The 478,312-nt window shown below is 36.5% G+C and overlaps 2 protein-coding genes across 14 annotated transcripts; one reads left to right on the forward strand and one right to left on the reverse strand.

The window, feature by feature from the left end:
- The first annotated feature begins 35,323 nt into the window (after positions 1-35,323).
- Positions 35,324-450,215, forward strand: Fak (protein tyrosine kinase 2 Fak). 13 transcript variants are annotated; one of them, XM_081738434.1, is made up of 24 exons: positions 35,324-35,439; positions 47,230-47,271; positions 73,086-73,127; positions 139,213-139,282; positions 256,310-256,475; positions 289,259-289,390; positions 336,168-336,299; positions 337,362-337,700; positions 353,716-353,793; positions 392,242-392,479; positions 396,778-396,819; positions 400,639-400,788; positions 402,653-402,835; positions 409,147-409,363; positions 410,822-411,012; positions 412,903-413,107; positions 414,417-414,496; positions 418,493-418,935; positions 422,277-422,435; positions 425,719-425,910; positions 430,294-430,393; positions 437,864-437,988; positions 445,193-445,299; positions 447,329-450,215. In XM_081738434.1, exons 4-24 carry the CDS (start codon positions 139,236-139,238, stop codon positions 447,600-447,602), a joined length of 3,600 nt encoding a protein of 1,199 aa, XP_081594560.1. In that variant the 5' UTR covers positions 35,324-35,439; positions 47,230-47,271; positions 73,086-73,127; positions 139,213-139,235; the 3' UTR covers positions 447,603-450,215. The 13 variants fall into 13 exon arrangements, with proteins under 13 accessions (XP_081594560.1, XP_081594575.1, XP_081594578.1 ...); XM_081738449.1 differs by lacking the exon at positions 139,213-139,282; XM_081738437.1 differs by lacking the exon at positions 47,230-47,271 and having other exon boundaries at positions 35,373-35,439.
- A 14,364-nt stretch (positions 450,216-464,579) lies between these two features.
- LOC145670090 (cytochrome c oxidase subunit 5B, mitochondrial-like) lies at positions 464,580-477,304 on the reverse strand. Its single transcript, XM_081738460.1, has 3 exons — positions 477,160-477,304; positions 471,017-471,090; positions 464,580-465,046 (listed from the first exon to the last, which is right to left on the reverse strand). Exons 1-3 carry the CDS (start codon positions 477,302-477,304, stop codon positions 464,837-464,839), a joined length of 429 nt encoding a protein of 142 aa, XP_081594586.1. The 3' UTR covers positions 464,580-464,836.
- Positions 477,305-478,312: the final 1,008 nt, after the last annotated feature.

A 478,312-nucleotide genomic window follows, 5' to 3' on the forward strand; every position in this document is an offset into this window, starting at 1 on the left:
TGACACAAAGGGTCTACTCAACAAGTCGCATCATATCATGTTATATTCTCTTGCGTTCGTCAATTGGGTTGCTTAGAAACACGTATAGAACAAAGGAACCCCGAGGTGGAGATGTAAAATGAATGAGTTTTCAGGAACAGTGGAAACATAATGGACATTTTTCGACCAAAAGTTTTAATTTAATCGCAATTTTTAATTTTAATTTAGTCCATCGTGTAGAACTAATCCTCAATATAGTGCATACCAAAAATCTCAAAAAAAAAAAAAAAAAAAAAAAAAAAAAAAAAAAAAAAAAACTTCTTATTTACGGAGATAGAAACCTTCGAACAATGAAGAAATTCGCTGCTTACGTCGCGGCAGCAGAAACAGGCTGTTTTGGCGTGACGTCACGTATCACGTCTCCTCTCAGAGCCGTATTCATAGCTTCTTGGAATGCTTTTCTATTGCAGCTTTTTTTACTGTAAACTACAAAGAAATTTAGGGGAATAGTGAAAGGAAAATTACAAAATAACTAAAATACTTACTATATATAAAATAACTTATTAATAAGATTTATTCTCCTTGTTAATAAGACTTATTCTTCTAGTTTAACATACACTAAAAATTATGTGTAATGTTCTATTTTATTATTGTATTAGACCAGAAACATTAGGAGTCTAACTACTACATCAATTCAAATTAAAGATAAATTACGCGCAGATGGAGAATATCCAGGCCACAATATTGTAGTTACAAACATAAATTCTCTCTAATTTCAAAATTTGGCTTCCAGTGCTTTGAAAGCTCAAGTTCTATTGCCACCTATACGTTTCTCCCACTCTACACATATTATAAATGTAGTGAAACTTCATTTATTATACTACGGGTACAAATATAGCACTTCCTGCACTAAAAGCTTTCAACACCTTTACAAAACTTTGTATCTTTTACATTGTTTCTACTATTTACTGTACATATTGTGGACATAGGAAGTAAGAAATGGAAATAAATATTCTAATTAAATCGAAATCTTTATGTTTATTTTACACACGTGGATTTCTTAGTTTTGTTCTTACTACCCGCTTTTAAATTGTCCAAACAAACCAGAAAAGAATACCATTTATATCTACATATATGAATTATGTTTGTTTGTTTCCATTATATAACTTCTGTGTCATGTAAAACTACATATGCAACAGATTGTAACGAACTGAGAAATTCCTAGTTATTGATAACGATGAACATATTTCTCTCAAACTGACATTTTTGTGCACCAGGGGGGACGATCCCCCCCAAAAGAGGAAACTTTCTTATTTTATATATATATATATATATATATATATAACCCATCCTAAAGTTTGGAGCCCTTCAAATTAGCAGTATGACAACTCCCCCCCCCCCCCAGAAGTCGGTCCTGGATCCGCCCCCTGTTGTGCACACGTCGAGAGTTTGGATTTTAGATACCACTACCTTTCCACGTTTCAATACTACTACTTCCGTGGTATATAAACTGAGGCCTTCCTAGTTTCATTTAATTCGGTCTCTAGTAGAGTAAAACCCGTTGTAGACCGGCACCTTAACCTTTCAGAGATAAATAGCCAAACACGCAACGCGAACTCTGAACTCAACCTATTCTCGTATGAGAAGCAATAATCTTAATTACTGCCTACCCTCATTCTCTGTTGCACTGGATAAGTAGTGAATCTAGTGAACTTCGTGTCTAGTCTCATTTATCGATTTACAAGGACGAACCGTTTCCAGATTCATAAGATGGAAGCCAACTGCATCATTAACAGCAGGTTAGTGAGAGAGAAATACGTTCCTTGAATACATAAATTCATTATACTACATTAAACACTCTACATTTCCTAAATGTTCAATGAAAGACTATTAAACTCAAATATAAAACATACTTCTGTGTTAAGCAACACTTCATATCTGTGACAAGACTAAGATTACAAATACGAGATTAGTAAAGTACGTGTGTCTTTATGGATTGAATATTGTAGTATTTAAGCTCTATCTTTATCCGTATAACTACCATTAAGGCATATTGTCAATATTAGCAATTGGTCACCACACCATTGCTACATCTATTCCTATCTTAATGCTGTAAGATTAAGACATTTTCTTCCTAAAATAGACAAATTATATATTAAAGTCTTTCATGGAAGCTGGTGTCCTAAAATTCTTAAAACTACTGGATTAAAAAATAAATTTCTTAACACCGACATTTAGTATTATTTTTAGTTACGTGGTTGAAGGTATCAGTTCCAAGAAAATCGTGTATCTTAATCAAAATACTTATAATGTTAGAATTCTGAATGACGAGATTAAATGAAATTGCTAAAAGTTATGAAAATACTATTGTTATTCGAATTATCTTTCTATGGCTCAGGATCCCAACAGTTACCAACCATTTCATTCCTTTCTGTTCTGAAAATACCTGTAGGGATAATGATGGATTTTTTAAAAAAGAGTATGAGTTCTTATTTTTCGTGTGTAATATTATACTGTATAGGTCAGAAACATGGACATTACGCAAAAAAGAAGAGAAACGACTGAAAGCTTTTTAAATGTGGGTGTGGAGAATAATGGAAAGAATTAGCTGGATCGAGCGGAAAATGAAAGATAGTGTTAAAAATAGGGGGGAGAAAAGAACAATTTGAGATATGATTAAGAAGAGAAAGAGAAACTGATTGGGGCATTGGCTAAAAAGGAACTGTATCATGAGGGTCGTGCTAGCGCAGTGGTGTCCAATTATAATGAGCCTGGGGGCCTTAACTGTCTTTACTAGTCAGGTGGAGGGCCGCAGCTAATAATAATAATAATAATAATAATAATAATAATAATAATAATAATAATAATAATAATAATTATTATTATTATTATTATTATTATTATTATTATTATTATTATTATTATTATTATTATTACACTACAAAAGAAAAATATAAAAAAGTATATTTGAAATATTACATACGTATTCAATATGACTAATGAGGGTGACTAGCAGCGTTTACAAGAGCTGGGGTATCTACATCCATTCCTCTTGAAAAAGATGTAACCCGCAGATGATGTAAAAGAGAAGAATCTCCAGGGAAGCTTCTGGAGCGATTCTTTAGAATTTTCATGGTGGAAAATGCATTTTCACACAGAGAAGTACTACCAAACATTGACACTATATTCCGACACAACTCACAAAAGTTAGGGAAACGTTTGTTAGAAAGTAGCCTGAAAAATCTACTCCTTTCTTTGTTCTTATCTGAAAGAATGGGTCAGCCTGAAGGTCACAAAATTCGAGCTGTAAGTTTGGAGGTTGTTCTTCGATGTCTATTGTCAATGGATTAGTAAATAATGCAATGTCGTTTTTTTAGTTTGTCAAAATCTGAGAATCGCATTAAATCCATTCGTGATACTCGCGATGTCTCTACAGAACTCAGAATAATTAAATGCTTCCTTTTCAAAATCTAATGTCAGACGATTGCAACTTGGAAAGTATGCTAAATTGTGTTTATCACAAGAAGTGGTGTATTTCTTGCGCGCTATGGCTTCTAGGCAAAGTTCGAGGAAGAAAGGGTCTGATTTAAGAAGCTAGATCATATATATATTCGTTCATTGAAGTAATCGTCCCTTTCAGCAACGATTACATTACCGACTCCAGTGTTGCCGTGGATGCCCGCGCCTTTTTGTTGTATAGAAGCGCTAAATGGATCCTTATTCCGAAAGAAGAGTGGAAACATTAAAAGAATGAATGAATATAAATTAAAATATTATCAGTTATAACAATCGTAAATCGTGAAAGCTTTGTGGGCCGCAGAAAATGGTTTGGCGGGCCGCCATTTGGACAGCCCTGTGCTAGAGGGTATGGTCGCAAGAGAGGGAGGAAGGAGACTACAATTAATGGACGATATCAAAACAGAAAAATCGTACGTGAAGACGAAGAGATTAGCGGAAGACCGTGGAGTATGGAAGCTTCTTAGTTACAGCAAGTGACCTGCCAATAATGGCAGAATACCTATGATGATGATGAGTTCTTATTTTGCTAAGTTGGAAACACAGTTACATGAGGAACAAACACAAAGTACCAATGAATAAAAATAGCTTTGATATCCCATAACGTTGAACTCATGTGTGGTTGGTTCTCCCGTGTCTGTACCTTACGATGTTAGTACCTGAGAAAGAAAAGTTAAAACTTCGTAATGTGCAGGATACGTGGTAACAGCAGTTTTTTTTTTTTTTCCTTTTTCCACATTGTCTCTACGAACAATGCATGTAGCTTACTAAATGTTCACGGATGTCAATGGAAGCTAGAAAAATGAAATAAAAGTAATTTCGTAATAATTTTCGTTCCGTTCCAGATTTTTTTTCTTGTTGTTTAAAACATCTTTTTGGACTTGTGCTTTTAAACCTTCCTTCTTTTGATTACTCAACTGTCTATCCTTCGTTTGGTTACAGAACTTCCAACTCCTGGTTACAGAAGTTCCAACAACGTATTAGGTGATCCCTCTGTATTAATCCATTTTTTAAGAAACCCTTTACTGATAGCCACTTCTGCTGGTGACTGATCTACAATAATTGCTATAATGGTAGAATCGTAAGACTAATATATAAAGTACCTAACGTGTAGGTTCAAAAAGTTTAAGAATCTGCTTGTTAGCTGGTAAAAAACTAAATTATCTAACGTTTCAATGCAATTCTTTGCCAAAATGATTAAATCCTTTTACATGTCGATACTAATGCACATTGCTTCATGTAGATTTAGCCTAAGAAAGTTGGTGTTATTATTATTATTATTATTTTCAGGGATTGTTTCAGAAATATCAGTATTTTCATTCAGACTTTTATCATTTTCTTCCTTTTATGTTGACCTAGTGTAACTTCAGTTATATTAAGAATACTTAAAACTTTCTCTGTTATGTAGGGTAGAGCAAAATACAGTACACGGGAGATTGGACTTTTCCATCACCTTTTATTATAAAAGATCCTCTTAAGTACAAAAAGGATATTACAATAAATAGTTTCCTCTAATATATAGGTAAATAAGGAATCCAATGACTAGGCGTGTAGGGCTTTGTAGATGAGGTTACTCTCCTTGACCAGGCGTCGTGAGAGGGAAAAGGAACCCAACGACCACGCGTCATAGGGCTTGTAGGAAAGGTGTCTCTCAATTAACCAGGCGTCGTGAGAGGGTAAGGTGTTCCCCATGGCCAAGCGCTTAGGTCTATTGGTCGAAAGAGCGGACCAAAATGAAGTCCTCGCTGCTACGCGGTGGTAACTTCAACACCCCGACTCTAAACATGTTTCGACTCAACGAAACCCTGCCACTAGTGGCAATTAGCAGCAATTCTTCGACGCGTCGCTATATCGACGATCGACATTTACCGGCAAGTGGGCCACGAGATGTTGGCAACGTTTACGGCATGGGGATGGGACCCCACCTTCTTCATCGCACTTCTCATTACGAAGCAGTTTACGATCACCACGTCGACCAAGTAAAAGAATTTGGGTGTCCATTTAATTGTTGTTCTCTTCATACCAAATGGTCATGTGATCATCTTTATCAACATATACCATATACCTATTATGGAACAAAACTATTTGGGGTTTGGGACAGTTGCCATGCTGATCATGAAAGTTCCCAGAGGCTGGTGGAACATATGTGTTGGACAACATGTACATTTCTTTTATCCTTCCAGCACATGGCAGTCAGTTCACTTCTCTGGAACAATAGAATGTCACCTCTCTTTAGTCGCAACGGATTCACCGTGCACATACTCGCATTCCAAATGACGCAAGGTGATCATAGAGAGCAGGGGAACTGAAAAAGTTGTCCAAATCATGTGTAGCATAATGCTGTTTCCGAGTCATGTCTCCTAATTTTCCAAGGTAGACATCCATTTTGAGATCCATTTTGAGTATAGCCAACAGTATCAGTACTTGGAATATCTTTATTCCAAATCGCTTATGCTGTTTGAATGCAAGGCTTCCTTTGTACAAGACAATAACCTCATCAACAGATATGTCGGGTGGTACGCTTTCGAGAATGGGTTGTCTTGTCAAAGAAACGCCTGAATTTCCACAACCGGTCATACGTTGGGGAATTACGATCCGGGCTCTTGGTATGCATCTCAGAATAGAAAGGAATCTATTCACTGTCATGGTACTGTGGTATCACGGAGTGAAATGAAATCCCTTCGTATTCCAATAGTCTTTCAATTTCTTGCGCCTATACTAACTCATTGTCAGACATACACCGAGGAAGACACAAAGTTCCTCTAAAGAGAAAGGTATCTCATGCCGCAATCTTGTACGACGCTGCTCTAAATACAAGTTTGTCTGTTCCACCATCAGTTTAAGAAGTTCCGTGGTACAAAGAAGGAAGAGCAGAACAATCTGTCCATATTTGCCTGATTGAGAGATCGGTTCTTCATCCCGGGTGTTCCTGTAAAGGTTGGAATCTGAGGATTCACCACATTCTGGCGACTCCGCTGATCGACCTTCATCCAAAGTGCAGACTGGGTGAGCCGTGTACTTGTTGAAAGTTGAGCAGCGGAACCGTCAGAAGATTCATCACCGTCCTTTTCTTCAGACAAATGCACATCCGCATTTCCATCATCTCCTTCCTCTTCCTCTCCCTCACTCCCTTCCAAACCTTGTGCCCCTTGCAAACTTCCCCTCTCAAGTAATTGTTACAATTGCAAATTTCTTCAATATCTGTAGTTTCCCTGTGAACATTAACGAAAATGGCGAAATTATAACTAATTGACTGTGGATGAATACTAAACGAAGTCCAATTTTAATAATAAATAGTATTTTTTTATGAAATAAGCACAAGAAACAACTGAGATATATATATACGTACCTAAGATATATCTTGACAAATACAATTGAGACATAAAAGTCGAAACAGAATAAAACTCGTGAGCTTCAAGTCTAACATTAACACAGGTTTGATTTTGACAAAGAGGTATGCTCTTATGTGTCATTAAAAGCATATTTACATACTGTAGTATTTTCTAGTGATAGGTTATGGTAATTAGCTTTTTTATTATTATTATTACTGGATAGTTAATGTTATAAAGGCACTTTTGTTGCTTTCAATTTAGCAAAATCTCTTATTATTGCATCCGTATCCATTTCATTGAGTATGTCATTTTCAATGGCCATCAAAGCTAGTTCATTTAATCGATCGCTCTTGAGCTCTTGAGATATAGTTGATCTCAAATAATTCTTTACTAATTTTACCTGAACTTCTTTAATACACAACAAATGACAAAAGTGTGTGCCTTATTCGATATTTAATTTGTTTTCGATCCAGTAGCGGAACTTCAAAATCAGGTCCCCCCCTGCAAAATTCTTTTCAGCGTCTCTTAGATCTATAAAACAATTCAGTCCTTTCATGTCTCTTTCCAACATAGCCGTTCGAAATCAAGCAATGAGTAACACAATGTAAACACAAGTAATGGCGCACCCAAGATTTCTCTTCTGGGTTCCAAGATTTTTCGGAATAACCTACAAAATGCAAATAATATTGTGTATTTTTTTTCCCCTGAAATTGTGTTCAGTTTCTTAAAAATTAAAAGTTCTGGAGGATTCAGACTACCGGACCATCTCCGTCGGTGCATCCCTGAACACAAAAAAACTACTTTGCATTAGGACTATTACCTAACGTTTTAAAAATATCGCTCCATCTAAATTTAATATGAGAAAATGAATTGATAATGATTGTTACATTGTTATAATATAACGGGCATATGTATACTCTGCTGTGATTGACAGTGAGAGTTCTGAAAAAAAGAAAATGTGTAACCGGCACTTATAATCCTAATGACCTCTCGATTACAGTTTCGATTTCGATTACAGTTACCCTCTCGAGTTATATACGCATATAATGCATGAAAACCAATTACATTCAAACAAATTTTGAAATACATTAAACTTAACTTAGAGCCGTAACCGAAGAGGCCGTATCCATTCAATTTTAATTTAACATTTAAATTACAGCAATCAAGTAAAATAAACTTACAGTTTCAAAAGTTTGTCGACTTGGAAATGTTTCGTTAACAGTGACTGGTATTGAGAACTCCACCACCTCAACATTTATGATTATCACTTTCGAAATTTTGTCCAGAAGCCGAAAAGAAACTTTTTAAAAGCCATTCGCTTGCCTCTCATTTCCTTTCAAAGTTTCATAGCTTTCTTTTCCGTTAAAATGCTCACTTGGTTCTTTATTGTTGGTCGTTATTATTACATGAAAAACAAAGCACTATTGAAAAGTGAAAACACACATCATTATAAATTAAAAAAAAAAAAAAAAAAAAAGGATAGGAACCTATTTATAACATCCTTGATAGAAACAAAAATGTAGACGAATGACAAATGGACTAATAAACATTAGCAAAGTGAGCATTAAGCAGTAGGCAGCAATTGTGAGCCACTGATATTACAAACTTAAGTTAAAATTTTCCTCAGAAATGATCAAAAATTTCATTTGTACCACCCGTCTTTTCTTAGTATTTGCCTCCCTCCCTGAACAAATAAACAACAAAAGCCTAGTCGCTTGAACTTCGATAATGTGCATTTCATCTACGCTGACCTTTCTCAACTCTTAACTGTGGTTATTGAACCGAAGCACTATGCGGGGACACTGTGTATGACAATGCGGAGCATCCTTGAAGACTTCTTTCTACTGTGATAATGCCCTCCAATCCATAAGCAACACATGCAGTTGACTTTCTTTTGTTTGTTGATCCATTCCCATTTCAAAGACATATTTAGCAATGATATTCTCTTGTAAGATCGCAGAGGGTTGTTAGGAGAGGAAGGAAAAGTCTGTTATACTTGTATTTTGTGGATATGGTGGGATTGTGGAAAGAATGCTGCCGTCTTAAGTCGTACTGCTGTAGTGATTAATATAACATATACTGAAAAGCTAAATTTCCCTATATTTATGCCATATTCGTAAAATCTCCCTTTTTCCCTCTAAAAAAATTCTAAATCTACCTGCCGCGGGAAATTTTCCTTAAACTAGCATCAATTGCGAGTATGGCATTGGCGCCAATTGATGTACAAGTCCATTCCAATTGTAAAGAGGTGTTTTGCATCCTACAACGCAAAGATTGGACTTCAATATCCTTATTGTGTATTTTATCTGCATCTCAGTCTGTACAATACTTATTTGAATCTATTTGGAAAATTTTTCATCGTAACATTTTCTGTAATAAATATTCGCACTTAAAATTCATTTTCCAGTTTGGCGCCCTTTTCCCCTGGCGCTTCTTGTGAACACGTAGTTCGCAGGATTCAAGATTCGGCCCTACATAATGGGAAGGAGCCCTGTCTTCTTGGAACATATTTATATATCCCTGTAGTGTGCAAGGGACAGCATAATTTTCCAACATTGGCAGGAAATTTTCCAACATTCCTGTAATTGTAGCCTTTTCAAAGAGTGGACCTATAATAGAATTTCAGTCAACGCACCACAAGTTTAATTTTGGGCTTTGCCAGTGGCGGCTAATGTTAGTGTTGCAGCGTTGCGCAACGACCAAAGTATTTCAAGAAAAAAATATTATTATCAATAGTAGTAAAGAACAGAAAAAATACTTTTTAATACTCGCATATATACGAGTACACTTTAAATAACATATTTTTTTACTTCTGTAACTGTCCGTTCCGTTAATCCGTTTTAAAAAGCCAAAAATAATCCGTCACAGAGTGTCTAATTTATATTGTGTTGCAGCGAACATACAACGACCAGATTCCTTCAGCGCGGCAATTGGAGCAAATGTTAAGTCTCCTTTCCCCTATCACAGAAGTTAAAAGGACTGGTCGTTGCAGTGCTTCTGCAACACAGCACGGTTTCCAGTGAACGAGAAGGTTTTTCACGCTAAATAAGATTTCTGAATTTTCTTTCACTAGCAATTAACAAATGGAATTTGTTTTTATGCATTCATATTTTTAAATTACGGGACCATACTGAAGCAAATCAATATAATGACAAAAAAAGTGCAGAATTGCAGAATTACAAAATAAGAAAGAAAATATCTAGTAGAGGAGAATACAAATGAAAGTAAACCCGCATTTACAAGTTAATTCTTCGCTTATATTGATAATAAACGCTTCTTCTACAGTAATTTGTGAATCAAATATTAATAAGTCAGTATGTAGAATCGCTCACCCCCTCCCCCTCTGTGGATAGTATTTTAGTATAAACATATTTCTTTTATAAAATAAGTATATTTTATACTCTTGATAATTTCCACATAAAACTGTATGATGGGGAACGCCACATTGAATTTGGGACTAGTTAGCAATGCTCAGGGGCGTAGCTACGAGGGGGGTCCACCGGGTCCGGACCTCCCAAAAATTTCGAAACTTGACTAACATATGTAGACTTTCTTAACGAACTATACTTGTTTAACAGAGAGACGATTGATGTAGGCTAAATATTTTATTTTACGCCTCATCATGTACTCTTTCTTTTCGTATAAAAATAATCGTTCTATCATTTTTTTCTAAAAATATAGGTGACAGTAAGTAAGAATTACTTATCGTCTTTTCGTGTGCAGTATAAGACAGGTTTCATATTATGTAGACGTATTGGACCTCCCTCAAATACTTTGGACCCCTCCCAGTTAACATTTCTGGGTGTAGAACTGGCAGGGCTGTTTGTTTTGATGTTCTTTGATTTTTGGCTTCTGTTACATGCTGATCCTTCATCTGGCGTGTTTCGAGGTTTAATTTCCAGAACATATCACATTGGTAAGCGTTGTTTCGCCTCATGTGGAAGTATATTGTGTTCATCGTGCATTGCGTAACAACCAAGACGGATGATTTGGAATGTAGTTTTTTTTTTTCTTTTACGCACATGTGTGTGTGTCGATGTATGAATATGTGACATTCGGAATTCATATACCAGTACCTCTTTTGTATCAGCTGTTTTTTTATTATTATTAGGTTTAATTTTATTGTGTGTGCTTTAATTCTGTAAATAACGTACAAATTCTGAATGAATTGTATACCATGACTTCTGTAAATAACTTGCAAAAAACATTGACCAGCTTTCAACTGAGGAAAACTTTGCAATTAAGTTTTAGACAAAACAAGCGAAGGACAATTCAGGAGAGTGTTCGAAAAAAAAAAGTTTAAATTTACATGATATCTTATGGCAGTAGTGTTGTTTGCACCAGATACATTTCCTCAATTTATTTAAAATTTTCCTAGATAAACTGTGAATAAAGCATGTTCAATGTACATTTTTATAACACTAATCTCTGCTACGAACTCTCTTCAGTCGACGCTGAAGAGGACTTCGGATCACTGTCAGGGACTGAGTTTGCTAGAATGAATCGTTCGCAATAATCTAGAAAAAATATTTAGTGAATCTGCAAAGCTTCTGAAATTAATATTAACTGTACCTGTAGTGTCAGCAAAAGACGAAAAGTTTTTTTTTTTTCCACATGAAAAAGAATTGACACTTTCAAAGAATTGAATATCCCAAGAAAGTTTATCACCATTGGTTATGCTTTTCATCGAAAAAAGACCTAACAATAAGAATACCAGAGTTCAACCAGCATGTATTAGGCAGATTTGCTCCAATCAAAGAGAGGATAATGAACTTACTAATTAATTAAGGTGATTAATCGGACAAAATGTTCTTCATTTTTTTTATTTTTTGAAGACAGAATTTTATTTAATTTTTACTAATTAATTAAGGTGATTAATCGGACAAAATGTTCTGCATTTTTTTTATTTTTTGAAGACAGAATTTTATTTAATTTAACATGTCACATACCATTTGCATCTAAAGTTATGCTGATTAGTCAATGAGTCAACTTTATATCTTCTGTCTCTTATCGTTCGTACTGCAACACCTGAAACTACAATCCACCGGCCGCCACTGGGCTTTGCGTTCATGTTTCAGAAACCGATACGATTTTTCTCACTCTATATCTTACAGTTATGCCTATGCAACCTGACGTATGGAAGGTGGCTTCGTCAGAAAAAGCTACCTTTTTAAGGAAATCATTGTCCCCATCAATATGAGATAGCATTTCAACAGCGAATTTCAATAAACAATATTCAATAGTAGTGGTAATTTTTAACTATTACTTGCACCGCAAATCATGTGGGAGGGAACATTACAATTATTCGACGGAACTGAGCTGCGAAATTAAATTACCCCCCTACTTTTGAGACTTTTCGTATTGATAGTATCTGTTTTGCTAATCGCTGATTTTGTCGACACTAGTTGTTGTACTCGATCGTTGTTTTACCAGTCGATGTTTTATCCGTTAATTATGAGTATGGTAAGCATATAGAGAGACTTCCCGAGAGGAATAGAACGACAATTGGACAACAGAATATAGAGACATCTTCTTATCTTCACTTTTAATTGCTGACTTAAATTGCAGAATTACAAATTTCAATTCCTCAATTGTAATTAACAATTAAATGCTTCAATTGCATCTTTGCGATTGACAATTAAGAATTACAAGTTTTAATTTCCTGGTGACAAATTAACAATTAACAATTTATTTAAAGTTAATTGCAAATTTTATGATTGATTCAATGGCAATTGATATTAATTTCAAAGAACAAATTGAAATCAACTCCAATTAATTTCCAGAGGAATTAACTTTGAATTGATTGATCAATTGTAATTGATTTTAATTGATTTTGCCCAACACTGGCTCTTAGTTACGGAGTAGCCTTATGCTATCAATTTTTTGTATGTACTTGAGCAGTGTTTTGAAGGAAAGACAAAATCTTATTTATACAATAAATTCAGTCATAAAAAAATATGAATTCAAGGGGTAATTCATATCCTTAATTCCGGTTCCTGTGGAACGTCAAAAGACAATGTACAAGTTAAAATTGGAGTAAATTGACTAAATAAAAAATGGTTATTTTGGAAAAATAGAGTGTTCTTCCTCACTGACATAAATAACGACATAACAGTGCCTATATGTAGCTGGGTGTCAAATTATAACGTTTTACCAAGTACTTTTCTTTCCTTCCTTTTTCTCTTTTCTTTTTCTTCTTTTTTTTAATTTTCTAAGTCTGTTCATCCTAAAATAAATGGAATAACAACCCTCCAATATGACACAAGTCATTTCATGTGAAAATCAACAAGGAATAGTTTAGCTTTGGGGTGCACTTTTTCGAAGTTTTCCAAAAATGTCTATTGGTTTATATTTCACATATAAATCTTTTATAGTAATAATTGTTGTAGCATGACTTAATGTAATAAATGGAAGCTAGAAAGTTTAGTGCGGTGGACCGATCCTTTATTTTATTTTTTAAAATAAATAAGTACATCATTATTTAAATAGTAAAGAGTATTATGCTTACTTAATTCATGTAAGAATTCTCCATTTTTTACAATCACTAAATTAATAAGAGTATGCAACGATAACGTTTATGTATATTTAGTTATAAGGCAACAAAGACAATAGTCCGGTACCTTATGGTAACAAATCATGTGGCCAGACTTGTTTAAGCTTGTTTAGTTTATGTTGCTAGAGATATAATAAGTGAGGAAGCCATAGTTGATTGAAATGTATTTTTAATTTCTGCAAAACGAATAAGTATTACGGAAATACAAAGTTTAAAAGTAACAAAAAAGTTTAATTTCTTGAAATAATTATCGTGATAAGTTTTTGTGATTATTAAAGTAATTTTTATCGAACTCATACCGTAATATTTAATTATATATATTTGTTACAAGTAATATTAAGAGACACCACACTTACTTTGACCAGATTAAAGAGAAAACATTTATTGATATTTGGTGGGAAAGAAATTGTAGCACTTGAGAAGCTTAAAAGATTGATAAAGAAAATTAATACTTTCATATATGCTAATAACGTTGAACCACTTACGGTACAACATACTTCATAAATAGAATTTTATTAGGAAGACCCTCAGATATCCAAAAGAAGTGTTTTGAAATATAATGTTTCAACATAACTTTGTATTTCCTCAATACTTATCATTCATTCCGCAGAACTTAAAAATACATTTCAATCAACTATGGCTTCCTTACTTAATATATATAGGGGAGGGGCGGGCAAAGTGGCACTCAAGTTATAAATGTAATATTGTCGGAACAAACCAAAATATCAGAATGTTTTATACACGTATGTAAAGCTTGGACCTTTTGCCATATTATACAAAAAAATGGAAATAAAACAATTAAACATGTTGATGATAGACGAGATTTAATGTTGATATGCGAAAGTCCACTTTGCCCACCTATAAGCTGGCAAACTGGAACGTATATGTATGTAGGATAAAAATTGTAGTTTGTTGAGATAATGTTATGGATTTAGTGAAAACATTAGTTGCGCAACTATTACCTTCGGAGAACAAATTATGAAGTTAGAGATTTGTAATACTCTGTGTTTACAATGCATTTGTAAGAAATGAAATAGAAAGTAAAATATGCAAGCAGCTTTTGTATATATGTCTATTCAAACGATATGAAAATCTACTCAGAATACAGCTCATTATATTCACGTAGTTATAAGAGTGGCAGCTTAGTACTCAAGAACCTTGGCTGTCCGAACAATTATCATGAGCCCACTCAAAACAAATCATACATTGAAGCCACGCTTGAAGTAAATATTGCATGGTAAATTGGCGGAATGAAATCAAATAGTTATACTCTAAATTGTTTGTTTGTGTATTGGAAGCGGGCACAGTGAAACAGTTTCACTTTGCCCACCGTCTGTTATTCCTCTTTGCCCACGTCAGCACGATTCACATTTTATACCTCTCCAAGTCAAGGTTTTCATCAATTCGCGAAACCATTTCATCTATTTCTACTAGGAATGATGCTGTACTCACCTGATAGCAAAATACGCATTTCCCTTGAATATTCAGGAACCACATTTTTTTTCTTCCTGGCCTTCTAAAAAATCGTCTTTTCATGTCACACATTTTCCATCTATTACTCATGCTCAACGCAGCACATGGAATTTTTTATTATGTCATAGCGTCATGACACTTGCTTCTCTTCTTCATGTACTGTTTCAGCAACCTAATGGTCCACCACATACTGCCCGTGCAACAAAATGAGCACTGAAAGGTGTGTAACGTTTCCCTGGCCAGCATGATCCTATTGAACATGTATGGGACATCATGGGTCGACAACTGACAACTGCTCCACATTCACCTACAACTGTTGCTGCTTTGCTCAACCAGGTCGAGCAGGCATGGTAGACTGTACCGCAAGACAATATTCGTCATCCGTAAGATCGAATGCATGCAAGAATCCGTGCCTGCATACTTGCCCATGGAGGCTATACACGGTACTGATGTCAGGGTAGCAGTGCAATGATATACGTATCATTCCCAAACCAATGTACATATGGAGCATGGTGTAATCATTTCATACCCTCACAATGTACTATGTATGAAATAAATGTTGTTCAGATTGGAAAACAATTTCATGGTATTGTAATTTTATTTTCGGCCAGTAAGTGCGTCGGGGCCCTAATACAGCAAATTATAGATGCGTTAAAATATTAAATAATACTTTTGATAAAGTGGATAGTTTCAAATATCTAGAATCAATATTAACAGAAGAAAATCATATTCACGAAGAAATTAAATGTCGACTAAAAGCAGGGAATTCGTGTTACTATTCGGTCCAAAATCTCTTGTCGTCGCGAATTCTCTCGAGGAATTTGAAGCTTAAAATATATAAAACGATAATCATGCCTGTTGTTCTGTATGGTTGCGATACAAGATCGCTTACACCGAGGGAATAACATAGATTGAAAGTATTTGAGAACAAGATCCTGAGACGAATATTCGGACCCAAGAGGAACGGGAATGGGGAATGGCGGAAACTTCATAACGAGGAACTACATAATTTATATGGTTTACCCAACATTGTTCGGGTCGTCAAGTCTAGTAGGCTTAGGTGGGCAAGTCATGTAGCTAGAATGGAAGAAAGTAGAAACGCTTTCGAAGTCTTGACTGGAAGACCCATCGGAAAATGACCATTACGAAGACCTAGGCGCAGATGGGAGGACAATATTAAGATGAATCTCGCAGAGATTGGAATACAAAGTAGAAACTGGATCCAGTTAGCTAAGGATAGAAGTCAGTGGAGAGCTTTTGTGAACGCGGCATTGAACCTCCGGGTTCCATAGGCCATAGAGTTAGTTAGTATTTTATGGCGGAGATTACGCGGAACAAATCTATCTATAGACATAGCATTTATTGACGTTGTCAAAATTCGAAGGGCAGACGGTTGAAAATCTAATATTCAAGTCTGTTATTTCAAATACATTTAAGCAAAAAAGAAGTAAGTTTTCGAATAATAGTTTTACTACCTTTAAACTAACATCATGCCCAAAACTGAAGTAACAATTATAATTTTATAAAATAAACTTTTAACTTATTATTAGGTTGTAATAGAATATCCGAAGCTTATAACAATACGGAGAACGAAATGCGAGCAAAATTTAATACCAAAACTAAATTAGTTTTGTATCTGCTTCTTGATTTTGATACTTTTTTTTTTCCTGGCAGTTTGACTTTCGGCAACTCATAAAACACATATGACAAGATGTATAATGTTCAAGCACTTGATAAGGCGGTTAGGCAACCAGACAACCACAATGACATTTAGTGATATATTGAGTTGAATAACTTACCTTGCTGACAACCAATGAAATGCTAATTGGAAATCAATTAAGATAGCCAGCCTCGGGCTGAAAATAGGATTCATAAGTAGTGAATGTTGTGAAGTCACTTTTTAAAATGTAGAATCAACTACAGGAAAACAAAGGTGGGATTTGAATAAGACAGTCACAAAAAGCTAAAATTTACGTTAATTTAAAAGAAAGTTTTTATGAAAAAACTCTATCCCAAAAAAAAGTCGTCCTTTTTGGAACTATAGTCTAGGTATATGCTACAATTATCTATGCAGTGTTGTAAAGGTTTTTTTTTTTTTTTTTTATACCACCTAAGAAGAAGCCTGGAGGGTATATGACGATGAACAGGCGACGGGTGCTTTCTACATCTTGTTGAGAGTTGAAGATTTTTGCTTGCAAGAAGTGGTTCAATGCCCAGAAGAGGTGATACGGTAGTTCGTTGGTTCAATATGTAGAGAATACAGAAATGAGAATTTTCAAGTCCAGCTCCAGTAGTTTGAGCAGCTTTTGATGCATAGACAAGTATTGTACTATAGGAAAATAGGCACTTAAAAATCTGTTTCTTCATTCCATTTTATCCAATTCACTGCAATAGACATCTTCGGTAATAGATTGAGCAGATTTTATAAAGCTATAGGGTATGTGGTGGTATGCCATACCGCCTCTGGTTGTTCAGTGATGAAGGCATACCGCCTCTGGTTTTTCAGTGATTAAGACATACCGTCACTGGAGAGTAGATGCTAATATACCTTTAATAAATTCCTTTTTGTACACAGTAACTGACGAATAGCTTTGCACGTCGAAGATTGTATTTCTTATGTAAAAATAATTTCTAAGCTGACAACACCGACATTTTTGTTGTCTTTTTCCTACCTTTTGTTTTTAGAATGAGATGCCTTCAAAGAAATTAATCTAGTTTATATTTTGATGTGCCCTATAGAATTTTCTTTCTTATGTACAGTACTGGCACAATTATTATGGATTTTTGATAAAAACAAAACTTTTGTGCAAAAATGTCTTGCAAACAATTTTATTAACTAATACTTTATTTACTTTACCACACCAGTACCAAACAAATATTTATTAGTTATTTTAGGTGAATCTTAAGTCTTATGTGGGAGTGTCTGGCAATACAGAGAGAAAACGTCTGACAACCCTGACACAATCACTGCATTGTCTGGACAGAGCTCAGTAATAGTCTGGCATTTGCGTGGAGAAATGTGTGTTTATTGCATTCTCTGCCTGTCATTTGCATGTGATCACTTTAGTTCTGTGTATTTGTGCATTTAAGTTTAATGCCAACTATTTTTTTCAAGTTTTCTAATGTGTTTATGCAATTGAGCAGACATGGGCAAAATTCGTGATTTGAATCCTCACAAGGTTGGACAGATTAGTGTTTTATTGAAAGGAACTATCTTATAATAGAAAGAAATAGCGAAGAAACTTACAATTTCAACTCAAACCGTCAGTAATATCAAGAAGAAATTGGAATATGGCCACAGTTTGGCATCAAGTAAGGTTGGAAAATGTGGTAGACCTAAGAAAACAACACCGAGAATGGACAGAAAAATAATTCAAATGGCAACTAAAAACAGAAGAGCATCTTGCAGAATGATTTCCAACCAACTTGCAGCAGAGGGCATTACCATTGCTCGCCAGTGTTGCCAATTTGGGGGAAAAGTCGCTAAATCTAGGGGATTCGCCATCCAGAATAGCGACAAAAATTAATTTTTCCGATTAGCGACTTTTTTGGTGATTTTGGAATGACGATTTGGCGACTTACTCACAAATCTAGCGACTTTTGTGCTGCAAGCAATTTGTCCTAAAATAAGTACTATTAGCTCGAATCAGTTCAGATATATTTGTCTTTTTCCTTTTGCTTATTTGAATCAGTGCAGGTGTTGATGAGTTGGGAAAGTACACATTTATCTGGGAAAATACAAAACATTTATCTCTATATTCCCAATTTGAATGCTGTTATCTCTTACCTTCTACCGGGAACCAACTCTAGCTTTTAATGACCTTTAGTTTACAGAGCTTCCGTTTAGAGGCACAACCCCATCAGGATGCCGCGGTCGGCAAGAGGGATTGCCGCCGTCGACGGTGGCAGGCCGCCGATAGGCAGCCGGCACCCATCCGAGGCGGCACGACGATCTACTTGTTCAAAATTGCCGACCTTTTGCCGAGGCGGCAAGCGGTCGAAAATCGTAAAAAATAATGCCCTTTGCCGACTCTTTGCCGACTGTTGCCGACCGCCAGAGTCGGCAAAACAGTCGGAAAGACCTCTTTCCGACCCTCTGCCGACTCCTTATGCCGGCCTCTTTTCGACGGCGGCGCCGGCGCATTTACTGCACCTTTACGGCTGTTTGCCGACTGCTCGGCAAGGCAACTTCTCGACGGCGGCGCCGGCGCATTTAATGCTAATTACCGGCTGTTTGCCGACTGCTCGGCAAGGCAACTTTCCGACGGCGGCGCCGGCGCATTTAATGCTCATTTACGGCTGTTTGCCGACTGCTCGGCAAGTCAACTGTTCGACGGCGGCGCCGGCGCATTTTATGCGCCTTTCCGGCTGTTTGCCGACTGCTCGAAAGGACCTCTTTTCGATGTCGGCTTCCCGATTCTCCCACTGGCGGCATCCGACTTCTTGCCGCCGTCGAAAAGTGGCCCTTTGCCGACTGGAAATCTACGCTTCAGGAAGGCAAAATTTTCATCAGCTTTTACATTAGTCTTGCCTAAGTCTTCCTCCATGCTATGATTTCTCGACAAGGAGCACCCTTGGAAGTTCTTGAAGTATAATACTTGCATTTTTTTGTGTGTCCCAGTACAAAATTTGTTCTTTTTGCTTTTTTGCAGCACTTTCAGTCAAAAAACAAGAAATTGAATGGGACATGGAAGTATTATATACTTTCAGAACTAGCAATTGTGCCCTTCATGAGAAATCATAGCACGGAGGCAAACTTAGGCAAAGCTACTCTAAAAAGTGGTGAAAATTTTGCCTTCCTGAAGGGTTGATATCGAGTCGGCAAAGGGCTACTTTTCGACTGCGGCAAGAGGTCGAATGCCGCCTGTGGGAGAATTGAGAAGCTGACATCGAAAAGAGGTCCTTTCGAGCAGTCGGCAAACAACCGGAAAGGCGCATAAAATGCGCCAGCGCCGCCGGTGGAAAGTTGCCTTTCCGACCAGTCGACAGACAGCAGAAAAGATGCGTAGCACTGCAATGAAAATCATGGCGGATTCCCACCAGTAATAAAAATGAAATGAAATCTTTAATTTTACGTCCCACGGTTATGCCGGTTAGGCTAAAGGAGACGGTGATGATGAATAATGAATGAAATGGTGGAATGAAGAAAGTGGGAGGAAACGGGAGAACCCCGAGAAAACCCACGCATACGGTGTTTGTCCACCACAAGGTTCACTTGGCGGGAGTAGGGTTTGAACCCGAGACCCCTAACACCAGAGGTGAACGCTCTACCACTGAGCCACCGCGCCCCCCCCCCACCAGTAATATTGCACTCGGTACATACGCAGTACATTTCTACAATTCTCAGTACGATTTAAGTGCTATATAGAGGAAAAGTATCTGGGAATGACTTACAAATGCTTAAAAGCGAACTAAAAATAACAACTGAGCAGCTAATAATGAACGTTAAGAATAATTCAATTAACATGTCTGTGCGCCTAATGTGAAAAACTTATAACAGTCAGTACATTTTCCCCCCTGAAAGCACATCTTTCACTATCACGACCACTAGGAACAACACTGTTCTATGCAATCAAAATTTGCTAGTTGCAAACGCTTTCTTCGGAAAAAAAAAAGCCGCAGCAATCCGTCGGAAATACGGTCTTTTTAGGTTGTCGTTTTCCCATCAACTATTGGAAAAGGATTTTAAACGTCAATGATTTTCTAAATTTTTTAAAGTACAGGGGTCACACTCCCAATGGAAAATGAGATTTAAATAAAAATTAATGAAGTAAAAATTATAAATAAAAATACTGTAATAAAAGGTATGTGGTGGCGGAGAGATTCAAACCGAGCCTACACGCAAAAAAAAAAAAAAAAAAGGTTAAAGTAAACAAGAAAAAGGTGGACAGTAACCATGTTAGTTTGTCAATATATGGAAAACAGAAACGTGTATCCAAGCAGCCAAGCCAAAATGTCTCTGCATTTGTTGTAACTTTGGTATTTAAAAAAAAAAAAAAAAAAAAAAAAGTGGCCGGAGCGATCACTTGTCTGCTTACACCCATGACTATATTCGTAGAAACCAAACACTGAAATGCATTAAACACAAGTTCTAACGACTAAGCTGTCAGTTCTAACTCTATGCCTTAAATATTTATTTAAATACACTTTAAAAGTGGAAATCATATTAAGATAAAATAACAATTAAGTAGGTAACTAATTGTTCATTTAATGCGTTCCTATATGATTTATACATTAATTGTATACAATGAAACAGAAAAATGTGAGAAAATAATTTATATCGTAAATGAAACAGCCACATGTACAGTATACTCATAGTGCATACCCATTATATAGAGAAAAAAGGTTAATGAAGTCATTTACATAAAAAATGAAGTGTTTTAACATAATACTTTGCAAAGATCCTTTGTTTTAAAGGAATTCTTTAAGAGAATAAATGAAGGGAAGATCACAATTTTTTCTGGTCTATATTAGCACTAAAAACACACCAAATTGTATTAACAAAATACAATGCACATCGTATTAACTTATATACATTAGCCTATGTAATGAACCTTATCATCATTTAGAAGTTATATGTAATATACCTTCGGATGTACTACTACTTTTTTTTTAAAAAAAACAGAAATTTGTAGCATTCCATAACATTGAGTTTTAACACAGATAGCCTTCATACAGTATGTAAAATCAGAAAAGCAAATATATATGAAGTGATTACAATGTTCAGAAAAGCACTATATTATTCTAAAGAATTCCTGCTATCCATATTTTGTCTTGAATAACTCAGCCATTTTTCTTTTTTAGCCCATTGATATATACGAGGAAATCTTCCTCTGTTTCTTTGAGATTTTAAGGGTTTTACTTTTTATTATTTTTCTTCAGGTCTATTTAAATGTCTCTTACTTTGTGGAAATAAAATTCTGTGTTGTATGTTTTTAATATTCATAAATGACATCTAATTTAAATAATAATATACTTATATATACTAAAAGATCATTTTGACAAAGCAAGGGACATTTAAATAGATATTCAGAAGAAATCAGTAAAATCAGAACATCAAAAATTTTATTCATTTCAAAGAAAAGGAAGAATACTTCCCCTACAAATCAATGGGATAGAGAAGAAAGGAGGCGATGGTACTGAACCTCACCGTTAAGGAGCTTGTACTCTGAGAAATATAATTACACTTTCTCTCTTAACTGATTCCACGCAAAAAAAAAAGTTAAGAACAATATCAAACAACAGTTGTCTTTATAATTGAAGAAAACTTCAAACCTATGAAATAGTAATGTAGAATTTAAATAGCTCAGAATCAGGATTGTGAGAATATAGAGAGATACAGAAAATTTTACAACACTGCATAGAAAAGATGAAGTAATAATAAAAAAAGAATTTAACGACAAAAACTGGGATAGGGAGACTAAGGTAATATTGGCAAAACAAAAATCAATTTCAAAGCCGTAATTCTCAATATTCGCTTCAAAGGTAAGTGATGACCATAATTCCCGTGTGATTTGAAATAAACCGCATTAAAATGGGAAATGTTTTACAAATGTTATGATTGAATGAAATTCACCCGTTCTAAAAGGGGGAAAAAAAAAACTGTAGTCCCACATATATCCTACCACTCTTCAAAAATATCTTTAAGGATGTTAGTACATATGATTTTTGTCAATACTCTCCGTTAGTGACGTAGGGAAGGGGGGGACCCAGAGAGGCCGGGCCCCCAAAGAGGTCCGACAATGTAGTTTGATGTTTGTAATTTTTTATATATTTTTATGTTTATATATTTTTTGTTTGGAATTGTTCCATATGTACCTATAACAGCACTTGCCCCACCAAACACACATCCTGGCTACGCTACTGCTCTCTGTGGGTCTTCTTCCATTGCAACACTTCTGTATTTCTTGAGCAACATTTCCCCTTGCTTCCAGAAATAAATGAACTATCTAAAATAGAACAAATATAATGCTTTGTAAAATATACTCTTCAATGTGTACGGCGTTGGCACATCACGTATATTTATTACAATCGAAAATATACTTCATCACACCAAAACCAAACCAAACTACACAGTGTAATAGACCTTGTTGCAATGAACCGGCTTCAACGCTATATGTTACAAGAAAACCTGTAAGAGTAATGAAAACTATAGTCACTGATGAAGAATTCAATTACGTCGAAACAGTTAACTTTTACTTAACCTTTTGTCACTCGCGCTGTTGGAAAAAAGCAAACAGATGAGTAAAAACTAATGATTTTTACGAATGGGGTCGCATTAGCGGAGTCACCCTCACTGCTATTCCTCAAGTGGCTCCTTCCCCTCTTTCACCCTAAAGCTCGCTGACGTGCTGCAATTGTAGTAGCTTCCAGTACAGGTTGAGGAAATAGTTTCGTCTGCGTTTGCTTTTTTCAAACGCGCGAGTAGTTCCGTGATAACACTAGCAAACATATATTTTTATGGAGTTTGAAATTTTCCAACGCGCGATCGTTAATGTGATAATTATTGTTTATGAGTGAAGTTTTGTTTTTCTAAGCAACGTCTCGCTTCTTGAATAGAAGTGAGATAGAGAAGTGGCTTGACAATATTAATGATGAGTCTGATGTTAACTATCGAAAATTAGTGGCTGCTGAAAGTGATGCGAATTGAAGTAATGAAAAAGCGAATGAAGATGATATTGATCATGATAGTGAAGCAGATAAGAACAGTGTAGATGCAGATTCAGATGCAAACGATATGGATGTGAATTACAATTACAGTGAAAATATTGTTTCATTGGGAAAGACAGGAAAACAAAATGTAAATAGTAACTGGCAGCATCAGCAAAGACAAAGTGTAAAAACATTGTGAAAAAGATGCTAGAACCGAAGTTTACTGCTAAGGGTATCACTGAGTAAACAGTTTTTTTTTTTTTTCGAAATTTATCGATATAGCCGTGATTGATGAAATTGTAAAATGTACTAACAATTATTTGGATAAATTACGAACAAGTTTCGGCGAAGAACGCACTGCAACTGTACAGCAACTTCAAGAGCAAAATTAATGACTTTATTTCGACGTCTTTATTTGATTGCCAAAAGAAAGGAGCACGTGATGATGTACGATCACTGTGGACATGTGACGGAACAGGAATTCTGATCGTAAGAGCAGCAATGAGTTACACGAGCTTTTTACTGCTACTCAGGGCATTAGATTCGATGATTTCGAAAGCCGATCTCAGAGAAGAGATATTGACAAGCTATAGATATACCACATTGACTTGACACCTAGTTTTCTGTTCCAAGCGTTGCTATCGGCTGAAGGAATTCATTCCCTTTCGCCAAGGCTCTCTCGTTTAGCAACAGCTGAACCCTTATTGGCTCAACGCGTGGATGTGTCGATGGTTTGAACTTTAGTTCGCATTTTTGCCACGGATCAAGACATTTTGACAGCACTATAGCAACAATTCCAAATATCCTAAGTATTTACTCAACAATTGCATGCATTACTTCAAATAAGTTTACTAAATATATTGTTTGTATCTCAAAATGTCAATGTTGGAAAAAAGCAAACGCGCGAGTAGTAAATTTGGCGCGAGTGACAAAAGGTTAATCTTTATTACAACAGTACGGTCGCCACCCCAAACGAGAATCAGAAAAGAAAAGAAATCCTGCCGTATATCCAATGGTAGGAATTTGAGTTTCTTGAGAAATCTTTGAAACATTACCTTGAAGCTGCAAGTTAAACAATAAATCCCTAAGTCCCTCACCAGACAAAAAGATGTTTTAAAATAGAATATTTTATTTAGCGAAGATCGCATTATATTTCTTTGAAATAGAACTTCGATACGCGTCAGGGTTTTGCGACACTATTGTATTGGCAAATGAGAATTTTGTATTCGGCTGAATACAAAATATTACATCTTAAAATAAAACCTTGTTAATCGAACAAATAAAATGCACATATACTTAAATAAACTACAGGTAAAATCGATCAGGTGGGCAAAAATGGTAGACCTATAAGTTTCAAAACAAATACATTTTATGTTCTCCTAGGAGTCAATTTGAGGAACATATCTAAAACACAAACCATCTGTAATAAGAATTCAATCGAATGAACATAACTTTGAGAAACGCTATAAAAAAAAAAAAATCACAAAACTATAACTTTAGATTTGTTCGTTTGTCTGCCGAGCTCCTTTATGGCTGAGCGGTTAGTGTACTCGTCTTAGGCGTGGGTGACCCGGGTTTGCTTCCCGGAGAGAGCTCACGTGGTTCGGATTCCACCTTAATCAGTAGGTCCCGTCTTATATAGCCTCGCTGCTGAAAGGGACGTTAAACACAAAATCAACTCAACTTTCGGCCTTTTAAGTTAAAATTTTCAGAGTACAAGCACAAGACACTCTAAATTCCCTGTTTAGATTTTGTCGGCATACCAACGTAATATATGAAAATGGCGGCCATTTTGTCAAATGAACGAGTATGTACGCTACGAAGCGCAATTTTCAGTCTTTTAAGTTGAAATTTTGACGGTAGAAGCGCAAGATATGCTAAATTTGCTGTGTAGATTTTCTCGGCGGTCCAATGTAAAAAAAAAAATAAAATAATCAAAATGGCGGCCATTTTTTCAAAATGGCAGTGAGTAGAAAATTGTTGCAAGTTGTGACAATGACAATTTTGAAATATAAATCACATTTTAACACTTTTACCCCAAAGACATTGAAATATTTCGAAAAAAAACGATTAAACCCGAAAAAACCCAATTAAACTCGAAAAACACCCGAAAAAATGGGCCCAGGTGGGTTTGGCTTTTTCAAAAAAGCCCGGGTTTTTTCAAACCCTCGTTCATGATGAGCTTTTCTCCTCAAAAAAGTTTTAATAGTAGTCGCTAATGGTTTTCTACAGATGTTAATGTTAAATTGTTAATTTTTTTCAAACTTCCGATGTCCAAGTTTTTGTACCTACACATCGTGAAACAGTGTCAGGAGAAAGGGTTAACACTCGGAAAATTAAAATGAAATATTTGAGTTTTACGTCCCACGGTTATGCCGGTTAGGCTAAAGGAGACGGTGATGATGAGAGATGAATGAAAATGGTGGAATGAAGAAAGTGGGAGGAAACGGAAGAATCCCGAGAAAACCCACGCACACGGTGTTTGTCCACCACAAAGTTCACCTGACAGGAGCAGGGTTTGAACCAGGAATCCCATGCACCAAAGATGAACGCTCTACCACTGAGCCACCGCGGCCAGCAAAAAATCAAAATAAGACAGTCTGGTGCAGGTGTGGTTTTGGTGCACTACATTTTGGAAGATTTACAGGTAAAATTCAATACTTTCCATGAAAAGACATGTTTATAAGGAACGAATTTCTACAGGTAACTTAATTACATACAATGTAATACAACTGTATCTTATGTTTACTAATGTTAAACCATTACAAGTGCTTTACGACGAATAAAACAAATGAGTGCATATGAAAAATGGCTCTATTAGATGTTATTTTCCACGGGCGGCTTATTTTTGCACCGTGTACACCGGCATCATATTTCTGCACAGCGTGCAGAACCTGTATTTTGTTTACAAGTGGAGAGTTACTAGTATGAAACAACAACAAGTGTTGTTGAAACTTGTATTATTCTCAAAACGCACTTCCTTCCACTACCCTCACTTCTCCGCATACACACTATCGTAGACGTGCCTGCTCCCTTCGGACGTATTCCAGCGCGGGCCCACCAGCTTCGCCCTATCTGACTCGGTTCGATAGCATTCGTGCTATTTAGTGGCCACCCAGCACAGATTGTTTTGTGCTTTTTTGCGCTGTTTTTATGCTAGACATCTGGAAGCCTTATTTATACGCAAATCGTAAAAGAATTATAATTTTTCAACAATTACTTCTAGAGGTCCCCTTGAATTTTATTTATGCCAAGTAAAATATATTCCGCCCATTTGAAACCGACTAGGGGACAATAAAAAAGAAACTGGTGAAAGAATTATAATTTTTCATTTTTTTTTAGTATTGCGCCACAAGTAAACCTGTACACAAGAGCGTTTAACCACTACCTCATTTCCCCTGTTTTTTTTTTTTTTTTTTTAAATTGGAAGTTTTCGCTCACATGTGAAACAAGTCCTGCAGTATATAATCTAGTGGATCTTATTAGGTTACTAAAGATACACTAAATACTAGAGAATACTAAAGGAACACAAACCTTGTCATGGCACAAGCATTATGAGAAATTGTCCACGTTTCTCTAAGATAATTTAGCACCAGGTGCTAGTTGGCCACTAAAGAGCACGAATTCTATATAACTGAGTCAGAGCAGGGCAACGCTGATGGGCCCGCGCGGTAGCGCGGGGGTGTGTCCGAAGGGAACAAGTGCGTCAGCGACGGTGGGTATACGCGTAAGCGAGGGTAGTGAAAACATATGGGCTTTGGTAATCATACATTTTTCAATATCACTTTTTATGGTTTCATACTAGTAACGCTTCAGTTGTAAACATAAAATACAGCTTTCGTACACTGTGCAGAAATACATTGGCGTTGAGTTAGAAGACACTTATCTTAAAAACTAAGACATGTAAACTTTTGCAATTTCAAGAAGAAAATAATGTAGGCCTACTACAGTTTCTTAACTGTCCCTCGTTTTGTAAATAAAAATTAAGTGAAACCTTTAAGTTTTTTGTCCAACGGTTATGCCGGTTAGGCTAAAGAAGACGGTGATGATGAGTAATGAATGAAATGGTGGAATGGAGAAAGTGTAAATAAACGGGAGAACCCCGAGGAAACCCACGCAGACAGTGTTTGTCCATCACAAAGTTCACATGGCGATGGCTGGGATCGAACCCGGGACCCCAAGTACCAGAGGTGAACGTTCTACCACTGAGCCAGCGCGGACCCTACAATTGTAAGCGAGTTCTTGATATACCGGTAACTCTTTACTTTGGGCAAGGCAATGATATCCTGTCAGTACATAGTATTGCCGAACGAGCGTTAGCGAGTGAAAGCGGGTTAGAGCCCCGCAGGGCACTTTGTTTTCTGTCTTTCCTTCTTGGGAACTGTAACTATAATTGCGGGAACCAGTTCAGATGACTTGGTTATTGTCACTGCCTTGCCTAAAGTAATGACTTGCCGATATACCTTAGGGGGTTCGTGAAGGTAAGCAGCAAGGCAACAAATAGAATCGAAGGTAATACACAGGTTGGGCTAGGTAGTACCATTTAAATTACTTTCTTTGATACCCGCCTCCAAAAAATTTTATATGCCAGAAACGCCAGTGCGCGGGAACATACTATAACCGAATCTTTTTCATGCGCAGCAACAATTAACATATGTAACACAACATATAAAATTCATGACAATTTGAAATGTATATGCATAATATTAAATTAACTCACCCCATGTATATGCATAATAAGTACAATAATATATGCAAATGTATATGAATAATATTAAATTAACTCACCACTCTCTCACTTCATGTTTTCGTGGTATTTGCTTAACCAGCAACTGCGTACAGTTCCAATGAATGAATATTTTTATGATAAACATTATTTTCCCTATTTGTAAACTTATCTCAACGAATTTTTTTTGAAGGACTTTACCCACACTGCATCACAATGTGACAAATGAAGAACGCGAACCGAACATACAGGCAGCGCAACCAGACTACGATTTCTGCAATCAGGCTCTTCAGCGGCAAAGGCGGCTCGGCGCCTGTCCGAGCATCTTTTCAAGGTCGGTCCATCCGCTGTTTGCCGACCTTCTTTCGGCTCCTTTACTTGTCGGCACGCCGCCAACGTTTCGGCGTCTTTCCGACAATATTTGCCGCGGTCGCCGTCCGCTGTTTGCCGTCTCCTTGCAAAATGTTTGTCAAGGATCCTCTCATACTTGTAATTTATTTTAAGTATTTACTTCTCATATACCCTTTACGTGCAGTCCCTTTACTACATCTCTTTTCATGCATTTACCTTTTTCGTGGTCGGCACGCCGTCAACGTTTCGACGTCTTTACAACCATCCTTTGACGCCGTCGTTCCGTCCGCTGTATGCCGACTTTCTGCCGACTCCGTTTTCACAAGACATATTTTATGGAATTAGTGCCCACCCACAAGAAAAACCTTCGGACAGTTTCAATTTTTACTTCATCATTAAAGAAGATACAGGCTCTATTCATTTTCCAAAATTCGATTCTTTGCCGCTGGTACGCGTTATTGTAACTTTCGCCGACGTCGTGCCGACGTCGCTTTTCAAGAAATTGCCGGCAGTCTCTTTTTGCAGTCGTCGTCCGACTGTCTGCCGACTGTTTCGAGAAAGCTTTATACGAGGGAAATATAAGCCCTAATTCGTATTTTAAAGCAACAAATTACCTTCTAACTCTCTTTGTTTTCTGTTGGTGAACGAATCTCTTTTTGCTCGTCGCGGTCGAAAATCGAGCGGAAAGACGCCGGTGTCCGGCGCCGGCAATCCGACCGCGGCATCTGGTCGGCATGCACAAATTGTCCGACTATAGGCGGCAGGATCCTGATGGGGAAATAATACATTACCGATAGCAAACTGATTATCTGTAGAAGCGTGAATAGAAGTGAAGTAAGATTTTTTTCTAGACCTTTAATTTTTTTCGTTTTCCTAAACTCATTTTTGCTTTCGTAGAAGCAAAATTGATCATAAAGTTAAAAATATTTAAAAGTGAAATTATTGTTAGTTATATATGAGTCTTTCATACGTTCTTACAAATAGTACTATAGCTTGAATTGATCACGTATCTTTTATATATATATATATATATATATATATATATATATATATATATATATATATATATATATATATATATATATATATATATATATATATATATATATATATAGAGAGAGAGAGAGAGAGAGAGAGAGAGAGAGAGAGATGAAAGGCAAAATTCCACGAAAAATATTTTAGCGACTTTTCACCCAAAATTGGAGTAATTTCATCTCCTATTTAGCGACTTTTTGTAACAACTTGTTGGCAACCCTGTTGCTCGCAGAACAGTAAATAAGAGAATATTGGAAGGTGCACTAAAAGCATATCGTTCCAGAAAAAAGCCTCGCCTTACTGACAAGATGGAACAGGCTCGTAAGGCCTGGGCAGAGGCTCACGTTGACTGGACATCTGAACAATGGGAGAAGGTAAGAGTTTAAAATATTCATATAAAAACGTTAATAACACAAATGATTAAAATTAAGCAAAATATGAAACTTTACTTCCAATTTTAAGCCTTGCAGACTATCACGTCATTAAGTCTACTCGTTACTCAATTGTTTCCATCACTTTCTTCAGCTGTTCAACGCCTTATTTTTGTTCTGTATTGTTGCAAGTTGTGTTCTCTGACGAGTCTACCATTGCAGTGCTTGACGACCGTGTGCAGACTGTAAGAAGGCGATCGGGTGAGCAATTTACACCGGAATGTTTAACCTTTTAATTACGGAGCCTTTTATAAAAATAAAGCCTGGGATACGGCGTCAATTTTGAACAAAATGTAGGGTTATTTTCAAATGGCTGTGGATCAGGCCCTAATAGTCGTAACCTCACGAAAGTTGAAGCATTTTACAGAAAATACATGAAAGTTTCATAATTAATATGGTTTACCCCCCGACCACTCTAATCTAGGATTACGGGGTGGGGAAAAACGTCATTTTCACAACTTTTCTAACAAAAATTTTGAGTTCCGTCCCCCCTCTGCCGCTCTAGAAATTGACGATGCGTATAAAATGCACATCAAAATGTTCTTTGATATATTCTCAATAACATATAACAGTAGTGTTAACATAAGATACATACAGCATAATTAGGAAATTCCTCAAAATTATAATGTAACTACGCCACTGATTAGGACAAAAAAGACAAAATGCAGGATTATTTTCAAATGATCGTAGCTCAGGCTCTAATAGCAGTAGACCCACAAAAGTTGAAGCATTTACGGAGAATACATGAAAGTTTTATAATTAATATAGTTTTCGCCCAACCACTGTAACCAAGGATTAGGGGGTGGGGGGAAACAATTTTTTTTACAATTTTTCTTATAAAAAATTTGGGATCCGCCCCCCTCCGCCGCCCTAGAAGTTGACGAAGATAAAATTTACATCAAAATGTTCTTTGATATATTCTCAATAACATATAACAGCATTGTTAACGTAAGATACATACAGCATAATTAGGAAATTCCTCAAAATTATAATGTAACTACGCCACTGATTAGGACAGAAATGACAAAATGCATGGTTATTTTCAAATGATCATAGCTCAGGCTCTAACAACAGTAGACTCACGAAAGTCGAAGCATTTTACGGAGAATACATGGAAGTTTCATAATTAGTATGGTTTGCGCCCGATCACTGTAATCAAGGATTAGGGTGGGTGGGAGAGTCATCATCAAAGTCATCAAAATTAAATTCGTCTGTGTCTGAGGAAGGAAATTCAATTTGTTCTTCATCCCATTCCGAATCTGTATCCATTGCTTCCAACTCGTCTCGAATGTCTTCTGAACCGAGATGCCATTTCTACTAATACACGCAACACCAAAGTCTCACAAGTAAAACCAACGGTAACAAATTTTAAAATTTTAGGGTCCGTAAAGCTAGATTCTACTGTATGTTAAATTAAAATTCGTATGCAGGAAAGAAGGCGCTCACAACACTCAGTTCAGACTAACAACACATATGAAAAGAGGACCAGCGATCTCTACGTCTTACAAAGGCTATAAGAGCCCAGAAACCCAAACAAACTCTCTTATCACTCTATGTTGTTACCACGTGCAGAAATAAATCTTTCTTTCTCAGCCAGGTCAAGACCTCTCCCCCCACACCCACTATTCCTAATTACGTCCCTGGCACCAAGATTGAAAGGGAAACGTCTCCTGACTGATTATTTATATTTTCTTTCACAACAATTAACTTATTGTTGTGCTAAACCTCTGAGAACTATACAAATAGTCACGTTCGTTCACTTAAAAAAAAAATAAATAAATAAATAAATAAATAACAACATAATTTCTGCATTCAGCAGTTGCCTAGTATGTCTCCTGAATAAAACACATGCAAGTGCATATATTTGATACCCAGAAAGTTAAAAAACAATTAGGTTTAGAGGGCAAACTGCAAGGTATCTATAAATAGTTACTTCGTATCCCAAGCCTTACTTTTAGGTAACTAAATATAGTTACTTCGTGTCCTAAAGGTTAAAGAAGACTGTAAAATTCCCTCAGAAGGTCGTAGTTTGGGGAGTCATTTCTGTGCATGGAATAAGTCGTTTGGACATTGTTGATGGCACCATGGACAAGTATAAGTTAAAAAAAAAGTACTACAAAGACGTTTGCTACCTCAAACAAGAGACAGGTTTGCGGATAGACCTTGGATTTTCCAACAGGACTATGCCCCGTGTCACACGGCAAGGTCAGTGAAGATCTGGTTTGAAGAAAATGGTGTATAAGTGCTCTCATCATGGCCTGGAAATTCCCCGGATATGAATCCGATTGAGAGTTTATGGTCTGTATTGAAAGATGAAATACATGAAGTTCCCATAACGACCAAAACAGAACTCACAACGTCTTATCAAAGTATGGGTTCATTCAGGTAGAATCAGACAATTGTGCAGAAAGTTGATCACTGGAATTTCCAGACGTGTTAAAGCACTTGTTAATGCAAAGGGTGGACAAACTAAATATTAAAATAGTTGTTTACTATTGACGTACTCACTATTTGTGAATAAAATTGATTTGCATTATTATTTGTTTGCTTAAATGTCATTTTTGTAGAAAAATTGTTTTTTTTTTTTTTCTTTCTTTTTCAAAAATCCATAATAATTCTGCCAATACTGTATGTGTGTTGTCTTTCCTTAAATGTCCTGTTTTGAGCGTGGGCGGATTTAGGGATCGTCTGCCTTGGGGGCTCGGATCTTCCGGGGGTTTGAATTCCCCTCAGTCGAGTGAGGGGTCCGGGAGTTTTCCCGTAGGAATTCATATAAAAACTCGGATTTTGAGCATTTTCGTGTATAATTTTCTATAATACAACATAAGAGAATATTTTTTAATGTTTTTTTCTTTTCAGAACGTTATTGGCAGGAGATCAAAGTCTCTCCATGTCCTCCCTCCCCATAACTACAGAGAAGCTCTACAGTGGTTTTCAGTCATTATGTAAATAGAAATGCAATCTTTCAGGCAACATACCCTCACTGTTTTTCAACATTTAGATAGCCGGTCGGTTAAGCCAAACTCGTAATAAAACATACCGCCTCTGCTTTCTTTCCAATTCGGACACTGACTATAGCGCAGGATTACAAGGAGCCACAGAAGTTTTGAGGGACATAAATTTGTTAGGGAGGGCACAAACCCTGTTCTATATCAATAATTACTCAGATCTTGTATGCATGGTAATCATAATTTTCATTACCGTAAGACTACCATGTATACAAGATCTGAGTAATTGTTGATGTGGAACAAGACTTGTGTGGGTTACTTTGCACATCAGGGGCAACTTCGCACAAAATAAGAAAAGAATTGCACAGTCCTCTGTCAGTAAAACCATGAACTGTAAAAAGAAAGTTTCAACTGGCACCGCAAGATAGAACATCTAACTGTATTTTGGCTATAATGTTGGGGGTTACCCATCAGTTCTTATTACCGCAAGTTTGTAGAGGTTTGGAAAGCAGTCACTGTAAAGGCCGACAAAGTTTGAAAGATATCATCTACAAGAATTTCCGTCAAAGTTAAGCCAGTTTCGAGAATACTACTATGTATATAATGGGAATTCAAAGCAATAGTTGAAATTGAACTGTGAAACGTTTTAGTCACACACACACACACACACACACACACACACACACACACACACACACATATATATATATATATATATATATATATATATATATATATATATATATATATATATATATATATATATATATATATATATATAAACTGGGAGAAGGCGGTTTCAGCCTCTAATCTAGATGGCGATTGCATCTTTCAACACGATCGAGCACCTGTTCATACTGCACGGCCTATGGCGGAGTGGTTACATAACCATAACATCCCTGTAATGGACTGGCCTGCACAGAGTCCTGATTTGAATTCTATAGAACGCCTTTGGGATGTTTTGGAACGCCGACTTCGTGCCAGGCCTCACCGACCAACATCTCCTTAGTTCAGCCTCCGTGAAGAATGGAATGCCATTTCCCAAGCAACCTTCCAGCACCTGATTGAAAGTATGCCTGCGAGAGTGGAAGCTGTCATCAAGGCTAAGGGTGGGCCAACACCATATTGAATTCCAGCAGTACCGATGGAGGGCGCCACGAACTTGTAAGCCATTTTCAGCCAGGTGTCCCGTTACTTTTGATCACATAGTATATATATATATATATATATATAGAGAGAGAGAGAGAGAGAGTAGATTAGATGGTAGATATAACACTTCATATACAAGATAGACAAAAGTAAAATTTTTACTGGATACCACAAGTGACAAGCAGAGACTTACATAGCATCCTAATATAAGGTGGTGTGACGAAATTGGGTAGCATTGAGAATAGCTTGGAAACAAATTGTCCAACATAGATGGTTTCAAAAAATATTCGAAAGATCTTGATTCAGCAATGGATCGATATTAATTATTACTGATAACGGTTACTATCGGTAATTATTACTGATAAGACAAATTGCATTCAAATTATGCCAAATATTGTATAAATGTGGGGGCCCACATAAGATTTGGGGGAGGGCTTGTCCCCCAGGATCGGCGCCCTTGGGGACGCCCATCAATAGCAGCGCCAGCAATAACACACTTCAAATAGAAAAGCTCTATCATAGGATTGAGCGCACAGGGTGTAGCTAGTCGACCTTTGTTTTGGTCATTGTGCCGCTACTATCCTGTAGTAAAGAAAAGGATAAATTAGCTATTGTCACATAAGTCTGAATGGATTTTTGACAAACCCCCTGTTTCATTCAAAGAAAACGATGATAATGAGATGGATTGTAATGGTGGAATGCAGAAGTGGAAGAACCCGAAAAACTCAAGCAGAAGTTGCTAGTTTACCCACTTGACGCGGACTGGGATCGAACCAATACCCAATGCACCAGGTGAAGGCTCTTTTCTACCACTGAGCACCGTGACCCCAATAATAGTTATGAAAATTAAAGGTGCCTCTTAGTTACGTTAAAATGGAAAGAACCTGCCTTAGGTTACAAGATTTGGACTTAATACGAGTAGAAGTAATATGCTGCATTACAATCATATTCCAAGATACTCAGAAAGACCAGTTGAAAAAGTAATATATAATTCCCTTAAGAAAAAAAAAATTTTAAGTGTAATGTCTCTAATGTAGCCAAGTTGAACAAATTACATAATTAGATTGGTTTTACTGTATTTTGCACTATATATTTCCCCTGTTGTTATTTTATCCCCAAATTCTTGGATGACAACACTGATTGTTACAATTACTCATTCAAACAATTACATCTTCTATTCACAGATGGCACTGCCGCTGATATCTGGATAAATATCCGACGACATATTTGTGTTGTTGTTGGTTGTTAAATTTCGGCAGTACTACGGAATTCAGTGATCTCTTATTTTCTAAGTGTAAGTGTTTTATTGGATTTAACCCTTTTATTAGTTTTACTTAGAAGACGAGATTAACAAAGAAATTAATAATTAAAACGTAATTAGAAAATGCATACATAAGAATTACGAATATAGAGTATCTCTTAATTGAAAGTAAATGCTCTGTAGTAGTTATCAGTATTCGGTACAATTATGAATGAAATTGTCCATCTTACGTAATTAAAATAAATAAATTAATAATAATGACACAGATTATAGCACCATATCAAATATATAGCAAAAAGTATGATTGATATTCGAAAATACCACTTGACAATGTTGTCTAAAATCAGAGCATATTAAGAATTCCATTCAGTTTGAAATACTATAATTTTGTTGAAATACAATAGTGTTAAGTTTTCTTTTTGCACTTGTAATTATTGTCAAGCGTGTAACAATATTCTTCCATACATGTTCTACATTGTTAAATTAAAAAAAAAATGCTGTAGATGAATCCCGAAGACATTCTGCACACACATTTCCTTGGCGTTTGCCTAAATAGTTGCATACAGATTGATAATATGTTTCCATACTAATGCGACACTTTACAAGTATAATTGTGCGGCCAGACTAATGCTATAAATACTGTTAATTGAACGTATGGAGCACTTTACATAAAAACCAGGAAAATATTCGGCATTACTCGAGCAGACGGTTCTACCAAACTTTGATAAATTTCTTATATTTTCAACTTAGATTAGAGCTTTGAATTTCTACTAGGATAGCATGCACTAAATGAGGAGCTGCATTACTACTTGCAGATTGCCTTAAGGGGGCTCAGTATAAATAGTGTGGACGTATGGCACAAAAACGAGTGCATAAAACACGAACCAACTTGCGCTAGGTGGCCACTAATGCTATCTAACCGAGTCAGTTGTGGAGCGCAACAGGGGACCCGAGTGGTAGCGAGGGAGTGTATTCGTAGGGAGCAGGCGCGTCTGCGACGGGGGTATATACGTAAATGAGAATAGTGGAATGGCATATTTACACGTACAATAGTTTCACTATCACTCAAAATTCATTTCAATATGCTGTTCACTGACAGTAATTAGTTTCATTCACACTTTCATTTCTTCACGAAAAATTATTTACATCGTGTTTTACCTATAAATTTTTATTTGGTTGAACCATCTGCTCGAGTGAACCCAATGGTCCTTTTGGCTAATGTACAGATAGCGATCTCAGGTTAGACACACATGAACCTACTCTTCTTTTATTTCTAATCACAAATGTTTTATTTTCATGCTTTCTTTGCTCTTCAATAGATATTCATCTGTATTACATTAGTGCACAAAATTGGTACGTCCACCTGTTAAAGTGTTGTAAACTACGGGACAATTAAGAAATAATGAAGACAGTTAATCCCTAACTTCTAATATTTCCAACCAACACTATAGTAACACTACTAGAATGTTATGTAAATAAACTTTTAAATTGGATTGGGGCGGAGCCTCTAATCAAATACACGTCTACAATGCCAAAAAAATTCAAAACACATATGAAAATACTTCTGTCCTGTACTAGATTGCCACTCAAAGGGATGCATATTTTCATGAAATATGAATTTCTCTTAGCAAATGCACTGTTACTGCCGTAGAAGGTTTTTCTTAAGGGAGGAATTGCATTAATTGGTGCAGGTTGACTTTAGAAAAGCTGAGTAAAACTACAGCGTGTGTCCATATAGCTTAAGAACCAGATTCGAATTGTTAGAAACACAAACCAACTTGTGCTAGATGGTTACGAAAAGCACGTATGCTATGCAACCGAGTCAGGGCCGGAGCTCGCCAGGGGGGACACAAGTGCTAGCGAGGCGATGTGTCCGTAAGGAATAGGCGCGTTAGTGACGGTATGTGTAATGTTTATGTTATGATAAATAGCGATGTGTAAAATATGCAGCATTAATTGCAGCGGATGTTCGAAAGAGAAACTTCTTTGAATCTCTATGGAGAATTCTTACCCTAATGCCGTGTAAAGTTGAGAGGTTCGTCACATGACACCGTACAAGTACTTTACGTACATGTAAGGCGCAACAACTAAGTTTTCGAGTAGTGTCTACTCCAGTGGCTTCGTTGTTTGAAACCTCTATACCTACTACTCACCTTCCACATCTTTAAGCAATTACACTTGAGATACAGATTATATCGTGCGAAAATATCTAATGAAAAAAGGAAAGTCAAAGTCAAAATCTCGATGTCTTTAGGCATCAAGTGATGATTGTTTCAAAAAGGTACTATTATTATACCGCATTGACTTGATCCCTAGTCTTTCGTTGCAAGCGCTGCTATCGTCTGAATGAATTCCACTCGCTTTCTCTCGCTTAGCAACAGCTGAACCCTTATTGGCTCAACACAAGGGTGTGTGAGGGTGTGAACTTTAGTTCGCATTTTTGCCACGGCTCAAGACATTTTGGCAGCGCAATAACAGCCATGCTTGTCCTGGCTGCCGTCAGCTACAGCTACGAATATCTAGTAAAAATGAAAAGTCGCCAATAGGATATGATTTTGTAAGGTGCTAATTAAAAAATAAATTTCAAAGAAATCAAGTACAAGTGGTTTAAGTAAAATAAATAGATTTAAATAAAAAAAAATCAACAAATATTATTTTTAAATGGATTGCTATTTTTTTCAGGCTTAGTCCCTTAAGTATATAATTCAGAGATTTATGTAAAGTTATTGTTTTTTTTTTTTTTATTATTATTTTTATATTCTACGTATGTTATTGGTATGTTCCCAACTGGGAACATTGGTAGTTTTCAATATTTCTTATTACACTGCCTCATGGGAGCTGCGATAATAACAGCATGGAACTAATAACAACTAAAAGTCCTGGCCTTAAATATGTTTCTGAATTCTGGTGAAAAAAAAAAAAAAAAAGAACCTATAATAGGTCCTGCTTCAAAATCCAAGTTTTTTTTTTTTTTTTCATTCTTGTTCTTCCTATGAAGTTCTTAGTGTCTTTTCCAAGCTGCAATAGCAGCAAGATTCATCCAACACCATTTCTTTTCACGCAGCTGAGGCCCAAATCATATCCATGCCACCTGTTCCATTGTTATGTTTGAGGGTCATAGATCTTCTTCGACTTTCGAGAGTATAATATGTTTCTTGACATTGGTAATTGGGTCTGGTAGTTTGATGTCAAAGTAGCTGTGGAGCTCTCACTCAATCTGCACGTGTAAATTGCCATACTCATTTAATTTGCGGGAATGAAGGACATCTAGTTTTTCGTTTCAGTTCTGTACCGGTTTTTTTGAACGATACAGCAATGCGTACGAGGTGAAGAAATTGTCAAATAATTCCTCATCTTGCAAAGTACAACAAAATACTTTGGCTTAAGTAATATTTACCTGTACCTAGGGCAGAAAGTACTCATACATATGCACTATACTTAGTAGAATGTTAATTTCCTATTAACAAAAGAAGAATGTTTTTAATATATGTAAGTGATTATTATGGGATAGTTGTTGATATGGACATGTTTTATGGTTACCTAGTCAGTGAGTTTGTGTACTTAACAGTTTAAAGAAAAGGATATTTAAGTTATATCAAATAATAAACCAGTTTAACACCATTTATAGACGTTGTCATATTTATTAAAAAGGTGAGATTAATGGTATTTACATATCGAAGCTAATTTTTACATGAGGAAGAAATACTACCACTTCGAATTTTTATTTGAGCAAACGAACCAGGTTTACGACTATCTTTTTGATAAGTCGTTGTAAAAATTTGGTTTACCTCACCCGGGACTTTGTAAATTCAGTTCCCGAAGAAGAAGAGTAAGGTTGAATTTACTTTTATACTATAGTTAATGAATAAGAACTTAACCATATTGCGAAGTGGTAAGGTAATCATAAGAAAAATGGACAACGAAGCAATGCAGCAGGAATCAAATACTAGTGACCAAGGTGAAACTAGTGTAACACCAGGTTTGTCATCAGAGGATCGACTCTTGTTAGCTTTACAGCGACAATTCAGGCAGATGTCTACCGAGATAAACAAGCAAAATGAAGAATTAAGTAGACGAATGGAACAGAAGTTTGACGAAGCTAACAAGACCATGGAACAGAAGATAGAACTGAAGTTTGACGAAGCTAACAAGCAAAATGAAGAATTAAGCAGACGAATGGAACAGAAGTTTGACGAAATGGAACAGAAGTTTGACCAAGCTAACAAGCAAAATGAAGAATTAAGTAGACGAATGGACCAAAAGTTCGACGAATCTAATAAGCAATATGAAGAATTAAGTAGACGGATAGAACAGAAATCAGATGAAAGGAAACAGACAATTGTCCAGGTGGTGAACGACATATCCTCACATTTCGAGGAAAAGTTAAAAAGGATATCCGATGATTGTCAAGAAAAGCACAATCACCAAAATCAAGAAATCTGTGCTGTAAAAAAAAGATTTAGAAGTAATAGAATCTTCCATTAAACAGCAAAAGATCCAGGTCAGCAACAACTCTAATAACATACGTGTAAATACACAGTTGTTAGCTGCTATTCAGGAAGAGATTAGAACGTTACAGGCTAAAGACAACATTTACCGTAATAACCTGGGTAGTGATCGCTTTGAGTTTCCCCACTCACCAGAGACGAACTCGCCTTCGCCGGGGTCTGATGAAGATATTATACTAGAAGAAAGTTGTCCGAAGAGTACTGACGAGCGAAACATAGATGGTGTGACGACACAGCATGTCACGGATAGGAACTATCACTCAACAAGAACAAGGAATGAGAAAAAGAAGGTAAAATTAAGCGTTAAGATGAGTGAAATTCGAGCTATGAGCAAATTCAGTGGTAAGTGTAATGAGAATGCTACTTCTTTCTTAGAGAAATTCCAAGACGAATGCAATATAATGTGTATCGATCGATCACAATATATGAAATTAATACCCCATGTATTACTCCCACCTTGTTCCTTATGGTTTAAAGCAATACGTGATCACATTAGTTCATATGAGGAATTCAAAGCGGCATTGATCGCAAATTATGAAAATGACTTTTTGCTGGCAAATAGAGATGCCACCCTTAGAAATCAACACTTCAATCCTCGATTGCACAAATCTATTGTAGAGTTTGTTGTAAATGTCTACAACGAATTAAAGGTCGTTAATCCTTTGCAATCGGAATCGAGAATAATAGCATCGATTCGAAATTTGCTTCCATTTAAACTGCAACAGATCTTATTTTCCACACAGTGTATGAGTTTCAGCCATTTATTGACGCTTGTCCAATGCTACGAAACTCAATACCATGCCATGAATCCACAATCAGGAATAGGTAAAAATAAGAATAATTCAGATCATTTGGTGCCTGTTCGGAATTTAAATATTCGGAGTGTGAATAATACAGAACCTAACCTAAGCCGAGTATACTCTAGCAATCAAAATGAGCAAAATAGACAAGGTTATGTAGAGAATCCGCCTAACCTAATTAGTCGTAGCAATTCATATGTTAGACCATATAGTCAAAATAGATTTAAAAATCGACGTAATGTATGGCGAAATTCCAGAAATATAGCGAACTACGCGGATAGACGTAATTGGAGATCAGGAGATGGGACTTCATACCAAAATCAGAATCACGATGAAAGACATGTACAATATCATATAGAACCTAATCATGATAGCGCAGTACAGTGTACTTTATTAGAACCGTATGCAAGTTCGAATGTAACCTGATTACCGTTACTGAAATTAGGTTAAATTCATGTTAGTTATAGATTCTTGTAAATTTTCATTTTAAAGTTTATGTGTTAATATCAATAATGAAAACGATTCTTAAAAATACTTGAAGTGCTTAAATAGAGTTTTAGGTAGACTGGAAAATTAATTTTCAAATGATTTTTATTCTTTCTTGTTAATATGAGGAATTATAATTCGATTTATAATTAATTAAAAGCAAAGATTATTTATATTAGATTGATTTGTGTTGAAAATTTAATTGTCAAAGATTATGTTACGAAGAAAATCTATTCTATAAAATTAATTATTCAACGACTAACTTGAACAAGATTCTTCTTTATTATAACATCTTAGTGCTACTATGTATACCTTTAAATGCAACATCTGACTTATTTGTTATTTAATGCGCCCGCAAAGATTAATCTTATTTGTAACCCACGTTTGTCCTTTACATTTTTTGAAATCGCACTCTCCGACGATTAATTAAATAAGCGACGATATTTTAATAAGAAAATATATTAATAATATAATGGATAATAATGAAATAAATATAATTAATCTAATTGAAGATAAATATTGATGAAATGAAAGAATTGTTATGAATGTATTTATATATATGTATATGTGAAATATAATGAATAGATATACAAGGTGCGATTAAAATATGATGGACAGGAGTAATGTAAACAACACTAATGTAAACGGACCAGTGGTTCTTGAAGATAAAAGCCAAGCCTACTCATGACTTTTATATTCAGTCCCTTTGTCGAGCGACATTTTATACAACAAAATACTTTGGCTTAAGTAATATTTACCTGTACCTAGGGCAGAAAGTACTCATACATATGCACTATACTTAGTAGAATGTTAATTTCCTATTAACAAAAGAAGAATGTTTTTAATATATGTAAGTGATTATTATGGGATAGTTGTTGATATGGACATGTTTTATGGTTACCTAGTCAGTGAGTTTGTGTACTTAACAGTTTAAAGAAAAGGATATTTAAGTTATATCAAATAATAAACCAGTTTAACACCATTTATAGACGTTGTCATATTTATTAAAAAGGTGATATTAATGGTATTTACATATCGAAGCTAATTTTTACATGAGGAAGAAATACTACCACTTCGAATTTTTATTTGAGCAAACGAACCAGGTTTACGACTATCTTTTTGATAAGTCGTTGTAAAAGGATTAGTCATGATATTCAATACGGTAATTAGCCGCTTTAGTCCAAGTGGAGAACTAGATTCATCAGTATCCTTCCCTTCATAGATTTTCATGGCACTTAAAATTCCTTCACATGAACACGATGTCCAGATTTTGAATCCAATACGAGAGGTGTTTTCCGTTATAAAGACCTTACACGAATCACCGTGTGTTGGCCATAGTAGGGAACCATTGATTAGTCGATGAAAAGTCCATACTACAGTAGATTATTACTTAGCTCATCGTACAGTTGCGAAGTTTTCCCAAGCTTTTTTTTTTTTTTTTTTTATCCCAAGCTTATCTCTTTGTTTCAACGTGGCATTATTTATAAAGTAAAAATATCAGCGGGGTTTTTATACCCCGAAATATCAGCGTGCGTACCGGCATTGGAGTTGAGGCAGTTGATATATCTAGTGATTCTGCAGTCGACTAGCACGTATCTTCCCTTGAGATGCTGTGGAAGCCATTCACTGCAGATTATCTTTGTTTTCCTTCTGTATCAATTACATTACAGAGTTTGTTTCGATTGTTCTACGAAACGCAGATGTTCCCATTTGGGAACATCACATTTTCCATTGCTTTTCTAGATTGAAAAAACATAATACAACAGGTCTGAAAGCAGTTATATCCTTATAACCTATATCTAAAGCGTATATTAGTTATAGCCTTATAAAATAGTTTAGTTAAGTTACAGCTTCTCATCTTATTTAGAAAATATAATGTAATATTATTTAGAGGTTATATTTAGGTACCAAATTACTTGTATATAAATTAACTCACAAGGCTCAGTAGCCACAATGTTTTTAAAATTGACTTTGGATTTTCATGAAGCGTAAATGAAAGGACGACTGTATTGTGATTCATCGCATAAGCTTCCACAATATATGGGAACATTGGTAGGTAAACGGTAATGATGAGAAATTACATTAGACAGTATCTCATTCTCGAGTGTGTGTGTCAATATAGTAATAAAATTATTCTTATATTAGTTTTGTAAATAGAAGAATAAGTCTTAATCGTTATAGTAATTGTAAAATTACCAATATCAAGAAAATTACATTTCAAAATTAAGAAATAGCTTTTACTTTTTTCAATACACAAAATATTGGTAGAGTTTGCGGTAGATCCTACTGTCCCCCACTCTTGTTATGTTAGGATAGCGATAACGTGTAAGATTTGTGTATCACTCAGTAGTATTAGGTGCGTGGTTATTTGACAATCTGAAGGAAAACTAAAATCAGAATTAATCGATGGATTATATTGTAATTCAACGTTTCCCAACCTTTTTCAACTTGCGGCACACTACATGTGTAACTTGAATTCTCGCAGCACATTCATATATATAGATTATTATTATTTAAATATATGAAATACCGTGATATTTTTTTTCTGTGATTAGGCCTACTAATCTTCTCACAGAGAAGAAAGCTCGATGACTGGTTTTCCTTTGTGGTAAATCATTATGCTTATTTTTCGTTCTAATTTAAAAATAGTAAACAATTGCACTGAAAAATAGGACTCGGGTTTTAAAAAATCCGCTTTCTCTTTCGAAAACTGTATCCAACCTTTCACTAAAAAGGAAGATCACTAAATAACGAACGAATAAACAAATCTCTTGCACTTTTAAAACACAAATGTAGGTCATTTTTACGCATGTTTGCTTTGTCAAAAGGACTGAATAGTATTTTAAAATTTCAAGTTACGAAATAAACTGCAACAATAATGAAGCAATAATGTTCATGACAATGATAACAAATACTTTTCTCAACATTAAAAATGTACAGAAAAGTAACACAGTATGAAACTTTTAGAGGTTCATAGTAATGTGACATAAAAATATACATTTTTCCCTATGTCTTGCAATTTGATTCCTATAGGATTAACAATTTTGTTTAGATTTCCTCGCGGCACACCGGTTGGAAACGCTGTTGTAATTAATCCTTGTTCATGCAGCGGACCACGGGAGGGTGCAGCTTAATTCAACGTTCATTTGACCACCCTTCATTTGCATGTTCTCTACCTGCTCTCTTAAGCTGCAAATACCACTGCCAAACTCGTGGGTAGGTGAATTGAAAGATTTGATAGAGGATGAGATGACCAGTGGAAGTTTTCGTCCGGCAGATTGTGAGTGTTGTGCTTAGGTAATATTGGTTTTTACCCTTTTTTCGTGTCGGCTTTTATTAGCTTTATTCGGGGGTTGTGTTTTTTTTTCGGTGAGGATGGTGGTTTCGTGTTCTTTCATTCTCTTTGACCACATTGATTTCGCGGTGATTCTTGGATGAGGTGTCTACGGGACTTTAGGCGAGTAGCGTTAAGTTCTCCTCATGAACACCTCGATGTGGTTTTGCGGCAACCACACGCTTATAAATGTTAAAAATAAGACGCTCTTATGGGTAAAAATTCATTCATTTTGGGTCCGGGTTCCCTGTAAAGCCCAAATCTTTATAGGTGAGCGAGACCGAAACTCAACCCAGTGTAGAGATAATGGAAAAGACAAACATCGCGATTTCTGTAGTCCGATATCTTGTAGTTAAAGAGAAGAATACTGATAATGCGACTGCTGAATCTAACCATCTGAGTAGTATTAAGAACCTATCCCCTTTTGTTATAAACAGAATTATTACGTATACAGCCAAACAGGTTAAAGACATTCGAAAACTGAGAAGCTATTTAAATTGGTTATCATTGGACCGGTTCCGATATCAGTAGAACCTCACCATCTACTACCTGAATGTCAGTCAGAGAGTGATTTCGTGTTGGGATTGCATAACGCCACTGGAGAAGAGATTATATTCCTGTTAGCTGATCAACATGTCTCAGACGTAGCTGATATTAAAAGTAAGAAAGTGAATTGGTTGCTACTTTCAATTTGCCTATTCTGCTGGTGCTTTTCAGACTAGTCCTCTTCATAGTTTTTATGGTAAAGCAAATGAGCCATCGTTAGCGTATCTTCGAGAAACTTGTCTCCTGAACTATACAGCCCATATATGTTGTATTCCTGACCATCCTTACAGCTTTCCGTTGCATGGTGTATAGATTTACGAACAGTAAGTAGTACGTCCTCTGGCCACTCGCCCATGATACGTGTGTGCTAATGAGAGTCTCACCGCGGACGAATTTGTGTGGCCATCTCTTTGCTGTATGTTTGTGCTCTTTCACCGTAGTTGTTGACTCCGTCAAGGCTCGACCTTCGGTTGTCGTCTCACACCAAAAAGTATTCAAATAGCCAGGAGTTTCCGTAACAGTTCAGAGCGTTACCAGAACAGTGCTCCAACTTTAAAGTGATGTATAGGGACGGTTCCAAAGGAGATAACTCTGTTGGCTGTGCCTTCGTCACGGACAAGAGCAGCTCAGAACTTAGTCTGCATCGCCTCTATTCGGTATTTACCACTGAGCCAACAGCATTTAAGCTTGTCACCGTCCATGCGCTTCAGCTTTCGCTGCGTCGTGTACTTATTGGCACTGACTCGCAAAGCGCTATTAAGAACCCGTAGAATATCTTTAGAAAAGACACCTTTGTGAATGATATTGTGATGAGATCCCATGAGCTACAGCACCGGGGTTGTGTCGTCGTGTTTGGGGAAAAGGGCGTGCCGATATAGTGTCAAGAACACCTCATTGGAAGGTATTGCTCTAGAGACTTTCCCGTGCACGAATCTCCGAAACTGTTTCGCCCAACAGATGCATTCTAACTGGCAAGCAGTTTGGAACCAGGCAAGTGACAAGCTTTACCCAGTAAAATCTCTTTTGGGCAATTGGCAAAGGTCATCGTGTACCGTCCGAGAAGATGAAGCGATCCTTACTTGGTTGTGTATCGGATACTGTCATCTAACACATTCTTTTGTAGTCCGTGGGGCGAACCATCCGTATTGTGAAAAGTATCATTCCACTGTGTATTCGGCATATTCTTGTAGTAATGTCCAGGGTACTCATACCTCAGAGAGCATTTAAGACTGCCGAAAGATCTTAGGTTTTGTGGATAATGCAGCCTTTAGTGACTATATTCTCACCTTTATTTGTAGGATTCAAATGGTTAACATGAAAATTAAATAAATACATATAAAAGAGCAAATATTGTTACTATGTGACGTGAAGAGTTATTATTTTCTTACTATATATTTCGCAAACCTAGCTGTTTGCTTAATCATATAGTCTTCCGGATTGTTCTTTGAACTGCCGCTTAATTCATTTTTTTTTTCTATTTAGCTTTGGCCAAATGGGCTTTGTGGTGGACAAACACCGTATGCATGGGTTTTCTCGATATTCTTCCGTTCCCTCCCATTATCATTCATTCTATCGTTACCTTCTCCCTTAGCCTTACTGCATTATTGTGGGACATTAAATTCAAATAATAATAATAATAATAATAATAATAGAGAATTCTTCGTGGAAGAATGGTAGAAGATAGAAGAAAGATAAATGCAAGAAGTAATCCGGAGGATTACATGATTAAGCAAACAGTGAGGTTTGCAAAATAGTAGGAATACAATAACCCTTGATACACCACAGAGATATTAATATTCGCTTTTTTAATACAAATCAGTGCTTTGAAATGCTTACCTTGGTGCATAAATAAATACAATTATTTGTAAAGTATCTTGTTTCTCGTGATTTTTCTGTGTATATCAATTTATTTTTATCCTCTATTATTGAACTTCAGTATAAATTACCACACATTTAAGCTACAGCATTGACATGTTTATTTAGTAAGAGTTAATTGAATTCTGTTTGGAAGTCTCTCATGCATGACGGTGTTACCTTTCAAAGAATTTCAAATATAATAACATTGTCTTAATAGTGTAACATTTAGGGGAAATCAGTAACACATTTCATAACCAGTAAGTATCTTATTTTTATTTACTTGTTTGTGTAGGTCCAGTTGCAGAGACAGGATGCCATTTTAGTTATAAAGATGGTGAGTACTTATGTTTACGAAGTTGTCTTTACTATATATAAGAAATTGTCTTTCGAAATTGTATAAATAGAATGACATTCATATAGCGTATTCAATGTGCAACGGTATGTGCTTGTATTCATAACGACCTCTCGGTTTTAAGCACCTTGCAATGAAAAGTGCGGTATGCATTTTGTGTGTAAATGTAAAGTTCAAAGAAACGTATCTTGTGTATTCCGTAATATTATAATCACTACTATGTCTTTCCTTTTGCTTTGAAGTTTGCAAACAGTTCCAAACCAGTAATTTTTATTTTCCATGCAGAAGCTTAGTTTGCACAAGGTAATTTTGTAAGTTGTATAGAATTCGTGCTCAGTGCGAAAATGAAAATGTTGAGTAAAAAGCCCAGATTTTACTTCAGTACTGGTGGCACATAGGTCCACGCGCATTTTGCTGCCGATTATATGAACTACTTCCACAGTGAATACTAGATAGCCTGATTTTAAGTTAGCAGTGTTAGGCACATAGCCCACATTTTAAAATTAAACAGAGCTTATCCATTTTTGGCATTTGACACAGATTTAATTTTCAGGCTGCAGTTGTTAAAGAAATCCTTTGGATTACATATTTTTATTATTAGTTTGTTTTAAAAGTGTACAAATTGTATGCTTTCTGTATTTTAATTTGTTTGTCTGAGAGGTAATGCCATGCATAAAGTTCCTATATTGCATAGTCAGGGTGTCTATCGGTCACGAAAGTCACAAAAGTCCCGAAGTCAGAAAATGGTCATGAAAGTCAAGAAAAAGTCACGAAATTTAGCTTTTGAGTCACGATTTTTTTTATCTGTACAAATATAAGTACAAACTGGAAAATTTTGTTCTTTAAAACGTCAAAATTCACCACCAAAAATGTCTATGGTCAGCTTTAGACGCTACGAAATCGCAAGCAAAGCACGCTTCTAACACATGCATAAAAATTCCGCTCTTGAGAATGTTACGAAATTTTAAGGTTTGATAAAGAAAAGGTCACGAAATTTCATTTTGGAATTTTAGTAGACACCCTGATAGTAAATGTGAAGCTTATTAAACTCACTAAATGTCGAGTACAATCCACGTTGTGATAACTTCCCGTTACGCTGGAGGAAGAGTTCACCTCAGTCCCAAATGGGAGAGTTGCATGTGATATCTCTGTTGGAAAGTGAGGTAGGTAAGATCCGTCGGAGCTCAAACCACTTCTTGGTTTCAGGAAACTTATAGAATGACTTAACTCTTCCAGGTTGTTCTCAAAGTATGGGATACGGTTAATTAAAATAAGCACAAACCTTGTACTCCGAAAGAACGTTGTTTGCTTTATTTATATGATTTTCCCCCCTGTTGGATCTTGCTGAGTATCTGTTTTTTTAATGCTCATCGACGAGGGGACATTTTTGAAGCATATCGAGTAGGGATCTGGTGAAACACAAACTTTTCGTTTGTTATGTATAGAATCTTATACATCTTCACTTTTGGCCTTCTGCTCTGGAATATTTAATTAAAACTATATCATGAATTACGTATAAGCATGTAAATTATAGTATCTTATCATTGTGGGTGAACATTAAAATAATGCAGCAAGAGCAGTTATTTAGAAACAAGAGAGTAGAAGTAGAAGTTATATAAACTAAACAAGAAATATTCTTTGTGGATGCAAGGTTAGTGTTTATTTTAATTATTATGTATCCTGTAGCGTTCATTAGAAAATACATGGGATTGGGTCCCTGGTGATGTTGGAACACCTGATGATACTGCTGGGAGGAAGTGAGTTTGCCTTAAACGTTCCGATACCGACACTGCATATGCTGGGATACTGTACCCAGTAGAGGAATTATCGCCACAAGTAAGTATAATTGACAGATGCGACGCAGCACATTACTCTTCGTCAGAAAGGTGTTAGCAATCGTTATAGAAATGGCGAGATTCGTTGTGGGCAATTATAGTGAGTCCAGGGCGTGGCGGTTCGGTCACAAGGCGTAAGGAATGCGGTCAAGTGCGAGAGGTGACCTGGGCCTGCTCATCGTTTTAAGGTCGCCTCCGGTTAAGTGTAACCTCTTGACTAAACACAGCGTGAGTTAAATATATGTAAATTGACATCCCGTCAAATGTGTTATCGCTGTTCATTCATTTACGTGGAGGCATCTCATACGTCATGTTACATCTATTAGGGCGCGTTTCTCCCAATCAACCTGGGTCCCTAAACGCAGTTATTGCCTGTGCCATTGTTTGTCGTGTTCACCCACGCACATGCCACTAACGTTTCACGTGATCTTAAATGCAGGTATCCTAGATAGAACCATCAAAGCAGCGTTACCAATTTTACAACTAAAACTATACTAACATTGTTCTCTGGGATACTCAAATCTGGGGTACGGAGACTTCTCGGACATCCTGTATTTGTGTTCTCACCATACTTAAATACAGGTTATTAGAGCCATCAAATGATCAGGAAAAACAGCTCAGCAGATTTTTCTTATAGACGTCTTACAGATTTTTTTTTTTCTCGATACAATATCAACATTCTATAGAGCGGCAACTAATTATGAAATTGTTTTGCGTGATAATTATGTATCAGATACACATTAATTGCGAGTATGGTTTAAATATAGGTAAAATATAGAAAATACTGCTTGTAATGTACAGTGATATGAACGTTAGAAATTCTGCAGAACTTCTTGCATTTTTATTTTTATTTTTTTTTTAATTTTTTTTTGTCTGATATAGAGAAACAAAATTTTAGTTTTTTATATCTGGAAACTCGAATGTACAGTAAATCGTGTATATATTAGTTATGTGTTAATTTTACTGTTTTTGCAACTGCCATTTTAAGAACATTTTTTTTAATGGCTGAAGGATTAAAGATTGTGTCCGAAATTAATATAAAAAAACTTAAATATAATTTCAATAATGTTCAATGTCTAAACATTGATGGGGTTTTAAGTTAGTATAACTCTTATGTAACGATTTTTTTCCCCGTAAATCATTCACTAACATGTACAGTGAAACCTCTCAATAGCGGACACCAATGGGACATGAAGTTTTGTCCGTTATAGAGAGGTTACAGAAATTTAATTTCTCATAAGGGTAATTGTATGCAGTAATATACAGTAAATACATTATGTATGGGCGTAAATACGTAAAATTCAATATGAAAATAGTCTTATTTAGTACAATTTGAATTACTGGGAGGGATGAAGGAGAAATTCATTTCTATTAAATCATTGCCTATTATTGCTGGGCAATGTTTAACGAAAAAGGATGCTTTTTTCCTCTACAACGGTAATAAAACTCATTAGCAAGTGTCCTCTAAAAATCCTCAGTACGATTGCTGAAGAAACATGTGCGTGTGTGTTTGTGTACTGGCGCGGCATCTTCGTTGACAGAATGGATGATAAGGCAAGCTATTGGTGGTGCATATTTATTGACCCAGGCCCAATCACAAAGAATATCCTTTTAGAGAAAATGAAAAAGGAAGGTGGGAAAACTCCAACCCAGACTTGTTCCAGTATCATGAGTAAAAGAAAAATGTTTCTTTTCAAAAAAAAAAAAAAAAAAAGTAAGAGAGGTAGCATTGCTCGTTGAAAATGTTATTGTAAAACAAACAATGTTTGTTTTGTTATCTATGAAATTGTCGGTAAAGATGCAAAGTCCAGACGAAAAGGATTAAATTTGGTAGGGAAGGGAAGATGTTTCGCATAGAATTCCTGGCCTTACAACTATCCCTGCATGAGTGTTATTGCTTATTGAAAATTTTCTAGGACTTCCGCCAGAAAGCAGTTTATTGCGGAAAAAATACAAGTTCAGCTATTCTGTTTGATGGTTCACCAGGTTTGGACTCGAGAGATACACTTATGGGGAAAAGACTTTTCTGTATACTGTAATATTTCGCAGAACCGTGAACAATTCCTGTCCGTTATGAAGAGGTTATTCAAACGTTTGGGGAGAAAAGGACTGTCCGCGTCCGTATCTGAGTGTCCGTAAAATGGAGGGTTTTGTTCCGTAAGAGAATATTTATATTTTTGCCGGGACAAAAAAATCTGTCCGTATTATAGAGGTGTCCGTTATTGAAAGGTGTCCGTTAAGGGAGGTTTCACTGTATAATATAAGATTTTGATATTTCAACACAATTCGTGTTTTAAAACATTAGATCGGAATTATTTGATTTGGACTTTTAACGATTCATTCTTAAAAAAAATATAGAAAATTAACATACAGCATTTAAAATATACAAATCATTTTGCTTGAACCAGGTTGTTAAAACATTCCACTGAATCGTAACTATTGTTTTTAAAAAGTACGTACACTATCAGTGTTTTCAGCTCCCCAAGAAAAAAAAAATACGTACTGAAATTCGGAGTACAAATGTTCAAAAATGTAAAACTGAAAGCTAAGAAACTTTCTGAAGTAACAAAATTGCTAATATACAAGGTCTTTCCTGAAAGTAATGTCAGTGAATTTATTGTGACGCGACTGTATGTCGGGGCGCAGTCTAACCAGTTGAAACTAGTAGTGGAGGAACACCCAGCTAAACAGTGCTCCGAGCATCCCGAGAGTGTCCGTGAGGGTTATATATATATATATATATATATATATATATATATATATATATATATATATATATATATATATATATATATATATATATATATATATATATATATATAATATATAGATAGATATAGATATAGATATAGATAGATAGATATAAATCTTGCGCAAGTGAAAATGCATTAGAACGAAGATTTGCGATCAAGTTTTGCGTGAAACTTGGCAAGACCACTACGGAAACTGTTTCTATGTTCAAGACTGCTTACAAAAAAATTACCCTGTCAGATCGGCAAGTGTTTCGATTTCACAAGGTCTTTTTGGAAGGCCGGGAAGACGTCAACGGCGAGGACCGCGCCGGACGGCCGTCCACGACCACCACGGCTGACAATGTGACTCGAGTGAGGAAATTGTTAAACTCAGACCTACGATTAAGTGTTCGTTTAATGGCCGATATTTTAAACATTCCGAAAGCTCAGGTTCATGAAATCGTTACAAACCATATCGGCATGCGGAAGGTGTGCGCAAAAATGGTTCCAAAAGTGCTCACTGACGACCAAAAGTCACGCTGCGTTGGAACGTGCCAAGAAAATCTCGACATGTGCAAACATGATCGAAAATTTTTGGATAACGTAATTACAGGTGACAAGATTTGGGTATTTGAATATGACCCGGAGACCAAAAAACAACCTGGTTCATCACGAGTTTGTAGAATCTGGCAACACTGTGAACTCCAAATTTTATGTGGAAGTCCTCAAAAGACCGAAACGCAGCGTTTAACGCATCCGGCCGGACATCGCAGACAACTGGAAGTTGCACGACAATAATGCGCCGACCGACAGTGCCTTCATCGTCACTGACTACCTGGTCAAAGCAGGGGTGCCAACGATCCCCCGCCCCTGTACAGCCCGGAACTTGGCTCCTCCCGACCTTTTTCTGTTTCCACGCCTGAAGACACCCCTGAAAGGCAAGCATTTTGGGACAGTGGACGGGATCGAAGCGGCTTCTACCGCAGCATTAAAGGACATTCCGAAGGAGGACTATCGCAACGCATTCCGCTGGAGCCGATGTATTGACGCAAAAGGAGACCATTTTGAAGATTTTTAAACACTTGTAACGATAAATTTAATAAACGATTTTTAATATATTTACTGACATTACCTTCAGGACGGACCTTGTATTTTTGTATTTAGTCGGTACTTGTCGAAATGTCGACTAGTTTTTGCCGGTAGTTATCGAAATAACAATGTGCAAGTGCACTTAACGATTTTAGTAAATATGGCTTCCCGTGAGCGATGAATATCAATACTTTCTATTTACTAATGATGTTTCTTCTGCATTCTTCTCGTTAAATGCAGAAAATTTGCTAATTTGATTTTCCTGAAATGCGGATTTAAATGCATTATGTATATAGCGTTATTTTTCGGAACAAAATTAATCTTTCGTGGAATGTTGGGTTATACTGTATTACAGTGCCAAATTGTTTTCTTGTATACAACCGCCCCCATCACAACTGATCGGAGTGTGAGGTATTCCGTGCATGCTGCATTTAAATGTATTTATATGAGAAGACCTTTTTTTTTCTTTTTTTTTGGCCATAATTTTACTTTGGAGGACAACCTTTTGGACATTATTTTTGAAATACTTGTGACGTCCATAAATAAACGATTAAAAAGCTTTAGTATAAATATCTAGAAAGCACCTTCAAGCGTCTTCACGTATAATCTTCCTATTTTTATATCGTTCATTAATTATAGCCTCCTTCGCCCCCTCCCTCTCTTTCCTGCTACCATACTCTAGCACGTCCCTCATGGTACATTTTTTTCTTAGGCATTGTCCCAGCCAGTTTCTCATCTTCTTCTCAATAATATCTAAAGATGTTATTTTCTACCCAACCATTTCTAACACCCTCCCATTCTTTTTCCACTCGACCCAACGAATTATTTCCATTCTTATCCATACCCACATTTCGAAGGCTTCCAGTCTCTTTTAATCACTTATACGTAGTATCCATGTTTCTGCCCCATACAGTACAATACTCCACACTCTTCACAAAGTAGTATTTCCTAAATACTAAATCCAGTAGTTGTATAAAGAAACGTTAGAATTTTTCATTAATTCCCACAATATTTTGAAACATGAAAAAATGTGGTTGTTTTGATAAGCACATTGATATGGCGTAATCAGTTGATGACATGATTTAAAACAATCGTGCCATATACGCAAAATATTTGACTGCTTTATTCCATTTCTCGAAATTTTCATACTACGGCACCTGGAAGCTGTTACATGACGCGGGTTTCATGGTTCTGGTTCAACTATGCAGGTGACATCAGCGATTCTAAATCGGTCGGATATAAACCTAACACACACAGTTACACAGGAGCACCGATGATGGATTATATTAAGATTAATCTTATCTAAAGATGAGGAGATTCGCATAGCTCATAATGCGTTGAAATAGGGTTGTCTGCGAGACGAGACGAGACGTATCTTTTCGACTCAAGATGTGACTCCGCGTAGCGTAGTCGCTAACTCCTTCGCCTTTGATGCGAGCGGCCCCGAGCTCGATTCCAACTGGGGACACTTGGTCGAAAGGGTGTAACAGCTTCTTCGAACCAACCTCCTGAGTAGTTTTCCTGAAGTTTCCTCATTCAGACCAGATAGTGGTTAGTATGCCGGGGTAGTGCTTGACATGTTGGTCCCAAGCCGTTTCCTTCCTTTCCCCCTTCCTCGGATTGTGGTCACTGATGGACGTCATCCGATGCCAGTAATGCCCAGAAGTATGAATGAATAAACAAATCGACACAAAATAGCTTAACTATTTGTTTCGTAGACAACCCTATTTGGAGATCTCTTATTTGGCATATAGGCCTACTATAATGATGTTGGAGCTCCCCCGTGGCTAAGCGGTTAGCGTACGCGCCTTTGGCGTGGGAGACCCGGGTTCGATTCCCGGCTGGAGCTCATGTGGTTCGGACTCCACGTTAATCAGTAGGTCCACGTCTCATATGGCCTCGCTGCTGAAAGGGACGCTAAACTAAAAATCAACTCAACTATAATGATGTTGAGAGCTCCCTCGTGACCATATAGTGAGCATAGTCCTTCGAGTTGCGAGGGTCGGGTTCGATTCTCGGTAGAAGCTCATATAGTTTGAATACAATTGATCCACATCTCATTGCTTGGTACTGAAAGGCGACGTTAATTCCAAATCAACCAATAAATCAATATGTTGTTGATGATCTTCCATTAAAATTAGATTCTCAGTTAATGTGCAAACTAATCGTGTGAGAAAGTTACCTTTTCGTTGTGGGGTTACAGTTCTTTTTTCTCCATCACACAACTACTGATAAAAACTTTAACTTAGCTAGGCCATCGTTTGCTTTCAAAGCACATTCTGAAAGGTGATATAAAGAAAATGGAGATTCCCATTGGGATGCTGGGTCCTCCGTTTGAATTCGTTCGAGATACTATTAGTTACATTGAGATAAGGGACAGCACACACTTCAAGAGAAATGGCAGGCAGTACAGAAAACGTTATTCGTGAACTACATTTATGGTGTGGTATTGATCACATAAGGGTTTTGAAAGGAAATTAACTGCAAACTAGTCTCCCAAATATTATTATAAAGTGCAATTGTTTGCAAATGTTGTTAAGAGCTTCGTGTAAATAGTGCAGAATCGAAATTGGTTTACAGTAAATCTGTCGGAAATAATGGAGTTTAGTTGTCAATAAGAAGTTTGTGAAATACTTCATGCTAATTAGAACTGAAGTCAGAAATGTTTCAGATTGAAAGTGTACAAGACTTGCCAAACTGATCTTGTATCATAAACTTGAATTTGAAATAACAAACAAGGAATTGTCAATACAGGTTAAAGAAACAAAAAAATATTAAAAATGGAACAGATATGGGAAAAAATAATTTTAATAATTGCGTAACAAATTCTAAATCTTTCTAGTAGACCTTGCATTTAAATTAGTATTTCACTGTTTCTTTTTTTAAATTTAAATAATTGTTTTGGCGTTAAGTTTAAGATATCGGTTGGGAACAAAAAAAGAATCGTATTTTCGAAATAAGGTTACAGAGGTTGATGCATTTATATTGAGCCGAATTTGAATGTTCCACTTCCCTAGGAAATGATGTGTTTCCTCCACCGGTTGTGTTCGATCTGCAGGCTCTACTGACTATTGCAGCAGACTGCGTTGCAGTTGGACAATGAGTATTGCATCCCACTCTTCTTTAAGAGCTTTCCACAGGCGAAGACGGTGCGGACTTTACGATAAGACAGGCGCTGTTTAAGGAGTCCGAAAGCACAGTAGTCCATTGGGCTGGCATCTGGACTCTTTGACAGAGATGTCAGAGAAGAGAACTGCCGAAATTCCAGTTTGGGTTCCATACGACGATTGAATTCCGGCGATGTTTTCATGTCATGTGATTGGATGCGTGATCTGAGTGCAGTTCAACCTGATTCACGTTGTCCGTACAATGCTTGGATTACATGCTGGTACATTTCAGTTAGGACATGAGTCTGGTAGTACACAGCATTAATTTTGACGTTTCGCTCCACCTTTCGGAGACGCAGTTTGCCTCTGCACAAGAAACCGATTACAGTTACGAACCCTTTTGGGAAACACACTGCGCACTGATGGAAGAACGTGTTTCGGCCCGTGGCATCAACAGGTCTGTATGTGATGGCACGAACTTTACCACAGTCTGTGAGATAAATCCACGCCTCATCAAGGATATCGCGAAACTTCATCGATCACCCGCGAGATGACGTTTATACAGCCTCATACAGTTCCTTTTTCATTCAGCCACATGACACGGTTTCAGGGCGTGCACACTGTTCTTGCGAACGATGAAGCGTAAATCTCTATGAATAACGCGATTGACTATCGCCTGTGATATGCGGATTTGCTAGCCATCGCACGCTGTGTGTGTGGATATTCGGAGGTCGCCATACGCCATCCCAAAGGCAATAGCGGCGGCATCTTCGGTGTGGTGGTCCCAGGACTGTGCCGCATACTTCCGTATAATACTGTTCACGGTGGCGCGAAAATTACACACTTGACACATTTATGCGTAGGGAAGGGCCACAATAAACACCTCCCATAATCTGTTCAAGTTCGGCGACACTTGAACTACGCTTCACCACAGTGCTTACTCCGGGTCTAACGAGATATTGTTTTTGCCCCGTGGCATTTCACGGCGATGAGTTGTGTATGCACATTGTCTTCGGTTCAATATCAGTGAGTTAACTTCTGTAGAAGGAAAGTATGTTGTCTGGTACTGTTAAAACTTCCTTACTAAGATTGTTAGCTTCCGTCAAATAAGCTTTTTTTTTTTTTTTTTTTTTTTTTGTACTTTGCTTCTAACAAGAATAAACTGTAGTTACATGATAAAAAGTTTCTTACCTTGGAGCATTCAAAGTACGATCCTCCTGCATCCATACATTACTGCAGCCTGCCCGTTGGTGCATAGAAGGATTGCTCAAAGTCCTTTTGTGGAATGCTGTTGAAAACCTTTGACTTAGTTATCTTGATGGCCGTTACGTCATAATTTGAGTGCAGACTTTAATTTAGGAAATAGAAAATCTCACGGGGCCTGATCTGGTAAATAGGAATGATGGGACAGTACACAGATCCCCTTTTGGTTCAAAAAGTCTTGCGCAATCACTGCCTTGTAACTGGGCATTGTCATGGAGCAATGTCACTGAGCATCACTTTGATACTCGGGCCTCACACGTGTGATACGTTGCAGTAACCAAGTACCGGTAACCACTTCAGTAACCCAAAGTACGCAGTGGCTCAGTGGTAGAGCGTACACCTCCGGTGCTTGGGTCCCTGGTTCGATCCCAGCTTGCACGTGAGGACTTTGTGGTAGACAAACACCGTGCTCGTAGGTTTTGTCGGGATTCTCCCGTTTCCTCCGACTTTCTCCATTCCACCATTTCATTAATTTCTCATTACTGTCTCCTTTAGCCTAACCGCCATATGCGTGGGACGTAAAACTCAATGATTTCATTTCATTTTTTCAATACCCCAAGGTAAAGTGAGACATTCACTATCGATCCTTTATGCACAATTCTCTTACTATCGTAATAATAATAATAACAATCAGTGGTATATTTAGGGGGCTTCTGGACTTAAGCCCCCCGAAATCTTACTATAGTAAAGTATATGAAATATCTTGCAGAATTTTCATCAGGCAAAGCCCCCCGAAAGTTAGCAAAGTCCCCCCGAAAGAAAATCGTAAATACGCCATTGATAATAATAATAATAATAACTAAAGGTTAGATTTTGAATTTTGACTGCCGCAGTTTTTTGGCCTGTGGAGACTTAAAAGACTTCCACGCAACAATACGACGTTTTACCGACAAAACTCAGTCAAGATAAAGCAGTTAGTATCAGTTATTCAGGAAACGTTTGTTTTTTGTTTGCACCACAGCTGCGCCACATTTGAGAGAAAATATCAGTTTCAATTTTAAATTGCCACACTATATATATATATATATATATATATATATATACAGTGCGTTCCACGAATAACACTAAGGTCCACCTCCTGAAGAAACGAAGGCAGATAGAAACTTGAAACCTTTTGGAACCTTCAAGGAACTTAAAAGGCAACATTATGCTGAGAACGAGAATCCCCCACAAGGGGGGCTAAAGGGGGTTACTGGGGGTAACTCAAAAATTTTAAATAGCAACCCCCATCGTGTGGTACCTCGTTTGAAAGGTAATCACGAGTAAAGACCACTTGTGAAAATTGTAAGTCGCTAGCATGTCCGTAGCCAACATGGCGGCCATCCGTAAAGAACGGTCGAAGTGCGTTCAACGAATAACACTAAAGCTCGTCTCCAGAAGAAACGAAGGCAGATAGAAACATGAAACCATTTGGAACCTTCAAGGAACGTAAAAGGCAAAATTACGCTCGAAGAAATATTGCAAACCTGTAAGCAGAGAGTAACATAGTATGATTTGGAACATAACTCATTAATGCAGGAGATGCTCTAATTGTGCACCGCCCACTTCTGGCAGTAATGTAAACGTTGGAAGAACTCCTCTCGAACACGGGTAAAAGTCATTACCGGTATAGAATGACAGGCATCAACTATGCGTTGGCGCAACTCCGCAATGCTGTTCGGCTGCGTGCGGAACACTATAGTCTTCAAATAGCCCCAAAGAAAAAAGTCGGGTAGAGCAAGGTCTGGCGAACGGGCTGGCCATTCAGTGGTGCCGCGATGACCAATCCATATTCGCGGAAACTCACTATCTAAATAGTCACGTACAAGGCGGTTAAAATGGGCAGGACAGCCGTCATGCTGAAAAACGGGCGGAATCTCTCCAAATTCTTGCGGATTCTCTTCCATTGCTTCGACAATAAACGGTGCAATAAAGTCTTGCAGCAGCGCCAGGTACTTCTCACCCGTTAATATTCCATCGATGAAGAGGGGCCCGATTATGTGATTACCTAAGATACCCGCCCAGACATTCAGCGACTCTGGGTGTTGAGTGTTGCCTTCACGAAATACATGAGGGTTTGTGTCACACCAATATCGGCAGTTATGCCTGTTGACCTTGCCATTCAAGTAGAACGTACTCTCATCGCTGAAACACACGTTTGTCAGCACAATGATCCCACGTGCCAACGCCTCACACATCTGCTCACAAAACTCGATACGCATATCGGGATCATGTTCACTTAACTCCTGGACCATATGTAGTTTGTATGGATGGAAGGTATGTTTTTTTAAGATTCTGTATGTCGTTGTGCGTGACACACCACACGTTTGAGCCACAGTTGTTATGGACTGTTGAGGATGCACATTCAGCTCCGCCAATACTTGTATCTGTGTTTCTTCCGTAGCAACACTAGGGTTTCGAGCCTTTGGGGCATTGGTCACACTGCCTGTCGTAAAGAATTTGATTAATAAATGGCGGATAGAAGAAACACTAATTGGGTTGCGCACATTTTGTTCATTGGACAACCGTGCTATTGCACTATACGAACGATTCGTAGCACCAAAGAGTAACACAATTTCAATTCTCTGCTCAAGAGACCACATTATGTATGCAATGTAGGATGGTCAAACGCACCAGCACAAACACACGTCTACGTCCTTCAGACCTACTGTTCCGGGTTGTAATGTAGCGCACTGATGATCGGAAAAGCACATCTGATAGTGGTGCACGAGTAAACAGAGTAGCTTTGCTAAAGTACGTGTGTCCAACACCAAAGCGCCACCACGGGCAACTCGTCGTCATGAACTACATCTCCTCGTCCGTAAGAGTAGCAGTTCGACAGTAGTGCAATGGTAACGTGTTGGTTCAGTACACGTGCGGTCCGGGGTTCGAGCCTCGGAGGGTTCAGATTTTTCAATAATAGTATGGTACTCTCTTTTCAATCGGTTTCAGTTCAGTTTGCATGTTTTATATTTGCAATACTGTTATAGTGTTAGTTGTGTGGTATATGTATTGTGCATTCGTTCCGAACTAGACCTACGTTAGACTTTAGAGTTTGTTGCGGACACGGTCTGGTCTCTATACGCGATTACTTTCCCAGCGAGGTACCACACGATGGGGGTTGCTATTCAAAATTTTTAAGTTACCCCAGTAACCTCTTTAGCCCCCCTTGCGGGGGATTCTCCTCAGCATAATGTTGACTTTTAAGTTCCTTGAAGGTTCCAAAAGGTTTCATGTTTCTATCTGCCTTCGTTTCTTCTGGAGACGAGCTTTAGTGTTATTCGTTGAACGCACTTCGACCGTCCTTTATGGATAGCTGCCATGTTGGCTACGGACATGCTAGCGACTTACAATTTTCACAAGTGGTCTTTACTCGTGATTACCTTTCAAACGATGTACCACACGATGGGGGTTGCTATTTAAAATTTTTGAGTTACCCCCAGTAACCCCCTTTATCCCCCCTTGTGGGGAATTCTCCTTCTCACATAATGTTGCCTTTTAAGTTCCTTGAAGGTTCCAAAAGGTTTCATGTTTCTATCTGTCTTGGTTTCTTCAGGAGGTGGACCTTAGTGTTATTCGTGGAACGCACTGTATATATATATATATATATATATATATATATATATATATATATATATATATATATATATATATATATATATATATATATATATATATATATATATAATGGATCAATTATCTTCATACACTCTTATAACTTTGTTTTGTATAGTAGCATGTTGTACCATGCAAATTTCGGCAGGAGGAAATTATTCGGTATACACTGTAATATCACAAGCTATAGTGTTGCCAACTCAAAGTTGATTTTTCAAATGGCACTACAACAGATTATTATATATTTGAAATTTACGTGTAAAACGAAAACAATACCACACTTGTCATAGAGTGTTGCAAACTAAGGATGCTACAATATCACAAACATCTAAAGTTTGGTGGCCTCTACAGCAGTAATAATGCAAGTGAGACAGATGAGGCAGTGCACATCCAAAGTACTTTAGGGTCTAATACTATGATATGATATGACGGATTTCCAATGAATACGAATAAAGTTACGAGGGATTGAAAATGTGACTTTTTTCAAAAGCATTTATGTCAAAAGCTATTCAGATAAGTATCTCATCAATTGCATAGATGGTTTTCAATAGAGGTGAAGATCACAATGCCGTTAATAGCAATTTGATATGTCAAATCGTCCTGGAGATATGGTAACAATTGGTAAAGTTTGCAGCACTGCTTAAAATTATGCAATTCCAAGAACTTACTATAATTATATCTACCGAAAAGCATTTTTGTAATGTTGAAGAAACAAAGTGAATTTTAAAAAAGTTATAGAAAATTTCTACAATGCGCCATTTAAAAGAAATACATCAAATTTTATCGTTTTTTCATATTAACGGAATGATTTCAGATATCAAGTTGCTGTAAACGGTATTATTATCTTTATACCTATTTAGTCATCAACGTAATTCAATGTGATAATTACCTAAATAGCTTTTCTAAATACAGGGCCTGTCCCCAAAAATAAGTAGAATAAATCTGGGTACACAAATGTATTGCAAATCAAAGTGTAAATTACTAAAAAAAATCTTCAAAATAGCTCCCTTGTGTATCGACACACCGCTGCCACCGTTTTTGCCAGTCGTGGAAGGCGTTGACGGGAATATCGTTCAAGCATCTCGTCACGACCTCTTTGACGATATTCGGTGTTCCAGTATGGCTCCCTTTCAATCTCCTTATTATTCTTGGAAACAAATAGAAATCCGGCGGTGCCAAATCGGGACTGTAGGGTGGCTAGGGCAGCGTTGCCACTTTATGCTTGGTCAGGTACTCGGTCAAAAGGAAGGCGGTGTGGGACGGCGCGTTATCGTGGTTCAGCCTCCATTTGATTCCTTCCTGACGCGTTTCATTCTTTTCCGCAGCAGCGTTTCAAATGCTTCCACGTAACACTTACTGTTTACTGTCCGTCCCTGCGGCACAAACTCTTTGTGAATAACGTCTTTAAAGTTGATAAAGGCTATGAGCTTCGTGGTCCACTCTGTCATTTGAGATCGTACTCAAAGATTCCTGTGTCGTCACTACGTTATCGAAAAAAGTGTAGGTCACTTTTACAGCGGTTCAACATTTCACGCGAGATTGTCCAACGAGCAGCCTTCTGATGTTCCGTCAGACCATCTTGGCACATATCATTTTCCTGGCTAAATCTTCTGTAAGAAGGCGATGCGCTGTGGTTTTAGGAATATTGCACTCCTCTGTTGACAGTCTGACACTCAGACATCGATAGGAATTGATTTTGGCTCTCACTTTTTGCATATTTTCGCCACACTATTGTTGACGGACGTCCAGGGCGTTCCACGTCACCAACCTCCTCCTTTGCCCTCTCTGTACATTTTGTGCAGGCAGATAACCATTCCTTCGGACATTACCCAACCGCCGTAAGTATCCTTGCAGTCGTATACGATAATCATCATAACTGTCACGTTGCTGGGGTTCTGATGAGCTTTGAATTTTCGTGGTGACCCATAAGGATGCTATTCATTTGATTGGCGTTTCAATTCTGGCTCGTACGATTTGATCTATGTTTCATCCAGCGTAATGATATGGCGTACGAAAGCCTTTCCTTCCCACTCGTTGCGTTCCAACTGGGTTCGAATAGTTTCGTAATAGCCATTTTTGCATTTGTCATGCGGAACCTATCGTGATGCATTTTTTCTCATGGCCTGGCGTTTCTTCAAAATGTGCAGAACAGTCGTATGCGCTTATTCTGTCTCTTGGGCCAGCTCGCGAATAGTATGGCGTCGATCAGTGTCCAGTAATGTGATAACAGCATTTGTGTCTTCTTCACTTTCACAGGGACTACTAGGCCGTTTAATGTCTTCCATATTTTCGCGTCCCTCTGTGATGGCTCGTACTCCCCTTCACTGTTCTTGTAAAACAATTCTGATTCCCTGCAAACCTCACCTTGATAAGTCTCGTGCTGTATGGCCTCGCACATTCAATTTATGATTAACTCTGTTATTATTTTTTCGAAAACATCGTGACAACAATTTGCCTTACACCGGTCGCGTACGTAGATGTTGGTGGTAACATGGACGCCCGCTACATGAGACTCTGCTCTTCTCGTCTATTGCCCTAACACGTGACATCGGAAGGTAGAGTCCATTTGCGCTGAGGTATGGTAGCTATGTAACTAACATGTGATACGAGGGACATTATTTGATTCCGGCGCGTAGCGTCTCTAAAGCAGTGTTGCTACTATTAAAGTTACAACCCTCGTATATATAACTTTAGTTTACACACTGGCATTAGATCAAGCGATGATTCGCACAGAACAACTCAGCAATCCTGGCGTCATTACATACATTCATTTGCACACGTCAACCAATATTAGTCCGACATGAAAATATAGTGCCAGAAAGCCAAATTCAACAACTCAGAATCCATTTCTGTTTCTGTCATAATCGTAGTACCCAATTACCCACGTAGCTGATATAAAAATCATATCGTTAAAATGGGCGGGTAAATGAAGGGTGATTATGAATAGAAAGAGCGTTTGGCGCGATATGCAACTGCGCTAAATAATACCAATGCTTAAGTGACTTGGTCTCCTTGTGTAACAGTGTAACACTGTAACAGTTAGCATGCGCGTTTTGATACACGGTGTCACGAGTTCGATTCCCAGTGGGAGAATGTTCAACGCATTACGATGGGTCATATTCGACCTTAAACAAGATCCACGTCCTATATAACCTTGGTGCCGAAAAGAGACTATAAACTTCAATAAACAGTCAAATGGCTTTACGCTTGTATCGCCAGTTATCAGTCACAAGTTCCCTCCATTTCTAATTGTATGAAGAAAAGTGATTAATTATAAAGTAAAAATAAAGGGCACCCCCTCTATTTTAGGTAGGACATGGAAAGCCAGGGGCTTGGTGTAGGAGCGAAGGCTCATACTTTCATAATTTTGGAGGTGATGTAATCAATATGATCCTTCCGCCGCCTTTATCCCCCTCCTAAGGTTTCCAAGCTGTTCAATTAGTGAAGGCTGGGTGAACTTCTGGCATTGAAACGAGGATAGAACAAGAAAAATACCCTCCTTCACCGGGAATCGAAGTCCAGTTGGTAAATAGAACCTTACCGATTGCGCCACTGACCACCTCATTGCAAGAAGAGAACAGAAATTCCTTGATTTGAAACTTAACGTGGAATCAGAATCACGAGATTTGTCCTGCACCGAATGTGATAATGCTAACTATTTAGTCACAAGAAAATCCACTGAAGGGTTCTTGATAGCAGGCAAATGGACACCAAAATTATCAGTCTTTAGTGTAACATATTTTTCCATACTTTTTATGTGTCTTATTATAGAGCCCCGTGTCTTCACTGTTCGCCTTTTCCCGTTTTGCCTTATGATTCTTATCACAGGAAACGTCAATCAAAAATTGGTATTTAATAATTTGTTATCGTAAAACAAAACGGGAATTCCCGTTTCGCCTTACAATAATATTCATATGTTGGCAGCCCTGCTCGAACAAATATACAGCTTGCTTCGAATTTGCTGCCAGTCTCTCAAATTAACTTTGTCATTTTTCATTTCTCTTTATCATATCTATTTTTTCGTTCGTTGTTTATAGAAACAGTAGAATCACTTTTAACAGTATCCACTTTACATGTACTTTATTTCTTTTAACCTCAATGACAATCAAAGGCGCCGATTTCTCTGTAAATTTGGGGGGGGTCCATTCAGATGGTGAAGGTATATATATATATGTATATATATATATATATATATATGAAGATTTTAAGACAAATTGCACTCAAATTATGCCAAATATTGTATATTTATAAATACAATAGGGGGGCCCCCCAGGATCGGCGCCCTTGATGACAATCGTTTATTCTGTCTACAGCAGCGTTTCCCAACCGGTGTGCCGCGGCACACTGGTGTGCCGCGAATGAGCCGTTGGTGTGCCGCGAGGAAATCGAAACAAAATTATTAATTCTATAGCAACCAAATTGCAAGACATAGGAAAAAGGGTATATTAATATTTCACATTGCTATTAACTTCCACAACGTAAAAAAATTACTGCAACTGTAACATTATTGTACATACATTGCTGTATACCAGATAGTATTTCGGAAACAGAATTTTAATTGTCGGAGCGTCATACACACCAATGTTGATGCTTCAGTTGACTTCATTTGACTGGGTGAGGGAACCTTTTGCGCCTTCTGTCCTACATTCATCAGAATTAAATGTCCAGGAAGAACGTGAATTGGTCGATGTAAGGAATGACGAGGTTTGAAGCTTAAGTACTCACAGCAAGATATGGGATTATTCTATATTTCTCTCCGGAGATAATATCCAGCTATTTCTACAAAGGCTGTGAAAGTTCCTATTCCCTTTTCTACATCCTACTTAAATAAAACAGGATTTTCTGCAACGAACACAATTAAGTGTAAGAACAGGTCACAATTATTAACTCCGGAACACGATATAAGGTTGTGTTTATCAATCATCATTCCAGAATTGAACTAGATTATGAAAGAACATCAAGCTCATGTTGCATATTAATTTTGCTTCGTGCACCAACTTGTTTTACTTATTTTTGAAAAATTGTAACATTCATACAATATTTTTTTTAAAAAGTAACATATATTAACCGTGTTAATACATTTTGAGTTTCATACTATGTTACTTTTCTGCACATATTTAATGTTGAAAAAAGTATTTATCGTTATGACCATTATTGCCTCTTTATTGTTGCAAACTATATCGAAACTTGAAATGTTAAAATATCATTCAATCCTTTCGACGAAGCAAACATGCATACAAATTACTTACATTTGCGTTTTAAAAGTATGAGAGATTTGTTTGTTCGTTCGTTATTTAATGATCTCCCTTCTTAGTGAAAGGTTGAATACAGTTTTCGAAAATGAAAGTGTATTTTTAAAAGCTGAGTCCTATAATTCATTGCAGTTGTTTTCTGTTTTTAAATTAGAACGATAAATAAGCATAATCATTTGCCACGGGGAAAAACCAGTGATCAGCTTTCTTCTCTGAGAGATGATCAGTAATCTGACACACAAAATATATAACGAATTAAAGGTCGTTAATCCTTTGCAATCGGAATCGAGAATAATAGCATCGATTCGAAATTTGCTTCCATTTAAACTGCAACAGATCTTATTTTCCACACAGTGTATGAGTTTCAGCCATTTATTGACGCTTGTCCAATGCTACGAAACTCAATACCATGCCATGAATCCACAATCAGGAATAGGTAAAAATAAGAATAATTCAGATCATTTGGTGCCTGTTCGGAATTTAAATATTCGGAGTGTGAATAATACAGAACCTAACCTAAGCCGAGTATACTCTAGCAATCAAAATGAGCAAAATAGACAAGGTTATGTAGAGAATCCGCCTAACCTAATTAGTCGTAGCAATTCATATGTTAGACCATATAGTCAAAATAGATTTAAAAATCGACGTAATGTATGGCGAAATTCCAGAAATATAGCGAACTACGCGGATAGACGTAATTGGAGATCAGGAGATGGGACTTCATACCAAAATCAGAATCACGATGAAAGACATGTACAATATCATATAGAACCTAATCATGATAGCGCAGTACAGTGTACTTTATTAGAACCGTATGCAAGTTCGAATGTAACCTGATTACCGTTACTGAAATTAGGTTAAATTCATGTTAGTTATAGATTCTTGTAAATTTTCATTTTAAAGTTTATGTGTTAATATCAATAATGAAAACGATTCTTAAAAATACTTGAAGTGCTTAAATAGAGTTTTAGGTAGACTGGAAAATTAATTTTCAAATGATTTTTATTCTTTCTTGTTAATATGAGGAATTATAATTCGATTTATAATTAATTAAAAGCAAAGATTATTTATATTAGATTGATTTGTGTTGAAAATTTAATTGTCAAAGATTATGTTACGAAGAAAATCTATTCTATAAAATTAATTATTCAACGACTAACTTGAACAAGATTCTTCTTTATTATAACATCTTAGTGCTACTATGTATACCTTTAAATGCAACATCTGACTTATTTGTTATTTAATGCGCCCGCAAAGATTAATCTTATTTGTAACCCACGTTTGTCCTTTACATTTTTTGAAATCGCACTCTCCGACGATTAATTAAATAAGCGACGATATTTTAATAAGAAAATATATTAATAATATAATGGATAATAATGAAATAAATATAATTAATCTAATTGAAGATAAATATTGATGAAATGAAAGAATTGTTATGAATGTATTTATATATATGTATATGTGAAATATAATGAATAGATATACAAGGTGCGATTAAAATATGATGGACAGGAGTAATGTAAACAACACTAATGTAAACGGACCAGTGGTTCTTGAAGATAAAAGCCAAGCCTACTCATGACTTTTATATTCAGTCCCTTTGTCGAGCGACATTTTATACAACAAAATACTTTGGCTTAAGTAATATTTACCTGTACCTAGGGCAGAAAGTACTCATACATATGCACTATACTTAGTAGAATGTTAATTTCCTATTAACAAAAGAAGAATGTTTTTAATATATGTAAGTGATTATTATGGGATAGTTGTTGATATGGACATGTTTTATGGTTACCTAGTCAGTGAGTTTGTGTACTTAACAGTTTAAAGAAAAGGATATTTAAGTTATATCAAATAATAAACCAGTTTAACACCATTTATAGACGTTGTCATATTTATTAAAAAGGTGAGATTAATGGTATTTACATATCGAAGCTAATTTTTACATGAGGAAGAAATACTACCACTTCGAATTTTTATTTGAGCAAACGAACCAGGTTTACGACTATCTTTTTGATAAGTCGTTGTAAAAGGATTAGTCATGATATTCAATACGGTAATTAGCCGCTTTAGTCCAAGTGGAGAACTAGATTCATCAGTATCCTTCCCTTCATAGATTTTCATGGCACTTAAAATTCCTTCACATGAACACGATGTCCAGATTTTGAATCCAATACGAGAGGTGTTTTCCGTTATAAAGACCTTACACGAATCACCGTGTGTTGGCCATAGTAGGGAACCATTGATTAGTCGATGAAAAGTCCATACTACAGTAGATTATTACTTAGCTCATCGTACAGTTGCGAAGTTTTCCCAAGCTTTTTTTTTTTTTTTTTATCCCAAGCTTATCTCTTTGTTTCAACGTGGCATTATTTATAAAGTAAAAATATCAGCGGGGTTTTTATACCCCGAAATATCAGCGTGCGTACCGGCATTGGAGTTGAGGCAGTTGATATATCTAGTGATTCTGCAGTCGACTAGCACGTATCTTCCCTTGAGATGCTGTGGAAGCCATTCACTGCAGATTATCTTTGTTTTCCTTCTGTATCAATTACATTACAGAGTTTGTTTCGATTGTTCTACGAAACGCAGATGTTCCCATTTGGGAACATCACATTTTCCATTGCTTTTCTAGATTGAAAAAACATAATACAACAGGTCTGAAAGCAGTTATATCCTTATAACCTATATCTAAAGCGTATATTAGTTATAGCCTTATAAAATAGTTTAGTTAAGTTACAGCTTCTCATCTTATTTAGAAAATATAATGTAATATTATTTAGAGGTTATATTTAGGTACCAAATTACTTGTATATAAATTAACTCACAAGGCTCAGTAGCCACAATGTTTTTAAAATTGACTTTGGATTTTCATGAAGCGTAAATGAAAGGACGACTGTATTGTGATTCATCGCATAAGCTTCCACAATATATGGGAACATTGGTAGGTAAACGGTAATGATGAGAAATTACATTAGACAGTATCTCATTCTCGAGTGTGTGTGTCAATATAGTAATAAAATTATTCTTATATTAGTTTTGTAAATAGAAGAATAAGTCTTAATCGTTATAGTAATTGTAAAATTACCAATATCAAGAAAATTACATTTCAAAATTAAGAAATAGCTTTTACTTTTTTCAATACACAAAATATTGGTAGAGTTTGCGGTAGATCCTACTGTCCCCCACTCTTGTTATGTTAGGATAGCGATAACGTGTAAGATTTGTGTATCACTCAGTAGTATTAGGTGCGTGGTTATTTGACAATCTGAAGGAAAACTAAAATCAGAATTAATCGATGGATTATATTGTAATTCAACGTTTCCCAACCTTTTTCAACTTGCGGCACACTACATGTGTAACTTGAATTCTCGCAGCACATTCATATATATAGATTATTATTATTTAAATATATGAAATACCGTGATATTTTTTTTCTGTGATTAGGCCTACTAATCTTCTCACAGAGAAGAAAGCTCGATGACTGGTTTTCCTTTGTGGTAAATCATTATGCTTATTTTTCGTTCTAATTTAAAAATAGTAAACAATTGCACTGAAAAATAGGACTCGGGTTTTAAAAAATCCGCTTTCTCTTTCGAAAACTGTATCCAACCTTTCACTAAAAAGGAAGATCACTAAATAACGAACGAATAAACAAATCTCTTGCACTTTTAAAACACAAATGTAGGTCATTTTTACGCATGTTTGCTTTGTCAAAAGGACTGAATAGTATTTTAAAATTTCAAGTTACGAAATAAACTGCAACAATAATGAAGCAATAATGTTCATGACAATGATAACAAATACTTTTCTCAACATTAAAAATGTACAGAAAAGTAACACAGTATGAAACTTTTAGAGGTTCATAGTAATGTGACATAAAAATATACATTTTTCCCTATGTCTTGCAATTTGATTCCTATAGGATTAACAATTTTGTTTAGATTTCCTCGCGGCACACCGGTTGGAAACGCTGTTGTAATTAATCCTTGTTCATGCAGCGGACCACGGGAGGGTGCAGCTTAATTCAACGTTCATTTGACCACCCTTCATTTGCATGTTCTCTACCTGCTCTCTTAAGCTGCAAATACCACTGCCAAACTCGTGGGTAGGTGAATTGAAAGATTTGATAGAGGATGAGATGACCAGTGGAAGTTTTCGTCCGGCAGATTGTGAGTGTTGTGCTTAGGTAATATTGGTTTTTACCCTTTTTTCGTGTCGGCTTTTATTAGCTTTATTCGGGGGTTGTGTTTTTTTTTCGGTGAGGATGGTGGTTTCGTGTTCTTTCATTCTCTTTGACCACATTGATTTCGCGGTGATTCTTGGATGAGGTGTCTACGGGACTTTAGGCGAGTAGCGTTAAGTTCTCCTCATGAACACCTCGATGTGGTTTTGCGGCAACCACACGCTTATAAATGTTAAAAATAAGACGCTCTTATGGGTAAAAATTCATTCATTTTGGGTCCGGGTTCCCTGTAAAGCCCAAATCTTTATAGGTGAGCGAGACCGAAACTCAACCCAGTGTAGAGATAATGGAAAAGACAAACATCGCGATTTCTGTAGTCCGATATCTTGTAGTTAAAGAGAAGAATACTGATAATGCGACTGCTGAATCTAACCATCTGATTAGTATTAAGAACCTATCCCCTTTTGTTATAAACAGAATTATTACGTATACAGCCAAACAGGTTAAAGACATTCGAAAACTGAGAAGCTATTTAAATTGGTTATCATTGGACCGGTTCCGATATCAGTAGAACCTCACCATCTACTACCTGAATGTCAGTCAGAGAGTGATTTCGTGTTGGGATTGCATAACGCCACTGGAGAAGAGATTATATTCCTGTTAGCTGATCAACATGTCTCAGACGTAGCTGATATTAAAAGTAAGAAAGTGAATTGGTTGCTACTTTCAATTTGCCTATTCTGCTGGTGCTTTTCAGACTAGTCCTCTTCATAGTTTTTATGGTAAAGCAAATGAGCCATCGTTAGCGTATCTTCGAGAAACTTGTCTCCTGAACTATACAGCCCATATATGTTGTATTCCTGACCATCCTTACAGCTTTCCGTTGCATGGTGTATAGATTTACGAACAGTAAGTAGTACGTCCTCTGGCCACTCGCCCATGATACGTGTGTGCTAATGAGAGTCTCACCGCGGACGAATTTGTGTGGCCATCTCTTTGCTGTATGTTTGTGCTCTTTCACCGTAGTTGTTGACTCCGTCAAGGCTCGACCTTCGGTTGTCGTCTCACACCAAAAAGTATTCAAATAGCCAGGAGTTTCCGTAACAGTTCAGAGCGTTACCAGAACAGTGCTCCAACTTTAAAGTGATGTATAGGGACGGTTCCAAAGGAGATAACTCTGTTGGCTGTGCCTTCGTCACGGACAAGAGCAGCTCAGAACTTAGTCTGCATCGCCTCTATTCGGTATTTACCACTGAGCCAACAGCATTTAAGCTTGTCACCGTCCATGCGCTTCAGCTTTCGCTGCGTCGTGTACTTATTGGCACTGACTCGCAAAGCGCTATTAAGAACCCGTAGAATATCTTTAGAAAAGACACCTTTGTGAATGATATTGTGATGAGATCCCATGAGCTACAGCACCGGGGTTGTGTCGTCGTGTTTGGGGAAAAGGGCGTGCCGATATAGTGTCAAGAACACCTCATTGGAAGGTATTGCTCTAGAGACTTTCCCGTGCACGAATCTCCGAAACTGTTTCGCCCAACAGATGCATTCTAACTGGCAAGCAGTTTGGAACCAGGCAAGTGACAAGCTTTACCCAGTAAAATCTCTTTTGGGCAATTGGCAAAGGTCATCGTGTACCGTCCGAGAAGATGAAGCGATCCTTACTTGGTTGTGTATCGGATACTGTCATCTAACACATTCTTTTGTAGTCCGTGGGGCGAACCATCCGTATTGTGAAAAGTATCATTCCACTGTGTATTCGGCATATTCTTGTAGTAATGTCCAGGGTACTCATACCTCAGAGAGCATTTAAGACTGCCGAAAGATCTTAGGTTTTGTGGATAATGCAGCCTTTAGTGACTATATTCTCACCTTTATTTGTAGGATTCAAATGGTTAACATGAAAATTAAATAAATACATATAAAAGAGCAAATATTGTTACTATGTGACGTGAAGAGTTATTATTTTCTTACTATATATTTCGCAAACCTAGCTGTTTGCTTAATCATATAGTCTTCCGGATTGTTCTTTGAACTGCCGCTTAATTCATTTTTTTTTTCTATTTAGCTTTGGCCAAATGGGCTTTGTGGTGGACAAACACCGTATGCATGGGTTTTCTCGATATTCTTCCGTTCCCTCCCATTATCATTCATTCTATCGTTACCTTCTCCCTTAGCCTTACTGCATTATTGTGGGACATTAAATTCAAATAATAATAATAATAATAATAATAATAGAGAATTCTTCGTGGAAGAATGGTAGAAGATAGAAGAAAGATAAATGCAAGAAGTAATCCGGAGGATTACATGATTAAGCAAACAGTGAGGTTTGCAAAATAGTAGGAATACAATAACCCTTGATACACCACAGAGATATTAATATTCGCTTTTTTAATACAAATCAGTGCTTTGAAATGCTTACCTTGGTGCATAAATAAATACAATTATTTGTAAAGTATCTTGTTTCTCGTGATTTTTCTGTGTATATCAATTTATTTTTATCCTCTATTATTGAACTTCAGTATAAATTACCACACATTTAAGCTACAGCATTGACATGTTTATTTAGTAAGAGTTAATTGAATTCTGTTTGGAAGTCTCTCATGCATGACGGTGTTACCTTTCAAAGAATTTCAAATATAATAACATTGTCTTAATAGTGTAACATTTAGGGGAAATCAGTAACACATTTCATAACCAGTAAGTATCTTATTTTTATTTACTTGTTTGTGTAGGTCCAGTTGCAGAGACAGGATGCCATTTTAGTTATAAAGATGGTGAGTACTTATGTTTACGAAGTTGTCTTTACTATATATAAGAAATTGTCTTTCGAAATTGTATAAATAGAATGACATTCATATAGCGTATTCAATGTGCAACGGTATGTGCTTGTATTCATAACGACCTCTCGGTTTTAAGCACCTTGCAATGAAAAGTGCGGTATGCATTTTGTGTGTAAATGTAAAGTTCAAAGAAACGTATCTTGTGTATTCCGTAATATTATAATCACTACTATGTCTTTCCTTTTGCTTTGAAGTTTGCAAACAGTTCCAAACCAGTAATTTTTATTTTCCATGCAGAAGCTTAGTTTGCACAAGGTAATTTTGTAAGTTGTATAGAATTCGTGCTCAGTGCGAAAATGAAAATGTTGAGTAAAAAGCCCAGATTTTACTTCAGTACTGGTGGCACATAGGTCCACGCGCATTTTGCTGCCGATTATATGAACTACTTCCACAGTGAATACTAGATAGCCTGATTTTAAGTTAGCAGTGTTAGGCACATAGCCCACATTTTAAAATTAAACAGAGCTTATCCATTTTTGGCATTTGACACAGATTTAATTTTCAGGCTGCAGTTGTTAAAGAAATCCTTTGGATTACATATTTTTATTATTAGTTTGTTTTAAAAGTGTACAAATTGTATGCTTTCTGTATTTTAATTTGTTTGTCTGAGAGGTAATGCCATGCATAAAGTTCCTATATTGCATAGTCAGGGTGTCTATCGGTCACGAAAGTCACAAAAGTCCCGAAGTCAGAAAATGGTCATGAAAGTCAAGAAAAAGTCACGAAATTTAGCTTTTGAGTCACGATTTTTTTTATCTGTACAAATATAAGTACAAACTGGAAAATTTTGTTCTTTAAAACGTCAAAATTCACCACCAAAAATGTCTATGGTCAGCTTTAGACGCTACGAAATCGCAAGCAAAGCACGCTTCTAACACATGCATAAAAATTCCGCTCTTGAGAATGTTACGAAATTTTAAGGTTTGATAAAGAAAAGGTCACGAAATTTCATTTTGGAATTTTAGTAGACACCCTGATAGTAAATGTGAAGCTTATTAAACTCACTAAATGTCGAGTACAATCCACGTTGTGATAACTTCCCGTTACGCTGGAGGAAGAGTTCACCTCAGTCCCAAATGGGAGAGTTGCATGTGATATCTCTGTTGGAAAGTGAGGTAGGTAAGATCCGTCGGAGCTCAAACCACTTCTTGGTTTCAGGAAACTTATAGAATGACTTAACTCTTCCAGGTTGTTCTCAAAGTATGGGATACGGTTAATTAAAATAAGCACAAACCTTGTACTCCGAAAGAACGTTGTTTGCTTTATTTATATGATTTTCCCCCCTGTTGGATCTTGCTGAGTATCTGTTTTTTTAATGCTCATCGACGAGGGGACATTTTTGAAGCATATCGAGTAGGGATCTGGTGAAACACAAACTTTTCGTTTGTTATGTATAGAATCTTATACATCTTCACTTTTGGCCTTCTGCTCTGGAATATTTAATTAAAACTATATCATGAATTACGTATAAGCATGTAAATTATAGTATCTTATCATTGTGGGTGAACATTAAAATAATGCAGCAAGAGCAGTTATTTAGAAACAAGAGAGTAGAAGTAGAAGTTATATAAACTAAACAAGAAATATTCTTTGTGGATGCAAGGTTAGTGTTTATTTTAATTATTATGTATCCTGTAGCGTTCATTAGAAAATACATGGGATTGGGTCCCTGGTGATGTTGGAACACCTGATGATACTGCTGGGAGGAAGTGAGTTTGCCTTAAACGTTCCGATACCGACACTGCATATGCTGGGATACTGTACCCAGTAGAGGAATTATCGCCACAAGTAAGTATAATTGACAGATGCGACGCAGCACATTACTCTTCGTCAGAAAGGTGTTAGCAATCGTTATAGAAATGGCGAGATTCGTTGTGGGCAATTATAGTGAGTCCAGGGCGTGGCGGTTCGGTCACAAGGCGTAAGGAATGCGGTCAAGTGCGAGAGGTGACCTGGGCCTGCTCATCGTTTTAAGGTCGCCTCCGGTTAAGTGTAACCTCTTGACTAAACACAGCGTGAGTTAAATATATGTAAATTGACATCCCGTCAAATGTGTTATCGCTGTTCATTCATTTACGTGGAGGCATCTCATACGTCATGTTACATCTATTAGGGCGCGTTTCTCCCAATCAACCTGGGTCCCTAAACGCAGTTATTGCCTGTGCCATTGTTTGTCGTGTTCACCCACGCACATGCCACTAACGTTTCACGTGATCTTAAATGCAGGTATCCTAGATAGAACCATCAAAGCAGCGTTACCAATTTTACAACTAAAACTATACTAACATTGTTCTCTGGGATACTCAAATCTGGGGTACGGAGACTTCTCGGACATCCTGTATTTGTGTTCTCACCATACTTAAATACAGGTTATTAGAGCCATCAAATGATCAGGAAAAACAGCTCAGCAGATTTTTCTTATAGACGTCTTACAGATTTTTTTTTTTCTCGATACAATATCAACATTCTATAGAGCGGCAACTAATTATGAAATTGTTTTGCGTGATAATTATGTATCAGATACACATTAATTGCGAGTATGGTTTAAATATAGGTAAAATATAGAAAATACTGCTTGTAATGTACAGTGATATGAACGTTAGAAATTCTGCAGAACTTCTTGCATTTTTATTTTTATTTTTTTTTTAATTTTTTTTTGTCTGATATAGAGAAACAAAATTTTAGTTTTTTATATCTGGAAACTCGAATGTACAGTAAATCGTGTATATATTAGTTATGTGTTAATTTTACTGTTTTTGCAACTGCCATTTTAAGAACATTTTTTTTAATGGCTGAAGGATTAAAGATTGTGTCCGAAATTAATATAAAAAAACTTAAATATAATTTCAATAATGTTCAATGTCTAAACATTGATGGGGTTTTAAGTTAGTATAACTCTTATGTAACGATTTTTTTCCCCGTAAATCATTCACTAACATGTACAGTGAAACCTCTCAATAGCGGACACCAATGGGACATGAAGTTTTGTCCGTTATAGAGAGGTTACAGAAATTTAATTTCTCATAAGGGTAATTGTATGCAGTAATATACAGTAAATACATTATGTATGGGCGTAAATACGTAAAATTCAATATGAAAATAGTCTTATTTAGTACAATTTGAATTACTGGGAGGGATGAAGGAGAAATTCATTTCTATTAAATCATTGCCTATTATTGCTGGGCAATGTTTAACGAAAAAGGATGCTTTTTTCCTCTACAACGGTAATAAAACTCATTAGCAAGTGTCCTCTAAAAATCCTCAGTACGATTGCTGAAGAAACATGTGCGTGTGTGTTTGTGTACTGGCGCGGCATCTTCGTTGACAGAATGGATGATAAGGCAAGCTATTGGTGGTGCATATTTATTGACCCAGGCCCAATCACAAAGAATATCCTTTTAGAGAAAATGAAAAAGGAAGGTGGGAAAACTCCAACCCAGACTTGTTCCAGTATCATGAGTAAAAGAAAAATGTTTCTTTTCAAAAAAAAAAAAAAAAAAAGTAAGAGAGGTAGCATTGCTCGTTGAAAATGTTATTGTAAAACAAACAATGTTTGTTTTGTTATCTATGAAATTGTCGGTAAAGATGCAAAGTCCAGACGAAAAGGATTAAATTTGGTAGGGAAGGGAAGATGTTTCGCATAGAATTCCTGGCCTTACAACTATCCCTGCATGAGTGTTATTGCTTATTGAAAATTTTCTAGGACTTCCGCCAGAAAGCAGTTTATTGCGGAAAAAATACAAGTTCAGCTATTCTGTTTGATGGTTCACCAGGTTTGGACTCGAGAGATACACTTATGGGGAAAAGACTTTTCTGTATACTGTAATATTTCGCAGAACCGTGAACAATTCCTGTCCGTTATGAAGAGGTTATTCAAACGTTTGGGGAGAAAAGGACTGTCCGCGTCCGTATCTGAGTGTCCGTAAAATGGAGGGTTTTGTTCCGTAAGAGAATATTTATATTTTTGCCGGGACAAAAAAATCTGTCCGTATTATAGAGGTGTCCGTTATTGAAAGGTGTCCGTTAAGGGAGGTTTCACTGTATAATATAAGATTTTGATATTTCAACACAATTCGTGTTTTAAAACATTAGATCGGAATTATTTGATTTGGACTTTTAACGATTCATTCTTAAAAAAAATATAGAAAATTAACATACAGCATTTAAAATATACAAATCATTTTGCTTGAACCAGGTTGTTAAAACATTCCACTGAATCGTAACTATTGTTTTTAAAAAGTACGTACACTATCAGTGTTTTCAGCTCCCCAAGAAAAAAAAAAATACGTACTGAAATTCGGAGTACAAATGTTCAAAAATGTAAAACTGAAAGCTAAGAAACTTTCTGAAGTAACAAAATTGCTAATATACAAGGTCTTTCCTGAAAGTAATGTCAGTGAATTTATTGTGACGCGACTGTATGTCGGGGCGCAGTCTAACCAGTTGAAACTAGTAGTGGAGGAACACCCAGCTAAACAGTGCTCCGAGCATCCCGAGAGTGTCCGTGAGGGTTATATATATATATATATATATATATATATATATATATATATATATATATATATATATATATATATATATATATATATATATATATAGATAGATATAGATATAGATATAGATAGATAGATATAAATCTTGCGCAAGTGAAAATGCATTAGAACGAAGATTTGCGATCAAGTTTTGCGTGAAACTTGGCAAGACCACTACGGAAACTGTTTCTATGTTCAAGACTGCTTACAAAAAAATTACCCTGTCAGATCGGCAAGTGTTTCGATTTCACAAGGTCTTTTTGGAAGGCCGGGAAGACGTCAACGGCGAGGACCGCGCCGGACGGCCGTCCACGACCACCACGGCTGACAATGTGACTCGAGTGAGGAAATTGTTAAACTCAGACCTACGATTAAGTGTTCGTTTAATGGCCGATATTTTAAACATTCCGAAAGCTCAGGTTCATGAAATCGTTACAAACCATATCGGCATGCGGAAGGTGTGCGCAAAAATGGTTCCAAAAGTGCTCACTGACGACCAAAAGTCACGCTGCGTTGGAACGTGCCAAGAAAATCTCGACATGTGCAAACATGATCGAAAATTTTTGGATAACGTAATTACAGGTGACAAGATTTGGGTATTTGAATATGACCCGGAGACCAAAAAACAACCTGGTTCATCACGAGTTTGTAGAATCTGGCAACACTGTGAACTCCAAATTTTATGTGGAAGTCCTCAAAAGACCGAAACGCAGCGTTTAACGCATCCGGCCGGACATCGCAGACAACTGGAAGTTGCACGACAATAATGCGCCGACCGACAGTGCCTTCATCGTCACTGACTACCTGGTCAAAGCAGGGGTGCCAACGATCCCCCGCCCCTGTACAGCCCGGAACTTGGCTCCTCCCGACCTTTTTCTGTTTCCACGCCTGAAGACACCCCTGAAAGGCAAGCATTTTGGGACAGTGGACGGGATCGAAGCGGCTTCTACCGCAGCATTAAAGGACATTCCGAAGGAGGACTATCGCAACGCATTCCGCTGGAGCCGATGTATTGACGCAAAAGGAGACCATTTTGAAGATTTTTAAACACTTGTAACGATAAATTTAATAAACGATTTTTAATATATTTACTGACATTACCTTCAGGACGGACCTTGTATTTTTGTATTTAGTCGGTACTTGTCGAAATGTCGACTAGTTTTTGCCGGTAGTTATCGAAATAACAATGTGCAAGTGCACTTAACGATTTTAGTAAATATGGCTTCCCGTGAGCGATGAATATCAATACTTTCTATTTACTAATGATGTTTCTTCTGCATTCTTCTCGTTAAATGCAGAAAATTTGCTAATTTGATTTTCCTGAAATGCGGATTTAAATGCATTATGTATATAGCGTTATTTTTCGGAACAAAATTAATCTTTCGTGGAATGTTGGGTTATACTGTATTACAGTGCCAAATTGTTTTCTTGTATACAACCGCCCCCATCACAACTGATCGGAGTGTGAGGTATTCCGTGCATGCTGCATTTAAATGTATTTATATGAGAAGACCTTTTTTTTTCTTTTTTTTTGGCCATAATTTTACTTTGGAGGACAACCTTTTGGACATTATTTTTGAAATACTTGTGACGTCCATAAATAAACGATTAAAAAGCTTTAGTATAAATATCTAGAAAGCACCTTCAAGCGTCTTCACGTATAATCTTCCTATTTTTATATCGTTCATTAATTATAGCCTCCTTCGCCCCCTCCCTCTCTTTCCTGCTACCATACTCTAGCACGTCCCTCATGGTACATTTTTTTCTTAGGCATTGTCCCAGCCAGTTTCTCATCTTCTTCTCAATAATATCTAAAGATGTTATTTTCTACCCAACCATTTCTAACACCCTCCCATTCTTTTTCCACTCGACCCAACGAATTATTTCCATTCTTATCCATACCCACATTTCGAAGGCTTCCAGTCTCTTTTAATCACTTATACGTAGTATCCATGTTTCTGCCCCATACAGTACAATACTCCACACTCTTCACAAAGTAGTATTTCCTAAATACTAAATCCAGTAGTTGTATAAAGAAATGTTAGAATTTTTCATTAATTCCCACAATATTTTGAAACATGAAAAAATGTGGTTGTTTTGATAAGCACATTGATATGGCGTAATCAGTTGATGACATGATTTAAAACAATCGTGCCATATACGCAAAATATTTGACTGCTTTATTCCATTTCTCGAAATTTTCATACTACGGCACCTGGAAGCTGTTACATGACGCGGGTTTCATGGTTCTGGTTCAACTATGCAGGTGACATCAGCGATTCTAAATCGGTCGGATATAAACCTAACACACACAGTTACACAGGAGCACCGATGATGGATTATATTAAGATTAATCTTATCTAAAGATGAGGAGATTCGCATAGCTCATAATGCGTTGAAATAGGGTTGTCTGCGAGACGAGACGAGACGTATCTTTTCGACTCAAGATGTGACTCCGCGTAGCGTAGTCGCTAACTCCTTCGCCTTTGATGCGAGCGGCCCCGAGCTCGATTCCAACTGGGGACACTTGGTCGAAAGGGTGTAACAGCTTCTTCGAACCAACCTCCTGAGTAGTTTTCCTGAAGTTTCCTCATTCAGACCAGATAGTGGTTAGTATGCCGGGGTAGTGCTTGACATGTTGGTCCCAAGCCGTTTCCTTCCTTTCCCCCTTCCTCGGATTGTGGTCACTGATGGACGTCATCCGATGCCAGTAATGCCCAGAAGTATGAATGAATAAACAAATCGACACAAAATAGCTTAACTATTTGTTTCGTAGACAACCCTATTTGGAGATCTCTTATTTGGCATATAGGCCTACTATAATGATGTTGGAGCTCCCCCGTGGCTAAGCGGTTAGCGTACGCGCCTTTGGCGTGGGAGACCCGGGTTCGATTCCCGGCTGGAGCTCATGTGGTTCGGACTCCACGTTAATCAGTAGGTCCACGTCTCATATGGCCTCGCTGCTGAAAGGGACGCTAAACTAAAAATCAACTCAACTATAATGATGTTGAGAGCTCCCTCGTGACCATATAGTGAGCATAGTCCTTCGAGTTGCGAGGGTCGGGTTCGATTCTCGGTAGAAGCTCATATAGTTTGAATACAATTGATCCACATCTCATTGCTTGGTACTGAAAGGCGACGTTAATTCCAAATCAACCAATAAATCAATATGTTGTTGATGATCTTCCATTAAAATTAGATTCTCAGTTAATGTGCAAACTAATCGTGTGAGAAAGTTACCTTTTCGTTGTGGGGTTACAGTTCTTTTTTCTCCATCACACAACTACTGATAAAAACTTTAACTTAGCTAGGCCATCGTTTGCTTTCAAAGCACATTCTGAAAGGTGATATAAAGAAAATGGAGATTCCCATTGGGATGCTGGGTCCTCCGTTTGAATTCGTTCGAGATACTATTAGTTACATTGAGATAAGGGACAGCACACACTTCAAGAGAAATGGCAGGCAGTACAGAAAACGTTATTCGTGAACTACATTTATGGTGTGGTATTGATCACATAAGGGTTTTGAAAGGAAATTAACTGCAAACTAGTCTCCCAAATATTATTATAAAGTGCAATTGTTTGCAAATGTTGTTAAGAGCTTCGTGTAAATAGTGCAGAATCGAAATTGGTTTACAGTAAATCTGTCGGAAATAATGGAGTTTAGTTGTCAATAAGAAGTTTGTGAAATACTTCATGCTAATTAGAACTGAAGTCAGAAATGTTTCAGATTGAAAGTGTACAAGACTTGCCAAACTGATCTTGTATCATAAACTTGAATTTGAAATAACAAACAAGGAATTGTCAATACAGGTTAAAGAAACAAAAAAATATTAAAAATGGAACAGATATGGGAAAAAATAATTTTAATAATTGCGTAACAAATTCTAAATCTTTCTAGTAGACCTTGCATTTAAATTAGTATTTCACTGTTTCTTTTTTTAAATTTAAATAATTGTTTTGGCGTTAAGTTTAAGATATCGGTTGGGAACAAAAAAAGAATCGTATTTTCGAAATAAGGTTACAGAGGTTGATGCATTTATATTGAGCCGAATTTGAATGTTCCACTTCCCTAGGAAATGATGTGTTTCCTCCACCGGTTGTGTTCGATCTGCAGGCTCTACTGACTATTGCAGCAGACTGCGTTGCAGTTGGACAATGAGTATTGCATCCCACTCTTCTTTAAGAGCTTTCCACAGGCGAAGACGGTGCGGACTTTACGATAAGACAGGCGCTGTTTAAGGAGTCCGAAAGCACAGTAGTCCATTGGGCTGGCATCTGGACTCTTTGACAGAGATGTCAGAGAAGAGAACTGCCGAAATTCCAGTTTGGGTTCCATACGACGATTGAATTCCGGCGATGTTTTCATGTCATGTGATTGGATGCGTGATCTGAGTGCAGTTCAACCTGATTCACGTTGTCCGTACAATGCTTGGATTACATGCTGGTACATTTCAGTTAGGACATGAGTCTGGTAGTACACAGCATTAATTTTGACGTTTCGCTCCACCTTTCGGAGACGCAGTTTGCCTCTGCACAAGAAACCGATTACAGTTACGAACCCTTTTGGGAAACACACTGCGCACTGATGGAAGAACGTGTTTCGGCCCGTGGCATCAACAGGTCTGTATGTGATGGCACGAACTTTACCACAGTCTGTGAGATAAATCCACGCCTCATCAAGGATATCGCGAAACTTCATCGATCACCCGCGAGATGACGTTTATACAGCCTCATACAGTTCCTTTTTCATTCAGCCACATGACACGGTTTCAGGGCGTGCACACTGTTCTTGCGAACGATGAAGCGTAAATCTCTATGAATAACGCGATTGACTATCGCCTGTGATATGCGGATTTGCTAGCCATCGCACGCTGTGTGTGTGGATATTCGGAGGTCGCCATACGCCATCCCAAAGGCAATAGCGGCGGCATCTTCGGTGTGGTGGTCCCAGGACTGTGCCGCATACTTCCGTATAATACTGTTCACGGTGGCGCGAAAATTACACACTTGACACATTTATGCGTAGGGAAGGGCCACAATAAACACCTCCCATAATCTGTTCAAGTTCGGCGACACTTGAACTACGCTTCACCACAGTGCTTACTCCGGGTCTAACGAGATATTGTTTTTGCCCCGTGGCATTTCACGGCGATGAGTTGTGTATGCACATTGTCTTCGGTTCAATATCAGTGAGTTAACTTCTGTAGAAGGAAAGTATGTTGTCTGGTACTGTTAAAACTTCCTTACTAAGATTGTTAGCTTCCGTCAAATAAGCTTTTTTTTTTTTTTTTTTTTTTTTTGTACTTTGCTTCTAACAAGAATAAACTGTAGTTACATGATAAAAAGTTTCTTACCTTGGAGCATTCAAAGTACGATCCTCCTGCATCCATACATTACTGCAGCCTGCCCGTTGGTGCATAGAAGGATTGCTCAAAGTCCTTTTGTGGAATGCTGTTGAAAACCTTTGACTTAGTTATCTTGATGGCCGTTACGTCATAATTTGAGTGCAGACTTTAATTTAGGAAATAGAAAATCTCACGGGGCCTGATCTGGTAAATAGGAATGATGGGACAGTACACAGATCCCCTTTTGGTTCAAAAAGTCTTGCGCAATCACTGCCTTGTAACTGGGCATTGTCATGGAGCAATGTCACTGAGCATCACTTTGATACTCGGGCCTCACACGTGTGATACGTTGCAGTAACCAAGTACCGGTAACCACTTCAGTAACCCAAAGTACGCAGTGGCTCAGTGGTAGAGCGTACACCTCCGGTGCTTGGGTCCCTGGTTCGATCCCAGCTTGCACGTGAGGACTTTGTGGTAGACAAACACCGTGCTCGTAGGTTTTGTCGGGATTCTCCCGTTTCCTCCGACTTTCTCCATTCCACCATTTCATTAATTTCTCATTACTGTCTCCTTTAGCCTAACCGCCATATGCGTGGGACGTAAAACTCAATGATTTCATTTCATTTTTTCAATACCCCAAGGTAAAGTGAGACATTCACTATCGATCCTTTATGCACAATTCTCTTACTATCGTAATAATAATAATAACAATCAGTGGTATATTTAGGGGGCTTCTGGACTTAAGCCCCCCGAAATCTTACTATAGTAAAGTATATGAAATATCTTGCAGAATTTTCATCAGGCAAAGCCCCCCGAAAGTTAGCAAAGTCCCCCCGAAAGAAAATCGTAAATACGCCATTGATAATAATAATAATAATAACTAAAGGTTTGATTTTGAATTTTGACTGCCGCAGTTTTTTGGCCTGTGGAGACTTAAAAGACTTCCACGCAACAATACGACGTTTTACCGACAAAACTCAGTCAAGATAAAGCAGTTAGTATCAGTTATTCAGGAAACGTTTGTTTTTTGTTTGCACCACAGCTGCGCCACATTTGAGAGAAAATATCAGTTTCAATTTTAAATTGCCACACTATATATATATATATATATATATATATATATATATATATATATATATATATATATATATATACAGTGCGTTCCACGAATAACACTAAGGTCCACCTCCTGAAGAAACGAAGGCAGATAGAAACTTGAAACCTTTTGGAACCTTCAAGGAACTTAAAAGGCAACATTATGCTGAGAACGAGAATCCCCCACAAGGGGGGCTAAAGGGGGTTACTGGGGGTAACTCAAAAATTTTAAATAGCAACCCCCATCGTGTGGTACCTCGTTTGAAAGGTAATCACGAGTAAAGACCACTTGTGAAAATTGTAAGTCGCTAGCATGTCCGTAGCCAACATGGCGGCCATCCGTAAAGAACGGTCGAAGTGCGTTCAACGAATAACACTAAAGCTCGTCTCCAGAAGAAACGAAGGCAGATAGAAACATGAAACCATTTGGAACCTTCAAGGAACGTAAAAGGCAAAATTACGCTCGAAGAAATATTGCAAACCTGTAAGCAGAGAGTAACATAGTATGATTTGGAACATAACTCATTAATGCAGGAGATGCTCTAATTGTGCACCGCCCACTTCTGGCAGTAATGTAAACGTTGGAAGAACTCCTCTCGAACACGGGTAAAAGTCATTACCGGTATAGAATGACAGGCATCAACTATGCGTTGGCGCAACTCCGCAATGCTGTTCGGCTGCGTGCGGAACACTATAGTCTTCAAATAGCCCCAAAGAAAAAAGTCGGGTAGAGCAAGGTCTGGCGAACGGGCTGGCCATTCAGTGGTGCCGCGATGACCAATCCATATTCGCGGAAACTCACTATCTAAATAGTCACGTACAAGGCGGTTAAAATGGGCAGGACAGCCGTCATGCTGAAAAACGGGCGGAATCTCTCCAAATTCTTGCGGATTCTCTTCCATTGCTTCGACAATAAACGGTGCAATAAAGTCTTGCAGCAGCGCCAGGTACTTCTCACCCGTTAATATTCCATCGATGAAGAGGGGCCCGATTATGTGATTACCTAAGATACCCGCCCAGACATTCAGCGACTCTGGGTGTTGAGTGTTGCCTTCACGAAATACATGAGGGTTTGTGTCACACCAATATCGGCAGTTATGCCTGTTGACCTTGCCATTCAAGTAGAACGTACTCTCATCGCTGAAACACACGTTTGTCAGCACAATGATCCCACGTGCCAACGCCTCACACATCTGCTCACAAAACTCGATACGCATATCGGGATCATGTTCACTTAACTCCTGGACCATATGTAGTTTGTATGGATGGAAGGTATGTTTTTTTAAGATTCTGTATGTCGTTGTGCGTGACACACCACACGTTTGAGCCACAGTTGTTATGGACTGTTGAGGATGCACATTCAGCTCCGCCAATACTTGTATCTGTGTTTCTTCCGTAGCAACACTAGGGTTTCGAGCCTTTGGGGCATTGGTCACACTGCCTGTCGTAAAGAATTTGATTAATAAATGGCGGATAGAAGAAACACTAATTGGGTTGCGCACATTTTGTTCATTGGACAACCGTGCTATTGCACTATACGAACGATTCGTAGCACCAAAGAGTAACACAATTTCAATTCTCTGCTCAAGAGACCACATTATGTATGCAATGTAGGATGGTCAAACGCACCAGCACAAACACACGTCTACGTCCTTCAGACCTACTGTTCCGGGTTGTAATGTAGCGCACTGATGATCGGAAAAGCACATCTGATAGTGGTGCACGAGTAAACAGAGTAGCTTTGCTAAAGTACGTGTGTCCAACACCAAAGCGCCACCACGGGCAACTCGTCGTCATGAACTACATCTCCTCGTCCGTAAGAGTAGCAGTTCGACAGTAGTGCAATGGTAACGTGTTGGTTCAGTACACGTGCGGTCCGGGGTTCGAGCCTCGGAGGGTTCAGATTTTTCAATAATAGTATGGTACTCTCTTTTCAATCGGTTTCAGTTCAGTTTGCATGTTTTATATTTGCAATACTGTTATAGTGTTAGTTGTGTGGTATATGTATTGTGCATTCGTTCCGAACTAGACCTACGTTAGACTTTAGAGTTTGTTGCGGACACGGTCTGGTCTCTATACGCGATTACTTTCCCAGCGAGGTACCACACGATGGGGGTTGCTATTCAAAATTTTTAAGTTACCCCAGTAACCTCTTTAGCCCCCCTTGCGGGGGATTCTCCTCAGCATAATGTTGACTTTTAAGTTCCTTGAAGGTTCCAAAAGGTTTCATGTTTCTATCTGCCTTCGTTTCTTCTGGAGACGAGCTTTAGTGTTATTCGTTGAACGCACTTCGACCGTCCTTTATGGATAGCTGCCATGTTGGCTACGGACATGCTAGCGACTTACAATTTTCACAAGTGGTCTTTACTCGTGATTACCTTTCAAACGATGTACCACACGATGGGGGTTGCTATTTAAAATTTTTGAGTTACCCCCAGTAACCCCCTTTATCCCCCCTTGTGGGGAATTCTCCTTCTCACATAATGTTGCCTTTTAAGTTCCTTGAAGGTTCCAAAAGGTTTCATGTTTCTATCTGTCTTGGTTTCTTCAGGAGGTGGACCTTAGTGTTATTCGTGGAACGCACTGTATATATATATATATATATATATAAATGGATCAATTATCTTCATACACTCTTATAACTTTGTTTTGTATAGTAGCATGTTGTACCATGCAAATTTCGGCAGGAGGAAATTATTCGGTATACACTGTAATATCACAAGCTATAGTGTTGCCAACTCAAAGTTGATTTTTCAAATGGCACTACAACAGATTATTATATATTTGAAATTTACGTGTAAAACGAAAACAATACCACACTTGTCATAGAGTGTTGCAAACTAAGGATGCTACAATATCACAAACATCTAAAGTTTGGTGGCCTCTACAGCAGTAATAATGCAAGTGAGACAGATGAGGCAGTGCACATCCAAAGTACTTTAGGGTCTAATACTATGATATGATATGACGGATTTCCAATGAATACGAATAAAGTTACGAGGGATTGAAAATGTGACTTTTTTCAAAAGCATTTATGTCAAAAGCTATTCAGATAAGTATCTCATCAATTGCATAGATGGTTTTCAATAGAGGTGAAGATCACAATGCCGTTAATAGCAATTTGATATGTCAAATCGTCCTGGAGATATGGTAACAATTGGTAAAGTTTGCAGCACTGCTTAAAATTATGCAATTCCAAGAACTTACTATAATTATATCTACCGAAAAGCATTTTTGTAATGTTGAAGAAACAAAGTGAATTTTAAAAAAGTTATAGAAAATTTCTACAATGCGCCATTTAAAAGAAATACATCAAATTTTATCGTTTTTTCATATTAACGGAATGATTTCAGATATCAAGTTGCTGTAAACGGTATTATTATCTTTATACCTATTTAGTCATCAACGTAATTCAATGTGATAATTACCTAAATAGCTTTTCTAAATACAGGGCCTGTCCCCAAAAATAAGTAGAATAAATCTGGGTACACAAATGTATTGCAAATCAAAGTGTAAATTACTAAAAAAAATCTTCAAAATAGCTCCCTTGTGTATCGACACACCGCTGCCACCGTTTTTGCCAGTCGTGGAAGGCGTTGACGGGAATATCGTTCAAGCATCTCGTCACGACCTCTTTGACGATATTCGGTGTTCCAGTATGGCTCCCTTTCAATCTCCTTATTATTCTTGGAAACAAATAGAAATCCGGCGGTGCCAAATCGGGACTGTAGGGTGGCTAGGGCAGCGTTGCCACTTTATGCTTGGTCAGGTACTCGGTCAAAAGGAAGGCGGTGTGGGACGGCGCGTTATCGTGGTTCAGCCTCCATTTGATTCCTTCCTGACGCGTTTCATTCTTTTCCGCAGCAGCGTTTCAAATGCTTCCACGTAACACTTACTGTTTACTGTCCGTCCCTGCGGCACAAACTCTTTGTGAATAACGTCTTTAAAGTTGATAAAGGCTATGAGCTTCGTGGTCCACTCTGTCATTTGAGATCGTACTCAAAGATTCCTGTGTCGTCACTACGTTATCGAAAAAAGTGTAGGTCACTTTTACAGCGGTTCAACATTTCACGCGAGATTGTCCAACGAGCAGCCTTCTGATGTTCCGTCAGACCATCTTGGCACATATCATTTTCCTGGCTAAATCTTCTGTAAGAAGGCGATGCGCTGTGGTTTTAGGAATATTGCACTCCTCTGTTGACAGTCTGACACTCAGACATCGATAGGAATTGATTTTGGCTCTCACTTTTTGCATATTTTCGCCACACTATTGTTGACGGACGTCCAGGGCGTTCCACGTCACCAACCTCCTCCTTTGCCCTCTCTGTACATTTTGTGCAGGCAGATAACCATTCCTTCGGACATTACCCAACCGCCGTAAGTATCCTTGCAGTCGTATACGATAATCATCATAACTGTCACGTTGCTGGGGTTCTGATGAGCTTTGAATTTTCGTGGTGACCCATAAGGATGCTATTCATTTGATTGGCGTTTCAATTCTGGCTCGTACGATTTGATCTATGTTTCATCCAGCGTAATGATATGGCGTACGAAAGCCTTTCCTTCCCACTCGTTGCGTTCCAACTGGGTTCGAATAGTTTCGTAATAGCCATTTTTGCATTTGTCATGCGGAACCTATCGTGATGCATTTTTTCTCATGGCCTGGCGTTTCTTCAAAATGTGCAGAACAGTCGTATGCGCTTATTCTGTCTCTTGGGCCAGCTCGCGAATAGTATGGCGTCGATCAGTGTCCAGTAATGTGATAACAGCATTTGTGTCTTCTTCACTTTCACAGGGACTACTAGGCCGTTTAATGTCTTCCATATTTTCGCGTCCCTCTGTGATGGCTCGTACTCACCTTCACTGTTCTTGTAAAACAATTCTGATTCCCTGCAAACCTCACCTTGATAAGTCTCGTGCTGTATGGCCTCGCACATTCAATTTATGATTAACTCTGTTATTATTTTTTCGAAAACATCGTGACAACAATTTGCCTTACACCGGTCGCGTACGTAGATGTTGGTGGTAACATGGACGCCCGCTACATGAGACTCTGCTCTTCTCGTCTATTGCCCTAACACGTGACATCGGAAGGTAGAGTCCATTTGCGCTGAGGTATGGTAGCTATGTAACTAACATGTGATACGAGGGACATTATTTGATTCCGGCGCGTAGCGTCTCTAAAGCAGTGTTGCTACTATTAAAGTTACAACCCTCGTATATATAACTTTAGTTTACACACTGGCATTAGATCAAGCGATGATTCGCACAGAACAACTCAGCAATCCTGGCGTCATTACATACATTCATTTGCACACGTCAACCAATATTAGTCCGACATGAAAATATAGTGCCAGAAAGCCAAATTCAACAACTCAGAATCCATTTCTGTTTCTGTCATAATCGTAGTACCCAATTACCCACGTAGCTGATATAAAAATCATATCGTTAAAATGGGCGGGTAAATGAAGGGTGATTATGAATAGAAAGAGCGTTTGGCGCGATATGCAACTGCGCTAAATAATACCAATGCTTAAGTGACTTGGTCTCCTTGTGTAACAGTGTAACACTGTAACAGTTAGCATGCGCGTTTTGATACACGGTGTCACGAGTTCGATTCCCAGTGGGAGAATGTTCAACGCATTACGATGGGTCATATTCGACCTTAAACAAGATCCACGTCCTATATAACCTTGGTGCCGAAAAGAGACTATAAACTTCAATAAACAGTCAAATGGCTTTACGCTTGTATCGCCAGTTATCAGTCACAAGTTCCCTCCATTTCTAATTGTATGAAGAAAAGTGATTAATTATAAAGTAAAAATAAAGGGCACCCCCTCTATTTTAGGTAGGACATGGAAAGCCAGGGGCTTGGTGTAGGAGCGAAGGCTCATACTTTCATAATTTTGGAGGTGATGTAATCAATATGATCCTTCCGCCGCCTTTATCCCCCTCCTAAGGTTTCCAAGCTGTTCAATTAGTGAAGGCTGGGTGAACTTCTGGCATTGAAACGAGGATAGAACAAGAAAAATACCCTCCTTCACCGGGAATCGAAGTCCAGTTGGTAAATAGAACCTTACCGATTGCGCCACTGACCACCTCATTGCAAGAAGAGAACAGAAATTCCTTGATTTGAAACTTAACGTGGAATCAGAATCACGAGATTTGTCCTGCACCGAATGTGATAATGCTAACTATTTAGTCACAAGAAAATCCACTGAAGGGTTCTTGATAGCAGGCAAATGGACACCAAAATTATCAGTCTTTAGTGTAACATATTTTTCCATACTTTTTATGTGTCTTATTATAGAGCCCCGTGTCTTCACTGTTCGCCTTTTCCCGTTTTGCCTTATGATTCTTATCACAGGAAACGTCAATCAAAAATTGGTATTTAATAATTTGTTATCGTAAAACAAAACGGGAATTCCCGTTTCGCCTTACAATAATATTCATATGTTGGCAGCCCTGCTCGAACAAATATACAGCTTGCTTCGAATTTGCTGCCAGTCTCTCAAATTAACTTTGTCATTTTTCATTTCTCTTTATCATATCTATTTTTTCGTTCGTTGTTTATAGAAACAGTAGAATCACTTTTAACAGTATCCACTTTACATGTACTTTATTTCTTTTAACCTCAATGACAATCAAAGGCGCCGATTTCTCTGTAAATTTGGGGGGGGTCCATTCAGATGGTGAAGGTATATATATATATGTATATATATATATATATATATATATATATATATGAAGATTTTAAGACAAATTGCACTCAAATTATGCCAAATATTGTATATTTATAAATACAATAGGGGGGCCCCCCAGGATCGGCGCCCTTGATGACAATCGTTTATTCTGTCTACAGCAGCGTTTCCCAACCGGTGTGCCGCGGCACACTGGTGTGCCGCGAATGAGCCGTTGGTGTGCCGCGAGGAAATCGAAACAAAATTATTAATTCTATAGCAACCAAATTGCAAGACATAGGAAAAAGGGTATATTAATATTTCACATTGCTATTAACTTCCACAACGTAAAAAAATTACTGCAACTGTAACATTATTGTACATACATTGCTGTATACCAGATAGTATTTCGGAAACAGAATTTTAATTGTCGGAGCGTCATACACACCAATGTTGATGCTTCAGTTGACTTCATTTGACTGGGTGAGGGAACCTTTTGCGCCTTCTGTCCTACATTCATCAGAATTAAATGTCCAGGAAGAACGTGAATTGGTCGATGTAAGGAATGACGAGGTTTGAAGCTTAAGTACTCACAGCAAGATATGGGATTATTCTATATTTCTCTCCGGAGATAATATCCAGCTATTTCTACAAAGGCTGTGAAAGTTCCTATTCCCTTTTCTACATCCTACTTAAATAAAACAGGATTTTCTGCAACGAACACAATTAAGTGTAAGAACAGGTCACAATTATTAACTCCGGAACACGATATAAGGTTGTGTTTATCAATCATCATTCCAGAATTGAACTAGATTATGAAAGAACATCAAGCTCATGTTGCATATTAATTTTGCTTCGTGCACCAACTTGTTTTACTTATTTTTGAAAAATTGTAACATTCATACAATATTTTTTTTAAAAAGTAACATATATTAACCGTGTTAATACATTTTGAGTTTCATACTATGTTACTTTTCTGCACATATTTAATGTTGAAAAAAGTATTTATCGTTATGACCATTATTGCCTCTTTATTGTTGCAAACTATATCGAAACTTGAAATGTTAAAATATCATTCAATCCTTTCGACGAAGCAAACATGCATACAAATTACTTACATTTGCGTTTTAAAAGTATGAGAGATTTGTTTGTTCGTTCGTTATTTAATGATCTCCCTTCTTAGTGAAAGGTTGAATACAGTTTTCGAAAATGAAAGTGTATTTTTAAAAGCTGAGTCCTATAATTCATTGCAGTTGTTTTCTGTTTTTAAATTAGAACGATAAATAAGCATAATCATTTGCCACGGGGAAAAACCAGTGATCAGCTTTCTTCTCTGAGAGATGATCAGTAATCTGACACACAAAATATATAACGGTTTTTTATATTTACAAATATTATTACTATTATTATTATTATTATTATTATTATTATTATTATTATTATGAGTGTGCCGCGAGAATTCAAGTTACACCCGTAGTGTGCCGCAAGTTGAAAATGGTTGGGAAACGCTGGTCTACAGAATAGAATTTAACTTCTCGGAAGCTACTGAACTCAGATCAGGAGTGCAGAAAAGTTTTGAAAGTGAAAAAAAAAAAGTCCTCGGTAATGCTTACTACTTATGTGTAAAGAAAAAGACAAATTAAAATGATAGTTCTCATAATCATGTTTCATTTGTTGCGTAAAGAAAACATTTTTGCAGAAACTCCGACTCACAAATCTTCCCAACCATCAAACAGTCTGAGTCCAGTATTCATTAGTGCAAAAATTTCAAGCAAACAATGTACGACTATACTTAGGTAGAAAAAAAGAATAAATTTTTCCACAACGCAAAAGGAGAATGGTTTTATTTGATAAAGGGGGGGGGGAACAACAAGGAACTTACAATAGCGATATATAAAGGAGTAGCCGGGGAGAGAAATGGGGAGCTGACCTTCCAAACCATATCCTACCAAATGAGATTCGCTTGTTATGTGTTTGTTAAACTTGTTTAATACTTAGCAGGGACGTGGGGGAAGAAGTGTCCAAGTTCAGTATGATGACAAATTGTATTAAAATTTGTAATACCGCCCCTAAAATTAGACAAAATTTACAGCAAAGTCGGAAATGAGGATTCGACCCTCAGGACCCATTCTTCCTACATTAAATGAAGAATGTTTGTAATATAAAATGAAGTATTTTTTAAAATGAAAATTGAACAACAATAAATCGTTAAAATAATGTTTAAAAATGAAATGAATCATCCACTATGATTCTCTGATTTGCTTAACTGGATGCACAATTGCCAATTTATTGCTATACTACATAATGTACTATAATGGTGTCTGGGTTTAATCTTCGAGTTAGTTTAATTTTCTTCGAGCTTTTTTCCCCCTTTCATTTATACCTATAAGAACGCAAAGTCAAACAAATTGACTTTTACTTCCTTATTAATAGTTTATAGGTACATTTTGTACAACCTATTATTCTAAATTCACGACTGCGAAAACCAAAGCCTCAATAAGGTAGCATACCCAACATAGTAATAATAATAATAATAATAATAATAATAATAATAATAATAATAATAATAATAATAATAATAATAATATACTATAATACTATAATAATAAATGTACAGATTAATACATATTTCCAATTATTGAAAAAAAACTTATTATTCTTATACATTTTAACCATATTTTATACATTATAATCAAAGCAATCATTCTTTGATTTTTAGAAATACTGTGCACGAAAAAAAAAAAAAAAAAAACTAAACGATCTAGCACTAGAAGATGTTGAAAGCATCTGTCTGCCATTAGCGACTAGGTTAAATTTTGAAACAAAACATTTTTTTTTCTAGAAATATATACTTTCTTCTTTATTATGTTCATGTTTGCCGGTAGCCAGATAGGGCAAGTCCTCTCTTGTCAGTGGGATAAATTATGGAAAAGGCATAAAAATTAATGTTTATATTCATGCAACTAGATTATTTGTATGCATTTGCAAGGATAGAAAGGGATTTTGGAATTTTTGTGTAAGTTTGTTTTCTATAAAATGGTTAAATGTTAGGAGCCAATCAGGGAACACGTTTCCGATTGGATGCCTCATTTACAGATCCATATGTTGCTCAAGCAACTGCATGCTGAGTCTGAAGAGTAAAAATTCCCGATCGGTACTGAGTTCGTCAGTTGAAAGTGTGGAAGTGCAACTGCGTTAATGTATAAAGTAACTGTATCTTTTAGCAGGACATGCTGAAAGACACCAGAAATATAAGTGGAGACAGTTAAACATTCGCCTGGGTACTTTGAAATGTAGACTAAGTAGTAAGCAGATTTCTCTAATGCAATACTTAAATGCTGTTGCTTATTGTATACATATGGAAGATAAATAGCATCTTGTATGGATGTTTTGTACTTCTTGTAGTAACTGTGCTTATGTTTTATACAAATAAATAGATCAAATTGTATCTATCAATATATTTGCAAGTCTACCAACACGAAGTTCGTAAGGCGAAACGGGAAAATGCACATCGAGATTTCCCGTTCCGTCTTACGTTAAGATGGAAAGTAATAACAGGTTTTACATGCAGATTGCATTGTTAGAGGTCATAAGGCGAAACGGGAAAAGGCGAACAGTGCAGGAATCATAGAGACCACGACGAACATGTAAGGCATAATATTTCATGTGTTAAATTGTATGGATCCCATAACAGGACGCTTACTGGCACGCACGAGCACAGAGTAAAAATATTCGAGAAAAAAAATTAATGATTAAAGTTTTCGGGTGAAAAATAATAATTGGAGAATGGAGAAGATTGTGAGACTTGAAAGTTCGTATGTATCACCAAATATATTGCGGAGTACTTCAATCGAGACGTCTAAGAGGTACATTCTCGCTTAACAACGCTCAACTTCTATCTGTAGGAACTTCAAAGGATATGGTATAGTACCGCAGAAAACAGGCTATACTGGTTGCATCATAGAAAGCAATAAGACATTATCTTGCATCAAATAAGACTTCAAGATAATGTTCAGCATACCACCTAGTAATAAAGCATTTACACAAATGTTCAGGAGTAAGTACATTTGGCCCCTTCGTTGTTATACAACCTTTGTAACAGCAATGTGAATTGGGTTGCCTAACATTAGTGAACTATGACTATGGAGAAAATATACCCTGAAATGTATGCAATGTGCGATGTAATAACAAGTGTACTGTCTAATATGAATGTTTTTTCGTCTCAATATACCCAATAATAAACAACAACATTTTTATTGTTATTTGATCTTCAATTACTTCTCCGTAAGTGATAAAGATTTTCAAAAACTTCACGGAAATTCGGATCGAGCCAGACACCCCTCACACCAGAAGTGAACAGTTTACCACTGAGTCAGTATACCCTTTCCCAAAGGTGATTTATCATTATTGTTGTTATATAAAGAGTTCGTGAATGTCATTTGAAAATAAAATTGGCATATTTCCACATTTTTTTCTGGATAAACTAAAGAAAAGTGTATGCGGCCTTTCGAAAGGTTTTATTTTGCCCTTTGTTTTTTTTTTTTTTTTTTTTTTTTTTTTTTTTTTGTAGAAGAGATGTCAATCAAAATCACTAACCGAAGCGGGGTGGACAAATTTGTTTTTTCATGTAGTTTGGTTAGATGATTGAAGGAGAGGGGAAGAAGGGAAATTCGCTGGGTTTTGGTGCAGTGGATGAGATTCGAACGCGTAACCCTTCTGAGCATGCTTTGATATAACAGACTTGTGAGGCCATTCCCCTTTTGCATGCTCGTGAATCGAACCGAGGAGCTATCACATCCGGATATCCCCGTGTCCACAATCCAGGCTCTTTGTGTTCGCATAGATACAACTATATAATATGTTAATGTGTATTTAATGCATATGTATATATAGTTGGAGGACGGCCGGAAGTGTTGTTTCCTCTTTCCCATACTTCCGGTTGAAGTAGGATCGCTCGTGTCGACTCGGCTGGAAGTGTGGAGAAGCAGCCCAGCGCTTGGAGTTAGAAGCCGGTGCAGTCAGCCCCGCCCAGCTACGCCGCACAGTGTTAGTGCATGTTTGTGCACGGAATATGTGAGAGTGTGCCGTCGTGTGTGTTTTCTCATGTGTGTGGTTGGAAAAACTTGTGTCACGAAGTTAGGCAAAGCCAAAGCTATGCTGCGGGTTCAGTGTAGTTAATAAGTGCTTTTGTAGAAGTGTGTGACAGACGAATTGTGCCTAATAGAATGTGAGCGTTTTCGCTCACTGGAATACATACATTCTACGGCATGGAGAGAGTTGACGGATCGCTCTTCATGTACCGGCGACCAGTCTACAGAGTTTTCCAGTATCTGGAAACGTAAGTAACGTATTCTTTATGCTGCTCGCACATTTGTTTTGCTTTTTTTTTTTTTTTCATGCTTCCAGTGATGTGTGCTGCTTATTGCTTGTCGTTGCTCTTTTATTTTGTTTTCAATACTTGACCAATGCTAATGGGATGTAAATGCCTAATTGGTTTTAATTACAGAGTTTCTGAACTGAAAACTTTCTTTGACTCACGTGAACTCTTCATATAAACAGTCTTCGTGACAACAGTGCGTGTTATGGCATCATATTGTGTTGACGTTTCCCCATAAGCATCAAGATTTATATGAAAAAAGTACGCAATACATATAATGCTCCTGAAATTTAAAAAAAAAAAAAAAAAAAAAGAGAGAGAGAAGAGATTTTATTGATCTTTACTCGCAGCAAACAGTGAATTGAAGGCACAGATCGCAACTGTGTCTGGTGAAGTTCGTTAATTTCATAGAAGTTTAAAGTTTTCTAAAATGTTGTCATGAATTTCAAAAAGTTTCGACGCAAATGCTGTGGTAGTGTATTTTTTCAATGTGTAATTACATGACAGCTGCATTGAAAGTCCTGCTAAATATGTTTAGATTGCATTAGGGATTAGAAGTCGTTAATAACGCAATATTGAGTGTGATGTTGCGACTTTAAGTTTCCTGTATTCCTATTTTAACTTCGTTCCTGGGTTGAAGAGACGTTTTATGAGTTTTGTGTGTGTGTGTAACAAAGAGTTGTTCGTGTTCACGATATTAATTGTTGTAACACGTAAATAGACATATCAACATTGTATCATAATCATTATACCGATACTTTTAGAATTGAACGTGCGATAAATTGAGTCGATTTTGAGTTTAACGTCCGGTTCAGCACGTTATGAGACGTGAACCTACCGATTAATGTGGAATCTGAATCAAATGAGCTCCCGCCGGAAATCGAACCCGGGTCTGCCACGCCGAAGCCGCGTACGCTAACCGCTTAGCCATGAAGGAGCTACTAAATGTACGATAAAATCTACGTATTATTGAAATTGCGATTTTCGTATAAACGGAGTTTAGTGTCCCTTTTCAACATCTAGACAATATGAAACGTGGACCTACAATCCGGGGTTCGAGTTAATGAAGAATAGGGGGATTTTCTTATCTCGCCAAGTAATTTCTCCAGCTCATCAATCAAGAATTTCATGTTTGCTAGGGAAATATTTTCCCTTATTTCATATACATGACTGAAAATAAATTAATAAATTAAATAAATATGTGTGTCTCCCTCGTAAAAAAAAAAAAAAAAAAGCTTGATTCGAACCCTGCTACAGTTTATGGTGAAATCCGAGCCACTGTAATGCATTCAATTTCAAGACTTTAACTGGGAATCGAATTCGAGATTCAGTACACCAAAGGCATGCCCGCTAGCCATTAGTCACGGTGGAAGGGCTGTTGCAAGTATTGGATACAACACAGTATTTCAGTTTTATAATAGAACTTAACAATGTCTGGTTTAGAAACATCCAGGAATAGCATATTTATTAACATAGATAGCCAAGTTAGTATGGTAATAAGGCAAATGTATCTCCTTAACATAAATTGAACATAGATTCCACAATAGTAGGAGAGTGAAGATCATTCATAAGGAATTAGACAGAATTGCTATTATTGTGGGTGAAAGAGAAATTCCTGAAGTTAGGTATTAAAACTCAACATAAATTTTCAACGTTTGCGTGTTTACTTTTCTAGGCGATTGTAAATGAAATATTTGAGTTTTACGTCCCATGGTTATGCCGGTTAGGCTCAAGGAGACGGTGATGATGAGAAATGAATGAAACGGTGGAATGAAGAAAGTGGGAGGAAACGGAAGAACCCCGAGAAAACCCATAAGCACGATGTTTGTCCACCACAAAGTTCACACGACGAGATCTGAGATCAAACCAGGGACCCCAAGCACCGGAGGTGAACGCTCTACCACTGAGCCACCGCTCCCCTCTTCTAGGCGATTGTCTCACGGTACCAGGTCAAAACCTAAAACGGTAGGCTATACGCGTCAATACTGTAATTGCGTATAATTGATGATAAAAAGTGTGGTTCTGTTACCATAAACACCTTAAATTTACACCAATAGTGCTTTTCTGTTTTTTTTTCTAAATAATTGATCATCATAGTTCTCCTTTAAAAGAAAGAAAAAAACCTGTTTTTAGAGAAAAAAAATCATCAATATGTATCATTTTGCAAAAAAGTATTGGGAAGAAGGCCCCTTGATTGTCGATGCTATTGTGTTTGTTTTCAAATATCTGGCCATTTGTTTCTGCTAGCGTGGTGGGTCAATATGCAACGTGCCAAGCGAGGCAAACCCCGTGCTTTGCGCTTTGCTTGTCTTGCGACGACGGGTAACCGCCCACTTTCTCAGGCGACTCGTCTGCGCATTTTGCTTTTGTTATGTGATCATTCCGTATGGACGGACGGACAGGTACTATACAGAGGAAAACATTTTTATGCAATAGACATCATCAACGTTCAGATTCACCATATTCTGCTGAGTGGAAGGTTCCCATGCTTCGTAGCTTCAGACACACAAGAAGGCCTTGAATGAAAGTCAGCACATTATTTCTGGCCTTGCTTACCTTGTTTTTATTTTGTGAGAGGGGGGGGGGTCCATTTGGTTAGTCTTGCGCGGTCTCTTTCTCTGAATTAATATTACTGAACTTGTTTCGAAGAGCTGTCAGACAAGTTAAAACTTTTTTCTGTAATAGTTGAAGTTCAGTTAATAATTTTTACCTTAGTTTTGTAGTTAATGTGGTAGAAACCGATTCATCCAAGACTTCATCGTCTGTTTATTAAATTGATTGGGAAAGAATCTTGCTTCTTGGTACTATACTCTTAAGTGTTAGAGTGTTATATTTCAGAGGGATGGTAATTAGCATGTGCAGGTAATTAATTAGCTGTGTAATAAAGCCATTATTTTACAGTTCTAATTCAGATTCTGAACCTATCACTATTCCGGTGCATAATTTGTAGTTTACACTATATCTTTTTGAATCCGAAGGGAAAGAAACTGGTCATACGGCCCCTGTTCTACTGGCTTATTAACCCCAACTAGCGGATAAGTGGACTAGAACCTGCCCTCAGGTAAAACACTCAAATATAGTATGTATGTATATGACTATGTATATGTATGTATATGACACACGGTTTTCATTATATTGATGCTGTTAGTACCGTGATGCAATTAGATGAAATTAATCGAATTAAAAGCTCCTTCGTGGTTAAACGGTTAGCATACGTGCCTTTGGCATGGGAGACCCGGCTTCGATTCCCGATGGGAGCTCATGTAGTTCGAATTCCACGTTAATCAGTAGATCCCATCTCGTAGCCTCGCTGCTGAAAGGGATGTTAAACTCAAATCAACTCAACTCAACTACTCGAGTTAAGAGGGGATGAAATCCGGTTTGGAAAGGTTGAAATATGGCGTTGAAAGTCAATGGAATGAACACCAGGCATTATCCGCTGGAATTATTCCTTCGTGGTTTGTAGTACCAGGGGTCCGAGCTCAGTTCTTTCTTGTATTTGGGAGTCCGTTGGCTGAAACTTATAATTGTAATAATTCGATGGATATACTTTGATTTGTAGTATCAATGAATGCTAGATCCGTTTGCTTTAAAAAAAATGTAGAAGGGGGGGGATATATGTGAAAGACGAGTATGTGTATTTTAATGTGTAAGACACAAGGATACATGATTTGATTGCTTGGAGTTTAACGTCCTTCTAGAGCCCTGAAACTATGAGACGCGAATGTACAATCTAAGATAAAAACCTAACCATCGCAGTGCATTCAAGTTTCGAGGCTCTCGTACCATAAATTGAACCCGGGATCCCATGCACTAAAGGTATGGGTGCTAGCAACTAGACCAGCGGACAGGGCTATAAGGTGTATGAGATGTGGACCTAAAGCTAAGATGGGATCTGAACCTGATATATGTGTACCGACCGGATATCGAATACATACCTCCCTTACTGAAGGCAGAAGCACTAATCATTATTCATGAGACCTAGTCAGAGTTGCCAACCTCAGAGAACACAATTATCAATTTTCGTCTTTAAAGTTATCGAAATATATATATATATATATATATATATATATATATATATATATATATATATATATATATTGCATATTGTATATGCGTTATGCACGTGATAATTCTAGAATCAAGTATAATACTACTAATAATAGCAATAATATATAATAAAACTTTAGTAATCTTCAGGTGCGAATTCCAAATCGGCGCCACTGTCCTCAGAATTTTCTTTATTCTTATTAATGCTACTCTGAACAAGAACAATATTTTCACTCACTCGTAAACGTAATTGAATTTGAAGAATGGGTTCATGGTTGCCATTTGCCAATTCTCAAATCGTTATTGATTTAGTTTAGCGGGAATTACTGTTAGAAACCTCAGTTTGTGTTTTCAGGCCTGTATCCGAGGGGGTGGCCCCCTTAAATTTTTATGGTACCCTGAAATTTTCACGGTAGGCTTGCAAATGAACTATAATATAATTGGGTCGCCCCCCACCCCCTACATCTGTGGGTTAGCTACCGGCCTGTGTGTTTTATAATTGAATGCACGTTTACAGTTTGTTTGCACATTCAAAAACTGCAAAAGGTGTGCCTTCTAAAATTATCGTATATTCACGTATTATTGCAAGAGCATTACCATATATCGCATTAAGGCTTAAATTATCATATATCACGATGAATTATCGTATGGTTGGCAAGCCTGAAGCTAGTGTATAGCTATTTGCATATCCCTATTTCTGTAAACTGTCTGGAAAAGGAAGTAATGGTTTGCTTATTTATATGTCATTGGTACCTTTTCAATAAAGCATGCATTTCTGCATCGATTTATTTAACCCGAGAGATTAAACTTAAATTCAAATCTTTCGTCAAATTAGAAGTATTTGAAAAAAAAAATCCGTAATTTGTTGCTACCGTGAATCACAAATAAACATGCAGCATCCAGTTAGTGAAGCGTAGAAGAGTCGATTGTCGTGTTGAGAGAGAATTTAGCTTTTTAACGGCCAATTCGCGTGCGCACGAATATGTCTCAAGGGAACTGTCAACAGTTAGGGTACTTAGGTAATTAACCGATGAGAGGACCGACTCCCAACTTTTACGTCTAATTTGCGGAAGTTATTCTTTCGTTTTATCTAATTTTGTTTTGCCAAGTGTCCTTCCTCTGCTGGTCTACTTCCGTCTTTACCTCCCTTCTTTTCCGGAATTTGGCTTCCCATCTTCTATATACTAACTCGGCGAAGAAGTAAGAATGTCGCGTCGACTACAGTGGAAGAAAAAGTACTTTATTGCTGATCCGCATGGTGTCGCATAATGTCGGCAGTAAACGTAAATGGTCCAGAGTTCCTGTTTAATTCTAATAGAGGTCGTGGTGTTTTCCAGAAGACGAGATTTGGAGCTGTCTCATCTCGAAAAGTATATATGGTTTTATTGAAAGAGTTCCTTCTCGGCTCGTATTTTGTGACAACAATTCTATCTCGTCTTACATGAACAGTCATGTACGTTCTCGTCTCATATGAATAGTCATGAACGTAACACAATAATTTAAACACATTTCATTCAAAAGTTTCGTATAATTAGGTCAGGATTGAGTACATATTTGACCTGTGGGAGTTTTGGCTTTGTGTTCGTTGAAGAATTAGATTTTTTAAAATTGAAAATTGGGACAATTAGAATTGAGGGCATTTGAAGGATTAGAATCTTTAGAGAATTAAAGGCTATTAGAAGTGAGGGCATTTGAAGGATTCGAATCTTTAGAGAATTAAAGGCTATTAGAATTGAGGGCATTTGAAGGATTCGAATCTTTAGAGAATTAAAGGCTATTAGAATTGAGGGCATTTGAAGGATTCGAATCTTTAGAGAATTAAAGGCTATTAGAATTGAGGGCATTTAAAGGATTGGAATCTTTAGAGAATTAAAGGCTATTAGAATTGAGGGCATTTAAAGGATTGGAATCTTTAGAGAATTAAAGGCTATTAGAATTGAGGGCATTTAAAGGATTGGAATCTTTAGAGAATTAAAGGCTATTAGAATTGAGGGCATTAAAAGGATTGGAATCTTTAGAGAATTAAAGGCTATTAGAATTGAGGGCATTTGAAGGATTAGAATCTTTAGAGAATTAAAGGCTATTAGAATTGAGGGCATGTAAAGGATTGGAATATTTAGAGAATTAAAGGCTATTAGAATTGAGGGCATTTGAAGGATTGGAATCTTTAGAGAATTAAAGGCTATTAGAATTGAGGGCATGTAAAGGATTGGAATATTTAGAGAATTAGAGGCTATTAGAATTGAGGGCATTTGAAGGATTAGAATCTTTAGAGAATTAAAGGCTATTAGAATTGAGAGCATTTGAAGGATTGGAATCTTTAGAGAATTAAAGGCTATTAGAATTGAGGGCATTTGAAGGATTGGAATCTTTAGAGAATTAAAGGCTATTAGAATTGAGGGCATTTGAAGGATTGGAATCTTTAGAGAATTAAAGGCTATTAGAATTGAGGGCATGTAAAGGATTGGAATCTTTAGAGAATTAAAGGCTATTAGAATTGAGGGCATTTGAAGGATTGGAATCTTTAGAGAATTAAAGGCTATTAGAATTGAGGGCATTTGAAGGATTAGAATCTTTAGAGAATTAAAGGCTATTAGAATTGAGGGCATTTGAAGGATTGGAATCTTTAGAGAATTAAAGGCTATTAGAATTGAGGGCATGTAAAGGATTGGAATATTTAGAGAATTAAAGGCTATTAGAATTGAGGGCATTTGAAGGATTAGAATCTTTAGAGAATTAAAGGCTATTAGAATTGAGAGCATTTGAAGGATTGGAATCTTTAGAGAATTAAAGGCTATTAGAATTGAGGGCATGTAAAGGATCCGAAACTTGTAGAGAATCGTGGGTTATTAGAATTAAGACCTTTTGAAGTATTGGAATCTTTAGAGAATCAAGGGTGTTAATATGAGGTACCGTTCATTGTAGAACTGATATAAAATATGTATTTAATGTTGAATACTTGCGCCATCATTGATTTCTATGGAAAATGATTTTTCCTGTCTTCTGTGAAGTTAATGGTTCGATTTTTATTGATTTTTTCCTTTCACGTGATTGCTTTCATCTTTTGAGCATTTGGCATAATCTTCTTACACTCTTTGTCTCTCGTGATGAATGAATATCTCTAGACTTAAAATCATGCTTTGTGTGTAGGGTACAACGCGGAATCTTGGCTTTCGTAGCTTGCATGAAGTTAAACCCTTCTGTCAAAATCAATAGACAAAGAGCGAGAAACGCATTAATGTGAGCGTGGGTGTCGCGAAAGCAATCTTTTTATTGTGGCTGTATTTCTCTCAATGGGACTGTAGAAATGTTCAGACTGTTTGTGACATTTTTTTTTAAAGGACATGCAAATGAAGTATGTTTGGTGGTGAGTGCGATGTCTTGAATACGTGCTTGGAAAATATTGTAGAAACCTTGTTGCAGACCAAGGTACAAGACCTCCCCCTCCACTCTCTCTCTCGCTTTTAAATTCCAACAGCAACAGAACCAAAGTCTTCGTTGATAGGTTTCGATGGAATGTTCTCCATTAGTTGTATGATTATCTCACACTTCGATCTTTTCGGAATGTTTTGTATAAATACGTGACATGCGTGTCAACAATTCCTAATATGGGTGGTTAAGATGGTAATAGCGATCGTTTAAAACAAAATTATCCTATTATTATACATCAAGATCTTCTGAAGCTGTTAATTGGGATGGAAATTTGCTGTTTTTACTGATGGTTCTCAGTTGACTACGGTATTAGCACAAGGGAGTGTTTTTGTCAGCATCCCGATTTTCAAGAGTCCATCATACCATGAAGAAGAGTGTCGGAGAATAGTTATTTGAAGGAATTTGGTTTACTAACCAGAACTCCTCTATATTGCAATGGTCTGTAGGTAGAGTCTAAATAATGTATAAGGTATTTCAATTCTTAACATTTTTTATTATAAAAAGAATGTCTTATGAACATTTTTACAATGTTTTGTAAGTCTTTTCTCTAAGTCTTTAAATGTTTCCAGTGTAGAATAAGTGCACGATGTGCCCTCGAAATAAAGGATATTTGTCGTAGCTTACAGTGGCCTCAGACGGGATAGGTTATACTCCGTAGCCCATACTGGCCTCGGGAGGAGGTTTTGGTAGGTGAGCGATCAGCACTGGTACTGATAACTTTTTAGTTCCATTGTCCTCTTTTATGGACATCCATTTGGAGGAAGGACTTGCGGAAGGGCTGTCGACTTTCTTCGTAGTTCTCCGAATCTTCTTCGTTTCTTTCTGAAGTGTAATCACTGGCGTCTCTGGCATGTAAAATTTGGGGGGGGGTCAAAGAAATTGATTTAAATGGTATTTCCTAGTCCAACCTGTTTATTATCTTCGATTCCATTTTTACCCTTCTGCTTACCTTCACGGATCCCCTGAAATATGTCAAGAACTCTGTTACAATCGTTTCACAGCCTGAATATTATATTCCAAATAAAAAAAATACTATTATTTATATGTTATTTTATCGTTAGTAAATAATTAAATTAGAATAAAATATTGAATATTTTGTATTTCAAAATATTGGGGGGGACGTGTCACCCTCGTGCCCCCGCCAGAGACGCCCGTGGGTGTAATCTCTCGTTTGCTACTGTTTATTTATAATTGTATAAACACATGTTTGAAGTGAAAACATATGGCTTGCAGTACGTGTGAGTATATGGATCCTTACCATATACTTAACCCTGTCTGTTCGGGAGACAAAAAACACCATCAGATAGGAATAGAGTTCTTTGATGGAGGTGATCCATCTACCGGAAGTGGAAGAAATCAAGAACTTCCGGTTTTCACGTTGATCACTGTAGACAAAAATGTTAATAGATAGCGAGAAGCAGGTTTTTTGCAGTCTATTTATAGTCCCAGGAATACATTTCCTCTCCGTCCTTAACACTGTTAAAACCGAAAAGGTATAGCAAGAGGTTCTGTTTTTTTTTTTTTTGAATCGATTTAGCATTTTAAGAATCTTCCCTCATAACCTGCTATTCAAACCGGAAATGGCAGAAATCAACCACTTCCGTTTTAAACGTTGATTGTTGTAGAGTAAAAACTGTAATAACGATAAGCAGTTCTGAGCAACCAATTTAGCGTTGCAAGACTATATTCTGTCTGCAATCTAGACTAGTAAAACAGGAAGTAGAACAAATCTGCCGCTTCCGGTTTCACTATTGAAAAGTATAACTCCATACAAACCCAAACTCCTTCACATAGTACACACGTGACTTTACGACTTGTTTAAACAGTTTATACTTATTATTTCTTCATACTTGCTCAAATAGCACAGAAACGTCTCTTCAAACATCAAGGGACGTCATTCATTCCTAGCATATAGGGACATCCAGACGAGGTTCCATTTTTACCGGTTTACGTCCAGATGTTCGCTTATGTTCTGGATTCCTGTGCGACGTTTCTGGAATCTATACGGGATAATGAAAGGTCTCTGGACATCGATTTCGTTCTTTGACAAGCACACTCATTAAAATCCAAGTGAAATTTCGTGGATATTTCCATTATCCTTAAAAATTCTACTCTGAGCTCCCGCTTACTGAAATGGCAAGCTGTTGTTTCGGGTTCGACTTTAGTGACAGTTTCTGATGACAGCTCTATGATGTTGAGGCAATATAGGCAAAGTTGTAAGTTCAAACAAAATAAATTGCTTCGTTGCCTAGTTTTATTTACACACACACTTATTTTCTGCCCTCCGGCTGGCATAGTGATGAGAGTTTGTGCGTTTGGTGTATGGTCCCGGCTTGATCCCTCTGGGAGAGCACAAAAATTTAATTTCACAAGCGTCCACTTTCACTAGTCACCCATAGTCTCTTTAGCATAAAGGGCATAAACGTAGGACATTAAGCTAACAAAAAATCGTTTCACTTTTTCATATGTCTATGCTCCTACTCCACAAAATACAATAATACTTCACAAAACATTCAATAAGTTTCTTTCCGTAACGACCCGCAAATTAGTATTTTTTTCTTTTTCGTAAATCTTTCATCTTTCTTATACTTTCTTTCTATCCCTTTCTTATTTAGGATCATTTCTAATAATAAAACTAAACTCAACTTTTGGCTTAGGGTGCCAGATCTGCCAGCTAGCCGCCTTGTATCATTCATACCTCCCCTCACCGGATGATGTTTGGTTAGCACATCGGTTCCCCTCACCGTTAATGTTGTCTGCCAGCTTTTTCTTTCAAATAGCTCCCCAGTTGCCCTCATGATGCTTGGTGGACTTCGCAGTGCCAAAACAAGCTGGTGAGTTCTGTCACACATCTGACCAGACCTGATTGATTGCGTGATTTCGCTGATCTCATGAGAAGTGGTATTCCAGTGCAATTACGCCGTTGGTATCTCACTATGTACGTAGTAAAGGTACCGAAAATTATTCACATGGCGTTTCTTGTTTCTAGCTTCTGTAGTTAACTTAGAATGTGTTATTAAATTGTAAAATAACAAATATTATATTGTAACAAAGCTTGTTTCTCTCAAATTTCCTAGTTTACACCAAGCCATGTTAGTTGTTACCAAATGTTTCGCACCAAACGCTGAAACAAAAATTTATTTATATTTTCACCCAACGCTTTGAAGTAAACAAAATAGTGCTAATTAAATGTCTCTAATTAAATGTTCTAATTAAATGTAAGAATAAAAATGTATCTAATTAAATGTCTTGACTATTTAAAAGATAATTCATGGTATCAATATTTTACGTATATTATTATATGCATTTTGGAACAAGTATGTGTAGGTTGCCATATTATAAATATAGCAGTTTTACATTGGATAACTGTTGTAGATAAAGGAAACAAAGTTGCTCACTTAAATTAAACTAAAGATCACCTGTGTCAGACTAACGATTCTTATATATTGTTCCTAAAGGTAATGAGTCTTTGTTATAATGCCACGTTGTGCCTTTTAGATTTTATACGTGTTATTGTCACATTAAAATTCCGTTTCCAGTATATGAACCAGAATTAACTTAGTGGAACAACTATTAATAATTAAGGAAAAACTTAGTTTTTTGTTGCAGATACGTATTATTTAAATTCAGCTTCGGAAGGAGTATTGGCTAAAAAGTTTTCGAGTTCGATAACTGTGTTTTTGTTTATTCTAAATTTATTAATCAATCCAATTAGTCACAACCTTTTTTCGCGAACTGGCAGGTGGAGGAAATATATTAAAAAGGAGTCTGGTAAATGATTGACAGTTTCCGGTTTTCTACTCTGTCGCAACTAGACACACAAGAAAGAGCAAATGCAACTAAAATACACCTGGTACAGTTAGAAATTTATTTTTTAAGCTTTGTTTTGTAATTATATAGTAACATGTGAGGAAATAGGATCCGGTTATTGACTTATTATAAAATAACAGAGTAAGAGAAAAGTTAACATTTGAGCACAGTGTACTGTATAAAGCATTTTCCGTATGACAAATCTATTCCAATACTAGCTTGTTTAATATTTTATTAAAGTTGTTAAAAGGGGTTTATGTTACAATCAGTAATGGAATAGGTCACGACTTTTGTCCGTCTCGCTTCTCAGATCCAAAGACCCAGAAGCAACCGAAATAATCAGTAATGGAAAGGTCACGACTTTTGTCCGTCTCGCTTCTCAGATCCAAAGACCCAGAAGCAACCGAAATAATCAGTAATGGAAAGGTCACGACTTTTGTCCGTCTCGCTTCTCAGATCCAAAGACCCAGAAGCAACCGAAATAATCAGTAATGGAAAGGTCACGACTTTTGTCCGTCTCGCTTCTCAAATCCAAAGACCCAGAAGCAACCGAAATAATCAGTAATGGAAAGGTCACGACTTTTGTCCGTCTCGCTTCTCAGATCCAAAGACTCAGAAGCAACCGAAATAATCAGTAATGGAAAGGTCACGACTTTTGTCCGTCTCGCTTCTCAGATCCAAAGACTCAGAAGCAACCGAAATAATCAGTAATGGAAAGGTCACGACTTTTGTCCGTCTCGCTTCTCAGATCCAAAGACCCAGAAGCAACCGAAATAATCAGTAATGGAAAGGTCACGACTTTTGTCCGTCTCGCTTCTCAGATCCAAAGACCCAGAAGCAATCGAAATAATCAGTAATGGAAAGGTCACGACTTTTGTCCGTCTCGCTTCTCAGATCCAAAGACTCAGAAACAACCGAAATAATCAGTAATGGAAAGGTCACGACTTTTGTCCGTCTCGCTTCTCAGATCCAAAGACCCAGAAGCAGCCGAAATAATCAGTAATGGAAAGGTCACGACTTTTGTCCGTCTCGCTTCTCAGATCCAAAGACGCAGAAGCAACCGAAATATTCAGTAATGGAAAGGTCATGACTTTTGTCCGTCTCGCTTCTCAGATCCAAAGACCCAGAAGCAACCGAAGCAATCAGTAATGGAATGGTCACGACTTTTGTCCGTCTCGCTTCTCAGATCCAAAGACTCAGAAACAACCGAAATAATCAGTAATGGAAAGGTCACGACTTTTGTCCGTCTCGCTTCTCAGATCCAAAGACCCAGAAGCAGCCGAAATAATCAGTAATGGAAAGGTCACGACTTTTGTCCGTCTCGCTTCTCAGATCCAAAGACGCAGAAGCAACCGAAATATTCAGTAATGGAAAGGTCATGACTTTTGTCCGTCTCGCTTCTCAGATCCAAAGACCCAGAAGCAACCGAAGCAATCAGTAATGGAATAGTCACGACTTTTGTCCGTCTCGCTTCTCAGATCCAAAGACCCAGAAGCAATCGAAATAATCAGTAATGGAAAGGTCACGACTTTTGTCCGTCTCGCTTCTCAGATCCAAAGACCCAGAAGCAACCGAAGCAATCAGTAATGGAAAGGTCACGACTTTTGTCCGTCTCGCTTCTCAGATCCAAAGACCCAGAAGCAATCGAAATAATCAGTAATGGAAAGGTCACGACTTTTGTCCGTCTCGCTTCTCAGATCCAAAGACCCAGAAATCTGTCATCTCTGCACCGTAACTGCAGAAGTTTATAGTTGGTTATAGAGGAGTCAGCAAGAAAAAGTCTCTGACAGCTCGCAATGGCGTTGCCATACTCACGCGTCAAGCGCATCTATGCCAAAAATTTAATTAATGTTGTAAGACAGAGTGACCGTGATTGGTAACATTAGTACCAAAGTAGGGGATGCATTTTCCCTCCGCATGTGGTAAGAAACTTCAGGGACTATTTCTTGTTGACCCTGCTATAGTGATGCTCAGTGCTTGACAAATCATTTGATTCTCGACGTGACATTCCTTAATCAAGATACCATGTTTTGAGTATTTCAGTTATAATTTCATGCTTATTCGTCTTCTCGTATGTAGTTTTGAACATTACTAGGGTGACCATAAAATTTCCAGCTGAAAACGGGGCAGGTTCCGACTTTTTAATAATCATGAGAAATGAGAAACAGGTCAGTGCGTAAATTAGTTCCTGCTTATCTTAGCAATACCTAATACATTTATATTGTAATATAACTTAATATATATATAAGTTATAAAGTATAAACAGCATTTAACTTACAATATAGTAGGACATGATGCTGCCTGCATTTGCGCTTTGCCCTAGCTCGAATCCTTGATATTACATTGGGTATGAAATGGACTCTTGAACTGAAGAATGCCAGAAGTATATATCAGAAGAACCTATATGAAGTTTATGCGTACCAGTAACATAGATTTCATTGCTTAACAAACCTGATATACCAAACAAGCGAGAAATGCTACAGCCACGTGATTTAAGATCATCCCACGGAAACAGGATCCAACCACCATGCAACAGTTGACGCAGCCAGTAGACTTGTTTATATGGATATTTTCCATGTTGCCGCAGATGATCTATCCGAAATATTGCACATTACTATTACGTGAAAGCAAGGTATATAAAATAACAGGTAGCCCCAGTTCTCGTTTAGCCTTCTGATTAGCTTCCTGTGCGTGACGACTTGCGGAGGAACTTTTGCCTATCTTGAAACAGCGTAATTGCGTATGCAGTATTTCATTTGTTGCCTTGAATGATACCAAGCGATACCCAAGGATGTAGTAAAATAGATGATCTCCCCACATACGAGATGATCTCGTACGTCTTCATCTTATTAGGTAATTGAATTCACGCCATATATGTTGGCTCAAAACATTAGGATCTTCATATGTAGACATGTAGTGTGTCTATCGTTTATTTTTATTTAAGTCGTTGCTTCAGATTTATATAGAGGGTTTTCATAAAGTCTGGACGATTTAATTCGCTTATAATTTACATAAAAATGCTCATATTGAAATCAAATAAAGTGCAAACGGTAGCGGAAGGATTAAATTTTTACCTGTAATCTGCACCAGCTCAGTTCATTCACCGGCACACCTCCAACTGGGCGCCATTTACGTCCACTAGGAATCGAATTCTATGGGCTGTTGATGATGCTTTCCCTTACCCTGCTCACTGTTGCAGGCGATGTTGGCGGCCTCCCACTTCGAGGACGGTCCAGGACGCTTCCTGTCTCCAAGAACTTAGCATGCCACTTTCGGATTGCACTCTCAGTCGGTGCCGGCTTTTTGAACTCTTTGGTGAACTTTCGACTCACCAGAATTGGTGATTTTAGCTCTGCGTACCACAGAACACATTGCGCTTTCTCTTTCACCGACGCCATCTTTGATACGGTAAAAAAAATAGTCTTCTCAGAGGGGTTTTTCATTTATTTATTTCTTTAAAAGACCCACACACCAATACAGCTTACAACTTACTTTTAACCGTCAACATTGAAACAACAATGAAAACAACAATGGATGAAATTTGGTAAGAAACTGACCTTTGCCCTCCCTCTCCCTCTCTCAACGTGTTCAGAGTTGCCGCTTATCTAACAGTGTTGCCAAGTAAAAATTTAATCCTTCCGCTACCGTTTGCACTTTATTTGATTTCATGATAAGCATTTTTATGAAAATTATAAGCAAATTAAATCCGTCCAGACTTTATGAAAATCCTGTAATGCAATGGTTACATGCTGCACATAGGAGTAAGAAGAGATTACCCGAAATAACTTTACACAGTTACGAAAATCACCAGTTATAGGATACGTATGGCTTCGCGATTTTGTGGTATGAGCAGATCCTCTATTTTATAGCATCCTTGGCGATACCTCGACGTGACGTCACTGACCGCAAACTATCGTGGGAGAAATAAGAGCAGAAAGGCTGAATCGAGAGTCTCCTGACGTGAAACGTATGGGAATGTATGAGATATAGGTAACTACCGTTAAAAGTCAACGTTACCTATAGAGATGTTAACGAATTAACTCTATTAACGAACTTAGTCGAGAGAATCGCTCTTAGCTGTCTATTGCAAAAACAAATTTAAAGAATTACTTTCGTTTAACAGTTATAGTGTGAAGTAACGTACGTACATAAGCAGGGTTGGCTGGTTTAAACCAAGGTGGTTTAAACTAAAGAACAAAAAAATTTCGTAAAAATGTAAGTGTTCGTAAAATTTTGATGAACACATTTGTGGGTTATCACGTTTCACTCCCATATGTTATTCGTATTATACTCAGACCTAAATTACCCATTCAGTACTCAAAGAACTGAAAGAGATTATGCTACAAAAGCAACTTTTGTTCTTTTTATAACTTTATGAATGTTTCTTTTTTGATTTTTTAATAGTTTGTTATTATTATGCAATTGCGATCAAAGAAAAATTCTAAATATTGTTTCGTTTTACTAATGTTTACTGTTGGTAAAATACATCGAAGTGCCGTACTTTTTTGGGGGGAAGATGGTCATACAAAACCCCACCAGAGGCATTATTGAAATCAGAAGTGTCTTTGGTATCTATTTATGTATAAATGGGTCAGAATCAAACTGGATTCAAATAATTCGTATCTTTATTCACTTTTCTTACTGATATGCAAATTAAGTCGTTGTATTTCTTAAACTTGGACTTAAAAAAGTTGTAGTAAAGTAACTTGGACTAAATTAGTTCTTCTGTATTCTGCAGTATTTTGAAATTGTCCATACGTAATTCTGTATAATGGTTTCTCTTGTGCAACTGTATTTTTTTGTCCTTGTGAAATGGCTCTTGACAATTATATTAACAAGTATGTAAAGATCAGTACAATGTATTTTTATCAGGAGTCCTTCGTGAGAGTCGGGAGACGTCCCCGCCCCCCCCCCTAAATTTTTGCTGTGCTCCTAAAAGTTTTACAGTAGGCTTGCAAAAGAACTATAATATGGTGATGAACTATCATATGGTTGGATCGGGCCCCCCTAACTTCAGCCCCTCCCCCCTAAGTTTTAGGGCTGGCTACGGGCCAGGAGACGTATCGCCAGTCGATCCTAGTTTCGAGTTCAAATAGAGGAAAATTTCTCTCAGAAATGTAAGCCGAGAAGCGGTTTGGATTTCGCTTTAAGCTTATGTAACCCCTTCCAGCGTAACCCGATTGTTGTATAATAACACCAAGGCGAAACAAACTTATCTCTGTCAATATGTGATATAAACACATAGAGCAAATTATTTAAACCAAAAAACCTGGTTTAAACCAAAAAAAAAACGGGTTTTCTGGTTTTTTAAATAAAAACCATGGTTTTTGCCAACCCTGTACATAAGGTAGCATTACAGTCGTACGAAGCCTAATAGTGCTATCCTCAGAAAAGAATTGATGGGCACGGTGGCTCAGTGATAAAGTTCTTACCTCTGGGGCGTGGGATTCCTAGCCAAGTAAGTTTGTGATGGACAGCATCGTGTCCCGAAGGTTTTCTTGCGGTGCTCCCGTTTCCTTCCACTTTTTTCATTCCACCAATTGTTCCATCATCATTCACTTGTTTTAATTATCGTTTCTCTCAGCCTAAGTGCATAATCTCGGGGTGTTCAATTGAAATATTTCACTTCGTTTCTCTTAATAAAGTAATTAATATGATGTTAGTAAGGCATATTTGTGTTCCGTGAAGAGAACTTTATGGTTGTGTATTCCTGCAGTTACAATTTCGTAGTAATTTCTGAACTGGTAAGCATTTTTTACTTCATAATGACAATAGTCAGTATTCTGTCGAACAAAGAATGTCGTAATCACTTGCCTTGAATTGTTATGTCTTGTTTCGTTTGCACTTGTACTGTAGCTGACTCATCCGAAAAATTCTATTATAATCGCATTGTGGTGGCAGTATTGTAAAATGTATATTGTGTTGTTTCCGGGATAAACTGGGTCATTTGCGAGATCTTTTCGAACCATGTTTCTGCTTTCGATACTTATGTAAAAGAGAAGATATACATTTCATTCAATATTTAAATTTGGTATTTGGAGATTCATGGATGGCTGAATACGAAACTGCACCTGAGATGGAAAATAATTTGAAAACTCTTCAGCATTACAGAAGTTGTATAATGCATATGTTCACTCAAAAATAGAGTATGCTTCTACTATTTGGAATCTGTCTCAATTAAAAAATCGTAAGCAATTAGAAAGAGTACAGGGAAAATTTCTGAAATTTTTAACCTACAAAGAAACTTACATTTATCCTACTTACGACAGCTATAAGACCATTTTTGAGAACTTTCATCTTCCAACACTATAACAAAGACGTCATATGATTGATTTATTATTTATTCAGAAAGTAACTCAAACTATTTTGGACTGAATTTTCATGTTCCTTTATTAAAAATACATTAAAATAATGGCCTCTGTTATTGTAAAAATCAGAATCTAATATATTGATGAAATCACCAATCTAGAGAACAACAGCTTTGTATATTATGATGTATGTAAATAACAATGAATTAGATATATGATATGCCGCCTAAGAAATTTAGAAATGTCATTATAAATATGTAATTATAAAATTATGTAATCCTCGAGATTGTAATTGAGCTATAGCCAGTTGGATTGACAATAAATAAATAAGTACACTCTTTCAGCGGTGCTTTGACTTTTGTGAGAGTTGAATTTGAATTTATTTATTATACCTAGTAAACAGAAAATACAGAATACAGCCTAATACTGAATAAGAAGTGTGTTACAACAAAAGTAATGAGACTGGCAAAACTGTAGCATGAACCGACAACGCTTCTGCATCCATCTTCACAGTGCAGTTAATCCTTACCGTTAACTCAGTACAACTTTGAACTTACTCCAGTTGCTATACGATTGTTAAAGCGTGTGAAGTGAAGTTGTGTTTGTGAAATACGTACGAAAATGGACTGGCAAACTTGAGCAACATTCTACCATCAAATTTTCGGTAAAGTTGGATGAATCCGGAAAACATTTCCACACAAATTCCATTTTTTTAAAAATATGTACGGTAAATCAAATCTTGGTCTACGTATAGGTTGGGCGTAGATGAACAGTGAATGGTTTTTGCGTCGGAGTCCTATGGTCAGTTATGTTTATTTGGGTTTCCAATAAGGTAAATGCTCATATTTTTTTTTTTTTTTTTTTTTTTAAAGTCCTATTCAAATCCATTCCAAAACAATGTTTGTAATTTATGTATTCACTATAAAAGGCCTTCGAGCGTATCGGGATGTTGTTCACACCAATGAAAAAGATAATATTATAAATTAGTAGCATAAACTTCAATTCTGTCTAAAGTGTGCTGCTGCTTTCCCGTACATAATGATCAACTGTTGGACATAAAAACTAACAATAATATTCAAGGGTACAGAAAATATGTGAAGATAGCTTTTAGAAGCTCTATTCTGAAAGATACGAAAGCCACGTTCACCTGTTCTATAGCTCCATTGCTCGTAAGATTTAACCTTTCGGGCTTAGTCAGTCTAGAGTAAGTACAGTATATTTATTGTGTTGTGCACCTGCATATCCTTGTGGACGACCGGATCCCACGAGACTGGACACAAGAAGAGACCCGTGATGTAAAATATAGTTAATGTAGTCTTAAATAAGCAGTGAAAGGACAACAAAATAGAAGGCAATGCCGTGTCACGTCCGGAAAAAAAAAAAAGAAAGAAAAAAGCATTTTTGCCATTTTTCAGTTCCCAAGCAGTAAATTTTCCTTTGTTTAGTATGGGAAATACTGCAAGGTCAACGTGAGGAATCATTCGTCTGTTTTACATAGTAATAAAATGCAATAAAACAGGTTCTGTGAATAATTATACATACGAAGGATGAAAATTTTTCAATTCATATTTTAAAACTAAAACGCCATGTGAGCAAAATTAGTTGAATTCCCACTTAAGTGTACTGATCGTATAAAATGTTATCTTTAATATGTGTAAATTTAAATTTTATATGGAATATTTTGTGTTCAAATTTCCTTTCTTTTTCATTTGTAATTCTTTATATTCAAAAAATCTGTAATCTCATCTCGACATGTAATTCAAATGTTCTTGAAGTGGATTATGCATTTCTTGGTTGCTATTATTGTTATATAGTATTTCTGTTGTGCATAATGCATGTAACTTCTCTCTGCATTATCTGATATCGTTGTGACTACTGTCGAAGAAGTAAGAAAACACTTTAATTGTATTGTTTGAATATTAAAGTTGATCGCTCTGTTTCAGTAAAGAAATGAATCTGATAGTTTTCGGAGACAAATACAATATTTGGTACAAATATTACGGGGAAAAATGTACCTTCATTGATTCTAGCACATTTTTGTTACAACTGAACAGCATCCTTAATTTTCGGCTTTTGATATGTTTTCAGCATGATTAAGGTCAAAATTACGAGGAGGATGTTTGTAATTGTTAGGAGTATATCTGTTAGAAGAATCAGATAGTTAACAGCGTATTTTTAACGAACTTAAAAAGTTAATTACTTATTTCTCTCTCTCTCTGTGGGTGTGTGTGTTAATTGCTAATTTTTCAATTTTGAGTCCTCCATTCGGTAGAGCATAGCGTATCAAAAACTATATGAAGGAAATGATGGAATTTTTCGCGTCACTCTTACGGTTCCCGAGATATTGGCCAAAAGAGTTTCGATTTCGGGAAATTTAAAGAGCCATATCTCGGAAACCCTAAGTCATAGAGAGATCATATTGGTGTTGATCAATACCTAAGCGGATGGTGAACATTTTGGTATTAAATAGTAACCGGTGGCCACCGTTCCCTACTTATTGACCAAAAAAGTTCCGACTTAAAGGGATTTAAGGAGCCATATCTCGGAAAGTCTACCTGATGGATAACAATAAGAATTATATAAAATGCGATGAGCTGATCAGTACTGAGCTGTACACCTACTTTTGTGCCACCCTGTATTACAAGAATTGTTTAATGAGTATAATAATAAAGTACATATAATAATTGGTATAAAGCCTATAGAAGTTAATAAGAAAAATTAATTCGTTTTAAGTTCGTTCGGGCAATGCACTTGGAGCATTCTCAACTGGTTTGTACTGTGAATAAATATGTAAGCAATTGTTTAATATTTAATAACTGTATGTTAAAACTATTTTATTTATTACACACTAAATACAACTATTATTTAAAAAGTAGTTCACAGAATTCCAAGACAACATGATACTTGTAATCAAATGCAGTTGAATTCGTTCCTCTAATCGGAGCCTTAACGTAGATTTTGGGGGAAATGTTATTCTGGCAACACTGTAATTTCTTTGGATGGGAATACTGAAAATTCTTCAGGTTCATATTTTCTGTTGTAGAATAACATTATATATGATTGTCAGTCGCGTAGTTAGGGGGGCTTCCGGGCTTAAACCCCCTCCGAAATCTTTCTTACTATAGTAAAGTATATGAAATATCTTGCAGAATTTTCACATTTTCAGGCAAAGCCCCCGCCCCCGAAAGTTAGCAAAGACCCCCAAAGCAAAATCATAAATACGCCACTGATGATTGGGGTAAGTTGCATTTCATTTACTTTCACAACGAAAAAACAAAGAAAAATGGTAAATTTTGTATTATTTTTAGTATGTTAGCCTCTTAATTAGCTCAGAACCACCTTTGGTCACTCCACCCTAAAAGAAAATTCCTAATGACGCCACTGGTAGGGAGGACCATTTTTTTTTTTTTCACAGTTAGAGATTGAGAGAATTTATTATTGTAAAAATATGGCAATTCTGAATAAATATCGATGGCGTAACTAATAAACCCATCGATATTTATTCTTCTTTCACGAAGTTGACAAGGGAAGAAAACATGGGGAAAACGTACTACAAGACATTAATTCGTCTTCCGTCAATATTTTCTTAACGGTTGACGTAAAACTTGCTTTATCTTACTGTCAATCTAGCACAAAGTCAATGCTGAGTATTAGTTTCTGATTGATAATCGAATCTCCATGACATAGTGGGTCAACCATCATTCACACGCTGTATTATGTTTCACAGAAAATGTTGGAATTTGTTACGATGAATCACCCAACGAGAATCACTTCGGGAGCATTCAGGATTGTGAGTTCGATATCAGGCGACACATCCGTTTTAGTAACAATATGTTCTTTAAAGCAAGGAGGAATGTGGATATTCAGAGAGCTGTATTTCTCATAATCTTCAGAGTTTACAGAGGGTGTAAAATTCACCAGAAAAGTTTAACTTGTGTTCAGTAGTTATGATAGGACTTCCAGGTTTTCATGTTGAAATGTTTAACCATATGAATTCTGGCTTGATATCTGAACAAAAACTTGTACGGCTGGTTTGTTCTTCTCTTTATCCCGTAGCAGTTATAAAGAAGTTCGAAACATTTTCGACATTGAGAGCCCATAAATACAAATAAAAGGGTAGTTTAGCTTATGCAGTGTTATTATGTTTGACGCTACAAAGAGTCAGTGTGCCTTCTATCGGATTAACATCAGTATGTAAGTAACAATTTGCGTAGCGAATTCATAATTACTCAGCTTCTGTACTTTGTACATGGTGTACTAATGTACCAAAAAAAAAAAAAAAAAAAAAACTGCAAAATCCGGAATACCCACCTATTCCATCTTTCCTACCCTAGGTTGGCAATTATACAGAGGTCTCGTTTTCACAGAATATCGAACTATTATAATCATCCAACAACTGATGTGGATATTTTTTCCAGTTACCCCGTGTTTGACAGATCAATTAAACACATACTGAACAAATAATATTACTTTTGCACTCTTTTGTTGACATTATTTTTATTTTTTTCTCTTTTTTCTCTTTTTTTCCCGCTTGTTGACATTTCCCTGTGTAAAATGGCAACGTTTTGCTGTATCTGGGACTTTGTTCAATAAATAAATAAATAAATAAAAATTAAAGTGACGCAGTCATCTACGAGCAATCCATACTTCGATAGTTGAAACGTGTGATTTGGACAGAAAACTGTCACGACAGCAAGAGACAAGGAAGTATTTTTTGCTATGCTGAAAGAGAATAAAGTGGACTCAAGCATTTTTGAAAAGAATAGAGTACAGGGAGATCAGACTTGGCGCATAAATTTCTTATCCAAAGTAAGTGAACACATGTTTCCCCTCTTAAAGGGCTCACTTTCTGTAATATTAACATTTCCGATTCTTTATTCAGAGAATGATCAATGTGAAGATTCACTTACGTGGAGCAACGCATGTTGCAACGTGTTTGAAAATTCTGCTTCTAAAAGGACAATTTCTACAATATTCAAATTTCCGGTTTTATATTCATTAAATCTTATTCTTCCCTTGCAAAGATATGGCACCTCTAATTTTTAATGTATCCCTTCATCTTAGCACCCCCACCTTCTAGTTTTCTGTAATTTTTGAACCACAGACGAAAGAAGCTGACATCGCCTATAGCTGCATCAGGTAAATGGGTCAGAGCCTGCCTTCGGACGAGACATTCATATCCAAGTGATTTTATTGAAAACAATTCAAGTACATTTTATTGTTTGAATGGAACTCTCAGAATAAAACATAGGCAAAATATTTTACAAATTGAAGTTTTGATAAGGATACTTGACTTAAAGAGAAGACAATGGAGAACTATACAACACGACCTTAACAATATATGAAGCGTGCTAGGTAGAGTTACACACACGAGACGAGATACGAGAAGAGAGAGCTCTTACAATAAAAAGATACATTTTCCAAAACGATACACCACTTCACGATAACTTTTCGAGACGAGACAGCCTGAGATCACTCTGGTCTCACAGGCCACCCTGATTCCGGGTAGTAAGACAGAACTATCTGGAACGTCTCATGTATATTCACCGAATATCGTACGAATAAGATCCTGGCGTCCAAGATAAATATGATATACCATCTATAAGTGGTATAAAAGAGGACCTACTGGATTTTTTAAAAAATATTATTGAGTTTTTTTAACATTCCTTACGACCAAATCGGAAAAGTTTAATAAAAATTTGATTGCTGCAGTGGCGTCCAATCCGTCACATACTTTTCCAGAATTCTTTATATACCGTTTTTAATCATTCAGTTGGATAATGTGTAGGAATGGTTCTGTATTTTCAACATTAAAAAGCAGATGCTTACCAGAGAAAGAACGATCATTCGTAACAGTTAATTGATCTTCTGATGTCTCGTTGAGCCTCCGCTAATGACACAATGATAAACGAAGTATTGGTGTCGTAAATTAGGAAAGAAGAGAAGGAGAGAGAAATTTAATTTCAGCTTCTGCCCAGATGGCTTGTGCGTTACCCATCCCCTTGCTCTGATGGACAAATATGAAAGGGTACGCGGCTATCGCTGTGGGTGTGAGCGGAAATCAGTGCTGGCTGCATAGTTGTCCGGGGCTCATTTTCCTCTTGACTCAAAAGTGATTATCATTACCTGACCGTTGGGTTGTAGTTGGAGCAGATGTGTTATATGACAAAGCACCTGGTCTATTCTCACCTCGTGTTATGTTTGTGTGGCTGGGAAACTGTCATAACACAGCTGTTACACAAGACAAAGGTAGGGAGGAATATATCGAACACTTCCGTTACATTGTAGAACCTATGTTTTACATTTGATTATTATTAAATGCCTATCACGAATACACGCCTAATTGCTAGAAAGCTATTGAATACTGAGTCGCGACTTCAGTGTCGAGAGACCAGAGGCGTAGGGCTCATTTTTAGTAACACGTAATATTCGTTTATGGACGTAAGACACAGCAACGAGGTACTATCCAAAAATTGCGGATGGTTTCCTCTTAAAAATAATTATTACGAGGGCTGATCAATAAAAATGACCATAGATGAATAAAACGTAATTACCTGTACTAATCCTCCAAATGTTGATGGTCTTTTTCAAAATAGTCCCCATTACATGCAGTACATTTGTCCCATCGTTTTTGCCAGTCATCAAAGACATACTGGAAGCCATTTTTGGACAGATCCTTCTAAACCGCCTCCACAGCCTTCATCACTGCCTCTGAAGATGTGAAACCCCGTTCCCGGAGGAGTTTTTTCAAATTTAAAAAATCACAAGGGGCTACATCAAGGCTATATGTAGGATGGGGTACACACGGAACGTTGAACTTTGCAAGATAATCAACAGGATTTCTATACTGTTCTTCGCGTGTCATTTCCGTGTTGCCTTATGCGAAACTGGAACTACGGCTGCCAAGGTCACATTCCTGACGTCATGACCTTCAAACTTGCTCGATCTATTCGTCACTTCTCTCACTACACAGGTGTGTTTCGTTTTCTGTGCCTTGTTGTTGTATTCACCTCATAAACAGTGATGATCAGTCTTTATTGATCAACCAACGTATTAATAATAATAAATCCTAATTTTCATCGTCGCCTTTAAAGAATCACTTTTTTTTTAGTAAGCCCGATTGGAAGCACTACTGGAAGAGTAGCATCAATTTAGGTTTTGCTTGGGGACAACTCTGGTAAAGTACGGGACAAGAATAAACGACCATAAACGCCATTAGTTTTAATGGCATTTTTGGTCGTTTATTCTTGTCCCGCATTTTATAAGCTCATTTTCTCCTTTTTCATTAGTATATTATTATGTCATTGATTAAACCTCCCTGAAGGCCCAAATAATGTCCTTGTACTGGAAGTCCACCAGCTATAGCGTGTTTTAAGAACTGTGATTCCGCTTGGATCTCTTCGTTGGAACTAATACGACGCTCATTGAACTGGAATTTCAGTTTAGGAAAGAAGTAGAAATCACAAGGGGCGAGCAAGGTGGGTGAGGAACAATGTTCATATTGTTTTTTTGATCTGAACCCTCTGGTTCATTGATCGTCGCTCAAAAAAATAGAAATAAATTTCGTTACAGTTTGTGTTGTCGTGTTCAGTTTATCCGCTAGAATGCGTTTGCTTGTCTCGAATGACATTCAGGTGTATTACAGATATCATGGAGGGAGATACCTTTTGCCCTCAATTTTTACTTAATACATTTTCGCGAGCGTGTTCAGAGTTTTATATGATGGTTGACCTGAATGTTCGTAGGGATGCGTACGAGACAAGACTTGTGGCTGTCTCGTCTCGAAAATGTGCTGTAAAAGTGATGTCTCGACTCGAAAAATGTATATTTCTCTATTAGAAGAGCCTGTCTCGACTCGAATTTTGTCAGGAAAATCCTGTCTCGACTCGTCTCGTGCGCATCCCTAAATGTTTGTTATCCTTCATAGACTCTAGGCCATCTTTGAAGTGCTTAAGGCACACAAATATTCTTGTTTGGGCTAAGGCTTAATCATTAAATGCCTTCTTCATCATTCGTTGGGTTTCAGCTGCAGTTTTGTTCGGATTAAATAAGATTTAATGCAGATTTTTTTTTTGCTTCTTTGCTCGGCCATTTTTGAAATTCGCAAACACAGCAGAATACTGTGTAACGAAACCAGCAAATACTAAGAAACACGTACGGTACCTAAATAAATTCTTGACATTTCAACAAAAATAAAATAATAAATTATGTTGAATATTTGGGTGTTTAGTGTAATTTTGCGCAAAACGTTCACAATGTTAGTATTAGTTAGATTCTGTACTAAAAAACTGGTTCTCTTTTGTTTTGAATTGGCTGTGGGTCTTAGTATGAAGGAACGAAGTCGTTCCGCTTCGTTTGAATCAATTTTTGTAACATTTTCAATATAGTACATATTAGTTTCTTAACTTACTAAATGCATCGTGCTGTACCTGTAAAAGTGAGCGGGATAAATTCCCTCCCCATTATTTTAATTAACATAATTTACGATAATTCGATGAGATTCCAGTCATGTGTGTTTAAACTTTACTCAAACTGAATCAGAGGATAATATCTTACACTTATTATTGAATGCATCATAATGTTTAATACATGGAAGTCGTTCCTACAGCATCTTTGAGGTGAGATGAATCCACATTGAAGAAATATTCTGTTGGTGTTATTTAGGTGAGAAGAGACGTGGTTAACGCTCTTATACCCCATTTATTACGAAGCCATTCTATCTCCGAATCTTGAGAGCGAAGCAATCAGACTGTTACGGAAATTGATCCGCGCTACTTGAAGTATGGAAACATCTGCTCTTCAGTCCTAATATATTCATAGCGCAGTCGTTGTGTTCAGTGTGTATGTTTACGTTGGACAGTGTTAGGACCATACTTTTTTCATATTCAGTTTGAGGACCACATGAGAAGAACTGCGTGAGGATAAAATAACGCTCTTATACCCCATTTATTACGAAGCCATTCTATCTCCGAATCTTGAGAGCGAAGCAATCAGACTGTTACGGAAATTGATCCGCGCTACTTGAAGTATGGAAACATCTGCTCTTCAGTCCTAATATATTCATAGCGCAGTCGTTGTGTTCAGTGTGTATGTTTACGTTGGACAGTGTTAGGACCATACTTTTTTCATATTCAGTTTGAGGACCACATGAGAAGAACTGCGTGAGGATAAAATAGTCGTCCTCTACATAATAATGCCTTGCCCATAAAAGGTAATATATACACCATACTTGCTAATTGAGCAATTTCTTGTATAGAGGGGTGCCGAATCAGCAGAAATGCCTTATTACTGAGAACACTTAATTTTATCTTATGTATGTTTACATTACATCCTATGTTGCATCAGATCTCCAGTTTCTTCGACACAGTTGTGTACGCAAGGGGATCCGGATTTACCCATTTCAACAATATATTATTTTAAAATAAACATCATATTAAAATCTGTATCGAAAACTCCTGAAAGATATGAAATTGGGAGCTTGATCCCGACTTTGATGAATTCTGCGTACGCTACTGCTCGGACATACATACATGTTTTCTTTTGGATACCATAGCTTAATTAGCACTTTCCGATTCTTCCAAGTATCAAATGCAAATTTTAAATTTCCCACTTTGCTGGAGTAGAGTCAAGACTGTCTTAGTAACGACAATTATGTAGTTCAACATATTTACGTTTATGAGACGGATGGTTAATGAAAGTGAATGATTGTGAAATTAATTTTTTGTGCTGTCCCGGGACTCGAACCCAGTGTACCAAACACATTTGCTAGCCATTAAAGCAGCGAGCACGTTATTATTATTATTATTTTGATGACCGGATTAGCGAAAGTATATGGCATTAAAAAAAATGCACTGTAAGTGATCCAAGGATTCTTTAGTGTAGGGCAGGGTTTCTCAACCTGGGGGTCGCGAAGATAAGCGAAAGGGATAAATATAATTAGAATCTAATACAGGGAAATATTTTTAAATATTATTTTGAATTTTGCTCTGATAGGCGTATTTTTATTTTTAAACATACTCTTAAGAACAAGAAAAAACGATCTACTAAACATTTTCAACAGATGCAGAGTTGTTTAATAATCAATTTAAATGAAAGAGGTACGATATGAAACTAATGAGAATTGCATATTGAAATACCAGTAAAATACACCTGCATGGTATGATTTCACTAGTGCGGCAATGTCCTATTCAATCTTCTTGACGCATATTATCAAGTCATTTAAAATACTCAATAACTTTTTAACAACTGTCCCAAGTTTTTTAAAAAACCAGAATTAAAAATAACTTTTTTTATCATATGACCCAAAATTAAGGGAGTTATGAAGTTTTAAAATTTTCAAACGACCTCCATTTTGAGACAGTATGACGGATTGGATTCGATATTTGTAATGTAAATGAACTGACCAAATCATTTGAAATCAATAAATTTGGTTTCAATCCATTTGCTTTTAGGGATATCCACTATATACAAGAAATGGATTCTACTATTATAGAAATAGATGGATATCGTGAAATCTTCGCAATATGTATATTAAAAATTCCACACAAGCTTATTACAAACCAGAAATTATAAGGGGGTGGCTAGCAAGAGGATGTGATAAAATGGGGGTCGTGATAGGAATTACGTTGATAATCACTGGTGTAGGGAAATGTTAAAATAATACAGTCTTATATACTGAACCGGAAACGTGGTATCTGCAACGCAGTTTTCTTCGGTTTTTATTTATTTATTTATTTATTTGTTTTTTGTAATTGATATAGTTGGGCGAACGGTGGCTGCAGCTTTATAATTACCCACACCTTAAGTAGCATCACACGTCGGAATCGTAATAACAGGAATTGTCTTATAAAATTTTTCCGCTGCCTTTAGTTCCTATATGGGATATCTTTGTTTTATCACGTAATTGTAGTGCAATTATGCTAGAAAGAACTTACGGGTAGCGGAGGGAGATGAGGTGAAAAGAAAAATGACGGTCAGCCAGCCGTTAGTGCAGTCTCACTGCGTCTGGAATCGAGGGCGGACTCACACGATGGGTCGATACAAACTGCCTTAGCGTCCTTTAAATTGTTTTGACAGAGTTGCCAGATTGAGCAATTCCTCAGTAATGCATTTAGAAGGGAGAAATTAATGCCGTGTAATAAAATGCAAACTCAACTCTATTGACGGAAAATATGTGGAACTCCCAAGGGAAAACAAAACAGGAAAATAAACTGAAGCAAATTTAATGCTTCGTAAATTGTCACTTGTGGCAACGAGGAAGGGGGAGATATCTGCGGGTTCATCTGTGCTTTGAGGAGGATTGCGTGGCGTCTGAAAATACAAGAATTAGTAACGACAGTACTTCTTCAGATTCTGCGCCGCTTTTGTCAAAAGACTGTTTTTTTTTTCTTTCTTGTAAGAGCAAGGAAGGGGAAGAGTACGTCAGGGAGGGAAGAATCAGCTGGAGACACAAGGCACGTGGATGCACTTGGAAACGACTGCCATGTGACTGCTGAGGAGTTTTTACTTAGCTGTTGTGACAGATAAACAAACCATTGTTGGCAGTCTGCAAAGAAAAAGTACGTAAGCCAGTCCTTACGTTGTAGTGTCGTGTTTCAGTGTTGGATACATTGTACACAATACATTAAGTGAAAAAGCGTGTTAACAAAACATATACCGAAAGCATGACTGCAGGCAGGTTAGTATTTACTGTATGCTAAAGCTTAGGGCCGTACGCAAAGCGGGTGGAATCTAGTGTCTCATCTACCTCGTAAACTCATACTGTTCAAACGATGTGAAATGAAATGATTTAATTTGTATTCAAGGGCGCCCATGTCGTGGTTTCCAAAGGGGGGGGGGCAAGTATAAGTGGCGTTTCAAATATAGTTTCAAATTTTGCTGTAAGTAATGTAAAAATTCTATTGGGTTTTCGATATTGTGAAGTACAATTTCCTCTATGTGGGGGCGAGCGCCCCACCTTGCCCTCGTGATGGGCGCCCTTGTTTATATTCTAACAAAAAAGACTCCTATTAAGTTCCTTGAAACCTCTTCCTTACAGTGTGCATGGTACTGTAGGCGCGTACCTAGAGTTTTTTGTTGGGTGAGTGATAAATCAAAATCGAAAGTCAATAATATAGGTCTTCTCGCCCCTATCCTACCCGTGCCCCTGGTGTAGGCAAAACGCAAATATATTATTTAGTAGGAGTTACGAAGCTCGGACCCGGTAGACCCCCTCCCCCCGTTATATGGGTGCGTGTCTGTGGTACTAGAAGACGTGTACGGATATGACAGTTCCTCACTGACAGGTAATACAGTAAAATATTAAAGTTAGCGGAGTAGAACGGGACTCGCAAAACTTTCCGTTAAAGATAGGTCTCTGGTTAACAACAGTAGAGCTATGCAGTAAAAAACGCATGAATGTAATGGACATATCAAGATAAAATAATATGCTGTACGTACCTTGGTCAATTTACAGTATTTCTACTACGAGTGTTTTGGTTTGCACATCACTATCAGTTTCGCTGACAAGTAGCTTATTGTATATATTTATCTTACCACTCAGTGGATGTCAAAGTTAATAAATGCTGCAATTCGGAACACGATTTTTTTTTTTCCGTTAAAAGGTTTACTTTGATTTCCGTTGTCCACGTAACAGTTTCCGCGTAATAAAAAGAATTTAACACGTCTTTTGCCCCCATATTCAAGAGACCGTGAAATATTTCCGTTTAATAAAGGGTTCGCTGAAGGCAGGTTTACTGTATTTCTATTTTTTGCATGTTTCAAATTCTTGCCGAGATTTTCAACTTTTAAAAATATATTTTGCAAGTCAGTGTAGGTTAAGTTCCACCGAGACCATGCTTCTTGAAAGAAGTGTATACTACTGTGAAGTTGATGTAAAGCTCACAGTTCTGGTATTAAAGGTTTCTGATTCTATCTCAGCCAATATAAGTTTGTGGTAGACAACGTTGCACCCGTAGGTTTTCCCGGGTTCTTCCACATCGTTTAATTATCTTCATTCCGTACATTAAACAACATGATTGGGTGTTGTGAAGACGATGGAAAGAAGGGAACTGTAAAAAGGGGAAGATTGGAAGGATAAGTAGGAAGATAATTTTAGGCACTTGGGTAGCATTATTAGTGAAGATGTGAAGTGTGAAGGAGAGATTATGGCAGAAATAAGAGTGAAATGAACTTTGGTAGATTCTAAAAATGATCATGCACTAGAGTTCTAGAAGTTCCAATTTCGTCCGGTAGATGGCAGTCTATGGAGAATGTTGTTGCTATCTAACGGTGAGATGTGTTTCAATAGAAAATGTGATATGGATTCCATCGTTTGCCGTAAAGATGTTAACGAATTGGCTCTATTAACAAACTCTGCCGATATAATGGCAGTAATAAAAGCTTCATATCCTTGTATTATAGGCAACCAACATTTATTTGCTACTGTGAAGGTTGCATAGAATCTAGGGAGTATTATAGAATTAAACGGGATATCGATAGCCACCGTTAACCGTGAAAATGTTAAAGGATTGACTCTATTAACAAACTCGACCGAGATAATTACAGTGAGAAAAGCTTCATATCCTTTTATTATAGGCAACTAACATTTCTTTGCTACTGTGTAGGTTGCATATAAGCTAGTGAGTGTTATAGATTTTAAACGGAATATGGAAAGCCACCGTTAGCCGTGAAGATGTTAACGGTTTGACTCTATTAACAAACTCTGCCGATATAATTGCAGTAATAAAAGCTTCATATCCTTTTATTATAGGCAACCAACATTTATTTGCTACTGTGAAGGTTGCATAGAATCTAGGGAGTATTATAGAATTAAACGGGATATCGATAGCCACCGTTAACCGTGAAAATGTTAAAGGATTGACTCTATTAACAAACTCGACCGAGATAATTACAGTGAGAAAAGCTTCATATCCTTTTATTATAGGCAACTAACATTTCTTTGCTACTGTGTAGGTTGCATATAAGCTAGTGAGTGTTATAGATTTTAAACGGAATATGGAAAGCCACCGTTAGCCGTGAAGATGTTAACGGTTTGACTCTATTAACAAACTCTGCCGATATAATTGCAGTAATAAAAGCTTCATATCCTTTTATTATAGGCAACCAACATTTATTTGCTACTGTGAAGGTTGCATAGAATCTAGGGAGTATTATAGAATTAAACGGGATATCGATAGCCACCGTTAACCGTGAAAATGTTAAAGGATTGACTCTATTAACAAACTCGACCGAGATAATTACAGTGAGAAAAGCTTCATATCCTTTTATTATAGGCAACTAACATTTCTTTGCTACTGTGTAGGTTGCATATAAGCTAGTGAGTGTTATAGATTTTAAACGGAATATGGAAAGCCACCGTTAGCCGTGAAGATGTTAACGGTTTGACTCTATTAACAAACTCTGCCGATATAATTGCAGTAATAAAAGCTTCATATCCTTTTATTATAGGCAACCAACATTTATTGCTACTGTGAAGGTTGCATAGAACCTAGAGAGTATTATAGATTTTTAACGGGATATCGATAGCCACCGTTACCCGTGAAGATGTTAACGGATTGACTCTATTAACAAACTCGACAGATAATTACAGTAACAAAAGCGCCATATCCGTTTTATTATAGGCAACCAACATTTCTTTGCTACTGTATAGGTTGCATATAAGCTAGTGAGTGTTATAGATTTTAAACGGAATATGGAAAGCCACCGTTAGCCGTGAAGATGTTAACGGTTTGACTCTATTAACAAACTCGACCGATACAACCGCTCTATATATTTCAAAAAGAAACAATTCAGAATTTTGCTTTCGTTCAAGAATTACCGTATGGAGGTACGAACGTACGTGCTAAGATCCTATTATTTCAAGTCCCAATTGTATGATCTTAATAGGTGAAAGCTTGTATACTTTTTTCGACCGAATGTCCCCACCGGGAATCGAACCTAGGACCTCTCGCGCCAAAGACGAGAACGTGTATGGAATATTATGTGTGGGAGCAGAAACATGGATATTATAGAAGTGCGATGAACAATTACTGGAAGCTTTCGAAATGCGGGACTGAAGAAGAATGTAAAGGATTATCTGATGGAACGAAAATCAGAGTGAGGAAGTGTTAACGAAAGTTGGGCAAAGAAGAGTAACAATTTGTAAACTCTGCTAAGACAGTAAAGAGGAGCACGTCTAGAAGTTTCAGTTTCGTCAGCGACTAGAGGGTGTTTGCTTGCACTGGCAACTGCGCGAATGTGTAACTTGTAGCATTCTACAATTATTCACCTTTGTCTAAATAGTAGAAAACGTGGTGTGGATAGCCTCTGTTAAAATTACCGTTAGCCATGAAGATAATAACGAACTGACTCCTTTAACGAACTTGCGATGATAATGATCTTTAACTCAAAGATGTCGAACTAAAACCATTTTTTTTACTTCCAATGGTTTAACCTTAATGTTCAGCTCATTTCACGAAGTCATACAATGATGACAATTTGCATAGAGACATAAGTCAAATGGCAACACAATATTATTCAACTGTTATTTTTATATATTTCTATATATTTTCTTGATTAAATTACTAATATTTCTCTTTATTAACTATATATATTCTGTTCTGTAATGCAATCCAAAATGCTGTGGAGTTGTTATGTACAGTGTTACATCCAGGTGCTAGTTTTCAAGTAGTAAAAGTGCAATATGCTTCAAGAACCAATGGAAACAAAAAAGAAAAAAATGTGAAAATGTAGTTAATGCTTTTACAAAATGCCCAGGAAAGGTTATTCTTTTGTGGGTAAAATGAAAAAATGGGTCAAAGATTATAAAAGAATTGAGCAAGATTGATCATAATGGATTATAGTGCGCCTAAGGCGTGTTTTCCAGTCAGTCTCATTTTATTTGGAGGGCATGACGGCTCAGTAGTAAAGCATTTATCTCTGGCGCATGGAGTTCCTGGTTCAATCCCCGCACAAGTAAGTTTGTGGTGGACCCTGAACAACCTCGTATCCGTGGGTTTTCTCGTTGTACTCCAGGAATGCATTCTCATTCCACCAATTCTTCCATCATCATTCACTTGCCTTAATCATCGTCTCCGTTAGCTTAAAGGACATAAACGTAGGACGTTATACTGAAAGGTTTCATTTCCCCATTTCGGTAATGTTTAAATCTCTTCCTCAAGTAGACTACAGTGTTCTCGGCAAGCATGTAGGAGAGGAAACAAACAAAACACTACAACGATAGAAAATACATTTAATGATGTCTAAAAAGCAGAAACTAAAATAAAATAAAAATAATTATTTTTTTTCTTTTAAAAATAACGAAAGAAATAAAACAAATTGTGCTATAAAGTACAAAATAATTCTGTTTTGAAGAAAACCATTTTTTTTTTTAAGTTCTGTTTTAACGTGCGTAGGAAGCACTCTCATATACGATCAATTCGAGTTCTGCTCCAGGAAAAATCCAACTCTTATGTTCTCTATTTCCACATAATGACGTGATAACAGCTAAGAAAAAAAGAAAAAGAAATCTTCTGGGCTAAGTTCTCTTACTCGGTGGAGAAAAGAATAAGACATGTTAGTCATCACTCGCATCGAGATAATTGTAATGTGTTGTTTGTAAGCCGAAAGACACAGAATGGCAGAGTTCGTTGACTGCGTATTCTCTGGAAGAGCCGGAAGAGAATTATCTATATGGAAACCCATCACGGTAGGCGTGACTTTAATATGGACATAATGCGATAGAACGTTGATTGTTTTTATCTTACGGTACTGCATTTCCAATGTACTATCGCAAACACATTCTATTTGTAATGTCTCATATACCTTATAGTGTATTACTGCTAATGTAGAAGTAACATTTTGTGTGTGTGTACTATTTCTGTTCAGAATAGCGTCTACCTGTATTCCTTTGAATTAATTTTAAAACTTCGAGTTAGAGTTTTTTTCGGGGAGAGAGAGGTAATAAGCGTAAGGGTAGTTTATCTCTAACATAAAATTGAAAGTGATTATGTGTTACTTCGTATCTCTTGAACCAGCCGACCGATCTCGATCAAATTTTCGACATAGATGAGGTTCGGGCCTAGGATGGTTTTTATTATATCACTTTGACGGTGCAGCGTATGGCAGGGGAGGGGAGGTATATAAAAATAATCGAAAATGACCGTTATTAGTTTCGAATCCATAGTTTTGGGGTCTTTGAGACGAACAGTGACACTTTTGATGCCGTTTAAATCCAAATTCAGCCTCATGTCCAAAATGGGCCGCGGTGGCTCAGTGGTAGAGCGTTCACCTCTGGTGCTTGGGGTCCTGGGTTCGATCCCAGCCCCCGCCAAGTGAACTTTGTGGTGGACAAACACCGTGTGGGGGGTTTTCTCGGGGTTCTCCCGTTTCCTCCCACTTTCTTTATTCCACCAATTCATTCATTTCTCATAATCACCGTCTCCTTTAGCCTAACCGGCATAACCGTAAGACAGCGTTTCCCAACCGGTGTGCCGCGGCACACTGGTGTGCCGTGAATGGGCCGCTGGTGTGCCGCGAGGAAATCGAAACAAATTATTAATTCTATAGCAATCAAATTGCAAGACAAAGGAAAAATGTATATTTGTATTTCACATTATTATGAACCTCTACTATGAACCAACAACTTTACCGTGTTACTTTTCTGTTCATTTTTAATGTTAAAAAAAGTATTTGTTATCATTGTTACGACTATTATTGCTTCTTTATTGCTGCAGACTATTTCGTAAATTGAAATTTTAAAATATCATTCAATCCTTTCGACAAAGCGAACATGCATACAAATTACCTACATTTGTGTTTTAAAACTAAAAGAGATTTGTTTGTTCGTTCGTTATTTAGTGATCTTTCTTCTTAGTGAAAGGTTGGATACAGTTTTCGAAAAAGAAAGCTTAGTTTTAGAAACCTGAGTCCAATATTTCATTGCAATTGTTTTCTATTTTTAAATTAGAATTAAAAATAAGCATAATGATTTACCACGGGGAAGAACCAGTGATTGAGCTTTCTTCTCTGTGAGAAGGAGATCAGTAATCACAGAAAAAAATACCACGGTATTATATGTATTTACAAATAATAATAACTATGAGTGTGCCGCGAGAATTCAAGTTACACCCATAGTGTGCCGCAAGTTGAAAAAGGTTGGGAAACGCTGCCGTAAGACGTAAAACTCAAAGGTTTCATTTCATTTTCATGTCCAAAATGAAAGGCATTATTCCCGTGCAAAGAACGAGTATTCTGTTAGTTAAATTAAAATGTTTTGTCTCAATAAGACCAGAGTATGTGAACAAATTTTAAGAATGGGTGCAAAAGATATAAAAGGTTGGGAACCGCTGCACACTGGACGAAATGCACAATTTAGCTGTGTAAAAGTCAAAAATGAAATTACTTGGAATCGTACCCATTGTACCTGTAATGAGTCACAAAGAAACCGCAGATAACAGGAACAACATTAGAAAAAATATTACATTCCGCAGGGAAATTTGTTTTCACTATAAAATACGGATTTTAATACAGCAGCAGGCATTACTAATAGTGATCAGATTTAGAGGGTCAAAGTTGCTCGACGTTTGCTTGACTGTTAGGAATCGAGGACGGCTGCAGGGATGTACTGAATTAAAATACAAATTGACTGAAAAATTAAATGAATTTACCACAAGTAGCACATGCATAATACCGGAAGTTGCTGCTCGTATAAAAAAGTATGTGATATTGAATTTTAATGCAAAATAATAAAGATATCCACCTATATCCACCTCGAAATATGTTTATGTGCAATACACGAATGTTCTTGTATACAATAATAGTGATATTAGCTGTAGCAAACTGCAATCTGATGATGTGTTTAATCATTTCAGACACGATGTCTATCCTGGAGAGAGCTGTTTGAAATTTGGCGTAAAGAAAGAACCAGGGTTGGCTGGCAGCTATTTTTTTTCAAAAAAAACAGCTGGTTTAAACCAAAAAACGAAAAATGTTCGTAAAAGTGTAACTATTCGTAAAATCTTGATGAACACACATTTGTGGGTTATTACATTTCACTCCCATATATTACTCGTACTATATTCAGACCTAAATTCCACATTCATTACTCAAAGATATTATATTACAAAAGCAACCTTTTTTTATGTAACTTTATGGATGTTTCTTTTGTATTTTTTTAGAGTTTGTTATTATTGTTATGCAACCAAAGGACAATTCTAAACATTGTTTCGTTTTAATTTTGTTTACTATTGATAAAATACATCGAAATGCCGTACTTTTTTGGGGAGGGGGCCATACAAACCCCACGAGAGGCAATTATTGAAATAACAAGAATCTTTGGAAACTATTTATGTATAAATGGTTCATAGCCAAAGTGGACTTAAATAATTCGTATCTTTATTCACTTTTCTTACTGATATGCAAAGTAAGTCGTTATATTTCTTTAACTTGGACTAATAAAAGTCGTAGTGAACTGACTTGGACTAAATTAGTTCTTCTGTACTCCAGTATTTTGAAATTGTCCATATGTAATTCTGTATAATGGATCCACTTGTGCAATTGTTTATCTTTTTATCCTTCTGTACTAATGACTCTTGACGACTATATTACAAATATGTAAAGATCAGTCAATGTATTTTTTATCAGGAGTCCTTCGTGAGTGAGTCGGCAGACGTATCGCATTTGTGGCCAATTAGTCCCGGTTTCGAGTTCAAATGGAGGATAATTTCTCTTGGATGTAAACCGAGAAGCGGTTTGGATTCCGCTTTAAGCATATGTGACCCCTTCCAGCATAACCTGGTTGTTGCATACTAACACTAAGGCGAGACAAGTTTATTTCTGTTCATATGTGATATAACTACATAGAGCAAATTATTTAAACCAAAAAAAAACCGGGTTTAAACCAAAAAAACGCTGGTTTTTTGGTTTTTTCAATAAAAACCATGGTTTTTGCCAACCCTGGAAAGAACCGTAACTACAAAAAATGCTGCAGTTGCAGCATATGTCTGGAGCAGACTGGTACTGGAGAAGACAAACACAGATGAAAACGAGTACATTCAGCAGCAAGTAAACAATTTTAATAGCAAGTTGTATCAAAAATGGCAGAAATTGAATCGTGTACTGAAGGCATTTTTATCACGAGAAGGTAACTTGCTGGATAACTGTGAGCTTTGTGCCTCAACAGCAACAAGATGATCCAGAATCTGGGTCATCATCCTGCAGCACACTCGGGAGACCACTGAGGGAATTTGAACAACTGTCTGTATCAGCGAAGAAGAGAAATTTTCCTCCTTAGTGAAAACACATTCAACAGAAGGATTAGCATATGCCGCACAAAGTAGTTTATGTTTGTCTGGGAGAAGAGATGCAGCAAACTTGTGGGGTATTGTTTCAGAGACCTCATCTTGTTACTGTTGAGGCACAAAGCTGACAGTTATCCAACAAGTTACCTTCTCGTGATAAACATGCCTTCAGAACACGATTCAATTTCTGTCATTTTTGATACAACTTGCTATGTTTAGTTGCTGCTGAATGTACTCGTTTTCATCTGTGTTTGTCTTCTCCAGTCCCAGTCTGCTTCAGACATATGTTGCAACTGCAGCATTTTTTGTAGTTACGATTCTTTCTCTATGCCAAATTTCAAACAGCTCTCTCCAGGATATAGATATCTTATCTGAAATGATTAAACACATCATCAGATTGCAGTTTGCTACAGCTAATATCACTATTATTGTATACAAGAACATTCGTGTATTGCACATAAACATATTTCGAGGTGGATATAGGTGGATATCTTTATTATTTTGCATTAAAATTCAATATCACATACTTTTTTATACGAACAGCAACTTCCGATATTATACATGTGCTACTTGTGGTAAATTCATTTAATTTTTCAGTCAATTTGTATTTCAATTCAGTACATCCCTGCAGCCGTCCTCGATTCCTAACAGTCAAGCAAACGTCGAGCAACTTTGACCCTCTAAATCTGATCACTATTAGTAATGCCTGCTGCTGAATCATAATCCGTATTTTATAGTGCAAACAAATATTTTTTCTATTGTTGTTCCTGTTATCTGTGGTTTCTTTGTGTCTCATTACAGGTACAATGGGTGCAATTCCAAGCTACTTCATTTTTCACTTTTGCACAGCTAAATTGTGCATTTCGTTCACTGTGCGCTGGCTAGATTGAAGTACTCAGGTATCAAAAGTTTAGTTCTAAGATTTCAAAGATGAATAAATTGAAGGGCTATTTCACTGTGCATAAGTTTCCTGTTTTCATTACCGTTATGAAGATTGTATATCAGCTGCTTCATAATTGTACTAAAGAGATGTCCCATGTATTTATTACTATTTGCATTACAACTTTTGTATAGTTATTATTATAATGAAGTTAACTGAAACTTTTGATCATGGCCACCCTCAGGATGGGATGAGTTGCCGTCTCATTTCTAATGGAATTCAATTACTCGAAATACATGTAGAAAACGTATTCGATTGCTTACACAATAGGCTATAGTATCTAATATATTAAATACTATAATATATTTACTGTAGTCAAAAAAATGCAACATGCATAAATAATGGTTGTTTTACATGAAATATGATTTTATGCGCACCGTATGCGTACATCAAGATGTGTGTATATTCGCGACGGTGGGTCGGTCTTTTCTTGCGGGTGTTCGTACTTTCGATGCTCGTTAATGAATAAATAAAAATCAGCTGTACACTCTGAAAGTTATTTTTGTAACGATCTTTTCCACATAAGTTGTTTTTACGAGGGAGGATCATTAACTAAGGTTACAAGGCCGATATTTCTGGAATTTCGTGTGTAATAGAGGAATGAGTGTGTGGTAATTTTAATACATGGAGTTGGCAACTGTGCAGGAGTTTCCGCCACATTCCACCTACGGCGCTAGTTGTAGGTGAACACAAATGTCGATTCGTTTGGAAAACTGTCTTGCGAAGAAGTTCGCTCAGTTATTCGATTTCTGTGGGCCAAAAATGTAAGAGCGTCTGAAATTCGCTGGCAGCTGGTAGAGGTTTACAGAAAGACTGTAATGCCAGGCCTTCTAACCGAGGGCGTCATCTTCCTTCACGACAATGCGCGTCCGCATACAGCCCACAAGACTACCACGCTGTTGAAGCAGTTTTACTAGGACATCATCGACTACCAACCCTACACCCCGGATCTCGCTCCAAGGAACTTTCACCTGTCCCCGCACTTGAAGGAGCACCTAGGAGGCCGTCGCTTCGCTTCAGACGAGAAGGTGAAACATTTCGTAATGACGTGGCTAAACACGCAAGGATAGGATTTTTAGCAGGAGGGGATCTTCAAACTCATCCCACAATGCGACAAGTATCTCAACCCATATAGAGAATGTTGGAAAAGTAACCTAATGTCTGTGCTATCTGTTGGCTATAGTGCTTGTATGAACTAATATGTAGACATTTCAGTACAGGCTTTGTAAGCTTACTTTCTGATCACCTTCTCGTATTTATTTTTATTTAAGGAGAAAGTATAGGTAAGAGGAAAACCCATTTTCTTTGGTTTGAGTATTAAGTATAAGGGAGGATTTTAATTTTCTGGATTCTCGGTTAATCACGCGTTCTTCAGAATTTTCTATCCCTGTTGTGTTTAATGTATCACTGAGTATATATAGCAAATTTTTATTCCTAGGGAATAATTGGAATCAACTCCTAGCTTAAACGGCAGACTTTCTCGTTTGTGGCATGCCAGTCTACTGAGTAGTGATGTTGCTCACCTCCCGAACATACTTCTTTCCTATCTTTTCTTGAGCTGTTCAAAGGTGTCTTTCCTAACGACTAGAACTCTCTCTATATACAGATGGAGATCATAAAAATGGAAACACCTGAACGAAATTGCAACTTAACAGATTAATATGATGTCTGGCCACCTTTCGCCTTCAAAACAGCCTTGATGCGATGTGGGATGGAGGCATAGAGGTCGTGAATGGTAGCAAGTGGAATTTTACACCATTCCTCGTGCAGGGCATCGGCCAGTTCTGTGAGAGAGGATGAAGGTGAAAATCGTCGCCGGAGTCGTGTTTCCAAGACGGACCACAGATGTTCAATTATGTTGTATGGAGACCGACCTAACACATCACCACCAGCGGTCCGGCGCCACGACACCACTGCCAACCCATACATCTGACGTGTTGCCAATTACAGATGTTTCCATTTTTCTAATCACCATCTGTATATTTACAACGTAAATCACAAAAAGATTGTTAAGCACATGATCCTAATATTAAAAAAAAAAGGCTCAGTTTAGTTGTGTTGTTTACTAAGAAGTGATTAAGTTCTGTGTATTCCTTGAAGGAATTGTCATCCATCATCAGTTGTGTTCCACGTGGCACGTCCTAAAAGAGATTTTATTTACGTGCCATTTAATGAGCCTGTGTAATTATATATGTAAGCACAGAACCAGAATTTGATCAGGGTAGGCTAGGTGCGCCTATGTAGCATTTTCGCTGTTGTAAAGTACGAAAATATGCAACTTTAGTCACTATAATTTTAAGAGCTAGGGGGCTATTATAGCCCCAATTAGCCCTCTTGGATCCGTACCTATATATAAATGTTCACACACAAGATTCGGAAGTTTTCCAGAATATATGATTTCATTATGTTTAATTACAATCTTATTCTACCTCAGTGGAGCAATACAGTTCGAAATTTTCAAGAAGTGAGTTCACCTGTGTTCGGTTGGTGCGATTCACGTGTGGTACTTTCATAACAAAGAAAGAAAAAAAAAACCAATATACTAAGGGAGAGCGTTTTTAACGTTTGAAGGCGGCTCTCCAAGTTCCCTTTAAACACTGTTACCAAGTGAGAGAGCTACGTGTTGTCACCTCTTTGTATATATTCACGTCAGTCTTCCATCTTCCTACCTACTCGCGCTGTAGTACGTTTGCTTAGGCACAACCCTTTTACTACATGGCAACGTCGCGTCACAGGCTTCGTTTCAGTCGTCTAACTCACATGTCATTGATTGTCTCCCATGATGTAATTAGTGGAAGTAGTCTCTGGTTGTAGCGATACATTTTTGCTATCCGTCAGTCAACCATTCGATTCCATGACAAAAGAAGTTGTCACAGACATGTACCAAGAAGTGGTCGAGATGCTGCAGGATGTGGTATGGAATTCAGTTATTCGAAATCCACGATGAGATAGTCATCACGAGAATACGGTGGATCAGGACGGGTTTCGTGCTGTAATTCATGGACAGTCTACACCGTCCCTTGGGCGACAAATGGACGGTGGATCAGGACGGGTTTTGTACTGTAATTCATGGATCAGGACGGGTTTCATACTGTAATTCATCGTCAGTCTACACCGTTCCTTGGGCGACAAATGGACGGGGATCAGGACGGGTTTCGTACTGTAATTCATGGACAGTCTACACCGTCCCTTGGGCGACAAATGGGCGTACATTGCTGTGTAACTTCCAACATTTTTGGATGGTTACACAGCAAAGACAATTATTGTAACAATTCACAGTGATACATTCGCTTGTGCCCCGGTCGCCGAATTGGAGGGCGCAAAACTGGGCAAATATTTATGTTCACTATAAGGCAAGGTAAAGTTTTAGCAAGCGAAAGATCATTTAAAAAAATACCCCAGAAACTTAACAGGGCAATAACGTCTCACCAACTTTAGGGTCATATCCATAGAACATAAGTTAGCTTGAAAGCTACTTTTTGAGGATACTGTAAAAACCTTTGCAGCCAAAAGTACCTACAAAGTTAAATTTTAGTTACAGCTTTTTGTATTTTCATTTAACTTATATCTATTTAAGAGATTTGTAAAACGTCCGAGTATAATACTCGGAACAACAGTTTCATTGTTTTTTCATAATTATATATTCTATTCCGAGCGGCGCTGGCGCTGTCCAGACCGTTTATAATTGTCATGGCAGTTTCATTTTTCATAAGGATTAACAATTCGATGCAAGAAATCCTTCCTGTTTTATTATGTACATTCAGAGAACTGCAGTCCTTGTTCAGTATCACCCATGATGATTTTTAATGTAATTACTCTGCTTATTCTTCTTTCAAAATAATTGTAATGAATTCATGAATTATTATGTATTGTCGAGCAATATTGAAGTCTCTCTTAAAACCTTTTCAAGTGTTCGGATGTGGACGTATCTTCTGTATTCCCTATACCACCGAATCAGGGAAATATATACTGTATATGTAATAGTATCCCAGTGGACCAAGTAAATAATGTACAAAGAATTGAATACTTGGTCTTGACATGTAATGGCTTTTTTTCCCTTTCGTAGTGAATATTATTATTATTTTGGAACTGTTCTTTATTTTGTTATTTCGCTTTCTGCCTGTAAACCTTCTCTTACGAGTGAATGTATGTTTTCTTCTCTGTGCTAGGTAAACTATGTGGATATCTCAAAATGACTGCAACGCATTATCCTGTGCTTCGTTTACGTGATGGGTTCAAGTAGGTATTTCTTTTATAGATCTCTTTTTTAAATTTCTTTTCTTACAAGTCCTATGTCTACCTATTCAGTTGAATCCATCCTCGACCTTTCTGTTTCTTGTCAACCATCGTTATTCGTAGAAATTTAGAGATCTGTTAGAGATCACAATGCATGGCTGCACGTATTCTAGAAGTCCGTCTAATTATGTATAATCTTAGTGTTCTTTCAATTGTTACAAGTTCTAATTATCTTCTATTTTTATATTGTTACTCTGTGGTTGTTTGGATACCCCGACGACTTTGTCCTGTTATTTGCTCGTTTCATTCCTTGGACTTTGAAAGTCCTTTGTCAATTCCAAGGATTGAATCGAACACTACTTGTATAGAAAGGACAGGTACGTGACGGTTCCACTCTTGGGTTCCACTTCTGTTTCGAGATTCGGTTCAGAAGAGGAAAATCCCGAATAAATCTTTGTATACCTAGGTATTAGAGGAAGGAATGCATCAGACAGGTTTGACTGTAGAATTATTAAGCTGAACCGTTATTCTCATGCGGTTTAGTTCGATTCCTGCTGCGAGTACACAATTTTTAACGTTAATTTACTCTAGTGAAGTTATGGGTAGAGAAAGAAAGAAATGTGGTGAAGACCATGTCCAAAACAAGAGATAAAATGATTGGATAACATGAGCACGGAGGAATGATGTTATTGGCTATTGAAGATACAGAAAGAAAAATACACCAAGACGAAAACAAACGGGCCAAATTCAACAATAGTCTCGATGTAATCACAGTTTTTTTTTTCAACCGTTTATCACAACGACAGAAAAAGTTTTCTATACAATTTGCCACCATGAGGCAGCGATTTTGACAATCACACGCCAGATAATGTAGCCAGCCATTTTTTGCTTTAGAACAGGGAAACGGTGAAAGTCGCTGGGGCTAAGTCAAGGCTGCAGAAGACCATGTAGTCATTCCAAGTGTAGCGTCAGTGCTTGAAGTACTGGGTGTAACGCTGTGTCCAACAATATTGGTCCGTCTTTCTTTAAAGGCACGACACCACTTCTTTACATGTTGCTTTGAAATGTAGTCCTTCCATACACCTCTACAGCCTATGAATACCAGCAGATGTAGTGTTTTTGGCCCACAAGAACCGCACCACTTTTTAATACCCGCTTCTCAGGTATACACAATCAGAATCCGAAGTCTCCAAACCTACACCAAGACAGACATGTTACGTGATCTACAAATAAATTTTCGTTAAGAGTCTTCATCCCGACGAAATTAAAATATCGCTAATTTTACAGTAATTATGTGATATCTTCAAATAGATAAAAGATAATTGAAATACAGAACAAGAGCGCTCTAGACAATATTATTTTGCGTGAGGTACCGTTATCACAAGTCACCTAGTGGCTTTCCGTTTTCAGCTGTTTAGAAACGCGAAAATAAATGCCGATTTTCAAAATGGCTCGAAATCGAAAGCAGATAAATGAGTCGTGATAATGGTATCTCATGTAAAATAATATTGTCTAGGGCGCTCTTGTTCCACATTTCGATTATCTTTTATCTATTTGAAGATATCACATAATTACTGTAAAATTAGCGGTATTTTAATTTCGCCGATGAAGACTCTTAAGTTACAGTGAGTAACAAAAGTTTTATGCTTTGTAATTTTCTTTTATCATCTCTCGTATTTAGTTAAACGTTCACTCATATAGTTGAGCATACAATCCTTTCTCAGTTGCAGCGCCAGGAAATTATAACAATTAATAACTAATTTCAATGTAATTGTTACAAATGGAACGCTTGATAGTAAGGAGTTGAGCTAAATCTTAAAGATTTAACAATACTTACTTAGTACTGTTATATTAATACAGTATTATCATTGATATGCATATTCTTGTAGTTTTATGAAAATAATTGATTTAAAAATTTTGTTTCTTAAATACAATGAGAAGCTTCTTCAGTATCAAATTTTCTTCCATTTTTCGATTAAAGTAAAAAAAAAAAAAAAAAAAACGTGAAGGGTATAGAAGCAAAACCTGCTAAATCCATTTTTCAATTTTCTCAGGAAATGAACAAAACGGGACGCCCTTATGTTTCAGAATTGTTGAATTTTTTTTTTTTTTTTTTTTTTTTTTGGTAGTGGTCAGTACTTAATGCAGATGAGTGAAACTACTGGATAAGCTTGCATATGTGCATTATTTTTATTCATATTAGTTTCATTTTTTGTATATAGTTTAGTGGTTTAGTGAATTCTTTGTGATTCTTTTAGTGATTTTTCTGGTGAGTTTTTAGCGAGTTGTGTTTGCATTGGCTGGCAACAGTGCCTTCAGTGTGCTATTCAAGTGGGTCTGTGCATTCGACAATGTGCTTCGAAGTTCAACTAGACAAGCATATTCATTAATAGTTTCAGAAAAGCATATTTATTCATAGGTTTTAGAGAAATACTCATGTTCATTAATAGACAAGATTTACAAGTTCTTAACGGTGTTGTAGAGTGCTACTCAGTTTATGTGTGATCGAAGACAAAGTATGATGGTTAGCAAGCAACATGTGGTTTAGCTAGCAGCAAGCAACAATTACTGCAGAAAGAAGTTAAGTAATTCATTGTACTAATATTTAAGTATTATATCAGTATATTAACATATGAACAAAGCATGTTATATTTATCGTATTAACACATGTACCTTTAAATAAGAATTGAAGCAAGTAACATCTCAAATATTCGTCAAGTCTTATTTCTCGATCTTCATGATATCTGGGTGAATCAGTAAAATGGGTTTAATCATACAGTTCATTAGCTTTGGATGTGATATGTTTGATTTGTAAATAAAATACATAAACATATCACCCTTCATACATCATCATTTTTTTGGTCCTCCGTCCACCGGATGTCAGAACGAGAAACGTGACTTTGCATTGTTTCTTCTCGTTGTGTTTGTGTGCGTGCTGCTGTCATATGCAGGACAGAACTGTTCATATCATTAGGTGTGTGTGCATTCAACCCAGCTGAATTCAAGGTTACACGTTTGTAGGTCACTCAGAAGTAAAAAAAAATATATATATATATATATATATATATATATATATATATATATATATTGTCAGCGGTTTGAGTAGTTAAAAAAAAAAGACTGAAACAATGGCAGAAGTGCAGTTGGGTCAATTAATTAAGAAACGTGCTTCGGTCAAAGGTCAGGCAACAAGAATACTGACATTTCTTCAAAAACTACAGAATGAAAATAAACCTAGCATACAAGAAGCAAGAACGAGGCTAGTTGCACTTGAAGGGGTTTTTATTAAGTTTGATGAGATACAGTCAGAAATAGAGCTCTTGGATGAGACGGGTGAACAAGAAACGCACAGAATTACATTCGAGGAACTGTATTATGATTCAAAGGTTAAGTTACAAGAATTTATTGATAGTTTTGAACAAAAAACGGATTCAGGGACAGCAAATAACAAAGCTGGAAATTCTAGTAGTAGTTCAGTACAATTGCCTAAAATTTCCTTGCCCACATTTTGCGGTAAATACGAGGAATGGTCGCCCTTTAAGGACATTTTCATTTCCCTTATTCACAATAACGAATCATTAAGTACAGTTTGTAAGTTTCAATATTTGCGCACATCGCTTAAAGGAGAAGCGTTTACATTAATAGCAAATCTGCCAACGGTAGAAGTAAATTACGAAATTGCATGGAAGCTTCTTGTTGAACGCTACGAAAACAAACGGTTGATAGCTTCGACATATGTACGAGGGTTGCTCAATATCAAGCCAGTAACGAAAGAAAACGCTAAAGACATTAGACAATTTGTAAATACTGCTCGCAGTAATTTTCAAGCCCTTGAAGCATTGAATTTGGACAAACCTTTGCATGACGTACTACTAACACAACATTTAGTAGAAAAACTTGATTCGGCAAGCAAAAGGGAATGGGAAGCTGAGCAAAGTAGTGACTCCTTTCCATCGTTATCGGAATTATTTTCATTTTTAGAAGGTCGTTGTCAAATGTTAGAAAACATTCGTCCTACTCAATCTGAAAGTACTTATGACAACAAAAGTGTAGATTCCAAAGCAAAAAGAAAGAATAACAGTCAAGTGAATGCGTTTGTTTCTGTGCTTCCATATGCATGTAATATTTGCCGTAGCAAAGAAACGCATGCTGTTTTTCGCTGCCCAGAATTTCTGAGTGCTAACATTAATCAAAGAAAGGAGCTCGTGAAGCAAAATAAACTATGTTTTAATTGCTTAGGTAATAAACATCAAGTAAAGGCATGCAAATCAAGTACTTGTAAGAAATGTAATTTTAAGCATAATACACTGTTGCATGAAGACACTACTCAGGAGGCTACTAACAAAGACAGTTCAAGCAAAACAAATAACAATACTACTAACGTACCTAAAGTTAAGGAACAGAATCAGATTAAAGTTCAACCACAGGACTCTTATTGCTCATTTAAGATTAATTATGGTCAGCAAGTCTTATTAGCAACAGCGTTAGTTAACGTAACAGACACTAAAGGTCGTTTTCAACAATGCAGAGTGTTATTAGATGCAGCGTCTCAATCGAATTTTGTAAGCGAAGCTTTAGTTCATAGATTAGGCCTCAAGAAAACGAAAAATCGTGTTCCCATTAGAGGTATCAATTCTGTAACCTCCGAAGCTCAGTACAGTGTTAAAGTTCATATTTATTCAAGAACATGTGATTTTAGTGCAGTGGTCGATTGTTTAGTATTGCCAAACATTACAGGTTGCATACCTTCTAAGGATATTGATTACAGTAATTGGAACTTGCCAAAGGATATTTGCTTAGCCGATCCAAATTTTAATCGCTCGTCGTCAGTGGACATGCTTATAGGTGCGGGGTTATTATACAGTCTCCTCGAGCCAGGCCAGAAGACTAGAAAAGGAAATTATCCAGTTTTGCAGGAAACGAAGCTAGGATACGTTGTCGTCGGAAATATGCCTTCAATACCCGAAGAAGCCAACCAGTCGGTAATTTCATGTTTTGCTCAGATGGAGACAGACTTGGATACACAATTGAGAAAATTCTGGGAACTCGAAGATCTTCAGACTAAGATTTACACGCCGGAAGAAGAAAATTGTGAGAAGCATTTTTTACAAAATACAACCAGAAATGGAGACGGAAGATTTATTGTCAAATTACCAAAGAAGGAAGAGAATGCAGCTTTAGGAGAGTCTTACAACATGGCACTACAAAGATTTAAGCAGCTTGAAAGAAGATTGCTACAAAATCCTGAGTTTCATAAACAATATGCCGCCTTTATGGATGAGTATTTAAGTCTGGGTCACATGCGAAAAGTTACAGAAGAAGACGTGAACAGCAGCAGCAGTTGTTATCTTCCACATCATCCTGTATTCAAGATGGACAGTACAACAACTAAATTAAGAGTGGTTTTTGATGCAAGTGCAAAAACGTCTAATGGCAAATCATTGAATGACATTCTTCAAGTTGGGCCAATTGTTCAAGATGACTTGTACTCCATTATTTTAAGGTTTCGGTTGTATCCAGTTGCATTTACAGCAGACTTAGAGAAAATGTATCGCCAAATATTAATTCATGATGAGGACAAGTGTTTACAACGCATCCTTTGGAGAAACTCAGTAGAAGAACCGATCCAGTCGTATGAGTTACAAACAGTCACGTACGGGACATCGTCAGCATCCTTCTTGGCAACAAGATGTCTGAAGCAAATAGCGGAGGAAAATTCCAAGGAATTTCCAGAAGCGGCAGAAGTTATAAAACACAATTTCTACATTGATGATGTGTTAAAATCAGTACCAAACGTGTCAAAGGCCTTAGAACTACAGAAGGATCTTATTAATATTTTAAGCAGAGCAGGTTTCAAGCTTTGTAAATGGAGCTCTAACAAAGAAGAAGTACTTCAAGGAGTTCCTGAAGACGTCAGGGAAAAACAACAGCCAATCATACTTGGTCAGCAAGACGGTGTTAAGACTTTAGGAATAGCATGGATTCCATTAACAGACAAACTTATAATTTCGAACAAAATTTGTAAACACGGAACTGCACCAGAAAGTAATGTTGCAATGACAAAAAGACAAGTCGTCAGTATAGTGTCATCTATCTTCGATCCATTAGGTCTAATCGCTCCAATTGTCATCAAATACAAGAATTTCTTACAGAAGTTGTGGAAGACAGGGATGGATTGGAATGCCCCATTAGACACAGTCCTACAAGTTGAGTGGAATCAATTAATGTCTTGGTTACCTGCGATGGCGAAGATACAAATTACAAGAAAGGTAATGTCTGCGGAGAACGTTAAGGAAATACAATTACATGGTTTTTGCGATGCAAGTGAAGAAAATTTTGGAGCAGTAGTGTACATCAGGGCTACAGACGAACAAGGAAACATTGAAGTCAATTTACTTTGTTCAAAGTCGAAGGTTGCACCGCTGAAGAAGCAAACTTTGCCTAGATTGGAATTATGTGGAGCACTGTTACTTTCGAAGCTAATAGACAAAACGCTATCCATATTGAATATAGAGGTCAGTGGTATACACCTGTGGACAGACTCGACGATAGTTTTGTCATGGATCAAATCACCTCCCAATCGTTGGAAGACATTTGTATCCAACAGAGTGGCTCAAATTCAGAGAATCACATCAATCAATCAATGGCACCACGTGCCTAGTAAAGAAAATGCGGCAGACATAGTTAGTCGAGGAGCGGATCCCAACACTCTTATCCAGTCTCGAGAATGGTGGCATGGTCCAGAGTTTCTTCACACAGCAGAATGGCCATGTCAAGAACAAAATGAGCCAGCTAATATTCCAGAAGAGAAGGAAGTCATGATAAGTTTGGTGGCAGTTCATGAAACAAGCTTTATGAAAAGGTATTCATCGTTAAACAAAATGTTGAGAGTAGTAGCATATTGTTTGCGATTCAAACATAATTGTCTTTCCAAGAAATTAGAAAGGAAAACCGATAGTCTTGACGCTTCGGAACTTCGTTTAGCGTTACACAGATGTATCAAGATAGTACAACATACTACCTATCATCAAGAAATATTGAACTTGCAGCAACAAATGGAAGTTTCAACAAAGAGCCCAATCAAGGATCTTTTTCCATTTCTGGACACGGAAGGAATGCTAAGAGTAGGAGGAAGATTGGAACATTCAAACTTGGACTACGACAACAAGCATCAATTCATCTTACCTGCAGGACATCATTTCACCCACCTGATAGTCAAAGAAGAACATAAAAGGTTGCTTCATGCAGGACCACAGCTTCTTATTGCATCTTTGCGTACCAGATATTGGATTCCAAGAGCTAAGAAGATGGTCAAGGCAATAGTACACAATTGTTTGGTTTGTTTCAAGTGGAGATCAACAAGGTCATCACAGTTAATGGGACACTTACCCAAGGAAAGAGTAAGTGAAGCAAGACCATTTGTACACGTGGGAGTGGACTACGCAGGATTCTTTTATGTCAAGCCCACAATTCGCAGCAAAATTCAAATGAAGGTATATGCAGCGTTGTTCATCTGTTTAGCCACTAGAGCAGTGCACATAGAAATAGTTTCAGACTTAACTTCTCAAGCTTTCATCGCAGCATTGAAGAGATTTGTTGCTAGGCGAGGTAAATGCTTATCTATCTGTAGCGACAATGGTTCAAACTTTGTTGGCGCCAATCGAGAATTGCAACAATTTTTTGAATCCAAGACTAACAGAAAGGACATCCTGGAACACTCAGCTCAAGAAGGTTTAGAATGGAAATTCATTCCTGCCAGATCTCCTCACATGGGGTCATGGGAAAGTTCAATAAAATCCATAAAGTACCACCTACGGCGTGTAGCAGGAACTGCAAGTCTGACATACGAAGAGTTGAACACGTTACTTATTCAAATTGAAGCCATTCTAAATTCAAGACCATTGACAGCCATTTCCAACGATCCTACAGATCCAATGTATCTCAGTCCAGGACATTTTTTGATGGGAGCTACACTTCTCAGCCTTCCGGAACCAGATCTACTGGACGTACCTATCAACAGATTAGGAAGATGGCAACGGATTCAACAAATGAAGCAGCATATTTGGAAACGTTGGTCAAGGGATTACCTCAACCAGTTACAACAAAGAAGAAAATGGAAGTCAGCTCAGCCTAATCTACAACCGGGCATGGTCGTATTGTTAAAAGAAGACAATGTTCCTCCTCAAGTGTGGAAGTTAGGTGTGATTGAAGAAGTTCATCCGGGCAGTGATAATTTAGTGCGAGTGGCAACTGTGAAGTGTAAAAGTGGCATTTTTCGGCGTAGTGTTGCTAAGCTAATTCCTTTACCCCTAGAATATTAATTGATTGTGTCCAATCAAGGAGGGGGAGGATGGATAAGCTTGCATATGTGCATTATTTTTATTCATATTAGTTTCATTTTTTGTATATAGTTTAGTGGTTTAGTGAATTCTTTGTGATTCTTTTAGTGATTTTTCTGGTGAGTTTTTAGCGAGTTGTGTTTGCATTGGCTGGCAACAGTGCCTTCAGTGTGCTATTCAAGTGGGTCTGTGCATTCGACAATGTGCTTCGAAGTTCAACTAGACAAGCATATTCATTAATAGTTTCAGAAAAGCATATTTATTCATAGGTTTTAGAGAAATACTCATGTTCATTAATAGACAAGATTTACAAGTTCTTAACGGTGTTGTAGAGTGCTACTCAGTTTATGTGTGATCGAAGACAAAGTATGATGGTTAGCAAGCAACATGTGGTTTAGCTAGCAGCAAGCAACAATTACTGCAGAAAGAAGTTAAGTAATTCATTGTACTAATATTTAAGTATTATATCAGTATATTAACATATGAACAAAGCATGTTATATTTATCGTATTAACACATGTACCTTTAAATAAGAATTGAAGCAAGTAACATCTCAAATATTCGTCAAGTCTTATTTCTCGATCTTCATGATATCTGGGTGAATCAGTAAAATGGGTTTAATCATACAGTTCATTAGCTTTGGATGTGATATGTTTGATTTGTAAATAAAATACATAAACATATCACCCTTCATACATCATCAACTACCACTAAACAAAAAAATGTTCAACAATTTTGAAACATAAGGGCGTGACACGTTTTTTTTAAAAATGGACTTAGTAGGTTTTGCTTCTATACCCCTGATACGACTATATTAGAGATAGCGCGTTTGCGTTCAGTGCACACAGTCCTAGGCTCGTGTCCTGCTGGGATAACTTTTTTTTTTTTTTTTAATGAACACATTGTGGTGGTTCATTTATGCTGCTTTGGAGCTGGAAAGAGGCTCAGCAAACAAACAACAAAACATTGAAACTAGTATGCTTGAGTTCTTGTAAAATAGTGTTAAAAAAAGTGAATTAATTCATCTGTACAAGGATAAAAGAGAAAATTGAATGAAGAAATATCTAGCATTCGTATGATTTCTTGGCACACTTATTTGTTCCTTATCGGTGCCATTTCGAAATGTCGTGCAATGGTTGGCCGAAGATAAATCTCGCGACCCAAAGTAAATAAAACACGTCCTTTGGCTTCTGTGTCACTGTTTTGATGGCCAGTTTCAATGGTGTTTATTTTTTTTTTTTCCGACACCACTCCGTCATTCAAATATATTCGCATTACGATGTGTACTTTTTATTTATTTGTTTCATATCTTATCATAGTGAATGCAGATTTATAGCACTCCATTAATTTGATTTAATGGACTTCACATCTTCTTGTAGTCAAAGACAGTGCAGTTAATCTGTACAAGCAACATCCAAAGAATGAAAGCGAACAGCATGAATCAGTTCCCCTTATTTTTCTAGTTGTAAACACCTGTGCATGTGGTATGTGAGGTCTAGGGTTCGATTCTGGTAGAAGAGCATCAAACACATTACACATCCCTGTAAACTGTGGGTCTTGTCCTAGTATATAGCCGTATTACTGACAAAAGCCCTCCACGTTGGTGTACTGATCAACGCGTGCGTTTTTGATGCACGTGGTCCCTGATTCGATTCTCTATGGAAGAGCCTTGAAATTTATTATCCCATTATTGTGGTTCAAATTCCGCTTTACACTGTAGATCCACTTCTCATACAGCCTCGCTGCTGAAAGCGGACGCAGAACTTCAACAAAGAAACAAACAACTCATTAATGGATGTAAATACAAACAAACAAATAAATAAATAAGATCAAATAAAATAGACGAACAACAACAATAAAACTGAGTAATACAATGAAACCTGTTCGCTTAAAAATGCTTGAAGAGTTTTTATTTTTTTTTATGGTTCCATGTTTTTTTTTTTAACGTAAGTGTGTATATGCAAAATATAATCGCTTTGTTCGTAAAATTTTCATTAAAAAAAAAAAAAAAAAACTACCATTTCGCATCATCAGCAGTCTACAACTGAAAACTGACATATTTGAGGCTGTACAACGTGCTATTCTTACAGATTGTTGTATTTGGCACACACACACAAACACACACACTACTCTAACGACATATATGTAATGGAGTGCTTCATAACGTCACAGTTTGTTGCTCTCCTTTGTAAACCACACTGAGAGGGGAAGAGGACCAGCGGAAACCTGCAGTTACGAAAAAGCAGTGATGACGTGTAAATAAGAAATCAGTAGATTTGCGTTATCAGTGGTTTAGCGGGCACATTACTCGTATAGTGCCAGCACTTGCTTATCCCATTCTATCCCCTGCTTTGCTGTAGTGTTTCTGTCTGTTGTTTATTTCATTCTGAATAGTATTGCCCAGGGCCGGATTGTGAAGTCCTAAACACTTAAAACATTTTGGTCCTCCCATTTTATATATATATATATATATATATATATATATATATATATATATATATATATATATATATATATATATATAATATACATTTTTGACATAGATACGGATCTGGCCTGGGTGTGTTTTTAGCTAATCAATTTAACGGTAGAACTGAAGGTTGGCGGAGGAGACGGAATTATAAAAAAAATAAATAAAATTTGAACTCTTGAACCAAACGACCAATCTCGATCAAATTTTCAACATGGATGAAGTTTGCGCGTGTTTTTTTCTTTTTCATAATTTCACTTTGGCGAAGCAACGTAGGGGAGGGGAAGGAGGGAGAGATATACTAAAATCTCTCTCTCTCTCTCTCTCTCTCTCTATATATATATATATATATATATATATATATATATATATATAAAGTGACTTATGTTCGTGAGTTAATAACTGTTGAACCATCCGATCGATCTCAATCAAATTTTCAACATAGATGACGTTTGAACCTGGGAAGGTTTTTTTTTTATCATTTCACTTTGACGGTAGATCTTTGGGGACGGGGGAGAGGAAATATATGAAAATGAATAAAAGTAAATAAATCTTGAACTACCCAACCGATCTCGATCAAACTTTCAACATAGATAAGGTTCGGATCTGGGATGTTTTCATCATTTCACTTTTACGGTGCAACGTAGGGGAGGAGGAAGGGGATATATGTGTAAAAAAAAAATGAATAAATAAAAATGACTGTATTTGTGACTTCATCACGCTTAAACCACCCGACCGATCTTAACCAAATTTTTAACATAGATGAGGTTCAGAACTGCGATGGTTTTTATTATATCACTTTTACGGTAGAAGTTAGGGGAGAGGGAGGGAAGGGGAGAGATGTATAAAAATAAATAAAACAATAACTTTTGAACCAGCGGACCGATCTCGATCGAATTTACAACCTAGATGAAGTTTAAACCTGAGTTTTAGTTATATCACTTTGACGGTGTATCTTATAGGTGGGGGAGGAAAGAGACATTTAAAAACGATCGAAAATGACCGATATTAGTGCTGAATCCATATTTTCCGCGATTGCTGAGATGAACAATGACACTTCCGATGCCGTGCCCCGTAACATGGGGACGGAAGGAGGATATATAAAAATAATCGAAAATGACTAAAAAGTGACTAACGGGGAACTGTTTTTTCTTAATTTAACCCAGCGAAGCGGGTAATTGATAATACATATACAGGGTGTCTCAAAAGTCCCCTGACATAGGGTAACTTTGTTATTTTCAAAGTTACAGTAAGAGGAAAAACTGTCTCCAAATCCAAAGTGAAGGAACTTTTTAAGTCGCACGAACCGCCTGGGCTGTACACTCTTTATGTACCCAATGTTACATGAAAATGCAACGTTGCCATTTATCTGGACCCACAAGATAAATGAATCGAGCGACTGTCTTTAACGCTAACGTGTCGATGTCCGGCCCCCATTCGCTCTATGTGAGAAGACTTTTGAGACACCCTGTATATATAATTCAAAAATGTAAACAATAATAAACCGTATATATATTTTATTTATCGAATTCAGACAAAACACAGTAAGATAGATTAAGTTATTATTATTATTATTATTATTATTATTATTATTATTATTATTATACAGTTTTAATTTTTAATTTCATTCCATTGAAATTTTCATTAATGTTTCCAAGTATGAAACTGTTAATGGAAATCCGTTTTGTCATGATTCGATTTGATTGATACTTAAATTTTGCTATACATGTTAATTAATATATTTTCATTTCGTTTCCATGTAGGGGTATTCAAATGAATCTTGAGTACCGTACATGTACCACCAGAGTACTGAATACGAAGTGGAACCACTTGAGGAAAAAGTTGCAATAAAGACTGGGATTTAAATCTTAAAAAGACTTTTCAAGTTGATAAGCATTCCAATTATACATGCTTATTTTCGAAGTATGTGTGTAATATTTTACGATGGGTATTTTTATTTTCCTTTTACTAAAATCATCTCAAGAAACTTCGAGTCGTAGTATATTATAGGCCAATATGTTATTAAATATTGAACGAGAATGAGTAGACTGCAGTAATTTCATCTCCAGTCTCCAGAAAAGAAAAAGAAGGTATCGAGATCGATTCTCTGTAGACAGTTGAGACAGCATTTCTTTTTGTTTAATTCAGGAACGTGAGAGTATACGGTAGTACCTTTGCAAATAATGGATAGTGCCAATTCTTTCTTCCCAACTGACAAACAAGAGAATTGGAAAATGGCTGCTAAAACACCTTAAAGCAATGGCCACATTCAATCTACAGAAGGATGTCCCATTCGAGAGGAATGGTATAAATTTTTACGGAATATTTTTTTACTCTTTATTATTCATTACTTTTGTCTTCTCTCATGTTCCTGGTTACAAATGATTTGCGGACATCCCCCATCCAGTAGTTGAGAAGCTCCAGATGCTCTTAGCCTGCAATATATCGATTTTCCACCACGTGTCCATATTTCGCTTTTATATTATTATTTTTAACGTTATGATGTATGTAGTTTCCCCGTGTATTGTTTTTGTGAGAGTTGTTTTTAGATTTTGTGGTTTTTCCATGTGGCAAATAGCTACATTGCAGCACGCTCTCCCGCTTCACTCGTGGCTGGAGGCACGTTTTATGCGTGTGGAAAGAAAAGAATTCAACTTGCTTTATTTTTGCGAATATGAGAATACGCAGTAAGGCGGTGGGGGGGGGGGTGAAGGATTATGTAATAGAAGAAAACAGTATGGCGGCTATTGTTCTATTCTCTAGTAACTGAGAACACTTTTTTTTTTGTTAGGTCGGGAATAAGGCATTTCAACGCTTAATTCCTGAACATAGTAGTTAGAAACAATGTATATATATATATATATATATATATCATATGTAGAGGGAAGGAAATTCAGAATTGCTGTAGCGTCGTTTGGTAGATGATTCTATTCAATAAAACAAGCGAAGAAGTCTATTATGAAGGAAAGTCAAAAATTGGATCGTTTTCTTTGTTAAGGGCTGTACAATTCGTACGTAAGACGACGTGGTTTGATAATCTAGGTTTTACAGGAGTCGTGTGTACAATTTTACAGGAAGCCACCTTTGAACTAATCAGCAGTATCTACATGCTGCAGAAGGAATTGTTGATACTGATGTAGGCTATATTCAAGCCATTCGAAATCTTGTAGTGGGGCCGCGGTGGCTCAGTGGTAGAGCGTTCATCTCTGGTGCTTGAGGTACCGGGTTCGATCCCAGCCTCCGCCAAGTGAACTTTGTGGTAAACAAACACCGTGTGCGTGGGTTTTCTCGGGGTTCTCCCGTTTCCTCCCAATTTCTTCATTCCACCATTTCACTCATTTCTCACTATCACCGTCTCCTTTAGCCTAACCGGCATAACCGTGGGACGTTAAACTTAAAGATTTCATTTCATTTTTCGAGATCTTGTATGTCCTATGTAAAATTCTGCAACGTTCTCGAGGTCCCATAGGGGCAAATTGGACTGTACTCTTTTGTTGAAATAGTATGACGTCGTCTAAAATTTTCTACTTCACTTTCTGTAAACTCAGTAATTTTATGTTATGTGATCAGGGTTGTAAAGAGAAATTCAACAAAAGTTACGTGTAATCTGAAAGCAAAAGCTGGAGAAGTTTAAGTAAATAATACCAAGTTCCTCTAAGATAGCCGGTTCTCGTGCCTCTATGTATAGTCTGTGGAAGTCGATCCTCTATCCCTTAAATGTTACTTTGACCGTTGTGCATTTTCAGGGAACAATTGAGTTAACCCGTCTTATTCAGAACACCTGATGTATTCATTTTCTAAGATCTTGCGAAGCCTGTAACTCAGAAGTAATGGTGCTTTTGACTTTCCTCAGTATAGACTTCTGCCTTGTTTTCGTGACTAGAAGCACGTTGGGAAACACCCTATATATGTATATATAAATTCCTATTAGCATTAATCCACAAAAAATTATACGTTAAGAAGTTATACAATTTAAGATAAAAGCTCAGTTGGCTGTATCTCTCTCAGACTACTTGCCAGGCTTTTTGTACTTCGACTGTTGTATAATATAATATTCATGGTTTTATACGCAGCATTATAGTAGGGCACCATGTTTATTGCGTTGAAATAAATAAATATCAAACTCGTATTAGATGTGACTTATGACTGTAGTATTCCGATATGAAAACTTTTTTCATTTATCCATTGTACAAAGATGTCATAAATCTAGCAATATTCCCACAACCTAAACAGCTGGCGTATGTGTACGCCGTGATCAACTGTAAGTTCAAAGTCAAAAATAAGGAGAGCGTGGCAAGCGGACTATTTAACACGAACGTCCGACTCCGTCAGTACCTTCAGTCAGTTTTTAGTAGCAATGGCGACGAGTGCTCAACAACGTCTTGATAGATGAACTGTTAGTGTATGAATTCTAACTCGGGCATAACGCTGCGGCAGGAACCCACGAAATTGTCATGCGAAAAGGCAAGATGATGCAGTGAATAACAGCACAGCAACTCATTGGTTCCAGAAAGTTGGTGCACCTTGTAAAATATCGAAGTTGAGCAAAGATCCGTCCGTTCTAAGGCAAAGGATTCTGAGATCATACCACACGTCATTGAGCAAAATCCACCCAAACAACTCGGCACGCCCCAATCAAGTGTAGTGCATCGCCTTACAAACTTGGTAAAATTATCAGCAGTTGACGCATTGTACCACATGAGTTGAACCCAGCTCAGGCGCAGAGGAGAATGGGTGTATGCTGACAGTTGAAGCAAAATCCTCGTGATATGCATTTCCTCAGACGGATTTTCATATGCGACGAAAACTGGATGTTCTTCTGAAATCCGAATGCAAAAACAGTGGTTGAACAAGGACCAACTTCCAGAATCAGTCGTCAAACAGAGTTGTGTGTGTGTGTGTGATGGAACTACGAGGGACAAAATCACTTAAAGAGTTCGTTTCTAATGGTTGTACTATCAATACCGACTTTCATTCCGAACAGTTGGAGCGGGTGTATGCTGTACTAAGCTTTTTTTTAAAAATCCTGCATTTGTGAAGCGGAAGCTCGCCCTGCTGCAACAGGATAACGCAAAACTATACTCGGCTCGAAAAACACAACGAGAAATACAGGAACTTGATGGCAAGGAACTGATACCATACCCAGTATATAGTCCTGAACTTGCCCCTTCGGATTATTACCTGTTTCGGTTCATGGCTCATTTTGTTAAATCACGATGCTTCACCAAACAGCAGGAGATAGAAACAACATTGATAGACTTCTTGGCTGCTAAGGACAAGACGTGGAATCGAAAACTTGGTAAGAAAGTGGCTGTACATATTCCATCTCGAGAGGTTATACTTTGGATGTTGGGGAACATGCAAATATGTTGTGTACCAGAATATTGCAAGACTTATGACTCAACATTGTAGAAGGGGACGCCTCGATCTTTTCGTTTTCATAAAAATGAAGATCGCTTCCCTCGTGGGTAAACAGCTCTTAATTCCTGTAGTGTGAAGGATCTGGGCCTGGTTCTTTTGTAGTTGGGATCCTACGTTAGCAGTATCGTCCTATTATTTCACCTTTGAAAAATATTGTGGAAACAACAGAAAATACTTTTTTCCGTAATTATTTAGTATTTACTAATATCTACTTAGTGAAATAGTTTATATTATCGCCTCATTTTCGAAGAATACGTCTACAGATCGATTTATAACGTCATAGACAATGTTATCGACGAGACGAGACGAGATATTTGTCATTTAAATTTTGTATATCCTATTTATTGTTTTTTAATATCATGTAGAAGTTATCAAAATCCTTCCGCATCAAGAGCTGTCCATGAAGGATCTGATTTATAACAATTTTTAAATCCTGGTTATTGGAATACATTGTGTAATCGCTTGCATATTTTTTAAACGTTATTTTTCGTTTGTGAATGAAATGTCATTCTGGTCCAGTTTCTAGTACATTATGCATATCCTGATCGAAAGACTTTTGAATTTATTGTGAGCAACTCGATTCTCTGTGCTTACTATATTGAATTTAATCAGATATCTCCTGTATTATAATCAGATTAACTAACCGGAAATCATATTTCATTCGAAAAATTTACAAATAATTTTCGTATCCCTCATAGATTGTAAAGGGAAGAATAATATTAATTGATGGTATTCGTGTGGGTTATTAATGACGATCTTTACGTGACCTTTTGAATATAATCTCAAGTGAATGTTCGTATGTGTTTGTGCAGAGAACGGAGAAGACTAGTCAATGCATGATAAATTGTAGCTTGTCAAAATAGCTCATTAATGGCAAGTAACTGGGTAGCCCTGCTGAACATAGCAACCAATTAACATTGTTGTTAAGGCAGTATTCAAAACTTACAGGAAACACCTGCGACACAATGAAAAATGTGCAGACTGTGGAATTCGCATGTTGTAAATGTTTCGCTTCCAATCTGCATCCTTGGATGGAAGGAAGTATCGTGAATATGATTTATTTCCTACATAAGGACTCGAAACTTTAATCAGTCAATCGAATTATAGCTTCCCTTTCAGCACCGAGGCTATAGAAAACTTGACTGGACATGAATCCTCTACCGGGAACCAAATGCAGAACCTTGTACACCGAAAGTATGCACGGTAACCTAGATTATCGGTGAAGGCTAATCAAATCGTAAGAGATGATTCCATGGTCGTCTTTAGGGATTTCTGAGTTTGATATATAGTACGTCGCTTTGGATAATCGTATTTAAATGAGATTGGTCACATTTGAAATAAAAAATCAAATATTTTTTTACTATACCCCATAGACGTTGAATGTGGGCCCCTCGAGTAGCGATGCAGACATCAAGACGATATTCCTATTCACTCCACACACGCTCCAATATATATCTGATGAAATGGACTGGGTGGCAGCACTGATACGAACTTGCACTTTTTGCAGGTTTTGAGACAGTGAGGGTACATAGACACAATCTTTAGGTAACATCATAAAAAGAAGTCAAAGACTGGTTGTAAAAGCAAAAAGTTTTATTACAAATGTTTATACTCCACTTAACTGGCTTACATTTTCTCTGTACCCGACAGACCACAGAACTTGAGGACTCCTCCTATAATTATTGCATATCTTTCTTTGCCTCTAGTCATTCTTAAACAACACAAATCATATTCGTAATTCCACAGCTAAATCTCAAGTTTATCATACTGCAATTCTTAGTATCATTCTTATCCAAAACTTAACATGAAACTCATGATATAATCATCTATATTATTTACACATAAAACTTCCCTAACAACGTACCGGCCACTCACGTATTAGCTAACACTTTTCACGCAACACTGGTAAGTCAGGCGACCTCGGCGGCCACTTGTAGAAGACATTATCATCATTTCTTGCACGTCCAATCCATCTTCCTGGAAGCTGCTCATTCAGATGTTTCCGCACATATAAATGCCAATGAGGAGGTGCTCCATCTTGTTGGAAAATTACGTCATTGCCTTCTTTTTCTTCCAATTGTGGAAATAATCAATTAGTGAGCATATCAAGATAAGTTGGATCTATTTTCTGTCTTTGGTTCCGTTCATTATTGACATTCTTGTCCATTGTTGACATGCACAAAGATATTTGATTTTTCTTTCAAATGTGATCAATTTCATTTAAATACGATTATCCAAAGCGACGTAATACCACTTTAAAATATGATAGTATTTTTATGGACACACTGTATTTCAATCAATGGTAACGTTATAGTAATATACTAGAGAAAAATGTGAAGCTCTGCTTAAGTGAGTGGAGAATCTTTCTTCTCCCACCTCCGAAGCAAAACCTGAAATTATGCTCCTAGCTAATTTGCAGTGGAATCAACGTTAATAAGGAATGTGTAAATTCCAAGCATCATGTATTATCATTACATTATCCTAATGCTTGTTGGTACAACACACAATACTTTTAAATGCAAGGGAAGCTATACTGCAAGTATTGCATCCTACGTGAAAGATAATCAACCTGACACGATTACATTGCGATTTGTATATTCATCAGAGGTACAGTATGTTAGTAAGTTTTAAAAGTTGCCGTCATTAAAAAAACGAAACACGCATGTAATCTGTGTTTCCGTGTGTCTGTATCCTTAGAATCTAGATAAATTTGCATCACAAAATCAGATAGGCTAATTCAAGGCGTAGATGGGTGAAACTATATACAATGACATTCTCTGGGATTTTACAAATTTCCCAAAATTTAGTATTTTATTGGAAGAAATGTCTGGAAAACTAAGCTTTCACTTCATAATGTAGTAATCTGTTAAAAAAAAATGAAAATTTTGCGTGTTAGCTGAGATAAATAATAATTCTAATTGTAGAAGATTGCAACATAATGTAGATGAAAAAGTTGTGTGAAAATATTAGAGCAGTGGCACCATCTAGGAATATTTTATGACGTCAAGGCCGATATTGTCGGGTTGACCATAGCTTGGTCCAGGCCAGTAGCCAGCCCAAAAAGGTAGGGGGCCGGTAGAAGTTACGGGGCCAGTAAATAATTAAGGGATGCCCGGCCCCCTAGACCCCCTCTGGATATGGGTCTGGCTTGTTGAGGTATTTAATTTTTAATATCCCGATTTATTTCTAGTAAGAGATCATAGTAACTCAGTGGTAAAGTTCTGATCTGTGATGCGAGAAGTCCAGGTTTTCTCGACGCTCTCTTATTTCATCCGACTTTCTAATTTCACCCCCACCCCCCACGATGATTCACTTGCTTTTACCGGCGTCTTCTTCACTTTAAAGGAGATAATTGTAGAATAGTAAAGACTTAATTTGATTGATTTATTTGTGTTTAATTTATTGATTTTCTGTACTAAAATCAGTAGATTACAAGCATGTTTTTTAAAAAGAAGATTTTGGTAATTAGTTTTTTTTCGTCGATTACTGGAAATTTAACTATAGCTGGTTTAAAACACGAATTCAATCTTTTTTTTTTTGTGCCATTAATAACATCAGAACAGTTAGCAAGGGCGAAATACATACCAAGAGGGGGAAAATAGAGAAAAGTGGGACAGATTTTATTGTATTCTTTAAAATGTCCGTAACATCATTAACTTTGCTTCCGTTAACACGACGCTTAAGCTACCAACTACAAGTATAAATGTGGGATACGATTAGTTGTATTTTATATTTATGTGTTAATAATATGCTTTTTTATGCGATCATACATACATTTGACTTCTTATAACGTACATTACAATGCAAACAACTGAAAAGTTAATTCATTTAACATTATTTTTTTACGCTGACTCCTGATTTCTTATAACCCCGATGGCAGAACTTTGTCTTTCTGCGATGAGCTTTTGTGAGTCAAAAATTTTCTGCAGAAGAAACACTTGTGATTACTAAAAATACCCTTTACGCGATGTAAAAAAGTTCAAACTATAGTTATGCAAGTCGTCCGTGCATTTAAGACATCTATGAAAGAGCATAGCAAGCATGTTTTTATACTTTTCTGTTGTCTATTTTTTCTGCACAGGCGCGGCAAATTTTCTGCGATCAGATCGCAGATCGCGGCATGTTCTGCTATGGGGCTTATAACATTTTCAAAGCCCTCATCTCTAGCGGAGCATGGTACCTCAGTGGTAGAGGCTTACCTCTGGTGCATGAGGTCCCAAGTTCGATCCCCGCCCAAATAAGTGTGTGGTACACATAAGCGTGTTCGTGATTTTTCTTGGGGTATTCCTGTTTCCTCCCACTTTTCCATTCCACCAATTCTTCCATTATCATTCACTTGCCTTGATCATCCGTCGTTCTTAGCTTGAAGACCTGAAGAGCATAATCACGGGACGTCAAACAGATATATGTAATTTCATATTTCATTTTTGAAGTCTCCCGTTTCCCAGCGGGAGCCCCTGTGGTTTGAATCCCACATTAAGCTGTAGGTCCACATCTCATATAGCCTTGTTGCTGAAAGGAAAGCTAAACTGAAATCACATCAAAGCTTTCCCTCCCCCTAGAGAAGTACATTAATAGCATTACAACGAATTTTTGTATGTACTAGTCTTAAAAAGCTACTTCAACGTTGGGCTCGGATTTATCGTAAGTAAGATGTGCAGATGGATATTGTGTCTGTCACTGGGAATTTGAGGTGGCAGCAAGTTAGGAAAACATATAACAAATTTTAATGAAATGTAAACAATTTCCAAAAGCAAGAAAGCGATTTAGCTATTATTATCTTTGAGAAAATCCAGATATTCCTGACTTGGGGGCGAGCGGGGAATATTCTTCAATATGTGTATATTTTATCTTACAAACTGGTGTAACAAACCTTTTTTTTTGGTTACGAGAATGCAACTTACCAAGGTCTAAAATAATAATAATATAACAAATTTGCTCAGCTCAGTTGGAATCTCAAATGCGTTATCTGCTACTTTCTTATAGTGCCAGTATTTATCGAATTACCGCGTGTATATTAACGTACTGCGATGCAACTAACAAAATAACCAGATAAAATGTTCATTGAACAGATTCAGATGAAATCAATGGCATATCTCAAACGTTCGTCACACGGATAAAAAGAACATGAAACTTCGTCTGCGAAAGATTGAGGTATTTCGCGTGCCGTTATAATAGTTCGTAGTGCGTCCGCTAGATGGCTGGAAAGTTCACGTGCAAACTAGACTGTTGATCAACCGTCAGAAAATTGCTCCGGCAACATCGGTGGTCGCGGAATATTATTTCATTCAGAGTGACAGTGTCTACCAAGAACGTCATGTAGCTCTTTAGTACAACCTCTATGTCATGGTATATTACGAACACTCATTTAAAACATTTTATTTATGATTGATTTGTTTCATTTGTTCTTTTACTTTTTTCCTGATAAAAAAATGAATGTAACGATAAATAACATTGAACTCCTCCTGTACCGATTTTGAAGTTGTTTGATACGTGAGTGAAGCCTGGCTTAACTTCGCTTTCTGGTCATTTTTGGCATTTCGGCAAGTTAGGGGGGGGGGAAGCAATGGTAAGGAGGCAAACAGAGAATAAATAGATGGTTTTGTAGACACAACACTCCAGGCCCGTAGCAAGCCTCATTTATTAGGAGGGGGAGGGTGCAGAAATGAAGACTAAGGGGGCAGTGACAGAAATTATCAAAGAACACCATAAAATTTTACATTTATTTATTATTTACAGAATCTGTATTTTTTTTTTTTTTTTTTGAATTATCGAAACAAAATTTTGTTTCATTTTTGTCCTTAATAACAGCTGCGCAAATCTGTCCTCAACATTGGGAGGCGGACGGATAAGACCGTTCCCATTCTTTTTAAAGCGATGTTCAAATTATTTATAAAGTTGAAAAACAATGCTGTGGTGGATCAGGGAAGCATAGTGGTCTTCAGCATTGGGAGGCGGGCAGATTTGAGGCATATTCTGGGGTGACATCAATTTAATCTCACTTTCTTTTGTGGCGATCGGACACAAATCATCACATTTGTCCCCAAAAAGCACATTTCAAGTCGGATTATTGGGGGAACAGTCCCCCCCAGTTCCAAGATTGGAGGGGACATGTCCCCCTCATCCTCCCGGGATTTGCGCCAGTGCTCTCTATGCGAGATACTTTGTTTCATATTAATAATTAAAATTGAAGTATTTATTTTTGAACATTAGAACAAAACTATATTACTGCAAGTTTAGATTATATCAATACAAAATAGAAGTATATGTTTTATTCAACGTTTGCACTCAATTTTCTATCTTTCAAAATAAGCGAGACACTACAGTTTATTGATATTCACAACTAACGTTGTGGGCTATGATACTATTGTTTGGAAGTGCACCTGGTATCCTTGGATCTTGTCATAGTTGCAATAATAGGGTACGGTTTAAAATTCTTGAAATGGGTAAAGATAATGTAAGATGTTTGGTGTATCTAGCAAGGAACGTAATTTTACTCAAATTTGTTGAATTCGTAAAGTTGAATTTAATTTGATAAATATAATTGCAAGAATTTGACTGGTTTTGAGTCATTTTGAAAATTCTCTTCAGCGTTATTTTTAAGAGGGGGCAAAAAATAATTTAGGCGGCAGTGCCCCCTGTACGGGCCTGCACCAGTCCATGGATCTATAACTACTCGAAAGGAAAGCTACGTCACGGGGTTGTTATAAGGTTACTGAGAGAAGGGCCAGTCATAAACGGCGTGGTAGTAATTGCAAGTGGAGGGTTTCTATAGAAAGGTGCAACAACATTGCAATTTGACGCCTCAGTAGAATACTCAGACGTAGTCCTGCAAATGTCAGTTCGTTTCTGATTTTGATCCGAGTATAGCTATAGCTGACTGAAATCACAATCAAGTAATTCTTTAAGACAAACATACTGTATATTTATTCATTCATACAAACTCTCAACCCGTGAAAGTTTTACGTGTATATGTGGATATAGATGAACAATTTCTATATCGAAAACTCTCCGAAGATGTTTTCAGGTTTTAGTAAATTAGACTTGGAACGTGGTGATTGAGAAACTCTGATTCAGAGCATTACCGAAGTAACCTGTTCAGTGTTATAGTTTAATTTGTTTCATGTTGATCTGTGCTTTGACAGATTGTAATATTAGGTTTTCTTTCACCTTCTTTTTGACACTTCTGAAGTCTTGGTTGTTCCGTTGATGTGTCCACACGTGCTTTGCTTAGCTTCCTCTTCATGCATACCTTCGTATGCAGAGATGGAGAAGGAGAGGAAAGTAGTTAGTTTGTGTTGAAATGTTGCGAGGGCCGAAGATTTATTGCAGTTCATGCTTCTTGCGATGACAGGGTGTTTGTGTGAAGAACAACTTTAGTTTCTATGACTCCTCTGTGCTTGTGTTTGTGGACATAACTAACCAAAAGGGTTTCACAGAATGTTTCATGCAGCTACGATGCAACAGAAAAGCATGTAAAACTTGTCTTGTGCTTCAATTTAATATAAACATATTGATAAAAAAAAAAAATAATAATCATCTTTATTAGTGGTTAGCTGTGGTTTATTCATTTAATACTACTACTCATATTGTGTTGAGCATAAACTGCAATGTGTTTCAGTAGACTGGCCGTTTCCGTGCCCTACAATTTGTGAAATATTGAAAAAGCAAAGAACATTAGCGTCGTACGTTGATAGCCAGTGGTGCTATTCAGCCGGTTCGCTAGAACCGGTTGTTCAAATATTTTGAGTTTGCAGAACCGTTTGTTAAACCCAAACGTAACAGTAAATTTTATCCAGTTATACTCATGAATAGTAAATTTTAGTTTAACTATCTTTATTGCTAGAATTTCTTACAGCTACAGGGTTAAACATATAATCTCTCAGAACAAGGTATAAGTGTTTATTTCTTAATCCAAATGTTCAAATATCAAGAATGAGAACTGGGATCACATGAGTGTAGTGGTAAGGGTTATTTATATTTGAAACGCGTACATATCATTATCAACAATTGTCGATCCGTTGCTGGATTAAGCTCTTTGCAATACTTTTTGACAAACATGTATCTTGGAGAAATCATTTCCTAGATATTCGCAGTGCTACCTAATTTCGTTACACCACCTTGTATTAGGACGCTGTGTAGGTCTCTACTTGTCACTTGTGGTACCCACTGAAAACTTCGCTTTTGTCTACTTTGCTATCTTGTATAGTTTGTTACTTAAGAGAGTTATATGTGTGTAGCTACTTATTCATCTACTCTTTCTCTCTCTCTCTCATATAATATATATATATATATATATATATATATATATATATATATATATATATATATATATATATATATATATATATATAAACCGCATATCAACTATTTTATACCGCCGTTGTCTCCAAAGGAGGCTGCATTTTTAATTTTTACAGAATTGTACTCGTTAATAACAGCAAATAGCAAAATCTTTTTCGGGTTGTAGGTCGACTACACTCATCATTACCTCTAAATCCTTCAATCTGATTGGTTCTTCCTGTTAACGTACTTCAGTTTCAGAAGCAGTTCGGTTGAAGATAAAAATCATTTTCGTTCACCTTCAGCGTATTATGAATTGAAGAACTTCAAATGATACATCCACATAATCCTTTTTAAAAAGAGAAAAGCGACACACAATTGATCCACCTTTTTTCTTTTCTCATGATCAAATGGATGGTATATGTAGCGATTCTAATCTCGGCTCTCTACCGATGTGCGTGTTTGTATGGGACAGCTGGAGAGTAGCAAAGTCTGCACACAGCTGCGCGACTGCTTGCTATAAGGCTTTTTAAGCTCCTTTTCACAAGCAGCAAGTTGCAATGAGAAATTTGCATAAGAACACGAATTATGCGTATAAAAATATTATCCAACACTATATGGCAATAACTGTTGTATTCTAATTCGTCATGGACATAAATTCTACAAGTTTTTGCCATTCTTGATTTATAAATATATATTTTTTTAAACTCCCACTGCAAACTGCATAACTACCACCGTCTGTTTCATATTCACCCATATGGAACGGCGTCATCTACGCTTTTCCATATCTTTTGTTAGATTATCTTTTTTGCTAGCTACTAGTTTGACCTACAGAAAGCTAAGCATGAAAATACAAAATATCAATACTGGAAAGCAAAATTCCATACTCTAAAAATAATTATTATTGCATTATTTTGATTAGTAAAATGCTTAACTAGCGTTATTCCGGGTTTAATTCGGAATTTCCGTATTGACCTACACAGTGTGAAGAAACTTGGAAACTAAGATGCAGTGACCCATGGTCTAAAATGTCAGAAATAACAGCTTTGAATGTCAATGCGCTGATCATGTGCAACTAAGTGAAATGTGCACCTTCGTGAGGTGGAGCGATAGGTAACTTTAGAAAAAAAAAATCAATAAAATTTCATACTACTACTTTAATAGAATAGAATTTTGATTTTGTACTGTATGTAAGATTGGATGGTCCAAATTGTTCGATATTTTGTAGCTGAATACACACAAAAGTGTATTAAATGAAGATCAGAACCATCTATATGCGGCATCTGTGTACAAGGAAATCAACCAATTATTATTTTCCCATTTTTTTTCTCTCTCCAGAAACCTGGAAGCGAAGATTATGCTACTATAAGAATAGGGAGGAAAATTTCTCTTAATGTAAGAGCATTTTGGAAATATTTAGGGTTTCTATTTCATGTTATTTTGAAGTATAAAGTGGTCTGATGTTGAAGTATAAAAAGCACGGAGAAGAGAATTAAATTTATTTTATATAGTCTGCGAGGCAATTAACGCTAAAATCAGTTTTGCCCAAATTTGCTCTTCTTTCTTCCCAAAAGAAGTAGTATAGTAGATCAGAGCTGGTTGTGAGAAATCCAAGATAATTCGATTTGTAGACTTTGGACTAGGTACCGTTCTTGAGACATCATTATGGTAAAATTAATTTGATTGGGCCATTTTCAGTGAAACATTATGTCTCCTCCAAAAATCTCATGAGTGCAACCTGCGCCCCTGCACCGTTTGAGTAGCTCTGACTAGAATCACTACAATAAGAAAAGTAAAAGCCAACCACACTCTGTATGTAAAGGAATCATTCCGACATTCACGAGGTAGAACTAAGTATATAAAAACACACACACACACCTCAGGATGGTCGACATGCATGTTCTGTTCAAAGGCATGCTGTAGGTTTTACATAACGTAGCTAAACGGGGCTCTAAGCGTAAGACTAAGAGTAGGAGTAGAGAGTCCAGTTTCTTTCTCCGGGTGTGAATGAGATTAGGTAAACTAAACACTGAGGAGTTAGGGTGACGGTACAGTTTTGAATTTCGATTATTTGAGATACCATATAGATATGCACAAGAACTGAGCACTGCGCACGTATTTGTCATGTGATCGACACTTTTCTCTCATCTGTCTCAGTAAGCATGGCAAACACATTGTATTGTGCGTTGTTGCTATAGTTTATTTTCTTATTGTAGTAAGCTTGTGTCGTTTAGCTCAAGATAAATATGTATTTGTCTGTCTTTTGTGGGATAACAAAAAATTTCATGACGTTTGACGTGTTGCTTCGAAGCTTAGGAAATAATCATATTACTTGAGTAATATTTGAAAATAATAAGAAGGGGTGGGGAGTAATACACCAAGTTAAAAGTTGCACATATACATGATGTAGTACCTAAAATAATTTTTCACGGAACCTTCGTAAGAAAATATTTAATTTTGACGCAATATGTAATATATTTTATTTAATGCGTCTTAGTCAGTCTTGTTGATTCGTTTTAAAATCAGTCAAGGACAAGAAGGTAAGAGTAAATAAATTCAACACGAATTTGGGATTTCTCGCATTTTCAAAGGTGATAAAACGATTTTCCCCATAATAACTTTCGTAAAAATTGTTTGATTTTCTTGTAATATGTTTCTTATTTTCTAGGGATGGCCAACTCTGGAATTTTTACTTTCCAGAATCTGGAAAGTAAAATCGAAAAAAAAAAAATCCTGATTTCGGAAATCGGAAAAGTGAAGTTTCCGATTTCGGAAAGTTTATTCCCAGATTACGAAAAATTTTGGCCATTCCTAATACTTTTCCCTGAGGCTTCCAAATCATCTCCTATTATGAGAGTTGAAATTGTCATGCGAAAGGAAGTGTTTTCCCAACAGTAAAAAGTAAGTAAAAAATCGTTGAAAATCGTCCGATTTTCAAGAAACCTAGCATTTCTTCTTCCTTTATTAAAAAAATTAAAAAAAAAACAATTCCCATAATTCTTGGAGTAAGGATGAAGCCTTCCCATCATCTTAAAAATACGTGTAACGATACCTACCAAAAGTTTCCTGATTTTCACAAAACATGGCGTGCATTTTTTTTTTTTTTTTTTTTTAGGTCTCCAATATGTGAATTTATCCCTAACTCTTAGAAAATACTTCAGCGTAAATATATAAGCGTTCATTTCCAAATTACGAATAACTGGTATTGATAGTGGTTGAAGTCGATCAGGAGAAAGTAATGAAATCCCCTAACTTAAAAAAAAAAAAAAAAAATCCTCGGTTGTACGGTGTACGGCATCACTGATATTATACACTAATATAGTATTTTGTGTGCAAGAGAATTTCGTAGATCCTGAAATCTGAACAAGACAGGGACTGCTGTGTGCATTATGATTAGATCCTTTTAGTTTGTGAACGTGAGAATCGCAATTGGCTTTCTCCGTTAAAGCTTGGTTAACAGTGCAATTGAAAACCTTTTTAAGTTTAATTAAAGTGGCATTGTACTGAGAATGAAAGGTCTGCTGAAGAAGCCATGTTTGTGAAGCTCTTTTGAGTATTTGCTCAGGTACACGAATGAACAGGGCTAATGATTTTCTGTGTTTGCTCTTCGAAGCTATTTCGTGAGAGGGAAACAAAACGCCTTTATTTAGAAACGTTTACCTCAGTCGTTGATAAGGTTCCGCCCTCAGTTTCCTTTAAACGTGGGAACTATCATCATTGTTATTAGTTTGCTTTGTATTGCGAAAGGAAGTCATTTTGTAACGACCATATTACACAGTGAAGAAAGTTTGCACGCGAGGAACTGCGGAAACAGGTACGAAGTCTGTGTGATTGTTGCAGTTTTGGAACATGCACTGGGTGGTGTTACTTTTATCATATACCGTGTTTCCCTAGGATAATTTCTGAGATTGCTTTAATATAAGTCTTGCTCCTAAAATACACCCCGTAGTTGCAGGACTTCAAACGAGTTACTTTACCTATTATAAATGTATTAGAGATATTTGTGCAAATGATAAACCCTGTAATGTCTTTTGATAAAAAAAAATGATAGAGATCTGATCTTATTTCGGTGAAACACTGTAGTCATATCAACCCCTTTAATGGAGCGTATCTCTGCTGCTTTTTTTTTTTTAAAAGGATGAATAAAATTGTAGTATATGGCAACGTTGTGCCAGGTATACAAGTTTAGCAACCAAAACTCCGTTATACGAGGAGTGGTCGGAAAGTAAGGTTACAAAGCTGCTGCGAAACGTATATATATAAAATTTCATACAACAAATACAGCCAACAAATAGTACATACATTAGATTATTTTTCGACAGTCTCCATATCAGTCGAGACACTTGTCGAATCGTGGAATGAGTTTGAAGATTCTCTCCAGGTAAAAATCCTGTCTGTGCATGTTCAGCCACGTTGTTACGAAGTGTTTCACATTCTCGTCTGAAGCAAAGCGACGGCCTTCTAGGTGCTTCCGAACGACATTTCCAATTCTGCCATCAGATGTCGTAACGTGGTTCTCCTGTTGTTTTAAATCAGTTCCTCTACGCGAGCTATGTTCGAATCTGTTGATGCCGTGCTGGATCAGCCATTGTGATCCTCGTCGGTGACGTTTGCTTTACCAGCCGCAAACTTTCGACACCATTATGCGACATGCTGATGAGACATTACAGTCTCTCTGTAAGCCTCTACCAGGTGCCGGTGAATTTCCGCCGTGGTTACATATTTCGCCCTCAGAAATCGAATAAGTGAGCGGACTGCTTGGCGAGATCAGTCTTCCAAACGAGTTCACCAATTTGTGTTTACCTCGCACTAACGCCGTAGGTGGCGAGTGACTGAAACTCTGTACAGTTGCCAACTCCATGTATTACAATTACCGCACACTCTTCATTTCTCTATAACAGACGAAACTCCAGAAATATTGACATGTAACCTTAGTTTCTGAACCTCCCTCGTATACTTACTCTGTCTATGCGAAAATCTCTAGACTACTTAATGGATCGCCACCAATTTTGGCCAGGATTTAGAGGGGGAAAAGTTAGGAATTGAGTTCGTTGATAGAGGTGATCCATACAGTTCAACCGCCCCACATGTATTCTCATAAGGGGTTATTATTAGGGATGGCCACAAAGTTCCGGTTCCGGCGGAACCGGTTCTTGGAGATCCGGTATTCAGACCTGGATCCGAATACCCGGTTCCAGAACCGGATCTTAGGAACCGATTCCAGACTTGGATCCGAAAACCCGGTTCCAAAACCGGATCTTAGGAACCGGTTCCAGATCTGGATCTGAAAACCCGGTTCCAGAACCGGATCTTAGGAACCGATTCCAGACCTGGATCCGAAAGCCACCAAAGACCCGTAAAGGAGGCACAAATTTCACCTTCAAAATACTGCAAAGAGGACCATGCGCTTGTGCCCTCCCCGCCCAGACTGGCTTGTGCCCCCAGAAAAAATTTTGGGCCACCAGTGTTTTTTTTTTGTTTTTTTGTTTTTATTTTGGTCCACCAGTGGGTGTTTAGCCAAATGAGTTGGCCAGTTTGCCTGTTTAACCATTGAGTTTGCCAGTTACCCAATTTATTTAGCCAAATGAGACAAGCGGCCGCCCCTGGGCGCCTGCCTGTCGCTTCCACCATTTCATCTAGCACACTGTTCACAGCCTTCCAGCAGCTCGGGTTTAGCGTAGGGATCGTCACAAAGTTTCGGTTCCAGACCTGGATCCGAAAACCCTGTTCCAGAACCGGATCTTGAGAATTGGTTCCAGACCTTTATCCGAAGAACCGGTTCCAGACCTGGATCCGAAAAACCGCGGTTCCGGAACCGGATCTTCTAGAATCGGATCCGTTCAGATCCGAAAACCGGTTCCAACAGGAACCGGTTCTGGCCATCCCTAGTTGTTATGAACTGTGTTCCTTGGTGGTATGCAACCCAGATGTAAGCAAAGTCAAACTGGTTGCATACTATTCGGTTACTTTCAATATTCTAACCAAACTACGTATAGATTAAGCGCATCTGTAGACGCTATCCCCGATTCAGCGTCATCTTCTATCACATCTAAAGACGCACTCTCCATTAACAGGGTTGAAAAAGGAAAATAGATTGTGGTCGTTTTAATTTTATGGAGATATTGCTTATCACAGGAGAAAGTGTGCTTACCTTTAAAGTGATGAAGAGATACCAAAGAACAAAGGAGCAGACCAGTTCCGTCCTTATCTTTTAATTTTCTAGTTCTGCTTGGAAACCCTTTCGGTAAGAGACCTCTGGGTAGGCATAGAAGATGGAAATATGATACAAAACAAGGCCTTCCGTGGAGTAGAGAGTACCAATGCCGACTGCATTAGTTTCGTACATCATAAGACTCAGTGGTATTCCTTTGTTTCAGCGGCAATGAACCCCTCGGTTCCGTAAGCGTAGAGTTAATAATATACTACAGTTGTTAAGGAAAATTTAAAAATAGTAACAGTGCAAAATGCTCCGATGTGTTCATACTTTCTCACAGCACAAACTTCCGGTTTTTGTGTAATGCCTATGTTCATAGCATACTGTTTTTCGTGTAAACCATAGAAGACACGGAGTTTATAAATGGATTCAGTTTTTGTGTTTATGTTATCCACTGTCATGATAATATATATATATATATATATATATATATATATATATATATATATATATATATATATATATATATATATATATATATATATATATAATTGACATAAAGGGACAAACAGAACAGTTTCTTTTCCGAAAATTGTATGTACAATTAAATCTTTATATTACGAATAAGTTGGTGTATTATTGCTTCGAGTGGTATAGTTTCTTGATGTGAATGTAGCTTTGTTTACAGAAGATAGAACATGTTACGTAATCGTCAACTAGTATATTTACGAAAATATGAAGACTAGTTACGCTAATAATAATGCCTGGTTTCAGCTAGTCGTATGACCAGATCTTTTGTAATAAAATTGTAACATTTAGTGGCATTTCAGGATTTGACATTTCGATTCCCCATCCGTTTCGTCTGCAGTTTCTTATGTTCGTGCGAAATTAGTTGATGACCTATGATGGATGGCGAATTTCCAACTATCCTAAACCAGTGGTAAGCACACTAATATGTCATAAATTCGCTTAAAGTAAGTATAAGTGTAGAATTTCAATAAAGAAACTTAAAACGTTTTGCTTACTTTTGGTACAGCGACTAGCAGAAATGGATGTACACAACCTCATGACTTTTTAATGATAACATCCGGAAAAACTCAAGTACAGTACAAAAAAAAAAAAAAGGAACACAGTGAACTATGTTTTTTCTGCGTTGAAGAATACTAAATTTTAATCTTCGAATCGGTCCAAAGTTATTGAATAAGATATGTAGGGTTTGTACTTATCAAGATGGCGTGGGTCAATGAAAACTTCACCTATCACTAGGGATGCGCACGAGACAAGATTTGTGGCTGTCTGGACTCGAAAAATTTATATTTTCCTATTGGAAGAGCCGTGTTTCGACTCGAATTTTGTCAGGAAAATCCTGTCTCGACTCGTCTCGTGCGCATCCCTACCTATCACCCACCGTGATCCACGCCCTCTTCTCCACTGACTTAAGAGTTTGCACTTGTAATGAAGCAAGGCTGTGAAATTATCATTAATCAAAGTTTGAATTTATGCGGTCAATCGCTCACGCACCGGTCTGTTATAATACCAGAAGATCTGACATTTTACGATATAAAATGGTAAAGTGTTTGTCATGAGCTATATTATGATAAATTTCAATTTAATTATCAAATATAATTATTTCCTTTTTGAATTACAGATAATTTTCAGTGGAAAATAGGATGAAATTTGAAAGCCTCAAATCAAGGTGAAATAGGCCAACGTACAGGAAAAAGAAAAGTGTAAAATTCCACTGTGTCTCGAAAGCCAAGTAGTAAGTCGTATTGCCATTATTACAGTTACAAATATCAATATCCAAAAATGCCTGAAGTTGTTCTTTCATTTACGGTCAGTTAAGTAAAACAGAGAAAAAGGAAGAAAAATGGTCTTGAAAGTAAAACGTAGATAAATTCAACAGTATTCAGAATATGATGTCTGCAATGCACTAACCAGAGTGGGTCACGGTAGATGGTGGGTCGCAGTGGGTCACGTCCTGTTGATCCATGACCCACTCCATCTCTGGCCAGGGCTATATTTAAAGGTATCATTCGCCTGATGAAACTGAAGAAACCATGGAAATACCCGTCAGATGTGCCAACCACTGGATTGGAACCCTGGACCTCGTGATTGCGAAACAGAAATGCTAACCGTTAGCCGGCACTCACTCAGTTTTGTGATGATTATACAATAAGAGCCGAAGTAGAGGGATAGGTTGATAATATTTAAACTTTGCAGTGCCACATGTACGAGAACTGTATAATTATGGCTGCATTGGACAGGTGATCACTTGCGCCTATAAATATTCCCGCCTGAAGTGACGCCCCTGAATTTAATTATTTCTTAATAGAAGACCACATATAGTGAAACTGTCGTAGGAGCTTTACATTGAGCATTATGCCATCACTCAATAGACATCTTGAATAACTGATCCGGTATTTAACGTTTGGAAAAGAGTGACATTAGTTGTCAATGATAATTAGCGAAATTTAATGCAGTTCTTACTGAAACACTATAATTATGAATGACTTTTTTAATAGCTGTTTTTTTTCTTTCTTTCGTTTGTAGTCCGTTGTAAATGTGGTTGTTGCTCAAATGTGTCACTAAGCCTCCTTGTATTCTTATATCGGCCTTGTTTATGGTTCCGTGTTTCTAGAATTCTCGTGAGGTGTTCTGTGAAAACCTCGGTCGTATTGAATTATATGTCTTGTCTTCTTTATGCTCTGTACTAATACCCTGTAGCTTCACTAATATATTAGCAGCCTCATCCATATTCCGAAACCAAACAAGTCAATTCATCCATTCCAGATTACCATATGTAAAAACACACATGCTAAGCAGTGGAAATGGTGTTTATTATATGGTGTTTCTTTATCGCAGTGGAAGTGAGAAAAGAAAATGGTCGGTTCCCAACTAGTACCAAAGAGTGGGATGAACACGTCATGATTCTTCTTTGTGAACAGATAAGTGGGAAGGGATTTACGAGTGTGTTCATGAGGAATGAAGGCAGGTGTGTTGTTCAGTAAGGCTTACGTTGCAATCAATCAGAGGGTCTTTGCTTCTGTTTGGACCTTTTTTGGAAGTCTCTCCCTGAAACAGACTCGATCTTTGTGGAATTCGGTGTTGTTTTTCATTTTTTCTCTTTCATTTGTAAAAAATTCATGCAAATAACCATTGACTTTTGTAGATACCGCTTTGTTATTTAAGCTAAGACTATAAAATATTGAAAATCGTATAGATGGGAGATAACTGCTGTTCACCGCATGTAATCCCAGGTTGAGGCTGCTGTAGGCAATGCCATGAAGAGAAAAGGAAAAATAAAATAGTGTAAAAATGTTGCACACCTGTGAATCTTCTTGGGCAATCCCAAGTGTGAGTGTAATCCCAACCGACGTGTCTGTATCTAACAACAACCAACATTCTGCGCCAATTTTACAGTCTTCACCTCTGCCTTTGGAACCACATTCCTGTTCCGGTGGTACACTCTGTTATTAGTTGCTGAGCGAAATTATAATCTCTGGTGCAAGGGCTCCACTTAACAACAATTTATCACTGGAACAGACAAAGAGAGGCCTTACTCGTCAACGCCTTACCTGGTGATTCTATTTGTTTTTGTTCCAGTAATATATTCAATAACATTCATACGTGGTGTTGAGTTGGAATTCGAGTCAAAGACATATGTATTGAGTTGTTTGCTGTCAGCGAGAGTTCGGATCGATGCAGTAGTTTTCACAGAGTTGAGGCGATTATCAAAATTCTTATCTTGAAAGAAATACTCAATGTCAGATTAGTATGAACATATTTTGAATAAACTTAAATTCTTCGAACCATGCTGAGTGATGGATCATTTAGCTTCTCTTCGTTTGGGAGATAAGGTAATTGTAGTGTATATGTAAGCAACAAGAAGGCAAAAATGGTTAAACTATAATCAGGGCTGTTGACGCGTAAATATATGTTTAAAGATTAGCTAAACCTCAATTTAGAAACGTGGATGTTATAATTGAGTACTTAGCACTTGATTTGCCTTTAGTACATATATGCTCAGTTCTTCGTTTAACCATTGAAAACTTCTTGTACAATGGCCTGCATAAGTGCTTCCTCACTTTCACATGTCCTTTGAATACAGTTTACGTTTATAGGCAGAGAATTGAAGTTCTTTCAAAATTCAGCGGTCTCAAAGCTGTTAGCCAATATATATAATACTTCTTGGCTGTATAGTAGCGGCGCGGGAGACCCAGGTTCAATTCCGCGTGAAAGCTGATATGGTTCGAACTCCACTTTAAGCTGTAGGTTGGCGTCTTACATAGTCTTGGTGCTGAAAGGAACACGAAACTCTAATCCAACCAATAACCACCCAAAACATTTAGAGTAATATTAATCAATTTTTCAAGTAGTTTTGCAAGTAATTCGTAGTATATGTACTTTATAATATAAAGGTACAAAATCATACGCCGTAATGTATTTCGAACTAATTTCGAAATAAAAATATATAGTACAAAGCGCCCTCAGTAAGTTCTGCACAAATGATATAATATTTTTATTAGTTGCAATATAATTATGAAATTTTAGGTGGACATACTTTGATCCTTGTAATAATTATTTCCTATTGCTCACAGGTAAACCATAATGGTCATTGAAGTAATAGACATGAGAGCCCGACGATGGTCGGTACTCGGTAATGGAACTCGTGTTTGTGAGTTTTCTTGGGATTCTTGGTTCCTTCTGTATCTATCAATTTTTCCTCCTTCGTCATTCGTTTTCACTTACACGTCTTCTGAAGCCAACAGGACATAACTGCAACCCTAAATATTTACTTTCTTTAGACACTTTTTGTTTATTTATTCAACCTTTCTTTCCCATTACACACCTCCTTCTAGCGGAGATCGAGGAGCGGCGCACAGCTGCTGATATAGAAATTTTGATTGATAGAATTGGAAATTGTAAACTGGTAAAGACTTGGGTATTCGATACATAATGAAATGAAGAATACCAAAACCAAAGAAATTTAGAACAATTATTCTTCAGTTAATGGTTTATAGTAAATTTAATCCCTTGTCGAGTGAAACTGTAGTGGAACAGGTGGAGACACCTATCGAGTTAATCAAGATGTTTGACTTGATCAAGAGGAGAAGTTGCCAGATATTTTAGTCTTCGTATTTCTCTCTTGTAGTGTGCGGGGAGTGTCCGAAGCAAATAATGAGAGTGAAAGTTTGTAGAATCTGTCGGATGCTAAATATTGAAGCTTTTGAAGTGGACTTCGGGGTGAATCGATTAGTGCTTTGATGCGGTCGCAATATCCTCTTGACGTCATATGTGTAAACAATCTATTTTCAGTATCGAGACTTTTCCCCTTCCCTTCTTTTCTCTCCGTTAGACTTTTGTTCGCGAGGACAGCCGCAAAAATGTTAATCGAAAAATACCAAAATGTTTAGTTCCTAATTATATGATGCTTAAAATTCCAATTTTCCGTGTTTTTTTAGTTGTCTCTAATTGTGTGTGTGGGTTTCTCATTCCCCTTTTATTGACCTCAAATTAATGTGTGAAAATGCATGTTGATCTGGGTGGTATTTTTAAAATATTATTTTTTAAAATAACACTTTTTAATAGTTATTTTAATTAATAGTTGATCTAGCACTGCAATCTTTGCTGACTTTATGGCGTACCTTCCATTTTGTAATGCATGGTCAACGCATTGGTACTCAGTTTCATTATTTGTTAGCTTCTTTGGATAAAACGGAGTTAACTATCTCTTATGTAGGAAGTTCCTTAGTTGCCTTTGTAACAGAATATACGGGGCGGCTTTGGACATCTATTCTTACAATCCCATCATATATTCTGATAACATAACAGTCGTATACTGCAGAAGATTTGTAGAGTTGTCTTTATATGATAGCCCACTTGGTGTATAAACATTGTGACTTTCGTATTGTACACATCAATTCTGAAAATAATAAAGCAGATGAGCTATCGCGAGTAGGAGCTTGTGGATTCCGAGCTATGACCAGTGTTTGAACTCGGTTTATTTAGCGGCGTCCTTTCAAGTCTTGTTTGAGTTTGGAGAATAAGTAAAAGTTACTGAGCGAGGTCTGGGGAATAAGGAGGATAATCTACACATTGAAATCCTAGATCAATATTAGTTGTGTTTGCTGTGCTCGATGGACATAGGCATTGTCCTGAAGGAACATAATTCCTTCTTTGAATTTTATGTAGCGTTGCACTTTGAATTTTTCAATCAGTTTTGTCAGTAATGTAAAGATTGTCCATTCAGTGTCTGACCCTTGTGCAGGTAATCTATGTTCTGGTACTCCATCCTTACCCCAGAAGAATGTTGCAAACACATTCCCATCCGACATCTCGTAAACTTTTTGGAGCAAGGGGAACCTGAGTGCCGCCTCTCCATTGACTGTTCTTTCGGTTCAGGATCGCAGTAGTACAACCATGTTTCGTTCATAGTTAAAAAATTCGTGACAGAAATTGATCGGTCGAAATGGGAGATGACTTCTCTTGGTGCCCTCACTCTTTCACGCTTCTGAATATATCGCTATTGTACTACATTTATCACATTAAACCAGTGTTTTGACCTGAAACGAAATAACTTAAATTGATATATTTATAAAAGGGAATATGCGTGAAAGTAAGTTGAAACTCTTGAGATGGAAAGCTTTGCAGATAAATTTGATCTATGACAAGCATTCAACAGTGAAAATAATCTTTGAATAAGGAAAATGACTACTTGTTTTTTACCTTTAGATGTCTATATTTGAGTTTTCTGCCTGAAACTGCCTAACGTAGCTGCGTGAAACGAATAAAGCGGTAGAACAGGGTAGGGTGGCCAGTTTTCCCATGTAGCTCAAACAAGATTATGGTAAACTGGTATTTGAGAATATAGGTATAGGTTGAGAATTAGGCTTACGTATAAAAGAACAGTATAATTATGGGCTGATTAGAAAGATAGTCGTTTGTACACGTCAATTTATATTCTTGCGATATACAGCATTTTGACTTCTTATAGTATCACGTGAAATGGCTTTTCGCCGAAAACTACTCATATTCTAAACTGGAAGACGGGGTTAGAGGAGCCACATTTAGATTCGTCTTCAGTGTTCGTTTCCAAGGTCGTGGAAAGCACACTGATAATACTGTAGTACTCTCCAAAAGACCAGATCCTTTATATTTGCATTATATTTAAAACAAAAGAAATTCTGGATAAAGAAGTGTTTCCAGGTAATGATAATGAGAGACAAAACGACGGCCAGTGACCGCTTGTGTCTGTGTGATTCATGGGTGACTTTGTGCGTGTGTTTTGGCTGTGTCAGCTGCTTACTGGTTGGACGATTGGGAACAGATGCTTTAATTTCCTTCACGGTTTCTTTGGCTGAGAACCAAGATTCGGTCAATGTTCGCTCTCACGAGGGAACAATAGACGGAAGATTTGCAGACATTAGTAGGTTTAATGATTACAAAGTGGCACTACACAGAGGATATCGGAGGAAAGACGTCAGCAGCTCTTTCTGACAAATAAACAACATATTTGACTGTACTTGGTGTTTGAGTGTTCATTTTGAGTCTATTGTAATTTCTTGAATTTTGCCCGTATTTTCACTTCTTCCTTTTTTCAAGATTTGTTCCTTCAAAAACGAAAATTTGAGTTATTAGTAGAGTTTATCTTTTGCTAAGCAAACCAGTTAGGTTTATTTTTATCTATTTTATCATTGATTCGTTTCTTTATCATGTGCTTGTTCTTAAAATCATTGAGTCAAGCATTTGATAGAATTTCCATTTATAGCACCAAGCAAGAGATATTGTGAAAATCTTTAACATAGAACTGTGTAGTCTGTAGGGTAAAGGGAACCAGGCTGGTAGCCAGTTCAAAAATGTAGGGGGGGGGGCGGCTGAAGTTAGGGGGACCCAATCCAATCATATTATAGTTCATCACCATATCATAGTTCATTTGCAAGCCTTCCGTGAAAATTTTAGGGGTGCCAACAAAAATTTAGGGGGACGGCCCCTAGACCCCCCTGGATAGGGCCTGAAAGGGACTTAGCTACAATTAACCTTTATACACTGGGCAGGGATTTGAACGAAATCGTAGACTCTTCCGTTGGGGGCCCTGGTGACCCCCTAATTATCACAGGATATTGATTCATACACCGCCCGTAAGCTTATGAATCACATATTACAACGAGGTAGTTCTTGTGCAATTCGTGCCATGTTCGTAGAAGAAGAAGAAACAAAAAATCCTTTTAAAATACGAAAAATAATAGAATTTTGTGGACCCTGGCAACCCCTACAGTCATCTTACGCTGACAAAATTAAGCTAATGTGTAGGCAATACACTTGTGACAGTAATATAATAGAAATGGTAACCATTGCTGCAATAGAAAGCAAGATCAAAGTTCAGAACAAAATTCCTGTGAAAACGCCCTGTATTTTGAAGGACTGTTACAGACCTTCACGTTATTGGCCCTGGTCACCTCCCTAATTATCACAGTCATGATCGGAAAGCTAATGGATCACAGATTCCAACGAGGTAACACTTGTGCAATTCCTATTGCATTCGTAGAAGAAAAAGAAAACAAAAACGTAATTTACATTTAAAAAAAAAGTCAAACAATTAGTGTCCACCAATTTTGCCCCTCCCGTACCCTCCCCCTATATAAGCAACAAGTAGTTTTGAAAGGTATTAGCCTGTAATGGACTACTTCATTGTTTCACATACGAATTTTTATTGCTGTACCCCCAGGAGGGGCGAATGTCCCCCAAAAAACTTGATGCAAAGTAACAACTTTTACCCTCCTCCTCTCCACCGTGGTACCCCCACATACGTAAAATGCATATCGGCGGTATGCTTCATAGCTAAGGAGGCTGATACCAATATTATGTTGCTAGCGTAATTAGGGGCTGAGCTATTAAGGTCTAAAACCTTGACGCATCAGTTGCGTCCTTCAGGATTTAAAGGTTAATAAAATTAAATGATTATGAAATAGTTAGGGATGGTATCGAGACGAGACGAGACGAGACTTTGTACAGTCTCGGTCTCGTCTCGGTTGATAAATAACGGTCTCGGTCTCGGTCTCGTCTCGAGTAAAATATCACCGTCTCGGTCTCGGTCTCGTCTCGGTCAACAGATGCTTATCTCGGTCTCGGTCTCGAGTACCAAATCTCGGTCTCGTCTCGAAAGTCTCGAAATAAATAGTGTGAAATTAAAATAGTGAAAGTATTATTCTCGTACAGTCTGTCGTTTCCGGTTATTTTTTCCTTTCATTTTGACTTAGAATTATGGTATGGTGTACCTCTTCATAGCTAATTTGCTAGTGCTAATGCTTTCCATGCGCGTATCCTAGGTTCAATGGGTATATCACCCTAAAACCCTAATAAAACCCATATTTCACTTTCAGCAATAGACTTTGTCTCATATAGCCTCAGAACTGCCTATACAATTAAACTCTATTAAATTAACTCCAGTACTATACAGTAGTTTATTTCCTTCCTTTGAATCAGAATTGTTCAATACCTCCTAACGGATAACGCAACACATAGCAGCACGAATGTATTTAATCGTACCAAAATTGAAACTTTACAATTTCTCATTATTCAATACATTCTGCTTTGACTGTCATTTTAAAAACAGAATATAACGTTCATTATCTTAACAAATAGGGTAAATTATTACTACAATATACGTATTTTGTTTGAAATTGATGAATGCTTTATTAGCGTTTCACATTTCCGTGTTTAATTGACACTTCATAACACGAACGTCCTGAACCTTGTGGTGGGAGCTACTACACTAGGGTGAGCAACCGTCCCGTAAAAACAGGATTGTCCCGTTTTTTCACTATCATTCCCGGTGTCCCGAAAAATTCTCCCGGGACGCCAAAATGTCCCGTATTTACTTACACTGGGTACAAAAAACCTTTCGAATTGCTAACATTTCCTAATTTATATGATTATTTTCTAAGCTATGTGATTATATTGGAATGTGTTTAATTACTGAGCAACGTCATTACGACGTTTGCGATATTAGATGTGGTAGCTGCACTGTTTTCTCTCCTAGTCCTCCCCACTCCGCAGGCGACAATACAAGGGGGTGAAAGTCTTATGAGAACAAATTTAAGCTGTTTTTACTCTCTATTTCGGGTGATGAAAGATTGAGGCGCTATCATCAGTACAGTACAGTGTTTTCGTGATTTGACTAAGATGTAACACACTACGAAAGGGGAACAAAGCTACAGAACTATAAAAGTGAAAGTAAAAAAACAAAACTAGTTGTAAGTGAAATAATGTTTAAAAGTAAGAAAATGCAAATAAAAGGAGTTGGAATCCGATGCTGAGAGTAATTATAAATCATGTGGGTGACAGATTTGAGTGTTCATATATTTTTAGTAATGTTTTCAAATATTTCATTTTTGTTAGCTGCTGATAGTTACTTGTTATCTAATTAATTCCACAACCTTTTCGATAGGTTTTAAAACGAAAAAGTGTAAATTTGCCCTTTTTTGTGAGAAATACAAAAAAAAAAAAAAAAAAAAAAAAAGAGAGAGAGAGAGAGAGAGAGAGAGAGAACGGAGAGATATATTTAGGGGAGCAACCTATCCAGAAATAAAAGGTGTCCCGTTTTTTATAGTTGACGATTTGGTCACCCTATACTACACTCATCTTTGCTATGTGAGGTCTCGAGTTGGATCACAAAACAAGTTAAATTCAAAGTCCGATGTTTCGCATAGTTCGCGTCTCATATTTAGTGCATTTTGTATCTTATACAAGTTCATAAAGTCGTAATGCAATACATAAGCACATATCCAGTGCCGTAATATAGATTAATTTTATTCTTGAGCTCTCAACGGTGCATGCAATCTTTATTCGAGAAAACTAATTTTGCGTTTATTACGTTGAAATTTTATATTGATTGAAAATTAGTTGCGAAACATGGACATACATATTATATAAGTATATAGGTATTTCGAGTTATCTGTATCTATTTTTCTCACTCGCCAAAACAAGTGATTCTTAACTTTCTAGTTTTCTTTTGTATTACTCTTCGTAGCTTTGCTGTAACATGATGGATAGAATAGTCAAAAATACTTTTTTCGCTCTATGATTTTCATTAAATTTTGGATCCATTTTTACCCTACCTTACCTAGTAAAAGTTATATATTTAGTCTTAGTTGAGGAACCGGTTTTTCGCTTCTGTAAAATTACGAAATTATGACTTGATTTAGTTTACCTCTTAGGTCCAGATATAATAAAATCATCACCACTATCATAATCAACCATTATCAATCCATTACTGGATGAAGGTCTTTCCAATTCTTCTCCACAACTATCTAACTTGGGCAATTCTTTTCCAGGTTACTCCTCGGTGGCTCTTGATTTCGTCACACCTTCTTGTATGCGGAGGTTTCCTAGGCTGTTTTTGTCTCATGGTATCAAGTCTAGAATTGTTTTCGTCCGTCGATCATAATTTCTTCTTGCAATGCGTCCAGCACACTTTCCAGCTCATATTAAATTATTTCATTAGCACCATCAGTATTCATTTCTATATATTTGGGCTACAAATAGTTCGAATTCGCTACTTTCGGAGTACAGACACGCTACTTTTTAATCATCGGATCTGACAACACTGACTGAATGATTTAAATCAACACAATGTAAGAACTCCCATTTGGTCTAGCGGCTAGAACTCTTGATTTCGGTTCGCGTTGTCCCGAGTTCGATTTCCGGTAGGGATAAAGTTGAACGACCGAAGTGGTTCGGATTCCACTATAATCATTAGCTGCACGTCTCCTTTAGCCGCCCTAGCATAAGTGTGGGACGTTAAACTAAAACAAAACAAAACAAAAGTTAACACTGTGTATTACTAACTGTAAGTTCTTGAATAATTGCATATAGCTATATGATATGGATCGAGTTTGCGGTGGTCGGTGGTCAAACTAAAGCAAGTGAAATGTAATTAGGGTGCAATTAGAACTTTTAATTAAGCACGGTCTTAATCTAAAGTGTACACCAGGCCTAAGGCTTAGGGAGAACAACTAGTGTTACTGAAAATGTATCAGTTACATTTAATTTCAGTTACAATTTGCATTTACATGTATTGCTGGAACGAAGATTTAAACATTAACATTATAAGTAGCCCAAAGACTATGAAAAACATCGTCTCTTGAAAGCATTCTTGCACCATAAAACAAATTACGAGTAATTTTAAAATATTTTGCAGTTTATCTACGTTATTTACACATATTTAGAATAATATTTAGCTATCTATTTAAGTGGGCAACACTGCTTAAAATAATGTAACTGCGACTTGTTGTAATTAAAACTACCAAAAACTGACAATGCGTCATTTTAAGCAGTACAACAATCACTACCAATGTGTTTGGCATCTCTGATGGCGTTATAAGCATTTAAGTCTTTTGGAAGCATCTGCATGATGAGACGTGATATGTCAGCGCGTTTTCGAAGTAAAGTCTTTAGAAACATTTAAATTTTTCGTTTCTTGTAACTTTGTTCCTTCATTCATTCGAAATATATTATACCATGATCACAGTATTTGACGCTAAGGTACAGTTGATGCGTACTGCACCGTCCATGCCATTTGAGTTATTAAAGATTTCCAAGCTCCATCAATAATGTATGGGCTATTGTGGTTTTGTTAAATAACTAAATTAGAAATATGTAATACTTTACGTAGCGTAATTTGAGAAAATACAACTTTATTTTGCTTTAGCAACATTGCTTGTTTATCTAGTGATATTGCAGAGTATCAAGAAGAATTTCCCAACTTGGTACAAAATTTCAGCATTTTATATATATATATATATATATATATATATCGCAGATCCTAGGGGAGGGCTATAGGGACTATAGCCCCCCTTAACGCTCAGGTATGCACTGGATAAAATGGGCTTCAATCCTATTTTCTTTACACTGGATAAAGCGGCAAACCATGGTTTAGCCCCTCCCCTGATCATATGCTGTGTCCGCGGCTATATATATATATATATATATATATATATATATATATACAGGATGGTCCATTTTAATCTTTCCACGGAGATATCTCGAAAACGGTTGAACATAATGAACCGAACAAAAACACAAATAGGAAATGCCATGCGGCACACCGAATGGTGTTGTCGCGGTGAGTCCCGGGGCCGCCTTTCATGGGGCACCAGGGCCAAACTTTAAAATTTTAAGTGGAAACATGGGGCGAGTAATAGCTCGTTCAAGATCCTAGGGGAGGGTTATAGGGACTATAGCCCCCCTTAACGCTCAGGTATGCACTGGATAAAATGGGCTTCAATCCTACTTTCTTTACACTGGATAAAGCGGCAAACCATGATTTAGCCCCTCCCTTGATCATATGCTGTGTCCGCGGCTATATATATATATATATATATATATATATATATATATATATACAGGATGGTCCATTTTAATCTTTCCACGGAGATATCTCGAAAATGGTTGAACATAATGAACCGAACAAAAACACAATAGGAAATGCCATGCGGCACACCGAATGGTGTTGTCGTGGTGCCTCCCGGGGCCGCCTTTCATGGGGCATCAGGGCCAAACTTTAAAATTTTAAATGGAAACATGGGGCGAGTAATACCTCGTTCCATAGATCTTTAAAAAGTAAAAAGTGTTGTGGCAAAAGATTTTTCCCATCGGTCACCGTTTTCAAAATGGCCGCCAAGACATGGTGCCTGTATCAGATAAAACGTCCAGTACCACTAGCCCTCTAATATGAAAATAGTTGGAGATAAATGAACAGAATAGAACTCGTGTAATAAAGCACAGAGGGTATTTCTCATTCCACGGCTCGAATATAATGCAACGGAAAAAAAAAGATTATTAAAGTATAATTGACATGATGCAAAAGAGGAAATGACAGAAAATGATCTTTCCGATCTCTGTCCGTAAGTAGGTGAAGCGGAAATGAATGGTAAAATCTCAAATGAGAACCTCACTTTTTATTTGCAATAGATATGGTTTGTCTGAAACACTTGTGTGTACAAATGACTGGTACTATAATGAATAAAAATAAAGTGAAATAAGGTGAATAAAAATAAGGTGAAATTCAAGTTTAACAACATTTTACCCGCCTCTTCGCCTTTGATAATTTAACGCATTGCGTGCAAGATTTTTGGAACATATCTGCATCAGTATGTACTGTTTCGTTACTAAAGATCACAACTGAAATTACCGTTGAAAGTTATTCGGAATGTAAATGTGGACATCTCAGTGAAACACATATTCTATCACATGCAAGAAGACATAGAAGGAAAAGAAGCGAACCAATATCATGCAGACGACTGTTGAACAAAACCAACGTTTGTAAACATTGTTCTAAAATTGCATTGTTCGACAAATTTGTTTCGCATTTCAGTTGATTCATTTTTGCATCAAACCATTGCCTGCAATCAAAATGGAAGATACCATTTAACAAGAATTTTACATACTCTAACCCATTACAGAGACATTTATTTCTTATAAAAACACATTTTAAATAACTTTGTTTCGTAGATACAATTTGCAAAAACTAAGGCTCTCATTTGCAATTTCACCGATCCTTCGCGCTTCATTCACTTACGAAGTGAGGTTGGAGCGATAATTTTCTAGGAGTTAGATTTCTTTCTTTCCATTATGGCACTTTCACTCTAATCACCTTTTCGACTGTTGCAACATTCCCGAGTTATAGAATGATAAATACCCTCTGTGGTTTCCTATTCGAATATTTGTTTTGGTGTTTCCATATTAGTGATACTGGACGTTTTACCTGATGCAGGAACCATGTCTTGGTGCTCATTTTGAAAACGGTGACCCATATGAACAATCTTTTGCAACAGCACTCTTTAGTTTTTAAAGATATGTCGAACGAGGTATCATTCACCCCATGTTTCCATTTACAATTTCGAAGTTGCGCCCTGGGCCCCCATGAAGGGTGGCCCTGGGAGTCTCCGCGACAATATCGATCAATGTGCCACATGACATTTTCTATTTGAGTTTTTGTTCGGTTCATTTATGTTCAACCGTTTTCATATTAGTGGTACTGCACGTTTTACTGTATCTGATAGAGACAACATGTCTTGGCGGCCATTTTGAATACAGTGCCCGATATGAAAGATCTTTTGCAAACGCTTTTAGTTTTTCAAGACCTATCGAACGAGGTACCACTCACCCCTTGCTTCCATTTAAAATTAAAGTTGGGCCCGGGAATCCATGCAGGGCGGACCTGGGTGGCACCGCGACCACACATATATATATATATATATATATATATATATATATATATATATATATATATATATATAGAGAGAGAGAGAGAGAGAGAGAGAGAGAGAGAGAATTCTATTTGCACCAGCAGTGGATTTTGTTTCTGGAGAGTCTTGAGGAACGAGTAAGAAACATTTGCATTGTACGTGCAATGCAAAAAAATTATCAGAAATTTATTTCGGGAGGGTTTGAGCCCGATAACCACCCCCTAAATACGCCACTGTACATCAGTCAGCCGTTCTCATATTATCTAACACAGCAACGAAACAAATTTTGAGTGAAGGCAATTTTAGTATTTATCAATATCAATATTCGAGACGAGACCGAGACTTTCGAGACTGACCTAAGTCTCGTCTCGGTCTCGTCTCGATTTATAGAGGTCTGTCTCGGTCTCGGTCTCGTCTCGGTATTTAAAAGTCCGTCTCGGTCTCGGTCTCGTCTCGGTATATAAAAGTTCGTCTCGGTCTCGGTCTCGTCTCGATATTTCTCGACTAGTCTCGGTCTCGGTACCATCCCTAGAAATAGTTAATGAATGAGAAAATTGGATGAAACGGGAGAACCTACGGCCATAGTATCCACAACAAACTCACATGAACTAATGAACTGAGATTGAACCAGGATTTGTTTGCACTAGAGGGAGTGCTCGACCACTTAAAAAAAAAAAATACCACAGGCAGTAGGACTCGAATCTGTACTTGGGGGCGCGGTGGCTCAGTGATAGAGCTTTTCATCTCCGGTGCTTGGGGTCCCTGGTTCGATCCGAGCTCGCACCGTGTGGACTTTGTGGTGGACAAACACCGTGCTCGGGGTTCTCTCGTTTCCTCCCACTTTCTTCATTCTACCATTTCACTCATCCCTCATTATCACCGTCTCCTTTAGCCTAACCGGCATAATCGTGGGACGTAAAACAAAGATTTCATTTCGGACCTGTACTTCCAGAAGAAATCTTATTTCTAGTCAGACCCCACTTCCTTTTTTGGTTTAGCTCGTTCTGATACTTTGAATTCCTAGTAAGAATCGAACCCAGGGTCGTTAGCCTAACACTTCAGACTGCTTAACTTCACGGAACGGGCACCACGAAGCCAAAGCCATCTTTCACGCAATAGTAGAACCAGTGTCAGACGGTTAAAGAGTCACAGTTCCTTGTGGAAAATTTAGCAGAAAACAATGCATTTTTAACGAGAAATTGAACTATTTTTCATTGATAACAACGAAATACTTTCTGTAACCTATTAAACACGTTTATCAAATAACGGTGCAATTAATCTCTGAGATCAGCACTATGGAGTTTATCTTAGCAGTATGTGATTTTTATGAAAATCTGTATGTTTTATTAAAACTGACAGCGCGGAATGAGATAGTTCAATCAGTTTGGGTTATAGTTTTTGTTAACGTTTGTGCTAAGCTGCAACGAAATTTGGTCCAGTTTGATTTCGAAGATTCAGATGTATACATGTGTACACGTCTGCTAATTTAATTTCTTATTCCATGCTAGTTACTGTAAAATAATTGAAAAAATGTTCCCATCAGGTGTCAAGTACTGCTTGCTGTATGTTGTAGTGTACTAACTATTCAGGTATTCATAATACCAATCACGTTACAGAAAATAAGTCATGAAGCAAATAATCATTTAGGATTAGATGAGCAATATTAAATTGATGTATATTGTTAGGGTGCTAAGAGATACGAGTTTTTGTGTTGGACTATGAATTGCAGTGCCAGTAATTTTTTGTGATAGTCAGAACAGTGTTTATTGTTACGCTTTTATCTTCTTACAAATGAAACGAGATAAAGTAAGATGAAATACAGAGTGCTGTGGGCTTAACGGTTTAATTGTGTTTGTCTCCGGATGAATCATATCTTCTAATATTTAAATAGGAAGTTTTAGTAGTGGTATTCCTAAGAAAGGCTTAAAACCATCAATAGCTTTGATGATAGTGCCAGCAGAAAACCTCATTTTTTTTTTTTTGAGAAATTATTAAGTTGCGTTTATTGCCATATGTCCTTTTTTAAAAAATCATTTTAAGTTGTGTTTGTATTATTTTAACTGTAGAAACATTCTTTATACAAAGTTTATGATTGATCCAAAAATGCATCAAAAGATTGCGATCTGGCCAATAATTCGTTTTTTGATCAGGAGCCACAGAATTTTTGAACGACCCCTAAATCGAGTTTTCGTATTTTCTACAGAATAACTACATCATACTGACAAGGGACATCACCCAATTGTCCGGCTCCGATTTCAATGACATTTTTGTTGCTGATAGAGGACATGTATTCATTACTTGTGATGACAGAAATTTTTGCCATGATGCAAGTTTTCTATTTTTTAATAATTTTTAAAAGTTGTGATGTGGTTAATAGAGATTAGTACAGAAGTCCCTTACTACCCTTTGTAAACGGAGTGTTAATGAAAGAACAACCATGTAGATACGTATAGGGCCTAGGGGGAAGTCGTATGGTACGTATGGCCTTGACGGCAGCCATCTTGAAATCCGCCATTTTGAATTAAGGTCAAGTTTTTAAAATAGGAATAGGGCAATATGATGCATAATTTCGGGCTAGAATTTAATCAGGAAGACAATGGTGAAGTTAGTTTTAAGATGCAACCATTTGGTGAAAAGTTACAGGTATATTAATTGTTTATACTTACTATGTGCGTAAGTCCCTTACCTCCGCTTCTAACCCGCGTATTAATGATAATAAGTGGATAATGGTTTCGGTAATACATATTATGCCTAGAGGGAAGTAATACGATAAGGGTATCATTGACGGCAGCCATTTTGAAATCCGCCATTTTGAATTAATGTGAAGTTTTGAAAACTGAAAACTATAGCATGTGGCACCACATTTTAATAGTAAATTTTCCCCAAAAGCCAATGGTATGCTTATTTTTTGTTCTATAGTTAACCAATATGAATTTATGACTCTTCTAATGTGCACGAAACGTCCATTATTCGATCTTTTAAATTGGCAACACTCCTAATTTTCATCGCATGTTTTAAGATTCCAACTGGCACTTTGCAATTGTTTCCATGGCTCATGTTTTCTAAATTTATTTTCTTTTTTTAAGAGTTGCAATTTGTTAGTTCATGAATAATGTTGGGATAAGCATCCAGCAATCTTTCTGAATTTTGAAGACTTGCTATGTAATTATTAATTTCCTAGGGAGTGTAATTATTTATTTTAACCCAGAGTACATGAGGTACCTATGGACCTATGCGATGTAAAGAAATACAAATGAAATTATAAGAAATTGGTGTAACAAGAACTCAAAATTATCATGAAATGTAGCCTATATGTTGCGCAAACGACAAACAGTATATATTTTTTTAATAAATACGACTTTATAACTTTAAAGGAACAGCAGCAATGATAGAAAATATCAAAGAGACATAATATGACTGTTCCCAACACACTGTTTATACCGTGAACAAAATATGAAAACAGGTAACTTGTTTATAAAGAGGTATAACTTAATCGAGTTCCCGATCAATACTGATTATAAATCTTACAAACATGAACCATCGACAACAATCGCTAGAAAGCGAATGACTTTTTTGTCTGACTAGCTAAAATATTGCCATAGAAAATAAATAAATAAATAAATAAATAAACATACAATAAACAAATAAATGTAAAACAAAACAAAAGACCATTGATTTACACAACAATCATATTTCGTTTCCTTTTTTTGAAGTGAATTTTCAACTTATTTCTCATCTCATCTACTATTCATTACAAGCTACGTCTCCGGTATTGTCTGAATGCAAAGTTGGAGTTCTTTCGTTCTGCGATGATTCATGTCAGTAAACGAGTTTTTGAAGGGCAGGTATAGGAAATAAATAATTACATTGCCTATGAAATTAGTAATTACATGGCAAGTCTTCAAACTTGAGAAAGATTGCTGGATACTTATCGCAACACTATTCATGAACTGACACATCTCAACTCTTAAAAAAAGGAAATAAATTTAGAAAACATGAGCCATGGAAACAATTGCAAAGTGCCAGTTGGAATCTTAAAACATGCGATGAAAATTAGGAGTGTTGCCAATTTGAAAGATCGAATAATGGACGTTTCGTGCACATTAGAAGAGTCATAAATTAATATGGTTAACTATAGAACAAAAATAAGCATACCATTGGCTTTTTGGGAAAATTTACTATTAAAATGTGGTGCCACATGCTATAGTTTTCAGTTTTCAAAACTTCACATTAATTCAAAATGGCGGATTTCAAAATGGCTGCCGTCAATGATACCCTTATCGTATTACTTCCCTCTAGGCATAATATGTATTACCGAAACCATTATCCACTTATTATCATTAATACGCGGGTTAGAAGCGGAGGTAAGGGACTTACGCACATAGTAAGTATAAACAATTAATATACCTGTAACTTTTCACCAAATGGTTGCATCTTAAAACTAACTTCACCATTGTCTTCCTGATTAAATTCTAGCCCGAAATTATGTATCATATTGCCCTATTCCTATTTTAAAAACTTGACCTTAATTCAAAATGGCGGATTTCAAGATGGCTGCCGTCAAGGCCATACGTACCATACGACTTCCCCCTAGGCTCTATACGTATCTACATGGTTGTTCTTTCATTAACACTCCGTTTACAAAGGGTAGTAAGGGACTTCTGTACTAATCTCTATTAACCACATCACAACCTTTAAAAATTATTAAAAAATAGAAAACTTGCACCATGGCAAAAATTTCTGTCATCACAAGTAATGAATACATGTCCTCTATCAGCAACAAAAATTTCATTGAAATCGGAGCCGGACAATTGGGTGATGTCCCTTGTGAGTTAAGTGATAGTTTCAGTTTGGCTAACACTATATGTAGTTCTCTAGATATAAGGCCTAGAAGAAAATTTTTGCCTGAAATATTTTGGATTTTTCGATCCAAGATTTCATTGTGAATTGATATTATTGTTCCTCTTTGAAAAAAAGAAAAGAAAAGAAAAACGCTTCTTCCATGGGAGATTTCCACTTTTGGCGCGAAGGTCCGTAGTTCGATTCATCTACTACAGTGGCAGTTTCTGGGGAATGGCATTGTAGGTGTTCCTTTTACTTGTGGGAAACGGGGAACACAGGTCGGTTCCTCGTGCTACCTTTATTTCATTAATTTTTCATTACATGTTATTTAATAACAGCTTGTTTTAACCCGGAGGATAATCGAACTAAAAATTTCGTCCCTATAATTTTTCGGAGTACAATTAGTGAAGCATTATCCCGTGTGCAGTGAAAGTTTTGGTTGTAATGGAGATCTCCAAAGTGGTCCTGACGTGATCGAAGAAGCAGATGTATTTTTAGATGGCTGTATAGATCCGTAACTGGACACCTATTTGCATAGTGAAGTGAAGGGGAACTATCAATTTACTGTGCCTCTCTGGTGGCTTGTTCCTGTGTACACTTGGCCGGAGAAAATTGGAGATGTGTAAATTTGTGCGAGACATACGAACTAATTGAAAAGCAGCTTACTGCCAAGACAAGTCAGTTAAGCCAACTGGTGGGAGTTAGTGGTGTAATGAAGTAGGATTTACCCATTTGGAGACATTTGTTCTTGTGATTGATTGCTAGTTGAAATATAGGAATGTCACAATTTGTGGTTTTCTACCCTGCAGTATCGCCAAAAAATGCCTGTATTTTCTCTTTTTTATCTACGGTAATATATTCGAAGGAAATGTTTGTAGGTTAGGCTAGCACGTAAGAAGTAGTCGAAAAGACTATTCCAGATAGTAGTAGCCGCTCTTGTTTTTTATACCTCTAATTTCTTTTGTTCTTTCGTTTCAATTTTTAAACACACACTAGCTGAACCTGCGCTCTCTACACAGCACATCATTCACATATGAGCATAAATCTCCTTGTCATTCCGCACAGCATCTGTACATGTCCCTTTACAGACACAAGTGAAGGACGTCTTGATAAAAATCGGAAAGGGGTATCATAAAGGGGAGATTTTTCGATTATTTTTTTTAATATCTCGCACCGTTTGCAAGATCGAGCCTACTTCTGGTTGGAATTTCTAATTCATGTATGATCAGTGTTTTATTTCTTTGGGCAAAACACTCCAAATAATAAAAATTCAGGGGGCGCGGTGGCTCAGTGGTAGAACGTTCACCTCCGGTGCTTGGGATCCCTGGTTCGATCCCAGCTCGCGCCGTGTGGACTTCGTGGTGGACGAACACCGTGCTCGTGGATTTTCTCGGGGGTCTCCCGTTTCCTCCCACTTTCTTCATTTCACTCATTTCTCATTATCACCGTCTCCTTTAGTTTAACCGGCATAACCGTGGGACGTTAAACTTAAAGATTTTATTTCATTTCATTTTTACATTGAAAATACAGAATTTGAAGTAGGAAAAGGGTGACACCATTAAAGAAGTTAACAAACTTACTGGGCTAGGGTGAAGTATATTCGGGGCCAAATCCATATTAAAAAGTAAAATATCTTTAACTGGAGAGTTAAACATTTCAATGAATGTACTATACCTGTTTTGGTATATGGATCGGACAAATCGAAACCAACAAAGCAAAGATAGGAAAAGCATCACATGAATCAAGTAGACTGATATTATTGAGAAAATAAAGGCATTGAAGTGGCCATAGGCCGGACATTTTGCCGATTATTCGACAATAGGTGAATATTAAGACACTAGGACCGAGCTGGGAAGAAACGACCTTATACAAGAAAAGTGATGAAATCAAAAGAAAGCCTTTGGTGCAAGCGGTTCCGGGTTCGATTGCCGGTGGGGCACTTGGTCAAAAAAGTGTAAAACGCTTTTTCATGCCAGCCTCCCTGAATGAGGTTTTCCTCATTCACACCAGGCAAATGCCGGGGTGGTACGTAATTTATAGGTCCCAGGCCGCTTCTTTCCTTCCCTTTCCCCGGATAGTATACTCGCCGAGGGATGTCATCCCTCATATACGTGACGGGCTAAATGGCCATAGATGCCGAAAGCCCAGAAATCTAAATCCTAAATCCTAATCGGGGCCGCGGTAGGTCAGTGATAGAGCGGTCATCTTTAATGTATGGGGTCCCAGATTCGATCCCAGCTCGCACCAAGTGAACTTTGATGGACCGTATGCTTGGGTTTCCTCGGCATTTTACCGTTTCCTCCCACTTTTTTCATTCCACAATTTCATTCATCTCTCATCATAACAACCTCCCTTACCCTAGCCGGCATATCCGTTGGACGTAAAACTCAGATTTTTTTTTTTTTTTTTTAAACTAAATCGTAATGAAGAGAAAATGTAAAGTAACACTGAAATGATGGAATATATAATTGTGGAGAAAAGTTCGACCGGCATCCAAAAGGCCTTCACTTAGTAATAGATTAGCTATAAGTGTTGTTGATTATGATATTACGTGCATTTATTATCTGCAACTTCAAAACATAATCTATTGTACGTTTAAAAAGTGTTTCATGTGGAACAACAAGAAGAGAAGTACCACTAGTATTAAAAAATTCAACATTGATGTAAAATATGTCATTGCATTTGTTCATAATTAAATGAAACAGGAAGTTCTGGAAGGTACGAGGATAGCAGTACAATCTTCGAGAGATGGATAACAATAATGTTAACTGAATTCCTTGACCCCTGTAGGTTCCATAGGTTCCAGTGGCGATGTTTTTCCTGAGACCAACATTGCTTTTTTTTTTTTTTTTTTTTTTTTTTTTTTAAAGCCATATGGATAATTTTGTAGTTTACAATATTCAGATCCTTACGTTTAATAGAATATGGAATATTTTAGACTCCCAAACTGTGCTGTGAATAAGTATAGAAATCCTTGCAGATCGATTATATACGTCTGTCTGTCGACAGTTATCAGAGAAAAAACGGTAAGAGCGAGAAACAGGATCCAGCATCCTAAGGGAACGGTTATACTGAAATTTCCCTATTTCATCCTTCTCTTTTCAGCTTTTCTATCACGAATCATCCTTCATAGAACAGCTTATTTATGCCGAGTTCAGCGATCAATTTTGCTCATTTAGAGTCAAATCAGGGTTGGCAGCAAAAACGTTCAGAGTTCTCTGCTCCTCAGCCTGCAACAGCACAGAAAAGAGAGAGAACATCATCTCAGTCTTGTTTGAAGAGCCACTGAACAAGTAGAACTGCTGTGTGAGTGTCAGTAGCTAATAGCGCGTTGTCTACTGTAAGAAACAAACATGTTCCTTTGTTGAGAAAGGAAAGAAGATACGAAATTGATTGAGCATACAGTATCATCAAGTTCCATTAAAGGCTGGACTATCACGAACAGATGACAGCAGGTTTACCCTATTTTTCCGATGGGTTTTGGAAAGAGTAACATTCAAAATAATTCAATCAAATTCAGAAGGTGGGTGTTCACTCTTTGTCCAAAGACAAATTGAGTCAATAACACTCCTTGGACTTTTGGGATATTTTGTTTCTTTCATTACTGAGGGAGTTCAGTTGTTTGGAAGCATGCTTCTTGAAGAGTAAAATTAAGTGCTCTGTACGGCGAATAGAACAAGATAATAAAAAATGCACGCATTATTCTTTAATTATTAACTCAATTTGTTTTTGGACTAAGTTTAAATATTCATCTATGTGAAGTTGATTCAGTTATTATGAATGTTGTATGCAATGCATGGAAAAGATAGGGAAAACGTCCTGCCATCTGTTGCCGATAGTCGAACATTTTTATGTACACTCATGTCCAAAATTATTGTCGCATATCTATAACTATGTTGTTGTAGGAATATAATTTGATAACGAATTCGCTCGGTATTTCTTATAATGTGAGTATGTGTGTAATCGGCAAAGACATGTATGTGTCAAATTTCATGTCAACAGAGCAATAAATAAGAACAATAAAACGAAAAAAACTTTCTTGTCCATTTAGCAAAATTTGGTTTTACTCATTCTAATTTTCGTATTTACAATTCTTTTCCGATGAAATTTACCACAAATATACATTTCCCGATTATATATATATAGTATCGGTATTAAAAGTACCCTGCAAAATCATTATCAAATTATATTCTTACAAGAAGACAGTTATAGATATGCGACAATCATTTTGGACAAGAGTGTACCTTACAACAGTATTTGATTTTGCTTTTTCCGTCCCATTAAAGAAGGAAACGGGAAAGATGAAATGATAAAATGCCGGTGTAACCGTGCATTATCGGTTCATTACCAGTTTTCAATTTTGATCGGTTTTCGAAGACTGGTAATAGATACCAGGAACTTAGTGTTCGAGGAGAGGTTGAATCTCGGCTAATTCCTTTATTGAAATTGGATGTTGTTGAAATTTGTGGGTTTTGGTTTTAATGTTGGATTTTCAGAGAACAGAAATGATAAGAGGGATGGAGAAATTATTTATTTATTTTTTTATATAGATTCATCATCGGAAGTGTAAGGCTCCATTTCTTTCCTTATCCGACTATTGAAACCAGAGCTCATATATCTAATAATTCTTGTTAGAATATTTAAACTCTAACGAAATTTATAACTCTATCCTAGTTTCATAGTGTGAAACGAACTCATTTGTTTGAATCTATAAATAATGTATATGCTTTAAATTTCATTTCGACTAACTAACTCTATGGCTTATGGAACCTGGAAGCTCAATGCCGTGTTCACTAAAGCTCTCCGCTGACTTCGGTTCTTAGTCAACTGGATCCAGTTTCTACTTTGTATTCCTATTTCTGCAAGATCCATCTTAATATTGTCCTCCTATCTGCGCCTAGGTCTTCCTAATGGTCGTTTTCCGTTGGTCTTCCAGTTAAGATTTTGAAAGCATTCCTACTTTCTTCCATCCTGACTACATGACCTACCCTCTGAGCCTCCTAGATTTGATGACCCTAAACAATGTTTGGTAAACGGTATAAATTACATAGTTCCTCGTTATGAAGTTTTCGCCATTCCCCATTCCTGTTCCTCTTGGGTCCCAATATTCATCTGAGGATCTTGTTCTCAAATACTTTCAGTCTATATTCTTCCCTCAAGAGTAAACGACCATGTTTCGCAACCATACAGAACAACAGGCATGATTATCGTTTTATATATTTTAAACCTCAAATTCCTCGACAGAATTCGCGACAAGAGATTTTGAACTAAATAATTACAGGAATTCCCTGCTTTTAGTCAACACTTAATTTCTTCGTGAGTATGATTTTCATTAGAAACGTTAAAAACTAGCCAAAGTATTAGGCACAGAAACATCTCGTGTAGTAGTTTCGATGAAGCATGCACTTACGATAGAACAATTTGCTTGTACAACTGAGTGGGCTCTATTATGCCTTTGCTACTTTGTATGATACCATCTGAAAAATGTAACATGTCTTCTAATTGCACGCTTCCTACCTTTCCTTCTTACGATGGTGTTTCGCGTGATAAGAGGAGCCTGAACCCTATAGGAATAACCTGGCGTTCGTGACTACTTACAGATTATCTTATCTCGTTCATTAATAATTCTGTGTTGCAGAGCAGGCGGGAACCGTAGTGTATATCTATATACGATACGTATAAATAAACCGAAGTGTATTGATTAACAATACTAAATGGTATCTATTTAGAAATGTGAATATGGGCGTTAACCATATGACGTGAGTAGTTGATAAAACTCATTTGAAGAAGAAGATAATGGCAATGAAGTATTGGCCTCTGTCTTCGTGTGACAGTGTGATGCAGTTATCCCTTATGAACAAAAAGCATGGGTACTCCGTTCTGGAAACTCCGTACTACGATGTCACTTGTTCAGAAGATTATTATCAATTGCCACCTGTGCGGTGTGGAGGAATTTTCTATTGTTTTTTCCCAGTGCAAAGATGGACCAAGTATTACCACCTTTACTTTTGTCCGTACAGGTACTGTAATTGCATATTCGTTTGCAAGAGTGTAGTCTGTTTTTGTGCTTTTATTCGTTTTTGTGTTAAGTTTTGAGTTATTGCCGCTCCTTTGGTTTATAGTCAATTCACTTATAAAGGGGGAATATTATTTGAAACGAACAGGAGTGTTCATAGCTTAAAAGTATTTGTTTGTTCAGGGGCGGATCTAGAAGGTAAAAAAGTGGGTGGCAACCAGAACCCACAGTATATCGTGAATTTACTATAAACTTTCAAAAATAGTATATAAACAATAGCTTAAATTATTTCTGCCAATCAAGAAACTGAAGGGCCTAGACTCCCTGGCCCCGGTGTAGATCCGCCACTGGGTTCCTCATGTCTCTTGCCTTCTGAAATTAAATTTTGTAAATAAAATTTAATTTAATTATCATTAAACATAAAAAAATTCCAATACATTTTGACAAATGAAGGAATAGTTTTACTTGGACTTCAAAGAGAAATCAGTTAAACTAAACAATTAAATTCCCTGTTCATTTCACAAAAAAAGAAAAATATTTTCTATATAAATCAATGGGAAAAAAAGAGAAAGAAAATAACAGGTACTCAAGACCTTTAACATTTCTTAGAGGCTCGCTTACGCTGTCGCTCTTGGTGCGAATGGTCCCAGGTTCGATTCCCAGTGGGGACACTTGGTCGGAAAGGTTAAAAAAAAGTCTTTTCAGGACAGCCATCTTGAGGGTTTTTTTTTTTCAGGACAGCAATTTCCGAAGGACACCATCGCTCATATCTGACAGGCTAGGCCATAGATGCCGAAAGCCCAGAAAAATAATTCCTTAGTCATATGGTAAATTTCATAGGAAGAGTATTATAAATACGAAAATTAGAATGAGTAAAACAAAATGTTGCTAAATGGACAAGAAAGTTTTATTTTCATTTTATTGTTCTTATTTACTGCTCTTTTGACATGAAATTTGCCACATTCATGTCTCTGCTGATTATACATATACTAATATTATAAGAAACTAGCAGCGTTCACCCCGCTTCGCTGGGGTCACCCCGGAACGCAATAAACCTTGTTAATAAGATAATTTTTACTTTTTCGCTTTCAAGTGATATGATAAAAACCATAGTAGATTGCAGTAAATGTTAACATTATATCGCCTGTCATTTATGTTAACCCGCCGAGTGACACGGTCATGCGGGTTGCATATAAATACGTTTATTTTTACCTATGATGAACTAACAAAGGATTTGTACGTTATGGACACTTGAATGGTCAATTATCTCAAGACACTGGTAATTAAAAATTAAAGTGATATGATAAAAACCATCTAGGGTCCAAATCCTAATAACCTCCCAAAAATGAAAGAAATTGGTTCAGCCGTATTAGCGTGATGAGGGAACAAAGGATTTGTGCGTTCTCTTTTATATGTAAGAATACCGGGTGAATTCATTTTCAATTTATATTCCTACAACAACATATTTATTAGACATGCGACAATAATTTTGGACATGAGTGTACATTGTCAAATTTGATAAGACGAGAAATATCACAAGTCCTGTAGCCAACATTGTTCACCCAAATCTTAGATCTGAGACAATGTTTTAATGTTATATGGTTCATAGTATAAAAAGTGTAAATTAATAAATGATTGTATCAACACAATGAAGAGAATTTCTGTCAACGTTCAAAGATTCACAAGTCCTTACACAAAATATTCGAATAATAAATATGGTATAAATGTTGTTATATCACACTCTTCGAAGACTTCTCGTCACGGATAGATTCTTTTAACTTCTGCATCATTTTCCTAAAGAATCAGGCCATACATTTGCAAAACAAGATGAAAAAAGCTTTCCGATAGTAGAGACGAGACGAGAAAGTATTCCTGAATCGAGACGAGACGAGACAACCTTTTTCTCGTCTCGTGTGCATCACTATCTTTGCTTACAAATTTCGAGTTTCAAATGAGTTCAAGCAATTAAAAAAACAGAGTATTTCTTTAACCGGTATTTTGAAAATGACAGAAAACCGTTACAAAATTTGTTCCTTTTTCAAGGCTAAGTCAGTTCGACTCCTAACCAGTGTTCCTTTCAGGCATACTTTTGGGGCTTTGGCCCCCGGAGTTTGTCATTTGTTTATGTCACTCGAATGCACGGTACGTCCTTCAGCAAATAGAGTCCCAATACAACTCTCTTAAAATTTGATTTGTTACCCTCCGGACAAAATTTTCTGAAAGAAAGCGTGTATGTACAGTTATTATTTATCGTTGAGTATGTATAGTGACGTGGTAGATAATGGATGTTTGTAATAGATTTTGCATCCTGTTATAATATGTCGGAAGTTTTGACTTCTAATGATAAGCAAATATTAGATCAGAACACTTGATAAGTCTCAAATATAATCTGCTGATAATTACATCGGATTATTGTCGGCAACCTTGAAAGCAACCTTTGCGAAAACTAGTTGACTATTCATCAATTTTTTAAAAAATTTAATGTCATGTGGAAACTTGCATAAATGCGTATTTCTTTTTTTCTTTCTTTCTTTCTTTATTTCTTTGTATAGCATAGACTGATTATATTTCGCATTTTGATGAATAAAGGAAAATAAACTGCTTACTTAGTAAGGATTAAATTTCAGATAAAAATTCGTTTCCATTTTTATACGAGTAAATAAAAAATGAAATAAACTTCAGTTCAACGTCCTGCAGCGAACAGGAAACGGACGATAAACAAAATCCTCAATATATCAATACTTAATTAATTAAAAATAATTATATCAATACTTCTAAAGATTTAAAATGTAATACCACCTAGTATAGTTATTATTGCTAGCAGCTGTTGATAGTGGTTGAAAAGTGCAATGACGGGATGGAATTTTGTAACTTTGAAAAAAGCTTCCGTCCCCAACAGGATCAGCAAGTTGTTTTCCTCTTTTGCAATAGCAAATAGAAGGAGGAGGGGGAATAGAGTTGTTTTGATTGCCTATCGACGTACGTGGAATGAATAATACAATCTTTAAGTCTAATGTAAAGTAAAATTGTACATTTTATTGTTAGCATGTTTCAATCATCTTGTATCTTTTCAAATCCAGAATCAATCAATCATCATACGCAACACTATGCCTACAAAACCACTACTCATGGGATCCGTTTAACTGGGTATATACAACAACGATTTTAGGAAAAGAGTGGAAGTATGGGTGGCGGATTGGACCTTAGTCAGAAACATTGTTCGCTGAAAACTGCGCCTTAAGGCAAATTTTCATAACTAGTCTATTGATGATGATGATAAAAAGTATTTTTACATGGGGAAGCAAAGTGCATTTAGCTTTGAAGCTGATACAAGGTCACTGGATTAAAAAAAAAATAAAAAAATAGGGATATGAAACATACAAAATATGAACATTTTTTTTTACTAAATATGAAATTTTTGGCGAAATATTATGAAGTATAAAAATTAAGAACACGCCATTTCAACTCTTCGTATCATGAAATGAAGATCCTTGTTCCAATCGCCCTGCGAGACAGGCTTTAAAATATGAAATTCCATATTTTGCCTCTTCCTGTAAATTATTATTTAACTATAGAAATAATATTCGTTGCAAGTTATTACATAAATAAATAAATAATGTCAATAGATGTGAATGTTCGTTACGTGCCTTTGAAGACGTGATTTAAGTAGATTCATTGATCATGTGGTGTGGAACGCAGACAGGTGTGCTATATGTTATTTTACCCGAAACTTAATTGGGGAAGAATGTGTTTCTCTCTCTCCCATGTTCAGAGGGAGAGAGATGGAGAAGTGGTGTAGAACGAATAGAAGCGTTCTGTGTTCTGGCAATTTTCTTCCGGTAATGGACTTATCTGCTGTCACCCACCCAGTACAGCACACAAGCGTCTCTGGGAGCTGGATCGAAGTGCCAGATCGAACTAATTTCAGACGCACGGCAGGCAGGCAAGGGAAATGATTTGCATCCACTTCGTGATAAAGTTGAGATGCGACTGAAGTACAGGCATCATCAATCGACAGATTCATCTTCAAAACTGCTGAAGGAAAGAGGACTATACACTGATCAGCCGTGTTTTCATTTTTCTTTGACTGTCATTATTTGCGTGAGACAAATACATCTACTTTTGATAAATTAGGTTTACGAGAAAGAAAAAAACTTCTTGTTTTGTTAAAATTTGTGATCTTTTCTTGTAATTTACGAAAACTAAATAATTTATATGTAATATATATATATATATATATATATATATATATATAATATATGCAGTGGCGTATTTACGATTTTGTTTCGGGGGGCTTTGCCTGAAAATGTGAAAATTCTGCAAGATATTTCATATACTTTACTATAGTAAGATTTCGGGGGGGCTTAAGCCCGGAAGCCCCCCCTAAATACGCCACTGTATATATGTATAATATAACTAACCCCAAAAAGACAACGGATGGAGATAAGCACTTCTTCCAGTACCAGGACTATATAGAAGGTGAAATATACGACGTTCTCATACGTATTATGCGGCTAGATGTAGGTTATGGCATTATTATGCTAAGGATAACCACGCTTGCACCTGCTACACTTAGCCTGATAGTGTTAGAACGTCGTGTTTTTCACCTTGTGTATCGTTACCGTACTTGAAGAAGTTTAACCCCATTCGTATGTTTTTGGAGTTAGTGACTTCTGCCTGAACACCCAAGATATATTATACTCCACCTCTTGAGCTTTATTTCATTTCTTACCTAATGTATTGCATTTTACTTTCGATTCCACACTGATCATCAATCATCATCAGAAATATTCTGGGTAGCACAGTGGCTTAGAGGTAGTCCGTTCACCCCGTGTGCGAGGTGTGCCTGATTCGATCCCAACCTATGTGAATTTGTGGTAAAGGACATTATGTCCATTGGTTTTTCTCGAGATCCTGACATTTCCTCGTACACCCTCACCCTCTATTTTCTCCATAACAACTCACTTTCATAATCATCCATTGTCTTTAGGCTATAGGGCATAATTGTTTGACATATTACTAGACATTTCCTTTCATTTTTTAAACATTCTATCATAATTGGTAAGCTATAAAAGCTTCCACACTATGGGTTTTCGTTAATCTCTTTATTTTGCTCATCTAATATCGCGTTTCACTTCCTCTTTTACCTTCTGTCATAAGAAGACTATTCTTCTTCAAACAACACGATAACTAGATATTTCTCTGTAATTGCCTCCAGTATTTTTTTTTCTGTCTTCAATTTTTATTCATATTTGGCCATTGGTTTTAGTTCTGTTCAACCCATTTTCTCCATTCTTCTTCGTACCTTTATTTCAAACGTTGCCAGTCACGTTTCCTTGATTCTCACGTTTCTAATCTGTAGATCACAATTCTTCCTCCACATGCAACGTTTGAAGAGTCTTTTTTAGTCATTAGACAGTACCCACTTCTTCTATCCCTATCTGCACTTTTGCATCTGTGTTTTTCTGGGGGTTCTCCCGTTTCCTCTCACATTCTCATTCCACCAGTTTTTTCATATTCATTTATTTTTATTAATAATCTTTCACCTTCATCCTAATGGGCATAGTTGTAGGATATAAAACTAGAATTTCCAGTTCACATTTCAAATCTTTGCTTATAAACTACCTAGGTAGCTTAAAATGGTCAGTTGCTGTATTTTTTTCCCCGTAATTCGCGTACAAGGATGGACTGGTCCTCCTGGCAACTGGGCAAATGCCCAGTGCACCATTCCTTTATGACGCCTCTCCAAGATAATAATAATAATAATAATAATAATAATAATAATAATAATAATAATAATAATAATAATAATAACGAAAATGAATCAGCTTCTTTGAAGTATTTATATTATTTTTGTAGGATACAGTAATATACAAAATAGTTCACGTATCTTGTGCATCTTTGTCGGTAATAACTTTTCAAGGCTCGTCTAAGGTTGACTAACGTGAAGTTATAGCTATGTTGTCAAGGGCTTTGTTCTCTAACCAAGTCAGTCTAAAATAGCACTTTTGTTTCAAGAATCTTTATTTCAAAATTATGTCTTATGTTGAAATTAAAATCGTATATGGGTATCGACATATAAATGTCTATACCAACAAACTCTTTTATTGACTTGCCCATTGATATTTCGTCCTCTCAATATCTGTATAACTTTTCATGGAGCCAGTCCACCCTGTTTGCAAAGCGAACACTGTAACTAAGTTATATATATATATATATATATATATATATATATATATATATATATATATATATATATATATATATATATATATATATATATATATATATATATATTCAATTTTAAAATGTATGGGAGTTCTGTTCTTAGAGCATGGTAAATACGGAAGGAATAGAACGTATCACACAGAAGCAAGACGCCCAACAATCATTTCCTTTTCTTCTTCTTTAATAGAGGAAGAAAGACATGGGGGGTTTGGTGCCTTGCGTTTTCTGTTCGCTTGCTTATTTTTCTGGATCAACTTGCCTCGATGGTGTGCTGTCTCAGCTGAACTAAATCAGTCAGATATGAGGAAAAAACAATAGCGATAAATCTCTTCTTTGTTTCGGATTGTATACAATCTCATTTTTCTTTTTCTGTTTCTCGTCTTCATTCCATCCGCATTCGTTCTTGCGGTGTTTGACTTAACGTTTGGTTCCTGATTAGACGAAGGAATCTTCTTCCGATGTCATTTTTACTTTTTTTCTCTATCTCTGTGTGTGGATAAGTTCCGAAACAACAGATATATACGAGAGCTGTGCTGTGTTTTGTTATGACTTGACGAAGTTGGAATGTTGGGATGGGTTGCTCTGAGCGAGATTACGGACCACTTTCAATGTTGTATGATGGGTGCGCCTACACCCTTGACTCTTGAGAAAGAGAGAGAGAAGAACTTGAAAAAGAGTTGGCCTGGTGGAGGCCATCGTGTTCAATCCGCTGTCAGAGCCACTCGAAGGAGAATGTGGATGCTGATTCTCTCGTTTTCCTACTGCCTTAGGAAGTTACTATCACAGAATATGTGCAGGTGCAGAATATTCAAGAATTACCCGTATTGATATAAACCAATTCATGATTCATGGTGAAATAGGTGATTATCAATCATGTGTTTATAGTTTTCAAAGCGAAATTGGCGCGTGTGACAGTTCTCTACCTTACCTCTTGGACGAATTAGCAGCTGTAAAAAAGTCAAGGCGAAAAATTGTAATTTTATTTTCGTTGGCACGTGTGGTGTGCTATTGGTTGGGAAAATGCCCAGTGCTTCATCGAAACGAACCACTTTTTTGAATTCCGTTTGAATATTGCGCATTTTGTGGTTGGAAAGTGGCAGTGCCCAGAAAGAACGAGCAGTGACAAGGAATATATCTATATATATGTTTTGTGCAGCGGCAATTTCACGGACTATAATTTTCCTTTCTTCCTAGGAAGATAAACTTGTGGAGACCTTAACCTCCATGCCATGGAGGAGTGATTATAATATCGAGTTGGTCGGTTGCTTGTTATTTCTTCTTTTTTCGAAACGTGATTTGCATACATTCCGTGTTGTTGTTTCATTTTTTTTAACCCATTCCTCTGTTATCCTCCTTCGTTGTCCGTTGTTCGTTTGGAGAGTGGACAAGATGTGAGTCACATGACTTTCATTGAAGGTAACTGCAAATCTACAGCCTTCATTCTGGAAATAATGCCACAGAACGTTCTTGGCCAGAGTGCTGCTGACTTCCCATTCACACAAACAGTACAGGGCTTACCATTGCATTTTTCGCGAAAGTTTTTACATCGGTGACGATGACGTAAGGAGAGTTGTTGATTTCTTTACGGAGAATTGGTTATTACAAAAAGTGTTTCCATGTGTATTTTGTGATTATCATGTTGGAGCTGGTGAAAAGGGGGTCTCCTCCGGATGACTCATCTAGAGGCCAACATCTAGGAAAGTTTTTGTGTGCTTTCGAGTGTATGGAGGAAGACAAGCATTGGTATTTTGATCAGCCGCCGTTTAGAATCAGCGGACCAGTTTTATACAATAAAGACATCAATGGAGTGTTAAGGTTTGTAAATTATTCTTTGAAATATTAATGCTCTGTTCTGTTTGCAATAAGTTATAACAGTAGTACTGTACATACTGAAAACGTAACTGTACATACACTCCGCATTTTTATTTATTTATTTATTTATTTATTTTTTTGGGAAGGGTTTTCAAATATGTACAGGATTTTTATCTTGTGTCATACAGCCGTATTCAATGTTTAGTATTACCCACTAGACGAGACAGAATTTTCGTGACGAGATCTGAGACCAGACAACACTTTCACAACACTTAATCGAGACGAGACAGCTCCAAATCTCTCGTGGGTAACATTATCAGAGTTATAGCTTGTATACCTATCATAAGGGAAACAGTTGCAAAAACGAAAGAAAAAAAAATAGGTCGTAGGGACTACCTATGTTAATTTTTATCCTGGAAAATGTAGCAGTCTTTACTTTGCAGGGGCTCGCTTCCTCCCCTGTATCCCCTGAATGTGCCAGTAATAATATATATAACAATAAAGTAAAGAAAAAGTTCGTGTGATTCTGTGTTCGAATCCTGGTACAGATACATGGTTCGGAAACAAGTCTCCGAGTAGTGGTGGGACCCCATTTGAAGCAGGGAAGCCATCTCTTATATTCTGTGTGCTCCAAAGATAAGTTAACTTCCTGACTTGAAATCAATAAATCAGTGTATGGTTACGGGTTGGATTTGCAATAAGGCATAGTTTTTCCTTGCTAATTCACCATTGAAATTAAATGAAAATTACAGTTTTATGTCCATTTATTCCAGGCTAAAGGAGGCGGGCAGTTAATGAAAGTGAATGATTATGAAAGCAATTAATGGAATGGAAATACGAGGGAAAACGCCGAAAAACCCCACAGACACGATGTGGGCCACCACTTACTTACATAGCTCGAACCAGGGTCCTGTCGCATCAGAGCACTGAATGCTGTACACTGATCTAAGGCATTTGTTACTTTGCGTTTGTTGAACTATTAGATTCTTTGGAGGATCTAAGACCGTTAGAATTGAGATAAATTTGAACTAAGATATTTGTAGCTTTGCATTGATTGGAGAATTGGGTTCCTTAGAGAGTCGAAAAATTCACTGCTGTTTACTATTACAGATTATTTCATGCTTGGCATAGTTAAATATCCCAAAAATTATGGGGTTTAGCATAAAACATTCCAAATACAAAATTCATCTATTTCAAGTTTCTTACGAAAATAGTCTTCGGTTTTTAAGCTTCCAAACTACGCTATGCATAAGTATCTGAAGTCTTATAGATCGACTTTGTTCACTCTGTCGACAAGTGTCAGAGCAAAAGCAGTAAGAGAGTTCGAGATGTGTTTTTTTTTTTTTTTAAGTCGTTTCAGTATTCCAATGATAGGTTTCATTTCTTCCGCTATCTGTCTGTTGAAACCGGAAGTGGTTCAAATTAGTCATGTTCAGTTTCAACGTTTGTCGCCATAAAACGAAAACGGTAACAGATAGCGAAAAGGTGTTTTTGCAGACGGTTCAATGTTTCAAGACAACGTTCCATGACTATCCCCAACACTACTGAAATCGGAAGTGGTTCAAATTTAATATTACTTCCGCTTTTAGTACTTCGCGCGTTAGTGTGTTTTTGCACGAAATTGTGTATTCCCTTTGTGTATTGTTGTATAAGCATTTTTTAAAGGTTACCTGAACACTTTTAGCCTCCTCTATCTTCTAATCAATTGATTCTATGAAAAAAAAAGTGTATAGGACTATTTTCGTGGGAAATTTAATATAGTTTAATTTTGTACTTGAAATCTTATTTGCTAGGTTTTGATATGTTTAAGAAAAACTCCACCGCTCGCCAATCCCCTACCCTCGGAGACTTTTATGTCGTTTAGGACATTTCCCCCACAACTGTGCCATTTTTTAAACTACAGGACTTAATTTTTTCTAATCAGCGTTGTTCGTCCTTCATTGACTGGGCTATTAGATTAAATAAATTATATTTACAAATTTAGTAATTGTTTAGAAAATCTTTGAGCCAAACTTAACAGTTCTTACTCTGTTCTGCCAGAGAAAAGAAGAGCGATCCTTGGAACTGCGTGTTCTTTTTGAACAGTGGTGCATGCATAGGCCTACATGTATCTGACGAGGGGTTTGAAAATAATTCATTACCAACGAAATATCATTCTCACTAATTATGAGCGTTGTCAGCTTTTTAACTCTCCGTCTTTTTTTATGAAGAGGGGGGAGCAAGAATCGTGAGTTTTTACGCAAAACAAAAATATTTCCCAAAACATTGTTTAATACGTACTACACTATTATTCTACGTAACCGTGGATTGGAGTCGGTAATCATAATTACTTTTTTGCACACGTGAATGTAATTTTCATACCAGAGTCCTTTTTAATTAGTGGCTCTGTTGCCATATTTTTGTGTTGGATAAACCATGTAAATTCCACCACATTATAAAAAATCAGCAGCTATCTGCATAAAAAATGCACATTATTATGTGCCCCACTACATGATTTCTGCTTGCACAATTAGTATAGCGAGGTACGGTTCCTCTAATTTCATTAACGCTCACTTTTAGGTTTTAGAATTTGTTAATAACTCAGGTAATGAAGAACATCAAAAATATATAAAGAGAGCTAGATCATATCTGCAAATGCTATTAAATTACTAACAGTTGTTTTCGAGATCTTTCGTGCAGTCCAAAAGTTTGAGTACCAGACAATTATAGTGTTATAGATTGCGCAACTAGATTTCAGGTCTGTAAAAATATAGGGAAACAGTTATTAAAGCCTGTGACAAACATCTTGGCATTTCAGCTAAACGAATGAAACGCAAGGCTTGACGCGATGTTGCCGAGTGCTAAGGGGTGTGTCTATGGCTAAGGAGACAAACTACAGCGCGATTAGGTGACAGGGGATAGACGTGGGTGTGTATAAAATAAACGTGACAATACCGCTGGACTCTCATTTGCTAGCAGCATTTAAAGGGAACTTGGAGCACCGCCTTCAAATGCCAAGATGTTTGTCACGCCGTGTAGTTCGTTTAATAGTATTTTATAAATACTCTCTGGTTAATAGTATTTTATAGGCACTGTCTGTGTCACTTTCTGATTTTTTAATGTTCTCCATTGCCTTTGTTATTTACTAAAACTGAGAAAGTGGGACGAGGCTCAGTGAATACTTGTGAACACATTTTATGTATAATGTAGTTAAGAGTTGATGTACGAATATGTTACTCTTTCAAATTACAATTGATTGGGATTTCGGTCCAGATAAGATACGTACGTGTTCCATGTACTAAAGAATCAATGCTCCCTCGTGGCTACATGGGGAGCTAATTTTCTTCTACTATAGCTCTCCTCGCTAGTCTAATGGTTAACTTGCACGCCTTTGGCACAGGAGTCCCGAGTTCTTATTCCCGGTAGGAGAACTTTGAAATTGAAATGCATTACGGTGCTTCGATTTCCGCCTTAACACGTTGACTGCCATGTGTAGAATGGAATTTCATACACACGCGTCTCCCGTGCAGCGCCGCGTGTATGATTTTCCATACACAAACTATGCTATTTCACTTTTGTTGTGTAGGTGCGTATGCAATTACAGACATATGGCGTAGAAGTCAAAATTTAATGTCATCGCCGTGCACCTGCAAAACCATACCAACAAAATCATAAGCGTAAAACAAAGGTAAAAACAAAATATTACTGGTGAACTGTTGCCAATGGCGGACAGGTGATAACGGTCAACAGACATGGTAGCAGTCAAGGTGTAAACTGTAGATTATTCTGATGTAGCCTCGGTGCTGAAATGGATGCTAAAGTTCAGTCCAGTCGTGAATATCATATTCTCCAACACGGGAGACCTGGGTTCTATTTCTGAAACGAGATTATGGAGTTAGGCTAACATGTTGTTCCGCTCTCATGTAGTTTCTCCAAACTCATCAGTTGGGTTCCCGGTGGGAGAGCATCGAATGCACTGCAGTTATTATGGGTCCACTTTAAACTGTAGACCTCGTCAGATATAGCGTCGCTGCTGAGAAAGAACGTAATACAAGTCAGTCAATCCAACCCAACAAACGGGAGATTCGTAATCGAACAATATTTGTAAAATGACTTCCCAAAATCCTGTCCCAATTTTTAAAGGTATTATCAAACCAGCGCCAACGACAGCGAGAAAATGTGGGAATGTACTACGGTATTTTGGAAGTTTCCTGTCATCTACATAGTAGGGCCAGAGTACAGAAATACGCAAAATGAAATGTCTTAAATGTATCTCTTGCCTATTATCTAATAGCAGTCTAATAGCGTTAATAGTTTGAAAGAGTCTTACAGTAATTGCAGTGGGAGCTGAAGCTGATGAAACTGTTTGTTTACGAAGGGGACAGCATAACATAAGACAAGTTACAACAGAAACACATACAGAATATTCATCGTGTCTACCAGAAGGTGATCACGTAATTATTACATAACGTTATATCGTTTTCTTCAACATTTGGGAGAAATTGTAAAAAATTCCTCAAAAAAACTTCCAACATTCAAAGTAAACCTTGTGTCTGTATATTAATTATCCCATCATCTAATAATAGTGTTTAATATGTCTCTCTCGTTTTTCACAGTTTGTAATAAATATTGTACACGATTTTGTTATTATTAAAAATAGTTCAGTCGTAAAATCAGATCCTTCTTCTGGAATTTTTTCCAAGGTATTTCTGACTCTTTTTAAGTACTCGGAAGTGTTGCCGTTTTAAATGCAAACTCATTGTTAAGTGTAAAGAAGTATCCTCATTCCTGACGTTAAGTGCACACGATTTTAAAAATAGTAATGTGAGAGTATTAGGTAAGACTAAAGACAACTCTACCGTGGCGTGTACGAAAGAAAACATCATTTATGTAATGTGTGCTTTTGACACCTGCTTAACGCTTTTTCTTCCGTTTTAGAAAAAGAAATCTTGCCATTTAACAATGTTTCAGGTTACGTTCCACAATAGGAAATATCTCGCACATAAACTGTGTAATTCTATAACTATGTCAACGAATCCTCTCTTTTACCAACACAGAGAATCCGAACATCAATCAATAGGTTCAGGACATCGCTTATCCAGATTCGCTTCAGACTGGAATCCCTGACTGTATTTACGGTGAGCTACGGTATTCAATATTACAAGGCGTTTCAAAAAAAAATAAAAATAAATAAAATGAAATAAAATAAATAAATAAAGCAGGTTTAGTCGACGTAAGCATTTTCATAAAATCAACTTGATCAGAAGTGTGTAGCCACGTAATAACATAACTGCATGTACAGGAGCGATCATAAACTAAGGTCAACCGGGTTACTAATCTACTACATTGGATTTAACACCAACCATTATTCAGCTTGGCATACTACGGCTCGATTTTGAAATATTATATATACACATGGAATCCAGTTTTAGCTCCACACGCCGATTCTAATATATATATGGGCCGCGGTGGCTCAGTGGTAGAGCGTTCACCTCTGGTGCTTGGGGTCCCGGGTTCGATCCCAGCCCCCGCCAAGTGAACTTTGTGGTGGACAAACACCGTGTGCGTGGGTTTTCTCGGGGTTCTCCCGTTTCCTCCCACTTTCTTCATTCCACCATTTCATTCATCACTCATCATCACCGTCTCCTTTAGCTTAACCGGCATAACCGTGGGACGTAAAACTCAAAGATTTCATTTTCTAATATATATATATATATATATATCTTCCATATCTTTCAACCATCCAGTACATGTCAGAGACAAGTTACATTACTTCATAAATCTATCCACCAAATAATAACAGCTTCAATGTCAAGACTTAACTTCATTATGGCATTTATTAAATTACTTGAAAGGTTAAACGCCTGTTTTGGAGATTATATTATAAGGTGAAGTGATTAAAAAAGGTTGAGAGGACCCGAAGCTGATTTACTGAAACATATTGGTAAAACTATTCATTTTACAATATAATTGCAACACTTTATAACATTAGCTACTAATAGAAATGAACAGAATGTACAGAATTCTTGTTCATCAAACTATTTCGATTTCAACGACATTTTCTTAATTACAATTTTGTTGTTAACAAACTAGATTCAGTTAATTTTACTTCTTCTAATCAACAACAGTATACTGTATCTCTTTCCTTCGAACAAGGTAGAACATGGTTATAGTCATAACATTATACATAGGTTTACAGTCATTAAAGGAGAACATTACATTATACCATATGACAATATTCAAATACATAGAAATATTCATAAGTAAAAAGGAAAGAGATTTAATAATAATTATAACTTTTAAATGTTAAAATAATCCGAATCTATACATTTATAGCCTTTCTTCATATAAAACATCTTTGACACAAAATAAATAATTCTACAAATTCTTTTTCTCTTTACCGACTTAGCTATTTTAGGAAATGAAAAACAACATTATTTGTTAAAGTACAAAAAACTTCTGTAACTGACAAAGCCAAAAAGTTTGGTCCGTTACAATTCTGGGTCTTTTTTTTTTTTCTTTAAGCATGGTCATAAGAAAGCAAGAAGTATCTGTGTAAAAAGCAAGAAGTATTCGATGAAAACGTTTGCAACCGTAACAGCGTATCAAATGATACGTGACAACGAAAAATGTATCAAAAGACACGCTTTGCTGTATTTTCATCTTCGTAAAATCATGATCATTGTCAGAATATATATATTAAAAACTGTCTTTTCTCAGTGTTTGTGTCTGGTGAAGAGGACGTTAGGTCCTTGAAACTGTAACACATTGAGGGTATAGTTTTTAATATATTTCATTCTGCTCTGGTCAGAACTGTGTTTTATTTGTTACTCTACTTATCCAGAGCCATGGAGTTTGTTCATATATATATATACTACTAAAGCTAAATTGAAAATTGTCATTACAAGAGGTGCTTTATTCATAATTTCGTAGTTTCTGTCAGTAGCTTGTGGCCCCTTTGCACACTTCTCACACACCTCAGGTTGGGAATGTAAAAGAATAATTAGATTCGGTTTTTTGGACTCTGTTGTTATCAAACTAATCTGTATAGAACGAGTTCCACAGTTCAGAATTTTCTTAGTTTGTCTCGCAGTTGGGAAGCTACTTGAATAAAACGATAATAAAATTCTGATCTAGAAAGCAAGAAATAAGAACGATGACCAACGTGATTCAGAGAAGAAGCTTTTCAACAGCCATGGAGTTTGTGTCGCCTTATTAAATCGGATTTAAAAAATATTTTATAAAAGTACACACAATATATAGCTGCAAATACCATAGCTAATTTGTTTTGCTTCGTCCAGCTAGTGAACAGAAAATCGAGTCAGTCTGTTGATGTGACAAATGAACTTTTCTTGAATAACCAACGGGCGACCAATTGTCTAACACTTGTGAGTTGGTTTGTGTTATGGTTACTTGGCCTTGGGGGTACACTATACTCATTCACTACTTTTTTCCCATTCGTATCCAACAGTTGTAATGGCTTGTGCTGCCCGTTCATTCATTCATTCAGAAAGTCGGAATCAGGCGAAATTGTCTTTGAAGCTCAATATGGTGATCAATGCTAGTGTGTTGCACTGACTTACAAAACAACCGCTTCAAGTTACAGCAGAAAGACACTTTGCTGAATTACAGAAGTACTTTTTATTGCTATTATTTATGTTCGAGTAGGTACGGCACGGGGACAGCCACTGATCACTTTATTGTGTGGTAAAAGCAGTTGACACCCATATTAGGAGTTGTTGCGACAGGTAGTCGACCGATACGCCACAATAAAAACGTGAAACGAATTAGCCTACGTAGTCAGTGGTAGGCTTGTTAAAAACCGTTCTAAAATTCTCATTTCCCACCCAACTCAGACCAATCCTCCACTTCTACGTAAGCTTCCAACGAGAATGACGCAATTTGATGAAGCTGCGAAGGTTACGTTTCTGGGTCATTAGTTCTTTTTTTGGAGGCTGGCTGGTTCATTAGCTTTGGTAGCTTTGTCCAAAATAGCTAACAAATAATGGAAATTTGTTGGAAATTCCATTTCAGATACAGAAAGAACTTTCACTTTGGATTTCAAATGTGTATTTTGATGTTCGGAGGTTTTTATAATGTCATAGCCTACGAGTTTCTTAAACTAAATCTCCCTACGTATTGATGTTTTTCTTTTACTGACTTTCCAATTCACGTTAATTATTTTTGCATAATGAACATTTTATGACGGAATAACCTACTGATATTGGTTACATACGGCACTTTTGTTTACTAGCTCAGTGGTTCCCAACCATTTTTGACACACGCTTTACTGAACTCTCACGACACATTTGATAATTTTTTTTACATAATAATACAAATAACAATGTAAGACAATGACTGTATGTAATACTGATTATTGTTGCTGCCGCCGGAGGCTGTGTCTGGTGCAATTTGTCTCAAAATTGATGGATTTATTATCAATATTAGTAAAGAGTTTACCAGTATAACCGCTATCCAAAAGGTATATGAGCAGTACGTTGGTACCAAATTTGAATACGCAGCCACTATATGGAACCCTCACACAAAAACAAACATAAATAATATAGAAAAAGTTCAGAATAAATATTTAAGGTACTTGGCATGTAGGGAGACACAAGTATATCCGAAGACATACAATAGTCAATCTTTACATTCAAACTTAAATACATTAAATCTAGAACAACAACGAATAATGCAAGATATGATGATGTTGTTTCTATTAAAGTTATTTAATAGTAAAATCGACTGCGCCAATTTATTACAAAAATTTAAAATACGCACTCCTACAAATGTAACTCGTCTTGAAGATTTAAATTTCCTTACTGCGGCAGATTACACACGAATGCAAAGAAGAGGTCACCAGTATGGAGATTGAGTACAAGCTACAATAGATTAACAAAATACAGAATAGATTTGGATAGCAACATAAATCAATTCAAGGCGATTCTTTATAATGTAATAAGAAATAATCGTAGATGAAAGAACATTAATAATATTGAAACCGCGTTATAACTATACATGTATTATAATATGAATGTATGAATGTGTTATAAGTACTTAATACATGTAACGGATACTGTAATTGGGTTATGTAGCCTGTTGTGTCTAGAAATAAATAAGTAAATAGACTTTTGCGACATATCCTGTGGGTCCTACGCGCACACTGATTGAGAACTAGTGTTTTAGCTCATTGGTTCATATAGGAAACCATTTTTCTTTACTCTTTGAAACTAACAGAGATTTTAATGTTTTGATTCTATAGATGTTCTGTTCAAGTTTTGTTAAATGTCGCTTTGTTTGTCAAAATGCTTTTCCACATATATACTATAAATTTAATAGTACGTTAATGAAATTCTGTTTATGAATATTAAAACTATATGTCAGAAAATTTAATTTTCACAAAGCAAGAGACATTTAAATATATCTTTAGAAGAAATCAGTAAACTAAAAACATCACTTTTCTATTTAAATTAATGAATGGAAAAACAAAGATTGCACAGCTATTAAATCGTTAAGGGAGAAACTCTTTTTTTTTTGCCTCCAATAACAATTTAATTGGGTTATTATTATTATTATTATTATTATTATTATTATTATTATTATTATTATTATTATTATTATTATTATTATTATTATTATTATTATTATTATTATTAGCTTATGGTATTTTAGAAATTGGAAAAACGTTTAAAAGTGTGAGATTGCTTAAAATGGGTACCTCAAAGATTCTCATCAGCTCTTCCCACTCACAGCCCACTAGTTTCTCACATTTTTTTCAAAATAATGTGAAAATCAAAAAATAATCATGAAATTTGTCTTCTTAATTAGTATTTAAAAAAATACCATACTATGGAATGAAATAGTTTGCATTGCACGTATACCCTTTTGTGAAGTAATGGTCTTAATTCAGTTTTAATGTCGTAGACTTAAGGCAACGAACTGAACAAGAACGAAGACCATCTGAGAAGCTAAGTAGTATTTTATACTTACCTAGAAAATTACGCAGATATATCGTTTTTTAGTGTTATCTTTGATTTCGCTAATATTTGAAAAGAAAATGGCAAACTGGAGCTGAAACGGTGGAGAGCTTACACTCTTAACATGATCTTTGGTATATCGATGTTATGTTACAAGTTTAATCGCTGCTGAGGACGCCCATCGGCGTCCAGTACTGAATTTGGCATATGCGCCGGACGCCTCCCGGCGCTTGTCCCTGCAGCTGATTCACTTTCCCGCCAGCGCTAGCAATACCTGCACTAGTGCTGGCGGGAAAGTGAATCAGCTGCAGGGACAAGCGCCGAGAGGCGTCCGGCGCATATGCCAAATTCAGTACTGGACGCCCATGGGCGTTCTCAGCAGCGAACGTGTTAATATGGAATGAGCGGAGTAAATATATGTAAAAACCAATTTTGTAAGTAGACAATATGACTTTTCAATGACCAGATGTAAAAAGGTGCATAAACGAGTTTTATTTCAGATGGTTGTTTCTTCATGTAGGATGAAGACCAAACGAACACGATGTATCATTCGAGCAGAGTGGGTGTTGTTTATTGCTGATAATAAGCTGATCATTATGAATTAATTAAGCTTTGACTTTAGTCAAAAGTGGACTGATAATTTCCTCTCATGCTTGTCACTTGTGTGTAGTTCAAGTGATAAGAGGTTATGAATCACGAAAAGTGGACTGATAATTTCCTCTCATGCTTGTCACTTGTGTGTAGTTCAAGTGATAAGAGGTTATGAATCACGAAAAGTGGACTGATAATTTCCTCTCATGCTTGTCACTTGTGTGTAGTTCAAGTGATAAGAGGTTATGAATCACGAAAAGTGGACTGATAATTTCCTCTCATGCTTGTCACTTGTGTGTAGTTCAAGTGATAAGAGGTTATGAATCACGAAAAGTGGACTGATAATTTCCTCTCATGCTTGTCACTTGTGTGTAGTTCAAGTGATAAGAGGTTATGAATCACGAAAAGTGGACTGATAATTTCCTCTCATGCTTGTCACTTGTGTGTAGTTCAAGTGATAAGAGGTTATGAATCACGAAAAGTGGACTGATAATTTCCTCTCATGCTTGTCACTTGTGTGTAGTTCAAGTGATAAGAGGTTATGAATCACGAATCGTAAAGAAAGAAAGAAAAAGATATTTTCGTTTACATGTTCTTCGGGCTTGGCCATTAGACTTGGCCATCTTGGTCGTTCTTGATTTTTCTACCAGGTGAATAAGAACGGGGTGCCAGAAGAAGGAGATTGTGACGCGAAATACGTAATTGATATAGGGGCCTATTAGGGAGTCGAGAAAAAAATAATGCAAATAATAAATTTTAGTTTAACGTACCACGGTGGGAATAAAAGGGAATAAAAACACCTTTAGACTGAAGGAGACGGGTGGGAATAAAAGTGAATGATTGTATTTTTTTTCTTTTTTGCTTTTCCCACCGTCAAGAAAAGAATGGTTAAGACATTTAAAACAATTCGCATCTTTAAATTACATAGAAATAGTGCAATTTAAAAAAAAAAAAAATAGTATTATTGTGCTGTGGCAGGATGTAATTGACTTTAGAGCCATTCAGTAGGTTAAAAGTGATACTTCGTACTTTTTGCGGGAGACATTTCAGTATTTCGGGGTATGGGCGTCTCTGGGACCAGGGTGGTACCTCACTACATTACTACGAATCAAAAATGTCACTATATATGTGTGCTGTATACTTAAACAGTGGATTTTTTTTTTTTCATTCGCTAAAGGATTGAATTCAGTAGGCATGATACGCATCTCCGAAGATGACGAGTAAAAAGAACCGATATTAGTGCCGAATCCAGTTTTCGGGATCGCTGAGTGAACAATAGCACTCTCGATTTTGTTTAAGTTCACGTTCAGCCCTCATCAGCATGGAGGGCAAGAAGAAGTGAAAAATAAAATGTACAAAGTGGCCCCTGAATCGGTAGCTGCTTCTAGTAGTACAGAATTTGGAACTTTGTTTGTGAATGCAAGACGTAATATATATATATATATATATATATATATATATATATATATATATATTCAAAGGAACTTTTACAACTTTGTAGATTCATATCAGTTGATTCAGACTACTTACAGAGCTAGTTTTGGTATCATTTTATAGCAAAATAGGTAGTTTTTTTTTTTCACCTTGTGCTTAGTTAGGTTGAATGTGACTCCCATTGGTGGCTTTCTCCACATCCGATCTGAACTCTGAAGTCGATTTTCCAATTCAGCTGTGCCGTATATTCTTGTCTTGCCCTGATGTGAGCTCAGCCATGGCACAACACTTACGCTTCTCGTAAATGGTAGATCTACTGGGAAAATCATAACCATATTCAGTACGAAAATTCCGTTGCACATATTGTCGCAGACTTAATTCCTCAGTCCAAACACACACCAGGCGTTCAGGTCCACTAAAGGGTAAATGTCTTTGTTAAAAGTGTCACTAGCACTTGCGGTGGTACTGTAAGTAATCTGAATAAATTTAAATGAATGTACAAAACTGTAGAGTTCTTTTCGAAGCATCCTGTACTTCTTGTTGCTTGTATCTTCTGTAAAGTGTTCAGTGACTCAGGGGTAATGAAGACAATGTTAATACAACAATAATAGGTCTTTTAATTGTAATCTTTGACACTTTGAACTTGCGAAGTATTAAAATCATTGCAATGTTTTCATTTCAAAGTATGAGTTCGAAGGCCACATATGTTGTGCAGAGAACATTGATACGATTTATGACATTGTGAGAACATAAAACCTCATACGTGTGTGCATGTCAAAGCACTAAGGTCGGTGTACATTACCAATTAAACGGAATAACTTTTTCATGTGTTTCTATATTGACTATAAATATGAATTCGTTCTTTGTTTACGACATAGATAATATTTCCAGCTGATAATTTCTTAATCTCGAAATATGATATCCCTATCTTCATTGTAGTAAGTGAACTTCCTGTTTGCCTCTCCCCTTTCCCCAACACTTGCATTCCTAATCAGAGTTGCGCAAACAGGTATGGTGGTTGTTCCTTTCCTGCTGGCATTCCTCACAAGACTGCTGAGACAAATTCTTTCTTTTCTGAAGTGCTTAAGCTCTATTGACAGCTCAAGGTTGTTGTTTAATTTATTTGTATATTGTCTGGTGTATATATACGTTGTAAGAAAAATGAGCTGGGCTCGTATATTTATTATTAAATGTGTATATAACCATAGATAAAGTATAACTCAGAGTAGAATTGATTTCCTTATTTAGTACTCCGTGGCGTTTCAATATGTGAAGGGCATGGCCAGACACTGGGCAAAATATGTGCCTAGAACATCGTCTTTTATCTCCCTATATTGGCGTTTTAGATTAAGAGTTGTCGACAGAAAGGGTGGATCAACAACAATAATACTGTTGCACCTGGGACCAGGCACACAAAATTCACGTGGGCCAATCATACAGACGAATACTTGTGTCATTAACACTGTAGGCCTGTATTTGTAGTTTTATACATTTACAGTATATGTACATAATTCCATTGATGAGAGTTATCCACGTAAATTCGTGAAATGACATTTCTAGCACTATAGGTTAAAGGGGACGGATAAAGCAAATGGTGATCAACTGATTGGTTGGATGAGCATGTAGTAGCAAATGGGAGAACTCCTAGTAAATCTAGACACACTGTCAGCTATAAACTCAGTGGCCTGTCATCGAACCAAGGACCCCTCACACCAAAGGTGTGCGTTCTACCGCTTAGCCACTGTGCTCCCACGTAGTTTGGTAAGTTGAGCTGTAAAACCATGTTGAAAAATAATGGCGTCAAAGCTAGAATACAGTGTGGCCACTTGCCCCTTCTATATGTTTTAAAGGACACAAATTGTTATTATTGTTATTGGCACCTCCGTTCCTTACTTGGTAGATAAAATCAGACATGTTCGGTAATGAGATATGTATAGTAACTAGGGTTCAGTGTCTTCCCGCAAATAGTGTAGAGCAGGATCCCTTCTCGATGTTTCTATTGAGAAGATAATACGAAGCACTAGCCGATTATTACAGCTTTCAGGGATGCTACAATGACTTGTGAAATCCACCACTATAGATCAGAAATCATCATTGTACAATGCTTTAAAAAGTCTTATCTACATGTTCAGTTCCAAAGCGGCTTTTATCCATTTACAGCAAATCCTAGGAAACTGTAAGATCTGTCTGTTTTGTAGAGTTGGAAATACTAGTGTGTGTTCACGTAAATCATTTGAACACCCTCAAATATTTCAAATAATCCTACAAAACATATTGATCTTACCGTTTTCCAGGATTGCTGTAAATGGACAAGAGTCGGTTTGGAACTTAACAACTCAAACACAGAAAACGTTCATTTTGTTAATACAATAGGAAAAATATTGTCAATTTAAGGAAATACGAATATGTGCTGGATACGAAGGCTTAAGCTGTAACAGTTTATGTATTCATAATTTTAAATAATTTCTGTTTATATAACCTGCTTCCGAATATAAAACTGAACTTCATATAGTTTCATGCTGTATTTGATTGTTAAAAATCAGGTATCATGTACGTCAGTTCGTGTATAAAAGACAAAGAAACATAGAACATACACACGTAGAGTAGAATGTCAGATACACTAGAAGCATCGATTTCTGGAAAAGCAACTCAACCTTTCTTTTGCAGCTGAAAAATGTCCCAATCTTGTATGGTAGGGCTTTCACACGTCCAACATTTTCCGAATCATCTTTGGTTACGGTTAGAAATCTGTTCACCACACTCTCCAGGTCCAGTTTGCGAGGAGCTTCATTTTCAATATTTAGCAGTAGTAGCACAATTAACCTACACTGTCATGGTATTCCTTAAATATATTTTGATTAATTTCAGCTTTGAAAAAGACCTCTGCAGTTGTTGATGCGACCGTAAAGTTAAATGCTGCTGAAGGGAAGTACATAAGTCAGGCAGAATACTCATTAAATACGTTGTTTTCAACTAACAGAAATCGTGCGACATTTCTCACTGATACAAATTCTTTTCTTTTAATTTCTGCACTCAAGTGTTCTAAAGCAGAGTAGCTGCAGGAACAGTTCTTGAATCTAATCTGTGATGTAAGCAATATTAATAATATTTAATATGTTACTTCAGGTAGTCTTGGCATACTCTACTAAATACTGTACTTTATTGAAAACTTATTCAACCTATTTCACTTTTTTTTTTTTTTTTTTTTTTTTTTTTAGATTTGTTGGTCCCCTAATGACTTGGGGCCCTGCATTGCGGGGTCTTCAGGGCCATTACTAACGCCACTGCAATGTACTGACTGTTTTATCTTTTGTAAGCGTTAGAATGAGAGGGTACTTGCTAAGTTCCTGTTTCCAACAGATCTGAGTAAAACTAGAAGATTGGAAGAAATAATTAATTACGCCAGTAAAAGCTAGGTGTATACCCACGGAAAGTTCGAGACAAGTGATAACGAGTAAGGCTTATATATATATATATATATATATATATATATATATATATATATATATATATATATATATATATATATATATATAGGGTGTCTCAAAAGTCCCCTGACATAGGATAACTGTTATCAGAGTTGCAACAAAATGTAAGAAGGAAAACCGTCTCCAAATATGATGTCTTCAATCTAAAGTGAGAGAATTTTTTAAGTCGGACGAGCCGTTTGGGCTATACACTCTTTATGCGCCCAATGTTAAATGAAAATACAACGTTGTCATTTACCGAAAGGTGGATAAATTTTGTAAGAGTATGGTGAATGGGGGCTGGTCATCTACACCTTAGCGTAAAAGACACTAACTTCATTCACTTATGTTATGAGTCCAGGTAAAGAGGAACGTTGCATTTTCATTTAACATTGGGCGCATAAAGAGTGCACAGCCTAAACGACTTGTCCGATTTTAAAAATTCCTTCACTTTAGATCGAAAACGTCATATTTGGAGACTGTTTCCTTTCTCGCATTTTGTTTCAGCTCTGCTAATAACAGTTACCTGATGTCAGGGAACTTTTGAGACACCCTGTATACCAGTAGCGTCATTTCAGATTTTGACAGAAAGGACAAGATGCTCCAATGTATAAGTATAAAATACAATCGGTTAGCATGGAAATGGACGGGATATGGAATCATTATCTCAGTCTTTTAGAATGTGACAATCATTTGTTACTATATTGCCTCATATTATTTTCAATGCTTCTGCTCGAGATAATGACAAACTCTTGTAATTTAGTTCACCCAGTTGGTGAACTAGTGACAGGAAATAGAAAATGTAGGATATCCTAAGAGCTTAAGAAAAACATAGTCTCTTAACTTAATACGCAATCAGTGCAAAGCAGGATGCTCATTAGTCAAAGAGCTTTTGTGATCAAGGAAAGCAAGTACAGATGTTAGTTGAATACTTCCGTCCTGGCTCATTCTCATTGTGTTTCTGATATGGAGTGAATGCTGTTGCCAAGCAAGTTGATACGAGATCTAACACAATTTGTAAGTATAGTTAACTATTTACGTATAAATTAAACTCTATGTATTATGTATGGTCCTTCGTAATTCTTTATGGCTTTGTAAACCGAAATTTGCTGCCTCCTGATTCGGGTAGCACCAGGGTTGTCTCACGACACTGATCAAACCGCAAATTCAGTCTCGCCAGCAAGAGTCAAATCCGGAATAATTCGTAAGTTTCTGCGGTCAGCGACTGTATTCTACACACTAAGGAACAGAACCAAGAATTTGTAAAGATGATGAATTGCGAAATGAGACATGTCTTATGCAGGAATCAGACTCACGAGAAACATGTATTGCTTTTGTTGATTTAGCGTCACGGGCGGATTTATTTGTCTATTTTTGGGCCGTAATAAGTTCCGCAATATTAATCCGTTTTTTTTTTTTTTTTTTTTTTTAATAATGGAGAATCCTGGAATGCACTTTATACGGTACTTAAGGTAACATTTATTTTATTTATAACAAACTTCAATATGTTGTTTGAATGCCAGACTACGTTGGAGTCATTATTTATTTATTTAACAATCACCAGATACAGAGCAGAAACCATTTTATACTGAATACCTAACAATAACATTGGAAAGGATTTGGGAACGTATCGATCAGTGCCTGTTTAGTAGATAACCATTCCCGCATTTGCCTGGTAGGATTGAACCCTGAAAAAACCAAGTCAGGATGGTCGGCAGTGAGAATCGAATCTACGAACTCCCGAATGTGAAGCCAACGCTCTACCACTTGAGCTACATTAATAAATCAACAATAACAACAGTGAGAAAAGGAATTGACCATCACCAGTGGCGTATGCAAGGGAGGTTTCAAGGTTTAAATCTCTCTTGAGCAAGATGGAGAAATGAACATTCACAAAAATGTGATATATTATCGCACTTGCTCTGATAGGAAATGAAATTGAGAACCGTGGCGAAATCCTACGTACGCCACGAACTAAGAGAATATTTAACGGTATCATTGAGATATTGGTCGTATGGAACTCAGGAACATGGGAAATCTCGCTCAGGATAGCTTTCTACGGAGTACTAGCATATGCTCACGTCGTAAATTTTGAGTTTATGGCAATAGGTTTTTATTAGGAATTATCCCCATGGATTAATCGCACTTTCTTTCTTCTTGTACTGTTCTTCAAGTAACGGAAAGACAAAGAATTACGTCGACAGTGTAAAAGCCTTTTCAGGCCAGCTATCCTGAGTAACGTTTTCCTAATTCAGACCAGGCAGATGCTGAGATGGTACCTAACTTATAGGTCCCAGGCCGCTTCCTTCGGATAGTGTGATCGTCGAGGAACGTCATCCCTCATACGTGACGGGCTAACATGGCCATAGATGCCGAAAGCCCAGGAATCCAATTCCTAAATCCTAAATCCCACATTACTTAGTAAACTTGTGCAGTTTATTACTTAGAAAGCGGTAAACTTACCAATTTGTTAGTGTATTTGATATATCGTTTATGACTGCATAATTTAGCTGTGTAATGTGTGACATAATTGTGAATGACAAAGCATTAATAAACAATCTCACCAAGATTCGGGATGATTTTGGTTTATAGTATTTTTTTTAAGAGCTATATACCGCTACGGACCTCCATTTTGATAATAGACTTTGTGTTTAGATTCTTTGGGAAATAATAAAATATAATTCGAAATACAGGAGAGACCTCTTCGTTAGGATCTTTAGTTCAGGAAAGTAATTTTATCCGTACTTACATTCACCTTTAATCTAGTCTGAATACTTCATGAATATTTCATCGAAAGTATGAAATATTCTTTGAATTGCAATCTGTTACGAATTTTTTTTCACAAACTTAAAAGGTGACATGTTTGATTCACAGTCAGATAAAAGCATTGCACCCAAGGGCGCCCATCAGGGGGACAAGGTGGGGCGCTCTCTTCCCTAGAGGAAATTCGAATATCGGAATATCGAAAATCCAATAGAATGTTTACATTAGTTACAACAAAATTGGAAACTATTTTTGAAACGTCGCTTATACTTGCCCCCCCCCCCCCTTGGAAACCACAACATGGGCGCCCTTGATTGCACGTATGATGAATGGTGCATTTTGCTTCCAGATGTGTTTAAGGCCGTTTCTGATAGCAATTTTGTTTTGCAATACGACATACGGTTCATATTTTGTCTGTGTTAAGCACTTTTTTTCATTTTATTCACGGTCAGAAATATTAAAATATTATTTAGCTGCTCTGTCGATTTATTCATCTTGTTTGTTTGTTAAATATACGATACTAATGAAGATATTCATAATAACACCTAGAAAAACATGATGATGAGAAAAGAAATATTGATGATTAAGTGCTCAAAGCGAGACGAGGAGTTTGAGCAATTTCATGTCACCAAAATGAAGGTCCATTTGTTTGAATTTCGCAATATACATATTGCATTTTTTTAAACGTATTGTTATGTGTTATGATGCATAAAAGAAAGAAAGAAAATTTGCAGAAGGATGAGCCGAAATAATTGTCGTTAGCAGCTGAGGAGGGAGATTTGAATTGAACGAACCGACTGGGCACCCACCATCTCTCCTTGTTGACCTTCAACTCTTTTTTTTTTTTTTTTATCTTTCTCTCCTCATTCATCCCAGCAAAAGCAATTTGACGAACGGCATTCATCGTGGGCGAACTTGTTTTCGCGCCCCTGCATTCTTTTCAGGTTTCAGACTCAAAAGTCTTTTCAGCTTCATCCGTTGTAGCCCTAAATTTGTAGCCATATATAAAGTCTACGTATAAAATGAGATGAGAAAAATAAAAACTAAGATGTGAAGGAGAGATAACCAGAGGCAAGTTTTATGATTATTTTATTTTATTTTAGAGCGGAGTTCTATTATATGTAAAGTAGATGTAATAGGAAAATTTGATTCTTATCATTTCCTATCTAACATTAGTTTACAATCTATGCACCAGGCGGCTGTCACTTGTTATCAAACAGATGTATACTTAATATGAAATATTACTAACTGGGAAGAATGCAGGAAGCTCGTTCGTAATTATAAAAGACCAGCTTTAACTTACTTGAGTACGATAGTGAGCCAGCTATGTGTAGGAAGTTAAAGCAGAGGCACTACAATATATATACAAGTCACTAATAACATAGATTTATCTTCCCTACCATAAGTTAGTAACAGAAAGTTTATTTAAAGTAAAGGAAAAAAGCTATTAACTAGAACCAAGGGAACGAAGGAAAAGACGAGATGCTACTAAATCCTATTATTATTATTATTATTATTATTATTATTATTATTATTATTATTATTATTATTATTATTATTTTAACAATTGTGCTTAAGTGTAAAATATGCATGCTTCGTTCAAATCAATAAATTACCCTCTTCAAAATTTATTTTCATCCTCAGTCTTTTGAATTCCTACAGTTATATCAAGGTCCTGTATATTGATACTTTTAGAAGTAATTTATAGAATCCAGATATGTTATCATTCTATTATGTACACACGTCTCAACCTGGGGTTCACGACCGAATTTCATGGTGGTTGCGAAGATACGCGGAAGAGATAAATATTAGAATCTAATTCCGGAAAATATTTTTAAATATATTATTTTGAATTTTGTTCTGAGAGACCTATTTTTTTATTTTTATACATAGTGTTAAAAAAATAGGTCTACTAAACATTTTCAGCAGATGCAGAGTTGTTTAAAAATCCATTTAAATGAAAAAGGTACGATATGAAACTAATTAGAATTGCATATTGAAATACCATGCAACAAAACCTGCATATTGAAGTACAATTAAAATTCAAAGCTAATGAAATACCTGAGCATGGCGTGATTTCACTAGTGCTGCAATGTCCGTTTCAATCTTCGTGATGCACATTATTAAGTCATTTAAAATAAGTTTTTAACAGGTGTCCAGGTTTTTAACCAAAATTAGATATTACTTTGTTTTTTATCTTATGACCCAAAATTAATGGAGTTATAAAGTATTAAAATTTTGAAACAGTATGACGGATCGAATTCGATATTTGTAATACACCTGAACTGACCAAATTTGTTTTTAATCCATTCGCTTTTAGGGAAGTTACTATATCCACTATTTACAAGAAATGGATTCTAGTATTATAGAAATAGATGGATATTGTGAGATCTCCGCAATCCGTATATTAAAAATCCCACACAAGCTTATTACAGACCAGAAATTATAAGGGTGTTGCTGGCAAGAGGATGTGATAAAAAGGGGATCGTGATATGAATTAGTTTGATAACCACTGATCTAAATATAGGTGTATAATTGTTTGGATTTATTTTCACGGTTATAAATGGGAATTACTTCGGCAAGGTAAGGCAGGAATGTACTACATCCGATAGTGTTTGACATACATTGTCTTTGCGATTGATGATCATTTTATTATGTATCCATCTCTTGTTAATTGTATTTTTTTTTTATTAAAATATCAGTTGATTTTAATTTGCACGAAGGTAACTTGTATAAGGAAGAATAAATGGTCAGTGGACAATATACATGGTCGAAAATTTCTGTCGATTTATAGCTCTTTGTTTTGTTTGTTGATATGCTCATGCTTCCGTGATAACGTTGATATGTTTTGTTCGTGATATTCCCTTTAATTTTTCTTTCAGTCGTATATTCGTCCTCACTGAATGACAAATTGATATTGGTTGGGTTCTTTTATAGAAGTCTAACGCCCAATTATTATTATTATTATTATTATTATTATTATTATTATTATTATTATTATTATTATTATGATTATTATTATTATTATTATTATTATTATTATTATTATTATTATTAGCAGCAGCAGCAGCAGCAGCAGAAGCACCGAATCTACATATTGCAATCCCGATTACTACTCAGGTTAGTATTCGAATCAAGTGAATTTCACCGGAGTTCGAATCCGGGATTACGTGCACAAATATTACGCGCTTTATCCACACGACCACCAAGAGAGAGAGACATGTTAATGATGAACCGTTCTCTTTGCTGTAGCCACAGCGCGTTCATTTTCGTTAGCTTCTTGTTCCTGTGCTTCTCTTTTCTAATTTGACCCACCACCCATCGTGACTCACTCTGACCTACGACCCACCATCCTCCGTTACCCACTCTTAAGATACTATTCGCAAAAATTCGAACCCCCACTACTCCCTTAGGATATGCATTATAATGAAAGCGATATGATTACATGCCAGTTGGGATTGGAACGTAACTATATACCAAAAATCATTTCATTTGGCTTTACTATTTGGCCGTGATGTTTACGCACACATAGTTACATTCATTTTTTTTAAAAAAAATATAATAATTCATGTATTACAGGTGATTCAAAACTAGGCTATATATTTGTTTCAATAGTCAGCTCCTCAAACAACACATAGACTGTCTCTCGAAAGCCAAGTAGCAAGTTCTATTGCTATTATTACAATTACAAATAATAATATCCGAAAGTGCCTTAAGTTCTTTTTTCACTTAGGTATACTAATCTAAGGTAAGTAAATAGAAACAAATGAAAAAGGCAGGAAAATGGAGGTCTTGAAAGTAAAACGTAAACAGTTTACCAGTGTTCAGAAGATGCTGTCTACAATGCACTGAATAGAGTGGGTCGGTGGGTCATGGTAGGTCGGTGGTCAAAGTGGGTCAACCTGGGCGGTAGGTCGCAGTGGGTCACGTTCTATTGTCCCACGACCCACTGATCCACTCACAAATCGTGGACCACGATCCACTGACTCACTCCATCTCTGACTATGTGTAGTAAAGTTCTTAAGTACTGCATCTTGAATTCTCTTGCTACGTCTTTTTTTTTGAAGTGTTTATATGTGGCTGGCTACACATAAAAAGTTGTTAATCAATTATCGTAATCCAATTAATATAGACTTCATTAGCATATGTAAATATTACAGTAATGCGAGCGAAAACTCGGGAAAGGTTTTCATCAACATCAGTCCATTTTTTATATCATCCTTTGGTTATACTAACTAGAATCACAATATATGTTCAATATGACTGTTTTTTGGAATACACGCGGGAAGACGCTCTGCTCTTTCACGTGGAGCAACCTGTAGAGTCTCCAGCCTAAGCTGTGAGAATTCCTTTCCTGAGATGTTCTGTTCTCACCATCTTCACTTTGTACAACTCTTCTTTCTTCACTGTGGTCCCCCACAGATAAAAATGAGAGAGGCAGAAAAACTGGCGTTTGGGGATGGAAGTTTTTGCTTTAAATAGAAGCAGACCTTCCTGGAAAAATAGAGATTTTTGCTCTTTTGGCTTTTTTTATGATTATGTTCAAATACTACTGTAGTAGATTTTATAATTAAGAAAGTAGCCTTACAACATACAATACTTATGATCCTATGTTCAATTTTGGGCTGGCTGTTTTGATTTGATCATGAAACTTGCATATTGTGTATCTGAAGGAAGTTATGCAATCCAGCATACCACTGCCGTCGTTTTGGTTGTCTAATCACCTTATTTGTTGCTGAAAATTAATTTATTAAGAGGCCTCATCCCGGTGAAATTAAAATACCGCTAATTTTACAGTAATTATGTGATATCTTCAAATAAATAAAAAATAATTGAAATGTAGAACAAGAGCGTCCTTGACAATATTATTTTGCATGAGGTACCGTTATCACAAGTCACCTAGTGGCTTTCCGTTTTCAGTCGTTTAGAAACGCGAAAATAAATGCCGATTTTCAAAATGGCTCGAAATTGAAAGCAGATAAGTGAGTCGTGATAACGGTATCTCATATAAAATGATATTGTCTAGGGCGGTCTTGTTCCACATCCGATTATCTTTTATCTATTTGAAGATATCACATAATTAGTGTAAAAATTAGCGGTATTTTAATTTTGCCGGGATGAGGCCTCTTAAGCTTTTCTTGAGTTTTGGCAGACATAAACAAAGAAAGTGGGTTATTCGTTGCAATCCATTTTCTTCTGTTATGCGCGTTACAATCCTCAGATATTGAGCACGTCTATGGGTATAGTATTTGCTTACTATATTGTGCAAGTTTCTTTTTCATTACTTCAATTATTTTGAAAATATGTCTGTGTAAATATGTATTTTGCATTGCTCTCTTCACATTGTCAATCCTTCTTTCCTCTCGTATTTTAATTTCGTATATTTCTTCGTGCCAGCACGTAAAACTTGGGATTTCTCACTTTTTCATCTCTCTGGTAGATATTCCTCTGTTAGATCTAAATACGAGGGTTGTCCAGGAAAAAGTCAAACTTTCTAAATATTATCTAAGGTAAATCAATAACTTACCGTTTGTGTAAGTTATTGATTTACCTCCTTCAAAAATGTTCCCTTCATTATTAATACACTCTATCCCAGCGTTTCCCAACCGGTGTGCCCCGGCACACTAGTGTGCCGTGAATGGGCTGCTGGTGTGCCGCGAGGAATCGAAACAAAATTATTAATTCTATAGCAATCAAAATGCAAAACGTAGGGAAAAATGTATATTTGTATTTCACATTACTATGAGCCTCTACTTTTAAGTTTCATACCAGGTTACTGCTCTGTACATTTCTAATGTCGAAAAAAAAATGGTTATCATTGTTATGACCATTATTGCTTCTTTATTATTGCAGACTATTTCTAACTTGAAAATGTAAAATATCATTCAATCCTTTCTACAAATTACCTACACTTGTGTTTTAAATGTAAAAGAGATTCGTTTGTTCGCTCGTTATTTAGTGATCTTCCTTCTTAGTAAAAGGTTGGATATAGTTTTTAAAAAGAAAGCGTATTTTTAAAAACCTGAGTCCAATATTTCATTGCAATTGTTTTCTTTTTTAAATTAGAATGAAAAATAAGCATAATGATTTACCACAGGGGAAAAACAGTGATCGAGCTTTCTTCTCTGCAAGAAGGAGATCAATAATTACAGAAAAATACCACTGTGTTTTATATTTACAAATAATAATATCTATAAGTGTGCCGCGAGAATCCAAGTAACACCCGTAGTGTGCCGCAAGTTGAAAAAGGTTGGGAAACGCTGCTCTATCCTAATGCGTCTTCCACTGCTGGACTGCATCCTGAATCGCACTTTCTGGAATAGCCTGGAGGTCTCATAGCGATATTTAACATCTATTTTATGGATTGGAAACGAGGGTCTTTTATGGTAGGTTTCAATTTGGGGGAATAGAAAGAAGTTTGCAGGTGCCAAATCAGGTGAGTAGGGTGTTCGGTGTACAACAGTCATATTGTTTTTCGCCAAAAACTCCCTAATAAAGAGTAGGAGCTTTGTCATGGTGCAGCATAAATGTTTCATTTTTTCAAACTTACTTACAGCCTCTCTAACGTCTTACAATTTTTAAATAATATTCTTCGTTGTTGGTTTGACCACGTGGACCGTACTTATAATGAACACCACAATTAAAAAAAAAAAAAAGATAAATCATAGCATCATTTTAACATTTGAGCGACTTTGACTTGTGTTTTTGGATCTCGGTGAAGATTTTTCCATGCATTGGAATAAGTTTGTTTGAGCGTCTCACCATAAACCGGAGTCTTGTCGTGTATCGTGTTCTTCAAGAAGCTATCGTCTTCATTTGCATAATTCAAAAGTTCTTCACAGATTTCTTTGTGTTTATTTGTTAGCAACCGTGGAACGAATTTTGCAGCAACAAAATGCAAGTTCAGTTTTTCAAGTAAGATCACATGACTTCCTCAGCTGGTCAAACGATGGCTCTTTTTTTTCATAGAACATCGCTTATTTTCTGAGCGTGAACGTCATCACATAATGTTGATGTTCTTCCTGCTCTGAAACACCGAATCCACTCGAAACACTGGGTTCAATTCATTCATTCTCTCTCGTTTTGTCAGAAACAATATTAAGTATAGGTTGGAGGTATAAGAAATGATAGCTCTAACCTACACTTAAAATTGTTCCTAACTGTACATTTCCTGCACCATTCTCAAAGTTTCTGCAAATGTGTTGCCCAATTTGAGTAAATAAATAAATAAATAAATAAATAAATTGATGTACACACACTGCTCTTCCAAAATCTTTATTTTAAAATCGCCATAAACACGGAACACAACCTCAGCGCTTACTGTCTCAGAATAACACAAGGTAGAATGGTGTAATTTTATCGTTAAAGTGCTTGCGAAGAATTCCACTACGCGGCACTGACAAGCAGAAAGTTAAGAAAACTTTCGTGGATCGCAGTTTTTATTTATTTATTTTTTTAACGAATCTTCTGCGGTTTATCAGACCTTGTCTTAATATTAAATGTTAAAGCGTGTTCATGTTTTGTATAATCATTATTCATTTTCTGATAATTAAAGTTAAAGTTAAAACAATACATTTTGACGTTGCAATTAAATAACCACAATAGTTTTAAATATGAAGATTGACTGCACGCTAGCGACATCTATTGGCGTCAGGCAAGCAGACAGTGCAGTTAGCTACATCTCTTACTGTGACTGTTTGTTAGGAATGAGCGTGACAAACTGACATTACTTTAAAATACATTTCTTCTTCCTCCTCCTCCTCCTCTTCTTCTTCTTCTTCTTCTTCTTCTTCTTCTTATTATTATTATTATTATTATTATTATTATTATTATTATTATTATTATTATTATTATTATTTTGAGGTACTCTATATTTCGTAGTGTGCATATTTGAATAACATTCGATCAACGAAACGAAAAAGGAAAAAGCAGCTTATCTTGATCTTGAAAAGTTTCATGCTTAAGGGTCTTGAGTACAGCGAAATTAAACTACCGCTAATTTTAGTGTGTTTCTGTAATATCTTCAAAACAAATAAAAATACTCGAAAAACAGAAACGTAGTGAACTAGACAATACAATTTAGCATGTGATACCGTTATCACAACTCATGTAGCTGCTTTCGATTTGTAACTGTAGAAAGATTTAGCATTTTCTGTGGTTTCTGTAAATAGCAGGATACCAAAAGCGGATAGGTGAATTGTGGTAAAGGTATCATATGTAAAATCGTATTATCTAGTTCACTACGTTTCTGCTTTTCTAATATTTTTATTTGTTTTGAAGATATTACAGAAAAACTCTAAAATTAGCGGTAGTTTAATTTCGCTGTAGTGAAGACCCTTAACAAAAGGAGCAACCCATCAGATGTCGATGTGGCCAGCGCAAACAAATTAGAAACGTTTTGGAGGTAAGATATAGCTAGTAAGCAAACACAGTAACAGGACAGTGTTATCGTAGAATCTAGGTACAGTGCAGTGAAAATAGCCCGGTTTAGCACTCAGCAATATTCTTTATGTGTGTATTTACTTGTGTATTTGCAGTGTTTCAGTGCCTTACAGCAGAGATACAGCCGTAAGGCGGTTTTACACTCAAGGCTTTTTACAATGAAGAAATGATTTTTTTTTTTTGAAAAGTTGACCATGTTATATAATTAATATTCCTTCTTGACATAGTCTGATAAGACTGCACAGAACAGCTCTTGAGAAATACCTGAGTTAGGGTGGCTGGCAGCAGGATTGGAGTCCGGAACTACTCGATTGTCAGACTAAAACTGTCGCTTATTAATTACGTCATTAGCAGTTTTTTTTTTTTTTTTTTTTTTGTTCCTGCTCAGTCGTAGTGTTGATGAGGCGAAATTTACCATTCTTTTACGAAGTTGGTGCTACTGGACGTATAAAATGACTTTAGGCTAAGGGAAACGAATGGTTTAGGCAAGTAAATGATGCTGGAAGAATTTGGTAGAATGATAATGTGGAAGGAAACTAGAGTAGCTCAAGGAAACCCACGGACACGATGTCCACAAAGTTACTTGACGGGGAATCGAAGCAGGGACTGCACACACCAGAGATAAGCGCTCTATCATTGACCGGTATGGAATGACTAATGGCTAACTTCGCTATATATATATATATATATATATATATATATATATATATATATATATATATATATATAAATATTGTATTATTATTATTATTATTATTATTATTATTATGATTATGATTAACGTAAAATCCACCACAAGCAGCTTCTTGAAGCGGTGAGTGTAGTCATCTTGAATTGAGCAAGACCTGACAACATGTAACAAAACTTTGTAGTGAGATTTTCAGGTTTTCTAAGCCTTTTATTTGTAAAAGGAAAATGGAAGCCTGTTCTAATTATGTAGTGTGCTGAGAACGTTAATAATTAATTTCTTCACCGTTTCATAGTCAAGTTAACTCCGTATACAGATGTTCAGAACAATGGAAGACTCGGCAGTTGTTTGAATGTATTCTTTCAGGTGGTTTAAAAGAACTGACGACAGATCGTGTGGTATCACACAAAATGCGTGTAGAGAGTTTTCCTCCAAAGTTTATTTCATCGGGGTAGTGTTTTGTGAAGCGTGCTGTAAAGCTATGTTGATAAACATGTAGTGGATAGTGGTGGTTTAGTGTTATGGATACTGTATGTATGTATGTATGGCCGGTGCGAAACTTGAAGTCTTTGGTGGTGGTGAGGCTTCCTCGTGGAATTAATTGCAAGGGGCGTGCGCCAAGCAAGCGGAATGTCGAATAACTTCCCCTCGTCATCGATCTGTGAACTGGCGGCTGGGCAACCGGGGGGACGCACGGGCATTCTGTTCGTTGCCAGAAGACCCGTCGGACCGGAAAGTCTGTTTGTCGTGTGGATGGATGGATCGTTGTGTAAGCGCGGTGGATGTAGTGTGATGGCTTGAAAATTAAGGTGTCACTAGATGATGAGTAGATTTCCGTGTGGTGATGGTTGATGCGAGTGAGTGAATGAGTGGAGATGTGTAAACAATTTGTGGCTCAGAAGAAACTACTTTCCAATGCGTACTCTTAGGAGGAAGAAGAAGCTGCAGCAGCAAAACAGGTATTACCAGCATGCAATACAATTATCTACCAACCATTACTATAATTATATTTAATTTGAATTCGTGTCGAGGCGAGACAGGGATCTGGTCGAAAATTGAGGAATCATTACGCGGTTTTAACTAGTTCGTTGGAAGTTCTCTTATTACAAATTGGCATTTATACCTTAGGTTTCTGTCTGAGCGTTTCTATTGTCAAAGCTGCCGACACTCTACGTTGCAAAGCCCGTAATAGAGGGTAAAATGCAAAGGAAAGTTCAAGTGATTTTTTTCATTTTGGAAGAAAAATAACCATGAAGTATGTTGATGACTAAAATTTCCGAAGGAAAATGTTTGAAAAACTATCTCAGAATGGCAAAAACACTTACAGTACTTATTTCCCCCTTTTCAAAAGACATTTTTGAGAAATCCCAGTTATCATTAATGAACATACCTCAGTTTCCGTCAAAGGTCACTCCTATGTTTTAAACCGAACTCATTCGTGGATAAGTGGTTAGCGTTCGCGCCTTTGGCGTGGGAGACCCGAGTTCGATTCCCGGTGGGAGCTCATGTGGTTCGGATTCCATGTTAATCAGTAGATCCCGTCTTATGTAGCCTCGCTGCTGAAAGGGACTTTAAATCAACTCAACTCTATGTTTTAAACCTTTCAATTGCAGGAATCGTTAACGTAAATAAATAATTACGCATAAAATTTTAGTTATATCGGTTCAAGGGTTGCAATTTATGAGTGTAGGATGAAGCGTGTTCGTGAAATGAGAATGGATTTTTTAATTTAATGTTACATGTTTCTTGCCCATTAGGCCCAAGAAATGGATAGTTAAGAAAGTGAATGACCATAAAAAAAAAAAAAAAAAAAAAACCCTGATGGAATGAGAACATGGGATGAAAGAACCCTGATAAAACTCATAAATACGATGTTATCTGTCATAAACTCACATGGCGGGTAGCGGTGGCTCGGTGGTAGGGCGTTCATCTCTGGTGCATGGGGTCGATCCCAGCTCGCGCCAAGTGGACTTTGAGGTGGACGGACACCGTGTGCGTGGGTTTTCTCAGGTTCTTCCGTTTGCTGCCACTTTATTCATTCCACTGTTTGGTTCATGTCTAATCATAACCATCCCCTTTAGCCTGGCCGACATAATCGTGGGACGTAAAACTTAAAAATTTCGTTTCGTTTTAAACACATGGCCTACCATCGCACTAGTCACCGTTCGCACTGGAGATGAGTGCGATACCACTGAGCCACGTTGCTTCGAAGACTGTTCGTGTTTTATCATTCTTTTTAACTTTTGTCGTTACACCAATCATCGCTTTTCTTATTTTAATTTCATCATCTCTCTTTAAGCTGGCAGATTTAATTTGAAATCGGTAATATTTGTGTAAGAAAGAGATTCTGGGTACACACAGAGCTTTGAAGTGGCTGCGGTGTTTGATTGCTGAGACCGGATAATGTATAATGCATATTCTGTGAGAATTGTTTAGTTGAGACTATAATCTGTATAATCAATTATGAATTAATACGATCTGGAAAAACGGAAGGGATAAGCACTCACCGCTGGTTCGAAGCATCTCAGATCACGTGAGTTTGTAGTAGACAACGGTGTGCGGTTTTTTTTTTTTTTTTTTTTGTTTCCTCTCGTACTTCAGCAAACCTTTTATTACTCAAATCATATGCATTTATCAGTGACCCCGCGTAGTGTAGTCGCTAAGGCTCCAGCCTTCGGTGCGAGCGGTCCAGGGTTCGATTCCCAGTCGGTCGAAAAAGTATTAAAAGCTTTTTCAGGTCAGACACCGTAAATGAGGTTTTCCTGGTTTTTCCTCATTACACCAAGCAAATGGCGGGGTGGTACCCAACATATAGGTCCCGGGCTGTTTCCTTCCTTCCCTTTCCCCGGATAGTGTGCTCGCCGAGGAACGTCAGCCGTCAGAACATGACAGGCTAACGTGGCTTTAGATGCCGAAAACCCAGAAATCTAAAAAATCCTAAATCCGTATTTATTATTCATCCCATTTAGCCTGTAAAGATTGATATAAATGATTTTTTTTAAAGTTTTACAATCCACATTTAATGCCCTGTGGGCTTGAGGAGGCGGGTGATTAATTAAAGTGAACGTTTATGAAATAATTGGTGACATGAAAGTGTGGAAGGTAGAGGAAGAACCAAGAGAAAAATCCACTAACATAATGTTGTTTACCACAAACTCACATAACTTTCGGAATATCGTTTCTCCAAAGGCAAGAACTTAATCGCTAAATCACGATGCCCCCTGTAATTATACTATTTATTGACGGCGTGGAATTCTAGATTGATAATTTTCTTGTTGGGTGTTATAATATTTCATATGTTAAACAAAATTCTAAATCCTAAATGCCTAATTCAAGTGTTGACTCAGCCTCGCAAGATAATTAAGTATATTTGAATTTTAGAACGCAGGGAAGTCTTATTTGTAAAGTTAGAAACGAATGCGTTGGAAGCCCAAGTGTTTGAACGTGTATATGTGTACCTAGTCTTTAATGGAATGAAGCATAGTTTTAGTTAGTTTGTTTCGAAGTAAAGGCCCCTTCTTTCGGCTTCGAAAGTATATCAGACGTGGGTGAAACTTTACATGAAGTACTCGCACTAGAAGGTTTCCCATCGTAAGAAGTCTTTCGCTGTCTGCCCTCTTTATTTTTAAAGCTATTGCTTTAAACAAGGGTTTCTCAACCTGTGGTACGCGAGCCACTGTTGGTGGTACACACGACTTATGGCGATAATGCTTTGGGTGGTACACCAGTGTAAAAGGTTGAGAATCCCTGTTTTGAACATTTCCAGAGTCATCTGGTTAAGCTCCGTTGCACAGAAAAGATATAATAGCGAAAAATGGAAGGGAAGTGTTCACTGCCTATATATTTAATGGTGTCGTTGGAGGAATTATTTGATTGAACTGAGGGGAAAATCTCCGGTTAGGATAACGCGTTGATTCGAACCCAGGTACTCCCAGTTACGAATCGTAAGTATTCACTTAGAGTTTGACTCAATTAATCGTCAAATATTTTGTCCGGAAGTTTTTTAAGAAGGAAGTAAAGGGAACCAAGCAACTCAGCCACACGCACGCGTTCACGTAAATGTATATTGTAAATGGCATACAAGATTGTAGAGGACATGGCGAGAGAGAAGGAGAGAGAGCAGCATCCTCAAGGGCAAATGTACGCTGTTTGTACACTTCTAGTTCCGATGCCATTAATCAAATAAAGGTCTTACAATTTGATTCACGCATGCTGCCGGAGGATTTACGACGTTAATCACATGAACATGAGGATGCAATATGCAAACTAATTATGAACTTAGTGAATAAGCTACCAAATAAATCTTCCAAGAAATTAGAGCATGGGGAGTTTATTTGTTACTGCACAAAGCACGATAATGTATGAAAATTAATTAGATTCTGTTTCTATAATTAATCATTTATCAGGAAGTTGTTAATTTTAAAATTCTTATAAGAAAAACATTGTTGACCCAAAGCAATTGTACGTGGGACGTTCAATCTATAAGTTTCCTTAAGCTATGAAAAATTTATTTTTTAAGGTACTTTTGTAAACTATCCATACATGTGTAGGTGGGTCCTTCCTTACTTCTCCACATAATCCCCATTGAGATTCAGGCATATGTCTCACCGTTGCACCAATTTGTCCAAACTCTTTCCAAAAAGTCAGGGCTCTGGTTATTTAGCGCACTCCTCACATTCATCTTCACTTCTTCATCTCTTTCAAAATGTTCAACTTGGAATTGAGACTTTAACACTGAAAAAAAGATGGAAGTAACTCGGCGCTAAATTGAGGCTGTATAGAGAATGGAGCAACCGTTCCTCCTCTAGTTTTCCAATTTTGTGTCTTGTTTGCATGCTGAATGGGGGTGGGTGTTATCGTCAAGAAGAGGAGACCAGGTCGCTTATGTCGAATTGTGTTTCCCTGAAGAAGAGTTTAAATCCGTCATAAGCGTCCTAGATTCTTGTCAACTAGTGATGAAGGAGTGAAATAGAACGCGAAGAGAGTGCTAAATAGCCAGAGTTTTTTTTTTTTTTTTTTTTACAAAAGGTTTGGGCAAATTGGTGCAGCGGTGAGACCTCAGAGGGGAGGAGAGGGGAGGAAGGATCCACCTACACATGTATCTTAAAAAATAAATATTGGATCCTTATATATTGAGCAACCCACGTAGAACAGATAAAAATGAAAACTTTCCTAAAATGAATTAAAATGTCTAGTTTTACGGCCTACTCTTTTTCTACCCTTTAGCGTGAAGGAGACGGGTGATTAATAAAACTGAGTGATTATTAAGTAACGATGGAATGGCAGTGTGGGAGGAAATGGGAGAAGTAAGTCTCAGGATAGATAAGTGTGGAAATTGCGTCAAACCAACCAAAAGATTACTAACCCGAGAGCAGTAATATATATTACTTTATACCTCTTGGAACCTCCCGACCGATCTCGGTCAAATTTTCTAGATGAAAAAATGAAATGAAATCTTTAAGTTTTACGTCCCACGGTTATGCCGGTTAGGCTAAAGGAGACGGTGATAATGAGAGATGAGTGAAATGGTGGAATGAAGAAAGTGGGAAGAAACGGGAGAACCCCGAGAAAACCCACGAGCACGGTGTTTGTCCACCACAAAGTTCACTTGGCGGGGGCTGGGATCGAACCCGGGACCCCAAGCACCAGAGGTGAACGCTCTACCACTGAGCCACCGCGCCCCCTTTCTAGATGAAGTTCAGACCTGGAATGTTCTTTATCATTTCACTTTGACGGTGCAACTTAGGAGAGGGCGAGGGGGGATATAAAAATGATCAAAAATGACCAATATTAGTGTCGAATCCATGTTTTCCAGGGTCGCTGAGATGAACAGTGAGTGACACTTCCGATGCCGTTTAAATCCAAATTCAGCTCTTTATTTCCAAAATAAAACGTATTCTCCCCGATTAAGAATATAGGACATTCAGAGACATAAAAATTTAAAAAATAATAAGTAAATACAGCGTTCGCTTACTTGCTTCAATTTAAACTTTTCATATTTAATCACGTACTCTGTTTTATTTAATATCCATTTGATTAATTAATTGATTGATGTGTTAATGGGGATATCATCTCCAAGGCTTTCCCCGTCGCGGAAAGCCAAATGGCCGACCACATTATTCTTATTCAAAGGAAACTCAATACAGGCGTCAGTGAATTAATGAAATAACAAAATGAATTTTATATACACCGTATATATATAATATGATATAAAGCGCCAGAGGTCATGAAAAAGCTACTAGAATAAATAGAGCAAACAAGTATAAGAAAAAAGTGACCAAAAGAAATAGAATAATACGAGCAAAACATGCAAAATTTAAAATCAAACACAGAGCATTAACTGGTTCAATTTCTGGAATATATACCAGTAGTCACACACACATACACACACAAAAAGATTATTCCTGGCTAATATTATTAGGCAAACTCAAATCTTCTCTTACAAATACCTAAGAATACAATTATTCTAACGTATCGTCGGCTGACTATCATAGTGACGTATCTGTTTTGTTTTTATCTCTCTTCGAAATTGAGTTGAGATACGTCGCTATGTTGCTTTAACCCTTTCATCCCTGATTTTTTGTGTACTCACCGATTTTATTTTTATTTTGTATTATTATTCTTTTTGACTTAACAAATGAAACACAACCGTCATTTTGTATGCAGGTATCATATTTTGAGAATTATACGGACGTAAAATTTGCGTGCAATAGGGTTGAAATGGGTATATAAAATACAAAATGGCATTAATCGAACACATCATTCTGATCTACACAGTTTAGATACTCAAAACCCATCACTAAAGCAGGAAGAGGATTTGTTACAAATAGTTTGTTTCGCCAAGAATAAAACAGCCTACGTGGCTGAGCTTCATCCATTGTGATAGCCCCTGCAACTACTCTACTAGAAATGCGCGTAACTACCTGATAAATGATGAAAGCGCTAGAGAAATAGCGAAAAATGATTTGGAGAAGTTCAAAGAATACTGACATGAAAACTCAGCAATTTTGAATCCTCCAGATTAATTATATCAACCTTAGAATATGATGTACACATGTTACCGCCAGGGCCGAAAGGGTTAAGTAAAAGTATATTTTGAGAAATGCCAAAATCTTTGAAGTTCTACAAGAATGTTAGTGTTGAGTTTTGAGGTGTGACATTTTGTGAAATAAATATGATTATAAACTACTCCAGCTCCAGGGTGGCAATAACCCGGTTTAGAAAATAAATAAATAAATAAAGTGCATCGCTATGCCAGCCAGTCTATGGTATCTTCCTGTAAATGTTTTGACTTCCAAATCGTGCGATGAAAAAATATCGGAAGTGTTAATAGAAAAGCTGTCTGTCGACAGGTATCAGACCAAAAACGGTAACAAATACCAAAAAGAGCTTTTTGGAATCAACTTAGCGTCCTGAGAATCTGTTAAATTTCACACGTTAACCCACTACTCAAACCAGAAGTGAGGGGCCTGGGTGGCTCAGTAGTAGAGCGCCTGCCTCTGGTGCGTGAGGTCCCTGGTTCGATCCCTGACCAAGTAAGTTTGGTGGACAACATCGTATTCGTGGGTTTTCTCGGATACTCCTGTTTCCTCCCACACTATCATTCCACCATTTCTTCCGTTATCATGCACTGACCTTAATCATCGTCGGACGTTAAACTGAAAGATTTCATTTCAGTTTTCAGAATCCCAAGAAAAGTTACCAACTTCATCCATCCACATCTCTCTACTAAAGTGATAGAAATTTATTACTATTGATTTTCATAGAGTAAACACGGTAAGAGGTAGTAACAAGCAGTTGCTTTGGTATCGAATTAGCACGCCAACAGTATGTTCCATGTAATTAGCTCACCCTCTATTCAAACCGGAAGTGATAGAAATTAACCACTTCCGGTTTCAATATTGATATCTATAGAGCAAAAGCGGTAAGAGAGATTGAATTCGAATAGTTTCAAAGTTGCTATAGTTTCACACGGTGAAAGCAATAATAATAATAATAATAATAATAATAATAATAATAATAATAATGAAAAACAAGAAAATAGAAGAAAATATTGGAAATTAAAAGAAGAAGCTGAAGATCGAGAAACATGAAAGAAACATTTCCAGGTAAAAAAAAAAAAATCCTAGGACCTGGCGAAAGGCAGAATACTTAAACAATGAAAAACAACTAGAAGTGTACGAAAGAAAATATAGAGAATAATGGAGGATTTAGTTGGATAAAACGAACAACCATTGATAAAGTATTAGCAAAGTTGGCGGGAGGAGAGCAATAGTATAGCGTGTACCAGAAGTAGTGACTCACTTTTTGAGTGATCAGTATATTTTAATTATAAACAAGAATGGTATGAAACAAAACTGTAGGTACAGAGGAATGATGTAAAAATCAAGTGCTTTATAGTATCTAATCCCTATTCTCCATTTGGGGGTCCACCTGGCGGCCATTCACATCGATGCATCTGGAGTTGAGTTGAGTTGAGTTTAACGTCCCGTTCAGCAGCGAGGCTATATGAGACGTGGACCTACTGATTAACGTGGAATCCGAACCACATGAGCTTCCGCCGGTGCCTGCATCCGGAGACGCACATTTCTGCACACAACTTGGCTCATCTGAACAGGAATGTTCTTGAATTCCTCGGTGAGTCGCACCGTCAATTCCACAACACTGTTTATGGGTCTTGACCTTGTCCTTCAAATGTCCCCATAGGAAGCAATCGGGAGGGGTGAGGTCTGGTGATCGTACAGCTCCTTTATTCATAACTTTACTTCCGTAACGTTGTCTCTCACAAAATAGGCGAACGCATTAGACACGTTTCTCAAGCGTCAGGCGAGCCGCCATCTTGTAGTATTGCCAATTAAAAAAAAAAAAGGAAAACTCAATTACACCACACCATAAATAAACATCTATCATACAGCTTAACCTACTGCACCTAACAACAAGTGAGTTACTACTTTTGGAACACCCGGTAGATAGTTAAAAGAAAGAAAAAAAGAGAAGAAACTTATTTGGACATGAATTGAGAAGAAATTTTCTTTTATTAAGGATGCGACTGAAGGCATAAAATGTATGAAAGAGGGACGAGAAGAGTACGATTGTAGTTTTACGGTTTATATTGAAGAAGGTAGTTCTTATCTCAAAACGGAGAGATTGATGAAAGTCAAAATTTCCGCCAAGTGATCTACTAATGATAACAGAATACTTAGGATTGTAATGATGATTAACTCTGATCTACAAACCCAGTGATAACGGCGACATGCTGAACACACATCATTCAGAAGCAGTTTGACTATCCATAGCCTTTTCGTTGTCTGCAATGCAAGAAAGTTCAGTATTAAGTACAGTGTTTTGTGCACATATTTTTATAGTATATTAGTTTGCTCTCTTGCGGTAATAATCCATGTATCTTTCATAATTTGAGCGCATCACAATTTTTAGATAAAATATTTTAATTTTCCTCGCAAACACCACTGGGGATTTGTTGATTACAAAATGTAGTGTAGTTATTTACAGTTCTGTTGGGACTATCCTTGTAAGCGAATAATGAATTTTTGAGGAAGAGGAAGGGGGGGGGTGTTCTTTTAACCAAAACCATGCATAATAAAACGAACTGTTTAGCGTATAACTTAAAATATATGCAAGTGAGAACTAACCACCACGTAATAACGCAGGATTAAAGTAGATAGAGCTAGATATATAAAGGATTCAACAGTTAGAATCACATATTTTGTGATATATCTTAAAAGGCACGCCTAAATATATTTCAGTAAGAATATTCGTATAGCGAATCAGTGCCACATATACTGCCGTCCAAGCATTGGTAATTTACACACCAATGCAATGTGAGGAGTATGGTACAACATAGGTTTGAACATATAAGGAACATATAAAACATACGTAGGATTCATTGTTTGTCAGAGTGGCCCCGCGTAGCGTAGTCGCTAACGCTCTCGCCTTTGGTGCGAGCGGTCCCAGGTTCGATTCGAAAAAGTGTAAAACGCTTGTTCAGGCCAGCCACCCTGAATGAGGTTTTCCTCATTCACACCAGGCAAATGCCGGGGTGGTACTTAACTTATAGGTCCCAGGTCGCTTCCTTCCTTCCCTTTCCCCAGATAGTGTGCTCACCGAGGGACGTCATCCCTCAAAACGTGAAGGGCTAAATGGTCTTAGATGCCGAAATCCCAGAGATCTAAAACCTAATCATTGTTTGCCAGTTGTCACTAGAGCAAGATCTGCATGCAGGATACGAAGTCCGTCTGAAAAATAACCGGACTCAAGACACTGACAGCTTATTGCTATTATTTTTGGCGCTCTGGGTTGGAGTTCGCTGTCCCTTGATTCAGGTGGCTCGCCAATTGCCGTATGATACCGGATCAATACCAGAAAATTTTAGTGCTCTCAGCGAGAATAGAACCAGGGACCATGAGCACGCTAACAGTGTATCTGAACAGAAATTAATACTAATACAATTTAAATATCCGCTGTCTTTTTAATTATTTCTATTTGCACCTGCTGATAGTAAATTTTGATACATATGGTAACGAAAAGGAGTTGAAAAAGATTAAGAATACAGTTTGCTGAAGTCTTGAGTAAGGTTAAAGATAGAACTTGTGGGAGGTAAGTTTTTGTTTAAACATATCATGTAATGCTTGTTTTTCGAGATAAATTGTATCTATAAAAAAACATCGGAGCTACAAATTGAACATATTACATGAAATCAGAATCCTTTTCGGTATCATTGTACTAAAGGGGGAATGGCTTGAGTCGAGTCAGAGCCCTGCCTACGCCAGTGATACTGGTTAATCATAAACTTTATTACCCTCATTTACCTTATTAGATGCCTATTTTATTAGCCTTTTATATCATTGCATGACAGTGTCTGAGAGTAACCTCATTTACCTTCGATTTTTCTCAGGGGCACGGTGCTCAGTGCTGGAGCGCTTAACCTGTGGTGCGTGGAGTCCCTGATTTGTTCCCAGGGCCAAGTAAGCTTGTGCAGGACACCATCGTGCTTGGGGTACTTCCGTTTCCTTCCAGTGTCTCATCCCACCATTCACTTGCTTTAATCCCACCATTCTCCCTTATCTTAACAGGCATAATCGTAGGACGTTAAACTCAAAGATTTAATTTCATTTTTCGATTTTTCTCCACTTTTACCTTGTTTTATAAATGTAAAGAGAAAGTCAAACAAATGTACTTCCTAAAACAACTTTCGTTTTCTTATTGATAGTTTATTGGCACTAATAATATATGTGGTGTATGCGTGGTGAGTTATTATTAATGCTTTCACATTCTGAAGCAAAACTTATGGTTCGCTTTTAGTGTGTAAAAGTTTGCCCCCTAGAAAAATCATGTCCTCAAGAGAAACATGCTGAATATACCTTTAAATCCAAATATAAATTTCCCATGAAGCACTGGGAGGCTAGAGGACCCACTTTCTACTGACTGGTGAGTAATGTGTGGTCACTGTATAGGTTCCCAACTCAAGTTTAGAGTTCGATATTTCCTAAATCCAGTACGTACCCAATTGTATCTATACAATCAACAGCTAAAATCCTCATCCTTATCGAGAGTCAAATACGAATCCCACTCTTTAACCATTCTGCTACACAGAAACGTAAACTCAACAAGTAAAAGGAACGTTCCACTACACCACGTATAGAACGTCATTGAGTAAAGGTTAGATTATATTGAATGGGATATTTTTACTGCTAGGTATTAATAGTGTCTAAATGAGGAAATGATCATCTCTAAATGGATTTTCTGATAAGTGACGGGACGAGACGGATTTACTCCGTCTCCGTGTGTTTCGTCATTATACCATTAAACTTTCTAGTTTCCATGGCAACCATTAACGTCGATCTTGTAGATTATAAGGCGAGATCGTTAGTCTCTTTGTCCCTGGAGGTTCAGTGTTCGGGTTTTAGTTGATTCCCCTCAAGTAGTTAACTAACATTTATGTATTATCCCTAGGAGAGACTTCGACTTTGACGCGAGTTCATCTTCTATAGTAGCCTCTAAATCTTACTCCGATATCTGTTCCAAGGCCATATAGCTAGCGTAGGTTGAAAAAGTTGCACTTTTTCTTCACAAATAATTAAATTTTTATCCAGTGGGTACGGGTCGTATCTTAGTAATGTCTGCATTTTTAAAACTGTTTTCCTAAGTTGGAGCATATGAACATTTTCCGCTCGTTCTTTTTTGTTCAAACGGGCCACGGTGACTCAGTGATAGAGCGCGTACCTTTGATTCGTGAGGTCCCTGATTCGCAATCCAACCAAGTGTGTTCATTTCAATTTTTTTTCTGTTCTGTTAAAGTCATTTGATTACTAGCAAACTGAACAGAATTGCTTCAGCTGTGTGAAGTAATCCATCTGCAATTTCGAAGCATGGCAGGGGCCGCGGTGACTCAGTGGTAAAACGTTCAACTCTGGTGCATGGGGTCTTTGGTTCGATTCCAGCTCGCGTTAAGTGAGCTTTGTGGTGGACACACACCGTCTGCGTAATTTTCTCGTGGTTCTCCTGTTTCCTCTCACTTTCTTCATTCCACCATTTTACTCATCTCTCATCATCACCGTCTCCTTTAACCTAGGCGGCATAATCGTGGGACGTAAAACTTAAAAGATTTCATTTCTTCGAAGTATCGCAGAAAGAGAGATACTGGTGTGCTTTTTTTTTTATGGTTACGAGTAATATTTTATATGTTTATGAGGAGGGGGGGCGGTGTCTCAGTGGTGGAGCGCTCACCATGGCAGATGGAATCCCTGGTTCAATACCAGCTCGTGCCAAGTGGATTTCGTGGTCAACAAACATCGTGTGTATGAGTTCCCTTGGGGGTTCTCCTATTTCCTCCCACTTTCTTCGTTCCACTCTGTCATTCATTACCATAATCACCAACCCCTTTGTTAACAGTGCATAATCGTGGGATGTTAAATTTTAAAATACCATATGTTTATATGTCATTACGAATTATTATTTATTATCAGTTTAGCGGGAAATTTTTAATTTGAAGAAAAAATTCAGAGAAATTAATTCTTTCACACTTTTCAGCCGTGGTTTCATACATCTCATAAGGAATTTTTCGCATGAGTTGAGTAGTGTAAAGAACATCAGTCGAGAATTATTCTGAAAATTTTAGTAAAAAAAAAAAAAAAAAAAAAAAAAACATTTGTACATACAGTACCTTTTTGTCTTCCTTCAAAAATGATCGTAGTTTCATACACCGATGTGCATAATAAAACATTGTCTGTTGTCATATGATGGATTTGGCACTGATTTTTTAAAATGGTGTCTGTTGCTAGGCAGTATTTACAACAGACTTCTTCCCTGAAAGAAACTCACTGTTTTCGTTGCATATTACGTGTGCTGATACACTATACATTATTGTAATCAAATACGTAATTAGAAATTGTATATTTAAGGTTAGATGAGGTAAGAAGAAATGGGAACGTATATTGCACTAATCATTTTATAAATATTAATTATTTATATTTCAACTATTTGGATCGAATAGCCTTTCATTAGATTATTTATTGTCTTTGTGGGTATTTTTGCTATTAAAGGGTCGCAAGTTCATGAACCGTGAACATAAGATTACTGAGTACAGATGTTATGGGAGAAAAGGGGGCACGGAGCTCAGTGGTAGAGCTCTTACCTCCGATGCCTAGGGTCCCTAGTTCGATTCCCGGGCAATTAAGTTTGTGGCGAATAGCATCATGCTCGTGGGGTTTTCTCGGGGTACTCTCGTTTTCTCCCGCATTCTCATTTCACCAGTTCTTCCATTATCATTCTTGTGCTTTAATCATAGTCTTCCTTGTCCTAGCAGGCATTGTGGGACATTAAACTCAAATATTTCATTTAATTTCACATAGAAAGAAAAAAATGTAACTGCATTCTGACGCTAATTTTTAATATACTTTATTTCCCATGCCTCAAAGTGCTATTTGTTACATATTTAAAAAAAATAAAAATAAAGACACAATTCTTGTTTCAGAAATTAGTCTTTCTGTACTAAGTTAGTACTATGTCAAAATCAATATTTCTCAAACTAATACACAGATTACAGTTTATGAAGTGTTTTAGCAGTTGTATAGTAGATGCAACATTCAAAGGAAGTTGTCAATCATTATGATAGCACTATTTGCGGTACTTAGTGGATAACGCTGAGGTAGACCAGAAAATTCAGCCAATATGGAGAATCAAACACACGACTCCCAGATTACAAAGCAAACTTTTGTAGAGCGGTCAAAATTAAAATTGTCTTTAGCAGTTTTCCATCAGCAACTTCTCCACAATATTTTTATCCCTTACCTTACTGTGGTCACTTTCCTTCGTAGGTACCAGGTAGATAGCTAAAGAAATGATAGGGATCCTTTATCTCGTTCCTGACCCAGGTTGTCCCACTTACTCGTTGGTGCAGATTGCAGTTTTCGTCCCAATGGAAAGAGCTTACACTGAAGCGTGAGCAATTTGCTGGTGCTGTTAAGCACTTTTGTTATCATGTCTTCCGTCTTAGGTATTCGTCACCGTCAGATATATAACGGTTCTCTAGCGAAACAAAACATTCGTTTCCTCGGCTTCCACCGGAGAATTTGTTGTAAACATTTCGTGGTAGATTCGCCGTAGTATTACTGAATATGAGCTTCGTGATAGATGTTAGTGAATATTTTTACGTGTTTAAATAGTTTATGGTGGTGATGCTGCAGATCGGGAATTGCGAAAAGGACGAAAAGCACCTCGTAAGCAATTTTAGTCAAGCGGTCGCGTGCTTGGCATGTGCTTATGTCAATGAATGTATTATATTACCTTGTGTTTCAAGGAATATATGTGTGTTTAGTGTGTGTATGTGTGTAAGTGGTTTGTACAGGAAATGTATAGTTATGTGCAGTGTCCACTTATTGTGTGGGATCAAGTGTTAAAAAATTGGCATTTACAAAAGCTAAGGTAGGTTAATGAAAATGCTACCGTTACTTTTTTTTTTCGACAGTAGATTGCGCAACTGTGGTACTCAGTTTCTATAAGGTTTGGGAAATATGTTTAAAAAAAAAAGTAATTAAACCTGCTATAATAAACGTAATTTTCCCAGGCTAAAGAAGATAAACAATAAAAGCAACTGCGTAATTGGATAAGGTTTTCGGATTTGAAGGGGACGGAAAAGCCCGAGAAAACCCACATCGTTGTCTACTGAAACGAACATGCCTGGCATAAAACCAGAATCCCGCATACTAAATAGCAGCTCTCTATCATTGAACCAATATACCCTTTTGGGCATAGGTAACTAGAAGGTTTTCTTAAGGAAGAGGTAGGGATCATGACCACCTACATCTGAGAATTGAAAGTACGGATAATAATGTTTATTCTTGTGCCTTGTCCCGAGAAGTGTAACTGTTTCTGTTACACTGTTTCTGTAGGTCTCTTTGTTTGCTCTTTTGCACAATGCCTTCCAACTTAGTAGTCGCTAACGTTCTCGCTTTTGGTGCGAGCGGTCCCGAGTTCGATTCTTGGTGGGGACAGTCGGTCGAAAAATTTTAACATGTTTATGAAGCCAGCCATCTTGAATGAGGTTTTCCTGGGTTTCCCTCATTCACACCAGGCAAATGTCGGGATAGTGGGTAACACAGTGGCCCCAGGTCGCTTCTTTCCTTCCCTTTCATCATAATAGTGTGCTCGCTGAGGCCTTCATTAACGTGGCCTTAGATGCCGACCGCACAGAACTCTATTTCCTAATCCTTTGCAAGGAGTTGCTTGGATATTTTAGGTTTCATCTCCGGATTTCAAAAGGTGCACTTGAGAATCCACAGCTACTGCTCCAATATCACAGCTAGTTACGACATTCAAATTTCAAAGCGGTAGAAGAAGAAGGGGACGAAGTGTAGTTAATATGGTAATGTACCACGTAAATATATGTACAGAATGCAAACGCAACACAGAATTACTTTGCATAAACTGCAGTAAACGTACCACATTAGTGTTAGGTAATAATAAGCGGCCTGGCTTTTCTTGGCCCCAGGTAGTTGTGTCTGTGTTATGCATCTGCGTGTCATTTAGAACATATTCCTTTGCGTAGATTAAGAAAATAGGATGACAATACTAAACAGGATCTGGATTGACAGATGGTAGGATCCAGTGGTTGGCTTTTTTCTCTTGTGCTGATTAATTTTTAAGGATTTACCGACTACTATTTGATTCAATTGGCATTTGTATACCTGTTCCACCATAACGCATAAGACTTAGATAATAGAACTTGGTGTGTTCGTCCTTCAACCTTCGGAAATAATCCCATTGTTCGAGTTTGTAATCCATGAACAATAACGGGATAAAAGGACGTAAAAGCCACCCCATGTTGCAGCTTTACACACATTACATACAAAACAATTTTCCGGTATAAACTACGCAAAAATATTCTATTGTGATAAAACGTATGGTGTCAGTTATATTTAGAATATCTCGAACTTCCCCATTGGTTGCGGTTTAAATCAGCAAGGATAAACAGGTTAGAAGGGGCAAATTCCCCCAAATTTCGAAAAAAAATCTTAAATTTACATAGGATAAAATGGCTTAAATCAACTACAAAGTCTGACCAGAACAAGCACGTATGTCTTACAGTTTCGGTACTACATCATTGTTTTCGTGAAACATATTACCGTATGACGTAAAGTAATCAGTAGGATGATTCTGCCGTTCTAACCCAAAGCTCTATATAAAACGTTAATAAACCACGCGTAATGAAGGCATAAACAACAAGGGAGTCTAACAACGTTACTCTACTGCTGCAATCACTTGCGTTCATTCCATATTCATGGGTTAGTCAGAAAGTTAGTTGCACTTCTTCGTAAATATTTTCCTTGTTGTTTATGCCTTCATTACGCGTGGTTTATTAACGTTTTATATAGAGCTTTGGGTTAGAACGGCAGAATCATCCTACTGATTACTTTACGTCATACGGTAATATGTTGCATGAAAACAATGATGTAGTACCGAAACTGTAAGACATACGTGCTTGTTCTGGTCAGACTTTGTAGTTGATTTAAGCCATTTTATCCTATGTAAATTTAAGATTTTTTTTTTTTTGTGTGTGTGTGTGTTGTGTGTGTGAAAGCTTCACGATCACAGCATGCAGTAAAAGAGCATAAAAAGTTTAGGGGAAACATGCATTATTATTATTATTACTAGCTGAACCTGCGCTCTCTACACAGCGCATCATTCGTATATGAGCATAAATCTCCTTATGATTCCTTACAACATCTGTACATGTCCCTTTACAGACACAATTGAAAGACGTATTGATTTTTTTAAAAAGCCAAGGGGTATCATAAAGGAGGAGACTGTTTTCGATTATTTTTTCTCAATATCTCGCACCGTTTGCAAGATTTGAGCCTGCTTCCGGTTGGAGTTTCTAATTCATGTATGACCAGTGTTTTCTTTCTTCTTGCATGCAGTATGTAATAAGCAAATACATTACATACAGAATTAATTATAATGTAGTTATATATGGTGTTCATTCGGCAAAACACTCCCCAAAAAAAGGTTCATCTTAGACTGAAGAAATGGTTATCCTTCCTTTTCCATTATTATTTTGCCATGAAACAATTGCCTGAGACATATACAACAATGTGGTGTTGGAATGTATAATGCTTAAAATGTGATGATTTAGTTATTTTTTTAATTTCAACAGTTCCAATGTACCCGTAAAAATGTAATAAAGAAATAGTGCCCATGTTTTTTTTTTTTTTTTTTTTTAATATTCAATTAGAACTGGACAATCTACATGAAATTTGCAATCGATCAGTGAAAACACGTCACCTTTCTACAGCCTGTAGTTTCCGAGATCTTATTGTCGAAAGGATTGGCCGCAAACATATACGCGTAGTTTAAAAGAGTTCCAAAGATGGCAGCATAATTCATTTGCATTTATTTCGGAGAAGGCTTATTAAAGGCAAAGGTCTTTGAACAATAATTTAAAAGGATAAACTTTGTGAAAAATATTTCTTTAAGTAATTTATTTAAAGTACACTCTTTTAAAAATATTTGTCTTTGTTATAAACGTGAATGTTATAAACGTGAAATCACAAATAACCGTAAATCAAAGGGTTGAAAGCTAAGGTTATAGGTTAGAACTCGGTCGCTCTTAATGGGTACTGTAGCATTTTAATAGATAGATTATTATTATTATTATTATTATTATTTGTCGCGTTCAGATACAATTTATAGAGACAAAATAAAAGTCTTTGTCCTAGACTCCTAGCTGCGGATCTGTTCTAAATCCCCCCCCCCATAATCTGAGAGTGCAACCTTACTGTCAATAAACATACAGTATTGGGATTCAAACTGTTTCGAAGGATTTATTATTTAATGCTCGTATACGGTATAAAAGAGAAATTCGTGCGAAAATGTTTAACTGTCTGTGGACTTCTATTTTGTTGGAGAGTTACTTTTTACAAACTAAAATTTAGAATTAGTGTGTCAAAATTCTGACCTGTAGTCTTTTATCTTAAATTGTAAGTTTTTTTTTTATTTACTTGACAGTAGTTGAGCTTACTTAAAAAGAATGCTTGTCGATGGGGTAAAATAAAACTGTTCCACATTTTTATTAGTTAATATCCAGCATTCGATTTTTTATGTGATCCCACTAAGACAAAACTACTCAATAACAGTGCTTTGCTTGCATATATAATCATTCCTGATGGCTACCTATGTCTGTCACTTTGAAGTACTTTTCTCCCGTCTTCAATTTAGCTTTTCCTTGTTTATGAGTGAAGGCCGTGACACGTGACAGTGAGCAGAGAAACCGTAAAGAAAGTGATCTTTGTAGGTAAACATAATTCCGTTAGACGTAGGTATTTTTGTTTTCGTGTTTGTACTCACGAAATTTGTAATCACGTGGTCCATAGTGTAATCAGTCGTATTTCCTTCCGGGATCTTGCATCGTTTAGCTTAATCTTCGTTTCGTCTAACCAATTATCTAAAATGAAAAATTTATGTCTGCCATTTTAAGCAAAATAAGGATCTTTGATTTGCCTATTCCTCGTTTTGCATAGAATGGCAAATAATAAAAAAAAAAAAAATAGAAATCAAGGGCAGTTACAGAAAAGTCCCTGCTTTGTGAGTCGGGATTTTCTCACCCATTTGTATGGCGTTAGCAGAGCGACCACTTCATGCTTAGTACAGGGTCGGAAACTCAGACCTGGGCTATAACACTTTTAGTAGACTATTCTCACCGTGCATGCTTCTTTTATGTATGTGTAGACAGGGGGAGTACATTCATTTTTTTTTATCAGGTTGTCATTCCATTATTCATAATGTATTCCACTTTCCATCGTAGGACATTCGTCATCCAATCAGTTTGTCAAACGGGTCTCCAGTAGACCTTAGATGCGCAATTGTATGGTTAACAGCAGCTGTTTTTAGAGAAGAAATTTGAGCTCGGTGTTATATCATAATCAACATTAAGAACTTTCAGTCTGTTGCATCACCAACAATAGAATTTGGAGGCTTATCTAGAGGCAGTTCGAGGCTGCGTGCTACAGAAACTCTTGCCACAAATCGAATTCTGGTCTCCTGTTTCAAAGATTGGACGGAGCCGCGGTGGCTCAGTGGTAGAGTATTCACCTCTTGGGCATGGGGTCCTTGGTTCGACCCACCTCACGCCAAGTGAACTTTGTGCTGTACAAACACGGTGTTCGTGGGTTTTCTCGGGGTTCTCCCGTCTTTTCCCACTTTCTTCATTCGACCATTTCTTTCACTTCTCATCATCACCGTCTCCTTTAGCCTAGCCGGCATATTCGTGGAACATAAAACATGAAACTTAGATTTCATTTTTTCCAAAGATCAGATCACAGACTATTTTACTTAAGAGCTTCTTTTCTAATGTATACACAATTATTATTATTATTATTATTATTATTATTATTATTATTATTATTATTATTGTATACTTTGATATCAGTTTCATCCATGCCCGGATTAACGCTTAAGCTGAGTAGGAAGGAGCGATATATTTGGTTTCCTTATTCCCCCCTTATTGCACTGGGGAGGGGGTCGCATGGCTCAGTGGTAGAGCGCTTACCTTTGATGTGTGGTGTCTCCTTCTATCCCAGCTCGTACCAGTGAACTTTGTGGTGGACAAAAACCGTGTGCATGGGTTTTCTTGGATTCTTCTGTTGCTTCCTACTTTTTCATTCCTATAAATTTATTGTAGTAGAAATTACCCATGTGCACATTTGTGTTACAAAATTATAATATAATTTTACCTTTCCGAATCATTCTGTACGTGGACACTGAACAATTATATTTTGTGTAGCCACGACTGAGTGTTGAGTCCATTATCGATGACAATTTAATCGTTGTAGCTCACAACAGTCTAAAAGCTCGATCAAAATATAAAATATGTTTCATAACAGAATGGGAGGCAACAATACCTTCGAATTCGGTGAATAGAAATATACTTGAAATTACGTTCATTTTTTTAAAGGACAAGGTCAGTTCTGGAAGTATGGCCTAGGTCGGAAGAGTGTGATAATGCGACCTTGGGTCTGGGATCTGAGGTGACTCAGTGGTAGAGCGTTGACCTCTGGTGCATGGGGTCCTTGGTTCGATCCCAGATTGTGCCAAGTGAACTTTGTGGAAACACCGTGTGCGTGGATTTTCTCGGGGTTCTCTCGTTTCCTTCCAATTTCTACATTCCACCATTTCATTCATTTCTCATCATCACCTTTAGCCTAGCCGACATACCGTGGGACGTAAAACTTAAAAGATTTCGTTTCATTTTTTCTTGGTTGTGTCCCCAGTTTTTCACAATTTTCAAGACATTGAGGATGTCAAACAATAACATTAACATTTCTGAGCGTAGTTTTCTAGAAACTACAGAATGCTACTAGTAAACTCCAACAAATGTTTTTGATGTACTCTTCGTTCTTTATCTTTTTCTCGTCTAAGACTTGCGTATTCTCCTGACAATATAGAACCTACCAACACCACATACTATTTCACTGATTTTTTAAGTATTAAATATAATGATTTGATACAAGAATTTTTACCAATATTGTTTTCTGCTTTCCCATTATTTTGGAAAATGTGAAAAATGGACGCGGGATTTATGAGGTTCCTTGAGGTCGGAAAACAGACTGGTGATTCCAGTGCTATTTTGTTTGTTTATGATGAATAATAAAATTACTGTACTCTTAAAAACAGCTGAAGTGAAACAAACATAACGACGCGCACACACTTTCGACGTTTGGTTCTTGAACAAGAATCTCCCTCTTAGGAACTACCACTTAGATGAAAACTACAGCCTCCTTTGATCAAGGTAGGCATATTGTGGTCTATGTAGCAGATTGGCTGTATGAGTTTGGGGTAAAGTTTACCTGCGGGGAAGTTGAAGAATCGCAAGCACAACACACGGGTCTGTAAATTGATTTAATTCGCAAGTCGAGTGTAAGTTTGGAATTACTATCTAATCCAATTTTAGCTTTCCTCACTGGAGGCTTGTGAAGAGCCACCAACAACCTTCAAATTACATACGGTCACGAGTTAAACTTTATTACGCGAAAGTCTTTTCATTGTCTCCAGGATTTTAACAATGAAAACAAGGAGAGGAAATTTTTGTTTTTGCTTACAATTTTCCCTCATTTATTTTTAGTATATAACATAGGTATTAAAAATTTTCTAAACTAATTAAACATGTTTTATGGAGCTTACAGGCTTCAAGTTAATCCATAACTGCACTGAATTACAAATTCGCAGTCATGCTCTGTAAACTGGAAGACACGAAGCTAAATGTATAATGAAGTCATTACTGAAATGGGTAAATGGGAGGGGAGAACTCATACTCTTGGTTTTGTCAATAGTAAACCTGCAAGCTGGGTAAGTGTATCTATATATTAAAGTGCTAGAAAGTTTATGTTTCTGGCCAATCCTTTCGATAGTGAATTCTCGGAAACCATAGGCTCTAGAAAGACGCCGTTTTCATTGGTTGATTGTAAATTTTGTGTGGATTATCCTGTTCTAATTGAGTATTTAAAAAATATGACCGTTATTTCTTTATTACATTTTTAAGGGTACACTGGAAGTGTTGAAATTTTAAAAATGTAAAGCATCATATCCTACGAGTTATACTTTCCAACATCACCTATTTGTATACAGGGATTGTATATCTCTCAAGCGTTTGTTTCATGACCAAATTATAATGAAAAGCGAAGGATAACCATTTTCCACTCTAAGATGAATCTTTATTCTTTAAAGTGTTTTGCCCAATGAACACCATATATCACCGACAATATAATTAATTGTGTATACAGTATTTGCTTATTACATACTGCATGCAAGAAGAAAGAGATCACTGATCATACATGAATTAGAAACTCCAACCGGAAGTAGACTCAGATCTTGCAAGCGGTGCGAGATATTCAAAAAATAATCGAAAAAATCTGCTGTTTGTGGTACACCTTGCCGATTTTTGTGAAAACCTCTTTTACTTGCGTCTGTAAAGAGACATGTACAGATGTTATGAGGAATGACAAAGAGATTTATGCTCATATGTGAATGATACGCTGTGTAGAGAGCATAGGATCAGCTAGTTTTCCATTAAATTATGGAGCCTTAGTTGTTCATTTTGATTGAAATGTAATGTCTGTTTTCAGCATCGAGGGTGTATCGAATCGTATCTATCACTAAACGTGAATCCGAACTGGTACTCGCGTTTCTATCCGAGATTGAGGCCCTGAGCACCAAAAACTAAACCTAGGACCGCCTTACCACTTTACTGATACTCTATGAAAAGCATCAAACACTTATCGTTACAGTAGCAAAGAGATTAGTAGTAAGAAAATATTTTTACGTAACTGGAAAATTCATTTTAAGTACACAAGAAAACGATACCTCTCTTCAACATTACTCGTATGAAGCATTCGAGCAGACATTGTCACAATTCGAGACAACAATTTGAAAAAAAATGACAGGTGACAGGTTTTTTGTGGCTTATCTTATGCAAAAAGTTTTGTAATTAAAAAAATACCTTCCGCCTAAAGTGGACCTATAAGGAATAAGTAAATTTTCATAGTTTTGTCGATCCATAAAGCTAACAATATCAATATTTTGTAAATGACTGTTGGCTGTTCATATAACGTAAAGGCACGTAAACTATAATTCTTAATTTGTCACTTTTATTTCAGTGCTATTATTAGACTACTTTTCTGTTATGTTAGAGTCAGATCTTACAGATTCGAAAGCCCGATGACAATCCTATCTTTTCGTATAATTTGCGCTCTAGCTTATGGTTTTACTGAAAAATGTACTTTGAACTTAATAAGCGCCTGTTGCTTATACAACCCAACAGTCACAGAAGTTAAGATGGTTGCAGACCAATAGGCATTATGTTGACCGTATCAACAAGTGTGTGCATTTTTCTTTCCGTAATAAAGAGGAAATAGACTATTTCTTTCTAGAATGCAAAAAAATATTGAGTAAAAACTAAAAGTAATATTATTATTATTAATAATAATGACCATAAAAACTTTTTTAAAAAATGTTTTTATAAAATGCAGTAAGAAGGAGTAGAAAATTACTCAAAAACGGATACGGGGTTGTTTTAATCCCGTTCACAACGTTTCAGAAGCTGTGTGCCATTCACAATGTTTCAGAGACCTGTGATTAGCACGTGCTTGAGTGAATATGCGGTACGAGAATTTGGTGCATTTCTCACAGTAGATCTACTCAATGTCGGCACGGCTGTCCTGTCTGGGTCAATGAGCAGGCGGCCTAAAAGCATTGGATGCTAGCGAACCACTTCAGTAATATATAACTAGGTATGCAATAATTGAAAATTCGGAGCGAAACGATCGACTTTTATTGATTATTTATAGATTTTTTTTAGTGGAGCGATTGTTTGCGTGATCGAACACGACATGCAAGTAGTTCAATTTGACGTATTAGCTAAAAGGAAAATAGCTTTGAAAAACTGTGTTCGCAGGACAAACAGAAAGGACTTCACCCTATTTCTAATGCTGAAAATTGTATTTTCCATTGTTTACAATGAGAATTCGCGCGCCAAATGCTTTTCCAAGGTTAAGTCTATGGGCATTTCATTTTTCGGTGATTATTCCTCAAAGGCATGTCCGATCGGGACATGCGACTCTTACAACACTAAGCGCGCGTTCTCGAATCACCATGTCAAATTTAATTAAGGAACAGTTGAGGCGTCTCGGAGGAATATCCGGACAAACGAACACCTGAGTTGAGTGAAAAGATGGTCTTCGCTCCAATAAAATTTAAACCTTCAAACTTAGAAAGCGCGCTTTTAGCTTTAGTCCTATTTCTTTATTTCACCCTAGAGAAAAGCATTTTTTCCTCTTTAGAGCATTTTATAAAATATATTCTTTTTGAACGTTTTTTTTTAAAAAAATACTATTCTTTGAATATTATATTCTTTGCTGTTTTTGCTATATTTATGATTGTAAAGTTATTTTTTATGTGTTTGAGTTTGTAATACTAAAATTTTCAACTGTATGATCTGAAGAGTGCTTCCTTTAATATAAACATTTTCCCTCTTTTTAATGTGAAAAGGATCTAATGCTAGTAATAACATATCTTTAGCCCTTACAAAATATTTAGTGACATCTTGAATACATTCCGAAGGCGTTTAAAATAAAATATGGAAAGTCCTGAAACGTATATAAAATGTCCGTTTCAACACGTATTAATAACGCTTGTCACTAGAGTCATGCATATCCAGTGACGTAATATTTTGCTTGTGACCAAACTTTTATTTTTGGTTTCAGAAGGAAGTGACATGCGTTCACTGTTTGCTTTGTTCAGGTTGACAAAGGTAGATTTGTTTGTGAGATAACAGGTTATCATTTTGTGTTTCTTTTCTCGTTTCAGTCATGAGGGACCTCAAGGCGGGATGAGTTCTCCGGAGACTCGCTGCGGGACGCCGATCGCGGGTCGCGTAGGCAGTCCCGATAGGCTTGACAAGGCCACCCTCAAGGTCCATCTACCCAATGGGGGCTTCAACGTTGTCAAGTTCGGAGATGCCATCGACGTCAAGGTAGGTCCACTTATTTCTTCTCCCAAATGAATTATTCCGCTTGGTAGCAACTTCTCCAATTTCCTGTTGATGTTGACACCTCTTTTCTTCCTAGACGCTTGGGTCTTTTTATTGGCTAATATCAAGATGTTAGAAAAAAAAGAACTGGAATGGAAGTAAATACTAAAAAAATATTAAAGAAACTCCGGTAATTGGATCGAAGGAAAGCTAAGTGAGAAGGAATCAAATTTCTAGTGGAACGTCATACGATTATGCTCTTTAGCCTAAAGAAGACGGATAATGGATGAAACTTATTGTATATATATATATATATATATATATATATATATATATATATATATATATCGCTAAGGGAGAGTATGATCTGTTTTCTGAAATTCTTGTACTCATTGTGTTTTGTAGGTACAGTCCGCAGCAAAAAAAAAAAAAAAAAAAAAACTTGCAACATGAGCATATAATTTTATTGTGAAAGGAGGGAGTCTCTTGCTCCAAAATAAGTGTGCAGGGGAGGACGCCGAGGTTTCTCTGGCGTGATTCGTGCCACTTACACGTTATGTTGATTCCCTGCGTTGTTAGGTGTAATTTCACAATAAACTGACATGCTCATGTTGCAGGTTTTTTTTTTTTTTTGCTGCGGACTGCACCACCGTTGGACCGACTGACAAGTATACCTACCAAAGAACAATAAGTACAAAAATTTAAGAAAATAGATCAATGCTCTTCGTGAAAAATGGGTGCTAAATATATAACCATAAAATTAAAGGGTTAATTTTAATTTTGGTTGATTTTCCGGTACAGACAGGGCCGGATTCAGGGGAGGTGCATGTAAATATACACTAAAATGAAAACCTAACAGTGAAAATAGCAACACTTTCATAAGGATTCTTTGCAGTACAAGTATTCATCATATTCCAAGTGTTCATGATTTAAGAAAAATGATGATCTAAAGCAACAATGAAAATTATACCGATAAAATGCAGCCGTGTCTCAGTTGGTAAAGTCGTAGGTTCGATTCCCGAGACCGGATACTGAGCATTTACAGGGCAATTCCACATTCACAGCACAGACGCCTAAAGCCATTTTTAAAAAAATAGTTTTAATTCAAATGTACTGGTAGTTATTGGTGCACCCCCTGTCAGAAAATTCTGGATCCGACCTGGATACAAAATTACAGCCAACAAATTTAGGCTATCTACCTCCTAGAAAAAAGTCTTTGTTGTATGGATTTTCACAATTTATTCTCAGTAGACGTTAAATAGAAAATAGTTATATTTAGCATAACAGTGGAATTCAAACTGTTATCCCACCTTCTTTCCTTTCTCTAATTTTTTTCCACTCAAGCATGTATTCGCAGACTTAAGTTATCTTGAATGGAAATTATAGGTAACTAGCGTAGATCAAAAATAAAATTATGAAATTTATCACTTGTTAATTAAACCAGTTTTGCTATGAAAAGGAGAACCATGCCATAAATTGAACAGAGTTACGTTAGTTACCATAAAATAACTTATACGATAGTGTATTGTTTATATAATTTTATGTATGGCTCAAGAAATTATCGTGTATCTCAGATTTTACTACTGTTGTAAAGAATTTGCTCCTTAGAAGATCCTATCCTGACAGTATGAAACGATTGTGTACCCACCAAGATCTTTATTCTGTATATGAAGTTTGTTCTATACAATGTTGAACTTCTATTTTTGGAGTCAATGTGTGTTTGGTAGATTTCCTTGTATTAAATGCTTTGTATGTAATTGAGAAGTGGCGCCTTGAGCTCAATGCCAGTAAGTGAAGTCGTAGTGGAAAAACAAAAGATTAATTATAAGAGAAAACTTGTTGCCAGCAGTGTCGTCTCGTTCATTGAAGACTTATTAACACAGCAGAAGACGGGGGCGGATTACTAAATTGTGTGACGCCTAGCGTGTTAAACCAGGGTCAATTTTAGTTGTATAATAACTAATTTGTAAGGGCAAGAGTGCTTCAAATCCTAAGATGGTTTTTCCCTGTCCGTGTAGTTTTTCGTGCGTGAAAGATTAAAAAACAAAATAATTTTAGTGAATCTAAATCCGGATAATTGGCGCAATTATATTTTAAAAGTCGTGCTTTTTTTTTTAAAAAAAAAAAAAAGTCTCTGAGGTAGCCGTAATGTTCAACCCTACTTATTTTTCACTTACAAGTCCAGATATTTCTAAACTAAACGGTTAGCGTACGCGCCTTTGGCATGGGACACCCCGGGTTCGATTTCCGGTGGGAGCTCCTGTGGTTCGGATTCCACGTTAATCAGTAGGTTCCGTCTCATGTAGCCTCGCTGCCCAAAGGGAAGTTAAACTCAAAATCAAATCAACTCAATTATTATTTCTGAAATACAAGTGATTTCTTTGAATTTTTTTTGGAATATGAAAATAAAGAAACTCTGAAATTGGTGAAATACTGATTTAGTATTATTCCAATTTCGAAAATTCTTTAAACATAATTTTTTAACGTTAATTTAAATAGACATTTCAATAAGAGGTTTTAACGAACGAATATACACAGTATTTTAATAAGTTTTTTTTCTCTAAATGTACTTTTTAAAATTTCCTTACATCGATCAGGATGATTGGAGTTATACTATAATAAATCCAGAGTTGTGTCGAAAACACTCGAAAATTTTGTGGAGAGGAAATAATTCCTGGATATAAATGTGAAGTTCGTGTTAGAATTAATAATTTCACTATTTGTGCCGTTAAAATGCGAACGATTTATTTGAATATTTCTTTGAATAATTTTGACACAACTACTTACTATTAGTTTTTTCTAAAGTGAATACAGTGTATATACATTCAATTTCTAAATTTACAACATAAATGAAAACAAATTGTAAAATAAATCTGAACTTCTAGTACAGATCTATAGTACAGCATACAAGTTGAAAGTTTCGTTGTACTAGCTGCCAAATATGGGCTCTGTGAAATAATTTTCAAAAGAGAATGGAAGTGTATAACACTTGTTTTATTATTGGTTAGACCACTATTGAGCCCTCGTCCACAAACATGTGTATGTTAACATAGTTTTTTAAACTTTTATTAATAAAACTCTACTTAAAATATTAATACTACGAGCATAAAACTAAAATTATCATAAGGATTAGCGTTCTTGCTACGCAGTCGGACGATTTTGGGTTCGAATCCGTGGCTGTCATCATAACAGATTTTCCCTTAGTTCTACCAGGTGAATGCCCGGTTGGTACCTTTAGATATAGGTCCTGGTCCCCACTCTATCCCACTATTGTTTGATTTGTTCTAGTGTAAATTGGCCACGAAGGCTGTATCTGGATGTTTGTCAATAAATGTCCTTAGTGCTCAGACAGTAAGCAAATCGCAGTTTTAAAAGAATCTACATATTTGTAGAGGTTTCCGGTTTATATGTTACATTAATATAAAATCCTGACGTTCTAAGATTTTCTTTCCGTCTTTACACGTTTCTTACGAAGGTTTCGTGATAGATATTTTAAATACTTCCTGCAGCTTTTCATAATCATACAATGACAAACACCTACTGGCATCGACATGTTAGACTTGTTTCAAAAAACGAGTTACGTATTTCAAGCAATCTATCTTTTATGGTTCCACGTGTCGCTTCATTTTTCATTCCGTCTCTTTTTGCGTCGTCGTTTAGTGTGCATTTGGTTTTGTAGAGGTTTTACATTCATCAACTTTTCATCAGATTGAAGGCTAATATTTTCTCTACCAATTACTTGCTTCAGTTAGCTTTGTCAAACGCGGCTAAAATTTCTTCATTCTAGCATAAAACTGTGCTACATTGGGAAAACAAAAGGAAGATCGTTATTACAAGTAGATATTGCATAATTAAATACTCGAATATGCAATATTTACATTATAAGCTATGTTCGTACTTTATATAGGGCTACTATAAATGATTTTGTCGTTTTCAAAACGCTATACAGTAAAGTCCCGATTATCCGCGAGTGGATGATTCGCGGTTCTGATTATCCGCGAGTGCCGCGAATTGTTTTTAACCCTGCTGCAGTTGCGCTAAATTATTTTTCATAAGTAGTCACTGCAGATTGACACTTCGCATGCAAATAAGTGCAGTATGTTCTAAAACATAATAAATTGCATTATAAAAGGCAGTATTTCAATAATAGTGCACGTTTTATTATTTTTTACACAGTAAAACATACCATTTATGCTGAAATATGTTCTTTTTGTGTTTACACCTCATTTTTAGATTTTTTTTTTTTTTTTTGGTTTGATCCGCGATTTTCGCTATCCGCGGTGCCCTTGCCACCCAATTCCGCGGATAATCGTGGCTATACTCTATTTTCACATATATTACACGTACAAACGTAAGGGATATATGAAACTAACCACAAACTTACCAAGTTATCCTTACGTACTCTGTCACATCAATCATTATTATTATTATTATTATTATTATTATTATTATTATTATTATTATTATTATTATTATTATTATTATTATTATTATTATTATTAAAGTCGAGCTCACGGAATGCATTGATACTGCAGTGTAGACCAAAGACAGGACGACTACAAACTGTGTGGAATGAAGTCACCTACAGACTGGACGTGTATTGTGTGACCAAAGAGGCTTGTGTAGAACATTTGTAGAGAACACAGAAAACTTGGTGTGTTCGCGGTTATTTTAATAGATCTCTCATGTTTGTACGTGTAATAACTAGTGTTGAAAATATAGCCTGTTGAAAACGAATGAATCGTTTATATTTGTTTTGTACTTACGTGAAGAGCAAATTTGAACCGTTTGTATTCAGTATCATTTTAGAACATTTGATCAATAGCCTGAGTTTGAAGTTTTTAATTATAGTAAAAAGGCCTCGCTGTATGTAGATATCCCTTAAAAATGTGGGTACATAAGTTTGGAACATTAAATAGGACGTTCGGTAAACAAGGGATTCAAGTACAGTTTTGATCATTTGGACATATTTCATATTTAAGATATCTTCCTGAATCTCCTTTCAATGCTTAGAAGATTCATGTTCAAGTATTGTAAATAATTATTATAATGTAAAAAAGAAAAACAAGTGAGTATCGTTTCACAGTGTAAAAGTAAGACTTCCAAACAATGCATTCCACTGGTTGCAATAGAGTAATAACACAAAAGATAGAACCTGTTGTTCAGGTGCTAAATCCATATTAAAGAGCTGTTACTTGCTACCTCTTACTGTTTTTGTTGAATAGCGTAAAGATTGAAACCAAAAATCGATTATTTCAACCACTTCCGGTGTGAATACAGAACAGACGGAGAAGATAAATATTCTTGGGATGTTGAATCGGTTACAAAAAAACTTCTTTTTGATGTCTTTTACAGTTTTTGCTCTACGGAAATTAGTTAGTATTGAAACCGGAAGTAATAGTGTTGTCTTGAGATCTTGAATCCATTACGAAAAACTGTTTCTCGCTATCTGTTCTATAGCGATAAACGTTGAAATCGGAAATGGCTAACTTGAACCTCTTTCGGTTTGAATAGAGAGTTCATAGAGGAGATTGAACAGTTCCTTGGGACGCTGAATCGATTTAAAAAACGCATCTCTATATCTCGTATCGTTTTCGCTGTGAAACCTGTCAACGGACGGATAAAGCCGTTCTTTAAAACTTTCGACACGTACGCATAGCATAGTTTGAAAATCTAAAATACATAGTTCACTTTTCTATGTATATAAAAGAAGCGTACAAATTTTGTGTCTGTCATTCTCACAACTTAGGTAAATCGATTTGAGCCCGTTGTGCTCTGAACGTCCCAAATAACGTATATGTGTTAGTGTTGCCGAAAAGACGAGAAACACATGAGCTATTTCACGATTCTTACGGGAAGCAATCGTTTACTCAATCTCAAATATATATTTATTGTTACATGATTCATAGGGTCTACTATAAACACTATAAATTGATAAAGTGATTCTACGAACACAATGAAGAATATTTATCAATGTTTATCCAATAATAAATATGTTTGTAAGTTTCTATATCGTACTTTTCGTGGACTTCGCATGACGCATATGGTTTATGATAAAATTTTGTACATAAATTCACAAAATGAGACGATAAAATTTTCCGAACACAAGAAAAGCTATTCGAGAATCGAAAAGAAACAAGAAAGTATTTTTCGAGACGAGACTATTACACTTCAAAAAGCCTTATTTCTCGTCTCGTCTCGTAGGTAGCGTTAATGTTAGATATGTGCAGTGTTTCTCACTAAACTAATTATATAGGCATCTTCGTCACTTTTGTATCGGTAGCTTCATAATTATTTCTACTCAATAACAGTCCAAGTATCGATGGACTTTCTGTATCTTGTTATCGAAGGATCGGGTATATTTTTAACAATGTTGTATGTGGAAGGCTTTTTCTTAGCCCACAGTGTTCAAATTCGCGTCTGTGTCAGCCCGTGTGCGTGAGTTTCCTCGGAGTTCTCCCGTTTCCTCCCAGTTTCTTCATTCCACCATTTCATTCATTTCTCATCATCACCGTCTCCTTTTAGCCTAACCGGCATAACCGTGGGACATAAAACAGAAAAGATTTCATTTCATTTTTCTCGCCTCTGTCTTTTCCCAGGACTATTTTACTCATTACCTCGGTATCTTTTATGTTTCCCTTTTAAATGTTGAATACTTTACGTATCATATTATTTACCTAGCGAAGAATGTTAATTTTTTTTATTTTATGCTTATAACACTAATTAACCCTAGGAAGACCAAGGGGGGGGGGGTCAGTTTTACCAACGAGTTCTTTTTTATTTAATTTATATGGATTAATGTGTGTTCAGGATCTATTTTTTTTATTGTTCCTTTTGTTAAAAGATTCATTTTCGCTTTTTCTCAACTGGAATATATTGCATGTTTTTGTAAAATAATAATAATAATAATTCATGTTATGAAGACCGATTGACCCCCTCCCTTGGTCATAGATGCTTCCCATCTTTGTTTTCCTCAAGATTCCTAATATTTGTTTTTTATATCTAAAACTTGTATTACTTTTTTAAAATGTTATTTTTCTCCTTTATATAAACACTTAGACTTTCATATAACTTGTCGAGCGTTAGTTAAAATACTGCTTTTCGGCATAATATTATAAGAGATTTGGTATAAGAAATTGTAAACATTGTATTTAACCAGTTTTTTTTTTTACAAATAAAAAAAAACACAATTCCTTGAAAAGTTTAGCTTTTTAAATGTAGTTCAACCCGTTAACTAACATTAAACAAATATACTCTGAAAGCTACTTAAAACCAGCGCGAGCAAATTTGACTCCCCCTCTCCCTTGGTCCTTCACATAGCAGATACGAGCACGAACTTTCTAGGGTTAATTTTTTTTTTCAATATCAAGATGTTAATAAGGATATACATATGTATGAATATTTGACACTTGCTTCTATCGGAAAATCCAAATTCGGAAATTTGTATTTTAATTTTACTGTAGATTTCATGAAGATATTCGTTAAAGCGCTTGATTGTAAATTATATGTCCTGTATATCAAATTTATCAATTAGTAGTTATCAAAGAAATGAAAACACCAATTGCAAGAGAGTAATCTTTGTAAGTTGGTGACACTGCAAAATATCTTGTATTAATACTATGTTGGGTGAGCAATAGTGAGTAGTACGCGAGGCGACGTTCCAGTGATGCTTTATGGTTAAAATCGTGATAGCACTTGTCTTTTTCGGGGGCAGGTTGTAGGTTAGTTGGTCCAAGTGTAGCCCCTTGTCTATGTTTTGTATCTAGACCAAGAGTGTTCAATGTGATGACATAAGAAATCGTGGAAAGATAAAACGAAAGAATATGAATAACGGACGAAAACTATAGTAAGTTGGGGTAAGAGGAATGACTGAACACTAAAGAGGATGCTCGAAAAAAAAAAAAAATCATACAGCTAATGCATTACAACTGACACAACCCAACCTGCATCTGAAACTTTTTTTCTGTTGGTAAGTGCGAAACGAACATTTTATTTGTTACAATAGTAGGGTTACGTACGATTCCAGAATTGATAGTGTCTTGTTTGGGAAAGGCGTAGTGAAAATGATCTGTCGTGGAAAGAGTGTCTATTTCTGTAGAAATAGCTCAATCTCATTTCGAAAATTCCCTCTCGTCGTGTTTCTTGGTAAACCCTATACCATAAAGACATTGGCGCCCGAAGAAAATTGTCTAGGAAGCCCATCTCCGTGGTTGCTGTATTACGTTTGCTATGTTTTATTTATATTAAGAAAATCTTAAGAAATTTAATACATTTTGGTGAGCCAGGGGGGCCGGGCAGAAATTTTACAGATAAAAGGCATTGAAATCTCATAAGGTCCGTAGTCACAACAGTGAGATAAGGTAAGGGGGGGGGTAACTTGAGTTCACTTTACATTCATAAATTCTTAGCATACAAATGCTATTATTAATATAACTGTTTTCTTTAATGAGTTACGTACATACAAAAGCATTTAAAATGCATGGAACAATTAGCACAGTAATGTGATTAGCTTCTGAAAATTGAAAATTGATTACAAAATGAGTACGTAATTCTATCAAGTAGATAGAAGGCATCCGTGGCTGCAGGATACGGAAACATCTGGAATTGTCATGAGAAGAAAACGGAAATACTGAAGGAGCAGATTAGCAGAATAAATGACACGATACTTTCCACAAAACGCTTCAATTTTTGTAAACAGTGAATGGCTAAACCCACCCCTCCTTCAGCGATAAAAGAAATCGTTGTCAAGGTAATGAGGACAGAAACGTGGGGATAACAGAACGGTGAAATTAAAGAAGTTTTGAAAAATGTCGTGTTTTGGGAAAACAGTGGGTCTGAAAGACGAACATTTGTGGGCACTCTCTTCCGCTCCACACAACCAAATCGTCTTTTTAAAACGAAGTAAGCTATAAGAAAATCTTGTTTTATTTTTTATTTTTTAACATACACTTGTCTATACAAACAACTGAAAGTGTCAAATGGCCACGGGCCTTAAGAACCTGCCTTAATAACAATAATACAAAATTTAGCATTTTTCTTTTGCTTGTTTCTCATAAGTGGAAAAGAGATAATGATATGCAACTTCCCACAATCATAGATATTGTTATTCTACAACAGAAAACATGAACCTGAAGAATTTTCAGTGTTGCCATCCATAGAAATTACAGTGTTGCCAGAGTAACATTTCCCCCAAAATCTAATTTAAGACAAAGATTAGAGTAAAAAACTCAATTGGATTTGATTACCGATCGTGTTGCTTTGGAATCCTGTGAACTACTTTTAAAATAACATTATTATTTTAATAACTATGTTTAAATTATTTTGTTCATTACAAACGAAATACAACTATTATTTAAAAAAGTAGTTGTTCCAAGAATTCCAAGACATGATAGTAATCAAATGCAATTGACTTCGTACCTCTAGTCGCTGCCTTAACTTAGATTTTGGAGGAAATGCTGTTCTGGCAACACTGTAATTTCTATGGATGGCAACACTGAAAATTCTTCAGGTTCTTGTTTTCTGTTGTAGAATAAGATTATCTATGATTGTGGTAAACTGCATTTCATAATCTCCTTTCACTTATGAAAAACTAGCAAAAAATGGTAAATTTTTTATTATTTTTAGTATGTTAGGCTCTTAACCGACTCACATTAATTATATCTTCCTGTGGTAGCAGTTGAGCTTTTGTGTTCTACGTCCATATATACAACACTGAGATTATGAGGGACGGGAAAGAGACTTCAATCCAGTGCAGTTGGCAGTTTCAGTATCAACCTTCACAGAATACGCCGTTCTCCACCATACCGTATCACCTTCAAGAGTTGCATTACAGGAACACGGTCCTTGCATGTCCGAAATATTGTTGACACATAAGTAGAGATAAAAAAAGAAGTTATTTTGGAATGAGTTCTTTTTCATAAAAAGTCGCGCGCTTTTCAGAATAAAAAAGGAAAATTTTCACGTTTTTGACTTCCTGTAACTTTATCACTTTTGTTTGCTCGTAGTGTTCTACTATTAAAAAAAAAAAAAAAAAAAAAGGTGTGTAAAAATTCACTGCTTATGAATCCTACGTTTCGTCAAGGGTGGCTCTCTCGATTTTTTTCAGTGGCATTTCTTCGAGTGCTAAGAAGTTATGCAACCCAACATATCTATAGTGCCACTTTGGTTGACTAAGCACCTAAGGTAGTACCTGTAATTTATACATCTTAGCATACGCAGTAGTGCTGTCAAAATCGGTTTTTGAAAAAACCGAAAACCGGTTTTTGAAAAAAGTGAAATTTCATAAAACCGAAATGTCGGTTTTGAAAACCGCTTTTGCGGTTTCGGTTTTGAAAATCGTATTTGCGGTTTCGGTTTTGAAAACCGTATTTGCGGTTTCGGTTTTGAAAACCGCTTTTGCGGTTTTCGGTTTTCAGAAAATCGGTTTTCTGAAAAACCAAAAACCGCAAATGTCACAAAAATTCGACAGCACTAATACGCAGTGCCACGCCGTGGAAAATCAGCGCCCGAGGCGAGAGTATACGACGGCGCGCCCGTACATATGAGTGAGGTCGAGAGAGCAGCCGCTAAGCGCTACCATGGTTAGCGCGAAGCGTATGAAAATTTTCAAAAATAGACCCTGCTTTTCCTTACATATGGTGAGGCGCTTTTAGGAAGTGTCGCCCCGCCCCTCCCCCTGCGGCATACCATTGCCTATATGTGTTGTACAGGTTGTCTATATTCATACTGGCAGTCAAGAAAAGGTACCTTAAACCATGAATAACACAATACCATTTCGGTTTTGGTATAACATATCGATTGCATGTCATTCCCCGTTGGGAAACACTATTGAGAACCTGAGATATTCAATTAGAAACTAGAATAATATAAGTTCGGTTTACAAAATTAATGATATTAACAGCAATCGATGAATAATGATGTTAGATTAACGGTGGTAAAACATCATTATGCACAAAACTACTTCTCTCTGTACTGTAATATCGTGTCAGTATATCTCAAATAAGAAACTGACTATTGCTTTTTAAACTCTCTTTCCCTCGAATTTTAACATCTGCAATAGATTCTATGAATATTGTAAGGATCCCCACTTTTCAGTGCGAGCACGTTATCCATATAATAGATGCTATTATTTACAAACATCAGCACAGCAGACGATACACATAAAACGAGGAAGACACGAAGCCAGCACGACGGGAACCAAGGAGGAACGAGCTACCCAGAAATCGCCTATAAAAATGGACCCGAAGAGGACAGAACTATCAGTTGACCACTGATCGCTTAACCTACACCTGCTCCTGAGGTCGCCCTGGACGAAGGAGTACTACCTTCCCTAAATCTCTGTAGGATGCCATGAGCAAAGGGGATTCCTAGCCACAAACTGAATCTCTGGCCGCTGCCATGAGCTAAGAAAGTTACCAAAGTTCCATATCCTGATGTCTCTGCAAGACGCCCTGGAGGCTTCTTTGAACTAAAGGATTCCCGTATAAAACATTTTCTTCCTTCACCTTACATGTTATAAGGAAGATTTTAAGATATTCTCTTCGTAGATACAAAGACTGTTTTGTAATATTTTATAAAATAAATAAGGTGAAGGGCTAAAATCCTGCACTGTTATTGTCTCTACCTAAAGACATTACAATATATGTAGATGGATACCTCATTCCTCGTAATCTCCTGTATGAGATGTCTCTTTAGCTCATAAAACATTATTAACGAAAGTTTTAGGTTATTGTAAACGATAACGTTTTTCCACAGCATCTAACTATTACGTTTTCAGAACAGTTAATGCGAACACTGTTAAATTTCTTACCAACACTTTTTCTTAATTTTTAAAGCTGTATGCTTTTCTCATTCCTGTTGAGGAACCGATTTTTCGGTGACTTGAAATTGTTCGTAGTTTTTCCTTCAGAATACACTAATTTTTAGTTCGTGTTATAAACCGGAACGAAAGATGAAACGTACTGTTATTTCATTAAAATAGAAATGATTAAAAACATACACACGCGCACACAATTTTCCAGGCAAAAGAGCTGTGTAGAAATCTTCGTTTCCTTCGAGCCCCTCCATTTCTTTCGTAAATGATACACAGATAAGTGGATTACGAGAATTAATCAATTGCCACATTTTTTTTTCTTTTGAAACGTAGGTTATCTTTGGAAACCTTTAAAATTCACACCCGTAAATTGATCCTGTCTCCCTGTATAGACAGCTAGCTGAATTACTACCAGGATAGGCTTTACGTACTTCTAAGAATTCCTTTGAATTCAATGGTATGTTAGAGATCCCGCGTGTTGCTGTATGATTAGCGTACGCGTCTTGGGCGCGGAAGACCCGGATTCGATTCCCTCCAGGAGCTTATGTGGTTCGAATCCAAAGTTAAGCTGTAGGTCCACGTCTCATATAGCGTCGCTGCAGAAAAGGACGCTCAACCTCAGTCGAAAACGTTAATGGTATGTTGCACTGTAATAATTGGATATGGCATTTTAAATTGTGATTTACAGTCGTTCTTAAGATTTGAAACGTGAAACCGTTGTTTGAATTTATAATACGCAATTATTTCCGATGCGTATTTCTGTAGAAGTGATCCTTCTTGAATCATTTTACTCTCGTTGGAGTTTTGCTGGGAAGCCAATGTCATCCGTATATTTGACACTCTTTCTGCAGATTTTCCTTTCCGTTTTGGAGTTGGAGACGAGTGAATAGGGTAATATTCTTCTTAAGAAGTGAGTATTTTAGTCTGTGAATCGACGTGGGTGGATGGGTAATGGAGAGATCACTGATCTTCAGAATCCTTAAGGCTCCGAATGCAATCTGTTCTTCAATAGCACTCAGATAAATAGACGATGCCAATTTTTGTAGTTGGACCGCTGCCAGAATGAAGACATTGGCGGCTGTTCTCCAAAAGAGCAGCAGCTAGACAGCGAGCCTCGTGGCATTGTTTCCTTCGTTGGAATGTGGGTATCGCTTCATTTTATCTTCCCTAATATTTTGCAGATACTAGAAAACAAATTTAGTATTTGAAAGCAAAATATATTACACGGAGACAAATTGAATTGTTCGAAATACTTGTAGGTTCAAAAGATCTATAGCATTTCTCGACGAGATAATGCTTTAGATTTTCTTAATTTTCTTTTTCTAATGCTTCGGAATACAGTACGAAGGGGTATTCTCTTACGAATAAAATATTGTGAATTATAATGCGCGTGTTTCTTTTTATAGGTAAGTTCAAAAAGGTTCCGGACTGATTATTCTTCAAATGTTATAGTTGATGATGTAATACTAAACTTTCTTTTTTAAAAATTAGTTCATTTCGGCAGCAGTGCGACGTTAACGTTCATTAACTTGCTGGAAATATTGTTTGAAATGCATTAATCAGAGCTGCTCCTTTCGTTCGGGATGGCAATGTAACTTTCATAGAAACTCCTGTACTACACTAAGTACGCTTACGACTTTTTTATAGGCACTAGTTGAACGTGTGCTTTCTACACAACGCATCATTCACATACAAGCATGAATCTCCTTGCCATTCCTCACATCTGTACATGTTCCTTTACAGACACAAGTAAAACATGTCTTGATAAAAATCGGCAAAGATGCCATAAAGGGGAGATTTTTTCTATATCTCGCATCGTTTCCAAGATTGAGGCTATTTCCAGTTGGAGTTTTTTAATTCATTTATGATCAGTGTTTTCTTTCTTCTTGCATGCAGTATATAATAAGCAAATACATTATATAATTACACAATTAATTATTGAGTTGATTTTGAGTTTATCGTCCCGTTCAGCAGCGAGGCTATATGAGACGTGGACCTACTGATTAACGTGGAATCCGAACCACATGAGCTCCCGCCGGGAATCGAACCCGGGTCTCCCGCGCCAAAGGCGCGTACGCTAACCACTTAGCCACGGAGGAGCTCACACAATTAATTATAATATCAGTGATATATGATATTCATTGGGCAAAACACTCCAAACAATAAAGATTCATCTTAGACTGGAGAAGTGGTTACCTTCATTTTTCATTATTATTTGGCCATGAAACAAACGCCTGAGAGATATACAACCCCTATATACAAATGTGTGGTGTTGGAAGATACAGGGTGCGGCACGTAAAACCGGCCCGTAAAGTGAACACATAAAATGAAATGTAATGTATTGAATATGACTACTCACCTTCACAGCAGCCTTCACAGCAGGTGCTGAAAGTGTCCTCCGCCCACTTCAACACACATGTGAGCACGATTGAGGAGATTCATATATACCCTTGTCAGTTCTTGTGTTGTAATGCTTTGGTGACATCCTGGATCCTGGTCTTGAGTTCTTCAATTGTGTGTGGATTTGTTTCGTATACTCTTCCCTTTAACAGTCCCCATAAGTAAAAGTCACACGTGGACAAGTCTGGTGACCGAGGAGGCCACAAGCGTTTGCTGATTGTCCTCTCTGGTGTAAACATCTCATGCACAAGGGACAAAGATGCAGCTGATGTGTGACATGTTGCACCGTCCTGCTGAAAGTAACATAACTGACGCTCCTCTTCGGTCAAGTGTGTATAAAACTCCTCCAAGATTCCCATATACACGTCACTATTCACTGTCGTCTCAAAGAATATGGGCCCAATAACGCGTGTGGCGGAAATGGCACACCAAACACCAATCTTCTCATCATGCAAAGGTACCTGGTGGATTGCGTGTGGATTTTCTGTCGACCAATACCGGTTGTTTTGGGAATTTACGTACCCAGACAGGTGGAACCACGCCTCGTCACTCATGATGAGCATTAGTGGATCCAAGAAACCACTGGCAACATTGCTCAACAGCCATGAACAGAAATGCACCCTCTTCTGCAGGTCAGGCTCCTTCAGTTCTTGCACAACACTTATCCGGTACGGTTTTAACTTCAGTCCCCTTAAAACACGTCTGCAACTTCTCTCACTCGCATGAACCTGTTGACTCAATCTCCTGGTTGACTTTCGAGGACTTCTTGTCATTATCTCCTCCACCTGCATCTTTAATTCAGGTGTGCAGACAGATGGTCGTCTGTTCCTGGGAGCATTTTGAACCGATCCTGTACGCCGCCATTTTTCAATCAATTCCTGAATGGTGCTTTTTGCTGGCACAGAACGTCCTGGAAATTTCTCCCGAAACAAATTCTTTGTTTTCACAAAAGATCCAGTGAGAATGAACCCTTCAACAATGGCAACACGCTCGGGTATCGAATACGGCATTATCACACACTGACACTCACCCGGCTTAACACAACGAGGCCTTTTTCTCAACTGGTTTCGACAAGTTTCACTGGCTGCGGCTGCACGTGACTGCTGCAGGTCACGTAAGTCGACCCGACCTCGACACGCCATCTCTTGGTAGGAAGGTAGATTATTTAAGTGTTGCCAAAAACACAATATACCAGAATATTACGACGGGCCGGTTTTACGTGCCGCACACTGTATAATTCGTATGATATGATGCTTTTAAAAAAATAAAATTCAACACTTCTAGTGTACCCCTAAACATGTCATAAAGAAATAATTTGGAATCAACCAGTGGAAACGGCACGTTTCTAGCACCTGTGATTTTCGAGATCTCATTGTCGAAAAGATTGGAGACAAACATAAACTTTTCTTTGGAGACGAACACACAAACTTAGCATTTTAATATATAGATGGTTGACAGGGTATCTCAGTGGTAGAGCGCTCAATCCCAAGTTAGATCCGAGGTCATGCGAGTTTGTAATGCACAGCACCATATCTGTGGGTTTTCTCGCTGTTCTCCCGTTTCCTCCCACACTTTCAATTCAACAATTGTTTCATAATCCTTTAATTTCACTAATAATCACTCTCTACCATAAAGGTCTTAATTATCTGACATTAAATGCATATTCCATTTTATTCTCATTTTGTATCGCCTTGTAACAGTTATTTCTAAAACAAAACGGAAATTTTTATGTTGTGTCATTAGGTCTGTTAGCAACAGAGATACGGAGTACAGATCCTGCGGTTCTAGTCTTCTACTTCTTGTCCCATATTGAATTCGTACAGTGAAATGTGTTCGTGTTTTATAAAGAAAGTACTGTCATGCATTTCGTTACTTAATTTCAAACAATTGAAAAGCTACGTGTAATGTATTTAAAGGTGCATAGGCAATACCATTTTTGGATACTTTGTTCCAAATTTTCCGCTCTTGTTCGGTTCTGTAGGATCAAAACGTGGCAATGGGAATTGTAGCCTGTAACAATTGTAAGACTGGAATGCAGACATTGATGTCGGTTTCATTCAAGTGAGTCCAGTAATTTTTGAGCCATTAATGTTTTATTATATTACTGTGGATATTTTTATAAAGACTGTTGGCTTGAATTCCAAGAATACGTTTTTATTAGTATAATTCACTAGTATTTTATAATCTGTTTTTAGCTTGTGTCTGATGTTCTTTGAAAGTAAATAAAAAGCATTTAAATATTAAAGGTAATTAATTCATATGACCACTACTCAATGTAATTTTCTCCTTAAGACTTTATAAATTTTATCAGGCGGAAAATATCCAAGATTTTACAAACGACAAACTCAAACTGATTATGAAAGCAATGTTATCAGTTAGCCACAGTATAATGTAAATTTCCTTTTCCTGCTTCCTGGATATAATGGTTTTTGTTTTTTAATACTAACAAGAGAAAACAAAACAGTTCTTGGCCTTTTTTGTTAAAAAAAAAAAACGAATATTTAATTGATCAAATTCAAACTGGATTGAAGTGCCTAAATTTTGGAAGTTTTTTTTAATATTATATGATTGATAAGTTAGAGCTTAAATTAAGCTTTACTTTTCAACATTAAGGCTGAATTCGAAACACCGTAATGCATTCAAGACACTTCGAACAGGAATAGAATTTCGGACTCAAATTCAAATACCAAAGGCACGCTAGCAACTAGATAAGTGGAGAAGACATATTATATTTCAGTTTCATGATGTCTGAAGATCTGGATCATCATGTCTATATTCCTCCTCAGATCTATGCACACGTAATATGAGGTGACTGTTCAGCCTATAAAATTATTAATACGTAAATACCACATTACTTAAACAAACGTGCTCCACTTCTCCGCCACTACCCGTATATCTTTGAATTCTGTGTATTAAGTTAGGGACCAGAGCAGCCATTTAAAGTCATTAAAGTCATTACATAGTTGTCATGAAATAAAGAAATAATAAATATTTAAAAAAATGCCTTGTACCCATGTGATTATTCCCTTCTTCGAGATTATCCATAGAGACTTAATTTTCTCAACATACACATCAGCTACCAGAATTCTTAAACAGATATAGGCTAATATTAGCCAGTAGCGGTATCCAAGTAGTTTGAGACTTTGACTGAGACACGAGGCGCAGTTTATCACAGATTGATGTTCCTAACGTTTGGATCAATAAAAAATAGCATAAAGATACTTGAAGATAAAATGAATGAAAACATGTTCATAATATAGGGTGTCAAAAAAGATAAAAACTGCTGTACATTTCGTGCTTTTCTTTTCCCTTAAATGCTTTAGATCTAATTTTTCAACTATAAATTTTGTCCTGTTTACTCTCGTCTGTTTAGTTGTTCGTATCCTTTTTCATAGGTTAGTTGACTTGTTGTTTATCGTCTCTGTTGCACCAAATTGATTTAATAGATATTAATAGACAATTTCTACTCTTATTATTTTTTTGTTTAACAACATATTAATGCAATGCTATGCTCTACATACCAAGTCGGTTTACCCTCCTCTTTGTGTAGGAGGTTGCTTGCCTTTTGTGCTTACATTTGTGTCTGGTTCGATTCCCGGTCGGATGGCATTGTACTCGTGATGGTGGTTTGGATCCTAGCTTAAACTGTAATTTCAGGTCTTAAATACTCTTGGTGCTGAAAGGAGACGCAAAAATTCAGTGAACAACAACCGAGTTGGTTTAATTGGCATTGCTACTCTAAAAAGCACTTAGTTAACAATAAATATATATAAAAAATAAGAATGCAGCACTGTGATGTGTACAATATAGAGACAAGTTACTTTAAAAGTAAATGTACTTTGTCCTATAACATTTTTGTAGAAAAAATCTATGAAATTAAAAATTTTGCTTCCATTTTCGGTTAATCCGATGTAGCCAATGCCCCATCCAATTTGAGTTATCAAAGCTACTGTACTTCTACAATCTGTGTTGTTTTAATTATTCACTAGTTCAACCTGCGCTCTCTACACAGCGTATTATTCACATATGAGCATGAATCTTGTCATTCCTCCCATCTGTATGTCATACCCCTTCACAGACACAAGTGAAAGACGTCTTGATAAAAATCGGCAAGGGGTACTATAAGGGGAGTTTTGTTCCTTTTTTTTTTTTCAATATCTCGCATCGTTTGCAAGATTGAGTCTACTTCCGGTTCGAGTTTCTAATTCATGTATAATCAGTGTTTTCTTTCTTCTTGCATGCAGTATGTAATAAACAAATACATTACATATACAGTAAATGGTAATGTCAGTGATGGTGTTCATTAGGCAGAACACTCCAAACAATAAAGATTCATATTAGTCTGGAGAAATGGTTATCCTTCGTTTTTCATCATCATTTGGCCATGAAAGAAACGACTAAGAGAGATACAACTCTTGTATTCAAATATGTACTGTTGGAATGTGTAACTCGTAGGATGTAATTCTTTACTTTTAAAAAAATTCAACACTTCCAGTGTACTTCTAAAAAAAATGTGCTAAAGAAATAATGGCCATGTATTTTAAACATTCAATTAGAACTGAACAAGCTACACAAAATTTGCAATCGATCAGTGAAAACGGCATCTTTTTAGAGCTTATGGTTCCCGAGAACTCACTGTCGAAAGGATTGGCCACAAACATATAAACTTTTTGACCACAATGATATAAGCGTAGCATTTTAATATATAGACTATCTGAACCTGCGCTCTCTATACAGCGCATCATTCGCATATGAGCATGAATCTTCTTGCCATTCCTCACAACATCTGTACCTGTCCCTTTACAAAAGTTAAAGACGTTGTGATTTTTTTAAAAAATCGGCAAATCATACTATAAAGGGGAGATTTTTTCGATCATTTTTTCAATATCTCGGACCGTTTGTAAGATTTGAGCCTACTTCCGGTTGAAGTTTCTAATTTATGTATGACAAGTGTATTCTTTCTTGTTGCATGCAGTACCGTATGTAATAAGCAAATACATTACATACACAATTAATTATAATGTCAGTTATATATGGTGTTCATTGGGCAAAACACTCCAAAAACAAAGATTCATCTTAGACTGGAGAAATGATTATCCCTCCTTTTTCATTATTATTTGGCCATAAAACAAACGCCTGAGACATTTACAGCCCCAATATACAACTATGTGGTGTTGGAATGTATAATGCGTAGGATATTATGCTTTAGGTTTTTGTTTTTAATTTCAACACTTCCAATATACCGGTAAAAATATAATAAAGAAATAATGGCCATGTTTTTTAATATTCAATTAGAACTGGACAATCTACGCAAAATTTGCAATCGATCAGTGAAAACGTCATCTTTCTAGAGCCTGCAGTTTCCGAGATCTCATTGTCGAAAGGATTGGCCACAAACATATAGTCTAAAAGAACTCCAAAGATGGCAATACGATTCATTTTCATTGATTTTGGAGAAGGCTTATTAAAATAGAAAGGCTTTGAACAATATTTTTAAATTATTAACTTTATGAAAAAAATCTATTTAAATAACTTATTTAAAGTATACACACTTAAAATATTTGTCTGTGTTAAACGTGAAATCACATATAACCGTAAATGAAAGATTTTAAAGCCAAAGTTAAAGGTTGGAGCTCTGGCGTTGCTAACTGCTATTGTAGCATTTTAATAGATAGATGTATGTGTGTAGCTATAACTAGTAGCAGATTCTCGAGATAACAGTGAGTAAGAAGTAAAGTAAATCTGTTTTTGCTCTCCAGGATTCTTCGGAGCAGTGAAGTGTGTTGTAGTCTGGTTTATGAGGGAAAATATCTCAATCGATTACCAGTACTGATGTGAGCAGAAGCATGCAATGGAGGAAAACGAAAGATTCGAGGAGGCGGTTATCCAACTGTGAACACTGTCATACAACTGACGTATACAATAATGCTCAATAGAAATGGTGGATGATTTCGTTGCTAGAATTTCAACAAAACCTATCAGCGAGAAGAAAAGAAAAACGACTTGACTTGTGACGTATTCTCAATGGCATTTTATTTTATGGGGAAAGTGATTTCAACCACGACCGGACGGTGTCTCCGTTGGGCTGAATAGATACGAGGCGAGTGGAACGTTCAACTTTTGGAGTTTTGCAAGCGAAGCGTGAGGAACGTGTTGCCGTTGCTAGTCAGTAGAATCTGATACAGAAGACAACACTCCATTCCATTCCCACGTGGACGCTGCGCTGTTGTGGGTGGAAGTGGAAGAATAGTCCGGGGACTGTGTTGTCAGATCCTGGTCTCTGCACTTGAACGCTTGTGATATGTCCGTGACCACAATGAATCCCAGAAAGTACGTGACTAAAATGAATTGTGGTTTGGGGAGGAAGCACACTTTTTTTTTCCTTCTAAATTCTGCCATTCGTTGACTAATATTGATTCCCTGTGGCTCATAATAGTCCATAACAAAGTATGTAACAGTAGTAGTACAATAGCAAATAATACATGTTAGTATCATTCAAATGAACTGTCTATAGAATTCTAAAGTAGTTCGTATTTCAGCATTATTATTTCTGTTTACAATGACGGTAGGTGAGTTCGCTAGGAGCATGAGTAAAATTAATTAATACATTCAGTAGAGCTAATGAAACACATTGTGAAAGGTAAACTGATCTGGATCGCTCTCAATCATTTGTTCAGCTGTGACATGACTATACCGGATTCGGATCCGGATGATCGGGTTTAATTTTAGCGATGAAAACTGTGTTATCTATAATACCATTCTACCCATCCAATGTTCTTGGTTCAAAGACAAATTTTGTTTCATTCGTTTAAATTTAAAAAGAAAAATCAGCAGCACATGGTATTTATTACTACGAAAATTACTTGAATAAGATAATTTGAGAATTCTACAATAAATCAACTGTTTGTTTCCAAATATAGTCGCGACATATAAAGACCTCGGAGTATTATTCGATGAGAAACTTGGATTTGCTGATCACATCACCTTTACTATGAAGAGTGCTATGACAATTCTGGATATAATTTACAGATTTACTGAAATTCGCGACCTCATATCTCACAGTATTTTCTTCAAAGCTGTTGTATCTCCTAAAATCGTATGTTGCTAATCGATATTCGAATATGGCTTGTGCTTCAAACTTTTCCCATTTTGATTCTATCCTTTTTCTTGCTATTGTCAAACAAAGAGTCTCTTCAGTGCGTAGTCCTAATAAAACAGAGCTCCTAAACAAACTTAATATACAGACTCCACTTACTCGAAGTATGGTGGCGGATTTCTGTGTCTCCAATAAATTGTCAATGGGAAAATTAGTCCGAATTACTGGCCTCCGTTCTAAATTTTTGCATACCTTCTTGTCTTACTCGCAGTCACACGTTAGTTACACAGATTATCAATTATACAACGTTCCTTATACTTCAGGCTGGCTGTATAATAGTTTATTGTCAGATATTGATATTTTTTACTCTGAAAATCATTTTAAAAAGAAGTTAAAGTCTCTGTAAATATGGTTCATGTTCTATATATATATATATATATATATATATATATATATATATATATATATATATATATAGTATATTATTATTATTATTATTATTATTATTATTATTATTATTATTATTATTATTATTATTATTATTTCTTATATGCGTTGTTACATTGCTTCAGTGTAAAATGGACATTGATCTGTATATGAAACATTTATAAATAAATAAATAGTCTAGGTGCACTTTAAACCAATGTGTTGCATTAACCGTTCACACCAGGAATATGCCCGGATGGTACCTAGCACAGATCCCAGGCCACTTCCTTTCTTCCGCGAGTAGCGTGCTCGCCGATGGATGCCATCTCTCATACGTGACGGGATTAATGATGTAGGTGTCGGTAGTGTCTAGACACATGTATAAATAAATAAATAAATAAATGTTCTGATATCTGTTGACAGACAGACGAAGACTCCGATATGTACAGGGTTCCTACTGGTCAGAGAAGCTTAGGGGAAAAGACTGGAAATCGGGAAAAATTTTATAAAATATATTTTTCTAACATTAATTTACACCAATTTGAGCTTACCCATTATAATACCTATTTTATGGGAGGTAAGTGAAATGAACTTTATAAGTAGTTGATTACTGTTTGTCTCTATAGAATAAATGTTCTCATATATAAATATTTACCGTTATTTATTCCTGATTTATATGTCAACGTTATCCGACAACTGTCATGGAAGTCCGGAAATTTCCTGCCAAAGATCGAGGAAATAGATTTGTCCAGAACACTAGAAACCTGATTTATTCATAGTATCCTTTGGAAATATTAAATAAATAAATAAATAAATAAATAAAATAAAATAAAAACTGCACGGATTGTTCTCAAATTATTGATTCAACTTGTGTTCGGTCAAAGTTTGAATATCCATTTCTTGAATGTGATTGAATTATTTTGAATATTGTTTTTTCCCAGAAAATATAAATATTGGAAAGGGACGCATGGTGCCATCTATTGGTTATTAGCTTTTAAATTATACTTTAATGTTAGTAGAATCTTGTTTATAGTTAGTTAATTTAACAACTTGTAATAAATAAGTACCGATAATAAAAGAGATATCAGTGAACGTCATATGCTATTTGCAGCAAGAAGTTTGGAAGCAACATTCGCACAAAGTAAGGAAGAACATGTTTTAAGTGTATATGATTTATCTGTCTGTGTAGATGATCGTAGCTGTAGTTCTGCGGGCGTATTACAATGAGTCACGATACGGAATTTAGTTCGTTGATTGACTAACCTCGAATTAGGACTCATTAACTATCTGTAATTGTGGGTTTTAGTGGTAAAAAAAACTAAGACAAGGAACTTCTTTTCGTATTTACTTTAAAATAAGATCGGAATGTGGCTGATGACAAAATTTGAATAGATGAGACACACTTTCTTCTGAAAGGAGAAGCTTGGAATCTGGTTCGTCTTTCTCCACGTCATTTGAGGATTATTCATTTCATTTCTATTCAATTAGCCTGGGGGAAATTATTTCCATTCCTGGAAGATAACGCATATTCTTTCTTTCCGTGTATTCTTTCGTGATAAATTTCCGTGTTCAAAACAACAGTGAAGAAAACTCCACTACGACTTAATATTATTTCTTCAATACAAAGCCCACATTTTATTTCCAAGATTAAACGGAAGGTTTTCACTTTAGAGGTGAGCGTTCGTAATTGAGCTACTGCTTTTCTTTCTTTCTTTCTTTCTTTTTTCTTTTTTTTAAATTCCAAACTATGCAACATAAGTATCGGAAGTCATATAGAACAGCTGTGGACAGGCATTAGAGCTAAAACGGTAATAGATAATGAGAAATGGGTTTTTGATGTTTGACCTGAACGATATATGCTTCCTCCAGAAATCGAACCTAGGCTTCCCCCGCGAAAGGCGTTTGCACCATTTCTCCTAAATGCTTCGTAATTATTTCGAATTTCACAGTAATTGTACAAGTTGACATACAAATCGACAAAGGGGCGCGGTGGCTCAGTGGATGAGCGTTCACTTCTGGTGGAGTCCCTGGTTCGACCCCAGCTCGCGTCAAGTGGACTTTGTGGTAGACAAACACTGTGTCCCTGGGTTTCCTCGGGGTCCTCCCATTTTCTTCATTCCACCATTTCATCCATTTCTCGTCATCACTGTCTCCTTTAGTCTAGTCGGCATAACCATGGGACGTAAAACTCAAAGATTTCATTTTATATCAATGGATAAAGCACAGTAAAAACATTCATTTGATTTGAATTTGAGTCCCTTTCAGCAGCGAAGCTATATGAGACGTGGACCTACTGATTAACGTGGAATCCGAACCACATAAACTGCCGCCGGGAATCGAATCGGGGTCTCCCGCGCCAGTAAAACACTCATGTCCTAAGTGATATTCGAACCCACGACGAGCAGATCGTTGAATTGTCAGTACGTGCACTCAGATCACTGGGCTATGTAAACCAGCGATTTTATCTGTAATTGAGTTTCAGCGTTTTCAAAGGGAGGATATGATCAAGTTATTCTAAACACGAGTGTACCTTCTTGTTAATGGTTTGACTTATTACACGTGCTTGGTTACCAGAAAATTGTGCACTGAAGAAAACAATCAGCAATGCTCAGAGTGCAGCCTAATGAGCTACTACTAGCCAATAGCCAACATATATTTACGCAAGCAAACCCTGTATTGACTTTGATCTACTGGTTAAAGAACTAAATTGCATTAAAGGGTGTCTGTTTGAAACCTGATCCATGTGGGAAGATTATTGAGCGTTTCACGATCCCTTGAAAGGCATTGAGTCATCCATAAGGACGCCAACTACGTAACCAGATCCTCCATCCAATGCATTGGGGGTCCCACAGACCATTGGCTCCCCCTCATATAACTTAATATTAACGCTCGATGACTCTTTGTGGGTGAGATAAGGTGTGTCATGGTAGTCTCAGATTATAGAAGAAGAGTGCGGAACGACGAATGGCAAGGCTTTTCGCTGCTGTTATTTCTGCATGTAAAAGCGTTGATTCAATTGAGGTTTTTCAGGGTGTTAGCTCAATTGCAGTAATCCAAGGTACTTCAAGTTAGATAACTGTTGCCGTAACTTTGTTATTTGAAGAAATGGCTAGTATGATTTTTTAAAGCAAAGCAAAATTAAACTTAGAGGATTTCAGTTTAATATTAAACCCACTGATGTTACGCTCAATTAGCTTTAATTGTTATCAACTCGCGTCGTAAAAGATTTAGCTGGTGAGGGAGATTATATTCATGATATATAGTCAGAGAGAAATTTTCGCTTTGGAGGTTTTATTTTCTGTTTCCCCTTTCCGTTGTTAACGCAAAAACGAGTTCCATAGGGGAACAAACAAAGAATGTCACAAAATTATGAAAACGTAGATACTGACAATGTAGATTTAGGCTTCGTTTTATTAGTCATAGTGGATACGGATAGACGAAAATACTTACCGATACCGTATTATATCAGGGAAGCCAAACGGAATCAGTGTTGTTGTTCTGCGGAGGAGCGTTAACTTCAGTTATTAAAAGCCAATAAGCAGTAATAGTATGGGAAGAATTTATGCAGAACCCGCGTAGCGTAGTCGCTAACGCTCTCGCCTTTGGTGCAAGCGGTCCCGAGTTCGATTCCTGGTGGAAACGCTCGGTCGAATAAGTGTAAAAGCTTTTTCAGGCCAGCCATCCTGTGTGAGATTTTCCTCATTCACACCGGGCAAATGCAGGGATGATACTTAAGAGACTTCATCCCGGCGAAATTAAAATACCGCTAATTTTACAGTAATTATGTGATATCTTCAAATAGATAAAAGATAACTGAAATGTGAAACAAGAGCGCCCTAGACAATATTATTTTGCGTGAGGTACCGTTATCACAAGTCATCTAGTGGCTTTATGTTTTCAGCTGTTTAGAAACGCGAAAATAAATGCCGATTTTCAAAATGGCTCGAAATCGAAAGCAGATAAGTGAGTCGTGATAACGGTTTCTCATGTAAAATGATATTGTCTAGGGCGCTCTTGTTCCACATTTCGATTATCTTTTATCTATTTGAAAATATCATATAATTAATGTAAAATTAGCGGTATTTTAATTTCGCTGGGACATGTAGGTCCCTGACCGTTTTCTTCCTTCCCTTTCCTCGGATATTGTGATCACCGAGCAACATCATCCTTCATTCGTGACCGGCTAACAATGGCCATAGATCCCGAAAGCCCAGAATGTAATTCCTAATTCTAATCCTAATTTGTGCAGAGAAGGACAAGTGTTAACATGAATCTTAATTATTGCCCCCCTCCCTCCAAAAAATACAGTATGAAATAACGGAAACACACATTCAATATATCATCTATATTTATTAAGATCGCATAAGAGGACATAATATTGTAATATCAGTACTTACGTACGTACGTCACTCCACACGATATATTGAATCGCAGTAGATAGATAGCAATTATCCCCCAGTTCTTTAATATCTTAACAAATGAGTGTAGCTTTAACGGCAGTTCCATTTTCTGCTATTGAGACGAATGTAGGAGAAGTTACAAATCTCGCCGTTAGATGGCAGCAAACATCCTAAAGTGGTTGACATCTACCGGACGAAATTGAAACTTATAGTGCGTGATCCCTTGTACTGTCTACGATAGTCTCTTTCAGTCTTAAGTCCTTCGATTATGGCCTGTAGGCTAAAGGAGACGGGTGATCGATGAAAGTGAATGGTTATGAAAAGAATTCATGAAATGAGAATGTTGGAGGAAAGGGAGAACTCCGCGAAAACCCACAAATACAATGTTGTCCATCACACTCAACATGATCTGGGATTAAATCTATGTTCCCTCGCATTATTAAATGAGCGATCTACCGCTGAGCCTCTTCGCTTATTTATTGTTACCCAATTATAATATTCATCTTTATTATACATATTACACATACACAAGTTTGGTTTACAGTCTTGATATGAAAGGAAAACCTATCTAACGTTTACCGAAATTTAGTTAAGTATGAACTGTACAAAACTATCTCTTACTCTGAGGCCCAGAACCTTTTATCTTCCAGGTTATGACGTGGCTTTGGCGACATGATGATAAAAGAGATAGGAATCACAGAAATTAATAATGTCGTATCCTCAAAGTTTATTTAAGGATATAAAATGTCATCAAGGATAAATTGTCCATCGTGGCCATCTAGCGTTCTGCACAGAATCCTGGACGTTCGAATGTTAAAGTGGAACCTGATCCATTGTAACGTGTTCAATGGTCTCCCATCTGGAATCGAAGCCGGAACTGCATGCATAAAAGGCGCATGCGCAAGCCATTAGACCAGCAGGGAGGGCTATTATCCAAGTAAGCGTGTATTATCGATAGTATGCTTCGACACAACTAGGTAGTTGTCACCTGAGGCAAGAACTCGCTTTAGCGCCCCTCTCCTCCGACCAACCAAACCAAAAACGCTCCCCGACTACACCTGATATTGGCATCACACAGTAATACTTTTATTCCATTTTTTCCTCAAGTGGTAAACCTTAATTTCAAAATTGCAGTATGTAATTTAATTTTTAGTACAAAATAAAATATGAAATTAATTAGTATTTAATTGCCAAATAATCTGAGAGTGGCATGCTTGACATATTCTTATAATCTTATCATAATAACTGCAAATCACAATGTTTTTGAAATTATATCGGGATGTGCATATGTGTAGAATGAATCAACATTCTGTTGCCTTATAATAGAATATTTAATTATGACAAACAGTCAAGCTGTTGTCTCGGGTATTATACTTGAACATTTTGCAAATCTCTTAAATCGATGTAAGTTAAATGAAAACACAAATAGTTGGAACTAGGCCCTTTTGGCTGCAAAGGTTTCTACAATGTCCTCAAAAGATAGCTTTGAAGTTAACGTATGCTCTATGAATATGATGCTAAGATTGGTGAGTCGTTGTTGTGCTGTTAAGTTTATGAGGTAATTTCTTATGATCTTCAGTTTGCTAAAACTCCTTTCATTGCCTTATAGTGAAAATAAACAGTCTGCGCCCTCTTTAATCCGGCGTCCGGGGCACAAGCCCCGTTTACCCCTCCCCCTTAGTTACATCACTGATAGTATGTATATGATGTTAAATAAGCATGTTGTATTATATCAACAATACCAAATATACACACCTGACGTTGTTTGTTGCCTTGTTGCACAGATTTAATAACATGTGTTGTCCATTGATAGGGAATTTGAACATTACCCTACTATTGGACAACACATGTTATTACAATGTACGTTTATTGCAGTTGTATGTTTGATTGCCGCTGAATGTCCCGATTCTGCAGTGAGCATATATGAAACATGATTATACAATTTAGCCCAACACATGTCCCTCCACCGAGAATCGAACCTGGGGAAGCACACGTGTTTGGATCCCACGTATCTCTTAGAGACGTGTATTTGTTTAGTCTTTTGAAAACTGTAGTGGAACAATTACATGGGAAATTCACTTAGTTGAAAGTGAGAATGGGAATATAGAACTAGCTAGGCAATTACGTGATACAAGCATGTAAATGATATGGAGAGAATGAGTACGTGCAGATTTGTAGTGTTTCATACATGTGATTATTTTGTTGTTTCTGGCGTCTTTCTGTTTTCTGCGCTTCTCACAATTTCTTTTGTGAATAATGGAAAGATCCGGGATTTACCGAGTAAGACATTGAGAAAGATTCGAAACCTGCTTGTACAGCCTTAATACGTGTGCACAGTGATGTCATGATTCTTGGGGCCTAAAATTGTGGAAAATAGTGTATTAGGATTGTATAAATATTATATGGTTTCCAAAATTATCATATTGCTTTTGCGTTATTAATTCAAATGTTGCTTGTTGTTAATCGAGTATTTCAAACAAAATATATTTCGAAACGTAAAAGTTTATAAATTTTCTACACCCAGTTTAAAGAAAGAAAAAAAAATCACAAAATAAGACAGAAGGGGAAATGAATGAGGTAGAGATTTGCAGTAGTTGCATTGATTATAAACAGGCTCGGCTCTACAAAGCACAGATCACTTCGGGCTCGGGCCGAACATTTTTAAATATACAACCATATTCTCGGGCCTAACTTTATCGGACTAACAACGATATTTATCGAACCATTGGAGAACTTTTAAAGTAAATTATATCTAAATTTGTAACTTGCGACGCCCACACTAAAAATCTGATTATCATTGTGCAATTGAGAGTAAAACTAATTTGTGCAGTGGAAGAGAAAAGTAACAGAAATAAACATACTTGGCTTATCTGCGAGCGAAAGTTTGAGCAACCAGAATGTGGATTGTGTTCCTTTTCTTCACAGTAGTTGACAATGACTGCTTTGAAGACTATCTGAGTTAGTTCAGTACACATCCATTTGCGTAAGAATTTGCACACATTGACATTTCATGTTAAATATTTGGAGTATTCATGTTTCCATTCCATGAGAATTTATATAAATGAAATGAAATGAAATGAAATGAAATCTTTAATTATGCACCGAGGCTAAGGGAAGGGAATTTATATAAATGACTTTTGGAGAGGGAACTTCTATAGCTTTAAGCTCATGTAAGCTTTTAAACTGCAAAATTAAACCAGTAAGTGTTGTAAATAAAAATACAATTTTGCGTTAAGTTTATGTAATTCGGGCTCATTTAATCATCACACAAAGTCGGGCCGAGCTCGGACATAATGGCTAAAACATATTTCGAACTTAGGTCGGGCATCACATTATAAATTCAGGGCCCGGGCTAATAATTCCGGCCCATAGAGACCCCTACAGCTACCGTTATAGTGATGTACCTCGATTTTCTTAGTCTTGCAGAATACACAATTAAGTATTCGCATGCACTTAATTCAATGTGAGATCGCCTACGAGACAAGAATTGAGTGAAACTGGTGTCTGCTTCTATTGTGATGTCTTTGTCTCGTCTAATCTTGTGGGCATCCCAAGTGACGTAATAAAGGACGTCATAGGCAACCGTTCTGTCGACCGGTTCCTGTGAGAATACGGAAGTCTAGTGCGGTGGCTGACTAGTACTTGGATAGATACCATTGGAGGAAGAGAGACAGTGTCCATAGTTCGGCGTTTACCCAACATCATAAGAAGAACTAGGGACCTACTTGAATAAAGGGAGTGGCAGGGTGGCTCCATTGACAGAGCGCCTACCTCTGGTGCGTGGGGTTCCTAGTTCGATCTCCGACCAAGTACGTTTGTGGTGGACAACATCGTGGGTTTTCTCCTGGTACTCCCGTTTCCTCCCACATTCTCATTCCATCATCATTTACTTGCCTTAATCCATCGTCTCCCTTAGCCAAACGGGCATAATGTGGGACGTTGAACTGAAAGATTTCATATTCATTTTGAGTAGAAAACAACAGCAACGGCTGCAGGATTCGCGATATGCTGACCACTTATCTCCCAACCTCAATATGTAGATTGCTTAAGGAGGCCTTCGGCTCTGTGCCAGGGAGTTTACTTTTCGTTTAGAGGAGGGACACTATGTTACTTCAATGTCAATAACTCCATATGTCAAATCCTGCCAGATAAGCTTACAGTTTTATAGATAGCACAAAGTTATTTTTTATTTTCAGGTTTTGACTCAGTTGGTGTATGGATCTAAACAAAATCAAAAACAAAAAATACTTTAAAATATGAGTAGGTACAGCACTTAAGTCCATTAATTAATTAAATTATGTTCACACACGAAAAAAAAGCTTTAAGTGCCTATTTTATTGACTTTAAGGAAATTAACGAATCACCAGAACAAAAGCACCATCCAGTGGTACAATTTGCTATTTTACACACACATATTTGTATTAAATGCTCCATTTACGTGTCATGTGATAAACTTTGTTTTTCGTATCGTAAGATTCATGCATTTTATGACTCACTTACTTACTGGAAATCTTTTCCTTTATAAAACCGTATGAATATGTCCATTTTAAGTGTATGTACACATTCTTCTATCGTTATTACTGAAGTTGGTATAAGGCCTAGTAAAAAGCGTTTAATGATAGCCTTATCCTGTGTTGGATAATGTGTTTGTAGGATATAAACATTTAACGATGCTTTGAAAGGTTTCTATCGCATAACACAGCATGGCTAGTGTGAGGCTTTGAGGCTTTCCAATCGCCCAGCGCGTTTATCTGGTGGCGAGGAGCACTTTTCTGATTCATAGCTATTTTAAGAAAACTTTAACGGGAAGGAAACAACTTCGAGTGTGTTGTTATATAGTTTTAGCTTCAGCTGTGGCAGTGACATTCACTAAAAGATAACAAGTCATGATTGCAGTAAAAATACGTGTAACGGGATAAAATTACGAAATTTATTACGATGTCAGTTGAGTCTTTTAGGTACATTTTTTCGTACTAATAATTTGTTATAATTCTTTAAAGAACCTATCATATGAAATCTGAAATGAAATATTTAGTTTAACGTTTCTCAGTTATGTTCTGTAGTCTACAGGAAACAGATGGGTAAACACAGGTGAAAGATGATGGGATAATTTGTAGAATTTAACAATGGGAGGTACCCGATAAATCGGGAGGCATAATTTTATTTCATTGAATTTGAAGCTCTTTGCGTCGGAGGTAAGCAGGGCCGGCATTTGAAGGTACGGTACGAGGCCAAATTGAAAACAACATTGAGCGGACCCAGGTTAGATCCTAGAAATTCTCTTACGATTTTTCCTAGAGTCAAAATCTCAACGTGTATGGCATCAGATCGCATATCATTTCTTATCGTCTAAACAATCCTATAAAATTTCTCTTCTTTAGAGCACGCTTTATTTCCGAAAGAAAATGCATAAGATTTCAATTTAAGCGACATCAGGTGAGAGAAAGTATGATTCTTTTTAGAGGTGTGCAATTTAACAATTGACAAACACGAGTGTAGTTATCCTGGTGCAAATTTATGAAATATAATTTTGAAAGAACATTTCACAAGAAATCCAAACATGTGGGCGCTGCGCCTGTGAGTTTAATATTTCGTGAGAAATGCATTTTGAACTTCTCAAGCACGTAATCAGTTTAGATAGGGAAAAAATCTTCACGCCTATGTCACAAAAGGGTAGGATTTTGTACGAAATATCGTAACATTTTTCCGAAGATAAATCCTTAAATATTTACTAGGATTTATCTCATAGTGTATAGCAGGCCTAAGCTACACTTTGTGGATTTTTACGTGAGAAATAACTAGCTTCATACATGTGTATTGTAGTTTATTGGAAGGCTATTAATAAAATAATTATTTATTACATTTGAACAATTAGGATACCTCAATTGTCAGCTTTTGATCGCCAGTGAATGGGAAACGGCGTGATCTTTGGTGTGTCTGCATACAAACGTATAAAAATCCAAATCACTGCCATGAAGGTTCAAAAGAAAAGAAAAAAGAAAGAAAAGAAAAAAAGATTCAAGCTTGGTTTTTCTAAAAGCCACAAAGTCAACGAAATCACCGTTACAATACTAAAGATGATACCGATTTGACACGTGAAGTTGAAATCCTTGATGGACTGACATCAGTGGTTATTTCATCTAACTCACCCGAACACAGTATTATAACATCCTTTGTTTGGCTTGGTTTTTGAAATTGTTAAGGATCTATCCACAGTTAGAGCGTGCATGTCAGAGAATCAGACAGTAGCCCTATCATTATATTTGCATTAGAAGTTCTCCCTTTGCCTTGTAACTGAGTGGGATAAGAAACTTTTCCTCACTGGGCAGAAATTCTATTTGAGCAATTCTTTCATTTATGTTGAATAGGAAATAATGGCTGTCTTTCCAAGAAGGCAAAGTGCGTGCCAGAAGCGCTCGTGAAATCGAATTTCTCAAGTGCACGCACCATTAAATCTAAACTCCCTGGGTTCCCCCTTTTACGCCCAAAGTAACCCTATGATTATCCACCAAGAAAACTTCCACAGTTTGTGTCACATAAAGTGAGCAAGTGGAGGGAGAGAAGCCAAGATCTAAAAGCACAAACGGGAAGGAAACAAAGTTCTTGGCGTATGTCAGCAAACTAACCAACCTCCTTCACTCTTCCTTTGCAGGGCATCATTAATCTCGTCACGAGCAGATTGTCATCGGGTCAGCGAGCTTATCAACACCTTTACGCTATGCGTCTCCACCATCCGCCTACGGGGGAGGTGTACTGGCTGCATCAAGACACCACAATGTATCAGGTAAGCTCCATTTTATGTATTTCATATTTTCTTCTTTTTCTATATGATTGGCAGTAATAAATTGGTCAGGGATGATGTACTTTCCGACATCATTTGTTTCAACTCAGCTCCAAAGAAATATACCATATATAACAATAACAAGGGTTGGTTTCGTATATTACAACAAAAAAGAGAACTATTTTTTGTCCAAATTCCCGATACAAAGAAACTAAAAGAATAAATAGATTAGAAAACGTATTTCGTGATTGTAAATGTAAATTATATACCAGCCTGCTTTCTTCTCCTAGCAGCCATAATTATTAGAACTGAAATTGCAACTTATTGAATCTGGTACTTTTCTTGTTACCGGAAACGGCTGTTATTTGATTTGTCCCTGATAAGTAGCGTAACAAATAAAACACAGTTCTGACCAGAGCAGAATGAAATATATTAAAAACTATACTCACAATGTGTTACAGTTTCAAGGACCTAACGTCCTCTTCATCAGACACAAACACACTGTCTGTGTTTGTGTCTGATGAAGAGGACGTTAGGTCCTTGAAACTGTAACACATTGTGAGTATAGTTTTTAATATATTTCATTCTGCTCTGGTCAGAACTGTGTTTTATTTGTTGACTTGTCCATTCCACGAGACCTTCTCCATATTCAGATAGTATTGTCAACAGCTCGGCTGACGGCTCAGTCACCACCGAGTCGAACCGAGAAGTGAGCCGAGCCAACAGCTCACACAACCGAGTCGGCCCGAGCGCTCGGCTCAGTTGGACCGAACCCAACCAAGCCGAGTCGATGGCTCACCCCAGCCGAGCTAGCTTGAGCCGAATCGAGCCGGTTGACATCAATATATTGAGAGGGTGTCACATATCCAATCCAGTGAATATATATTTGATCATTTATTCCCATTAGAGAAGGGAATTGTACTGTAAGAAAAATGTTATGATTTATTTTTTAAATTTAAATTATTCTCTGTCTATTATATTATCTAAACTTCCAAGAGTTTATTCAAATGAAATCATACTTCACTTTAAATTGTTGTGTCTTTTTGACAGTTTAGAAGCGAACAGGAAAATCTTAAGGTTGAGAGAGCGAGAAGTGTAACTCGAACAGTTTCTTATATCGACAGTGCTCATGCATCAATGACAACTAATCAGTATCAACAGATTTTGTTAGGTAACACCATGTCGTGTGGCAATATCTATTCTTCCCTCAAACATCAAATAGACGCAAGTTTAAACCAGTCTGTAATGTCAACTTCATAATTATTTTTGACAATAGTCCTTTAGCTTACCTATAATATATCGCGGCCATATTTTTAATATATTTCGTAAGTAATGCGAAGTTTACCGAGTCACCATCTGGAAAAGTGAAGAATTACTGATCAGTAAAATCTTGCAAGATAACGATACTGAAAAAGCTTGTGAACAGTTATTCTGTTCATGGTTTGAGATAAGTGTACATTGCTATCACAGTAATTGTAGTTAAAAGCAATTCCAAAGGTCGACATATGTACCGTAGTTGATAGTAGGTGTTTGTACGATCAGCTCTTGCCCACCGTCTCCAAGAAACTTGTGCCATCTACCCAAAAGCGAAGGTTCTGTCGTAATTAGAGTATTTCCTCTCTTGCTCTCCGCTATTACCTTTCATTTTCAATTAAGATCATCGACCGAAGACAGACCAGATTAATAAAAGTTCTCTGGCGAGAAAGCGAAGGTCTAATGGCAAACCTTGCAAAAGAGCAAATCGTGTATTTGAAGTGGGAGGGCGTTATCTTTGTTCCTACTTTTCTCTCCGCCACCGATGCTCCGAACGAAAAAGAAGAAGGAGAAGGCGTTTCTTCATTTCTCGATCGCTTCATTTCGATTTGAATTGGAAATTTCGATGGCAGTGCTCGACGCCGTAAATGAGTTATCATTCATAGTCAGGCCAACCCTTCTTCATCGCCTCTGTTGGTGTTGGTGGATAATCGGAGAATTGATGCGAAGATGAAATGTGTTTGGGGAGAGTGCTTAAGCCCCCTTTTATGATCATCATATTCCCCTTGTGACGCTCTGTGTCATCGGCAGTTTGTGTGATAGTACGAGGCTGCCTCATTAATTACACCATTAGAACTTCAGATGTAAATGTTTTTAAAAATTAGCTTCGAGAGGTAGGGATTGTCAACAGCAGACGATAGGGAGTATGAGTGTACAATATAGTTATATATACTTCCGAATTTCTGCTGGTATTCATAGAACAATTCAGAAGAGATTTTGTGAGGTCTGTGATTTAAGAAGCCTACGTGAAAAATCCTCGGTGAATGATCACTACGGGGAACCACAATATCTTGGAGAAGGAATATAAATTGTTATATGGAAGAAGACAGTATAGTAAGTGAAGATGAGTAAACGTTTATGATAATTCAGAACGAGTTTCAAAAAACTATGTTCGAGATAGGAATGGAAAGATAATCGGGATAGGTACATTTATGTCCAAAATGATTGTCGCATGTCTATAACTGTCTTCTTGTAAGAATATAATTTGATAATGATTTTGCAGGGCACTTTTAATACTGATACTATGTGTATAATCGGGCAATGTATATTTGTGGTAAATTTCATAGGAAAAGAATTATAAATACGAAAATTAGAATGAGTAAAACAAAATGTTGCTAAATGGACAAGAAAGTTTTATTTTCGTTTTATTGTTCTTATTTACTGCTCTTTTGACATGAAATTTGCCACATGCATGTCTTTACCGATTATACACATAATAACATTATGAGAAATACCGGGCGAATTCGTTATCAAATTATATTTCTACAACAACATATTTATAGACATGCGACAATAATTTTGGACACGAGTGTACCTGTATGACATAAATGCAATTATTTTAAGAATATAGGGGAAAATGTAATTTCTTCCTGCACAGAGAAAAAGAAACGTATGTGATGTAAAAACGTAGGTTACGTGTGTAAATCCTATAATTTTTGGACTTAACCTATGACTCTATGTAACATCTTGCAGCAAACCTATAACTGAAAACATATGTTTTAAACTTACTTTTCCTATAAATGTTCCGAACAAACGTACTTTCCATATATATATAAAAAAAAATTGTATATAGGCCATCAGGATTTCACATACAGATGGACGTATATGACATATCGCTGACGTATGTAATATACGGAAGACTGTGAGATGTCGGACATTCTGCAGCAGCATGATGTAACATCTAAGTGTGAAAAAAGGCAGTACGTATGTAACATATGGATAACATGCTCCGTACATATTTCCATAGTAAACATATGGATTTCGTATATTTATACAATATACTGCTGTCCAGATAACGGATTTTTCTCGGTGTGTTCTGTAGTGAGATACATGACAACACTTGAAGGCGTCAGTGACGCTGTCGTATCCAAGAAAATAATAGAAGGTTGTATGGAAGAATAAATGAGAAGACACAGGAGGACAAGTTTGGGCCAAGTAAGGGCAAGGGCACAACAGATATTATTGACTTATTAAAGAAATCGGTGACAAGTTTATGTTAAAAGGAAATGTGTTTATTCGTCTACAAAAGGCTTTTGACCGAATGAATTGAGAATTGTTGATAGAAGTTTAAAGAAGATTGAGTTGGAATGGAAGTATCGATGACTCTTTAACGAACTAATATCTGTCTAAAATATAAGGTCGATTCATAAGTTCGTACGGTTTTCTTTTGAGTTGGCAGCAATGCGGCGTGATGCGATTGTTTATCGTTATTTCGTTGTTTCACCGTAGTTCGAAGTTTGTGTTGTGAAACAGGTTTTCTTGATTGTGAAAGTATTTTTGTATGTATTTCAGACAAACTAATGTGGAATGTCAAGTTGAGAAAAATTATCATTTCCGTCTCATTTTACTCGTCGAGTTTACTCGAGGATCATGTTCAGCAGAAGCTGCGAGAACAATTTGTGTAGTGTTCGGAAATAAAGCAATTGCTGAAAGAACAGCACAGAAATGTTTCCCCCGCTTTCAAGCAGGACGGTTTGACTTGTCTGATAATCCCCGTTCTGGAAGACCTTCAGATTTTGACGAAAATCGCTTGAATGAGTTGCTTCATGAGAATCCTCGTTAAACAACACGGGAAATGGCGCAAGTTTTTGAATGTGATCACAGTCAACTATTGTACGCAATTTGCATTCGATGGGTAAGGTACAGAAATTGGGTACATGGGTACCACATGTGTTAAGTGACAGTAACAAAAACAAACGAGTAAACATCTGTTCGTCATTGCTTGCCCGGCACTGGTTGGCATGTGATAGGCACAAAGCATTCCTTTCTAACAGTGTCACAGGTAACGAGCAATGGTGCCTGTATGTCAACATGAAGAAGAGGAAACAGTGGTTCAGCCCATCAAAAAAACAACTCCCCGTGCCAAGGATGCTGGCCATCCACAGAACATCATGTATCTTTGGTGGAAGAAAGATGATATTCTTCACCATGAACTTCTTCCGAAAAACGTAACGATTATTTCTGTTGCTTATAGTGACCAGCTAAGACGGCTTGCTGTTGCTGTTGAAAACAAAAGACCGGGACAGCCAGTCATATTACTCCATGATAATGCTCTTCCGCATACGGCGAAATTGACCAAAGATGTGATTGTTGAACTTGGCTGGGAACCACTACCTCATCCTCCGTATTCCCTTGACCTTGCCTCCCTCAGATTTCTATCTTGTCCACTCTCTCTTTAACCACATTCAGGGCAAGTGTTCCCTGATGAAGCTTGTCTTGACCAATGGATAACCAATGGCTTGTCTTGACCAATGGCTGCAACAATTTGTGCAGTGTACGGGAATGAAGCAATTGCCGTTATTTCTTCCAGTCAAAACCAAAACAGTTCTACAGGCGAGGTATTACACTGCTACCTGAACGTTGGCAAAAGGTCATAGATAGTGGAGCTTAATACACCACTGAGTGATTGTGAGTTAATGTGAATGACAGTAAAGTGTATGCAATGCATTGTCACACTCGTAGAATATGTTAATGTTATGTCTATAGTGTATTTGCATTGGAATTAACAGAACAGTAGAATAAAAATAACATATATAAGAACCACACGAACTTACGTATCTACCCAATAAATAGTCAAGAATATCCTGTACAAAGCAGACGAATCGGATGCATGCGCTTTGCAGATGATACAACACTTGTTGAAGAATCTGGAGAGAAAATTATTGATGATAAGATGTTAGAAAACTATAGGAAGAACAGTAAAGAATATGAGATGAAATACCTGTCTGTATCAAGTATGAAATAAGAAATATAGGAAGAAAAAAAAGAAATGAAATCTTTCAATTAACTTCCTACGATTGTGCTTGTTAGACTAAGGAAGACGATGATTAAGGCAAGTGAATGATAATATGCAAGGAAACGGGAGTGCTCCCAGAAAATCCACCGACACAATGTTGTCCATCAGAAACTTACTTGGGTGGGGATCGAACCAGGGATCCCACGCACCAGAGATAAGCACTCTACCACTGAGCCACCGTCTCCCCTCCCCATATAAAATAATATAACAGGTGACTGGGTTTCGGAAGCAGGTAGTAGGCCTATCGTGAGTAAAGATATGAAGGTAGAACGTGAAATAGAAGCAAGGAAGGAAGCATCAAGAAGAGCGTTTTTCTTTTTTTCAATTTTTGGAAAAATACATAAAATGTTCCGTGTTGAGTATTGTATTTAGTGTTTTCTGACGAGATGAGAACTGCATATTTAAATTCTAGACGAGACGACAAGCATTACAATTCTCGTCTCGACAACGAAACCAGAAATTTCAGGAGTCTCATATCCAACTCTGTTTCACCCATGTCAGATCTCAAACTGTTTCAGTGCATAAGAGGGGAGGCGCGAAGGTAGAGCGTTCACCTCCGGTGCTTAGGGTCCCTAGTTCGATCCCAGCTCCCGCCGTGTGGACTTTGTGGTGGACAAACACCGTGCTCGTGGGTTTCCCGTTTCCTTCCACTTTCTTCATTCCACCATTTCATTCATCTCTTATCATCACCGTCTCCTTTAGCCTAACTGGCATAACCGTGGGACGTCAAACTTAAAGATTTCATTTGTTTTAGTGTATAAAAACTATAAATTGATAATGTGATTGTACGAACACAATGATGAGTATGTATTAATGTTTAAAGATACGCAAACCATTTTACATTATATTTCTATAGTAAATATGATTTAAATGTTATTAGGTCTGTATCACACTCTTCGTGCACCTCTTTCAGAAGCAGAAGGATTCTAATAACGTTTACATGAAATTAAGAAAAATAAGGGCATAAATTTTATACATAAATTCGAAAACGAGACAAGAAATTTTCTTCGAGAATGGAGACGAGACGAAACTTTTGTGAAACTTACGAGACTAAACGAGAAAACCTTATTTTTCATCTCGTCTCGTGGTCATCACTAATTGTATTTTATGAAACAGAAACCTAAATGTTACCCAAAAGCGATAAGGAGAGACTGAAAGCTTTCAAAATAGGGGTATGAAGAAGAATGAGTAAAGTTGGCTGCACGGAATTGAAAACGAATGAAAAGAGGCTTAGTAATAGTAAGAGAGTTAAAAAGAGAAAGTGGTTGGAACGCTGGCTGAGAAGGAACTGTCATGAAGGACGTGATAGAAGGTACGGTGGAGGGAAAAAGAGGGAAAGACGAAAGGTTGCAATTGATGAAGAGTATTAAAACAGGAAATCGCTGCGTCAAAACAGAGCTGTTAACTAAGGAAGGCGATGCATCGGAACCTCTCTTTTCAGCCAGTAATCTCACAATAATATTAGAAATACCCATAGTGATGAGTAACTACCCTAATTACTGTTGTAAGCTCTAATTACGAAAGGCATGCACTCTTAATAATCGTAATCGTCAAGCACAAGCTGTCAATGTACACCACTGTTACGTATTTTCCAGTTTGCTGTGCATCTTTTTGAATCGCAATGGAAAGAAACTTCTTATTCTACTACACATTAGTTGTGTTAGAATTATCTGGATGATTTTATTTCTGTTCGAATATCCGAATATTCTTTTTCAAAATTCGAATAATTATTCGGTATTCGAACAATTGTTCTAATCATTATTCGTTATCCGAATAATAATATTTTGTTCGAATAGCGAATTTTGTTCGAGTAATCTAATAACGCATATTAGGAGAGACCATTATTCGAATTCGAGACCATTATTCGAATTCGAGACCATTATTCGACCTACTATCATTTTTCGAATTTGAGCAGCACTACTGCCCATTCTCTACTGTCTTCGTGGCGCTACACAGCTACTCTACGTTGGGATAAGTGAACAAAAATTTGCCTTCATTCAGAACACTCGGATATAGACATAAACTAATACGTGAAAATAAACATGTTAACACCCTTCTGCGACGTTTGGGTGAGAAAATCAGAATTAAAAGGCCAGGAATTTTGCGAAGAAAAGTGTTGTTTCATCAGGACAATGCGCGCGTTCGCATGTCTCTTGCATCCATGACAGAAATGCATTCCTTTGGGTTCGAACTGTTGCCGCACCCGCCCAATTCGCCTGATCTGGCTCCCTCGGACTTTCACTTGTTTAGAAATCTGAAAAAGATTGAGGGTTCGCCGATTTTCTTCAGATGCAGAGCTGAAAAGTGCTGTAATGGGATATTTTGCAGGGTTTGGTATCTAAGTCGAGAGGAATTGTGTCAAAAAAAAAAAAAAAAAAAACTTTTCCAGTTATTTTCTAATTTTGTAGGTCAGGCCACACGAACTTTCCAATCCACCTTCGTAAAATGCAGAATCTATAAACGGGTTTAAAAAAAAGCTTTTGAATGAAATTTTTTCACTAGAATTAGTATTGTTCACGTCTCGTGTGATGAATTTGGAGGTCTTGTTTTGCTTCTTGAGTAATTGTTTCTTGATTCATTTTGTAAATTCATCTACTAAATGTATGGTCTATTTTGTTTTTATTTTTACTTACTTTCATTTGTAAGTTATCAGAATCCTTCCATGTTCAGGAAGAGTGGTATATAACATCATTTAAATTAGGGTTGGCTGGTTTAAACCAAAAAAGAAAAAAATGTTCGTAAAAGTGTAAGTGTTTGTAAAATCTTGATGAACACACATTTGTGGGTTATCACGTTTCACTCCCGTATATTATTCGTATTATATTCAGACCTAAATTCCCCATTCATTACTCAAAAAGATTATACTACAAAAGCAACTTTTTTTTTTTTTACAAGTTTATAAATGTTTATTTTGTGATTTTTTTGTAGTTGTTATTATTGTTATGTAATTGCAATCGAAGAAAAATTCTAAATATTGTTTCGTTTCAATGTTTACTATTGATAAAATACATCGAAAACGCCGTACTTTTTGTGTGTGTGTGCGCGGGGGTCATACAGACCCCACGAGAGGCATTTGTGAAATAAGTATCTTTGGTATCTATTTATGTATAAATGAGTTTGAGTCAAAGTGGACTCAAATAATTCGTATCTTTATTCACTTTTCTTATTGATATGCAGATTAAGTCGGTGTATTTCTTTAATTTGGACCAATAAAAGTTGTTGTTAACTAACTTGAACTAAATTAGTTCTTCAGTACTCCGTAGTACTTTGAAATTGTTCGTATGTAATTCTATGTAATGGTTTCACTTGTGCAACAGTTTATCTTTTTGTCCTTCTGAAATGACTCTTGACAGTTATATTAAGAAGCATGTAAAGATCAGTACAACGTATTTTTTTTTTATCAGGATTCCTTTGTGAGTGAGTCGGCAGACGTATCGCATTTGTGGCCAATTAGTCCTGGTTCTGAGTTCAAATGGAGGACAATTTCTCTCGGATGTAACTCGAGAAGCGGTTTTTATTCCGCTTTAAGCTTATGTAACCCCTTGCAGCATAACCCGGTTGTTGCATAATAACATCAAGGCGAAACAAACTTATTTCTGTTCATATATGATATGAATATATAGAGCAAATCATTTAAACCAAAAAAACCTGGTTTAAACAAAAAAAAACTTTTTTTTAGTAAAAACCATGGTTTTTGCCAACCCTGATTTAAACAATATATTGGATAATGACTTGCGTATCTTTAAACGTTGATAAATGCTGTTCATTGTATTCGTACAATCAATTCATCAATTAATAGTTTTTATACTAATGAATGGTAACACTAAAACAGTATTTGGTATGTGGTGTTCCCACGAGACTGTAAGAAATTTCTTCTCTTATCTCGACTCGTGATATGTGTCGTCTTATAGGGTTTTAAAGAAGGTTCCTGTTTTATGAAACTGACTTGACCAATCCTGGTTCTTTTTCTTTTTATCATGTCTCTTTCGTAATTTTCTCCAGTCTTCTATGTTTACATGATTCTAAAAGGAAACTCCTCTCATCTTGAATTTAAAACTATGTTTCTTGTTAAAAGTTGTTTTGCAATTTTCACTTCAATAGCTTCTGGAATCGTGTTTCTAACCTTTTCGTTTGAATAGTGCACTCAGATCTTGCAAATAGTATCGCATTGTTTTTCATCATAAACAAGATGAGAATGCTCAATTCACAAATAACTAGGATTAGCAAGAAAGTGATATTAAAAGCAATTTAAATTAATTCCAGAACAAATTTGAACAAGAGAAAGGAAGGAAAAGGAAATAAACAAAAGAAAGGAAGGTGAATATATATTAAATAAAATGTACACACTTCTTTGAAGAGGATACGAACAATGAAAAAATATTGAATTATAGAGATTTGATAAGGCTACAATGAAGAAAGTAGGTAATAGAAAGAATCACTCAAGTTGGATATAAAGGAAAATAATCAGAGAAATAAGGAAAATGGATGGTGCTTCAATGAATAGTCAAAAGAATGCAAAAGGTTTGCTTAAGTTAGCTCATTGCATGCTGAGAAACATACGAGGATTGGCTAATAAGTTCTCGGCCCGACCCAGGACTTTAGCTGCAGGCATGAAAGTGTGAGGCTATTCAACACAGTCCCCTCGAAGGTCAACACACTTGGCACTTCGATGCTGCAACTTCTCCAATCCCTCCAAAAAAAATCTCAAGGTCTGCAAAAAACTGTTCCGCAGCTGTTATCACCTTTCATCACTGTGAAATTTCTGTCTTTTCAGTGCTGTTTTGAGTTTTGGAAACAGATAATAATCAGAAGGGACAAGATCTGGCGAGTAAGATGGGCGGTGAATGCACTGAAACCCTAGATCCCTCAGAAAATCCATTGTTCTGGCAGCCTTGTGGACGGGAGCATTGTCCTGCAAGAACAAGACACCTCGTGTCAACTTTCCCCGGCGCTTTTCTTTAATAGCGTCCTTTACCTTAGCCAGCAGACTGCAGTAATACTCTGCAGTTATGGTTTGGCCTTTTGGAAGGTAGTCTGAGAGCAAAACACCATCCTTATCCCAGAATATTAAGGTAAGCATCTTCCCTGCGGACTTTTGTGCTTTGAATTTTTTGGGCCTTGGAGATCCTGAGTGGCGCCACTCGCATGACTGCTGTTTGGTTTCCGGATCAAAGTAATGCAACCACGTTTCATCCTGGGTAACAAGCCGATTCAAAAAATCGTCCTTGGAGTTCGCAAAATGCCGTAAAATCACCTGCGATGATCTCACACGTTCGCGTTTCTGATCCGCGTTCAAACATTTCGGAATCCATTTCGCAGAAAGCTTGCGCATGTCCAACTGATCATGGATTATTGACCCAACTCGTTCTTTGGATATGTGTACTTTGTCAGCTATCTCCTAAAGCGAAATCAGTCTGTTGCTCAAAATCAGGTCATGAATCTGGTCCACTTTTTCCGGAGTCGACACTGACACTGGTCTGCGACACCTGTCACCATCTTCTGTTGAAAATTCACCACGCTTGAAGTTCGCACACCATTTCTTTACAGTGGAGTATGAAGGGCACTGTCCACCCAATGTGTCTAGCATGCAACCATGGATTTCCTTGGGCGACTTCTGTTGTAGGAAAAAGAACTTCATTACACCTCGCAACTCCTCTTTGGTGAATTTGACATCTGACTCCGCCATGGTTCATTCAATAACCTGTAAAATAAAAACCATTCATGGTAGAATCGTGAAATTTGGTACTTAAACATATAAAAGATCAACATTTCACATGACATCAATTATCAGGGTAGTACATTCGGAAGGGGGTCGGGCCGAGAACTTATCAGCCTACCCTCGTACGAGGGGTGATTGGAAAGTTTTAAAACTGGACTTGTAATTTAAAAATGACAGTACTTACAGGCTATTGCGATGGATCTCCATCAAAGTAGCCCTCTGCTGCCTGAACGCATCGATTCAAACTGTTTCCACTTCTAGAAGCATTCCTGAAAATTATCTGTCGTAAGAGTGTGAAGAATTCGCTCCGTATTTGGCTGAATGTCTATAATTGAATCAAATGTCTTCCCTTTCAGCATCAATTTTAATTAGGGATACATACAGGTAGAAGTCGATGGGGGTCAAATAAGGTGAATAGGGGTTGTCGATGTTCAGGAATGTTGAATTTAGCAGAAATTCCTGGATAGATAGTGCGTTGTTCCATTTTGAGCAATTAATAATCCACCACAACAACACACACACACCCGCACTCAACAGGTTGTTACGCTGTACTGAACAAATATATCGCAGTGATTCGTGCAGCGCGAATCAAGGTCACACCAAGCCACCGCTTCCCTTCTAACGGGCAATTACCGTATATTTTCTACTCTTGAGCAGTGAGGCCACTTGTCTTAAAACTTACCAATCACACCTCGTAGTTAAGAATGGGCATGATCTGTTTTAGTGAAGGTGACTTATAGAATCCTGTTTCACTCCTTTCTCATTCTGATTATACGTAATTCCTTTGATGAAGTCAGCAGTGTAACTGGAGGAACAAAAACAACAACAAGAACAACAAACTATTAATAACGTATTTATGTCGCAACTGGTTGACCAATTAATTATTGAAAAGACTGAAATCTTCTCTATGTGGCATGTAGGTTGAATAAGACGAAAGATTATCCCAAATAGATGATTATGGAAGAATCTGTTGAAAGGGAGGAAATGGGAAAACTCCGAAAAAGCCACTGATACGATAATGTCCATTATAAATTCACTTCACTCGAGACTAAACAAGAAATCTCTTACACCAGAGATGAACACTCTATCACGAACCACTTGATTGATTAGCTAATTATAGTTTAAGATCTCTTTTCAGCACTGTGGTTATGTGAAGGAGGGGCTACTGCTTAAACTAAAATTCGAACTAGGGCACGCACCCAGAGAGCAAACACTATAAACATTTGGTCACGTAAAAAATGTGGAAGATTTGCAGGACGTTAAACACTTATTAGATCATTCGCAACGCCTTCTGTTTCTGAAAATTTTCTTCAGTATGCGAGGAGAAATTAGAGAAACTCTTGAAGTAGTTATCCTCTTTGGAAATGATCAAGATTTCAGATTTCCCATTGAACAATTGAAGTTTTAAAATTTCCGGAAAAAACATGTAACTGTGGTGCCTATTCCACAGGCACCTTTCAACAAACCCATGGCGTATTTCGTTACGACTTTTTAGCTAACTATATAACTTGCTATATAGAGTTAGCGAGTTGTTAACAGATACACCAGTATCTCTGCGGTAGAAATTTCAAATAATATTGAAGGTCTTTGAAATTAGAGATTATGTTCTGGTTTATTGGGAAGTTTCATGATTGTATATAATACAGTGAAAAATCTAAATGATTATTAATGAGAGTGCTTTAATGAGAGGTTACACACATTTAGATTACTTACAGCTTGTGTGGTGATTGTATGCAGTACGCAGTAGATACATTAGTTATACATGTAAATATAGGTCAACCGAAACACTGTATTCTTTTTTCGAATTACTAGGGGAATGAAAGGAAAATCTCCTCATAATAAAGGAATCACTGCAAACATATAACGTTTGAATGATAATTTTCTTTCTAAGTAAAAGTCATATATCTATAAAAGACAATTAATTCGCTTATTGACTGTATGAAAAGTAGCCCAATAAAGACGTGCAATATAATTATTAAATACTAGCTGAACCCACGCTATTTACCAGCTCACAGTTCTAATATGAACGTGAATCTCCTTCCCACTTCTCACTATATCTGTGCAAGTCCTTTTACGAACACAAGTGAAGGACAGGAATACTCTCAAAGGGAGTGAATTGCTATAGACAAACATATAAATGTAGTATTTTAATATATAGAATGTTGAAATGAGTTTGTGGCAATCCATATCCGAGTACGCCTCATTGTGGGTCCACAAGCCTTCGAAGTTGCCAGCTTACAATAGATTTTGTCATTCAGATTAAAGCAAAGCGCCTGAAATGGCCATCAACCCGCTATACATAACTCCTCTACTCGTTGCCTTTTACAAGGGTATCAACTTTAACATCCTAGTGGCAATATTAAACTAATAGGGTCAAAACTAGTTCTGTCGAAATCGGTTTTTGCAAAAACCGAAAATCTATTTTTGAAAAAAGTGAAATTTCATAAAACCGAAATGTCAGTTTTAAAAACCGAAAACCGCTTTTGCGGTTTCAGTTTCAAAAACCGCATTTGCGGTTTTCAGAAAACAGTTTTTTTTTCAAAAACCGAAAACCGCAAATGCCACAAAAATTCGACAGCACTAGTCAAAACGACGCCTAAAATGTATAGTAGAAAAATACATTTTTTAAAAAAAATTGAATGAGAACTGGCAAATCTACACAAAGTTTGGAATCAACCAGCGAAAACGGCATGTTTCTAACACTTGTGATTTTCGAGATCACATTGTCGGAAGGATTGGCCACACACATATAAACTTTTCTTGACCATAAACATATAAACCTACCATTTTAATATATAGATTGAAAATATAGAAAAAACTAATCAATCATGATGGTTTATGAGCTTCTTAAGTAAAAGCAATAATTGTCTCCCTTTATTCCTAAGAACACTACTTTCTGATCGAAGTTTGCTCGTAACTGCTGGACCAATTGAAGAAATTAATTGAAGATTTATTTTCAAATTGTAGAAAGGATTTTCTGTGCTGAACAAGTATGTGCTGAGAGTAATTCCTGTCTTATGAGGAGTTCCTTCTTGGCTAAGCGATTAGCGTACGCGCCTTTGGTGTGGGAGACCCGGGTTCGATTCGTCTCATATAGCCTCACTGCTGAAAGGGACGCTAAACTTAAATTTAACTCAACTGTCTTATGAGGAGGTTACTAAATCGTTGAGGGTAAAAGAAGACTGCTATGTCCGTATGTGAGAATATCCTTTATAGGGAGAGTTATATTCCATGAAATGTATATATTTTTGCCGGAACACAAAGGAAAAATGAAATATTTCAGTTCTACTTCCCATAGATATGCCGACTAGGCTAAAAGGGACGGTGATGGTGAGAATGAATGCAATAGTGGAATGAATAAAATAGGAGGAAACGAGAAAACTCACGAACACTGTTTGTCCACCATAAAACCCACTTGGCGCGAGCTGGGATCGAACCAGGAACCCCACGCACCAGAGATAAACGCTCTATCACTGAGCCACAGCCAGGATACAAAGAAAAAGTGTCTTTATTATGAGGTATTTATTCGGGGATGTTTCACTGTATATGACTATTGGATAATGTCTAGAATGAACCAGTAATCTCCATGAGTATCTCAAGCAGATGTATGAGAAACAAATATATGTTGTTGAACGAATGTAGTTAATTGTGTGTACATTTTGCTTTCCTATATATATAGATGTATATAGATATAGATATTTAAAAAATAGAAGTTTCTCACATATTGCATTTTCATTTAAATTGTGTATTAGAATTGTATATTTAATTTCTTAACATTTAAGGTAAGTTTACTTTGTAGGTAGACACACACATATTTGAACGCCCTGCACACTTTTTAAATATGTTGTTGGGGCTGCTGGCGGTGAGATTTCTCTGGAGAATTCTGTAGGATCCTTTGTGGATCGATAGCTGAGGAGAGATGTGGGTCAGGCAATGAAGTTGCTTTCTTCGAAGTTGACATTGCTTCTGGCTCGAATCCCTGACGTCAGAGACTCCCGTGGCCCTTGTTCTCTTTTTTGTAGAATTGGAACACAAGTTTTTAGGAAGTTCAGGAGATGTAGGGGATTTTGGTGGAGAGAACGTTCGTTGTCTTGAGAGAAGACAAGTGATCGAGTAACAGATGGGAGTACTTACACATTCTGCCCATGTCAGGTCGCAAGGGAGACAGTTTGTTACTAAACTTAAATTGGGTGGAAAGTTACATGAAACTTGTTTGTTACTTTTGTTTGAAATATTAGCAGTTTCAGATATTGCTCGTGCGTCTCGCAATAATGAAAAAACACAAAATACTCAAGAGATCAAGAACCATAAACAGTGTGTGCTCAGCAACCATTCAGATTCCATTTTTTTCGTGTTTCTGAAAATAATTGCATAATTAACAAGTTTGGCCGAGCAACTTGCTACTGCTTCATATATTTATCATGTCAGACCGTCTAGCCATCCGTCCGAAGACTCTCTCTCTATGGCTTATGGAACCCGGAGGTTCAATGCCGCGTTTACAAAAGCTCTCCACTGACTTCTATCCTTAGCTAACTGCATCCAGTTTCTACTTTGTATTCCAATCTCTGCGAGATCCATCTTAATATTGTCCTCCTATCTGCGCCTAGGTCTTCCTAATGGTCGTTTTCCGATTGGTCTTCCAGTCAAGACTTTGAAAGCGTTTCTACTTTCTTCCATTCTAGCTACATGACCTGCCCACCTAAGCCTCCTAGACTTGACGACCCTAACAATGTTGGGTAAACCATATAAATTATATAGTTCCTCGTTATGAAGTTTCCGCCATTCCCCATTCCCGTTCCTCTTGGGTCCGAATATTCGTCTCAGGATCTTGTTCTCAAATACTTTCAGTCTATGTTCTTCCCTCAGAGTAAGCGACCATGTTTCACAACCATACAGAACAACAGGCATGATTATCGTTTTATATATTTTAAACTTCAAATTCCTCGACAGAATTCGCGACGACATGGCCAGAAGATAGAGGATCAAAAGTTAGGGATCGAGGTTATCCATCTACCGGAAGAGGTAGGTATTAACCATTTCCGGTTTTTATATTAATCACTATATGGCAAAAACGGTAATAGATAGCAATAATTGGTCATCTGGAATCAATTAAACATTCCAAGTATAAATTTCATCTGTATCCTTAACTCTACTAAAACCGGAAGTGACAAAAATCCACTACATTTTAAATGTTGATCTCTATAAAGTAAAAACAGTAATATATAGCGACAAGCTCTTTTGTGCAATCAATTAAGCATCCGAAGAATATATTCCATATTCACTCTAATTTATCTACTAAAACTGTAAGTGGAAGAAATCTACTACGACGACTGATTTTGATATTAATTGAGAAACTATCACGTCATATAAACCAAAATCCTTGTTTAGAGACTAATCTTATTATTTGTCTACACTTTCTAATACTTGCGCTCTCGTGTTAGAACTACTTAATGCGCATTCTTTTGACTCATTGTCCTGGGTTCGACTCTTGAAAGGGGCATAGAATTTTCCAAGTTGACGTAGCATTTGAGGAAATTGGATAAAAGGAACTTAGGTGTAGAAGTAACGATAATAATAATTTATATGATTAAAGTATGGTATAATTTTGGCATTAAAAGAATGCATTCAACAGATACATCTTGGCGATTATGCGTATTTCGAAGGCGACTTACAATGTCAAAACTGCAGTACAGTTTAGTATTCTTATTTAACCGTAATGCTTCGTTTAGAGTGCTGGGTATGGAGTTATGATCGATTTTAATATTCTGTTTCGGTGAGGAATTACAATGGGAATACTCGAGAATAGTAACTGGTCCACTATATATGTATGCGGTAATTTTATGTTCGAAAATTATGCAATGAAGATTTAAAAAAAAAAATGCTGATTAGTGTTAGGGTCTATTTTTCCTAAGTCATTGCAGCCTAAAACTAACAATAATATTCCACAAACCATAATATAAGTACTCCTTTAAAGCTCACCAACTATGAACATTATGAGCGTGACTACTATAACAAATAAATGACTGTCCATTAATTATGTCACCAGTTAAGAGTTTGACTTCGTTGGCTATAGGATGCTTATATTTCTTTATTAGTTGCTTATATTCTTTACTATTATTAGTGCTTTATTAGTTTATATGCGTGTGCAAGTTCATATGTAGGTAAAGAAGTCCTGAGGTGTTACTCAAATCTCGTGTACGTAGTGTCCTTAAGGGTCTTCACTACAGCGAAATTAAACTACCGCTAATTTTAGAGTATTTCTGTAATACTTTCAAAACAAATAAAAAATATTCGAAAAACAGAAATGTAGTGAACTAGACAATACGATTTTGCATGTGATACTTTTACCACAATTCACCTATCTCCTTTTGGTATGCCACTATTTACAGAACCCGCAAAAAATGCTAAATCTATCTACAGTTGCAGATCGAAAGCAGATAGATGAGTTGTTATAACGGTGGTACATGCAAATTCGTATTCTCTAGTTCACTACGTTTCTGCTTTTCGAATATTTTTATTTGTTTTGAAGATATTACAGAAAATACTCTAAAATTAGCGGTAGTTTAATTTCGATGTAGTGAAGACCCTTAAGATTCCGTGTAATTGTGAAGCACAGAGGAAACTATAAATGTACCACATTGACTTGACACCTAATCTTCCGTTCCGAGCGCTGCTATCGACTGAAGGAATTCCACTCCCTTTCGCTGAGGCTCTCTCGCTTAGCAGCATCTGAACCTTTATTGGCTCAACGCGTGGGTGTGTCGAGGGTGAGCTTTAGTTCACATTTTTGCCACGGCTCAAGACATTTTGGCAGCACTTTAACTGGACATCCTATATTTTTCATCCTTACGTAGTTGTTTATGTTACCAGTGAGTGGCAAATGGACTAGACCACTCATGCATGCATATCACAGGCGACAGACGAACAGTACAGCAATAAAACAGTTTCCTATTGTGCATTATTTCTCTAACATATGAGCAACAAAGTACGTGGCGTGGTAAAGAACACAAAGTTTTCAGCTTAACGTTCTACTATGAAGGAAACTACGAAAAGGAGACGAGAAGTATAACAATTGTTGTCTCATTTCCGAGATGAGACGTGAAGATAAACTCTTGGGTAACACTAGTCTTAGAACTCAAACACTGTCTTAGTGTTACATGATTCATAATGCAGAAATGATAAATTAATAAAATGATTTTACCAATACAATTGAAGATGATTCATCAACGTTCAAAAATACGCAAATCATTACACAATAGATTTCAATAATAAATGTTGTTATATCATACCCTTCGTGGACCTCTCGAGACACGAAAACATTTTGATAGCTTTAAAATTAAGAAGAAAATCAGAGCATAAATTGACAAAATGGGGGAAACAAAATTAGAAAAGTTTTTCTACAAAATTTAAGATCCGAGTAAAGTAAACGTTATTTTTCATCTCGTCTCGTGGGCAGCACTAGTCTTTATATGAAGATTGCTGAACAGGAGGTAATTACTTTAGTGATACAGATCTTCACAATATACAGGGTTTCTCAAAAGTCCCCTGACATAGGGTAACTCTGTTATTATCATAGTTATAACAAAATGTAAGACGGAAAACCGTCTCCAAATATAAAGTTTTCAATATAAAGTGAAGGATTTTTTTTTAAATCGCGCGAGCCAATTGTGATATACACTCTTTATGCGTCCAATGTTAAATGAAGATCCAACGTTGCCATTTACCTGGGCCCACAACATAAGTGAAGGAAGTTACTTTTTTTTTTTTTTTTTTTTTTTTTTTTTTACACCAACGTGTCGATAGACAGACCCCATTTCAAAGAGTAACTTCATTTACGTATGTTGTGGGTCCAGGTAAATGGCAACGTTGCATTTTCATTTAATATTGGGCGCATAAAGAGTGTACAGCCCAAACGGCTCGCCCGATTTAAAAGATTCCTTCACTTTAGGTTGAAAACATCATATTTGGAGACAGTTTCTCCTGTTACACTTTGTTGTAACTCTGATAATTGAATTGAATTGAATTTGAATTGAATTTTCTCTTTATTTCAGCGGGCGAGGTTCAGCCGGAGGCTGCTCTGCCACCTAACCCTTGTCATCATTACAAAGAAAAGAAAGAAAAAAAAATAAAGACACAAATAAGATACAAGATACAAATAACAACATAACATGATACATTCAATAATACTAATGATAAATAAAACACTCAGTAAATGTAAATAAAAAAAAACTATACTCATACTGCTAGTCCAATTTCAAACTGTAGTAAACCTGTCATGTGTGCCAATGCTTTGTCTCTGATCTCTAAATAATAATGTTTGGAGTGATGATTTAAATAGATTATACGGTTTGTCAGTGATTGACTTTGGTAGGGAGCTCCAGATTCTTACTGCCGAGATTGAAAATGCCTTCTCCGTTATTTTTAAAGAATGCCGGGGCATATTCAGCTTATTGCTTCCTCGGGTATTGTAACGGTGAATTTCTGATCTACATGTTAATTTATGATGCAAGTAAGTTGGTGCTTTATGTGAATTTATTTTGTATAGTAAACAACAGTATCGGAGATATCGTCTTCGGGACATGGTTAGGATATTGTTTTCATTAAGTACCGGCAGAATATGCTGAGACTTCCTGTAATTGAGAGAAGCGTATAGAGTAATTCTGTATTTTCTGAATTGCTCTAGTATTTTGAGTGGAGAGAGAACTACCATATATTGAATCGCAGTAATCGAACAGAGGCAAAATCAGAGTGTTAACAAGATATAGTCTTGTTTCTTGCGATAAATAGCCTTTCAGTTTATAAAGCTGTCGTAAGAGTTACCCTATGTCAAGGGACTTCTGAGACACTCTGTATATTTGTCAGAGAAAATACTGCGAGTAATTTATAGTGCGTCCAGTAAGAGAACGTCTCTGACAGCTCGCAGTGACATTGCCACTACTCGTGTGTCAAGGTTTTTTTCGGTGCAACTGTAGTGGCAATTTAATTAATGGTATAAGACAGAGTGATCGTGGTTGGTAACACTGGTATCAAAGTAGGGGCTGCAATGTCCCACCGCATGTGGTGAGAAACGTCAGAGACCATCTCTTGTTGGTCGTGCTATAACCAAGTATGTGAGGAGCACAGGATTTCCCGGCTCATAAGATATAAAGTGTCGGTTAGAAAGTAAATAAGCAGGCAGAAAGCCGAAAATCAGCAGAAGATTTGAAGTAGGGAGTAGCAAGATCTTAACTGAGTTAAGTAGCGTATGATTAGGATCCACTCGAAGAATTTGCTTTTGTCACTTTGAATTTGAGTTACATTGTTTAACGTAGCTTTTACATCGAAAAATAGAAGTTGCATGTTTCACATTCATTCTCTGCTAAAAGCGTTTTCTTTTTTAACTGTATTTTCTTATTTTAGAAACAAAAAATCGCACGTAAATAATTATCTTTTATTTCTGACGCTAACCGCTTGACTTCACTAATATCCATAAATATTTTGAGTAAAGAAACCTATTATCTCCAAAACATATTGTTCACTTTGGACTCAGAAAAGAACGTGGTCGTTGTTTCGATGTTTTTCCCCCCCTCGCTATAGCAGATTGGATACATCCGCTTCATTGAAAAAAAATAAAATGGAAGTCTTGAGTTCATTCAGAGAATTCCATGTAAATTCAGAGAATGCAGACGAAGTTATATCGTAACTAAGTCCTGGAGGGCACATCAAATTAAATATTCGATTATTTTAAACAGAGTGAGGGCAATGAGAATCGATTTTCACTAAGTTCTTCCAATTTTTGTTCACAGCCAGAGCAACTTATACATTGAGATGTACTTGCAGCATTGCACGTTTACAGAAACATATACCGTTATTTTCATTACTTTTTAACCGTGTAGCCTTTTAATTTTCAACTGTTTGTTTATTACCTGGTTTCTTTCCTCAAGTTTGTGCTCTGTGAATTGGTATCATGTCCTCAATGGCATAGTACTTCGTGTGAAAATACTGAATGGATAATGTGATACAAAGGTTAGTCGTAAGTTTTGCAATATTTCCACAACCTAAACAGCTGGTGCGTGTGTACGCCGTGATCGATTGTAAGTACTAGGTCAAACTGCCCAAGAGGTAGTGTGTCAAGCGGACTATTTAACACAGAGGGCACCACTGTGTCAGTGTCTTGACTTCGTTTTTAGTGGCAGTGACAATGAGTTCGAACTCGGGCATAACGCTGCGGTAGCAATCCCAAACATTATAATGCGAAAGGTCAAGGCATAGTGACTCATATCAAAGCAACTCATTGGTTCCAGAAATTTCATGCAGGTTGTAAGTGTCTAAGATGAATCAAGGTTCAGCCACCCCAGAGTAACAGATTCCGATGTCATAGGCCATACCATTAAAGAAAATCCATCCACCAGCACACAGTGATTATCAAACAAAATGGGCATGCCCCAATCCACTGTAGTGCGTCACCTTCATGAACCCGGGAAAACCATCAGAAGTTGCCACATTGTGCCACATGAGTTGATTCCATCTCAAGTTAGGAAGAGAGTATATGTGTTCCAGCAACTGATGTAAAGTCCGCGTGATATGTATTTCCTGAAACAGATTGTTACATACGGCGAAAAAAAGTGTTTTTTCCTAAATACAATGTGAAAAAACAGTGGTTGAGCAAGGGCCGACTTCCAGAACCGGTGGTCGAACAAGACCCTCTGGAGCATAAAGTCATGTTGGAGTCTTCTATGTATGGTGGAACTACGAGAGGATAACGCACTCCAGTTCATTCCTAACAGTTGTACCATCAATGCCGTTATTGATGCTTACCAGGTCCGAGCAGTTGAAACGAGTGTATGCTGCACAATGCCAAAACTACCCTGCATTCTGAACTGAAAGTGTGCCTGCTGCAACACAATAATGCAAAACCACATTGTTCTCGAAATATGCAACAAAAAATTCAGAAACTTGGTAGCGTATAGTTTGACCTTGCCTCCTTGGATTACTATCTGTTTCGGTCCATGGCACAGTGCAAATAGCAGTGACTGACTTCTTTGCCTCTAAGGGCAAGACGTAGTATTGATCTAGAATCGAGAAAGTAATAGAAAAATGGCTGCAGATAGTCTAGTGCAGGAGGCTGGACTGTGAATATTAATCTACTTCCATTGTACTGTAATAAATACAGTTATGTTTAGGGTTGCCATATTTCAAGAATGAAAATTCAGGACGCTACTAAAAATTACGAGAATCTTTGAAATGCTTAAAATGAAAAGAAGTGTTATATACTAATTTACTTTCTTCCATTAGATAAAGTTGTTCAAGTATTACATAATCACATTTTTAGTAATTTTAGTAGACCTTCTCCCTAGTTAAGTAAACGTTTGTTACGATCTGCTTTTGGTAAAAACAAATCGTATCATTGAAATCAATTTTAAATATGCTTATTGTTAGGTATGAGTTTAAATATGATTATTGTTAGGTATGAGTTTAAATATGCTTATTGTTAGGTATGAGTTCGTTTATCTTGGCGTGTTTAATTTTGACCTGCACTTAATGTTACTTATTTGGTGTGTGTATAATGTTGACCTATATTATTTATTTGGTGTGTATAATGTTGACCTGTGCTAACCAAAAAGATGTTTACTTGTGTGCCGTTAATGTTGACCTGCGTCGCATGGATAATGTGTCGTACGTATGCATACATTATCCATAGATATCCGTTGCATTCTATAAAAAAAATACAGATATATATAAAGCTATTTTGTGTGGCCATAGAAAGTAAATTCTAAGTATAGTGCTAACATGTTTAAGCGAATGTACACAAATTTGATATACATTTTATAATGTAATTCGAGTAAATAGTCCATAGCTTCAACTGAATGAATTTATTTATACTCCATTTATACTCCATAAGATTTCGTATTACCATAATTATACTGTTTGTGACAATAGAAGAAGTGCAGTTATGAATATAAATTAACGTACATAGTTCGTCGTCTGGACCAGAAAATCTAATTCTTTTTCCTCAAAAAGAATATATTTGGATTTGAACTCAACCTGATAAAAGTTAATTTCGATATTAATAGTGTACGGGACATTTAAAAAAAAAGGTCAAGTGGATGATGAAGGTAATATAAATTTAGATTTGTCATAAGAAATGAAGATCGTCGTCCTTGGTAATGTTTCTGAAATAACCTGTTTCTTATAAATTTTAATTTCATAAAAGTGAACTAGAAATTCTTCAATATATATATTCTTCAGTATATGTGTTCCTTTGCAAGTTTAAAGGAAGTATGTGGTGCTAATTAAGTTACACTCGCGGTCGCACATATCTGATCAGACTATAAGGGGGACATGTTCAAAATTGTGTGTATATATAATCCAACGAGAAAAGAAATTACAATGGCACACAAGAGACTACATAACGAAACTATTGGAGTAGGGTAACGATATTTACCGGATCATTGTAGGTCGAATTGATATTTCACATTTGCAGCTCGTTCTCAATAGAGTAGTTTCCATTGATCAGGAATTGAGACAAAGAAAAAGTTGAGTATTATAAGTCAGCGCCGCAATAAGTTGAGTATTATAAGTCAGCGCCGCAATATCACCTTTTCTTATTTGCCCTTTTATGCTATCTATGTATGATGCCTGTGATCTATGCACTGGTTATGCGATCAATAATTGTTTTGTATGTATAAGTGATAGATCGAGTCTATTTGTTTATAACAAAAGAATAGGTTAAGTTAGATAGATTAAGTTATTTAGGTTAGGTATAGTATATTAGGTTAGGTACGTTATTTATTATTAACTGTATTATTGTTATGTAAACATAACTAAAGTGGAAAAAAGATTTGTAATGCCTGAAAGTAAATATGGATATATTGCTCTTCAGAAAAAGAAAAATATATAGAAATAATGTTAATAATTCTGCTTGTGTTAGAACAAATATGAATTAATTGTTCCTAGCTAAAAAAAAAAAGACATTTCTGTGTTATCGAGCTCACTATTTTAAAATCTTTATAATTCATAAAGAAAGTAATGTGAAAGGCGTACTAAGTTGTTGTTATCAATTAGCAAGGGATGCTTCTTATTGTTTGATTCAGAAATCTAACTGAATGCAGAAAGCCAGGCATAGATTCCAACATATGATATATATAAACATACAAATAAATGAATAAGCATACATTGAAGGCAGGAAAGGTGTTTTATTGAACAGATTGGCTACATGACTGGAAACTTCGATAAATCATGTTAACATGACTCATAATAAATCTGTTTAATGCAATCTTGTAATCTTCGACCTGGGTATAAATTATTCATAATGTTGTAATAAATTTGCTAATTAAGTTTGTTGTTATGAGCTGCATCATACATCTGAAAAGAATAAACGCCAAAAGCTATAGATTTTTCAGAGATATGTTTATTTCCATTTAAACGAACAATAATATAAGCTAGATATAATATATATATATAAATATAAGCATTTTTGTTCACTTAATATTATAGTATATAAGATACGCTAAGATTTCTTGTTTCGGAGTGGCACTGCTGCAAGTTCCTGGAAAATACTTATTTATAAATTTGGATAAATAACCGTTGCGCTTAAAACAATTTAGACTTTAAAAATCGTAAATTAAAAGTTTTTGAGTATATTTTAAAAATGGTGGCTAAAATAGCCAGAATTGTTTAGTTTAAATAAATGCGCCGAAGTGAGTGCGTTCGACCTACAATGATCCGGTAAATATCGTTACCCTACTCCAATAGTTTCGTTATGTAGTCTCTTGTGTGCCATTGTAATTTCTTTTCTCGTTGGATTATATATACACACAATTTTGAACATGTCCCCCTTATAGTCTGATCAGATATGTGCGACCGCGAGTGTAACTTAATTAGCACCACATACTTCCTTTAAACTTGCAAAGGAACACATATACTGAAGAATATATATATTGAAGAATTTCTACTTCACTTTTATGAAATTAAAATTTATAAGAAACAGGTTATTTCAGAAACATTACCAAGGACGACGATCTTCATTTCTTATGACAAATCTAAATTTATATTACCTTCATCATCCACTTGACCTTTTTTTTTAAATGTCCCGTACACTATTAATATCGAAATTAACTTTTATCAGGTTGAGTTCAAATCCAAATATATTCTTTTTGAGGAAAAAGAATTAGATTTTCTGGTCCAGACGACGAACTATGTACGTTAATTTATATTCATAACTGCACTTCTTCTATTGTCACAAACAGTATAATTATGGTAATACGAAATCTTATGGAGTATAAATGGAGTATAAATAAATTCATTCAGTTGAAGCTATGGACTATTTACTCGAATTACATTATAAAATGTATATCAAATTTGTGTACATTCGCTTAAACATGTTAGCACTATACTTAGAATTTACTTTCTATGGCCACACAAAATAGCTTTATATATATCTGTATTTTTTTTATAGAATGCAACGGATATCTATGGATAATGTATGCATACGTACGACACATTATCCATGCGACGCAGGTCAACATTAACGGCACACAAGTAAACATCTTTTTGGTTAGCACAGGTCAACATTATACACACCAAATAAATAATATAGGTCAACATTATACACACACCAAATAAGTAACATTAAGTGCAGGTCAAAATTAAACACGCCAAGATAAACGAACTCATACCTAACAATAAGCATATTTAAACTCATACCTAACAATAATCATATTTAAACTCATACCTAACAATAAGCATATTTAAAATTGATTTCAATGATACGATTTGTTTTTACCAAAAGCAGATCGTAACACGTTAGCATATGATTTACCGCCTCTCTCTGGTAAGCATTTAAAAAAAAAATGTTAATTCATTGCCAATATGTTCTGTCGACGTTTGTTACCTTTAAAGAACTTCTTTCGTTTAATATTTACTTTATTTCTGTTATTGTCAACAAACTAACAACTGAATAGCTCGCAAGAATGCTTCGTTCAATGTCAAAGTACCTAAATCGTGAAATTAATTAAATTCATGCTTTATGTGTTCAAGTTTTTTCCCCCAACTTTTCAATTGGCATGCTCAGAAGTTAAAGAGAATAATTATATACCTAATTCTGTCAAAAAAAGCAAACTATAATGTTACCTTCCTCGCTGAAATCCGAGACATTTAAGCGTACCGAGAAATATTGTCGGGACGCAGATCGCAGTTCCGTGACGGTCTCGCATTTTCCGGGACGAATGACAACCCTAATTATGTTGTATACCAGAATATTGCAAGATTCTTATGCCTGTGCCTCGTACATACGGAGAAACCCAATATATATATATATATATATATAATCACGCCAGTATAATCTTTTTTAACTCCCAAAACTAAAAATAATTCACAGACTCAAGCTCACTTGAGAAAACTTCGAGACTTAGTTACACATACACACACACAAAATCTAGCGTGCGAGAAACCCATTGTTATGTACGATGTGAAAGATAACCTTGTATCGATATTTTTCGAATGACTTACGGCTGATCTCATTTCGGGTGTTCCGTGAAAACGGAAATTGTTTCTCGGTTGATAGAATGTGTAAATTCAGGTGGTTCGCGTGCAGAATTGTTAGGATATAACTAGCATGCATAATAGTAGCGAAAGTCTGATGAGCCGTGCGGGAAAGAGAACTTTCCTCAGGGCAACATGATGCTTTGCAAATTAGACATAAGAGAAAATTACTTCAGTAATGAGCTAACAGAAATAAGTAAGCGTTGCGTGATGTGAAGGTGGGTCTTACGCTAAACGAACATTGATCATAAAGTGTTGTAGGATTTATGGATCTGTTTGTAGAAATAAGAAGTTGAGTTTTCCACTAGCAAGAATTTAAAATTCCACCATGTGATTTCTATTTAAGCTGTATTACGTTTCTTTTCTAATTCTTGTGGTCCCGTATAGTGTAGTCGCTAACGCTCTCGCCTTCGGTGCGAGCGGTCCCGGGTTCGATTGGGGTCACTTGGTTGAAAAAGTGTAAAACGCCTTTTCAGGCCAGCCACCCTGAATGAGGTTTTCCTGGGTTTTCCTCATTCACATCAGTACCTAATTTATAGGTCCCAGGCCGCTTCCTTCCTTCCCCAATCCTTTCTTCCTCCCCTTTCTCCGGATAGTGTGCTCGCCGAGGGACATCATCCCTCAAATCGTGAAGGACTAAATGACCTTAGATGCCGAAAGCCCAGAAATCTAAATCCTTTTCTAATTCTTGGATTTCTGACATTAGCGATCCACTATTGTAAAGGATGTTTCCAAACCCAATGCCGTTTACGACTTGCATACTGAAATTTGTTACATGAGGTTTCAAATATATATCTATCTTGTAATATATCTATCCATTTATAATTTCCTTGAGTACTAATTTTTTTCCACGTGTTTTGTTTAAAAGTTCTATTAAAACGTTCTACGATATGTTGTTACGAAGACACATGTTCAAATGGAAAAATTCGCAAAATATACTATAGTCTCTCTATGACGTACGGTTCCTTAAATCTCCCGAAATCCGAACTTCTTTGGCCAATATCTGGGGAACGGTGGGCAGTTGGCCAGTGGCCACCGGTTACTATTTGGTACCAAAAATGTTCATATGGTTCCTTAAACCTTCCGAAGTCAGAACTTTTTTTTTTTTTTTTTTTTTTTTTGGGCCAATATCTTGGGAACGGTAAGAGCGATGCGAAAAATTTCCATCACTTCTTTAGTTAGCTTTTGATGTTCTATCGAATGGAGGGCTTAAAATTAAACAAATTCGCAAATAACACACACACACACAGACGTAAAGAATTCAGTAACGAACTTTTTAAGTTCGTTGTTAAAAAGTAACTTTTCTTCAGAAGTATTTAAAGTTAGAAATAATGAATTTGACTTTTAGGAATAGCAAAATATTAAATTAGATTTTGAAAGAAAGGATTAGCAATTAAAGTGCAGGATGATGTTTGGAAATACAATAATTTCAGCTGAACTCATAGGTATAAGAGGTTGTATTTTAAAGTAAATCTTTTCTGCCAATTCCTTTACAATCTGCGGATGATAGTGATGATATTCTTATCTTTGTGGTCAGTAAAATGAGTTCACTGCGAGAATACCCCATCCCCGTGTCGTTCGTTTGAATAATACGCCTGATTTCGTAATGGGCGTGAAGATGTTTCGTGGACCTCTTGCAGTCAGACCATTCGCGTTATGGAGGATGTTCAACACATCAACCGCGAAACGATGCATTCAAACACGCTACCATAAGATAGGGTGAGCAGTTGAGATAATCTCATATTAGTCTCTATTGCTGATTTCCCTAACCTACAACAGAATTTAATGTTCATTTTTGTTCCATGTAACAATTCATTACAATGATAGCTACGAAGTCTTTGATGCCTGATGTTCACAAGAGCAGACAGATTCTCATTTTACCATATCTGTCCATGTTCTGCAAAACAAGATCATACGTTGGAGTCTCATGTGATAAACAGTTTTCTGCCATTATCAGTTACGGAATACCAGCATCATTCGTGCAGTTTTATTGTTAAACCTTGACTTAATATTTAACATAAACTTCATGCCAATAACACACTTGTAAGACTCCAATTTATACATTGCGGTCCACAATTATTTCTTGTTGACTACAGTTTCTCCAAACAGCATTCAGGGCAATGATGTACCAAATTTCACAAAATTAAATCCCCACGTTAAGCGGGTTTGCATATCCAGGCTCCTAACTATGAAAACATTTACGCTCAGTCCAACCTCAATCATTTCACGAATTCAACCTGTTTTACGTATGTTATTAGGACATAATATCGATTGTGATTTATTCTAAAAACACTTTTATACATTGCAAGAGCTATAACATCCAAATATTTACTGAGAACTCATAGTCGTATCGGAATAAACAAAAGCGAGTATGGAACAGTAAACTGCTTTCACAAAAGACAAAAGAAGACGTGCAAATGCATACAAAATGGTCGAGCGGTTTGGGTCGATACACTATCAATCACATGTTGGTGTGTTCAAACCCGCTAGCAAGTCGTTTCTTTTATAAGTGTCTTCCTATTTTCATCCGGAGGTTGAAAATATTTCTTTGAGTAACTCATTGAAAACTTCTTTTGTTTCAAATTCGATTAGAACGGAAAATTATATAAATTGCGAATCTTAAATCCATAGCTAAAAAATTGAAGTATACTCACTACTCTATTATCCTCTGAATTGTAACGAAAAACTATTTATAAACAGTGGTGACTTCAGAAAATTATCCTCGGGGGCAGGCACGTAGCCAAGGGGTGGGTCCGGGGGGTCCGGACCCCCCCCTTCGAGACCAGAAATAAAAAAAATTAAGGAAGGACGAAACAAAAAGAAACAAGAAATAGGAAGAATCAGCGTTAAAAATAAAGATAACATATAAAGAAAAAAATAAAGCTAAAAATAAAAATAATTTTTTATCATCACTTCCCTGTAGTATCAAACATGTTATTTCAGAAACGGTTTTCTACTGCTCCTTTAACTTGTCATTTGGAACAAACAGTAGTTGACGGAATAATAAAACAAAAAAGTTATGTGGAAACCAAGTCCTGTTAACATTTGATTCAAAAGAGAAAGGAACGCAGATATAAAATATTTTACAAGACATTATTGGATACGTACTTTTTTTTTTTTTTTAATAATTGAGGTCATAATGAAAGGAAAATTAATATATTTAGATGAACAGAAGAAGGAACGTAGATATTGTAAATTTTTAAAAAATATTTTTATAAATATTCTTTTATTCGAGATTTCTTCATAGTTTGTTATTAAAATACTTACTAACATGCATGGGCGCCGATCCTGGAGGGCCCGGCCCCCCAAAGGTCATGTGGGCCCCCTTGTATTTATGAATATACAATATATTGGCATAATTTGAATGTAATTTGTCTTAAAATCCTCATTTATGGTTTCTGCATATGAATGGACCCCCCCCCCAAATTTACTGAGAAATCGGCGCCCTTGCTAACATGTCCTAATTTTAAAGTTTTAACAAACCAATATATGTTGCTAGTAAAATAGTTTAAATTGATCAAGCCCCTGGTGTGATAACCACAATATTTCATATCAAACTCTCCCCCCCCCCCCATCATTAAATCCTGACTAAACGAACCAATATATGTTACCAGTAAAATAGTTTAGAATAATCGAACTCTGGTGTAATAACCACAGTATTAAGACATTTTTTAAAAAATCTCAAGAGATTAAAAAAAATGTCTTAGTATTTAATGTCTCGGACCCCCCCTATTACGAAATCCTGGCTACGTGCCTGTCGGGGGGAATTTTAATATGCGGGTGGAGGGCAAACATTGGTAGTCCACATTGAGCACGCTCGAATATATTTTTCCTGAAGGCGGAAATTTCTTAGCTCGAGAGGGGTCTCAAATTCTCCCTCAGATCACGTCCTGAAAGCATCATTGCTTCAAAGCTTCTCGTAACAAATATAATATTACACTTGCTTCTCGTTCTACATTTAGAATTGGTAAAATCATAACTTATAGAGGATTATAATAAAAGCATAAAAATTACAATACCAATCATGTATAAATTATGCTGTAAGTTACCAACTTTGGGTCAGATTAAAACTCAAATATTTGTTTTTGGATTGCACTTAGAAGTAAGTCCTCTCTATATAATCCTGATTGGAAAGCCATGTTTAACACTAATTAATTAATCAATATTTATACGAATATTTTTTTTATTTTACTATTTTTATTATTCAATAGTATATACACTTCATTTTCAAAATCAAAATCTCGAAAATGTATATTGTACGAGTGCAGACTCGCAAATAAATGATTATTTATCATATATATATTGGTCTCGATTCGAAATTCTATTTAATCGAATCCGACAAGAACACAGACAGAAATATCGAAAACAGGTGAAAAAAGAGAGAAAAAAGCGCTGTACTCGGCGGGGACTCGAAGTAAGTTCGTATGGTGCTTTACAAGCCGAACGCCTTAGACCACTCGGCTATGGTAACAACGAGTGATTGTGGCAAAGGCTTCGAGTAGTAGTTCTTATTACAGAATAATATTTTCTATTGCCTAAAATTTAAACCTAATTTACTTTGATATATCTATTAATTTGTTACATGAACACGTTTTCGTTACTTTGATGAATGATGTATGGTGTTGATATAGATTCTATTACACGTTCTTTCGTAAATATTATAGAAAGTATCAGGGTTATTTATGATCTTTTATGGAAATTGACTGGCGCATGCGCAGTACGCAGACAGTTCAATTGGAAGGCAAGGAAGGAAACGCTAACACACTGTTAGAATGTTTCCCTCGCAAGCAGTAGTTCCCAACCGAGGGACGGCGGGACGCACTTCGTCCTCCTGGGGTGGCGTGAAGGGTTTACGAAGTCCCTTCGTTGTCTTATATTTCTTGAATGGTTATACACAATATCCAGTCACATCTTCTACACATTTGGAAGTGATAAATCGTAGTATAAATAAACCGTCCTCCACACACAGTGATTGTTGCTTTTCCAAGATTATAAACTGAAACACTTTTTATTTCAATAGAATATAAAAGTTTCAATGGGAGGGGCTACAACCCCCTCTACCCCCTGGGTCTTCGATATGCACCGCCTAAACTGTAACTTTCAAGTTAGAATCGAGAAATGGAGACATGTGACCTACTAAATATATTTTTAGTTCATTATACATTTTCATAAATAAAATATCCACAATTACAATGACAGTAAATGCTAAGTAATTATTGTAAATCTTTGTACTTTCATTTTCCCTCTTTCTTCTCAATTGAGCTTGAAAAATGTAAAAATGGGAGGTTAAGAACTTCAAATATTGCGTATATTTTAGCGTATTACGGAATTATATTTAATAGAATCCGGAAGGATCACAAACAGAAACGTCAAGAAGAGGTAAAACCAAACTGTACTGTGGTGGGATTCGAATTACTCTTGAATGGTGCCTCAGAATCTCTAGCCGAATGCCTTAGTCCACTCGGTTAATGTGACAAGTTGAAAATATAGTAAGCGTGTTTCATGTTCAATCTTTTGTTACAGTATGAAATTTATTTTGTATTCTCTGAAGTTTAAGCCTATTTTGGCCTGATGTAATAGTCTGTGAAAATTGTTTTATGTTTACGGTATTCTTTACTTTGACGAATGATGTTGTTAATATAGGTTCTATTACATATTCGTTGATAAATATTACAGCAATTGTCAGGATTATTTATGATCTTTCATGAAAATTGACTGGTGCATGCGCAGTAGAAACAGAAAGATGCACTTTACCAACATTTGCCATACACGCCAGAACGCAAATTTCTAACAGGTTCTCAAAATGCCTCGTTCTGAAGGTTTTGGAGAACTGTCTGTTGCTCTGAGAGGAGAAATCATAGGCGGAGCAAAAATGGGACAAACTGTGCCTCAGATTGCTAGAGATCTGGGATGTGACATGAAAACGGTCAAGAAATGGGTTCAGCGACATGAAGAAGGTGGTGAATGGTTCAGGTCTCGGTCAAGAAGTGGAAGGCTAAAAGTGACAACTGCAGCTCAAGATCAAGCTTTAGTTACAGAAGTAATCAACAGACCTCTACGCCACACGTCAATCCTCTTGGACAAAGCCAGAGAATATAATTGTTCTCACGAAACAATAAGAAGATGATTATTGGGGGCTGGTCTACACTGTTCAAGACCCGCTAGGAAGACTCTCCTGACTGAAACTCACAAGGCCAGACGAATGGAATGAGCACAGAATAACATAACCCAACCTCAGTCATATTGGGACTTAGTCATCTGGACCGGTCTAACCAACAAGGCAGAGTTATATTGTATAGACCGCGCGGAACCAGGTATGCTGAACAAAATATTATCAGAACTTCTTGTTCAGGACGAATATCAGCACACTTTTGGGGATACATGACGGCTGCTGGTCCTGGAGATTTGGCTGCGGTGCCTGAGAGAATGAACAGCAGTGTTTACATTAATATCCTCGAAAATACGTTGTTACCGTCCTTAGAAAGAAACTTCCCCGAACAGGAAGAATATATATTTATGCATGACAACAGTGCTGTTCACACTTCCCGGCAAACACGAGAATGGCTAAGTGAACATCCAGAGTTAATTTGTATTGAGTGGCCCCCTCTATCCCCAGATTTAGACCCAATTGAACATCTGTGGGCCTACATGGTGCAAGAATGGGAAGAGAGACGTGAAGACAGAGACCAAACGTTTCTTCAAAATCATGTTATGGAACTGTGGCAACATTTTCGTGACACACCGTCGTATTGCTCGAGACTTGTATCTAGTATCCCCTCCAGACTTCAAGAAGTTACTGACTCTGGAGGTGACTACACGAAGTACTAGTGTGTTATTTTTTGTGTAAACATTTATTTAAGTTTCATTTATTTATTAAATTTTTTCAAAAGCAATACTTTCGTTCTTCATTCTTTTCCTTTGCTTGTTTACTTATTAGTTCGTTAAAACGTGAAGGAAGAGTAGTATATCTTCAAAAAGTATTTGTGAATTTACTTTGAACGTTTCTAAGAATGAACGTTTCACATTTTGTTTATTGTCCCTTCCTTAGCTAAGTTCGAATTCGAGAACAATGTGGTGTAATATACGTTCTTAATTCTTCATATTGTGCAGTAATGACAATATTAATTATTTTTCATGAGTCCAGTTGATTAGTGAGAACTTGGACAAACATTAACCTGGTGATTCTTTACGCAATGACAAGCGTAAAATACATTTGAGCTGTTCTTTATACTTCACAGCGATGAAACATTCTAACAGTGTGTTAGCGTTTCCTTCCTCGCCTTCCAATTGAACTGTCTGTGTACTGCGCATGCGTCAGTCAATTTCCATAAAAGATCATAAATAACCCTGATACTTTCTATAATATTTACGAAAGAACGTGTAATAGAATCTATATCAACACCATACATCATTCATCAAAGTAACGAAAACGTGTTCATGTAACAAATTAATAGATATATCAAAGTAAATTAGGTTTAAATTTTAGGCAATAGAAAATGTTATCCTGTAATAACAACTACTACTCGAAGCCTTTGCTACATTCACTAGTTATTACCATAGCCGAGTGGTCTAAGGCGTTCGGCTTGTAAAGCACCATACGAACTTACTTCGAGTCCCCGCCGAGTACAGCGCTTTTTTCTCTCTTTTTTCACCTGTTCTCGATGTTTCTATCTGTGTTCTTGTCGAATTCGATTAAATAGAATTTCGAATAGAGACCAATATATATATGATAAATAATCATTTATTTGCGAGTCTGCACTCGTACAATATACATTTTCGAGATTTTGATTTTGAAAATGAAGTGTATATACTATTGAATAATAAAAATAGTAAAATAAAAAAAATATTCGTATAAATATTGATTAATTAATTAGTGTTAAACATGGCTTTCCAATCAGGATTATATAGAGAGGACTTACTTCTAAGTGCAATCCAAAAACAAATATTTGAGTTTTAATCTGACCCAAAGTTGGTAACTTACAGCATAATTTATACATGATTGGTATTGTAATTTTTATGCTTTTATTATAATCCTCTATAAGTTATGATTTTACCAATTCTAAATGTAGAACGAGAAGCAAGTGTAATATTATATTTGTTACGAGAAGCTTTTAAGCAATGATGCTTTCAGGACGTGATCTGAGGGAGAATTTGAGACCCCTCTCGAACTAAGAAGTTTCCGCCTTCAGGACCATATGTTCGATCGTGCTCAATGTGGACTACCAATGTTTGCCCTCCATCCGCATATTGAAATTCCCCCCGAGGATAATTTTCTGAAGTCACCACTGTTTATAAATAGTTTATCGTTTACAAATCAGAGGATAATAGAGTAGTGAGTATACTTCATTTTTTTAGCTATGGATTTAAGATTCGCAATTCATATAATTTTCCGTTCTAATCGAATTTGAAACAAAAGAAGTTTTCAATGAGTTACTCAAAGAAATATTTTCAGCCTCCGGATGAAAATAGGAAGACACTTATAAAAGAAACGACTTGCTAGCGGGTTTGAACACACAAACATGTGATTGATAGTGTATCGACCCAAACCACTCGACCGTTTTGTAAGCTTTTGCACGTCTTATTTTGCCTTTTGTTATAGCAGTTTACTGTTCCATACTTGCTTTTGTTTATTCCGATACGACTATGAGTTCTCAGTAAATATTTGGACGTTACAGCTCTTGCAATGTATAAAAGTGTTTTTAGAATAAATCACAATCGATATTATGTAACTAATAACATACGTAAAACAGGTTGAATTCGTGAAATGATTGAGGTTGGACTGAGCGTAAATGTTTTCATAGTTAGGAGCCTGGATATGCAAACCCGCTTAACGTGGGGATTTAATTTTGTGAAATTTGGTACTCAAAATACTATAATATTATATATATTGCCCCAAAACTCAGCACCACGTCTTCAGTTAGTACGACAAAAACCCAAGAGGAACCAGAAATAATATCATAACAGTTAGCACATAGAACTCGAATACTTTCCGCCCACTTTTATTTTCTCTTCCAGACTTACCTTTCCTATTCCCAGCACGTTATTTTAAATAAATTATTGTAAAATTTTCACAGGATTCCTTCAAAATTTAGGAAAAACAGTGTGAAGTAATCGATTGAACAGTAAAACTATTTTTTTACCAAATTTGGCATGGTGGTACTCTTTGACTATCTTAATAATATATTTTCAGAATTTTTGTGTGTAATTTTGAACATGGTAAATAATAATTTTTCATAATATATCGTGGAAGGGAGTTAAAAAACAAACTCCCTCTTTGCATACGCCAATGACAAAATATTACGGTGTGCAAGCCTTTTGTTTGTGAGTTATAGGTCATGAAAGCTGGGATTAAACTTCAGTTAACTAAACCTGTTATGAAATGTTAGTTCGAGGTATAAAAAAGTAAATGATGAGACAGTTGAGTAACTGTTGTAAATGAATGCAGTGTGTGCTTATACTAAAGACTAGCTGAAATACCCGTTCTTCGCTTGGGGAGAATAGATTTATTGAAGGTATCTGAACGCCCTCCTCCCTTAGGATATTCATTTCAATGAAAGTGTGATAAAAGTCCATAATATCACCCCTTCCACCCCACCCCACTTCTCTTTCCCTGCTGATGGGACTGAACTTAGACAGTATCTGGATTGTTACTATTCATCTCAACGACCAGGAAAGATATGAATATAGGACGTTTTCGATTATTTTTACATTTAATGCCTTTTCTTCATCCCTCACCCTATGCCGATGGGCTATAATTGTGACTTAAACTCCATCGAGAGTGTCACTATTCATCTTAGCTACCCCGAGAAATATTGATTGGATAATATTATAGGTCGTTTTCGATTATTTTTACATGCCCTCATCCTACTTCCTTACCCTCCATGCCAACAGGATATGAAATTGGATATGAATGTCATCGTGAAGGTCACTATTCATCTCAGCGACCCCGAAAACTATGTATTAGACACTAACAGCGGCGTTTTCGATTATTTTTACTTCACCCATTCCCATCTTCATCCCCACCCAAATGCCGATAATGTGATAAGGTCTAAGGCAGGCCACATACCAAAAATAATGGAAATCGGTGCAGCGGCGTAGGAGGAGTTAATAGTCAAACATTTTAAATCTATGTATATAGATTTCCTTTTTAAAAAATCAACGTTGGATGGATTTCCTACAATAAGGAAACTCAGTAGTATTGTGTTATCTGCAGATTAAAAGATCTGGCTCTTTTTCTATTTAATTCTCTCGACTGAGCAGCATTTTAAAACATAAACAGTGCTAACAATATCTAAAGAGGGAAACATATGTTAACAGTATTAGATGTAATTTCAGCATGATTTTGCAACTGGTGATTCTAAAATAAGGAATAGAGCGAAAGTATTGGTTTTAAAACAATGGATGAGAGGCCGAGGGACGACCTCGATTAATTCACTTTCCTTATTCAGATTTTGTTCTCATTACTTTTCATTTTGTTTCTTCAACGACGGAGAATACTTGGGAGCTGTTACGTTGTCCGTTGACACATGAAGTAATAGTACGTAGGAGAAGTGGTATTGTATGTTTATTTTATGTCGAGACACACCTTCAGCTCTTGACGAGCTGTTTGCGTTGCTCGAATAGTTTTATGCCTACAGTGAACGGCGAAGTTTTTTCATCTCTCTGTTGGATTAGAATAGTGTCTTTGAAGATTGTTCTGTGTACTTGGTTAGTAGGCTTTTTAAAAAAAAAAAAAAGAAAGAAAGAAACATTGTTCAAGTCAAGCCAGTAATGGGTTATATCCTTCCTGTGGTAGAGCTGCAATAGATTTTGTTTTGTGATAACAACAGTATGTCTATAGCTGGAATTAATTAAAAATGTCCAAAGAACTACTCTTTCTATATCATTCCCCTCCCGCATTTTAGTATTCGTTTTCATTTATAGTTATCTATCTATCTAAATAAAAATCAGGGAGACTATAGTTGTGACTAATAACTCTTGAACCGCCCGACCGATCTCGATCAAATTTTCAACATAGATGAGATTCGGGCCTGGGTTGATTTTTATCATTTCACTTTGACGGTGCAATTTAGGGACGGGAGGGAGAGATATGTAAAAATGATCGAAAATGACCGATAGTAGTGTCGAATACATAGTTTTGAGGGTCGCTGAGATGAACAGTGACACTTCCAATGCCGATTAAATTTAAATTCAGCCCCGCAACTCGGGGAAGGATATATATATATAATATATTGTGTGTGTGTGTGTGTAATATTTAAAATGGTGAAAAATGACCGACATTAGTGTCGATCCATAGTTTTCGTGATCGTTGAGACGAACAGTGACACTTTTGTTGCCGTTTAAATCCAGATTATGCCCCGCAAGTTGGAGGAGGGAGACATATTTAAAAATGATCGAAAATGGCCGATATTAGTGCCGAATCCATAATTTTCGGGGTCACTAAGATGAATAGTGACACTTCAGATGCCCTTTAAATGAATGATGAACCTACAATATTATTACTTAATTTTAAGACCAAAGCATCGTTCAGTAATAGTAAAAAGTTACTGACTAACAAAACATTAATTTTTCTTATTTTAACTCAGAGAAGCGGATAATTTACGCGAGTTTTCTTTTTAATGTAAAATGGTGCAAATATTTATTATCTTGAATATGTGTTAACGGTCTGAGTAGCTTATTTTTGAACCCACTTACTTATATGGGAAATCATTTTTCTGTTTTCTTCCGAATTAAGTTCAGTTTTTACGATTTCTTGTTGAAGTCTGGTTTCTAAAAATGAATTTGAATTATTATAAATTTCCAAAAGTATCTACGGAGATGTGGGACTTGATGACTTCTTTGTATGTGCAATAATTATGCTTTCATTACGTCGCTGATAAGCTTGTTAAAAGCGCGTAGTACGCCTCGATACTGTAGTTGTTATAACTGTCAATACCAAAGAAATCTCACATTTAAGCAAGCACTCGAGTGTTCCAAAGATAACGGAGAATTTCGATGCTGCTATTTTTCCACTTCGAACACTGCTTAAAACAGTACGATAATGGTTTCAAGCAACCAACTAGCTACATTCTATTATGCCTTAGAAAATTGTAAACAGTGACATCTATATTTGCGAGAAGGGATGACAAGGAAACTTGTTTACATCTAACAAACCTAACTTGGATGAATACGAACTGTATTCTCTACATTTCAGACATCTGAGTCTCCTTGACTATGGCACTTTCTTTTTTTCTTTTCTTTTTTCTTTTTTAAGCAAAGGTGCGCTCATGAGCAGCTTGCCCAGATTCTCGAACTGAGAAACCGTAACATCTTGCATCATGTGGTCAACTTTCATTAGGAGTTCTGTCCCTTAAACATTGCTATAGTAAGTAATAAATGCACTTGTGCGTTGGAAAATAAGCAGATCAACACGTAACGTACATGTATATTATAGGAACTTCGTGTAACATGCAAATGAATCGATCGTTGCAGGAAATACCTGAGTTCATTTTCTATGGCTTCGATATATTAAAAAAAAAAAAAATTACTTACATCTAGCTCTGCAAATCTTTCTTGTGGTCATACTGTAGATCGATGTTACATTTACATCTTTGTAACTCCTTCTACGTTACACGAAATTGAATATACAGTGCTGTCGTTAAAATCATGTAAAAAAAAAAAATGTGATTAGTTTTTAACAACTAGTTCTATTATAAATTGACGTAGTATTAATATTATTTCCGTACTGCTGTAGGCGCATGTCGTTGCAGAATCTTAATTCAGAACATCGATTAAAAGAGAGGGATAAATTTTCTCCATTCTCTTGATATTTATCCTTTGTTGTTATATAAGCCCGCACAACCATGATATAATGGGGTTGCAGACATACACGGCGTTATTAGAAACGTTCATAAATTTTAAGCCCCCAAATCAGATTCTCTCGTGTCGAAAACCGAGAAAAAGGGTTTAGTACAGGACTAGATATTTTGAAGATCTATCCGTATACGAAACTTACTCCTTTCTAGTCAGACCTTTCTATGTTGAAAGTTGATTATACACACGCACACAGACACGGTATTGTGAGTTGATTTGAGTTTAATGTCCCTTTCAACAGCGAGACTACATAAGACGTGAACCTACTGATTAACGTGGAGTCCGATTCACAGGAGTTCGAGCCGGGAATCATACCCGAGTCTCCCACGCCAAAGGTGCGTGCACTGACCGCGTAACCACAACACACATTAGTTTATTATTATAAAAGATGATTATATTACCAAAAAAAAAAAAAAAAAAAAAAAAAACAGTCCAGTGATATTAGTAACAGTGACTAACTAGGATTAAGTTATACAGCATCTTTGTATTGATATTTTGAATATTGATTGCAAAAATAGTACTTTTTTTTCTCGCCATTATTATTTAACTTCGTTCTGGAATACGCTATAAGGAAAATCAAAGATAGCAACCAGGGCCTAGAGTTGAACGGTATTCCCCAGGTTATGGCATATGCTGTTGATGTAAATTTAATAGGGGATGATAGGAGAACAATAGAAAGAAATGCAGAGATCTTATTAAACGCTTGCAGGAACATGGGTTTAGAAGTAAATGCAGAGAAAACTAAATACATGGAAGTGCGTCGGGACCGGAATACAGCAAATTATGGATGCGTTAAAATATTAAATAATACTTTAAGTAAAGTGGATAGTCTCAAATATCTAGGATCAATATTAACAGAGAAACATCATATTCACGAAGAAATTAAATGTCGACTAAAAGCAGGGAATTCATGTTACTATTCGGTTCAAAATCTCTTGTCGTCGCGAATTCTGTCGAGGAATTTGAAACTTAATATATACAAAACGATAATTATGCCTGTTGTTCTGTTTGGCTGCGAAACATGGTCACTTACTCTGAAGGAAGAACATAGACTGAAAGTATTTGAGAACAAGATCCTGAGACGAATATTCGGACCCAAGCGGAACGAGAATGGGGAATGGCGGAAACTCCATAACGAGGAAGTACAAAATTTATATGGTTTACCCAACATTGTTAGGGTCGTCAAGTCTAGGAGGCTTAGGTGGGCGGGTCATGTAGCTAGAATGGAAGAAAGTAGAAACGCTTTCAAAGTCTTGACTGGTAGACTCATAGGAAAACGACCATTAGGAAGACCTAGGCGCAGATTGGAGGACAATGTTAAGATGGATCTCGCAGAGATAGGAATACAAAGTAGGAACTGGATCCAATTAGCTAAGGATAGAAGTCAGTGGAGAGCTTTTGTGAACGCGGCATTGAACCTCCGGTTTCCATAGACCATAGAGTTAGTTAGTTAGTTCCTAGAAGTGAAGATTTTTAACAATTAGGTCTGAGTATGTGAGAAATCTAACAACCGCCCAACCAACTGAATGACACCAGTGTGGGTATATCCCTAGAGAATGGGAAAAGTCCCTGAAGCATTTTTTTTTTTTTTTTTGAAAATAAAAATGTGACAATTGTCGATTCAAGTATTACATTGTTTAAACACTATCTCCACTGTTACTTTAATGCAAATATAAATGACAAATGGAACATTGATACGGAACCGTCTCTCATAGGAGACAACCAGTGGCGTATTTAGGGGGGTGGCTTCCGGGCTTAAGCCCCCCCCCCCCGAAATCTTACTTACTAGAGTAAAGTATATGAAATATCTTGCAGAATTTTCACATTTTCAGGCAAAGCCCCCCCGAAAGTTAGCAAAGCCCCTCCCGAAACAAAATCGTAAATACGCCACTGGAGACAACTAACAATTAAATACGAAAATGCATAGGGAGAGTAGAAACACCTTATGATGGCCATTAGAGGGGCTCAAACTCGGGAGCTCTACATTACAAAGCTAATACAGTAATTGTACGAAAAAATCCTCTGTTCAGAGCTCGTATGTTTCCGTAAGAAAGTTTCCCTCAAATTGCTCCATTTTCTTATCAAAAATTCCCTATTTTATTGAGTGTCCAATTCCTACGACTGAAGTTACGTGACAATATTAATTTAACTATAGGCCCTATTAAAAGAAGTACCAACCACACTTTCATTCATTTGCTTTTGGCTTGTATTTTAAACTTTGTTCATTTTTTAAAATAATAATAATAATAATAATACACCCAGCCAGCAATGGGTGCAAATTATGCTATTTTGAACAGACACAAAAACTATTCCTGTTGTATTGGTTCATTTCTTTAAATATATATATATTGGTCATTCAGCGCGAAAAATTCCCTGGATTTTCAACGTTTTATCGAAAAATTTCTCTTTTTGCTAAATTTACCTACGAAATTTCTAAGTTGGAGAAATTTCCGATCACTGCGTCTGGGTTCCGACCATAGCACGATGCACGATTGATTTACTCTTTGATCCGTGTGTTGTGGTTCCATTGAGGAACAACGCATGTTGTTATCTGAAGAGTACTGGAAATAGCTAATCCTCGCTGGTATTATTGTAGTGTTGAGCAGTATGACATTTGAAAGAGCTTCTAATAATCCTTCCTGAAGCCAGACTGTCCTTGACCTCTCCCACGCATGTGTTTATATTTCTAATTCCTGATATCTGATGAATCATTTACAAGTTGATCCTGTAAATACGGAAGTGGTAACGTTGATGGTGTTTCTGTGTCCCCACGGCGAGATTTATTGACAGCTTGTAATGCTTATTCACGCCATTTGTGTCCATTTAGTCGCCTTTGTCCTTGTAGGGCAAAGAAAGTGTGGATGATTGTTTTTATAGTGTCACCTGTTGAGCAACGAACGCACTTCCGCTTGAAAGTTCTGTTGCCAAGGGTAACAGCCTTCTTTGCCTCATTGCCACTTTCATTAGGAATCAGAGTTGCCTGTCTTGTAAAGGGTCAAGGATTATGGGTTTTTCTTTGGCTTGGACTAACTAATTGGATCTTTGCATTAGAATGGAAAGTGTTTAAAAGTTTTTAGCATCTCAATACGCTGAGAAGTTCCTCAATTTAATTAAAATCTTTAGAGACACTGCATCTAACTTTGAAACGTTGCATAGCCTACAGTTGCCTGCTAATAATCGCTGACAATAGGATCGGCAGGAGTCCAGTTCTGGAAGGCTAGGAATAAAAGGATGTGTCATCCATCTCTTTACCTTCTTTCACATAAGTGAGGTACATGGAACTAAGCATTTCTTTCAGAGACGGATATAGAAGGTAAAAAAACTGGGGGAGGACAGCCAGAACCCAGAGTATGATGGTTATATAATCAGTTTACTACAAACTTTGAAAAATACACAAATAAAATAATAGCTTAAATCAATTTTGTCACACAAAAAACGGGGGTAAGCTCCTCCCCAGTTCCGGACTAGATCCACGCTGATTTCTTTCCTTTTCATGAAATGTCTGTCTGTAAATGGTTTACAGCATCCATGTGCAACCGCCGATCTCAGTCCACCGGATTCTTTTATCCGGCCCTCCTAATTGGTTATTACGACTGTATTATTACATAATTTCTTAAATTGAATTGAAAATTCTCCCTGGATAACTGATGTACACTTTAAAAAATATCCTCCGCGTTGGAACATTCAGTACCTCGAACCATTGAGAACATGAAGGGTGAAGTTTCCCACTAAAATGGTAAATGAGTAGATTTTTTGTGCTTTTCTTAGTAAGTGAATATTTGGTTACCGTTATAACAGTTGTTTGTGTGCCTGTGATGTTAGAGTACGACTTTCCCCAATTCTTTTGAAAGTGTTATACACTGTCTCGTACGGCCCACGATGTCAGTAAGTTCACTGTGATTGGCTCACCTTTTCTTCCAACCTGCACATGCCTGGACTACAGAAACATTCATTGTAATCAGGGGTGAAAATGGAATTCCAAATCTAAGGAAACGGTGAATAATAGGTATAGTGTAATCGGAACTACCTATCCAATGATAGGTTTTCTCTTGAAATCCAAAAACACAAGAATTGTTAACTTCCCTCGCGCACACCTACATTTCCACCTTTATTCTGCAATGACTGCCACAGATGACCAAACCTGCAAACCCAGTTTTCGGGCTCAATCGTAATAGTGAAATACATAACGAGTCCGAGCAAGCACGAGTCCCATTCAGAATAATGAGCTCCAACGAACCTGATTGTGAAATAGGCATGTGAGCAGTGGCGGATCTAGTAGATAAAAACCGGGAGAGGGCAGCTAAAACCCAGACTATGGTAACTATAACATGACTTTACTATGAACTTTCTAAAATATATAAATAATAGCTTAAATTATTTTTTGTCGCTCAAAAAACTTTGGGCCTACGCCTCCCCAGCCCCGGGCTAGATACGCCACTACATGTGTCACTAATAGGCCTCTTGCCACAAGTTACGAACTTCCATATACTACGGCCCTTATCTTCCATCATTTGTCATCTTGCTTTCCCTCTTGTATCTTCTACCATACCTTCTATACGTCCCTATAAGACAATTCCTTCCTAGACCATTACTATTTCTATTTTAATTCTCTCGTTAGCGTCTCTAACGCCTTTCCATAACTTCGCAATACTTCCTCACTGGATTTTCGTTTCATCCAGTAATTTTTAAAGGAGTTTGATGTACCAAAATACTTACCTTGTCTATTCGGGAGACAAATATCTTAAAAAGCTACCTAAGAGGTCTCCACCAGTCTTGGCAAGAATGTATAGAGTAGAGGATCAAAAGTTAGAAATGGAAATAGTATTCAAATCGAAAGTGGTAGAAATAATCCATTTCCTATTTTAATGTTTATCAACAAATAGCAAAAACGGTAATAGATAGCGAGAAACGGTTTTCTGCAATCAGTTAGGCCTAAGCTTCCCAAAAAAAAATTCCATCTCCACTTTAATCTCTCTACTCTAGAAAACTGCCACCACTTCCGGTTTCAATATTAATTGAAAAAAAATATCACGCCATATGAATCGATCTTCTTCACGTTGTGTATACGTGACACTGCTATTTTTATCTCAATATTTTTCGCAGCTTTTCCTCCTACTTTATAACATTCTCCTAATTTTCACTTTTACTTTCACTGTAAAATGTGTCATCTGCATTTCTACAAAGCGAGTACATTTAATTCACAATACCAACTACCAAAATAGTGTCCTCCTAAAATTATTCGCAATGAAGTAATAATTTTTCTTACATTGCTCATACTGACCTGCGTCCTCTTTGGTCAGTATGGACAATGTAAGAGTTGAGTTGATTTTGGGTTTAACGTCCCGTTGAGCAGCGCGGCTATATAAGATGATGTAAGAAAAATTACAGCTATATTGCGGATAATTTTGACTTACCTTCGTATGTATCATAGTCTTTTTAACCACTTTTCGTAAATTATATTTGGGGTAACTCGGTCGAAAAAATGTAAAATCTTTTTCAGGTGAGTCACCCTGAGTGAGGTTTTCCTGGGTTTTTCTAATTTACACCAGGCAAATGCCGGGATGGTACTTAACATACAGATTCCAGGCCGCTTCCTTCCTTCCCTTTCCTCGGATAGTGTGATCGTCGAGGTATATCATCTCTCATACCTGACGGGCTAACATGTCCATAGATGCCGACAACCTAGAAATCTACTTCGTAATCTTAATCCTTGTAAATGATATTAAATTCAGTGTGCGGTATAAGTAAAATAGCGTATATGTTTCCTTGAGGAGGTAGGAAATAAACTTTTTTTTTTTTTTAATTGTTTTAATTGCTTTGCCGTGAGTATTCGATTAACACTGCGTTGGTCGCGCCCACCACTTTTACGTGAGTGGTCGCGCGTTCTACTATTGTAGAACATCAGTATTTTTTTATAGCGATATGACTTTTAGCGATATTCGGTCTTGGGTATGTTAGTTATAGTATTATACACGTTTTAAAATATTTTAAAATTATTTTGTTTGATTAATACAGAACATTGACAGAAATAAACATTTGGTATATCGTATTTTATATATGAGAATGTTGAACTGAAAATCGAGCAAGTGTTTCGGTATAAGTGTTTATATAACAGCATAAATCTTTTTTTTATTATACATCGTACAGGTAGAATGATTTGATGTACTCTATTTGAATGATTGCCTACTCCAAGCAATCGTCACCCACGCTTTTCTGCTGGTCTGGGCACACAAATCTCTGGCATTTTCCAAAAGTTTTTACTTGTTGACTTGTTGCGAGAATGGCAACAAAGGGCACATTTTCCAAACCCAGAATCTCCGTCTTGTGGTAATTTAAAACCTTCATTGAAGGCAACCAGATGTCTTCCTCTACTCGAAGCTCGTTTGGCAAGGATTCCACGGCTAAACGTTGGCTTATTGCTGGTTTTATAAACCTAGATCGAAACCTAGATCATGGGGGAAATTATTTCGTCTGACGTTCTCATTATTCTTATTTGGTCTAAATATATTAAGCGCATTAACACAAGCTACGTTTCTCCTCAATTCATCATCAATTAGGCATAAAAAAGATGCCTTGTGGGTCAAGCCTATGAAAAGCTGGTATTATATTCAAATTGCGAGTACGTGGGTTTCTTGGCATTATGAGATTTACATACCAGCGAGAAGGTTCTACGTTCTTCTCTCTACCGATATAAAACGCACGAGTATCGAGAGTTGGTGCAGCAAGATCCATGACTTCAATACTGACTTGTAGTGGTATGTATTCTTCTTCTTCTTCTTCTTCCGGTATATTGCTCGTACTCTTCGGTATCGCTGCACTCAACCTTTTCTTCGTCAAAGTCTTCCTCGAGTTCCTACATGTCTTCAATCCTAAATGCACTTTCACAGTCACTTTCTCCCTCTACTAATCAAAGACGCACTTCTTCTCTGTCCTACACTGACATTTCATATATTACAAACACGTATTCCACAAAAATAACGTGGAAATGTAAAACGAAATAAATCACTAATACGAAACAGACTTGTACGCCAATAGTCGCGCGATCTACAATAGTAGAACACTATTGAAATCATGTAACAAATCGGAGCAGGTACAAGAACAAGCGCTGAAAATTTACTCGAATGTACAGAAGGTTTTCGGAGAAAGGTACATAACCGCTTAAGGTCGAGCGTGTTGCCAATTGCTCAGGATTCTAAAAATAAAACACCTGTTCTACAATAGTAGAACGCGCGACCACTGCAGTGTTAACAAGTACTAGTGGAATATATTACGTACTTTTAAGTTTCGGTGTACAATTACTTGAATTTTAATAGCACAAGTAAAAAATACTATAAGCAAATATGTTGTCTTTGTTGTAGGTCCAGGAGAAGTACGAGAAAAAGCATCCACATTCCGAATGGCGCTACGAGCTAAGGGTTAGGTATCTTCCTTCTAATCTGAATGACCTCTACGAAAAGGATAAGGTCACCTTCTATTACTATTACGATCAGGTAAGGGAGATTTTTGATTTCTTATTGATTTTTATTTACCTCTTGTAATAAGCTTATGTAAAAGGAATAAGCAGAATTCCTTTTTTGTTTCAAGTTCATGTCTGGTATGGAAGGAATGTGTGAATGCAACACAATACGATGCTGAATGATCAAATGCATACAAAAATTGCTTAACTAGATTTTATGTTGAATTTCTTACCACACTGTGCATGTGTGTGTGGATTACCTTTGATACTCTTAAAATATACATTTATTTGTACTTTATTCATACTTATACAAGTGTTTTAGAATTCTTGTGAAAACATTTGGAAGATGATTGCACTCACAACGAGTAAGCGTGGTTAATGTTAATGCTACACAGTCAGTGGCGATGCCAGCTTTAATTTCTTGTGGGGTAGAGGGTAAGCAGAGGGACAAAGATATTTTGGAGGCAGTTATTATTTTTGTGTGTGTATATATCAAAAATAGTAGTTTTGTTACTTGACCTACATTACAATAAAATATGTCCAAGGCAGACTCATAGCTACGGGGAGGGGAGAGCACACTGAGGACGGGCCCCACAATGTATAGTCGTTCTCAGTGTAATTGTTGGGTGGGAAAATCCTCATCTCAACCGGTAATTCGCACCTAGCATAAGGTAGTGACAATCCCCAACTTAACGAAATGTAAAATTTCGCTTCCTTCAGCAATACGTGGAACCATTTATTACTATTGTTCTCGTTTTTGGATCGTTCGTCGAGGCTCAATAGAATCAGTCTCACACTTGCCGTACTTAAGTTTTGCTATCTAAAGGCGTAAGTGTGTTAATTGAAGCAGGTCCAGGTTGTAATATGTTTACAACCTAAAATCGAAAAAGCATATTGTGCCATACTACCGAACTTGTATTGTATACTCATACATAAACGTAAAATTATACTAGCAGTGTCTCTTGGATTTGAAGAAGCTATATTTAAATACTGTACCTTGTTGTTTCCATATGTTGTGGGCTTTTCCGACTCTTGTGTATAAAAATGCGTCTCATCGTGGTGTTTTGCATATTGACAAAATACTGTTTTTTTGTAGGTGCGGAATGACTACCTGCTGGCGGATCATCCCAGCCTGGATCAAGATGTGGCCGTCCAGTTGTGTTGCTTGGAGATTCGCTATTTCTTCAAGGACATGCCACAGATCGCTCTAGATAAAAAGTCCAATTTCGAGTACTTGGAGCGGGAAGTTGGGCTTCATAAGTTCCTACCTCGCTCGGTGCTCAACGGGAGTAAGCCCAAGACGCTTCGGAAGCTCATTCAACAGCACTTCAAGAAATACGCTGCCCTCACGGAAGTTGAATGCATGTTCAAGTTCTTTGAGCTGTTGCGAGGGCATTATCGTTTCGATCAGGAGAGGTTCCGCTGTGCTCTAGGGGTAAGTAGTATTAGCATTCATTTGGTAATATAACTACAGAACACTAGAAAGTATGCATGTGTAACTGTGTTTCTTAAAGAGATTTGCCGAAGATTTTCTGTTTCTATATTCTTGTAGTGATGAGACAAAAACAGTATCAGAATGTGAATTTCCAAGCATATTTACTTCAGTTGCTTAGAAAGTACTGTGAATTGTTAGGTTTCTGTAATAGTGTGCATCACTGAGTAATTTGAACGCTCTTATTATGTCATGATTGATTGACAGTCAAATTACACAGTCTTAAACACTGCCTCAAAGAGTTTTACCACTTCATTTCAAAGTATTAGACCAGACAATTTCAACTCGACCATCCATGACGTCATAGTTTGCTTCTCACATTTTCTTGAAACCAGATAAACTGACATAAGGAGTAGACAGAGTGATCTGGCGAGTTTAGTGTTACCTATAAGACGAGAGACAGCACTTTAATGACACATTTACAAGACGAGATAGCTCCAAATCGCGTCTCATGGGAAACAGTACTGGAAATTGGCAAAGGCAGTTGTATCGATGGTTGTGCAGTTACACTATTTCTGGATCTGTACTCCTTTCTTCCGACTCGCCTCAACCCTCCTTATTCCGTACTGTTCCTGCGTGTCGCTGCTCGGAGCGTAAAATTATGCTCTTATGTCATACATTGACCAGTAGAAATGACTACTGGACCATTAGAATCTTTTCTAAGTCGCAATCAAAAAAGGAAAAAATGTATTTTACCAGTAACTTGTTTCAAAATTATAATTTTTCCGTGCACGTCAACAATGTCAAAAGTAAGCAAGTAAATTTCGTTTCCAATAGACTTCCGAACTACGGGAATTCAATACTCACAAGTCAGGCTTGAAGTAATACGTCTATAACTACTGGTTGCAATAGATTAATAGACCAAAGACAGAAAGAACCTGTTCCTGGGACGCTGAATCCATATCAGAAAGTCGTTACTCGCTATCCCTTATTGCTTTTGCTCTGTGGTGATAAATGTTAAAACCGAAAGTGACTAATTTGAACCATTTACGGTTTGAATAGAATTAACGGAAGAGATAGAACCTATTCTTGGGACGCTGTATCGATTGGAAGAAAAACTCATATTAATATTCGTTACTGTTTTTGACGGCAAATGGATAAAGCTGTTCTAAGACTTCCAACACTTATGCATAGAATAGTTTGGAAATCTAATAATAATATACATATAATCCAGGAAACAGCCTCAAGACGTGCTTGTCCTTCGAAAATAAATAAATAAATAAATAAACTTCAAAGGCAAGCAGACTTCGTACAAATTTATTCATAAAACCACAATGGAAAATACAAACCTATACATTTTCAAGTATGGCTTCTAAATAGATCAATATTGTAATTTATAATCAAAGTAAAATAGAATCTGTATATATTGATTAGAATACTCAGTCACTAGTTGACAGTTCCATCTTTCAGTTGTCAATCAAGTGTACCAAACCATGCTTAAGTGCTTTGAGAAGTACCATAACTTCGCTTCGAAATAGAAATAATCAATCAATAAAGTGTATTCATACGCATATCAGTAACTTTAAAAAAGAAGTTCTATAAAGGAGAGATGAATTAATTTATGTGTATACAAATAGATTCTTTCGTAAACGTGTTTTTTTAAGTTTCTTGATACTTACAGTATCCGAAGCAGTTACTTGTTGACTTCGTGTTCATTTGCAATTCCAGAAGCAATCATCAGTATTTTTAGCTGATCTAAGTGATTAACTGCATCCAAAACTAGAACGCCCGGTTTGTACTTTTTTTCCTTAACATTTGATCATGTAAATTAGTGCAGTTCGCGTGATAAAATGCATAAATTGTGTGTTAGTGTTTGCATAAGAGTAATGGGTAGTAATATAATTTGCATTTTGCGTATTGCAGGAGTTGAGTAGGGGACAATGGACACTGTTTGACCACCAAGTGGTGATACTAGTTTCGTCCTCTTGTACTAGATTGTGGGCTCTGATTAATGAACCTCGCTCTATCACAGTAGCAACGCTTGTTGTCAAGCTTTCGACGCATGATACCGTTTATTGATGACCAAAAAAACAAAATTGTCAATTGTTCAAGAGGATGCGTTATTCTGTGCAGATACATTACACTCCAGCCTCTCAGTGTTAGTGGGTTGTATTTTTACTCTGATATACCGTTGCCAAATGCAGTCGAATGACAGCGATAATACTCGTACGGAGACCATTTATCTATCACAGTTGTAAAGGTAATCTCTATTCTCCCCTCCTCCAACCTCTTGAAACCATAACAACATAAATCCATGCTGAAAATACCATAAAACAAAATCTTGCTTTCCGTTCCTTTGAAGTGGAATGAAGAGCACTCGGCAGAAGAGTTCAGGAAATACGTCGATAATTAACAGTATTTGCAAGCTGATTTTTCATTGGAGAGTTTTTAAAAGAAAAAGAAAATACTAACTGCCGTTTTATAGTTTTTTTTTTTTTTTTGTCATATTCGAATACTCTGTATGACGAAGAGTCGATCTATCCTTAAAAGTCGGTGACATACAAACCATAAAAGATAGATAACTAGTAAGTAGTGATGCTGCTTTAAGTAACACGTGGTATTCGAATTCTGCTTAGATAGAGCATTCTGTTAACCCGGTAACATTACCGTCATTGTTATTAAAATGAACTTCATTTTCAAGGTATTATTGATGACCGAGCATCATTGAAGCGCTGCCCATGTATTACCTAGTTGAACGTGTACCATTAGACAGACAGGATTAAAAAGACTTTTATTATTATTATTATTATTATTATTATTATTATTATTATTATTATTATTATTATTATTATTATTATTATTATCGTTGTTGCAAACGTAGTCATCATGGCTTCAATTAAAGGCAACTTCTTGTTATTTGACTGTTGACCGAAGAAACAAACAAGACAATTCACTTTGAGTAATTAAAGGACTCTGAACCTAGGACTAGACCTGCATTTGCATCACAAACAGCCGAAACAGTATCTTAACACATTCGATTTGGTTTGACTTGCAGTGTATAACTACAATATCTGACTATATTCGGGTTCAAGCACACACACAAAACTTTTATGTTTTTAAAAATGACGCCAGATGATTTAGTTCATCCTAGCTCTCAGAGATGGCAGATGAATGCTCTTTCTTTTAAGCAGTTACGTGTTTCAAATGTTAACATACTAAAAAATAATACAAAATTTGCCATTTTTCGTTTGCTTGTTTTTCGTAAGTGAAAGCAGATAATGGAATGCAACTTACCACAATCATAGATAATATTATTCTACAACAGAAAATATGAACCTAAAGAATTTTCAGTGTTGCTATATATAGAAATTACAGTGTTGCCACAATAACATTTTCCCCAAAATTTGAGTTAAGTCAGAAACTAGAGGAACGAACTCAACTGCATTTGATTACGTATCATATTGTTTTGGTATCCTGTGGACCACTTTTTAAATAACATATTGTTTAATTTTAATAACTGTATGTTAAAACTATTTTGTTAATTACAAACTAAATACAACTATTATTTAATAAGTCGCTGCCTTAACTTACATTTTGGGGAAATATGATTCTGGCAACACTGTAATTTCTATGGATGGCAACACTGAAAATTCTTCAGGATCATATTTTCTATTGTAGAATAACATTATCTATGATTGCATTTCATTATCTCCTTTCACTTATGAAAAACAAGCAAAAGAAAAATGATTAACTTTTGTATTATTTCTAGTATATTAGGCTGTTAATTCCTTTTCTTTAAAGTCTGTTTTTTAAAATCTTCTGTCAGTAGCTTACCAATATTTTAAAATGAGTGGCCTTTATGCCTGTGCATGTAAATGCAGTACCTTGTGTAACTGCTGGTACTGAAAGAATTCAGTGATGAGGAATATTTTATGTAACCATTATTTGCAGCGTTTTATTTACTCAACAAAGGTTAAAATTAATATTAACAAAGCTTTTAACACCAGAAACAGTTACCAGTGAAATATGGAAAGATATCTCGGGAAGAAATGTTTCATCGGCACAAATCTTTCTTCAACATTGGGGGAACGGGTAGACCGTAAAAAGCACTTTCCAAATCGGATTATTGGGGGAGTTCCCCTGTTCTAATATTGGGGGTACATGCCCCCTCCATTTCCCCGGGATTTGTGCTTGTATCTACAGCTGAGACAATTTTCCAGCTTGAGGAGAGGGACATATCCTCCTCTGCCACTTATTGCAATTTGAGTCCAAGTAGCGGAAGCGGAATTAATACAGATTGATGTGACCTAAATGCACCGGACACAAGTTCAGTTTGAAATATTAAAGAATGTGATTCTTTTTTAAAACTGAAACAAGCCAAGGGACATCAATTTCATCTCACTTTCCTTTGTGGCAGGGGCCGCGGTGGCTCATTGGTAGAGCGTTCACCTCTGGTGCATGGGGTCCTGGGTTCGATCCCAGCTCGCGCCATGTGAACTTTGTGGTGAACAAACACCATGTGCGTGGGTTTTCTCGGCATTCTTCCATTTCCTCCCACTTTCTTTATTCCATCATTTCATTCATTTCTCACACCGTTTCCTTTAGCCTAGCCGGCACAACTGTGGGACGTAATACTTACAGATTTCATTTTCCTTTGTGGCAGTCGGACACAAATCATCACATTTCTCCCGAAAAAATAAAACACATTTCAAGTCGGATTATTGGGGGAATAGTCTTCCCAATTCCAAGATTGAGGGAACATGTCCCCCTCATCTTCCCGGGATTTGCGCCCGTGGTAAGTACTATACCTCATTCACGTGGTGCGGCTGAGAGAAAACTGAAAAAAATCAATGTAGTTAGAACCTTCACATGGTATTCCTATTACGTGCACTCTGCGTATGAGTTCCTAACTGGGTTGCTAGCAAATTTGTTTTAAACTTCATCGGTTGGCTGTCTGTGAGCAGTGTTGGTTGTAATTGTTGAAAGACTGCCTTGGATAATGTGATTAGCTAAAGCATCTTTAGCGAGTGATTAACGTACAGAGATTGAAAGCAACTAGCACTTCTTAAGGGAAGAATGATAACTAATTTAAGCGCTGAGCGTCGAGTGACTATTCCATGATTAACGGGACGAACGAAACGCCTTGTACATAATTTAGGATACGCTCTTATCATGAATCTGACATTTGGAAACGAGTTAAAGTGTTCTACATTAACTCATGTATAAATCATGAATGCGTTTCTTTTTCTTTCGTCTTTATTCTATCATTCAAGTGTTCCAAATTTATATTCCGAAATAAATTAAATAAAATCGCCGTTACAATTTCGAATTATCATTAAATATTTGAGTACATATAATATTCATAAGATGGGTGTTACATCTTTTTAAAAGAAGATAATAATCACTGGTATAGAACTGCTAATTACAATGAAGAGTAGCGTATTGTGACTTCAAGTAAAACAAATCAGTACAAAAGTCCATTCTCCAGTATGTATTCAAAGAATACGACTGCTGTATTTTCTTTAAACTATTTGTTACATGAAATTCAGATTATAACGAAGAACATAATATATGTATATGTGTATTATAAAACTGAAAAATATATTGTCCGTCTTATTAACATGGGAAAACTGTTCAACCGTTTGAAATTAATTTTTGAACTCAGATAGTACGAGGGCTGTTTAGAAACTAACAGACGTTTTGAAATAAAAAAAGTAACAGAATGAACAAACCAAATTGTATTTGAAACGTACACCCTTAAGCTTTTTTCTTCACATAATCGCCATGCAAATTAAGGCACTTATCATACCGTAGCACAATTTTTCAATAGTGTCGAGGTAGTAATCTGCCGCCTGCTATTTCAACCACTGGTGTTCGACGTCAGTATCAAAGCGTTGTGTAATTCATCGCTGGGAAGAGGTGTCGGTCGCTGTATGGTGGTTGATCGAACACCTCCCGTCCGAAAGCTCTGGGCTACGCTTGGCCATGTGTGGACGTGCGTTGTCGTGAAAAAAAAAAAAAAAAACAACAACAACACCTTCGCACATTTCACACTGTTGGCGGTGGATTTCAATTGGTTTATTCGCGTTTTTTGCCAACAAAAACCTAATCACACCTCACAAGAGGCGAGATTTTCTATTGCAGTGCACATTATATTGATAACACATCACAGAAAGCACATTAAGAGCGTGACAGTCCTCACGCTGCCACAGTTAGATGCGTACTGCTGAGTGTGACAACGACACCAAGACCACCACTAACAAGGAGACTTACGGAAGTGTCACTCACCGATTTGAATGAAACTTTGCATACTTGTAGAATATCGAAAAATAATCGACACTTTTTTGTTTGTTTGTTCCGGCAATGGTGAAGATTTAAGGGTAGAAACCACTCTTTGAACGTTAGGGATGGTCTCAAGCATGGACAGAAAATAATCATTTAATATAGAAGAAAACATACTGCCAGGGGGGCGGGGGTTAGGGGATATATAAAACTTTTCATTACAAATAAGCGGACACGTGAACTCAACATTTTCCAAAATTCCGTTTTTAATGGGGTTTAAAGGGCAATTTGTATATTTCCCTGTCAGATTAAAATCGACGGAGTCGTCTTTGAAATAAATTTTGCAACAAAGTTTGTACGTTCCTTTAAAAGCTAATACAAATTTATTATAGAGTGCGAAATAAGGTAGTTATATGAAGTCTCCTTAGTCGCACGGTACGCATTAAGTTGATAGTCAAACTATTCTGACACCTTGAACACTGACAGGAATTGGCTAGTTAACTGATGGTTGGCGGGAGACGTCTCGAGCCTGCTTCACTCCAGTACACTATTGATATCTCTCGCCAGCTAAACGAATCGTTCGCTCTTTCGAACTGTTGGCGTTTTTATTCAAATACAATTAGCCATTTTCAAGTTTTAACACTTCGAATTCGGATGAAAACTTTAGAGACACCCTGTATATGTTAAAACAACAATTTTTATATCCATTCATAATAGATTGCAGAGAGAACATCTAAATTTACCGTCTACCTTAAATAAGCTCGTTAACTGTTCACTGAACTGAAAAGGCATACGCATGGTTTGTTTTGACATTGCCTGACTTTACATGGATATTTATTTCTGTATCTAGTTGTGTGAATGCCCTGAACATGTTAAAAGTGTTGATTTTTTTTTTATAAGTTTTGCATTGAAATATGAAATAAAACTATAACTTCATTTTTTTTTTATAGCAAAAGATACGAGATTAAATGAAAATAAATCATGTTGAGTGATAAACTGGGACGAAATTAAAATGCCCAGGAAAACTTATATATATATATATATATATATATATATATATATATATATATATATATATATATATATATATATATATATATATATATATATATATATATATATATATATATATTCTGTTCACCATAGTGCCGACGTGACGAACATAAGAATCTTCTTTTATAAGTTTGCATGTTTGAAGTTTAACGACTCTTCTCAACAATGAGGATAGATATAATTCTACAGTTCGAGCGGTCCCTGATTCGATTCTCGGTGGGGACACTCGATCAAAAAAGTGTAAAAAGCTTTTTCAGGCCAACTATCCTGAATGGGTTTTCCTCATTCACACCAGGCAAATGCCGAGGTGGTACCTAACGTATAGGCCCCAGAACGCTTCCTTCCTTCCCCAATCCTTTCTTCCTTCTCTTTCCTCGGAAATGTCATCTTTCATACATGACGGGCTAACATGGCCATAATTGCCGAAAGCCCAGAAATCTCAATCCTAAATCCTAAGTGATTCTACAATTATGCGAAATTAGAATCTCAACAAATATTCACCAGTATTCAAATCCAGGTCTTCACACACCAAAGGGACAATACTAACCATTTAGACTTCAGAAATTACCCCCTCTGCCACTAAAACAGCTGTGATCCTGACACAATTAGAAAAGTTATAGTTCGGGAGAGAAACTAAGATTTTTTGTCCAGGATTCTTTATATTTTTTAAGTATTTCAATTTTAGTGTAGAGAGAGAGAACAGTACGTCCTACCTTTCTTTTCCTCTTATAACACACACACACAAAGAGAATCATTTAATTACTCCATTCTGAAGAGAAAACCGTGTAAAAATGCAAGAATCAAAGAAAATCGGTCATTCGACAACGAGGAAAAAGTGCAGATCGGTGAATGCTATGTTTTTTTCTAGTTCCAGTGAATTGTTTGTAAAGCTCTTAGATTAACGTTCGACAAAATTTTTTTATTAAAAACTTCATGTTAGCAATAATTGTTCTGAAAATATAGTATATTTTGTGGATCAAAATTATCATTTAAAGTTTATGATTAAACAAAAACTTCGTTATAACTATGCAATATTAATTGAGGTCCTTTAAATTCAAAATAGAGAACGTTTAAAATGCTATCTACAAGCTTTTTATTTTAAAATTTTGACATAACTGTAAAGAAAGAAGAAATTCTGTGAGTAATGATGCTAAACATTATATCCAGTCGTTTGTAAATGACTTTAAGTTCGTAAACTGAACTCCCTGAAGCTCAGGATGAAATGTTTCACGAACAGAAAACGAAATTTAAGCAAGATTTTATACCAAAACAAACATGATTTTGTAGCTGTTTCCGGGTTTAATGGTATTTTTTTTTTTCTTATCCGCCAGATTGAACTTACGCAACCAGTAAAATACATTTATCAAGATGCATTAACTTCCAGATACTTGATAAAATGGTTAGGCAACTAAAACGATACTTAGATATGTTAGTTGCATAACTTACGCTTGCAGACAATAAAATCAATGCCAGTTTGAAACCAATCACGATAGCCACGCGCGGAATGAATATAGGACTCACAGGTACTGGATGTTATAAACGCACTTCCTTATTTGTAAAATCTATTACAGGGAAACGAAAATGGTACTTTGACAAGAAAGTCAAAAGAAGTGAAATTTTCAGTTTTTTTTTTAAATCCGACTTTATAAAATTTATAAATATAAACTTTATAAATATAAACTTTATCCCAGAAAAGCGTTCTTTTTGCATCTCTACACAGAACCGTCGTATTACATATATTGGTATGCTGCATCAGTAGCAAACCACTCGCCTTTAGTGTGAAGGTCCCGTTGTTCGATAGCAATCCGTTAAGTTTGTAATAGATAACATCGCGTCCGTGAATTTTCTCAGAGTTTCCCGGTTTCCTCCCCATTCTTATTCTACCAATTATTTCATAATCATTTACTTCCATTAATCATTCATCACTTTGAGGAGTGAAAGGCACAATCATGGGGCATAAAACTATGGTGTTCATTTCACTTTCTAAAATTTCGGAATATGAGATCAATATAGGACACTTTCAGAATGTAAGTTCACTCTGGAAATTGTATTCCAGTGTATGAAACATTGTAAAAGATTGACTTTTTGGAATTATAAAATATCAGAGTACATTCCATGAAGGTATACAAATTGAAGACAAATGAACATCTTTAAAATAAAACTATAATTATTCACATCTTTTTTACGTTATTATTATTATTATTATTATTATTATTATTATTATTATTATTATTATTATTATTATTATTATTACTGCTACTACTAATAGTAATAATAATAGGTATTTTGCCATTATTAGCAGGTTACTTGCCGCAATGTGAGAAGCTTCCATACACCATAGGCCTCAGATAACCTCTTTTTCTTCATGTACCAATTTTCTGTTTTTATACCATTAACTGTAAACTCTTTCGCCCCCACCTTTCTTTTCCTACCACCATACGTTCTAGCACATCCCTCGTGATAGTTACTTCTCATCCAGTGCCCTAGCCAGTTTTTCTTCCTCCTTCTAAGTGCATGTAATATCCTAGTTTAAAGCGTTCTAGTCACTCGTGTTACAGAAACGGTATAACATTTTCTTTAGAATTAGAAAACGCTGAAGTTGCCGTGCTCTGTTTTATCCAATTTTGACATTTCAATCAATACATAGTGCTTTAAAATTGTTGGTTTTATCCCCATCCATAAATAAAATTTGCGTTATTCTGAAATATTATTTTCGAATAGAGGAAGTATTGTATCATAGACATAATATACTATCGCCTGGCCCAATATCTCATGGAAGTTATGAAATGGTTGAAATTTTAAAAAAATATACTGCATAGATTTATTATTATTCAACCAGTCAATATAACAATACGTATTATATATTTTCGTTTTAGTGCACATAAATTACAGTTTAATTCTCGAAAGATATTTAAGAATTCAGTTGGAAGTTGCAAGTCTTGAAGTAGAGACTGTGGTATTTACGGAAATGACCACATGACACGCATGTAGGCAATGAAGCACGAATGTATTGTCACATGAAAGAGTTGAGCCGCTAGAATCGTCAGGGAGAAAAGTCCAGCGAAATAACGAAGCTACACTTTAATCATGCACCCTTTCGTGACCGTAAACTACAATGTTTCTGTTTTCTCTACACGTTTTCCGGTGAATGGTAGCCAAGAATTTTGACATTCGTATAGAGTGCGAACTGCATAATACATTTGCTTTCCTTTTGAAATATGTATGTGTTCTGCAGTATTGTGTGTTGATTCTGAACGGTTGGCTTCTGTCCAAAATTGCAGATTCAAACTGAGGAATATTTTCAATAAAAGAACATAATTAAACAAACGTTCGTGAAGGTTTTCGTTTTGTAGTTGTGAGGTTCTGATTTCGAATGCGATCTATGAGCAGATACGATGTTTTACATTGGGCTTATTTTCTGCTGCCCTCAATGAGACTCGAACTTCAGGTTGAACGCGTCGAGTTCGGGCATTTTGCTTATTTAGAACAGGCAGATGCCAGTATCATACTTTTCATGTTAAGATTTGACAAACTTCCCTTGAAAATTATTTTTCACGTACAGTTGTTACTGTTTCTTAAAAGTGTAAAATAGTCTCAAACCGGTAGTCGCTGGTACTTTTTAAGTGAATATAAATTTTAATGTATCGTACTTGTAAATTTATGTAGTTTTCACCCAGTTGCAAAAATTAATTAAGCTCGGATTTCTAGATTTAAAAAAAAATCAGGGTAACGAACGGTATAGAAAACGTGATATTTCCTCGAGCGTTTTTACAATACGTAGTAGACTTATTTTCAATGAAATAATTTGTTCAGTTTCCTTTTACCATATACCGGTGCTTGTATAATAAAATATCCATGCAGTGTATACTTTTGGAACATAATCGCCAAACCCTTTCATTTCATACTCCACACAATTTTTCTGTAACATTATATTGTAATTGGAGGAAAAAACCGATTTTTCTCACGTCTTCTTATCCTTCATGTATGCGAATATAATGAAGTTCAGACAGTGAAAAATGTTCGACTGGTCCGAGAGTCTAGCCCGGCTCTTCGTCTTACTGTCTGGTGCGATAACTACTATGCTACCAGGTCCACAGAATCAAAATACTGAACATCAAATTCAAAACTACTTGGCTGGGTACGAAGCAAACGGGGTAGCGTGCTAGTTAGTGCACTGGCACGGTAAGCTTAAGACCCGTGTTCGATTCTCGGTCCAGTCGAAAACTCTTTCATTCTTTGAATTTCAATGTTTCACTGACATTTGATGTTTGTTTTCTAATACTGCGGCATTTACATTCTGCCATGTTAAATTTTACTTGATTGATATATAGCTGTGCTGCTCCAGTGATAACGATTGTTATCACCAACTATGATTACCTCATTCATTGAATTGTATCAACCTGCGTATGTGCTATACGGAAAAATTGGGATTTACGAACTTACCCATATACATACACGTAGATGTGTATGTATATGTGAAAAACATTACCCGTATTTTGCCTTCGTCTCAAAAGCATAAAAGACTTCGCATAGCGTAGTCGCTAACGTTCTCGCCTTCGGTACGAGCGGTCCCGGGTTCGATTTCCGGTGGGGACACTCGGTCGGAAAAGTGTAAAACCCTTTTTCAGTCCGCTTCCTTCCTTCCCTTTCCCGGATAGTGTGCTCGCGAGGGACGTCATCCCTCAAAACGACGAGCTAAATGGCCGTAGATGCCGACAGCCCAGAAATCTAAATCCTAATTCTAATCAATAGCATAAAAAACTTAGTAAAACAGAAGCTTGGTTTCGAGCAAAAATTCTTGTTGGAGCAAGAGTAAATTTAACATGAGAAAATATAACACTTTGAAATTGTTTATAGCTAGTCTAACACTTTCATAATAGAAATGAATGACATTATTAGCAGGGTTGAGGGAGTGAGGCAAATCTTTCATATTGCTTTTAGCTTCACACCTAAAGCTCTCTCGTGGCTAAGCCGTTACAGTATGCACCTTTGGCATGGGAGACCCAAATTCGATTCCTTGCTCTGGGGGCCGCGGTGGCTCAGTGGTAGAGCGTTCAACTCTGGTGCATGGGGTCTCGAGTTCAAACCCTGCTCCCGGTGAACTTTGTTGTGGACAAACACCGTGTGCGTGGGTTTTCTCGGGGTTCTCCCGTTTCCTCCCACTTTCTTCATTCCACCATTTCATTCATTTCTCGTAATCACCGTTTCCTTTAGCCTAACCGGCATAACCGTGAGACGTAAAACTCAAAGATTTCATTTCATTTCGATTCCTTGCTCATGCAGTTCGGATCCCACGTTAATCTGTATTTCCACGTTTCATATAGCCTCGCTGCTGAAAAGGGTGCAAAGTGAAAATCAAATCCTATCCAACTTTACACATACTGTATTTTTCACTAATAATATGCTTTGAACTATCTGGCATTCTCCTCTCACCTGGCTTTTCTCTAATTTATTTAAATGAAACGTCTTCGGTTTCAGATGTTGAAATTTTCCTTTATTCAACAATCTCTATCATATTATCGCTCCTACCAGGTAGTGATCAGTGTCACAGTCAGCTCTATAAACAACCAAACATCAATTATGCTATACTGTCATCTTTTATCTTCTAAAACGAGATCAGTTTTTGAGGTCCAAGTAGTAGCATTATTTAAAAGGAACAGTTGAAATGTACTTGAATCATGTAGTTGTTCAGATACCTTTTTTTTTTTTTTTTTTTTTTTAACAATCATGATGGCTTTGCAAAGTCACTTCTCTAGAGTATTGATAAATTTAATCTCTGAAGGAGATTCATATACCGGTATATATTATACTTATTACCACTTTAAAGTAATATCAGTGTTAAAAATGAAATGAAATCTTTCAGTTTTACATCCCATGATTATGCCGACTAGGGTAAAGGAGACGGTGATGATGAGAAATGAATGGAATGAAAAAATGGGAGGAAACGGGAGAACCCCAAGAAAACCCAAGTACACGGTGTTTGTCCATTACCAAGTTCACTTGGCGCGAACTAGAATCGAACCAAGGACCCCATGGACTAGAGGTGAACCATCTATCACTGAGATCAATGTCAAAAAAACTAAAGAAGAACCGAATAGACTCTTTTTCATGCGTCACTTTGTCGTGATTCTCCAAGAAATAAAATAATGTTTCTCTTTAATCCGTATGTGGGCTTTGTAGAAAATATATTGCTACAGGTGTGATCGACTTGATTTTTACCAAACTGTATCTTGTAATTCATTTGTCATGGATGATATCGCAGTATCTTTGTTTCACCTTGTTAAGCGAACAGTTGAATATAAGCAGTGAGGTTTAATCTTGCATGTCATGGTGTGCGCTTTCATCCCCTCTGTCTTTTCCATGGGTTGATGGATTGTCAGCGAGGTTCCGTGTGATAAGGGCTCCCCTGGGCAAGGGGAGAAGAAAAGAGTGACATGATTTGTTTTCATTGTAACCCCTCGTCTTTCTACCGCAAGAGTAGGCTTTCTGTTGGCCACACAGTCTTCCTAAGATCCTATTATGATACAGGTGCATGTGGAAAGAAAGCGGAACAACTTCTTCAAGATTAGACAAAGAGGCCAAGGAAAGGAGGGTCCAGACGATACGTTTAAGAAAAAATAAAATAGATTTGAGAGGATTCGCTGAAAACCAGAAGACGTTGTAAAAATTATATACAGTTATTCCTTATATCAAATTTAAAAATAAAGAAAATAAAATTTTAATAAAAGCGAAGGCGGTAAACCACATCGTGCTGGAGCAAAACGCATCAAATTGTTGTCAGAGGTTATAACTGTTCGAAACGAATGAATGATGTAGCGATGGATCAACGCCAAACAATGGAATTACTATGTAGATTCGAGACTTGTCAGGGTATTGTATTTTATGCATTAGTTTTTGTTTCTCTTTTAATTGTAAAAACGATATAGGTTTCCCACCTTTTGTGATAAGCTGTTTACATAGATGCAGTTTATTTATATTTGGGCAGGAGTTGATTCTATGGATGTAGTTTCTTGTGGCGTTTAATTGTCGTTAATACATTCATTTGTTTCAAAGGTTTATTATTATTATTATTATTATTATTTCATATATGTATTACATTTCACCGACTATGGTTTGACATGTTTCTGGCTCTGAAAATTAAGCTTTTCTTCGATCATTATCAGCACCCAGTGCATGTTAAACGATATAATTGAAGTAAGCAATATATATACAAGGTGTCCTATAAGTCCGGTTTCATAAGCAATATTGATATGCAGATGTAGAATACACATAGTTGAGTAAGTAGAATCAGTTCGAAAGTTTGTCGACGTAATGCTTGTCATACCTGAAACTATAGTTATGTTTTATTTATACAAGGTGTGATCAAAAAGTACGGTGAAAGTACTTGCACAGTGCCATCTATCGATGATATATCCATTTCAACTAGTAAGCCCGGTAGCCTAAACCTTCGGTGCCTGTGTTAAGAGTACCTGTCGCGCGCCAACATTAAGTTCTTCTAAGCTCCAGAAAGGTGCCAAACAAGCTTACGAAATGTCAAAATCAGTGTATGGCGATGAAGCGGCGACATTGAAGACTGTTTACAAGTGGTATGAGCGATTCAAAAGCGACGAGGAGTCGGTTGAAAACGACCAACGATCGAGACGTTTTTCGACCTTCAAAACAGTTGAAAACGTGCAAAAAAGATGGCACAAATGATTTGTTCAAACAGGCGAATGACTATTCGAGAGATTTCCGAAGAACTAAACATCTCATATGGGTCCGTGAAAAGCATATTCCCGCCGATTAAATGGGCAGATGGCTTCCTTCGTCACAACGAAAACGTACCATGCAAGACCTTGCTTTTTTGATCTGTGAGTTTTTGGCCGAAAAAATATTCCTGTCTGTTCACGTTCGCTATGCTCTCCAGATATAACCATGCGACATCTGGCTCTTTCCAAAAATTAAAACCGTGCTTAAAGGAAAACGTTTTTGACACCATTCCTGACATTGAGAAGGCCACGACAGAGCAGCTGAACACCTTCCAAAAGAAGCCTTCCAGAAATGCTTCCAGTCATGGATTCAGCGTTGGGATAAGTTCATTTTTAGCCAAGGATAGTACTTTGAAGAGATTAAATCAAAATTCCATGTAAACTTATTACATTGTTTCTAATAAAATTATTCACCGTATTTTTCTTTTTTTAATCACACCTCGTACAGCTATGTGTATTCTAAATGTATAACATTTCTGTGTTCTTTATGAGACCGGATTTCTGGGATACCCTGTAGAGATTTTCTTTCTCTTCTTTTCCATTTTCTTTCTTTTATCTCTTATTCAGATTATTTCAATTTATGACTTCTTATTCCATATTCGTATTCGTAATATTATTGATTCACATCACGCCTTCTACAGAAGTCAGCAGAATGGATTTAGAAATTATTTCATATTATCTGCCTTGAGATTAGATCCGTAACCAGAACACTAAAATGAGGATGAGATTATTATTATTATTATTTTTTTTTTTTTTTAATGAAGGGTATGTGTGTGACTTTACATGCATACACAAGCAACTGAAAGTTTCAGGGGGCCTGCAGTTGATCACAAGGGTCTCTGCCCCTCATGGCCATTCAATAAACTACGAGCTTGCTATTTTGTCGTATTTAATAATCAACATCAAGCTGATCATATGTTGTTCCTTTTTTTCAGTCTGGCTGGTCCATTCCCATGGAACTAGTAATAGGTCCAGATATTGGCATTTCGTACGTTTCGCATCGGGCTACCGTTGTAAGTATCAATATTCACTGTATAATTTAAGATTTTCATTACATCTAACTGTGAAGTTATAGCGATTACATACAGTAGAAAGAAAATAAATGTACTGCATTTGGCTAAGAAATATGCATCCTATGTGGCTCAGTGTTTATGTTGAGCCACGGGTTCAGACATTTGTATGAAGGAATAATCTTCATTAAAATAAACAGTGGTTTTATTATGTTCCTGATTTACTATTTTCATTACATTATTCTCTGTAAAATCAAAATTTAATCTCTTTCCTGTTATGGCTATAGCTACACAGTATGCATGATACATAGGACTTGCCAGTTACCACATTAATAGATTAAACATAGGAACACCAAAAATAATCCATACTTATGTGTTTTACGAAAGGTATGTCATTGTTTTCCAGAATAGACCAACATTTTAGACACTACAACACGCTCGTGGTAAGTCAGTTTATAATGATGTAAACAACGTATATTCTGGGAAACAATCTCATTTGCTACCAGAAATATACAGGGTGATTTTTTAAAACACGGATTTCATTTGGGTCTAGAATTTCTAACTGAAATCCGATATTCATGCAGTTTGTGGCAAATGATAAATGGGACTATGTTTACTGGTTTAAATTCATCCGGGACAATATCGATCATGCCTCAAGAAAAACAGCAAATATTCGCCAGTGTACCTTACAATTGGAATGAGGTTTTGGATTTTTGGAGCGAAATTGCAGAATATATTTTAAGTGTTAGTGAGAATACAAATTAAGTGTTAGTTGTAACACCCATAAATCACATGTTGAATAGCTGTGGCCGGTTTCTTGCCACAAATGACAGAGAGATTTCTTGGGCGACATAAGTAGTCGATAACTGACATCTCCCACAACACCCGCTTGCGGGATACGATGCTTCCCTGTCTCACTCAGAAGCGATCCTGTTTCTTCCAATTTATTCACTAGTGATCATATTATGTTCCTGTCTGGGGCAGGACGGGAGGCAAATTTGTTTCTAACTGACCTTTGCGTAGCAACAACAGATTCTGTTCTCCAAAAGAAACTCATATTGTTCCAAAGAGTGCACTATTCTCACTGTGTTCTGATCATACACACACACAATAGCACAGAACTGTACAGCTTACTTTCCAATACAGCGACTCAGTTTCCTGTTTCTTATTGACTTTGGCGAGATGCCGTCTAACGAAGGAAACTCAAATCTCCACATTGTATTGCACCTCATTCTAATTGTAAGGTACACTGGTGAAAATTTGCTGTTTTTCTTTAGCGTGATCGATATTACCCTGCATGAATTTAAACCAGTAAACATAGTCCCATTGATCATCTGCATGAATATCGGACTTCAGTTAGAAATTCTAGACCCAAATGAAATCGGTGAGTTTTAATAAAAATCACCCTGTACATGGGAATGACCCAATCTTGGCGTTCCCAGGGCTAAAGGCTGCATGCTATTAATCCTGTATAGTTGTAGTGTATAGTGTGTTTTTATTTCTGTTTTATAGATGTTAGTATAATTAATATCCTCTTTTGGTCCCTTTCGTGCGCATGGTACCCGGTACGATTTCCAGTTGGGTCACAGAATTTCAACGTTGACGATATAACGGGGATGGAAATCGATGTGTGGAATACACATTAGTTATCTAAAAGCCATCTTGCCACCCATAATTTAGTTGTATTAAGTAGCGTTATTAATACAATTCATATACATTGAATAGTCGACTACGCAAATGAAAAATGCTGTCTAATATATTAGTGGTCAAGTGGGTACTTCCATTATTGCTCCGTCCCCTATTGTAAGGCGATATCGTTTTACCACTAGGACTATAGTTGCACAAAGGCATTCAAGCAGTAAGTCCTCAGGCTGAATCCGTAGGCATTAATCTATGGCTCACATAGGTTAATGGGACATGCCTATTGCGCGAGAGGCCAAAGTCAGTCTCTCTTCTAGTTATGCCTACTGGAGATGGTGATTCCTTTACCAGCTTCTGCAGTAGTGGTACCCGAGCGTTAAGGCTAGCTCACGTGCTCCTTTTCATTCAGAGAAACCTCCAGCTGCCATATCTATGACCACAGCCCGTCAAAATCCTACAGTGATCTAGAGGAACCTTGCAGATTCAGTTTACTGCCGAGGTACAATATAGAATAGACTTTCGATCAGTGGTGTAATGCTAGAATTTTTGATGGGTATACGCAAGACTACTTGGTGTATACGCACCCCAATATATAGTCATTCTTTCGTAAATTTAAGGTGAGTATACGCTGGACTGTAAAATTTTTAGGTGGGTATACGCCGTATACTCTCGTATACGCCCCATTACATCCCTGCTTTCGACTATCCGGCCTAGTTTTCATAAAATGGAAATAAAAGAAAGGACTCCGTAATGAAATGAGGATTTTTTTTTTCGAAAGAGCTACTCAACTTGTAACGTTTATATAAAACGACGACTTTGCCAATAATAAGTAGTCATCTATCAAGGACTTTTTCTAAAACTAAAAACTTAAGTGTTAGCTGTTTTAGGCGTAACCTTCTCACTTTTGTATAATCACTTATCAGTGAACAATAAGCCAAGTTTATTTATTTGTTTATTTTTCAAAAAATCAAGTGTATATTTGTGTGTTTAGTTATTTTAAAATTGTTTGTATGTATGGGTGTATACTACGTTTCCTGCAGTTAACCTAGCTATTATCAGATGTGTGCAATATTTTTATTCTTTCACTTTCTTTTTTCTGTAATATATTTTTAAAACGTATAAAGCAGTCCATAGCAAACATTTATATAAAGTACTGATCTGAATATAGTACTGGTCAGAAATTATGAATAAGAGCGGATTTTGATGTAAACGGTATGTTGTTTAATAGTATGGATGGGGAAAGAAGTAAGTAATTAAAGCACTCTGGCCTATACGGCTTTTTTTGTTATACAGCCTGTCTTTCCGCCACATTTGGTCTAGTAGTCAGGAGACTACAATACCCTCCCCCCCCCGACCCAGTGGCATGTGTAGGTAGCCATTTCAAAGAAGAGCCGTGGTAACTACAGCCCCTCCCGTGTGGCTCCGCGTAGCGTAGTCGCTAACGCTCTCGCCTTTGGTGCGAGCGGTCCCGGATTCGATCCCCGGTGGGGGCGCTCGTTCGAAAAAGTGTGAAACGCTTTTTCTGGCCAGCCACCCTGACTGAGGTTTTCCTGGATTTTCCTCATTCACACCAGGCAAGTGCAGGGGTGGTACCTAACTTCTAGGTTCCAGCCCAGAAATCTAAATCCTAATTTACCCCCTCTTCTTAAAAGGTCGACCAATAGTATATGTGAATATTACATGTATACAATATTTACATGCGCAAATATTTTACCATGTATTATTTAAGTGAAAGGTACGACACATTTGGGATACGACATTGTGACCTACAAGAGGAGTGAAGGCAAATCTTTATTTATTTATAATAGTCCTCTACAGAGCCAAACTCCATTTACAGAGGAACATAAGTATAGTCATATAATTACATATGAAATACATATGTATCTATATATCGAAAGAAAGAAAAAATAGTTTAGACACGCAAAGAAGAAAAATACAAGTTAAATAATAAAAACAAAATTAAAATGTTAGTAGTATAAACATTTCAAAATATGGAAAATGAAAAATAACAAAATAGTCTCCAATACAGGTTCAAAATTCATAGAGAACACTTAATTAATTTATAAATTCTTAACTAATAAATAAATTCTTACTTAATTGTTATTTCATACATAATGTCTTTTCAAAATATTATTTTTGAGAATGCGCAAATATACAGAGATAGGATAACAGAAGTCAAGATCCAAATCTGATGAAACCAACTGACTGAAATTTTTACAAGATCTATCTCTCCTGGTGAATTTTAATGTGAGATCTCATTATGTTTAATACTAAATTCTTACGCAATGATCGTTTTGGGATATTGAAAAATTAATATATTGGAGTAAATTACAATTATCTGTCACTGAGTTTAGTGTTTTGTACAAATATATTTGTTGAATAAGAAAATGTCTACTGCAAAGAGAGTGCACATCAAATTTAAGTAAAAGAGAAGAGTAAGATATCTTACTTTTAGTTGCTGATATATATAAGATAAAATTTGAAATAAAGATGTTTCAAAAATTTAAATTGGACTCATTCTGTGTTGTTTGCTCGTAACTTATGAATAGAATCCCAAAGAACACAATAGTATTCCAACTTACTCCTAATCATCGCTATAAAGAGGTGTTTTGAAGCTTGGATTTTATAGGTTTTTTGTACTCCTTATTAAAAACCCTAGGGCCCTGTACGATTCTGCAATAATTTATGTGACATTTAAATGTAAACTTGTGATCTAGTAACACGCCTAAGTCATTAACATAATATACTCTTTTTAACTTTTCATTATTAATCTTATACTCAAAAGATGGACAATTAATTTTATTTGAAAACGTTTTATACACCATTCATACAACTATTATCACTTTGTAGTTCATGCAAATCATTATTCACTTTTATAACTTTAAATATTTTCATGTCATGGGCATATAATAAACAATTACTATATTTTACAACACTTGGTAAATCATTAATGAATAATGAAAATAGCAATGGGCCCAAATTTGATCCTTGCGGTATACCTGAATTAGCTACGTAAATAAAAGATTTTACAAACTTTGACAAAATATGTTCTACCTCGTAAATAAGAGATCAAAATATTTATCAGTTTGAAAATCCCATAGCCAGAAGCTTATTTATGAAAACCGTATGATTTAACTTGTCAGATGCTTTTTGAAAATCCGTGTAAATTACATCAATGCAATATCCATCATTCATAGTACTTCAAATAAATTGAGAAAAAGAAGTTAAGTTGGTCAAAGTTGAGCGCCCTGGATAAAAACCATGCTGAAAAGGTGAAATATAGGATTTGACATGCAAGAAAATTCTATTAAATAAAATTTGTTCCAAAACTTTTGAAGGAACTGTTTTAGGGCAATAGGTCTATAATTTTCAATATTATTAGAGTTTCCCGTTTTTAATATCGGTGTTATTTTACTCAGCTTCCATTTATCCGGAAACGATTGAGTTTTCAAAATTAAATAAAATATCAAATATAATGGAGCAATAAAGGTTCAGCACAGCCTTTAAACATATATGTGGGAAGTTCATCTGGACCACTAGTTCTGCTGGATTTCAATTACTTTATTGATTGTCGAATTTCATTTTCAGAAATGTGTGTTATTGCTAAGCTATATCTTATAACTGATTCATAATTTTCATTCAAAGTATGTGTAGGTGGGCTAGGATCATAAACACAGCCAAAATACTTAGCAAACCCATTTGCAATTTGTTGAGGTGAATTTAATAAATCATTCATATATTGCATTACAGAAAAATTAGATCTTTTTCTTTTAGTATTCAATAAATTCCAAATTCTTTTAGAGTCGTGTTTGATTATTTCTTCAAAAGATTTAATATAGTTATTATACGCAGTTTTTATCATTTTTTTCGAATATCTACGAAATTCACTATATTGTACGTCATGATAATTTGAAGTTTTTTTCGTCTCCTATGATACTCTTTTTGCTTTTAGAACATGAATTATTTCAGCATCAAACTAGGGTGGAAATTTTCTTCTATTTCTATTGTTAAACTTGGGTATGTGTGTTTAAATAATTTTATATATTGTATCGTAGAAAATATCTAAAGCCTCATTTATACTTCTAACATTTCTTAAGACATTCCATAATTGATTCTTTAAGTCTCTATAGATACTACAAAAATCTGCCCTACGATAATTATAACAAGAGACGCCACATCTCTTTCGGCAATCCTTATAATTACATGGAATATTAAATACCAACGGTGGGTGATGTGCATCAGCTGATGCCAACGGTGAGGTACATAACTCAACTTTAATTGCATCATCACGGCCGATTAAAACCAAATCAAGTGTTCTACGATTAATATTTAAGACATTATTCACATTTGTTAAACCTAACAATGATATAAAATTATTAATTTCTGTGATGAAGATAGCATTTACATTCCAATTTGTTGTAGTACCAGTAAGTAATGGTATGTTAAAGTCACCTATAATTAATAATTTATCATTATACTTGATAAATAAATATTCTATTTTTGAATACAACTTTTTGTAAATATAAATACTTGTGCCAGAAGCAAGGGCGCCCATGTTGTGGTTTCCAAGGGGGGGGGGCAAGTATAGGCGACGTTTCAAATTTTGCTGTAAGTAATGTGAAAATTCTATTAGATTTTCGATATTCTGCTTTACAATTTCCTCTGGGGGGGGAAAGCGCTCCACCTTGCCCCCTTGATGGGCGCCCTTGGCCAGGAGGTATATACAGCACAATAACCATTATCCTAGTAGCTCAAATTACAATTCGCGTACAAACAATTTGAATGCCATCGATACAAATATCAATAGAATAACTATTGTACACCGTGTATTTATCTTTAATGGCTAAGATTACACCTCCTCTAGTCCCCAATCTATGCTGTCTATAATTACATATCTATTATTATCTAATATTTCATTGTCATAAACATTATTTGTAAGTCAAATTTCTGTTATAGCTATTAAATCATAATTTTCAGCCAAGACTCCCAAATACAAGTAACAATTTGTTATTAATACTACGCATATTTTGATAATAAACAGATAAATCATACTCACTAAACATGTCTACTTATGCGACAGGGTTTGTATATCTGCCATTGAATTCAATTTATGTATTTGTCTGTCACTGGCTGATTTTCTAAGCTTAATCTTGCAGGCCCAATCTATCCAGAGAAACCCATAATTATTTTCAAGTTTCACCTTTCTTGCTTCCTTGAACAAGTTTCACCTGTAACTAGTAATGTTCGGATTGATATAGATAGGATTACCTTCAATCCAATATCAAGACAGGAAAGATTACGTTTTATCTTTCGCCTTTGAAGGAGTTCGTCCCTATCTTGTCTCCGGACAAACTTTACAATTATGCCTGGAACGGAATTGCTTGCTGTAGAACTTAATCTATGACAAATATCAATCATAGAAGTGTCCAACTTACAATTAGCGCATTACCTACATCTTTTATTATTTGATTAACATTTTCATTATTAGCAACTGGAATACCATGCACTTGCAGTGTATTCCTATGACCATATTGGTCCAACTTCTCACTTCTTGAGTCCAGCATATCAGATTGTATAGCTTAATTAGCAGTCTCACTTTTCACTTATTCCACCTGCTCAAGACACTTTTTAAGGTCGCTGTTGTGTTGTTTTAGCATGTTGTTATTTTCTTCTATTTTCTCATGAATAAATTCAATCGGTTTTCCGAGTTCCACTTCCACTGTTTTATTGTCCGTTTTTATTGTCTTAATTTCCTCTTGTATTGACAATAAAAGTTGATACACTTCTAATAATGTAGGACATGAATTTGTGAGTGATGCAGGAGAATCAACACCACCACTTTTTCTCCGAATATTTACACATGTATCGCATCGCCACGGATAATCAACATCACGCAATGATTTAATATCCTCCTCTTTCAAATTTGCGCATTTATGTTTTCATCACCTCGTCGACACAAAGCAAGAATATGTCCCAGTCGTCAACCCCCATCCATGAAATTTTGCCAGTAGTCGTTTCTAGCGCTAGGAAGAACATCTCCTGAGGGTGCATTGATGTCGGATTACCTGTAACTTCCGTTTTGTTGTTACTATTATTGTACTTATTTTAAATGTTTTATTGTTATCATTTAACTCGAATAATTGTTAGTGTTCGTATTATAATTCTTTAAGTGCTATTTTGTTTTGTCTATCATTCACCATACCTTCTAAGTTAGTATTATATATATATTATATTGTGCCCATATGTCAAAAATATTCTCAAAATTTTAAAAATCAGAATTGTAATGCATTATCTCGACACTGGCGAAATATAAAGTAATCCCTCACTCTTGTTGTAAAAAGTAGGTAGAGGGTTATTCAAAAAGTGGGCCGGTTTTGGATCGTGTGGCAGATTTTTGTTTCTCGGTTGCCGACATTATTTTGTATTGTTGCTCTACCCACAAACAATCCGATTGTAAAGGAGGTCATATGCCCGACGTCATTTACCATAACTGAAATCGGGATGTAGGATGAACATGTTTATGAATTTTGAAAAAATAAAGTTAATAATTTGATTTAACAAAACCGGGCGCTTTTTGAATAATTTTATATAATGAAGCTTTATCGAGTACGCGTGTCCTGCTCGTGCTTTATTACCAAGAAATATAGTTGTTTGATGTTGTTAAGATGAGAACTAATAATTTTCCAAAGTATTGAACCAAAGGAGCTCAAAGCAGAGGTTTTGACGCAGAAGTTTTTATTTAATTTTATTGAAAGACTGTGGCATACGACAACAACAATGTCCGTCACTCAGCTGATGGCAATGTAGCTCAGAGGAAAGCACTTCCCCCGTCCCTCCTTCATGGCTCTGACGGAGGGAGTGCTTTTTGCGGTGCTCGTAAAGGCCAATCTACACCATAAAAGATCTTGTACAAGATCTTGTAGCTGTCATAAAAAAAAATCTTGAAACCCTACCATATTTCCCCGTGTACACATAGTCTTGATAGGGTCATAAAACATTTTTTCCATCTTGCAAGAAGTTCAACAGTGTCCAACTTTTTGGGCCGTCTTGCTTGCTACCTGCTATCGCCCTCTCGCTGACATAAAAGAAAATCCAGTTGCGCCGCTTCCGAAACAACGGTTTCTTTTGGGCTGGAGGGGGAAGAGCCAAAATACACATTTTTACGACTGCCAGGGAAAACAAGTCTCTCTTCTTTTGTTAACAGCTCGGTTCCATGAATGTAGGCATCGAAATAATTTAACTTCCTCACAGATATGAAAATAGCATACTGAATTCAGGATGGTACTGCAAGCTAAATTCTGTAATCATAGCAGCTTTAATCGAAGTTATTATCTTTCACAATTACTAATTTTCATAATAATAATAATAATAATAATAATAATAATAATAATAATAATAATAATAATAATAATAATAATAATAATAATAATAATAATAATAATAATAATGTTTTTCCGATAAACTGATTGTCACCAAATAATATTATATATATATATATATATATATATATATATATATATATATATATATATATATATATATATATATATATATGATGGATTAAATGGAAATTTGAACCGATGTACATAGTTTTCAGGGTTGTACTTGAGCAGAAATCTTTAGGTTTTGCAATTATTCTAATTATGCCTATATTTTGATTGTAGATAGAAGCTGCGGTGGCTCAGTGGTAGAGCGTTCACCTCCGTTGCTTGGGGTATCTGGTTCGATCCCAGCTCGCGCCGTGTGGACTTTGTGGTGGACAAACACCATGCTCCTGGGTTTTCTCGGGGTTCTCCCGTTTCCTCCCACTTTTTTCATTCCACCATTTCATTCATATCTCATCACCGTCTCCTTTAGCCTAATCGGCATAACCGTGGGACGTAAAACTTAAAGATTTTATTTCATTTTTTCGCAATAATTCTGTAAGAAGAATAACTCTTTCTTTTAGTTTTATCATAAATTTTAGATGTTATTCTACTTGTTCTTCTTGGAAAAATACCTAGATACTATTCTCTTATTAGCAGCGTTATTCACATCTATATCAGTAAAAATGAATGTGATTAAAGAAAAAGAAAAAAAAAGTAAGAAAGCTAACTGCATAGAAATTGAAAATTGACTGACTCAGTTGCAAATAAACCGTTTGACATTATAGCTGAAACAAAGATAAAACAAACTTACTTCGGTCTAGTATCACGTCATTTCAATTGTATTGTTTTCCAGAAGTTCACCTCCAACATGCTAAAGCTCGCAGTCAGGGGCGGCTTTAGGATTTTAATTTTGGGTAGGTCCGCTCCTCGCGTATGGATACATATGCACATTCGATTGATTAATGACAATAGGAAATTACCTGTACAGTAGTTGTTGATGCTGTTTATTAAATAATTATTTACCATTAATAGAAAAAGTGAAAATATATTTACTTTTTATTATATCTTTTAGTGTTTATATATTTTCAGTTTTATATATTTTTGGGTAGCCCCGTGTCTACCCGCTAAAACCGCCACTGCTCGCAGTACGTAAAAGGTTCCACAGTTCACAGCCTCAAGACATGTTTGGCCATATATTAAGCAAACAATACAAAAGGATGCGTAAGACGGCCCTGATCCCCCATTATCTGACCCTATGATTTGATTGAAACTACAAAAAAACATACAAGTATTTTGATATTGATATTGATATTTTGTATTGCTGCTATTTACATTGACAATATAAATATGAAAATCAAAGTATATATGATACTATTGCATATAGTATAGAATTATGTGTACACTGAGAAAAATCCGTTATTCGGACAGCGGTATGTTGTACAAATATATGGAATCCTTACGATTAGTACGGAAATCTGTACGGAGCATACGTTATCCATATACTACATAGTTACTGCCTTTTTCTCATTTAGACATTATATCATGTCGCTGCAGGGTGTCTGACATCTAACAAATTTCCGTATACTACACATGTATACGTATATTATATACGTCAGCTATATATTTCATACATCCATTTGTATGTGAGATTCTGACCGCCTATGGACAGTTGTTTCTTTCAGCATGAGTGACGTCATTGAACAAAGAACAACTGTCGTTTTCTTGCGAGTCGGTTTATGCATATCGTATCATGGCATGGGAGGTCGTAACACCCCTCATTCTATATCTTCTACTTCGTGCTGTTAATACTTTACTACGCAACACGCTCTTATTAGTTTATTATAAACTTCATATATTTACTAACTACCGAACGATATTTGTAGCCTCGGGCATTAAATTGGTGAATAATGATAATAATAATAATAATAATAATAATAATAATAATAATAATAATAATAATAATAATAATAATAATAAGATGATGATGATGAGTCATTTACTGAACGAGGTTTGTTTACAACTAAAAAGAACAAAGGAAGGAAACAAAAGCCTGAGTAAGTACAACAGTTATTATAACATCAATTAAATATTCCTTTAATTACCGATTACTTTAGTATAACTCGCTTTAAGTTTAATATATTAGTAACATGTTAACGTGACTTATGGTTGATGATGAGATAGGTGATAATGGTTGAATAAAGTTGGATGCAACAGGAGAATCCCAAGCACACAGTGTTTGTCCACCAAAAGCTCACTTGTCAGTGGCCGAAATTGACCTATGGACCAAACGCATAAGAGTTGAGCGCTCTATTGGCTCCAAGTGCTTTTCGTGAAACACTGTGAAGGGAGGGAATCAATTTTGTGAAGATAGGCGAATAGCACAGAGAGTTTAGGGACCAAATGTGATGGAGGGGGAGTTACTATCAGTCAACTTCACTTAATTTTACTATGCATGCAAATTCACTAGCTTATCTGACCTACTTTTAAGCGCGTAACGTTCCAGTTTTGGATGTTCAAAATCTGAAAATATCGTGTTGATAGGTTTTGGCCATAAATACTTTCAATATAGAAAAGTAATTCACGTGAAATATATTTACGACGTTAGAAGGTCCGTGGCATTATTTACATCTCATAGTTTATAAAAGGTATAAATAATACAATGTATATATATACTGTAGACTTATAACATGAATAAAGGTTTGCAATTTTATTAATAGAGGCAGCAATGGCTCAGTGGTAGAACATTTACCTCTGGTGCATGGGGTTCTTGGTGCGATCCCAACTCGCGCCACGTGAGCTTTCTGGAGGACAAATATCGTGTGCATGTTTTTTCTCGGGATTCTCTCGTTTCCTCACACTTTCTTCATTTCACCATTTCATTCATTTCTCTTCATCACTGCCTCTTTTAGCGTAGCCAGCATAACCGTGGGATGTAAAACTTAGAGATTTCATTTCATTTCATTTTTGGAGTAGTGACTTCGACTTTATTCAGTGGAAAGTCAAAGTTTGGTTTGGAAAAAATAATCGAAATTAATTTTATCTCTTCGGAAAATTCGATTACGCCGTTTTGGTGTTTTAAGTTCTTCTAATGTCCTTTTAACACGCAACCACCTAGTTATCTTACTGCATGTAAAGTATTGCTTAAATTGGAGCTTTTGTACAGGGCAACTGTAGTTGCTTCCTCTAAAACTGTAATTGCTTCCTCTATTATTAAATAATGAGTTACATAGCCCTATTTTAGATATCGTATTTGAGACAAGAGATTAAATTTCCAGTAATTCTTTCACAGAAATATTATCATATAGGAAATTTTGTCACGGTTATTTTTCACCTTTGTTGAACTAAATAGAGGCAAAGCATAAGCGTCTTTAAATATAGCCTTATGGAGCTATTGAGAAGTGAAACATGGATGGTGGACGGCATTTTTTCAATGGTTCCTTAAAAAAAATCACGTATATGTTATTTGAGGTAAGACTTCCTTTACTATTATAGGTGTAGGCCTACGCCTTAATGCACTGCAACACACAAAATTCATATGAAGAACTGTTTCGTGTGGTGGTGCATCAGTGCAATGAATTTAGTGAATATCCAGACCCTATAACTGTGGTTATGGATTTCAAGATAGAGGAAATGCGGCTGTAAAAGCAACTTTTGGAAATTCAAGTCGTATACACCGTTGGGTTTTTCATCTGACTCAGTCAACATGAAGGAAGGTCCAAGAGCTTGGACTCACAGAACGGTACAAGAGCAATGAAAATATTCGTCTATTTTGCGAGAAAACGAATGGATTGGCATTTCTTCTCATAGCAGATGTGCATCAATTAATACAAGAGAATTCAGAGGAAGAGCTGGAACTTCTGGACTATTTTGATAGTACTACGTGTCCGGCGCGTATTGCCGTGTTAAAGCTTGGTCTGGGAATATTCGCTTACGTAATGTGCCCCTTCTATATTCCCCAGACACTTGGAATGTTCACCAAGCCACCCTGAACAGCAACTAGGACAAATAATATTTGTAAATCGTGGAACTAGAAGTTTCATCATTTGGTAGGAATGTCCCACCCAACTATTTGGAAGTTTATTCATGTAATTCAACAAGTTGAAGAAACGGTTTCAACTGCGCTTCATCAAGATGCTGTGGGTCAACCACCAAAAGAGAAAATTGGAAGTGTGTTTCAGATTTTGCAGAAACGACTCCAGTCTTTGTGCATAACGTATAACACTGGAACTAAATGTTTGAAAAATTTTTGCTTGTTGTTTCTTATAATGATATGAATAATAGAAAGTGGACATGTAAAACACCTATTGCATTATAAATAGTTATATTTTGTTTGCTATTTTCTGTTCTGAACTTTTGATATTGGCAAAACCTACTGTTTGTAAATAGTGATATGTAAATCCATTAGCGGCCCATTTTTCCTGTGCTTTTAACATTTGCTGAACCTGACGCAGGCCCGTAGCCAGCCTGATTGCTTAGAGCGGGCAATGATGAATACTGAGGGGGCAATGGCAGGGACCTCAAGGAACACATAAACTCTTTCTCTCTCTAATATATATATAGTTTTTGTTCCCTGAGGCGCTTGTAGTTGTCAATGTCTATGTTCATTTATATATTTATTTATTATTTATGGAATCTGTAAGAAAGTTGAAACATTTTATGCTGATAAATATTACAGTACGAATCCACGACTATCAAATATCATCGTTAACATTTTTTGTTAAAATGATGGTATATAATTCAACATATATTTTTAATACACTAAGTAGTACTAAAGGTAAAAAACAATAATTTATTTTAGGAACATTTATTAACTGTTATCTAAATTATAGTATTTTAGAACTACAATACTTTTATTACAAGTAGATTATGGAATATTTTTATGTATAAAAATTAAGAAACAACCCTGACATAAGTAAAATAAATATTTTTTACAGTCCTTATGTACAAAAGGAGCTTACGTGAGCACTTCGCAAATTCAATTACAAACTGGTCTAGATCTAGTGCACGGAGAATATAGAGTAAAGGGGAGCAAGAGTACGCGGGGGGTAAGAATACGATTCCCTAAAAACGAGGGAATATATTCGCGCATCGCAATAATGCGTCACGTGGAGTTTGATGTTAATGGCGTCTAGTACCTAAACAAATTTGAGTGTGCTGCGGAAAACTACAAGCTATCTAGGTAAGTATTTATGTTTTCCTAATAGTTTGATATAATATTGGGACATAAGTACTTAAGGAATAACTTACACAATTTTTTAACGATTTCAAAGTACTGTAAAGCATTAGTTTCTAACATGTCCATTGTTTGACAAGATGAAGTAAATTGACTTTCTTCCAACAGTTGGCTGTGCAACATCAGGGGAAAGTCCATTGTGTAGTTAGGGGGTAAGGGTACGCAGATACCGACGGGGCAAGGATACGCGTGCGTACTCTTGCCCCTTCGTTTTTAAGAAAAAATCCAATTTAATTTACGTCCAACAATCAAAAAAGAATATAGATTCCGTTGTAATAGACAGTGACAGCAAGTGTTACGAATACTGGTTCCCATGTGTAGCCTATAACGTTAAGAATTCTGAAGAATCCTGATACTTTCTTATGTACGAGGGAAAAATTGTTATTCTTAATACCACTTCTACACAACAATATCTAAAGCAAACTCATCTAATTTTACTTAGCCTGAAGTGAGTAAAATGAATACATAACGCTTGCCATTAGAGATATTGAGCAAGTCAGGAAGACTATCTTCTGAGCAATCGTAACGCCCCGATCGCGTCAGTAATGCATCAACATAGTGTAAAATTAATACATTTAGGTGCATTATGAATACGACAGGGGGCCTACGATTGCTCACCAGATGATCCTATAAACTTGTCCATTTAGAAGGTGTCTTTTACGGTGTAAAATAAGACTATATATATATATATTTCAAATCATGGTGCGCAATTATCAGAAGGAAACAAATAGGCGGCTTCTTACAGAACAAGAGTTTACAGAAGCGAGAGAAAGAGAGAGAGAGGAGTGGGCGAGAGCAAGAAGAGCTTCGCTTCTATGTTACCTTCGTAGTTGACAAGCATTCTTTAGAACAAGAAACTGATGAAATAAGCCTAAGTTAGAAAATATACTTTTTGTTATATATCTAAATATTATCTGATTTTTTTGTATCCTATGCGTTTTCATTACTGATATGAGGAGAATTAAGGATTTTTCCTTCCTTTGTTTTCTCAGGGAGAACCTACAGCGTCTTTGGGCACAATGAAGTCAGTATTTAACAAAGAAATGGAGAACGAATTAGTGGAACATATCACATTACTGGAGCAACTCTTCTATTGATTAACTTTAATGATCTAACAGTAAGAAGAATTGTGTACGATTTTCCTGAACGTAACCAGTTATCCCACCCCTTTAGCCAAAGAATCGAATGGCAGGAAAAGATTGAACAGAGTCTTTCCGTCGTAGAATACAACTATTGCTTTGCGCCAGCCTTCAAAGCTGGTCTGGGAAGAGCTCGTGGTTTTAGCAAGCCACAAATTGAACGCTGTTTTAATAGTCTACAAGATCTTGTAAGAGAAAATGGTTTCCCTCCACAGGAGATCTACAATATAGAGGATCTACATAAATACGATTCCTCATAAAGTTCCAAAAGTGTTGTTGACTAAAAGAAAATCAGTTGTGAATAAAATTGTACGTAGTGATCATGGAGTTAGTACCACAACTGTTTGCTGCGTGAGTGCATCTGATTCCTTTATTCCACCTGCGTTGATATTTCCCAGAGAACGAATGAAAAAGGAGTTACTCGATGGAGCGCCGCCGAGTTCTGTGAGAATATCTGATTCTGGTTTCATCAACTCACAACTTTTCGAAGAATGACAGCATCATTTATACCAACATGTCGAATCGTATCCGGTCATGAAAAAGGTATTGTTACATCTTGACAATTAGTCCTCTCACATTTCAATCGAGGTGATTTATTTCTGCAGGTAAAATGGGATTGTGATGTTAAGTTTACCACTCCATACCAGCCTAAGTTGCAACCGTTAGATTGCTCCTTTTTTGGCCACTGAAATCCTGGTATTCAACAGTGTGTGACATCCATTCCGCCTAATTACACAATTCCAAGTTGCGATTTTGTTCACTGAGGCTTATTACAAAGCTGCAACCATTAGTAATGCAGTGTCCGGCTTTCAAGAATGTGGAATTGTCCCACTGAACCCAGATGTGTTCACTAAAGATTTTCTTCCTTCTACTGTTGATGTCGTAGACCGAAATGTAGAAGCCAGCTCTAAAGATGAAAGCATTCCTGAAGCAACGAATCAAGCAGAAGACCCGAATAGAGTCCAAAATCTTTCATCGGAAGATTCACTGGAAGTACACTGGAACCCGTGCGGTGCTTCCACATCAAACACTCCTCTGTCAGTTGCTTGTTCTCAATCTGTTACCAAACCTTCAGCTACTAACGCTGGATCCTCACTACAAGCATGCAGGAGTTCATGCGGACTGTCCATTTCAAACATTCCTCTGCCGGTTGCTCATTCTTTCTCATCTGTTACCAAATCTTCAACCAGTAATGATGGATCCTCACTAGAAGCAAGCAAGAGCTCATGCAGACTCTCTTCTTCAAACACACATCTGCTGGTTGGTCGTTCGTCTGTGTCCAAACCTTCAACCAGTAAATCTGGTCCTTCACTGGAATTAAACAGGAGTCACATCATGCACTCTTCTGGTGGTTGTCAGTCCTTCTCTGTCTGCCACCAAGCCATATCTTCTTGAGGTTAATCTGAGATTCTGACATCCTTTTCTTTCAAACAGAACTTACTTCTGAGATGGCTCTCTCCAAACACCAAGGCAAACGTCAACTTGCACCAAAGAAAACTACAATCAAAAACAACTCCTCAGGTCAATGAGAAACTAGTGTACGAGTGTCCATTATGCAATATCATCTACAGCGATCCTCCAACAGCAGATTGGATCCAGTGAGCAATATGCAATGAATGGTGGCATGAACAATGCACATTATATGCAGAAGTGGGCACCTTCATCTGTGAAAAACCTTCAGCTACTAACGCTGGATCCTCACTACAAGCGCTCAATTGTTAATGTTCAAGGAGTGGGCACAATTGTTAATGCTCATTTGGGTGCGTACATACAGGGGTAAGAGTACGAATTTGAATACTTTCATTTTAAGAGTTCTAGTTCCTCCAAGCATAGAGGTATACAAAAGTTGAGATCACATTTCTTAAAGCAAAGTTCAAGTTTTGTGTTAAATGTAAAAGTTTTCCGATGTAGCTATTTTTTACCAAAATATATAAGTTTAATTGAAATTTGCGTACTCTTGCCCCCCTTTCCTATATTTGTTGTAACCCAGGAGAACGAGGTCCGATTTTCTTTCATATCACATAGACAGACGTTGCGGTCGGAGGAGTGCTGTCAGATGTGAGAAACAGTTTTCGACCGTGGACGTAGAAGACGGAATAATTAGAGCAGCTTTTGTAAGCATCTTTAGGCCCTGGAAAGCCTCGCCATATTTTCCAATTTGTTTTGTGAGCTCTTCCAGAGATGATGTCTTTTTGATCAGTCGATTTGCTAGCTCTATTTCCTGCTTCAAATTCTGAAGCACTTTGCAATGCAGGTCTTTGTATTTTACAACATCACACAGAGGTTTCAAATTTTCTTCACTTCTTTTCTCGCTCAGTAAGTGGTGAATGGCACCAATCACAGCTGTCCCTGTCTCACTGAATCTGCTCCGAATTTCTTCGACGGAGATATCGAGAACTTCGCTAAATAATCTTTTCAGCTCCTTCTCGTCTTCCTTTCCCTTCTCCAAATTTATGCCTTCCAAATCAACAACCGAATCAGCTAAGCGACTGGGGAGTGTGCTTTGCGTTTCAGTGGTTGCTGAATCGAAGTGTTTAAGGCATATGCCTTCATTGCATCGTGAAGGATGTTACACATGCCCAAGCCAGGCACTCACATTCATGTAACATACCCTGTTTTCTGGTCAATTTTCATATGGGTATTCTTTGGAAGGGCATCTTGTCCAACGCCTTGAATGCTTGTCGTGGTTGTGATTTTTCAAACTCTTGGAGTGAGGAAAGGTAATATGGGAGATTATTGAGTATATCTAGCAATAAGAATAACTGTTGTTTTTCGTAGAAATATACGCCACGTTCAATTTCATTTGTTAGTAGTAGTAAATGCCTTCTAAGTTCAATTTTATTTAATAAATAAAATCACAAGATTTTCCTATTTGGGATTTGCTGAAACAATTTGAAACTTCTGAACAACGTCCTTTTTAGAGCGAAAAAAATATTTTAGAGCGGGCAAAAAATATTTTAGAGCGGGCATTGCCCGCTCTAGCCCCTCCCTGGCTACGGGCCTGACCTGACGTTATGGTTTTCATTGCTGTTTGTTCTTGCGTCGAGTATCCGGGACTTCGATTTTCCAGAGTCAAATACCAACTGAATTGTTTTCCAAGTTTGATTAACCCTGGAAGTCCAAGCTTTTTTTTTTTTTTGGTCTCAAGTAAGTCCAACAAGGGAGGCTCCTCGAACCCACAGAATAAAAGTGAGATTTTTTATAGTTTGGTTGAAAAAGAAAAAAAACTTTGTATGGTACTGGTACTGCATAGTGTATTTGGAAATAGAGTGTAAACCCAAGTCAAGTCAAGTCGTGAGTGGGAACCTTTCATCCTTCGTGGGGATGATATATCATTATCTTATTAACTTAGAGTATTCTAGATTTCATCAAAATAAAAGAATTCTTATTATCGGACTTCCGAAGAGAAAATAAAAATGTAATAAATGTATGACCGTGTTTATTTCAACTTGAGTTCCCAGTCACGACCCCCTTTTTCAGTTTTTATTTTTAAAAGGAGAAAGAAGGAGAGAAAGGAAAAGAAGAAGAAGAAGAAAAGGAAAATGGAAGAAGGTAAAAGAGGGAGAGTAAGAAGATGGAGGAAAGAGAAAATCTGTTATTGGTTAATTTAGGGGATATGGTAAAAGGAGTTGAAAAGTTGTCGAATTGAAATTGATTTCAATGATTATTCGGTAATGATTTGGTATTCGATGGTCGAGATAGCCACATGTCGACTCACACACACCGGACCTAGCACCAGGATGACCACATTTTTGGGGATCACCCCAGGCTAGCGCCGAAAATAAATGAGAAATTTTATATTATCATTTCAAAACTGTTCGATGTTAATTCAACACTTGAGGTTTAAATTCTGAGATCGATTGTACTGTTAAACTGGTCGCAGGAAAAAAAAAAATATTTAATTGGTCTCTGGAGATTCAATATTCCAAAATATTAATAAACAATGGTTAGTTCCGGCTTCTTTTGTTCTCTTCGCTCCTCTCATAGAGCCATTTCAGATAGAATCAGCGGTTTTCATTAGTATTTATTAGTAGTAAACTGCAGCCACTGATTACCATTAATGAGCAAGTCTACATATAGGTAAACACAAATATTTCAATTCAAACTAAATCTAATGTCCAGCCACACACATACTCATACAGGACAGCGTATAGGATTTGTATATTTAAATTAAACTAACCTAACTACAATTTACAAAACAGTTTATTACATCTATTAAAAAAAAATATTAGTTTAGCAGAATACAGATAAGTTACAATTGCATAAGTTAAAAAAAATGTTTGTCATCAATAGTCACAGATACGACAGTATGGAATTACTACATTATATGTATAGATATTAACGAATTTAAATACATTGAAAGTAAAAGAAGAATGAATAAAAAAAAACATAATGATACTTCAAGTATTGACAATAGGATGTCAACATACTTAAATTTTCGTAAATAAAAAAAAAATCTTTCGTTGACCATTCTACAACGTGTAATTAAAAAAAAATGTTTTAGAGAAAATCTTCGATGAATTTTGGTTCTTTTTAAGCCAAATTATTCAACTTTTGAGTCCTGTCTCATATTACTAACATCAATTTATTTAGCGAGACTCACTTGCACTAGTCAAAGTGTCCATTTTTTTTTTATTTTCCGTGGTCTCTACCTAAACATATATATATATATTCACGTCGAAGACATGTCATATTCGTTCTAGGGTACATCACTCGATGCACATCAAATAAACTTTCAGTCCATATTTTTATTTCAATTACATAAACATTAATTCCATTTAAATTTCTAGGTTCGACTTCTCATCCCCAACCATAGGGAGAAATATCTTTCATTATAAGTTATTCTGATATAATAGGTCCTTGGACCACTCCTTGGTCCCCTATACTAATTGAGAAATATTACGCAATTTAGGTCAATTTCAGGAGCACAAAACACATCTTAATTTCCAATCCATGGAGATTTAATCACTGCACTGGTGAAATTAAATAGTTGCACTTTTGAAACGTATCGGGAGGATTTGGGACACACTGTTTCCGAATTTCGGGTTTGTAAATTCACAGAGGGGAAAAAAAATAATATTCGTCCAAGTTTTTTTTTTTTTTTTTTTAAATCTTGGTGTACTGATCACAGGCGAAAAATGCGGAATTGTTTTTCGCTGAAAATGCACTTTATTTTACGTCACATACTGGAGTTATCCAATGTCTTAAAACAACTATAGACTATTTCTATATTCTATGTATATTACTACAATACGTTATCATCCCTGTGATGAACGCATAAGATACCAGGATTACATTGTTGCCTGCTTCTTTATATTTATACAATCTTCCAAATTACGTTTATAATACTGATCTTTCTGTAACGTAAAACGTGCCCATGGAAGCTAATTAGTCGTCTATTAGGTTTTGTTTTATGTATATGAAGGATATATATTAATCATCCGATTTGCAGCCACCCCTAAAGCATTTCTGGATTATGTTATTATTATTGAGTTGAGTTGATTTTGAGTTTAATGTACCTTTCAGCAGCGAGGCTATATGAGACGGGACCTACTGATTAACGAAAGGCGGAAATTTTGGCACCAGTAGTTTTGACACGGTAGTTTTGGCACCGGTAATTTTGGCACCAAGAAACGAAGCAAACGGAAATTTTGGCACCATTTATAATTGAAGTACAGAAAATGTGGGAAAATACTCTGAATGTAATAGATATTTAAATTTACATGTTATGAACTAGAATTGTTCCAACACGACGAATCAAACCAGTGACGAATGTACAATCAGCGACAAAATTTCTTTCTCTTCTGTAAAATTTATTTTGCTTGTAACTTTGGAATTGATGGATTGATTTGAGTAGTTTTCTGAAATTTGCCGAAAACTATATCTGCTTTAAGTTGCTGAATATTGAACTCAAATCTGTCCGTCCATTCTGACAGTACAGACACCGGTAAAGATGCTATTGGCAGTTTCATTATATATTCAAAGCAAGTTAAAATTCCCCTCTAATGGGTTTGTATTTTACTTTCAAGTGCAAACAGTAAAAGCTAATTGGAATCGAATTGAAAGCTAACGAATAACCTATCTCCTTTTGCTTTCCTGGTGGGAATTGACCCCTTTTCATTTTCTGTTGCGAATTATCCGTGACCCGGTTATATATATATATATATATTGCCCACTAGCCCGGTCAATGAAGGGAAAATGTCAGAACAAATTTGTAGCAAGATGAATTATCTACCAATCGTTAGCACACATGTAAAGGTATAATTTCTCAAAATTCTCCTAAATTCTCCCCGATGCTTATCCCGCTATTCCCCTAAACCCCCCTGTGAAGCGTTTATGGCATCACTCATATCTTCGTTACTATATACCCTAGCGCGTTCACTCTTTTTTTCCCCCTAAGGTTACGTAGTACAAATACGATTCAGTACAATTTATAGCTGGAAGTAACTGGTTAGGGGATATTTGTAAAAATCGAGACTTTCTCCCTCTGGAAGCGTTTACGGTATCACTCATATCTTCGTTATCGTACAGTCTGGCTTGTTTGTTCGTTTTTCATTTTATTTCTAAGACTACTTCTACAAAGAAGGTTCACTAAGATTTTTAACAGGGAGTAACGGTTTGGGAGATATTTGTAAGATGAATCGTGAAAACACCTGCTCGCATCGTGAAACACGGGCCAACAGAGCTGGCATGGCGTAACAACTGACTCGTTATCCCATCCCCCTTCTCTGATATTACACTTGTCTCACTTTTAGATATGATTTAATTAATGGATAGAATAGAAACGTTCGTAATATAATATCATCTTTTGATGTTAAAATATACTTTCAAAAATAATCAAACACAAGCAGGTTTCTAATCCTGAGAGAAATCCATATTCCATGAGGAGTAAAATATATAAATTAGTCCCTAACGGAGCGCTTGTTTAAAGGCTTTAGGAAAAAAATATATATAAAACTTCTTTCAAAAGGAAGATTCTGGGTGCTTCGCCACTCCTCAGTGCCGCCTCTAGAAGGGTGGAGATAAATACGAATTATGAAGCACTGCGGTCCACACTTTTAGTTAGCGAACCAAATATCGAAAAATGTTTCAAGTTTATTTTTCAAATCTGCCCGCCTCCTCAAAAATTCCTGGATCCGCCTCCGGTATCGGCTGTTGCCAATTAATTGCTAATAGTCATAGTGTACCTTTTGAAATGATTTCAAACGTTCTTTGCATAAAGTCCGTTCGCACATGCACCCTTTTACTGTGCGCCCTGGAGCAACTGTTCCACTCGCTCCATTGTAGTTACACCACTGGCCCAGGCCATACTAATATACTAAAAAATGTGATATTTGGAAGAAAAATCATTTTAATATGATAGCAAGGAATCAGAAAGGATTTTAAATTAAAATACGAACTCAAATGGGGAAGCGGTAATGGGTGTTCAAATGTTTTACCGAGAGTATTTTAGAAATCCCTTAAGTAAGGGACGTGAAATTCGGCATATCAACTCCTTGTTATAAATAACTGAACACATGCTGCAGCGTTGTCAAAAATTTCGATGTTGAAGAGGGAATGAAGGCCAATTTCTTTAATATTTCAAATTTTGCGATTCTTTGTTTAGAAAAAGGTCAAATGTAAGGATTTTTTTAAATTGGAGGTGTGTAATTCTGTATTTGAACTCTTAATTAAAAATAGTGAATATCTGAAAGCCACATAAATGTGAAGAAAAATACAATATATAGATAGACTTCATTCAGGTGATTCAGGTAAACCCATTTGTCATCCAGGCAGAACCCTGTAATGAGAAGGTTCACTATTTGTCCACTAGAGCGCAGTGCTGCATGGGTGGAAATGTCTTTCTTGCTTTCAAGAAGTTGATATGTGTAGACAGTAAATAGAAAGATTGGGTTTCAAGATTTTTTTATGACAGCTACAAGATCTTGTACAAGATCTTTTATGGTGTAGATTGGCCTTAATTCTCGTCGGTTGCCCCTGGCTGTGAAGGTTAAATGGTTTCTGGGCCGGGGACAAAGAGGTGACACGGATATCCTCATTTAGCAGGGCTTCCTTTGCGGCTCACCACACCAAATCTCCTTCTCTATGGATGGTGAATCCTTGTAGTTATTTTATTAAAAATTTGCAGACATATAATCAATAAAGTATATATTCTGTTGCCGAGTTAGAGTCTAGCAATTTCAAAACCAAATCCAGGAGAAAATTTCCTACTTGTTTTGTCTTATGTATACGACACATATTTTATTGATTTGGTACAAATTTCTTAGACTTCCTAAGAGGGTTGTTTGAAACCATCGTAACATAAATTTTCAAAATATTGCAAAGTTTAGAAAATAATATTGCATTTTTATCCGTGCCGTTCTGTATTTAAGGATGGATGGGGGAGGGGAAGGGATGGTATCTCAATAGTAGAGAGTGTTCTCGGACTATAAGAATCTGTTGCCAATTCTGGAAAATAAAATTACCGGCACCCTCCTCAAAATTCCCTATGATATAGGCGTAAGTGTGAAGTATCTCTGTTTGGATCCATGGTAAGGAAATGTGCTATCATGGACAAAAGTATATAGCACTTGTATTCTACATATCCTTAGTACATTTACTAATAAGCTTAATAGATACACTGTGCTATAAATGAGAAACTAAAATCGGCACTGAATTACTATTTTGTTGTATTTACCAGTAACTCCCACTTCTTTAAAATTATCGAAACAGATGAATAAAAGTATATTAATCCATACATGACAATTTTGGATTTACAAAACGAAATTTATTCTTTAAACTTATACTTCAACTACAGGAAATTGCTTCAAGAAGTCTTTTTTAACTCTCAATAAATGTGTAAAATTCAACTTTTTCCTGATACAGTTCCTGTCATTTCTTTAAAATTATCTAAACAGATGAACAAAATATATTAATCGTTGATAGATTGTGAAAGGTGCTATAGATATTTTTATAAAAAGGTCTTGTGTCCATCTTAAACATAAATTAATTTATAATAAACAATATAGACAGCCTTGTAAGAAAGTTATGTTTAATTTATGTGAAAGGTGCTAGTTTTTTATTTACGAAATGAAGGTTACTTTTTAAATTTATACTTCGAAGTAGATGAAATTGCTTCAAACTAGACACATATTTCAAAATACCTCTCATAAAGGGGCTGGTAAGAAGTCTTTACTGGTCACTGGCTTTAATCAAAATAACAGTAATATTTTCTGTCAGGCCAATCAGTTGATGACCCTAGTTATATCGTAGGTTTTCTGGACCTTCCCATTTCGTTTGTTCATTTCACCAAACCTTTTCATCATTTATTTTCCATTAAATTTTTCCTTGTTTCAAACAAACATTCCTAGTTACCGACTGATTAGTTAAGAATATATCCTGTCCGCAGTTTTATTCCTATTGAAGGAGTGTAATTCTGATCCCGTTCTGAATTATGGGTTCAGGTCTTATAGACCCTCGGAGCTGAAAGGGTATATTGAATTCTAAGCAATCAAGAGAACAAACTTAGTCTCAATTGTGTTGTGCAGGGCATAAGTGTGGAGCAAAAGATAAATAATAAGTGAGCAACAAAATACTGGAGTCAGGTTGCTCCCTTCTCCACTAAATACATTAGCAGCAGGGTTTAAAATTATTTCAGTAAATTGTTCGATTAATTCTTCGAATAATTACTGAATATTGAATTTTAACAGTATAATTTCGAAGCAAATAGACAGATTTGAGTTCAGAGTTTTTGATGTAGAGAGGATTAATTGTCTGCAGGTTACTGACAACTACTTAATGACGTAATACGGCGCATACATTACTAATTAACTTGACAAATCACTTAACAAAGCAGCGTTTATTTTAAAATAATAACTGTGTGACAGTTTGCCAACTAATTGAACATATTATCTTTATTAGACCCTGTAAAAACAAGAGAGTTGCATCTAAATATAACAGGAGCCAGAAATATGGTTCTGAACGCTGATTGGCTGATCAAAACGGATTCAGCCAATCATAATAAAAAGTTGACAAAAGTCGATATATTTAGATGCAACTCTCTTATTTTTAACATTGTCTGATAAAGCTACTATGTTCTGTTAGTTGGTGAAACTGTTACACAGTTATTATTTTTAAAATAAACGACTTTGTTCAGTTATTTCTGTTTGTAGTTCAAGTTATTTCAGATAGAAAAGCTAATACGAACTTGTTAGTTATTAATAATTAAAAATGAAAATGATATTCATCGGAACACACAAATGGTCAATGACCCATTATCATCATTTTCATGCGTGTATTGTACAAAATTATACTCCTTGTAGAATTACATATTTTGATCAGTTAAAGTTCCTTAAATCACCACTATAAAAAACGATTAGTCTTCCACAAGAAATTCATATAGGGGTGATTCAAGGAACATTAAAATTGTCTCTACAATGGAAACTAATCAAAATATGTAATTCTCCACGGAGCGGTTATTATTATTATTATTATTATTATTATTATTATTATTATTATTATTATTATTATTATTATTATTATTATTATTATTAAAGTATTCTGCCTTTTAGCAGACTTGAACTAATGAGATTATCTTTTTTCTTCTTTTTAATTTTCAGTTTGGACCTGGAAATGTGTCTTCCATATTTCAAGATTTTTCGGCTTTCTCTCTTAACTCCCAATATTTTCTTCTATTGTTCAAATCATGAACCAGTTGTGTTCTTCTTCTTCCTATTCCTCGCTTTCCTTCCATCTTTCCTTCTATGACGGTATGAAGAAGACAATTTCTTCGCAAAATGTGTCCAATCCAGTTGACCTTTCTACGAAGGATGGTGTCTAAAAGCGTTCTCTTCTCTCCTATCCATTTCAAAACATCTTTGATTGTTACTCTCTCTGTCCATTTTATCTTCTCCATCTTCCTTTAACATCACATTTCGCAGCTCTCTTAATATTTCTTCTTTAACTTCCGTTAATATCCAATTCTCTGAACCATGAAGTCCAATACTCCATATATAGCACTTGACCAATATCTTCCGTAGTCCAATATTGAGTCTAAGAGAGATCTTTTCTTGTTGAATGCTTCTTTGGCTATCGCGTTCTTGACCTGATCTCTTTGCTGTAGTACTCTCATGACTTTCGATTTTTTGATAGTGACTAAAATTTCAGTTTTTAATAATGGAAGATAGCTCTCAAAATTATTGAAAAAAAAAAAAAACTTATGAAGATAACTGTGTTTCTGACATTGATAAAAGCATAAGGAAAGAATGGAATGAATTTTACTGTGCCTGTACAAAGTGCAAAGTTAGTAACATACGGTTATCAATTCTGAAACTTTTATTTCATCTCAAATTGAATTCAAACATGTAAACAACCAATCCATCAGAGCGAATGCTGATTTTATTTCTACCGTCGTTATTCTCCGCAAACTTGCGAAGGAAAACAAGACGCAGCGAATATTGTGCGTAGCAGATTGAAAAGAGAACGGTCTAGTTGCATATAATAAAAGACACAATCAACTGATTCAGTTTATCTATCTTGTTACGATGTTTACTGCAAAGTCTTGAGAAAATTAGTACCTATCACAAGAGAAAAAATATGTGCACATAAAAACTGCCTCCTCCCTGGTAGTTTCTGTCGGGGGTATTAAGCAGTTGACTTGCGTCTAGATTAGAGACCTACAATAGTTGCTGAACAACAACCAAATTCAAGGGGAAGGGGAGATTGCTTGCGACATGTTATATGTAACATCTGCGCATCAGAGAATGACGTTAGGGGAAAAAAGACTTTGTGATTGAGAATCTCACAAAGGGATCTCCTTCGCCTGGTCCGTTCTCCCTCGATATGATGTCTCTGCGTGCCGCTAGCTTTTTCCCCCCTCTCTCTGTCTCTATGTTCGAATAGTTTCGCTTGATGATCTGTTTATTTTGATAGAAAGTAGAATATTTTCAAGGATTTTTCAATCGTTCAGTTTTACTTCTGCGTTCACATTTTTGAAGTCCTGTTAGCAGAATTACACGATATTGTATGTTATTTTCGGTATAGATTGGTTTCCGTTTACTACAGATTAAATTGAATAATATGAGCGTTGCTCCAACTATACAGAATAACAACTTAAATATTCAGAAATACAGTGGAGCAATCATCAAGGATAGCGCTGTTAAACGAAGATAGAAAGGAAAAAAGAAAGTTGTTTTTGTAATTTTAATTTATATATATATATATATTTATTGCCTGCATTTTAAGAGTGCTCTCAGCGCAAAATCAGATAGCCATTCTAACTAGCTAATGTTTTCTGCATCTACAATTCAATGTGCTCATTGTTTCGGAAATTACTCACGTATTATTTTTGAGGATTAGAAACATTATTTGATAATAATGTACAGTACGTACAAGTGCACAATGGTAGTTGGATATCGTAATAGAATGCATAACTAAGAGCTTAACGGTTTGTCCTCTTGTTGATTTTTTTCTAAAGTTCGAAATATAAGTGTGGATCTACATTCTAGACATCCAAACTATGCCGTGCATAAGTAGTCGAATAGAACGGCTGTGTCCGTCCGCTGATTGTTGACAGGTACCAGAGCAAAAACGGTCAGGAATAGCGAGAATTGCCTCTTTTAAATCGATTCAGTGTCCCAAAAATAGGTTTTATCACCTCCATTATTCCTTTACCAAAACCGGAAGTGGTGGAAATCAATAATTTCCGGTTTCAGCGTTGGTCACTATAGATCAAATATTGTAATAAATAGCGAGCAGAGATCTTTTGAAATGACTCAGCGTTTCAAAAATAGATTCCATCTCTACTAAACATGAAAGTAGTAGAAACACCATTTCCGGTTCAATATTGATATCAATAGAACAATATATAGATCTCGAGATTTTTTTTTTTTTTTTTTTTAAGTATGAATTCAGCGTCCCAAGAACCAAGAATAAATTCCATCTCTACCTTCATTCCCGTGTTCAAACCAGAAGTGATGAAAATATACGATTTTCTGGGTCAGCAGTGATCACTCTGGGGGATAAACGGTAATATAATAAGCAGTTTTTCGATATGTGCTCAGTACCACAAGAATAGCTTCTATCTCGGACTTTCTCTGTTGCAGTCGGAAGTGGTAGGTTCCAATACTAATTCCCATCGAGTAGAAACAATAGTAGAAGGCTGTAAACTATTTTTACACGGGTTCAGAATCCCAAGAATATATTTATTTCTTATTCTTCTATTAAAACCGGAAATAGTAAAAGCTAGTTGCTGTGTCGATTCAACTGATTCAAAATTCGCTTGATGTGATGACTGTTCTCACCTGTATGGTGGATTCAAATTCGATTCTCTGTGGAGGCGTGATCTTGATCAAGAGGTAGGTATTCGTTTAATTGAAGATGTTTTAAAACGGATAGGAGAGAAGAGGGCAGTTCTGGCCACCATCCTTCGTAGAAAGGCCAATTGGATTGAACACATCTTGCGAAGAAATTGTCTTTTTCATACTGCCATAGAAGGAAAGATGGAAGGAAAGCGAGGAATAGGAAGAAGAACACAATTGATGGATGATTTGAAAAATAGAAAAAAAATATTGGGAGTTAAGAGGAAGCTAAAAATCGAGAAACATGGAAGAAAGATTTCCAGGCCCAAACTGAAAAATAAGAAGGAAAAGAACCTCATTAGTCCCAGGACCTGGCAAAAAGCAGAATCCTTAATAATAATAATAACAATATAATATAATTCGTTTCATATGACTGACGATTACAAATATGAGAAAGTAATCTCTATTTTCTCTCCGTGATTTTTAATATCAAAATAACTATTGGAACCGTAAGATTCTAGTTGAAGGGCATTTGTTGCCTACCCACTCCTTGGCGCGGCAATAATTTCTATGAGATGCAGTGAAAAGCCCGTATAGTTTAATAGAAGCTTCTCTTGGAGTTAATGTCAATAAAAATTAAATAAAGAAGAACAAGAAATAATTGAACCACCTTCAGAAGATCCATTGTGCCACGAATGTGCAATTTCCATCTCGGTCTGCATCTCTTCCGTGTCAGCGTGACGTCACTTGAACGTAGCCAATGTTTCGCTGGTGAGACAGCATTACAGCAAGCATTGTAGTGTCGGGAGAGTGATTCACAAGGAAGGTTATGGAAATATTCGCAAGTAGGAATTCGTAGTTGTGGAGTAGGCAGTGTTCCATTATTTCTTCAAGTATCTTTATAATTGGTAAGTAGTTGTTAATTTTTATATTGTAGTGTGGAATTAATATCATCTCAGGAAAGCAGTTTCTTTGGAGCTGACAATATGAAATTCTCCAAAAGAAAGATATATGAAAAGTTACAAATTAGTATTTTGTTTATATATACAACCACTTTTTTTTTCAATTGCCACATTAATTGATGTAGTGAAGTGCTCAGTTCATGCCTAGTGACGGGGTTTCATAGTAGAGAAGTAAACGATTTCAGTATAGTCTTTTGTAACTGAAGGAAACACCTCCAGACATATGAAGTAGAACAATTGTAGGGCCACAGTGGCTCAGTAGTGGAGCGTTCAGCACTGGTCCTTAGGATCCCTGGCTCAATCTCAACTCGCGCCAAGTGAACTTTGTGGTGGACAAATACCATGTGCGTGGGTTTTCTAGCGGATCTCTCGTTTCCTTCCACTTTTTTCGTTCTACTATTTCATTCATTTCTCATCAACACCGTCTACTTTAGCCTACCAGGCATAACCCTAGAACGTAAAACTTATTTTTTTCCCCTTATGTACAATCTAATTTTAAACAAACAATAACCACCTTTTAAAAGTTTCTGGTTGTACTGGTGCGTAGCATGTTTTCTGGAAGAACCGTTCTGTTTCTCACCGAAACCGTTTTCTCCAAAAGAGTTTTGCACATTTACTGAAACCAGTGCGAATTTTGCCAAAGCCGACATTGAAGGAAGTTTTCAAAAAGTTGTTTTTGTGCCACTGTAGAGAAAGATGGTAGAAGTTGTGAAACAGTTAATTGGTTGTGTGAATGATTAGAGTTTAAAACTCTTATTTCAGCACCGAGACTATATGAGACGAAACATAGTAATTAAAATGAGATCTAATCTTGGGCAAGTCCTCCATCGAGAGTTGAATCTGGGACCACGTGAGTTAGTTACTTGATTGATTTCAAAGAAACATCGGAAAGTAAGTACTCAGCTTTAATTTACTTTTAAAGGCACAATGTTGTTAACATACGTGTAAATTAACTTTCACTTCACTTCAACATGTATTAGAGAAAAATGAGAACAATTAATTTACTATTTGTTCACGTATATTTGCTGTACAACTTCTAAAAATTTTTCGCGGTAATTAAATTTTAAGAAGTAATGGTGAATTTTATAATAATTATTATTCATATTTATATAATAATTATAATTATATATTAGCCGCCAGAAGAGAAAATATTGGTCTTTTATTTCCAAAATAATAATAATAATAATAATAATAATAATAATAATAATAATAATAATAATAATAATAATAATAATAATAATAATAATAATAATAATAATAATAGCAAGTACATACTTAGTAATATTGTTTTCAGAGTACTAACTCATAACATATATTAGTAATGATACGAAGTGTGAACGTGAAATAAAAGCAAGGATAGGAATGGCGAAAGAAGTCTTTAGAAGAAAGAAAAGACTGTTTTGTGGGACCTTGAATCAAGAGTTGAGAAAAAAGACTCATAAAATGTTTCGTCTAGTGTATTGTGCTGTATGGGTCAAAAACATGGACATTACGCAAAAATGAAAAATGACTGGAAGCTTTTGAAATGTAGGTGTGGAGAAGAGTGGAAAAAATAGCTGGGTCGAGCGGAAAACGAACAAGCGGGTGTTAGAAATGGCAGGGAAGAAAAGAACAATCTCAGATATTATTAGGAAGAGGAAGAGAAACTGGTTGAGACATTGGCTAAGAAGGAACTGTATCATGAGGGACATGCTAAAGGGAATGGTGGCAGGAAAGAGAGGGAGGGGCGAAGGAGACTACAATTAATGGACGATATCAAAACAAATCGAAGAGGTTATCGGAAGACCGTGGCGCATAGAAGCTTCTCAGTTGCAGCAAGTGACCTGCCAATAATGGCAGAATACCTATAATGATGATGATGAACTCACAACATAAGAAATAATAACTTGTTATATGTTCAACTCCGAATCATCTCTCACTAAAAGAGTTTAATATCAATAACCTTGACTAAAGAAATAAATGAAAACAGATAGATGTTGACAGATATACACTGCGTGTTTCTTACAGCAAAAAAGATATATTTTTCTTAAATGTTTTTTTCTTTATCTTTCTCTATGTTTGTATTTACTGTATCTCGTGCTCGTGTGATTTTATATGTCCATCTTATCATATTCGTCTATAGAATTTATCTCATATATTAATTGATTTGTATTTGAGTCCTCAGCCAATAGCGCGACTGTTTACAACGAGATCTACTTTTAAAGTGGGATCTGAACCACAGTAGTGGGTTGGGTGTCAGACTTAATGTCTGTGTTTGTCTGCAGGTCTGAATATAAACTTCCTCAGTATTGATCTGTTGCATTTATATGCATGTCCATACATCTAAACTTGTATGCAAATTTTTGATATTATCATACTTCGAATTGTATGCAATCTTATATTTATCATTTACTAGCGAAGAGAATTGAAAAATAAATAAAACAAGGCAAGGGAAATACACGTACTTCTTCTTCGCACCCTGACTGCAAACTCAAAGTTATGTGAACAAGAGCTGACATTTATGACAATTTGTGTAACCAGTGTTTACATACTGAAATCTAGTCTGTAAATTATACTGAGACTCGTATAACATTCACTTACACCCTTCACACGAATTTTATTTTCGATTACTTTAATACTAAGATGTTCAGTTTATGTATACAAATGCCTTCATTTTTCAAGATCCTTGAAAGTCTTGAGAATTGCTACATAGTTCTTCAGAGTATGGAAAATGATAGTTTATTAAAGATGTCTTCGTTTACGCGTGTAATTAGATAGTTGAATGATTATAAATTTCGATCCTTACATCATTCAAGGTCTATAATAATTCGCGCAATTGCTGTAATATTACAAAAAAATACTGTATGAGTAACTTCAATAAGATCTGGAAGCGTTATCAGATTGGACTCGATAAACTTTACATTTACTGGTTTTATGTATTAGGAAATTTTAGAAAACTTTAGAACTTTTTATAAAAAGAAGTTTTTGAAAATGAGTTGGAAAATCATTTATTTTATTGTATCCATTTATATCTATTTGTGAAATGTGGGAGTCATACTTAAGGTATTCTTAAATTTTGTAGATGCGTTGATATATTTGTGCTTGTTACAATCTAAATAGTATATTGTATTTACAATAGATTTTCCATAGAAAGACTTCCAGCTTTTTTTTTTTTTCCTCAGTGTTCCATTTTGTTTGTTTGGAATTGTTGTTCTTTTCCAAAAAAGAACCTATATGAGGGCTGTTGTAGTTTAACGTAAATATATATATAGGATCGAGAATTGAATTATATCTTCTACATCGAATGCAAGAGAGCAGACCATTTAGCTTCGAGAGATATTAAAAAGTGTGGTTTACTGTCAATATATACCTTGATTTATGTGACTTCCGAGTTTGTAAGTAAGGCCAAAATATGAGGCGAACAACTTACTAAATAGTTTACATTTTTTCGAAGTACTAGTAGGAATACTATTACTACTACTACCAATAGTAATACAAACTCCAAATGTTAAGTTCCACTTGAAAAAGGGTGTGAATGAAAACAACACATCTGTAGTTATCATGGCCATTGCATTTACGTAATACATGCATTAAATTGTAGTTGTGCTGATCAGTAAAATTCCGTCATCGCTTACGTAAGTATTGTTTTCAGATGGTGATATCACTTCAGCGTGTATTTCGACCGTAGAGACTCATCTGTGATAGAAACCAATCATCTGGAGGATTGAAACTCCCATTTGGAAGCATCAAATGAATACCAGCAAAACTGTTGTTTTGTTTAAAGTGGCTTGTTATTGTTTTAATTCGTATTCTGACTGTATCTGGGCGAGGCGGCTGAATTGCTTTATTGTTCATTTTATCGAAGAGCAGCAGTGATTATTCTTGACTCCCTTTTTTCTTTCCAACTCAAGGCAAAAATGTGACTGTACAGTCCGCAGCAAAAAACCTGCAACATGAGCATGTAAGTTTATTGTGAAACTACGCCTAACAGCGCAGGGAATCAACATAACGTCTAAGTAGCACGAATCACGCCAGGAGAAACCTCTGCGTCCTCTCTTGCACACTTATTTTGGAGCAAAAGACTTCGTCGTTTCACAATAAGCTTACATGCTCATGTTGCAGGTTTTTTTTTTTCTGCGGACTGTACAAAAATAATAAACTTTCATCATTTTTCTTTTCCAAGTTGTATTTTAAAATTTTCTTCATATCATATCGTCTCGTGATGTGTGATAATGACACATCGTTTCAACTTTTCAAATAAGTTAAAAAAAATAACGACATGCCGCAACGTACTATGTTGTACTTGGACGATATTGTAACATTTAGCAGCGAATCTTTTGAATGAAGAAGTGACTAGCACGGTGCTTCCTGTGTACATAGTCCCATATTTAATTTTAGGTGGTGCACATGTGGCTCAGTTACTATTGTAGATTATACCACAATTAGTCATTGTGCCAAAAAGAAATGTTAAACTGCAATGAAAAAAAAAATAATCGAGAAGTTCTTCATTGTGGAGTAATACCTCTGCAGATCAGTTTCACGTTTGCGTATATATATCGGGTGTTCTAAAAATGGCGCCCACGGACCGCAGACTACTATTGTACACGCCAAAATAAGCGAAAATGTTATATGATGGAACGCCCTCCAGAGCCTCCTTCATCTGCTATGGGGAATCAAAATTTCACAATGCGGCAACGTCGCAGATTAACTTGGAACCATTGGCATTACTCTACGAATATAACAAGCAGTTGAATCGACTGCTACACTAATAAGTGATGCTAGTTTCAATAAATATCGTCTTTAGCTGCCATCTGGAAAGAATCGATATAATTATTTAATAGATTGGTAGATCTAATCTATGGTTCTTTATTTACGACGTTGCTACATAGTGCAATTTGTGTCTCCAGACGAGAACTCGAAAGGTATATATATATATATATTGCTTTATTTTGACTTGTGGAATAATGTTCTGTAATCCATGGGCGTCATTTTTAGAACACCCGATATATATATATATATATATATATATATATATATATATATATATATATATATATATATACAAACAATATAGAATAAATATATCAAATCTTGACTATTAATATAATTAAATCTTCCTTCTTCTCCTCCTCCACCGTAGTATACGCTTCATTTTTTTTTTTTTTTAATTAATCCTTGTGCTTTTCAACACCTAAGTAATATGAGATAGGACCTCTACTTCAACGTAAAATTTGGATTATGTGACTCACTCGGAGTCGAAAATATAATTTTACGTATTACAAAATGACTGTTAGTCGTATAATCATGATACCACTCACGTAAAGACATGTTTGGAGAGTAATACTGTTTAAATGTCTATGTTTCAATGTCTTTTCTCCGAAGGTATCTTCTTTTCTGTTTAATGCTGGTTGTTTAGTGTGTCAATGTAATCATCTTTTCGTATCATTCAGATGTCGGTTTTCCACATCCAGTTCGTTTTTCAGCTTTTCCTGTTATCAAGTGTAGTCATTACTCTTTTTTTTTTTTTTTTTTGGTAAAAATGGCAGCGTTAAATCATGAATATGTTATTCTACGTACTCTGATCGGGTGCGAAAGCAAGCGTGAAAATTAGAACAAACGGAAGAATTTAGTTCGTACCGTCATCAATTGATCATATTTCCTTTTAAGTGTATGTAATTTACTCAATCGATTCAAATTGAAAAGTTCGTATGTATATCATCAATACAATACAAAAATATAGAAATGATTAGAGGAATCGCACTAAAAAGGAAGAGAAAATCAGTGGACATAGTTAATGTAAAGTAGTAAATTAAGTAACGCATTCATGTACCTTTTCTTTTATCGTTGGCTAGGTGTGTAAGTTTTCGTTTTTCTCTTTTAATGGGTCTCTGTTTTTTCTTCTTCCCCTGCATGATATGCAGCATTCTTTCGTAGGACCATATCTTGAACGCATTTTTTTAAGTCATTGTTTCTAATTCATGTACAGCTATGCTCTGTACAAACCTTTTGCGTATTGTTGATAATTTATTCTTTAGTCAGAAGACCTTTCTTTTTGTAGAATGCTTGCTTTACTTTTGCTTCCTAGTTCCAATATCATTTTTACTTCAGTTTTTTCATACAGAGACCGCCAGAAAAATGTATACACTCTTTGTTATCCTGTATCAGGATACTGGCGTTGACAATTATTCTGATATTGAAAGGTTGGATGCAAGAACCAGGATTTTTTTTTAAAGCGAATTTGAGATTATCACATGTTCCAGTAGGAAAAAAATTACTGTACATTGTGTGCAAGATTTATGTGGATCCGATGATTATATTCAGTACAGTAGAACGTCGATTATCCGAACGTCGGTCAACCGAACGACCGCTTAACCGAACTGTGTACTCGCTCGCTTAAAGGATTTTTTTAAACGTTAATTTTGTGTACTGTGTGTATTGTTCATGCAAAATGCGTATGTAATATGTACATATTTTTGTTTAATAAACTGTACCACATACTATATATTCCTACTAAAGTTGCCTTTGTACGTTACTTTGTAATACTTAAAGAGATGCCTGTTTTTATGAATAAATTTACTGTACAGTACTTCTTTTTGGCAAATAAACATGTACAGTTCGATTATCCGAACAAACCAGTTTTCCGAACACCCATGTCCTCCAATTACTTCGGATAATCGACGCTCTACTGTATTATAATGTAAAAAGATGTACCTACATAGAGTGTTATTCGTGAAGTTAGAGCAAGAAGCAGGCAGCTCCAGAAAAATTTCTAAAAGTGGACATACCTGGTTCTTGCTTTCAACTCTTCAATTTAAGTATATTGTAGTATGGTTTTTCGCCCAACAGATATCGGCATTGTTTTCGGTTAAAATTATGTTGTAATACGGTTTTTCACTCACCTGATATCGATACTGTCAGGACGGTTAGTGAGATAAGAAAATGGCAGGAGCACGTTTGACGTTCGAGCAGCTTAAGTACGTTTTGAAGTATTTTTTATCAGGATTGGGAATACCATCGAAGTGCTGCGTCAGTGGAGAGAGGAGTTTGGTACTGAACTACCAACCCGCCTAACAATCAAACGCATTGTTAACAAGTTTGAGGCGCATGGAACGACGAGCGTTTGCTGCAGCTACAGCAGTCAATGTAACAATGGAGACAGATGCACATGCCTCTGTAATCTTCTGGCGAAAGTTCTCGAGCGTCCCAACTGAAAATAACTGACCATGCCGAAAAACCATACTACAACGTACTTAAATTTCTGAACATTGTCAATGGCAGTATCCTGATACAGAATGACAAACATTATACATTTTTCTGACGAACCCTGCAGCTGAGGAAATTTTTTACTTACTTCTTCCTGTTTCCTCTTTGTATATTGCTGCCACAAATACTGCCTGATCCATCTTAATATAAATACTCATGTCCAAGGGCGTCCATGTTGTGGTTTCCAAGGGGGGGGGGGTAAGTATAAGCGACGTTTCAAATTTTGCTGTAACTAATGTAAAAATTCTACTGAGTTTTCAATATTCCCAAGTTCAATTTCCTCTTAGGGGGGCAAGCGCCCACCTTCCCCCTCCTGATGGGCTCCCTTGCTCATCTGAACTAGCTAAAGTGTTACGAAAGAAATAAGATATCCTGTACTTTTGAAAAGAGGCAACATATAATAATTTAATCACACTTTCAGTCAATAAAATATTTGAGGTGAAATATGCAGACAAGTTACTTACTGGACTTTCATTTCTTTCCATAATCTTTACGAACTGATTTCAAATACTTTGTGTCTCTGAATGGATTCGTTAATGGAAACATCTCAGATAATTAGATCAGATTCTCTTTCACTCTGCTAGAGAGGAATCTAGTTTGTTGAAGTATATGCGTCTCTTTTCAGCACTGGAGCTATATGAAAAGTGGACTCCGAACCACTGTAATTCGTTCAAATGTTAACGTTCTTCCACCGGGAATCGAATTTAGTAAGCACAACTAGCCGAGAGGCCAGAAGAATCGAGAGTTCCCTTCAATCAAGCTTCACAATCATCCTTACTATACGAGACCTTAACATATTCCCGTGGCCCCGCGTAGCATAGTTGCTAACGCTCTCGCGTTCGGTGCGGGCGGTCCCGGGTTTGATTCCCGCTGGGGGCACTCGGTCAAAAAACTGTTAAAAGCTTTTTCAGGCCAGCCACCCAGAATGAGGTTTTCCTGGATTTTCTTCATTCACACCAGGCAAATGTCGGGGTGGTCCCTAGCTCATAGGTCCCAGGTCGCTTCCTTCCTTCCCTTTCCCCAGATAGTGTGCTTGCCGATGGACGTCATCCCTCAAACGTGACGGGTTAAATGGCTTTAGACGCTGAAATCCCAGAAATCTAAATCCATATTCCTATTTCCTCATAAGGGCTATCCGGTGCAATGGTGTGAACAGAATTTGGGGGAGATGGCTGAAATTCAGCTCAAATGTAGAAGAGGCCGTATGGTTTCTACATTTCGAAAGCAAATTATCCTAAAATGGAGGGAACATAGGAAAGGAAAAAGCACGAAACATCAACATTAATGTCAATGGAAAATCAATGAAAAAAATGAAATTGTCCTCGTGTCTCCTGTTTCTAGAGATCCCAGTTCAATCCCAGGTAATGTTGTGTATTTGTTAATAGTTATAAAGATGTAATTAATAGATACTATGTAACCTATATCATTTGTTGACTAGATGATTACAATCGAACAGTTTAATTGTTATGTGTAGCCTGTATCTATATTGAGTAGATGATAATTATGTGCTTAATTGTTAGAGTATACCTTGTGTTAGATTAAATGATGTTCTAAGCCAATGGTGCATGTTATTTTTCTATTAATTTGCAGCCTTCTTGTTTGCAGCCAACGCGGATAGCAGAGTTTGATAGAATTTTGTCAATCCAGACGTTGGTCTCAGACTGTGAAGCTCATCAAAAGGCTGTGGTTAAACTTAATGTAGCAGGTACCTCCGAAAGCCTCACCATTACATTTCCTTCGTTAGAGATAGCCGAAAGCCTGGCGGATCTTGTAGATGGATACTGCCGACTCGCTACTGGCTCCACAGAATCCCTCTGGAATAAGAAAGGTTAGTAAAGACATCTGTCTCTGTATTATTCCGATAAATGTAAAGTTTAATACAGTTACCTCTTTAAGAATTATTATTATTATGTATACACAGTTCTAAAATTATTCATTAATTGCACAGCTGTTCGTGTTAACTTGAATAAATTCGAATGTTAACAATGATATCTATTTGGCAGACAGTACAGCGACATATTTCTTCATTTAAACGAACTGCTGATTGAAGTCTTTAGAAAATACAACGATGTACAATGAAGAAATTCGTCACAATTTTCGTCACTGAATAAAACGAGAAATACTATTGCTTTACTTGCACTAGTTGAAAGATTGACCATATAAGCAGAACTAATTCAGTGAGGATTTGTACACTGCAGGTTTTGTTTTATATTATCTTAATATTTTATTTTGGCTTTCTCAGAGATCTTACCCCGAGGCCTCCTAACCAAAACTCTATACGTATAGGAATTTCCGATACGAGGCGCGTGTCCCGTCCATTTTAGGCGTTTTCTTTCAATAACTACAATATTAGGTGATGCATATATAAAGGTAACCAAGAAAGTTCTGTCGCTTTTTCATCGACCACCTTCCAACACCGATATGTCACCTAAGACGTACCTGGAAGAGCAAAAATAGTCTCCATCAGCATAGACGACCTTCTGCCAAATGAACGTTCTGGAAGGCCATGGATTTCATCGCGGTAGAAATTTGTTGGCCGTGAAGCGAAGAAAGTATGAAGGGTATTTTGCTTCTCTACTAGGGATTTGAACTGGCGTTCTCTAAGGTGATTATCCAAGGAATGGAACAGGTGATACCTGGACCGTGTAATGTCCGGGGAGTATGGCGGAGGCAATAGTGTTTCCCATCCAAGACATAGAATGATGTTCCAGGTCATCCTAGCCATGTGGGGCTTAGCGTTGTCCCGTAATAGGAGGACCCCTTTGCGATTCAGAAGTGCTGACTCCAGAGTTTTGAATTTTTCTTGCACACGACTTAACTGCTGACAGTACATAGTTCCATTGATGCTCTGACCAGCCGGTAGCAGTTCCCAATGCACAATGTCGCGAGCAGTCCACGAAATACGTAGGAGGACCTTCTTCTGGTGTAGTGATGGTTTCGTCTGTTTTGGAACCGGTTCATTGGATGCTAACCAATGATGATGGCGCCTTGGAGCTTCGTATAAGACCCACTTCTCATCACATGTCAACATCCTATCTAGAAATGGCACCTTCCTCAGACGAGACAGCAAAGAAACACAGGTGTCTGCTTGCGTTGCCTTCTGGCCCAGAATCGACCCAACTTGTAGTGCCTCTTAAGTTGATAGAGGTGCTGCCGAATGATTTCTCCACTCACACCGAATTGTAATCACAGTTCCTCGCATGTCTGACCACTGTTCCTCTCAATTGCTGCCTGAAGATATCCATTTTGTATATGCGTTGGTCTACCGGCAAGTGATGCGTCTTCGAGTGTTTCGTCACCGCTGCACTGTCCGCGTAGTCACGACAACCTCACTAAAGGCCTGGCATATCTTCCGCTCCGCTGCAGCGGAGTTTAACCCCAGTTTGAACTTGTACAGCATACACGCCCTGATGACGCTCTGTGGAGGTCCCATGTTCACTCTGTCCTTACGTAAGTTCACGGTGTAACTGAACTGCCACAACCAGGTAATATGTTGGATATACCCACACCAACAAGTGACCTTCGCCTTATCTCCAGTCGCATGCAACTCACGATGTGATGGCCAATTGAATACAGACCTCGACAAAAAAAAGCGACAGAACTTTCTTGGTTACCTTTGTATATTGTGGAGTTCCGCGTCACGTAACTTTTTCCGTTTACCCTATGATCACCTCTTTTGACTGCAAGATTGTTCGTCAAGAATTGGTTTTCAGTGTTCTACTCGCTGTGCTAATGACCAGCTTTCCAGTTCTATGATCAGTACGATGCTCTTGTACATTTCTCCATCGACGAAAGAGCTTTTGTACCGAGAAATAACATGCATTTCCTGTCGTCAATCTACTTGTAATTTTTTCGTTAACTTCATTTGTATTTTTCAAATACTGAACTCCTTAAAGAATACATATTCTTAACTTGTCCGTTTGTTTCAACTGTAGCTTATAAGTCAATTGAATAATTTTTACGTTGATTTGTGGACTCACACACCGCAGCATAAATTTGGCATTTGCATCAGCCACTAACAGAACATGAGTAGTGGAGTACACACTATGACGATGTAAATAACCATTCCGCACGTGTAATAAATACTGTAAGATTCAGCAGATGTAGATTGTGTTAATTACTGACTTTCAATATAATACCCTTGTTAATAGGACGTAGCAGTAATTGAAAGCTGAAAATTATTTGGAACTTTTTAATTTTTTGCTTTAGTTGCCTAATTTTCTGCGTTTAATTCGCTGAAAGCTTTCAACACTCATGAACATTTTCGTCATATTCATGTTTCTCTCTGTCTTTTTTTTTTTTTTTTTTTTTCGTATTATCGTCAGAGTTTTTGTACTTTAACAAATCATGGCAACTAAGAAACTAATCTTATGAAATAATGCGGTGTTAGAATAATACTGACATGCAATATGTCTTCCAGATAAATTTCCCAGAGGTTAACATGAGAACACACTGCAAGTATAAATTATACTCTTTATGGAAGGTCCTGAAAGGAACAGTGTTTACGAAGAGTAAGGCAAAAATAAAGAAAGAATATTAGACTCAGCAATTTTTGTAAAATTCAGTATTTCGCTGAGTGCACTGAACTTAATCACGAGCTAATATTGTCAGTAAACTAAGTCTGTAAATGGATGTAGATGTAGAAGAAATAACTATGTATTCTATTCTTTTTCTAAGGTGAAGTAAAATTTTAGAAATGTAACGTTCCTCAGTTTTTTTTACATCCAAGATTATAGCGTATAGTGATACTAGTCGATTTAAAAAAATATAGTGATAAAAATATTGTTTTAATTTACCTTTTTTCATATAAGGAAATATTCCATGTCTTTCAAACAGCAATGATGTAGGACTTCTTCAGGTTTAATCATTAAGAAAATAACTTAAGACGAAATTTTATAGCCAAAATTAAAACAGAAATCCAGTATTTTGAAGTAAAAAGTCGTATATTTAAAAACTCCATTACTTTAAAACAATAAATTCCTACCTCGGTTTTACGTAAAATTTAACTTTATTATTTACCTTATTAACCTTGAAGAGTACTATAACTGTTCAGAAAGAATAACTTGTTTCCTTGACGAAAAGGAATAAGTCGATTTATATAGAGAGAGAGTGTTTCAAAACAACACTAACAATGTGATTCCTGACACCAAGATGAGACAAAAAGTATAGACCAACCTGGATGCACAAATGCTTCCTTTCGGAGTTATAGGCTGCCGAAAACATGAAAAAAAAAAAAAAAAAAAAAGAAAGAAAGAAAAAAAAAGAAAAGAAAGAAAAAGTAACTTTAAAGGTCCATAGCTCCAAAACTATGAGACCTACCGTAGTCGGGTCAAGACTTCACGTAAGAACTAGCATATGCCCTATCCAAATACTTAAGTTTCAGAATCCTGTGGTACTTCCGTAAAAAAAATTTATAGAGGTAGTTGGGAGTACTTTAAATTATATGTCCATAGCCAAACTCCCTCTATAAAAGATGCTTCGTAAGTACCTTAGGATTCTGAGACATGTATTTTTGGAGAGAGCACATATTAGTTCCTAAGTGAAGTCTTGACCCGACTATGGTAGATCCAAGTAGCTTTTGAGCTATGGACCTGTAAAGTTAATTTTTCATGTTTTCAGCAGCCTATAACTCCGAAAGGAAGCATTTGTGCACCGGGGTTGCTCTTATCTTGGTGTCAGGAATCACCTCCCAAACGTTGTCGGTGTTGTTTTAAGTACCTTCCGGTCATACAGTTAAAATACGTACATGTGAATAAGACTTTAAAAAACTGTGAGTCTGAAATGGATAACAATTCTTTCATGTGCGCTGCTCTTAAATAGTTTTTTTTTTTTTTTTCATTTTATATACAATCCCCAATTCCTCTTACAGTTAATGGCATGAATTGTTACAAACTAATTATGTGTATTTAAATAGTAATAATTACACAATTAATTTGATTTTGCAAAAATTTCATGAAAAAGTTTTGTACAATATATTGTGGAAAAGTTATTTTAATATGCACACAATAATAACTAATATTGAATGCAAATGGTATGTATATGTGTTTTGTTAGTTAAAGTGAAAGCTTTAGCGTGAAATCTCTTCTACTTTCAAATGTAATCATTTTCTGTTTCTTCTTATCCAAGCTGCTGTATGGAAACATTTTCCATGTCCCTGTTCTGTGAAAGGTTTGTAGGATGAAAATTAATATTCAGCTTTTTTGCAGTGTTTCTCTGAATAATTTGACTTCATCTAAGACATAAAATAGCTTTTCATTTGTAGGAAAAAGAAATGTCAATATTTGGACTGTGTGTGTGTGTTAAATGTTTGTTAGATACCCATATTTATTGATACATGCTTCACGGAGTAAATTCTGGTATTCATTTTGAACCAAAAAAAGAAAAAAGTTATGACCACAAGAGAATCATAATTTAAAAACGCGTATTCTGGATAATTCAACAATAGAAGTATTTTTGTGTCGATTTGAACCTTCCGTAATTCTGCTGGATCAAAAATGTTCCTTTAACCCTTTTAAATTATGGCTTTTTTTTTTTAGGTAAATTATTATAGACTTCCAGTCAAGAGCTACAGCGATCCAAATATTTATTCTAGGATCATGGTTCGTACTTCATTCTGTTCAGAATAGAACAGCCTTTCAAACGGCACCATTCACATTTCCCTGCCATGTCCCTGAGGCGGGAAGTTTTGAGAGATATCGAGATTTTTTTATTTATTTTTTATTTTGAGCCCCTCTGGACTCCCCTGTGTTAACACACAGATCTCAAAATCAACTGAAAATAAGGAGTATATACTGAATGTGTGCGCAAAATTTCAGGCTTCCATCGTGAAAAGTAAGGTAAAAAAAACATTTACCAATGTGCTAAGAATATCCCCACAATACCCAAGATTCCCGTATAAAACAGGATCTGAGATAAAATAAATAAATAAATAAATAAATAAATAAAAATAAAATAAAAAAATCCTGAGATACCTACTTATGCAAGGATCATGGTTCGTACCTCGTTCACTTCAGAATAGAACAGTCTTTCAAACAATATTATTCACATGTCTCCATCGTGTATCTTAGGCGGTAAAATCGCGGAAAAGGAATTTTTGTTTAAAAAAAGATCCTTTTTTTTCTTTCTTTTCCCCTCTAGACCTCCTATTATCACGCAGAGATTGAAAAATATCAAGGGCTGCAATGAATATGTTTGCAAAATTTCAATCTTCTAGGTGCAAAAGTAAACCCGCCAAAAAATAATAAAAATAGGCCTAACAAGAAATTCCTTGGTTTCAAGATGACGCCATCACACCTAATGTCTCGACGCAGAAGATACTACCCTGTCGTATAAAAATATACGGTATAATTTAAAACGGTTAAGGAGCAAAAGAATGGTTTGTGCTTACCAGGATTATCACCTCCAGCTTGCTGTAGAAATTACTGTTGACATGTTTCAGATTACAACAGTGTCATGAAAGAGAACCAAAGAAAATATAGTCAGAGAGAGGCAATATGTTCACTAATACTAGAAGAAACATATTAATTAGTTAACTATCCTTCGAAATCTCGCAGTGTTTTTGTTTTCTTTCTTTTTTCTTATTTTAGTAGTAAGGATTAACCTCACTACACTGGCTTTAAATAGATGTTAAACAAAAACACACTACTTCAATATGAAAATATATAGAGCGAGATTCCAGAGTCTATATTTTGCTTGAAAATAGTGTAATGTTATAGGAAGCAAACATTACATTTATAAATAATTTTCTTAAATATTGTAAGATTTTATTGTAGCAAGTTAGATAGAATGAAATTACTTAAGAATGTTGTTTGAGATTTAATGTTTTCATAACAAAGCACTTGACGAGTCTGATCGTCTGAGAAAGAATCTAACGCATGAATAAATACCTAATCTAATTAAGGAAATCAAAATTTAAAAGTAGGTTTAGAATAAGAAAAGAAATCGTCCATTTACTGGTCGACAATAAATACTAAAATTTACTTCGTGAAGTATTTCCCCCTTAATCTTGCATGAAGCTTATGAACTGCTAAAATACTCATTTTATAGTGTCAGAAGTTAGATTTTGTGCTTAAGAGCCTGCCATACTAAAAATAATACAAACATTGTTATATTTCTTTTGCTTGTTTATTCATAAGTGAAAGGAGAAAATGAAATGCAAATTACTACAATCATAGATATTATTATTCTACAACAGAAAATATGAAACCTGAAGAAGTTTCAGTGTTGCCAGAATAACAATTCCTCCAAAATCTAAGTTAAGGCAGCGACTAGAGGGAGAACTCAATTGCATGTGATTACGTATCATATTGCTTTGGTATCCTGTGAACTACTTTTTAAATGACATTGTTATTTAATTTTAATAACTGTATGTTAAAACTATTTTGTTTATTACGAACTAAATACAACTATTGTTTAAAAAGTAGTTCACAGGATTCCAAGACAACATGACATGTAATCAAATCAGTTGAGTTCGTACCTGTAGTCGCTACTTTAACTTAGGTTTTGGGGGCAATGTTATTTTGGCAACACTGTAATTTCTATGGATAGCAACACTGAAAATTCTTCAGGTTCATATTATCTGTTATAGAATAACATTATCTCTGATTGTGGTAAGTTGCATTTTATTATCTCCTTTCATTTATGAAAAACAAGCAAAAGAAAAATGGTAAATTTTGCATTATTTTAGTATGGCAGAGTCATCTTGTGGCTGGAATTAATCCTCTAATGGCGCTTGTTTCTTCATAATTTTTTATAACTTATGTTATTTTAATATGAACATAATAGGACGTAGTACTTTTCTGCTTATGAATTAATAATCCTTTCATACAATCCTGCATAAAATCAGAGGCTTGAAAACCTAAATTAGTTTTACAAAAAGGAAAATCGTAAAAGAATCGTAATAAAGGCATGAAAAACATACATGTAGCTAACTTTTGACTACTTTTAGTGTCAAGTTGTAAATAGCTCTTTTAGGTCTGTATACTAGGGACGCCCTATTCTCAATGTTGATAATTTCGGCATTCAGCTCATTTAGAGTTTTCAGGCCTCAATTAGCTCAAATTGAAATTATACGATAAAAGAGAATTTATGTTAAGGATAATCCTGAAAACTTTGTGTAATGGCTTATTTCTATTGTTGGCTCAGTGTATTTGTTTTGGCGATTGAACCTTTAAAAAAATGTTATAATAATAGTAACGCTAGGCAGAGTTTGTGTGTGTATAGTGTTTAGATATGTCTGTAGTTAAGAGCTAGAGGCGCATAAATCAAAATTTTGCAAATTTTTGTTGATGACGGATTTGACATTAACGTAATATAATTGTAACAATTTTCATATGGAAATAAACAATTCCTAAATAGAGTGAGTGAATACCGAATCGTCCGTTCTTTTGGTTCTTCAAAATTATGTCCGGTGACGTACGCGTCTGTGGCTACCAAATACAGATTTGTAAGCGCATGCATGTTATTGCTTATTTATTTATTGTAAGTGTGATGAGTAATACTTATATGCATTGCATGTTTGTTCTAAAACGCAAAACAATGAACCACCGGATTGTATTCGCATTTGTTCATGTTGTTACATAGAAAAATCAGTTACTTTAGTGATTCGATAAACTATTTTTGTATTATAATATGAAACTATCTTTCTTCTATGTTCTTCCACTATTGCGGATGTACAGCCACGTTCAAAATTGCTGCAGACCTCATTTAAGTTTTAAAACTTCAATACATATTTTTTTTTTTCTTTACGTAAACAAGCAAAATTTAAACATCGTAGTTATTTATTGTTATTTTATTTGTTTTGGAGTCTTCACTATAACTTTAAAATAACTTTGCAATATCTGCACCTAACCTAAGTTAAAATAAAAATTATATAACAGTAATTTTGAATGTGACTGAACAATTTGTCTGGAACTGTTTCAGAGATTTTTGCTTCTGAAGGGTACATTTCATTATCTGTTACTGAAACCATGTGCATTTTATTTGTAGATGCTCATCCTCCAAAATACCGTCAAGGGCCAGGGAGTCGGCAGGCAAGCACCTCAGGGAGTCTCGAAAAAGGAGGACAACAAGGGACCATCCTCTCAGAAGATTACGCTGAAATAGTAGATGAGGAAGGGGACTATTCCACACCAGCAAGTACGGATTCTAGTATAAATGTTACTATTACTTTAGGGGTGCAGCAACAGATTTAAATACGTAATAGCAAGAAACTTAATTTGTTTTACATAGTGGTGGAAAATTTAGTTTGGTCACATGTGAAAAATATATGTGAAAAATAACCTCTGCAGCATATGAATATATTTTATGTAAGTTCAGTGTTGAGTAATTTGTAAACAGAATTGCATACATGTATTTTTCCGTCCCATATTTAACATTTTCTCATTTAGGAAAAATTGTAGGCATTCTTTTCTGTTTAAGTTCAGTAGGAAACGATGATAGGAGAACAATAGAAAGAAATGCAGAGGTCTTATTAAACACTTGCGAAGACTTGGATTTAGAAGTAAATGCAGAGAAAAGTAAATACATGGAAATCCGTCGAGATCGTAATACTGCAAATTATGAATGCGTTAAAATATCAAACAATACTTTCGATAAAGTGGATACTTTTTAAATACTTAGGATCAGTATTAACAAACCAAAACCATATTCACGAAGAAATTAAATGTCGACTAAAAGCAGGGAATTCTTGTTATTATTCAGCTCAAAACCTTTTGTCAACGCGAATTCTGTCGAGGAATTTGAAGCCTAAAATGTATAAAACTATAATCATGCCTGTTGTGATATATATATATATATATATATATATAACGATAAAACATTTACCAGGACCCATAGCATAAATGAATGAAGTTGCTGTCTTTTACATTACGTGTCGATGACCAGCCCCCATTTCAAACACGTCCCCATTCACCATACTCTTACAAAATTTATCCACCTCCCGGTAAATGGAACGTTGCATTTTCATTTAACATTGAACGCATAAAGAGCGTACAGCCGAAATGGCTCGTCCGATTTTAAAAATTTCTTCTTTTTAGATTGAAAACATCATATTTGGAAACAGTTTCCCCTGTTACATTTGGTTGTAACTCTGATAATGACAGGGGCCGCGGTGGCTCAGTGGTAGAGCGTTCACCTCTGGTGCATGGGATCCCGGATTCAAATATTGCTCCTTCAAGAGAACCTTGTGGTGGACAAACAACGTGTGCGTGGGTTTTCTCGTTTCCACCCACTTTCTTCATTCCACCATTTCATTCATTGCTCATCATCACCGCCTCCTTTAGCCTAACCGGCATATTCGTGGGACGTAAAACTCAAAAATTTCATTTCTGATAATGACAAAGTTACCCTATATCATTGGACCTTTGAGTCACTCTGTATATATTAGAAAGTGGAAGAACACGAAATGCTGTCGAATTGGTAGAGATAAAATCGATCCTGTAGATGTAAAAACATTTGCTGAAAGAGTAATTTTTCTCGTATGGCAGAAGGGCAATATAATACGAACATGCTCAGTTTTAAGTATTTTAACGTTAATAACGCCGAACCCAGAAGCTTTGGGGGCGAATATCGAATATTACTTGTCACTTTCCCCTCTGGAACTTTGAATCCAATAGGAAGCTAACTAACTTAAACTTGACTTCCTTTCAGAAGCTTCATATTCGTATTTGTAGTGAATATTCCATGGTAGATAAGCTTGCAGTTGATTATTTTATTAAATATCGTTTAACGTATCTTTACAACATGAATGCTACATGAGACGTGAACAACAACACAACTTCGGATCCAAATCACATATATTCTTCCAAGAGGATGGGGTTGTAAGAAAGGCAGGTTTGTGGCAGTTTTATTTAGGATCAAAGGTATACATCTTAATGACAGACGGATTTCTGAATTGCTGCTTCTGAAGATAGACGAGGAAAATATATGAGAACACACTTCAGAATTCTCATAACGTATGTGATAATATTAGTAATAACAGCTTTTGTTTCTTGTTTTTCAGCAAAAGACTACGAATTGCAGAGGAGTCAAGTGGAATTGGCAGAAATCATTGGGGAAGGTCAATTCGGAGATGTTCACAAAGGAACCTACAAAGGGCGAGATGGTCAATCCATTCCAGTAGCTGTAAAAACATGTAAAGTAGATGCAGACGTCGCGACGGCAGAAAAATTCCTCGAGGAAGCTTGTAAGAACTAGCAATTTTTACCTCATTGTAAAAAATCTTCATTAATTTATATATTTGCTGTACGAAAGTTATACAGAATTTTTTTTTTTCTTGTGCAGTATTTTACAAACAACGTATGTACGTAAGACAATGTTGCTAATGTGTTTACACTTGTTATGTCAGTAAATTAGTGTCGTCATAGGAAATAGAAAGAAGTCACACATAAAACCCCGTTATAACTCTTCAATGTAACCACCGGCAAAGTCGTGGAACTTTTGTCAACTCGGGAATCGTTGGGTGCGGTCAGCAAGGTAATTTCTGTTACAGCGTTTGAAGCACAGGTGGAACATCAGGAAACTTGAAGCTTCTGAGCAGTTCATTTAACCGTAAAAACAAAATGGAATCACAAGGACTGTTTTCAGAAGAATATAAAAAATGTCCCACCTATTCGCACGTCTTTAACTTAATAATCATTGCTTATCATATGGCAATTTGTTGTCACACAAAATGCACGGAATGTTCCACAAGAAATGTGGACATTTACGCCACATAGCTGGACGCAGGTAATACTTTAAAAAATGGCAGTAGTGCTCTCTTTTGACAGTTTCATTTTGGGATGCAGCATAACTAATGATAACACCGTTGTTGGTGTAACCAGGGATGTAATGGGGGGTATACGAGAGTATACGGCGTATACCCACCTAAAATTTTTGTAGTCCAGCGTATACTCACCTTAAATTTACGAAAGAATGGGCGTATATTGGGGTGCGTATACGCCAAGTAGCCTTACGTATACGCTATAATTTTGAAAACGATCGAGCGTATACCTACCAAAAATTCTAGCATTACACCACTGGGTGTAACCCATTATAGACATTTATTTATTTATTTATTTATATGAAAGTACACAGGCATACACCCACAACATACCTTCTTGACTTACATAATTGATGGTAACATGACTTTACAAAGAAGAAAAATAAAACATGGAAAGAGAAAAAATAAAAGAAAAAAATACTAAAAAATTAAAAGAAAAGAATGTACAATCCAGCCACGAGAACAATAATATACATATATATAATATTTTTCAGTACGTTAACAAATAATAATAGATCATACATTGTCATTATTCAGTATTTCATAGAGAAGTTTAACAAATTTAACTTTTCCATCTGAAAATAGGTCTATCCTATCATTTAATTTATTATAGACTCTCAGCATCCGTATAATAGGTGAGTGTGCATGAGTTGAACTTTTCGACATAGGTATATAAAAGATATTTTGATTTCTGGAGCGATATCTTGGTACATAGAAAGGGATATGTAGCAACAGTGTTGAACTATTAATTCTATTTGTCAATATATTTCTTAAAATAATAAGAGAATGTACAATTCTTCTATCCTTTAAGCTACTTAGGTTGAATAGCGAGCGTAAAAGTGACACTGACAAGTAAGTTGTTGAATCTGGTTTAAATGTTTTATAATATAAATATCTCAAAAATTTGTTTTGAATCACCTCAATTGCTTGGATGTCTCTCTTAAAGTGGGGACTCCAGATTACCGACGCATACTCTAATTTGCTTCTAACTAGGGTTGCATATAACTTGATAATTACTGATGGTTGTGAAAATATTTTTGTGTTTCTGATAACAAAACCTAAGGCTCTATTTGCTGAGTCTATAATACTAACTAAATGATTACCAAATGTTAATTTACAATCAAAAATTACACCAAGATCTCTAATCGATGTAACATTCTCTATTTGGATATTATTAATTTTGTATACATATTTAACTAATTTGTTTTTTCTATTAAAGGTTACACTTTTACACTTATTTACGTTCAGTTTTAGTTTATTTAAACCGCACCAATCTATGATTTTATTCAAGTTTTGTTGTAAAATTTTGCTATCTTCTTCAGCTGTAACTGATTTATAAATCTTTACATCGTCGGCAAATAACAAACAATTGGAATTTTCTACAACCTCAGGCAAATCATTAATTAGAATTAAAAACAACAAAGGACCAAGATTGGAACCTTGCGGAACACCAGATGAACTTACAAACTGATAAGAAATTTCTTGTTGAAACTCTACATATTGATTTCTATTATGTAAATAAGATAGAAACAACATAATTAAATTTTTGGATAATCCGAATGTTATAAGTTTCTTTATTAATATTTCATGATCTATTTTGTCAAAAGCCTTAGCAAAGTCCAAATATATTACATCCATTTGTTCCTTTTTTTCAAAACAATTGTAGATCTCCTGTGAGAATTGTAACAAGTTTGTTACTGTTGATCTGTTAGGGAAAAAGCCATGTTGATTTGGAGAAATGCAAATTTTCACATGATTAAACACCTTTTCGTATAGTATGTATTCATATACTTTACACATTGAATTAATTATTGAAATAGGCCTATAATTTGTCATAACGTTCGAATTACCTGATTTCAAAATTGGAGTTATTTTTGTTTCTTTCCATTTTTGAGGAAAAATATTAGTTTTCAATGACAAATTAATAATAAATTTAATTTGCTCGCATAGAACATCTCCACATGCTTTAATAACGTAAGAAGGAATTCCATCTGGGCCACAAGATTGTTTGGGTTTGAGATGCTTAATAGCACTTTTAACCTCATCTGAAGTAACATAGTTAAAATGCAGAATATCAAGTTTGTGATGTATGTTCGGAAAATCTCCAAGAACATCGTTAATTTTATAACTAAAGTTGGTTTGACTGTAAACTGAAGAAAAATATTTTGCAAAACCGTTTGAAATATTGCCTTGGGAAAAGTTCTCGTTATTCAAAGTGTACACTAGATTTCTTACGTTATGTTGTTGTTTGGTATTTACAAATGACCAAAAACGTTTTATATTATTATTGACATTCATTTGGAGTTGTTCTATGTAATCATCATAAGCTCTATGTATAAGCTGTTTTAATTCCGACCTTAAGTTCCTGAATCTTTCGTCATAATACCTAGAGAATTTACGCTTTTTAGCACATTTTTTCTTAATTTTAATAGTTTGAATTATTTCTCTGGTAAACCATACCGGATACCTAGACTTCCTAACTTGCGTACATATTGGTATACAATTATCAAAACATTTATATAAAGAATCATATAGAAAGATTAATGCTAAGTCAACACTATCGAAATCATATAGGTTTTTCCAGTCATAATCACGCAGTGTACAGTATAATTTGTAAAAATCAGCTTTCCTATAATTATAATATTTTCTTTGCGTTGTCTTACTTATGGGCATTTTTTTGACTGACGGCACTGAAATTGATAAACTAGGATGATTAACATCTTCAGGTACTAAGGGAGACTCATCTTGCTCGAGTTCCACTGTAACATTCGCTAGAACCAAATCTAAGGTTCTTAGGTTATAATTTTGTATAGTATTATATGAAGTCATGTTAAAATATGAAATAAATTGTTGGAGCCTTTGGCACGTTCTCGATCCTCCTAGGAGATTATGATTTGAATTACCAATTTCTTTTATATTAAAGTCTCCAACTATAAAGATGTCGGAAGCAACTAAACAGTTGTTCTGTTCTAAATGATTAAAATAATCTTGATATACACTTATTGGGGAAGATGGTGTTATATAAACAACATTTATAAATAACTTTTGAGTTTCATCACGAATATATATTGTGAGTGATTCACAATTTTGTGCATTATATGTTACCTCATGAATAGTTTTATATAACTTCTTAACCGCCACAAGTACACCCCCACCTCCAGATTTACCTGATAACGTAAGGTCTCTATCATTTCTAAAAACATTATACCTGTTATCGAATAATTCAGCAGTCTTAACATCAGTATTCAAAAATGTTTCTGTTAAGGCTATAATATCATAGTTACTACTTAATATGTTTTTGAGAAAAAGGTGAGTTTTGGTCCTGAGACCCCTAACATTTTGATAATATAATGACAGTTTATTTTTGTACTCCATCTCCTATACGAGTATTTATAAATATTAACCAATTGATATCAGTGAGATAATAAAAACCATTATGTACATGAAACGGTACAATTATAATGAAATTAATAAGGATTTTATGACCAAAGCACAACAAATTTAACCCTGTAGTTTGTCTAAGTCCTCCTCTGAGGAGATTACATGAATGGGGCTTTGGTCACCTTTCCTGATTTTAACTTTCCCACTATAATCTACCCACAGATATTTATAGTTTTTATCACGTTGCAGCTGCTTTGCCTTAGCAAACAATATTTTCCTGGTTGGGGCCAAGGATTGATTAATATATATTGGATTGTCACTATTCATACCTATATCAATTGTAGACAGGTTTCTCTTTACTTTTCTTCGTGAAAGAAATAACTCTTTATGATGTCTCCGGACAAACTTAACTATAATACCAGTAGTAGGTCGATTATTGAATTTCTTTAACCGATGACAAGCATCGATCATTGTTTCATCAATGTGTACATTTAAAGCCTTTCCGATGTTCATTACAAGTTCAGGGATATTTTCTTGGGGGGATTCAGGCACTCCATATATTTCCAGGGTATTACACCGAGAGTACTGTTCCATGTCAACACACTTAGCTTTTAATTCCAGGATTTGCTTTTTCAATAATTTATTCTCACTTGTCAAATTTTCTATCAACACTTGCTGTTTTTCAATTAATTGTTGTTGATTAGTAAGCAACGTTTGATTACTGTCCAACTTTTCGTGACAGGAATCTAAGGACTTGCCTAAATCGCGCTCCATTTCACGAGAAGACTTTCTTATATTACTGATTTCTTCTTTCATATCGATCAGCAGTTTATAAACATCCGCAATAGATGGGACAGACTCAGGTGATATTTCTGACTCCTGCATACTACTTCGACGTTTCTTTGAACAGTTCGGGCAGCGCCAGTGTTTGTTTTGAGATTTAATAAACTCAACGTCTGCTTCGTTTAATTTCACACACCGAGAATGCATCCAATTATGACAGTCCATGCACTGTAATTTAGCTGATATGTCCTGTCTCGGTACCGGTTTTGTACATTCCGAACAGACACTCATGACAACAATCGATATCTCGAATCACTGATCGACTCCGGAAATTAAGGCTTACTGATATGGCTACTCTGTTCAGCAATGTAAACAAAGAATCAAAGCGGCTTATAATTACGTTATATACTGCCGTATCATATACTTACTGATATAATATGCTCACCAACATTACTACTGTGTATTCATAGTCATTTGTAATCACTATACATCACTACAATTAACATTTTACATTCAATTTAAGCCAGAATTCCGGAGCACAAAAAACCAAGTCATCCAGCACTCATGCCAATGTTGCCAGTTTATGCTGGATTCTCCATATTTTCTTGGGTGCCACCAGTCATTTGACTGTCGGGCTGATATGCACATGCTCAGTTCCGTTAGTGGCTGTAGTATACCGTAGAAGACCTCCCCTTTATTACGGTATCTGCTCAAGTAAACATAGAGTGACGTTTTTCCTCGTGTTGAGATTATTATTCATTGTGTCCCCTATTTTTTTTTTGACTGAAATCAACTTCTAGAGATGGCGGCCTGTGGAAAAGAGGTCCCGTATTATCTCTGAATGCCTACAAGAAATATACGAAGCTGTGCATCCACTGTCACATTTTGCTCTTATAAAACACACTGACTCATCATGTAATGATACATTGTTACCACATACTAATGGATTTTAGTCCACGATTGTTGTTTAATCTCTAAACATGCTTCAGAATGGTATTCAACCGGAAACATTCAACGCTCGCTGTGGCGACTGTATTTAGCAATTACATCAACATGGACTGAAATTATGCCAGCCCTTTACTTAATAGCATGCGCGCCTTCCCTACAATATTTTTAATATTAAATGTACAACATGTGTAAAAGTATCTTCCAGTCTCATAACTACAAGTAGTATTTTTGTATTAGTAATAAATTTATGATTCAGAAGCTGTCTTACTGAAATATTGTATAAATATAAAAATATAACTAGGGATGATCTGTGTTACATTTAGATCCTGCTGTGTCGAAATACGTTTTCATTAATTTTAAATATTCACAAGTAAGAATTACTTCTTTATCTGGTACTATTTATGTTACAATATATTATAAATTACAATATTGTGTCGTAATACGAGCAGTTATTATTGCTTGTTATCTCGCACATGGTATATCGTATAGTGTAGTAAACAAACAATTACTCTTGTAAGTTAATTGTTGCCAAATATTATACAAAATATTATTATATTTAATAAGCATGTGTTTCAATTAATTAAACAATGCCTAATAATAAAATATGCCTTACATCTTTTCAGATATTATGCAACAGTTTGATCATCCTCATATTATTAAGTTAATTGGAATTTGTTCCGAAAGTCCGATATGGATTGTGATGGAGTTGGCAAGACTGGGTGAGATGCGTGCGTACCTGCAGAGTAACAAGCACAGATTAGACTTGGCAACACTACTTTTATACACATTTCAACTCAGCACAGCTCTCTCGTACCTTGAATCTAAAAAATTTGTACATAGGTAAGCACGTGTTAATTATATTGATAATAACTGTAGCTATATTGTTACGAGTGGTGTCTAAATAGCATTTTGCATGTTTTTAAATATTAATTACCAAATGAAAAAAAAAAAAACTACAAGCGAACATTGTCAGCTATTCGCAACGTGTTACAGTTAAAAGATACAAAAATAAATAAATAAAATAATATAAAAGTATATATATATATATAAGTGTTGGCAGTGTACAAGTGGTATACCTGGGAAACATGGACATTGCCATCGGAGAAATTTTTTGTTTTGCCAAAATAACATTGCTCCAGTTTCTGCTTATAAGGTTTGCTGAGAATTGAACAAGTAGACACAGAGTTCGAAATTATTGTTTGGTGGTTTGTGTGTATCTGTGGGCTGAGATTGAATAGTATAAGCGAATATTATTGATGATGTTAATTGCTTACGTTCTGGAAACTTATACAGGGTGGCACGAAGCCGACCAACAAATTTGAAAGTTGAATATTGCGTAGGCGTGATAGCTTGGAGTGAGTTACGGGTGAGAGATTAGAAAAGAATAGGATGCCATTTTATAGGAATGCTATAACAGTTACCAGTAGACATCGTTGGCGCGTTGAGCAATGTGTTTTCTGTGTTCATACTTATTTTGAAACGAAGTCAGTCATTTAACTGCAAGTATTCACACACATCTCATTGTTACCTGACATTACGCTAAAGGTGGTCCATTGTAACTTTCGCAGTGTTCTTACGAAAGAGCATCCTATCCACTTTCGATCCCCCAGGCGCAACCCACTCCAGGCTATTGTGCCTGCGCAATATTCAAACATTTCCTCGTGTTTCGACCACACAAGATTAGTTTCATTTATATATAGTGCGAGCGGTCCCGGGTTTCATTCCCGGCGGGTGTACTCGGTCGAAAAAGTGTAAATAGCTTTTTCAGACTAGCCATCCGGAATGAAGTTTCCCTGGGTTTTTCTCATTCACACCCGACAAATGCCGGGGTGGTACCTAACTTACAGGTCCCTGGCCGCTTCCTTCCTTCCCTTTCCTCTTGATAGTGTGCTCGCCGAGGGACGTCATCCCTCATACATGACGGGCTAAATGGCTATAGATGCCGAAAGCCCAGAAATCTAAATACTAACTCATTTGTATATAATAGATTATAAGAGAAATAAATATTACCAAGTATAATGACATCTACCTAATTACATTTCTTTTCACTACCTGTTGTGGGATGAAGACTTCGAGTATGATTGCGCAATTAATTCCTAGTAGTTCAAACGGTCTGTGTCGAGCGTTTGGTCAGTTACCCCGACAGATGGCTTCAAAACCTTCAGTTGTCAAATTCTATAGTATATTCACCCATCATCTTGGTACACGAATAAGTTTAATAAATAATGAGTCGAAACTGACAGTTATATCGTGATATAGTAAATAGTTAGTTACTGTTATCTTTTGTTTTGTTTCCAGGGATATAGCAGCTCGTAATGTATTAGTCTCAAGTCATATGTGTGTAAAGTTAGCGGATTTCGGGCTCAGTCGTTGGGTAGAAGATCAAAGTTACTACAAAGCGTCGAAGGGCAAACTTCCCATCAAATGGATGGCGCCAGAATCTATCAATTTTCGAAGGTTTACAACGGCTAGTGATGTATGGATGTTTGGTAAGTTAGTCATGAATTAGCTAACACCCATTCTATACTATGCGAATGAGGAAACACACTTTTTGTCATGCTAGAACGTAAAGCGGTAGACTGGTTGAAGAAATTAATTTCTAATTGAAAATGATTACAGAATTTCGCTGGTTTTGAAAGAAAAATTGTGATTAAGCTACAAAACTATGTGCTTAAAATGCAAGGTTGCTGTAAACAAACAATCGCCTTCCTCAGGCGAACTAATTTATTTATGCTTTACATAATTTATATTTAATATTTTTTATATTGCTATTATATGTTGGTTTATAGTTAAGACTATTTTGTTGTATTCAGTATTTTTTCCTGCATAGTTTTTGATCCGCCCTAGACCATCCACAACTTCATGTCAACCAACAATTACAATTTTTTTGCACTCTATTAGTCAAAACTTTTCGCTCAAATTATCACATGTCTAGAATGATAAGGTAAAATACGCAAGCACCAAACTTTAACAAAATTGCCAAAGAGAAGAAAACAGACAACAGCTTCAATTTTTACGACTTGAATATTTTTTTAAGAAAAGGGAAGGAAAAAATACTCAACCTGGTTTTGCATGACGCATACGTCAGCACTGAATACATTCATTCTTCCTCTATATATGCAATAAAAGCAAGGCAAACATTTGACTTATATAAATGAGCGGCTCCGACGAACATATTGATAAGCGCCACTTCCAGAGAGATTGAGTTACTAGTGGAATGGGTTGTGATTGAACCATAGAAGAGTATGTAGGTAGTTTAATTCTGGAAATTTACTTACAGATGGCAGGGGAAGCTTGTTTGGTATTATCTGTCATTGCATTGAATTGCATGCGAATAGTAAAGCTTTTTTCTAGTTAATGTGAAAATGTGATATACCATTATGTTCGCCCAAGTCGCTCATATATATAAAAGGCTTGGAAGGGATGTAAGGTAAAACAAGATGAAGAACACGAAATTGAATTTTTTAAAGTCCATAATTGACCTAGACAATGGATTCAACAAGAAGTAGCTACACACATAAAAAAAAATGCATTTACAACAGGCATTGAAGCAGGAGCCAACATTGGTTAAGCACAAGGATGTTAACGACAACGTGAGACCACATGTGGCAAGAACGATCAGGGATACCATTCAACGACTTGGCTGGGATACACTGACATCCATCACACTCCCCAGACTTAGCGTCATTAGATTACCACCTGTTTCATTTCTTGGACATTCACCTCCGTAGGAAATTCTTCGACAAATAGATCTACGGCAAGCACTAACTAACTAATTTGCGTCCAAGACCCCTGAATTCTATTGCCAGGGCATTGCGCAGCTGCAGGACCATTGGGAAAGGGTGCTGTAGCTGATGAAGATTAATTAGAGGCCTAGCATTGGGTACCATTCGCTGTATGTCTGTCTGTTCATGACGATCACAAATAGAAAGAACTTTTTTGTTTACCTTCTATATACAATTGTTGTTCAATTGTTTGCAATATACCATTCGTGTTAAAATCTAGCCGCAGTCTCTGATCGTGTTGAAAAAGGAATTCTAGTTTGGAATTTTCGAAGCTACAACTTCAGCATGTTAAAAAGACTAAGTAACTTGTGGCTATTGGGCAGTGCCGCGATGCCAAGAATTTCTGTTGTTAAATATATAAGTTATTGTTGCATATACGAGTGATGAAAAACTGATTAACTGTAGTTGTTTGGGAACAAAGAAATACATGTTTTTTCCCTATGGTAGAATAAACGATGACTACGTAGAATATGCTACCCTTGCTACTATAAATAATATAATCGATAAAATAAAGTGTGTAAAATCTAATTTATATATAACAGATTATTGTGAAAGCAATTACCATTTTTTACTTATTGCCTTTGATTTTTGTAGGAGTGTGTATGTGGGAAATCCTGATGCTGGGTGTGAAGCCTTTCCAGGGAGTGAAAAATAATGATGTAATTGGGAAGATAGAAAATGGTGAAAGACTGGCGCTACCCCCCAACTGTCCTCCACGATTGTATAGTCTCATGTCGCAGTGTTGGTCGTACGAACCTTCCAAAAGGCCAAGTTTCAAAGATATCCGGGAAGTGCTAAAGTAAGTAAGAAAGAAAGAAAGAAAACAAAAATGGAAAAAAAAAAATATTTACTACTAATCATACTTAAAAAGTTCGTTACTGAATTCTCTATGCTGTGTGTCTATCTATCTGTCCGTCCGTCCGTTTATTCATTTATTTCTGAATTTTCCAGTTTTGAGTTCTCCATTCGATAGAGCATCTAGAACTATGTGAAAGAAGTTATGGAATTTTTCGCGTCACTCTCACCGTTCCCGAGATAATGGCCAAGAAAGTTCAGATTTCGGGAGATTTAAGGAGCCATATCTCGGGAACTGTAAGTCAAAGAGAGATGATATTTTGCGAATTTTTCAATTTTGAGCATATGTCTTCGTAAAATTCATATAGTAGAACGTTGTAACAGGACTTTTAAACAAAATACGTGAAAAAATATTTAGTACTCAGGGAAATTAAAAATTGATAGATATGCTACAAGAATTGTTTAATGAGTACAATTATAAAGTACATAGAACAATTGGTATAAAGCCTGTAGAAATTGATAAGAAAAATTAATTCTTTTTATGTTCGTTCTGGCAATGCTCTTGGAGCATTCTCAACTGGTTTATTATTGAATTCTTTTGTGACTATATGATTAGCGTACGCGCCTTTGGCGTAGGAGACTAGAATTCGATTCCCGCTGGGACCTCATATGGTTTGGATCTCACGTTAAGCTTTATATCCACGTCTTATATAGCCCCGGTGCTCAACCGCACGCTAAACCAAATCTTAGTAGCAGACCAGCTTATTATTATTATTACTTAAACATACACACACACACACACTTGAAAATTAAAAGAAAATGATAAATAAATAAGAAGATAATCAGGATAAGAAGTTGTATACTACATTTCTTGTGCAAGTATTAATCAGTTAATTAGGATTTAACGTTGGTTTTCAGCACAGAGGCCATATGAAACGGAACGTACCGTTTTTAAGTTCGGTTACAACCAATACTGTTTTTATCCGAGGTCGCAGGGGACATCGAATATGAGGCATGTATATTAGCTATCTAGGCATGAAGGTATATTCTTCTCAAAGTAGAATTGAACTTAGGTAGGTTCATTTTATAAGAGAAAATGCTAATAAATAATATTGACATCTAGTGGTGTTTACTGTTTAGATTTTTCCAAATTTCTACTGCACCTGAAAAATAGATAAAATACCATATCGAAATATGTAGCAATGTCGTACTTTTTATTAGCTTCAAACGTGAAAATAAAGTTGTAATGCACTACTATCCTAGTGCAAACGTAAATACTTTTCTTCGTAATTTTTCTCTTCTTTTACTTTTAGTGAAATCTTGCTTGACGAACGCCATCAACAACAGGAGACGATGAGAAGAGAAAATAGAAGAGTTCAAGCCATGTCGTGGGGTAAGACAGACTTTCCGTTATTTTTTTTCAATTTATTCACATAGTTCACTATATACAGGGTGTTACAAAAATTTGTTACAATATTATGGGAATAGATTCCTCACATAAAAAAAAAAAAAAAAAAAAAAAAAACATATGGGCCTGTGCTCAAAAGTGGATAGTTTGTGAGTTATAGGGTGTCGAAAACGTGAAACAAGTGAACTTTAAAAGTTCATAGCTCCACTACTATGGGACCTATAGTAATCGGGTCAAGACATCACTGAGGAACTAGCATGTGAACTATCTAAATATCCATCTTTCAGAATCCCTAGTACTTGTACAATCATTTTTAGAGAGGCTGTTTGGGAGTTTTTCATCATTCTCCACCTACTTCTCTAAAAACTGGTATGCAAGTGCTATAGCATTCTTAAACATAGATATATGGATAGTTTCGCATGTCTAAAAAATATGTTATAGTAGGAATATAATTTGATAACGAATTCGCCCGGTATTTCTTATAATGTTAGTATGTGCATAATCGGCAAAAGACGTGTGTGTGGAAAATTTCATGTCAAAAGAGCAGTAAATAAGAACAATAAAACGAAAATAAAACTTTTTTTGTCCATTTAGCAACATTTTGTTTTACTTGTCCGTTTAGCAACATTTTGTTTTACTGATTCTAATTTTCGTATTTATAATTCTTTTCCTATGAAATTTACCACAAATCTACATTTTCCGATTATACACATAGTATCAGTATTAAAAGTACCCTGCAAAATCTTTTATCATATTATATTCTTACAAGAAGACAGTTATAGATATGCGACAATCTTTTTGGACATGAATGTATATATTTGAAACATTTTTAAAAACCTCTGTTGTTCACTTGTTTAGTGATCTCATTTAAATTTTTCATTTTACTACGAGTATTTGGAACCATACACTTGGTTATCTCCTAGATAACTTTAAATCCTGTTTTGGTATTTGAATCAGTAATGTTTTTTTTTTTTTTTTTTTTAACCTAAATTCTCAAGATAACAGAATCTACCCCTACTAGTAAGATAAGATACAGTGCCATGTTAGTCTTTTAGTCCTGCTTGAGATGAAGTACATATGTTTATATATAAACAAGCGCTTAGATGGGCTTCAACATAGAAAATCATTTTATTTTATACTTTCGATTGTAAAATGCCGAACTACAGAGCTGCTTGGTAGGCACAGGCGGCATCTGTTGAATCGCAAAACAAACTAATATATTTTCTAACATTTTACTCCGTGTTTCTTCGATTAATTAAAACTGCGTTCAGACCACTTTTATGTATTTTTTCTGTGAATCGTTTTGTATAGTTCGTGGGACTAAAAGTGATGCTGTCCACGTTTTTGTTCCTAATATTCTTATTCTGCTTAGAACTTGTTAACCCTCGTAGCACTAAGGCTAGCAAGTTACGTTAAGCATCAAGAAGGGGTGCAGGTGCACCCCCTATGTAAAACTGTGCTTATGCTTTATAATTACGCTTGGAATTAAAAAATAAATGCATTTAACATATTTTAGCCTATTTTATATTGTATTCAGGCGCTTGCATTTTATAAATTTATGCACAAAAATACGGGAACAGTGCATAAAAAATTGAAGCTGGGGTGCATGTGCACCCCCCTTCCCCCCTTGGTGCTACGAGGGTTAAAGTATCAATTTACTCAAGTCAGTTTTGAATGAACTTTGTATCCCTTTATTTTAAATAATTGCTTAATTTCAACATTTTTGACATTCATGTCTTCAGAATCTTGAAAGCTCGTCTGATACACTTTTGTTTTTTAACATCTGTCGAAGGTGAATGTATAATATTAGGTGATTATACGAGGGTTTGAAACTTTAATAGTGGCAACACTGTTTTAGAGATGCTACGCAACGGAATCAAATAATGTTTCTCATATCACGTGTTAGTTACATATCTCCCTTCACTCAGTGCAAATGGATTCTCCCTTCCGACGTCACACATAAGGGCAGTAGACGAGAAGAACAGAGATTCGTGTAGCGGGTGGCCTATGTTACACGCACATACACACGTACGTGGGTGATGTAAGGCAAGGTAATTGTTATCACGATGTTTTCGAAACAAGAACAATGGAGTTGGATGAAAATTGAATGTATCAGAAGCCGTACAGCACGAGGGTGTCATCAAGATCTTCAAGAAGCTTGCGGGAAATCTACATTGCCCTACAGAACAGTGAGTACGAGCTTTCAAGAAGAGAAGTCAAAATGTGGAAGATATGCAACTGCCTGGTAGTCCTCGTGTTAGTGAAAAGACATGAAAAGCTGTTACCGCGTTACTGGACACTGATCGACATCATAATGTTCGTATTCCACATATTCTGAAGAAACCCTTGGTCATGATAAAAATTGCATCACGATGGGTTCCGCATGAGTTGACGGAAATGCAGAAATGGCTACGATACGACGCTGCTCGTACCCACGCCGTATCATTACGCTGGATGAAAACTAGGCCAAATCGTTCGAGCAACAATTCAACGAGTGGCATCGTTATGGATCACCACGAAAATCCAAAGTTCGTTAGAACCCCAGCAATGTGAAAGTTACGCTGATTCTCGTGTACGACTGGGATGCTATAATCCTAATGCATACCGTTCCCCCACATCAGACCGTCAATGCACAGTATTTTTGTTTCTTTCTGAAACCCAACTTGCGACCAGTCTTGAGAAGAAGAGGCGACTCTTTTTACAGAATCCACCAGTCATTTTGTTGGCGCATACATCGCAAGATGTGACTGATTTGTTCGATCTATGGAGCTGGGAAGTGCTGTACCACCCAATCTACTCCTCGGACTTACGCCCTTGACTTGCTTCGTAAGATGAATGAACTTCTTCGAAGCATTCGTTTTAGAATTGTTCAAGAGATTCTTCAGGCACTAGACCGGTTCATTAGAACTATCAACAGAACAGGTGCTAGTATAGATATTCACATTGCTTGTGACTACATTGAAGGACTGTATACCTTTGTAACATGTACCTATTTTGTATCAGTTGTAATAAATAAATAAATAGTTGCTACTATTAAACTTACAACCCTCGTAGTATCCTTTCTATATACTGTGATGTGGAATTTGTCCTTTTTCCTATCAATGTGGAAATCCAGAATTAATACTGTTATTAATTGTCACTGATTTTGTAATTTCAACGTTCGGGTGAACGAAATTGAATTGACAAATATATAATCCAATTGAGAGTTATTTTCGTTACTGAGAAGACCATCATGTAATAGAAGTTTGTATTATTTATAAAAGCTGAGATACTTATTTTCTTTTCAAAGTGATTCACTAGCATATGGCGAAGGAGGGTGAAAGCGTGTTAACCATACTGAGCAACCAGTCTTGGTCGAGAACAGTGCTTAAACAGCAATTTTTAAATTTGAAGATTAAGAATTTCAGGAAAATGTCTCAAAAGAATAATGTTTCGTTTGTACATAGCGTGTAAATGTGTGTGTATAATATTATTATTCATTGTAGTTTTTATATTATACTTTAAATTCTCCGTATTACATCGAAAAACCTTGACAGTTTGGTCAGCGAAAATGTTTGAGTAGAACAATTTTCGGTACTGTTTAAATAACTTTCGATACGTTAGTAGAAAAATCATTTAATGTACTGTAAGTTACAGAGATTAATGCAACTTTAGGGGGACAAAGTGGCGAACCAAGGCTGACTCGTTGTCCTCTAAAAATTGTCACGGTTGTACCTATGTGTGTGTGGAAAAAAAAAAAAAATATTATCCTGAAGAAAATATGTAACCCGTCAATGTACGGATAAATTTAAATTGCGTGAGAGTATTTTCATGGTGATACAGGATAGTGCATTTGGACTTTGAATTGTAAATTGAATTTAAGATAAAATATGATATTTAAAATGTACAAAATTAATTCTCTATCAGTAACTAAAGAGTATTTCTTTCTCTTTTTTCTTCTTTCTTTTTATATATTGAATGAATGTAATATTTATTTTGAAGGTTCTATGGGCTCCGATGATCAGCCCCCGCCGAAGCCAGCGAGGTTTCCTGTCGACCAAAATGCTGTTGGAACGCCACCTGCTCCATCCACGTACATCGTTGCTCAGAATCCGGAAGTGTTGGTGCAGCTGTTAAGAGAGAACGAAACTCGAGGCGTGTGTCCTTCAGTGTATACAACGCCTGCGTCGGCCTTCAACACACTGACGGTAGATTTCGCACAACCTGCTGCTGTGGCATCACCAAAGCGTCGACCCAAAACCAAAGATGCCCCTGCCACAGGTGGCACCCCTGAGGAGAAACAGCCTGTAGCTTCCTCCTCCTCCACAGGCACCATGAGTGCAAGTGACGGTACCATCTCCAGCATTGAGATGGAGGGTTCTTTTTCCCTGGGATCGGGATCAACCGCTGCCTCAATGAGTGGCAGTGGAAGTGCTGAAATACAGGTTGGAAGTTGTCAAAAATGTACAACAGCCACAGAACACACTCGCATGAGAATTCTTTATATTTCACGCATGTATTTATGTAGATTTTTATTTTATTTTTTTTTGGACACAATATGTTCTTTGGTTTTGAGTTTTTATGCTTTGGTTTTAGTATCCTTAGTATTATTATTATATTTATTTCTTTAATTTATGGAATTCGTTGCTGGTAACGAATGCAAATATTAAAGAATGATACAAAAGCATGCGTGTATAAATATGCAGCATGCTTTAGATTGAATTGATTTCCTGTATTAGAAAGTTATACAAAAAATCCTCCGAAGACTGCAGCCACGCTTATATTTATTATATGCGTAGTATCTAGCTTCAGTTATTTCTACTTATTACGTGAATGTTTCTTCGCAAGTTTTGATTCTGCACATAATGTACCTAGAATTTTGTTGTATGTCATCCATATAGAAACAAAATATCTTATTTTATTGCTTTACAACACTCATTTTCTTCCCTTGTTTTTAGCTTCCATTGTATGAGTATTCTTCCGCTTTTATACTTATAGTGACTTATCTGTCTTTTCATAAATTACTTCGTTAGCCCTTTTATTTCGTAATTGTTTGGACGAAGATAGTCTTTTCTTGAGAATTATGATAGTACGAATGTTAAAATTTTAAAGTAATAGTTTCTCGTTTTCGGTATCCACGTCATTTGTCTACCATAATGAATTTCAGTATTCGTTCTAGATACGTTGAACTTGTTAAGGGTACACAAGGATGCATATTTAGGTAATGATATTTTGAGTTATGTTCAAGTAATGAAATTTTGGAAATAAAGAAACAAAACACAAATTTAAAGAAAATTTTATAATATGGATGATTGTGAGAACAATTTTCTTCTGTTTTTACTGAATTGAAGATGACTGGCTAGCGTTTTTGGTTTGCAATCAAACCATTAAGATAATCTAAAGAACTAGAGATGCCCTTCCCTGTGTCGCAGTGTTGATTCGAGCGTGCTTTCGATTGTAGCGTTCGATTTAAGATGTCCTCCCCCAAGATGGCGTATTCCGCAAGTTTCAGTCAGCTGATATATGTATTATTTTTAAAGGTAAATTGTAGCGCCTGTGATTTTTAACTAAAAAGTCCCACCAAAATAAAAATAATTATATACTACATACGCAATATAAACATTCGATTTCGTAGAACTGTCTGCTAAAGTGAACGTAAACCCATTTACAAATATACTTTTTTTTGTACAGAATATCGATAAGTAACGTGTGATTTGTATAAGAGATAGGCCTATTATTCCTTTTAACAGTGAGTGAGGATTATTTTATACAGTAATTGCCATCATTAGCAATTTTTAACGTAGGGAAAGTAGGCCTACTCCCTCCATAACCAAACAGTTGCCTTGCCAAGCTGACACAGAACACTTATACGTTACATAATTTTGGCAAAATTTGCAACAGCTCATAAACATATAGGTCAATAAATAAACAAACTTAATAATAGTTTGACAATTCTCCAGATAGTAGTCTTTACGAGCCTTTCGACAGTGTAAATACAATGCATATGCCTATTCACTTCATGTTATTACAAGTACACAACGATGTTATATTAAGGACTGTTACAGGGTAAAAGAAGAAAGAAAACAACTTACCTTTGACATATTATGAAATTCCAAAGAACTTGACTTTTTTCGTCGTATATTTTTCTAGGAGCACAGACAATCAGCAATAAAACAGACAAGTTACTAAGGAGCCTTACGTGAAAAATATCTCTTTATCCTCTTCCAATATAGCGGACCGATTCGATATATGCGAGTTCGATAACATCAAAGATCTCGCATCAGGGAATCTCTAGTTCTTTATATTATCTCAATGAATCAAACTTCTTGGATTCGTACTCCGATATCGCAACTATGGTTTTCTTTAATGAATCATCGCACTAGGGGATGGTGAAAATGTAACTTTAATACGTAGACCCTGCCCGACGTATTCAAAATTTGCTATTCCATTGTTGTTGCTCTTAATATTTCAGTATCAAATGTACCTTCTATTGTATCTTATCAGAAACTTAACATATCTATTTGTAGAGACAACTACAACTCGATTTACAGTTTGTTCATGTGGTAATCACTTAAAATTTTGGTTTATACTTCAAGTTTCTTCGTACATTAGTAATCTTACAGCCTTTAACAACTCACGTCCTTCTAAAATTAAATGAAATTATATTATAAGGCACCAACTGCTACTAAGCTAAGCAATCCTACTTCCACTCGCCCCCATCACATGTGGCACCTACGCACTAAGTATTTTTACCCATACCTATACAATTTCTCTTCGAGCTCGTAGTATGGTAATCACTACCTGTGCCTTATTAATATATTCAACTTAATATACCCTATCCAATCTTCTCCTTAAAACACATAGTAGAGTCACGTCCTCCCGAACAACATAATAGGATTTCCTAAACTGATCCCCGTTATCAATACAACTTTCTATGCCGCTCTTAATCGAGCTGGCTTTTCTACTTTTATATCGCTCTAGGAAATTTCTTACTTTACAGCTATCACTCTGTAATACCTTTTGCCTTATTCATCTCCTGAGACCATGCTTGGTGGTCTTATTGTAGCTTGTTCAGGTTTAGTACCAGTAAATAGTATTCCTGTACTCCTGGGTTGGAACAGTCCCAAGTTATGATTGTCCGCTCCATTGAATTGACTATATCATACCATCTGCTCCATTGTACTAATTCGTTAAGTTTTTTATGTATACTCCAAACTTTTTCGTACATCAAAGCAATCGTGCAGTCGAGCCTGTAACAGTTCACAATTAATTTAAAAAATGAGATCGGAAGATACTTTCCAAACAGGGCAGTTTAAGTTTAGAAGGAAAAAAGGCAATACAGCCTAAGCCTACACAATATCAGATACTTCTATAGTTTTTGCCTTCTGAAATGAAAAAGACGTCAGAAATCTCTGGGTAGTCTGCTGACTTCGAATTTAACGTGACTAACCGCGAACGTATATGTATGTTGATGTATGTTGTTCGGACTCAAAGGGTTAATAATACATTTATATATGTATCTATATCTATCTTTTTATCTATCTATCTATGTATATATATATATATAATTTGACGCACTCTGATTTCAAAATGAAAGATGGTTAAAAAAGTGTAAAAGTATAATTTGAACAGTCACATACGTGTGATATTTATTTTACAATCTTAATCTCCTGCTGAAGTTAGCGTTGTGTTTGTATACTGATTGAATCACAGAGTTCGCTGCTATATTAAGTAAATACATAATAGATGTTTTAGACTAATATGGAATGTGATTATGTTTGTTTAGAGCCAGAGCCAGTCTCTGACTGAAGAAGAGCCTCGAAGCGAAGAGCAGGAGAAGAACGCTCTGGAGCTTGAGCAGCAGTTGTTGGAGCAACGATTGAGACAACAACAACGGGAGTCGGAGGAAGATAGTCGATGGCTGGCAGAAGAAGAAACGAATTTGGTACATTGTCTCTTTCTAGCTTCGTTACGTTTAAATTAGTTGATCAAGAGTAAAAATATATATGTACATGTCATAGAATGTAAAAGTTCGTATTGTGGGCATCAATTAATAAATGAAAGAATGTATAGACACCAGTACGCGTTGATTTTTAATTAGAGATTTATAGCATTAGACTGTAGCCTTCTGCTTATTCTTCCTAGGTGCTCATTTATATTCAAAACTTACTCCTAAGTAAGAAATAAACGCGCAAATTGGTGAGTATATTATATTCTTTCATTTATTACATGTCATACTTTAACATAAAAGTTTGGACTGTTTCTCATTGTTGAGGGGCCGCGGTGGCTCAGTGATAGAGCGTTCACCTCTTGTGCTTGGGGTCCTGGGTTCCATCCCAGCTCCTGCCAAGTGAACTTTGTGGTGGACAAACACTGTGTGCGTGGGTTTCCTCGGGGTTCTCCCGTTTCCTCCCACTTTCTTCATTCCACCATTTCATTCATTACTCGTCACCACTGTCTCCCTTAGCCTAACCGGCATAATCGTGGGACGTAAATCTTAAAGATTTCGTTTCATTTTTGGTTTTGTTTGATTTGATGTTTCTAAATTAAAACGGAATTGAACTATTTGATCTAATGATATTTTATGGTTCTCTTCTATTCATGTGAAACGTAAAATTGTAATTTTCCCCCACTTAAACTGTTAGCAGGAAAATAGATACAAAAGAAGGGCTAAAATGTATATAATTCACTAGAGCCATAAAGATACGAATCTTAATAATAATGATCCTCAGCACTTGTATACGACTAATATTGAACGATTTAACTGTGAAGAACTCACTCACGAGTATATGGATGGAATTTGTGTGCTTTCGGGTATAGTTGCGGGCGATGGTACGTGTGGTATGGATTCACGGTATACAATACAGTAGGTTCACGTCTCATATATATTTAGCACTGAAAAGAGACATCAACAAGCAAAACAGCGTTGTGTCGTAATTGTATAATTTTATATGTATGCAAATTGTGTATTGTGATACAAGTATGTAAGTCGTGTTACTTTTTCATGCATACTTTGCAGACGCAGTAAAACTTAATTGCAAGAATAATAAGAAGTCTTCATTGTTCAGTTGAAATATGTCACGTATTCTAATTCACTACCTTTTAGAGCTTGACGGGTTTTATTCTCAGATGTAAGCATGAAAAGAATAGTTAAAAATATTAGTAAAAACATAGGATGCTTGTGCTATCACAAGTTTGCAGAAGACATAGGGTAGATTCTAATGCGTCCGTGGCTGTAGAAGGTTTTCTTTTTTTTATTTGCGGGCCATGTTTTTACCAACTTTTCAATCCTTGCACGTGAGGAAGGAGCTCAAAATGTTGTGAATCAGAATTTATACACGTGAATGATTAATGTTTCTCAATTTGATATGCAGACCATGTACTAATTTTGTAGCAGACAGAACAAAAGCCCAATAGTTAATCCTGTTCTGTGCAAAGCCAGCTTAGTAATAATCATTATTGCAATTTATTAAATCTAATAGTGATCGATCCAACTTTATATTCTATATTATGTACAATAATTAAATATTAAATAAATAGTAAATATAATGTTCACGAAGTAAATGGATTTACATATACATATTGACCAAATGCGGTTCTTTTAGTAACTATCGGCCTATAAAGTGTTCAGCTTAGTTTGCAAGTTTAGTAGCAAGCTACAACCTTACACTTTTTTGACCATTGAGATCATAAGCTTAGAAACAAAATAGTAAGATAGGCTGAAAAATAATCACGTTACGATTTTCAGAACTCACACGTTACGAGTGTCTTTTTTGTATTATGTACTCTATGTACATAATATTTTGTGTTTACGTTATTTACGTGTAAGCATACACTGTTAATTTTTCCGGGGATTACAGGAACGTGAAAGGTCATTCGAGCATATAATGTATATTTTCAGTTTATCTCCTTTGATTAATTGTTTGATTGATTTCGTGTCCAGGTTTTTTAAATAAATTTGTAGGGTTTCATTTACGCAACTTCATGCCCCTTCTCTAACGGAGAGTTGCGATTCATACATGCTCTTCTTCAGCAGTGAAAATGACCCCCAGATGTCGTAACTCCCATCTACCTAGGTATCTTCAACGCACAAGAGCCTCACAACAGTTTTCTGTTTCCGAATTTAGAAGCGCTAATAGCAGTGGTTTCAGAAACAAGTGTTTCTATTATTGTTCAAAGTTTCCTTGTTGACAGAAACAGTTTGAAGTTTTCTATACAAGACTACACCATTTATAAAAGAGTATTTGTTCTTTGTTGTACTAAGTTTAACAACGAAGAAATCTTACATGTACACCAAGAGGAGAATAATTTTATTTTTGGACCAAAAGATCCAATATATTTCAATCAAAAATTTTCTTCTAAACCTTATGTCTGGAGAAATACATATATTGTAGCCAAACCCAAACTATCACTTAACACAGTATGATGTGCTTAATACGTAGAAAATATGAAAACTCGATTTAGGGTCCGTTCAAAAATTTTATGGCCCCTGATCCAAAACTAATTATTGGCCAATTTATTTATTTATTATCATTCCTAAAATTTTTGTTCTTAAATGCACATTATAAGGTAATAATCATTTGAGCAGTTGGATTTGTTCATTATACAGGTTCTTAAATGTGTTAGTAGTGTTACCTTATAATTGTGCATTTCTAGCTTATAATGTAGATTTATTCGTTTTCTTAACCTCTCATTGGAATCTAAAATAATAAATAATATAGAAAAGGTGAATATTTATTTTCATTTATAATAACTTGGACTATGCTGTAATTGTCGCAGCACACTATGAAATGTATCCGTCCTGAAAATTGAAGAAGGATTAAGTTTGAAATACGAGTTAGAGGTGAGGAGAGAACTTTCGAAAAGAATTTCTTGTACGGTCACTTTCGAAAGTGGATTCTGTGTGCAAATAGCGTTTTCGTGCTTATATTAGAACGAAGTCGCCAATTATTGTATATTATTTTCCCTTAAAATATGTTCGAGAAAAGTGTGCTAAATTGGGTGCACGAGGTCGATTTTTTTTTTTCCCTGAGGAAAAAGAAATGTAGCAGAGAGAATCTCTTACGAACGTGGCTGTACATGATGATACAATTAAGAATAAGATTATGTATGAAGCATGTAAATAGCTCAAAGAAATACTCCGAAAAAGTATTTGCTGGCTTTTTGTGCTTGAATATGGCTTGCAGTGTGCTTTGTGAAGTTGCAGCTTGAATATAATTCCTTTGCAGAAGAAACGCTTGTCCATTGCCACCAGTCTTTCTGACCGCTCAGATACAGATTCCATTGAAGGTATAGTGCCAGGGTCTCCTCTTGCTCACACATTGCGTGACTCCCCTCCGAAAATTCCAGAAGAGAAGGACAGGTCGTCGACGCCACTCAGCAACGGATCAGGAGGAGATGACAGAATTATTGTCGTTAAGGTAACTTTTCCTTTCTCACAAGACCAGGCATTAAAGCCGTGGAATCATTGTTAGAGATATACTAACGTTTCTTCAAAAATTTCAGTCAGAAATTCGTGCACGCTAAATACGGAACATCACAACTATTAATAATATAAATAGTTTGAAAATATCCTGGGATATTAACGTATTTTCTAATGCTTGTGGATTGTTAACAGTATACACGCGTACAAAAGATAGTTTAAATGTAATCTCGTCAGAATCTGTGGTTGGATGTAATTTAGTTAAATTAAATATGTTTGAAAGTCATGGTTATCATTATTGGAAATTAGCACTTGAATAAATAATGCAGGAAATTAAGGAAGGAACTACCTAATTAATTACTTAAATAGTCCCGACTTTCGTTTCGTTTCAAGATAGCTTGCGTAAGCGTAATCCAATTTTGATGAAGCTTTGCATGTACATTCGTTCACACTTAGGCAATAACTCTATGGGGTATAACACTATTTTCCACTAAAATTTTCGTAAAAATTATCCCATTTTAATTTCTTTTCTTTCTGTAAGGCTTCCCAATCATTTATAATTGCGTGAGGTTGAAATCGGTCAAGATTAAAAAGTGGTCAAATAAATAAAATCAATCCAAATAGGATATTTCTTCTTACAAATAATATGATATCAAAATGATTTCCAACAATAACTTTCCTAAAAGTTACTCGATTTTGATTCAATATGGCTTGTATTTTCTTCAAGGCTTTCTAATCATCCTCATTGATTAGGATGGAAATAGGTCAGGTGCAAGGAGGCGAATTTATCCCATCTAAATTTCGGTAAATTTTGAAAAAAAAAAAATCCTCAAATTTCTCTTAATTATAGCTCGTGATTTCTTTCATTCTTAATGATTAACCCTATCGCGTAGAGTTACAATTAGCCAGAGCAAGGAAATAGATTCACCCCTGACCCATCTTTAAAAGGCATTCCAAAACAATTTATGATTTTCATGAAAAATAATGCATATCCTTTGGAACTTAATGAATGCTTCTTTTGGATAGGGGTGAAATGAGTCAGGGTCAGTACTAGTTTACATACTAGTTCTTTACCCAGTGAGAGAGAATATTAATGGAAAGTGGTTGAAACATGTTCAACTCTGGCTTCTGCCATGAGAAAGTACTTGAAACGCGAATTGAAAATCAGGAGTTGCGGATTCTCTAATGTCGCTTATTAAGTCGAGATTTAATTTCACCTCTCTCTTCTACACTAATATGGTACATCTATCCCATTTCATGTCAATCTTTATAGACAAAATGTTTAGCCCTTGTCTAAGTGAGTTTTCTCAAATTCGCCCCTAAGTGTCTTTTTCGCATGGCCGATAACTAGATAAAGTGCTTTCTTGCACCCGAAAACAGTGGATTGGCTCCGATCAGTAGAATCACTACGGATCTTTTGTACGCTCCCTCGCAGCTTTTTCTGTTTTATATAAGAAATTCAATAAAAATATGACCAAAAAAAAAAAAAAAAAAAAGCCATTTAATGTGTACAAAATGCCAATGCACAAACTGATAGTCGTTTTGAAAACCTTTCAAATATTGTAGAAATTTGAGTGCCTGGCAATTATATATGACAGACTGTGCATCCAGATTTCTGGCTTATAAGAGAAGACATGGAAACAATTATTAGATGATTTGATACCATTTCGTAGATAATATCTGGCTTACTTTCTAAATTTTTCTTACAGTTATCGTCTTGTAAGTTATTCGTAGAATTAAACGGAAAGAAATTATAGTCATATTTGTATTTTCTACCTACCATCCTCCATCTTTAGCGCTGTTGGTCAATTCAATGGAATCTAAGCATGATGATTGGTAGTCATTGACAGATTCCGACGAAGATTATACTGAAATCCATCCAGTTGGTCTTTAGCTAAGTAAACGCAAATAAACGCAGCATCTTTTAGAATTTTGTATACTAGTGTTGAAAGATATACATTTACGTATTTAAAGATTTTCCGTAGATAATTCCTTCCATATTTCAAGGTGTTTCGTAAACCTAAATCCTCCAAGAAGTCAATACATACAACAAACAAATTGTGCCTAGCGAAATAAGAATAGTATATTAACTAGAATTTATTTTCAAGAATAGGAAAGTAGTCAGTAACAACTTGTGATGGGGTAATGATTAATCAATTATAAAAATATTGTGAAAACTTTGAGCGATTGCTGTATCATGGAACTTTATTGAGGAATTTTAACAGTTATGATTATTTATAGAAGAATTGTCAGAAGAAGACTTTTTTTTTTTTCAGCATAAATTTAGAAACGATGATTGGGTAACTTCATGCTTATTGAAAAGTGTTTTTATTATGTTAACCTAACCCTATGGCTTCAGGAACCCGGGAGTTCATTGTCGCAGGAATAAAACACCGCAACAGAATCTCATCCTATGCTAAACCAGTCAAGTGAGGATTGACACACACACTACTTTTCCAACATCCTATCTTATACTATTTTTGCCTCTTTACGAGCCCTATCCGAAAGCCTCTTACCGAGCAATTAAAATTGTATACATTTCACGCAGTTTCCATACAAGTGGTGTATCTGCCCAGCTTAGGCGTAATAATATCTAATGACGAGTATATATTTCGGAATTCCGCATTATGTAGTTATCATTATGACGTTACCCATACAAATTTATTTTACTTTTCAAGGAAAATCTTCTCAATAAGGCAATTATTATCAGAATATGATGTTAACAGTAATATTCAACATGCACTTACGAGTTATCAAATAAAATCGTATTACAAGTATAGTTGACCGCGAAGTCGTATCTTCATTGTGAAGGAAATTTCCAATTTCCAATGCAAGCACTAAAGTTTTCGTGTGTTTCGATAAATGAAACTTTCAGTTCTCTTCATTAAAAAATATTATGTGCATATGGTTAAGTATTAGCACAAAATTCAGCAGAGAACATACCTTGCACTGCACCTTACACTTTTGCCAGTAATTTGAAAACTATTTTTTAATGTACAGAAAACATAATATTGTATGGAAGTGACCAAAAGTCTCTATCCAAGTGGTCCATTCGTTGCAAAGTTACTGATTAAAGAACATGTCTAGAATGATGACAAAGATGCTGATCTTGAATATCTAGCAACAAAACATACAAATCTCAGAGAACTCCCCCATCTCCCATGTTATACAGCAATCGGTGCCGTTGAATACAAAAGTCATTTATGCTATCAGATGTGAAGCGGTCAGTACCTCAACACTTAATATTTTTCTTTGTCAGTTCTAGTGTTCTTTTATAGCATGCAAAGCTTTTAACAAATACTTCTAAATAGAGAGCGAATAAACTGACGCATAATAACCAAATTTAAAATAACATTATTAATATTGCTTCTGCAATGCTGTAATCTTTCTCTTCTTTTCTTGTCAATACTAATAGCTTCATAGAACAGCACTAAGAATGCATTGTGCAGAAAGCGAAATTATTTCATCTACATTCTGAACAGAAATATGATTAATGGAAACTTTGGGTTCTCATTTAGGGTTAGAAATTTAAGAGACTGTAGAGTAGCAAAATACGAAGTAAGAAGAAAATGTACGTAATGTATTGAGTATTTTTCTAATATGAGGTCGTTGAAATCTATTTTAAACAACATAATGAATCTTCCAAAACTTCTAAAAATTATTAAAGATATAGGGGGATATGATCTGATGTATATTTATATAATTTGCAAGATATAACAACTTGCTATGTGTAAATGTGACGAGGGAAATTGCTAAGGTCCTTGTACGGAACAAGGGACTTCTAGCCTGGTTTCTACCAGCGTCCCTTGCGCTGTATGGATGCCAGAGGTCCTTTGTTTAGTACTAGGACCATTGAAATTTTCCTTGTCACACACATGTACTGTACTTATACTAAACTGATTCAGGAATCTCTGTCGCCTTTGTCAGCAGTTTCCCAGAACAATTGATGAAGGCCGAAGAGATAGCTGAAACAGCTTAGTACAATTAAAATACATTTGGGGGGGACAATCGGTAATAGAACAATTGAGTTCCTACTTCTGTTACAAGTTCAATCTCATTCATAAGAAACATTTTCTTTTGATAAAGAAAACTATTGTATGCTTCATATAATAACGAACACATGTTCTGATGTATGTGTTATTTTTACAAATCAATATAAGAACAAAAATGGTAAATTTTGATATTATTGTGTGACAAGAATTGGAGAGAATTATGTCAACAGATTTATTGAAAATATTTACTTACTCTGCATATGGGAAGTAGACTGTTCCTTGTGTTACTTTTTTTTTCCTTTAACGTATTCTGTAATTAACACGTAAATGTAGAGCGTATAATATAATTTTAAGAACAAACCATAACCTGTTTTATTGTGTTTGAACAGAAAATGGAGCCAACGCCAACAGCAGATCTGGATCGAAGTAATGACAAAGTGTATGACTGCACGACATCTGTGGTTAAAGCTGTGATGACCCTTTCCCAAGGTTAGTATCGACAACATTTCGTTTCAGAATCTCAGGTAGTACATAAGTAATTCAGCAACGAAAGCTCTATCTTTTCTACGGTAACGTTTTATATTCTCTCTCCCACAGTCTCAATCAAAAATAATGCAAGAGTATTCTCCTTTTGAAGAGTCTGGTATCCTAATCTGTATTTAGTGACACGGAGGTTAATCCTTTCGAATTGACTTTAAGCCCACTTCACATTTAGTAACCTCTGTTGAAGATGTAGCTTCATGAGACTACAAGAATTCAGAATCCCTAATCGAAGAAATTATAACGGGCGTGTTTAAGTGAGGTACTCACAAGTAAACCTTACCTTTGGGTGAATCGAGTTGCTGCTCGAGACACATGTGATAGAGTAGTACGAGGGCTATCCACAAAGTAGATTACGTTTTGGAATAAAAAATCAACAAAGTATAGGAAACAAATTTTATTATATACAGATGAAAGCCACACACAAATACTACTTTTCGACATAGTCACCATTCAAATTAAGGCATTTATCGTAGCGATGTACGAGCTTGGAAATTCCTTCGTCGAAAAATTCGGCCGCCTGCGACTTCAACCACTTCGTTACCTCTTCTTGCAGCTGTTCGTCGTCATCAAAACGCTGCATAGCCAGCCACTTCTTCATTGCTGGGAATAGGTGGAAGTCGCTCGGTGCCAGGTCGGGACTGTACGGCGGATGAGGAAACAACTCCCACTGAAAAGATTCAAGAACTTCACGCGTGACATTTGCCGTGTGGGGCCGGGCGTTGTCGTGAATCAACAAGATCTTAGAGCTCAACATTCCTCTGCGCTTGTTTTGAATTGCTCTTCTGAGGTTTTGCAGAGTTTGGCAATACCTTTGAGCGTTTATTGTAGTGCCTCTTTCGAGGAAGTCCACCAAAATCACACCTTTTCTGTCCCAAAAAACAGTCGCCATCATCTTCCTTGCCGACATTGTTTGCATGCATTTCTTGGGTTTTTGGGGATAACCTGTGTGCCCCCACTGCATTGATTGCAATTTCGTTTCACAGTTCACGTGTTTCACCCATGTTTCGTCACCAGTAACGATGCGATCGAGTAAAGAGTCACCATCCTTATTGTAGGCGTCCAAAAAGTGCAACGCTGCAGCCATTCGCTGATTTTTGTGGTCCTCTGTCAAGATTTTTGGAATCCATCTTGCACAAAACTTGTGGTAACCAAGCTTTTCGCTGATGATTTCGTGCAACAAACTTCGCGAAATTTGTGGAAAACTCAAAGAAAGTTCCGTTATTGTGAACTTTCGATTTTCACGGACTTTAACATCGACTTTTTCGACAAGTTCGGCAGTCACTTTGCTGGGTCTCCCACTTCGATCTTCGTCGTGAACATTGGTTCGGCCATTTTTAAATCTTATGACCCACTGTCGCACTCCACCTTCAGTGATAATGTTGTCCCCATACACTTCACACAGCTGCCGATAGATTTCTATCGGTTTACAGTTTTTTGCTGTCAGAAACCTTATTACTGCACGCACCTCGCAGCTCGCGGGATTTTCAATTAACGCAGACATTTCAAACCGTCACAGTATCTTAACGGAGCACAGCACGAACCTCTCACTAGCACGGCTAGATGCCGACTGAGCTGCGCAACGCTCTGACCCCAAGATGGCCGCGCTAGCCCCGCCCCTAGCGGACACAGACGAAAACGTAATCTACTTTCTGGATAGCCCTCGTACTAAGGTGCTCAATATATCAGGGAAGGTTTAGGTGCAAAGCTCAAAGGGTTTAGGAGGTACAAGCACTAGAAAGTGTGACAGCATCAAATGTTCCTATTCGGACGTCAAGTACAAAAGCATTCTAAGTGATAAGAAGAAAGTCCTTCTGTTACTTGATTCGTAGTCTGCAAACAGAGACGGCAGTCTTTAGTCACAATGCGACCAGAAGGCTTTGAATTGATCAAACGGCTGATACCTGGTGGATGTACTGCATGATTCAGTATCTGGATGTTCACTTGTTCCGTCCATATAAAGCCTTTGGTCGTTTCATCACTGATACAACAATAACAGGAAGTGACGTGACTATTTGGCACTGTGACAGGTTCATACAACTTTAATCATTCACAGTTTACCAGTTCATTGCTTTTCGTTTTCTCAACATGATTCGATTCGCTTTCTATAAGGCTGGATACTTGTATGAGAAGCCTGGAAGTCGGGTCGCTCGATACGATTACTGCTTTGACAGAATTGTGAACGACAGATGTTTGAAGTGCGACTCGATTGAGTGCTCACTGTGAGCAGAGTATTTGTGCGAGGCATGCACTTTTTTCTGAACTGCATATTGATTGCAGTAATTGGTAACTTTTCAAAGCAATAACAAAATCACTTCGGATTTGCAAAATAAACAACTTTCTCTTGTGTTTCATCACTTAAATATGTTGGAAACACGAACATAATCCAGTTTAGAGGAAATAATAGGTATAAGGCTTCTCTCTTATGTTTTGGACTATGTGTTACGACTATAACATGTCCCTCCATGTGACCTTCTAGTGGCTGTATCTCCTAAACCCTTTGAGCTTTGCGCCTAAAACTCCCCTGACATATTGAGCAAACTTAGTACTACTCTGTCATATATGTTTCGGATATCAACTCGATTCACCCAAATGTAAGGTTTACTTGTCAGTTCATGAAATGTAATTTCTACTTAAACGTTCCATCCTTAAGTTTTTATGATCATGAAACATTTTGAATGAGATAGAGAGGAAAAGGCAGAACTTGATATCGACTCTTTGAAAAGCGTATGATCACCGATAAAAATCTCATACATTAACATTCAAATTAAACATTATCCCAGCTACTTTTCTAAGGATCTCAATCCTTTTGCCAGGTAAGCGCCGGGCAAAGGCCGGGTATTACTGTGCGAAACTCTCACCTAACAGTTAGACACATCCGAGCTAAAAATAAGTTTTACTTTCTTCACAACTACAACACTAATTTACAATTAACCACACAAATTTAGCTTACTACTGTCGTACATACCGTGTGGTATCAGAATAAAAAAAAAAAGTTTTACATCTTTATTGAGTTTTGAAGTTTATATATATATATACTAGATAGAAGTCAGTGGAGAGCTTTTGTGAACGCGGCATTGAACCTCCGGGTTTCATAGGCCATAGAGTTATATATGAAACAATTACAACCGAACGCCAACCTTTGTAATTAAACATACGAACATTGCAGAAAACAAGTTAAGAACATCTACGTCATTAACAAATCATCTGTTTTCCTCTTTCGTGCAGTAGCCTGAGTACACCGATATTTAATCATTAATTTCTATTAAAGTCACTTTGTCATCAATATTTTATTGTCTTAAGTTCCATTACATCTGGTTATTTTAAAACTCTTATGAAAAACTTTCTGACAGTTTATGTTTTCGAGACTAAAGATAACTACATTCTTCAGAAAAATTACTATTCACTACATAATTGTTACTATCACAACTACCTATCGTTTGCTTTTTCTTACCAAGACAGCAGTTCACTGGTTTGGCGCAACTAGTGACAGAAAAAGATCAAAGGCTCAAAAGATTTTCTTTTTTCAATAGTAGTAGCACTGACGAAACTGTTTCTAGCACGCAAATAAAACATATACTTTGGTCTGCTTAAAAAATTCGCCGCGATTAACGCATTATGCGGGACCAAAGACCGAGGTGGTATGCTTCGAAGTCTGGCTGCAGACACTGACCTCCAAATTCTCGGTTCATTGCAAGTTCCTCCCTCAGGCTCATACAAATCGAGTCAAACGATCTGATTGGTTCTTAAAAATAAACGTAGACAATTGAGAGTTTGTGAACTCCTTTAATTATGTATTCTTAGACTAGCTAAGTCCCAGAAATACTAATAGTCCTATTGTTCTGAAAAACCGCAATTTTTTCCATGTCCGTGAGAGCGGATTTTATATAACATAGCAAGTTTACGGTTTCTTTTCCCCCTTTCTCCCGAGAGAACTTGTGATGAAGTGTTAATATGAAAATAGCATTTACTAAAATTGCTTTAAGAAGGTAGCCTAAGAAAGGTGCCTGGCATTATATGTAGTATCACGCTAACTAAATCATTACTGCATGACCGGCAGGTTCGATTCCCAATATTAGAATACTACCGCATCCTGTGCTTTGACATAACAGTATCTTTTTCAGCTGACTACCATTACCTAGGTAATGTCATAATAAAACTCACTATCCGATCGCCATATGCAAAATATCTGTCATTCCTACAAGCGAGGCAGGTAAAAAAAAAGAAACATTTTTATTTCTATACATAATGGTATAAATAGAATGCTTAGAATTTAAATAAAGATTGAAATATGATTGTAATATCATATTACTGTATGTAATAACCAACAAGTGGTGAATTTTGTCAAAAGGCCCAGTGAATAATTCTAAAATGTCTTCACGTAGATCGTAGAATTTTTAGTGACTGTATAGTTGATAGTAGAAAATCTGATTTAAACTTTGTTATCTTTTATTTATAAGATTACAACATTTAATTGTTTCTTTTAAAGATATGATTAAAACGGGAAGATACATTTAAACAAAGCAACTAACCTACTCTTCTATTCTTTGAACTAAAATAGCTGATTTAACTAAAACGTTGAATTTTTGCTAACTCTACTATTAGCATTGCCACAACAAAAGGTAAGAATTGAGTGTGGACAGGGTAAAATGAAGTAAATTAGTAAAAGTAACGCACAGTGTTACCTAGGGATATACAGTATGTTCATATGGTATTTTCGTCTTTTATTGCTGTTGAGGCTGTGAAAATGTTCTTATTTCACAGTCTATCACAATTTAATTTTCAAACTAAAACACAATAACACTGAGCATGGTTAGTGATAACATACAAGGGTCGTTCAAGGTTGACCGGGATTTTCGTACATAAATAATCGATGAATACCGAGATCATGATGAAAATTGCGAGTGACGTAATGTATTCCTTCTCGAGTAACTAGCGCTCGGCATGACGTATTTGGCGCATGCGCAGCAGTTGCACCGAACATAGCGTCAAGCAGTGTGTAATCAAATGTCTTGTGAAGGAGAAAGTTAAACCAGCTGAGATTTTCAGAGGATTGCAAGCACAGTATGGTGAACAAACGATGTCACGGACAAGGGTGTACCAATGGTGTAAACAGTTTCGCGAAGGACGAGAGCTGGTGACAAATGAAGCGCGTGGACACATTCGCCCGACTGCAGTCACAACGTGTTGAGCAAATGGTTGTTGAGAACCGGCGAGTAACAGTGTGGATATTACTGCCTAGGTGAATATCAGTGTCGGGAGTGTTAAGACAATCATTCACGACCACTTACGCTTCCGTAAAATCTGTGCAAGGTGGGTTCCCCGCCAGCTGACATTGGTCAGAAGTGGACACGCATGACGGCCTGTGAACAGCTTCTGAATCAGTTTCGAGCCGAAGGTGATGAATTATTACAATCCATTATCACGTGTGATGAAACATGGTTGCACAATTCAATCCCAGAGGCCAAAAGAAGCAGCATGGAGTGGCGGCATAAAGGTTCCCCGCCGCCCAAGAAAAGTAAAACGCACCCGTCCGCTGGAAAGATCAAGGCGAGTGTCTTCTGGGACATGAAGGGTGTAATCGATGTGGATTTTCTGGACAAAGGGAACACAATTAATGCCCAGTATTACTTCATATTGTTGAGTGGTGCTGTACGAAAGTTCATTCGCAAGAAAAGACCTGGGATGTTGTCTGAAAATGTCATTCTTCTTTATAACAATGCCCACCCTCACACGGCCAATGTGACAAAAGCAACTCTGGCTGAAATGCGCTTGGAAGTTCTGCCTCATCTCCCTACAGTCCAGATTTAGTCCCCAGTGATTGTTATTTGTTTGTACCCCTTAAAGACCTCTGGGAGGGAAGAAATTCACGACAGATGAAGCACTGCGGAATGATGTCCTCCAGTGGCTACAACAACCACCAAGTTCTTTTCTACGCCAAAGGAATCGGGGAGCTACCACAACGATGGGCAACGGTGCCTCGACGCGCATGGAGAATACTTTGAAAAGCTGACATAGTTTGATGCTTCTTGTGCTATATGTTTCCTCTGAAGAAATAAAAATCCCGGTCAACCTTGAATGACCCTTGTATAAAAAAAAAAAAAAAAAAAAAAAAAAAAAAAAAAATCATGTTTATATGTAGATTGTCTATAAAATCCATGCTAAGTGCCAAAACGAAAATATTGAGTAAACAGCCAAGATATTACTTCAGAACTGATGGGACATATACGCACGCGCATTCTTCTGGGGATTATTTGAACTACTTCCATAGTGAATACTAGATATCACAATTTTAACTGAGCAGTGTTAAGCAAATAGGCAACATTTTTACATTAAGCCGAACTTTTCCATTTTTGACACTTAGCACGGATTTTATATTCAGTTTACGTATTTTATAATTTATTTATTATATATATAATATGTATCACATAGCCTTGCTCAATGTGTTATTGTGTTTTAGTTTGACAATTTGTAAACAAGGCCTGATAGAGTAAGAAATTTAATTTTCCTTCCTTTGTACGGTTGTTAAAATTTAATATACCTAATGAGATCTGCTTTATTAATATTGTGTATTTAGAAACTCTAATACTGAAGCGTTAGTGTATGTGGCATCTGGAGTACTTTTATTCTTACATGTATATAACTTCTTTCATACCAAAACTACATAACTAATTTATTTAAAGATAAAGATATATAGGCGGTAAAGGAATACCTTACAATAACTGTTCTATTCGTTCTCCAAGATTCCAGAATTATTTTTGATTAACAGAGTATTGTTGTTGTTTTGCTAGAAGTAACTGAGTTCTAAATATTAATTTTGAGATACAACTGTTTTAAAGCCAGCCATTGCTAAAATCGAGTTGGTAATAATTATTAACGCCAATATACGTTTCATGTTGTTTCTAGTTTTGTTATGTTCTTATTCCTAAACACAATTTCACTGTGTTTGCGCTGTTCATTTTGCTGTTTTAACTTCAAATTCAGGAATTTTGTGATCATCTGCCAGAACGATGACGATATTTTCGTTAATATCCACTATATCTGTAAAATCTTCTAAGTAGCTAGTAGTGTTCTTCTGTAATATTATATGGGATTGTTTCATCAAAAAGCTGCTTTCTAAAAGGCGAACTCTATAGACTTTAAATTTAAAGGCTCAATGAATAATAATAATAATAATGATAATAGTAAATAAATTAGCAACTGTAGTAAATGTGAAATGTTTTGAAGTAATATGATCTAGAAATATTTATACATATTGAAATTAAGTTGTATTTTTCATTCAGTAGAAGCTTTATTAAATGGAAACTTGTGCACAGTAGAAATAAAAATGGAACTATGAGATTTCGTTAAGGAGAGGGTTCATTGTATAATCAATTGAAAAGCTAAACAGTTAACATTTATTTTATTGTTTTTTTAAAGGCGTTCAACAGAGCCGAGCTGAACAGTATTTGGAGTTAGTGAAAAAAGTTGGCTTTGAACTGCGTTCTTTGCTGACGAGTGTTGATACGCTGGTGCCGATCTTCCCTACTGCCGCCCACAGAGAGGTTAGTCGTCAGCAGTTTATTCTTTACACATTGGAGTGTCCTTAGTAGAGTTCTTTCACCTAGCTACAAATGCAGTTGCCCTAGCTTTTTAATAAGTAGTTCAAATATTTTTTCTATGCTGGTTAAGAAAATACAATATAATGAGAAATATTTATAGATTTATTTAATTTATATGGATTTACACTGACAAGCCAAAACATTGTGACCACTTACCTAATATCTGTAATGTCCACCTTTCGCTCGCAGGACAGCAGCAATGCAGTTTGGCATGGAAGCAATGAGACCTTGGTAGCTGCCTGTAGGCATGGCGTACCGCATCTGCATACACAAGTCACTTAATTTCTATAGATTCCGCGATGATCTCGGATCTGACATTCAATGACGTCCCAAAAATATTCAATTAGGTTAAGATTGGGTGGGTATGAGGGTCATTGCAGCAATTGAAATTCACCACTTCTCGAACCACTGCAGCACAACGTTAGCCTTCTGACAACGAGTATTATCCTGCTAAAAGATACCATTCCCAACTGGAAACATAGCCGATATGAATGGGTGTGGATGATCAGCAATGACCTGTCGATAGCTAGAAGCTATTATGGTGCCCTGCACACATACTGCTGAGCCCATGGATGATCATGTGAACGTTCTTCCAATCATAATGGAGTCATCATGGTCTGTCTTCGTCCTACTGTGCACGTCTGGAACACATGTTCACTTGGAAGATGATTAATCCTGAGCCTGCCATCGATGTAACGAAGACAATATCGTGATTCATCAGGTCATTGAACGTTGTGTCATTGCTTGGCGGTCCAATGACGATGGACACGTGCCCATCCCAATCGTAATCGACGATGCCTTGCGCTTAATACCGATACACTTGTGTGACGTCGGCTCAGACACACTCGTACTTTGTCCATCGTTAAAGTTCCCTGTTAATTGATGCCACAATTGGCGCCATAACCTGTTGTACCAACCTCGACAGTTTACGATGTCCGACATCTTTAATGATGTGTGGCTGCCCCAAGCCTTGTCGTTTTGTGCTAATTTCACCAGACTTTTCCTATCTTTGAAAGATAGGAACCACAGCAGCTTGCAAACAACCGACAAGTTGCGCTGTTTCCGAGATGCTCGTTTCTATTAGTCTGATATATCACTGGCCTTCGCTATTCTACGTACAAGCAGACGGCTAATGAAGTGAGATCCTTGTTACTGTCTGACAAATGGTTCTGCTATGCCCCGTGACTTCTATAGCGGCTGAACCATTCGTTCAAAAAGTGATCGTAATATTTTGGCTGGTCAAAATACCTGTCTGTTACGTGTATTCCATGTAAATGTAGCTTATTGCAAAAACGGAGATATGAAAAATGATTGGTTCAAAGATGAGTTCTGTCTTGACTTACATCTGACTCTTCAAACCAGAAGTGGTGAAAATCTATCAGGTTTCGGAACAACACTAATCGCATAATGGATATAACATAAATATATAGCGATAACACTTCATATATTCAGTTTTTCCTTTATTGCAACCGGGAGTTATATATATCAGTTATTGCTTTGAGTTTCAATATTAATCTCCATAGAGCAAAAATAGTAAGGCATAGCGAATAACGGCTTCTTGATGTGGAATCTGCGTCCAAGGAACAGGTCCTTATCTTTGATCTTATTCCTTTATTCAGGTAGGTATATACGTACTACTTCAAGTTGAAATATTGAATTCCCATAATTTGGAAGCCTAGCGTAGTTTCACATTGTGAAACGAAACTCATTCAGTATTATTATTTCCCCTTTGGGATAATTATTGCTAGTTTAAGCAACAACATTCTCTAAAAGTGAACATAAGAGTAGAATCAATCAGAATGCCTGTTTATCTTATATAGTTAACAATTCATCATATCGACTTTTATATATATATATATATCGGGTGTCAAAAAATTCCATCGACAAACTTTGGGAGGTAAATCCTCTCATACGAAGAAACAAAAAGTTTTAGTAAACATGGGTCCGGAAACGCGTTGTTTCGGAGATATAAGGCGCCGAAACCGTGGGAAATGAATCTTCAAAGGCGTATATTTCAGAAACTATTCAACGTAGAGGGTGCGGTTTAAAAACTCACCAACGAAGTCATACCTGCTCTTGTTAAACATGCATGTTTCATAATCTTGCAATGCCTGCGGAAGGGATTCCCCAAAGGAGCATAGGGATTCCCGGATAATCTGCCGAGTGAAGATAGCTCGAAAGGGGTATGAATGGACGACTTCCTCACCCGTTAACAGTACTTCCTGGTACCAAGACGATAACTCAAACGGATACAAAATAATGGACACTTGTATATCTGTTGTGTGTGGTTGCATAACCGCCAAATACGGATGATGCCCAATAATGAATTTCGGAATATGAAGTACTGTGAATATGCAGTCGAAGGTTCGTAGTGAGGCACGTGCGGTGTTGCTACAGCATAACACACGAAGCAGAGTGATTGAGAGCTGTTGAAACTAGATGCAAACCCGCTATCAAAATGTACCTAAATTATCGTGGACAAATGTATGTTAAATATGCAGCGTTGTGGAGTATAGTATTAACATACGTAAGAAGCGGCTGACAAATGACCTCCTGGGAATAGCGATAATGTGATTCGCATATTAGTAGCATAGTTGGTGTCGTGCAATGCTGTAAAGCATAACCTCCAGTCACACAAATAAAATACACAAAGCACAAAGACAGAAGAAGACGAGTCAATGCAGGAAATGGTGTTTGTAATTCACTTGTACCTTACAACGTCACGAAATCTACTAAAAATGTGAACCATTGACTTCAATACACAAGAGATAGCGTCGAAGCACTTCGTCTCGCACACTAGGAAAAACGTCATGGTTAACACGAATTCTTGCGGAAGCCTCGACAATGTGGCCCACAAGGTCCAATTCATTCTCCACTGGTGTCTGGTAGACCAACTCCTTCATGTGTCCCCATAGGTAAAAGTCCATAGGTGTCATATCCGGTGATCTAGGAGGCCATGCTACAGGACCAGCATGCCCGATCCATCGATTCCCAAACATACCAGAAAGTACATTTTGAACACGCCGCGGCCGATGGGGTGGACCTCCGTCATGCTGGAACCACATTTGTCGCCGGACTGCAAGGGGGACATTTTCTAGCAGTTCCGGGAGTACCTCTGAAAGAAACACACTGTAAGTATGCATGTTCAGTCATGGAGGTAATACATAAGATCCTAAGACATTATTCACTATACCGGCCCAACATTAACTGTGAATCGTTCTTGATGACTTCGGCGAAACATTGCATGCGGATTGTTTGCTGCCCACATATGCCTATTATGAGCATTGTAACATCCGTCACGAGTAAAACTACTCTCATCTGTGAACAAAACATGCCGCGCGAACTGCGGATTCTCCACACACTGCCGCAGGTACCATCGGGCAAATCGTACACGTGTGGGATATGGATAGAAATGTTCTTTATGTAGGACGTTCCACATTTGCTGGTGCTGAACATGCAACACATGTCCAACGGCCCGCGTGCTTTTTCAGGGATTTTGTTCAAATTGGCCCAACACATTCTCTTCGAATGCTGGTGTTCTCACTGCTCGTGGTCTTCCTGCATCAGGCCGGTGCATATGTAAGGAACCTGATTCTCGCAGCTGCCGATCAATTGACGTAAATGTAGTGTGATGGGGGCACCGTCGTTCTGGAAAACGTTCTCTATACAGTCTTTGTGCCTCCCTTGCATTTCCCAAAGCTGCACCATATGCATATCACTTAATTCTGCCCAAGTAAACTCCATTTCCCACTACGGCGTTTTATAAAGCACAGACAGTAAGCACTGCACACGAGCACAGTCGCTTCCAGAATACACGTCAGTCTTCGGTAGACTAGCTTCTTTAGGTGCTCGTCTGTCATATGGCTTAGAGTCGAATCCCACTAACAGCATGACTCTGTTAATCAATGTTTATTTTATCTCTTCTATCGTATTTTTGTTCCTATAAACAGTTTTGGACGTAAGAAAAACGCTATGTACTGTCATTTCAAGGACAATGTCTTTTTGTTGAATATTCTGGACTCAGTTAAAATTATCGTGTGAAACTGAAATACCTCTTACATGTTTTAATATTTAAAGAAGACCAGAAACCAATTTCCTTACACACAGTAAAATGATAATCAATGTTGTTTTTGTTTTTCAAGGTCGACAATACCCTCCAGAGTTCGACTGCGTGTGCATTTAAGTGCAGCCTAAATCTGTTTACATTATGAGAGTTAATGACATCCGACGACTAAAGTTCAGACATAAACGCAGGCGATCTTGCGGCCAGAGCGTTTATAGAGGTACCATCTTGGCATTCGACTTGTGAAACTGAAGAAAGCCACTCAGAATGGTTGAACAAAGAGTGGCGAATCTAGGGTGGGGTCGGGGAGCCTTGGTCCCCCAATTTTGCTGCGTTACTAGAAAATCACTAATGTCATAAATACCAAAACGCAGTCCAAATTACGTATTTTACATAGCAAAATACTGACAACCCCTCCCCCGCCAGTTTTTACTTTCAAGATCGGCTACTGAACACAATGATCGTACCCGGTTCTCTCTACACTTAATCTACTGTGGTTGCTAAATTGGAATAGATGTATAGATTTGAGGCTCCAGCAGTTGCATTGTAAGCAAAAATAAACATGAGAAGAGTATGACGTTATGATTATTATTTTGTAATAACGTCCCCGCCTTATAGACCTAACAAAATGGACACAAAGACAATCTTGATGTAACTTTAAATGGAGGAATAAAGACAAGATATAAAATATGAAGGTGGTTTATTGTTCTGTTTACATATTTTGGAATCCGTTAACACGAGCGGCTTGGGTACCCGAAGAGAAAACGAAACTGTAGCAGGACTTACGTTTAATTTAACGAGCTAAACCAATTCATTTAGATATCACATTCGCGCACTACAGTATCATTTAATTGTACGTTTATAACAATTGTTTATTGTTTGATTGTTTATTTGTTAGGATGTTCAACGTCCCTTTTCAGCAGCGGCGCTATATGGAGACGGGACCCAAAGTTTCAAATGCGATCCGATCCATCTCCTAGTTGTTGAGTCCAAAGCTTGGACTCTTAGTGGGGATTGACCCCGCGACACGGCGCGCCAACGTGCAACCTTGCTTTCTGTTGCTTCCTTGCTTATCCACGCAACGATGTAACAACTGAAAGGAACAAGTACCATTGAAATCAAGTGGATGGTTGCAGACTTATTAAGATAATGCATATGATTTCAAATCACAAATCTCTTATACATTTAATCAGATCATTCATGTAATGTACTTAACATTGGATCTCGTTCATTAGTGACATTCACTCAGTTCACTAGACATAACGATATTTGTAGCCATTGCTAAACATTACGCATATCTGGAAATGTGCTGACTGTATTCGCTATCGTGCTATTTGGGGTTTTCCTTTGCATCAAGTGTTTTCACAATTTCAAGCACTCTGCTTCGTGTTATGCTGTAGCAACACCGCACTTGCCTCACTACGAACCTTCGACTGCATATTCATAGTACTTCATATTCCGAACTATATTATTGGGCATCATCCGTATGTGGCGGTTATGCAACCACACACAGCAGGTACACAAGTATCCATTATTTTGTATCCGTTTGAGTTATCGTCTTGGTACCAGGAAGTACTGTTAACGGGTGAGGAAGTCGTCCATCCATACCCCTTTCGAGCCATCTTCACTCGGCAGATTATCCAGGAATCCCTATGCTTCTTTGGGGAATCCCTTCCGCAGGCATTGCAAGATTATGAAACATGCATGTTTAACAAGAGCAGGTATGACTTCGTTGGTGAGTTTTTAAACCGCACCCTCTACGTTGAATAGTTTCTGAAATATACGCCTTTGAAGATTCATTTCCCACGGTTTCGGCGCCTTATATCTCCGAAACAACGCGTTTCCGGACCCATGTTTACTGAGCTTTTTTGTTTCTTCGTATGAGAGGATTTACCTCCCAAAGTTTGCCGGGTGGAATTTTTTGACACCCTGTATATATATATATATATATATATATATATATATATGTGTGTGTGTGTGTGTGTGTTTGTTTGTTTGTTTTTACAGGATAGCTGCAGGATCGAGCTCAGAGCTCGTGAGCCCTCATCTGCTTTATTTTCCTCTGTTGGTACATATTCAAATGTCGTATTCTTTAATAAATATAGAATATGAGCTATAGGTAACAGATAGAACACTCCACAAACTTTCCTGTGAAAACAATAGATAACTGCCGTGTGATCTGAAAGAATGAGAACATCGTTAGGATATTACAGTAGTGCTGCAAAAGCAGCAGCCAAAAATTCTGTGACAAAAATAGGCATTTTAGGAATGCCAGCCCATTGAAATGAAATGAAATGAAATTTTGAGTTTTACGTCCCACGGTGCCAGCCCATTGAAATACAATTGTTTTAGAAACATCTACAACAGCAATTGAAGTAGGAGTTAACCAGTACCTGAGTCACTGAAGTATGTCTTTTTCTGAAAATTATTCAGATATGACAGACCTTTTCTGAAATAAGCTATTCATTTATCTCAGCGATTCCCTACTCTTTGCTGTATGACGTCAGAGTTTACTTCTCTCATTCTCAGATGAATAGACGTATGAACGGAGCGAGAAAACTGACAATTGGCAAAGGCAGTAATGAGAGGAAACCAAGAACATCGATTCTTTTGCAATTAGATTACTTGTGGATCCATGATTACTGGTACACTGCCAACACTTCTCTACACATTTTCCCTTCTTGGCACTTATTTCCTCTGTTCGCTGATCCGTACGTACATGCGTGCTCTGATGTCATACATAGCTAGTTGGAGATAATTGATATATCAGCTACTTATAAAAACTGATTGGTTACCGTTCTTCCTCGAAAAGTGCATTTCTGAACGGTTCTAGTTATCTCAATCAAAGTTGGCATGCCCTTTCTTTCGTAGCGAATATGAGGAAATCCTGTCAAGGACATTTACCTGCATCGCTCAAACTTACTTTAGAAAATCTACCTAATTTCGGAAATAATATTGTTCTATTACATTTTCATGTGTCAGATACTAAAAGTTTGTCAGATTTTTTTTTTTTTTTCACTAAACAATCGAATGTGATTTTGTAGAATTTCTAAGTTTTTTTTTCTTTCTTTTTTTCGCACATAGGTTGAGATGGCACACAAAGTCCTTAGCAAGGATATGGGTGAACTAGTCAATGCGATGAAACTTGCGCAGACGTACAGCACAACTACTCTGGACGCTGAATATAGGAAGTAAGTAAAGTAAAGTTCCACAACATTACTATCTATGTGATCTAATATTTCCTTAAATAGAATATATTCATGTTCCGATCCTTAGTCCTAGGGCTTTGTTACTCCACTCCGAAATATTCTCCTATGTATTATGTCAAATAGTGGTTCAAAATGCATGTAATGCCTGAAATTCACTCCCTCGTCATAAGTTTGTCGCTTACTACGGACCCCTATATATTCTAAAATAGTATTGTGAAGCGATACAAGGGCAAAGTCCTTTCCATGAATTCTAACATCAAATTTTCATGCACTAATTGCTTTTTTTCCCTATTGAATGAATTTTCAAAAAAAGTTAAATATATGATTTGTGTTATAAATAGAAAATTGAAGGAAAAGATTACCCAAATAATAAAAGTCATGTAGTACAAATCAATGTTTTGGTTACATAGATTAAGACGCAGATTCTTCTCCCGATAATAAGGCTCCTCACGTAATGAAGTAGTCATTAATATCAAATGTACGAAATTACATCAAGCATCGCTTGAGACATTAACATAATGATTCATCCAATAGGCTTCCATCACATCTCATGCGTATACACTAACGAATAACTACAAATAACTGCAGAAATTCTTCATCTACATTGCATTATATATCAAGATTCAATACATGTCACAGTAATATTTACTTAATTCATCATCTTTATTAATTTCATCATTTCACGTTCAATAATCGACCATCCGTCATACATATATTCAAAGAGCACTACGAAAGTTTTGCAATTTTATTACGAAAGCATTACGAAAGTTTTGCAGTTTTATTTATTTAATTTTTTCAAAATAAATTCCACCACGTTCAATACATCTCTCCATCCTCCGAAACCAATCGTTAAACCAGAATTGTCAAGTTTCGCTGTGACACACTTGTTGTCCCAAGTCCTCAGAAGATCCTCATCCCTTTCAGCTTTTATTTTCATGTACAGGGACAGTGCAAAGTCGCAGGGAGCAAGATCTGGACTGTAAGGACGGGTGCTCAAGACGTTTCAATTTTGTAGTGGTCAAATACTCTGTGCAGGCTTTCGCGCGGTGTGCTGGAGCATCGTCATGACAAAGGAACCAGGTGTCTATTCTTGAATTTGGTAGTGGGTTCTTCAGAGATTCGATAATTTTAGGCAGGCACAGTTCAGTGTATCAGTTAGCTGTGACTGTCTTTTGTGGTCCAAAACGACACGCTCCACAATTCCACTCGATTTGAAAAATACAACTACCATTTTCTTCTTTAGTGATCGAGATTTTCTGACAGCTAAAGGTGTATCCTCGTCATGAAGACCTAAACTTCCTTCTGAGTCTTTGTCGACACATCAGAATAGTACAACCAAGTCTCGTGATCGGCATCTTACGGCACCATGCCATCTGCTCTTCAGTCAGATTATACGGCACCCAGAGACAACAGTTTCTTCACGTGCAAATAATCATTCCTTTCCTCCCACTAGTTCATTCCACCAATTCTTTCATAATCAATCACTTGCCTTAGGCTAAAGGGTACAGTTGGGGACATTAAACAAAGATTTCATTTCATTTTTCTAATTTTAGGAAAGAAAAAATCCCTCTTTAATATTTTTTTAAAACAAAATAAATTTGATACTCACTTAATAGTAATTAACAGCTACTCCAAAATTTCAAATACGTTGTGCTACGTATACTTATGTAAGTTTCATTTAGAAAAACAAAAAACCGTCTTATTTCTTGAATATGTGGTTTATTAACTCGTTGCTTTAATTTCTGTTTAGGAAGATATATATTGTATTTGCATTCATGACCTAATCTTAGTTAAGTATCTTCCTCCTACAAGAGCAGTCGGAAGAGTAAGGAAGTAAATCGCTAAAGCAAACTATTTCCGAAATATTTATAATTTTATTATCATGATTTTCTCATTTTAGCTGCTTGTAGATGATCTAGGTGGTTAATATTTCGCATCAAGTTCAAGTAACTTTGATATATTGTATTTCGTTTTTACGTTATGGCTAAATTAAGATAATCTTATTTTTCAGAGGAATGCTGTCTGCAGCGCATGTTCTTGCGATGGACGCTAAAAATCTTCTGGATGTTGTGGACTCTATTCGGATAAAGTATCCGCATGTAAATAAACTTATTTGTAGTCAAGGTGCTGTGAATGAATCAGAGACTGCCGCAGACGCTGAGGAAGAACCGGAAACAGTAACTGCTGTCCCCATGTCCCCGAAACACCCGTCGTCACCGAAACAAGGCTCGCCCAGTCATAAAGGTTCTGTAGGAAGTATTGGCTCGGGAACATCTGACAGCTAACGATTTCTGTACACACGGGAGTTGCTGATTTGAAGTGATTGGCTGCATGATGTGTAGATGTCGCGTCGCGTCGCATCGCTTCCTGTACATTCATTCTTTTGGCCAAGTGAACAAGGAGAGTCGGGTGTGCAGCATATTTTGTGAATCTACAAGTGGCGATTATGTTCATTTTTTGCGGCCAACATAGGTGATCTCAATTTCGTTGCATTGCGGGCATTTTACGGGAGACAGTGACATTTCTTTGTTTTTGACTACAACAGTGTCTACATTATTTGGAATACATTAAAAATGGACATCTCGGCAAACATTTGAACCTAAAATTACTGGTGATACATTGGTTATAATGTAGCTGCTAAGAACATGAAGTGTAGATATTAGGGTGGAAAATGTTAGATCCTAAAAATTAGCACATGCAACAAGACAATACTCTTCCGGCAGTATCTTCTGCTTTCTAATTTTAAAAATCGATGTAACATAAAAAAACCCACTAGATTCATGCAAATTACAGAGGATTAATTAACTTACCTTTTCAATATCTAGGACAAGAAATAATACCAGAGGAGTTTTTGATCAAAAATTATAGTGCAACGTCACATGGTACAGTCGATACAGTTTTCTTTGAGAATACATAATCTCTGGAAATTAACGAAAACAGTAATTACATTGCTTATATTTTGAGTCAGTATTTTGAGTGGGTGTCTAGTTTCGTTTGCAGGGTATACTATACACCTAGATCTGACTGCAGATTATTCAGTTCTGCTAAGTGTGAATGGGTATTTTTTAAAGCTATGGTCACAGAATTGGGTACAGTCACATGCAAAAGTGGATTCCTTCATGATTTCTGAATGATAAGCCGAAACTTTAAATGTAACAATGCGTACATTCAAAAAATGACGAAGGAAATCTTATGAGAAGAAATTATTTTGGAGCGCGATTGCATAACAGGATATCTACTAAAATTGCAAAATGAAATTTCGTGATATTTTCCTTTACCAAACTATAAAATTTCGTAACATTCTCAAGAGCGAATTTGGGTGTAAATTAGACCGAATTTTCATCCATGTGATAGAAGCATCCTTTGCTTGCAATTTGGTAACGTCTAAAGCCGATCATGGACATTTTTGGTGGTGAATTTTGACGTTATATAATAGAACAAAATTTTCCAGTCTGTACTTATATTTGTACAGATAAAAAGAATCATGACCCAAAAGCCAAATTTCTTGACTTTCATGACCGTTTTCTGATTTAGTGACCGATAAACATCCTACATAAAGTTTCTGCTCTGAAACTTTTATTCTAAAAATAAAGACGGGAAATATTTTCTTAGTTCTACAATATGACAGAAACATATGTGGGAAGAATGTTTCTGGAAATCAAATTAAATTCTACTTAAGCATTGCTCTACATACAGAATGTCCAGTTTATGTAAAGTGTACTGTTGCATGTGGTAAGCGTTATTTATGTTCTTGGTAAGTTGCATTAGCCAATTCTATATGTGAACGTTTCTAAGTCACCATTTCCAATAGACTAAATAACAAAGAAAAAACAAGTTTCGTTCCGAAAAAATAAGATATTGTGAATAAAAAGACAAGAAAAATCTTCCTTGAGTGCGTGAGTATTGTTTTTCTGGACTGTGTACAGTGGTAATGCATTCTGCAAGATCCGTTTTTCAACCCAACTGTGTGAGATGTGAAAAGTTTTCCAATTATAAGATGGTTGTGTTAAGGTATTTTTGTAGGCAAATGAAAATGAAATAAATAAATAAAATAAAAGCTGAAGCCATTGATATGTGAAAAAAAAAAGAGAAACTTGTCAAGTGTTTCAGCTTTGTCTGTTTAGTTACTTGCAAAGTCTAAAATACAAAGGGAAAAGGAGTCATTGAAATAGTAATAACAAAGACTTATTTGGCATTCATAAAACAGAGTGACTTTAACTTCTGAGCTATAATAATTAATAATAAATTACTATTTGTAACGAATAGGTTTGAGTTTTAGCAAGGATCTAACATCAAAAGTAATCATTATGAAAAAAATTAGTTATCCTGACAAGAGAGCAGTAAGAAATGTAAAATGTCTTTTTTTTACTTTTTCCGTATTTTTTTCTTACTTTTGGCTTTCTTTGGCACAAATAGTATTTCTGAATAATCATTTAGTCTATCAAATAAATTATTTTCTTTCCTGTCCCCCTTCCCATCCGCCATCACTAGCTGACATGCCTTGTATCCATTACTAGAAATAAATAAATAAATAATTTTAAAAACTCTAGTCAAGTTACAGAAATATAATAGTCGCAACATTCTTGGCACATTCTCGCTATTAGTGCTACAAAACTAGTAAACAGTGAAAACAAAATAAAGAAATAGTTCTTCGAGTAGACATTTGCAAATAACCAAAAATCGTTTAATCAATCTTAATTTTTAATCAAGAAAAATGCCAACATGTAATCTTTTCTATATAAAAAAAAAAATGCCTGCATTCTTGCACTTTTTTTGTCAACAGTATTTCTAGTATGTCATTCATCAGTTGGGTTTATACAACAAAAGAAACTCAAGATTTCCATGTATATTGTGTACACTGAATTAAGGTGAATAAATATTGTTGTCATCCTTTATAATACTTGCTGTCATTTCTTTCCACAATACTAGAAAAAAAAATTACGTTCGAGGTGTGATTAAAAAATACAGTGAATAATTTTATTAGAAACAAAGTAATAAGCTTACATGGAATTTGATTTAATCTCCTTCAAAGTACTGTCCTTGGCTAAAAATGCACTTATCTCAATGTTGAATCCATGACTGTTTTTATTATTATTACTATTATTATTATTATTATTAAAGGGCGTTCAGCTGCTCTGTCGTAGCTCTCCCAATGTCAGGAATAGTGTCAAAACATTTTCCTTTAAGCACGGTTTCAATTTTTGGGAAGAGCCAGAAGTCGCATGTGGTATATCCGGAGATTATCGAGGATATTATAAGGTTCCGCATGTCTTCATATCATGCGATAACCATGTGTGCACTACACGTGTTGACAGTAAACAAATACAACGCAGACGACAGTACCGGAGGAGTCGCCCACAATCGCCAGCAGTCGGCAGGACGGAGATCACCGAAGGTAGCCAACATTTTAGGATAAAAGACAGGAGCACGCCTCAACAAGCATCAATCTATCCAGGTTGATCAAACCACCTAAAGCTCTAAGGCATCCTGCCATTGGGTTCACCTTACCCTCTCACGACGCTTGGTCAATTAAGAGATACCTATCCTTAAGCCCTAAGGCGCCCGGCCATTGGATTCCCTTTCTCTCTCACGACGACCGGTCACCGAGAATCACACAAAACTTGTCCCCTCTCACGACGCCCGGTCAAAGAGAGAAACCTCACCTACAAAAGCCCTACGACGCCTGGTCATTGGGTTCCTCCCACTTTCTTACCTAAAAATATTAGAGAAACTACTTACTGTAATATATTTCTGTATTTAAGATGATCTCTTATAATAAAAGGTGATGGGAAAGTCCAAATTCCCGTGTACGATAATTGCTCTACCTTACATAAACTGAGAAAATTTTACAATATGGACAAACGAATATATTTTCCGCCAAAAACTTACGTTATCAAAAGCAAGGTGTGGGGAACGAATTTCGCACTCATTTGTTAATCCGCTATTAAAATGCTTTAGACGGTCCAGTACGGGGTGTTTAGTTCTTCGGAAACCTCTCGAATACTGTAGTTATTCGCCTATCTGAACGAACAATTTTTGCCACTTTTTGCACGTTTTCTTCTATTTTTGAGGTTAATGGACGTCCCGAACGTTACTCGTCTTCTACTGACTTATTTCCTCTTTTAAATCGCTCATACTACTTATAAACAGTCTTCACAGTTACAGAATCAATTTCAACATTTCATGCGCTTGGCACGTTTTTGCAGATTGAAAGACATTAACGTTCACGCGTTATTCGAAATCCATGATGTGCGACAGCACGGTAAACACAACCTCACTGTAGCGCCTCTGGATGCTCACTGACAAATCAGAACGTGTTCCAACTTGACGCTACCTGTCTCAACGGATCAGGCTATCGGACAAATTACATTAAATGGTTTTAGCGTCAGTAATTTCTACTAAAAAAATTCATTAAATAGAGCTACGGGCATGTCCTCTATTACAGACACACATTTTATAGTGCCCTCTTCGAATCGGACGATGTATATGGGGCAGGGTTGTTGGAATTTTCTCCAGCCCAAAATCCTTGTTTTGTTTGGGAGGGAAGGGGGGGGGGGGATTAAACCCACAATAAAACCCAAAAAAGCCCACCTCAAAAAATATACTTCAAAACTTGGATTGAAATAATAACCTTAATATGATTATAATTACTTTCTTTAATCGTACTTGTTAGTGTACGCCTAGTTTCAAAATTGGCTTAAAATATGTATTTACCACCAGAATAGAATACCATTGAGAACAAACAAAACAAAGTTTGGGAATCATTCATAATGAATTTTGTTTACGCTCGATCAAATTCACTGTAACGCTGTTCAATTGTAATCTATGGAAAGAATCTTGCTTGTGTGCGCAAGACGTAAAAACGGTTAAACTGTTTGGAATGAATTTTTGGATGCATTTATCACGTATTTCGTATTAGGTTTTTAATCAGGTTATTTTGATTAAAATGCTTGTTCTATGGGGAAGGGGGTGAGGATCAAAATCTATGCGCAAATCTTAATATCTCATGATTCAGTCAAGTTAGGAAAATGACATTTTTTTTTTTTTATGTAAACTTCCCACTAAAAGTGAATGGAGCTGTGTCCCAGTGTTTTTGAGAGTTTCTCAATGTTTTAAGTGGGGAAGGGTAGCAAATTCTAAACTTTGATAGCAATGTTGCCTGTTGTTTTTGATTGCATCAAACGGGGAAACGGTTAAACAGTTTCAAATAAATTTTTGAACAAACAATAGTTAGTACCTGCCCTGACCTGGGATTTTTATATTACTTTAGGAGGAGTAGAGTAGAGGAAGTACAAAATTCATGAATGAAAAAAAAAAAACAAAAAAAAAAAAACGGTATGTCACGAGCCCGCCAAGTTAGGAAGATGAAACTCGGTGATTTTCCATAATTCGTTTGCTCACAGTGAAAGCGATGTGGGATGTGGCGTGAGGGCGCATCACGGGGAAACGGTTGAACAGTTTGAAATGGACTTTGGAACATAGTTCACTATTTATTTATTTATTTATTGTATTACTTTGATTAAAGGGCACATCGTAATGAAAGTAAAGGGGGTTCAAATTTTCAGTCAAAATTACAGTATGTTGTAAGCACGTCAAGTTAGGAAGATTAAATTCCGTATATAAACATCTCACTAAAAATAAGGGGACACACCATTTCTTGTTTTCGAAAATTTCAATTTTAAGGGAAGATAGAGGGTGTTTTCTATTCTTTATTTCTTCACATTCAAATCGACGACGTCTGTTGTTTGTGATCGCGTCACGGAAAGTGGTTGAACAGCTTGAAATGAATTTTAGAACATAGTTAGTACCTCCCTCAACCTGGGATTTTATCATGTAACTTTCCTTAAAGTGTGTATCCTAAGGCAGAAGGGGTTTAAAATTCATGCCAGAAATAGAATATCTTACTACACTTTCATTTATGTGCGTATCCTAAGGGGAAGAGGCGGCTCAAACTAATTGTTCCTGTGCAAAGAACGAGCACTTCAGGTAGTATTCAATCAAAAGTAATACGACGGCTACGTTTCCTTTGTTTTTGTTACATATTAATGTATTAATATAAACAGATAAAATGTTTTTCTCCATATGTCAGTTAATTACAGGGACACGCTTCACTTGAAAAAGGAAATTTCAAAAATATTCATCTATCTTCTCAACACTAATGGCAATCAGATTGTGGAACTACCAAATTCTTGAGTATCTGATGGAGTGTTTGAAGCACAGTACAATTATTGTATGTCACAAAACTCTTTTAATCGTACAATCTATTGTAAGAAACCAAATTGGCAACTGAAAATGACAAAAATCCATTTCTAACATTTCAGCTCCAAAAAAAAGACTTGCTACTTCTCTTAGAAAAATAACATCCATTCGATAAAGCCATTTATCATCTCTGGCTTCTGAACTTGAGATACTATCCCAGTATTTGCCTGGCGTATTTTGAGTGAAACTCAGGACGGCTGAGTCAGGGATTGGAATCATATGTGTAAGAGAGGATTTTATACCTATTCTGTATTACATAAAATTATGCACCTCTTCGTTACTCTAGAAATTTGTGTACTTCCTTCTTTCTAGAAATCGAGTGTTAATGGTGCAGAAAAAAATATTATAAAATTTCGAAAATGAATGTTTCTAGCCTGGTTATCGCGCTTCTCTGAACCCCCCACACACACTTAAGAGCCTGCCTTACTAAAAATTTACAAAATTTACCATTTGTCTTTTGCTTGCTTATTCATAAGTGAGAGGAGATAATAAAATGTAACTTACTACAATCATAGATGATGTTATTCTACAACAGAAAATATGGCCCTTAAGAATTTTCAGTGTTGCCATCCATAGAAATTACAGTGTTGCCAGAATAACAATTCCCTAAAATCTAAGTTAAAACAGCGACTAGAGGAACGAACTGAACTGCATTTCATTACATATCGTGTTGTTTTGGTTTGCTGGGAACTACTTTTTAAATAACGTTATTATTTAATTTTAATAACTGTATGTTAAAACTATTTTGCTTATTACAAACTAAATACAGCTCTTATTTAAAAAGTAGTTCACAGCAAACCAAAACAACATTATACATAATCAAATGCAGTGGAGTTCGTTCCCCTAGTCGCAGCCTTAACTAAGATTTTAGGGGAATTATAATTCTGGCAACACTGTAATTTCTATGGATAGTAACACTGAAAATTCTTCAGGTTCATATTTTCTGTTGTAGAATAACATGATCTACGATTGTGGTAAGTTGCATTTTATTATCTCCTTTCACTTATGAATAAATAACCAAAAGAAAAATGGGAAATTTTGTATCATTTTTAGTAAGGCAGGCTCTTAAGAAACAATACGTATATTTAGTGATTGCTTGAGACCTATGTGACTGAATCGAGCAATAATGTGCCAATACCTTGCTTGCATCAATGGCAATAACACTTTACAGACACGAAAAGCTGGCACGTTGGCCTTGAAGGGTTAAACGAGAATTACTAACCGAAGCTTTCAAAAAAACACTAATTTTATTTTACAGGTTCTTAGAACATACCTTAAGGTTCAATTTAAAAAAAAAAAAAAAAAGCGACAAGGTAATTGGTCCGCCTCACAGCGATAATGCACATTACGTAAAATTAGAAATCTATATATATAAAAGAGAACGCACAAAATCCTTTGTCCGCTCATCACGCTAATACGGCTGAACCGATTTCTTTCATTTTTGGGGGGTTGTTAGGATTTGGACCCTAGATGGTTTTTATCATATTACTTTAATTTTCAATTACCAGTGTCTTGAGATAATTGACCAATCAGGTGTCAATACGTACAAAAAATCCTTTGTCCGCTCATCACGCTAATACGGCTGAACCGATTTCTTTCATTTTTGGGGGGTTGTTAGGATGTGGACCCTAGATGGTTTTTATCATATCACTTTAATTTTCAATTACCAGTGTCTTGAGATAATTGACCATTCAGGTGTCCATACGTACAAATCCTTTGTTATTAGTTCATCATAGGTATAAAAATAAACGTATTTATATGCAACCCGCATGACCCTGTGACTCGGCGGGTTAACATAACTGACAGGCGCTATAAATCACTTGAAAGCGAAAAAGTAAAAATTATCTAAGTAACAAAGTTTATTGCGTTCTGGGATGACCGCAGCGAAGCGGGGCGGGTTGGGGTGACCGCAGCGAAGCGGGGCGGGTTAACATAAATGACAGGCGATATAATGTTAACATTAGTGCAATCTTCTATGGTTTTTATCATATCACTTGAAAGCGAAAAAGTAAAAATTATCTAAGTAACAAAGTTTATTGCGTTCCGGGGTGACCGCAGCGAAGCGGGGTGAACGCTGCTAGTTTACATAAAAAATAACTATTTTGAGGTGCAAGGGTGCATTTCTCACCCTTAATATATAGCAATTTTATTTTATTTATTTGTTTTTTAAAACTACAGACTTACTTAAACTTCGGGTAGAAATTTCCAAGTGATACATTGCGTAGATACTGAAGTATGATTTTTTGTATTAAGCTCTACGAAATAGTAGATGGCCTCGAGGACGACCGGGATGCCTGAAATTCTGAAACTTTGGACTAGTATTTTTCACAAACTGTTAGGATTTCAGAAGAAAAAAATTTACAGGTCTTAATACCATAATAGTGTTAACAAATACGCGAAGTTTCATTAAAATCTGAATCGGTGAGTGACATTTCGGACTTTTTCTGGGTGATTTGACGTGAAATGAGGCTCCAATTGAGGCACCAACCACTCATTAAGCATCTCCAGATAAGAATGTCCATAACATTGTCTTCGAAGTACAATTAGGGGTACGCCCACTCCCGGACCACGCTGTATTTCCAGTATTGCAAATTTATATATGAGTGATTCCATTTTAAATCGTCCAGGGTGGTCCACACGACTGTCTGAGATTTAGTTTATTTTTTAAAATAAGAAACTACATACAAAATTATTAGACCCATATTTTTTCTTTTTGCTGAAAAAAAAATTTCGATATACAACCTTCCAAAATGGCTGCCCTCCTCTCGGATTGCTCGAAAAACTGAAAAGCATGTCTAATTAAAAATTTTATTATAGAGAAACGAATGTCCTTAGTAACATAATCGCAATAGCAGGAAGATGTATGTTTCGGTGGAGGGCCAAAACTCGTCTATTGGTTCAATAGGAATCGCACAATTCATTCGCAATGTTGCCAACTTTCGTTAACTTTTTGCTAACTTTTTTTTTCTGTCCTCACGAGCAATATCAATCATCTACTTCTAGCATCGAAATCTACTCCATAAGGTCTCTTGAAAATATAAAGGTCTTACGTTTCTGATTATTACATTCTACGTTATAGCATGATGAAAAGCTGAAAATTTCATTAAGACGCAATTTTCTCAAAAACCCCACCTTTTAAAAATCTGAATTTTTTACATGTACTGGAGAAGTACCTAAGTATTTAATATTTAACCGTTCATGCAGCTGAAGCCCCTAACATTCGCAATTAATTATTGAAATTTCGATTTTTGTACTGGAAATGTAAATATTTCCTATGGGCATTTAGATCCTATACACAGGCGAATTGAAAGGGAGTATGAAAATTTTGAGACATGAATCCTGATATCAAATCCAGTAGAAAAGTTCCTATAAACATAAATCGAATTCCTCTTCGTTTTCGAGTTACAGGTTTCCAACTCGGGACCCAAAATCGGTTCGCGACAATGGAAAATAAAATATAAATTTCGCGTTAAATCTGAAACTGTGTGTTAAAGATTTGATAAAGTTCAGAAAGTTGATTTGTATCAATATGATAATTTTTACGTGGGTTGCAATTCGGTTGTTAGTGTTGCCAACTTGGTAGAACTTTTGTTTCCAAATGACACTACGTGGATTTTATTTGATATTTGGTATTCATTAATAATTGTAAACATCACATGAAGCACAATTTTGCCCACATCACCACAGTTTTCGAAAACTTACATGTATTTCATTAAAAAGTTTTATCTCGTGCGTTATTGATAATTTGCGTGATTCGGTGTCGTGAACATCATCCTAGTCTTCTCTGGAACAATGAAAATTGTTTTGACTGGTAACATGACACTGTAGTGCACTAATTACAGTGTTTGTGTGAATTATAATGGAATACAGTAAGAACCGTATTAAATGTGTTGATTATGCTAAAAGCCATAAGAGGATTGTGCACAGAAAGAATTCTAGACAAAAATTTTATCTTGCGGTAAAATATATGGATTGCGTACAGCGTGTCTGCCCAGACGTAATATTAGGGGAGGATTATTATTTGTGTTCTGTACACAAGGCGATTTGAAAGGCAGTATGAAAAATTTTGAGGTGAATCTTTCACCGTAGTCTAGGTTTCACCGATAACGGCCGTTTTAATGGCGACACATTCATGTTTAGCATGTTAACTGTGTGGTTAATAGTTTCCAAATCTATATTCAGAGGAACAAATTCTTTATCTTGCTGGTGCATAATTTCATATTTACACCTTCTTCCGTGGTCACCAATATCTCACACACATTCACGTCCTTCACGGTAAAAATTCAAAGCACCCTTTATACAAATAATCATCCACTCCTAGTACTACGTTTTGGCAGACGCACTGTACGCAATACAAATGTTTTACCGCAAGATAAAATTTTTGTCGAGAATTCTTTCGTACACAATCCCCTTATGCCTTTTAGAATAATCAACACATTTAATAGGTCCTTACTGTAATAGGACTTCTCATTGTTATTCACACAAACACTAACTAGTGCACTACAATATCATGTTACCAATGAAAACAATTTTCATGGATCCAGAGAACACCAGGACGATGTTCACACCACCGAATCATGTAATAAACTGTTTCGCGGTTGCAGCAGAACTTCTTGAACAAGTTCGAACTTGATACGTGGAGTTACGAGAGGTTTTGCAATAATAAAAAATAAATTTTCTTCTTCTTTTTATTATTATTATTATTATTACAACTTACACAGACGTAGTTTTTATTCGACATTTTGGTTTTACTAATGATGGCAAACATCAAGTGAAATTCACACTTAATGTTGCAAACTATCAATAACGCACGAGATAATACCTTTTAATGAAATACATGTAAGTTTTCGAAAACTGTGGTGATGTGGGGAAAATTGTGCTTCATGTGATGTTTACAATCATTAATAAATACCAAATATCAAATAAAAACCAGGTAGTGTCATTTGGAAACAAATAAAAGTTCTACCAAGATGGCAACACTGACAACCGAATTGCAACCCACGTAAAAATTATCATATTGATACAAATCAACTTTCTGAACTTCATCATAACTTTAACACACAGTTCTGATTTAATGCGAAATTTATATTTTATTTTCCATTGTCGCGAACCGATTTTGGGTCCCGAGTTTGAAACCCTGTAACTCGAAATCGAAGAGGAATTCGACTTATGTTTATAGGAACTTTTCTACTGGATCTGATGTCAGGATTCATGTCTCAAAATTTTCATACTCCCTTTCAAATCACCATGCGTATAGAGCTTACATGCCCAAAGGAAATATTCATATTCCAAGTACAAAAATCGAAATTTCAATAATTAATTGGGAATGTTAGGGGCTGCAGCCGCATGAACGGTTAACGGATATTAAATACTTAGGTACTTCTCCAATACATGTAAAAAAATTCAGATTTTTAAAAGGTGGGTTTTTTGAGAAAATGGCGTCCAAACATGGCGTCTTAATGAAATTTTCAGCTTTCCATCATGCTATAACGTGGAATGTAATAATCAGAAACGTACAGATGGTGATCAGAAAAATGGAAACACCTGTAGTTGGCAACACGTCAGATGTATGGGTTGGCAGTGGTGTCGTGGCGCCCGCAGCGCCGGACCGCTGGTGGTGGTGTGTTAGGTCGGTCTCCATACTTCGTCAGGCGCAGTGTCCAGTGGCTGCAGCAGACGGAGGTAGTGTAAAATGGGAGACCTCGCAGATTTTCAAAGAGGGCAAATTGTTGGTGCGCGGTTATGTGGAGTGAGTGTGACGGCAGTGGCTACTGTGTTAGGTGTGTCGCGTGGGACAGTGTCGAAGGTTATAACGGCCTACACAACACACGGGAAAACCACATCGGGGAAGCAGAACAGTGGGCGGAAGAAAATCATGAGTGACAGGTTACGTCGGGTATTAAAGCGCATTGTCAAGCAGAACCGTCGTGCCACTGCGGAGGAACTCAATCAGCACCTCCCCCACCCTGTTTCGACAATCACAGTCCGCCGCGAATTACATGAATGAACTTACGGGGTCGTGTTGCACGGGCCAAACCGCTCATCAGGGACCGTAATGCTTTCGCACGCCGCAAATGGTGCCGCGACCATGCAACTTAGACCGTTGAGGACTGGAAACGTGTGATATGGTCGGATAAGTCATCCTTCACCCTATTCCCAATCACGGGCCGTGTTTATGTGTGGAGAACGCCCAAAGAAGCTTATGATCTGCAATGTCTCCGCCCAACTGTGAAACATGGCGGCGGCTCGGTGATGCTGTGGGCCGCCATATCATGGTTTTCATTGGGTCCTGTGGTCACACTTACCAGACGAATCACTGCCAAAGATTATGTCACAATTTTAGGAGACCACTTGCATCCTATGGTCCGGATGTTGTTCCCGGACAATGACGCCATCTTCCAGGATGATAATGCACCCATTCACACAGCTGGCGTTGTTGCAGCGTGGTTTGAGGAACATCGGGATGAAGTTCAACACCTCCCCTGGCCCGCCCAATCCCCAGATCTCAACATAATTGAACATCTGTGATCCGTCTTGGAAACACGACTCCGGCGACGATTTCCACCTCCATCCTCTCTCACAAAACTGGCCGATGCCCTGCACGAGGAATGGTAAAATTCCACTTGCTACCATTCACCACCTCTATGCCTCCATCCCACGTCGCATCAAGGCTGTTCTGAAGGCGAAAGGTGGCCCGACACCATATTAATCTGGTAAGTTGCAATTTCGTTCAGGTGTTTCCATTTTTCTGATCACCATCTGTAAGTCCTTTATATTTTCAAGAGACCTTATGGAGTAGATTTCGATGCTAGAAGTAGATGGTTGATGTTGCACGTAAGGACAGAAAAAAAAATGTTTGAAGTTAGCAAAAACTTCACGAAAGTTGGCAACATTGCACGATTCCTATTGGACCAATAGACGAATTTTGGCCCTCCACCGAAACATACAACTTTATACTCTTCCTGCTATTGCGATTATGTTACTAAGTACACTCGTTTCTCTACAATAAAATTTTTAATTTGACATGTTTTTCAGTTTTTCGAGCAATCCGAGAGGACAGCCATTTTGGAAGGCTGTATATCGAAGGAAACATTTTTTTCAGCAAAAAGAAAACATATGGGTCTAATAATATTGCATGTAGATCCCATATAAAAAAAATAAATGAAATCTGAGACTATGATGGGGACCAATTGTAGTTTGCCTGGACGATTTTAAATGGAATCGGTCATATATAAAATAATTTGTTTGAGTACTTAATGACAATTTATAATGTACACTCAATTTAGAATTTGAAGCAATTGTAAATAAAATACAGAACAATCAAATGTGCTCAATGGGAAATTAAAATAAGCAGAGTAATAAAAAAGAAAAATCAATATTTTTGCTTTTATTTGTTTAATGAACGCCAGATAGTTGCATATTATCATTCGGCATTTAATTTATTGTATTCAATTAGTTTGAAAGTATCATGTGTAAAAATATCTTCCACGACACATTTACGTTTTTTGTTATATGTGCTAATAAGTAAAATGTTTTAATATACAGGGTGGACAATTTATCTGGAACATCCGTGAAAACTGAGAAACCAGAAGAGAAAGAACTTTGGATATTATGGGGATCCTATAACTTGTTTTGAATGAATAACAACGAAGTTACGAGGATTTGAAAATTTGATTTTTTTCGAAAGCCTTTATTTTGAAAAAATGCCTAGATAAGTATCATATCTAGTTACTTGTGTGGTTTGCAATGGATGTGTAAATTATGTTGCCGTTTACAGCACTTCGATATCTCAAACCGTTCCGGAAATATGATCAACATTGCTGAAGTTTGTAACACTGCTTAAATCATGTCATTACGAGTACTAAAAGTTATTCCTGCAATGCTATAAAAGAGAAGGAAAATAATAATCAGTTTAAATGTCCAGAAATACCCATTTTCAGCAGTGTTGCGAACTTCAGCAATGTTTATATCATCTCCGGAACGATTTAAGATACCGAAGTGCTGTAAACGACAAAATGATTTGTTTGTCAATTCCAAGCCACATAAGTAATTATATATGATACTTACGTAAGCATGTTTTCGAAATAAAATCTTTCCAAAAATTGAAATTTTCAAGCCCTTGTAACTTCGTTGCTACACAAGTCATACCATGACAATAGTATCCAATGCTAAGGTACTTCCGATGTGCAGTCTTGTCCATCTCTGTTGTACTGTGTGTGAGATAGAGGCTTCCAAAGTTTGGATGTTTATATTATAAAATCCTTAGTTTGCAACACTAAATAATAAATGTAGTATTTTAAGTTTTCGTTTAACATGATTTCAAATATGTAATAATCTGGCATAGTGCCATTTGAAAAAATATAACTTCATACTGGGATGGCAATACTGTTCACTACGTGGTGGTGTTTAATACTAAAACGATGTCCCCCTCCTTATAGTTGCTTCGTACAAGGTTTCGCTTTTCTCCCTCTTCTGGTTTCTCCATTATCACGGACGTTCCAGATAAATTGTCCAGCCTGTATATACACAGCAGGTCCCTGATCTATTATTCATCACCGTTATGCCCTATGTAATAACATCTAGTGTCTCGTCTTAGATTCTAGTACTGAAATATTCATTGTAGTTTTAAAAAATTACGATTAATTTGCTGTTTTGACGATTAATACTATCGAAAGAACGTTTGTATATCTGTATTTGGGCTGCCTACTCAGGGTCATCTTGTGAGGTGTTATGGTTGAAATTACATAATTTGTGTACATGAGTCGACGACACAGAGTTAAAAGGATGGATGACTTAACTCCAAATATAGTGTAAATGTAGCTATGGTGATCATCTAATCAATGTTATGAATACTGTCTTCAGAGACAGACAGCCGTTCTGTATAGATGTGAAACTGAGCCATGGATGTAATGTTCCCGAGAATCAGTGGACGCTCTGAATTCTGCTTCCTTTTACCTTGACTCTTACACTATTGTCTTTAGTAGGGTTCTTCTGTCAACTGCCGCAGCCCAAGGCGAATTTGAAGATTCTGAACGCCCACTTGCACACATCCTGAAGAAAATAAAACTCTTGTTAACTTCTCGCCCTTGTCCGTTCACCTAGTGATTCCAGAAGATTGATCTGCATTTTAATGGACCGCTCGTCCATGGTTGTGAGAAGAGACATCTTGCGGAGAGAAGTTGCGACAACAGTACAATGTGTTACGCATACTTAATGACACACATATTTCGTATGATACATTCCAGATCATGGTGTTCAACATATGGTAGTCGAATTCAATTCCTTGTTCCACTGCTGTAGTTGGAATGGAAGGCACATAAACGGAGTCTTGTATTGTTGAGAAAATTCACGCTCAACAGTTGTTACGGACTCCCACTTCCCGAAGCGTAGATGCACAATGATTCCTGTTCTGCAGTGTGACCGGTGAAGGAAGTGAGCTGCTGCAACCTATCAACAACCGCGTGAAACTTAAGAATCCCTTCTTTCCGATTGTTTGTTACACTATTTTATTCTTTATTGATTTTAATCCCATGCAGAGGAAATGATTGAGTAGTTCAAACGCAATGCATGCACATAATGTCATTTTCATTTGTTTCGTTCATTACACATGTAATATAGATGAATGTTGAAAACTCGTATTCGTATACTTTGATTTATGGAAAATCCGCTAGATGTCACGAGAAGTTAGTATCGAATATTTACTTGGCGCCAAACAGAAGTTCAAGATGACGCATAAGAGCACATTGAGTGTTGAACAAAAAACGAAAGTTGTACTTTTATTTTTTTTTTAAGCAACGAGGAGTTTTGTAGCGATACAAAGACGTTTTCGCGCACACTTTCGTACAAAATGGGCTCCATGTCAACAGACTGTTCAGAGGTTGTATTGTCGATTTGAAACAACTGGCTCTGTAGTGAAGAAGAATCAACGGCGCGAACCAAGTGTCCGCACCCCTGACAACATTGAAGCAGTTCGCGTTGCTCTGACACGAAGTCCTAGCAAATCAACAAGGAGGAATATCTCGTTCCATACAAAGGATTCATACAAGACGGAGCCCGCCCACACACTGCAAATGTTGTTCTTGATTACCTGTATGACATGTTTGATGGGCAGATAACGTCACATCGATTTCCTGAGCGTCACCAAAGTAGGAGGCAGTGCCCCCGTCTAGCCCTGACATCAATCATGTGATTTTTCTTGTAGGGCTACTTGAAAGATAATGTCTTCGCAAGGAAGCTTGCAAGTGCAGCTCAACTCCGGGTTCTCCTCATGCAGTCGTGCCGTCTAATTTTGGACGACTTGTACAGGAAGGTTGTGACAAATGTAAAGGTTCGCTTGAAACAGGTTGTGAAGCAAAATGGTGATCACATTGAACTAAATTTCCATGCTCATAATTCTGCACTAATTCTGTAACATTTTGATAAATACATGCGTAATGAATAAAAATGGTATGAAATTGCGTGCGCCATATATGTATAAATTGTGATAAATTAATATATTTCATTGCAGCATCTGAAGTGAATTTCCACATAGAATACAATGATGAGAGAAAAGAAAGGCGAAAAGTTACAAGGCTCTACCTGAAATTAACCCGTTTTATCCCAGTGATGCCATATGAAGAAAAAAAAGAAAACCAACGCTAAATATCTGCATTTACCTTGTTCATTTACTAGTAAAATCTAATTCTTTAACTAGTAAATGAACAAGGTAACATACGAAAAACGTTATTTTTTATGTTTTTATGTTGTCAGGAAAGTACGTAAAAGCAATTCACAAAAAACGAATTAAAAAAATAATTCGGGATAATAAGGGTTAAGTACGACTGTCACAATGGAATCCTAACTGAAACCACGTTTACCAAAACCATGTATTATTGCATAAAATCGTGAAAACTACCGTGACAGTGCTTGAAAATGTGGCCTAGTAGACGAGGAATAAATGGAATACCAAGGAATGGTAGAGGATGTGTTAAAAACAACAGAAATACTAAGAGAGAACTACCACCTATTATTATCTTGTTTTATTCACATAATTTATAGAACAAAAGTGAACAAAGTTGTTTTCATCAGACTATCAATATACAACAATCTTACAGTGTGTTATTTATAGCACAAGTACTTCGCACTGCAGGAAGCGAAGTGAACCAGGCTACATGATAAATTTGAATTACTCAGCGTCCATGGGGTAGATGATACCGCTTCTGATCAAAAGTACCACCAAAAACTTAATGCATCTAAAAAAAACTAACAAAGATGATTTGCTTTATAGGGGAGCCTTGTCGACAAGTTTAAACCAATGGCCACATTCGCAACGCCTGGGCTCTCCCTTATGAAGATACATCCAATGAACTGTCAAAGATTCCTCGCTACAAATACAACCTACAACGCGGGATTCAAATGCTGATGGAATTTCGTTTGGACTTGTCAAGGATGTGGTCTGTTTTCGCTGCAGAGTTTTGAAGTCCCAAGGAGCCTAGAACGAAGAATGAGATACAAATCTTGTAATAGAGCGTGCACAGTGACGAATTGTCCCAAAACTTACCTTACAAATCCTGGCTGGTTTTTAATACTACCGAATTGGGAACTCTTAAGTTCATCTGTTAGGTGAATATGTACAGTTTGGGACAATAAATAAATACGTAAACAGTTTCTCAAAATAAAGTAACGTAAACACTTTACGTTAAAAGTAGCGTCGCAATTGTCACTTCAAAAATTACATCTAGTACCAAAGACCATTTTTCTTTTCGGACCTCAAGATACTATTCAAGATTTAAGCTGCCTGATGTGCCTCATGTGGATGTATAGTCTTTATGTCAAACGATTCAAATGTTATTTTCTGTGCTTATTTCTTGTTAGAAACTTAAAAACTAAAACTATTTTCGTTTGCTTACCTGCAAATATCAATGTCATCAAGCAGCAGACCATAGGGGGAACTCATAAATTAGAAGTCGATTCTTATCTATACTGAATACAATAGCGCTTTGTCGTTCAGATCGTTGAAGCTGGAGGCCGGGTGATTTTAACTGCTAATTTTATGTTTTTTAAATATAACAACTTAGTGTTCGCCATGGGTTCTAAAAATTTCGTTTTTATTAAAATATTATCAATTAAAATTTGACTTTACAATCCAGCGTATTTACCGTTAAAATCACACGTTGACAACAGTTACGCGTCTCATACCGAGTGTAACCTTGTTTGGTAGCTTTTTTTGTACTACAATGATTGGTGATCTTGGTTCCCCAAATATTCAATTTTGTCTCACAAGCAATATGGCCAATCACTCCAACACCATCCCTGCCATTGAAGACGACAAATCCTTCCCATCTTTGGATATACAGGGAAGGTCGTTTAAATGTGTAGACATACTCTTTACATATTATGAAAATTTGTTTGACGTGGAGAAAATTACACAATTGAAGATTATCATATATTAAAGCTTCTCAATCTTCCCTGCATATGGCTCTGGTGCACGTCGTTCAGGGTTCGTTTTCCGGTGGCAGAGATAAAAATTAATTTCGCAATCATCCATCTTCTTTAGCCTAAAGGACACAATCGTCTGATGTTAACAAAAACAGTGGTTTGACCTCTCATACAGGTATTCGATTTGTTAAGTACATTAGCTAACACATCAATTACCAACCCATAATTACAGACAACAGGAGGGGGGGAAGTGCATTAATGTTACAAGTCTAGACTAGTGTATTAATGATATAAGTCTATCTTCGGACAGTCCTAGCAATTCATCATAGTTCACTCACTAAACACAATTCAATATTGTTTTATTGTATAAAATTTCGAAGAGAAAGTGATCAAACTGTCTGAAAAGGGAGAAATTACTGAAATAACATTTTCATTAATACTGAAGTAACAGTAAAACGTGCTACAATGTCCGAGTTTTGCGACTTGCTACCAGATTCTTTCCTCTCTCTCCCTGCGAAAGGAAATTGCTTCACACTCGGACATTTTACGATTAACGCTGGTTGCTGTACGTAAAAATATTTTACCATACGGAAGTCTTGAGTTTGTCAATAGACAAGCATGTTTCCCAAGTATATTTCTTCTATTTGTGATTATCAAGAAAGAAATGGGCAACCCTTAACAGGCTACGTGCAGGACGAAGACGCTGTACTTTTCTCCTTAATAACTGGAACATGTCACAAAATCCTAACTGACTGTGGTGTCCTACAAATAGCGGAACACGTTCTCTCTTAATATCCTGTTAAGTTCAATGGCTCCTCAGAAGACATCTCTTCAGAAGGACTTCCATGGATCAATGAACCACCCCTATATCTGGAAATATGTTTTGGTATAGCTACATTTTCCTGTATTTATCACATTTTATTAATATTTGTTTGTTTGTTTCTTGAGTTGTACCATACGAAAAAAGTAGACTAAATAAATAAATAAAACTGATTATGTGGAATATTAATTATGAATATTGTGAATTTATTTTCTAATTTTACCTGAGTTTAACGTCCCACGTTTATGTTGTATAGGCTAAGGAAGACGACGACTGCAACTGTGAATGATGATCAAAGAACTGGTGGAATGAGAAAGTGGGAGGAAACGGAAAATTCCGAGAAAACCCACGGACACGATGTTGTCCATCATAAGCTTACTTGGCTGGGGATAGAACCAGGGGCCCCATGCATCAGACATAAGCGCTTTACCACTGAGCTTCCGTGTCGCGCCTCCCCCTAGTTTTCCTAATTTTGTCTGTCCAAATGTTCACTTAAGTTTTATAAATTAGGAATTATTGCATCGCTACATTTTATATCCTGATCTTGAAAAAAAAAAATTGAAAATAATAATTACATAATCAACTGAATCGTTTCACATAAAGACCATAAATCAACTGCTTGAAACAAATTACAGCTATTTAAACAAATCTTGGGACAAACATTATTAATACTTTTAAAGAAAAATATCTACATCACTAACACACATCCTGCTTCAGATAATTTTTGATCTGGCAACTTGGATACAACAATTGTTCAACATTGCTTTTTGCAACGTAGACTGGTATCAAACAATATCTGAATTTCGGATTAATTTCTCTTATCCTAGATATTCATCTACAAAACAAACTTGTACCATATTCACTCTTCAAATAAATTCACTATATATTAAAAAATGAACCAGGATTATTAAGGTAAGTTTACTACAATATTTGTGACGAAGGTACGGAGTCAGGAGAAGAGGTAGGAAAATAACGAATAATGGATGAGGTGAAAATGAACGGCCTGGAGAATGTCAACAAACATAAGGTTGAACAACAATATTGGGACCAAAGTTCATGCGAAATACAATTATTTAAAAATAATTTAAAAACTACTTCAAGTACATCGTTTGATGTTTTTTAAATTAACGTGTTTAAGCAGGCATGTGCTCACGCCTAGAGCACCAAATATTGAAACTTTTCATACACAATTTAGAAAATCAATAGACATTTCAGAATGAAATCATGCAAATCATTGAATAAAATTGTACTAACTTCGGTATCTGTTTGAAATTGAAGTAGAAAGTCAACCGCATTCTTTCATGTCTCATAAAGTACTTTCATACATAATATACTGACATCTTACAATTGAAATTTTAGTAATATTTCTATTGGGAAAAATCTTAAAAGGGAAGGTCACTGCACATGTGCGAAAAATCATTAATTTATCTCGAAGTTTGAACATATCATAGGTATAATTGTTTTCTGTTCCAATGATTCACGTTCCTCTTCTATGATTCTCTCTCTCTAGAGATATTTTTTCAAAGGATCTAATGTAAATAGGGGATTTGTAACCGATGAAATGAAATTAAGTTTTACGTCCCATGGTTATGCCGGTTAGGCTAAAGGAGACGGTGATTATGAGAAATGAATGAAATGGTGGAATGACGAAAGTGGGATGAAACGGGAGAACCCCGAGAAAACCCACGAGCACGGTGTTTGTCCACCACAAAGTTCAAATGGCGCGAGCTGGGATCGAACCAGGGACCCCAAGCAACGGAGGTGAACGCTCTATCACTGAGCCGCCGCACCCCCTGTAACCGATGAAGAAACCTGTCAAAATTATTTAACGTAATTCCAATTCCAAATGGATACTGAAGTTAGTATAGGTTTATTCAACCATTTAATGTGTACCCTACAGTCCATAAGTAAATACTCATCCAAATCGTGTTCAAGAATTATTACTTAACATCCTAATACAGCCATGATCAGAAAATATGAGCACTAAACTGAGAGATCTGACAGTCCTAATCAATATACATTTTGTTTATTTCGGACAAAAAATCAGGACTTCCCAAAAACTACTTCAAGTACATAGTTTAATGTTCTTAAATTACCACATCCGTGCTTATAAAGCAGGCATTTGGTTATGTCTAAAGCAACAAGCAACAGTTGAAACTTTTCGTCGTATACGGCGGTATATCTTTCTTTAAGCTCTCTGTAACACTTGCGCAAACAGCTATCATCTGAAGTTGTCAAAATTCTTAACTGTTCCACGATGAATTGCAATTGTATTATACCCTTCCGCCTGGAGAAATCGAATTACATCATGTACTTCTCACTTGACAGGTGCTTCGATTGTAATTGCACTGGATACCAGTTTCACGCTCCCTATTTCACGACTGAAACCAGACGCTGCCTTTTGGTGTAAGGAATGTGCTATCCACTGAACAGATCTGGCTAACCCGCGTTTTGCCATCTCAAGTGGTTCTCCTCCGGTGGCTTAATGGAAGCTTTAAAAGAAATACCCTAGTATTGGGAAAGTACATCAACCAAATTTATCATCAAATTTATGTCTGTTAAAAAAAAAAAAACATGCAGAAAATTTGGATTTACTCTCAATGATACTTCACTATTTCGAATCGCCCGTTAAATTATAAACAAGTATATACTAAAAAAAAAAAAAAAAAAAAAAAATCACGACTGGAGTAAGAATCGCTTCTGGGTATCCGGCTTAACGTACCAATGCCAACTGTCACGCTATACAGTTCGCTCCGTAAGTGCCATACATTTTATCATCCCTAAGTCCATGCTCAGTTATTCCCATATAATGTACTGTACCTCAAGGAGTTGTGACACAGTCCATATGATCTGAGTACCAAGCACAACTTCAAGAGTGATAGAATGTATGGGTGTTCACGGAGCACTGAATAACGTAGTGTTAACCCATCAGGACGGTAAGCCGGAAACCTGGATATGATTCCCCGTCTAGTCGTGCATTTTTCATTCTATATAATTGAATTCTCACCTGCACAGGAATTGGTGCCATATAAAATGCATAAAATGTACTTCTCCCATTTTCATATATAATTTAAGTAAACAACCGTCTGTGAATCCTACCCCTTCTCTCCATTTTTTTTTTAAACAAATGTACAGTAACCTCAATCTTATTGACAATACAAGATTACGGAAAGAAAGGTAGATTAAGCTCTCTCCTCTTTTCTTTTATGTGCGTCCTTTATAGGCAAGCACGAAAACCACCACCTTTATTGAAGCTTATGCCCATTCAGTACAATGGCTAAAAGGGGTGTTATCCAACCATATGTAAACAAGAGGAATTGATCAATTTGTAGTTTAACGACCCTTCCAAGTATTGAAACTATGTGAAATGTGATCTGATAAACTTTCAACTATTAACCACACTCGTGGTCCCCAAAAGATCTATTTTTTAGCTCCACTGGTGGAACCATGTACCACAAATATTCCTTGCACCATAAATTCTCATTTTGCTTTTTTCAGGTATCTTCCATATGCAGGACTATCCCCATTTTTTAAACGAGGAACTACAAAAATTCATCTACAGTACATTCTGTGTATATTTTCACAGTTAACTACAAAACTACACTAAAAATCAAATCAGGTACAGGCCTCCTTTAGTCTTCCTCACGGGAAGAGTCCAGTGAATCTGTGAAAAGTCCAAGGCCAATGTGGTAGGCGAGGAACTGAGTAAAGTCAGAGCTTAGTGAAAGCTCCTGATTCTGTTCAATAAGGAAAACCCCACACCATATGTAGCGAAAAAAGACGGCCCATATTTTTGAGAACGAAATTGCTGCAAAATACCTCGTCTTGGATTCGGAAATATACGGTACATTTGGAATCAACTTCGCAAACTGTATAGTTGCGTTCCCGGCCTTTTTTCTAAATTTTGGAAGCAATGAAAGTATTTTCGTTTTACTTCCATAAGTATTAAATATATGCTATTTAACACGCTGTTACAATGGATAATCGCAGTTGACATAAATACATGAACCTTTTGCTATAAATTGAGCGCTATCTTACAAATGCATTGCTTCTGCCATATTTATGATTTACGTTATCACTTGTTAGTCACCCAGCTCAGAAATCAAATTTTGCGTTAACTCACCGATGCAGAAATTAATGTTTGTGTACGAACAAGTTACAAATACTTATCTTCTTACAGCTAGTATGCAAACAATTATTTACCTCATCTCCAGCTAACTTTGCTAGCATCTGCTTCTTCTCTCGTCCTGTTGCATGGTCCAAAGGATCAGCCATCACTACGGGGAAAAAATAATTAACAAACTAGTATGTAAGTTTGTAACAAAAGGGGTCTTATACGAACTGATATTACAAAATGGTCGCCAGCATAAAACAAAGGGTGGTCACATTGGAACTCACATCAAAACTACACCATGACTGCCAAACATACAATCTGTTTTATATATATATATATATATCTTGCTTTAACTGTAACTTAGCATAGCCATAAAGAAGAATACTCAATGTATGTATCACTCTTTTCAAAGAACCATTACTTTTAAATAAGGAAGTTTAATATTTATTTATAATTATCGCATTATGATGGTATATTTGGGTAATTACATGCCAGTTGTATAAGCTTAAATCTGCTTATCTGTAGTCAGAAAAACACAGATCTTATTCATACAAAGCAAAAAGAAATTTATAAAAAGTACTTGCCCTCACTAGCTACACATTTTGCCCACCTCGTGGGCAATTTAAGAATACAACACACACAAAAAAAGAGTCATCTTTCGAGACAAACCACTTATCAAGCTATTTGCGGACGTCTGCATATGAATAAGTGCTGGTCAGCGAGGGCGTGGCCCATCGACACAAACAAATGGTAGTCGGAAGGGGCCAGGTCTGGTGAATAATCGGTAGCACCTCCCAGTTGAGTGTCTCCAAGTAGTTTTAACCACTGTTGTGAGCGACGAGGCGCTGTCGTGGAGGAAAATTTGCTTGTCATGTCTTTGTTGATACTTCGGCCTTTTTTCATACAGAGGACGGTGCAATTTGGTCAGTTGCTGGTAATAGCGGTGGGCATTGACAGTTTCACTTGGTTTCAACAGCTCAAAGTAGACGATAAACTGCTGATCCCACAAAACACAGCATCGTCTTCCGTCCGAAGCGATTTGGTCTCGAGGAAGATGTTGAGGGTTGGCCTGGTGCCGATCGGTCAATTCATGCGTCACCCATTTTCCGATCTTTTGAATCTTTCCCATGGCACGTAGACGCATGGAAATGACTGAGTAACACCCAATTGCTAGGCAAGGATTTTTTGTGATTGGGTATCGTCCTCGTTCAAAAGAACCTGTAATTGATGGTCCTCAAACTTCCGGGGCCGATTTTCACGCTTCTTGTCGCTCAGGTCAAAATTGCAGTCTTTGAACCGACGTAACAAACCTCGACACGTTGTTTCCGATACAACACTGTCACCATAGCCCTCCACAAGCATTCGCCAGCCATTTTTTTCAAAAAGCAGAGTTCCCCGCATATGCTCTTTGTCGGGCACAAAACTAGACATGTTTAGCAACGGAACACTGTGTTGTTTGCACTTGCTGACGATGTGTACAAATTCGTGTTGAAAGACGTCCAACTCATACAAACAACAGAACAGCGTGCCCATGGTAGCTTCATATGCGCACGAACGCCATGTATGAGCAAACAGCGGACTTAAGCTAATACACCTGGTATATACAGGCACCCAAAAAGTTATGTCTGAAAAGTTATAATGAAGGTGGAAAAGAGTGGAGGAAGATTACATGTTAATTTCCTCTTATAGCCTATTGATTGTGTCATCAGTGAGAACAGGTTAAAGGTGAGAATCACAAGAGCCTTATACGGATCACTATGATTTACGAATTTAAACTATGAACAAGTTCTAGTTTATTTGCTAATGTATGCTATAGTATACATATTAATAATTATTAATATTATAATAATTAAAATAACCACTAATCTTGTAATCCAAAAGAATGTTTCTTCTTTTACTTACATAATTTTGTACCTCTCTGGACATGAATATATATATATATAGATAGATAGATAGATATAGATAGATAGATAGACAGATATAGTGTGTGTGTGTGTTCGAGCATTCATATACATAGTTTCTTATTATTAGTGGTACAGTTCTGTAAATAATTATTTTTATCTTTAGCACACAATTCATTTTTCAATAATAGAAAGCCCACAAGTGAAGATGTAAAAGGTTCTACTACAAAAACTGATTGATATTTCGGCAGATCGAAATTTTGGTTTCAAGAATGTCTTCCTCGTGGATGAATATTCAAAAAAGAACAGCAGCAAGAAAGAAGTTACTTAGGAACACGGGTGTCCATCCTCCCAAAGTCTTGGACATAATCACCCAAATTTGAAATTTTCTCCCCCAAAAATTTACCGTTCTCCAGTCTGATTGTACTATTTTCCACGAAAAATTGTTCCATCATATAAGCTCATGTACGCAACATGTGCCTTAAAACCTGTCTGTACGCACCAATGTTCAGGAAGACGCCAGACCGGATCGAAATTGTAGAAATAAAAGAAACAAGTTTTCGAGATACAAGGTTAGTGCTGATTTTAATTTAGTACTAGTTTAGGCCAATAACGACCAAATGCACAAGGCACTGCGAAAAGCATGCAGTGCAGAAACACCTCTGACCAGACTTACAAACAAGAGAAAGTATAAGAACTATATAAGTTGGCTGCAACACCAGTTTTTTTTTTTTTTTTTTTTTTTTTTTTTTTTTTTTTTTTTGTTCCGTCGGGTGGGGGATCAGCTTCTGAGCAAAGTACGATATCAAGTGGTTTCTTTACGATACTACGGTATTCTTCACCATATGAACCGATTTTCGAACAAAGCCACTGGATCAACAGTTATGCACTTTTTCGTCAACTGCTTGATGTAATGTAGATCGTGAATTGCTTCCATAGTCCGACAGACATCAATGTAAACATAGCAACATACTCTCAGCAATAAGAATATATGTATGAAGGACTGGAAACGTGAAGTCCCTGCCTGTGAATCGTAGAAATGTTGTTTTGCTTTTCCACAACACAAAACCATCAATTGTTAACTTAACCCGTGACACCGTTCACATCGTCGGATTACTATTTCTTCTACTCATTAGACAAGCATCTGCACATCAACTGTTCTAAACCCTCGATGAGATCACACATGCTCTACCATAAGTTTAACGTCCCACGGTTATACCGGTTAGGCTAAAGGAGACGGTGATGGTGAGAAATGAGTGAAAATGGTGGAATGAAGAAAGTGGGAGGAAACGGGAGAACCCCGAGAAAACCCACGAACACGGTGTTTGTCCACCACAAAGTCCACACGGCGCGAGCTGGAATCGAACCAGGGACCCCAAGCACCGGAGGTGAACGCTCTACCACTGAGCCACCGTGCTCCCCAGCTGCTCTACCATGAGGTACATCGTCTGTCCCACAGGTCGAGACAATCATTACTGCTGCTGAAGAATACATTTCGGTTTGCCATGTAGCTCTTACTTGCCTTTGAAAAATACCACTTTTGCCTGTGAAAGGTCAACTGACTCTTCATCGGATCTCCGATACTGTTGAACGTAAGAACTTAAAAGTCTGTACAAATGTTTTCCTTGAACCGCAGGACATGCGATCCCCACGTGGGAAAAAGAGAGATTGGAACTTATATTGACATTAGGTAGATATATGAAACTACTGAGCGTACGAACTACGCAGTTTGTACTAATGTTCTCGATGAACCCAAGAACTGAACGTAAGACTGTTTTACAAAAGACCTTCAAAGGAAAGGGTGGTGCCGTAAACTTCCATCATCATATCTCCGCCATTGTTTGAGTAGGAACTTGAAATTTCCTACAACCACTCTTCGTGAACCCGAGGCTACGCGAAGACTGCAACTATGACTCCAAAAGGGCAAAAGAATGACTGATCAATTCTTACCTTTCATCAGGTCTTGGAATCAGTTAGGCATAGCAAAATCAAATTGTGTTCAAATATTCTACTCAGACTCTAGACTGTTTGTGATTCTACTCCGACTCTAGACTGTTTGTGAAACTCAACATCTAAGCAATATTCTAGTTCTCCGAAATCGTTCTGCCTTATGTAGTTTGAATGTTTTTATATCCTGAACTACTGGTTGCAACTATGAAAAATTCCATTCCAAAAGGTGGACAGGGAATTTACAAGTTCTTAAAACCTTTATTTTGAAATGATGACCATATAAGCACGGACATAGCTGTGATAGGGCGCTCACCTCTGGTGTGTGGGGTCCCTAGATCTATCATAGCTCGCGCCAAGGGAACTTTGTGGTCGACAAACACCATGTGCATGGGTTTTCTTCGGGTTTTCCAATTTCCTCATTCCACAATTATGATACATCTCACCGTCGTCTCCCTTAGCCTCGGTGATAATTGTGAAAAAAAAAAAAAAAATGTCTACTATATATTTTGACGTGCACTACATGAATAAGTCAAGCGAAAAGTCGTTTTGCCTACGCTTAGAAGCTGGGAAAAAATATTTACCAATGAATTTTAGAAAATTCATTATGGGTTTACGACTTTTCAATAACCATTTCCACAAAACGGGAAGATTTCCACACCATAAATACATACTTTCGAACAGTAAAGGGTTACGTTGGCAGAACCTACATTCAACTCACCAGCAGAGGGTGATTTTATATTCCTATCATAACTTTAGAACGGCTAGTTTTACGCACAAAAACAAACAAAAATGTATGTATACACGAACGCCGAAAGCGTAAGAAATATTGCAAAGTACGATGATGTTTCCTAGCGAAAGCACATGGCACTGCAGTAAAGTGAAAATGAAGTGAAATCTTTGAGTTTTCGTCTCACAGTTATGCCGGTTAGGCTAAAGGAGACGGTGATGATGAGAGATGAGTGAAATGGTGGAATGAAGAAAGTGGGAGAGCCCTGAGAAAACCCACGAGCATGGTGTTTGTCCACCACAAAGTTCACTTGGCGGGAGCTGGGATCGAACCCAGGACCCCAAGCACCTGAGGTGAACACTCTACCACTGAGCCACCGCGCCCCCTGCGGTAAAGTGAAATGAAAGAAAGAAATTAGTAGTGAAAAGATGCAGATAAAAGAAGATTGGTGAAAATTCCGGGTTAAATTCCAAAGTTGGGCGTCCGTTTCCAGCGAATTTTTTAAAATTTACAGGAAATATATGGATAATTTGATCGTTTGTGTGCTTGATAATATATAAGAGTCTCGAAAAATCTATTTATTTGTTATATATAAGCGGTTATAAACATGGGACTATATGGCGAGCGGAGGGAACTACTTGGCGCAAGGTAACCAAACAGTTGCATTGTGGGAAAGAAACGAGCATTTATGTTACCAATATGGCGAATGTACAAGGGCAATGGACTAGCAGTTTTAACATTTGTGAAGGAATGCATTGATAACGAGCAAAATCTTTTAAAAGCTTGTGAAGAGCACGGATTAATGAACCTAATAACAAATTGCAGAAAGTGTGGAAAGGAGATAACAGTGAAAAAACTTGACGAAAGCGGACGCCCAACTTCGGAATATATGCCAAAATTCCACTGGAATGTAAGTTAGTTGTGTTGTCACATCTAGTTTATTCGCATACCCATTATCGCTGACGCGCCTGCTCCCTATCTACGTACCACCTCCTTCCGTGTCTCGGTTAGATAGCATTCGAGCATTTTAGTGGGCACTTACTACAAGTTGATTTGTGTTTTATACTCAGCCGTTCTTATGTGAATTCTCCCGTAAGAAACACTAAGGCAGTAAGAGTGCATTTCCTGCTAAGAGAAATACGAATCTCACAAATATATATATGCCCCCACAAAATAGAACGTAATAGTTTTTGTAGCACATCATTTTGCACGCATATCAGCAATCTGTACACACTTATTTGGGCATACACCACGAAAATAAAGTGCAGGATGTCTTAGGTGGCCAAGGAAGGAAATTGAATCACAAGACAGTAATCTTCTGAACTGACTACAAAAACTTAAGTCTATACTTTTGTTGAACGTTCTACTGATCTACAAGATAATATGCAATAGAATCTGGAACTGAACAGTTTTCGAACCCTATTGCTCATAAATTTTACAGGCCCCTATTTTCATCAGTATCTTAACTATTACGCGCAATACTACATTACAGAATATATTTACACCGCATTTGAGAGCCTGATCAGAATAAATCTGCTGCATCGTAAAACGAACACACCGCATATCTTAAGCCTTTAAAATGTAAACGTATTTCGCTATAAAGAATTATTAAATTATGAGTAAATGTATACTTTAAATTCCTTAATTAACTCACTTTTGTTGGCATGTCTTACGCTGTTATATAATCCTACACGCTTAACTACAGGAACCACCAATCTTCTGCTCAAGGTAGCCATTTTCGGTAGGAGACAGAAATTCTGTGAAAGCCCACTAGGGTGCGACACGGCAAATACAAGCATCTGTAAAATGAGACTAAATACATAAAATGACCTACAAACGCCATGTTTTGTCTTGTACAAACTAAAAAAATCCTGAAAATATTAAAAGACATTTTTATATGGTTTATAACTTGAAGTATTTCTTTTTTAGAGTCATAACATATTATGAAGCAGAAGTACTTAAAAACAAGTTTTCATAAATATTAGTACAATTATTTCTTATATCTTATAACTTTACCAATGAAGGCAATTGCAAAAAATATACCGCCTTATGCAGAGTCGTTTTGACGTATGATTACCGCCATACTAAAGGTCTTACTACTACAGGAACCTTAAGTTAGTCGAACTCTTTAGTATTACTCTAATCATGCGTCAAAATTACTCTGCATACCGCCCATATTGTTTAATGTTTTAAGATCAGTGCTTTCCGATCAACAGGAATCTAGCTGAAATAAATCTATTACTACATACAAGAAAATTAATTTTATAGGTTTCGGCTGTTTTGAGACAGGTTCATGGGATGCTAACCAATGATGACAGCGCCGTGGAACTTTGTACAGGTCCCACTTCTCATCACATGTCAACATTCTGTCCAGAAATGGTTCCTTCCTCAGACGAGACAGCAAAGAAACACAGTTGTCTGCTCGTGTTGCCTTTTGGCCCGGAGTCGAATCTGGGACCCATCGACCAAACTGGTAGTGCTTCCCAAGTTGATGTAGATGTTGCAAAATGGTTTCTCCCCACGCACACTGAATTGTAGTCCCAGTTCCTCATATGTCTGGCCACTGTACGCCTCAATTGCTGCATGAAGATCTTCATTTTGTACATATATTGTTCTTCCGGCACGTGTGAGTCTTCGAGTGTCTCGTCACCGTTTTCAAACTTGTTAAACCACCGCTACACTGCCACGACACACTCACAAAAGGCCTGGCATATCTTCCGCCCCGCTGCAGGAGCATTTGACTCCAGTTTGAACTTGTACAGTATATACGCCCTTATGACGCTCTGTGATGTTGGATATACCCACAC

Source organism: Thermobia domestica, chromosome 2 (assembly GCF_964235325.1).
Source record: "Thermobia domestica chromosome 2, izTheDome1.hap1.1, whole genome shotgun sequence".
Lineage (NCBI taxonomy): Eukaryota > Metazoa > Arthropoda > Insecta > Zygentoma > Lepismatidae > Thermobia > Thermobia domestica.

Excerpts from the sequence above, each read along its gene's own strand:
- LOC145670090 (XM_081738460.1), bottom strand. The coding sequence starts at position 477,304 with ATGCTTGTATTTGCCGTGTCGCACCCTAGTGGGCTTTCACAGAATTTC. Across the intron at positions 471,091-477,159 it reads CGTAAGACATGCCAACAAAA|TGATGGCTGATCCTTTGGAC; the intron begins GTGAGTTAATTA and ends TTTTCCCCGTAG. Across the intron at positions 465,047-471,016 it reads CAAAGTTAGCTGGAGATGAG|GCTCCTTGGGACTTCAAAAC; the intron begins GTAAATAATTGT and ends TCTTCGTTCTAG.
- Fak (XM_081738423.1), top strand. The coding sequence starts at position 203,920 with ATGTTGGAGCTGGTGAAAAGGGGGTCTCCTCCGGATGACTCATCTAGA. Across the intron at positions 289,391-336,167 it reads AAGACACCACAATGTATCAG|GTCCAGGAGAAGTACGAGAA; the intron begins GTAAGCTCCATT and ends TCTTTGTTGTAG. Across the intron at positions 414,497-418,492 it reads AGTTCAAGCCATGTCGTGGG|GTTCTATGGGCTCCGATGAT; the intron begins GTAAGACAGACT and ends TTTATTTTGAAG.